This window comes from Gnatocerus cornutus, chromosome 6, assembly GCF_029298725.1.
Source record: "Gnatocerus cornutus isolate USDA-ARS CGAHR chromosome 6, icGnaCorn1.1, whole genome shotgun sequence".
NCBI classification, from domain to species: Eukaryota; Metazoa; Arthropoda; class Insecta; order Coleoptera; family Tenebrionidae; genus Gnatocerus; species Gnatocerus cornutus.
Genome location: NC_142238.1, coordinates 16485662 through 16918710, shown reverse-complemented (window position 1 = coordinate 16918710; position 433049 = coordinate 16485662). Strand labels below are relative to the sequence as shown.

The 433049-nt window shown below is 35.9% G+C and overlaps 29 protein-coding genes and 2 long non-coding RNA genes across 51 annotated transcripts; 14 read left to right on the top strand and 17 right to left on the bottom strand.

Annotated features, from left to right (window-relative positions):
- Positions 1–5780: 5780 nt before the first annotated feature.
- Positions 5781–6975, top strand: LOC148173457 (dnaJ homolog subfamily C member 8). Its single transcript, XM_088039175.1, has 4 exons — positions 5781–5869; positions 5914–6234; positions 6315–6551; positions 6600–6975. Exons 1-4 carry the CDS (start codon positions 5819–5821, stop codon positions 6723–6725), a joined length of 735 nt encoding a protein of 244 aa, XP_087895301.1. The 5' UTR covers positions 5781–5818; the 3' UTR covers positions 6726–6975.
- Positions 6976–8758: 1783 nt separating this feature from the next.
- On the bottom strand, positions 8759–15802 carry Brr2 (U5 small nuclear ribonucleoprotein l(3)72Ab). The gene is made up of 9 exons (XM_088038525.1): positions 15619–15802; positions 15388–15551; positions 15065–15339; positions 14773–15017; positions 14477–14723; positions 10601–14427; positions 9882–10548; positions 9135–9835; positions 8759–9082 (listed from the first exon to the last, which is right to left on the bottom strand). Exons 1-9 carry the CDS (start codon positions 15661–15663, stop codon positions 8843–8845), a joined length of 6411 nt encoding a protein of 2136 aa, XP_087894651.1. The 5' UTR covers positions 15664–15802; the 3' UTR covers positions 8759–8842.
- A 412-nt stretch (positions 15803–16214) lies between these two features.
- LOC148173455 (uncharacterized) lies at positions 16215–17098 on the bottom strand. The gene is made up of 4 exons (XM_088040284.1): positions 16949–17098; positions 16859–16895; positions 16540–16730; positions 16215–16493 (listed from the first exon to the last, which is right to left on the bottom strand). Exons 3-4 carry the CDS (start codon positions 16707–16709, stop codon positions 16325–16327), a joined length of 339 nt encoding a protein of 112 aa, XP_087896410.1. The 5' UTR covers positions 16710–16730; positions 16859–16895; positions 16949–17098; the 3' UTR covers positions 16215–16324.
- A 137-nt stretch (positions 17099–17235) lies between these two features.
- YL-1 (Vacuolar protein sorting-associated protein YL-1) lies at positions 17236–18677 on the top strand. The gene is made up of 6 exons (XM_088040283.1): positions 17236–17475; positions 17521–17647; positions 17695–17791; positions 17839–18021; positions 18075–18330; positions 18380–18677. Exons 1-6 carry the CDS (start codon positions 17339–17341, stop codon positions 18588–18590), a joined length of 1011 nt encoding a protein of 336 aa, XP_087896409.1. The 5' UTR covers positions 17236–17338; the 3' UTR covers positions 18591–18677.
- Positions 18674–35671, bottom strand: how (protein held out wings). 3 transcript variants are annotated; one of them, XM_088040281.1, is made up of 9 exons: positions 35365–35670; positions 25483–25616; positions 24176–24292; positions 23805–23945; positions 23652–23754; positions 23451–23588; positions 23274–23396; positions 20457–20551; positions 18674–19654 (listed from the first exon to the last, which is right to left on the bottom strand). In XM_088040281.1, the coding sequence occupies exons 1-8, from the start codon at positions 35489–35491 to the stop codon at positions 20466–20468; spliced, it is 969 nt and encodes a 322-aa protein (XP_087896407.1). In that variant the 5' UTR covers positions 35492–35670; the 3' UTR covers positions 18674–19654; positions 20457–20465. The 3 variants fall into 3 exon arrangements, with proteins under 3 accessions (XP_087896407.1, XP_087896406.1, XP_087896405.1); XM_088040280.1 differs by having other exon boundaries at positions 23274–23588; XM_088040279.1 differs by having other exon boundaries at positions 23274–23754; positions 35365–35671.
- Positions 35672–40260: 4589 nt separating this feature from the next.
- Positions 40261–42706, bottom strand: pit (probable ATP-dependent RNA helicase pitchoune). Of its 2 annotated transcripts, XM_088038922.1 has the most exons (7): positions 42396–42706; positions 42246–42341; positions 41442–42017; positions 41087–41388; positions 40715–41038; positions 40496–40673; positions 40263–40450 (listed from the first exon to the last, which is right to left on the bottom strand). In XM_088038922.1, the coding sequence occupies exons 1-7, from the start codon at positions 42571–42573 to the stop codon at positions 40287–40289; spliced, it is 1818 nt and encodes a 605-aa protein (XP_087895048.1). In that variant the 5' UTR covers positions 42574–42706; the 3' UTR covers positions 40263–40286. The 2 variants fall into 2 exon arrangements, with proteins under 2 accessions (XP_087895047.1, XP_087895048.1); XM_088038921.1 differs by having other exon boundaries at positions 40261–40673.
- Positions 42707–42837: 131 nt separating this feature from the next.
- On the top strand, positions 42838–44094 carry Atg5 (autophagy protein 5). The gene is made up of 4 exons (XM_088038923.1): positions 42838–43351; positions 43399–43523; positions 43571–43765; positions 43818–44094. The coding sequence occupies exons 1-4, from the start codon at positions 42990–42992 to the stop codon at positions 43925–43927; spliced, it is 792 nt and encodes a 263-aa protein (XP_087895049.1). The 5' UTR covers positions 42838–42989; the 3' UTR covers positions 43928–44094.
- A 1878-nt stretch (positions 44095–45972) lies between these two features.
- Positions 45973–48092, top strand: brk (transcriptional repressor brinker). Its single transcript, XM_088038688.1, has one exon. It carries the CDS (start codon positions 46491–46493, stop codon positions 47454–47456), a length of 966 nt encoding a protein of 321 aa, XP_087894814.1. The 5' UTR covers positions 45973–46490; the 3' UTR covers positions 47457–48092.
- Positions 48093–51386: 3294 nt separating this feature from the next.
- On the bottom strand, positions 51387–52958 carry LOC148173449 (torsin-1A-like). Its single transcript, XM_088039930.1, has 5 exons — positions 52473–52958; positions 52164–52429; positions 51806–52109; positions 51606–51753; positions 51387–51556 (listed from the first exon to the last, which is right to left on the bottom strand). The coding sequence occupies exons 1-5, from the start codon at positions 52639–52641 to the stop codon at positions 51424–51426; spliced, it is 1020 nt and encodes a 339-aa protein (XP_087896056.1). The 5' UTR covers positions 52642–52958; the 3' UTR covers positions 51387–51423.
- A 181-nt stretch (positions 52959–53139) lies between these two features.
- alpha-Spec (alpha spectrin) lies at positions 53140–63801 on the top strand. Of its 5 annotated transcripts, none has more exons than XM_088039926.1 (13): positions 53140–53237; positions 54995–56673; positions 56724–57716; positions 57767–57994; positions 58040–58864; positions 58909–59190; positions 59828–59869; positions 60013–60357; positions 60405–61983; positions 62031–62634; positions 62682–62705; positions 62852–63452; positions 63503–63801. In XM_088039926.1, exons 2-13 carry the CDS (start codon positions 55012–55014, stop codon positions 63629–63631), a joined length of 7314 nt encoding a protein of 2437 aa, XP_087896052.1. In that variant the 5' UTR covers positions 53140–53237; positions 54995–55011; the 3' UTR covers positions 63632–63801. The 5 variants fall into 5 exon arrangements, with proteins under 5 accessions (XP_087896052.1, XP_087896051.1, XP_087896054.1 ...); XM_088039925.1 differs by having other exon boundaries at positions 53143–53305; XM_088039928.1 differs by lacking the exon at positions 59828–59869 and having other exon boundaries at positions 53144–53305.
- Positions 63802–64433: 632 nt separating this feature from the next.
- On the top strand, positions 64434–66127 carry CysRS-m (cysteine--tRNA ligase-like protein, mitochondrial). The gene is made up of 2 exons (XM_088038838.1): positions 64434–65257; positions 65306–66127. Exons 1-2 carry the CDS (start codon positions 64543–64545, stop codon positions 66106–66108), a joined length of 1518 nt encoding a protein of 505 aa, XP_087894964.1. The 5' UTR covers positions 64434–64542; the 3' UTR covers positions 66109–66127.
- A 1180-nt stretch (positions 66128–67307) lies between these two features.
- LOC148173446 (uncharacterized) lies at positions 67308–68206 on the top strand. The gene is made up of 2 exons (XM_088038980.1): positions 67308–67418; positions 67475–68206. The coding sequence occupies exons 1-2, from the start codon at positions 67308–67310 to the stop codon at positions 68048–68050; spliced, it is 687 nt and encodes a 228-aa protein (XP_087895106.1). The 3' UTR covers positions 68051–68206.
- Positions 68207–69398: 1192 nt separating this feature from the next.
- Positions 69399–84932, bottom strand: LOC148173444 (multicopper oxidase 3-like). 3 transcript variants are annotated; one of them, XM_088038219.1, is made up of 9 exons: positions 82075–82089; positions 80728–80806; positions 80369–80628; positions 80105–80315; positions 72379–72786; positions 72103–72317; positions 70272–70464; positions 70053–70225; positions 69399–70006 (listed from the first exon to the last, which is right to left on the bottom strand). In XM_088038219.1, exons 2-9 carry the CDS (start codon positions 80798–80800, stop codon positions 69437–69439), a joined length of 2103 nt encoding a protein of 700 aa, XP_087894345.1. In that variant the 5' UTR covers positions 80801–80806; positions 82075–82089; the 3' UTR covers positions 69399–69436. The 3 variants fall into 3 exon arrangements, with proteins under 3 accessions (XP_087894345.1, XP_087894343.1, XP_087894344.1); XM_088038217.1 differs by lacking the exon at positions 82075–82089 and adding an exon at positions 84770–84932 and having other exon boundaries at positions 69400–70006; XM_088038218.1 differs by lacking the exon at positions 82075–82089 and adding an exon at positions 84714–84772 and having other exon boundaries at positions 69400–70006.
- Positions 82321–83504, top strand: LOC148173445 (uncharacterized). 2 transcript variants are annotated; one of them, XR_015770225.1, is made up of 2 exons: positions 82321–82529; positions 82723–83504. It is a non-coding gene; the product is annotated as an uncharacterized LOC148173445 (long non-coding RNA). The 2 variants fall into 2 exon arrangements; XR_015770224.1 differs by having other exon boundaries at positions 82582–83504.
- A 1514-nt stretch (positions 84933–86446) lies between the features above and the next one.
- LOC148173443 (synaptic vesicle glycoprotein 2B-like) lies at positions 86447–88894 on the top strand. The gene is made up of 10 exons (XM_088039882.1): positions 86447–86495; positions 86528–86728; positions 86773–86935; positions 86984–87162; positions 87208–87538; positions 87586–87730; positions 87782–87896; positions 87942–88101; positions 88153–88280; positions 88820–88894. Exons 1-10 carry the CDS (start codon positions 86447–86449, stop codon positions 88873–88875), a joined length of 1527 nt encoding a protein of 508 aa, XP_087896008.1. The 3' UTR covers positions 88876–88894.
- Positions 88895–88907: 13 nt separating this feature from the next.
- On the bottom strand, positions 88908–90738 carry LOC148173442 (solute carrier family 25 protein Shawn-like). Of its 2 annotated transcripts, none has more exons than XM_088038222.1 (6): positions 90478–90738; positions 90256–90431; positions 89923–90211; positions 89675–89871; positions 89383–89630; positions 88908–89037 (listed from the first exon to the last, which is right to left on the bottom strand). In XM_088038222.1, the coding sequence occupies exons 1-6, from the start codon at positions 90563–90565 to the stop codon at positions 88944–88946; spliced, it is 1092 nt and encodes a 363-aa protein (XP_087894348.1). In that variant the 5' UTR covers positions 90566–90738; the 3' UTR covers positions 88908–88943. The 2 variants fall into 2 exon arrangements, with proteins under 2 accessions (XP_087894348.1, XP_087894347.1); XM_088038221.1 differs by lacking the exon at positions 88908–89037 and adding an exon at positions 89232–89325 and having other exon boundaries at positions 90478–90734.
- Positions 90739–90875: 137 nt separating this feature from the next.
- LOC148173441 (synaptic vesicle glycoprotein 2B-like) lies at positions 90876–95850 on the bottom strand. The gene is made up of 8 exons (XM_088038220.1): positions 95660–95850; positions 95321–95521; positions 95115–95277; positions 94887–95068; positions 94649–94833; positions 91394–91826; positions 91059–91346; positions 90876–91011 (listed from the first exon to the last, which is right to left on the bottom strand). The coding sequence occupies exons 1-8, from the start codon at positions 95736–95738 to the stop codon at positions 90956–90958; spliced, it is 1587 nt and encodes a 528-aa protein (XP_087894346.1). The 5' UTR covers positions 95739–95850; the 3' UTR covers positions 90876–90955.
- A 1172-nt stretch (positions 95851–97022) lies between these two features.
- Sply (Sphingosine-1-phosphate lyase) lies at positions 97023–100450 on the bottom strand. The gene is made up of 10 exons (XM_088039380.1): positions 100171–100450; positions 99916–100071; positions 99654–99869; positions 98775–98983; positions 98482–98718; positions 98173–98432; positions 97607–97795; positions 97408–97554; positions 97237–97357; positions 97023–97184 (listed from the first exon to the last, which is right to left on the bottom strand). The coding sequence occupies exons 2-10, from the start codon at positions 100061–100063 to the stop codon at positions 97083–97085; spliced, it is 1629 nt and encodes a 542-aa protein (XP_087895506.1). The 5' UTR covers positions 100064–100071; positions 100171–100450; the 3' UTR covers positions 97023–97082.
- A 1618-nt stretch (positions 100451–102068) lies between these two features.
- On the top strand, positions 102069–104245 carry gb (solute carrier family 7 member genderblind). 2 transcript variants are annotated; one of them, XM_088040347.1, is made up of 8 exons: positions 102069–102255; positions 102308–102476; positions 102523–102745; positions 102792–102907; positions 102954–103224; positions 103274–103397; positions 103449–103649; positions 103695–104245. In XM_088040347.1, the coding sequence occupies exons 2-8, from the start codon at positions 102317–102319 to the stop codon at positions 104088–104090; spliced, it is 1491 nt and encodes a 496-aa protein (XP_087896473.1). In that variant the 5' UTR covers positions 102069–102255; positions 102308–102316; the 3' UTR covers positions 104091–104245. The 2 variants fall into 2 exon arrangements, with proteins under 2 accessions (XP_087896473.1, XP_087896472.1); XM_088040346.1 differs by having other exon boundaries at positions 102305–102476.
- On the bottom strand, positions 104099–104906 carry Vha14-1 (V-type proton ATPase subunit Vha14-1). Its single transcript, XM_088040350.1, has 4 exons — positions 104741–104906; positions 104611–104692; positions 104360–104565; positions 104099–104315 (listed from the first exon to the last, which is right to left on the bottom strand). The coding sequence occupies exons 1-4, from the start codon at positions 104792–104794 to the stop codon at positions 104286–104288; spliced, it is 372 nt and encodes a 123-aa protein (XP_087896476.1). The 5' UTR covers positions 104795–104906; the 3' UTR covers positions 104099–104285.
- Positions 104907–104966: 60 nt separating this feature from the next.
- On the top strand, positions 104967–105326 carry LOC148173437 (mitotic-spindle organizing protein 1-like). The gene has a single exon (XM_088040351.1). The coding sequence runs from the start codon at positions 105060–105062 to the stop codon at positions 105273–105275; it is 216 nt and encodes a 71-aa protein (XP_087896477.1). The 5' UTR covers positions 104967–105059; the 3' UTR covers positions 105276–105326.
- On the bottom strand, positions 105267–106045 carry boca (LDLR chaperone boca). The gene is made up of 3 exons (XM_088040349.1): positions 105808–106045; positions 105523–105758; positions 105267–105477 (listed from the first exon to the last, which is right to left on the bottom strand). The coding sequence occupies exons 1-3, from the start codon at positions 105964–105966 to the stop codon at positions 105318–105320; spliced, it is 555 nt and encodes a 184-aa protein (XP_087896475.1). The 5' UTR covers positions 105967–106045; the 3' UTR covers positions 105267–105317.
- A 16-nt stretch (positions 106046–106061) lies between these two features.
- On the bottom strand, positions 106062–109203 carry LOC148173435 (zinc finger protein 532-like). The gene is made up of 5 exons (XM_088039881.1): positions 109174–109203; positions 109120–109141; positions 108981–109078; positions 108052–108170; positions 106062–108004 (listed from the first exon to the last, which is right to left on the bottom strand). The coding sequence occupies exons 1-5, from the start codon at positions 109201–109203 to the stop codon at positions 106090–106092; spliced, it is 2184 nt and encodes a 727-aa protein (XP_087896007.1). The 3' UTR covers positions 106062–106089.
- Positions 109204–109423: 220 nt separating this feature from the next.
- LOC148173434 (transmembrane reductase CYB561D2-like) lies at positions 109424–110785 on the bottom strand. The gene is made up of 2 exons (XM_088040348.1): positions 110049–110785; positions 109424–109998 (listed from the first exon to the last, which is right to left on the bottom strand). Exons 1-2 carry the CDS (start codon positions 110511–110513, stop codon positions 109477–109479), a joined length of 987 nt encoding a protein of 328 aa, XP_087896474.1. The 5' UTR covers positions 110514–110785; the 3' UTR covers positions 109424–109476.
- Positions 110786–111933: 1148 nt separating this feature from the next.
- Positions 111934–115946, bottom strand: Bcat (Branched chain amino acid transaminase). The gene is made up of 7 exons (XM_088039064.1): positions 115667–115946; positions 115202–115339; positions 113306–113515; positions 113022–113252; positions 112669–112972; positions 112466–112620; positions 111934–112422 (listed from the first exon to the last, which is right to left on the bottom strand). The coding sequence occupies exons 1-7, from the start codon at positions 115688–115690 to the stop codon at positions 112234–112236; spliced, it is 1251 nt and encodes a 416-aa protein (XP_087895190.1). The 5' UTR covers positions 115691–115946; the 3' UTR covers positions 111934–112233.
- A 1446-nt stretch (positions 115947–117392) lies between these two features.
- LOC148173432 (succinate dehydrogenase assembly factor 2-A, mitochondrial-like) lies at positions 117393–118202 on the top strand. The gene is made up of 4 exons (XM_088039065.1): positions 117393–117555; positions 117611–117750; positions 117808–117921; positions 117969–118202. Exons 1-4 carry the CDS (start codon positions 117520–117522, stop codon positions 118126–118128), a joined length of 450 nt encoding a protein of 149 aa, XP_087895191.1. The 5' UTR covers positions 117393–117519; the 3' UTR covers positions 118129–118202.
- Positions 118203–124139: 5937 nt separating this feature from the next.
- LOC148173431 (heat shock protein beta-1) lies at positions 124140–125889 on the top strand. Of its 2 annotated transcripts, XM_088038758.1 has the most exons (4): positions 124140–124428; positions 125144–125197; positions 125263–125461; positions 125509–125889. In XM_088038758.1, exons 1-4 carry the CDS (start codon positions 124244–124246, stop codon positions 125698–125700), a joined length of 630 nt encoding a protein of 209 aa, XP_087894884.1. In that variant the 5' UTR covers positions 124140–124243; the 3' UTR covers positions 125701–125889. The 2 variants fall into 2 exon arrangements, with proteins under 2 accessions (XP_087894884.1, XP_087894883.1); XM_088038757.1 differs by lacking the exon at positions 125144–125197 and having other exon boundaries at positions 124141–124428.
- Positions 125890–127007: 1118 nt separating this feature from the next.
- LOC148173430 (uncharacterized) lies at positions 127008–128888 on the bottom strand. Its single transcript, XM_088038756.1, has 7 exons — positions 128719–128888; positions 128535–128673; positions 128327–128449; positions 128042–128277; positions 127521–127993; positions 127268–127472; positions 127008–127220 (listed from the first exon to the last, which is right to left on the bottom strand). The coding sequence occupies exons 1-7, from the start codon at positions 128803–128805 to the stop codon at positions 127098–127100; spliced, it is 1386 nt and encodes a 461-aa protein (XP_087894882.1). The 5' UTR covers positions 128806–128888; the 3' UTR covers positions 127008–127097.
- A 2908-nt stretch (positions 128889–131796) lies between these two features.
- Positions 131797–404955, bottom strand: kug (FAT atypical cadherin kugelei). 7 transcript variants are annotated; one of them, XM_088039913.1, is made up of 30 exons: positions 404825–404955; positions 370344–370407; positions 320372–323738; positions 191701–191807; positions 182820–183027; positions 167908–167969; positions 162192–162347; positions 161645–161749; positions 159556–159708; positions 159290–159503; positions 157086–157630; positions 156527–157024; positions 153462–154716; positions 153192–153416; positions 150185–150208; positions 149462–149899; positions 145123–145977; positions 144913–145074; positions 144550–144867; positions 143961–144503; positions 141054–142072; positions 138697–138978; positions 137238–138635; positions 136715–137190; positions 134242–135182; positions 134031–134159; positions 133622–133918; positions 133107–133127; positions 132672–132863; positions 131797–132625 (listed from the first exon to the last, which is right to left on the bottom strand). In XM_088039913.1, exons 3-30 carry the CDS (start codon positions 323712–323714, stop codon positions 132486–132488), a joined length of 14106 nt encoding a protein of 4701 aa, XP_087896039.1. In that variant the 5' UTR covers positions 323715–323738; positions 370344–370407; positions 404825–404955; the 3' UTR covers positions 131797–132485. The 7 variants fall into 7 exon arrangements, with proteins under 7 accessions (XP_087896039.1, XP_087896040.1, XP_087896041.1 ...); XM_088039914.1 differs by lacking the exon at positions 133107–133127; XM_088039915.1 differs by lacking the exon at positions 150185–150208.
- On the top strand, positions 211879–214156 carry LOC148173429 (uncharacterized). 2 transcript variants are annotated; one of them, XR_015770252.1, is made up of 4 exons: positions 211879–212099; positions 212152–212962; positions 213026–213697; positions 213750–214156. It is a non-coding gene; the product is annotated as an uncharacterized LOC148173429 (long non-coding RNA). The 2 variants fall into 2 exon arrangements; XR_015770251.1 differs by having other exon boundaries at positions 211882–212962.
- A 14535-nt stretch (positions 404956–419490) lies between the features above and the next one.
- Positions 419491–420227, bottom strand: LOC148173427 (ADP-ribose glycohydrolase OARD1-like). The gene is made up of 5 exons (XM_088039880.1): positions 420195–420227; positions 420101–420115; positions 419866–420044; positions 419565–419811; positions 419491–419505 (listed from the first exon to the last, which is right to left on the bottom strand). The coding sequence occupies exons 1-5, from the start codon at positions 420225–420227 to the stop codon at positions 419491–419493; spliced, it is 489 nt and encodes a 162-aa protein (XP_087896006.1).
- Between the last annotated feature and the right edge of the window lie 12822 nt (positions 420228–433049).

Genomic DNA, 433049 nt, shown 5'->3' with positions numbered 1-433049 from the left:
ATAATTGCCCGAAGACCGACCACCGGACGTTTACCCTTTTTCTCCCACTACAAATAAAAAACACCCAACATTCTCTGTCATGTTGCAACATTTCGCCATTCAACAAATTTGTATATAATGAGCGTTTCGGGAGGTTTCGGGTTTTAGGATGAGGTTGGTAACACTTGTGAAATGTCAAACAGGTCACGAGCGTTATCATCGTGGCTAATTGGTACAGATCTTCAGAGTTTGCACAATAAACTTGACACCGATTTTAATTGATATCATTCTCACATCAGATTAACTGAGCGTTATCTTGAGGTTTCTGACTCGACACTGACAGATGGAATTTTTAAACGAATTCCACAAGGATATATTGGATTCTGCATGAAATTCTGGGTAAAATGAGTTCAAATAGTTTAAGTGTGCTCTGAGAATAAGCGAAATATTGAGGTTTCTACATTTTAGGAACTCAAAATTTATTATGCAAGATTTTAAACGCTTCCAATTCGGTTATTTTTGACGTATGTAAATATATCGTACAGTTTTGGATTCTGCGAGAAATTCTGCCTAAAATAAGCACAAAGAGTTCCATAATTTTCCAAAAAATAACGAGTTTTCGAGGTTTATACATATTGGAGCTAAAAATTTATTATGGGAGACTTTAAACCTTTCTAATTCGGTTATTTGTTGACAGTGGTGAAAATGTCGCGCAGTTTTGAATTCTTCGTAAAATTCTGCGTCGAATAAGCACAAATAGTTCAAAATTGCTCTAAAAATAAGCGAGTTATAGGGGTTTATACATAAAAGTGCTCAAAATTTGCTATACAAGAATTGAAACTTTTGTAATTCGGTTATTTTTTGACGTATCTAAATATATCACTCAATTTTAAATTCTGCGAGAAATTCTGCGTAAAATGAGCACCAGTATTTCAAGATTGCTCCAAAAATAAGCGGGATATCAAGATTTATACATATAGAAACTCAAAATTTACTTTAATTTTAAACTCTTTTATTTCGGTTATTTATTGATCTACGTGAATGTATTTTTTTAATTTTGGATTTTGCATTCAATTCTACGAAAAATGAGCACAAGCAGTTCAAAATTTGTCTAAAATTAAGCGAGAAATCGATGTTTATACATATAGGAGCTCAAAATTTACTATCCGTGAATTTAAACCCTTCTGATTCGGTTATTTTTTGACGTATTTTAATATATCGCTTGGTTTTGGATTTTGCGAAAAATTCTGTGTAAATTGAACGCAAATAGTCAACATTTGTTCCTATAATAAGCGAGATATCGAGGTTTATACATATAGAAACTCAAAATTTGCTATGCGCCACTTTAAACGTTTCTAATTCGGTTATTTGTTGACATATGTGAACAATTCGACCAGTTCTAGATTCCTCGTAAAATTCTACGTAAAATGAGCGCAAACCGTTAAAATTTGTTCCAAAAACAAGCGAGTTACCGAGGTTTATACATAATAGAAACTCAAAATTTAGAATGCATGATTTAAAACATTTGTAATTCGGTTATTGACGCACTTGAACACTTTGCACAGTTTTGGATTCCTCGTCAAATTCTGCGTAAAATGAATACCAATTGGTATTTTTTTCCCCAATAATAAGAGAGTTTTTGAGTTTTATACATATAGCGACTCAAAATTCACTATGCGCGACTTTAAACGCTTTTTATTCTGTTAATTGTTGATGTATGTGAACAATTCGATCAGTTTTAGATTCCACGCTAAATTCTGCGTTAAATGAGCATCTACAGTATAAAATAATAATAATAATAAAATGTAAAATGCCATCTGAGAAATTTTGTGCACATTTATATTGAATTGAAATTAAATTCACACATTTTTAAGGCGTCGTGACGCCAAAACCATCATTGTGAAAACACCAGATTTTCAAAATGTCATCTTAAAAATTAAAAACAAATGACTATATCAAATAATAATTGAATAATTACGCATTTTACCATTAAACCCGACTTCACCCATGCGTGGCTATTAGCAAATATTTATTAAACCCATGATGGTAACGCGACTTGTTCAGTGCCACCGCCAATTTCCCAGATCTTTCGCGATGTTTAATTGCATATTCGTCGCATCCAGCAAACTGTAAAACCGAAGTTGCAACGCAAATAACCACCTTTAGTTTATAATGTCAGCTCGCAATATAACCGAGACGTTATTGCACACATGAAAAATGATAATTTCGTTGTATTTTGTTGTGATTTTACAAACGTCTGAAAAATCTAAATATTGTAAATATTTAGTGAAGTTTCATTGATAATATTTGGAGGAACTGGACGTAACCGGTTAAGGAAAGTTTGTTAATAAGGGAAGTGGTGTTCGACAAGGTTGTTACGAATTTCTTCGGATCTTCGGGAGTGATCAGCGAGGTGGCTATTTAGATAAAATACTTGAAACAATTTCAAGTCGCTCGGAAGAGAATTCCAGTAATGGGTTCATCCACAATACATCTTCATTTATGTCCAAGATTGAAATAAAGTTATAGCTGAAGTTTCAGCACTAGCCGAAACTTTGTTACTCTTCGAGCATATCGAAACGTAAAGCGAAAATATAACTGCCATAATTAAGAATCTCGCTCCGGTGGCCAAAATTCGAGCGCCGCGCCGCGACGCGTCGATTTCTCGTGTTGCATCGCGCCGATTCATTAGCGCAAAAACCTAATCCGTGAAATAAATCCACTTAAACATAACTCACACAAAAAGCGGCAGAGAGTGCGTTACGATTCTACAACTGATTTATTGTCTCCGGTATTCAATTTACGGGCCAATTTGTGTCGAGTGGATTTAGCGATCGGATCCGCCGGGGGCGGGAGTTGCTAATAGCTTTCACACCATGCTAAGGGTTAACACATCGTGTGAAGCGGCACTTGACTCCTGTTAATCTTCGCCGAAGGAGTGGATGGGTGTATCTTTAATTTGGGCGCTTGGCGATTTAGGAAAGACAGGCCGAGGGGTTTACGAGGAGCGGAATGGGGGCGAAATGCCCGATAGGAAATATACGGGGATCCGGGGCGAGTGTTTACTGGACTGTTTTTGGTGAGTGCTAAAATCAGCAATTTTGTGATTTTTTACAATTTTGGGTATTTTTTTTGGGATTCTTTTAAGTATTTTAGTAATTTTCAACATTCTTTTGGACTTTTAGAAAGATTAAGAATTCTTTGAGATCATTGAAAACGTCCAAAACTTCTCCTTTGCCAATTTGAGTCGAGAATTCTGCAGATATTCGAAAAATTCGTCGTTCGAAAACTAACAGTTTTCTTAAAATCGATTCTACTAGAAAATTTGGAAAATTTGACTAGAATTCGGAGTCTCAAAATATCGCTTTTTTTAGTTTTCATTCTTAAAATTTGCTTGTTTTTATTTCGGTGTGAATATTTCGAAATTGTCACTTTAAAGTACTTGTCTTTAATTTTTTTAGAGTAAGCTGCGGTTGTAGAAAAAATCTTGTTTGGTATTCGTGCGGAATGTTCTTTTTTCTATTTCGCGTTCATAATGAAGATATTTCGATACGCGTTTGAGCTTATTTCAGTATCGTAATGGACCAATCCCGTGCCAATATTTCCAGGAGCATATATTTTTCTTAGGTTTGCAGCAGACAAACTGTCAACCTGCCGTCAACGTTGACAATTTAGATTTTGGTTTTGATAAAACATGATAAATCGATCAATACACTATTATTTCTTGTTGTACTTGGCTTAATAATTCATCGGAGAAAAACTCTTGCTCCGGTACCCTCAAAACGTCACACCTGTCAAACTGACTGAAATTGGATTTGGCTACTTCGAATTTTTTTCCCGAACATTTTGCAAATGCCAACTACCCTAAGATTCCCTAGATTTCGAAATCAAGTTTTTTCGTTTAAAATAAGGCGAAATAGAAAAAATAGCGTATGATACTTGTTCATAATGCATTTTGCCGCACTTACTACTTTATGATAAAAACGTGCGTGCGGCAAAATGTTCATTATGAAACGCGTTTCATAATATACTATTTTAAAAGTATAAGTTTTCAAATATGTTTTGATTGTCATTTTAGCTTCAAAAAAATGGCATTTTTTTGATCCATGTGCCTGAAAGTGACACTAGAGTGCATTAAAATATGTCACTTTGACAGGAATTATTGTTGAGAAACACAAAATTTACTTTGCGCAACTTTAAACCCCTCTAATTCGGTTATTTATTGACGTATGCGAGAACCAGTTTTGAATTTTGCATAAAATTCTGCGTAAAATGTGCAAAAATAATTCAAGATTGCTTTAAAGATAGGCGAGATATCGAAGTTTTTACATATAGGAACTCAAAATTTACTCTTCGCTACTTTAAACGCGTCTTATTCGGTTATTTGTTGACGTATGTGAACAATTCGTTTGGATTTCTCGTACAATTCTACGTAAAATGAGCACAAATAATTCAAGATCCAACCGTCGAATCTGCGTACAAATTCAGTAAAACAATTGCAAAACTGTCACTTAAAGTGTTTGCATCGATTTTGCTGCGCTTGCAAAAAAGTTTTGTTAGCAACTCTACCTATAGCCTCGTTGAGCAAACCACGTCTAGTGCGTAAAACTGCGGACTTGTTACAAAAATTACTGTTATTAACGATCGGGCAAAAATGTTGACATGATTTCCCATTACCGTTTTTTTCTAAAGTCTAAGTCTAAAATCGTAGATAAAACGTTGTACGACACACGTTCACAAATCTCTCAATGCCATTTTCGATTGTTAAAACCCCCGCAAACCCACAAACCGCCTTCAACCTGCATAAAGTGGCACGTTCAGTTAACAATTATGATTATTAAGCGCCACCAACCAATCCTACCAACTTAAAATCGCATTTTTCCGCCCGCCTAATTACGATTCCTCGCGTCATTTCTGATTGCAGCGCGCGATTTAGCACAGATATTCGAAGAGCTATAATTTGAAAACGAGGAAGTTCGCGAAACCTGAAATTTAATCATGCGTGCGTTTAATTTTAGACGTGGCCTTACACATTTTCTGTTGCCAGAGGCATTATGTATAATGTAGCCTTGAAATGTGAAGGTTGTTCATTTGAGAATCTTTCCACCTACGAATAACTGTTTTAATTACACACTTTGTGTCAGATAAAGTTGCGTCTTTTGTTGGATTATAGATTTAAGTTAACCTCGTGGAAAAAAATTTGGATTAAGACCACTTTATTAAATATGGCGACACGTGTTAAAAGTGCAAGGTAAACATAAAGACGGCGTTGCTTAAACTGACCTTTGTACCGTAAATCCTATGACCCAGTTATCAAACACGGGGATTTTAGTTGCGTGAAACCCCCAAAATCTGGTTAATTAGTGGTGCCAACTAGGAAATGACAACGACAGTTGGCAGACCTTGGAAAAATTTTTTTAGTGCATGGAAATAAAAGCACCAAAACATATTTTTCGTACTCAAAACTGTTTTAATACCGTAATTAATTTTGTTTAAAAACCAGACAATAATGATGAATAAAACAGCGATAATTTACTGCATGTGTCTGGCCTCCAGTATCGTCGTTTCGTTTGACCTCTAAACTCAAATGTATTTAGCTATCTACTGTTATCGACCTTATCATAGTATCCACAGTGTAGTTATTGCATTTATTAATAATTCCGGTCGCTCATACGTCACCCGATTTAAATTTCGCGGGTCCCAGCGACACAGCCCCCATCTAGTGGCCTCTCTTTTAAACTCACGCCGGTAATGTAGTTACCTGTGACACAGTTTGACGTTTGTGAGTAAAATGCGACATTGCCTCCATTACCAAAATAACAACAAATAAGTGTTAATAATGGGAGAAAAGTCCCCCGAGCCGCAAAACTTCGACGAGTTCTACACCGAGGTGAGTCCCCTTGGCTCCCTTGACCAATCTAACCTCGCTTTTAGGTGAAAGAAATCGAGAAACGCGACTCGGTGTTGACACCAAAACAGCAAATTGATCGACTTCTGCGTCCTGGATCGACGTATTTGAATTTGAACCCGTTCGAGGTGCTGCAGGTGCAGCCCGAGACCTCCGTGGAGGATATAAAGAAGCAGTACCGGCGGTTGTCGTTCTTGGTGCATCCAGATAAGAACCAGAATGACGCTGAGAGGGCTCAGCAGGCTTTTGAAGCTGTTAGTAAGGCGTGGAAGACGTTGGAGAGCACGGAGACGAGGAAGAAATGCATGGATATAATAGAGGAGGCGAAAGGCAGGACTGACATTATGGTGAGTCTGTGGAAATGATTTTCAACGTTGACGCGGGTTTAGTATTGAGATGAGACGTTTTGTATTGAAAATGTTTGTAGCTGGCTGAGAAGCGAAAGAAAGTTAAAAAAGAAGGAAAGGAGAAAATACCAGAAGATGACCCTGATAAATACAATCATGCCGTTTATGTTCTCACAATGAAACTGTTTGCAGATATGGAAAGAAAGCGACGCGAATTAGCGGAAAGAGATCAGGAAGAACGAAAACGGAAAAGAGAGGCGGAAATTGAGGAGGAAGAGAATCAGAAGGCACAGAAGGAGTGGCAGAAGAACTTTGAGGTGGCTGTTTTTAGTGTTTGCTCAACAGATTTGACTGTTTTTTTGCAGGAGTCGAGACAAAATCGAGTTGAAAGTTGGCAGTCTTTTCAGGCGCACTCGAAATCAAAAGCTGCAAAGTCTGGGAAGAAAATTAAAATGTTCAAACCTCCTAAGAACAAACCGGAATCGAGATAATTTAGTTGGAGCTTTTCTTGTAGATATATGTAGTTGTGTTTTTGTGTTTCGCAAAAATCTACTTGAGTATGGATCTAAAACTATTGTATTTTATACTAAAATATTTTGTAGGAGTTGCTTTACTTTTCAAATACAGAAATGTGTAAATGTTCTGTTGGAAATGTGAAGTTTCACTTGTTTTCTCTATTTGTAATTGTCCTTATCGATTTTCTTGTCAATTTTCCTCAATAAAAGTGAAAATGGAAAGTCACTCCACTGCTCCCTCTCCTACACTCTTCTAAATAACTCCCAGGAGATTCAAAATACTCTCATTTGTTTTAATTTTTTTTTTCAGGAAGAAATGCAGAAGTGGTCAAGCCTGGAAGGTTTTTCTTCCCAAAAAGAACGTAAACGAGATAATGGGCCGTGATAAAAAACAAGCAGAGGCGGAGCTGGGGACATGTTAAGCACCGAAGAAGTAGACAAAGAAGAAGCGTAAACGGCGGCCCGGATTACAGCTTCCAACTCCCGGAGTCACTGTAGATGGTTCTACACGGAGTGACAGAGCCATACTCCGGGTGCCCATGATGGCTGTCTTCTTCACCACAAAAAAGCAAAAAAAGAGAAGAACAACTGGAAGATTGAGTGGTAAGTTACTCATGTGGTAAACTGAATCTTCAGTTTACTTCTTCGCAGATGATGGTTTCCAAAGGCGCTGTTCCAAACAACTAGACAACTCCCAAGAGTTGTATCGGTTAAACTAGACGTTTCTACAGAGCTACGAGCTACGACTAGACAACTCCTAAAGGCTACGACTTGACAACTGCTAACAGCTACGCCGCTTCAAGTAGACCAACTTCTAAGAACTACGCCGTTTTACCACACAACTCCTAAGAGTTACGTCGCTTCAACAGACAACTCCCAAGAGCTACGCCGCTTGATGGAACGAGACGTCTTTCTATTTGGACTTTGTAGGCTTTAGAGTGGCATTTAGGACCTTAGTTTTTAGGACAAACTGTTTTGAAGGCTTTAAACCACTTTAACAAAACCACTTTTATTCGAAATTTTGTTAATTTGTTCTAGTCAAATCAATTTATAAATTGTGTTGTTAGGCAACCAACAATACACAGCTGTATTCACATCAAAATTAAACACTAAAATTTTTTCAATGAGTCTTATCAAAAATTTCAAAAACTAAAAATTTAATAAAAGTTAATTAATAATGACGAAATATCATTTAGTCAAGTTTTTCACATTTTTTTATATAACGCTACCTGGCGGAATAATGCCAAACTAATTAGTTCGCACGTTTTGCCACCAGAGAACTAAATTGTGGTTTGAAACTCAAGTAATAAATTTAGCCAAGTTTTTTACCTAATTTTTTTTGTTTAGCGCCACCTGGCGGAATAATGTCAAATCAATAAGTTTACACATTTTGCCACCAAAGAGCTAAATTTGTGGTTTGAAACTCGGCTAATTTGTTTAGCAAAGATTTTTACCTTAAATTTTTTGGTTAAGCGCTACCTGGCGGAATAATGCCAAACTAATTAGTTCACACATTTTGCCACCAGAGGGCTAAATTTGTGGTTTGAAACTCGGCTAATTTGATTAGCAAAGATTTTTACCTTAAATTTTTTGGTTTAGCGCTACCTGGCGGAATAATGTTAAACTAATTAGTTCACACATTTTGCCACCAGAGGGCTAAATTTGTGGTTTGAAACTCGGCTAATTTGTTTAGCATAGATTTTTACCTTAAATTTTTTGGTTTAGCGCTACCTGGCGGAATAATGCCAAACTAATTAGTTCACACATTTTGCCACCAGAGGGCTAAATTTGTGGTTTGAAACTCGGCTAATTTGTTTAGCATAGATTTTTACCTAAAATTTTTTTGTTTAGCGCTACCTGTCGGAATATTGCCAAACTAATTAGTTTGCGTATTTCGCCACCAGAGGGCTAAATTGTGGTTTGAAACTCGGCTAATCCGAAACAAAGATTTTTACCACAAATTTTGCACAAAAAGTACTCAGCTTTTGATGAATGAAGGAAAAGCAGTGAGTTTTTTAACTATTTAATTATCAAGTAATCTAAACTTAAAACATACAATAAATTGTTTTTTCCACACTTAAAAAATACAAAATTTAGTCCGACTCGCTCTCGCTGCTCTCAAAATCGCCCACATCAATAGAAAACTGATACTCCTGATCGCACCCTAAATAAGCGTCACTCATGAAATACAACGTGTAGTTATGATGGCCCGGACTGGGGGCCACGAAGTCCAATTTAACCCGCGCCTTCTGTTGCAACGTCAGCCGTTTGATGGACAACAACGAGTTTGATTTGGGGTCACCTATCACCACCCACCATCCTTCTTCGCGTTTCTGAAAACAAAAAAGAATCAGTCACTGCACACTAGATAAATAGCTGCATTACCTGTGGGAAGAACGGGGCAATCACTGGTCCACTGACTTCATCCTCCCGCTCGAGTTGCACAGCCACATGCACCGACGACCCCGAATGCACCTTGTCCTTGTCCAGCACCTCGTGCTTCAACTCGATGTTGGGGTAGCGATTGCAGAACCTGGCGACATCCGCCATCTGCACGTCGCTCAACTGCAGCAGTTTACTTCTGTCTTCATCCTCCAACTCCATGATGTCGAACACCGTCTCGACTTTCTTATCCTTGCACCGCTTCACGATGTCTGCAGTGAAATGCGGCAGCTGCTTCAACAGCGGATCTTTGCTCCACATCGCCTGCGTGACCATCTGCGCCAACTCCATCGCCGCCACGGCCGGGGAAAGCCATCCGTTGGAACTAAGAACATCCACACACGCCTGGATGAGTCGTATCGCCTTCCCAAGAACCATCTCCGTGTCGCCTTGGAGTTCAGCACCTAGCTGGAGCCGACACAGATGCGCTTGAATGAGAAGATTCGTCTTCACATGGGGGTCGTTGAATTTCGGCTGACTCGAAGTGGACGTGCTCAGTTTGTTGGGCAACTTCGCCGCCAACTGTCTCAGGATGGTGTCTTCGCGGTGGCGAACCGGGAGGTCTTCATACTCGGCCGCTGAGGAAATAATCTCGAGGAGGCCACGGATCTTTGTTTTGTTGTTGAGCGACAAACTGAAGAGTTCTGAAAGCAGAAGTTAATCTGGTGGTCACCATGCAAGAAACCTCACCGATCGTCGTGTAGTTGATGTAGTAATAGGCGGCGATCATCCCCAAGTTCAGAGGGATGCAGTCGATGTCGTCTTCAATGCTTATACACTTCGACTGCTCCAGGTCCGACAGCGTGCTCTCAACCAACTCCGACAGGTGATCGGACAGATGCCGATGCGTAATCCCCTGCAGATTGTAATAGTTCGGATTCTGCGTCAACCTCCGGTACAAGAACGTCCACGTGAGGTAGTCCACCGCGTCCTGCTTATTCTCGATGGTCTTCGTGACGATTTCCGCGTTGAAATGATCGTGTAGTCGATGATCCAAGTGACTCTCCACCGGTAGAGGATCGCTCAAAAACTTCTTGAAGAAGTCCTTCTTCGCGCTCTGACACATGAGCACACACTTGGCGTCGTCGTCTTCAATGGGGCGGTTCGCCCGTCCGATCATCTGCAGCACGTCGGTGATGGGATAATCTTCGTACGAGTGAGTTTTCCCGTTGTAAAACTGCGTGTCCATTATGATCACCAGGTGGGCGAAGATGTTCACCGTCCAACACAAGTCTCTGCTGACGACGGCGATTTGCACCGCGCCGGAGTCAAAGAGTTGTTCAACCAGGCGAAGATCACTCGCGCTGAGGCCTTCATGCATGTAAGCAACGCCTTGGGACAGCGTCTCCTTCAGAGTCTGCAAAAAAGAGATTTGAGTGTTTGCACCACCTTCTTTCTGGTCAACGTACCTTGTCGCTCATCCGGTCCAAGAACGGTTTGATGTCCTCTTCTTCAGCGTGGAAGAACTTGTTGGATTGTCCCTCCGAAGCCGCATAAGTGAGGAGATCGATGGCCGTCAACCTCGACTGTTTTCTGGTGGGTACGAACACAATCACCGGCTTATGGGGGCTGTATCTTACAATGGAGTTATAAACGGGCTTCGCCATAGCAATCAACCTGGAGGCGTTGTGAGTTAGATTGATTCCTTGCACGTGGAGCTCCAGAGGAACCGGCCGGACGCTCGGATGGAAGTTAAAAGTGCAATTGGCATTGCAACCCAACCACTGTGAGACGTCTTTGTAATCCATCAGAGAGGCACTCAGCGCAATGATTCGGATCGGTTTCTCAATTTGTGACGAAATGTACCTCATCCTCGAGCACACGATCTCAATAACCGGTCCGTCTTCTCCTCCAATCAAATGGAGTTCGTCCACAATGAAGAGGTTGACGTTCTGAACGTTCTTCCGTTGTTTCCACCGGCGTGACAACACGTCCCATTTTTCTGCCGTGCTAATAACGATCTGGCCTTTAGCGAGGAGTTTCAAATCGGTTCCGGTTTCGCCCGTCAACAGGACGACTTTCTTCCCCAGGATCTGACCGAACTTGTTGTGCCAGTCGGCAAAGGTTAACTCAGCCAAAGCGTCTTTGGGGACTAAATACACGCAGCGGCCGTCCGGGTTGCGGTCAAACAGACGAAGAATCGCGAATTCGGCGATTGTTGTCTTACCGGAGCCGGTGGGCGCACCCACGAAGATGTTGTCGTCGCTGTTGTACACGGAGTTGAACACCTGCGTCTGGATGGGGTTGAATTGAGGGAATTTCTCGTTGTACAACGCCTCATACTTCTCGTTTCGGAGCGCCGTCACCGGCAGCGGCTGCAAATCCAGGAGTTCCGTCGGCGGGAAGTTCTTCTCCGGGAGGATCAAGTGTCGGAACGACACGGGGAGTTGGGTTTCTGCCCCGATCCACCGATCAGAGATAATCCTCAGGAAATACTGCGGAGGCAGAGGCTCGAAAATCGGTACGAAGAACTTCACCAGGTGCTCGTCTTGGGAGTACTTCGCCTTCAACAAGAAGTATTCGTGGTGGAGGATCACCTCAGAGTCCACGTCTTCGACGAGAATCCAGAACGCTTCGGAGGCGCCATGGAGTTTATCATCCCACTGGAAATCGGGGGTGATGGTCAATTCGACCTTTAGAATTGACCTGGTGATGGGTTGGATGTGCGTCGACAACTCCAGCTTCGGGAACTGGTGGACGTACTTATGGATGGTCTTGCCTAATTTCGGGACGCGGATCAACTCGCCGATTTCGTTGGGCCCCAGGTCGTACAGACGCTCCCAGGGGAAGTTCTTCTTCTCGATTTTCTTTACGATCTCCTCGGGCATCTTTCGGAATTGGCGCAAGGGCGACATCGACTGCCACATTCTCTTGTCGATCATTTTGCAGAGCGCCAACGACTTGTCGGCAAGTTGCGCCCATCCTCTATGCAAGACAATCTCGAAGATGGCTCTCATGAGACGTGAGGCTGATTGGGTGACGTAGACCATGTCGGACATGAGGGCGAAGCCTTCCAGCTTCAACTGAGAGATGTACGCCTGCAGAAGAACATTAACTTTCGCACTAGGTTCCTCGATACTCTCTTTGATGGGAATGGGAACGCGCTCCATCAACTTCTGCAGCTCGAGTTTCTCCTCTTCGCGGACTGTGATGTTCCGGAACTCCGATGACAAAGAAAACACGCGAAAGAGTTCAATTTCGCTGAGCATGGGCTTGAGGAGTTGGTTGTACGTCTGCATGGTGTCAAAGGTGCAGTAATAATGCGAGGAGATGCGCCCCAACTCCGTCACTTGAAACTGCCCCGTTTTGCGGTCGTACTTCACCAGTCCGCTCCTGTCTAAATGCAACGCCGCCGTGTGCACCAAGTCGGCCCGGTGGAGCTCCAACAACTGGTCCTGCTTCATGTGGTCGTGCGCAATTCCGTACAAATTCGGCTGTCTCAACATGCGGATGTACAGATACGTGTACCCCAACCAGGTCACGGCGTCGCGGACGTTCTGCACCGTCCCCAGGACAACCTCGGCGTTGAGCATGTCGGGGAGTTTCGTCACCAGCTGCGACTCAATCGGTAACTGTTGGTTTAGCAACGATAAGTAGTACTGGAGTTCGCTGTGATTCGTGATGAGGATTCCTTCGCCTCTGGTGTCGTACTGGGGTCTTCCCGCGCGCCCCAGCATCTGGAGGACGTCGAGAGCGCTCAACTCCACCCACCGCCCCTTTTCGGGGTTGTAGATCTGCGTTCCTTTGATAATGACGGTATGGGCGGGGAGGTTCACCCCCCACGCCAACGTGGCGGTGGAAATCAACACCTGGATGTGCCGATCGGCGAAGAGGTCCTCCACCAACGTCCGGTCGACGCGCGTCATCCCCGCGTGATGGATCGCAAAGCCGTACGGCAACAAGTCTTTCAATTCGTGGTTTTTCACTTGTTCTGCCTCCGTGCGTAACACCTCCATGGAGGCCGAGCCTTCCTTTAGAAACTGTCCCAGAGTGTCTTTCTCCAAGCACATATCTCGAATCGCGCGAGCGGTCTTCCCGGTTTCTTTCCGCGAGTGGACGAAAATCAGAACCTGATTGCGGCCGGCGTGCTCCATCGTCTTCTCGTAAACGATCTCGTTCATCACTTGGTACCTTTTGAGCGCCTTCTTCTCGGTGACGCCGATGTACTGTTGCTCCAGAGCCACCGGTCGGAAGCTGTTGTCGAAGTAGAACAAACCAGTGTCTGAGTTGACGCGGAGGAACGCGGCGACGTCTTGGTAATTGGGGAGAGTGGCCGACAACCCCACCAAACGGACGTCTTCTTGGGTCGACTCGATCATTCGGATGGTTCTGGCGACTAGGGCTTCCAAAACTGGGCCTCTCTCGTCGTGCAACAAGTGGATTTCGTCGATGATTATCAAACGGACTAAGGAGGTGAAGGTCTTCTCGCCCCCTTTCCGGGTGATAATGTCCCATTTTTCGGGGGTGCAGACGATTATCTGGGTGCCGGCGATCTGTTCCCGCGTTAGCTGGTGGTCTCCTGTTAACTCCGAGACGGTGATGTTGTAACTTGCGAGTCTCTTTCCGAAGTTACCGACCATTTCTTGTACGAGCGACCGCATGGGGGCCACGTAGATAATCTTAAAATCGTCGGCGTTGATGGTACCATCAACGTTGATGTGTTTCCCGATCTCCCTCATCATACACAAGAGAGCTACGTTGGTTTTCCCCGCACCAGTTGGTGCGCAAAGAAGAAGATTCTCGTCGGAATCCAACGCTGTTGAACACAACCGACTTTGGATGCGATTGAGACTTTTAAACCCTTCGAATACCGGCTGGACGTATTTTGGTAACTGATCAATCGGCTGGAGCTTCTCGTTGTCACCAAACGGCTTCGGCTTCAGCGCGGGGACGTGCACCTCCTCGTACCCTTTTCTTTGTTTCCTGAAGGACCCATCGGGCAACTGACATCGCTTGTTCGCCATAAAATGCGACCCTTGCGAGAACACCAAGTCCTCGAAATCAATAACGTGTCTTGATCCAGCGACTTGTGCACTCACAACGTCCATTTTGTCCCCTTGGTCTTTCTGTCTGTTAGAGCGCGAACTGGACTCGTCGTCATCGCCATCGTCGTCGCCTTTTCCCGTCTCCAAAAGAAGTAAAATCCGGTTCAAACTCGAATCTTTCGACATTTTGTCTTTGATGGACTGTCGCTCAGAGTCGCTCTGCGACTTCGCCAGCAACGTGCAGTACAAAACTGGAAAAAACACGATTTTAGCTTAACGCTGGGTTTGTTGATTACTCACTCATTTGTCGGTACTTCTTTATTTGTTTAATGAAGTCGAAGCAGTCGTATCCCAACAACAAAACGAGTTGATTTTCGCACTCGCGGTCATCATTGGCATCTCTTAAAATATTCAGAACTTCGGTGGCTTTCGCTTGAGAGACCATGGCGTCGTCGTAAATCTTCGACAGGCGTCGCTGGAGCCAATAGGCGTCGATGTCCAGAGGGTGGAGAGGCTTCTCCTTCTTCATTTCTTCAACTCCCCCCAGCTGTGACAACAAATTTCAATAAAGCATAGAAAAGAGAAAAGAATCTTACATTTTCGGCATGGATAGCGCTGTCTTCCTTGGCTTCTTCGCCTTCCGCGTCGTCCATTTCGTCGCGAACTTCACCGTACATGTCTTCGTCGTCTTCTTCCTCCGATTCTTCGAACTGAACGTTAATTCCGTACGTTTCGTCGATGTTCTCTTCGTTGAAGCCAGTTTTGGTGTCTTCGCTTCCAAAATCTGTAATCTTTTTCCCCAAATTCACCAGAAGAGCGAATCTTTCATCAGTGATTGTTCCTAGGATTGAAATTAGCAACTCTTTTTTAGGGACACTCTGTATATACCTAGTAATGACTCAGTTTCTTTCTTCTTTTCCTTCTCCTTCAATCTGTCGTTTTTCAAGACCGCGAGCACTTCATCGGCGGCCCCACAGAGGATATCTCTAGGCTGGTCCCCCAGAGCCTCCTGCAGAAAACTCAACAGCACCTCATATGTCTGTCTAGTCTCTTGCGTCTTTGGTCTGTATATAACTCCGACCATTTCATCCACGCCTTCAGATAGTAAAGTCGCCCCCTTCATTCTAGCAAAGTCGTATTGGGCCTCATCTCGTTTTTGTCGCCTACAAAGTCACGTTTAGCCCGAAATGAGAGACGAAAGTGCGACTTACTTCACTTTCCGTTCCTCTGCTTTTCCGGGTCGCGTTCTCTGCGCCCTGTCCCCCATTTTCGTCCCGGATAATTTCCCCACGAGGGAAACGACTTCTCCGGTGGCTTCATCTCGACTTCGGCGTTCGATTAAACGCACGTCGGCTTGGAGGACGAGATTAGAGTTCTGAAACGCAAACGTTGAGTATGCGTTGTGCGGTTATAACCTAACTATTGATCAAGGGGGTTCTTACGGCTTTGTACTCGTATTGGAGTTGTCTGGCTGCGGCATCCGCCATGACCGAGTTTTTGGGGCTTCACGGGTTAAAACAACATGGAATTTGAAGAATTTATGCGAATTACAAACACACAACACTCTGTGAAAAATCGCGTGAAGTTAGCAGCGGTGGCGCCACGCACTAAACCACAGAACATCGCGAGCGAGAAGAGATGGAGTAATACTCGGAAGCACCACCAGAGCAACTAGAATAAAAAAAATTCAACCTCATTGTTTATTATTAAACAAATTCTAAAATGAGCAATGATGAACATAAAAGTATTACTTGTTATCACACGACCACGTTGGCAACGACAGGGAAAAAGTTGTCGAAAATTCCAACCTCAATGTGGAGTCGCCTGATGGCACATCTAGTCATTGGTTCTCTGTGAACAAATCGTTTTAAGCGCCGAATTTTAAAATGCGGCTCTGTGATTGGTTATTCAGTCAAACTGTAGAAGCGGTGCTTGTGGCGCCATCTATTAATAAAAATTGACATGTACCCAACTAATCCTTTTCAAATCTTTTTTTCTTAAGGGGGACTAATCCAGAAGTGAAACCAGAAACAATATATTCTCTACATTATAACTCTTATTAATTACGATTGTAAATAGTCACAACTAATCTCAAGAATTAAACAAAACCCACAATAAAATAAAAGCTTGTAGAGCTACCTCTCAAGCTCACAGTCGAACTTCACGTCGACAGATCGGACATGTATTGCTCTCTTTGAACCAATCGGCGATGCACTTTTCATGGAACGAATGCGTGCACGGTAGTTCCCGAGCCTCGTCTTCAGTTAACTCGTCATGACATATTGTACAACTTTCGTTGATTCTCCGACGGCGTCTTCTAAAAATTTCAACTTTGTCACGTCAAAATGATTGTTTGTTCTTACCGAGGGCACTCCTGAGGCACTTCTGGAGAAGGTTGGTAAGAGTACGTGTGGCTCCTGTCGCTTCCGTACGTGTAAGGAGAATTTTGTTGAGTATAATATTGATACGCAGCGAAACCGATTCCAATGACGGCAACTAAAAGTAAAGCGACACCTTGATATGCCATTTTCATGCCTTCAGTGCTTCTTAGTACCTGAAATGAGAAATTTTGAAATAAAATTGCGTTTTTGTAAAAGTTAGAACGCAATTTTTGGTGTCAAAGGTCGGAGGTCAAACAGTTCAACTATTTCCAGAGCACTCTAAACACCATTTTAGACTCACATTGTTATGGGGGCTCCACTTCTTATTTACATAACCTCTAAAACACAAACGAACTTAAAAAGGGATAGCCCAGCATGATACGATTCTTACCTTGGCAATACTAATTTAGTTTCCTCGGAAATTCTGCGTAATAATCGATTCAAACACTGGAAACCAAACGTCAACGACCATCACAAAAATAGGTTTTTCACACGAAGAGCGGCGGGTTTCCGTTTCCACAAGACTTGTTCAAGGACTTTTGTACAAAAAATCATTTCAAGTAATTACGGTGGGAAATAACGCCACTGTTAACTTTTCCGACGATTTTCCACAAACAATTCGACGCGTAAGTCAAAATAATTTAGTTTTTCACTTCTTTAAATTCACAAGTGGGGTGGAAATGGAGCGCGGCTATCTTCACGGCACAAAACCTAACCTAAGTCGAAGTGGTTGTTTATTATTGTGTTGTGCGAATAGGCTAAACAATCAAGTGCCCCCATAATGACGGCTCGAGAAAAACGCACAAATGCCGGCAATCGCATGTCCAAACTGTTGGACGAGGAAGAAGAGTGCCAAGACGAATTCTACAAGACTAATTATGGGGGCTTCGTGGACACGGAATCCGACCGGGAATACGAGTAAGATCCATCCCAGAATCATCCCGTTTTAACCCCAATTTCCAGGGAAGAAGAGGAAGGCGAGGACATCGTAGACTCCGACTTCAGCATCGACGAGAACGACGAACCAATTTCCGACAATGAGGACGAGGGTCAGAGGAAAAAGAGGAGACTAGTGACCAAAGCGTACAAAGTAATCACAACTTCCCCTGTATTGAAACATAACAAACGTTCTTTTAGGAGCCTGTGCCTTCCCCTTCCAAACAAAAAGTTAAAACAAAACCGATTAAACTAGCCCCACGCGTTCGAACGCGCACTGAACAATCAACCGAATATGGTTAGGGTTCTTTGGGGTAAAACAAACCAGTAAAATTGTTGTTTCAGAGAGAAAATCAATCCGAAAGTCTACAGCGGCGAAATCCGCCGCCACCGCCCAAAGAATCAAAGTGCGGAACCTCGAGCAGAAGAAGAAGGTGAAACGACCGAAAGAAGAGGAGTGGCGGCCCACCCAAGAAGAACTCTTAAAAGAGGCGAAGATAACAGAACAAGAAAACTTAAAATCGTTGGGTAATGATAATTAATAATAACAGCCCCCTTTTATTTTCATTGCTTGACCACAGAGAAGTACCAGAAGTTGGAGAGCGAAAAAAAAACCAAACGAACCGTGAAGAAAGTTATCAGCGGCTCAGTCATCCAGTACCGCTCCACCCGCATGCCCATCATCGAAGACCTCGAGGATATCAAACTGGAGTCTCAGAGCTGCGAGCGTACTTTTATCACTGTCTTAAACGACCCCACAGACACGACTTTTGCCAGTATTTTCCAGAAGAAGACGGGTAAACCAGTGCCGCAGCGTCTCAGATGCACCGTTACCGGGTAGAAATGTGCCAGCTTCCGCGCTCTTTTTACAATATTCGTTTTTTAGACACTTGGCGAAATACGTGGATCCGAAGACGTGTCTTCCGTACCACAGCAGCATGTGCTTGAAGATCATCCGCTCGGCTTATTACCAACAGTTGGAGAGTTCCGGCGATCGAAACAACCCCCTTGTGGGGAATTGGTTGAAGTGGTACAATCGAAATAAGGAGAAGTTGAGGAGGGAGTTGGTTGTTAAAATGAAGACGCATCGGAGTTGAATTGTTTATTTAAGAAACGTGGAATTGTTGCTGAGTTAGTCGTAAGTTAGTGTCAAATAAAATGACGGGAAGCATCGAAAACACTTAGTTAATGTATATTTATTAAATTGATGCACAAATAATACAATACCATTGCAAGAGCCCAAAATGGGCCGTTGGCTTATGAAGTACAACAAGAATTAATAACATTAAATATTATTAATATGACACATAAATTATATCTAGTATAACATAATAATATAAAATTAATAGGTATTGATAAGCTACCTTGATTAATGCCTTTGTTAAAATAGTTTAGCACTCGAGTATGACAGTGAATTAACAGAATTTGAATGAAATTTGTTAATGCACTACTATTTCAACATACGATTAGTTAAAAATCTCAAAAAAAAAACAATTAATCCCTAATCTAAGTACAACATAATATATGAATTAAAAATCTTTTAAAGTACTCAATTTGTCTGTTAAAATATTTTCTAGAATTGCACATTGATGTAATACTATTGCACAATATTATAAACGAAAAAAGAAACTCCTGTGAGAAAAAATGAGTATGTTTCGAATTTATTGCAAATTGGACGGACATATTGCTCAGCGAAACTTAAAATTAATAATAAATTAAATCGATTTCTGATCGTTTGTCCATTTGTTGATAATATCAATCAGTTTGTTCGCTTTTTCGTGAATAACATGTTAAGTAACTAATTATACCTACCTTAGTCTAGTCCCAGGAAAATTCGGTAAGTACTAAAATTTTGGCTACGGAATTTTCCCGGATTTACATGTGCATGATTATACATTATTGGCACACAAAAACGTTTGTACTTTATAGAGAAAATAACAAATATTAGTATGGATAATCCCACTATCCACTGATAAGTATGCCTCGCAACATAGAGCTCAAGCTGAGGTGTTTAGAAAAAAAATCTCGATTCTGAATTTTGCCTGAGTTTTCTTAGCACGTGAAGTGATGTTAGTGATGTAATGTTAGACGTACCGCTACCTCAGATGGTCCGGTGTTTCCGTTAGTGGAGTGGCGCAGGTGACAGGTTAGCACTCCAAGCCTACAGGCCGGGCAACCAGGTTAACAAGAAAAGAAAAGAAAAACAGTTTGTTAGTATTGTATCATAGCTATACCACGAGCACATGTTTGACCCAAAGTCATCTCCATGCGTGATGACGATGGGACAAAGAGTCATACATATAAGAATCAAAATACGTAGCGATAGTGTTCTATAGACTATATTAAAATACGTGCGGTGATTAAAGATCGGTGCGTAAAAGACAACTGGAAGATTAGAAGGCGCTGTACAAAATGGTTAATTTGCGACATTTTAATATAGTGCTATGAACACAACCACACGTTATCATCAACCATACATTAGTTTACTTGGCCATGTGGAATTAGTGGAAGTGTTAAGGCATTATTAGAGTTAATCAAACTTTTTCTATAAAAAAAAAATAATAATAATTTCACAGGGTAATAAAAAACTTGAGGTATTTTTATATAAATATATTTTGTTCCACATTGGCGCAAGTCAACAACATACAAAAAATATAATATACTATATAAACGTATATAAACTACTTAAATATACTGATGGAGCACAAGTCCATGGACTGTGAAAAAGTGAAACCATTTTTTTAAGAAAGAAGGCTACTCAAACTTTAGACTAGTTCTTTTACGAGGTACTTGAACAAGTGGTAACCTAAATCGACCTTCTTTACGTATTTAGTGTCACAACCCGCATGTAATTCTCAATACTGAATGAAATACGATTAACAGAAAGCATTTTGATAATATTACTAAAGGGCCACACTGACTCCAAACATCTGAAAATAACGAGAAAACAAAACGCAACTAACCTTGTCGGTTTACGACAGAGCACCAGCTCTTTGGTAAGGATGCTCCCTTATTTGTCCCAAATGCCTGCGTTGTTTCGCAGCTACTGCCGCTGCACCTATACAAATCATCATTTAGAGTACATGTCTTTACTAGCAGTCTCCTAACAGGCGATGCCACTCGCTGGTTTCTACATCAAATCAGAGCACATCTATCTCTTTGAACACAATTCATCACTTATTCGGGGTAAATGCAGAGTCAAGGTGGTACGAACACTCTTCTGTGTAAATCAGGCTTTAGCCAGGTTTGGCAACTTTACGGTTTATCAGTCATTTTAGGTTGCAAGTGGCCATTTTAACACTCATTTCTTTATTCAAGGATGAATTAACTTTGAAAATTTTAAGGTTGGCATCATTGTTTCCCTAAAATTTGACATTTGCAAGCATAAATATTTTCAAATTTGTCTAAAAGTCTCGAAATTTTCACGAATTATGACCTTGAAATGACATGTAAGAACGAATTACACGATGAAAATTTGAGAATTTGCAACCTAAACTAATTGTAACCCCAAATTTTCTAAATGTCAATAAAATGACGCCCGAAATTGATTGACCGCGACTGTAAAGTCATGTTACAGTCGGTTTTGGGTTGCAAATGTCCACCGTGACAGTTATTTTTTTACTCAAAGTTGGAATCTTGATGAATTAACTTTGAAAATTTTAAGGTTGCAAGGTTGGCATCATTGTTTCCCTAGAATCTGACATTTGCAATGTATAAATACTCTCAAATTTGTCTAAATATCTCAAAATTTTGACAAATTATGACCTTGAAGTGAGATATTCAAAGTAAATGACATATGTAAGAACGAATTACACGATGAAAATTTAGGAATTTGCAACCTAAACCAACTGTAACCTCAAATTTTCAAAATGTCAATAAAATGACGCCCGAAATTATTTAGCCGCGAGTGTAAAGTCATGTTACAGTCGATTTTGTGTTGCAAATGTCACTTTGACAGTTAATTTTTTATTCAAAGTTGGAATTTTGGACAGCTTCGGAGATTTCAATATGACATTTGCAACACTTAAACGATCTTTTTTTGTCATCCAAAACACAATTCACGCAACACCACCATTGCAACATCTGCAACAGGGATAAATTACACGATGAAAATTTACAATTTGTGACCTTGGGTTGACCTGTGCAACCTCAACCAACTGTAAGCATGGATTAGTGTCATTTTTTTCTTTTGTTTTATCAATGTCATTGATAAGCCTACTATAATTATCATAATGACTACTTTAAAAGTCTGTTTTACACAGCAAGACATCATTTTGGTTGCAACTGTATAATCTAATGCGTAAATACTCCAAAATTTGTCTTAAAGTCTCAAAGTTTTGCCGAATTATGACCTTGAAGTGAAATATTCAAAGAAAATGACATATAAGAACGAATTACACGATGAAAATTTGAGAATTTGCAACCTCAACCAACCGTACACTCAAATTTTCAAAATGTCAATAAAATGACGCCCGAAATTATTCAGCCGCGACTGTATAATCATGTTACAGTCGGTTTTGGGTCGTAAATATCAACTTTGACAGTTAATGTTTTATTCAAAGTTAGCTTTGGAAATTTTAATATGTCAAGGTTGACATTATCGCCAGAATTTGACATTTGCAACACCTAAACGACCGTCTCTTGTACCCCAAAACCCACGCAACGCCACCATTGCAACATGTGCAACAGGGACGAATTACACGACGAAAATGTTAGAATCTGTGACCTTGAGCGCATTTGCAACCTAAACCAACTGTACAACGGTAAGCATGCATCAATGCAATTTTTTTTCTTTTGTTTTATCAATGTCAAGCCTGTTTTACACAGCTTAATTTTTTTAAATTAATTTAAGTCTAAAAATTTTGACGAATCATGACCTTGAAGTGTAAAGCATCCTTTATGTATGTCACTTTTGAAACGTCAAATTGACAGTAATGACTACTCAAATTTTCAAAACGTCAATAAAGTGACGTTTGCAACATCAGCAACAGGGCCGAACTACACGATGGGAATTGAAAAATTTGCAAATAAATAATTCCTACCACCTTTGTGATTTAGAAACGGTCTAGATGCAGTTATGATTTGGATGCAATTTAATCTAAGAACATATAAAAATATTAACTACTTTGTAGCTACTAGAACAAGTTTGTTACAGCGTATAAACATTGAAAGCGAAATTAAAAAATAAATAAATACGTAGGAAAAAGAAGAGATTTCATTTGAAATCCCACCAAAGTTTCCGCGCGAGTTTTTAAATGGGTGCCAACGGAATACGGTAATTTTAGAGTACGGTAACGTAATAAATGCTTTTTCGTACAAACTACTCGATATAAAATTAAAAAATACAAAAGTATATACACAGAAAACTTATACAAGAGTGTATTTTGTGTTTAAATAAAATCTGATTTGCAGTAAAATAACTTATAAAATTGACTATTGTTTCATTGACCAGATGAGTACGTTTGACGTACGTAGTCTTGATAAAATTAAGTTCTAAAAATAAAATAAGATCCGCCTATGTGCTATGACTTGCAAATACAAAAAATCAAATAATTTTCATTTTATGTACTTTGAATACATGTAACAACCGGCTGTCGCGGCGAGTATCACAGAATCAATGTAATAATTAATAAAATAATTGTGACTAAACCAGCCGTCGATTAAGTTAAGTTCGACGGCATCGTACCTATCAAATATGAGTAAATATTTCCTTAAATACATGTCAATACAACCTAAGTCTAAGCAGCGTGAAAACGCTCATCAACGTGCGAATAACCCACCAGAATGATCGGCCGTTGCGTATTCCGTAAGAAGAGGTGAAGCGGCCAATGCGGCGTAATTCGTGTAATCGGCATAGGGCGTGTATATGAGCCCATGCGGATCCCCAGGGGACAACAAGGAACCTGGAGGGGCAGAACCATTAAGAATGGAAGCTGCCGTTGTTGGTACTGACATACGGGGTGAGAGAATTAGAGGAGCACCTAATGGTGTTGCGGGAGTGCGAAGGGGGGTGGCAAGGCCGGGGATGGCCGGTGACAACAATCGTTGGGTTTCGGCCGCCGCCGCCGCCACGCGTCTCCACTCATCGTCGCATGCTAAACAAAACAAGTTGACATTTTGCAAAACGTCTGAACTAAGCAACGACGGGAAACAAATACCTGTCGCTGAGACGGCCTTAGAACTAGAATCCCGATACGTCCCGTTTATTATGGCAAGTTCCATTAACTGTCTTTTCTTTAACTCGTCTTCACCATCGGCTTGCTGCAAGAATTTACATCAATCTTTATCTAACGACAATTACGGAGACTCACTGGCACTAATAACTTTTTTACTTCTTCTACGGCTCGCTGGAGTTTGATTTGAGCGCGGTTTTCGGTGTCTTCCACGGTCAACAGGACGTGGAGGTCGTCGGAAAGGTGCTCCCAGTTGGGCTTCCCTCTGTTTTGATCCTCCTAACACAAAAACTTGCTAAAGAACCACTACGCGCCACAAGCAAACTTAACATCTACAACGTGTTTGTACTTACGAGCTCCTAGTCGAACGACAGCTATTCAGAAATCAAAAATTAGTCTAATTTCGAGCGAAAATTTGGAAAACCGCCAGAGTTATGATCGCACTATTACGCAATAATTACACCAAGAAAACACAAAAGAATTGTTTAAGTGAGATTATCCGCACACACCTTCTTTTTGTCTCTCATGGAGCCCTTCCCTCTGACCATAATTTTGCAGCCTGTTTCTTGTTCTAACTGTTTAGCTGTCATCCCTCGAGGACCGAGAATCCTTCCCACGAAATTAAACTGCAACGAGGAGAAAAAATTACAATGGATGTGACATGCATGACGTAATGAGACGCAAATTAACACATTTACCGACTGAGAAGAAAATTGTTAAAGTGATTAAATGACGCAAAAACTGTTTTCGGTCGGGGAAATTGGAAATTCGATTTGTATTTGTAAAGAGGAGCTCGAAATACGTCGTTTTGTGAAATTTGAAGAAGATCCAACGATTGTTTATAGAGAAATCGACCGAAATGTGCATGAAAACGTCAAGTCGTCAATAAATCACCGAAAAACAGTGAGAAACAATTTTCTATTTGCAGCTAAAAATCCATCGATTTGTGAGTTTTTAAGAAGATCCAACGTTGATTGTGGAGAAATCGACCGAAATGAGCAAAAATCGTCACTAAATCACTGAAAACAGCCCAAAATGTCGATTTACTCAATTAACGCACGATTTTGAAAGCGTTTATTTGCAAAGGAGAGCTCGAAATCCATCGATTTGTGATATTTGAAGAAGATCCAACGGATGTGGAGAAATCGACCGAAATGAGTATAGTCCTCACCAAATCACCAAAAAACAGTACAAAATAACGATTTTCTCTATTAACGCACGATTTTAAAGCGCGTTTTTGCAAAAAAGAGCTCGGAATCCATCGTTTTGGGAATTTTGAAGGAGATCTAACAGTGGTTTGTAGAGAAATTGACCGAAATGTTCAAAAGTCGTTAATAAAGCACCAAAAACTGTTGATTCTCTATAAAGATATATATTCTCAAAATCCATCGTTTTGCAAGTTTTGAAGGACATCCAAGGTTTGTTTGTAGAGAAATCGACCGAAATGTCCAAAAATCGTCAATAAATCATCAAAAAAGTGTGAAAAATGATGATTTTCTCTATTAACGCACCGATTTTCAAGCGCATATTTGCAAAGAAGAGCTCGAACTCCATCGTTTTGCAAATTTTAGGAACCAACGGTTGTTTGTAGAGGAATCGACCGAAATGTGAAAAGGTCATCACCAAAAAACAGTGCAAAATGTCGATTTTCTCTATTAACGCACGGTTTTGAAGCGCGTATTTGCAAAGAATATCTCGAAATCCATAGTTCTGTGCATTTTGAAGGAGATCCAATGGCTTGTGGAGAAATCGTCAAAACTCGTCAATAAACCATCAAAAAACAGCGCAAAATGAGATTAGACAGCAGCCAACTTACGTCTGGGTGTTCTTTAACAGGCACGTATACTTTTTCTGTGAGCGTCGTAACTGGACCATCTGCTTCTGGCAAAATGAGAGGCTCTTTCTTGACTCCGTTTATTTGAAACAGACTAGCACGGACTTTTGCGATTTCTGAAAAAAAAAAATCAAATTTATAACTACCCAATATAAAAGAGAACTAATCGGTTAGGTACAATAGAACTACTAAAAGTGTCATAAAATCTAACTCATTCGACAACAAAGTAACAAAGAATTAGCGTCCGCAGCTGTGGCCTCTTTCACCTTTATAGGCGAAGTAATAGATATAATGGAGTCCCCGCTGAAGAAATTCAATCACAATTTGTTTATAAAGTCAGGCGAATTAAACCTACGTCCTTTCGACTTTAGAACTACGCACCTATCGCCCTACCATTAAGTGAGCATTCCATCAGACATGAATTACAAGAAGCGTGTAATTGAGGCTAATAGGAAAATGTTGTGGTCGTCTCGCCTGGATAAACAATAGAATCACGCAAACATGTCGTCTTTGTGACATTTAACCGCTTTTCAGGTTAGAATACCTCCGAAATTTAGAAAGCCCCCATCGCCAAGAAAAGCTATTTAATCCGTCCCACACGTTATTACGGAAGTGGGTGTGATCTCGACTGCGGCTGTCACCGTCGACGCTTGAAAATTCTGGATCAAGTCACCGGTGCGGAATCCGGGTACTTCCCGGACTTCTCTGCGCAGGAAGAGACGTCCCTGGGGCGTTTCGCGAGCGAAAAAGTCCCTAGTTCTGGGTGATTTTTTCCGATTTGTTCACAGGTGGTCCAGCGGAGAAAGACAGGCCGGATTGTTCCCACTGCTGGCATTGAGGTTACTGATACGTTTCCTGTTAAGAAAGTGCTCGACCGACTTCTCGACTGGTACTCGCCTATGCTGTATGCAGTGCGTGCAGTATTTTGTCATTTCCGCCTCATCTGATTCGTATCGGGCGGCGTGTTTGAACAAGATCTTCGGAAAAATGGACTTTCTCGGCATTTCGACATGGAAATGTTCATAAATTCACACTGGGACAAGTAGGCGGGGACGATCACCTTCATCTAGTTGGCGTCAAAAGAGTAGTGACCTGTTTTTTACGTGTTGGTAGTACCGCCCACGCATTCTGGATTTCACAGCCCTCTGGCGCCGCTTTTTCCGAAATAACAAAAACGCACTTACAGTGCAAATGTCCCCAAGGACACAAACGTCACAATTTTCATCGTGTAATTTGTCCCAGTTACAAATGGCGAGTTGGGTTTTAGGGTACAAAATAATGAATTTTTGTATAAAAACTGATAAATGTCAAATTCAGGGGACAATGCCAAGCTTGTCATCTTAAAATCACCAATTCCACAAGCCCTGTGACGCCTCTTTTCTCCGTTTTCGCGACAGAAAATAACAAAAACTCCCTTAATAGAGTTACTTAGGTAGCAAATGTCCTCAAGGTCACAAACTTCACAATATTCATCGTGTAATTCGCTCCTGTTGCAAATGCGAGTTAGGTTTTGGGGTACAAAAGACGATCGCGAATTTTCATGTCAAAATTGCCAAATGCCAAAATCTGGGGGGCAATGCCAACCTTGTCATCCTAAAATTCCAAGTTAATTCAATAGTCCAACCTTAAATAAAGGAATAACTGTCATATCCAGTTGGCCGCGATCAGTGCCTACTTAATAATTTAAAAAAAAGTGAGGTTATGTAACCAACTCCGGTTTTTAATTTCTACGGAAAATCATCTAGTCGTTACCACTCTGGCCAAATGACGCGTTTAGAGAGTTTTGTTTTCGGCAACTTATTAACTTTAGTTTAAAAAAAAAGTTATTTTATGGCGTAAAAATATGTCCATTATCGGATGACAGTTAAATGTTTATACCATTTTTAACATCCTGCCATAAATATGGTAAAGCAATTCTCAACATGCAACTAATTATATTTCCAGAATGTGTAGCCGCCTTTGGACATCATTAAAACAAAACAAATGGCGTTGGCGACTCAATTTGACAGTTTGGGGTTAAGCAACAAAACAGTGCTGCCAACAGCCAAAAAAAAACCACAGCCGTCCATTACATTTATGCAATACAGCGAGAAATGGAGGAAATGCACAACTTGCTACTTTCTTATCCGTCAAGAGTAATTCCATGTGGCTCAGAAGCTATTCAAAAGCAAAGACATGACATGCGAACCAGGAAGAATTCCCAGAGCTACCAACAGAAAAAAATTACGAGAACTGCCAACACAAACATGAAATTTTTGGCCGACATACTTCAAATTTGTTTGTTTACTCCGCGCTGACATGGCGAAAAAGAATTATTATTATTAAACTACGCATTATTTGTCGTCAGAAAACAGTTCTTTTTTATTTAAAGTTGAACCTCAAAGCCCAATTTACGCACCACCCTTTGCAACATTGCAACAAGAACGAGTTACACGATGATTTAAGAATTCGTGACCTTGAGTGACAGTTGCAAGCTAAACCAAGTGTGCGTTTCTCCTGTCACAAATCCAACGCCACCTTGACGTCTTGTTCAGTTGAACGGCTTTCGGTTTTCATTAGTCGATCAATACTGATTTCCCGGCCATATAGAATCGTTTTAAAGCTAAATAACAGCAATCTTACGTCAGTTTAGGATCTAATAAGTACAACAAACATTTTCTCATAAAGAAACAAAGTAAAAATGCAGACCAAGTTGAGTGTGTCCCAATTTCCATCGTCTTAGATAGAATCGTCGGATTTGAAAGTACCATAAAATTAAAATTAGCAAAGCTGGTTTCGTGATACTACTAAAATCATCCAATAAATCGAATGAGAATAGAAATACGACTTCCACCGTTCTGTAACAATATTGGACGCACATTGCAACCAGATATTTTTAACCTTAAGTCATCGGGAGGCTGATGCCCCCTGCATTTAAAAATGGAAGAGTAACCTAACACGTTATCTCCTATTTTTATCGCGCGTTTAAGGTGCTTATGATAACGTCCACGAAAAGCTGTCATTTGCATGACATTTTGGAGCTAGAAAGTTGCTAAAACGTCGACATTCACACAAATATTCCCCTAAATCTCCGCTTTCTCAAAGCCACTGCGCTTTTTGCTTGCTTCCAAACATAAAAAGACATGAAGTGGAGCCATGTGGCCCCAGTCAAGTGCGCATATTGGTAGCTCCGAATCAGAGCTACCAACATTGAAAGGTGACGCGACTGCACCTACTCGGCGCCACTGACTTGAAGATTTCCAATTAGTTATTGGTCAAAATCACAAACACGTGACGTGTAATTGGCCAATAGAGCCGCGCCCGCAGTCTCCGACAATCTTTCTCTAGGATCGGACCCATTAAGTGCGGTAATTGCGCCCACATGGGGGAAATTAAGGACGTACGACCCACACGATTCATAACTATTTTTTATTTTTTAAGACGCTTTAGAATTCGGGGTATGTTGGTAGGACTGTTTTTTTGACAGATATTTGCAATGACAACACGAATTATATTTGTTGACGTGAATCACCACTTTTTTGTTTTATAAATACCTATAATTAGGTAGTGGAACATATGGTTATACCGGGCGTCCCACGCAAATCGCTAAATGTGTATTTATGACTTTTCTGTGCCAAAAAGTTTCCAAATTGAAAGTAAAGTCTACCTGTCCATTGTAATCCCTGCCAACATAAAATAAAAAAAACTGTCACACAGGATCACCAACATTGACACAAATTATAGGTTATGTTTAAGTTCATCTAAAAGTATCAATTATCTAATTATCAATTAACCCAATCTAAAGTGAGTTATCGGGAGGCTCTCAACAAACGTCAATTAAATCGATTATTTTTCCACAGCCACCACATGTACAATTTATTCAGTATCACGAATTTTCTTCGTAAAGGTCAGGAAACTATCATCGCAACAAATTAGTTTGCTTCTTGGCAGTGTTGACTCATCAGAGTAAACCAACAAACGAACTTATCATTATTTAGGGGCGTGACGTCACCATTCCACTTTTAGGAAGTCGACTATTGAAAACAAAAGACGGGGCGCCAATATTCAGTGACTTTTCTTCAAGATCATAGGAGGCTAGAAATGTGAATTGAACAAGAGATCTATTTTTTTCCCAGTTGGATCACAGGTGTGAGCTCGGAATTACTCACTCACTGGCAAAGTCACAAAGTTTAAATAAAGCGTCAGTGATGAAGGTAAATTTGATCTTTACAAGCGACAATATAATCTGAGGTGGGTTGGTAGCCCAGAAATCTGACATTTCGGAGAAATCAAGCAAGCGATGCAAAAAACACTATTGGTTTTGGGGCACGTCAAAACGTCAAATTCTGGATGACAACAGTGTCAACTTTGCCGTCTCAAAATTTTCAGATTCATCAAGATTCCAACCTTAAATAACGAAATAACTGTCAAAATGGACAATGCAAGCTAAACGTACTATAAACTACGTGTTAAAGCATCAAAATTGGCGGAAAATTGACATTATCAACAATTATAGCAGTTCAGTGCTCATTTTCACCATGAAGACAGCTGCAAATGTCAATCTACAGGGTGAATTAGTCAACCTGGACGATCTTCGCATGTTTTTAGCTTAGATAAAGTCAAGTAGGCGTTGATCTAGGCCACTTGGATCGCTAAAGGGATAAAACTGACTCCTTATTGGCGATTTTGACTTTTGACAAATGACATTCCGAAGGTCGCAAGTGACAGTTATTTCTTGGTGGGAATCTTGATCTAACTTTGAGAATTGGCATTGTCAATTGTCAATAAAATCTAAGGTGGGTTGGTAGCCCTGAGGTCTGACATTTCGGAGACATCGGCGATACCATCAAGTAGGCGATGCAAAAAACACTTTCAACTCAACGTGAAATTTAGGTTTTGGGTTGCGAAATGTCAAATGTCAAACTCTGGGGGGATAACAGTGCCAACTTTGTCATCTCAAAATTTCGAGATTCATCAAGATTTCAACCTCAAATAACGAAATAACTGTCAAAAGGACCACTGCAACCTAAACCGACTATAAATAACGTGTTAACGCATCATAATTGGCGAAAAATTGACATTACCACTATGAAGTCAGCTACAAATGTCAATTCACAGGGTGAATTGGCCAACCTGGGCAATCCTGGCATGTTTTTAGTCTAGAGAAAAGAAGTCGATTAATTGACAATTAATAACAATCAGAGTGGGCGCTTCAATTGGCGAATCTGTTGCCAACTCAAAAAAAACAACACATTTTTGAGTCCGACACTTTGATACCGTGACTGTACCGAGTAAAAATTCGCCAACTCTAATCACCACTGATAACCTCTGTAAAGGTTGCGATGCTCAAACTTTTTACAAACACGTTCGTTTATTTTTCTTGGAGTTACGGAGGCCTTGTGACACTTAGCCTCAAACTGTCAACGCAATGTTTTTTCAGTCACGTGGTGGTGAGATTACGGTTGTTGACCTGCTCGTACAAACATGATAAAAATCAGTTGTACCAACAGAAATCCCAGACTAGCGATTTTCCCCTGTAGAAGACCGGCAGCGGAAGTTGTATGCCAGGTAGGTTGTGATTTACTCGTCAACGCCTACTATTATGCCACTTATAGATAGACTATAAATAACTGGAGGTGGTGGGTTATGTACTTACGGTAGATAGCCGTCTTATCATTACACGTATGTACACAGCTCCCGCATTTTACAGCCGCTGCCGACTTTTACGCCAATGAAAAAGTTGTACAGATCAGCAAATTCAGATCCGCTCGGCTCGTTTTTCTAGCGAGAGAAAGAAGTGTCAAGAACAGTCTGTGCCCTTTACCGCTCATTTTTCAAAGATCAACGATTGGTGTTATCGACAAACTGTCAAAGTGACAAGGCTGCCAACGTGATCGCATTTTTTTTCAAAACAAATAATTAAATCTAATGCAAATGCGTCTGAAGAGCTCTACGACGTGAAACCCACATTCCTCGCGTTCGGAAATGCGAAAATTCGCTGCTTAACATCGGGGAAAAATCCTCAAATACTTTGCGTGTAAATATTATCCCCGTTTCCCCTGGTTCCAACCAACCGCACTCCAGGAAAAGCGCACGTGATGGTTTCAGTGAGTCTAAAACCTGAAAATAACTATTCAAGGGATTCTAAGAATAAGTCTGTTTATCCATGGAAAAACAACCGGTAGCGCTGTTGCCATAGCACCTTGCTCAACAGGATGAACATTATTTCGAAGATCAAAAGCGAAAATTCTCGTAATGAGACTGAAATTTGGGGAAAAACGCGACGTTTGTCCAAAGATGGCGCCAGGGACAATATCTCCCCTAGGTGAGAGGACTGACATTGTCATAAGTAGCACAGACCAAACGCGACAATTAGTTACGAAAATTACAAAATCTGCATATGTAAACAAAAGTGTTTAGTTCGTTTTACGGTTGCGACTTTTCTCTTACCAACAATATAAACAAAGAAGACATTGTATATGAAAATAACACGTTTCTTGAGACAATACAACACGTTCCTCGTGGACGTGGGTTTGGTGCCCACAAACCCATTAAGTAGTTGCAAAACTTCGATCGCACATCAAACAGATTTGCGAAATTTCCGCCACTGGTGTCAATTACAGTGTTGTCTTTGATTAGACCGTACACTCTGCGTAATAAGATGACGTTTTCTTTGAATCTAATATGCAGATAGCGTCGCGGCTATGTGCTTTGAAAAGAGCGTCTTCTTGAATGTAAATGAAGAGTTGGAAGCCACTTCATGCCTTTTAAATCGCTTGGAAACACGTTGGTAGCCCTGACGAGGAATGACACAAAATGTCATTGATTTTTAACGTGTGATGACAAGCACTGCTGCCAACTTGTCTCAAATTCCAATGACCGCACGACGCGACCAACTGACCGAGCAACGGGACTCATACGCAAATAATTGTCTTTGGTCACTGCCCGGTATTGGAACAAAATGGCCACTCGTGTGGGAGATTAAAAGACTTGTTATTTCGAGATACGGCGAGGAAAATTTTACATTTGCAAATCTAGCTGGAATGGTGTCACTTTCTTGATTTACATAAGTCAACCATCACAGGTTGGAATTAAACGTGCAAGCTGGAGTACCGTTATTTTGGGTTTTGTACAGTCGCGGACACGAAATTTCGGGCGGGAAATTTAGTTCTTGAAAGTTCTTTTGTTTTACAATAAATTAATTGTAGGGAGGTTGAGGAACGGTCAATTAAAAAGAAATTAAGAAACGAAGTTTTGAGGACTAAATAGGAGGCTGCGATGAAAAACAAGAACCTACCATCAATTTGAATTAAAAAATGGAAAATTTCAAATTTCCCGGCCGAAATTCGAAGTCGCTTTATGCCTAAACTAACCTTTTTACTGCAAATATGCCTGCAGGCACTAGTTAATTGAAAAAGTGAGCATAGTTTATACAATGTCATGACACCAACGTTTTTGTTATTGTCCTGTTGCTAAGTCACCAACAAAATTTTTTCATTGTTTTACCCGCAGATGCGCTGTGATTGCCAAACTTAAAAATCATGTCAGATTTTGTTGGAGAATTTCTCATTAAAAGTTGGCAGCAATCCATTTCTCATTAATAGTTGGCGGTCATAAAACAAAAAAATGAACACTTTGAACAGCCATCACTCAGTTATTTGTTATCGGATGTGAATTTCGAGAACAGATTTGGAATCTGCGCGAAATTCTGAGTAAAATGAGCTACTAAAAAACTAAGCGAGAAATCGACCTTACACTTTGACGTAGTTTTAGAAACAACATTTTTCAAAAAACCCAAACTTTCGACTTTTGGAAAATCTTAAAACGTTTTCTCAACTAAAAAATTGCGAGAAAAACGATTGCGAAAACGGTTTCTTTCGATATGTCGTAGTTTCCGAGATATTGAGCACAGATGGTTTCAAACCTTCACAAATTTGGCCCTCTGGCGGCAACCCAAAAATTCAAATGGCCATAACTCAGGTTTTTGTTGACGAAAGTTAAAAATTCTTGCGTTTTTAGATTAAATGTAAAATTCTGCGTAAAATGAGCTTAATAAATAAGCGAAGCATTGGCCAAAAACTGTTTTAAAGAGGTCATTTTGGAGTGATATTTAATCACTGTTTTCAAGGTGAAAACCACGTTTAATACCTGTGTGTTGTAGATCAATCGAAAGAGGTGCTCTGGTGCTCAAGATCTATCTCCTAGCCAAATTTGAGATCAATCGAACAAATAGTTTACGACTTATAGCCAAAATTTAAAAATTTTCATCGTTTGAGTCAGAATTTTTTTTCGCACAAAATCGACTTTCGAATTTTAGGCTTTTCAGAACTTTTTCCAACATAGAATGAGCCGAGAAAAACGATGGCGCAAACCGCATCTCAAAATCTCTAATAGTTTCCGAGATATTTAGATTTAAAAATTGGGAAAAATTAGGAATACATAATATTAATCTGCGGAAAATTCTGCGTACACTGATGTAAATAACTCAAGTTTACTACAAAAAATAAGCGAGAATTCGATCTTGAACTTTAACATAGCTTTTAGTCACGAAATTTTCCGAAAAACTCAAATTTTTGACTTTCGGAAAATCTAAAAACTTTTTCCAACCTAAAAAGTCGCGAGAAAAATGATGGTGAAAACCGTTTCTTTTAATCTGTTTCAATTTAGAAGATATCGAGCATTAAAACTTTGGCCATCGTAATCTTTAATCGGCCATAACTCAGTTAATAATTATCGGATATAAATTTCGAGCCCAGTTTCGGAATCTGCGCAAAATTCTGCGTAAAATGAGCCACAACAACCCAAATTCCCCCAAAAACAAGCGAGACATCGACCCCAAAACTTTGACAAAGGTCTAGTCAAGTTGGCAGGAAAAGCGATTGTCCTTGACGCAACTAATCGCCCAATCAATTTTCCCCTAATTTTCTCCCCAAAGCCTGATTTACACCAACGAATTTTCGAAAATCCACACAGGGGAGGGCACTGCAACGACGTTTATTTATAGTCGAGTTTAGGTAAAACCACATCGTTCCCATTTTGCATTTTTCTTTTTTTTTCGTTAGCACCATAAATAATTACAGCATGTGACTGCAACAACTGAGCAAAAGTGGGTTGGCATTCCTGCGCAATTTTCGCGATTTTTGACACTAAATTCGCACTGTCGGCTGTCAAATTAAAACTGATTTTGACTAGATTTTGGTTCAAAAAGTGGCGTGGACAAAACGTTGTAAGAAATCCGTTTGAAAAGTGTGGAATTGGTTTAGTGATGAGCGTGTTTTCGATTGGCGATTGATAAGTTATCTCTGCGTGACCAATCTAGAGATGGATGTTATCGGCGCGTCCAATGGGGGGATAAAAGGGCGCAGGTAGCGACCTGTTGCCCGAACCTGTTGCGCGTTCGGCATATTTCCTCAGCAATTAGTTAAAGTAAACCAAAGAAATGTGACAACACGTTTACCGTCCGCCCACGAAAGTTATAAAAAAATCTAATATTGACAAGTCCGTCGAAATGACATCACGCAATAATTCGTTACTACCACATCTAAAAATGGGAATGACACTCGTCCAATGGTTTCAATTTCGTGCTAAGAACAACAAAGTGTGCCATGCCGGCCGTTGTTAACAATCGCCGTTTTCCCAGCCACTCCGATTTACTTAACATACCAAAGCAGCGTAATAAAGCCACGCCTGCTCGGACCGTCGCTGAGCAAGACGCTTTTCCTGAAGACTTCGCCCCCCCAGGTGGTGCGTCTGAGTCAACAGCTCGTCATGACGGATCACATGTTCGCGATTTGGGTCGTAACTCGGCGAAAAATGCGAAATTCGGGACGGTACCACCAGTACGACCAGTGTCATCGCGGAAATTAGCTGTGGCCGAAAACTCACCTTCGTCCAAAAGACGTTCGACGTGAATAAACACATTCGGAAATGCAGCGAGTTGCTTCCTATCTTTGAGTAACTGTGCTAAATAGTCCGCTATACTTTGCGTCGAGGCGTTTGTTGTATCACACATTTTGTTTAACAAAATGTCCACAGCAACACGTTTCGTTTGGATTTTGTTTACTGGTTTGTTATCATGGATTCTTCACACGGACTTTCTCGACGCACTGTAAACTTGAACTGAGATGGTAGGAGGTTTTGGCTACAAGTTGCATGGGAGGCCATGACTGCTCTGCGGTTGCGTAGTGAGAAAGTCGCCTCTGCGCAGTTTGAATTGGCCTTATAAGGGGCGCACGAGTTTTTCGGATTTAATTTAATCTCTTCTTGGATTTATTTTGCTTAAGAAACGGGACGGACTATTACGTATTAACACTTTGAGATTCATATTTTATGTCATAAACCGACCATCCATAGTATCATGTTTTATGGAGACTCGGTATATACAAATATTTCACGCTTTACGACTTCATTAACGAAAACATTCGTGTTTATTAATCTGAAGATTTCACGCTAATAATAAAAAGTTTCAACCGATTTTCTCCATCTGTCGTGGTTTCTGAGTCAAAAATTTGGCCCTCTAGCGACTACCCAAAACTTTCATAGGCCGTAACTCAGTTGTTTGTTAACGTGCGTGGAAAATTCAGTTTTGGATTCAACGTGAAATTCTGCTTTGAATGAGCACGCATAACTTTAATTTGTTCCGCAAATAAGCGATATATCGATCGAATTGGGTCTTCTGGAGGTCGTTTTGGGGCAAAAACGACGTTTAATACTTTTGAGTCCCACCTTAATTGAAAGGGCGTCTTAAAATCTATCTACTGGCTAAATTTCAGATCGGTGAGTCAAATAACGTAAAATGAGCCGAGAAAAACAAAGGCGCAAACCGCATCTCAATATCTGGAGATATTTGACTTTAAAAATTAGGAAAAATGAGAGAAAATGAAAATCAACTACATATGCGAAACTCTGATCGGCCATAACTCAGTTATTTGTTGTCGGATCTGAAGAAATAAGCGATATCGATATCAGAAGTATCATTTTAGTCATGAATTTTCGCTGCAACTTTCGACTTTTGGAAAATCTAAGAACTATTTCTTATGTAAAAAATCGCGCGAAAAACGATGGCGAAAACAGTTTGTTAATATCTGTCAAATTTTTGGAGAAATCGAGCATTAAAAATTTCGAAATTAAAAATCTGATTCTGGGCCCGGATCTGGAATCTGCGTAAAATGTTCCAAAAACAAGCGACCGAAGAACCTGTACATACTTTTACTCCGATAACAAAAATTGCGGTCCAAGGAGGCTTTGGAATGCGAGTTGAGTTGGTAGCTCTGCCCAACATTCTGTAATGTGATAAAAAAACAAGCAAATTTCACTCCCAGAGCCAAGGAATTTAGACAAATTTGCGAATAAAATTTATCATGTCAAGGCAAATTTTAGTAATTTTATTTTTTGCGTTTTATTGATCGGTGACGTGAAATTAATTTCCTAAAATTGCCGTACTGACATTTCAAACAAAAGTAAATAATTAGTGCTATTTCCACTAAATTCCGAAGAACCGGTTACACAATTTTTACTACATATTATAAACTGAACGACAGTTTATTGCTTTCTTTGTGTTTTCTGTTATAACAAATAATTCTATTGCATAATTTCTACAATAATATGATCAAATCAAGACGGCTGGTCGTGGTGCCGAAATGTCAGAATCAACAAGCGCAGTGTTACCACCTTGAGAAAATCTCAAGGCCTCCTAAACGCTGTTGGTGTTTTATTCTGAAATTGAAAATACTTCAAAACGATTTTTGTTCCACTTTTGCGTAATTCATATAGAAATTTGGCAAAACTATAAGCAAACTAAAAATACTCGTGTTCTCGCTTCACTTTATGAAATTCAGAAGATATAATTCTTAGAATTAGCAGGTTTCCGGAAGGATAACCAAAACACAGAAAGCCAGCCTTGGAAAAATCTCACATTGTCGTGAAACCTGTCACAACTGTCAAACAGTCAAGTTAACAAACTGCGCAAATTAAAGCCACTTTCCCACCAAAGATGCAATAATAAACAGAAATATGTGCATTGTAGGCTGTGTTTTGACGTCATCCTGAAGTAGGTGCCGGTCTCTCCAAAACATCGACCCACTGGAAACTACCATATGGTCGAAAGTCCATATGCAGAAAGTAGAACCTTGCTCCTTTGATCGTAGGCTGCCATCGTCCAAAACAGGATCATGCTTGCAATACCACTGAGGAAAATCTAAGGAGATGTGTAACCATATTTATTGAGGAAAAAGAAAAAATATGAGATTATGGAATTGCTTCATGAGTTATATCGGTTGTGATGTAATGAGCAGGATGTTAATGTTTTGTGGCAACTGTTTGGAAAATGGGATGGAAGAAGGCCTTGGGGTTTTCTGCAGGTTGGTAGCACTGGTGCCTGGGGAAGTTGACGCGAAACACGGCACTAATGTCGATTTTTAGCAGTTCTGATCGGTGGAGAAAAGATTGTTAAAAAGGTACCAAAAAGCTTGAAATCCTGGGGGAATTGAGGTTTTGAATTCTCCGTAAAATTCTGCGTTAAATAAGCACAAATAACTAAAGTTTGGTCCAAAAATAAGCGAGACATTTGGGAAAATTTGACCCTCTGGCGACTACTCAAAACTTTAATTGTCTATAACTCAGTTTTTTGTTGACGTACGAATAAAATGTAGACAGTTTTGGATTCAGCGTGAAATTATGCGTAAAGTGAGCCCAAATAAGTTCAGTTTGCTTAATAAATAAATGCGGCATTGACCCAAAACTGTTTTGAAGAGGTCATTTTGGGGTGATTTTCAATCACTGTTTTCAAGGTAAAAACCACGTTTAATACCTTCGTGTTGTACGTCAATCAAAAGAGAAGCTCAAAATCTATCAATTAACCAAATTTGAGATCAATCGGACAAATAGTTTACGAGTTATGGCCAAAAATACAAAAATTAAAAAATTTTCATCGAGTAGGAATTTTTTTCGCGAAAAATCGACCATCGAATTTTGGGCTTTTGAGCACTCTTTTTGACGTAGAATGAGCCGAGGAAAACGATGGCAAAAACCGCATCTCAATATCTCTAATAATTTCCGAGAAATTTAACTTTAAAAATCAGGGAAAATTGAAAAAATGAAAATCAACTATTCGAAACTTTGATCGGCCATAACTCAGTTATTTGTTGTCGGATCTGAATTTCAGTTCCAGATTTGAAATCTGCGGAAAATTCTGCGTAAAATGAGCTATAATTACTCCAAAATAAGCGAAAAATGGAACTCAGAACTTTGGCACAACTTTAGTCACGAAAATTTCCGAAAAACTTTTTTTTTTATTTGGGAAAATTTGGCCCTCTGGCGACTACTCAAAATTTTAATTGTTCACAACTCAGTTATGGGTTGACGTACGGAAAAAAAAATTAGTTTTGGATTCAGCGTGAAATTCTGCGTCAAATGAGCACCAAGAGTTCAAGTTTGCTCCATAAATAAGCAATAAATCGACCGAATTAGATTTGGAAAAAGAATCATTTTCAAATGTCAAATTCTGGATATGTAACATGTGATTTTCATCGTAAAACTTGTCTAATTCGGAATTTTAAGACCGGATTCTTATGTAAAAAATCGCAAGAAAAACGATGGTAAAAACCGTATCTTCCCATCTGTCATAGTTTCAAAGCTATCGACGTTTATTCATAGAAATGTGGTTAAAAATATATCCACTCAAGTTCCTCTGACACGGACACTAAACCATTTCTTTTTATATCCATTATAAATCGCGACGAGCCCTTTATTTCATCACCAAGATGGGTAGGGTCGGCAAACCAAGACTGCCAACATAAACACAAAATTCGCCCAAACCAACATTAAATGTATGTGTATTAAACAATAAATTATACCGTATAATAATAAATAATTACATCGTTATAATGATTGCTAATCAACCCACAGCATTCTCCTAATTTGTGCACTTGTTTTGAGTCAACAGCCATGAAGTGGGCTGTGTTTTCCATTATCGTTTTCTTGGCAATTTGGCCGACTATGATCACGACATAGAAATTAATATTCAAAAGCTCCTGTGGGTTTCTGAAAGGACGTGAATGTGAAATACGCCCAAGACCAAACCGCGTAAGATCAAGGTGATGTTAAGTGTCCCAAGGTGCCGGAAAAACTGTCAAAAAACTGAAGATTTTTCGGGACTCGTCAAATTGATTTACTCATGTTAAAAAAATGTTTAATAACTCTATAACTTCCTCCGGCCGATAATCATGGAATTATGCAATGTAAACTAGAAAAAAAAACATCGAAGAAAGTTGAAACTTGCCGTTTTTGTTTGTTTCTACCTGAGAACAGGTAGAAAAATAGGTAAATTTAAGACATTTCACATCAACCTACGCGTGTTCACGTGTACCTACTCTCCCACGCGTGAACTCAACTATTGACTAATATGGTATTGGAGGCAAGTAAACAAGATCTGATTAGATTTTACTTCTTCCAATAGCGTGATTCACAACACGAATTATTTATAGTTGGCTGCTATCTGTCAATTATCTGACGAAATGTCAAGTTCCGACATGTTACCACTAGATAAATAATTGAATTCCAGGAATCTGAAGACTTTTTAATTAAATTAATTGTATTCCGCTCCTGGGGAAGTGAAGTAATACGTCTATTGTTCTCCTATTGACAAACAAACAAACAAACGCTATCAGCAACAATTATAAACATTTATCAGTTTAGGGCACTTACAAGAAGTCGCGGTGACTCACCATTTTAACCTTTGTCCCTGAGCTAGGTAAGAAAGGAAAGTGTTTATAAATTGTTTATACCTTTATTTAAAAAAAAAATTGTTCTTATCTAGAAAACTGTCTCCCATCTGTTCCTTTCCGTTTCGGCTGTCTATACACAACATTCTTCTTAAAATCCTTGCTGGGCAAACTATTCATGTTTTTATAGTACCCGAAACCTCCTCCCCCTTGTCTTTTGGAGGGTCTCTCCGATTTCTTCACTCCAACTTCTGCAACCCCAATTAGTACCACTCCTAACCCCCCGGAAAACTTACTTAAGTCCACAGCCGGGGGCACTTTAAACCCAAACGACAGCGCAACCTTCCCCAAATCCAAAGTCCCCACATCAAAAATCGTCTTCAAATGGTGCGAATCGTACGCCCGCACATACGCTTTGAACGCCTCCTTCGCCGACATGTTCAGGAAGTAGTTCTTCCCGATCAAACTCTCCAACTGAATTAATTAGTGACTCGTCAAACTCCATTCATACCAACCTGTAATTGAATATCCGCGATTTTGTTCCAACTGAATTCGAATTCGTTCAACGGAACTTTGGCGTGTTTTAAGTACCGGAGGAAGCCCAATTCTTCAGGTCTGAGGATGAGTAACGCGTGTCCGCTACTCCCTTCCCCGCGGGCTGTTCGCCCCACTCGGTGGATGTACTCTTTTGGGTCGTCTGGAGGGTCGTACTGGACGATCCAATCCACGGCTGGGATGTCCAAACCTCTTGCTGCGACGTCCGTGCAGAGGAGAATCCCGGAATCGGCGTTGCAGAACTGGAAGAAGGTGGTAGTTCGCTTCGCTTGCTTCTGCTTGCCCTGGAACCAAACACTAAAAAAATCGATCGTCTGAGGAACCGCACTCACATGGATGCACATGACCGGAAGATCGATATAATTGAACAGTTCGTGGTGGTACTTCACCGACATGCACGAACTGAAGAAGACCATAACTTTCTTCTTCCGGTTCTTCTTGAGGAAAGTGAAGAGGACCAACAGGCGTTTTTCAGACGGGCAAACGACGTAACCTTGCTCCAGACCTGTTACTGTGGCTTCGGTTTTGGCGTCGTCCACTCCCACATAAATGGGCTCTTTCTTCAGTGCCAAGGAAGTGAGGGCGTCGGTTTTCTTACTCTGAGTCGCACTGAACAGCATTGTCTGTCGGCGTTCTAAAAAAGATGTTTTAGTACGGAGAAAAACCGAATTTCGCGAAGAGATTTACTGGGCAAAAGATTAATAATCTGCTTCATCTCCTCCTCGAAGCCGATGTCCAAAATCCTGTCCGCTTCGTCGATAACCAAACATTGCAAATTCTTGAAAAGGAAGTCCGGCGTGTTCTGCATGTGATCCAACAGTCGACCAGGAGTCGCCACGAGAAGGTTAATCCCTTTCGACAACTTCTGTGCTTCTGTTTGTCGACTCGCACCCCCCATAACCAACCCATAGGTGTGATGATGGTACTTCATCAACTCCTTCAAAACCCCGAAAGTCTGCATGGATAACTCCCTCGTGGGTGAGATGATAATAACCCCAGTACCATTCCTCGGCATAAACTTCAATTTGTAAATTAACTCGACTGCCGGAACGAGGAACGCCAACGTCTTCCCGGAGCCTGTCTTGGCAGCCCCGACCAAATCGCGACCTTCTAGAAGTGGCGGAATCGATCTCGCCTGGATTTCCGTCATTTTAGTGAAGCCCATATCGACGATTGCCTTGAGGGTGTTTTCACAGACTTTGGTTTTGAGGGTGTCGAAATTCGAGTCGCTTATGATTTCCAGGGTTGCGGCGGCCCCAGGAACTGGAAATACAAAAAGTGAGCTCTGGTAGAAGTGTATTGGGGTTCACAGAGCGCTCAGAGTCAGAGAAAGTTTGTATTCATGGGGGCCTCAACTCGAAAATCACCAACAGAGCTGCAAGGGCCCCGGGGCCTTTAAAACAGTGTTGAAGCAAAATGAGGAGACTCGTATTCGCCTCGGTTTCATCACACTGAAAGAAGTGGAAAAGTGGTCGAAATGTTGTCACTCACGTGTAGTTGAGTCGTCACTGTGAGTTTCTTCTGGTGGGTCTTCCTCAACTTCTTCATCCTCTAGAGTCTCAACTTTTTTCTTGCTCCTCTTCCTTTCTAAAATCGAAAACAATCAAACAATTATGTCGAATCATTTAATAATCTACTTACTAGGCGGCGATGCCTCTGTTTCTTCGCTTTGTCGCTTCAACTGTTTCGTTAACTTTTCTTCATCTTCCACTTCCTGATTCAAATCTTTTAACTGTTTTTCCTTCTTCTGCACCAATTTCAACTTGTGTTTCTCCCTCTTTTTGATCTTCCGCAGTAAAACTTTGTCTTGAATCGACATTTTTTAAAAACACGTGCACACCACGACTACAAACCGATTGATTTTCGCGACGCAAAAAGTGAGGTTATGAAACGGACGCCAACCACGGAAAAATAAAGTCACTAGTACCCAAAGACGCAATTAACTGTATCGGCGTTTTTAGACATTACGAGTCGTTTTTTTCCACTTCTTGTAACAAACGAGAGATAATGTGAATAATTACGTGACTGTTAACCACAATGATTTTCTGGTATCATCGATTTTTTCGGTGCGGTGGAAAAAAAACTCCCTAAACCGCACCATGTCAACTGTCAAATGTCAAATGTGCGATTCTTACATAACCTTAAAAACATTGCGCTGTCCCCCGAATTCGCGAGTTTTCCTTGTTTTTGACTAGTGGTGATCATGGGGGGCTGCTAACGTCGAATTTGATCGACATGGCGAACGATCGGGAAATTCTTCGCGAGGTTTGGGAGGGTAAACTGCCCATTTCCTTCCAAATCGATCCTGAGGAAGTTGTGGAGTTGCAACAGCCCGATCCCTTTTATTTAATGGTGCCGCGGCTCAGCTACTTTCCTTTAGTCACAGATAAAGTTCGGAAACATTTTCTCCGGTATGTCGCTAATGATAAACAAGAAAGAGAAATGTGGCTGGAGTATGGGGGGCAACCCATAAAGTGGCACTACCCCATTGGGGTGTTATTTGACTTGTTCGGGGCGTCGGACGACCAGCTCCCGTGGAATATAATCATTCATTTTGATAAGTTTCCAGAGAATCAGATCTACAGATTTAATAATAAGTAAGTTCAGGCATTTTCTGAATGAAATTTGAAAGTTTTTTCTGCAGGGAGACAGTGGAGTCTTACTTCATGGCGTGTCTGAAAGAAGCCGACATGCTTAAACACAGAGGGCAAATCGCGAGCAACATGCAGAAGAAAGACCACAACCAGCTGTGGCTAGGGCTCCAAAATGGTACGACCCCCTTGAACCACAGCCCTGATTTAACCCAAACTTTTTAGACAAATTTGAACAGTTCTGGGCTGTAAATCGAAAGCTAATGGAAGTTTCCCCGGAGCAAGAATTCTTTAAATACATTCCATTTAGATGTTACTTGGAGGACGGTTACCAACAGAAATTGATAAAACCAGTTGCTGAAGATGGACGAAGAAAGACGTTACGGGATTTACTGATCGAGATGTTCCCTGGGAAAAATGGTATTTTGCGCCCCCATGGGTGCCCCCCTTAGCTAATCGTTTTTTGTTCCAGTCAACATTAAAACCCATGGAATGGCGCCTCCGTTAGAGACGCCTCTGCAATGGATGTCTGAGCACCTCAGCTATCCCGACAATTTTCTGCATTTATGTGTCCAAGTGTAAAGTTGCCTTTAATCGATTGATTTGAATGTAAGAGAATGTAGGCTTTATTGTCACTTATTTATAAAGATGAAATGTATTCTGCAAACACGAGGAATCTGTTGGGTAAACTGGATTTTAAGTATGCAAGATGTACAGTGAGAGGAAATAAATTTAGTTTTTTCATCTAATTTCATTTTTTGTTGAGTTTTGTTGAGTTTGATCCGGCTCGAAGAACCAGTCAACAACATTAGAGCTATGATTTATTAATATACAGGTGTTCCAAAATGATCAACAAACAGAATCTTACGACGTGTGATGATTTTTAAGTATACTAGATGTATAGTGAGACAAAATAAACCAATTTTGTTCAATTATTTTCATATTTTGAAGACCAAAAACGATCACAGAGCCATCTTTCATTTAAAAAAGAATTAATTGTTTGACAGATTTTAACAGTTTCGAAGGACCAATGTTGGGTTTTATCCGGCTCTAAAGACCAATGTTGAGTTTGATCCGGCCGAAAGGACCAACATTCGGTTTAATCCGGCTCGAAGAACTAATGTTGGGTTTGATTTATTAATATACAGGTGTTCCATTGGTGTACAAACAGAATCATATGACGTATAATGAATTTAAAAAATACTAGATGTAAAGTGAGAAGTTTTTTCATTTATTTTTATTTTTTAAGTACAAAAAACGTTCGAAGAGCCATCTTTCATTTAGAAAAGACTGATTTTGCATGATATTTGGCTCGAAGGACCAATACTGGGTTCGATCCGGCTCGAAGGATCAGTCAACAACATTCAAGCTATGAGTTATTAATATACAGGTGTTTCAAAATAGGCTACAAAAAGAATCTTATGACGTGTGATAAGTTTAAGTATACTAGATGTACAGTGAGAGAAAAAGATTAAAGTTTTTTGAAATATGTATTTTCATATTTTGAGGACAAAAAACGTTAATAGTGCCATCTTTTACATAAATAATCATTTTGAATGACATTTGTTTGACTTAAACTGTTTGGAAGGACCAGTGTTGGGTTTTACCCGGCTCGAAGGACCAATGTTAGGTTTAATTAATTAATTAATATACAGGTGTTCCCATGGTCTACGAACAGAATCTTACGACGTATATTGAATTTTAAGTGTACCCGATGTAGAGTGAGAGAAAATAAATCAAGTTTTTTCATTTGTTTCATTTTTTGAGGACAAAAAACGTTTATAGTGCCATATTTTGCTTTAAAAAAACAATTTGTGTGTCATTTGTTAGATTTGATCCGGCTCAAAGGACCAATGTTAGGTTTTATACTTTATAATATACTGGTGTTCCGATAGTTTACGAACAGAATCTTATGACGTATGATGAATTTTAAGTATACTAGATGTACAGTGAGAAAAAATAAATTCAGTTTTTTCATTTCTTTTCATATTTTGAGAACAAAAAATGTTCACAGTGCTATATTATTTTACTAAAAAACGAACGATTTTGTATGACACTTGTTACATTTCAACCGTTTCGAAGCCCCAATATTGGGTTTGATCCGGCTTGACGGACCAATATCAAACTTGATCCGGCCCGAAGGACCAACATTTAAGCCTACATACAGGTGTTTCAAATCTACAAAATCGACGCACTTTAAGACCCTGTGTAGAAAAACCCATTTCCCCGCCGCCTGCGATTAGTGACTCACTTCACATTTTGACAGTACCGGAAGCCCCAAAACAAACGAATTAGTTGTGTAACGCCACGTCACTTTGTTATTTTGGATGCCGAAAACGCCTCTGGCAAAAGTTCGGGCGATTTTGGCTCCGACGTGGCTCGAAAGTATTATTTTAAAAAGTGACCTTTTCTGAGATGTGTCACGTGCAATATATACAGGGGGTTGTAATTTTCCAGTACCCCCGTGAGATTTTTTTTTTTTGGTAAAATGTGATTTTCGTGTGGTGAGGATGTGAGGATGGATAATATAATAAAAACAAGTATTGCCATCTGCTGATGAATGAAAAGAAAAGGGAGCTGGGAGAGAGACGCGTTGTCTGGCCTCGCTGGCTTGGCGACAGCTTGTCTGGCGTGACCACTTGCGCAGTTGCCAGTTAATCGCATTCCATTATGTTATTGCTAGTTTATCACAACCGCCGCTCCGTAAATCAGTGAAAATCAGCTCCTGGTGTCTTTTTGTGTTGTTTTAATTGGGATTTTAGTGCGAATTCGCTGTGATATCGTTTGATTGAAAGTAGGTAAAAATCGGGTGGGCTTTGGCAACGGTGCTCGTAAACTTGTTTCATAAACGGATGTCGGTGCCTCCCATTCGCTCGCGCAAGTTCCGACCCACGTCCGGGCAGTTGACGTCGTACTGATAGTTGTGGTGGAAGAGAGATGGGCGGTGTGCCGTCGCGCGTAGCTGCGGTGTTAAAATCTACTTCAGGTCCCTTTTGATGGTAAACGTGAGAATACAGTTTAGTCAGCGAGAGTGGGGGTTTTCTGTGAATCGTGACGAAAATGGTTGCTACATAGGTCGCAGATAAGTAAAAGCGCGCTATTTTCGTGGTTTTTTCGCGAGTTTTCTCTCAAAAATCGTGTGGAAATGGCCCACGGCCTGAACTCGGTGCTCAAACGCGTGGGGTGCAAGGAGGGGAAGGCCTCCATCGGCTCCCGCCGCATCTTCGCCCCGCACTTCAAACTGCAGGTCTTGGACTCGTACAGGAACGACGCGGATTGCAAGGGGAACCAAAGGGCCACGGCGAGGAAGTACGGGATCCATCGGCGGCAGATCCAGAAGTGGCTCCAGGTGGAGGGCAACCTCCGGAACAGCGTGGGCAAGGGCGAGCGGAGCGCCAGACTGCCTGACGACGAAGCCCCCGCACCTCTCGATTTCACCACGCGCGCCCGCACCCCGGACCCCGCGCCCATGGACCTGTCGCTCAAGAGGCCCGCGTCGAGCGCACCTGCGACTTGTCCCCCGTCCTCTCCTCTCCGGCTGCCGTCGCCACTCGGTCTGGTCGCGCCGCACCCGGACGTATGGGACTTGTCCACCAAGTCGCGCCAGGAGCCCCCGAAGCCCGTCAAGCTCTTCAAACCCTATCTGGACGACGTCCCCAAGAAGCCCCCAGCGCCGTGTTGCACCCAGACCTTCGCCTGCGACGCCACTTATTACTACAACAACAACAACATCGACGTGAAGTCGGAGTTTGGCACCTACACCTTACACGAGCTGCAACCGAAGGGCGTCGCGACGTCCACCACGAGCTATTATTACGCGTTCCCGGCGGCTTATCAAGGGACGGAGTACGAGCTGGGCCCTTTCACGGGCTACGAAGACGGGAACTACGTCCAAAGTGCGATTCCTCTCAAACAAAGACACAGTTACAGTTTGGACTTTAAGTTGAGCGCCATCGAGTGCTATTACCAGGACTCCGTTTGTAAGGGCAACCAGCGAGCGGTGGCCACGAAGTACAACATCCATCGAAGGCAAGTGCAGAAGTGGTTAAAGCAGGCGGATGAGTTGCGACAAAGGAACGAAAGCATCAAACACACGCATTTGGTGAGATAGGAGCCCTTTTTGCCAGAGTCTAAACGTACCAAGCAATAACGAACATATCTAGAATGGCCTCCAAATTGTATTGCCTTATTCAAAATTAGGTTTTTAGGATAATATTGTGGGTGCTATTGTTCAAATTAGAGTAGGATTAGTTTACATGAAATGTTATTGCTCAGTATCTATTTTACTTGTGTGCCTTTTTAGAGAATAGGAGACAAAACGTGCCAAAAACGGAAGGCAGCTAATACACGACTAATTACAGCTAAACTTTATCTTCCATGTCTTCCTTTGCCATATTTTGTTAGGTTTATTGTTAATCTATCATTAAACTGCCTTTTTATTTATTAATTTATTCGATTTTCCAAGTTTTATGATTGTATAACGAATACATTTACATGAACGCGATTTGGAATTCAGTCTATTGCAATCGATAATGTGATTTTTAACGTAATTTTATTTGCTTACAAAACTTGTACATAATTAATAGTTATAAATAATAATGTGACCTTACATCGGTAGGTTGTGAGCAATTATCGAATGTTTATCAATTGTACATACAGCTGGCCTGACTGTAAACCTTTTTATAGATATTGTATTATTTTATATGAGATATTTTATAGATGATATTAATAAAATCTGTATATTATTCTCTCGTTTTTTATTTGTGACGTAGCAACAGTGACACCATTACCCAACCGTTCACAGACAGAAGTACCAACACAAAAAAAAGTAAGCTAACGTATGGCGTATATTATGTTTGTATATTTTTTAATTTAAGACTATGATATTTAGGGAGGTTACTATTTCTAAAGTGTTTATTAACTGCGTTCAAATTTTAGGACCGGAAACCGCTTTTTTATAATTTTTTGTTTTAGGGCGAAGTGAAAATTTTCTAATTTTATGTTAAATTTCGTATTTCTGCTTATTTTGGGAATATAAGGGTGAAACTTGAAGGCATTACTACTTTTAACAGGCGCATTTAGTCTGCCAAATTTCAAAATTTTAGAACAAAAAATAGAGATTTTAGAAAAATTTTGTTCAGAGACGAACCAAATATTTTCAACTTTTTAACCTAAAATTCGTATCTTTGCTCGTTTTTAACTTGTGACGATGAAATTTCTGGAGGTTACTATTTCTAAACTGTTCATCAACTGTGCTAAATTGCAAAATTATAAAACACAAAATTGAGATTTTAGAAAATTTTCACTCAGAAACGGACCAAATATTTTCAACTTTTTCACCTAAAATTCGTATCTCTGCTTGTTTTTAACTCATGACGATGAAATTTGGGGCGGTTACTATTTCTAAACTGTTCACCGACTGTACCAAATTGCAAAATTTTAGAACAAAAAATACAGATTTTAGAAAACTTTATTTAGGAAAAAATTTTGTAGTTTCCTCGTCGAAACCGCATAGCACAATGTCAGCCTTAAAGTACCGCAAAGTGACCCTTCAATTTTTTATGGCGAAATTATTATTCAAACGTTTAGTTTTCGAATTTGATAGAGAAATTTATAAGAAGGGTAATAAAATAAAGTAATAAGAAACTAACCAGTCAGTGGCGTATCATGCGTGACTTACCCCTTAAATCCAGATCCTGATCCACCAGTGTGTACATCCGACAGCAACTACTCCAAACTGGCACTCGTTGACACTCTAAACTTTGAAAACACAAAAATCTTCCACACTTTTGGACACACTTCACTTCACTTCATATAAGATTTTCCAATCAACCAGCAACTTTAGGTCGTGAAAAGACTAATAACTCCGTAATTTCGTTGAACTCGGACAATTCCCACGACAGTTTTTTGTCGCCTCAAATCTGCTTGTCTAGACTAGTTTAGATGCACCACTTTTTACCACTTGCAAAACGGGCAATGCCAGAACGGAAGCACTCGCTCAAATGTAAGAAACTTACGAAATGGGCCACATTTAGTTAGTTTTAGAAAAACAAACGTAAAAACCCCAGGAATACTAAATAATAACTAGAGAAGGCCGCTTCAAACAAAAAAAAAGTTGAGTTTTTTCACCTGAAATCACAACTTTTCCATCATGGCGGCCGTTGATTTCGAAAAACGTTAATCTACACGGTCCTATCATTGCACCTATTTGCCATAATGCACTGTTCTCACCCCCGCACTGAACTAATTAATGTAACTTCAATAAGTTCGATTAATCAATTGATTAATTAATAGGTAAAGCACAACCGAACGCGTTAACACCTTAGAAAAAATGCTTCTTTGCCGCGTAAAAGTGGCGGTGGGGTAGTTGGCTTCGTCTATTTTTTAGCCAATCAGGTTGCGCGAATCCGGATCACGTTTAACCAGGGTTGCCACTCTCAACTAATTGAGGTCACTAGCTTGAATACTTTATAATAATTAAACAAATTGGGGGTTTGAACGGATTGAACTAACTCTCGCCAAATGCAACAAGAACACTTTGAATGACACAACACAACTGATTTGTTTTTACAATTTAGTAATTACCGGTGAAAACTTGAGCAAAAAGGGACGGTGCCGGCAACTATGCAAGAAGAAACGATGCTGCCAATCCTTGGAAAGAAAAGCGCTAGGATTTTGTGCGGGAAATTTGAAAGATTGTTGCTGAAGTTTTATTGATCTCATAGATGTAAAGAATCTAATTAAAAAAGTAATTTCACAGCGATGCTGTTTCAGTTTTAGCTTTTACACGACCGAAACTACGCTTCAGATTTAAGGATGACCTAAAGCTAAAAGCGCCAGAACTTGTTTTGAATGACCCGTTAGGCAAAATTGGCTCACATTGCTCGTTAAAAGTTTGAACTGGGCCCTTAAAAAGACGGAATTTAGATGGGGACTGCCCCCCAGTAAATTTTGCCCAAAAAGTTTAAAAATTAAATTGTTGAATTACTAATGAGGTGGTATCAGAACTACCAATAATTGGCACTTAATAATTAACTGTTAACCTACGAGGACTACAAAGTAAACGTGTTTTGTAGATTGTGGATGCATTTAAAAGAAAAAGAAAATAAGCAACACACTGTAGATAAACCTACAACTGTAAGCATGCATGATTGTCATTTTTTTCCTTTGTTTTATTAATGTCAAGCTTACAATATGATCATTATCCTACTTTGAAAGCCTGTTTTACACAGCTCTTTTTTCTTAATATTATTATTACTTTTTTCTGGTTCTCCACGTGTCCTGGTTGAGTCTTTGGTCTTTTTCATCTGAATCCTGTTTTTAATCTTATAATTTAGTTCATTGCAGTGGTTTTTGTCATAAATGCGCTCCCCATTTTTTTCTGCAGAGAATTATTTAGGCGCCAATTTTTTTTCACGATTTCACGCAGATTTCAGTCGAATTAACCGTTGAATCTTAATAAAACGTCATTATTTCATGCATTTCGATCACTACTTTACAGATACAGCTTCAAAAACCATTTGTTTATAAAAAAAAATTGTCTATGCAGAAAAAACGACGCACACCCAAAAAGACCTTAGATTTTCTTTAGACATTGGCAGCTCTGCTAATTAAGACCAACGCTCTAATCAATAGAAAAGTTCTTTGCATCACGGAATTATCAAAAGATTAGGTCAGATGCAATATGTCTTATCACTCGACTTTTTTTGAGGATGAGTTATTACTTATTACTTATCATATTCATAGATATCTCAGCGGTTCGTTTGAAGTGCGCCAAACAAATTCGATGACCTTGTCCCAAAAATACCTTCCGATTGGTGGAGACTAAGCGCGCGTAATTCAATTTACTTCCCCGAACCTAACCGATTCCCAACGACACGTCTTACAGTGAATTCAGCGCTACCAACACAATTTAATCAGAGGGTTAAAATAACCAAGTACAAACATTTTTTCACCAATTTTAGTACAAATTTTTCAATTAATAACACCAGTATGTTAAAGCTGCTACCTAAAACGTATAAAGTGGAATGACGTAAAAATAAAACAACGAAATTACAGTATATTTGAGTGTTTAAGATTCATAACTCCTGGCGCCTCTGTAAACTGTACTTTGCTACAATCGCCCCCACTTTCTGGCTGATGCGCTTGCAGCCCGTCGTGGAAAAAATCTGTTCGTTTGATGGCCCCCAAACTATAAATTCCATCGCTTCTCTGGAAAAAACACAGTAGGATATTGTGTAACGAGCGCAAAACTTCGTACTTTACGTGCTCCTCTATTGGAGTATTAACTCGTCTCTTCGCGAACTCGTCCATTATGCACAACCGGATATGGTGGCGCTCCATCGGAAGAAACGGGACGTAGTGGTCAATCAAGTTGCTTTTGATGGTATCGGAGTGGTGAAAACCCCCTGAAATCGCAGAATTATTATCAAAAAGTATGAAGTTTGATTAGACACGCACCCTCTTCATTGAAGGCCCCCTTTGTTATCAAAGATTCGAAATCGGTCAATCTCAGATCTTCGCGTTTCTGCCCGGTTCTTTGCCACAAATATAAAAAGTGTTCGTTTATTAATTCAGATCCTGTGTTTGATAAAAATATGAAGATGCAATCTCGGTAATCGACGCCATCGACATCGTCTCGATAGTCGATCATCGGCTTGATGATATTCAGGATGTTTGAAGGCATTTTGTCCACTTCGTCGAAAATGAAGAGCTGTTTGGGGCACGAAGACACGTTTCCCTTAATCCAAAGTTGCAGATCTTGCTGAAAGAAGGCCAAGCGTTCAAAAAAGGGGGCGAAAGAAGGCGCATTTCCCACCTGATATTGTTCAACCTTCGCCTGCGAGGGAAAGTGTGTCCGCCCGATGAAATGGTGCACGAATTTGCTCTTACTCCCATATTTATACAGACTGTTCACTATAAAATTGCTAACGTAGTTCTTCCCGCTTCCTGGCCACCCATGGAAGCTCAAAGTGAGCGCCTTTTGAGGCCGGTGTCCACTCCAATGGGATCTCAGCGCGTTCAAGACAACATCCTGGACCAAATGTTGGCCATAAATGTGCTTTTTTAACACGTTTTCAAGACCTGGAAACTCGACTATTTAGACTGTTAAATTGTGGAAACTCACCATCAAAGTCTGCATTTATGTGTCGCTCGTTACAACACTCCACAAATTGGCACTTTGTTGCCCACCAAGCAGTGTTAAGTGCAGATCCTATGGGGGTTGGGTCTAGAAACCCAAAATCGAAGCAGGAACAGACCGAACATTGAAAGAGGAAATAAAGGAATAACTGCATTTTTATTCATCACTAAAACGTGCTGTTGCTAAAGACACGTAACTTTTAAAGTTGTGACGGCCATTCTAACCTCAAAGGTGCCGGTTTGACAGTTGACGTAACACTTGACGTTTGTCCACTGCTTAAATAATCTTGCTCAAAGAGGTGAGCTCAATTAAAATTTGTACCATGAATCACCACGAAAATTTCCCGATAATCTACTAAAATTACTTCGGTGAACTTCACAAAGTCCCTTCTTTGCACAGGAAGCGCGTTTCTTGACACTACCAAATTTTTTATTGCAAGCACACCTTCGTGTAACACACTTGGTTTTACTGGAGTTGTACCAACCTAACCATTTATATTGGAGTTTTTTTCACAGGTATCCAAATAAAATAATTAAACGGCAGTGCGGCTTGCTTCATCTTCTACCACCAAAGAACCGCCAGCAAAAGAGATTTTTGCTACTTCTTTAAATAAGAAGAGTTACAGTGAAGTCAGTTCGCTTGTTTGGTTGGTACCTTTGAAATCACTATCTGTAATATGACATCATCGCTATAGATAGAGTTGCTTGAGTGATTTAGTGGTGGATGTTGCGGAAAATTGTGGAAAAAACGGTAAATTCAGTGATTATTTCAACAAAAAAACAATAAATTTATTGAAAAGACGACAATTTTCAACAAGGGTAAGATTTTACTCGTTTTTAAAGGGGTTTTGTGGGTCAAACAGTCAAATAGTTGGAGTAGTACCACACCCCATGGATGTTAGCCTAGTTTACCCTAGTTTGGACGAGGGGAGATGGAATTTGGGATAGTTTTAACGGCAGTACTCCGGTCTTGACTGGTGAATTTTGCAAAATCAAGCACCCCCTAGTTTCAGGGAATTCGAGTTTTTATTAATATGTTTATTTACATATTTTCGAAACTGAATTTCTTATAAAAATAATCGAAAAATGAGTTAATAAATAAGATATTTTGCGTTTTAAGTAAATTGGTGTAATTGCTGTTGGATCTGAAAGTTTCCCTGCACTGCGGCGATGGTGCCGCAGTGGAGGAGGGAATGAGGTCAATTCAATTGATGGCAGTGTAAAAATTTCAATTACTGTTCTCATCATTAAAACATCTCTGCAAGGCCTCCACCTTGTAATTTGTTTCGTTTGTTTCAAAATCTCTAAGCTCTGATAAGCATGATTAGAATTATGAAAACTGATAACAAATCCTAAGTGGTTTTAAAAATGCACTTTGCCACATAAATATTCTTATCAAAGTTCGTCTATTTAAAGAAATTTGACTGCTCGGAAAGTTACGTTATGATCAGGGATTACGTAAGAGCCGCCCGGCGCGCCGACCGGTATATTAGTAAACAAAAAAGTGATTCATAAGTTTTGTTGTTATGTCATCTTTATTTGCGGTTTTTATTAACCTCTTTTATGTTTTGTTGATAATAGAAGAAGTTGTTTTCTAAACAGAACAAGGAATTTACTCAATAAACAATTCACATGAAGAATTCGCAAGAAATAAGCCCATACACCCGACTTCCCCTGATTTCCCGCTGATTTGCTCCATTTCGTCCAACTTCCCCTGATTTTTATATGATTTCGTCAAACTTTCCCTGATTTTTATATGATTTCGTCAAACTTTCCCTGGTTTCTTTATTATTTCGTCCATCTCCCCCCCTTAATTTGGTTGTGATTTTGTGGAACTTCCCCTGATTTCCTTGTGATTTGGTCTAATTTCCCATAATTTCGTTAAACTTCCCCTGATTTCCTTAAACTTCCTCTGATTTCGTTGTGATTTCGTACAATTTTCGTTGATTTTCTTGTGATTTCGTGCAACTTCTCCTAATTTTTTAAAGATTTCGTTTTACTGATTTTCTAGTAATTTCTCCATCTTCTCCTAATTTCCTTGTGATTTTGTTTAACCTCTTCTAATTTCTTCTAACTTTCCATGATTTCCTTGTAATTTCGTCTAACTTCTCCTGATTTTCTTGTTATTTAGTTAATCTTTCCCTGATTTTCTTGTGATTTTGTTGAACTTCTCCTGATTTCTTTGTGATTTCGTCCAATTTCTCCAGATTTCCTATTGATTGCCCCTGATCTAATGATTTCTCCTGATTTTCTAGATTTTTCCACTCAAGTTGAACCATTTCGTACATTTTTTGTTATAAAAACAGTTGAAAAAGCCACGCCCATTATCATCCCGCTTGCATCATTAATTGCTACACTGCGATGAGGTGGGGGCGTTCTAAAACTAATTACACCAATAACACCTCCATAGCAATCAACCAACCAATCATATCCTGAAATGCCACGCGCTGTTTCCCCAAACGCCTTAAAAACAAACGAAAAAGAGATTTTCAATTTTTCCGTTTCCAGAATACAACTCCCCCGCCATGGACCAGATCCCTCCTCCAAAGGAGGTAAAAATCCTAGAGACAGCGGAAGACATTCAAGAGCGCCGCCAACAAGTCTTAACCAGATATGACAACTTCAAAGCGGACGCCCGAGCAAAACGAGAGAAGTTGGAAGATTCGCGACGATTCCAGTATTTCAAACGCGACGCCGATGAACTAGAATCGTGGATTTTGGAGAAACTCCAAGCCGCATCCGATGAGAGCTACAAAGATCCGACGAATTTACAAGCGAAGATCCAGAAGCATCAAGCGTTTGAGGCGGAGGTGGCGGCTCACAGCAATGCCATCGTGGTGTTGGACAACACCGGCAGAGAAATGATCAATCAGAATCATTACGAGTCGGAGACGATCAGACGGAGGCTCGAGGAGCTGCACAGACTGTGGGAGCAGCTTCTTTCGAAGTTAGCTGAAAAGGGAATGAAGCTCCAGCAGGCGCTCGTCTTGGTGCAGTTCATCCGCCAGTGCGACGAAGTAATGTTTTGGATTACTGACAAGAGCACGTTTTTGACTACGGAGGAGTTCGGCCACGACCTGGAGCACGTCGAAGTTCTCCAGCGCAAGTTCGACGAGTTCCAGAAGGACATGGCGTCGCAAGAATACCGCGTCACGCAGGTAAACGAGCTCGCCGACAAACTCCTCCAAGACGGCCATCCGGAGCGCGACACCATCGTCAACAGAAAAGAAGAGTTGAACAACGCCTGGCAGCGCCTCAAACAGATGACTCTCATGCGCCAGGACAAACTCTACGGAGCGCACGAAATCCAGAGGTTTAACCGCGACGCCGACGAGACCGTCGCCTGGATCGCCGAGAAAGACGTGGTGCTGTCTTCCGACGACTACGGGCGCGATTTGGCGAGCGTCCAAGCGCTCCAACGGAAGCACGAGGGTGTGGAGCGAGATTTGGCGGCCCTGGAGGACAAAGTCTCCACCATAGGCAAAGAAGCGGATCGGCTGTGTGCCATCCATGGAGACCACGGCGATCAGATTCAATCCAAACGAGCGGAGATCGAAGACTACTGGCAGAGTTTAACAGCGAAGGCGAAAGAGCGCCGGGAGAAACTCGAGGAGTCGTACGCGCTCCATCGGTTCTTGTCCGACTTCCGGGATCTCGTGTCTTGGATCAACGACATGAAAGCCATCATTTCCGCCGACGAGCTGGCGAAGGATGTCGCAGGCGCGGAGGCTCTTCTGGAGCGACACCAAGAGCACAGGGGAGAGATCGATGCTCGGGAGGACAGTTTCACCACCACGACCGAGGCGGGAAGGTTGCTTCTTGAAAAGGGCCACTACGCCAGCGATGAAGTCAAGGAGAAGCTGTCGACGCTCGTCTCTGATAAGAATTCGTTGTTGGCTCTGTGGGAGGAGCGCAGGATTCTGTACGAGCAGTGCATGGACCTGCAGCTCTTCTACCGCGACACGGAACAAGCAGACACTTGGATGGCGAAACAAGAGGCGTTTTTAGCCAACGAAGACTTAGGGGACTCTCTGGACTCGGTAGAGGCGCTCATTAAGAAACACGAGGATTTCGAGAAGTCACTGGCAGCTCAGGAGGAGAAGATCAAGGCGCTTGACGAGTTCGCGACTAAATTGATCGACGGGGAGCACTACGCCGCTGATGATGTCGCCCAGAGACGCGCAATGGTAAACTCGTTCTTTCTAACATCGAATTTCTTTTAAATTATTTGTTTTAGTTGTTGGAGCGGCGCTCGGCGCTCAAGGAGAAGTCGGCTCTACGACGCGTCCTCCTGGAGGACGCGTACAAACTCCAGCAGTTCGAGCGCGATTGCGACGAAACCAAAGGATGGATCAACGAGAAATTGAAATTCGCCACTGATGAGAGTTACCTAGACCCTACTAATCTCGGTGGTAAAGTCCAGAAGCACCAGAACTTCGAGCAGGAACTCAACGCGAACAAGACAAGAATGGAGGATATCACCTCAACCGGTCAAGAACTGGTGGATGCTAACCATTACGCCGCTCCTCGCATCCGCTCTCGCATGGAAGAAATCGTCAATTTATGGGAGACTCTGGTGCAAGCCACCGACAAGAAGAGCTCGAAGCTCCAAGAAGCCAGTCAACAACAACAGTTCAATCGCACCATTGAAGACGTGGAGTTGTGGTTGTCGGAAATCGAAGGCCAACTCATGTCGGAGGACTATGGGAAGGACCTCACCTCCGTGCAGAACCTCCAGAAGAAGCACAACCTCTTGGAGGCGGACGTGGCGTCGCACCAGGACCGCATCGAGGGGATAACCGCCGCGGCTAACCAGTTCGTGGAGCGCGGCCACTTCGACGCCGATAACATCGCGCACAAGCAGAAGATAATGACTGACCGGTACACCGCGCTGCAGACGCCGATGGCGATAAGGAAGCAGCGGCTGTTGGACTCGCTGCAGGTCCAACAACTCTTCAGAGACATCGAGGATGAGGAGGCGTGGATTCGAGAGAAGGAGCCGATCGCCGCGGGTACTACCAGAGGACGGGATTTGATTGGGGTGCAGAATTTGATTAAGAAGCACCAGGCGGTTCTGGCGGAGATTAACAATCACGATGGGAGGATCAGCGCGGTGGTGGATGCCGGGAAGCAGATGATGGAGGATGAGCACTTCGCCAGCGAGCAGATCCGGAATAGAGTCAACATGCTGTTTGATCACTGGGTGCAATTAAAGGAGAAAGCCAATCAAGTAAGTTCTTCCCCACATTTGTAGCGTTTTATTGAACTGTTAAATTTTAGCGCAAACAAGATTTGGACGACTCCCTGCAAGCCCACCAGTACTACGCCGACGCCAACGAGGCCGAGTCGTGGATGAAGGAAAAAGAACCAATTGTGAGCAACACGGATTATGGAAAAGACGAAGATTCCTCCGAGGCGCTCCTGAAGAAACACGAGGCTTTAATGAGTGATTTGATCGCGTTCGGCAACACCATCGAGGGGCTCAAAGAACAGGCGCGCAACTGTCGGGTAAGACTCCCATCATTCATCCAAAGTTTCAATTTGAATTTCCAGCAACAAGAGCCTCCGGTGGTCGACGTGACCGGCAGGGAAACCGTTCAAGCTCTGTACGACTACACCGAGAAATCCGCAAGAGAGGTGTCGATGAAGAAAGGCGATCTCCTCCACCTGTTGAACTCCAGCAACAAGGACTGGTGGAAGGTGGAGATTCACGATCGGCAGGGGTTCGTCCCCGCGGCGTACGTGAAGAAGGTGGACGCGGGGCTCACCGCGTCGCAGCAGAACCTCGTTGATAACAACTCTATCTCGGCGAGGCAGAACCAGATCAACACCCAGTACGATCGCCTCCTGGCCTTGGCCAGGGAGCGCCAGAACAAACTCAACGAAACCGTCAAAGCGTACGTTTTGGTCCGAGAGGCGGCGGAATTAGCGTCGTGGATTAAAGACAAGGAGATGCACGCGCAGGTGCAGGACGTCGGCGAAGACCTCGAGCAGGTGGAAGTCATGCAGAAGAAGTTCGATGACTTCCAGACCGATTTGAAGGCTAACGAAGTGCGCTTGGCTGAAATGAACGAAATTGCCATGCAGTTGGTGTCGCTAGGTCAGACCGAAGCCGCGCTCAAGATCCAGACGCAGATGGAGGATTTGAACACCAAGTGGACCTCCCTCCAGCAGCTAACAGCAGAGCGCGCGAATCAATTAGGCTCGGCTCATGAAGTCCAGAGGTTCCACCGGGACGTGGACGAGACCAAAGATTGGATCCAGGAGAAAGACGAGGCGCTGAACAACGACGACCTGGGGAAGGACCTCCGAAGCGTGCAGGCTCTCCAGAGGAAACACGAAGGGTTGGAAAGGGATTTGGCTGCTCTTGGGGATAAGGTAAGGGGATGATCGCGTCACCCACAACTAATGCGGGTTTTCAGATCAAACAACTCGATGAAATTGCGGGGAGGTTGGTGCAGACCCATCCTGATAGCGCCGAGCAAACTCGAGTTAAACAAGAGGAGATTAACGAGCTGTGGACGCAGTTAACAGCGAAAGCGAATAACCGAAAAGAGAAGTTGCTGGATTCGTACGATTTGCAGCGATTCCTTAACGACCATCGCGATTTGATGGCGTGGATGAACTCTATGTTGGGGCTGGTGACCTCCACCGAACTAGCGAATGACGTCACCGGCTCGGAGGCCCTCATCGAACGCCACCAGGTGAGATTAACACTCCTACAACTCTGTATATAAATACAGAGCGATTTTTTTTTGTTGATCAAAGGCGGGACGTAGGTCGTAGCGACCCACATTAGTGGGAGGGTGCACACAAGAGCGTAGAATCAGTTGCGGTCGAGAGGCATAATTTAATTATTTGTGTGTGGGTGACAATAAAACAGCGAGCGAGTGCTTAAGATTAATTAATTAATTAATTAAGATGAATTGGAGCCACATATTACACAGCGAAAACAATTTTTTGTGCGGCGAATTGTGCCGATGGGACGCCCATGCCTCCAAGGTAACTGTCACGAAACTGACATCTGTCAAAGTAAATTTTATTTTTTTAATTTGTGGAATTTCGACTATTAGAAGGAGTTTCGGCCGTTTGCACACGCATGATCCGTTTTTGTGGATCAAGACAAACATCTCCATATCTTTAAATTTAACGAAAAGTCCGATTTTTGGTAATTTCCGGAAAATCGTCTGAAGTAAGAACCGACATACCCACAAATTTCAACTTCGCCTTTGATTAACATGGAAAAGAATCGCCCTGTGTAATGCGGCGGTCATTCAAACCCCAATTTTCTCCATGTTCGCATCAAATCCCGCTGATTTCTGTGTTTGCATTATTTTTTAGAGCTACAGGGCTGAAATAGACGCGCGTTGTGGATTACCTCAGGTACACAAATACGGCAGAGTGTCTCTACTTGTACTAACACGGGCGTGTTGGATTATAAAATGCAATTAATTCTAGATGCTTGACTACTTTCTCCACTCTTTATTCTGCTCGTATTGTCAGCTAATTCGTTTTTTTTAATATAGGAACACCGAACGGAAATCGACGCCCGCGCCGGGACGTTCAACGCCCTCGAGCAGTTCGGGCAGCAACTCCTCAGCTCCAACCACTACGCGAGTCCGGAGATCCAGGAGAAGTTGAAGCAGCTGCACGATTTCCGCCAGGAGCTCGAGCGCCACTGGATCGAGCGCCGAGTGCAATTGGACCAGAATCTCGACCTCAATCTCTTCTACAGAGATTGCGAGCAGGCGGAGAACTGGATGTCCGACCGAGAGGCGTTTATCGCCTCCGATGAGGTTGATTCCAACGGGGATAACGTGGAGGCGCTCATCAAGAAGCACGAGGACTTCGACAAGGCCATCAATGCTCATGTAAGGTGCCCCCATCAAACTTCTCTTTTATTGGGGTGGTTTTGCAGGAGGAGAAGATCGCAGCTTTAGAGAGTTTGGCTAATCAACTCATCGAGAACGAGCACTACGCGTCTGCAGACATCGACAATAAAAGGAAGCAAGTGTTGGATCGGTGGCGACATCTTAAGGAGGCGCTGATTGAAAAGCGCTCCAAGCTTGGCGAGAGTCAGACTCTTCAACAGTTCTCAAGAGACGCGGATGAGATCGAGAACTGGATTGCAGAGAAGCTGCAGTTGGCCACGGAGGAGAGTTACAAGGATCCGGCGAACATTCAATCCAAACACCAGAAGCATCAGGCGTTTGAAGCGGAACTTGCTGCCAACGCCGATAGAATCCAATCGGTCCTCGCAAACGGGACGAATTTGATCGAGAAGAGGCAATGCGCCGGCTCTGAGGAAGCCGTCCAGAAGCGGTTAGAATCTATCGCGGATCAATGGGAGTTCCTCACGCAGAAAACCACCGAGAAGTCGATGAAGCTGAAAGAAGCCAACAAGCAACGGACTTACATTGCTGCCGTGAAAGATTTAGACTTTTGGTTGGGAGAAGTCGAGAGTTTGCTGACGAGCGAGGACGCGGGGAAGGACTTGGCGTCCGTGCAGAACTTGATGAAGAAGCACCAGCTCGTCGAAGCCGACATCCAAGCCCATGAAGATCGAATTAAAGATATGAACGACCAAGCCGACTCTCTTATTGAAAGTGGTCAATTCGACACCGCCTCCATCCAGGAGAAGCGACAGTCGATCAACGAGCGCTACGAACGGATTAAGAACTTGGCGGCGCATCGCCAGGCGCGGCTCAATGAAGCCAACACTCTCCATCAGTTCTTCAGGGATATCGCGGACGAGGAGTCGTGGATCAAGGAGAAGAAGTTGCTGGTGGGGTCGGATGACTACGGGCGCGACCTCACCGGCGTGCAGAATCTGAAGAAGAAGCACAAGCGCCTGGAGGCGGAGTTGGGTTCGCACGAACCGGCAATCCAAGCCGTCCAAGAAGCGGGTGAGAAGCTCATGGATGTTTCAAATTTAGGAGTCCCGGAAATTGAGCAGCGCCTCAAGGCTCTTAACCAAGCCTGGGCGGAACTGAAACAATTGGCGGCGACGCGGGGACAGAAACTCGACGAGTCGTTGACTTACCAGCAGTTCCTCGCCAAAGTCGAAGAAGAGGAGGCTTGGATCAGCGAGAAACAACAACTGTTGAGTGTGGAGGATTACGGGGACACCATGGCGGCGGTGCAGGGGCTCCTGAAGAAGCACGACGCTTTCGAGACGGACTTCCAAGCGCACCGAGAGCGCTGCAAGGACATTAACGACGCCGGAAAGAAACTCGTTGGGGATGGTAACCACAACGCGGATAGTATCAACCAGCGGTGCCAGCAGCTGCAGACGAAGCTCGACCACCTGGAGGCGTTGGCCGGCCGGCGCAAGGCTAAACTCATCGACAACTCCGCCTACTTGCAGTTCATGTGGAAGGCGGACGTAGTGGAGAGTTGGATCGCCGACAAAGAAACACACGTGAAGAGCGAGGAGTTCGGGCGGGATCTCTCCTCCGTGCAGACGCTTCTCACAAAACAGGAGACATTTGATGCAGGTGAGGCCGGTTCTCCACTTCTTCGGTGATCTAACAGTTTTGCCTAGGTCTCACGGCGTTCGAACACGAGGGCATCCAAAACATCACCGCCTTGAAAGACCAACTCATCGCCTCCAACCACGATCAGAGTCCGGCGATTTTACAGCGCCACGCGGATGTTATCGCTCGTTGGCAGAAACTCCTCGCGGATTCCGATGCGCGGAAGCAGCGACTTCTTCACATGCAGGAGCAGTTTAGACAGATCGAAGATCTCTTCCTGACGTTCGCGAAGAGAGCCTCTGCTTTCAACTCTTGGTTCGAAAACGCCGAAGAAGATCTCACTGATCCAGTTCGATGCAATTCGATTGAGGAGATCAGAGCGCTGCGTGAAGCTCACGCTCAATTCCAAGCGTCGCTGTCGAGCGCGCAAGCAGACTTTGAGGCTTTGGCGGCGTTGGATCAACAAATTAAGAGTTTTAACGTGGGGCCGAATCCCTACACTTGGTTTAACATGGAGGCGTTGGAGGAGACGTGGAGGAATCTGCAGAAGATCATCGCCGAAAGAGACGTGGAGTTGAATAAGGAGGCGCAGCGGCAGGAAGAGAACGATAAGTTGCGTAAGGAGTTCGCCAAGCATGCGAACGCTTTCCATCTCTGGCTGACCGAGACACGGTGAGTTTTGTTCTTTATTCCAACGCGGAAATGACGTTTATTTGCAGTTATCGAATTTTAGGCTGGGACGGGTAAATAATGAGTGGTTTGGCTAAAACCTTGTATTCAATCTCAAATAACATACAGTAACTTCCCGGTTTTTTTTTGTGATTCTAACCCAATTTAACAAGTTTGTTGTTGTCACCGGACGGACGTTCTAAACTTGTGTCTTCTTTAGCACGTCGATGATGGAGGGCTCCGGCTCCCTGGAGCAGCAGCTGGAGGCCACCAAGCGCAAAGCCGCGGAGGTGCGCGCGCGCCGCTCCGACCTAAAGAAAATCGAGGACTTGGGCGCCATCCTGGAGGAGCACCTCATCCTGGACAACCGCTACACCGAGCACTCCACCGTGGGTTTGGCGCAGCAGTGGGACCAATTGGACCAACTGGGAATGCGCATGCAGCACAACCTCGAGCAACAGATCCAAGCGCGCAATCAATCAGGCGTCAGTGAAGACGCCCTCAAAGAGTTCTCGATGATGTTCAAGCACTTCGACAAGGAGAAATCGGGGAAATTGAACCACCAGGAGTTCAAGAGTTGTCTGCGAGCGCTGGGGTACGACCTTCCGATGGTGGAGGAGGGCCAGCCGGACCCGGAATTCGACGCGATTTTAGATGTGGTCGATCCAAACCGCGACGGACACGTTTCGTTACAAGAGTACATGGCGTTTATGATCAGCAAAGAAACTGAGAATGTGCAGAGTTCGGAAGAGATTGAAAAGGCGTTCAGGGCGATTACGGCAGGGGACCGTCCGTATGTCACGCAGGAGGAATTATATGCGGTGCGTTTTGTCATTAAATCGATTCTTTATTAATTTCGGCTTTATTGCAGAACCTGACGAAGGAAATGGCGGATTATTGCGTGGCAAGGATGAAACCTTACTTGGAACCAAAAACTGAGCGGCCGATTGCCGGGGCGTTGGACTACATAGAATTTACGCGAACTCTCTTCCAGAATTAATTGTGTTTTTCCTTCACTTTTAATGGTAGTTGGGCGCCACAATTATGTATCCTCTGCCTTTTATTTATTTTTATATAGAGCTTGTATTCGCATGAATTTTAATGTTGTAATCACAGTATATAAGTTATATACCTTGTTTAATCTTTCAAATATATCGCTTCTAGTTTCGATTTTGATTTTTCATCCATTCTGGCTGTTTTCTGCGTTGGATGCGCAGACTATAGCTACCAGAAAACTACCAGTTTTTAACGCCTAAATCGCGAAAAAACTGTAGAAATCTTCACGAAATCTGCAAAATTCGTAGAGAAATCCGCTTATTTTTATGCTAAATAACGTTTTTTGGGTTGGATTCGCAAAATAGAGCTCGAAAACTACCAATTTTTATTAAGATTCAACGGTGACATCGCGAGAAAACTGCAAAATTTGTAGAAAAATCCGCTTATTTCGATGCTAAATGACGATTTTTGGCCAATTCTGGCCGTTTTCTGGCTTGGATTTGCAAAGAAGAACTCGAAATCTACAAAACCACCAGTTTTTATCAAGATTCAACGGCTAAATCGCGAGAAAACGGCAGAAATCTTACAAAGTGCGAATTTTCGAATTTTGAATCTAGTGTCTTTCGTGACGTCTGTTGGTACCACTTTTAAATCACTGTCACTGAAAGTTGAAAGTTATTGTTAAATTTTTACAATTGTTTGAATTATTAATTAATAAAACTGTCTTAAATGACTACTAAATAATGAATGAACACACGGTATACAGAAAGGTGAATCAAACCCCTGCAAATCCTGAATTTAATGACTTTATTCGGCACTGTTGGTACCGATCTTCGATCTTAAACATGTCAAAACCACACTTACGTTTGTTTGACGGATTTCTAACCTAAAAATGTCACATTTTCTAACCTCACAATGTTGATCCCAAAAAACTCTCTCCTCTTACTCAAACGTTTCAGCCAGAAGTGGATTAAGCCTGTAGGCCACGACACTGGAATAAAAATCTTCAATTGCGTGACAAAAACCAAAGAGCCTTTAATAGTCAAAAACAAAAATTTAGTGACATGGTACACTTGTGGCCCTACAGTCTACGATTCCTCTCATATCGGCCACGCCAGTTGCTTCATCAAACTCGATATTATTCAAAGAATTCTCCGAAAATACTTCAATTTGAATTTAGTAACTGTCATGAATATCACAGACGTTGATGATAAAATAATCGCCAGGAGCAACGCGGCGAAGATTCCGTTTCTGGAGCTAACTAAACAGTTTGAGAAGGAGTTTTGGAAGGACTTGGAGGCCCTGGGAATACGGAAACCAAACTGTGTCTTGCGAGTGACGCAAAACATTGAAATAATAAAAGTGTTCATTCAGAGACTAATAGAAGAGAACAAAGCGTACCAATCTGACAACAAAACGGTGTATTTCGACGTCGCCGCGCACGACTTCTACGGGAAGCTACATTCCGTCGGCTCTGAACCCCCCGAGCCTGTTAAGTACAAGAAGTCCCCACAGGACTTCGCCCTGTGGAAGCCCGTCAAACCGGGAGAAATCTACTGGGAGAGTTCCTGGGGGCCAGGGCGCCCCGGGTGGCACATCGAATGCTCAGCCCTCGCCTCAACTGTCTTCGGTAACAACGCAATCTCTTCGAATTTTGATTGACTGTTGAGATTTCCAGGGTCCTCAGTGGACATCCACGCCGGCGGGGTCGATTTGCGCTTCCCTCATCACGAAAACGAAGAGGCGCAGTGCTGCGCCTTCCATAACAAGCCCCAATGGGTCAATTATTGGGTGCACACGGGGCACCTCCACTTGAAAGACAGCGAAAAGATGTCGAAGTCATTGAAAAACACGGTTTCCGTGGCGGCTCTGTTGGAGAACACCTCCGCGCAGACCTTCCGGATGGCGTGTATAATGTCACACTATCGGAAGAACATGGAGTTTGGCGCTGAGTTCTTGAAGACGGCGTCCAATACCTTACAGAACTACAAGAATTTCCAGGATGTTTGTACAAACCACTTAAACGGGCTGTTGGGGGGCGACATCAACGACACCGCTTTACTCGGACTGGTTGAGTCTTCGACGAAGAGCATCTACGATGCGTTGGTGGACGATTTCAACACTCCGGTGGTCGTGGAGACGCTAAATGAAGTAGTTTCGACAGTTAATGGACTTTTACATTCCTCCAGAACGGACGCTGGTGGTTCAAAGTCTGCGGGTTTAATTGCGGTTTTGAATTTGGTCTCAACCACTTTAGATCTGCTGGGAGTTAGTCTGCAGAGTCAATCTGTTGGTGATGACTCTGGTTTTGTTGATGTTATGAATATTTTGAACGATTTTAGACAACATGTGAGGCAATATGGAATTTTGAAGAAAGACCAACAGTTGTTGGCACTCTGTGATACTGTTAGGGACGATTTAAGGAAAGTTAATGTTAGCGTCAAAGACTTCAATAAAATGTCGTCTTGGTCGCGACAATAATTGAATAAAGAAGTGGATTTTTGCATTGTTGTCTTTTTTATTGTTTTTCCGTGCCAAAAACTCAAAATCTCCAAATCTAATTTGATCGATTGCTCGCTTATTTTTGAAGCAAACTGAAAGTGTTGGTGCTCATTTTACGCAGAATTTCACGCTGAATCCAAAAATCGTCTATAAATAGCCGAATTAGAAGCGTTACATTTTCCGAATTTTAAATTTGAAAATCGTCGAAACAGTTATTTTTCCAGCTCTAAATTGGTCGATATTTCACTTATTTTCAGAGCAATCTTAAATTATGGGTGCTTATACTACTTATACGCAGAATCCAAACCGGATAGTGAATTTTTAGTTCCCAAATGACACAATTTGGTGAAACTTTGACAAATCCATAACTTGCTTTGCTGGACGACCAGAAAACAAAGCCGCATAATAATATTAAATTCAGATTTTTCATTATTAATACCTAATTTTGAACGAAATTTTATTTTTTCCTGCTCTCCCGAACCTTTAAATTAAATTTGGTTAATGGCGGATTGTGCTCTAGAGAATTCTTATTCTGACAGCTGTTTTTAAAATTCTATGTTATTACCGCATTAGTAGAAAAATGCGTTTAAAAATGTAAAATTTCAAATTTCCCGCTCGAAATTCCGAAGATCTGTCACCTTTGCTCAAGTATTTTACAAAGTGAGGTTAGTTTAGACAATTTTCAGTCCCACCAACTTCGAAGTTTCGAGCGCGAAATTTGAAACTCCCCGTTATTAATCCGATTTTTCTTTGATTGATCTTAAAAATGTCTGCTGAATTAATAACCTCCGAAAGCCCAATCCGCTATCAACCGAATTTAATTAGCAGGAAAAAAATAAAACAGAAATTCCCAACAGCCGGAGCGAATTCCCCGTGTAAATTAGCGCCTCGGAAAAGCAATTGGGAATCCGCAAACCAGAAGTCGACAAAGAATGCTGGCATTTCTGCGTTTTTTAGGCGTTGGGGACTCCCGGTAAATTCCTTTTATAACTCGAGTTAATCGCCCACGTTCACCGGCGGCGTCAACAAACTGAAACGGTAGGAATTCCCCTGAGATGACGTCAAATTCTTAAGCGCATGTGTTAATTCAGTCGAAAAAACCCGGCAAAATAATCTGGAAAGTTATTACTCATTCAACGGTCAAACATTTTCCCAATTGCATTAAAATTTTGTGGATCATGGAAAATGAAAGTGAATTCTCTACATGTGGGATATGTGGAAAATACAATGATAAACTACTAAAACTGAATCTACAAGAAGAAGTATTAGTCGGAAAAGTCTTCAGATGTGTAAGTTTTTCACGCAGTTTCCCCAAAAAAACGATTATTATAAAGAAACCTTTCAGTTATCGCTCTGTTATCAATCTAGGACTATTTGCACCGCCTGCATGCAGAAACTCTACGACTTCAAAAGCTTCCTCAAAGACATCTTCTTGAACCAAACAAGACTCCAAACTCATGAGAGAAAAATGGAGGATCAAGACCAAACCGAACACATCGATCGGTTCAACTGCAGGTGCTCCAACTGCCAGAAGAAGTTTGGGGGCTTACCACTCCTGGTTGAGGTGATCGAGCGGAATGAAGACAAGACTGAAACAGCAAATCGCGACGAGCCAACCCCCTCGACTAGTCGAGACTTGTCCCCCAGCCCTAGTAGAAAAGTACTGAAATGCACCCATTGCGAAAAGAAGTTCAGTCATAAAGGAGACTACAATAAGCACCTCAGGAAGCATACAGGGGAGCAACCCTTCATGTGTTCAATTTGTGATCGAAAATTTGCTCATACTTCTAATTTAGCGAGACATTTGAGACTTCATAGTGGCGACAAACCTTTTACTTGTGAGAAATGTAATAAACAGTTCAGTCGGAAAGACAAGTTGGATTTGCATCGAAAAGGTAAAAGTTGCAATAAAACAAAATAATAGAATTAAAGATGAACTGTATTTAAGATTTTCATTAAAGTGGAATTTATTACCCGTTATAAACCGACTTTTTAACAATACCTGAAATGGGACAATGAACGTTCGACACCTTCTGGGAATCCCAATTTATGACGACAAAAAATCAAATCAAACGACGATTTCACGCGTGCCACCACAAAAAAATCGAACTTAAGTATAAAATACCATGTTTTCACTAATCTTATCTTCATTTTTAAACACACACGTTCAATTACGCGTCTTGTAAAAAATGAATATTCGTGACAGTTGTGACGTTTAATTGACAGTACTGACAGCAAAACGTGACAGCTAAATGACAGCTCAATGTAACCTCGGCGCCAAGTTTAAAATAGCGTTTTTTATCAACGCGATTCGGTCGATTTTCGGTGCGAAAATTACTTTGAGTTTACATCAATCGAAAGGGAAATTTGAGATCTATGAACTGGCAAAATCTCAGATTGGTCGGTCAATTACCTAGTTGCGAGTGGTGGTCAAAAAACAAAAAATTCCAAAATGAAAACTCGCCTTCTGAAACTTTGAGCGGCCGTACCTCTGTTATTTGTTGTCGTACGTTGAAATCTTGACCGTATTTGGATTCTGTGTGAAATTCTGCGTAAAATAAGCTCAAATGTTTAAGTTTGCTAGGAAAATAAGAGAAATATTGAGATTTATACATAATAACACAATATAACATAAAAACAATGTACATAAATTTCAAATCCATCTAATTCAGTTATTTGTTGACTGACGAGAAAGAAGGGTAGTTTTGGATTCAGCGCAAAATTCTGAGTAAAATGAGCACAAATACTTTCAATTTTCTCCGAAAACTTCAACAATTTCAAAATTTTCGACTTAAATTAAAAACGCATTCTTAACCAAAAAGTCGCGAGAAAAACAATGGCAAACCGTTTCTTTCGGTCGGTCGTAGTTTTGGAAACTTTGAACGGCCATAACTCAGTTATTTGTCTCCGTACGTTGATTTTATACCCGAATTTGGAATCTGCGCAAAATTCTGCGTAACATGAACCCCAATAACGCAAATTTACTCCAAAAATAAGCGAGATATCGACCGAATTTAATTCAGAAACCCAATTTTCGCATTTTTTGAATGAGAGCCATCTAGCGGAATAATGGCGAAGTTGTTAGTTCACGCGTTTCCTCACGAGATGGCTAATCTTTATTTAAATTTTCCCAATATTAATTTTATTTATTTATTCATTAAAACCACCAAATTCCATCTTATAAGTCACAAGTTGGTCGATGCATAATGCCCAGGATTCCGAGTCTTACGAATTTAGTCATAATTCCTACAACTATCAACTTTATTTTTAAAATACAAGAATAACTTATCAATATCACATTATAATATCACGAAATGAAGAACAACACTGCTAGACCCACCAAACTGCTCAACTTCGCCGTTTTGACCCTCGCAGCGCTGCTCGTCGGACAATAGTCCCTATACACATTCGGAAGCAGCTTCTTCAGGATGTTACCAAAGGTGCTCTGCGTCCCACACTCATTGAACTCCGTACTGTTAACATTCGGGACATAATCGCCACAGGTCGGGAACCCTGGAGGAACCAGCGGCATCTCCCCATCCTCCCCAATCTTGAAGACCAACGCCATCCCAACTTCAACGTGAAACTCAATGTGGCAGTGGAACAACCAGTACCCCGGATTCGTGGCTTTGAACCGGATGATCGTAAATCCGCCATCCGGGACAGTCACCGTGTCCTTCAAAGGCGCGTCCTGGAGGTTTCTTTGGATTTCTCCGTTGAGATCCATCCTGTGGACGTCGGAGACGTTGATGTGGGTCCCTAGACGCTCCATTGCCACGACGCGGAAAGAGTGTCCGTGTAGGTGAAAGGGGTGGTTGGCGTCGTACGCGTAACCCTTGTCGATGAGGACCATCTCCACCACCGTGTCCAGGGGGATCTGATGAAAAAAACTCGTTTTAAGCCCCTGGGAGGAACAAACTCACTTTGATGACATGTGTGCATTCGCAGAACTCCTTCTCGCAATCTCCAGCTGTGGTTTCGTTGCACAGCATCCTCTCCTCGATTTGGTGTCGTTGCGGAAGCAAAGGAAACGATTGCAGCTTCATCGAGATGTAATTCAGCTGCGGGGTTAAAACCTGCTGCAGAGGATTCTTCACTAGAACCTCAAACGTTACAAGAAGTCAAAAATTCGCGCCTTTTACCGTCGAAAAAGCCGTACGAGTCGTCGCGGTGATATACTGGGTGGTTCATTTTATAAAAATCGTACGACACGTAGTACTGGAAGTCGGCTCTGTCTTTTAACGCGTCGTCCCATTGGTCCAAAGAATGGAGTTGGGGTAAAGTGATGTAAGTGGTGTTGTCGGCTTCCGTCCCTTTGTTCAGAGGGTTCATTTGCTGAAAGAAAAAAAATTTTTTGCTGCTTGCTCAGACCGATGAGTGAAATTCGGCGGTGGATTCTTGTGTAAAAAAAGTACAAGAAAAACAGTGGTGAAAACCGCGACTTTTTATCTGTCTTAGTTTCGGAGTTATCAAGGTTTATGCATGGAGGAACTAAAAATTCTGTATTCGCAACTTTAAACGGTTCTGATTCGGTTATTTATTGGCGTACGTGAAAGTGTCGTTCAGTTTTGGAATCTGCGTGAAATTCTGCGTAAAATGAGTACAAATACTTTAAGATTATACATCATTTTACTCGCGAGATATCGACATCATAGTTTTAGCCATGAATTTTCGCGAAAAACTGCAACTTTCGACTATTGTAAAATCTAAGAACTATTTTTTATGTAAAAAATTGCGAGGAAAACGATGGCACAAACCGCATCTCAATATCTGTAATAGTTTCCGAGATATTGAGCACGAATTGTTTCGAACCTTCAAAAATTTGGCCCTCTGGCGACAACCTAAAAAATCAAACGGCTATAACTCAGTTATTCGTTGACGAAAATTAAACATTCTTACGGCTTTGGATTCAGCGCTACATTCTGCGTAAAATGAGCCGAAATTTATTGCGTTTGCTTAATTAATAAACGAGACATTGGCCAAAAACTGTTTTGAAGAGGTCATTTTGGGGTGATTTTCAATTACTATTTTCGAGGTGAAAACGACCTTTGTATTATACATCAATCAAAAGAGGTGCTCAAAATCTATCTACTGGCCGAATTTGAGATCTATCGTACAAATAGTTTACGAGTTATGGCCCAAAATCAAAAAATTGAAAAATTTTCATCGTTTGAGTCGGAATTTTTTTTCGTGAAAAATCGACTATCGAATTTTGGGCTTTTGAGCACTTTTTCTAACGTAAATTGAGGGGAGAAAAACGATGGCGCAAACCGCATCTCAATATCTCAAATAGTTTCCGAGATATTTAACTTTAAAAATTACGAAAAATGAAAATCAACTTTCCGAAACTTTGATCGGCCATACCTCAGTTATTTGTTGTCGGATCTGAATTTAAATCCCAGATTTGGAATCTGCGGAAAATTCTGCGCACACTGATGTATAATAACTCAAGTTTACTCCAAAAAACAAGCGAGAAATCGATATCAGAACATCGGCATAATCTTAGTCACGAATTTTCGCGAAAAACTCCAACTTTCGACTTTTGAATAATCCAAGAACGGTTTCTTAACCACAAAATCGCGAAAAAAACAATAGCAAAACCGTTTTTTTCGATCTGTTGTAATTTCAAAGATATTGAGCATTGAAAATTTAAAAAAAAAAATGGATGATAGCCACCTAGCGGGATAATACCGAAGTTGTTAGTTCACGCGTGTTCTCACCAGATGGCCAACTTTTTAATTTAAAATTAAACGCTTTTAATTCAGTTATTTTTTAACGTACGTGAAAAAGTCGCGCAGTTTTGGATTGTGCGCGAAATTCCGCTTAAAATGAGCACAAATACTTTCAATTTCCTCCAAAAATAAGCGAGAAATCGACCGAATTAGATTTGGAAAAAGAGAATTCTCAAGAGCACAATCCTCCTCCAACCAAATTTAGTCAAATGAAATAAAATCCCCGCTCCATCCAACTCACTTTGCCTTCTTTCTTAGAAGTGTCATAACTCGGCTCAGTTCGCGGATAAAACTCTTTGGCACTGTTGTATTCCAACACCGCAGTTTGATAGGCTTTGGTGAAGCGTTCGTCACAGTCCATCAGCCCCCTGAAGTGCATCCAATACACGTCTTTAGCTCGGTTTGCGTTTACCACAAAGTCGAATCTTTCTCCAGCGTACGACACCAAACTCTCCACTAAACAAAGAATGGAAATTCCATCGTAACACTAACAACCTCATCCGTACCAAAGACTTACCGTCTGTAGCATTGAAATCACTCCCATCGCTACTGATAACAGTCAGCGTGTGATTGTCGATAGACAGTTCAATCGGACAGTTCAAAAATCCCGCGTTTATCAACCGAAATCGGTACTTATATCCCTGTTCCACAGTAAATCTGGCAGTTGGGGTGAAGACTCCGGTGCTGTTTTCATCCCCAAAGCGCTTGAATCTCCCCATTCCGTTGACAAGAATTGTGTCGGGTTTGTTGTCCCCGTCGTTTTGCATATGCGACAGAAATTTGTCATTCCCAACTTGTTGAGTCCAGTCGAGGATCGTAATCACATGACTGGATAAATCGTAGTCGTAGAGGCCGCCATTGGGGTTGTCTTCTTCAGGGGTGCGAACAATAAAAGGCCCAAACGCCCCGTCCGACCGTTGGAACGCTTCAATTTAAAGAATGAGTTGAGTTCGATTCTAATCACGGTTAGTTCAGTTTTTAAAAATGAGAAAAAAAAATTAGCCATAATTTCTAATACGTAAGCGGAAAAGTTGGGTGACTTAATGACAGAAAGTATAAAAAAAAATCGTTTTGTTACTATGTAATACCAGATCTTGTGTTTCACTGATTTACCGACTCTTATAAAATTTATATGCCAAGAACGAAATTTAAATAAACAATTTTGTCATCTTAAAATTGGGACTGATGAAGGAGGAATTTTAATAATATATGTAAATATACAGAGTGTTCTTGAAATGCATGTACAAAAAAGTTCTGCACTATTCCAGGAGTATGAAGTATGAAAAACCAATTTTTAAATCAAAAACTGACAAGGTAAAATTAACCCCAATCCATGTATTTTCTACACCACTGGCAAAAAACGCATCTGAAATGTCTTGCTTCCAAAGCAACCAGCAACTCGATTTATTATTCACTTTTAAATCATAAGTAAATAAATTTAAATGTTAGTGTAATTTTATTTAGCTTTGAAAATTTTCCAACTCACAATTCCATATTCGAAACTTTGATCGCTCATAACTCAGTTATTTGGTGACCGATTTTAACGAATCCGGCTTTTTTGGAATCTACGTGAAAATCTGCGTAAGATGAGGTAATAACGCATGTTTACTCTAAAAAATAAGCGAGTTTTAGTCATGAATTTTCGCGAAAAACTCCAACTTTCGACTTTTGAAAAATCTAAGTACTATTTCTTATGTAAAAAATCGCGAGAAAAACGATGGCGCAAACCGCATCTCAATATCTGAAATGGTTTCCGAGATATCGAGCACGAATTGTTTTGAACCTTCAAAAATTTGGCTCTCTGGCGACCACCCAAAAATTCAAACGGCCATAACTCAGTAATTGGTCGACAAAAAGTAAAAAATCTTGCGGATTTGGATTCAGCGTGAAATTCTGCGCAAAATGAGCCAAAATTTGTTGAGTTTGTATAATAAATAAACGAGGCATTGGCCAAAAACTGTTTTGAAGAGGTCATTTTGAAGTGATTTTCAATCACTGTTTTCAAGGTGGAAACGACGTTTAATACCTTTGTATTATACATCAATCGAAAGAGGAGCTCAAAATCTATCTACTGGCCAAATTTGAGACCTATCGTAGAAATAGTTTACGAGTTATGGCCAAAATCAAAAAATTGAAAAATTTTCATCGTTTGAGTCGGAATTTTTTTTCGCGAAAAATCGACTATCGAATTTTGGACTTTTAAGCACTTTTTCTAACGTAAAATGAACCGAGAAAAACGATGGCGCAAATCGCATCTCAATATCTCTAATAGTTTCCGAGATTTTTAATTTTGAAAATTAGGAAAAATGAGAAAAAATGAAAATCAACTATCCGAAACTGTGATCGGCCATAACTCAGTTATTTGTTGTCGGATCTGAATTTAAATCCTAGATTTGGAATGTGCGTAAAATTCTGCGTTCACTGATGTATAATAACTCAAGTTTACTCTAAAAAACAAGCGAGATATCGATATGAGAAGTTTGGCCATAGTTTTAGTCATGAATTTTTGCGAAAATTTGCAACTTTCGACTATTGGAAAATCTAAAAACGATTTCTTATGTAAAAAATCGCGAGAAAAACGATGGCGCAAACCGCATCTCAATATCTGAAATGGTTTCCGAGATATCGAGCACGAATTGTTTTGAACCTTCAAAAATTTGGCCCTCTGGCGACAACCCAAAAATTCAAACGGCCATAACTCAGTAATTGGTTGACAAAAAGTAAAAAATCTTGCGGCTTTGGATTCAGCGTGAAATTCTGCGCAAAATGAGCCAAAATTTGTTGAGTTTGTATAATAAATAAACGAGGCATTGGCCAAAAACTGTTTTGAAGAGGTCATTTTGAAAGGATTTTCAATCACTGTTTTCAAGGTGGAAACGACGTTTAATACCTTTGTATTATACATCAATCAAAAGAGGAGCTCAAAATCTATCTACTGGCCAAATTTGAGACCTATCGTACAAATAGTTTACGAGTTATGGCCAAAATCAAAAAATTGAAAAATTTTCATCGTTTGAGTCGGAATTTTTTTTCGCGAAAAATCGACTATCGAATTTTGGACTTTTAAGCACTTTTTCTAACGTAAAATGAACCGAGAAAAACGATGGCGCAAATCGCATCTCAATATCTCTAATAGTTTCCGAGATTTTTAATTTTGAAAATTAGGAAAAATGAGAAAAAATGAAAATCAACTATCCGAAACTGTGATCGGCCATAACTCAGTTATTTGTTGTCGGATCTGAATTTAAATCCTAGATTTGGAATGTGCGTAAAATTCTGCGTTCACTGATGTATAATAACTCAAGTTTACTCTAAAAAACAAGCGAGATATCGATATGAGAAGTTTGGCCATAGTTTTAGTCATGAATTTTTGCGAAAATTTGCAACTTTCGACTATTGGAAAATCTAAAAACGATTTCTTATGTAAAAAATCGCGAGAAAAACGATGGCGCAAACCGCATCTCAATATCTGAAATGGTTTCCGAGATATCGAGCACGAATTGTTTTGAACCTTCAAAAATTTGGCTCTCTGGCGACCACCCAAAAATTCAAACGGCCATAACTCAGTAATTGGTTGACAAAAAGTAAAAAATCTTGCGGCTTTGGATTCAGCGTGAAATTCTGCGCAAAATGAGCCAAAATTTGTTGAGTTTGTATAATAAATAAACGAGGCATTGGCCAAAAACTGTTTTGAAGAGGTCATTTTGAAAGGATTTTCAATCACTGTTTTCAAGGTGGAAACGACGTTTAATACCTTTGTATTATACATCAATCAAAAGAGGAGCTCAAAATCTATCTACTGGCCAAATTTGAGACCTATCGTACAAATAGTTTACGAGTTATGGCCAAAATCAAAAAATTGAAAAATTTTCATCGTTTGAGTCGGAATTTTTTTTCGCGAAAAATCGACTATCGAATTTTGGACTTTTAAGCACTTTTTCTAACGTAAAATGAACCGAGAAAAACGATGGCGCAAATCGCATCTCAATATCTCTAATAGTTTCCGAGATTTTTAATTTTGAAAATTAGGAAAAATGAGAAAAAATGAAAATCAACTATCCGAAACTGTGATCGGCCATAACTCAGTTATTTGTTGTCGGATCTGAATTTAAATCCTAGATTTGGAATCTGCGTAAAATTCTGCGTTCACTGATGTATAATAACTCAAGTTTACTCTAAAAAACAAGCGAGATATCGATATGAGAAGTTTGGCCATAGTTTTAGTCATGAATTTTTGCGAAAATTTGCAACTTTCGACTATTGGAAAATCTAAAAACGATTTCTTACGTAAAAAATCGCGAGAAAAACGATGGCGCAAACCGCATCTCAATATCTGAAATGGTTTCCGAGATATCGAGCACGAATTGTTTTAAACCTTCAAAAATTTGGCTCTCTGGCGACCACCCAAAAATTCAAACGGCCATAACTCAGTAATTGGTTGACAAAAAGTAAAAAATCTTGCGGCTTTGGATTCAGCGTGAAATTCTGCGCAAAATGAGCCAAAATTTGTTGAGTTTGTATAATAAATAAACGAGGCATTGGCCAAAAACTGTTTTGAAGAGGTCATTTTGAAGTGATTTTCAACCACTGTTTTCAAAGTGGAAACGACGTTTAATACCTTTGTATTATACATCAATCGAAAGAGGAGCTCAAAATCTATCTACTGGCCAAATTTGAGACCTATCGTACAAATAGTTTACGAGTTATGGCCCAAAATCAAAAAATTGAAAAATTTTCATCGTTTGAGTCGGAATTTTTTTTCGCGAAAAATTGACTATTGAATTTTGGACTTTTAAGCACTTTTTCTAACGTAAAATGAACCGAGAAAAACGATGGCGCAAATCGCATCTCAATATCTCTAATAGTTTCCGAGATTTTTAATTTTGAAAATTAGGAAAAATGAGAAAAAATGAAAATCAACTATCCGAAACTGTGATCGGCCATAACTCAGTTATTTGTTGTCGGATCTGAATTTAAATCCTAGATTTGGAATCTGCGTAAAATTCTGCGTTCACTGATGTATAATAACTCAAGTTTACTCTAAAAAACAAGCGAGATATCGATATGAGAAGTTTGGCCATAGTTTTAGTCATGAATTTTTGCGAAAATTTGCAACTTTCGACTATTGGAAAATCTAAAAACGATTTCTTACGTAAAAAATCGCGAGAAAAACGATGGCGCAAACCGCATCTCAATATCTGAAATGGTTTCCGAGATATCGAGCACGAATTGTTTTGAACCTTCAAAAATTTGGCTCTCTGGCGACCACCCAAAAATTCAAACGGCCATAACTCAGTAATTGGTCGACAAAAAGTAAAAGATCTTCCGGATTTGGATTCAGCGTGAAATTCTGCGCAAAATGAGCCGAAATTTGTTGAGTTTGTATAATAAATAAACGAGGCATTGGCCAAAAACTGTTTTGAAGAGGTCATTTTGAAGTGATTTTCAATCACTGTTTTCAAGGTGGAAACGACGTTTAATACCTTTGTATTATACATCAATCAAAAGAGGAGCTCAAAATCTATCTACTGGCCAAATTTGAGACCTATCGTACAAATAGTTTACGAGTTATGGCCCAAAATCAAAAAATTGAAAAATTTTCATCGTTTGAGTCGTAATTTTTTTTCGCGAAAAATCGACTATCGAATTTTGGACTTTTAAGCACTTTTTCTAACGTAAAATGAACCGAGAAAAACGATGGCGCAAATCGCATCTCAATATCTCTAATAGTTTCCGAGATTTTTAATTTTGAAAATTAGTAAAAATGAGAAAAAATGAAAATCAACTATCCGAAACTGTGATCGGCCATAACTCAGTTATTTGTTGTCGGATCTGAATTTAAATCCTAGATTTGGAATCTGCGTAAAATTCTGCGTTCACTGATGTATAATAACTCAAGTTTACTCTAAAAAACAAGCGAGATATCGATATGAGAATTTTGGCCATAGTTTTAGTAATGAATTTTTGCGAAAATTTGCAACTTTCGACTTTTGGAAAATCTAAAAACGATTTCTTATGTAAAAAATCGCGAGAAAAACGATGGCGCAAACCGCATCTCAATATCTGAAATGGTTTCCGAGATATCGAGCACGAATTGTTTTGAACCTTCAAAAATTTGGCTCTCTGGCGACCACCCAAAAATTCAAACGGCCATAACTCAGTAATTGGTTGATAAAAAGTAAAAAATCTTGCGGCTTTGGATTCAGCGTGAAATTCTGCGCAAAATGAGCCAAAATTTGTTAAGTTTGTATAATAAATAAACGAGGCATTTGCCAAAAACTGTTTTGAAGAGGTCATTTTGAAGTGATTTTCAATCACTGTTTTCAAAGTGGAAACGACGTTTAATACCTTTGTATTATACATCAGTCGAAAGAGGAGCTCAAAATCTATCTACTGGCCAAATTTGAGACCTATCGTACAAATAGTTTACGAGTTATGGCCCAAAATCAAAAAATTGAAAAATTTTCATCGTTTGAGTCGGAATTTTTTTTCGCGAAAAATTGACTATTGAATTTTGGACTTTTAAGCACTTTTTCTAACGTAAAATGAACCGAGAAAAACGATGGCGCAAATCGCATCTCAATATCTCTAATAGTTTCCGAGATTTTTAATTTTGAAAATTAGGAAAAATGAGAAAAAATGAAAATCAACTATCCGAAACTGTGATCGGCCATAACTCAGTTATTTGTTGTCGGATCTGAATTTAAATCCTAGATTTGGAATCTGCGTAAAATTCTGCGTTCACTGATGTATAATAACTCAAGTTTACTCTAAAAAACAAGCGAGATATCGATATGAGAAGTTTGGCCATAGTTTTAGTCATGAATTTTTGCGAAAATTTGCAACTTTCGACTATTGGAAAATCTAAAAACGATTTCTTACGTAAAAAATCGCGAGAAAAACGATGGCGCAAACCGCATCTCAATATCTGAAATGGTTTCCGAGATATCGAGCACGAATTGTTTTGAACCTTCAAAAATTTGGCTCTCTGGCGACCACCCAAAAATTCAAACGGCCATAACTCAGTAATTGGTCGACAAAAAGTAAAAAATCTTACGGCTTTGGATTCAGCGTGAAATTCTGCGCAAAATGAGCCAAAATTTGTTAAGTTTGTATAATAAATAAACGAGGCATTTGCCAAAAACTGTTTTGAAGAGGTCATTTTGAAGTGATTTTCAATCACTGTTTTCAAAGTGGAAACGACGTTTAATACCTTTGTATTATACATCAGTCGAAAGAGGAGCTCAAAATCTATCTACTGGCCAAATTTGAGACCTATCGTACAAATAGTTTACGAGTTATGGCCCAAAATCAAAAAATTGAAAAATTTTCATCGTTTGAGTCGGAATTTTTTTTCGCGAAAAATTGACTATCGAATTTTGGACTTTTAAGCACTTTTTCTAACGTAAAATGAGGGGAGAAAAACGATGGCGCAAACCGCATCTCAATATCTCAAATAGTTTCCGAGATATTTAACTTTAGAAATTACGAAAAATGAGGAAAAATGAAAATCAACTTTCCGAAACTTTGATCGGCCATACCTCAGTTATTTGTTGTCGAATCTGAATTTCAATCCCAGATTTAGAATCTGTGGAAAATTCTGCGTACACTGATGTATAATAACTCAAGTTTACTCGAAAAAATGAGCGAGAAATCGATATTCGAACATTGCCATAGTTTTAGTCACGAATTTTCGCTAAAAACTCCAACTTTCGACTTTTGAGAAATCCAAGAACGGCTTCTCAACCAAAAAATCGCGAGAAAAACGATGGCAAAAACCGTATTTTTCGATCTGTCGTAATTTCGACGATATTGAGCATTGAAAATTTTAAATTTTTTTGCATGATAGCCATCTAGCGGGATAATACAGAAGTTGTTAGTTCACGCGTGTTCTCACCAGATAGCCAACATTTTGATTTAAAATTAAACGCTTTTAATTTAGTTATTTATTAACGTACGTGAAAACGTCGCCCAGATTTGGATTCTGCGTAAAATGAGCACAAATACTTTCAATTTCCTCCGAAAATAAGCGAGAAATCGACCGAATTAGATTTGGAAAAAGAGAATTTTATATCCATCAAATAAACTGTTATTGAGCTTATTTTAAACAAACTTTCTAAGTTAATTTTGAAACAAAACGTGTTTTAAATAAAAGCGAGTTTCATCATGCACAATTGTTAAAAATGGCCAATTTTTTTCGCAATTTTATTATTTGGATTACCCGTGCAATTTCACCATCTTACCGGAGTGCGAGTGCCAGAAGTGCGTCCCGGAATTCCGCACGTTAAAGTGGTACCGGAAAGTCGTCCCCGGATGAATGGGGCATTGGGTCACGAACGGCACCCCGTCCATATAAGGGCTGTTTCTCTGGTGGTGGCCGTGCCAGTGAATCGTCGTGCTTTCACTAGGTAAGCGATTGACCACATCTATGATGACTTCGTCGCCGAGACAGACCTGGAATCACCGGAAATAAAATCGTTTGCGTTTAAAAACAACTCCGGTGACACCTCAATTAGAGGTCCGGGCATTCTTCGGTTGACCACGACGACGGGTCTTCTGTTACCATCAGCTGGGAGGCAGTCGCTCCGGTAGCAATCCTCGATGGTAAAGGGACAGTCGTGACAGGCTTTGTTGAGGGTGTGGTACCATTCTACTGCAAAAGTGTATCTGCAGGTCATGGGGACGGCGTCCTTCATGCATTTTCGGGTGCAGGGGTGGCTGCCGTTGAGGAGGACGTACTCCACCAAGTCGGTTATGTTGTCGTTACCTGTAAGGTACAGATTTTGTAATTTTTCCTTGCGGGAACACCGCCAAACAATGAAGATTAGAATATAATCTTTGAGTGACGTCGATTATTAAAACTCACCATTGTAAATAATACTGTAGGCGAAATTTTGATCAAACCAGACTATGATGGTGATGAGAAGAAACTTCCTCATAATTCCCTAAAAATGTTAAAATTAGCGACATAAAATTGATAATTAGTACAATTTTTACGTTCATTTTGTGCATGCTATCTCATAAATGGCTTAGACTAACATTAGTACCACTTTTTAATGATGAGATAAAGTTAGGATTATCACAAATTACTTAATTTTTATTGTGTTTTTATTTTAACTTAAAGAGTGAATTGTCACGTCAAAAATAAATGACTTCGTGATGCTAATTTGGAATCTGCGGGAAATTCTGCGTAAAATGAGCCCAAATAACGACAATTTGCTTCAAAACTAAGCGAGAAATTGACCGAAGAGACTTTACCATGCTTTTAGTCGTGAATTTTCCATTTCCGGATGATAAAAAATCGCCAAAAAAAAATTCATTGTCAAAACGCTCATTCTAATTATAAGTTTAATGATCCCAGGGTATTATTACTTTTTTATTAATAAATTCTGTCTAATAGAAACACACGCAAGGCCGTCATTGCCATGCTAATAAGAAGCTAGCTGAGGACAAATACTTAATTCGATTCATGGCTTTTTTGTTTCGAGATGATAATGAGGTTTTTCCGAGGTTTTTGCTGCGAAACTGACCTAGCATAGTTATGGACCAATGCGCGTGGATATAAATGTCGATATCTCGCTTATTTGAGGGACAATCTTGAATTGTTGGTCTCGTTTTACGCAGATTTTCACGCTGAATCTAAAACTGTAAGATATTTTCTTGTACGGCAATAAATGGCCGAATTAGAAGCGTTTAAAGTTGCGGATGGTGAATTTGGTTCCGAATTGTGAAAAGAGCTCGATAACTCCGCAACTGAGGCAGAAGGAAAGATGCGGTTTTTACCATCGTTTTTCTCGTGCTCTTTAGATAAGAATTCGGTTTTAAAATCGCGGATTAAAAAATTTTGACGATAAAAATCACATGTTACATCTATGCAAAATTTGAAAAATGTCGAAAAAAAATATTTTTTACAAATCAAATTCTGTCGATATCTTTCTTGATTACGAGGGAATTTTAAACAATTAGTGCTCATTTTACGCAGAATTTCACGCAGAATCCAAAACTGAACGACATTTTCACGTACGTCAATAAATAATAGGATTAGAAGCGTTCAAAATCTCTGTAGCAAATTTTGGTTTGACAAACCCTCACCAATCGCTAAAAATGACATTTTTAAAGCGCCGCGAGGCCAAAAGTTTCGAGTTTTGATCAAAAAGATAAATTTTAGTGTAATGTCGACCCATTTTACCCCTAATAAAAATGAAAAACTCACCACTCCATGTTTAGAACATGTTTAAATTTCGGATTTCTGATAACGGAAACTGGAGGAACTCAAAGCATAACTTTCAAACTGAATTGTTTTTTGTAGACAGTTACCTTAATTATTTATGTACAAGGACAAATACAAGTAAGTTTATAGAGAGATAAGAACTTAAAAACACCGTTTCATCACTTGCGAATATAATTGCAGGTGGAATATCGCAAAAATGATAAAAACTCCACTGACGTTCCAGCATAAATAAATAGCGTTGGCTTGGTGATAACCAGTTTGATGCAATTTTCGTCATTTTCTTCTTTCTATTTCTTTTTTTCCAGCTTGACAAATGACAGATTCATAACATAATAAATAATATATTAAAAAAAATTCGCACTAGAAGCTTGAAAATATTGACTAAGACGTCGATTTCTGACGCAAATCCATCAGATCAATCAAGGACGTACCTTCAGGTGAGTAATAACAATAAAACAACGCTTTTCCGAAGAGCGAGCATCATTTCAGTGCGTGTTCTATGCAAACTTGTGGCAATGATCAATTCATTTTATAAATCGGCAATATCTATGTAAACTCCTGCAGTGATGTAACATCAATAAAATATCTTTGAATTCGCTTCTAAACTGAATGGAAGATTTTAATTTCTAGGCATGGGAAGACCGTCGACCACTTTCACCGTTTTATAATGAGCAATTGCAATGCTGCAAGATTTAATAGTGTGTGACAAAAGAAGTGTTCACGTGCTTAGAACAGGCAGCGGCGAAAGAAATGAGCTCATGGGCGAGATGGCCCGGAATATTGTAAATTTGTAAATGCGCACTAAGTTTTTTTACACGGCCGTCGGTTCATGACCTCGGTTGTTTGGTGTCGGAGGTGGATTTTGAGCCCGGATTTGGATTCTGCGCGAAATTCTGCGTTAAATGAGCCGCAATAACGAGAGTTTGGTGCAAAAATAAGCGAGAAATGAGCGAAGTTTGACATGTTTTTTTCAAAAAAATCAAATTTTCGGCTTTTGGTAAATGTAAAAATGGATTCTTATCTAAAAAATCGCGAGGAAAAAGATGTCAAAAACCGTTTCCTTCGATCTGTCGTAGTTTCCGATATATTGGGCACTGAAGGTTTCAAACGTTCAAAAATTTGGCCCTCTGGCGACTACCCAAAAATTCAAACGGCCATAACTCAGTTATTTGTTGACGAAAATTAAAAATTCTTACGGATTTGGATTCAGCGCTAAATTCTGCATAAAATGAGCCGAAATTTGTTGAGTTTGCTTAATAAATAAAGAAGGCATTGGCCAAAAACTGTTTTGAAAAAGTTATTTTGGGGTGATTTTCAATCACCGTTTCCAAGGTGAAAACGACGTTTAATGCCTTTGTGTTACATCAATAGAAAGAGGAGCTCGAAATCTATCTACTGGCCAAATTTGAGATCGATCGGACAAATAGTTCACAAGCTATGGCTAAAAATAAAAAAAATGAAAAATTTTTATCGTTTGAATCGGATTTTTTTTTCGCAAAAAATCGACTATCGAATTTTGGGCTTTTGAGAACATTTTCTAACGTAGAATGAGCCGAGAAAAAGAATGGCACAAACCGCATCTCAATATCTCAAATAGTTTCCGAGATATTTAACTTTAAAAATTAGGAAAAATGAGGAAAAATGAAAATCAACTTTCCGAAACTTTGATCGGCCATAACTTAGTTATTTGTTGTCGGATCTGAATTTAAATCTTAGATTTGGAATATGCGGAAAATTCTGCGTACAGTGATGTATAATAACTCAAGTTTACTCCAAAAAACAAGCGAGAAATCGATATCAGAACATCGGCATAATCTTAGTCACGAATTTTCGCGAAAAACTCCAACTTTCGACTTTTATAAAATCTAAAAACGGTTTCTTAGCTAAAAAATTGCGAGAAAAACGATTCCGAAAACGGTTCCTTGATATTCGTCTTAATTCCGGAGATATCGAGCAAAATCGTTTCCGGAGCGCCAAAATTTTGGCCTCCTGACGACAACCCAAAATTTTAAACGACTCTAATTCAGTTACTTGTTGGCTGACTAGAAAAACAAGGGTGGTTTTGGATTCAGCGCGAAATTCTGCATAAAATGAGTATTTTAAGGGTCATTTTCAAGACGCTGCTTCGGGGCGAAAACTGTGTTAAGTGTTATTGAATTATATATCGATCGAAAAAACAGCTCGAGATCTATCAACTGACCAAATCTCAGATCGATGGAGCAAGTAGTTTACGAGGGACGGTCGAAAAACGAAAAATTTAAAACTTTTCCATCGATTGAGTCGCAAAATTTTTTTGCCGAAAAAATTAACTATCGAATTTTCTACTTTTGAACACATATTCTGAAGTCAAATAAGCCGAAAAAACCAATGGTAAAACCGTTTCCCAAAATCTTTTGTAGTTTCTGAGCTATCCAACTCAAAATCCAATATCCAAAAATTTGATCGCTCATAACTCAGTTATTTCTCACCTATTTGGAATCTACGTGAAATTCTGCGTAAAATGAGCTATAGTTTGCTCCAAAATGACGCCAAAAGTCGGCAGTGTAAAAAAACATAGCGCGCATGAACAAATTAAGGTAGTTATGTTGAACCACATTTGTTTTCATTATTTTTCAACTCACCCCGAAACAAAACAAACGAACAAACACACCAGAAAATTCTCCTCACTTCGAGCGACTAAATTTCGGTCAAAACACGTCACAAAATCACCACAAAAGAGGTGCTATGTCACATGCTATGGGATCAAAATTTCAAACTGACTGCCATTGGGATAAGAAAATTGGTGAGATATCCATGTGAAATACTACTAAAATGATGGAAGGGGGAGCACGTACACATGCAAAAGTACCCGGATTTTGACGTCCGGAGTATCGCCTGGGAGAACCCAAGTTCATTAGAGGTGCCATTTAAGAAGAGTAAACAATTATCTCTGCGTTTGCAAAAACGATTTGATTCAAATTGAGTTGTTTCGACCACCGAAACCCGCTTTTCATTAAATCTAGGTTAAAATTGCTATCTGGATTTTATAGTGGTGAAAGCAAGGTCGTCACGTAATGTGTGTGTTTTAAGATATACCGAATCCGACAGTTTGTTTAGGAATATATTTAAGAAGAGAAATTAATTGTGTCTAAATAAACGTGCAACTATTAAAATTAAGATAATTGCCGGCTTCTCCTTTTCACACAATTAAATTGCTAATGAATTCATGTAAATTAATTTCGAAATAAGTGTTATCAACTTTAATGGCATGTGATTAAATCAGGTCTCTATCAATTACGTTCTTTCCTCTTCCCAAACGCTCAGAGATGCTCGCTTATGAGTAATCGGGTTTTCCCCCGCTGCGGACTCCCAGAAAAACCAATTTTATCGAATAAAAAGGTAAAAGGTAAAGTTTATCAAAGTCTTGCGTCACAAGAGCGGTAAATGCTGGGTGTCGTCATCTCGTGCTTAATGTTTTCGACCTTATTAAGCGAAGGAAATGAAGAACAGGAAATTGCGGTTTATTTTCGCGAAAAGGCCGACCGGTTTTGCAAGGATTTATTATTGTTTTTCATTGTGTAAATCGGAGATTCTTGGGTGTAAATTAGGCTTTCGGTTTGTAAAACAATACTTAAATCTAGTTGTCTGGGGCGACCACGTTGTAAAGTCAATTTTTCTTGCAGAGGATTTTTTTGGAGGCGCCAAATTTGAATTGCGGCTCTGTGATTGGTCGTTCAGTTAGTTTGGTTGCAAATGTCAAAATTTTCATCCTGCAATTCGCTCAGGTTGCAAATGTTGTTAATTTAAGGGTTTGGGGTACAAAAGACGATCGTGGAAGTTCTGTCAATTGAATGTGTCGGAAATAACACTGAATTCTGGAGAGACAATAATGCCAACCTTGTCATCTTGAAATTTCCAAAACTAATTCATCAAGATTCCAACTTTCAATGAAAAAATAACTGTGAAAGTGGCCCCTTTGACATTTGTGATCTTGGGTGGACGGGCATTTGCAACCAAACTAACTGAGCGACAAATCACAGAGCCGCTTTTTAAATTTGGCGCCTCCAAAAAAAACTCTCTGCAGGAAAAATTGCCTTTACAACGTGCTCACCCCAGACAACTAGATTTAAATATTGTCTTACGAATTACTATAATCTAAAAAAAATTATTTCCAACTTTAAATAAACGTCAAAATGCGTGCTCAGTCTTAAGTAAACTGCTAATAAATGGAATAACTTAAAATAAGATTTAGATACGAAACAACAATTCTTAAATAAACAAAACGTGCCAACAAAAACGTGCATTGTGTTTAAATTTACCCATTATTGACATAAAATGTTCCTCTCAGTAACAAAAAAGTGACCCTAAAGACGCCATGGCCGACAAAAAGCCCGAAAATGAAAGAGACCCCGCACCGGAAACGGGTAAGCCAACTAAAAATCCTCCAAAATCTCGAACCCACTTGTAGATTTCGAACACGCAATAACCCAAACAAAGTTCGGCTTGTTCAACTTCCTCCTATTTTTGGTGGCCATCCCCTCAGTCTTCGCCTCGCAAGCTGAAGTCTCGGCGTTGTCTTTCGTGTTCCCTGCAGCTCAGTGTGATCTAAACTTGTCACTAAACGACAGAGGGCTGTTAAACGCCATCACTTACATAGGTTTGTAGTGTCTAATCCTCCAAAGAAGTTTAACAGTTCTGTAGGGATGATCATCACGTGCTTTGTTTGGGGGTCCCTGACCGACATCTTCGGGCGTCGAAGAATCTTGATAATTTCGCACGCCATTGACTGCCTCTTTGTGATTATGGCGACTTTTGCTCCCAGCGTCTCCGTGTTGATCGCGGTGAAGTTTCTAGGGGGCGCTGTGTAAGAAATCCAAGATTTTTAAAGACAGTTTTTGAGGGGTTGTCGTAGGATAAACGGCCCTGCTATGGCTTTAGCCCCCTACATGTCGGAGTTCCACGCCACGAACTACAGGTCAAGAATCCCACTAATCATCGGTTTGACTTACAGTCTGGGCAACATTTACTTACCACTTCTGGCGTGGGCGATTTTGCGGATAGATATCGAACTAAATATCTTCAACGTTTTTGGTAGAACCCCCAGGTAACCACCAGCGAATTACCGGTAATTTTCAGACTTCCACGCGTGGAATCTCTTCTTGTTCATTTGCTCCTTACCTGCGTTTATCAGTGGGGTGGGTTTCTTCCTCTTACCCGAAAGTCCCAAGTACCTAATGTCTAAAGGTGAGAATGAAGAAGCGCTGAAGATCTTCTCCAAAGTGTTTCATTGCAACACTGGGAAACCCCTTGAGGAGTTTCCGGTGAAGAAGTTACAACACGACCAACAAATCAACGCGCAGAAAATGACGGTCAAGCAGGCGTGGATACAACTATCCCCCTTATTCTCATCGAGATACCGAACAAAATTAGTACTCGTTTGTTTGTTGCAACTCTTTTGGATGATGACGTAAGTTTTGGGGTCAAGGTTTCACCACCTGCAGGGTTGTATTTCAGCGTCAACTCTCTTCGCCTGTGGTTGCCGGAGATCTTCCAGATAATCAACGATTACGAATTTGGCCGAGACGGTCCTGTGTCGTTTTGTCAGATTCTGAACGCACTCAATCCGTCGAGTTATGATGACGATGTGCAGTGTTCCATGGTGGTGACAGGGGTACCAACAGATTTCGCTAACTAAAGTCGCTGCTTTTAGAACTTCGACAATTCCTCTGTTTATGTAAACTCCGTGATTGTGGCTGTTAGTACAGTAGTCGGCTACCTCACTGCGGCTTTCTGTGTCAACAAAGTTGGGAAAAAACGAATTCTAAGTAAGACGACACGTCAATTAATAAATGGAATTAATTCTCTTGTAGTTATATCTAATTTGGTCAGCGCGTTTTCAATAGGCTCTGTGTTCTTCGCCCCCAACTCCACCATAGCTTTGGTTTTGATCTGCATTTATATAGCATCAGCATGCGTTTGTATCGACGTGGTGATCATCTTCGTCGTGGATCTGTTTCCGACGCAACTGCGGTAAGAAGTGTTTTCTCGAAAAATTGTTAAAATTACAAAAAAGTGTTGCAGAGCCTCAGCGCTGTCTTTAGCTCTGATGTGTGGTCGAATCGGATCAGTGCTTGGGAACATGACTCTTCCGATTCTTCTTCAAATTGGCTGTGCTGCGTTGTTTTCTACTTTGGGATGCGTGGCGATTGGTAGGCATGATTTGGTTACTAAATGTTGCAATGGTGGTACGTGATTTGGGGTACAAAAGACGATCGTGGCAATGAAATGTGACGAAATTCGGTTTGTTTATTACCGATTTTGGTCACAGTGGTGCCAACCTTGGCTAATTAAGTAAAAAAATAACAGCAAGGGTGGCGTTGAAAACGTCACTTGTCAGTTGTAGTTGTTTCTTAAATCATGATATTAATAGTTCATAGCCGCCTTTGATAAAGAACCGATCATAAACACGTTGTACTATGTAATTTGGTCCAACGAGTCAGATTTTGAGATTTTTTTTTAAAAAAACAGTACTCGCTTCGCTCGCATTTGATCATTTGTATCCAAGCAGGTTTGTTTTTACTATATTTTAAAACTATACAGCTCTAATAATTTGGTCCATCAAGCCGGAACTTAAAAAATGCGGAATTTGGGGTAAAAATCAGTGCTCGCTGCGCTCGCACTTGATCATTTTTAAGTCAATTTCTGTTTAAGTCAAAAACTTTGACAGTTACAATTTTTCTTATTACAGGAGCCACCACTTTCGCTGTGTTTCTTCCTAACACGGACCAAAAAGCGTTGAAATAAAGTTTTTTTTAACAATATATATTTACATTTATTTACAACAATAAAAGTCCCTAAATTGTAAATTAAACCTAATTAGGTTCGGCAGGAGGAAAATATTCGTCAGCATAAAAATCAGTTACTTCGTTCAGAGTTTCGCCGTGGTTAACAATGTACTCATTATATCTGTCAAAAAAAGATGAGTTAAACTTAGAAATCAAGTAGGTAACGACGTTTCTCAGGTTGGCACGCCTGTTACAAACTTATTTTATACAATATCACCAACATATCACTACGTCATCGCCTGCTTGATTTACTAACTACTTTATGGGAAAATAGAAGGTAAAATGGTCACGTGGGTGATTAAAACTCCTCCAACGGAATGTGTTACTGCCTTTATTACCCACCTCTACCCTACTTCCCGGCGTGTATCAAGCAGGCGATGCCACGCCAACTTCATTAAAAAATTCTTATCTAAAATATGAATTGCGTTACGTCGAGTCGAATATCTTAGATTCTGGGTTGGCTAACCTGTAAAAAAAAATCTTCCCATATTCAAACGACGAAATCATGATAGCACACGCGGGGGCGACTTTCACAATGCGTGGAACTAATCCCGCAAACAACCCCCTGTAACCATTATGGGTGTAAATCCGCCGAAAAATTTGTAGAGTGGACGTCGTCCTCTGCGGTTGATCCGTATAAATGGTCTTTTCCCCGATTTCGATCTGTTGGTGCGTTTTCACCACGTCAAAGGGAATCGTGACGAAGGCGGCCACCTGCGGAGGTAATTTAGAGGGTTGGATGGAGGTGGAGAACTTACAGATCCTGCAAACGCGCCGGAGAAGAAACTAACTCCGAGACTCGGCACCTCAGAGCCGAAGGTGGATTTGGCGTTTTCGTAACACGTCCAGTAGATGGCGGAGAAAGGGACGTCGCGACATAGGGTGGGGAAGAGGCCCTTCCAGAGCCCCCGGTAGCCGTTTTGTTGCACCAGGATCTTGAGGGATTCTCTAATTTCTGCAGATAAACATGTAAAAAAGGAGAGATTGGAATGGGGATCCCTCGCACCTGCGTATGAAATATGTGTGGATTGCATCTTAGTCCTAATTAATTCTAAGGGGCAAACTACAGTAACAGCAAAGACTCGAGCCGTCGCCCCTGCCAGCAAAGGAATCCAAGTCGGTTGCACCTCCTTAGTCCTCGCCCCCCTGTTATGAATCTCTTTGAATTTTAACCTCAGCTGCTCGTACGTGACGAAATATAAAATCGTAGTTGGAAGCGCTAGGACTAGAGTGGGCCCCAAACCGCTCCACAACGAAGACAGCCCCTCATTCCTCGTAATCTTAATAAAAGCGTCCTAAAACCACAAATTACCAACACGGAAACGTGAAATCTCCCTACCATAGTCCCGTTGAAGTGCCCCGGCCGTTGAAACCAGTACTTCTGCCCATTAGTGGGGCCACAACCACAAAAATGGTCCATAAGTCCATTGCAGTATAAATAACATCGGTTGTTAACTTTCTCGGACAGTTTCTGTTGGGCTTGGAGGCGAATTTTAACCACATCCAAGGGGGTTACTACAAATTCACTTTTAAAACGTGAAAAACGAAAAAAGACTCTTACCGAGAAGTGAGGTTAGGATCGCCCCGGTGCATGAAGCGGCGGCTTGTTGGAGCGGGGTAATTCGGTATTGGGGGTCTTCGAAGGCCATTTTATGCGGGTTTCATCGCTTTTCGGATTGATAACACGAAGAAACTCGTTTATGAAGTAGTAAATAACATTGAACCATGTGATTTTGACAGATGACAGAATTTGAATTTGATAACTCGAGTGCGAATTCCACTGGACTTGTTTAAAACGTCATCGATTTTCATTTTTGATTTTCTCGGAAAATCTTTGAGATTCTGAAAAACTGACTACAGAAATGGATTTGAGAGGGCCAAATTATGTTGACCACGTGTATCAAGACACCAATGCTTCCCCCACACTTCAAACCGAAGCATCAAATTTGAATCAAAACATTAAAAAACCTTTTTTTTTATTTAACACCAGTACAAAACAAATTGTAACTAACTCCTAGTCTTCTTCTTGAAAAATGCCTTCACTGCAGCGCCTTCAAGTCAGTATTCGGAAGCAAACACGACAGAAACCCGCAAACTGAAACTCAAGCGTAATGACCACATTAACTCACTCCTATCTCTTACGAATGATAACAGATCCCACTGAGAAAAACGGGGGTGCACACCCCAGTTGCAATAAAGTTGGAAAAACTAAATTCCCCATCATAGCTCCAGATCGCCCTACCATCATCGTCAACGAAATGGTCATTGTTCTTAAAGTGGTAGGAAACAAATCGACAACCACCGCAAGAACCACGTTAATACTGATACTACCAAGAGATATAAACAGCGCTGATAAGACCACAGTGGTTGTGGTGTTCTGCGCGAAGTAAATCGACATGGCGCAGAGACCTGCCACCACCCCCAAAGTATCTACAAACAGAAGAATTAGAGTGTTAGTCGCCATTACTTATCATTACTTAGAAGTCGTTTCTTTCCCAGCGCGTTGATCAAAATCCCCGCTAAAATATAACCGCCAACACTAACAACAGCGACGATGATCGAATTGATGTAGACGAAGTCATTGTTGAGATTAACTTCACACTGACTACTGTTAGAAGGCCGGATTTGGTCCAACATCGTACATAAACTCGCCGTTTCGTTGCTATAGAACTGGTAGTCATTCATGGCTTGGAAAATCTGCGGCAACCACAAGCGCAGCGTGTTCAGGCTCATCATTATCAGCATCTGCATCAGACAGACCAAGAGGATCTTGTGGAGGTGTGGGGGGAAAAACAGGGGTTTGATCTGTTGCCACCCTTCTTTGATCGCCTGGGTTTTGGTTCGGTTGGCGGTGACTTTTCCTCCATGGTCTCCGGTGTTAAGGGTGGTTTCCTCCACCAGTTGTGCGATCTGGTAGGTGCGTCAAGATTGAGCAAAAAAATTTTAAACATATGCCATCATTTTGTGTTAATTTTGTGCTAACTTTTGCTGCAATTTCCAAATTCTGTGCTCTTTTCGTCTTTGAGTTATTTCAAAAAACGTACAGAAAATGAAGGCAACCCAAAATACAGATTTCAACAAATTTTCTTTGAAGAAGCGTCAAGTTTGAGCATCAAGCATCAGAAAATACATTAAGTACTAGAAATGTCCAAAAGTTTCTATTAACACTTGAAACTCTGGAAGTTTTAAAGTTACAACATTCAAATTTGACAGTTTAATTAATTGTGTTTAATGACAGAATTTTAGACCACGAATCAAAGGTTCTAGAAAAAATCGACTATCGAACTTTGAGCTTTTGATAACATTTGATTAACGTAAAATGAGGCAAAAAAAAGAATGGCGCAAACTGCATCTCAATATCTCAAACAGTTTCCGAGATATTTAACATTAAAAATTAGAAAAAATGAGGAAAAATGAAAATCAACTTTCCGAAATTTTGAGCGGCCATAACTCAGTTATTTGTTGTCGAATCTTAAATTAAATCCTAGATTTGGAATCTGCGGAAAATTCTGCGTACACTGATGTAAATAACTTAAGTTTACTATCAAAAATTAGCGAGATATCGATATCAAAAATCTGGCATAGTTTTAGTCGTGAATTTTTGCGGAAATTTGCAAATTTTGACTGTAGAAAAATCAAAGAACTATTTCTTATGTAAAAAATCTCGAGAAAAACGATGGTGCAAACCGCATCTCAATATCTGAAATAGTTTCAGAGATATCGAGCGCGAATTGCTTTGAACCTTCAAAAATTTGGCCCTATGGCGACAACCCAAAAACTCAAACGACCATAACTCAGTTATTTATTGTCGAAAATTGAAAATTCTCATGGTTTTGGATTTAGCGTGATATTCTGCGTAAAATGAGCCCAGATTTGTTGAGTTTGCTTAATAAATAAACGAGGCATTGGCCAAAAACTGTTTTGAAGATGTCAATTTAGGGTGATTTTCAATCAATGTTTTCAAAATAAAAACGATGTTTAATAGCTTTGAATTATACATCAATCGAAAGAGGAGCTCGAAATCTATCTACTGACTAAATTTGAGATCGATCGGACAAATAGTTTACAAGCTATGGCCAAAAATAAAAAAAATCAAAAATTTTTATCGATTGAGTCGGAATTTTTTTTTGCGAAAAATCGACTATCGAATTTTGAGCTTTTGATAACATTTTCTAACGTAAAATGAGCCGAGAAAAACAATGGCGCAAACCGCATCTTAATATCTCAAACAGTTTCCGAGATATTTAACTTTAAAAATTACGAAAAATGAGGAAAAATGAAAATCAACTTTCCGAAACTTTGATCGGCCATACCTCAGTTATTTGTTGTCGAATCTGAATTTCAATCCCAGATTTAGAATCTGCGAAAAATTCTGCGTACACTGATGTATAATAACTCAAGTTTCCTCCAAAAATAAGCGAGATATCGCTATCAGAAATTTGGCATTGTTTTAGCCATGAATTTTTGTAAAAAACTGCAAAATTTCGACTTTTGGAAAATCTAAAAACTATTTTTTATGTAAAAAATTGCGAGAAAAACGATGGCGCAAACCGCATCTCAATATCTGAAATAGTTTCAGAGATATCGAGCGCGAATTGTTTTGAACCTTCAAAAATTTGGCCCTCTGGGGACAACCCAAAAACTCAAACGACCATAACTCAGTTATTTATTGTCGAAAATTGAAAATTCTCATGGTTTTGGATTTAGCGTGATATTCTGCGTAAAATGAGCCCAGATTTGTTGAGTTTGCTTAATAAATAAACGAGGCATTGGTCAAAAACGGTTTTGAAGATGTCAATTTAGGGTGATTTTCAATCAATGTTTTCAAAATAAAAACGATGTTAAATAGCTTTGAATTATACATCAATCGAAAGAGGAGCTCGAAATCTATCTACTGACTAAATTTGAGATCGATCGGACAAATAGTTTACAAGCTATGGCCAAAAATAAAAAAAATCAAAAATTTTTATCGATTGAGTCGGAATTTTTTTTTGCGAAAAATCGACAATCGAATTTTGAGCTTTTGATAACATTTTCTAACGTAAAATGAGCCGAGAAAAACAATGGCGCAAACCGCATCTTAATATCTCAAACAGTTTCCGAGATATTTAACTTTAAAAATTACGAAAAATGAGGAAAAATGAAAATCAACTTTCTGAAACTTTGATCGGCCATAACTCAGTTATTTGTTGTCGAATCTTAATTTAAATCCTAGATTTGGAATCTGCGAAAAATTCTGCGTACACTGATGTATAATAACTCAAGTTTCCTCCAAAAATAAGCGAGATATCGCTATCAGAAATTTGGCATTGTTTTAGCCATGAATTTTTGTAAAAAACTGCAAATTTCGACATTTGGAAAATCTAAAAACTATTTTTTATGTAAAAAATTGCGAGAAAAACGATGGCGCAAACCGCATCTCGATATCTGTAATAGTTTCCGAGATATCGAGCACGAATTGTTTTGAACCTTCAAAAATTTGGCCCTCCGGCGACAACCCAAAAATTCAAACGGCCATAACTCAGTTATTTGTTGACAAAAATGAAAAATTCTTGCGGCTTTGGATTCAGCGTGACATTCTGCGTAAAAATTTGTTGAGTTTGCGTAATAAATAAACGAGGCATTGTCCAAAAACTGTTTTAATTACGATACGTGTTTGAAATTTTTTTGCGATGTATGATACTCAAACTCTCTTAAACTATGGAGACACGTTGGGGGTGGTGGCGACTTACCGGAAACGTCTCCGGCGGGTTTCCCGTGTTAAACCTATAGACTTGTTTGAAGACTTCCAACGCCTTGTCGTTTCTTCCTGTTGTCATCAAGAACTTCGGACTTTCCGGCATAAAAATAAACGCAATTGAGCTGATGATAGCCGGAAAGGCACAAATGCAGAGGTAGAGGTTCCAGGAGTGGAATTCTAAACAAACCAGTTAAAATGTTTGATCGCGACATTACCTCTATCTTATTTACCCACACTATCATTAAGCGCTTTGTAATTTATATTTAATGGTAAGATTCCCCATGCTAACACTGGAAGAATCACGTTTCCCAAGCTGAAGACGATCCCGAGCATCATCTGGATCCTAGCTCGATGCCGCGCGCAATGGAACTCCGACAGATAAGTGGTAAGAGCCGCAAAGGGGCCGTTGATACTAAAACTCAACAATACCAAGAAACTCTGGGAATGAAAATACCCACATGAAGCCCCCTAAGAACTTCGCCACGGCCAACAGAGCGAAGCTCTGCGAGAACGCGCTCATCAACACGAAGACCCCGTCGAGGAAGAGCCCCACAGACAGCAGCTTCTTGCGGCCGAGGGTGTCGCAGAGAAAGCCCCACACGAAAGCGCTCGACATCATCCCTGTAACTCCGTCAGTTCTTTGGTTTGGTGAAACGGGTCTTACCAATGTAGGTGATGGCGTTGAGGAAGCCTTTGTTGGCAAGGGTTAAGTTCAGGTCGCACTGCGCCGCGGGGAAGACGTAGGACATGGTGGTGGTCTCAAAAATGGAGCTCCAGCCGCTGGGGATGGAAATCAAGAGAAGAAGAATGTTGAATTTGCCGAATCCGGTGGCGCTTATGGCGCTTTCGAAGTCTGCGGGTTTGCCTGCACAAAGAAATGGTTTTAAACGTGTGGTTTCTGTCGCCCCCATGTTTCTATAGCGAGTGAATTAGTTTTAATTACTCGAGATTATATTGTGTCATGCGTTTTTAATTAAACTGGCGCGGAGAGATAACGACTTACTGCTTCCTTCTTCGGGTTTGTGGGGCTCCGACAAACTGTTTGATAACACGAAGATGTCATTGCTTTCTTGTTTTTCCATTTAAACACTTTTTTCTCTCTAAATTTGTCTTGATGACTTCTCGTGGAGCCGAGCGGTGGTTGAGTGGTGACGTCGCTTTGCGTCTCATCATTTTCACTGCCAAAATCTATTTAAAACAACCACGTGGTCTGATACTACTAATTAGTATAAAACGTAATAAATTGTTAAATTCTGTGATAAGAATTGGTCTTATCATTTATGTAAAGCATCATGTGTTTTGGTGATGTGACGTAATTTTTACAAGAATGGTGAAAAATGAGTGATGCTGGTGTAATCTGCAGTAAATAGATGAAGAGTTTTATGAGTGTTTCCTTGTCGGTTTCAGCGAATTGCTGCAAAGTTTAGTTGTGTAAAGTTTAAGGTCGTGTCAAGGGAAAATCTGAGTGTGATAAAATTCTCATTACATGATGATAATGTATCGAAACGATTCAACAAAGTCAATTAAACAACAACAGAAATTGTATTCTTGTATTTTGCGAAGAGAAACGAAGACACTTTTGATTGATTTGATTATAAAATTGATGTTGTTCTTCGTGTTATTTCAGTGGCTTCAAATCGGTGTTTGGAAGCAAAAGTGGTATTTTCTATTTCTCGTCATTATTTTTGCGATTTATTAATAAATTTGAACTTGTAGATGTAGCGCCATCTGTTAATCAAAATTGGCATGTATTTATTACAGGTGTCTAACGAAATTTTAATCGGCTATAACTCGCTTGTTTGTTGTTGGATATGAATTTTGAGCACGAGTTTGGAATCTGCGTGAAATTCTGCGTAAAATGAGCTACAATAACACAAGTTTGTTCTAAAAATAAGCGAAATATCGACCTCTGACACTTGATAAAAGCTCTTTGACAAAATCAAATTGTCGACTTACGATTGTAGGGTCAGAAATACGTTTGATTTTCTAACGTCACATATAAATATTTAAAACACAAAAATGCCAAATTCAGAGAAACTTTCTACTTTGTTCTAGTTGTAAAAAAAAACCTAACGTTTTTAGAATATAGATTGCAATTTTCGAAATAAAATCAGCGGGTAAATCAAGGTGAAGTTAGCTTTCGACGGCATCCAATGAGAGAACGCGGTAAAATTGAAGTAGCCAATGGCGTAACTGGATTTGTTAGGCCACCCAGCATGCACGCATCAATATTACTGGTTGCCTAACAATGACCAAAAACATTTTGGCGTTACGATTTTTTTTTTATTTACCCCATAGGCCCCAAGCCCTCTCATCATAATTATTGCAATAATCTTTTAATTCCACGTGGAGAAATTAATCCAACATCGATAAAATTCTGTATATTAGTTTGTTCTACATTTACCTAAACCGCGTTAAGTACTAAATCAGTTTTTGGGAGTATAATACATGGAGTCCAGGAACAACCTGGTGAAGTCTGTGACGATGGAGCGGTCCGGCAACTGCTGAGCAACCCCATAAATCGCCATCTTAAAAAAAACACAATCAACTTCAAGTAACATTCTCAAGGATTTTTATTACTTTTCCCTCCACCGGCACGTCGGGAGTCTTTAGAATCTCACTGAGGCTCTTCTGGATGTCTGCGAGAAACTTATCGGCCACTCCTTGTTGCGTGTGGACGTGCGTAACACAGATATGAATTCTAACAATAAAAGAATAAGTTACACTTATTTAAACCGACTTTAGCCGTACCCTGAAGGAAATTGCAACACGTTTAGATTCCACCCCAGGTCGTTGAGAGCAGTTCCAAGTCTATAAATGTCGAAGTCGTTGGAGCCCAACGCAATCACGCTGGTCACGGGCTGGCCGAAGATAAAAATCCCCTTCATTCGTTTCAGCCTGAAATTTAATTAGCTGAGAGTTAATTGGTTTTATTAAAGGAGTTTCGTACCCATTTTCGATGTATTTCGTGACGTAGATGATGTCTTTGGTGGCTTGGATGTAACCCTCTTTGCCGAAACTGAGCATGGCGGCCCAACACACGGCGATGTTGCCACCGGCTCTTGACCCCCCAACAGTTGGGGAGCCGTAGACGCCGCCCGGCCAGTCCGTGGTAACAGTGTACTGGTGGTGTCTAAATCTGAAATCGTTGAATTTTAAAATATTTGCGAGAATGAAGTTGAAGTTTTGAACGGGCATTACTCGGTTGTTTGTTGGGGGATGGAAATTTTAAGCACGGATTCGAAATCTGCGTGAAATTCTGCACAAAATGAGGCCCCATGACGCAAGTAGGCTCAATAAATAAGCGAGATATCGATAGAATTAGATTCAGAAATCAAACTTTTACATTTTTGAATAAGCGCCACCTAGCGGAATAACACCGAAGTTGTTAGTTCACGCGTTTTCTCAACAGATGGCTAAACTTTGTTTGGCTTTTTTTTCAAAATTCTGCGTAAAATGAACAAAATAACTCAAAAACAAGCGAGATATCGACCTTAGAAGTTTAACCCAACGTACTTGATGTCCCTGTAGAGTATCACAGACGACCCCTTCGGCGCGAACCCATACTTATGCGTATCGGCCGAAATACTCATAACTCCCGGGAGCTTAAAATCGCACATGGGCACCGGATATCCGGCATCCTCCATGAACGCAGTCAAAAAGCCCCCAAGACAAGAATCCACATGCACTGGCACGTTATACTTGACTCCCAAAGCGGAAATCTCCGTGATATCATCCATGGTACCGTAGGGGAAATTCGGCGCTGATCCCACCAACTAAAAAAACGATTTAATTGCGCGTTCCACCCATCAAAACAAAATCTACCATGATGGTATTACAATTGATGGCACGTCTCATCGCTTTTAAATTAACTTTGGTTGTGAGCGGGTCCACCGGAATCGTCCGGACTCTCAACCGCAGGTACTGCGCGGCTTTGTCAAAGGCAGAATGGGCAGTGATTGGGACGACGATTTCCGGTTTTTTGATCCCTTTGGCTTCGCGGGCGTAGTCTCGGAAGGCTTTGCAGGCCATGAGGATGGACTCAGTGCCCCCGCTGGTCATCTACCATGAAAAATAAATTAGTAATGTAAAAGGGAAGTAGTGAAGATGGCACTCACGGTGCCGCAGGTGTTCTCATCCCCATGGAAGAGATTGCACGCCATGCGCACCACCTCAGCCTCCATTTTGCAGAGGCCTGGGAAAAGATCAGGGTGGAGGGGGTTGGTGTAGGAGGTCAATCCGTAGACCTCGGTGATGAGTTTGATCAAATCTTTGTCGTGGTAGTAGACGGCGCCGGACACGCGGCCCCCTTTCCAATCGTAGTCTCCTAAAAAGGGAGATTTAAAGAGTCGTACCCAGTTCTAAGTGGAGAAGAAAGAACTGAACTGAAGGATTAGGGATTTTCCCCGAATCTAGGGAATTTTGAAGTGTTGTTTGATGTTTTGCAGAAATTGCGTTTATAAAATCAGCATTGTGTCGACCAATCAAAAAGTCGCATTTTAAATTCGGTGCCTACAGTACTTTAGGTGGTTAGTTATTTTTTCTTAATGTTGGACTAAATTAGCTTTGGAAATTTTGAGTTAACAAGATTGGCAACATTTGTTCTCCAGAATTTGACATTTGCTATTTTGACATGAAATTTGCTGTGTATTAAGGCTACCTAATTAATTAATTAGTTTTTCAAACCCAATTTATACATACATAACTTATAACTTATAACTGTATAACTTCACCATTCCAACATATGCAACAGGAACAAAATATACAAAAAAAATTCAACATTTTTTGTGACCTTGGTACCTTAACTATATGTAGAAAAATTCTCTGCAAGAAAAATGAAGTTTAGAGTCTGTCAAAGAAAATTCATGGCGTCTAGAGATTTTCTCGGGATTTTTTAGTTAGAATCTAGGGATAATTGAAATTTTGATCTGGCAACACTGCTTGAGAAATGTAAAAAATTACAGGTTTTTAGGTTAATTTTCATATTTTTTTTATACCTAGATTTAGATTCTTCCTAACTATCTCCAAGACTTCTTCAGATGTTAATCGTTTCTGTTGCAGTCTCTTGATGTAAGTCAAATGCTTCGTCTTCTCCACCGTGCTCCGCTCAAAACTCTCAGCAACGGTCTGTAATTCCGTATCGATTTTTTTCCTAATACTTGGAATAAGCTTCGCTAATTTAAAAACAGTCTTCTTAGCCCTTTGAATAACGCCTAAAATGAAGCAATGATGATAGGGACAAGGTTTAGGACAACTTACTTTCGTCCTGGTGAATAAAATCGTGCAACCATACAACCGCCAGGACTGTGGTTGTGGTCATTGTGACTATCTGCCATGGCTCTTTACCTGCCAAACTATTATTTATGGTTAGTTTAAGACCGGCAAAGGGCTGCAGGATTGTTTCCATGGCTAAAACTGCACACACTTATCAAAGTCCGTAAAAAACAACTTTATCAAGAAACTGATAAAAATAATCTGATAAAACCACTTTATTTACATAAAAAAAACACTTACTTTGATCGTCGTGGTGAAATAAAATCTATAGAATGACTCGCAAGCTTGGAATAAATTAACAAAAACATTTAAATATAAACATTTTTACTTGTCAAAAATATAGGTTAACTACGATGACATGTAAGGTTCGCGACGCAGCTAATGGGGTTCGCCAATCAAACGGTGGGAAAGTTCCACGTGGCCTGAAATACTGACGTTCTATTGGTTCAAAACTGGGTCTATTTTCAAAGTGTCCAGTACTTTGCTCTTGTTTTGTTAACCGAGGAAATTAAATAAAAACACGTGTGAAATAGTGAATAATTAAATTACGAATGGTTGATTTGACCTTGCCATCCGGGGAAAAATTAATGACTGGTGTGAAGCTAGTCAGCTTCGCAAAGGCAGAGCTAACTTCTACATTGAGCAAATGAAAATCTAAGTCGTTTTCTAAGGTAGAAAATTGCGAGAAAAACGATTTCGAAAACAGTTTCTTGATATTTGTCTTAATTACGAGCAAAATCGATTCCGGAACGCCAAAATTTTGGTTCTTTGGCGACAACTCAAAATTTCACATCGCTCTAATTTCCTTAACAAATAAACGAGATATCGACCGAAATACATTTTCAGAGGATGATTTTAGGGTTATTTTCAAGACGCTGTTTTGGAGCAAAAACTGCGTTTAGTATTACTGAATTCGAAAATTTTGGCGAATAATTCGAAGTCCAAGTGTGGCTCACTCTGGGGTGCAAAACCTAATTCTGACTCGCTTATTCGTGAAGCAATAACTACATAACTCGGTTATTTGTGGGTCGATCTCAACGAATTTAACGTTTTTGGATTCTGCGTGATATTTTGTGTAAAATGAACACAAATACGTTAAGATTGGTCGTTGTTTGGCAGTTTTCAAGTTTTTTTTTAGTTCTGATTTTGGAATTTCAACCAACCACATAGTGCGTTTAATTTGTGAGTAATAAAAAAGCTTAACTTGAGTTTTTGGTCGGGCGGAAATTCAATTTTATCCTCGACCTTGATGATTTTATAATTCAGAATTTCATCAATATTATACAAGGCGTTTATAAATGTTTCTAGCATCAAGGGTGGCTCTGGAATTCCTGTCGTGCACTACTTTGGCGCTTTGTTTACATAATGAATCTAACTATCTTGAAAATTATTTATAATGTTTCTTACGTCAACGACGTTTCAGTTCCGGTTTTGTGTCCAAATTTTTAATTTTCAGGTTTCAAACCACCAACTTCGTCTCAAAACTTACTTCGCGCTATGATTGAAGTTAACTACAAATGTCAGTTGAAAAATCTAAACCCACATTTATAATGAGCGCCAAATGTCTTTGACATTTCATAGCCACCCTTGATGCTAGAAACATTTATAAATACCTTATATACTTTTCGGTTAGAGAAAAAAAACATTTCATTTCGACGCAAATTATTTAAATAAAATTTCATCCCTTAAATAAGTACATCGTATTTTCGTTTAAACCATAGCTAATAAAAAAATCTTTTTGCCAGTTTCCTTAGAAAGTTCACTCTATTGTTTGTGCCAAATTTCAAGCTCGTATTTCAATAAATTAAAAAAGGTGTAGTTTTTCGGAAATTATCATGTCGCATATCAAACGTCGCAGATTGATTAGTACATTTCAAAAAGATATAATATGTTTATAGGTATTTTTACAATAGTTTAAGATTTTATTCAAGATTAAAAGAAAATGTCCCCATTTTTCATGCAAATTGAACTTTCTTGCGATGCATCGATAGAAATTTTTGTCACCGTTCCGGAGATAATTTGATCATGAAATCACTAGAGACAACGAAAATTAAATTTGAGAATCTCGCGCTGCATCGCTGCCCTTTCATTGGTCGGTCTTTCGGGCCTCTACGCCTATTCACGGCGCCAAATCCAAATTTACCTCGCCAGTTGTGTTCAGTGGAGCTTGAAAATGGCAACGCTATAGTTCTAACCTACAAAATGCACGTGCAGTTTATGTAGTTACCACAAATAGATCTTAATCCGTCAGAATTGCCGAAGAACTAATCTTAATCACTCGAATTAGCTGATAATAGTTTGTAAGACCACACAAGTTAATAAAAGGTGAGTAAAAATGATGTAAGAGCCCCCAAATTTCCATCATGCCTTTTAGAAGAACCAGACAATGCCTTCCAAAAATGTGGTCAAGTCCCCCACTGAAAACCATTTGTTATCACCAGCGGGAACTCCAAGAGAAGAAATGGTGGAGGAAAAAGTGAAGATGAAGAAGCAATTGGGGCTGCTGGAAGGGGTGGCAATCATTTTGGGGATCATCTTTGGCTCAGGTAACCACACGATTGGTTTTTCTTTTGAATTAACGAAATTTTCCAGGGATTTTCATCACCCCCAAGGGAATAATCCAGGAAGTGAACTCAGTGGGCTTCTCCCTAGTTGTATGGGTTCTCTGCGGCTTATTATCCATGATTGGGGCGCTATGTTACGCCGAATTGGGCACGACGATACCAAAATCTGGGGGCGACTACGCGTACATTTATGAGGCTTTTGGCGAATTGCCCTCTTTCCTGTACTTATGGGCAGCAAACCTAATTTTCGTGTAAGACTTAGAACCTGCATAAAAAGACATTGAGGGTTGGTTTCAGACCCACCACAAACGCCATCATGGGGTTGACGTTCGCAAAATATGTAATACAACCGTTTTTCTTCCACTGCAACATCCCTGAGGAGGCGGCGACGTTTGTGGCCGCCGCCACCATCTGTAAGGTTCTATTAATTTCTAAGTTAGTTACTAAGGGTAGTTTTAGGTTTCTTGACTTTCCTGAATGGGTACAATGTTAAAGCCACCACCAAAGTCCAAAATGTTTTCATGTTTTGTAAGATTGGGGCTCTGGTGGTGTTGATCATGGTCGGGGTGGTGTGGATGGGGTTGGGGCACCTGGAGAACTTCGATAATGCGTTTGAGGGGACCAGCACCAATCCGGGGAAGATCGCCAAAGCTTTTTATTCCGGGATTTTTTCCTATTCCGGGTGGAATTATCTCAACTTCATGACGGAGGAACTGAAGAATCCCTACGTGTAAGGTGGTGGGACTCCTGGGTCATTTAATCCGGTCGAATTCTTTCAGGAACCTTCCGAGGGCCATCTACATATCCATCCCTTTGGTGACGTTCATCTACGTCTTGGCCAACATGGCTTATCTGTCTGTGTTAACCCCCGACGCCATGGTGTCTTCGGATGCCATCGCTGTGGTACGTTTCTGTTTTTTACCACCCCCCCAACCCTCCACTCGCTGATTTCAGACCTTCGGCAACAACGTCCTGGGAAGCTACGCCTGGATCATCCCCGTCTTGGTCGCGATTTCCGCCTTCGGCGGTCTCAGCGTCCACATCATGGCCTCCTCACGCATGATGTACGTGGGGGCGCGCAACGGACACTTCCCCACTGCCCTCTCCCATTTGAACATCAAAAGAATGACACCAATGCCCGCCTTGGTCTTTCTAGTAAGTTCCTAGGGGGTCCAACCCGAGACTTATTTCTAATTCCAGAATCTCCTGTCACTCGTCATGCTGTGTACCAACGATATTCACACTCTCATCACTTATTGTACAGTGGTGGAGTCGTTTTTCGTGACTCTATCAGTCTCGGGGCTGTTGTACTTGAGGTGGAAGCGGCCGGAGGCCCCCAGACCGATTAGAGTTAATATACTCGTACCGATTGTGTTCGTTTTGATTTGTATCTTTCTGTTGATTTTGCCGTGTTTTGATTCGCCAGTTGAGGTGGTCATGGGGGCCTTAATCACGCTGTCTGGGGTACCTGTGTATTATTTTGGGGTGGTGTGGCAGGATAAGCCCCAATTGTACAAAAGTTTCATGGGGAAAGTGACAGAAATAAGTCAGAAGATCTTCGTAGCGGCCCATGAAGACGAGGATTTTGAGGAGTGAAACCAAAATTTGTATTATTTCTAATTTATTTATTCACTTGGTGAGTCTAGGTGATCTCTAAATTGTTGTAGAACTGTGATTTTTTACTTCTAAACTTGTTTTTTTGGATGACTAAACTAATTTATAATAAACTGTTTTTCTGATCTTATCTTTAACAGGAATGTTGATATTTACACATTGCCTCCTTCAGTTGATTTATAGCATCTCATCAGGATTGAACATTCCCTGGAAAATAACATGAAACTGAGCCTAAAAGGGGTTAAATTTACCTTTGCGCGTCGCAAAATCGAGTCCTTGCTGGCATCATAAGGGTGGTCCTTGGACGGGATTTCTAATACTGCAGGAATTGGGGAGGTGTGACCATCAATTACATGCCTAATCAACTCTGCAATGTTTTGATTGATCAAAATAATATCAATATCATCTCTCTTCATGAATCTTTTGAAGCACTCTTCAATCTCGCTGACGGCGGTTCCTGCAAGGGTAAAATAGTGATCACAGACAAGAAGGGGGTGACTACCTTTATCCACAACCAAGAAGTTGGGGTGTCGATTCTTGTTGATTTCTCCAATTCCGCCCAATAAGAAGCCAACACAGGTGTCCTGAAAGGGAAATTCTATCAAAATTACCCCCAATAAAAATGAATTTACCTCGTCCCCGATCACGGAGATCAATTTTCCTTTCATTGCAGCGTGGAGGGCCATTTCTGCTAAACTGTCTTTGGAATCAAAGTCACCTGATTATCGAAGCACCTGACAGTGACAGTTAGGGTGACAGTCAGTGTCGCTCCCCAAAACCCACACCGTCTCTCTCTAAAATCTCGCGAAAACGACAGAGATGACAAATTGTACTGTTGGTCAACCTGTGACAACAACTGTGGGAGTGAGATGGGTTACAACCTTGCGCGTGTGAGAGAGAGCGAGTACTTCTCCGTTGTCAAACTGACGTTTAAAATTGTAACCTCAAATCATGTCTAATACTAAAATGACGAAAATAAAAGACGCAAAGGAGACCTTTCAGGCTCTGATGGAGCTCTCCAGGTTGTTATGCACCGGTTTGGACGCTGAAACTTTGAGTATCTGTGTTAGACTATGTCAGGCTGGGATTAACCCAGAGACTTTGGCCACCGTCGTCAAGGAGCTCCAGAAGGAAGTTGCTACTATTAATGAATCTGTACCTGAGTGACCGTTTTATTGAAAAATGTAACAAAAATATAATAAACAACTGTTAGAGTTCTTCTTTTGGTTTGGCAAATTTGCCGGGATACACTTGGCCATCAATGCTTACACTCTCGCACCTTTCTTGTTGGATTAAGTATTCTTTGGCAGTCCACGCCTGGGAGCCGTCTTTGAACAGAAAGATCGCGCGATTGTCGTCGACCATATACCTACAATGATGGTACAAAACTTGTGGGTTAAATTCAAAGAATTACCTTTCTGCTTGGATGTGGTTGTTCCAGAGACTCGTCTGCCACAATTTTGTTAGTTCTTCGGATTCGTCCCTCGTCGGGCTCCCAGTCACACTAACGAAAGTCATTAAAGTCCTTCCTTTCTTCGTCGCTTCCAAGAGACTCTGAGGATCCTCTGGATTTAGCTTTGTTATATCTATTTGCGGCATGGGGCGTAGATGTTCGGGAAGTTCGTCTTCTTCCAGAGGTTCGTCGTCCTCCTGGAAGTTACCATTTGAAAGAAGTTCCTAGTTTTCGATTTCTACTCACTTCCCACTGTTCCAACAACCTTTCCATATCAGCATCTGTGAAATCCCGAATGTCTTTCTTCGCCCATTCTGGTTTCTCTTGGGACTTCTTCGGGGAGGATGAGTGTACCAGGAGACAACAGAAGAGAAAAAAGGCCGCTGATTTCATTTCTCCAAGCATAACCTAACATGTAACCGAGTTTGATGGCCGATGACCGGTGATCCCGTACCACGCAGGCGTGGGGAGTACAGTTCCCGACAAATTAAATGACCCTCGACAATTAATAAAAACTTTATTCAACATCTACTTTGTCTTTTTTAATAAAAACGCCATTCCGTGAATCCGGAAGTGTTTGCTCAACGTCAACGCGTCCTCAAACTGCTCCAAGCAAACCGTACACTGGTTTTCCTCCACAGGTCCTGTGACCTCCCTCGGGCCCGTCTTCTGGCTATTTTCCAGTTTCTCAATAGCAAACTTATCGAAACACTCATTTTCCGCGAAATACTCATCCGCGCCGGTAATCTTATGAAAATGCGCCAAGTGGCGGACCAATGAAGGTTTCACCACGAAGCATTCCCCACACTCCATGCACTGGTACGCCGTGGAAACGTCCCGGTGCGTCACCACGTGCCCATGAAACTCCGCCCTTTCTGTGGTCTTGAACTCGCAGAGTTTACAGTAGTACGTTCCATCAAACGGAAGAGTCTCAGTCTGAACATCAGGTTTCTTCTTCCCTGAGCGTTTTCTCTTCTTCGGAGTTTCATCGCTGGAGTCCAAAGCGCTTGAGCTCGTTTCTTCGTCCAAAGCAGGAATAGCCACCACGGGGTTGTTATACCTGCACTGTTTTTCATGCTCCTTCTTGTCTTCAGGAGTCACTTCCTCCTTGCACAACACGCAGACGGCGCTCTTCTCCTCGTCCTTCTCCACGTTGACTTGGTTGATGTGTTTACACGCCACGCAAGTCTTGAAGTTGTCTTTCTCCCGGAACTGAATCTTCTGCCCGCAGAACTGACACGCGGAGGTGACGAGAGCTGGATGGGTCTTCTGGCAGCGGTGCTTATGCACGGCAAACGTCGCCGTGGAGCGGAAATAACTCCTGCAGTTCCTACAAGTGAAGATGTACACGCAGCGCTCGCGGTCCTGCAGGTGCCAGTTGATATGCTCGGCGCTCTCTTCGTGGGTGAAACTCGCGGTGTTCTTACACACCAAACAGTTGTAGTTGATTGTGGGGGTGCAACCATCGTGGGCGTGTTCGGCGAACTCCTCCTCGCTGGAGAAGGTGGTGGTGCACGCGCTGCACTTCGTCACTGCTTGGAGATGGTTAGTGAAGTGGGAGGTGTAGGTGTTGCGTAACACGAAGAGCTTCCCGCATTTTAGAGCAGGGCAGCGGAAGCGCACGTTTTTGCTCAAATGAAAGCACTTCTCCTCCATGTGGGTCGTTAAAAGAGAACTCGATCTGAAGACTTTACCACACTCTGGACAGACGAAAGGAGCGACGTTCTCGTGGGTTCTCACGTGGGCTTTCAGCGAGCATTTCGTGGGGGCCACGTACTTACAGACGTAGCAACACAAAGACTCGTCCAGCGGCCGGTTGTTGCCGAGGAAGTGCGCCCCCATGGGCACCTCCGGGGTGGATGAACACTCTGAGCATGCCGCCTTATCACTCAAAGAAACGATTTTCGAGATCACCGGCAAACCGGCCTCTTCTGGTTCCTCAACTTCTTTCTTTATCTCAACTTCGGGGTGTCCGTTCGGCACTCGCAACTCCATGACTTTCGTCTGGTGCGTCACAAACTCGCACAAGGGGACGTTGGTGGAGATCTGCTTCAGCACCAAGAGGACGTTGGTCGTTCCTTCGGAGTAATGAAACACCAAATTGAAGGGTTTGAAGGAAACGAGCTGCTTCCCGCACTCCGTCACGTCCGGGGAGTAAAACTGGCAGTTGATGTAGGTGTTGTCGCCGAACTCCTCGTCTTCGTCGTACAAGAACGGGATGCTTTCGTGGCGCGTGAAACCCGCCAACTTCACGGGGAGTAAGTGGATGTCCACGTTGGCTAAATTCACGTGTCCTTCCGACATGGTGAAGTGTTTGCGGGCGTGAAGAAGAAACGCGCAGCGGTTGTAAAACGTGAAAGTCGTTGAACAATCCACGCATTTGTACTTGATGATGACGACGCGGCGGTTGATGTGGTCTTGGAATGTTAACTTCGAGGAGAACCTGCAAGAGTCGAGTTAGCTAAACTGGAGGAATCACTGGCGGCTTACATGTTTTTGCACGAGTAGCAAGGGTAGACTTTCAGTCCCACTTGGGGCTTGAAGGAGATCCATTCCGTGGACTTGTCGAAGAGGATGTTCCACTTAGACTTCAAAGAGTGCTTCTTGGTCTGAAAGCAACAGGTTTAGGTTGCAAATTTTCAATTTTTTATGGTGTAATTCGTTCCGTTGCAAATGTTGCAGTGTGAATCAGGTTTTGGGGTACAAAAGACGATCGGAATTACAGTCGGTTTAGGTTGCAAATATCCATCCAAGGTCACCAATTTAAAAAACTTTATCATGTAATTCAGGTTTTGGGGTACAAAAGACGATCGGAATTGCGTCGATTTAAGTTGCAAATGTCCACCAAATGTCACCAATTTTAAAATTTTCATCGTGTAATTCGTTCCTGTTACAAATGTTGCAATGGTGAAGCTGGGATTTGGGGGTACAAAAGACGATCGTGTAAGTTCTGTCAATGTAATGTGTCGAAGTTCAATTTGTTTGTTATCATTTTTAAACCACAGTTTCTTCTGAGGGAAATTTAACTTCACTTTTGAGGGCTCGCACTAATTAATAACTTAATTTGATACACAGCTGTTTTCATGTCAAAATTAACAAATGTCAAATTCTAGGGGATAACCTTGTCATATTAAAATTCCCAAATCTAATTTATCAAGATTCCAACTTTAAATAAAAAAAATACTGTCAAAGTAGACACTTGCAACCTAAACCGACTGTAAATTAGTTTGTTACCGTTTTTAAAGGCCAATCACACTGAGGAAAATTTCACTTCACCTGGAACATGTTACAACCTTGATGCACAGCACTTTTCATGTCAAATTCTGGGGGAACAATGATGCCAACCTTGTCATATTAAAACTTCAAAGCGAATCAACCTTAAATTTAAATTTAAAGACGTATTTGCAACCTGGACCTACTGCATGACGGCGTTGTTTTTGTTCGGTTCGTAAATATTTGCGAAAGCAGCTTCCCAAGGCTGCGACATTAAACTTGACTGGTACTGTACCCGCCACACCTTAGGTGATCGGGGCGCATTAAATTTTCCTGGTTTTTTACTCTTGCGGACACAAATGTGGCTCTACCACGTCTATAAGGGGGCCCCACACCTACCCAAGTCACGTTTCCATTGGCGGCCAGCATTCCAGCGACTCCTGAAAGCGGAAACTTACGTTAGCCCCCACACTTCTCGCTACTCACCAAAATCCGATCACTCGTCACAAAATGGCAGCTCTGTTAAATCTTTCTTCCAAGGCAACCGCCCCGATCGTCGTTTGTTTCGAGTAGGTTAGCCACTCAGGCCGAGACTCGGTAGGGATCGCGGCCACCAGAGGCGCCACTGTCGGAGTAAGGTCACACCACACTAGGTCAATATTTTATTTACAAAAATTAAGTACATGGCAAAGTAAAACCACCTTATTCTAGTTTCATGATTTTCTTAACATGCTTGAGGCAGGTAGTGGCGGGTTTGATAAGAGTCCAGGCGACGGGGTAGGTGGCCAAAGCCACCCCCAGGATAAAAGTGACGATGTTGCGATCCGAGTGCTTGGCAAACCAGTTGGTATAAGCACTGAGGATGAGGGCGAAGCCCCCGAACGTCACAGTGGTGACTCCGCTGGTTATATGTATAAATTTATTGATTCTGGGGTTGAGGTAGTGGCGCAGGTCGCCGTGGTACAGGGCCCCAATCCCGTCAAGACACGTGGGGGCGCTGCAAATGACCCCAATGAGCCCGAAGAAGGCGTGCCACGTCTTAAAATGCGGCTTATTCAAGTAATTTTTATTGATGTACGCCACAAGGAAGCCACTGAAGATGAGGATCACAGCTATGGTCAGGAAGACCCAATGGAGGCGCACCCGGACCTTCTTTGGTAGCGTCCCCGTGAAGATGTTGTCTTTGGATAAGGTGAGGACGGCTTCAGTCATCAGAAACATCCACTGGAAGAGTTATCTTGAGAAAACAAATGAGGTTAAGACGTTTTACTTACCCCAATTGATAGCAAAAGGGGGTGCCAAGTGAAGAACTCAAAGTTCCCTGAGAAACAGAAGTAAATTATCAAAATAACGAAGAGTAGAATGCAGGCGTGCGCCCCCGTGGTCATGTGCTGGCTGAACGTCGAAAGGGCATCAGTGGCGGGTTTGTCTTTGGGTCTTTTAGGGTGCTCCTCCGAAGCCATGACTCTTGGTACCGCTATATTTACAACTGGAGTGTTTGCGAGTGGAAGGAATGACGAGGTTTCGGTACTTTCGCTGTCCGATTGCGCAACGATTTGCAATGGATTTCCAGCCATTGTCTTACAGATAATTCGTGATAAGGGGGCGGAATTGCGGCTGGAAAACAGCACTTCTTCGGAACTGGGAGTGTGAATCGATGCATTCACGAATGTGGTTTGTTTAGGCATAAAAATTAATGGGTTACATGTGGTGATAACGACTAAAGATAAACAGGACATGGGGTCAAGAAGTTGAGGAAAACTGGGGTTTGCATGGTAGCGCCTGCAGACTGGAAGAGCAGGTTCTTGGAAAAAAAATATGGTTCATGACACTGATAAAGTCATTTGTCCTTCGGTTTCAACGGTGGAGACTGGAAGATGCGGTTTTTGCATTACCGGCGCCAAATATCCGAAGAATGAGTAATGGACACGATTGGTTGCATAACTGAAGGAAAAAATTGGGTTTCAAGCTTTCACTCTAAAATGAGACAATGCCAAGTCAAATTTGACACAGTTTGGTACCAAAAAAAATAGAATTTACATTCTTAGATTTTCCATTCCTAAAATTTGACATTGACAGACGATATAACCTTACATTTGAAACAATGTGACGTTTGGTCCCAAGCAAACTGTCACGATTTTAGTAACTTTTTTCTTAACACCCTAAAAGCGTAAACTGCGAAATTCAAATATTATAAAGTCCGTTTTTTTATTAAAAAACCACCAACACCGCACTCTCCCACCACTTTACAACCGGCAACGTCGTTGACGGTGACTTTTTGGTGATAAAATCAAATAGGTTAGCTGCCTAATTGACAATTTGATTACACAAAACGGCCTTTCAAACTGTGCCGAGTCTTTTCACTATTAAATCATTTCATTTGCAATCCAACAGGCTGCAAAAGAAACGTTTTTAACGGAAACACTGCCTAATTTTCAGAAATGTCAAAAATTTGACAACTATTTTCTCACCAAAAATCTCCCTAGGCAACGTTGCCGGTTGAAATGCAGGGGAAAATTGCGGTGTTGGTGGTTTTAAAAAAAAAAAAGGACTTTAAAGGCGGTATTATGTGAATTGTTCATAACTCTTATTTCTTATCGGATTTGCATTGTGAGCACGCATTTGGAATCTGCGTGAATTTCTGCGTAGAATAAGTACCAATAACGCACATTTACTCTAAAAACGAACGAGATAATGCAATGAAATGTGTCGAAATTTAATTTGTTGACTATTTTTAAACATCAATCGCCTATGACAGGAATTTCGCTTCACTGCACTAATTAATTATTTACGCAATCTTGATACACACCAAATTTCATGTCAAAGATGACATAAGTCAAATTCTGGGGGGACAGTAATGCCAACTTTGTCATCTTTAAATTTCCAAAGTTAATTCATAAAGATTCCAACTTTAAATAAAAAATAACTGTCAAACTGAACATCCTAAACCAACCGTACAGCTGGTTAAGCTTGCAAATGTCCACTTTGACAGTTATTTTTTTATTTAAAGTTGGACGAAACTTGACGAAACTTAGAAACTTTAATGTGACAATGTCAATGGATCAAAGGATACACACAAATTTCATGTCAAAGTTGACAAATGTCAAATTCTGGGGAGACAATGATGCCAACCTTAAGTAAAGAATTAGTCCACTAAAATCCACAAAACAGTTTTATTGCATTAAAAGAAGACTCCTATTTTCATATTCACTACGTTTGTACCAGCAGGAAAGAATAAAAAACATTACAATTAAAATAAATAACACTAGACTGTATAATTTTCCTTAAATAAAACCTAATCTATCGCGATCTAAAATTGTGAGAGTCAAGCGACATATTTACATGAACAAATCTAAATCTACGTCGTATTATATCACGTTAAAACTATACTTGGAGTGTTTTGAGAACGTAAATAAAATATAACACAGTCATTAATAATAAGAGGACGTTTGAATTTGACTATTCTATGACCGGTGCCCATGGGTGTTGAATGTGTCCATACTGTATCGCAAACAGATGCTCCCTGATTCTTTTACACAGAGGCTCAGCGTGCTCCATTGTGGGAATGTGGATGAGATCGCCCATATATTCTATGGAGTTGATGGGACTTACTATACAAGCTGTCCCGGAACCAAACATTTCTAGAAGCTAAACCAACGAGAAATGACAATGGGGCTAATTCCCTACTCACTCGTTCGCTACGTGTTAAATTCACGATGTCGCTCATTGTCAACGTTCGTTCTTCAATTCTGAACTCCTTCCATTCGTTCGAGAGCTCCAGGATGCTCTGGCGGGTGACTCCTGGGAGGATCAAACCGTTTAGAGGAGGAGTCGCGAGTACTTTATCTATAATAAAGGAATAAGTTTTTGTCGACTTGAGTTAAGCGAACGTACTCCCGTTGTTGTCCAAGTAAAAAACGAAGATGTTCATCGTACCAACTTCAGTGACCTGGTGCTCGTCTCCGTAGAGCCACAGGACTTGTTGGCGGCCCTTACTACTAGCCGTACTTTGAACTCTGATGGTTGGGCCGTAATTCGAGCCCATTTTGCGGTCTCCACAGCCACCAGGCCACGCTCTGGTGTAGGCCGGATCAGCGAGGAGGGACACGGAGTCGGTGTTGCCGGAGAAGTAGTTGCCGACGGGGCATAGGATGGTGAAGAGGAGCGCGGAGTCGGACTGGGCGACCCCTAGAGTTCCCTGCAAACCTACCTAGTAACTAAAGAAGTGGTGAGTTTGTGGCACTCACGTCTATCCCTATAAGGGTGGGTCTGATGTAGAGACTGGACCCTTCGCTGTGGGGGATCCACTCCTGGTCCACTTGGATTAGTCTACTAATACATTTCGTCAGCTCCAGCCCGTCGAAAGTGGGCAAGCCGGACCTGCGAGCCGACGAATTCATCCTGTTCATATTGAGATCCGGGCGAAAAACTCGGATTTTCCCATCTATGCCTCTGTAGGCTTTCAACCCTTCAAAAAGCTGCGAGTAATAATAATGAATTCTATAATTCGCTTTATCCTCCTCGAACTCACCTCTATAGCATAATGAAGGACTTTGGCTGCCGGATGCAGCGATATGTTTTCAAAGGGTATAATGACCGGCTTTTGCCACCCCCCTAGTTGCTTATGGTAGAAGATTTTTAACATGTGATCAGAGAAGATTTGGCCAAATTTTAGTTCAGACACGTCTGGTTTGGACCGGAGTTGATTAGGCTGGGCCAGCGTTGTTGTTAAGTCTCTGTACTGCAAAAATGAGGATGATGAAATCGCGAGCAAAATAATGTTGCTAAATGTGTTATCAGGGATCATTAAATCGGCGAGGTCAAGTTCAATACGAAGAGGTCACTTTTATTACCTAGCGAATTCTTATTTATGCAGGAAAATCTATGTCATCTGTTGAAGAATTCGGTCAAAATTTTGTTTATAGTCTAGATACTTGTTTGTTGTTGCTAATAATTCAGTTTGTTTGTCAATACGAAGATAAATTTTACTTTTGGACAGTTGTTTGTTCCAACAGAGACACTTTTCAAAAAAGATCGAATTTAATGGCGAGCGGATCGAACCAAGGGCACCTCAAAGTGTCCACCTTGACAGTTACAATTGCTTTATTTAAGGTTGGAATCTTAATAAACTAATAATAATAAACGTTAGAAAATTTAAGATACAAGGTTGGCATTGTTGTCCCCCAGACCTTGACATTTGCCAATTCTGACATGAAAATCCCTGCCAATTCTACGTGACACATTTTGGCAGAACTTCCACGATCGTCTTTTGTTCCCCAAAACCTAATTCACATTGCAGCAGGAACGAATTACACGATAATTTTATTTGAAACTTGTGACCTTAAGGAACGTTTACAAACTCAAAAACTCGAAAATTTTGGCGAAATATGTCAACTGTCGTATTTACAAATAATTCGCGTCCAAATGAAAAATATCTTTCACGCCCTCTCTTGTGTAAATTTCTTGGGTGTAAATCAGGCTTTGAATTGTTTAGGGAGAAAATTTGGGGAAATTTGAATTAGATTTTTTGAACTTGACACTTCAAGGTTTAGGGTTTCAACATGTCAAATGAATTAAAGATTTGTTCGAAAAGGGAGATTTTAGCAAGGATTTAACAGGTTTCGGCATAGTAATGAGCTCTATAAGTTAATTTTCTTGCAGAAAATTTCCCGATTTAAAAATGAGCAATTTTAGACAGAGCAAGATTTGAAAGGGATAAGTTAGATACCTGTAATGGATACGTGCTAATTTTGATTAATAGATGGCTTCACGTCCACATCAAGTTCATTGCTGGTTTAGGTTGCAAGTGCCCATTTTTGCAGTTATTTATTTAGGGTTGGAATCTTGAGGTTGGCATTAGTGTCCCGCCAGAATTTAACATTTGGTAGTTTTGACATAATTGAAGTGAAATTTTTCTTAAAACGGTAAGAAAGTAACCCCAAAACCTAATTTACATTGCAGCATTTGCAACGGGAACGAATTACATGATAAATGTTCATAAATTCGTGACCTTGAGTAGACATTTGCAACTAAACGAAATATAATGATGAAAAATATAAAGTTATAATGAAATATCTGATAATATGAACTGAAAATAACAAAAACAAGTTTATTGCTATAATTTGGTGACATTTGTACAGTTTTGTCACCTAACCAACCAATCACAGAAGCGCATTTTAAATTTGGCGCCTACAAAAACTCCCCAAAACAATCTTTTTCCATTAGTTGCCTCGTGTACTATTTTGTTTGTTTGCTAATGAAACGAAACTTAAGAATGAAGCCTGTCCACATATTTAACAATTCCATTAAAACCAAATTACCAACCGGTAAATCAAGCGATTCCTAATCGATTTTAAATCGCACGTAAATATTTATGTGTGATGCAACAATAGCGCGTCAAAGGCGGATCAATGACGTCACAACTCACCCGAAAAGTGTACTCGGAGTCGTCCTGCTCGTAATTCTTCAACTCGTCAAATCCCAGCGCTTCTTTGACTTTGAGGCTGCAGAATCTTGCGGCCTGCTTGAGTTTGTGCTGATGCTGGAACGCCCATCGGCAGGCACACTGAAAAATTTGGGTCTTTTACTCAGTAAACAACATCTGACGTCCGTTTTTGGAGCATTGTTTGTTTGCTAGTGCCTTCGGTTTTTTCTAAGGCTTGATAAGCGAGAATTGCAGATAACCCTCTAGGAGTACAATAACAAGCTTTGTTGATGCGTTGCTAGGAAAAGCGCCTACTTGGATGAGTATTGTAATTTTTGGATCTGGAAAATTATCTCCGAAACCGCACTGTTGCTTGGCGAATTTGGTGTTAAAGTTTATCAGGAGCAACCAGCTATTTCCAGTGTCTTATCACTAGCACTAGAAAAAGTGAATTAAAGGGATAGTTACCTGTTGGGAGGTGATCACTGACATCTTAAATATCACTTGTAGTCACTAGCACGAGTCACAACCACTAATTCGATATAATACGTGAGAAATACTGCTTTCCTTAGGTTAAATTGCTAGTTTGCTGTATGTCGTTCAACTGGCGTATTGTAAGCTTGGACGCATGAATATTAAATCCATAAATTAATACTTATCGCCGGCTATTTTATAAGCAAAGTATATTTAGGAGAAGAGAAGAAGCGTTATCTTTCGCAATATAATAATAATAGAGTGAAGAGTGACGCAAGAAGAATCTCGAACGAGATTTCGTTGAAAATAAAAACAACAGTTGATGAAAGCCCATTGAATGTAATTGTCATGTCGAAATATGATAATAAGATCATGACCTTTAACAAAACTTTTATGTTATCGCTGTTATTACTTGGAATTCTTCACTTTTGGGCTTGAAGAAAACGCCACGAGGAAGAAAAAGAGCGCGTTTTTTCTTTGTTTACGTTGCGAGAACACAACAACAGCTTTGAATTACAAATCGCGACCTATGCAAATTCTAATTTTTTTAATGCAACAATTGGCTTTCATCTCATACATAAAAAATATGACATACGCGCTATTCTTTTTTTTTGCAAATTAGAAATTCACGCATGCATAATTTGTCGGCCTACAAGGATTTTCAACGTAAACATGACTCATGTAATACGGGCTTCCGAAAAACAAGATGGCAGTCCAGTGATGGGGCGAGGATTGGCGGCGATTTTGTAAACGAAAGTTGCGGAAATCATAACACAACCGAAGTAGGCATAAGTAGGTAATTTTGAGCGTGGCTGTAAAAACTACGTCACTTTTTAAAGGTACGACGTTCAATTGAAATTATCATATTGTATTTGAGAGTTTGAATTCTAATCTAACACAACGATAACATTATACGGGTGAGTATTTAAATGCCACCGTTCGCAACAACAAACTGATAAAAATCCTCCCACGTCCTCCCAATCCGTTGTTACGCCACTGGAATGTCCCTACTTTTTGACAACTGACAACTGACCAGTGTTGTCAGGTTTAGGAATTTTCCCCGAATCTAGGTAATTTTTTAATTTTGGAGGGAAAGAGATCTAAAGAAGTTTTTAATAAGACAGATCTCTGGTTTATATATAAAGTTAGAATTTTGACAAATTGGCTTTGGAAATTTTGAGTTGACAAGATTGGCAACATTGTTCCCCAGAATTTGACATTTGCTATTTTGACATGAAATTTGCTGTGTATTAAGGCTATCTAAAGTCCGTTTTTTTATTAAAAAACCACCAACACCGCACTCTCGCACCACTTTACAACCGGCAACGTCGTCGATGGTGACTTTTTGGTGATAAAATCAAATAGGTTAGCTGCCTAATTGACAATTTGATTACACAAAACGGCTTTTCAGGTTGTGCCGAGTCTTTTCACTATTAAATCATTTGATTTGCAATCCAACAGGCTGTAAAAGAAACGTTTTTAACGGAAACACTGCCTAATTTTCAGAAATGTCAAAAATTTGACAATTATTTTCTCACCAAAAATCTCCCTAGGCAACGTTGCCGGTTGTAATGCAGGGGAAAATTGCGGTGTTGGTGGGTTTTAAAAAAAAACGGACTTTAGAAAAATTCTCTGCAGGAAAAATGAAGTTTAGAGTTGGCCAAATAAAATTCATGTCGTCTAGAGATTTTCTAGGGATTTTTTAAGTTAAAATCTAGGGATCATTGAAATTCTTTCATCTCTCATCTAAGATTTTGATCTGGCAACACTGCAACTGACAGTTCTTTTCAAACTCGAAATTACTTCCCCTAGGCCGTGGATTCTTCGATTTTCCGCTCTCCGTCGCAATGAATTCTTTAAAACTTCTCAGTAAAACCTTCTTGGTAAGAAATTTCGCCCTTTTACTAACTTCAGGGAACATAACCTCACATTTAACAGCGTCCGACTTGCCGGCTCACTGGGGTTATTCAGAAAGCCTCAAATTCGGGATCCGTTGTGGATCCTCCTGACAACCCCTCGATTGTGATCCCGAAGCCCAAACAGCGTGACAATGAGCCGTTTGAGCAACGCAGAGCAAGGTAAGGAACAACAGTATTAAAAAATACAACAAACAATCTTTTAATTTGTTGTTGTAGGTTGTTGTACCAGTCTCGCAAACGTGGAATGCTTGAAAATGATCTTTTGTTGAGTACTTTTGTGGATAAGTATCTCAAGACTTTTAATGAAGAACAGGTGGAGAAATATGATCAGTAAGGTGGAAAGTTGAGTTGGTGGATCATGCTGGGGTGGTTTGTAGGTTGATAAATGGGCCTTCGAATGATTGGGATATTTATTACTGGGCTACGGAGATTAAGGAGACGCCGGAGGAGTACCAGCATGAAATTATGGACTTGTTGAAGTTGCATGTGAAAAATTTGAATAAGGAGAGTAGGATTAGGCAGCCCGACTTGCCTTGAAGTGCTATAGATTATTTATTATATAGTTGTTAATAAGATAGTTTCAGTATTTATAACAAATTGGTAATTTCAGAGTTATTTTTATTCATTGGTGGATTTTGAGGTATGCAACCAAGTATGCAGAGTGTAATGTTTGGTTGCCTGCAACACGCTTCAAGTCATAAAAATCTCGTTTCCTGCATTGGAAGCAATAAGTTGACTTTTATCTTCGCTTCTAAGCACATTACAAGATCAATGACTATTGTCTGTCTGCAGGTGCGGGCAATAAACTTCCGGTCTAGTAGCGTGTCTTCAAGAAAGGCCCCCCACATCTTTACACTTTCGACAAATTTAATGAAAATCTAAAGAAATGTAGAGAGAAAACACAAAAACATCTTTAAGGTTTGAAAAAAATACAGACTAAACAAAATTATAAAAGAATTCAGAGAGTAAAGAAAATCGAAGATTCAAAAAAATTCCAGGGAAAATTCTGAAATTGACATAGTACATGTTAAGAAAATTCAAAGAGAATCGATAGAGAATCTCATCTCATCCATACACATGGAGGGACTAAACATTCAATATCCGAAACTTTGATCGCTCATAACTCAGTTATTTGTGGGCCGATTTCAACAAATCTCACGTTTTCGATTCTGCGTGAAATTCTGCGTAAAATGAGCACCAATACGTTACACCAAGGTAGCTAACTTCTACATTGAAAAAATAAAAAATTTTAATTCGAACTATCCAATATCGATTTCTAAGGTAAAAAATTGCGAGAAAAACGATTCCGAAAAGGGTTGTCTGATATTTGTTATAATTCCAGAGATATCGAGCAAAATCGTTTTCGAACCTCCAAAATTTTGGCCCTCTTGCGACAACCCAAAACTTCAAACGCCCATAACTCAGTTATTTGTTGACGCACGAGAAAAACGAGGATATTTTTGGATTCAGCGCGAAATTCTGCGTTAAATGGGCTCATATAGCTCAAATTTCTTTAACAAATAAACGAGGTATCGACTCAATTACATTTTCAGAGGGTCATTTTAGGGTCATTTTCAAGACGATGTTTCGGGGCGAAAACTGCGTTTAATATTATTAAATTATATATCAATTGAAAGAGCAGCCCGAGATCTGTTGACTGGCCAAATCTCAGTTCGATCGGGCAAGTAGTTTACGAGGAGCGATCGAAAAACGAAAATTTGAAAAATTTTCATCCATTGAGTCGCAAATTTTTTTACGCAATAAATTGACCATCGAATTTTCGACTTTTGAGGACATATTCCAAATCAAAATGACCCGAGAATACGATGGTGAAAACCGTTTCTCAAAATCTATTCTAGTTTCGGAGATATCGAGTTTTGAAAATTTTCCAACTCAAAATCCAATATCCAAAACTTTGATCGCTCATAACTCATTTATTTCTTAACCGATTTTAACGAATCTGGCATTTTTAAAATCTACGTGAAAATCTGCGCAAAATGAGTACAAATTCTTAAATAAATAAGCGAGATGTCGACCGAATTAGATTTAGAAATTTGATTTCTTCGAACTATTCAAACACTTTAAATTCCGGACATGTAACATATAATTCTTATCAGCTGAAGGGCGAGGACAACAATGGTGAAAACCGCATGTTTCGCTCGGTCTTAGTTTCGAAGATATCGTGGTCTAAACGTTGCGGAACTAAAAACTCCCCATCCCCAATTTTGAACGCTTCTAATTCGGTTATTTATCGACCATTGTTTGGAAAAACGCCCCAAATAGAACCCGATTGAATATGATTTCAATGTAATTCCATCCGGTGTCGGCTTAAGCAGCTGTCTAGCATCCAAGTTATTTCAAGCGCCCCGGCTTTAAACAAAAATAGCCAACTTCCAGACGCTACACATAACGACGACGCCTAATCGATGTAAAGACCGCTCCACAAAAATAATAAAGTCCAAATCACGCAATCGACCGAATTGCAAATATTTGGAGGAAGATCACGATCGCGAATAGACCGACAAAAGCGATTTCATTCAAGAAAAACCAGGCGGAGGCGTGGAAATGAATGGACTTTTTCCACCCCAAATTCGCATTTATTTATTTCTATCTTTAGCTTTGTCCTTTTCACCATTGCCGCCCCCCACGGAGGTGTTTGTGCGGTTTCAAAGCGTGAAATCACAAGGGGCACAGATGTCGCAATAAAACGGAAATTCAATGGGTTGGAATTAAATGCCCAAACTCATTTAACTAGGATACCTATAAAAGGTAAGGTCTGATAATGGGAAAAATGTGTGGGTTCGACCTCCGCCACGTCACGTGCAAGTTCACCCACTTCATAAACCAAATAGTAGGCCGAAGAAATGGTGCTAAGAATCCACGAGAAGGTGGCAGGAATTAATTCAAACAAGCGGAAAATTCGAGCTGATCTCAGAGCGTAAATTGACCATTTTTGGGCGATAAACTTGCCAAGTCATGACTCATTTTTATTACACGCGATTGTGGGGATTATTGGGAAAATCTAATAATAAAGTGGAGAGCCTGAGTTGACATTGCCAAAAGCAATTTACTATGTTTTCCATTTTGGAAAAAAACGTCACAGATGACCTCAGAAGCGTGAGGAAGGTCAGTGATTTTATTCCAGACTTTTCTGCTTCTTATCAAAGTTTCTTCGCATGCGTCACTCTTTATCGATTTGATGCCATTGCGGCCACGTCGAAGATAGTTTTTTGGGGCGCCCTTGGTCGACAATCAATAAATGGTAGTGTAAATAAACACTAATTAGAACCTTGGAATTTGTGTAAATATTGGGACATAACGTAAATAGCGGAAAAACTTTCATTTATCCATCATGGTACTATTTTAATTCAGAATCGGACATTATTCTAGAAATAGTTACACAATGGGATAAACTATTATCTAAATTTAACCTGTTTACCTTAGTATCAGATTTGCTGGCGTTGAAACCTTTTAACAAACAAGTGAACAGAGAGCATAAAAACGATCGGTTCCAAACATTTTTTAAATCGTTCGAATTTTTTCTTGCAGTCAATGCATGCATGATTAAATTTCATTTGCGTTTGTCGTGTCGTGTTTATTAAATCAATATCTCTTAGGGAGAATGAAGGCTTGGAAAGCGATAATAAATAAGAGATTGAGTCACTCGAATTTGGCAACTGGGTGTTGGTGAATAATAAGGTGGAACATCCGCGGAAAATCAGATTAGTTTTCATTATCCGAAATTCGCTCACGTGGGTTTTGGTGCAATTAGCGAGTTCAAAGGGGCCTCTTCGTGGGGGTTTCGGGGATGATTAATTAATGATTGCATAAAATGAGCACCAATAAATCTAAGATTGCTCATAAAGCTGCCTTTCAACATTTTCAATTTTGTATTCTTATGTAAAAAAAACGCGAGAAAGACGATGGCGAAGACCGCATCTTTCTATCTGTATTAGTTTCGGAGTTATCGAGGTTTATTCATTACTCAGTTATTTATTGACGTCCAGTTTTGGGTTCTGTGTGAAATTCTGCGTAAAATGAGCACCAATACTTTAAGATTGCTTCATAAATAATAAAAATAATAAATAATAAAAAATGAAAATTTTGAATTCGAACTATCTAAGATCGATTTCTAAGGTAAAAAATTGCGAGAAAAACGATTCTGAAAAGGGTTGTTGGATGCTTGCCATAATTCCGGAGGTATCGAGCAAAATCGTTTTCGAACCTCCAAAATTTTGGCTATCTGGCGACAATTCTGCGTTAAATGAGCCCATATAATAAACGAGATATCAACTGAATTACATTTTTAGAGGGTGATTTTAGGGTCATTTTCAAGACGATGTTTCGGGGCGAAAACTGCGTTTAGTATTATTGAATTATACAGCAACATTTGTGTCCCCCCCCAAAATCGTCTTAAATTTTAAAGTTACAATTTTGAAAATTTGCATACGCTCATAGTTGACAAAGCTCTAGAAGCTGACGCAAAAATTTGTTTTGTATTCCGGTTTGGTTGGCGTCGCGACGCCTAAGAAGTATAATTTTTAGCGATTTTTGAGTTTGAGAAATATTCGCGAATTCATTTTTTTTTCAACATAACTGTGATACAAAAATATCTCAGTCAGTTTTCAAAATTCTAACAGCGCAGCGGCAAACTACGTTTACACCAAAATTTCACAAGTCACTTCATTCACTCTTATAAAGGTTAATTTTGATAAACACGGGCATGTTGCACTTTATGGACACCAGAAATCGTTAATTTACATCGACAAAGTGACAATTTCACCAATTAAGACAATCTAAAGCGAGCCAAAGGATAGATGTCATTTGTGACACAAGATGTTGACAGATGGGTGTAAACGTAGTTCCTAATTTTGACGTAATGAAATTGGATACTAACTTGATAAAACCGCATTTTTTTCTTAAATTTTGAAGACAATTTGCATTGAATCTAAAATAACAGCTGAGATATTTTTTACACATTTATATTGAAAAAAAATTAAATTAGGGGTTGATATCGCAAACTCTCACAATTAACTAAAAACTACATTTTTAAGGCGTCGCGACGCCAAAACTATCAGTGATACAAAACAAATTTTTGCGTCAGCTTCTAGAGCTTTGTCAACTGTGAGCGTATGCAAATTTTCAAAATTTTATCTTTAAAATTAAAGACGATTTTGGGGGTGGACAGAAGTGTTGCCGGACCCTGTATATATCGATCTAAAGAGGAGCACGAAATCTATCAACTGGCCTAATCTCAGATCGATCGGGCAATTAGTTTACGAGAGGCGATCAAAAAACGAAAAATTGAAAATTTTTATCGTTTGAGTCACATTTTTTTTGCCCAAAATATCGACCATCAAATTTTCGCCTTTTGAGGACATATTCTATTGCTTCATAAATGAAAAATGAGCGAGATAGCGACCGGGTCTGAATTAGAGACTAAAAGACTTCTACATCGAAAAAATGCAAATTTTGAATTCAAACTATCTAAGATTGATTTCCAAGGTAAAAAAATGCGAGAAAAACAATTCCTTCAAAAGTTGTTCGATATTTGCCATAATTCCGGAGATATCGAGCAAAATGGTTTTCGAACCAAAATTTAAAACGCCTCTAACTCAGTTATTTGTTGACGTACGAGAAAAATAAGGATATTTTTGGATTCAGCGCGAAATTCTGCGTTAAATGAGCCCACATAGTTTAAATTTTCTTAACAAATAAACGAGATATCGACTGAATTACATTGACAGAGGATGAATTTTCGCGAAAAACTCCAACTTTCGACTTTTGAAAAACCTAAGAACGTTTTCTAAGTTAAAAAATTGCGAAAAAAAACCATTTTAAAAACGGTTTCTTGACATTTGAGCACCAATACTTCAAGTTTGCTCCGAAAATAAGCGAGAAATTGACCGAATTACCAATAATTTAATTAAAAAAAGCATAGAAGAGTGACTGGCAGAGCAATGAGCTCCACTTTCGATGATTTGGAGTACAATTTTCAATTCTTTGTTCTTAGGTTTGTTTACCGTAAACTGTTGTCATCAACATTATTTACTGTCTTTTTCTTATCCTTATCTGTTGTGAAAAGCAGTTATTTTAAGAAGATAACAAATTTATTGCAGGCTCGACAAGTGCAAACATAATTAAGAGCACCTAAAACTTTCATTTATTGAACCACACTGCACCGGTGGTTCCAGAAATCCTTTCCAAGCCACCCAAAAATGCCGCAAGCACAATTCTGCATCAATTAACTTCTCTCCAAGTCGCTCTTAAATTGTAGTCAAAATCAATCAAAATTTCTTTGATAATTGTTGAATCTTCCATGCCCATATATGGTACAGTTCTTGCGGAATTCCGCGCCGGTGTCTATTGGCCGTCACCCGCCCACTTCCTGAGTCAGCAAGCCCAAAAAAGTGCCACTACGTCACTTTATTCTTTCGGTGTTTACAACTAGATTCCATAGTGAATAATGAATAGTAAAATCGTTGCATCTCGAACATTCATTCCTTCGCCAAGGTACATCCATCGTTGCGCAAGTCCCCCACACACGATCTATTTAAAACCAAAAGCCCCGTTGAAGCCATCAGTAGAGCTTGAACTTCCGCGGCAGTAACAGTGAAGTGTCTCAAATTAACGTGTCGTGCAGTGTTACAAAATGTCTGAAGGTACAAGACGCGACATCCCCATCAAATTGGGCGACTTTAGCGTCATCGACACGGAATTCAGCAGTATAAGGGAGCGATTCGATGCAGAAATGCGAAAAATGGAAGAAGAAATGAGCAAGTTTCGCTCCGAGTTGATGAACAGAGAATCGAAGGATTTCTTTAGAAGCACGACAAGGTAGATGGGATTTTCACGGAGGTTGAGGGCTTGTAACCACTAATACGACGAAAAAGGGATCGATAACTGGCTACTGCATACTTTGATTCGTGGGTTGGACGCGCCGCCCATTCAATGGGTCTTTTGTGCGGACTCAACAGACCCTGGAAAAGAACTTTTTATTTGCGCGGTGTCAACTTCGCCTTATTAAACTAATGGGTTTTGTAATACCGCCAATATTTGTTTAGATCTGCAGGTGTAGCTGTGGGAGTTGATAATAGACCCTGTCCCTTGTTTCAGTATAATTAAAAATGACTCATTCGTTTAATCCAAGGCTGTTTAGCCATAACATTGCGCTAATTGAAAAGAGAAACATTTCATAGTTCCTCGCCGGTCCAAAAATGGGAGAGAAAGAAGCAGATGGGGCCAAGAACGGATCCCTGAGGAGCGCGCTTTCACCACGACCACCTGGTCCGACTGATTATCATAAAATTCGTTTTTTCTGCACAATCGCCGCTTGACAACTGTGTCCATTTAAAGACAGCATACGTAACATTGGTGATGTCACCGGACCAAAATAGAAACCAGTTTTACACAGTACTCACGGGAATGTATGCACAAGTATGCAGTCGCCTACACGTTTAATCAAACGCGAGTTGAATTTCCCTTGTCAGATTAGTGGATTTGATCTTGTGGCTTGAATATAACAATCTAACAATGCTTTTAATGTTTGCATGTCGTACGAATATGAGAGTGTTTCTGGAGGAAACAAATCTAAATCCTCGTCAAGGTTTGTATAAACCACGACTAGTCAGAAGCCTCAGTTCGGGCAGTGTTAAAATTCGTTTCTTTTAGCTCCACCACGCAGTCTTCACACAATTCTGGTCTAGACGTAGCGCCAAGATCCGGAGGAGACGTCCGAACATGGTACGACGATCTAAACTCGCCTCTAATCCAAGAAGACGGAAACAGCAAGTGTCTCAAGCTGCGGTTTGACGTCAGCCAATACGCGCCTGAAGAAATCGTTGTAAAGACTGTGGATAACAAATTATTGGTAACTGGAGTCTCTCTTCAACCACATTCTTCAATGACTGTTTGTAGGTACATGCAAAACACGAGGAAAAAACAGAGTCCAAGTCAGTGTATAGGGAGTACAACAGAGAGTTCCTTCTCCCTAAAGGGACCAATCCTGAACAGATCAAGAGCTCGTTGAGCAAAGATGGAGTCTTGACAGTGGAAGCTCCGTTGCCAGCGATCACCGCTGGAGAAACTTTGATTCCAATTCAACACTAAAGTGAAATTCCCACCGCTTTTAGATATTTTTTCAAATTGTTGCAATATTTTTTTGGCAATATAGATGCTAACTCAGACGGATCGTCACGTGTCGACGCTTATTAAGTTCTTTGTTTAGCTGTGCAAATGTAGAGTATAAACTTTTGTAAGTTATTTATAAACAATAAAAGTATTTTTAAACACTTTTAACGGATCACTTTCATTCAGGAGCCGCGGTATAGAATTCTTGATCGGAAATATGTAATAAGTTTACAATAACAAATGGTAATTAATATTGAAAGATAAAAGCCCAAAATGGCTCACAGCTGAATTCCCCTGATTTTGTCCTGATGTCAAATTTTCCCTGATTTCCTTGACATTTCGTAGAACTTTCCCTTAATTCCTTGTGATTTTGTGTAAATTTCCGATTTCTTTGCGATTTCGACCAACTTTCTATTCTTTTCTTGTGATTTCGTCCAACTTTCCCTGACTTCGTTCAACCTCTCCTTATTTCCTTCTTATTTCGTCTAAATTCTCCTGATTTCCTTGTGATTTCGTAAAACTTCCCTTGATTTCCTTGACATTTCGTCTAACTCCCCCTTGTTTTTCTTGTGATTTTGTTCAACTTCCCCCTATTTCCTTGTGATTTCGTCTAAATTCCCCTGATTTCCTTGTCTTTTCTCCCATTTTCCCTTGTTTTCTTGTGATTTCCTTGCGATTTTGACCAACTTCCTCTTATTTCCTTGCGATTTTGACCAACTTCCTCTTATTTACTTGCGATTTTGACCAACTTCCTCTTATTTACTTGCGATTTTGACCAACTTCCTCTTCTTTTCTTGTGATTTCGTCCAACCTCTCCACATTTACTTGTGATTTCGTTTAAATTCCCCTGAATTCATTGCAATTTCGACCAACTTCCCCTGATTTCCTTGACATTTCGTCTAACTTCTCCTTATTTCCTTGTGATTTAGTCCAACTTCCCCTGATTTCCTTGAGTTTTCCCTTTACCTTTCGTCTATCTTCTCCTTATTTCCTTGCGATCTTGACCAACATCCTCTTATTTTCTTGTGATTTCGTTCAATCTCCTTATTTTCTTGTGATTTTGTTTAATTTCCCCTGATTCTCTTGCAATTTCGACCAAATTTCCCTGATTTCTTTGTGATTTCGTCCAACTTCTCCTTGAGATTTTGTCCAACCTCCCCTTATTTCGTTGTGATCTCATCTAACTTCCCCTGTTTTCCTATTGACTTAAATTGGCAAAGTAAGCAAGTTTAAAGTTGCATCTTCTCCAAATTTGATTGCTATTGCGTTAAAACCAGTGACCTAGATCATTTTAATAGAAAACTTTATAAACTCAACTGCAAATTTTTTTATAAAAAATAAACTTCATTATCCAAGAACCTAATCAAATTCAGACTTCATCTCAGCCTATAACCAATGAGAACAGACACGATTCCTCCCACAGCCAGGCAAACATACCCCCAAGGAACGTTCCTCCTCAGTTTGGTGATCCTGTCCGCGGGTTTCAGCCCCCGGTCCCACTAAAACCACCCCTTTATTAAACTTGTAACGAAAGTTTCAACACTACCTCTTCAGATCTCTTCTGGAGGTGTCGTACAACAACTCTTAGTCTCGCCAGTTGCTGCCGGTTTTTCACCAACAAGCTCTTAACTTCCTCCATGTCAGCATCAAGGAACTCGTGGGGGTTATTCCCTAACATGAACTTAAGACCAGCTTCCATTGCAATCACCTGTTTAACACAGGTAAGAACAGACGCGGCGACATCGGCGTTCCTGAAAACAACCCTTAAATTGAATGTTAGGAAAATTCCGCAAGCGTACGTGTACAGTTGGTCCTTTTTGACGAAAGGAATCGACTGGGGCTTAAAGGGGTGCTTGTGAAACCGGTACAACCCCTCCAAGATCCGTTTTCTTTGATAAGGGAACTTCACTCCCAGCGCCTGAAGCTGGGGATCGTTCAGAGAGAGAAACTCGCTCAACGTGGTGTTCCTGCCTCTCAAAAGAGGCATGACGTGCTCGCTCTTCGTCCCGTACAAAATTTTGCAGATGTCGGTGAAGAACTGGGGGCTACCACTGTTGAAAATGTCTTCGAAACTCATGATGGAGTTGAGGTGCGAGTAGAACTCATCGAAAGGATCTTCAGGGAAGAGTTCGAGGATGTTTTCATTGCCGTTGTTGCGGGCGATGTCCACCACGGAGTTTCCTCTGATGTCGGTTCTGGTACTATTGAAACTTTCGTCTAGTAGATATTTGACTATGGGCAACTGGTCACCTTCAACAGCCCAGAAAAGAACCTGAAAGGTAAGTTAGTCGCCACCCCCTTCAACAAGTGTTTTATTTACATCCCACGCTTGATTATCCACAGTTTCTCGGTCTACTAAAGGCAGCAGCAGCTTCACGACCCCAAAGTGTCCATGATACGCCGCCCCCATGATGGCGGTTCGTCTCTTATTGTCGATGGCGTCAACATTCGCCTTCTTTTCCAGAAGCAATTTCACACATGCTTGAATGTCTTCCTCCATCGTGTCGTCATTGGAGGTGATACTGCAGAGGTACATCAAAGCGCTTGTACCCCCATCTACCAAAAAAACTAAATTAGCGAGAGTGGGGCGCAGTGGGGAAGCAACCTCGCGTTTGATTGACGTTGGCGCCCCTTTCAATCAAGCCAGAGAAGATCCTAACATTCGCTGTTGTCGCGGCTAAGAGTAAGGGGGTCCATTCTAGGTCCAAATCGACGTTGACATCCAAACCTAAAGAGATAATGAAGTGAAGTTAGCCAACCACCCCTAAAATCTCAAGTGCGTTGAAGCAACGATCTAATGCGGAGCTCCTAACCTTTATCAAACTCCTCAAAAACGATTTCGTCTTTCCCGAAGGAAATGGCCGAGAAGATTGATTTTAGCCGCCGTTTCTCTTTGTCGGCCTCTGATTCAAGTTTTTGAGCAGTTTGGCGTTGCTTCGATTTGATTTTGTGCTAAAAAAAGGGTTTTAATGGTCGGTTTGGAAATGGAGAAATTACCATGAATTCGACGTATTCGTTGTCGTCCGAGAGGCCGTCATCATCACTTGTGTCGAAATCAGGCCCGTAAATGTACTGAGATTGCATTTTGGGGGATTAAACTAAAAAAACCTTGAACACAATAAACTAACCTTAAAAAATGGGCTTTGAGGTTAGGTTTTTGACATTTCGTCGAATTGGTTGCTTAAATTCAGGCGCAGTAAATTCAGATAAATTTAAATTATTTCATTTTTCTTTTTATTAAAGTTGGTTTAGATCACTTTGAGCGTAAATTTTTAATTTAAAGTTGAAAACTTAATAAATTAGCTTTGGGAATTTTAAAATGACAAGGTTGGTATCATTGTGCCGTCTCCCAGAATTTGAGATTTGCCGTTTTGATATGAAATTTTTTGTATATCAAGTTTGTGTATTTAATTAGTGAGTGCCCTTAAAGATGAAGTGAAGTGAAAATCTCCTCAAATGCAACTGCTGTTTAATAACGGTAAGAAACAAATTGTATTTTGACGCATCGTCTTTCGTCAGAGAGTTGAGACTAATATTACGTATTAGTATAATATTAGTATTTCGTACACTAAAACGCTAAAACTCAATTCTTTTATCACCGCCATTTGCAACAGGAACGAAATTTGCAACCTAAACCAACCGTGGGATATTTATGCAGGGGTGCGTTTATAAAAATCACTCTGTGTAAAGTTTGTGTAAAATGTGACACAAAGGCGTTCATAAAGATGCGCAATGTCTTGGATTTCAAATGCACGTCAAATGTTTGTTGCCATAAATCATTGTTTCTTAACCTTAAGTAAGCTGCACCCCTTTGAACCTGAAAATAGGTCTCCACACCCAGTTGAAAATTGTGCTTCAATTTTTTAGTTTAGAAAAACACATTTTTTTTTAATTTTTGTTTATTAAAAAAATGTACATTTTATAATATCAACCAGCTTCTCCCGCACCAATGATTCTGGTCAAATTCCTAAATCGAAAAAGAAGCTCAAGATCTATCTAGTGGCCAAATTTGAGATCGATCGGACGAATTAGGAAAAATGAAAATCAATTTTCCGAGACTTTGATCGGCCATAACTCAGTTACTTTGTGTCGAATCTGAATTTAAATCCCAGATTTGGAATCTACGGAAAATTCTGCATACACTAATGTATAATAACTCCTAAATTCTCGAAAAAATAACCGAGATGTCGATATCAAAAGTTTGGCATAGTTTTAGTCATGACTTTTTGCAAAAATTTGCAAATTTCGACTTTTGAGAAATCTATTTCTTATGCAAAAAATTGCGAGAAAAACGATGGCGCAAACCGCATCTCAATATCTGAAACAGTTTCCGAGATATCGAGCACGAATTGTTTTGAACCTTCAAAAATTTGGCCTTCTGGCGACAACCCAAATTTTCAAACGACCATAACTCGGTTATTTGTTGACAAATAATAAAAAATTATCATGTTTTTGAATTTAGCGTGAAATTCTGCGTAAAATGAAACCCAAATATGTTGAGTTTGCTTAATAAATAAACGAGGTATTGACCAAAAACTGTTTTGAAAACATCATTTTAGGGTGATGTTCTATCAATGTTTTCAAAATGAAAACGACGTTTAATAGCTTTGAATTATACATCAGTCGAAAGAGGAGTTTGAAATCTATCTACTGGCTAAATTTGAGATCGATCTTACAAATAGTTTACAAGCTATGACCAAAAATAAAAAAAATGAAAAATTTTCATCGATTGAGTCGGATTTTTTTTGCGAAAAATCGACTATCGAAGTTTGGGCTTTTGATAACATTTTCTAACGTAAAATGAGCCGAGAAAAAGAATGGCGTAAACCGCATCTCAATATCTCAAATAGTTTCCGAGATATTTAACTTTAAAAATTACGAAAAATGAGGAAAAATGAAAATCAACTTTCCGAAACTTTGATCGGCCATACCAGTTATGTGTTGTCGGATGTGAATTTAAATCCCAGATTTGGAATCTGCGGAAAATTCTGCGTCCACTGATGTATAATAACTTAAGTTTACTTAAGCGAGATGTCGATATCAGAAGTTTGGTATAGTTTTTGTCATGAATTTTCGCGAAAATTGCGTTTTGAATGTAGGTGATGTACCCATTTGTCGAACATTTAAATAACCACGGAAACCGTTCATAAACGCAACAACACTCTGGCGAATCTCAGAGTGTTAATCACATCACTCTGACGTCACACCCTCCTATAGACGTCTCACTTTATGAACACACCCCAGCCCAAGCTAAAAATTCATTTTTTATAAATAATTTGCTGTTGGGAGTTTCTAAAGTTTTCATTTAAATCGTCCAATGTTGCTGCTTTTAACGCAATAGCACCAAGTTTGGAGAAGTTATAACTGTGAACTTGCTAATTTTGCCAATTTAAGGCAATAGAAATAAGTCAGGGAAAGTTACACGAAATCACAAGGAAATAACGAGAAGTTGGACGAAATTACAAGGAAATAAGGAGAAATTAAACGAAATCACAAGAAAATGAGGGGAAGTTGACAAAATCACAAGGAAATAAGGAGAGGTTGAACGAAATCACAAGGAAATAAGAGCGAAGTTGGACGAAATGAAAAGGAAATCAAGAGAAGTTTTATGAAATCATAAGAAAATAAGGAGAAGCTAAACAAAATTACAAAAAAATCAGGGGACGTTGACCGAAATCACAAGGAAATAAAAGGAGGTTGGACGAAATCATACGGAAATCAGGGGAATTTAGACGAAATCACAAGAAAATCATGGGAATTTGGACGAAATTCCAAAAAAATAAGAGAAAGTTGGTGGAAATCGTAAGGAAATCATGCAGGGGAATTTGCACGAAATCACAAGGAAATAAGGAGAAGTTGAACGAAATCACTAGGAAATAAGGAGAATTTGAACGAAACCACAAGAAAATTAGGGGAAGTTGGATGAAATAACAAGAAAATAAGAGGAAGTTTGTCAAAATCGCAAGGAAATCAGGAGCATTTAGACGAAATCACAAGAAAAGAAGGGGAAGTTCTCCTGATGGAGCTAAAAGGACTTTAAATTCGGAATACGGAGGCAACTAAGTACTCGAAGAATGCATTTAGTTATCAAATTTTATTAAAAAAATTACATAATCTATTTCATAATGGTAATAAAATTAGTTTCCATGGTACAAATTTCAATTTCCTATGTAAACCATATAGCAAATGAATTTAAAGTAAAATGGGACACATAAACTAAATTAAACATTATATCACATGCAGTACACAATGTATAAAAGACGTCCGAACGCAATAAATACAACTATTTCATATTCAAATTGTAACATTATATTAAATAAATCCTATGTCTAAATAGTGAATTTAAACAGAGCTGCCATTTACGTCTTCAGCTCCCTATATTAGGCACGTTTTATTTCCTACCACAAAATAAATTTAACCTAGTTTACAACTAAAATTCCACGATTGTAATATTAGGAGTTGCACCTCTGTCATTTCGAAACTCCCTCGGTTGAACTAATCGATAATCCAACCAATGTTATAAAAAATATTTTTCTGTATGTACAAAATTCTTAAGTCGTAAAACAACATTTGATATGCAGACGCTATGATAAATGAGTACAACCTTCCTCAATTCCTAAGAACGAAAGAAAATCGATCTGTACAGATTACACAGTTGTCAGCTATATAAGTCATCGTTAAGCTACACGGGAATTCATAGGTACATCAGTAATACTAAGTTATCCAGGAAAACGAGTCTTGACAAGACCCGGCTTGGCTCTGTGTCAAACCGAAGTTTGCTGGACTCCGCCCAAGTAATTCAACGGTTTGAGTTCAGCCTCGCACTCGGAGTCTTCGATCTCGCAGAGGTTCGTCGACAAGTCGCTGTTGCTGCCGAAGCCGCCAAGAAGAGAGTTGCGCTCTTCTACAAAACAAAGAGTCAGTCTCCTCCAGAGGAAGTTGAGTCTTACCTAGAGTCGTAATCACAGAGCCGATATCATCATCGCAGTTTTTCCTTCGATTGCGGTTACTGGGGAATCCGTAGGGTTCGACGTCGTCGGATTCCGCCCCAGGGCTTTGCAAACACTCGGCTTCCGACTCGCTAGGAATATTGTACCCATGGCTAGGAAGGTATGAGTTGGGATGACGTATATAGCTATCCGCTAGAAGAAAAGCGCCGTCAGAAATGCGAAGTGGAGAGTTCGACAAATGGTTTATTGCGACCTCTAATAAATGAAGTTCGCAAGATAAAGAAACGCAACAAAACTGTAATTTAGGCAACAATAACACTAATTTATTCACTCTAAATGAAGAGTATTGTTGTGTTGACACAGGCATCTATCTAAAAATAACAAACATGCTGAAGCGTAGCTGGAAGACATGCAAAGAGAGAGTTTCATACTCACTTGGTTTAACAATTAAAGGCACTGCGTTACAGAAATTGAAAAATTGGATTAGTCAAGGATGATCAAAATCAAGTTTAGTGTAATTAAATCGAAAATTCAAGATAAAATGCTCAAATTTTACATTTTTACACGCTGGTAAGGGTGTTAGTAAAATCAATCAAAGCTCAAGACAGGTTCAAAAATCGTTTAGTCGTCACGCTCAAACCATCAAACTTACTGTGACTTGTTCGTATCTATAAATGCGTTTCTTTCCACCCTATAAACGTACCGCTTTGTTTAGTTTTTCGAAATTGGGGGCGAGTGCTTGCCAGTTAGAAATGGACTGAGGCAAAAAAAATCATATTTTGAAAAATGTGCTCAATTGCTTATTAATTGAACCAAATTACAAAACTCTGGGTCCAATTTTAGAAATCCACTTGACGTCGCGTCTGTCTGTGCAAAGTGGCGTATCGGGCCAGTTCATTTGAAAATGGCAAGCGCTGAGCGAAAGTCTATCGTACGATATTTCTAAGTACCTGTGGTAAATCGAAATTCTTCATTTCCACTATCGAGCGCATTGAGACTGGGGCTCGCCCGATGCGGGTCGTATTCACAGTCAGCCATGAATTCCGACTCTGCATCTTCGTTGAGCGTCTCAATGTCTCGATGTGGGTCAAGTGGGCCCAGCACCGGAGGAAGATGGTGACAACGAGATTCGTTACTCTCATTACTATGAAAGCTGGAGGAATCAGGTATTTCACTGCCTGGTACCTCCGTTATGTTAGGCAGTGTTTGGCTATGGCGCGCCCAATCTGAGCAGTCCCAATGATAACCTAAAGAAGCAACGCATTAGAAATCGTCAAATTCGGAACTAACAGAGAAGAGGAAGCGGATGAAACAAGCATGATTTGTACAGATTAGTAGCGAAATTTGGACGCGACTTACTTCCGACGGAGCGTTGGTCGTCTTCGGGACACATTGAGCCGTTTAACTTGACATAGTTCATAGTATTACTTCGCCCTCCATACAGTCTGTTTGGAACATCACAATTAACGGGGCTTGATATTTTGTATTCTGCAGAAATTGAAAAACGACAAAATAAATCACAAAAACTAAAACGGAAGAAGAAGGAAGGCCACACCAACAACTTTCTTACCATTTCTCATTTTCGGCTTCTCGCTCAAAGAAGACGCCAAATGCATCTGTTCCGCCCAGGTTGTCTTCTCCGGCTCGCAATGATTCCCGACGCAGTTCTGTCCGGTGTTCCGATTCAAATTCCTCACGTAGTCTGGAGGAACGTTCTCCAGCTCATCTCCTGCAGACCCGTAACTCCTTAAAGTATCCAGATTGTTGAGCATCATCGTGTTATTGCAATTGTACAAAGAGTCGTTTTGTCCAGACGCGGTGTAAGACACCGGTCTCGGCGGACACACAGGAATTTCTCTTTGATTCACCTCCAGGTTACTCAACTTCGAGCCTCTCTTAAACTCACTCATCTCATGAGGTCTGGTGGAATTCAACACTATGTTATCTTTGATGTTCTCATTATTGATGTTCCTCCTTCGTCTCTGTCGCTTCGTGTAACACCTCCTGCACAGTACGAAGAGCAGCACCAAAAGCAGAATCAAAAAGACCCCAATTCCGATAGCCGCCAGCTCCTCCCACGTGATGTTATAAATAGAAGAAGTAATCGAACTGTTGTAGAGCAAGTTACTGCAGTACGGCCCTGAGGTGTTTTGGGGGCACACGCAGTGAAAAGCACCCACTTCATTGAAGCAAGTACCGCCGTTCTGACAAGGCGAAGACTCGCACTCGTTGATGTCGTACTCGCAGAACTCGCCGAAGAACGACCGGCATTTGCAAAGGGGGCGATCGTCACCTTCTTCGCACACCCCGCCGTGTTTGCAAGGGTTGGGGGCGCAATAATGACCGTATTCGCAACGTTTGCCGGTGAGCCGGAACATGCACTCGCAGGTGTAATCGCCGGGGGCGCTGGAAAGGCATTTGCCGCCGTAAAGACAGGGGGCGGAGGCGCAGGGGTCCATGTCCAGCTCACACAGAGTCCCGGTGAATCGCGTGTGGCAACTGCACTCGTACCTGGAAGTCACCATTCGTTAGAGACTGTTTTGGTTTCAGTATCGGGATTTGCGGACAATTCGTCCCCGACTTTATTGTCCCCGGTCAATTCGTCTCCTGGTCAATTCGTTCAAATTTGGTTGTTTGAACTTTAAAACTGTAGGAGTTACGAAATTGAATAGACAAATTTTGATTTTACTTACGAAAAATTTTAAAATTCTTACTTCTTGTTCTAAAATTCTATAATTTAATACACTAAATAAGCATCCTGAAAGTAGTAAATGTACCAAATTTGGTTGTTCGAACTTTAAATTTGTAGGAGTTACGAAATTTTATAGACAAATTTTGATTTTGAGTTAGTTTTGTATATGGAAAGATTAAAAATTTTTATTTATTGTTCTAAAATTCTATAATTTAATACACGTAATAAGCATTTTCAAAATAGTAGATCCTGCAAATTTGACAATTTTAATTTTTTAAACTGTAAGGAGTTACGAAATTTAATAGACAAATTTTGGTTTTGAGTTAGTCCTATATACAGTTATTAAAATTACAATTTTTTCCCAAATACCAAATTTTTACAAAAAATGCTGACGCGCGTTTCGATAGCAATGCTATCATCATCAGAGCATTTAGCGAGAACTAAAATTTTGATGATGATAGCATTGCTATCGAAACGCGCGTCAGCATTTTTTGTAAAAATTTGGTTTTTGGGAATAAATTGTAATTTTAATAATTTGTCAACACCAAGAATTGATCCAATAAATTTTCTTTGCAGATATACAGTATGTCCCCGGATTGAGTTCACAAGAGGAAAAAAAACGTTATTTTTCATTTTACAAAAAAATGACAAAGGAATAATATTTTTTGCTTAATTTAAAATAAATAAATCTTTAATTTAAACTTTAATATTATCAAGCTGTGTTCTTAAAATCGGCAAAAACAAAAATAGCGAAGAACTTTTTTATTTTTATTTTGCAAAAATGAAATTTGTTCCTTAACTCAAACTAATTTCCACTATTTGATTGAGCCATTACCTGTTTTAGCACATAGTTAAATTCTATCTCGTAATTCTTTAAGACTGTTTCGAATTTTCTCAATTATTGTTAAGAATGCAATTGCATTTCTTTTCCAATTTTTTAATGCTTACACATTTCTGGGTAAATTTAATTTTTTATATTGTGAATTTACAGCCTGCTATTATTTAAATACGATTACAAAATTTAATAAATAAAAATAATGAAAAAAATAATTTTATGAGTACAAACTAATAATTTTGAAATATTAATTGCAGATTTATCTGTTTTGAAATAAGCAAAAAATGTTACTCCTTTGTCATTTTTTTGTAAAATGGAAAATAAACTTTTTTTCCCTCTTGTGAACTCAATCAGGGGACATACTGTATATGAAAAAGTCTAAAATTCTTACTTCTTCAATTATTATTATCAAAAATCGCACCGGGACGAATTAAACATTGGGCAAATTGCCTTTGGGACGAATTGTCGGGGACCAATTGAGGGGGGCAAACTGGTCGTACTCCCCGGAGAACTCACCCTGTGTTGGTTTCGTGGCAGGTGCCCCCATTCATGCAAGGTTGCGACCCGCACGGCCCCGGGGGCACCAGAACGTTGTTAGTATCACAGCTGAACTCCACGTTGGCAAAGCGTTTGAGTACCGCCACGGAACTGTCTCCAGATTTGTGGAGTGGTACCGACATCCTGGCGATGCGAATGTCGTCCATGCACCCGGAGAAGCCTCTTTGGATGTCTTCAAACCCGAGAATCGAAGGATGTTGGTGGACTTCCGCCCCCAGGTACATCTCGTCGCTTTGGAGGTTTAGAATGTCGCTGATTCCGGGGGCTGAGCCTTGGGCGGTGTGAGTACCATCGATGGTGATCTTCGCACTGTTTCTGTCGCGCTCCAACTTGATTTCGTGCCATCTTCCGTCCGAGACGTAGACTGAAGACTCGCGGACGATGCCCTCGCCGCTGCCGAGTTCGAAGCGGTACTGCACGGCGCCGTTGACGATCTAGAAAAAAAATTGTAAGAACTCCATCAACTTAACAGTGTTAGTACCTCGAGGATGTTGTAGTCGACTTTCCCAGCGGCGTACATCAAATTCCCCGTTGGCTGCACGGTGCGAATCCTCAAACTAAGACTGAGTTGGTCCTCGATGGACTTCTTGTTGATGATGCGGTACTGAGAGTAGCTCTTCCCGCTGAACGAAATGGGGTTCCTGGCGATGTAACAGTTCTGGTCGTGGCACTTGGAGATGTCAACATCGCACATAGCGCCGGCGAAGCCTTCAGGACACTGACAGGAATACCCGGCTGTGGAGGCGTCAGGAATGCAGTTCTTGTACGGTGGACACGGCTCCCTCGCGCACTCGTTGACGATGGTGTCGCACTTTTCCCCCCCGTAACCTTCCTTACACTCACACTCCAAATTCTGGCGGTGTCGCGGCGAGACAAAACTCGTGACGTCGGTGGCCACCGGGTCAATATTCGCAGCTTCTAAAACGTAGCGGTCCTGGCAGCTCCCGAAGACGCAATAACTGTTGCTGCATTTGAACCGGATGATCTCCTCGACGACGAGTTTGGTGCTTTCTTCGAGTTCCTCGAGGTTGTCGTTGAGCGCTTTTCGGATGGATTCAGAGGTGTAGAACCCTTCATCCGGCCGCCGTACTGTGAAGAGCACGTCCAGGTCTTTATTGACGATGTAGCGTTTCGAGCGGACGTCGCTCGATGGTTGTACACTGATGATGACCACGTCTTTCAACCGACAGTTCATTGCGTTCCGAACAGCTCTCACGAAGCCTTTCCGGTGGCTCAAAACGAAGACTTCTGGACTGACCGCGCGGAATCTGATCGCAACTGAGTTGTCTAACATGTCTTCGCTGACCACCTCGATGTTGATTTTGACGATGGAATGAGCATGGAACTTGCCATCGGTGACGGAGACGTTGAGGCGGTAGTCACCGGCGTCGAGGCGCGGGAGCGCCGTTAAAGTACCTTCGGTTCGGTTGATCTGGAACAACTCGTGGGTGTGGTACGGGTACGACATCTCCAGAGTTGGGGAGAGTGAGAATGTAAGCGTGTCGTACTGGTCTTGGTCGTTGGCGTAGACTTTGCCGATGACGCCCCCCGGGTACTCGTCCAAGTACGAATTTATATTGATCTCAAGAGGGGTAATAATAGGTGGGTACTGGGACTCCTCAATTACTTTGACCACCACCCAGGCGTCGGAGTATAGAGGTGGGGTTCCGTTGTCAAACACGCGGATCTGGAGGAGGTAGTTGTCTTTGATCTTATGGTTAAATTTAGTGGCTGTTCGGAGGACCCCATCTTCATCGAGGCGGAAACTGTTCCCTTCATTCCCACTCCTGAAATCGAAAGTGTACGGAACCGTGTTCGGGAAAGTGTCTGCGTCCGTCACACCAAACTTAATAACTGGATGACCAATCGGTTTATCCTCCTGTACATAAAAGAGTGTTAAGATCAAAACTTCAAAGACATTATTAACTAATTTAACTTACTTGGATAACTGTGGTGTAGTTGGCTTGCGAGAACAGCGGTTTATTGTCGTTGGCATCCGAGATCTCTATATTAACCAAAGTTTGTCTGGAAAGCACAGGAACGCCGTTATCTTTAGCCAGAATCTCCAGCACATAACTGGACGTAGTTTCCCGATCCAGTTCCTCCGCCACAGAGATGTATCCAGTGTCTGGATCGATTTCAAACTGTTCGTGATTGTCCCCGCGAATGATGGAATAAGTAACTTGTCCGTTCTTGTCGCTGTCCAAGTCTGTGGCCATCACCTGCAACAAATATGTCATAAACACCGCCCACATTCAGTAATCAATCATAACCGGGCGTGGTTCGCTGATAAGGACGTGCAAAAGCAAAAATCTTGGCTTTTAGGGAAAAATCCCATTCTGCAATTGATAAAACTTCTTTCAGTGAGCTCATTGTATGGAGAAAACAAATTCGCAATTTAGTCTCTCATCGGCCCTTAGCAGATTAAAGTTTGGGCTCTTTGTGAATATTTTATACAATTAGTTGGAAATTCATTAAACTGATTTAATTAGCTTCCACGCAATGGCAAACTAAATAAGACGGGAACAAGTTTAGAAAATTATTTCTAAAATGGAATTGGGGGATTTTACGTGGGGGAAACAGATTTATAATGAGCTCTGTTTTGTTTTTGATTTTGCCGTCGTGCAGAAATCGGAAACAGTTGCCCAAAAAATTGAATACAATGAGTACAAGCTTCGAACTCTTGAAATTTTGAAACTGCGCATTAAGAACGATGAGAAATAATTAAAATCGGACACTTGAAATTTTGAGTATTTAAGAAGAGAGTCTTAGAATCTGAAAATCAAAATTGCTCTTTTTGCACCAATGAAGTTTTGTGTAATACAAAAAAAATGGCGAAAATTTGAACTCTTGAAATGTTATTATTTTGAGGATTTGGGAAAACAATAAATATGGTGTGATGAAATTGCTATTTTAGGCAGGCCATGAATTTCAAGTTTCAAAAATTGTCAAATCTCCCAAGAATTGAGTTTTCATACGTCAAAACAGCGGCGATGGTGTTAGTTACGACTTCAATTTCTTCTCAAAGCCAACTGTGAATGAAAATTGAAAGGATCACAGGAAACTGAACCCCAGAGAGTAAAAACTACTCTTTTTGGTGCCATGAAGTTTCGCGAAATAGCCGATAAAAACTCAAACTCTCAAGTTTTGAATCTTGAATTAAAAATTGCCTCTTTTTGCACTAATGTTGATTTGTGAAATAGTAAAAAGCTGATGAAACTTCGAACACACGAAATTTTGAAACTGCGCATTTAGAAAGATGGGAAATTTAGAATTCGCGAATAAAAATTACTCTGTTTGAACTTATGAAGCTTTGTGAAATAGTGAAAAAATGACGCAAATCCGAACACTTGCAATTTTGGGCTTTTAAGATGGGAAGGTTAGAATCTGAGAATCAAAATTACTCTTTTTGCACCAATAAAGATTGTGAAATTGTAAAAAAGCTCTCCGAACTTTGAAAACTAGAAATTTTGGATATTTGAGAAGATGAGAAACTAAGAAAATTCGAACCCTTGAAATTTTCAAATCATTTAAGATGAGAAGCTTAGTTCTTTTTGCACCAACGAAGTTTCGTTACAAAAAAAATGGCGAGAATTTGAACCCTTGAGCAACAATAAACATCGTGTGATAAAATGGCCATATCATTCTGAACGTATGCTGGCTTCTTGGTCGAAAACTGTCAAATCTGTCAAATTATTTAGTTTTCGTACTTCAAAACCGCCGCGATGGTGTTAGTTACGACATGTGATTTTTTCCCAAGACCAAGTAGATCGTACGATATTTGTAAACCAGTGTAGTGTATTTGTAAAATGGTGGATGCGCCAGGTCAGACAACTACACATTTTTTTTTTCGAAATTTATAAAGAGAAGTGAAAAAATTCCGTTCCATTTTGGCGGCTTGCGGCTCAAAACGAAGCGCCTGAAAACGGAATTGGAAAGTACAGCCCCGTAAATAATTGAATAAACGTCCCGCCGCGTCTTCCTTTATTCATTCGAAAATGGCGAAAACAAAACGAAATGAAAATGTAGGTCAGTTAGTTTCTCATTAAATTTCGTTCATGTTATGATTTTACTGCAGAAAGTTGACTTTAAACCATCACAGCCCGACCTGTTTTACGATCTCCGAGAAAATAAAGTTGTCTTTCAAAACACTCTTTTACTTTTTCGTATCCTCCGGCGGCATGCACGTTTCAGCAGAAAGTTATCTAAAAATAGTTGTTACCCTCGGAGGACATGCACATTTGCCGCTAACAAAACTCAATTTCTGCTCCTTCGTGTAACAAAAACGATTACTCACCTGCAGAATCTTGTCGCCTATTTGTGCATCTTCTCTGATCCTCGAGCTGTACGCCAATTGATTGAAAACCGGCGCGTTGTCGTTGCAATCCGTCACGGTGATGTTGACAGTCGCCACGTTGCTCAAAGGCGGAGTGCCGCCGTCCATCGCTTGGATGGTGAGGAAGTAGTCTTTGGCGCGCTCGTAGTCCAACATCTCGGCGATTGCTATGACGCCGGTCTTGTTGTTGATCGCGAACTTCTTGTGCTCGTTTCCGCCTATGATCGAATAGTACACATCCGCGTTGACGCCGGTGTCTTTGCTCGTCGCTAAGACCTGGACGACTTCCGTGCCCACGGCGTCGATTTCCGGGACCACAGCGAAGTAGTATTTGTTGGCGAATTCTGGAGGATTATCGTTGATGTCTTGGACGTTCACGATCAACGTGCTCACGCTGGAAAGTTGCGGGGTTCCCTGATCAACCGCTTGGATTGTGAGATTATAAACGGCTCTTATTTCCCGGTCGAGGGGCTTCGCCAGCGTTACGATCCCGCTGTCGGCCGCCATCTTGAAGTGGTTGTTGAAAGAGTCGATGAAAGCGTACTTGATCTTCCGGTTAATACCGATATCAGCATCCGTGGCGTGGATCTTCGTCACCAGAGTCCCCACTTCCACGTCTTCAGGCAACGATACGGAGTAGTAAGGCAGGGAAAAGAGAGGAGCGTTGTCGTTCAAGTCGCTGATGAGGAGCTCGATCTGGGATGAACACTTCCAATCGGTTCTTTCTTTGTCGTGGACGTGAGCTGTTAACGTGTAACGGGATTGTTTCTCCCGGTCCAGATAAGTGACGGTTTTAAGGTGTCCACTGTCTTTATCCAACAGAAAACTGTCCATGCCGTCACCGGAAAGGATGTACCGGAGTTTAGAGTGCTCCGGACCATCAATATCCGTGGCCAAAACCGAAAGAACGAACGATCCGGGAGTTATTCCCTCCGACAGAACTTGCCGGTAGCGATATTTGAGACAGTACGGAGGATTATCTGCAAAGATGAACATCGGTGACTTTGATCTCTCTACCGAAAGGTGGCGGTATCGCCATTTGGTCAAAATGTAATTTAAATGCCTTTGGATTTGGGCAGTTTTTGTATCGAGAATTCAACTCATTATAGATTTGACCAATCAGACTTAAATTTTTTCAAATCAACCAATCCCAACAATCTTTTTTTGGAAATAAATACAATTTATTCCTAAACACCAAATTTCGTCAAAAATGCTTATTATTTTCCGGCGATCGTTTGTTTTTAGGTACTATTAATGTCTGATTTATCTGCTGAAATCATGCATTAAAGTGGGCTATTAATAAATAATGTAATGTGTTCATTATGAGCAACCAATAGGCTACCGGACTGTTTATTTGAAAAAATAAATCTGTCTAGTCTGAAAACATTAAAAATCAGTGTCCATTTTTTTACGCAATTTATTTATCCCAAAAAAAAAAGTTTAAAAAACGGATAGTTTCAAACACAAAAGCTTCAAAAGCGAAAATGGACTGATGGCGTTCTGAACAGATGACTTAGGGAAACAAAACTTCTGATTGGTTGACACAAGTGTGCTATAAACCGGAAACCAGTTAGAAATCATAACGATTACTCTATCTCACTCTCACCAATGTAACATTCCGTTGACGTATGCGTTTTCTCAATTCATATGCATAGAAAGGAGTTATGACGTAGTCACTGAAGACTTATTTAAACTAACAGCGCGAAGCTGGATTTTAAACGAATATTTAGCTAATAATTCCGACCTTTGGAGAACAAAAAAGGTGTTTGGTAATTGATTCATGTGTATCCGTAACTCATAAACATAATAAAATGCATCGATTTTTCTGGTGTCCGGTAGCCTATTACACACGCAATTCAATAAAAGATCTAATAATAATAATCTGAAAGAGTACCATTAGAAATTAAATCACACAGATCTAGTTGCATTTTATAAATTTCAAAAAAATCAGCACAACACATTGGTCAAACAAATGAAATTTTTAATTATTTATTTGTTGTAAATATATACAGGTGTCCCAGAACTCAGACGCAGAGAAAAAAAGACTTATAAAGGCAACAATTCTGAACCAAAATTTCGAAACAAAAATTTTCTAGCTCAAAAAAAATAATCGCGTTAAGACAAAAAAAAACGATAGCCAATCCGGAAGCATACTATCGTCCATTGGTCAGACTCTCGTTGACCTCTAGAATAAGCTTTCGGGATTGGTTGTTAATTTTTTATCCTTTCTCGATTACTATTCAACTTAATCAATTTTTGTTTTGAAATTTACCATCTGTATTGCTGTCGGCACCCTGCCTGCATATTCGAGTCATTTAACTTGTAAAATGAAACTATAAATTAAGTCTATAACCCTGTAAAATCGTTTAACTGCATTTATAAAATAAATGTTATTTATGGTTATATGTAGTATAACCAAAGCTTTAAAAAAAAATTAAAATTTCATTAAAATTCATTAAAAAAATCGGCCCACTCTCGGATATGCCAGAATAATCGCAAAATTAATTGAAGTTTTTTTGGATAAAATAAAATAAAAAATGGCGGACTTCAAGAAAACAACGGGTTTTCTCAAAAAAAAAGAAAATTTCATTGAATTTATCATCTTTTTTTTAATTTTTAACTGAAAAGTACATTTTAAAACAAATATTTAAAAAAAAAGTCCCCATAAGTTATTTGATCAAAAAGTTATAGCTATTTGAAAATAAAAAAAGCATTTTTTGGAAAAATTCAAACATTTTTTGGGTTGAAAACAAAAATTTGATTTTTTTTTAATGTAACGTTTTTATTTTAATTATTCGTTAATTTGACGAAACGCAATGTGTATCTGTTATTAAGACCACGTTAACAAAAGAAGAGCTCATCACTTACCGTTAGCGTCCAGAATGGCCACCGAGACGTTGGTAACATCCGTAAACATCCCATCAGTAACCAAAACGTGAAGATTGTAAACCGGCACGTCCTCCCGGTCCAGCGCCTTCGCCACGTAAATCTCCCCAGTTTGCCGGATTTGGAACTGTGAACTCGCGTCCCCGGAAACAATATAAAACTCCACCGGAGTGGTCAAATCCCCATCGGCATCTGCAGTGTCCAGAGTCAACACCACCGTACCAGGAAGAGCATCTTCGTTGACTTCGCTCTGGTAAAACCTCTTCTTGAAGGTGGTGGGACTGTCGTTGTAGTCTTTCAAGCGCACGATGACGGTGGTCCGCGCGGACTGTTTAGGCGTCCCGTTATCAGTGGCGGTCACGTAGAATTTGTACTCGAGAGTCTTCTCCTTGTCCAGACGCACCAGAGAGGTGATCCAACCGGTGTGCGAGTCTATGGCGAAGACGTCCATGATGGCACCGACGTCGTGGGTGAAGCTGTAACGGACCTCGCTGTTGGCGCCTTGGTCTTCGTCGTGGGCGACCACTAAAACCAAACTTTAGAGCAATTGAAGACAGTGAAGAAATATTACCTTTGAGGATGCTTGTGCCTTCTTCGGTGTTTTCCGCCAGGTAGACAATATACGGACTGCTTTCGAACTCAGGCGCGTGGTCGTTTTCATCCAACACCTTCAGAGCGACTTCGGCGAGGGCGGTCATTGGCGGACTCGAGTCCGAGAGGGCCAGAATGCCAATCAGATGAGAGTCCTGAGTTTCGAAATCCAACGGTTTCGCCAAGGTGATTTGACCAAATTTGTCGATTTCGAACTGGGGTTTGTCGTCCACTTCGGAGATGATTTGGAAAGAGACGCTCACGTTGGACGCCATCTTCAGCTTGGTGATGACGGTCCCTGCGTGGAACGATAAAAAAGAGTCGAATTGATTGAGTGAGTTACCGGCTGGAGAATTTTCCGACAGGAAGTACTTCTCGTCTTTCCGCTCGAAAACCGGAGGAAAGTCCTTTGGTCCCATGATGAGGATATTGACTGGAACGTCGGCGTGCTTCTCCGGCACGCCCTTGTCGGTGGCGCGGACAAAAAACTGGAAAACTTCCCCAACTAAAATCACCAAATGAGAACGAGAAATCTGGGAATTATCCGTCTTACTCCATGAACTGGCGTCTTTTTTAAGCGCCAAAGCTCCGGTGTCGGCATTAATCTGAAAAATGTCCACGACTTCCGAAGATTTTCTTTCGTAGATCTGATAGTTAATCAGTGCGGCGGCGCCTTCATCCGCATCTGTCGCTTTAACCCTCATAAAAGGAACGTTAACACTGTGATTAAAATGAATGCTGGTTTGATATTCTTTGAGCAAAAAAGTCGGCGCGTTATCATTTTCATCAGCGACTTTTATCCGGACTGTAAGGAAGCCGGACCTCCCTCCCCCATCAGTGGCCATCACCGGAACTTCATACAATTTCTGCTTCTCCCTGTCTAGCCGGACTTTGGTGGTAATTCTCCCGGTGCCCTTATCAATTCTAAAACTCTCACTCAATAGATCCGAGTGAATAGAATAAGAAACCGCCCCAAACTCCCCAAAGTCATCATCTGTTGCCTTCACCACCGTCACCGGAAACTCCGGAGCCTGATTTTCGGGCACTTGCACATCGACTATGAACTTATCGAATTTGGGGGGATGGAGATTCGCCGGTAACAGTTCCACCTTCAGTCTCGCGAAATTCGTGTAAACACCGTCCGAAACGGAAACGTTCAATATCATTGTGTGTTCGTTTCCGAAATTTGCCAAGTTCGTTAGGGTGATTATTCCGGTTTCCGGATTCATTGAGAATGTTTGTTGTTCGTTGCCGGAGACGATGGTGTAACGCAGATTGTTCTGATCGACTTCGTCGGGGTCACTTGCTTTCACGATCGTGACGAATTGCTCTCTGTTGGCGTTCACCAAAAGACCGCAATTGTACGACGTCTGCTCGAACTTGGGAGGGTTGTCGTTCATGTCCAGAACTAAAGAAACTTGAATCAGCAATTTGCGCAAGTTTGACGTGCGAATTAAGAGGAGGCGAGCCAAAATATGACCTCCAATAATTTCCTCTTTCAAAAGACGTCAAATTTTAAATCATCGTGAATTACTCACATTTTGAAATAGTTATTTGTGTACAAAGGCGAAAAAGTGTTTCTTTTTTGGCCGAGTATTTTTTAATGGCCGAGGCGAGGCCAAAATAGCACTTTTTGGCCGTGATACATCATTAAAAATTTATTTTATTTCCTTGCGATTTCTCTATAATACAGGGTGATTTTTTAAAAACGGCAGGCGTTGTAGAATTTTTATTTATAAACCGATTTCAAAAATTTAAAAAACAAATTGAATGGTTTTTAATTTACCATAAACTGATGATTTCAAAATTTTTCTAAATGTCTTACTTAGTATCTTTTGGGCGATACTCAACTTTCGTATTTTAAATTGGAACCCATATTTTTTTCTCATAATTTGGAAGATATTAATTTTCTTGATTCAGAAATGAGTAATATGTTCTACTTTTACAAAAAATATTTTTAAAAAAATTATCAAAATTGAAAAAAAATAAGCAATAAAAGTTAATAAACTCTAGGTGCATAGTGTCAAATAAAAGAATGCCGTTATTGTAATGTCAAAAAGCAGCAAATAACAGAAAGGATTGGCATTTTTTTTTTAAATTATTAATAACAAAAGACAATAATAATTGCAAATCAGAAAAAACAACTACCTAATTTAATTAAAATACTGTTGAAACGCCATCCCGTTTTTTTCATTGCACAATTGACACCTACGAGAAATGCATTGTGCATTGTAAGGTGTAGCCCCATCTTGTTGAAAGAAAACTTGTTCTTTCTGTTATTTGCTGCTTTTTGACATACAATAACGATATTGTGTTATTTGACACCACGCACTTAGATTTTATTAACTTTTATTGCCTAAATTTTTTCATTTTTGATATATTTTTTTAATATTTTTTGTAAAAGTAGAACATATTACACATTTCTAAATCAAGAAAATTAATATCTTCCAAATTATGAAAAAAAAAAAAAATGGGTGCCAATTTAAAATAAGAAAGTTGAGTATCGCCCAAAAGACACTAAGACATTTAGAAAAATTTTAAAATCATCAGTTTATAGGAAATTAAAAACCATTTAATTTGTTTTTAAAATTTTTGAAATCGGTTCATAAATAAAAATTCTACAACGCCTGCCGTTTTTAAAAATCACCCTGTATATAATACAAGGTGTTTATAAATGTTTCTAGCATCAAGGGGGGCTTTGGAATTTCTGTCATGCGCTATTTTGCCGCTTTGTTTTCATAGTGAATATAACTATGTTCACAATTATTTCAAATGTCACTTTACGTCTACGACTTTTCAGTTACGGTTTTGTGTCAAAATTTTAGATTTTCAGGCTTCAAACCACAACTTGAACAGTTTGTTTTCAAAACTAACTTTGTTCAATTATTGAGGTTAACTACAAATGTCAGTTGAAAAATCTAAACCCATATTAGTAACGAGCGGCAAATTTATTTGACACTTCATAGCCACTCTTGATGCTAGAAACATTTATAAACACCTTGTATATTATACAGGGTCCGGCAACACTTGTGTCCACCCCCAAAATCGTCTTGACTTTTAAAGATAAAATTTTGAAAATTTGCATACGCTCACAGTTGACAAAGCTCTAGAAGCTGACGCAAAAATTTCTTTTTTATCACCAATAGTTTTGGCGTCGCGACGCCTTAAAAATGTAATTTTTATTTAATTGTAAGGGTTTGTGATATCAACCCCTAATTTAATTTTTTTTGAATATAAATGTGTTAAAAATATTTCAGTTGTTATTTTAGATTCAATGCAAATTGTTTTCAAAATTTGAGAAAAAAATGCTGTTTTATCAAGTTAGTTTTCAATTTCATTACGTCAAAGTTGGGAACTACGTTTACACCCATCTGTCAACATCTTGTGTCACAAATGACATCTATCCTTTGGCTCGCTTTAGATTGTAACAAGTCTTACTTGGTGAAATTATCGCTTTGTCGATGTTACTTAACGATTTCTGGGGTCCATAAAGTGCAACTTGTCCGTGTTAATCAAAATTAACCTTTATAAGAGTGAATGAAGTGACTTGTGAAATTTTGGTGTAAACGTAGTTTGCCACTGTGCTGTCATAATTTTAAAAACTAACTTGATAAAACAGCGTTTTTTTCGCAAATTTTAAACACAATTTGCATTAGATTTAAAATAAAAACTTAGATATTTGTATCACTGTTATGTTGAAAAAAAAATTGAATTTGCGAATATTTCCGCAAAAACTCAAAAGTCGCTAAAAATTATACTTCTTAGGCGTCGCGACGCCAACCAAACCGTGATAAAAAACAAATTTTTGCGTCAGCTTCTAGAGCTTTGTCAACTATGAGCGTATGCAAATTTTCAAAATTGTAACTTTAAAATTAAAGACTATTTTGGGGGTGGACACAAGTGTTGCCGGACCCTGTATAATTCAATTTATATATAATAATTTCCTTCTTGTTCTAAAATTCTGTAATTTTATATACTGACTGTATGTCTCTCAAGTAATTAGTACCCCAAACTTCATTACGTTTTTTATTTAAAACTGTTAGATTTGTAGAATTTAAAAGAAAAATTTCCTTTCGTTTTAGAAAAAAAATTCTAAAATTATTCCTTTTTGATCTAAAATTTTGTAATCAGTAAACTCACTACTCGCCTCTTAGTCAATAAGTTCAGTAAATTTCATTGTTTTTCTATTAAAATTGTTGAATTTAGAAAATATAGTAAAAGAAGTGAAATTCTGAATTGATCCTGGAAATAAAAAATTCTAAAATTCGCCTTGTTGTTCTAAAATCCTGTAATTTTCTACACAGACTAAACGCCTATTAATTAGTTCGTGTTCCAAATTTCATTACATTTGTGTTAGAATTGTAGGATTTACAGAATTTATTAGAAAATTTTGAATTAGTCGTAGAAATAAAAAATTCTAAAATTATTTCCCTCATGTTCTAAAATTCTGTCATTTTCTATACTGACTAATTGTCTCTCAAGTAATTAGTACCCTAATCTTCATTACGTTTCTTTGAAAATTGTTGGATTTAAAATTTTAAAGACTTAGCGGCCAATTTCAAGTTTGGCTTCGTTAAACCGGGTCGATTTGCCAGTTTATCGAAATAAATTGATCTGACAAGCTAAAAGAAAAGTATCTTTCTTAATTTTTACGTCAAAAGTTCATTTTTTTTTATTAAAAACATACATATAAATTTTTCGTGTTTGATAAAATTAATTTTTAATTGTTTAAACATCTTTTTTACAAGATTGCCCCGGATAATGTCTAGAAAATATTTTAGACATTCCATTCGTTTTTATCTTATAGCGATGTTTCTCATTGCATCGTTTTTTTGAAATGAGCAAAACGAGTCGCCTCCTCTTAAGCTCCAACTTAAGAAAACGCTTCGTACCTGTGAGCCAGACGTGAGCGGTGCTCGACAGACTCGGCACTCCCAAATCCTTGGCGACGACGACGAAATGATGCGAGCTCGCCTCTTCATGGTCCAACGCTTGTTTCAAATAGATAATTCCCTCGTTTTCGTCGATGTAAAAATATTCGCTCGAGTTGCTGCTGTCGTTCTGGATGGAATAACTGACTTTCTTGTTAATTCCCGTGTCGTTGTCGTTGGCGAAGACGGTGAGGACGGGCGTCCCGAACTGCGCCGCCTCTGGTATCGACACATTGTAACTCTCCTGAGTGAATTCCGGCGGGCAATCATTAACGTCCTGAAGGACTATCGATACGGGAACTTCCGCGTAGACTCCGGAAACGGAGTCTGTTGCGCGGATTAAAAGCTCGTATTGGGATTGCTGCTCGAAGTCTAGCTCGTCGACGACGGAGATAACACCTGCGAGAAGAGGTCGTTATTTCGAAGGACTGCAATCGGCAATTTTTCAAGTGTTGACGCCATAAATATCAAGCATCTAATTCTTACGAACATGGGACGAAAATGAAGTGAAAGACGAACCAGTAAAAGTGACTTGGAAAATAAATAAGAGAGTAAAGTGTGATTCATGCGAGTAGTGGTGCTACGTTAGAACGAAAGGCACTTCAAGGGACATGTTAAAAAGCAACAGGTGTGCAAACCCAAAAGCATAAATTGAAACATTAATAATTTAATGCAAATACTCACAGGGACCATTGTTACTGTCGGGGGCTGCGAAAAGGAAATTTTATTTAATTGTCTCGATATTCATATCAAGGATCTATCTATCATTCTTAAAGGATCTACGTGTTAATTGGTGGAAACCGTCACCACAGAGAAGTAAAGAACAAAAGTGAAGTAAAACCAAACACAATTACGATAAACTCGATTTCTCTCCATGTCAATACCAAAAGCTCAGTGGCTAGACTTTTTAACTTTAGATTTTATGCAAATGGAAGCAGAAATCGATTCTTGGTGCTCCGGACATATTCTCAAAGGAGAACATTTTTAAAAAGTAAAAGACACAACTTTCAACTGCCTGAATTATTTCGCGATGCGTCCTAAGTGTGCTTCTATTTCTGCGTTTGTTGCATTTATAATGAAGATTTTATGAAAAAACTCCTCTCACGACCAGGCGCAATTCTGTGATTATTTTTATCGAGCTCGGGGACGATTCTTATGCCGCTTGGCGACGTTTCTGAGCACAAAATTGTGAAATTATTTTCTTCTTGTTCTAAAATTCTGGGATTTAGTACACCAACTAAACGCCTCTATTATGATAAGCTCACGAAGTTTCATGGTTTTTGTGTTAAAACTTTTTAATTTAGAAAATTTAATAAAAAAAATGGAATTCTGAACAGATGTTGAAAATGAAAAATTCTAAATTCTAAAAATTCTGTAATTTAATACACGCACTAAATGCCTGTTAATTAGTACGTACTCCAAATTTCATCACATTTGTGTCCAAATTGTAGAATTTACAGAATTTAATAAAATAAAAAAAGGTCTAAAAATTAAAAAAATTCAAAAAAAACCCTCGTTGTAAAATTCTGTAATTTAGACTGCATGTCTCTTCAATAATAAGTACCCCAAATTTCATTACGTTTCTTTAAAAACTGCTGGATTTACAGAATTTAACAGGAAATTTTGCTTTCGTTTTAGAATAGTATATTAAAACACCGAGTTTCATAAGGCAATTTTTTAGGCACGAATCCAAGTTTATAAAACGAGCGGCAAAGCCGCGAGTTTTATAATGGATGAGTGCCTAAATGGCCTTATGAACGAGGTTTTTATATTATTTTTCCTAATTTGTTCTTGTAACAGAGCTATTTTCGCTATTTTCTAATTCGTTTTCAGTGCTAGAATATCCATTTCGATACGGAATGTTAGAGTAGCTTTGTTTCCATAGCAACTTGGAAATATTTAAAATACAAATTAAGAAAAAAAAATTCTAAAATCATTCCTCTTTGTTCTAAAATTCTATAAATTAGTACACTTACTAATTCTCCTTTTAGTCAATAAGTTCACAAAATTTCATTGCTTTTCTATTAAAACTGTTATTAAATTAATTAAAAAAAAATAATTCTGAATTGATGCTGGAAATGAAAAATTCTAAAATTCTTTTATGTTGTTTAAAAATTCTGTAATTTACTACACTCACTAAACACCTGTTAGTTAGTTCGTGTTAGAATTGTAGGATTTACCAAATTTAATCGAAAATTTTGAATTTTGAATTCGTCCTAGAAATAAAAAATTCTAAAATTATTTCCCTTTTGTTCGAAAATTCTGTAATTTTGTACACTGACTGTATGCCTCGCACGTAATGTGTACCGCAAATTTCATTACGTTTCTTTGAAAACTGCTGGATTTACAAAATTTAACAAAAAATTTGCTTTCGTTTTAGAAAAAAAACTGAATTATTCCTTCTTGTTCTAAAATTCTGTAAATATGTATAGTCCATTATATGATATTATGTATAGTTCTCCTGTCTTATACATTGGTAATTTTCGGATTTTAGGATAATTGTTTTTCCTCAGCGTATCATCAATCATTACCCCAACAAATCATAGTTATTTCTATCGCAAAGACAATAAACCAATAATAATTTTCGACGAATACATTTCACCAAGGTCAGTTCAGGTTTACCTACTTTTTTTTGCCATTCTGACAATTTGGGTCCATAGCGTACTGCGTTAAAGCTAGCGGCCAAATTTATTCAAATGGACTTTACACTTACTAAACGCCTTTTAGTCAATAAGTTCACCAAATTTCATTATTTTTGTGCTAAAACTGTTGAATTTAAAAAAATTAATAAAACAAATGCGGCGTGCAGATTTTCATCTAGTCACCGATGATTTTCCGTCCAAATAAAAAAAGCCGCTTTACGAAAATAATGATTGGAACGTTGGTTACATAACCACAAAATACAAAATACTAGGTCAACTGGATCGCTAAAGGGATAAAACTGACTCAACCTCTGCTTAGTTTTTCCAATTGTTATTTAAATTCTTTTCTTATTGGCCATTTTGATTTTTGACAAGTGACCCTATCGATAGAAATCCAAAGTGACAGAACAGAAGTAGTTTTAAACATAGTACAATGCGAGCGGCACAAAAAAAAGTCCCAATTCAGAATTGATGCAGAAATGCGCCCTAAATGTGCGATTGTTGCATTTCTAATGAAGATTTTCTGAAAACCTCGGGCGCAATTCCGAGATGATTTTTATCGAGCTCCGCAATTCTTATGCCACTTGTAGCACTGAAATGAACTGCGAAGTTATAAACGTCAGAGATATTTTTATCGTGGCGTGTTGCTTTATTTTCATGAGTGTCTTATAAACGGCGAGATTAGTGTCAATTCTGACATCTAAATTACTCGCCGTTTGTTTTGATGAAGAAAAAGAGCCAAGATGGAGCCATTGCGGTTGAAACAAGCATTAAGCTCCGGCGGTAATCATTCGGCGATATAGTCTAGCTTTAAAAATGGCGGATGCGCGGGGCGAATTTTTCACTTTTTGGCGATTTTTATCGGTCGATTGCGACTTCACTTTTATTCTTTTGGTACGTTTTCTGTTGGATTGTGTAGTAAAAGTAACGAAATTCAATTTCTTTACGCCTGGCTAGACTATAAACTAGAGCCTGAAATCGGCAGTTTGACTAGCTAATGTTGTGCTTGATTGGAAATCGTTTTTTCGCGTGTTCTAAATAAGACATACCTGTGTTAAAATCGAGGGCAAACTCCTCGAGTTCATTTCCTTTGACGATGCTATAAATCAGTTTCCTCGATAGCGGCGACTCCGCCTCGATGGAAGTCGACAGCGGCGAATGCAACTCCACGTTTTCCGGCACAACTTCCGAATAAAACTGCTTCTTAAATACCGGCATCGATCTGTCAATCACTTTAACATGGACTGTGACATCAGTTCGGCATGGGGTGATTCCTGCGAAGACACTTTTAGAACGAGTTTCGTCATCATGGAAATTACCTTTATCGTACGCTGCGATCAGCAATTCGTATTCGCGATTGTGCCCCTCCAAGTTCTGCTTGATTTCGATGTCGCCCGTTTCTCTTTGAACTTTAAAGAGCTCTCCATGGCCCTTAATCAGCTCATAGCGCACTTCGCCGTTTTCGGCGTTGTCGAGATCGATCGCATGGACTTTGGTGATGGTGCTGCCTTTCTCGTCGTCGACGGACACGACGGCGTAATAGGGAAGATTGACGAACATGGGGCAGTTGTCGTTGATGTCCAAGATCGTCACGTTGACGATGACGTGGGCGACGCGCGGCTTCTCGCTGTGGTGGCTGCGGGCTTCGATGATGAGCTCGAACTTGTCCTGGAGCTCCCGGTCGAATTTCAAACCAGTCGTGCGAATGACGCCGGAAGTCAGACCGATTGTGAACATCTTGGTCGGGTTGAGGATCGTGAATTCTATGTATTCGTTTAAGGCACTACCTAGCACGTTCACCACGCAAACGGTGGTGATCTTTGTCGAGTTTTCAACGATTGACCCTTCGTAGAGAGACTTCTGGAAAATAAGGCCGGAATTGTCGGATTCTTCCACCCTGATGAAGACTTTCGCTACGCTGGAGAACTTCCCGTCGGAGACGCGGACGTGGAGTTTATAGTAATGTTTCATATTGTCAGGTTGCAGCACTGTGATCAAACCGCTCTTTGCCTCAATCCCGAACACACCAAACTTGTTTCCTTCGATTATATCGAACCTCAACTTTGTACTTTCGGAGCTGTCAGGATCCGTGGCGTTCATCTGTACAACTGCTACGTTCTTGTAAGTCGGGAGGAGCAAAGTGACGTTGTAGACACCTTGGGTGAACCTCGGGGGACAATCATTTATATCACTGACGACGATGTCCACCCTTGCCGTCGTCTCGGATGTTAGTTTGGGGTTGCCTCTGTCCGACACCTGCACGTGGAAGCTAAACCTGTCGTAAGTCTCGTGGTCCAACAGTCTGATTGTCCGAATAGCACCGGTGGAGGAGTCAATCTGAAAGTACCTCCGGGGGAGGATGTCGATGATGTCGTAATGCAACAACGCGTTGGTTTCGGAATCTGCATCGAACGCTTTGATCACCAGAGGCTCGCTACTGTTGGTCAAAATGAGCGAGGATATGGGGGCCGCTTCGCTGATGGTGCCGGAGTAGTTCGCTTGCAGGAACTTGGGGACGTTGTCGTTTTTGTCCAGGATGTGGATGATCACGTTGCATGTCGCCGAAGCCGACGCCTGGAAACATGGAAATATCCAGAAGTTGAGCTGAATTGCTCTTTTATATCAGATGTTATAACAGTTAATTGTTGTCGGATGTGAATTTTGAACCCAGATTTGGAATGTGCGCAACATTCTGCGTCAAATGAGCTATAATACTTCAATTTTACGCTAAAACAAGCGAGAAATCGACTTTTTGAAAATCCAAGATCGATTTCTAAGGTGAAGGGTTGTTTGATATTTGTCATAATTCCGGAGATATCGAACAAAATCGTTTTCGAACGAAATGTTTTTGGATTTAGCGCGAAATTCTGCATTAAATGAGCCCAAAATGAGCCCACCCCCAAAATCGTCTTTAATTTTAAAGATACAATTTTGAAAATTTACCGACGTTTATGGTTGACAAAGCTCTAAAAGCTGACGCAAAAATTTGTTTTTTTATCACGGTTTGGTTGGCGTCACGACACCTAAGAAGTATAATTTTAGCGATTTTTGAGATTCAATTTTTTTTTCAACATAACTGTGATACAAATATCTGAGTTTTTATTTCAAATCTGATGCAAATTGAGTTTAAAATTTGCGAAAAAAACGTTGTTTTATGAAGTTAGTTTTCAAAATTATAACAGCGCAGCGGCAAACTACGTTTACACCAAAATTTCACAAGTCACTTCATTCACTCTTATGAAGGTCAATTTTGATTAACTCGGGCATTTTGCACTTTATGGACACCAGAAATCATTAATTAACATCGACAAAGCCACAATTTTATCAAGTAAGACTTTTGTTACAAACTAAAGCGAGTCAAAGGATAGATGTCATTTGTGACACAAGATGCTGACAGATGGGTGTAAACGTAGTTCACAACTTTGACGTAATGAAATTGGAAACTAACTTGATAAAACCGCATTTTATCTCAAATTTTGAAGACAATTTGCATTGAATCTAAAATAACAACTGAGATATTTTGAACATATTTATATTGGAAAAAAATAGGGGTTGATATCACAAACCCTCACAATTAACTAAAAATTACATTTTTAAGGCGTCGCGGCGCCAAAACTATCGGTAATAAAAAACAAATTTTTGCGTCAGTTTCTAGAGCTTTGTCAACTGTAAGCGTATGCAAATTTTCAAAATTTTATCTTTAAAATTAAAGACGATTTTGGGGGTGGACACAAGTGTTGTCGGACTCTGTATATCGATCGAAAGAGCAGCTCCAGATTTACCTACTGACCATTTCAATCGATCGGGCAAATAGTTTAGTGAACGATAGTGAAAACCGTTTCTCAAAATTTTTCCTAGTTTTGGAGATATCGAGCTTTGAAAATTTTCCAACTCAAAATCCAATATCCGATAACTCAGTTATTTGTTGTCGGATCTGAATTTCAATCCCAGATTTGGAATCTGCGTAAAATTCTGCGTACACTGATGTATAATAGCTTAAGTTTACTCCAAAAAATAGGCGAGATATCGATATCAGAAGTTTGGCATAGTTTTAGTCATGAATTTTCCCGAAAAACTGCAACATTCGACTTTTGGAAAGTCTAAACGATGGTGCGAACCGCATCTCATAATCTGTAATAGTTTCCGAGATTTTAAGCACACAAATTCTAAAGGAAATCGACGTTTAATACCTTTGAATTATACATAATTAGGTTCAGGTTGCAAATGTCTACTTTGCCAGTTATTTTTTTTTATTTTTATTACTATTATTTGACAGTTATTTTTTTTTAGGTTGGCATCCTAACGAAATTTGGAGATTATAAAGTGACAAAGCTGCCACCCTTGCCCCAAAATTTGACGGTAAGAAACAAATTGAATTACTCACCATATTCGTCGCGATCACCGTCAAATTATAAAACTTATTAACTTCATAATCCAAGTACTTCTGTGTCGTAATAACCCCTGTGCTCGGACTAATTAAGAACTCCCCATCCCCATTCCCATCGATAATCTCAAACTGCAACGAAGAAGTGCTCCTCGCGTTCAAATGCGCCACGTACGCCCCCAACGGCTGGTCCTCGTAAATCTCCGCGGCGACTTCCTTCAGCGTGAACCTTGGCGGCGCGTTATCGGCCATCGTAAGCATGATGTGGGCGGGCACCGACGAGGAAAGCGCCGGTTGACCGTGGTCCGTCGCTTTGATTCTCAACGTGTACTCGGGATTCGTGGTCATATCGAGCTCGCGGGCCACGGAGACGATCCCCAGGTCCTGGTCGATGGCGAAGGCGTTCCCGAAGTTTCCGGAGACGATGGAGTAGGTGATGCGGGCGTTTTCGCCTTTGTCGTGGTCTACGGCGAAGGCGCGCAGCACGGCGCTGCCAACCTAAAAAAATAAAAAAATAAAATAAAAAATGGTGGAGGCGCCGGGTTGGGTTGCTACTTACCACCGCAGACTCAAAGACTTTCCCGACGAGGATTTGCTCGGAGAAGTGGGGGACGTGGTCGTTGTGGTCGTGGACGATGATGCGCACTCTGGCGTAGTTTCTTTTGGCGGGAGTGCCGCCATCGCGTACCATCACTGTTAGAATATGCTCGTCCAAGCTTTCTCTGTCCAAAGTATCCGTTAAGTAAATGACTCCGGTGATGGAGTCAACCTTGAACGTTTGTAAAGAAATCAAGTTTCTAGCCGAATGGAAGCTGTAGATTAGTTTGGTTTCGTCGTCGTCGTCGACGGCGCGTAAACGCAAAATCTCCGTGTTCACAGGGACGGCTTCGGAAATTTCGACTTTGTACAAATTCTCCGAGAATCCCGGTCGGTGGTCGTTGATATCAATTACTGATACATTCAACTGCGTGTAGACAGTGTGTACAGAATCAGTGACGCTGATGTTGAGATTGTACTCGTTTTGCGTCTCGTAATCCAATTTGTGGGCAAGGAGGACGTTTCCGGTTTCTCTGCCAATATAGAAGTAGTTTCTTGCGTCTCCACCTGAAAAACCGACTCAACGTTAATTACTTATTGACGAGGGTTTTAGGTTCACTTCGCGGCTGTAATCTCGATGTTCGAAACTTGTTGTTTAATTATTTTTCCCGTTTTTTATTGTTTGACTTGGCAAACTTGCTCTAAGCTTACTGTATGAAATGTTTTCAAATTTGGAGGATACATTTTTACATAAACAATGAAAAAAAGTAAAAAAAAACATTAAACTACAGGGTGTTAACGTTACCTAACATGTAACCTAAGGTTACAAAAATTTGAATCAGAGTTACTGAAGGAAATTTTTTGTTTAATGTCAAACTGACAGTTCTAATTTTTTATCAGTGGCGTACTTGTTCCATTTTTGTGGACTTTACAAATCAAGTTCGTCAAAACAAAAACGTGTTGGGTACTATAAAGGAAACATTGTTGCGTCGTTTACAATTATGTGTTCAACAAGATGGTGGCCATTTTGAACATCTATTGTAGTGTTGCTTTTTTGTCTGTTTTTTGAATAAAATTGCGGTGTTTTTCCCTTTTATTGACGCCACTGATTTCAAACTTCAAATGTGACGGGAAAGTGACAAATTATTCGTTTGGTCCAAAAGCTACTTGGATTTCTGTAAAATTGAAAAATTATTTGACGCCCTTCTATTGGTCAACTTTAAAGCCTTGTAGCTTTTGAACTAAAACGAAAAAAATAAAATTAATTGCGGATTCCGAGACAGTTCGCCTTCCTTAATTACCCATTAGTCTATGGCCGTAACGTTACCTAACACCCTGTATAAGATATTTCCCGTGGGATTTATTTAAAAAAAAAAAAAACGTCAAATTTCGCAAATTACATTTTTTATACGAACGAAAAACTGGAGGTTCATCGTACAGAGCAAGATATACAAAAAAAAACAAAAAAAAAACACAGGGGTCCCGATCGCAAATCTAGCTGGACAAATATCATTACTTACTGATTGTGCCAAATTTCAAACATTTAGGGCAAAAGTGACACTTTGGGACTGCAGCAAAAATTATGAACTTTTTTTTCAAAGCCTGTTGTAATTCACGTAATTTTGGCTCTATGGCACTGAAATTTGGGAACTTACTATTCTTGATGTTATTAATGAGTGTGCCAAATTTCAAACATTTTGAGCATAAGTGACAAGACTTCAGAAATTTTCATTTTAGGGCTGCAGCAAAAATTTTGCACTTTTGCAAGTCTGTAATTCGGGTAATTTTGGCTGTATGGCAATGAAATTTGGGGAACTTACTATTCTTTTACTTAGACTCTTTTCTATTCTATATATTTTTTATTTTTTTATGAAAATTGACTCAAAGTCATATTTTAAACGTTACCTAATAAATTGTTAACAATTTTCACATACTTATAGGTATCAGGGTAACAAAAAAAATTCTGTTTACCGTTTTTAAAATTGTTTTTTTTTTTATATTTCTCTTCGTCTAAAAGATCTTTTGAATAGAAATAAGTGATTATCTTGAGTGTATATCTCAAAAACTGGGGGTCCTAGAGAATTTTCAAGGTCACGATCGGTCCAGGTCATCAAATTACATAAGAACGCCGAGGACAAAAATCGTGTTGACCAGTGTTATTCGTCCGGTTTATTATTGTTTGACTTGGCAAACTCGCTCTTAAAATCACTCAACTTCTGAACTTACCCACAATATCATACCACAAAGTGTCGTTATCTTTATCGCTCGCTTCGATCGTGGCAACCAGAAACCCGATTTCGTCACCTTCCGTCAACTTGACTGGTTGCTGAGCTTTTGTGATAGAAGGAGCGTGTTTCGATTTTGAAGGCACTGCCACGACATGAACCGACACTTTGCAGATGCTGCTCTTCGACGCGTTGCCTCCGTCCGTTGCTCTTATCTAATAATAACACAGTTAACTTATGTTTCGGGGACGGAGATTAATGTCTTACATTCAACTCGTATTCTTGCCCCGGCTCGAATCCCTTCTGCGCGTACACCATTCCTGTCGTATTGTCTATTTTGAATTTAGATTTGCCTTTGCCGGATTTTATGGTGTAGTGGACTTCTCCGTTGGCGCCTTCGTCGCGGTCGAAAGCGAGAACCTGGAGAAAGGGGGGAAGTTTTAAAGGGTTGCAAGAGGTTTTGTGTGAGGGGAGAGGGCGATAAAGACAACTTTTTGACGAGGAAATGTGAAAACTGGATTATTATAGTGTGTTTTAGAGGGGGGATTTAGACGCAAACCAAGGATGAAAATTGCCTTTATCGAAATCGCATTAGAAGGAAAAGTTAAAAAATACAGCCACCGCGAGACCAACTCATCGATTTCCCGTTCAAACTTAATTAATTACACTGCATAACGGGATCAAACTTTTTTCCTTGGATAAAATGTGGAAAAATGGTGGCAGTTTTGCCCTTTCGGCCCACAATTTTTGTTTTTGTGAAAATTTTCTTTTGCCTCTTTATTGACTGCCAAAGTAAAAAATATCACATAAATTTTAGTATTTTTTACTTTGAGACTGAGGTAAAAATTTTGTTTTTTTTTTTTAAACCTGTAAACTCTGGTAATTTTGGCTCTATGACAATGAAATTTGGGGCACTTACTATCCTTGGCTCTATTATTGAGTGTCCCAAATTTCAAAAACTTTGGGCATAAGTGACAGATTTTAGAAAGTTTCACTTGAGACTTCAGCAAAAATTTTTTTTCAAAGTCTGTAATTCTGGTATTTTTGGCTCTATGACAATGAAATTTGGAGAACTTACTATTCTTGACTTTATTATTGAGAGTAGCAAATTGCAATTTTTTCGGGCGTAAGTGACAAATTTTAGAAGTTTTCACTTTGAAACTGAAGCAAAAAGTTCGAACTTTTTTTCAAGCATGCAATTCTGGTAATTTTGGCTCTATGGCAATGAAATTTGGCGAACTTACTACTATCTTAGACTTTATTATTGAGTGTGCCAAAATTCAAAAATTTCGGGTATAAGTGACCTATTTTAGAAATGTTCACTTTTAGACTTTCTGGTAACTTTGGCTCTATGGCAATGAAATTTGGGAAACTTACTATTTTTGACTCCATGATTGAGTCTCCTAAATGACAAAAATTTTGGGCATGAGTGACAGATTTTAGAAATTTTCACTTTGGGACTGCAGCAAAAATTTTGAACTTTTTTTTTATAGCCTTTAATTCTGGCAATTTCGGCTCTATGGCAATGACATTTTGTGAAATCACTATTCTTAACCTTATTCGTGAGTGTCCCAAATTTCAAAGATTTTGGGCATAAGTGACAAATTTTAAAAATTTTCACTTTGGGACTACAGCAAAAAATTTGAACTATTTGCTTCAAGCATGTTATTCTGGTAATTTTGGCTCTATGGCAATGGAATTTGGCGAACTTACTATTCTTGGGTTTATTATTGAGTGTGCCAAATTATAAAAATTTTGGGCAAAAGTGACAGATTTTAGAAATTTTCACTTTCATACTGCAGCAAAAATTTTAAACTTTTTTTTTTGAAAGCCTGTAATTGTCTGTATGGAAATGAAATTTGGGGAGCTTACTATTCTTGGCTTTGTTATTAAATGTTTTGGGCATAAGTGACAGATTTTAGAAATTTTCACTTCGAGTCTTCAGCAAAAATTTTGGCGAGCTTATTACCATTTGTTTTTGCAGACAACTAATACCACATTCGAGCAATTAAAAGTAAAATTTTACAAGAACCAAAAGCTCAGAGTCCCGTAAAATCTCTACAATCTGAGAATAAAAAATCTTCCCTAAAAACTTTGATGAAACTATTCAGTGGACAAAATCTTTGTTCTGCAGTGTAATTAAAGCAAGTCAAGCTCGTGCCTCGCAACGAAATCGGCTGCATTGATCACTTTTTCCTCCGAGTCCAGTTCGTTCCACTCATGGGTGCACTTTACATGCTGCACTGATGACCATCGATCATGCATTAAATGATGCAATGAGTGAAGTTATTTCCGTTAAAAAGTTGTCACACTTCATGCAATTCTAGTTAGTTTTTCACTTGATGATCCCGCTTACCCGGAAAACCGTCTCGAGCCCTGCAAGATCTGCAGGACCATGAGAATCCCACGTATCATCGTCGGTAGCGGCGTCGGCGCCGTCGAAATCGTCTGGGCTGTCATTCTGGATCGTTAAGAGAATTTTAATGACGACTCAACAAGTTGGAGCTGTCGTATTTTCACCCAATGTGACCGCTTAAAACTGATCGCGGGGGATGTGGGATGTAGACAGCGGACATTTAAGATTGGTGAGCAAAAACATTGAAACAGACAACGAGGAAACTTGCATATGTCATGTGCAATGCACGGCTTACAAGTGGATAATTCGTTATCTACGTAGCAGTGACATTAACATCTAGTTGAGAGTAGAATATGCCATGTAACGTGAGATAAAATACAAATCATGTGGAAACAAATCGAAATGGAAACGCGACTCTGTATGTACATGGCGGAGAATTCCAAACAATGTTAACACTAACAACTTCTGAAAAACATTCTTCGATAGCACAACCATGAATCTCTTAAATGGATTAATTTTACTCGACTGTACAAACGGGGAAACGCACCTGAAAGACAGGTTGATTGAAATCGGCGCTTGCAGGTATTTGAACGTTGTAAGAGATCTGCTCGAATTCGGGGGCGTTGTCGTTGATATCCTTGATCTTGACGATGACGTACGTCGTGGATGACAGCTCTGGAGTGCCATTATCGCTTATCAGAACCTGAAACAACGTACTCTAAATTAGACGAGCTTAAAACCCATTCACGCCCGCTACCAGAATTTTTTTTTCATAAAGTTTACATATGAGGTTTAGTTTAGATACCTAAGTGATCCTACATAAAAATCTTGAAAAAAAATGTTTGTCTTCTATTTTTTCTAAGCTGTCCTATACAGGCTGTAATAGAAATAAGTAACATTAAATAAAACTGGTGGTGGATCTCGATAAAACAAACCATTTTTTTTAACAAAATTAAATACGGTGAAGTGACAAATGCACTGAAAACCGAGGTTTTTTTTTTGCTGAAAACCGTAGTAAACAGTAGTTTATGGTAAAAAATAAAACATGCAAAAAATGCAATTCTAAAGTACTTAAAAAAAATGTAAACTTGCTGTCCTACATACATATAGGACACTAGGCGGTAATGGGTTAAGTAGTTTTTGCAGACCGCTGCTTTAATTATTAATCGAGTAATTTTCACAAATCGGATAAGTAGCTCGAGCTTTTTCATTACCTCTCATGTCAACGAAAGCTCTCGAACCTCACGTTACATTCAGGTTTTCCCCAGAAATTGCTTCTACAAAAATTCCCAAAAAATCGTAATCTTGTAAAGTGGTCTGTTTAATCGCACTTTTTGTCTGATTGCTCTTCCCCGTGATTGGAAACGTGCATCGTCGCGATGTGGCTCAATAATTCCAATTATTTAAATTATCCATCCGAAGCTACAACTTTGTACAATGCAAACTAATCTATCTCTATAATGGGGTGTTATAAAAAGTCGATATACAGGCAATGTTAAAACCAAATATTTAACAATGTCCGTTCAGACGAATGATTTGTATTAACTATTACAGAAAATGGAACAATAAATACACCGTTTTGTTGGAACAAATCAATCTGTAATGAAATTCAATCACTGACTGCTTTTAATCAAACTAAACAGTTATTAATGTCGGCAAATGTTATGTGGGAATCATCAATTTCAAATGTATCGAAAAAGTTGAGCTTGTTGTATTTCATTAAACTCATAATTAAAATCTTCTCAAATTGAAAATAGACATTTATAAAACTAGAGGGAGAAGTAGTTGATTTTTCCTTCTTTCAGTACCGATGGTATAAAACACATTTTTCCCAGTATTTCATACAAGATTTTCTAACTAAAAGGTCGAAGCTCGAATTTATTTTTGAAACCACTGGCAACAGAGCCAACGGATTGGTTTTTGTTAGATCGGGAAAAAGGCGTTGCTCAATTATGTTGTAACTTATGAATTCATTTATAATAATTAGTTTCGTTTCCATTTTTGGAGACGTTTCATTCGGGCGTGTGTGCTAGAAGGTAGGTGCTAGATAATATTCATTTAAACATTTTATGGAGTTTTTGATTCAAAGACGAATTTTTGAAGAAAGAAGAAGAAATTTTCCCTTAAATTTTGGTAGTTCTAGTGCTACAACTATGAAATTTGAGAAAATTACTGGTTTTTAAATCGTTTAATAACTCTGCCAAATTGCAACACTGAAAATCGAAAGCCACAATTTTAGAAATTTTTACTTTCAAGACAAAATATGAGAAATCCTTCCTGAAAATTCGTAATTTTGGTAATTTCAGCCTCGCGATGGGATGTTTTCTCGTTCAGAGTGGTACTGCAAGTACTGTTGCCTTAGCAAACAAAATGATAAATTCCCCCAAAACTCTCTAGAAACTCGTGTTAAACGCGATCACAAACCATCAATTCCGTTCGAATTATTATTGTAGAATTTTCTTTGTTGTTTACTGTGTTCGCCACATTTAGCTCACTCAACACCAAAATATTATTCCTTGTATTTGTTAAATAAAGACTAACAAAGCCGCCTCCGCCCAACTTTTTCATTTCAATTAACTTTTGTATCTGTTCCGGGAGCGTCTGTAAACAGCCTGCAACTGCTGAGGGCTTCAAATAACCGGAATCTTTCTTATACCTTAAATTCGAATTTCGTCGAGATTAATGTGCTGTGTTGGCATGTGATTAACTTCAAAGCGAAAAGAGATGTTGAAAAGGTTGCGCTGTTAATATTCTTCGATTAATAATAATTGCACAATCGAGCTGTCATTTTATTGGAACGTGTGTTTGGGTTTTTCATTCAGTTTCCATTAGCTAAGGATTTGGAATAGAGCCGTTTAGCAGGGCACGATCTGTACTGTCCATTAATCAGTTTTACTTTGCGCTGTTTTATTGACAGATCTATTTTTGCGTTGTGTAATAGGCGTTCATGTGCAACAAAGGAAGCGCTTCCGGTGCATTTAAAAACCGGATTTATTCGTTGCGACGCAAAATTCCAAAATGCTATAATTAGATATGATTAGAATTCTGTCCAGGATCAAAGGACGAAATTCTCCGTCCTGTATGAAATTTCCGCTTCTGAATATCTAGAACTATGCTACGATTGGTTATATAATTTTCCGATATCTGTTCGCACAAAGGAAGAGACTCGAATAATCTGGATTAAGTAACATGTTTACTCGCTAAGCAATAATTGAAGTGACATTTACCAATGTCTATGGTAATCAGACAACCTTCGCATTGATTACAATGGCGTAAGCCGACAAGATGGCATTAAGTCATTGTTGCAGATTACATGCTCCGGCTGCCACTTTCCAAAATCACATTAACTTATTGAGCACAAAGTCCAATTGAACTGCGATAATTACCAAGCAAATGCGAGGAAATTTCCAATCAAAAAAGTATCAATTCCTTTTAGACAGAAATAACATTTTTATTAACTCTAAAATGAATATCAACAGTCGAGGGAATTGGGTAATGCTTTTACTCTTGAACAGTAAATGATTATTGATATTTGTACGAATAAAATTGAGAGGTTTTATTGGAAAATTAAAAATTCCCAACCCCCCCAGAGGTTGTTATTCAACAATTTTGTTTTCACAAGATTGATGCTTTTTCAATTTTATTGTCGGCGCCGAAATTAACGAATCAACTCGTTTTAACATTCTCTGATTTATGTACAAAGTTCTTCAAGTTTGTCTCAAAACGCGAATATTTGCTGATGGTTAAATGACATGCACAGCCGCTGGAAATTCAGTTTTTGTTTGTACGTATTTCTAGGATTTTTTTCGGTTTTATTACGTGAAATTGTGATGTTTTGTTACGATGAAACATGAAATAAATGAATTATCGCGGAGCTTCAGAGCTAGTTTACTGCGATGTAAATATTTTTGTTTTTACATAATTACTCGCAAAAGGTGGAAAACATTTTTTTAGAGTAAACAATAGGACTATGTTGTTTGGTCATTTTCATCTGTCAATTTTATGATTTAGATAAATTTAATTAATTCATAGATCCACTCCCTTTCTACATAAAAAATGGAGAATGTGAGTAAACCCAAAAATAGCTATTTGTGTACCAAGGCCAAAAAGTGTGTCTTTTTCCATTCCATTTTTAATTTAAGTCGCCTAAAAAAGAATTATTTTTAGACTTTGACTGTCTGTCTACTAAAATTTTTTGAGCAACAAGGAGGGATTTTAGAAACTTTCATTTTTAAGACGAAGCACTAAGGCTATGAAATTTGTAGACATTGTTATTTTGCACTTGTTTATTCTCTGTCCTAAATCCCAAATTTTTTGCGCAACAGGGACCGATTCTAGAAATTTTCAATTTCAAGACAGCCAACAATTTTTAATATTTTCCATTCAGAGGTGTAATTTTAGTAATTTTGACGCTAGGGCAATGAAATTTTGAGAAATTACTATTCTCGACTTGTTTATTATCGGTTCCCAACCTCAAACATTGTGCGCCACAGGGACGGATTTTAGAAAATTTTATCGTTCAAGACGAGCCAACAATTTTTATTATTTTCCATTCAGAAGTATAATTTTGATGTTAGGGTAATGAAATTTGGAGATATTACTATTTTGGACTTGTTTATTCTGTATCCCAAATCCCAATTTTTTTGGGCAACAGAGACGGATATTAGAAATGTTTAATTTCAAGACGAGCCAAGAATTTTCGATATTTTCCATTCAGAGTTATAATTTTGGCAATTTTGAGGCTCCAGCCATGAAATTTTGAGAAATTACTATCTTTGTTTTGTTTATTGTCGGTTTCAAACCCCAAACTTTTTGCGCTGCAGGGACGATTTTAGAATATTTTATGTTCGAAACAAGTCAACAATTTTCAATATTTCCCATTCAGAGATGTAATTTTGGTAATTTTGAAGCTGACGCAATGAAATTTAGAGAGATTACTATTTTAAACTTGTTGATTCTCTGTTCCAAATTCCACACTTTTTGCGCTGCAGGGACGGATATTAGAAATTTTTATTTTCAAAACGAGCCAACAGTTTTCAATATTTGCCATTCAGACGTATAATTTTAGTAATTTTGATCCTAGGGCAATGAAATTTGGAGACATTACTATTTTTGACTTGTTTATTCTCTGCTACCAATATTAAACTTTTTGCGTGACAGGGACGGCTTTTAGAAATTTTTATTTTTAAGACTTGGCCAACAATTTTCAAATTTTTCAGTCAGACGTATAATTTTAATAATGTTGAGGCTAGGGCATTGAAATTAGGAGAGATGACTATTTTAGACTGGTTGATTCTCTGTTCCGAATCCCAAACTTTTTGCGCAACAAAAACGGATTTTAGAAATTTGTATTTTCAAGACCAGCCAACAATTTTCAATATTTCCCATTCTGATGTATAATTTTGGTAATTTTGATCATAGGGCAACGAAATTTAGAGAAATTACTATTTTTGATTTGTTGACTGTCAACCCCAAATTCCAAATTTCTGGAACACCAGGAACGGATTTTAGAAATCATTCATTCATTTATTGGCTTGGATTATCTTTATCAAATTGGTTTTTGCAGCAAAAAACTCACCCGAACAACGAACTCGATCGCAACTTTGTATTTATTGGGCAGACCTCTAAACCTGCTATTTGAGTTTTTAGACTTTTCTTATATTTCTCAGGTTTTCTTTAATTGTCTAAAATTCGTTTGAATTAGTGTCTAAATCGTCTAGATTTTCTTAACTTTTTTTTGTATTTCGTCTAATTCTCTAAACACGTTTTAGATTCTTTTGGGATTTTCTTCGTTTTTTTTTAATTTCCTGAAATTCTGTTTGTTTTTGCACCTCGAAAAAATTGAAAATTTGCCAATTTGTGGCTTCTTTTAGTGCCTCATAATTTTCCGATTTCGCATTTTTGCCCCTTACGTTGGTACTAGTGAATTACGGCCATATTTTTAGTCCGTTTTCCACATGTTTTGAGCAGTTTCAAACAAAACAGGTGAAAATAAGCGTAACATGAGTCTGAATAAACAACTTCCTGATAAGATCTTGAGGTAAATTATCCCATAAAAGAGTGTGAAGGGAGTAATTAAGTAAAAAGAAAGTATATCGTTCTCTAAAATCGTTAAGATATCAATCAACGCTCTTCCCGTTAAGCACCTTTGTATAAATTGGGCAATAAAATATACAAAAGCCGGCGGTTTACGTGACTCAACTAATTAAACACATAAACAAAATAAAACAACATCCTCGGCGAGAAGACAATTTACTACTCACCTCTAAAATGTGCTCGTCTAACGTTTCTCTGTCTAGCTTCCTCGAAGTCGTAGTGATAAGTCCTGGAATAATAGGAATAATTAAAGAACGTCCCGATTCTCTTAAAAGTACATTAAAACTATTTTGACGATTATTACATTAAATCCGCGCGAAATTGAATCTTGTTAAACACGGCCCGTTGCATTTAATTCTCTCGTTAATTAAAAATAGAATGAAACTGTTTTCGTGTTGTCAAACTAATGTTTGACGAATCAAATTTGGGAGTTTAATTAATCCGCGCACAAACCGAGCATTCTTACTAAGTAGATCAGACTTTTTTCAACATCAAAGATAAATGCTCCATTAATTCCTAAATAATAACAAAGGAGATTAAATTTTCTGTCTCGGATTGTTGCGAAAGCTCTCGAAATAATTTCGCCGAGAAAAAGAAGTATTTGCGGTAAACCCGAGGATTTGACGACGTTCAACTTCGACAAGTTAAAAACTCATTTTCGACAACAATCGTAATGAAATCCCAAGAAATAGTTGAAATTTATGGTCGCCAGCAACGCCGCGACGCTGCTGCATATAAAATTCAAACGGTATTATAAATTCGGTTAGCGTCTCGACGGAATGTCACTCCAATATAAATATTGAACGCGGCCTGTTCTGTAATAAGACTTCATTAGTTATCCCGCAGGTTAGCTGATAAGTAGTTCATTGAAATTAAACGTAACTATCCCGTTTTCAGCGTCTATCCCATTTCGCACATCGCTAAATCCTCCAAGATGGAAATCGCGATAGTGAAAGCGAATCCGATGTTTGTCTTACATGTTGCGTTCCAAAATCTGATGTGTAATTTGTTATCGGATTGTGCAGTACCAACACTAATTAAAGAGCTTTGTGCTACCTACTACCGCTGAATGGGAGAGTTAAGTTTCGAGGTTTGGGAAGGTGTTGTTAATCCCGAAAATTACGTACAAGAAAATTATCATTAACAGACTGAAAGGGTGAAAAACGTAGATTAGAATCATTCTTAAATTACTGAATGTACTCGGTTCAAACAAATGGAGAACATCTATTTCCGAGACGTTTTACCCAAGAGACACGAATGTATAATTAAGACTTTATGTAATAAGCTGTGAAGTTGGCGTTTCATCTGTCAGAATGGGGACGATAAGCAGGAGCGGGTTTAAACGAAAGGCCCAAAGAATTTTAACGTGACAATCTAAGGAAAATCGAAAGAAAGTCTAGATGAAATCTAAAGAAATCAACCAGAACTTGAAAATCTAGAGAAAATTTAAAGTCTAGGAAATTTAAACAAAATTCATGGAAAATCTAAAGGAGAATTGGACTAAATCTTTAATTTATTCAGACGATCTAGAGAAATTGAGAGGATCTAAAGTAAATTCAAAACAAGTTAGAGACTTTAATGACGATCTAAAAAATCTAAAATAATCTATGGAAAATATTATAAATCTAATTAGAAAAAGGAATTTAAGGAAATTTTGGAATATCCGAAAAAAAATAAATAACAATTTAGCATTTTCAGAGTAAGCGAAAATTTTTAAAAATTCTTCGATACGACATTAGCATCCAATTTAAAGAGATCCAATTTTTTCTCGTGCGCCTATTATGACGTAATTTTCTAAGAAATTAATAATTACTAAGAAGTAATTTTCAATCTTCGATGTCTCAGTTGTCTTAGTACAAACTTAAATTATTGCTGCTCATTTTACGCAGAATTTCACGTGGAATCTAAAACATATTCGTTGTTTAACCTCGGTCCACAAATAACAAAGGTAGAACCATTTGAAATTTCGGATAGTAAATTTTTGTTTCGATACTTTAAAGCTATGACTGACAGATAGAAAGAAAAATTGGGTTTTCACTATTGTTTTTCTAGCGCTTGTTTTACATAAGAATCCGCCCTCAACTCGAATTTGAAAATTAATAAAAACTAGTTTTTAGGACCAAAGGTGGCTTGATTTTATTTTTTTTTCGATTTCTTTTCACCATCGTTTTCCTCGCCTTCGAGTTGATAAGAAGCATAATTTACATATCTCGAATTTGAAGTTTCGAAGAAATAGGAAAAAATAGGTTTTTCACTCTAATTTGGTCGATATCTTGCTTATTTATTATTATTTATTAATTATATTATTTATTATTATATTTACAATTAGTGCTCATTTGACGCAGAATTTCAAGCAGAATCCAAAACCGAACGACATTTTCACTTACGCCAAAAAATAACCGAATTAAAAGCGTTTAAAATTTGCTGATACTGAATTTTTAGTTCCGAGATGTTTAGAGCTCGATATCTCCGGAACTAAGACAGAGCGAAAGATGGGGTTTTTAGCAACTTGTGCTTTTTTCATAAGAATCTGCCCTAATTTTTTCGAAAAAATTATGTCTTTATGACATTGGATTTAATATCAAACTTTTAGAACCAAAAAAACAAATTTTAGATAAGAGATACCAAAAACAACAAATTTTCGACTTTTGAGGGTGGATTCTAAAGTAAAATGATCCAAGAAAAACGATGGTAAAAACCGTTTTTCAAAATTTTTCGTAGTTTCGGAGATATTGAGTTTTGAGAATTTTCCAACTCAAAATCCAATATCTTACGCCCGGTCGAATCTAAAAACTCCAACTTTCGACTTTTGAAAAATCTAAGAATAGTTTCTTAGCTAAAAAATCGCGAGAAAAACGAAAAACGCGATAGATTTCTAAAACGGTTTCTTTATATTTGTGTTAATTCCGGAAATATCGAGCAAAATCGTTTCCGGAGCGCCAAAATTTTGGCCCTTTGGCGACAACCCAAAATTTCAAACGGCTCTAACAGTTATTTGTCTATAGACGAGAAAAATGATGATAAAATTACAAAATTTTTATTATTTATTTTTCTTAAAAATGTTAGATAAACTCTTCACTCTACTACCGAATTATTTACCATCAAACATTTCCACCACTCAATTTGCGTTCGAAACCATATTGTGTTTCAATAAATGCAAAATCTCCATCAGAGCAGCGACGCAAAATCGATTCTTAAGTTCCAAACGAATAATTTAAACAAGAATTCCGTCTCGCTGCTTTCTTGCTTATTTTTAGTTTTCCATACTTGCACAGATTTTTGAAAAAATTCCATGAAAAATTGCAGTTTGTAGTAGAAATAAAAGATGCTTTTACTACTTTTATTGTTGTGACAGCTACAATAAGGTAGAGAAAAATGAATTTCCTACGCACGGCACAAAGAAAATAAATTATAACTTTAGCGAAAGACAAGTAGCCATTAGGAGAATGTAGTTTCAAGTAGAATATTCGATGCTATTTATGTCAAAGCAAAATGGAGAAGTCAATACCACAAAGCGCACATTATAAACACCTTCTGTTATTTATTCATGTTTGATTGAACTATTTACTAAATGAAATTTTCTTTCGGTTCCTCAACTTCAATGTTATCTTGAATCAGTTAATAATTAAGATCCACCCAGTAGTATTAGAGCACGGCGGCGTTTCTTAAAATAACCCAAACAGCCTTCGAGGAAATAATTTACTTCCAATAAATATTAAATGCGGTGCATTCGATAATAAAATCTTTCAACGATATTATTTACCTGCGTAGAAGCGACAAGACAAAGCGATAAGTGTCAGCATCAATTGTGGGCGAACTAATACGAGTTCAGTGAAAAGCACAAAAAGCGGCGTAGATCGCGAGAAAAGTTAACAAAAGAAGAAAACCCTAAAAAGTAACTTGTTTGGTGGTGTCAGAAGCAGCCAACACAACAAGCTTTAGCAAAGTTTTCTTTTATAGATCCTAACTCCTCAACATCGAACTAAGTTACACTTTGTCCTTATTTTATTACAGAACTTCCGGATAATTACCGTGAAAAATCGCCGGATTTTCATACTCCCTTTCGATAGTCCGAAAATAGTGTAATGACCCCACTTTTCAAGCATTTATGGTAATCATCAGATCGCGTGGGTGATCGTTTCTTCAAACTCTGCAGTTTTATCGCACGATCGAAAAACGATTGTAATTAAGATTCGGTAATTAACTGTGAAGATCAAGATTGAGGCGATCGATTTCTCATTTTCGCTCCAAGATGTGCCAATTTTTTCCGGCAAAAAACACGAATCCTACCAGGTGGAGAGGAAATCTACAATGTAATAATAGTTTTATTGTACCCCGGCTTGTAATGAAATCTAGGACTAGCCGGGAAAAAAGAATAAAGCAGTTTTAGTGCCGGCGAAATTAAGCTAGGAATATAATTTTCCAAATATGCGCGTTAATTTCGCACCTTCTAGGCGCATCCACCATTTTTCACTTCTTAGGAAAGTCGCTACGATCTCGAATTTGAATTAGATGAGTACAAATAGACGCAAATCGCATCTCAATGTGTCTAATAGTTTTCGAAATATTTAGATTTATAAACTAGGAAAAATTAGGAAAAATGAAAATCAACTATCCGAAATTTTGATCAGCTATAACTCAGTTATTAGTTGTCGGATCTGAATTTCAATCCTAGATTTAGAATCTGCGGAAAATTCTGCGGACACTAATGTTTAATAACTCAAGTTTACTCTAAAAATTAGCGAAATATCGACATCAGAAGTTTGGCATAGTTTTAGTCATGAATTTTCCAAATATGCGCGTGAAGGTCGCAATGAAATTACACCTTCCTAATTACCCGGCGCATCCACCATTCTTCGCGGCTTAGAAAAGTTGCCACAATCTCGAATTTGCATTAGATGCGCTACAAATAAAATGAGTGAGCACTGAGGCAAATTTCAAAATATAAAAACGCTTTCAATTTTTGATTGGGTGTTGTCGAAGTTGCGGGAGTTCTTCGAATTGTTGATATCGGTGGATTTATGCATCAGGGAATCACATGTGGGATGAAAAGAGTTACAGGAACAAGTTGGTATTTGTAATGTTGGCGACATATTGACGTATGAACTATCACGAGAATCGGAAATAATTAAATGCTAGAACGGTGGCACCTGATCAATATCGTGACTTTTTGCTCCAGAGGTCAAACTAGACGTTTAAATTAGCACGAAAAACACAATAAAATTTAATTAAATCTCCAAAATTCCGGATAATTGAAATAACACATTTCCACATTTTCAACAAAGTTGCGATGGAAACTTTCATTACTGAGCAGTGATTGAATTTAAATTTCAATAAAAAATTTATGATTAGTTTTACTGAGTGACGGATATGCAAATCGATGGCTCTATTCAGTTGTAAGGTTCGTTCTCAATAAAAATTAATGGCTCTTGAAATTTTAATAAGATAATTGTGATTTCGACACCTGGTCCTTACTGAACACTCTGATCTCCAATTTTCAGCCGTAATCCCCAAAACGGAGCTTTTAACACTTTGTACGAATATTTAAACCGTGAAATCTGTTGGGTAATTTCGCTTTGAGATGTACATTTGACTTTTGCTAACTCAAAAGTTCAACTTTGCTAAATTGGGGGTTTTAGATAGGTTCTGCGTTATCAAGGGCGGGCTTGGGGACTAGAGAAAGGACTCGCAAAGGCTGCCGTTTTTTCACCAAGTTTTAATTACAAACAATATAAACAAAATTTAAGAGAAAAAAAAATTAAAAATGCAATGAAAAAATGCAAAGAACCCAACTTGAAAACACATTTAAAGAAAACCTAGAAGCTCGAAGAAGAATCTATAATGAAAACAGAAAAATAATCTACAAGAAAAAAATATAAAGAAAATTCTTCTATTTGAAATTTTAATCCGCCATAACTCGTTTATTTATTGTCGTACGTGGATTTGCGCAAAATTCTGCATAAAATGAGTTGTAATAACTCTCAATTTTACTCCTTAAAAAAGAGAGAAATCGACCTCAGAACTTTGCCATAGTTTTAGTAATTAATTTTTCCGAAAACTCAAGCCGAGATTTGGAAACTGCGGGGAATTCTGCGTATACTCTGATGTATAATAACTCGATTTTACTCCAAAAAATAAGCGAGATATGGATATCAGAAGTTTGGCATAGGTTCAGTCATGAATGTTCGCGAAAAATTGCAACTTTCGACTTTTGGAAATTCTAAGAACGGTTTCTTAGCTAAAAAATCGCGACAAAACCATTTTTTTTTCGATTTGTCGTAGTTTCCGATATATTGAGCTCAGATTGCTTCAGTCGAAAGGATCTATGAACAATTCAAAAAGGAAGAAAATGCTCAAAATTCCTGCTCTAGAAACTATTATTTTCTTTATGTATTATGTATTTTCCGTAGATTTTTATGTCATCTTCGAACTATAAATTTTCTTCGTGTTTTCTCTGTAGATTTTTGTTAAACTACTCATAAAATTGTCTTGATTTCCTTTATTTAGTCTAAATATTCTTCCCGATTAAATTCTCAGCTTGACAGCCCCTTAATAGATTGATGCTTAACGCCCCTTTATAAAATGATAGCGCATCTCGAGCATTTTCATATCGAACGGAAATATGCGCCTATAACATGTTTATCGGCTATAATAATGATACAAAATATAATAATCCCTCTCGGAAAATTCCTATGATAAAACACCCTCGATAACGTAACAGGTCGGAAATTAAGATAAATGAGAGCTTAAAAACAAGTCTGTCAGAGTAATTGGATTCCGCTCGCGAAAAATAAAAGCGGTCCAAGAGTCTAAATGCAACTAGAACCCCTGGGAGGTATGAATTGATAATGTACGAGTTTAACTGACCCATTAATAGTGAATTAAAGCTGACTATTGCTAATGGGTTTAGTTCAGTGATACTCCCAAAACGCAGAACAAGTAATTATTCGGACAAACCGAGCGGAATTTACGGGGAAAAGTGCACTGGTGTATTATTTGACACGGTGATATTAAGTGTTTGTTTTTTCGACGAGAGAAGGAAATCCTTTGGAATTGGCTGAAGCCGGGATATACTCAAATTTCCATCTAGTTTTGTAAACAGAACACTGACACGTAAACAACAAAACAAAAAGACGTCTCATCTTGTAGTTTTATAACTTGTAACGATTCAATTTTCGAGGATAATCGATGAGAGCGCCGGCAACTCTATTAAGTCGAGAAAATAGTGAAGAAAAATCGGTCGAGTTTTTTGAAACTAAGGTGACTTTGTGGAGGAGACGGATAGGTTACAACGACTGAGTTTTTCACACTGCTGTGCACATTTCACTGCCAGAAGAATATTTCAGACTTTGTATTCCCGCTCAAAGAGACTATTTATTTTCAGACGATACTTTGAAGTATCAGTTTTCGTACGAGACAACTCATCTGAAAACACTCGTTTTAAATTAATTAAGTCTTGTTTACAAAATAACGACTTTCATGGACGAACATATCAATTTTCGAATTGTTGAGTGTTGCCAGACCGCAATTTATTCAATTAGAAATCCGTAAGTAGGCGCTAATGATAATTCAAATTTAAAAAGCACGTTGTGAGCGCGTAACGGCTCTTTAATAGCAGCTCTCTGGATTTTAATTATCTCACCATTGGTATTACTGCAACGGTACATTAAAATTGCATGCAGTAATAATAACAATCATCCCTCTTTTGTGAAACTTGTACAGCCGTCAATCAAAAAACATGCGATATCGTGAGGAATGCATCGATTTTAGATACGAAGAATTTCAATTTTCAACAGCTGCGTCTTAATTACACCGAATTTTATTCTACCTTCGACGTTTGATTTTGTGCGCTGCTATATTGCAGTTTCATTATATTTGCCCGTTTATCATAAAGTTGCGAGATTCTGACTTGCGAGTAATCGGAGCTTACAAATGTAATTCTTAAACGACTTCGCTGCGCAATTAGTTCCACGGCGCTTTTAACGCGATATTCAAAGAGAAACTTTTCAAAAACGGTGAATTTACCTTACCGAAATGCGCCTTTTTATTTTCAGAGGTTTTTCCTTTCAATTATTGCATCTAGTCGTAAATCAAGTACTAAATCAGAGATCAGATTGTCGGGTTTAGTGGACCTTAAATAAGCCTGAACATGACGTGTTTTATGGCGCTGATCGGGCTAGAGAAATCAAAGTTTTACATAACGTGCAGAGGCGGATTAAGGGCGGTTGAGGGCCTCGATGCATGAGGAAGTTTCCGATATTCTTTATTAACATACGTAGTTTTAGTGCTACAGCTATAAAATCTAGAGAAGTTACTATTTTTTAGTCGTGTATTGACTCCACCAAATTGCAACATTGTATATAAAAAGACACGCATCTTAGAAACTTTTATTTTCAAGGTGAAGTCGAAATATGAAAAATCCTCTTTTAAAATTCGTAATTTTGGTAATTTTAGTGCTACAGCTATGAAATTTGGGGAAATTACTAGTTTTTAATCGTTCGTTAACTCTGTAAAATTTCAACATTGTAGATCAAAAGACACAAATTTTAGAAATTTTTATTTTCAAGGTGAAGCCGAAATGTGAAAAATCCTCTTTTAAAATTCGTAATTTTGGTAATTTTAGTGCTACAGCTATGAAATTTCGGGAATTTACTAGTTTTTAATCCTTTATTAACTCTGTAAAATTTCAACATTGTAGATCAAAAGACACAAATTTTAGAAATTTTTATTTTCAAAGCAAAGCTGAAATATAAGATAGCTTCCCTTAAAATTCGGAATTTTGTTAATTTAAGTGTCACAGCTATAAAATTTGGGGAAATTACTAGTTTTCGATCGTTTATTAACTCTGCAAAATTGCAACATTGCAGATCAAAAGACACAAATTTTAGAAATTTTTATTTTCAAGGTGAAGCCGAAATATGAGAAATCCTCTTTTAAAATTCGTAATTTTGGTAATTTTAGTGCTACAGCTATGAAATTTGGGGAAATTACTAGTTTTTAATCGTTTATTAACTCTGCAAAATTTCAACATTGTAGATCAAAAGACACAAATGTTAGAAATTTTTATTTTCAAGGTGAAGCCGAAATATGAGAAATCCTCTTTTAAAATTCGTAATTTTGGTAATTTTAGTGCTACAGCTATGAAATTTGAGGAAATTACTAATTTTTAATCGTTTATTAACTCTGTAAAATTTCAACATTGTAGATCAAAAGACACAAATTTTAGAAATTTTTATTTTCAAAGCAAAGCTGAAATATAAGATAGCTTCCCTTAAAATTCGGAATTTTGTTAATTTTAGTGTCACAGCTACAAAATTTGGGGAAATTACTAGTTTTCGATCCTTTATTAACTCTGCAAAATTGCAACATTGCAGATTAAAAGACACAAATTTTAGAAATTTTTATTTTCAAGGTGAAGCCGAAATATGAGAAATCCTCTTTTAAAATTCGTAATATTGGTAATTTTAGTACTACAGCTATGAAATTTGGGGAAATTACTAGTTTTTAATCGTTTATTAACTCTGCAAAATTTCAACATTGTAGATCAAAAGACACAAATGTTAGAAATTTTTATTTTCAAGGTGAAGCCGAAATATGAGAAATCCTCTTTTAAAATTCGTAATTTTGGTAATTTTAGTACTACAGCTATGAAATTTGGGGAAATTACTAGTTTTTAATCGTTCATTAACTCTGCAAAATTGCAACATTGTAGAACAAAAGACACAAATTTTAGAAATTTTTATTTTCAAGGTGAAGCCGAAATATGAGAAATCCTCTTTTAAAATTCGTAATTTTGGTAATTTTAGTGCTACAGCTATGAAATTTGAGGAAATTACTAATTTTTAATCGTTTATTAACTCTGTAAAATTTCAACATTGTAGATCAAAAGACACAAATTTTAGAAATTTTTATTTTCAAAGCAAAGCTGAAATATAAGATAGCTTCCCTTAAAATTCGGAATTTTGTTAATTTTAGTGTCACAGCTACAAAATTTGGGGAAATTACTAGTTTTCGATCCTTTATTAACTCTGCAAAATTGCAACATTGCAGATTAAAAGACACAAATTTTAGAAATTTTTATTTTCAAGGTGAAGCCGAAATATGAGAAATCCTCTTTTAAAATTCGTAATATTGGTAATTTTAGTACTACAGCTATGAAATTTGGGGAAATTACTAGTTTTTAATCGTTTATTAACTCTGCAAAATTTCAACATTGTAGATCAAAAGACACAAATGTTAGAAATTTTTATTTTCAAGGTGAAGCCGAAATATGAGAAATCCTCTTTTAAAATTCGTAATTTTGGTAATTTTAGTACTACAGCTATGAAATTTGGGGAAATTACTAGTTTTTAATCGTTTATTAACTCTGCAAAATTTCAACATTGTAGATCAAAAGACACAAATGTTAGAAATTTTTATTTTCAAGGTGAAGCCGAAATATGAGAAATCCTCTTTTAAAATTCGTAATTTTGGTAATTTTAGTGCTACAGCTATGAAATTTGCGGAAATTACTAGTCTTTAATCGTTCGTTAACTCTGTAAAATTTCAACATTGTAGATCAAAAGACACAAATTTTAGAAATTTTTATTTTCAAAGCAAAGCTGAAATATAAGATAGCTTCCCTTAAAATTCGGAATTTTGTTAATTTTAGTGTCACAGCTATAAAATTTGGGGAAATTACTAGTTTTCGATCGTTTATTAACTCTGCAAAATTGCAACATTGCAGATCAAAAGACACAAATTTTAGAAATTGTTATTTTCAAGGTGAAGCCGAAATATGAGAAATCCTCTTTTAAAATTCGTAATTTTGGTAATTTTAGTGCTACAGCTATGAAATTTGGGGAAATTACTAGTTTTTAATCGTTTATTAACTCTGCAAAATTTCAACATTGTAGATCAAAAGACACAAATTTTAGAAATTTTTATTTTCAAAGCAAAGCTGAAATATAAGATAGCTCTCCTTAAAATTCGGAATTTTGTTAATTTTAGTGTCACAGCTATAAAATTTGGGAAAAGTACTAGTTTTCGATCGTTTATTAACTCTGAAAAATTGCAACATTGCAGATCGAAAGACACAAATTTTAGAAATTTTTATTTTCAAGGTGAAGCCGAAATATGAGAAATCCTCTTTTAAAATTCGTAATTTTGGTAATTTTAGTGCTACAGCGATGAAATTTGGGGAAATTACTAGTTTTTAATCGTTTATTAACTCTGCAAAATTTCAATATTGTAGATCAAAAGACACAAATGTTAGAAATTTTTATTTTCAAGGTGAAGCCGAAATATGAGAAATCCTCTTTTAAAATTCGTAATATTGGTAATTTTAGTACTACAGCTATGAAATTTGGGGAAATTACTAGTTTTTAATCGTTTATTAACTCTGCAAAATTTCAACATTGTAGATCAAAAGACACAAATGTTAGAAATTTTTATTTTCAAGGTGAAGCCGAAATTTGAGAAATCCTCTTTTAAAATTCGTAATATTGGTAATTTTAGTACTACAGCTATGAAATTTGGGGAAATTACTAATTTTTAATCGTTTATTAACTCTGTAAAATTTCAACATTGTAGATCAAAAGACACAAATTTTAGAAATTTTTATTTTCAAAGCAAAGCTGAAATATAAGATAGCTTCCCTTGAAATTCGGAATTTTGTTAATTTTAGTGTCACAGATGTAAAATTTGGGGAAATTACTAGTTTTCAATCGTTTATTAACTCTGCAAAATTGCAACAATGTAGATCAAAAAACACAAATTTTAAAAATTTTTATTTTCAAGGTGAAGCCAAAATATGAGAAATTCTCCCTTAAAATTCGTAATTTTGGTAATTTTAGTGCTACAGGTATGAAATTTAGGGAAGTTACTATTTATGAGTTGTGTTTTAACTCCACCAAATTAAAAAAGTGTACAACAAAAGACACAAATTTTAGAGATTTTGATGTTTAATCTACTAGTTGCACTGGAAAATCTGCGTATTCTTCGCCACTAAACCACCATTTGCAGTCCCAACTCCCACTTTTTGTCCGATCACTCCAATGAATTCCCTTTATCTTCCCACAACTCCAATTGTGTAATGCAGCCACGAATTACACGCTTAATATTAGGATTATCCACTTTAGAGCTTTATCAGTAAACTAATCGGGAAACACGGTATGATTTTAATTGGAGTCCTCAAATAAAATAAAAATGAGGACACGCTGACTCGTGAGCTTTTAATCCGCTCAACAAAAATAAAATCTCCAAGTCGCACTTGCAAACCAAACATTACCTCCAGTCCACAATTTCGGCAAATTTCCAACTCTATCGTTTGCTTTGTTGTCAGAAGCACTCGATCTTAAAGCTTGAGATTTTCGTTAACTAATTTCGATCGTGCCTTTAGAATTCACATGTAACAATCGCCCACAAAGCTGGAATTATTAAAGTTGGTAAAGAGTATCGTGAACGAGAGGTTTTCAAGTGCATAATTAACGGAAGTTGGGGCAAACAGAGTTTCAAGTTGGGGGAAAATGAGATGTGAGTGACCCTAAGGAAGTTTGGGAATTATCTCGACTATCCCTCAAGTTGACATTACAAAGAAAATATATCATTTCCACGGAGAGGCGATCGATACGTGGATTCGTTCCGGTTATCCATTTTTACACGCTCGGAGTTAATTAAATATTGACGGCCTGACAGGAACTATTTTATTTTAATTAACAAACATCGAGATTCTATCATTGCAGAATATCAAAATTCTCTCAGGCACTTTATTCATGTTTCAAAATCTTGCGCTATTAACCGCGTAGTCAGAACACGTGCCGCAGTAACAGACCTAACATTTATCCAATTACTTTAATTGGCATGCATGTAAATGCAGTTCATTAAACTTCGGCTGATTTTCCTCTCGAAACGGCTCTTCGTCTTTTTTTAACTCGACTGTTTATCTACCGGAAAGTCCTTGTTGATTTATCCGCAGTTATCGACAGACTAAACACTGTCCTAGTCCCTAACAAGGTTTCGAAAAAGTTGAGGTCCTTTCAGGAGGTGTGAGGATAATGTAATAAGCTCACACGGAGTAATGAACCGGATGCAACTTAGATAAAACTCCGGTCCCGGATCGTAATCTCGGGAATAAGCAGGAATTGATGTTTCATTTGCATCTGGAGGAGAGCGTGCCAAGTTTGTAACTTTTCCTGAAAAAGACTGTTTATCTCCAAGTGTTATTAAAATCAAAGTTACTGAAAAATAGAACAGAGTGTTAACAAAATTTATATTCATGTACCCGAGCTTGCATTTCAAGAATTTTGTTCAAAGTCTGTAATAAAAATTTATGAAGAACTGAGGTCGAGTGTATTACAGATTCTGAAGTTTCGTACAGAGACGGAGTTATGAGGATTCAGTTCTGGAAACTTCAGCGATTTTTATTGCAGGTTTATTGAAATTAAATTGTGGAACTGCAACGGTGTTTGTAGTTGCAATTGAAATGACGCTTGAAAATTGGAGAGCTTTAGAGCTTTGGCAATCAACATAATTTAAATAAAACGAACTGTCCATTAACTGAAATCAGTTAAAAGCTTGTTTTAAAGTGAATTAAATAATTTGAAAATAACGACAAACTTTCGCGACTTTTGGTTTAATAATATCGACTTGACATCGCCGTGAATTTTGTTAGTTCTTTTGATATTTTAATGGAGTTGTGGATAAAATAATGAATTGCATAGGAGCCTTTTGTGTGGGTAATTTTGCGTGAAAATTGCGGAAAAAAACACGTTTATTTAAAGACGATCTCGAGAAAATATAGAATGAATTTATTAAGAACAGAAGAAAAAATTGAATTGAGAGAAAAATCTGAAAGAATTTGTAAAATGAGATTGAAAAGATTGGAAATTTCCAAAAATGTGTGTTTTTTTTGCTCTACAATTTTGCAAGTTGGTGGAGTTAATACACCACTCAAAAATAGTAATTTCCCCAAATACCATAGCTATAGCACTAAAATTACCAAAATTACGAATTTTAGTGCAGGATATAGAAATTTTTACCTTGATTCTAAAAATAAAAATTTCTAAAATCTGTGTTTTTGCTCTGCAATTTTGTAATTTGATGGAGTTAATAAACGAATAAAAAATAGTAATTTTCCCAAATTTCATAGTTGTGGCACTAAAGCTGCCAAAGTTACGAATTTTCAATGTCAATGCTAACGTCAAGTTCAGTCTAGGCCATTGAACAGGAAAAAAAACACTAATAAACAAATGGCAAAAATGTCTTTGTCGGAGTTCCATTAATCGTATAACAGAAATGTGGGTTTTACAGTGCCAAAGTGTTCAAATATGCAACGTAACGTTTTTTGTTTCAATGGTTTCTGCAGTCTTAACAGTTGCTGAATTCGGTTTTTGCCTCATTCCAATTTCGTATTTGCAGAATCATTACTTGAGTACACCCTGTATAAAATAAAATAAAAAAAAAACTGGAAAAAAAAACGACTAAAACTTTATTCCATCTTTTGTAATTTTTTTTTGTAATTAGTCCGTTTAAATTTGAAAACTAATAAGCACAATAAAGACAGAACATAAATGCATTGAAACCACAAAAACAAAATCCCTCGGAACATTAAAGATGAATCGTACTGATAAAACCGAATTTAGCCAAACTAAAATATTTAATTTTTCGGCCAAACTAAAAATGAGTCGTAATTTTCAGTAACAAAACAATTTTTTGCTTTAAAGTCCAAAACACTTTTCGCATGAATAGAGAGCATAAAAGCAAATATTCCATTAATTATAATATCGCATGTGTACTTTTGAATTTATTGTGTTGGATGTATGAAATGTAAACAAAAGTTTATGCATGCATGCACTATTCGGCAAAAACCCTATTTAAAAAAATGTATTGTCGTTGTAATCTCCTTAACTTAACAGTCCGAACAAAAAACACAAGCACTTGAAACTTTCAGCTCACAATTACTTATACATCTTGGAGCGCCCTTAAGTTAATTAAAACAACAGAGTACGGTCCATTTAATTCTGATCCCCGCTTAATTACGGCCGCGTTAAAATTAAAAAGCGCGTAGGATTTGAGGGTGAGAAAAATAAGTAATCTTTACCTGTGGACGAATTGATGTTGAAGAACCTCTCGGGACTTCCGGAGGTAATCCTGTATGTTATTCTCTGATTAGGGTCTTTATCCTTGTCCGAAGCTCGTATCTGGAGCACGGGGCTTCCAGCAGGACTATCTTCGAGGATGGTTGGATAGTAGACCGCTTCGTCACTTAACGGGACGTTGTCGTTTTCATTTAAAACTTCGATGTAGACCTGGGGAAAATTCGAGGGATATACTGAGTGTTTTAACGATTTTCATTGGGGGCGGAAAAAAGAAATTTTCAAAGAAGCGTTTCCAGGTCATAGACTATGAAACTAGAAAAGCAATAAGGTTCAAAAGCTCACTTCCTGTTCCATCAGGTAACAAAGGCTGTAATTTCCTCGTCTAATTCAAGTTGGAAATGTAACGAAAGACCAAACAAAGTATACGAAGGAACGTTTGCACGATTTAACCAAGATCTATTCTCTTCCAAGGCGCGGGTAATTACAAAAATCAGTAAACTAATGGAAACTCACTTCCAAAGTCAATTAGAATTAGTTCTTAATTGACACGTCCATTATCGAGGAAAGTTTAAAACAGCGCATCTCGAGATGAAACGAAATGAAAGGAAAAAACAGTTCATATTTTACACGATTAATCAAATGAACATGCGAGGGAAATCATGGAAATTTATACGAATTTGCATTTAGGGCATCTAGAAAACGCGAATATTTTATTTGTAAGCAGGATCCGAATTTTGTGGTTCAATTTTATAGCAGCGCGGGGATTTTTATGGAAATTATGTCTGCTCATTCATGTCCACTTTTCAGAATTTATAATGAAATTAAATCAAGCTTTGACGTGATGCAAATTAGAGAAAATTTTTAGATAACGTTTCTGTTTTTAGACAATGTCTTGCATTCAGGAGCGAATTAAGGCCGGCTGAGGCCCTGCGCGCACGAGGAAATGTTGGGTTCCTTAACGGTTAAATTTAAACAACTATAAGTCGGTTATTTGGTGTGGGTTGTGAATTTCGAGATTTGGAGTCTACGTGAAAATCTGCGTAAAATGATGTAAATAATGCGAGTTAACTCCAAAAAATAAGCAAGAAATTGATATCAGAGCTTTGCCATAGTTTTAGTCATGAATTTTCGCGAAAAATTCCCACTTTTGACTTTTAAAAATCTAAGAACGTTTTCTAAAGTAAAAAAACTGAATTCAAGAACTTTTAGCTTGATTTCAAAAATAAAAATTTCTAAAATCTGGTTCTTTCGCTCTACAATTTTGCAATTTAGTGGAGTTAATGCAGGACTCAAAAATAGTAATTTCCCCAAATTTCATAGACGTAGCCCTAAAATTACCAAAATTATGAATTTTAGTGCAGGATTTGGGAATTTTAAGCTTGATTTCAAAAATATTTTTTTTACTCTACAACTTTGCTGGAGTTAATAAACGATTCAAAAAGACTAATTTCCCCAAATTTCATAGCCGTAGCCCTAAAATTGCGAAGAAAACGATTTCAAAAAGGATTTCTTTATATTTGTCTTAATTCCGGAGATATCGAACAAAATCGTTTCCGAAGCGCCAAAATTTTGGCCCTCTGACGACAACCCAAAATTTCAAACGCCTCTTATTCAGTTATTAATAAAAATGGACCATGTAAGACTTCGAACGTCCATAACTCCATAACGTTATTTGTTGCCGAATGTGGATTTTGAGCCGGGATCTGAAATTTGCCCCAATAAGGCAAATTTGCTCCAAAAATAAGCGACCGCAGTTTTTGATTCTGCGTTAAATGAGCACTAATAATTTGATAATGTTGAAAAATTGAAGCAGAGTGGAAAGATTCCTCGATAATTTTGGACGTGTTAGAAAATTTCGGAAAATCCATTTGCCTGAAGCGTTTAAGAGTTTCTTTTCGGATTCTCTCCTAGTAAAATTACGCGGCGCCGCAGTCATTACGGGCTGGCATAAGAGCAGAAATAAAATACATTTTCCCTGAGGGAACAATGCATTTACATTTATTAAATATATCAAGTGTCTTTATGACGCAGTCGGCAGCATATTCCACCGCTGGCATAAAAAAGTAGCAAACGTAATGATAAAGGCGCCATTCTTTGTACCGCAAATGACAACAATCAGAAAAATGCGTACGTGAAGTAATGAGCCAACGAAAATCTGCTTATCATTCTCGTAAACATCAAAGTATTGAATCCCCTTAATCATTAGGAAAATACAAAGCAGGCAAACGACAAAAAAGCAGTCGACAAAGCCGTTTTAATCCGTTTCGGTGATTTGGAAAAAAAATTAATTATAAAGCCCCATTTAAGTAGGCAGTTTTAGGAGCCCTACAAGAAGATAAATGCGAACGCCAGCCACAGTTAATCCTCATTTAAGGATGAAATCAGGTGATTACAAAAGTTTCAGACTGAAACATCCTGTTGGCAGACGACATTACCGAAAATGAGGCTGCGGTTTGGTAACGAAATCGAGGAAAAGGTCAAAAAAATATGACTTGGCGAGTTTGTTAACTTTGTCTCATATTTATGTACTTCGCAAGTTGGAGCAAACACGACGAAATATATCCTGGGAGTTAACCAGAACTCCTAAAATATTAATTCGGAGGCTGGAAAAATAAAACGCGGAGCTATTTAGCGACACGGCTCAAATTGAATTACCACACAAAACCAATTTTAAACGAAAAACCAACGCCGTTTTCACTCCAGGTCATCTCGTGCTGTATTCATTGTAAACACACTAAGAATACCGGAATCACTTTAAAACCCACACAAGTCTGAGTGTAAAAGCAGAAACTTCCCCCGACAAACTTTCAAATGCGACTAAAAAAACTATCTTGCTATTCTTGTAGATTGTCTTGGAAGCGACGACAAAAACTTCCCACTTTTCAATGCGATGGTCATTAGGGATGCGAAAAGGATAGTGAAATTAAGGGGCGGGTTTGTACTTTAATTACTGGACGAAATATAAAATTAGGACCGAGTGTTTTGGCGGAATTGCAAGATAAAGATGGGAACGGTTTCGTTCGGATTGTACGTGCGTGGTTTATTGTGGGCGGGATGCAAATTTAATCAAACTTTAGAGTGGTTCAAGGAGAATTAAAAAGGACGTTATTAAGCTCATAAACTTCCGGTTTAATTGGTGGAAAAAAAAGGAAAATTTAGACAGATTAAAAATGCAAACTTAACATTTTCGATTTGCTCTAAAAATAAAAATTTCTAAACTTTGAGCTAGAATTTCGTAATTTGATTCAGTTAATCAGACATTCAAGAACAACCCCTTCAAATTTTATTTCCTTAGGGCCAAAATTAGAAAGTTAAAGGAAAAAATGTTAAACTTTCAAAATTTTCTATTTGCTCTGGAAATATTTTTTTTTAAATTTTGTCTATTTTGCTCTATAATTTTGTAATTTGGTACAGTTAATCAGTCATCCAAGAAGGACAACCCCTTCAAATTTTATTCCTTAAGGGCGAAAGTTAGTAAAGTTAGAGGAAAAAATGTAAAATTTTCAAAAATTTTGGTCTGCTTTAAAAATAAAAAATTCTAAATTTTGTGTGTTTTGCTCTACGATTTCGTAATTCGGTACATTCAATAAGTCAGTTAGGAAGAATAACTCGTATAAGTTTTATTCTTCTAGGGTCCAAACTAACAGAATTATAAGAGAAAATGCAGCTTTCAAACATTCTCAATTCGCTAAAAAAATGAAAATTGCTAAATTTTGTGTCTTTTGCTCTATAACTCTGTAATATGGTACAATAAATTAGTCATCCAAGAAGAACTACATCTTCAAATTTTATTTCTCTAGGGCCAAAATAAAAAGTTACAAAAAAAAATCTAAAAATTTTCAAAATTTTCGATTTGCTCTGAAACTAAAAATTTCTAAATTATGTCTTTTTTGCTCATATTTTCGTAATTTGGTACAGTCAATAAGTCATAAAAATTTTGTATTCGTTCTAGGACGAAAATTAAAAAAGTTAGATCAAAAAATATAAAATTTGCAAAATTTTCAATTTGCTCTGGAAATAAAAATTTCTAAATTTTGTCTCTTCTGCTCTACAATTTCGAAATTTAGTATAGTTAATAAGTCATACAAGAAAAACAACGGCCATAAATTCTATTTCTCTAAAGACGAAACTAGTAGAATTAGAAAAAAAATGCAAAAGTTTCAAAATTTTCGAATTTTGTCTCTTTTGCTCTACAATTTCGTAGTTTGGTACAGTCAATAAGTCAATTAGGAAGAAAAACCCGCGTAAATATAATTCTTCTAGGATCAAAACTAATAGAATTAGAAAAGAAAACGCCCTTTACAAAAAAAAATTCAATTCGTTCTGAAAATATATTTTTTTAATTTTGACTCGTTTGTTCTATAATTTCGAAATTTGGTACAAATAATCAGCCATTCAAGAAGAACGACATGTTAAAATTTTATTCCTCTAGGCCCAAAATTAGAAAAATTAGAGGAAAAAATGTAAAATTTTCAAAATTTTTGATCTGCTCAGCAAATAAAAATTTGTAAATTTTGTCTTCTGCTCTATGATTTCGTAATTTGGTAGAATCAATAAGTTAAGTAGGAAGAATAACCCGCATAAATATTATTCTTCAAGGGTTGAAACTAATAGAATAAGAAAACAAAATGTAACTTTCAAACATTTTCAATTCGCTCTGAAAATGAAAATTTCTAAATTTTGTCTCTTTTGCTCTATAATTTTGTAGTTTGGTACAGTCAATCAGTCATACAAAAAGAACAACACTTTAACATTTTATTAATGTAGGGACAAAATTAGAAAAGAAGAAAAAAAAATGTAAAATTTTGAAAATTTTCGACTTGCTCTGAAAATGAAAATTTCTAAATTTTGTCCCTTTTGCTTTATGATTTTGTAATTTAATACAGTTTAATACAGGATCAACATCAAATTTCACTCCTCTAGCGCCAGAATTAAAAAAGTTGGAGGGAAAATATTTAAAACATCGAAAATTTTCGGTTTGTTCTGGAAATAAAAATTTCTAAATTTTTTCTAAATATTTTTAAAGATAAGCTATTAAAGAAAAATAATCTCCAGAAACTTCATTGATGATCAGACAAAATTACGAGACTTTGGATTCCTTTTTCCAAAAAAAAATTCAAGCAAAATCCAGCAACTGAAGCTCATAAACTCCGAACCTAATTACAGCAAAAACCGCCGCCACATTCAAATAAGTTTATTACCCCAAAATAGATTTTTCCTCTATCTGGCCAAAACGATGCGTCTCTTCGCCGCCCAACAATAAAACGCTGATGAAGCGTGCGACTTCTGCATACCCCTAGATAAAGGGTAATAAAGTGGAAACATGTTAAAGCATACTACAGAGATATTTTCAGGCACGAATAGTTGACAACACGGAAGAGTACGTTCCTGAAAGCATTTCGAGGTGTGGCATCTTCCCCCTGGAATGCGTTTAACTTAATTAGAGCAATTTTCACGGTAAACTAATGCTGAACGCTACATTACAATTGCAGAGAATAATTGGTCCAATCGAGCCGGTTTCCCAATTTGATTTATCTGATCGCTTTGCTTGACGAGCTAACAACTTCTTGTATCATCAATTAATTAAGGATTAATAAACACCCGAAGCGGGAACATATTGATTACGAGGCGTCACGTGACTTTGGAAGGAAACTGATTAAAAATTAATCAGAGGAAAAAAGCAGTTAAGAATTAAAAGATTTGGAATTTTAATCAAGTGCATATTTGAATACATTTTAATTTATCGCAGATGTTCGCCGGTAAAAAGTGCTGAAAGTTTAAAAAACAAATTTCATTCGAGGAAAGTCCATTAAAACTGTAAAAATTTAATTACACAGCGTCAATACGAGACTTTGAAGGAAATAATCAATTACGTCACACGTTGGAAAACTGTCCGAGAGGAAGAGATACGAGGAATTTAAGGTATTCCACTGTAAAACCTACAAAGAATTTTTACTCTTCGGGAAGATTACCAATCGAATGTTCTTATCAAAAGGCAATGAATAACCATTCAAACGCAGGCTTCTGTTGAAACTATAAATTTCTCGGGACGAAGAAGGAAAGAATGGGATAACACAGATATAAAGAATTTTTATTAAGCACAGCGAAATGTTTTCCCTCACATGGAAAATTTTAATGGCGCCACCGGTAATTATGGAAAATTTCGATATTCGTATCACGTCGCTACCGAATGTTTAAAATGGATCCGAAAAGCAAGGAACGTTGCTGAAATATGAAAATATAATATCAATTCTTCTAAAACGGCTGAAACGATTTCTTCGTGGCCAGAATTTGAATTTATTAAAACTGGTGGCTGGAGAGAACTAAAATAAAAATAGCGGATTTCGTCGAGCTTTCAACATAATAAATACAATGTCATTGTCAATAAAGATAAAATTATAGCGTCAATATGGGGAAATTTGATGGCGCATCCACCATTTTTAACATGCAAATTTATTATTGTTGATTGAGCGTTTGATTACGCCCCTCATTAATCACTCCGAAGCCATTAAAAATGTTAGTTTGTAACAATAAATTAGCCGCTATTATAGTTAATTTGGATTTAACTTGCCGTCGTTAAGAAATGCGGAAATAAAATCTCTCTGACAAAACGCTAACGATGATGTTACAGTAATTTAATAAATGTGGAAATGCAGCCTCTGGCACTCACCGTTTTCAACAATAAATTTGTTTTGTATTTATCGTTTCATTCTGTCGAGGCCACATTTTTTTGACGTCGGCGAAATAAATATTTATTGCGATGTTAATTAAAACTATGTTCTGCTGCATAATTTTTCAGATTCGAGTTTTCGGTTTCGGTTTCAATTCCTGGATTGTTGAATTAAAAATACCATGTACCACTTAATTGTAAAAGTCTTTACATATTTACCTTAAAAAATGAAAAATAATAATTTGAATGACAAAATAGAGTCGTGGAAGAGCAAAATTATTGATTTATAAAATAAAAAATTAGCACTTTTGGAATTTTTGTTTGTAGGACAAAATTTTGTATTAAATTCTGTAGCTGCTACAGGTTTAACGATAAATCAATTAAATTTAGTGGATTTCTTACTTTAAGACCGTTCAGTAAGTACGCTAAATCACAAGATTTTAGAACTGAAAGAAACAATTTTTGGAATTTTTAATTTTCAGAATGAGCTCAAAATTCGGAAAGTCTGTAGCTCCCAAAGGTTTTCACGATAAATCAATTAAATTTGGTAAATTTATTACTTCAGGTGCATCGAGTGGGTGTCCTAAATAATAAAATTTTAGAACTAAAAACAACGATTTTTGGAATTTTCCTTTGCAGAACGAGTCCAAAATTCAAAAATTTTGTGGTAAATTCTATAGCTCATACAATTTTACCGATAAATCAATGAATTCTGCAGAACTTATTATTAAGTGCGTCCAGTGCGTGTGCTAAATTACAAAATTTTAGAGCCAAAAGCAACGATTATTGCATTTTTTTATTTGTATGACGACCTTAAAAATTCAAAATTTTGTATTAAATTCTGTAGCTCCAACAGTTTTTACGATAAATCAATAACATTTGGTCGATTTATTACTTTAAGTGTATTCAATGAGAAATTACAATATAAGCCGAAAACTTGATAAAAAATCTTGATAATATTGCGATGTCAGTTAAATAAAGAACTTTCAGATTCGTTGGCATCAACACCCAAAATTTAAATTTTAGTGACTAGTATAAAAACGCGTTCATTTCCGGATCGATCCTTTGATCGCAGCTTATTTTAAAAAATAACAACATGAATAAGTTAGTCAAGCTTTTAGCACTCACGTTTCTATAAAATATTCATAAAATATAGTGCCGCTCGAACTTTTCTTCTCAATTTAGTTTAATTTTCCGTAACATAATGGATTTCTACGTAGTTAAAACAATAAATTTGTCGAGCAGCTGAACTCTTTTTGCTCTTCTAGCAGAAACCGGAATTCTCGACTTATTAGTCCCCGATGAATCTCTCTATTCAATTTTGTGCCGACCTCGGTCAAAGACAGGTTGGCTCTTATTTTCCATATAAATGAGAAAAGTAGTGTCATTGCTAAGACTGCTATTCCATGTAACGATGAGTTGATGAGGAAATTTCGAGAGAAAATTTTGGTGCCGACATACTTTCCATCAAACGCGATTCCACTAAATGAGACTTTTATGTTTAAAGTTGGCAAAAAGACGCCACGATGTTATCTAGAGCAAGACTTAAAAGTCTTGTAGTTGAGCTATAATTAGACGTTTATGGAAGCAATTTATGATGTAAGTACCAACAGGCTAAGTGTCAGGAATTTTAAATACTGCAAGGACGACGTGCGAGGAATTAAGTGCAACATGTGCGTGAAAGCGAAATATTTAGGTGAATCAGTGTTAAAAATTAATTGCGCGGATTGTTGGCTCCTGCGGCGGCGGTTTTTTATTCCAGTTACCATTATGCAGAACCCGCCAAGTTTGTGACAAATTCGTCCCATATATTTGCCTACGGGATCCAAAGAGAACGATGGCCAGAACTTTATTTCCACTTTACCGCACAGCCTTTATAGTTCGTTCTTTCGTAACGCAGAATTGATTTTTACGTGGCTTCCAACCCCCCGATCGAAGACTTTTATTAAAATTTCACACCAAACAAAAATTCGAAATTATATGAATGGCATTAAACTCAAGTAACGTCATTAGCCGCTGTTATAATAAGCATTTAGAAGCGATGAAAGCATGAAAGCCAGACCTTTCTATTCAGCGAAAACCAGCGTCATGTAAACTTTTCGTGGTAATAAAACACAATACTTTTAATGTAATTAACCCTTATCAAACACAAAAGGGCCTAAATTCAACATGTGATGTTGAGGGATTCTTTGAGAACAATGTGAAAGAATTACCTCGACGCTGGAGTACAGAGGAACGACGCCGTGGTCTTGAGCGAACACTGTTAACCAGTAGTGGGGCTTGCTTTCCAGATCCAAAACGGCCAGGGTGCGGATGTAGCCTAAAACAAGAGAAAATTCTAAGAATGCTGCCGCATAAATTACATAAAATGGGATGTTTATAGCTGTTGACAACGTTTTTATTGGTTTCGATAAAACCAGAAAAGCTGCGATGCGTTCGGAATATTATGTTTTAATCGGAAAATATTGAGGAGTTGGATGTAATTTAAGATTCCTACAGATGTGGTTCGGTTTCCCGGCGCATCCACCATTTCGCTACGTATTTTGATTAATTATTATTAAAACTATTTCTATTTGAATTTGCAATTTTGGACAACGAAAGTCTAATCATTGATCTTCCTAAAGTTGATCATTGATCTCCCTAAAGTTGATAGTTGTGGCGTTAAAATTATCCGAGTAACAGGCTTTAATGGGAAAAATTAGGAAATTTTTGGTTCATTACACAATGAAAATTCATAGAAATTGTCTTGTATGCAATAAACTTTTGGAATTTGGCACAGTTAATAAGCAGGTAAAAATTAGTAACCTCCTCAAATTTGGTTAAAATAGCGTTAAAATTGCGAGGGTTACAACCCCAACATATCTTTTCAAAAGTTTTTGGTTTAGCTTCAAACTAAAAAAATTGCAAAATTTGTCTCCTGCGATCTATAATTTTGAAATTTGACTCAATTAATAAGCAAGCCGAAATTAGTAACCTCCCCAAATTTGATTGCATTGGCGTTAAAACTCCCAGCGTTAGAAAATTTAATGAAAAAAAAATGGAAATTTTCGGTTCACTAAAGAATAAAAATTCCCAAAAATTGTCTTTTATGCTTTAAAATTTTGAAATTTGCGACAATTAATAACCCTGTCTAAATTAGTAACCACCCTAAATTTTGTCAAAAAGAGTTAAAATTGACTGAGTTACAACCCTTAACACATTTTTTTTTAAGTTTTTGGCTTATCCCTAAAATAAAGATTTTCAAAAATTGTCTCGTTCGCTCTAGAATCTTAAAATTTGACGCAAATAATAAGCAAGTTAAAATTAGTAACCTTCCCATATTTAGTTAAATTGGAGTTGAAATTGCCAGAGTTACAGCCCTTACAATATTTTTGAAAAGTTATTGTTTCGTCCTTAAAATAAAAAAAATCCAAAATTTGTCTCTTTCGGCCTATAACTTTGAATTTTGGCACAATTAATTAGCAAGTCTAAATTAGTAACCTCACCAAATAACTATTGCTGAAGCATTAAAATTTCCAGAGCTAGAAAATTTAATGAAAAAAAAAATGCAAATTTTCGATTCACTAAAGAATAAAAATTTCTAAAAATTGTCTCGTATGCTCTAGAATTTTGAAATTCGGCACGGTTAATGAACAAGTCTAAACTAGTAACCTCTCCAAATTAGTTAAAATGGCGTTAAAATTGACAGAGTTACAACCCTTAACAATTTTTTTCAAAAGTTTCTGGTTCATCTTTAAAATAAAAAATTCCAAAGAGTTTATCGTACCCCCAAAAATTTTGAAATTTGGCACAGTTAATGGGTGTAAACCTAAAACCTATGAATGTGATGAAATTAAAACTACCACCTCTACTAGTTTTCATAGAAATTTTTGAACACTTTTTCGTCCTCCATAAATTAAAAATTTCCAAAGAACTTCTTTGTTGGTCTAAAATCCTACAGTATAACACGTTTAAAATTCAAATTAAATACTTGCCCCCCATTAAATATTTTACCTTCATTTAATTAAATAAAAGAAAATTTCGCAGATTTACTAATTCAGGGAGAGTACAAAATGTTCCACCGAATTTTTCCGTTACTTTATTAAGGTGTTTTTTCGCGGAATCCATAATTCATTTCGAAATGTAAAATCAACAGAAGCCATTAAAATGTTCCGTGGTATAAAATAGCAGGCAGCAATTCGTCCTGTCATAATGTTTACTGTCTCGTTTCGCATTTCACAAATAAAGTAGTTTCGTTTTTATTAGAATCCCAGTTAAAAATTAACTGGTAATTAACGAAACAGTGCACGTTGAAGCACGTTTTTATCCGCCGTTAAACCAGATAAAACGCCGTTAATCCGGTAACCATCTCGGCGTCTACAAACGTGTTTAAACTAGGTTAAACATTGCCTGAAAATCGAGCAAAGTATTCCAAAGACTTTCCCTGACACAAACATTGCGCGTATCATTATTGCGAATTTCCCTCTGCGCAAAAGAGGAATATTTTAAGAGAATGAATACAAATTTTATCATACGAAGATGCTCGGTATAAGTATGCAAAACAAGATCAAGAAATGTAAGTTTGGGGTGGGATGCGAGCATTCGTCGCGCGTTTTCTTGATCTCGAAGTCAAACGGTTTCGCAAGAGATGAATTTACCGCAGCGGAAGTGTGTTTTTTAGTTAGTTGTAGCTGTCCGATGGAAAGTGCTTCCTGTGATTGTTGGTTCTCTTTCAGTGAGCTTAAAACATTAAAAAGGCAATTGAAATCCATTAGTCTCGTCTTAGTGCTAGTTACAACCTTAAACATATTTTTTCAAAAGTTTTTGGTTCATCCTTAAAATAAAAAATTCTAAAAATTTGCATCTTTCGGTCTATAATTTTGCAATTTAGCACAATTAATAAGCAAGTCTAAGTTAGTAACCTCCCCAAATTTGATTGCTTTGGCGTTAAAATTTCCAGAGTTAGAAAATTTAATGAACAAACTTGCAAATTTTCGGATCACTACAGAACAAAAATTTCTAAAACTTGTCTCGTACGCTCTAAAATTTTGAAATTGGGCATAATTAATAAACAGGTCTATTTTTAAAACCTCTCCAAATTTAGTTAAATGGTGTTAAAATTGCCAGAGTTACAGCCCTTAACAGATTTTATCAAAAGTTGTAGCTGTCCGGTGGAAAGTGCTTCCTGCGATTGTTGCCCCTCTTTCAGCGAGCTTAAAACATTAAAAAGGCAATTGAAATCTATTAGTCTCGTGCCTTGGCTTGTGAAGCAATTTTCGGGGCGCACAAACATGTTAGTTCCGCACACACAGATGAGTTCAAAGCAACGTTACAAATCGAATTAACCTCGTATATAGAATATAAAGGCTACACCTATAATCCAATCCCCAGAGTCCCAGAGATTCTGTTATTATTTACATAAATTACAATTTAAAACTATTTATTATCGTCCCGCTATGGAAATTTTCATGAAAATCAGCGCTGACGTATGCGATGCAGTCATGCGTTTAATGACCACTCTCATCAATCAAAATTTCCAATGTTGGCCCAAACAAAGCCTGCATCCTGCAAAGCAAGAAAGCGGGCGAAAAAACCGGGCAAAAACCGGCGACATTGCAGCGTCTTCCTGATAGCAGAGGCATTGTGGTGATTTATGGTCGCGGCATAAGTTAATTATCATCAATTCTTCGATTCGATGCCGATTGCCATCTTTGCGCTCGAGGGGTTGTAATGACCGTCCGAGCCCTAATTGCCCAATCAAGAATAATTTAACTATAACAAACATCTTCGGCTCGAGGGGTCGGCAACCGCAAATAGTTTCCGGATGATGGGAATTACGTGTGCTAATTTTTGTGGTCCGAAAATCGCCCCTTTAGATGTAACAATAATTCTAAATTTCTATCTATCGCTCCGTTGCGTCCGCAAAAATGTTATTGGTTATTGACTCCTTTTAATTAAAAAAGAGGATATCCGGGATCCAGCGGAACATTTGGTGTCTTCCGGAGCATTTAACAGACGTGGGCGGAATCGGCAAAAATTGATAACTAGCGAAATGAAACATGTGGAGCAAATCCTCCTACAAGGTGCTCGGTCTTGAATTACTGATGGCTTCAAATAGCTGGCAAGTCTATTACTTTCTTTCCTATTTTCTGATGTAATCTCACAAGTAAAGATTGAAGATATAGAGTGGAAAGTATGTGAATGGAGATTATTAAACGTGCAACATCAAAGATAAAAGTGGAAGAGATGTGACGCAAAACGTGTAATAAGAGACGATGGAAAAAAAATCGGTTCACTGGAGAATAAAAATTCGCAGAAATTGTCTCGTACGCTCTAGAATTTTGACATTTGGCACAATTAATAAGCAGATTTAGTTTAGTAATTTCTTTAAATTTAGTTAAAATGGCATTAAAATTGCCAGATTTTTTCAAAAATGTTTAGCTCAGCCTTAAAATAAAAAATTCCAAAATTTGTCTCCTTCGGTCTATAATTTTGAAATTTAGCACAATTAATAAGCAAGTCCAAATTAGTAATCTTTTTAAATTTGATTGTTTTGGCGTTAAACTTCCCAGAGCTAGAAAATTTAATAAAAAAAAATTGCATAATTTTCGGTTTACTATACAGGGTCCGGCTATTCCTGTCGTACACTATTTTGCCGCTTTGTTCACATAATGAATATAACTATCTTGAAAATTATTTATAATGTTACTTACTTCAATGACGTTTTAGTTATGGTTTTGTGCCCAAGTTTTTAATTTTCAGATTTTAAACCACAACTGGAATAGTTTATTTCTCAAAATTTACTTTGCTTCATGTTTGAGGTTAACTGCAAATGTCAGTTGACAAATCGAAACTCACATTTGTAATGAGCGGCAAATTTCTTTGACATTTCATAGCCACCCTTGATGCTAGAAACATTTATAAACACCTTGTAGTTGACAAAGCTCTAGAAGCTGACGCGAAAATTTATTTTTTATCACAGTTTGGTTGGCGTCGCGACGCCTAAGAAGTATAATTTTTAGGGAATTTTGAGTATTTGCGGAAATATTCGCGAATTCAATTTTTTTCCAACACAACTGTGATACAAATAAGTCGGACCTAGCTATATAAAAATGGTGAAAGCGCAACGACAATTTTTGTAACAAATTAATTTTTTCTCAAATAAAATTCGTTACTTTGTTAATTTTAACACTACAATAATGAAATTTTGGGAGAGTACTACCTCTCCATCGTATATCCACTGTGCTAAATTGTAAAATTCTAGAGCAAAGGAATTCATTCAAAATTTTCATTTTTTTTTTAAAAATTCGTAATTTTGGAAGTTTTAAGGCTACAATAATGAAATTTCGAGAAATTACCACTTTATGATTGTATGTTAATTGTGCTAAATTGTAACATTTAGAAATTTAGAAAATTTTATTTTAAAATCGGACTTAGCTATACAGGGTCCGGCAACACTTGTGTCCACCCCCAAAATCGTCTTTAATTTTAAAGTTGCAATTTTGAAAATTTGCATACGCTCATTGTTGACAAAGCTCTAGAAGCTGACGCAAAAATTTGTTTTTTATCACAGTTTGGTTGGCGTCGCGACGCCTAAGAAGTATAATTTTTAGCGAATTTTGAGTTTTTGCGGAAATATTCGCGAATTCAATTTTTTTCCAACATAACTGTGATACAAATATCTAAGTTTATATTTTAAATCTAATGCAAATTGTGTTTAAAATTTGCGAAAAAAACGTTGTTTTATCAAGTTAGTTTTCAAAATTATGACAGTGCAGCGGCAAACTACGTTTACACCAAAATTTCACAAGTCACTACATTCACTTTTATAAAGGTTAATTTTGATTAACACGGGCATGTTGCACTTTATGGACACCAGAAATCGTTAATTAACATCGACAAAGCGACAATTCTACCAAGTAAGACTTTTGTTACAATCTAAAGCGAGCCAAAGAATAGATGTCATTTGTGACACAAGATGTTGACAGATAGGTGTAAACGTAGTTCCCAGTTTTGACGTAATGAAATTGGAAACTAACTTGATAAAGCAGCATTTTTTTCTCAAATTTTGAAGGCAATTTGCATTGAATCTAAAATAACAACTTAGATATTTTTAACATATTTATATTGAAAAAAAATTAAATTAGGGGTTGATATCACAAACCCTTTCAATTACCTAAAAATTACATTTTTAAGGCGTCGCGACGCCAAAACTATCAGTGATAAAAAACAAATTTTTGCGTCAGCTTCTAGAGCTTTGTCAACTGTGAGCGTATGCAAATTTTCAAAATTTTGTCTTTAAAATTAAAGACGATTTTGGGGGTGGACACAAGTGTTGCTGGACCCTGTAGAATAAAAATTCCCAAAAATTCTCTTGTAGGCTCTAGAATTTTGAAATTTGACACAATTAATAAGGTATAATTTAGTATCCTCCTCAAATTTAGTCAAAATGGTGTTAAAATTGCCAAAGCTACAAACTTTAACATATTTTTTCAAAAATTTTTGGTTTCTCCTAGAAATAAAAAAATCCAAAATGTGTCTCTTTCAGTCTATAATTTTGGAATTTAGTACAATTAATAAGCAAGGCAAAATTAGTAAACTCTGCAAATTTTATCGCTTTGGCGTTAAGATTCCCAGAGTTAGAAAATTTAATGAAAAAAATTTGCAAATTTTCGATTCACTACAGAATAAAAATTTACAAAAATTGTCTTGTAGGTTCTAGAATTTTGAATTTTGGCACAGTTAATGAGCAGGTTCAGTTTAGTACCAAAATTTAGTTAAAATGGCGTTAAAATTGCCAGAGTTACAACCCTTAACATATTTTTTCAAAAGTTTTTGGTTTAGTCTTAAAATAAAAAATCCCAAAATTTGTCTCTTTCGATCTATAATTTTGCAATTTGGTGGAGTTAATACACGACTCGAAAATAGTAACTTCCCGAAATTTCATGGCTGTAGCACAAAAATTTGCAAAAATACGAATTTTGTGTAGGATGTTGAAAATTTTTGCTTGTTCTCCAAAATACAATTTCTAAAGTCTTTGTCTTTCGTTTCACGATTTTGCAATTTGGTGCAGTTAATACACGAATTAAAAAATAGTAACATCTTCAAAATTTCATAGCTGTAGCACTAAAATTACGAGAATTACAAAAATTTTTGAAATAAAAAAAATCTGCAAAATTTAACTCTTTTGGTCAATAATTTTATAATGTAGCACAATCAATAATCAAGGCTAAATTAGTAACCGCCCCAAGTATTATTGCGGTCTCGTAAAACTTCCCATAGCTAGAAGATCTATTAATAAAAATTCGCGACAATTTTCGGTTCGCTCTCAGAATACAAATTTGCAAAACTGCCTTATAGACTCTTATAATTTTAAAAGTTGGTCCAGTTAATAAGCAAGTCTAAGTTAGTAACCTCCCCAAGTTTGATTGCTGTGGCTAGGTAAAGATATTGAGTGTAAATTATGTGAATGGAGCTTATTAAACATGCAACATCAAAGACAAAAATGAAAGAGATGTGACGTCAAACGCGGAAAAGGCGACCCTAGAATTTTATTTATTTTCAGTGACTCGTGGTAATAAAGTTATAGGTTTCGCTCCATCCAAGTCTCAATGCTAATCCGACAAGTCAATGAGTCGGATGCTGATTCAGTAACGACTCTGATTGAAGCTTGCGGCTTGGTAAATGCGATTAGAGTTAATAGGAAGCACGTAACATTGCTCTAGTTGCAAAGCAGCAAATTGTCAACACGTTGCACGAAGCGTCAGTCACGCCAAAAGCGAACAATTTTAAACTTTTCCCGTTCCACCCGCGCATAGTTTAGTGCATAATAATGCAAAGTAGTTCTCAAGAACTGTAGCCTATCATTTCGCGTCAATACCAAGCACGAGATTATTTATGTGGCCGGAAATATTACTTCTTATACGTTTTAAAGTAACATGTATATGACGGTGGCTGCAACAGACAGCATCGAAAAGCCATTTCGTTCTGCAGCAGTCTCGAGGGCGCGATTCCTTCGCTGGTGCGTATGCTCGAAAACGTATTTTACGGCCGTCTCTTCTCCGATTTGGATTACACTCACTTATCTGTCGTCTCTATTAGTACATGCTTCTTTCGGGTGTATTTCCGGATTTTTCTCCAAATAAGATTACTTTCGGCAAAGCTCCAGTTCGACACTTTTCCTGCGATTTGCACGAAAACGCCTCCTAATTCCACGCGCGGAAACGAGTTCGGAAAATACACGGAAATTTGACGGCAGATATATTTCGCATCAAATATAGTGGAAACAATAACTTTCCCAAGGAAAAACTTAAAAAGAGTTAGTTCAAACAAGTCCGGAAAATGATGGATGCTTGTAACTGAAAGTGTAAAATTTTACTGGGGCCGCACCCGATAAATCTTTTATTTTAATACGAAAACCGTGTAAAGTGGGCTTGGAATTGATATGAATGTGGTCGTTATTTTTTTACTTATAAATATATCGGTGATATAAAACAGTGACGCCAAAATTATAAAAAATGAGCGAGCGCCTCCACCATTTTCGCAGATCCCGAAGTACCACTCATTTTTATTATTGCAATATGAATTCCCCAAAAAAATATTAGTACTTTTTATGTAAAAATCGCGAGAAAAATGATAGGACAGTTTCCCAATATTTCTAATCGTATTTAGATTAAAAATTAGGAAAAGTGAAAATCAACTATTCGAAACTTTGATCGGCCATAAGTCCAGTTATTTGTTGTCGGATCTGAATTTCAATCCCAGATTTAGAATCTGCGGAAAATTCTACGTTCACTGATGTAAATATTGATATCAGAAGTTTGCCATAGTTGTAGTCATGAAGTTCTAACAAAATCTAATTTATTGCGGATAGAACCAAGGGCACCCTTTTAACACGGTCTAAAAGTAGCACCGAAGGAAGATGATCAATGCGTGTAAAAGTGTAAAATTTTACTGAGGTCCACACTCAATAAATTTTTTATTTTAATACGAATACCGAGTAGAATGTGTTTAATTGGTCGTAACATAAAAAAGCTGCGTCGAAATTATAAAAAATGATCAGGCGCCTCCACCAATTTTGCATTATTGAGTCGTCCAAACTGTCTGTACGCATTTTCTATCCACTTCGGAATTTATTACATCGAATAATTATTCCCATCTCTCATCCTTCTTAATTGGTTTTTGAAAACGCTCCTTGCAGATGAGGACTGGATAGTAATTAAAAATCTGAATTTGACAATCAATACGAACTTGAGAACATTTTATGATTTAATTCAACGCTGAGAAAACTCAAACCGGTGTGTACTGACGGAAATAAAAAAATATATGCAAAAGAAAAATTTACGACAACCCTAAAACTTTATGGCACAACATTACAATATTTTGTCTGTGTAAAGTACATTCTTGATGAATGGACACATTTTTTTCTAGTAAATTACGTCTGTTGTAAATTTTAACAACCGCTAGGTATTCTCGTCACATTTTTTCCACAGCCTGTAGTTTACGGGCCATTTCACAATGAAATAGGTGTTATTCAAAACGATGGAAATTCAGCTGCGAGTGCACTTTCTTCGTTTTTAACAATCGAGTTCGTTTTAATTTGGCTAATCCCCGGAATTAATTAAAATTCATAGAATTAGAAGCGGGTTAAATTAGGGCTCGGATGACTAATTGTTATTGCTTTTATTTTAACGGATCAGCAAAAGGTTTCCGAAAAACTCAACCTAATTGCGGTCATAATCCGATATCATCTTGTAATCAACGACAAAGCCGCTTACGCGTGACAGATGAAATATTATTTCTACCCTTTTTTCACTTCCAAACTCCTTTTAAAACGCATTATCGTGAGCGCTTTTTGGGGAATGCGCTCTTAATGTATATGCAAATTGTCGACTTGTTTTTGCAATTATCTGGGATTGCGCTGAAGTGCTATGATATACACACGAGGCTAATGAGGGGCAAAGCTCTATTTTTTTTAATTGCAACGAAAATTTGGTGTAGGGGCGAGGGGGGCATAGTGGGGAACTTAACAATCAATTAGTCACGCATCCTAAAATAATAGGAATTAACAAATTTTTTTTACTAAATATCATAGACTAATGTATTGCGAATGATTTTTGTTGCACTTTTTTTGATTACAATAAAAAACTTACGACATGTGAGCATTATTTTGAAAAATGGGATTTGCCCCGCATATAGGGGTAAAGTGGGGTACCCTATGGGACAATCAAATTTTTGAATAACTGTGTACGTACTTAGAAAAAGTAACATTTTAAAATTACTTAGTTATCAACGCTTATTGCACATAAATGAGTAGTTTCATCATATTTAGCCACTACATTTGTATGAACTTAACTTCGCGAATTTTTTAACGAAAACACTGAATTTCACATTTTGTTTTATAAAACATATAGGTTTTCACACTTTGTTTTATAAAACACATATGGTCAACTGTCAACTGACAACCAATCAAAACATGCTATTCGACTTTTTTCACGGCGTTTGATTTGAGCAGCAGCAGTGTTGCCCCGCTATGCCCCGGTACCCCACTATGCCCCCTCTCCCCTACCTAATGCAGAAATCGTGACTATTAAGGGGATATCTAACAAACTGTAACGGTAAATTCTGCTTCAAAATTCTGCGTAAAGGAAAAATTATATGAAACATTTTAAACATCCAAACGTTGAATGTAGCATCTCCCTTCAACCCTCATTATTTGTAGACGGCACTCTTTTAGTGAGTTACCCGAATATAATACAAGATTTTATCCAAAGCCTCTGTTGGTTGCAATTAAGGCATTAAAAGAATTGACAGAAGTGACAGCAGTGACAATTTTTTTAGCGTTTAGAAAGCCATGCTTGCATTGTTGTCATGGAAATGTGGCATAATTTTCTTTAAAGTGTTTAGAGAGTAAAAGAGTACTTTGTTTGTCTAAAATGAGGGAATAAAGTACTACTTTATTAGTGCATTTTGGATAAATAATAATTATATTCTGTTGTTTTAGTGATTGATCTATCTTTTAAAACCTTTAAATTACGAGAAATTTTTCAGTCTTTTCACCACCCCAAAGTCATAATGTTGACATCAAGACGTTATAATACTGTCTGGTCGTTCTCAAAATACGTATGTGTGAATTTTGAAAAGTCTACCCATGTGGAATGCCAAAAATTATTTCGCTTTCAGCCAAGTTTTCGTATTTAATTAATCAAAAAGTCATTAAATATTCACTTTACAAAAATTGTATATAGCATTCAACATAGTGCATTTTGAACAGATTCATATGCAAAAAACAGAAAGCAATTTACTCAAATAGTTTTCGAGTAATCGTGTTTGGAAAAATACATTGAATTTGCCCTATACTGAAATTTGTTTGATATCCCCTTAAACTTGGAAAATTTCGATTATTTAGGTGGAAATTTGTCGAATTTACAAGACTGAATAGACAGTTTTGCGAAAAATTGCTTCATTCTCCTCGATATCGCCATTTTTTTTCTAATTTTCTCCTTGTAGAGTTACAATTTTGAAATTTTGTCTGTCTAGTAAAGAAGTTTTGACCAGTAAATCCACAAAATTTCGATACTTAAAGTAAAAAATTGTCCAATTTACAGGACCGAAATAGTACATTATTGCACGTTTTTCATAAGGCGAGTATTATGCGCAGCGAGGAGTGGTCAAATAGAATGAGTGCTACAAGTCGTCTTATGAAATGAGTGTAATATACTATTTTTTCTACTTTGCATTGTAAATAAATTTAAAAATTGCATTTGAAAGAAATTATTTTCGATTAGGGATTTTTGACAAGTTAGGTTGGTGACAAAAGAGGTAATAACATTTGTCTAACAAAATTTCAATTCAAATAATTACTGACGTTTTCTGTTTAATTTTGCAAAATTAGGTATTACAACGTCTGCTTTTCTTCTGATTCATTATTCCTAAATTCACATTTTCGTGATCATGATGATGATCATTGAGGTTTTGATTCAACCTTTAAGTGTCGGCATAATAACATAGCCAACATAACCAAAAAAAATACTGTTTTGCGTACTATAATAAAAACAATTGTTTTTATTGTGAAACGCGTTTGCGTTGCACAATGAAAGTACTGTTAACGCAATGTAGAAAAATACAGTTTTGAGAAAAATTGCCTCATTCTCCTCGATCCCAATATAATGTTTTTTTTATTTTTTCCCTAAAGAGTTATAATTATGAAATTTGGTGCATCCAGTAGAAAGGGGTTGACTAGTAAATTCTCAAATTTTTGATTTTTTAGATGGAAAATTGTCCAATTTACAAGACTGAATAAACAGTTTTGTGAAAAATCGATAATATTTTTTTATTTCAGCTCTTACTGTGCATGCAAATTGTCGCCTTCTTTCTGCAATTATCTGGGAATGCGGTGAAGTGCTGTGATATACACACGGGGCTAATGAGAGGCAAAGCCCTATTTTTTTTTATAATTGCAAGTAAAGTTCGCGACGCAATAACCCCATAAGTAGTCACAGCCCTTAAAATGGCCCTCGAAGGCGTCGTTTCCCCGTATCTTCCGAACGGTTTGTCGTAAAATTTTGATAGGTTCCCTCCAGATTTTTTCATGGACGTTATGTGTAATCGAGGAAAAAATTATAAAGACTGCGACTGTGTCGACAAAAGCCTTTTGTGTACGTTCGTTTTATCGAATCGTGCATTACCATATTAAACAACTTTGGTATCTCTGGGAGGTTTCTTATTCGGAAAGTTTTTTATAATCAGATTAACCCGAGTCCCGAGTAGTTTGTTGTAATTTATTCGCCAAAGCAAGCATTGGAATTATCTAAAGAGTAAATTTAATAATCCGACTGGAGAATTAATTTTCTGAATTTAGGAGCGGCGCTAAATCAAAACTAGCGATTTTTAAAAGAAATTATTAGTGGAAACAGATAAAGAATGCTTGGTGGAATTGTAATGAGAAAGTTTTATCTCGGTTCGAGGGACGAAGAAAATTAGTTTCAATTTTATACGAAAACTTGGTAAAGTTATAATTAAAATTCCCACAATTTGTCATTAATGAATTTTTATCCGTTTCCGAAGTTATCTTATGGCCTGCTTAACTCCCTCCGTTTTAATCAAACATTGTGGGATCCCATTTCGTGTTTCGACGAATGACCGTGGATAAAATATCGCCGGGGTTGTTTCTTAAATAAATCGCTGCGTGCTCTTAGATTTTACCTGTGAAGTTGCAAAAACGCCCCAATTTTCTCAATCTTGAACATGATCCAAAATCTAAACGAAATTATTTACGTCGTATGTGACACACGAGCGAGCAACTTTATTGGTTTTATAAATGTTGTAGCTCCGCCGTTGTCGAATGTCTTTGCCTGAGTCCATGGAAATTCAAATATTCAAGAATAGAGAACTCAGGAACACGCTTACTAGAACGGAAATTGCACCCATATAAAAGTCCTGCCGAAACGCAAGCAAAGCATAAATCAGGGCTCCCGTGATTCAGGAGGCTGCCGGTCAAACGATGTCCGAATGATAAAAAGGTGATAAGAGTGAAATATTTCACTTTCGGACTTTAAGCTGATCTAGTCCGAAACGGAGTTTTTATTTTATATCGCTATTGATACTGTATTTGTTGATGGGGTGATAAAAGCGGACGCGACAACGAATTTCAAGAAAACTTTGGTTTATGGAGGTGATAAGATAAAGGTTTACAAGGCTTTTAAATATTCCGGGGAAAGTCTATCGAGATTTCACATAAAAAGTGGCTACAGCAAAGCATGTGGGGCGTTTTAGGCAGAGGTGGCTGTACTTGGAAAGAGCGCTGGAAAAAATAGTTTTATTTGCAACAGTAGAAGAAAAAATTATAGAGAATTAAAAGAAGAGAACCTAGAGACAACATACATGAGAAACATATAACTAAAATCTACCCAAATTGCTTCTTTCTTCTCGATTCTCAAATAAAATCTTCTGAACTTCCCTATATAATTAGAATTTTGTAATTGGGTGAGTCTAAAACAGAGGTAAACTGTCCAAATTTTGATACTTTAGTTTAAAAAATTGACCAATTTACAAGACTGAATAATCAGTTTGTGAGAAATTGCTTCTTTCCCCTCGATTCTGAACTAAAATTTTCTAATATTTTTCAATATTTTGTTACAATTTTGTAATTTGGTGCAACTAATGCAGAGATCGTGACTAGTAAACTCCGCAAATTTCGATCCTTTAGATGGAAAATTGTCAAATTTACAAGACTGAATAGATAGTTTTGTGGAAAAATCCTTCATTCTCCTCTATATAGACATAATTTCTTTTAATATTTCTTTCTGTCGAGTTACAATTTTGAAATTTAGTGTGACTACCAGAGAGGTCTTGACTAGTAAATTCTCAAAATTTTAATTCCTTAGGTCGAAAATTGCCCAATTTACAGGACTGAATAGAAAGTTTTGTGAAAAATTGTTTCATTTTCCTCGATCCTAATTTTTTTTTATGTACAGATATAATTTTGAAATTTGGTGTGTTTAAATCAAAGGCCGTGATTAGTTCATTCTCAAAATTTCAACTCCTTAAGTCCGAAAGTGACGAATTTACAGGAATGAATGAAAGGTCTTGTGAAAGTAAAATTGTAAAAGTTTTTAATTTTTTTCTCTATACTCTTTTAAAATGTGTGTTCAAAAGAAAGGTCTTGACTAGTAAACTCCCAAAATTTCGATACTTTGGGTCGAAGATTGTCCAAATTGCAGAACTGAATAGACAGTTTTGTGAAAAAATCCTTTTTTCTCCTCGATTCAAAAATAAAAATTATTGATTCTTTTCCCTGTATAGTCACAATTTTGAAACTTGGTGTATCTAAAAGAAAGGTCTTGGCTAGTAAATTCACAAAATTTCGATATTTTAGGACAAAAATTGTCCAATTTACTAGATGGAATAGACAGTTTTGTGAAAAATTTCTTCTTTATCCTCGATTTAAAAATAATTTTTTTTATTTTTTTTCCTTGTATAGTTACAATTTTAAAATTTGGTGCGTCCAAAAGAGAAGTCTTAACTAGTAAATTCCCAAAATTTCGATACTGTATTTCGAAAATTGGCCAATTTGCAGGACTGAATAGACAGTTTTGTGAAAAATTTCTTCTTTCTCCTTAATTCAAAAATAAAAATTTTTAATTTTTTTCCCTGTATAGTTACAATTTTAAAATTTGATGTGTCCAAAAGAGAGGTCTTGACTAGTAAATTTCCAAAATTTCGATACTGTATTTCGAAAATTGGTCAATTTGCAGAACTGAATAGACAGTTTTGTGAAAATTTTCTTCTTTTTCCTAGATCTAGTAATATTTTTTTTAATTTATCTCCCAGTTTAGTTACAATTTTGTAATTTAGGGAGTCTAAAAAACAGAGGTCTCGATTAGCAAATTCTTAAAATTTTAATTCTTTAGGTCGAAAATGGTCCAATTTACAAGACTGATTAAAAAATTAAAACCTTTAATTTTTTCCCTGTATAGTTACAATTTTAAAATTAGGTGTGTCCAAAAGAGAAGTCTTGACTAGTAAATTCCCAAAATTTCGATACTGTATTTCAAAAATTGGTCAATTTGCAGGACTGAATAGACAGTTTTGCGAAAAATTTCTTCTTCATCCTCGATTCAAAAATAATTTTTTTTAATATTTTTCCTTGTATAGTTACAGTTTTAAAATTTGGTGTGTCCAAAAGAGAAGTCTTGACTATTAAATTCCCAAAATTTCGATACTGTATTTCGAAAATTGGTCAATTTGCAAAACTGAATAGACAGTTTTGTGAAAAATTTCTTCTTTTTCCTAGATCTAGTAATATATTTTTTAAATTTATCTCCCAGTTTAGTTACAATTTTGTAATTTAGGGAGTCTAAAAAACAGAGGTCTCGATTCGTAAATTCTTAAAATTTTAATTCTTTAGGTTGAAAATTTATTTACAAGACTGATTAAAAAATTAAAACCTTTAATTTTTTCCCTGTATAGTTACAATTTTAAAATTTGGTGTGTCTAAAAGAAAAGTCTTGACTAGTAAATTTCCAAAATTTCGATACTGTATTTCGAAAATTGGCCAATTTGCAGGACTGAATAGATAGTTTTGCGAAAAATTTCTTCTTCATCCTCGATTCGAAAAATAAAAATTTTTAATTTTTTTCCCTGCATAGTTACAATTTTAAAATTCGGTGTGTCTAAAAGAGAGGTCTTGACTAGTAAATTCCCAAAATTTCGATACTCTAGTTCGAAAATTGGCCAATTTGCAGGACTGAAAATACAGTTTTGTTAAAAATTTCTTCTTTCTCCTCAATTCAAAATTTTTTTTTTAATTTTTTTGCCTGCATAGTTACAATTTTGAAACTTGGTGTATCTAAAAGAGAGGTTTTGACTAGTAAATTCACAAAATTTCGATATTTTAGGTAAAAAATTGTCCAATTTACAGGACGGAAGACAGTTTTGAGAAAATAAAATCTTTTAATTTTTCACCCTGTATATTTACAATCTTGTAATTCGGGGAGCCTAAAACAGAGCTTGTGACTAGTAAATTCTCAAAATTTCGATTGTTTAGGTGAAAAATTGTCCAATTTACACGACGAAATTGAAAGTTTTGCGAAAATCTGCCACTTTCATACTGATCCCGAATTAATTTTTATTAATTTCTAAAAAATCAATATAAAATAAATTTATGGAACCTAAAGAAACCAAAATAGATACTTCAAACACAACAAAGACATCGTCTAGAGACTCTAAGAGACTGTTTAAATAACGTTTCGCCACGAGTACCTATCCCTCTTTTGAAGGGGCCAGTATTTCCTCACGTGCCCTTATTCCCCCTCTGGCACATGCCCGAATATCTGCGGCAATCCCAGTGAAATTTAATATTTGAACAACACTCGCTATTGTTGACCTACGTAACGTCTACCACAGCGCATTCCAAATGTAATCAGCCCTAAAACGAATCGCAGGTTAAATGCGAAAATAATGAAAGAGCCTGTGCACTCATAACTACTTTTTCACACCGTTGCCATCTGCTAAATGGAAGCATTGTACCGCCACCCTAAACCTCGCACTACCTCTGATTAAAATGCCAAGAAAATAAAAATTATAGCGGTATTTTGACAGAAACGCTCCTAGTGTGCGTACTTTAATTCTTCCAGCGCTAACAATATTATTCCCCAGGGATTTACTTTTCTTCCCGTGTCATAGCCTGCGATTAAAGTCCTAATTAGAAGAAGTAGACGTTTAATTTAGACCGACGCATTTTTCACCATTTATAAATAACTGCGCCGGTTCCGCGGTAAGACACTCTTATTATCATTTTTCTTTGGCTCTCAGGCGATTAATCATGAGAGTTAATCGGTCATTATGAAAGGGTTTGGAGAGGATTTTTCCGGAGACTCCGGATCTTGTATTGGCAACTTTAATTTGTGAATACGAAGTTTGATAAAGTCCGTGATTTATTCTTTCGTGCTGCTGACAAGATAGTCGACGAGATTTACTGAGCCGTTCCGGAGTGCTTCTCTCTATTCCAACTTCTTTTAATTAAAATCGCACGGGAACAGACGGTAATTCCTGCTTTCACTATTTTCTTACTTTGTATGTTTCCGGCGTACTCGTTTTAATTGAAATTGTTAGGAATTGACGGCGTACAAATATTTTTACGACCAGTATGTAAAAAAATACTGTATTCCTGAAGTTTTTTTTTTAAAAGTCCTCAAATTTATTCAATATCAATGTTACTCTACAAACAATGCCAATCAATGTTAAAGCAACATTGCTTGGAAGATTGCAGTGACAATTGTCGAAAACGCAAAAATTGGTCATAAGAAACATGTAAAATTTTATGATTTAAGACTAAACACCGGAAAGAAATTGATGATAATCGTAACTTTACATTTCAATTTATTAAATTGGGCAGTCAGACTTTTGATTATCGTTTTTTTGTTGCCAAAATCGCTTCTTCAAAATTTGGAAAAACTAAAGAAAATCAAAAAACTAGAGAAAAATCGAAAAGTTAAATTTTGTTGAACTGTGTAATAATTGAAGAATGTGTTTTATATAATTTTACTTAAAATTGATATCTGCAACACAAGGTTCCTATTAGTTATATAATAAAATTGTCACTAGTAAATAAAAACATTTATAGAGAAGACATAAAAAAAAAATAATAAAGATGTATCACAAATTAATAAGAGTCTGACGAAGAATTAAATAATTATTAATATTGTTTGAAAAATATTCAAAATTATTTTCAATGATCGAAAAAAAATGTTTTTTAAGAACAAACATCTGCAAATTAATTTTTAACTTTTAACTCTGTCCATGTCCGCCAAAATAAAAATTACATAAAAGTAGTAAATCCATAATATATTAAGAAGAACATTTTATGGATAAGATGCAAAGAAATTTCTAAAATTTGTGTTTTTTGATCTACAATTTTGCAATTTGACAGAGTTAATATACGATTAAAAACTAAACTAAGTAATTTCCCTAAGTTCATAAAATTACCAAAATTACGAATTTTAAAGGAAGGATTTCTCATATTTTGGTTTCGCTTTCAAAATAAAAATTTCTACAATTTGTGTCTTTTCATCTACAATTTTGCAATTCGACAGAGTTAATATACAATTAAAAACTAGTAATTTCCCTAAATTTCATAGCAGTAGCACTAAAATTACCAAAATTACGACTTTTTAGGGAAGATTATTTCTCATATATTTCTTGCTTCACCTTGAAAATAAAAAATTCTAAAATTTATGTTTTTCAATTTCCAATTTTGCAATTTAGCAGAGTCAATAAACGATTAAAAACTAGTAATTTCCCTAAATTTCATGGCTATAGCACTAAAATTACCAAAATTACGAATTTTAAAGGAAGGATTTCTCATATTTTGGTTTCGTTTTCAAAATAAAAATTTCTAAAATTTGAGTCTTTCGATCTACAATGTTTCAATTTCGCAGAGTTAATAAACGATTAGAAACTAGTAATTTTCCCAAATTTCAAAGCTGTAGCGCTAGAATTACCAAAATTACGAATTTTAAAGGAAGGATTTCTCATATTTTGGTTTCGTTTTCAAAATAAAAATTTCAAAATTTGTGTCATTTGATCTACAATTTTGCAATTTGACAGAGTTAATATACGATTAAAAACTAGTAATTTCCCTAAATTTCATAGCAGTAGCACTAAAATTACCAAAATTACGAATTTTTAGGGAGGATTATTTCTCCTCGTAATGTCTTGCTTCACCTTGAAAATAAAAAATTCTAAAATTTATGTTTTTCAATTTCCAATTTTGCAATTTAGCAGAGTCAATAAACGATTAAAAACTAGTAATTTCCCTAAATTTCATGGCTATAGCACTAAAATTACCAAAATTACGAATTTTAAAGGAAGGATTTCTCATATTTTGGTTTCGTTTTCAAAATAAAAATTTCTAAAATTTGAGTCTTTCGATCTACAATGTTTCAATTTCGCAGAGTTAATAAACGATTAGAAACTAGTAATTTTCCCAAATTTCAAAGCTGTAGCGCTAGAATTACCAAAATTACGAATTTTAAAGGAAGGATTTCTCATATTTTGGTTTCGTTTTCAAAATAAAAATTTCAAAATTTGTGTCATTTGATCTACAATTTTGCAATTTGACAGAGTTAATATACGATTAAAAACTAGTAATTTCCCTAAATTTCATAGCAGTAGCACTAAAATTACCAAAATTACGAATTTTTAGGGAGGATTATTTCTCCTCGTAATGTCTTGCTTCACCTTGAAAATAAAAAATTCTAAAATTTATGTTTTTCATTTTCCAATTTTGCAATTTAGCAGAGTCAATAAACGATTAAAAACTAGTAATTTCCCTAAATTTCTGGTTATAGCACTAAAATTATCGAAGTTATAAATTTTTAGGGAAGGATTCTCATATTTTAGCTTCGCCTTGAAAATAAAAATTTCTAAAATTTGAGTCTTTCGATATACAATGTTTTAATTTCGCAGAGTTAATAAACAATTAAAAACTAGTAATGTCCCCAAATTTCATAACCGTAGCACTAAAATTACCAAAATTACGAATTTTTGGGGAGGATTATTTCTCATATACAGGGTGGCCCATCTAAGACTTTCGGGCTCAATATCTTTGTCATTTATGAACGGATTTTTCTAAAATTTAAAATATAATTTCTTGAATAGGTAAGGGTGATGTGACATTACCAGCGTCATCCTTGTCTTAAAAATGTTAATTTTACTTGTCTTATTTTAAATTTTAATTAGTTAAGATTTATGTCATTTTATAAAACATCAATAATTATCCGAGTGTGCCAAAACTCAACCGTCTAGCTAGTCAAGTTGCCGAGAAAAAGAGAAAAAAGACCCTCAACATTTCCAAAAGACGCAAAATCATAGTCGACTATGAAAAAAATAATTTCCCACGCCCAATTTTGGACATCCCTGCGTTCGGTCTGTCAATAATCGCTGACGTCAGTGACGTTCTTGACATTTGTAATATTTCTCATTTGAGGTTATGTTTACTTTTGAGCATGATGATGAAAATCATTGATTTAAACTTGCGCAGAACGATTTATCTCGATATTTTGAAATTGGAAACTAATCACAATGCATCAGGCAACGTTTTGGTGCAAAAAATGCGTAGGCACAAGGAAATGTGAGTAAAAAAACTTGTTGAAAGTTGGTTATCACCAGAAAAATGATTGCAGATTGGTTTGCTATGAGGTGCAACTAGAATTCACGACTTCTTTAGAAATGTCACTGGTTTATTGGAAATGGAAATTCAGTGACACGTATGCAGTGAAGCGATTTGACTCATTTATGATTGCATTTACGTTAAAACAGTTATTTCAATTATGATGGAGACAGAATTAGCTGATTTCATCCTTTTTCGGCAAACTTCTTTACTGCGCCTATAAAATGTATGGTACTAGATACTTTTAACATTTTTCTTTTGTTTAATAATGTCATTAATCCAAAGTAGATTAAGCTCGAAGCTCCAATATGTGAACTGCCGTAGTCAAGAAGTCAAAATTGGTTCACAATACGTATGAAATCTAGGACACGTAGTGCTGCTATCGAAAAATGCTGGTGCAGTCGGTATAGTTGGTATGCAAAAGTAACGAAGAATGCTGTATCGTTGAGTAGCTTAGAACCTACAAGAGCAACGGCAAAGACAAGCTTACCCATGTCAAAACGGAGTTTTGTGGTATTTAGTGGCTATGCGACTAATAAATTCGTATGTTTCAATTATGATTTGTAGAAACAAAGTCGAATCGACAAATGTAGGCACAATTCTGCACACTTTCAAGACCGCCATGCTAAAAGGTGTTATCATGAAAGTTTTTTCAAGTCCAAATTGGTCGTACAGTACCATTAATATTCCGTTTCGAAAGATTAGCAAATGAAACTTTGAATAGGAAACCAACTAATGATACCAAGACGTATAAGTAATATAGAAATCAGATACATGTACTTACCGACAACTAAGCGGTTTTGGATCACCAAAAACGCATAATAGTGAGTTACATTTTCTAAGGTCATTGCAAATTGTAGGAACACTGTTTACATCTGATATTTCAGATTCGTGTTTTCGAACTGAATATGGTGCATGATGTTGCGAGTTGTATTTGTAGCTTCAACAAACCTTGCGAACTACCTAACGATCTAGGACCACTATACCCCCTCTATTATCATATGAAAAATGTGCTTGCACGGTATCAAGACAATTTCTCACTAAGAAAGAATAACGAGTCAAAGAAGTAGTGCAAGAAAAAAATGAAACAAAATGACAATGAACATCATTTATAACTGCGTTCTAATGAAAATTGCACACATGATATTTCTAACAAAGTATCGTCGGTCGACTCTTTCAATGGGATATAATTCTTTAAACAACCAATTAATAACTTGGACGAGTGAAAAAAGACGAACAAGACTGAAAGCAACACACTGAAAATGATGCAGTACTTCAACACGGACTGTTACTTTCAATATTGAACCTGTTTTTTCTCAATGAACCGCTAAAAGATGCAAACATGTAAAGGACTCTTATTGACACCCTATCGTACCCTGCTGAAAGCATTAAGAACGATTGCAGAACGTTCTGGACGGTGTTGTTGACCACCATGAACGACTATGCCACTTGGATTCTTCTAACATGGGTGGATATGTTTGACGGACAGTAACCAAGCTGCTAAAAGTGCAAAACCCTGCTTGATGAATTCGATGATGAGTCGCCGTCAACATGATATGGTAAGTGTTCAGCGAAGGCAAGTGACTAGTACCATCGAAGCAATTGTTCCAGTTGAAAGCGACAAGCGATTTGCTCGGACCAAGGGACCGCAAATTCATTCTTCACCATCACAGAACATATTCAAAAACTTATGCTGCCCCTAATTGTTTGTGTCCATTTCGTTACAAGAAAGTTCAAGAAATGAGTTGCTAGTAAAAAGAAAAGCCAAATCTCATCGCATCGCCAACAAACAAAATGGTAGTGACCAAACGCTTACAATATTCCAACATTATTTGCACTTGTTATAAATGTTCAAAGTACAGAGTACAGTGTAAATATCTGATACATTTGTAAATTTTTGTACATTCGTTCATTACTATTGTAGAAAATATGGTGTTACATTGCTATAATTGTCACTGGTATAGTTTATTCACTGTTAAAACTTTGTACCTTACAATAAAATACCTTGTAACAAATTATTTGTTAATCAAAGTAAATCAAAGTAAAGTAGTTTCCTGAAAAAGGACGAAATCTTGTGATCATCTAATTCTGTCTTCATCATAAATGAGATTACTGTTTTAACGCAAATGCAATCATAAATGAGTCAAATCGCTTCACTGCATACGTGTCACTGAATTTTTATTTCCAATAAACCTGTGACAGTGCTAAAGAAGTCGTAAATACTAGTTGCACCTCATAACGAACCATTCTGCAATCATTTTTCTGGTGACGACCAACTTTCAACAAGTTTTTCGCTCACATTTCCTTGTGCCTATGAAATTTTTGCACCAAAACGCTGTCTGATGCATTGTGATTAGTTTTCAATTTCAAAAGATCGGGATAAATCGTTCTGCGCAAGTTTAAATGAATGATATTCATCATCATGCTTAAAAGTAAACATAACCTCAAACGAGAAATATCACAAATGTCGGGAAACGATGCTCGGTTCAATGCATTGTGATTAGTTACTAAAAGATCGAGATAAAAAATCGTGAATGTGCATGTTTAAATCAATAGTCCTCATCATAATGCTCAAAAATAAACATAACCTCAAATGAATGTCACAAATGTCATGAATGTCACGGATTCATCAACAAGTCAGGGATGTCCAAAATCTAAACTCGCTGTAGAAGTCAATTGTTTCATAGCCGACTATCAGTTAGTATCTTTTGGAAATGTTGAGGTCCTTTTTTGTCTTTTTCTCGGCAACTTGACTTGCTAGACGGTTGATTTTTGGCACACGCGTATAATTATTGCTGTTTTATAAAATGACATAACTTTTAACTAATTAAAATTTAAAATAAGATAAGTAAAATTAACATTTTTAAGACAAGGATGACGCTGATAATGTCACATCATCCTTACCTATTCAAGAAATTATATTTTAAATTTTGGAAAAATCCGTTCATAAATAACAAAGATATTGAGCCCGAAAGTCTTAGATGGGCCACCCTGTATGTATTTCTTGCTTCACCTTGAAAATAAAAAATTCTAAAATTTATGTTTTTCAGTTTCCAATTTTACAATTTGACAGAGTTAATAAACGATTAAAAACTAAAATTTCATGGCTATCGCACTAAAATTACCGAAATTACGAATTTTTAGGGAAGGATTTTTATGAAATGATCGAAAAAAAATGTTTTTTAAGAACAAATATCTGCAAATAAATTTTTAACTTTTAACTCTGTCCATGTCCGCCAAAATAAAAATTACATAAAGGTAGTAAATCCGTAATATATTAAGAAGAACATTTTAATGATCTGATGCAAGAAACGTCTAAAAAATAACTTTGAATGAGCGCATTGGTTTCCTGCAATGTAATAATAAAATAAATACTAGTTGATTAAACTCCTACAATGACAAAAAAATTATTATTAACGACAATTTTAGGGGTGGCTACAATTGTTGTGAGACTCTATGCAGATAATAAATTATAAAAAACGGATTTCATTTTTATTGTATGTGACCCCAAATACGTGCAGTTGATGCTCTTATTATTATTACAGCGCTTGTAAACACAGCCTTCAGGGACAAATTTGCGGGGGACAAATTTTCAAGGGGACGAAAATGCTTGGGAACCAATTGCCAGGGACGAACTGCCGCAAATACTATTTTTTCGTTGGAAAGCCCTCTCTGTAATAAATTCAGGCCCTTTGTGTCCCATAACGCGTTTTTAAAGTCCCGCTATATAAATTGGGCCATCAGCACCGGGCTCAAGAAAGATGTATAAATATTTTATTAGTCTTCTTTATATTCCCGAATATGCTCTTGGACGAGAAACTTGTTCAAATCGCATTGGATGTGAGGGAGATTGATCACTGTACCACGCGTGTTCCAAGAAAATTTGTCTTTAGCCCTCGCCGCAGATTCTCCCTTGCAATCTGCATTGTAGCTTCGTGGGGTATTTGTCACCGGTTTCTGGATTGATGACTCGGAACGTGTCGTATAAACTTGTTTACTCTTATGATTCTATTTTGAGCTGGAGTTAATTCCGGGGTGAAAAATTTCGATGCAACGCGACATAAATCCGAATTTGCAACGCGGAGACAAGGTGTCTCCAATTTAGCACAATCAGAGGTCAGATAGTATGTGAGGACAGTCAATGTTCCCATTCATAAAACGCAGTAAAAGTCACCTAAATGTAGAATCAGTGATTGATTTACGACGCTGCGATGGTTATAAAAGTTGCACGTAAATAGCTATGGAGGAAACATGGCCGAGTATGTGTTAGATGTAGCCAGTAAATCATTATGCTCAAGCACACAATGGTCACGGTTCTGGTCCATGTATTGTGTCTTTGATAGCTAATGGAAAAGTTTCAAATTGTAATGTAACGGTGAAAATGCTTTGATTCGGTCCGAGCCAAAGATAGTGTTTTGCTTTGTGGAGCCAAAGCGGAACAATACAGAGCCGCATTCAAAAAATACATCTTCTTTGGATATTTATTTCAGGGCTGGTTTACAGCAGTTTTGTGCGAGAAAAGTTGAGTGGTGTAGTTCAAATTTTTTGATATCTTTTATGTAAAGTAAATTGTTGTTTCTAGTCCAAGAACGACGCCTAGAAGTATAAATTTGACATCCATTTTCTTAGGATTTATGTGAATCTTTGCAGAAATGCACAAATTTTAGCAAAATTCGATTTTAAAGCGAACCAAAAATTATCCACATTCCTCGCTAAAATATGTATATTTATAGAACAACAGGCACAAATTTTAGATTTTTTTTTAAAGACCAAGCAAAAATGTCCGACATTCTTCACTAAAATTCGTAATTTTGGTAATTTTTGTGCTACAACTACGAAATTTGGGGAAGTTACTATTTTTAGGTCGAGTATTAACTCCACCAAATTTCAAATTTGTAGTACAAAAAAAAACAAAATTTTAGAAATTTTTTTTTGGAAAACTAGCAATAATTTTCGACATCCTTCACGAAAATTCGTATTCTTGGTAATTTTAGTGCTATAGCTATAAAATTTGAAGAAGTTACTACTTTTAGACGTGTATTGACTCTACCAAATTTTAAATTTGTAGTACAAAAAACACAAAATTTTAGAAATTTTTCTTTTGGAGAACAAGCAAAATTTCCGGTTACTTTCACAAAAATTCGTAATTTTGGTAATTTTAGTGCAACAGCTATTAAATATTGAGAAGTTACTATTTAGGAGTCATGTATTAACTTGACCAAATTGCAAAATTCTAGAGCAAAAATACAAATTTTAGAAAATTTTCTTTTGGAGACCAAGCAAAAATTTTCAACATTCTTCACAAAAATTCGTATTTTTGGAAATTTTAATGCTACAGCTATGGAATTTGAGAAAGTTACTATTTTTAGGACGTGTATTAACTCCACCAAATTTCAAATTTGTAGTACAAAAAACACAAAATTTTAGAAATTTTTCTTTTGGAGACCAAGCAAAATTTCCGGTTTCTTTCACAAAAATTCGTAATTTTGGTAATTTTATTGCAACAGCTATGAAATATTAGGAAGTTACTATTTAGGAGTCATGTATTAACTTGACCAAATTGCAAAATTCTAGAGCAAAAATACAAATTTTAGAAAATTTTCTTTTGGAGACCAAGCAAAAATTTTCAACATTCTTCACAAAAATTCGTATTTTTGGAAATTTTAATGCTACAGCTATGGAATTTGAGAAAGTTACTATTTTTAAGACGTGTATTAACTCCACCAAATTTCAAATTTGTAGTACAAAAAACACAAAATTTTAGAAATTTTTCTTTTGGAGACCAAGCAAAATTTCCGGTTTATTTCACAAAAATTCGTAATTTTGGTAATTTTATTGCAACAGCTATGAAATATTAGGAAGTTACTATTTAGGAGTCATGTATTAACTTTACTAACTTGCAAAATTCTAGAGCAAAAGATACAAATTTTAGAAAATTTTCTTTTGAAGGCCAAGCAAAAATTTTCAACATCCTTTACAAAAATTTGTATTTTTGGAAATTTTAATGCTACAGTTATGAAATAATGCTACAGTTATGAAATTTAAGGAAGTTACTTTTTTTGAGACGTGTATTAACTCCACTAAATATTAAATTTGTAGAACAAAAAAAAACAAATTTTAGAAAATTTTCCTTTAGAGACCAAGCAAAAATTTCCAATATTCTTCAATGAAATTCGTAATTTTCGCCATTTTGGTGCTACAGCTATGAAATTTGGGGAAGTTACAATTTTCGAGTCGTGTATTAAATTGCAGATTTGTTGAACGAAAAACACAAATTTTAGAAATCTTTTGGAAATTACCTAAGCAAAAATGTTCGACATCCTTCACAAAAATTCGTAATTTTAGTAACTTTAGTGCTATAGCTATAAAATTTGGAGAAGTTACTATCTTTAAGACGTGTATTAACTCCACCAAATTCCAAATTTGTACTACAAAAAACACAAAATTTTAGAAATTTTTCTTTTGGAGAGCAAGCAAAATTTCCGGTTTCTTTCACAAAAATTCGTAATTTTGGTAATTTTATTGCAACTGCTATGAAATATTGGGAAGTTACTATTTAGGAGTCATGTATTAACTTTCCAAATTGCAAAATTCTATAGCAAAAGATACAAATTTTAGAAATTTTTCTTTTGGAAACTAACCAAAAATTTCTGACATCCTTCACTAAAATTCGTAATTTTGGTAATTCTAGTGTTACAACTATGAAATTTGGAAAAGCTACTATTTTTGAGTCGTGTATTAACTCCACCAAATTGCAAATTTGTAGAGCGACAGACACAAATTTTAGAAATTTTTAAGTATTACCGATTCACGTTCGGTAGAAGAACTAATAGATACTTTTGTGTCGCTACGTTGAATTTCTAAAATAACTAGGAATTAAACATTGGCATCATTGTTTATCAAATAAATTTGTCATTCAAATTTGACAATATAACGAGATGGAATCACCTATTACAAGCCAAGCAGTTTCAAAAGGAAGAAAACAGGATCGGAAGGAACAAAGTCAGAAATTTACGGTTAAAATCAATTTCGCAAAGCACACCAAACAACTGGAAAAATTTTAGTTTCACACTGCGAAAAATTAATTAGGCAAGACTGGACAGCACTCATGGGAGACGCAGCTGTAGACAATATTCCTTCAATCATTGTAACACTAACACAGTCAGATTCAAAAGATAAAATCGATGAACTAGTTGAATCTGATTCGGAGCTCTGATGATTTTCTTCTTTTTCGTTTGGAAAATAAATATTTACCTTTAGTGACAAACCAAAAACTGTCATTTGGATGACATCTGTTTTACAAGACATTACACTAGAAAAATTATAACCTTAGTTACACAGCTCAAAAATAAAAGTTACTAAACTTAGTTACTTCTACCGAACGTGAATCTTTAATAAGTACAAGTTACTACTCTCCACAAATTTGATCCTGATTTGGCATTAAAATCACCAGAAGTACAAGCTTTAATAATTTTTTTATCCTTTATCTTTAGAAATAAAATATTATTATAGATATAATCGTGATAAAGTCGAGCTTTTATCGTTAAAGAGCGTTTTTTTGATCGCAGATCTGAATTCATTAGCCCAAAATGTACTTTTCCCGGTCCTGTCCCCCCAAATCTCTAACTACACAACACAAACTTTGCGTCCACATTTGGGGTCCCCAATCGCAGTGATTACTGTTTTGGTCGGTCCATATCAATGCCCCCGTTTGAGATTATAGGTAAAATTAGTGGACGCCCTAAGACCTTATAATTTGCAAAGCTGGTACCTCGCATTCCCAATGCCCTGGCAACACGATAGGAGGATTAGCTTCGGAGGTGGGATTAGTTTTGGGGTAACTCAAACAGAGGAACTAATGGGGGCGTCATATACAACCCGAAAATGTAGAAGTAGATCAACGCAGCTGGCGGAAATCAATCGCGAAGAAATCGAACGTCACTTCATTTCAGTCCACTCACCTGAAACAAATAAAAGAGCGTTATACATACGGAAAATAAAAGAAAAAGAAAATCAATTCCAACACAATATCAAAAGTTCAATTAGTTTTTAATAAACGCGGCGAGATGAAAGGGAAATTCCAAATCTCGCGTTCGGATATTTCGTGTAATGACACTATAAAACTTTCCAATAACTTGATTATCTGTTAGATATGTTCCTTTCAGAACGTGGATTAGTATTCAGCACGGGATCTTGGCAGCACAACTCGATGTACAGATAAAACGTGGCTATCGTCGAACTTCCCAACCACTCATTTTCTGATCAAGCAAACTTTTTAATGGACGTAATAATCCATAATCAACCCGGCGCATCCGCCATTTCTCAAAAACCCTATTAGAGTTAATTGGCCCAAAAACGGTAACATATCCCGAATCTTGTTCTGGTAACTTTGCCAAATTAACTTGGAAAGTTATTTCGTAAATAGCTATATATCAGCAAATCAGCACGAAAGCGCCCATGCAAAAAATCAAACTCGTACAAATAAACTTTTTCAATATGGGTTGTAATAATCGGCACGAAACGACAAGTTTTAATGATGTTAAATTGTCCGTTCTTTAGAGGAGATTCTACAGTTCGCATACAAAACCTGGAAGTTGCATTCGAGCCAAGTTTTCTAGTTCTGTTGGACGAGAGTGCAGAATGTAAATAATAGGGACGTTTAAATAGGTCGAAATGAAACGAAGACTTATAGGAGAAAATAATGGAAGTGAAACTTAATGAGAGTTTGCACAAATAACAAGAAATATTTAAAAGCAATGAGAGAAATTATATGAGATCAAAGAAAAATAAAGAAACTGTGGAAATCGTAGAGGAAATATAAAAGGAATCTAATTGAAAAGACAGAATTTAGAATCGCAAGAAAAGCCTGAAGAAAATTTGAACAATCTATAATCTAGAAAGTCTAAACACGATCTAAGAATTTTTTTCCTTGGATTCCTCTCTCAGCCTTTTCTTTTAATGCTCTTTTCAAGCGGTTTCGATATTTATCTAGAATTTAAGATTTCACTATTTTTAGTTAATAAAAGAAAGAATTTTCGAAAATAAGGTCAATAAAGAATCAAAACTGTAAAAAATTAAAATTTATTGGATTTAATTTACCAAAACTGCTAAAATTCTAAATCGACAGATTAAAATCTTAAAGACCAAGTAAAAATTTCCTAAGTCGTTCATTAAAATTCGTAACTTTAGTAATTTTAGTGCTACAGCTATGAAATTTGGGAAAGTTAGTATTTTAAGTCTTGTATTAAACTCCTCTAAATTTGTGGAACAAAAAACACAAATTTTAGATTTTTTTTTTTTTGGAGGCCAAGCAAAAACGTTCGACATCCTTCACTAAAATTCGTAATTTTGGTAATTTTAGTGCTACAACAGACATTTCGGGACGTTAGTATTTTTAAGTGGTGATTAACTCCAGCAAATTTGAAATTTGTAGAACAAAAAACAAAAATTTTAGAAAACTTTCTTTTGTAAGCCAAGCAAAAATGTTCGACATCCTTCATAAAAAATCGTAATTTTTGTAATTTTCGTGCTACAGCTATAAAATTTAGGGAAGTTCCTATATTTGAGTCGTGTTTTAACTCCACCAAATTTTAAATTTGTCGAACGAAAAATACAAATTTTAGCAAATTTTCATTAGGAGGCCAAGCAAAAATATTCGACATCCTTCATAAAAATTCGTAATTTTGGTAATTTTAGTGCTACAGCTATGAAATTAGAGGCAGCTATTATTGTAGGGTCGTGTATTAACTCCACCAAATTGCAAAATTGTTGACCAAAAAACACAAATTTTAGAAATTTTTATTTTGAAAACCACGCAAAAATTTCCGACGTCCATCACTAAACCCGTATTTTCAGCAATTTTAATGCTATGACTGAAAAATTTTGAAAAGTTACTATCTTTAAGTCATGTATTAACTCCACCACATTTCAAATTTGTTGAACAAAAAATACAAATTTTAGAAAATTTTCAATTGGAGGCTAAGCAAAAATATTCGACATCCTTCATAAAAATTCGTAATTTTGATAATTTTAGTGCTACAACTATGAGATTTGGGAAATTTTTAGTCGTGTGTTGACTCGACCAAATTATAAATTTGTAGAAAAAAAAACACTAATTTTAGAAATTTTTTATTGGAAAATGAGCAAAAATGTTCGACATCCTCCACTAAAATTCGTAATTTTGGTAATTTTAGTGCTACAACTATGACATTTCAGGACGATAGTATTTTTAAGTAGTGTATTAACTACAGAAAATTTCAAATCTGTAGAACAAAAGACAAAAATTTTAGAAAACTTTCTTGTGTAAGCCAAGCAAAAATGTTCGACATCCTTCATAGAAAATCTTAATTTTTGTAATTTTCGTGCTATAGCTATAAAATTTAGGGAAGTTCCTATATTTGAGTCGAGTTTTAACTCCACCACATTTCAAATTTGTTGAACAAAAAATACAAATTTTAGAAAATTTTCAATTGGAGGCCAAGCAAAAATATTCGACATCCTTCATAAAAATTCGTAATTTTGGTAATTTTAGTGCTACAGCTATGAAATTAGAGGCAGCTATTATTGTAGGGTCGTGTATTAACTCCACCAAATTGTAAAATTGTAGACCAAAAAACACAAATTTTAGAAATTTTTATTTTGAAAACCACGCAAAAATTTCCGACGTCCATCACTAAACCCGTATTTTCAGCAATTATAATGCTATGACTGAAAAATTTTGAGAAGTTACTATTTTTAAGTCGTGTATTAACTCCACCACATTTCAAATTTGTTGAACAAAAAATACAAATTTTAGAAAATTTTCAATTAGAGGCCAAGCAAAAATATTCGACATTCTTCGTAATTTTGATAATTTTAGTGATACAACTATGAGATTTGGGAAATTTTTAGTCGTGTGTTGACTCGACCAAATTATAAATTTGTAGAAAAAAAACAAATTTTAAAAAATTTTTATTGGAAAATGAGCAAAAATGTTCGACATCCTCCACTAAAATTCGTAATTTTGGTAGTTTTAACGCTATATCTATGAGATTTGAGGGAGTTACTATTTTTGAGTCGTGTGTTAACTCCACTAAATTACAAATTTTTACAACAAAAAACACAAATTTTAGAAATTTTTCTTTTGTAGACCAAGCAAAAATGTTCCACATCATTCATTAAAATTCGTAATTTTGGTAATTTTAGAGTTATTGCTTTGAAATTTGAGAAGGTTGCTATTTTAAAGTCGTGCATGAACTCCACTGAATTCTAATATTGTAAAGCATAAAACACCTATTTTAGAAATCAAAAGACAAAATTTTGTATTTTTCCCTAAAATAAAAAAAGTGCCGGCAGATTCACAGTAAATTTAAATCTAGGGAATCAAAAAATCAAACAAAACCAAGAAACCTTAAGATCTCGGTGCCCATTTCCAGAAGCTCGCCCCTCATTCCACCTCTGAGCGAAACTAAAAAATTTATTCAGATCGATTTTGTACTAACATGTACCTGAACCTATTATCCTTTTTAATTATTCATAAACACAGTAATTACTCAATAACCCACGCGAAAATAATTATCGAACGAATTCAGGCAGTTTTGTTCCTGACACCTCGAATATAAAGTCTCATGATTAAGTTTTTCCAACAAAATTGACTCATGGTGTCTAAATCCGGCATGCAACTATTCATTACTCCAAACTTGAACTCTGAAACCCATAACTTGTCATCTGCGGTCTGAAACTAGGAGCTGAAGTAAATCATTACTGGATGTCACAACTCGGAAAATCCAAATCTGAAAGTACTTTAAGTAATGAACTCTGTAAAACAGGTTTTTTGCTTCATACGATCTAATCCTCGTTCCCTCGGCGTTTTCATCAAAAATACAATATCTTTCAATCCCAATAAAGTAATAATGCGCAACATATCACTAAAGTAAGCGAGTTGACAAAAATTGAGTCTACGAAGGGAGCGTTATTACGCTCAGGCGTTTCGTGTCACAGATTTTTGGAGATTTTATAACACGTCGCTTGAAGGGATAAATTATTATGAAGGAGCAAAAGAATGGGATTGAAAATTAAATACGGAAAAATAGTTAGAATACTGCAGAGAATCTATCAGAAATCTGACACTTAATTTATTGTTAAATGAAAATTCGCTTGCACAAAATCACTCCTCGGGCATTTCTACTTTTGTATGAAGTTCCACCTGTTGAGCAAATGCATAACTTTGCTTCGTACATTTAGCATTAATAACTACCATGAAAAAATGCCCAATATTATGTGAGAATCATCTAAGAAACGCGAAAGTTGCGAAAAATAAAAATTTCTGAAATCTCTATTTATTGTTCTAAAATGTTGTACCTTGGCACTTTAGAAATAGTAACCTCACCAAATTTCATTGATTCATTTAATTTTTTGATCGTCCCACTTCTAATTGAACAGACAATCTAGCCATAATTTCGTCGAGCGCGCCAACTACCTTGAATGAAGAAACAGACGAAACTACTTAAATAGATTGCGCGGATAAAAGACAGTGTAAGGACAGAGTAGAAAGCTTCCAATTCGGCAAACTTTCAGATCGATCGCAAACTAAATGGTTCTAGGTCTAACGTTTGCGCTTATGGCGAATGGCACGAAAACTAGGCTCTTTTCGGATCGCCGCATGTTAACGAAATTACTTCCTCGCACCTCGAAAAATCAATTTTGAAAATAAAATCAGTTTCGCTGTAACGGCCACAATTATCATTATCACAATGACAAATTTTCTGCGTGAGCTGCTACAATTATCGTACCTCATGCGTGGAACATTATTTGAATACTGGCTTTGTTTTAATAATGTATGTGTTGTTTACTTTACATTTGGAAACACGATTCCGGAAGGGCGGGGCTGTTATTTGTTGCACTCAAATTTAAATCATTACAATCAGCGGCGATAATTATTATGTAATCGGAGGTTTCTAATACCGGTCAATAAAAGCTCAATTATGAAACTTTCATGCAATATTCGTTGTGGCTGATTCTGATAATTATTTTCGATGAGTGAAAATTCGGTGTTTACATTTTACACTAAATTATTTGTTACCTTTTTTGGGAATTATTTATTTATATGGAAAGCTGCGATGATCAAAGTCGGGAAAATAATAATTGATTTCGTACAAATTGCCCAAATTAGTGTGGAATATAAAAACTGAAAGCTTTTTGAGAATTTAATTTACTAGGCGGTTTTCATGTTTGTTCATTGGACTAATTAAGGCTGTAATTTGTTCAAATTTCGATTTTGCGGATTGTGTCAAAACATGGCAAATTTTTTAAGATAAGCGAAATTTTTCTGTAATGTTATGTGAGAATCATTTAAAAAATGCGAAAGTTGGCGAAAAATAAAAATTTCTAAAACCTCCATTTTTTGTTCTAAAATTTTCTACTTTGGCACAGTTAATAAGCACTTTAGAAGTAGTAACCTTCCCAAATTTTATTGTCATAATTTAAAAACTAACAAAGATACGAATTCAAATAGTAAAAAGTTGAACGATTTTTGTTCGACCTAAATTGAAATTTTCTAAAATCCAAGTTTTTTGGTCTAAAATTTTGTACTTTGGCACAGTTAATGAACGCTTTAGAAGTAGTAACCTCACTAAATTTCATTGCCATAATTTAAAAAATCACAACGATACGAATTTTTATAACAGAAAGTTGAAAATATCTGGATCGATCTAAAATCAAATTTTCTAAAATCTGTATTTCGTATTCTAAAATTTTGCAACTTGGCACAGTTATTAAACACTTTAAGCTAGTATTCTCCCCAGATTTCATTGTCATAAATTAAAAACTAACAAAGATACGAATTGTAATAGTAAAAAGTTGAACGATTCTTGTTCGACATAAATTGCAATTTTCTAAAATCCAAGTTTTTTGGTCTAAAATTTTGTACTTTGGCACAGTTAATGAACGCTTTAGAAGTAGTAACCTCACTAAATTTCATTGCCATAATTTAAAAAATCACAACGATACGAATTTTTATAACAGAAAGTTGAAAATATCTGGATCGATCTAAAATCAAATTTTCTAAAATCTGTATTTCGTATTCTAAAATTTTGCAACTTGGCACAGTTATTAAACACTTTAAGCTAGTATCCTCCCCAGATTTCATTGTCATTAATTAAAAACTAACAAAGATACGAATTCTAATAGTAAAAAGTTGAACGATTTTTGTTCGACCTAAATTGCAATTTTCTAAAATCCAAGTTTTTTGGTCTAATTTTGTACTTTGGCACAGTTAATGAACGCTTTAGAAGTAGTAACCTCACTAAATTTCATTGCCATAATTTAAAAAATCACAACGATACGAATTTTTGTACTTTGGCACAGTTAATGAACGCTTTAGAAGTAGTAACCTCACTAAATTTCATTGCCATAATTTAAAAAATCACAACGATACGAATTTTTATAACAGAAAGTTGAAAATATCTGGATCGATCTAAAATCAAATTTTCTAAAATCTGTATTTCGTATTCTAAAATTTTGCAACTTGGCACAGTTATTAAACACTTTAAGCTAGTATTCTCCCCAGATTTCATTGTCATAAATTAAAAACTAACAAAGATACGAATTGTAATAGTAAAAAGTTGAACGATTCTTGTTCGACATAAATTGCAATTTTCTAAAATCCAAGTTTTTTGGTCTAAAATTTTGTACTTTGGCACAGTTAATGAACGCTTTAGAAGTAGTAACCTCACTAAATTTCATTGCCATAATTTAAAAAATCACAACGATACGAATTTTTATAACAGAAAGTTGAAAATATCTGGATCGATCTAAAATTACTATATATATAAAACGTGTACAGGCGGAGCGCCTCTAATAAAACGAGAATACCGGCGAACGAGTTACGTAGTTTTGCGCGAGTACCTTCTTTCACCGATTTTTTCTCGACACTTCCGCCGAGCTTTTCCAAACGTACACTTTCCCGAGATTCCGGTGGTTGTGGTTTGGTCCTTTTCCGATTTTTGCTTTTCGCGTGAGCGACTTTTGAAAGTCGTTTTCGTTCGTCCGCCTTTGCTGACGTGGTAGATGTTTCAAAATGCTTTAATGTTCGTGGGGACAAAACCATAACCATTGAGTCGAGAGAAGTCATAAAGATGCAGTAAACATTTCAGAAAAGGGTCTGATTTTTTGTACACACAACATGTACGGTAGCGGCTTTTTTTCTCGGCACTTATTTAAATCGGTTCGAGCAACGAAGGAAACATTAGCGGAGATTGATTTATTAATCGAATTCGACTTATTTTTAATACAGGATCTCTTTGACCATCAAGGTGTGTTTTGGGTATGTATGCGTAACTTACACAAGAAAATCTTTAAGCATATTTCAAAACTTCAATTTACAAGCGCGAATTCATTGTTTAATCACAGATTATTATCATTTGATGGACAAACATTTCTTGATACTCTGTATAAAAAATTTGCATAAATACCAAGTATCTAACAGGCTATTTTTAAGGATACTTATGCGAAAGTACAACAGATAAATGAAATGAACGTGACGATTATCGAATTTTATTACGACTCGGTCGATTTTTAATCGTTGATATTAGACAGACTAAAAATGCGGGAAATCTTTACACAAAAGGAGTAAAAAATAAGAAAATTTCAGAATCTGCTAATTTACTGGTTTAATGCTTTTGTATAGTGAGTACTGCAATTAAGCCATAAAATCACTATTTGGTACCTGCTGCAACTGTAACTTGACAACGGAGCTTCAAATACTGCCCGAGTGTTATGACCAGTATTTTTTACGTCTCTTCTTGGGATCTGAAGTGGTATCTAAACAAACTGCCCCTTCCGGGTGACGAAGACTTTATTACTTAAAGCATAATCAAAGAAACGAACGTGTAATCAATTTCGACTTTCTAAATTTTAATCCATTCCCGACCTACTATAACAATATACTACAACAATAGCGTTTCGAAACAATACGATTTTTCATTAATTTGTCGCATATTGGGATATTTCTCGAAACAGTTACGGATGGAAATTTTATTGCAAGCGTGTGATTTTGGTACAGGGAGAAGTTACAAAAAAAATCTACAAATGAATCCTAACTTATTCTGTTCTGATGATATAAAAAATATATTCTTCATTGTATAATAATGAATGAACGGATAAACAACTGGAAGAAAACAAAAAAATCTCAAGGAGCCTGTTCGGCGCTTATTTTAAATATGTAGTAGGGGAGAGGGGGGCATAGTGGGGTACTTAACATTCAATTAGCCACGCATGTTAAAATAATAGAAATTAACAATTTTTTTTTACTAAATATCATAGACTAATGTATTGCGGATGATTTTTGTTGAACTTTTTTTGATTTCCATAAAAAACTTACGACTTGTGAGCATTATTTTAAAAAATGGGATTTGCCCCGCTTTGCCCCGCACATAGGGGTAAAGTGGGGTACCCTATGGAGAAATCAAATTTTTGAATTACTGTGTACCTACTTAGAAAAAGTAACATTTTAAAATTACTTAGGTATCAATGCCAATTGCACATAAATGAGCAGGTTCATCATAATTAGCCACAACATTTGTATGACTAAATTTGAAAAAAACTTGCTCCCTAACTTCGCGAATTTTTTAACGAAAACACTGAATTTCACATTTTGTTTTATAAAACATATAGGTTTTCACATTTTGTTTTATAAAACACACGTGGTTAACTGTCAACTAACAACCAATCAAAACACGCTATTCGACTTTTTTCACAGCGTTTGATTTGAGCAGCAGGAGTGTTACCCCGCTATGCCCCGGTACCCCACTATGCCCCCCTCTCCCCTACACAATTTTGATACATTTTCAATGTCAAGTAGCAAGTTATTTTTTTGAAAGTGTCAATTCTTATCGAAAGTCAAAGCAGACGTAAAAAGGATACTATATACTTACAGTTAACAAAATTTCAACAGATAAATTAAATTGATGCGATGAGTTTAAATTTTGGTGAACATTTACGATTCGGTCAAATTTTTAATCGTTGTAAGACAGCAGATATTAGAGGGATTAAACAAATTAAGCGAATTTACCGATGTCTTTCGGAATGAGAAAATTTTAGAATCTGCTATTTGGTGGTTTTGTTCTATTGGGTAGTGACTACCCCAATTAAGCCATAAAATCATTATTTGGTATCGACAACTAGAAGTTCATAGCCGAGCTTCGAATGTTGTTCGATTCTTTCGCAGGGTCTGTAGTAATTTGAGAGAAACTAATGGAATTAATGATGTACGATCGAATAAAATAATGTTCATTACGAATGAACCGATAAACAAATATGAACTCAAAAAAAACAATAAATTAACAAGAGATAAAGAATGCGAAACTTATATAAAGAATGCGACCGGACATCCTGATGGTCGTTTTATTGTAGTTTAAAAAAAAACGTTGAACATAAATACCCCAAAACGTAAGTACTATTTACGACTCGGCCGATTTTTAGTCGTTCTAAAGCAGTAGATATTAGGGAGACTAAAAATGCAAGGATGTATGGCTTAATTGGGGTACTCATTACACAAAAAGAGTAAACTATCACACTACATAATTCTTAATTAGTTTTGTTATTTACGACAAGTATCGACATCACTCCACACCCTTTCTCACCAGAAAAAACTGACCATCTTGATGGTCGTTTTATTGTAGTTCAACAAAAAAAAAACAGAACCCTTGGACAAACCCCAAACCGTACATCTACAATTACACGATGTTTATACAAAATGTTTAAATACATAAAATATAGTTTACGGTAGCGGCTTCTTTTCTTCGAAAGAAACTGCACTTATTAAAATCTGTCCGAGCTCTGAAAAAAACACAATTTGACATTAATTAATTACGAAAGTTTACTCTCGATTTACAAGAAAATTGATTTTTTACGCATGTTTCGGGTACAAGTATTTGCTTTGGGTGTGCTAAATGAGTTCTTTAGGTCCTTATTTCGGTAAAAATAAAATATTTCGGAAAGTACAGGCAATTTCTGAGTTGGTGTCCTCTAAGTCATAAAATGGGGCTGCTGAAAATCAGTAATAATCACATCCTATTTACCCGACTTACGATTTTCTTTTGTGAATGTGGTACGGGTACGACTCTTGACTAAGTGTTCTCCATCTTTCTTCATAACTTATGATAACAGGGGTTAGAAAAGGAAAACAACAAACCACCAAAACGGTATCGATAATAGAACAGCAGTAACAAAACTTATTCAAAAAAAGTTGGCAAGAATAACAGAATTCGCCTTCTGCATAAATTTTCATTTAAACATAGAAATAAAATAATACAAAATAAATAGAATATTAAAGTCGCAATGATGTTATCGGGGATAATTGAAGTTACAAAATTTATTCAATTTTTTGCTGTCGGTTTTGCGTTTGAGAAGCTGTGGGACCTGTCATGAGTTCCAACTATTTTATGATTTAGCGGACACTAACTTAGAAATCGCCTTAATTACTGTGGAATTCTATGAATTGAACTGTCGTCATAAACGAAAATTATCAACAGCAGTCTTTCTTCAAAAACTGCGAATCTATTGTGTAATTGCATAAGTTCAAGAAAGAGCGATACCCGAGATGTTAACCTCCCAGAAAAATCACGAGAAAATCAGAGAAATTAATGAGAAATCACTTGAAAATTAGGGTCAATCAATAGGAGATAAGAGGAAATCACTAGATCAGGGAAAGTTAGACGTGATCATTAAAAAATCAGGGAAAAATATTAGAACATCACAGGCCAATCAAAAGGAAATCAGAGGAAATCACTAGGATATCAGGGGAAGTTAGACGAAGTCATAAGAAAATCAGGGAAATTTGGACGAAATTATAAGAAAATTCTGAGGAAATTAGACAAAAATAAATACAAAGAAATTAAGGGAAGTTTGGCGAATGCCATTTTTGAAAAATTTGACTTCTGAGATCAATGTTCCTGGGAAATCAGTGTATCAGTCTTAGTAAATCACTATGAATCAGAGGAATTCGTTACGAAATCATGGAAACTTAGACGAAATAAAAAAAATCAATAAAATTTAGACGAAATTGTTGGAAAAATCATTAGTACATCAGGAGCAATCAATAGGAAACCAGGGAAAATCAGACGAAATCACAAGAAAATCAGGGAAAGTTAGACGAAATCTAAAGGAAATCAGGGGAAATTAGCGAGGAAATAAGAGGAAGTTAAGTGTTGAGCCATTTTTGAGAAGTATTAATCTCTGACAAGTCATGTCATCAATGAGAAATCACTAGACAATGAGAAAAAATCATTAAGATATTAAGACATTAAGATATCAATTGAAAATAAGGAGTTAGACGACATCAAAAGAAAATCAGCCTCTGGTCAATACCAATTTATGAATGAATAAACTTAAACAAATAGTTCGTTTCCAAACAATGAGTTCCAAAATATAAATTATTATTGTAGCCCATTTATAATTATTGCTGAAATATCAAATTATTTTTTTGACTCGGCCATTTTTCTGTATGTCCGTTTCAAATATGGCAGCGAAAATCTCAAACACTCTGTGTGAATAATAATTCTTATTATCGGGGATTATTGAAATGCAATGTTTATTTGCGAATTAATGAATTTATTCATAGAAACTCACCAATTTATATAAATTCGCGAGATTCTGTTATCTTTTTTTCTTGATATGACGTGATGTCCAAATGAGAGACTACACCGTGTGACTTATATTTTTTCTTCTTTGATTGTAATAGAATTTGCAATGGACTCGGAAACCATTAAAGGCGCAGCCTGCCTGATTTATGAATGTTCTGCGTAGTACTGTTAAATTTTAAATTGCGAAGCCCGTTGGTTATTTTTTTTAAACCTTTAACTCTGTTTTTTTTTTCAAAAAATTTTCAGAAAATTATTTGTATCAGAGTTTCAAAAATCAAAAAACACAAAATATGAAGTTGATTTAAAACTTTCTTTACTAAATGTTAAATGACAAAATACAATTAACTAGGTGGCCCCGGAATTCTGTAAAACTCGCCTTTTTTGTTTCATAATCTAACAAATAAACAATCCCAAATTAATATCCAACGCCACGGAAAAGCGAGGTCCACGAAAAAAGCCAGTCTACAGAATTCCGAGGGCCACCTAGTCAAATTTTCTAAAATCTGTATTTCGTATTCTAAAATTTTGCAACTTGGCACAGTTATTAAACACTTTAAGCTAGTATCCTCCCCAGATTTCATTGTCATTAATTAAAAACTAACAAAGATACGAATTACTATATATATAAAACGTGTACAGGCGGAACGCTTCTAATACCGGCGAACGAGTTACGTAGTTTTGCGCGAGTACCTTCATTCACCGATTTTTTCTCGACACTTTCGCCGAGCTTTCCCAAACGTACACTTTCCCGAGATTCCGGTGGTTGTGGTTTGGTCCTTTTCCGATTTTTGCTTTTCGCGTGAGAGACTTTTGAAAGTCGTTTTCGTTCGTCCGCCTTTGCTGACGTGGTAGATGTTTCAAAATGCTATAATGTTCGTGGGGACAAAACCATAACCATTAAGTGGAGAGACTCAGTTATAAACATCTCAAAAGGGTCTGATTTTTTGTACACACAACATGTACGGTAGCGGCTTTTTTTCTCGGCACTTATTTAAATCGGTTCGAGCAACGAAGGAAACATTAGCGGAGATTGATTTATTAATCGAATTCGACTTATTTTTAATACAGGATTTCTTTGACCATCAAGGTGTGTTTTGGGTATATATGCGTAACTTACACATGAAAATCTTTAAGCATATTTCAAAACTTCAATTTACAAGCGCGAATTCATTGTTTAATCACAGATTATCATTTGATAGACAAACATTTCTTGATACTCTGTATAAAAAGTTTGCATAAATACCAAGTATCTAAGAGGCTATTTTTAAGGATACTTATGCGAAAGTACAACAGATAAATGAAATGAACGTGACGATTATCGAATTTTATTACGACTCCGCCGATTTTTAATCGTTGATATTAGAGAGACTAAAAATGCGGGAAATCTTTACACAAAAGGAGTAAAAAATTAGAAAATTTCAGAATCTGCTAATTTACTGGTTTAATGCTTTTGTATAGTGAGTACTGCAATTAAGCCATGAAATCACTATTTGGTACCTGCTGTAACTTGACAGCGAAGCTTCAAGCTACTACTGTATTTTTTACCTCTTTTCTTGGGATCTGAAGTGGTAAACAAACTGGACCGCCGCTTTCGGGTGACGAAGACTTTATTACTTCAAGCATAATCAAAGAAACGAACGTGTAATCAATTTCGTTTTTTTAAATTTTAATCCATTCCCGACCTACTACAACAAAGTCGTACTTTATTAACTCTCGAAACCGTAGCGTATCATTTTTCATTAATTTTTCACATATTGGGATATTTCTCGAAACAGTTACCGATGGAAATTTTATTCCAAGCGTGTGATTTTGGTACGGGGAGAAGTTACAAAAAAAACATATCTACAAATAAATCCTAACTTATTCTGTTCTGACGATATAAATAAAATATTCTTTATAATTTAATTCTTAATTCTAAATCGACATCACTGCATTCCTGTTCACACAACTAAAACAACGACCATCACACAGCGATAGTCGCGATAAACAAATATGAACTGGACGAAAACAATAAATTAACAAGGGATTAAGAAGTCCTGATGGTCGTTTTATTGTAGTTTAACAAAAAAAGAAAAGGGAACCGTTCATCATAAATAGGTACCCCAAAACGCAAGTACCATTTACGACTCGGCCAACTTATAATCGTTCTAAAGCAGTAAATAGATATTAGACGAGACTAAAAGTGCAAGTGTGTATGACTTAATAAGGTACTTATTACACAAAAAGAGTACATCATCTGAGTTAGTTTTGTTATTTATGAGTATTTATAAGTACCGACATCCACTCCACACCCTTTGTCACCAGAAAAAAAAACGACCTTCAGACATGGATAGTCGGGTGGCACATTTTACCGATGTTTTTCATCAATAACAAAATCTGCTATTCGGTAAATTGGTACTATTGTGTAGTGAGTTTTAAAGTAATGCCGACAACTGTTCAAGCGGAGATAAGAAGGAGGTATATGAGAATTGGATAAATAAGAGTGACTTTGCTGTTCGCAATTTTGCATACGCTACGCTTCGCCTTGCTACTACAATTTAATTGCTCGACAAAAAGTAGCACTTTTCTGCCGTCTAAAAAAATCTATTTTTTCAAACGTCAAAAATTTGACAGTTTTCACGACCGAACTATTCTATTCTATACTATTCTCGCTTCTTTTGCCCTTTTGCCGACGAGTTTCCAAACTAACAAAGTGGCGGGTTTTCGTCCTCTTCGGCCGTTTGATTTTCGCAAAATCAATTTTTAAATATCGCGGTACGTCGGTCGTCGCGGGGACAAAACCATAACCATAATGTGGAGAGAGTCATAAAGATCTATCACCGTTCCAAAAAAGGGTCTGATTTTTTGTATACATAACAAGTACGGTAGCTGCTTTTTTTCTCGGCACTTATTTCAATCGGTCCGAGCAACGAAGAAAACATCGACGGAGATTGATTTATTAATCGAGTTCGGCTTATTTCTAATACAGAATCTTTTTGACCGTCAAGGCATGTATGTGTATCTTACACTTGAACATCTGAAAGCATGTTTCGAAACTCCTCTTTACAAGCGCGAATTAGTTCATTTGATGAACAAACATTTGTCGACACTCTGTATAAAAAATTTGCATAGATAGCAAGTATCTAACGAGGTCTTTTTTGAAATTTCGACTATCAAAAAATAGATTGCCGTGATTTTATCGAAAGTCAAGGCAGATCTCCACGGTCCACACCCATCCTCACCTGAAAAAAACGACCATCAGACAAGCGACTGGTGAATTTTACCGAATTTGCTAATTTACCGGTTTAATGCTTTTGTGAAGTGAGTACTCTAATTAAGCCATAAAATCACTATTTGGTACCTGCTGTAACTGTAACTTGACAGCGGAGCTTCAAGTGTTGCCCGAGTATTATGACCAGTATTTTTTACCTCTTTTCTTGGGATTTGAAGTGGTATAAACAAACTTGACCGCCCTTTCTCGGTGACGAAGACTTTATTACTTAAAGCATAATCAAAGAACCGAACCTGTAGTGAATTTCGTTTTTCTAAATTTTAATCCATTCCCGACCCACTACAACAAAGTCGTACTTTATTATCTCTGGAAACCGTAGCGTATCGAGACAAATACGATTTTTCATTAATTTTTCGCATATTGGGATATTTCTCGAAACAGTTACCGATGGAAATTTTATTGCAAGCGTGTGATTTTGGTACGAGGAGAAGTTACAAAAAAAAAATCTTCAAATGAATCCTAACTTATTCTGTTCCGATGATATAAAAAAATATTCTTCATTGTATAATAATGAATGAACGGATAAACAACTCGAAGAAAACAAAAAATTTTCAAGGAGCCTGTTCGGCGCTTATTTTTAATATGTAGTACACAATTTGATATGTTTTCAATGTCAAGTAGCAAGCTATTTTTTTCAAAGTGTCAATTCCGACTAAATATCAACAAACAGATTTGCACAATCTTATCGAAAGTCAAAGCAGACGTAAAAAGGATACTATATACTTACAGTTAACAAAATTTCAACAGATAAATTAAATTGATGCGACGAGTTCAAATTTTGGTGAACATTTACGATTCGATCAAATTTTTAATCGTTGTAAGACAGCAGATATTAGAGGGATTAAACAAATTAAGCGAATTTTACCGATGTCTTTAAAAATGAGAAAATTTTAGAATCTGCTATTTGGTGTTTTGTTCTATTGGGTAGTGACTACCCCAATTAAGCCATAAAATCATTATTTGGTACCGACAACTAGAAGTTCATAGCCGAGCTTCGAATGTTGTTCGATTCTTTCGCGGGGTCTGTAGTAATTTGAGAGGAACTGATGGAATTAATGATGTACGATCGAATAAAATAATGTTCATTACGAATGAACTGATAAACAAATATGAACTCCAAGAAAACAATAAAATAACAAGAGATAAAGAATGCTAAACCTATATAAAAAATGATCGGACGTCCTGATAGTCGTTTTATTGTAGTTTAAAAAAAACAGAATCGTTGAACATAAATACCCCAAAACTAAGTACTATTTACGACTCGGCCGATTTTTAATCGTTCTAAAGCAGTAGATATTAGGGAGACTAAAAATGTAAACCATCACACTACATGATTCTTAATTAGTTTTGTTATTTACGACAAGTATCGAGATCACTCCACACCCTTTCTCACCAGAAAAAACTGACCATCCTGATGGTCGTTTTATTGTAGTTCAACAAAAAAAAAACAGAACCCTTGAACAAACCCCAAACCGTACATCTACAATTACACGATGTTTATACAAAATGTTTAAATACATAAAATATAGTTTACAGTAGCGGCTTCTTTTCTTCGAAAGAAACTCCACTTATTACAATCAGTCCGAGCTCTGAAAAAAACATAATTTGACATTAATTAATTACGAAACCGTACTCTCAATTTACAAGAAAATACGATTTTTCATGCATGTTTCGGATACAATTATTTGCTTTGGGTGTGCTAAATGAGTTCTTTAGGTCCTTATTTCGGTAAAAAAAAAGAATATTTTGGAAGGTACAGGCGATTTCTGAGTTGGTGTCCTCTAAACCATAAAATGGAGCTGCTGTAAATCAGTAATAATCACATCCTATTTGCCCTTTTCTTTTGTGAATGTGGTACGGGTACGACTTTCGACTAATCTTCGTTCATAACTTTCATCTTCGTTCATAACTTATGATAACAGGCGTTGGAAAAGGAAAACAATAAACTACCAAACGGTATCGATAATAGAACAAAACTTATCCAAAAAAGGTTGTCAAGAATAACAGAATTCGCCTTCTGCCTACATTTTCATTTAAACATAGAAATAAAATAATACAAAATAAATAGAATATTGAAGTAGCAATGATGTTATCGGGGATAATTGAAGTTACAAAATTTGTTCAATTTTTTGCTGTCGGTTTTGCGTTTCAGAAGCTGTGGGACCTGTCATGGGTTCCAACCATTTTATGACTTAGCGGACACTAACTTAGAAATCGCCTTAATTACTGTGGAATTCTATGAATTGAACTGTCGTCATAAACAAAAATTATCAACAGCGTAGTACTGTTAAATTTTTAATAGCGAACTCCGTTGGTTATTTTTTTTAAACCTTTCAGTCTGTTTTTTTTCTAAAATTTTCAGAAAATTCTTCATTTTGCCATGCGTAGTTATTTGTATCAGAGTTTCAAAAATCAAAAAACACAAAATATGAAGTTATTTTAAAACTTTCTTTGCTAAATGTTAAATGACAAAATACAATTAAAATTTTACAAAATGGCCCTCGGAATTCTGTAAAACTCGCCTTTTTTGTTTCTTAATCTAACAAATAAACAATTTCAAATTAATATGCAACGCCACGGAAAAGCGAGGTCCACGAAAAAAGCGAGTCTACAGAATTCCGAGGGCCACCTAGTTCTAATAGTAAAAAGTTGAACGATTTTTGTTCGACCTAAATTGCAATTTTCTAAAATCCAAGTTTTTTGGTCTAAAATTTTGTACTTTGGCACAGTTAATGAACGCATTAGAAGTAGTAACCCCACTAAATTTCATTGCCATAATTTAAAAAATCACAACGATACGAATTTTTATAACAGAAAGTTGAAAATATCTGGATCGATCTAAAATCAAATTTTCTAAAATCTGTATTTCGTATTCTAAAATTTTGCAACTTGGCACAGTTATTAAACACTTTAAGCTAGTATCCTCCCCAGATTTCATTGTCATAAATTAAAAACTAACAAAAATACGACTTTTAATAATAAAAAGTTTAAAATTTTTGGCTAGACCTAAAATGAAATTTTCTAAAATCTGTATTTTTTGTTCTAAAATTTTGCATTTTGACAGAGTTAATGAACACTGTAAAAAAGTAACTCCCTTAAATTTCAACAAAAATATAAATTTTAAACATAAAATGTTGAAATTTGGGTTTTAAAATTAAAATTTGTAAAATTTCTAATTTCTGTTCTAAAATTTTGTACTTTGGCACAGCTAATGAACATTTGAAAAGTAGTAATTTCCCCAAATTTCATTGTCATAACTTCAAAACTAACAAAGATAGATCTTTTATGCTTCTTCTTTCCTAACTGCAAGCAGCTCGCCCACGTCACATAAAATTGTCATAACTCGTCGAGTTGATTCCCCGCGCGATGTTAATTGCTAATACGGTCTTTTCATGCTCGACTTCTATTTCAATTTGTTCTATTTAACTCGCAACGACAGAATTAAAATTGGAATTGAAACACAAGTATCACCGACTTTCCCAGTAAGAGAACCTAATTCGCCAGTCATGACAAACGGTCTAATTCCACCAATTCGAAAGCGTGAATGAATAAAAAAAAACTACAATTTATAGGTTTTGGCAGCGAACTTTGCCAGTTTCATTTTTGTAGACGAATGTAATTAATACTCGACTTGTCTTTCAATAGGAGGAGAAACGGTCGACGTAAATTTAATGGAAACTTTGAAATTTGCGCTATTAGCCAGCGAGCGCCTGCAAATGTAATAAAACAGGAAAAAAACAGTTGTACCAACCGTTCAAAATCAAATATGTAAATACGTCGTTTTTTTGTCGACTTTTCTGATAGAGTTTGCGAGGTGATATGTGGGTCCGTTCTGTTTTGAGGCCCTGAAGAAATTTACGGTTTCTGCTAATGACACCTCCGTCGATACGTGTCGGTTTACTATGTATTACTAGCGTGGCTTGAAAATCATACATATGAAGGTCATAAATTGCCCATAAACTGTTCCTACATAATATAGAGGCGTGCGTGTGACACCACGCTCATTAGGTATTCAAGTCCCCGAATCCCAGGGCCTCCGAGTTTCGGCGATAACAGCGCAGCGCCTTCCAAAGCCTGTGTCATGTTAAAGTCACGCCCTATTGCTCACATCATCACTGGAAAATATACAATTTCGACTCCTTAAGAGTTCAAGCTATTGCATGCAACGCGAAGTATCGCTTTGCACCAATTCGTGCAGGAAAGTGTTCTCTTTACGGTTTACTATTATATCGAGGATATTGCCATCAACCGATGGAGAAATACTCCGACTGAAAGGGTTTAATAGTCCGTCAACATAAGCGCCAAGTGCAACGTTACACCACCAAGGGGTTGAAAGCTTATCTCCATAAAAGTATACAGGGCGGAAAAAGGGAACCACTCAGACATTAAATACGACTTAAATGCGGCCATCTTTATAAATTAGAAGTAGGTCTTCGCTGCATTTATCGCATTTTTAGTCCGGATAAGGCGATGACTGAAGCACCTTTCTAGTTCTAATGGAATTTGCAGCGAGGCAGACCGAGGCAGCGATCCAGCGAGGCTTGCCGAGCGTTGATTTCGTTTTGTTTCTACACCAGCGAGGCGTGGCGAGCGTTAATCGCTTAGTTTCAAACTAACAAGCCTTACCGAGGACTAAATAGAGAGTTTCTAAAAATTTTTTACTCCGATCCAAAATCTAAATTTTTTTGTTTTTTTTCCCGTGCAGTTACAATAGTTTCGTGTGCTAAGTACAGAGCTTTTAACTTTTTCAACCAACAATTGTCAAATCTACAGGACTAAATAGAAAGTTTTTAGAATTTTCGCTCTGATCCTGAAATCAAAATTTTTCAATTTTTTCCCGACAAGTTACAATGTTGTAATTTGAGGTGTCTAATGGAGGGATCAAAACTAGTAAATTCTGAAAATCCTGTCTTTTAAACCCGAAAACTGTCCAATTTACGGGGCTAAATAAGAAAGTCTCTAAGATTTTCGCTCCCATTCAAAATCGAAATTTTTAGATTTTTTCCCTGGGGGCGTACAATATTGTAATTTAGTGTGTTTAGTAAAGAGACTAGAAGTAGTAAATCCTAAAAATCTCAACTAATTAGATAAAGATCTGTCGGACTTACAGGACTAAACAGAAAGTTTTGGAATTTTTGCTCCGATCCTGAAACCAAAATTTTCAATTTTCTTCCCGTGCAGTTGCAATGTTGTAATTTGGGGTGTTTAATGGAGGGATCAAAACTAGTAAATCCTGAAAATCTCGTCTTTTAAACCCTAAAACTGTCCAATTTACGGGACTAAGTAAGAAAGTATCTAAGATTTTCACTCCGATGCAAAATCAAACTTTTTGGATTTTTTCCCTGGGGCCGTATAATATTGTAATTTGGTGAATTTAGTACAAAGATTGTAACCAGTAAATCCTGAAAATCTCAACTAATTAGATAAAGATCTGTCGGACTTACAGGACTAAATAGAAAGTTTTTGGAATTTTTGCTCCGATCCTGAAACCAAAATTTTTCAATTTTCTTCCCGTGCAGTTGCAATGTTGTAATTTGGGGTGTTTAATGGAGGGATCAAAACTAGTAAATCCTGAAAATCTCGTCTTTTAAACCCTAAAACTGTCCAATTTACGGGACTAAGTAAGAAAGTATCTAAGATTTTCACTCCGATGCAAAATCAAACTTTTTGGATTTTTTCCCTGGGGCCGTATAATATTGTAATTTGGTGAGTTTAGTACAAAGATTGTAACTAGTAAATTCTGAAAATCTCAACTAATTAGATAAAGATCTGTCGGATTTACAGGACCAAACAGAAAGTTTTGGAATTTTTGCTCCGATCCTGAAACCAAAATTTTTCAATTTTCTTCCCGTGCAGTTTCAATGTTGTAATTTGGGGTGTTTAATGGAGGGATCAAAACTAGTAAATCCTAATAATCTCGTCTTTTAAACCCTAAAACTGTCCAATTTACGGGACTAAGTAAGAAAGTATCTAAGATTTTCACTCCGATGCAAAATCAAACTTTTTGGATTTTTTCCCTGGGGCCGTATAATATTGTAATTTGGTGAGTTTAGTACAAAGATTGTAACTAGTAAATCCTGAAAATCTCAACTAATTAGATAAAGATCTGTCGGACTTACAAGACTAAATAGAAAGTTTTTGGAATTTTTGCTCCGATCCTGAAACCAAAATTTTTCAATTTTCTTCCCGTGCAGTTGCAATGTTGTAATTTGGGGTGTTTAATGGAGGGGTCAAAACTAGTAAATCCTAATAATCTCGTCTTTTAAATCCTAAAACTGTCCAATTTACGGGACTAAGTAAGAAAGTATCTAAGATTTTCACTCCGATGCAAAATCAAACTTTTTGGATTTTTTCCCTGGGGCCGTATAATATTGTAATTTGGTGAATTTAGTACAAAGATTGTAACCAGTAAATCCTGAAAATCTCAACTAATTAGATAAAGATCTGTCGGACTTACAGGACTAAATAGAAAGTTTTTGGAATTTTTGCTCCGATCCTGAAACCAAAATTTTTCAATTTTCTTCCCGTGCAGTTGCAATGTTGTAATTTGGGGTGTTTAATGGAGGGATCAAAACTAGTAAATCCTGAAAATCTCGTCTTTTAAACCCTAAAACTGTCCAATTTACGGGACTAAGTAAGAAAGTATCTAAGATTTTCACTCCGATGCAAAATCAAACTTTTTGGATTTTTTCCCTGGGGCCGTATAATATTGTAATTTGGTGAGTTTAGTACAAAGATTGTAACTAGTAAATTCTGAAAATCTCAACTAATTAGATAAAGATCTGTCGGATTTACAGGACCAAACAGAAAGTTTTGGAATTTTTGCTCCGATCCTGAAACCAAAATTTTTCAATTTTCTTCCCGTGCAGTTTCAATGTTGTAATTTGGGGTGTTTAATGGAGGGATCAAAACTAGTAAATCCTAATAATCTCGTCTTTTAAACCCTAAAACTGTCCAATTTACGGGACTAAGTAAGAAAGTATCTAAGATTTTCACTCCGATGCAAAATCAAACTTTTTGGATTTTTTCCCTGGGGCCGTATAATATTGTAATTTGGTGAGTTTAGTACAAAGATTGTAACTAGTAAATCCTGAAAATCTCAACTAATTAGATAAAGATCTGTCGGATTTACAGGACTAAACAGAAAGTTTTGGAATTTTTGCTCCGATCCTGAAACCAAAATTTTTCAATTTTCTTCCCGTGCAGTTGCAATGTTGTAATTTGGGGTGTTTAATGGAGGGATCAAAACTAGTAAATCCTGAAAATCTCGTCTTTTAAACCCTAAAACTGTCCAATTTACGGGACTAAGTAAGAAAGTATCTAAGATTTTCACTCCGATGCAAAATCAAACTTTTTGGATTTTTTCCCTGGGGCCGTATAATATTGTAATTTGGTGAGTTTAGTACAAAGATTGTAACTAGTAAATCCTGAAAATCTCAACTAATTAGATAAAGATCTGTCGGACTTACAAGACTAAATAGAAAGTTTTTGGAATTTTTGCTCCGATCCTGAAACCAAAATTTTTCAATTTTCTTCCCGTGCAGTTGCAATGTTGTAATTTGGGGTGTTTAATGGAGGGGTCAAAACTAGTAAATCCTAATAATCTCGTCTTTTAAATCCTAAAACTGTCCAATTTACGGGACTAAGTAAGAAAGTATCTAAGATTTTCACTCCGATGCAAAATCAAACTTTTTGGATTTTTTCTCTGGGGCCGTATAATATTGTAATTTGGTGAGTTTAGTACAAAGGTTGTAACTAGTAAATCCTGAAAATCTCAACTAATTAGATAAAGATCTGTCGGACTTACAGGACTAAATAGAAAGTTTTTGGAATTTTTGCTCCGATCCTGAAACCAAAATTTTTCAATTTTCTTCCCGTGCAGTTGCAATGTTGTAATTTGGGGTGTTTAATGGAGGGATCAAAACTAGTAAATCCTGAAAATCTCGTCTTTTAAACCCTAAAACTGTCCAATTTACGGGACTAAGTAAGAAAGTATCTAAGATTTTCACTCCGATGCAAAATCAAACTTTTTGGATTTTTTCCCTGGGGCCGTATAATATTGTAATTTGGTGAGTTTAGTACAAAGATTGTAACTAGTAAATCCTGAAAATCTCAACTAATTAGACCCAGAACTGTCGGATTTACGGGACTAAATAAAAAGTTTTTGGAATTTTCGCCCAAATCCTGAAACCAATTTTTTTCAAAATTCTCCCCGTGCAGTTACAATGTTGGAATTTGGGGTGTCCAATGGAGAGATCGAAACTAGTAAATCCTAAATATCGCGTGTTTTAAACACGAAAAATGTCGATTTTACAGGACTAAATAAAGATTTTCTAAAATTTTCACTCCGATTCCAAGTCGAAATTTTTAGATTTTTTTCCTTGGACTGTTACAATATTGTAATTTAGCGTGTCATTGGGCAAATTACATGAATATTTATTTATTTAGTGTATGTTTTGAATTTCCATTGCAAAAATAGTAGAACTAAAAAGACGGCTCTTGATCTTCATAAATTCAGAAAAATGCCTCGCTAGCGGTTATTGAAATTTCCCCCAACAAATCTCCCGACTATTCACGACCCTCGATGACCAGATTACCCAGCGCCGATTGATTTTCCATGTGTGAAGATTTCCCAGCTCCCTTGTGACGTCGATAAGATCGGATTAGTTTGACAATCTTGTCCCGATAATCAAAACTCCGGCCAAGAAAAATTAATTCTCCTGTCCCTTCCGTGCCGCGTTATTACAATTTGCACGAAATAGAGGAGATTTCCCGTAAGTCTATTATATTTCGAGATTATCCTAGGAAAACTCCCTGCAAGGTGGATGAGCCGACTTCCCCCAAACATGCTAAGTAGCACGCAATTAATAAATAATTCCTCCGCATGTTATAAACAAGCCTCTGTGCGTGTCTCACTCGCTGCGACACATAAATACTGGAGTGGTTCTTATCAATGTTTGAAATGGTTTCGGAACTAATTTGCGGGAAACGTTGTCGCACCTCAAAGGAAGAAACTGGTAAGAAATTAATCGAAACGGAATTCCGCGCTCATGTAGGATCCACCCGCAATTAATCTCCTTCCCTTATTGAATATCGCAGACGGTTCGGGATCTCTCTTCTGCATGTTTATTTCCGCACAATTAGGGCTGAAGGGCAATTCTTCCGGGTTTGAAATATTAGACATAAACTTTTTACTGGCAATTTTCAGGTGCGTCTCATTTATCAACTTTTTAAATTTTCATTTTAGAAAGAACTCAAAAGTTCAAAATTCTACAAAAAAAAAATTGTATCTATGGTTGTGTTGGTACTACTGCGATGAAAATTAGGAATGTTGCTTTTATTGACCCATTTATTAATTGTACCACATTTCAAAATTGTGGAACGTCAGACTTAGATTTTACAAATTTTGATTTTTAGACTGAACTGAAGTATTAGTAACGTACCTAATTTCAAAATTGTGAAACAACACACTCGGATTTTTTAAATTTTTAATTTTAGAACAAGCTCAAAAGTTTCAAAATTATATGAAAAAAAAAATGTATCTTTGGTTGTGTTCGTACCGCACAGCGATGCAATTTGGAGATTTTTCTATTCTGTGCTCATTTATTATCTGAACCAAAATTCAAGATTGTGAAACAACTAACTCAACTTTTAGAAATTTTTATTTTTAGGACCAACTCAAAAGTTTCAAAATACAAAAAAAATTGTATCTTTGGTTGTGTTGGTACCACTGTGATGAAAATTCAGGATGTTGCTTCCATTGACTCATTTATTAACTGTACCAAATTTCAAAATTGTGGAACGACAGACACAGATTTTAGAAATTTTGATTTCCAGATTCTATAAAAAACATTGTATTTTTTGTTGTGTTGGCACCACACCGATTTAGGCATGTTACTATTCTTTGCTCATTTATTATCTGTATCCAAATTTAACGTTGAGGAACAACTAACTCAAATTTTAGAAATTTTTATTTTTAGGACAAACTCAAAAAAGTTTCAAAATACTAAAAAAAATGTATATTTGGTTATGTTGGTACCACAACGATGAAATTTGGGAATATTACTACTTCTGACTCATTCATTAACTGCACCAAATTTCAAAATTCTCAAACAGACTCGAAATTTAGAAATTTTTCATTTTTTTCAAAAAATTGCATCTTTGGTTGTGTTGGTACCACTGCGATGAAAATTCTGGATGTTGCTTCTATTGACTCATTTATTAATTGTACCAAATTTCAAATTGTGGAAGGACAGACTTAGATTTTAGAAATTTTGATTTTTAGACCGAACTCACAAGTTTCAAAATTTTACGAAAAACATTTTTGTTGTGTTGGTGGTACCACAGCGATGAAATTTAAAAATGTTGCTATTCTTGACCCATTTATTAACGTACCTAATTTCAAAATTGTGAAACAACACACTCGGATTTTTAAAATTTTTGTTTTCAGAACAAGCTTAAAAGATTCAAAATTATATAAAAAAAATTGTATCTTTAATTGTGTTGGTACCACAATGATGAAATTTGAGGATATTACTACTCTTGACTCGTTTATCAACTGCACTAAATTTCAAAATTCTGAAACAACAGACTCAAAATTTAGAAAATTTTCATTTTAGAACGAGCTCAAAAGTATGAAAATTCTACGAAAAAAATTGTATCTTTGGTTGTGTTGGTACCACTGTGATGAAAATTCAGGATGTTGCTTCTATTGACTCATTTATTAACTGTACCAAATTTCAAAATTGTGGAACGACAGACACAGATTTTTGAAATTTTGATTTCCAGATTCTAAAAAAAATATTTTTTTGTTGTGTTGGCACCACACCGATTTAGGCATGGTACTATTCTTTGCTCATTTATTATCTGTATCCAAATTTAACGTTGAGGAACAACTAACTCAAATTTTAGAAATTTTTATTTTTAGGACAAACTCAAAAAAGTTTCAAAATACTAAAAAAAATGTATATTTGGTTATGTTGGTACCACAACGATGAAATTTGGGAATATTACTACTTCTGACTCATTCATTAACTGCACCAAATTTCAAAATTCTCAAACAGACTCGAAATTTAGAAATTTTTCATTTTTTTCAAAAAATTGCATCTTTGGTTGTGTTGGTACCACTGCGATGAAAATTCTGGATGTTGCTTCTATTGACTCATTTATTAATTGTACCAAATTTCAAATTGTGGAAGGACAGACTTAGATTTTAGAAATTTTGATTTTTAGACCGAACTCAAGTTTCAAAATTTTATGAAAAAAATTGTATTTTTTGTTGTGCTAGTCCCACAGCGATGAAATTTGAGAATGTTGCTAATCTTTACTCACTTAGTATCTGCACCAAAATTGAAGATTGTGCAACACTTAACTCAAATTTTAGAAATTTAGGACAAACTCAAAAGTTTCAAAATAATAAAACAAAATTGTATCTTTGGTTGTGTTAGTACCACTGCGATGAAATTTGAGGATATTACTACTTTAGAGTCATTTATCAACTGCACAAATTTTCAAAATTCTCAGAATCTTTAGAATTTTTAGAATCTTGCACACGTAAATGAAGTTTAATGTGAAAATAATATTTAGAGTTTGGAATCCGTTGAAATCTGTGTTTCGGGTTGCTTCTTCAAATAACTCAAAAACGAAAAGAGCACAGAATTTAGAAATGGCAGCATTAATTAGCACAAAATTATGACATGTTTAAAAAATTTTGCTCAAACTTGACGTACCTAAAATTTCCTCCAGTCGAATCGGGCCTGGAGTTGTAATCCGGTTATTTTATCGCAGCAAACTCCACTCTCAAATTTCCGTTACACGCCAGAAACAACCTCAAGACGGAATTCTCAGCTAATGGCGGGTTATGGAAAAAACAACGCGCCGCGACTTATTCAAAAGCGAAATAGTTTCATCATAATTACCCCAAAAGAACAGCAGCGAGTTTCGTGTAAATTAATGAGCAGCATTCATCAACCACGAAAAAATGTTCATTAAACTAAGCGATCAATATTGTGAAGCTTCATCGCGGATGCTGTTCCCGCGAGATTATTAAACGCATTGTTGTGGAAAACTGCATTTTATCTTGTTGCATCGGATCTAATAATCGTGACAATGAAAATACTTCCGGTTTATTACCGTTGCGTGCAACGTGATTGTTGCTAAAAAGACGAATTTCCCGGCGATGTTCTTACATAAATAAGCGTTATTAACTCAAGTGCAACGAAAATCCCGCTCTTGAATTATGAACAGCCATTCAACAAAATAAGAATCATTGAACACGAGAACAAACGATGATATATGAACTGGCGGAAAGCAGCAAATCTAGGAAGAGCTTATTCGCCTCGCTCGTTTTTGATGAGACACGGCTATAATTAATTTTATGACAGAATTAATGTTCGGCTAAATGTTGGTTTCCCTGGGATAGTCTCATTAGAGCTTTATTAAATATTTATCCGACATAACAGCACCTACGAGAAATTACCAGCAAACACTTAAATCCGCCACGAGTGGTGAGGAAATTTCACGGACGACAAAAATTCGAGTGGGGAATTGTTGTTTGGACACGAGAGCGGGAGTTAAAAATTACAGAGAAGTGTCACGCTGCTCGAGATATAACTTGGAAAATGGGAAATTAATTAAAAAACGACACTTCATTTTCACGTCTTTGAACCCGTTCTTTGCCGGCACATGTTTCATTTCGTCGGGTGTCGGGTACAATACCGCGCCGATCATCTGCAATACGGCGAGAGAGTTGCTTAAAGATTAATGTCACATTCCTGCACCAAATTAGGTTTAAGGCGGAAATTCTAAAAGTTTATGAGAAAGTCTAAAAAAAACGTAAAATCGAAGAGCTAACGAAAATCAAGAGGATCTAAGGAGAAAGTTAGAAATCTAAAAAAAATCCCATCTAAATCCAGGGAATTTTAGAAAGAAAGAATTTTTAGATTTTTTCCCTGAGCAGGTACAATATTTTCATTTGGCGGGTTTAGTACAGAGGGTACAGCGAGTAAATCCTAAAAATCTCAACTATTTAGACCAAGAACTGTCGAATTTACAGGACTAAATAGAAAGTTTTTGGAATTTCCGCCTGGATCCTGAAATAAAAAATTTTCAATTTTTTTCCCTGTGCTGTTATAATATTGTAATTTGAGGTCTCAAATAAAGACATCACAATTGGTAAAACCTAAAAATTTCGTTTTTTAAACCCGAAAACTGTGCAATTTACAGGACTAAATAAAGATTCTGAGATTTTTTACTCCGATCCAAAATCGAAATTTTTAGATTTTTTCTTTGGGTCCGTACAATATTGCAATTTAGTGTGTTTACTAGTAAATCCTGAAAATCTCGACTAATTAGACCAAGAACTGTCGGATTTACAGAACTAAATATAAAGTTTATAAAATTTTCGCCCCGAGCCTAAAACCATTTTTTTTTAATTTTCTCCCTGTGCAGTTACAATGTTCTAATTTAAAGTGTCTAATTGAGAAATCAAAACTAAAAAATCCTGAAAATTTTGTTTTTTAAACCTGAACTATGTCCAATTTACAGGACTAAACAGAGAGTTTGTAAGATTTTTACTCCGATCCAAAATCAAAATTTTTAGATTTTTTCTCTATGGAGTTACAATATTGAAATTTGGTGTGCTTAGTACACACATTACAACTAAAAAATCCTGAAAATATCAACTAATTAGGTCAAGGACTGTCGGATTTACAAGACTAAATAGAAAGTTTTTTGAATTTTCGCTCCGATCCTGAAATCAAAATTTTTCAATTTTCTCTCTGTGCAGTTACAACGTTGTAACTTGAGATGTCTAATGGAGAGATCAAAACTAGTAAATCCTGAAAATTTCGTTTTTGACACCTGAAAAATGTCCAATTTACAGGCCGAAATAGAAAGTTTCTAAGATTGTCACTCCGATCCAAAATCTAAATTTTTAGATTTTTTCTTTGGGGCCGTACAATATTGCAATTTAGTGGATTTAGAACAGAGAATAAGCCTAGTAAATACTGAAAATCTCAACTTTTGAAAACAAAAATTGTCGGATTTACAAGACTAAATAGAAAGATTTTAGAATTTTCCCCCCGATCCTAAAATCAAAATTTTCCACTTATCTCCCTGCGCAGTTACAATGATGTAATTTAAGGTGTAAAGATAAAAAGATCGAAGCTAGTATATCATAAAAATTTCGCCTTTGAAACCCGAAAACTGCTAAATTTGCAAGACTAAATATAGAGTTTCTAAGATTTTCACTTTCACTCATCGAAATTTTTAGATTTTTTCCTTGAGGGCCTGCAATATTGTAATTTAGTGTGTAAAGTACAGTGACTAAAACTAGCAAATCCTGAAAATCTCAACTAATTAGACCAAGAATTGTCGGATTTACAGTACTAAATTGAAAGTTTTTGGAATTTTCGCCCCGATCTTGAAACCAAACATTTTCAATTTTCTCCCTATGCAGTTACAATGTTGTGATTTGGGGTATCTAATGGAGAGATCCAAAGTAGTAAATCTTGAAAATTTCGTTTTTTGAACCCGAAAAATTCTAATTTGCAGAACTAGATAGAGAGTTTCTAAGATTTTCGTTCCGATCCAAACTCCAAAATTTTAGATTTTTTTCCTACGCACTTACAATATTGCAATTTGGTGTGTTTAGTACAGAGAGTGAAACTAGTAAATCCTGAAAATCTCAACATTTTAAACCAAGAATTGTCGGATTTACAGAACTAAAAGAAAGTTTTTGGAATTTTCGTCCAAATCCTGAAACCAAAATTTTTCAATTTTCTCCCCGTGCAGTTACAATGTTATTATTTGGGGTGTCTAATGGAAAGATCAAAACTAGCAAATCCTGAAAATTTCGTCTTTTGAACTCGAAAACTGTCCAATTTACGGGACTAAATAGCAAGTGTCTAAGATTTTCACTCCAATCCAAAATCTAAATTTTTAGATTTTTCTCTATGCAGTTACAATAATGTAATTTGGTGAGCTTAGTACACACATTACAACTAGTAAATCCGGAAAATCTCAACTAATTAGACCAAGAATTGTCGGATTTACAGGACAAAATAGAAAGTTTTTGGAATTTTTGCCCCGATCTCGAAATCCACATTTTTCAATTTTCTCCCTCTGCAGTTACAATATTGTAATTTGTAATGAGACTCCGTTTATTGTTAGCAGGAACATTAATTTGTAGCAAAATGATAAATTATATCGTAGCTTATTGACTGCATTTCATTTTGAATTTAATAAAATTGTCTTACAAAAATATGACTACAAACTAGTGAAATTACTTCGTGACGAGTGCAAGTTTCATTGTAAGTTCTTCGAATGGAAACGTCCGTCTGTGTTGAGGTTCTCGTTTTTGTGCTCGAATCCGCCTCAATTTTCCGCGAGCTCTCTACTAAATAACTAAAAATGAAGCACATGACAAATTCAGTTTTCCAGCATTGGAATAGTTGCCCGAAACCGCTCTCTATAAATAAGAGTAATGAAATTTCAAAGGTCCACGGACAACGTGATTCTGTGACATAGCCATCAAAGTGGAAACGGGGCCAGGTTATATCCCCGGAACAAATGAAAAATGCGGTTCCAGTCCGAGCTCTCGGTATGATCATCTCCATGCAATATAGATACAAAGGATATAAAAGTATATCGAACAATAAAAGTCTTAATGGAAGTGCATGAAAAATTTAACAAGAGATAATGAATCGTAAATTCGCGGCCACTGTTTGCAAAGTTTCATTGATTTTATCGGCAGTAAAACTCCGCCACAATCTGGTAGAAAATGTACAAATAACCCGCCGCTGAAAGGTGTAATTTACGCCGTGATCATCTCGGGAGATATTTATAGCCGCCGATATTCCGTGAGTACGGTATAGGTGCGATAAATCTATTATTATGTGTGGTCAAACTTCCTCCATCATTCGCAGTTTTTGCCCTGCGATTGCCTCATGTGTGAATGTTGATCGAATTTATCACTTCCCAAGAAAAATTCTCTCTCAATGATGAGACGTACGAAATGAAGTTATTTACGGCATACGAAGCATAGAATATAATGGTCGTGTGCTCCAATGTATGAAAGCCAATCATAAAATATAGCTACGATGATGGGATGACGGTTTAATACCCCATCTCAACGGCCGAGTTATAGACGTACGGAGAGCTTGTAAAATTTAGATCCCTATTTATGATATTGGTTCTTTAGGTTTTGCGACACTGTAATTACCGCGCGCTACGAAAACTCACAGAGAGGAACTGCATCAAACTATCAATAATTTCTATTTATAGTCTCGTGTCTTTTATATACCGTTCACACGAAATTTCTTCACATTTGATACAAAATCGATACTGATACTTGTGGAAATGGAGGTCAGGCAGGTGTTGGAGTTACTCCACCACGACGACTGCAAACTAATGGCTTCTCAGTTTTTCTTTTATTTACCACAGATCGTGGGACTTTAGCGCTGGAAACTTAGCAATGCTTGAATTTGCCCACCTGAAGCTACTCCAATGCCGAGTCTTATTTTACTGCCACAATGCATTTAAAACGTCGGATGATAGTCACGAATAGCGAAATATTGCCGCCATAAAAGTCATCTGTTATAGAGAAAACTCCCTCACAGGGGAAAATCGAACTAGCGTGTGAAACGTGTAACTTAAATTCGGTTCGCTATTAAGAATTTTTCGCGGAAATTGTTTTAAGGCCGTCTGACACGGTACAATTATGCACAGAATTTAGTCTGAAAAATTATGTCCAGAAATCTTCATCGCGTCATACACACTTTGCACACCATTTTGCACATGAAGTGTGAAGAAAAATTTTTAGAACATGTTCTAAATTCTTCCAGAATGGGGAGAATGCACATTTTTGAATTTTGAAAAATAGAAAAATTGCAAAAAAATTGTTTATAAGTTTTTAAGCGTTTTTAAAAGTCCGATTCGAGCGAGATTGGAAAACATACCTATCAGCAAGGCTAGCTTTGTGACGTCACATCTCAGCTTCGCTCTTAGCGGAGCCGTGCGTTTGTACAGGGTGTCTATAAATGTTTGTCCATCAAGTTGGTCATGACTAAACTGTCAGAATAATTTTAATTAAATTTTGCCGCTTCAAAAATTATTACACGTGCTACATTTTGAGCGGCTGTCACATTGACAATTGTTCATTTTTTCCTAAGACCCGTTGGGTTCACATTTAACATGTAAAATGAGTGAAAACTGAACTACGTAATAATTAAACATTTATTTAAAAACATCACATTCTGATTTCATAAAAACATTTGGAAATGTCTTCCATTTTGCTGCAAACATGCTCGAACCCTTTTCTTTTTATTTTCAAAAATGTTTTGAAGCATCTGTTGATCAATCGTATCACATTGGATTCGAATTTCTTGCATCAATTCATCCAGAGTTTCCATCCTGCGCTGAAGAAAAACTCTATCTTTCAAATATCCAAATATAGAGAAATCCAGTGGAGTAAGATCTGGTGAACGTGATGGCCATGGAATATCTGTTCCTCTGCTTATTATTCGGTTATCAAAATATTGTTCCAAATGATTAAGGCTTGTTCCTGCAGTATGAGCTGTAGCTCCGTCTTGTTGAAAATAACAGCATTGAGTTCATCATCATGTAACTGCGGAATAAACACATCTAAAATTTCTTCTTGATATCTCGTTGCATTGATAGTGTTATGAGAAAAAATTAAAATTAATCGTCTGCGAGAAACTGCTACCCAGTCGCCCACTTTAATTGGGTGTAACGGTGTTTCCACAAATTCATGAGGATTTTCAGCCCTCCAAATTCTAAAATTTTGTGAATTCACATATCCCGATAAATGAACCAGGCTTCATCAGGATTTGCCCTTGTGCACACTTCCGGTTCCAGAAAAACGATTCACTACATTGCCAATGTGTCTTCGCAAAACAGAATCTTCCACTTGAAGATCAGGAAACTTATTCCGAAACTCTTGTTCACAGGCGAGAATTGAATAAATCCACTCCCCGTCTTGAAAAGTTCCATTGCGATAATAAGACTTTATTATGAACTTATCGTTCTCAATAGTCCAAACCATCTAAAATTTTTTTTTTAAGGTTATGATTTTCAAGTAATTATGCCGATGAATATTTACCTTCGCTAGTTATTGAATAATACTGTAGTCTTAAAAAAGACTGTTTTAATATTATTAACAACAAGTAATCTCGTGTGAAACCCAAAAACAAGATGAAAAACAACGAATAACTTTTAAACCGCCAAAACGCAAACAATTTGACAGATCGTATTGTATCAGATTATAAAGAGGCGGCAAAATTCAATTGTTTTTCAAAGGTGATTTGATCGACAAACATTTATAGACACCCTGTATTACTCTAATTCGATTGCCGTCTTTATAATTGAAAATGGGGTCAAAACAGTGGTGTTTTGTGCAAGGATGTAAAAGTGCTAGTATTAATGCACCCGAAAAAATATTTATAACAGTTCCTTAATTCAATAAGAAGAAAAAAAAAGCTTTACGGCCGCGAGATGTTCGATGTCTGATGTTTCTATAAAGTGTAATATTTTAAATTTATTGTAATTAATTATGTTATTATCCATGATACATGCAGGTATTACATTTTTTGATTGACTTTAACTCTAGTCCACATGCTACATACACTGACTTTATTTATTAAGTGCTTTATACAAACTTAAAAACAATGAATTTTTTGCTTAAACTGAAAACTTTTGTTATATCCGAAACATCTGCCAATTGTACATTTCCTCAAAGACTTGAAGTGTTGGGGGTTTTAATAAAAAAATTATTTGGCCTAACGAAAAAACTATTCGAAGAAATTTACCAATTTAGTTGCGACTTTTATTCTACAGAGTAGTCTATCTAGTATGTCCCCGGATTGAATTTGCAAAAGGAAAAAAAACTGTATTTTTAATTTTACGCATAAAACACGGAATAATAGTTTTTGCTTAAATTAAAACTTATCAGAATGTGTTTCTAAAATCGTAAAAACCAAAAACTAACAAAGAACTTTTTTATTTTTAATTTTGCAACAAATGCCAAAAGAATAAAATTTATTCCTTAATTTAAACCAATATTTGATTAACCTACACCTCTTTCAGCACATAGTTCAATAATCTAACTCGGAATTCGACTTTCGAATTTTATCGAATGCAACTGCATTTATTATCCGAGTTTTTAATACTTACCCATTATTGAGTAAATTTTCCTTTAATCTTTAATGCACTATTTGATATTTTGAATTCACAGCCTACTATTAAGTACTTACGATTAGAAAATTCAAGAAATGAAAATATGAAAAAATTGATTTTAAGCTACCATCTAAGCTATCCAGCATTAAAGTATCTTTGATATATGAGGTTCTATGAACTTCAGCAGATATTCAAATCGATCGTTTGATAAGCGAAGAAAATTTTTGTACAATTTCGGATCTTCCACCAACAGCTCTTTGTTTAATAAAGTTAAAACATCTTTTCCTTGGTGACGTCGTTGTCTACACCAAAGTCGTCGCTTTTGTTTTCTCTTTTGTTTTAACTTTAGCAAACCACGGGAAATTAACACAATCGATATTATAATCGCCGAAGACTAAAACAACTCGTTGTCCATATCTTATTATATATGGAACAATTAAAAAAATATAGCGCTACACTTTTATGGTTTTAAATTGTCAGGAATTGATGCACTCGTTTTCTGAGCAAAAACAAAATCCCTAAGTTAAACGTCAAAATATTTTTGAATGCGCAACCGCAAAAACAGAAATATGCACAGAATTTGGAAGCCGTGTCATACATGTGCACAAAATATCTTCAAAAATACTATTCATTTTTTAAATCAGAAATAGTATATCCCAAATTCTGTTAACATTTTCGTTCATAATTGTACAGACAGCCTTTACGAAACATTATCGTGCAGGAATTTGACATGAGAGGAGATGGAGGAACATTTTCGCGACACATGTTTTTAATTTCATTATCCGTCGAATTTTCCACATTGAAAAAATGGACAATTGAGATTTTTAGAATTTACTAGTTTTTCTAGTATTTCTATTTAGTCTTGTAAATCCGACAATTCTTGATTTAAATAGTTGAGATTTTCAGTACTTACTAGTTTGAATCTCTCGATTAAGCTCACTAAATTACAGTATTGTAACTGCATAAAGAAAAAATCTAAAAATTTAGATTTTCGATCGGAGTGAAAATCTGAGAAACTCTTTATTTAGTCCAGTAAATTATACAGTTTTCGGGTTTAAAAGACGAAATTTTCAGGATTTACTAACTTGGATCTCTTCATTAGACACCCCAAATTACCACATTGTATCTGCACAAGAAGAAAATTGAAAAATTTTGATTTCAGGATCGGGGCGAAAATTCTAAAAACTTTCTATTTAGTCCTGTACATCCGACAATTCTTGGTTTAAAAAGTTGAAATTTTCAGGATTTACTCATTTCAATCTCTGTACTAAACACACGAAATTACACTATTGTAACTGCCCAGAGAAAAAATCTAAAAATTTCGATTTTGGATCGGAGTAAAAAATGTTAGAAACTCTCTATTTAGTCCTGAAAATTAGACATTTTTCAGGTTTAAAAAGCGAGATTTTCAGGATTTACTAGTTTCGATCTCTTCATTAAACACCCCAAATTACAACATTGTAAGTGCACAGGGAGAAAGTTAAAAAATAGTTATTTGTGTACCAAGGCGAAAAAGTGTTTCTTTTGGCCGTGATACACACAAGATTTTTTAGGCGACATCAATAAATTTACAAGTTAATTAATTTTTATTTATGATTTATTCATTTAATCATTTATAACAACTGAATAATTGTAAATATTTATGAATCCCTTAGAAAAGTTCATATTTTCTTTATTTACATTTGCAGTTTCGGCATGTAAAGTTTCACAATTTGTATGAATTGGGTTTAATGAGCTTTTTGATGTTGTTGCAGCCGCACTGCTAGACATGTTCATTTTCAATAATTTAACACGTCTTTGCTGCACTTTACAGCAGTTTGTCGATTTGATTTTACCCAAATAATTATAAAATTGGGGGTAATATCGGTATCTTGATGTAATATGCAAAACTATGGATAGATGGCGCCACCATAGATCGGCCAAAAATGTTTGCGGCCAGAAAAAACTTACTTTTAGGCCGCTTTTGAGGCCTAAAAATTCCATTTTCAGTTTAAGTCGCCTAAAACGATTATTTCAGGATCGGGGCGAAAATTCTAGAAACCTTCTATTTAGTCCTGTAAATCCGACAGTTCTTAGTTTAAAAAGTTGAAATTTTCAGGATTTACTCATTTAGATCTCTGTACTTAACACACAAAATTACAATAATGTAACTGCTTAAGGAAAAAGTCTAAAAATTTCGATTTTGGATCGGAGTAAAAATTTATTTAATCCTGTAAATTGGACAGTTTTCGGATTTAAAAAACGAAATTTTCAAGATTTACTAGTTTTGATCTCTCCAATAGACAACCCAAATTACAACATTGTAAATGAGCAGGGAGAAAATTGAAAAATTTTGATTTCAGGATCGGAGTGTTAATTTTAAAAACTTTCTATTAAGGCCTGCAAATCATCAATCTATAAACAGTCACTTTATGGACGCCAAGCAGTATCGCTAAACATACCTAGATTCTACATGCGGACATAAAAAAAAGAAAATTGTTAGATTATGTCGGAATGAAAATTTCTGTTTTTGCCCAAAAATCTTGGCAGTCAGTAAAAGCCCCAGAGATAGTAATGCTTTCAAATTTATTGTTTTAATTTCAAAATCGCCAAAGTTACGAAACTGAAAAAAATCGGTTTTAAATTCATGCAATTTTTTGCAAAAAATAAAATGGTTTTAGCTGCAATATTATCAAAAAAAATCAAAATGAGATCAGCAGAATTGCTGTTTTTGTTAAAAAATCTTCCCGAAGTAATTTCATTAGTAACATTTTTCGGCAGTGAGATTGTCCTGGAATTTAATGAAACTCGCGTAAATGCACCCGATGAGCTCGTTTGCGACGATAAATTCATCCAGAGCCATTAGATCCGCGTTACGTCTAAATAATTTGCATTAACAAAACCGGCGGTTCCCGCAGGAGACGTGAAATATTCCCAGTTTGCGCACGAGTATTTCCTAACGAGTTTCTTGCGGATACAGGATTCACATTCTTACATTCCATTTGTCTCTCAGTCCAGAGTGACCAACTGGGCCCGAGGCCTATTAGCAGTGTCCCGAATACGTCTTCGTCATGTTAAATTATTCGGACGTTTAAATTTATGGTGGAGAACTATTTCAAAGTTGGCAACACAACTATGCGCTGCGGAGGATTGGTAAGATTGTGACGCGAAGAAAAGCGAATTTTCCTCCTAATCAACGCTCATATTTCAACATAGAAATTTAAGCATGAAACAGTCTTCCTTGATAAACGGCGATGGTTTCCTGCCCTCGCTTTTCAATTTCCTAAGCCGGGAAACGTCTATTGCGATGGAACTTTCAAACTTTCCACTTTAAAGAATGTCATTTAAAAACAAAAGGCAATAGCGATTATGCATCGTTGACTGCGGAAATTTATGATGGATTTTACATACATTTGAGGGCAAATTCTTCCCTATCAATCTCTCAGTACGTGACTTGGTAATCGGGTCAGTTTGTTGAGCTGTGGACGCAAATTCAATTAGCACTTTTGCGCCGAAGAAGAAAAACTTTGCATGCGAATTATCATCTTTCTTTGAAGCCGGATAAATCATTTAGACTCTTCATAACTGTTGCAATAGATTGGACAAACTCCGAACCTGCAATTAAATTACCATCAATTTTGTGCAATCCCTCAGGAGCAACTTGTCGTCCCCTTTAAACATCTCCTCACGTCCTCCAGTTTCCAGTTTCCGGCACCCAGACCAAACTCCACAAACTGTTGTATAAATTAACTAAAATACTGCACATGTTGCGCCAATTCCTAATGAACAAACAGGAATAGCCGTCCATGGAAAGTCAGTTCTTGGCCATACGCGCGTTTGTTTTTACAGGATGTGGCTAATTTAACGTCGTGTCACTGATACTGTTATGCAGTTTAATGGGATGCTCGTCATGGCGGTGAAGACCCCCAATAGAACATCCTAGAGTTAATTTATGACGGAGATTTATAGACTTGGATGTTTCATTTTCGGGAAATTCAGGAGAGGCTATTAACATTAGCTTCGGCGTGAACCTGAAAAGATGAAATTCGAAACATTCTTCTGAAACAATTAACCGTCCCTTCGAGTTTCTTGAAAACACTCCTGCGGTTGCAATTTTCTCACCGCTAGAATTTAATTAAACATGGAAATTATCTCGCCTAAGGCTCGCTGTAATTTTCGGCAATTTGATGCAGCCGTTTGATAATTTTTTCATTGATCGTCGTGGCTATTTAGCTTCCGTTTACCGCTTAATCAAGGGCAAAACATAATTTTTGATTTTTTTTATTACACTGGGGTGCTAAGTTTTCAATTAGCTCGAAAGATTGATATTTTCGGTCCTAAAATCTAGAAATTTAGGGCAATCAGGGCTCACATTTTCGTGAAACTAAAAACGGTGCCCTTGGTGCAATACGCATGGTTCGGCTACTTCTACATATTATTTTATTAAAATTCGTATCTTTGTTGGTTTTTAAGTTATGACAACGAAATTTGCAGAGCTTACTGTCTTTAAAGTGTTCATTAACTCTGCAAAAGTTTAAAATTTTTAGAACAAAAAATAGAGGTTTTGGAAAATTTCATTTAGGGACGAACTAAATGTTTTCAATTTTTTACTAAATTCATATTTTTGTTATTTTGAATTTATAACAATAAAATTTGGGGAGGTTACTACTTCTAAAATGTACAATAACTGCCAGATTACAAAATTTTTTAACAAAAAATAGAGATTTTAAAAAAATTCAATTTCATTTGGAGACGAACCAAATATTTTCAACATTTTTTTTACTAAAATTCGTATATTTTGGAATTTTATTTGGAAATTTGCAATTTGGAATTTGGAAATTTACAATTTTTGAATTGTGTATTAACTCCACCAAATTGAAAAATTGTAGAACGAAAAAGAAAAATTTTAAAAATCTTTATTTTTTCGACAAGGAAAAATGTCCGAATTTTTCAATAAAATTCGTAATTTTCGTAATTTTAGTGCTACAGCTATGAAATTTAAGGAAGTTACTATTTTTAAGTCGTTTACTAACTCCAACAAATTTCAAAACTGTACAGCAAAAGACACAAATTTTAGAAATTTTGATTATGGAAATCAAGCAAAAATTTTCAATATCTTTCAATAAAATTCGTAATTTTGGTAATTTTAGTGCTACTGCTATGAAATTTAAAAATATTACTATTTTCAAGTCTTGTATTAACTCTAACAAATTTCAAAATTGTACAGCAAAAGACACAAATTTTAGAAAATTTGTATTTTGGAGGGAAATAAAAATTTCCGAGATTCTTCGCTAAAATTCGTAATTTTGGTAGCTAAAATTCGTAATTTTGGTAACTTTTATTTATTTATGACAATAAGATTTGGGGAGGCTACTACTTCAACATTCTTTAATAATTGTGCTAAATTGCAAAATTTTTGAAAAAAAATAAAGATTTTGGAAAATTTCATTTAGAGACGAACGAAATATTTTCAATTTTTTTACAAAATTCGTACTATTGTTATTTTTTATTTATAACAATGAAATTCAAAAAGGTTACTACTTCTAAAATGTTCAATAACTAAACCAAATTACAAAATTTTATAACAAAAAAATAGAGGTTTTAGAAAATTTCATTTAAGAACCAACCAAATATTTTCCACATTTTTTTTACTAAAATTCATATTATATTTTGAAAATCTACTATTTTTTAGTTGTGTAGTAGCTCCACCAAATTGCAAAATTGTAGAACGAAGGAGAAAAATTTTAAAAAAATTTATTTTTTAGACAAGGAAAAATTCGGACATCCTTCACTTAAATTCGTAATTTTGGTTATTTTAGTGCTACAGCTATGAAATTTGGGGAAGTCACTATTTTTGAGTCGCTTATTAACTCTACCAAGTTGCAAAATTGTAGAACAAAAAACACCATTTTTTAAGATTTTTATTTTGAAGACCTAGCAAAAATTTCCAATGTCATTCAATAAAATTCTTAATTTTAGTAATTTTAGTGCTACAGCTATGAAATTTGAGCAAGTTACTATATTTCAATCGCTTAATAACTCTATTAAGTTGCAAAATTGTAGAATAAAAAACAAAAATTTTAGTAATTTTTATTTTGGAAACCAAGCAAAAAATTTCATCTCTTTCAACAAAATTCGTAATTTTGGTAATTTTAGTGCTACAGCTATGAAAATTGGGGAAGTTGCTACTCTTGAGTCGTGTATTAACTCCACAAAATTGCGAAATTGTAGAGCAAATTTTAGAAAGTTTTTATTTCGGAGGCTAAGCAAAAATTTTCGACACCCTTCACTAAAATTCGTAATTTTGGTAATTAAAAATCTGGTAAAATTGGTAAAATCTACTGTTTTTGAGAAGCACATTAACTCCACCAATTTACAAAATTTGAGACCAAATAACACAAATTTTAGAAATTTTTTTGGAGACGAAGCAAAAATTTGCGATACTTTTCACTAAAATTCGTAATTTTGGCTATTTTAGCTATGAAATTTGGGGAGTTTTCTATTTTTACGTCGCTTATTAGCTCTACAAAGTTGCAAAATTGTAGAACAAAAAACACCATTTTTTAAGATTTTTATTTTGAAGACCTAGCAAAAATTTCCAATGCCATTCAATAAAATTCTTAATTTTAGTAATTTTAGTGCTACAGCTATGAAATTTGAACAAGTCACTATATTTTGAATCGCTTAATAACTCTATTAAGTTGCAAAATTATAGAATAAAAAACAAAAATTTTAGTAATTTTTATTTTGGAAACCAAGCAAAAAACTTCCTCTCTTTCAACAAAATTCGTAATTTTGGTAATTTTAGAGCTACAGCTATGAAATTTGGGGACGCTACTACCTTTTAATCGTATATTAACTCTACCAATTTGCAAAATTGTTAAGCAAAAAACACACATTTTAGAAATTTTTCTTTTGAACAGCGAGCAAAAATATTCCGACATCCTTCGCTTAAATTCGTAATTTTGGTAATTTTAGTGCTACAGCTATAATATTTGGGGTTGTTACTACTTTTAAGTCTTGTATTAACTCCACCAAATTACAAAAATGTAGAGCAAAAGACACAAATTTTAGAAAATTTGTATTTTGGAGACAAGCAAAAAAAAGATCCTTCACTAAAATCCGTAATTTTGGTAATTTTTAATTTATGACAATAAATTGTGGAGTACTTCAACAGTCTTCAATAACTGTGCCAAACTGCAAAATGTAAGAACAAAACATTGAGATTTTTAGAAAATTTTATTTAGAGGCAAACCAAATATTTTCAACTTTTTTCACAAAAATTGTTCTCACCGCTGAAATTTAATTAAACCTGGTAATTATCTCGCCTGCGGCTCTCTATAATTTTCGACAATTAGATGCAGCCGTTTGATAATTTTTTTCATTGATCCTCCCGTCTATTTAGCTTCCGTTTACCGGGTAATTTGGCGTTGTATTTTTACGCGGTGTTAAATCAGGCGCAAATTATAATTTTTGATTAGCGCGAGCTTCACATCTGTTCACCGAATAATAAACTGAGTTTAAGTGCTACCTCCCGGTTATAACCCATTCGGATTTTAGCGTTAATACCTGGCTATATTCAGTTGTATCCAAACACTTGGTTGGGATGCTAAGTTTTCAATTAACAGCTCCCTCAGCTTTAACGTTACGCTGCGGTACTTTATCGAATAAAGCGATAATTACCGTTAATTGTCGGGTACAATTACGGATTGGGTTTTAGCGTACGCTACCGGAACGAAAAACGATCGCAACGGGCGTTTATAGAGCGCGAAATAATTGCCTGCCATTGGTTTTGTTTAAAACTGTAGTATCACAATGCCCTTAATTACGACATCGGCAATTATCTGCAGATTTCATCTTCAATTCTACTTTGCTCGACTGTAAGCTTTTATCTTGGCGCGATATTATATGAGGAACCATAGGCCGGCCACGCTCCTGCAAATTATGACTTGCTCATAAGTGGCTCGTTTTTTTTCCCGTCTTCATCAAGCCAATGCTAGACAATGCCGTAATGCGGCCACCTGGGGGCAAATGGCCTATTTACAATCCAAATCAAGCTGAGGCGATACGTAGTAACAAACCATGAAAATTATGGACAATTAAATCTCCAAGTTTGAATTTCTCTCGAGATGTTGCATTGCTGCATTTTCGCTGCAGGTGTATGTCTCATAACACCACGTAGATCGTTATTATGTCATATGCGAGATCTTCATGTTACAGCAGGAATTCTGCCAGGTACGCTACATGAATGTTAAACGTTTCGGTTTTTGTTGTCACCCGCCAGCTAAAACCGAACTTGCATATATGAATTTCAATATTGGTCGTGGCGGCTTCATCAAAATAGGAGAGATTTTGAACTGAAATTTTAGAGTGAATGAAGCGAAAATAAAGTGTCATCATTTTATTATTAGAATTTAATGAAAACAATGAATATTTTGGCTACTTGTAAGTTTACCAAAGGTGAAGATTGTTGCTTTTGGATGCGAAATAAATTTTGTAATTTTTTAATACTGAAGAAAATCGAAAATTAAGAAAATATTAAAGCTTGCCATTCTAATAATTTTAATGCCACATCAATCAAGATTGAAGAGCTTAGTAACTTGTACTTGCTTGAAAATTTATAAAATTAGTGCCTTTCGTTCTACAATTTTGCAATTTGGTGGAGTTAATACACGACTCAAAAGTAGTAACTTCCCCAAATTTCATAGCTATATCACTAAAATTACCAAAATTATGAATTTTAGTTAGATATCTCGAAAATTTTTGCATGGTCTCAAAAAAAAATTCTAAAATTTGTATTTTTCGTTGTACAATTTTGCAAATTAGTGGAGCTAATAGACGACTCAAAAATAGTAACTGTAGCATTAAAATTATCAAAATTACGAATTTTAGTGACCGATGTAGAAAATTTTTGTTTCGACCCCAAAAGAAAAATTTGTGTCTTTCACTTAAAAATATTTAAATTTGACAGACTTAAGACACTACACATAGATAAAAATTTCTCTAAATTTGATGACTGTAGCACTAAAATTACCAAAATTCCGAATTTTAACAAACGATGTGGAAATTTTTTGTTCGGCCGCCAAAAGAAAAAATTATAAAATTTGAGACTTTATTTCTAAAACTTTGAAAATTGGAAGACTTAATACACGACTTGAAAGTAGTAACTTTATGAAATTTCATAGCTGTAGCACTAAAATTACAAAAATTACGATCTTTAGTGAGAGAGAAAAGAAAAATTTCGAAAATTTGCGCCTTTCACTTTAAAATTCTAAAATTTAGCAAATTTAATACACGACTCATAAATAGAAATTTCATAGCTGTGGCAGCAACATTACCAAAATTACGAATTTTAGTGAAGGATGTCGGAATTTTTGCCTAGTCTTCAAAACAAAAATAAAAATTTCGGAAAACGCAAATATTCATAAGTAATATAACGAGTGGGCTCGAAATTGTCGGAAATTTTTCCGACAGACGAGTAGTTTTTTCGACGATCAATTGCACGAGTGTGCGAAGCGAATTTCACTAGTGAAAATTTCCAAGAAAAGTTTGCTGTGATTGGTTTATTTGAAAAAATAAATGTCTCTTATTGGTCGAATTTATGGTGAGTTGAATTCTCATAAGTAATATAACGAGTGGGCTCGAAATTGTCGGAAATTTTTCCGACAGACGAGTAGTTTTTTCGGCGATCAATTGCACGAGAGAGCGAAGCGAATTTCACTAGTGAAAATTTCCAAGAAAAGTTTGCTGTGATTGGTTTATTTGAAAAAATAAATGTCTCTTATTGGTCGAATCTATGGTGAGTTGAATTCTCAAGGCAATATTCAAAATCTTGCAATTTATGGCAGTCAATAAACCTTACCAGAAGTAATAATGCCAAATTTTATTTTGTAGTTGTGACCACCTAAATAAAAATATGTAAAATCTCTGTTTTTCAACAGTTCAAATAACTTAATGCTGCAAAATTTCATTGTTTGGCTCCAAAATTCAATGACGAAATAATTTAGAAAATACAAACCCATTTCGGTTTGAATTGAATGATTGAATGAATGAATTTCAAGATTGGTCGTGGCGGCTTCATCAAAATCAGTGATTTTAAACTGAAATACGCCTTTGAATGCGTAGGCAATGTTACAAAAATAAACCGTTATCTGATTTTCACGTGACCTTATGACATGGGAAAATTGCTTTGGGGTGTTTACGGGAAATGTACGACACAGATAACTGTCACAGCAAACCGACTTATTATTTCTTTATGCCGAGACAGTGTTTCCAATTCTTGGCGATGTTCCCAAATAAGTATTCAGAGGTTTGCACGAACTCCCGGACTTTGGCGGTGTTGATTTTCCCCGTTTTCTGCCTCATCAAGTGTTGAGAAAATTCCATGGGTGTTTATATCACGTTAGAAGGTAAACAGAATGTTATAGCTTTATCGGTTCGCAACTATGCCCTCCTCGTCGACACCGATAACTTCCGTAAATATTTAAACTCCGGGCATTCGCCGGCTCGTTGGGGTCGTTCTCTGTGGTTCCCCGCACCTATTTAATCGGACGTTTGTTTTCATTATCGAAAAACGCTACGGACATAGTTTCGCAAATTGCTTCAATTCTAATTAAAACTTCGACTCGAGAATAGTTTTTTTAATAAAAGGCGCCGATTTGAATTCAGTTTTAGGATTTCTTAAGCACCAAAGCTCGAGCTTGACATGAAGGATGTAAGCTCCGTTTTGCACCGACAGGATATCATTACGACACACGAAGAAGCACAATGCGACCGACAATCCATTATCCTCTCTGTACAATGGCTCTCAAGATGCTGCCATGGAGGAGCTTGATTTATTTATAATTTACAGAGACAAGCTGAATCTTGAACGGTGCGGTAAAGATCATGTTATTTGATATCAGATAGACGTGGACGTTTTAGTGCATTAGAGATCCGATCGGGTTTCACACGAGGAATTAGAAGACGAACGGCAAATATTTGGAGAACTTCGCCATGCAATTCGATATTCTCAATAAAATTCGTAATGATCGCACACGATTGCGGCAACTTTTAAAAATGGTGGAGGCGCGGGGAGGCATTTCTCGGGAAACCAAAATTATTGCCCAAAACTCAAAAGTATGAAATTTAGGGCCTTTTTTTGAGATGTCTATTGACAGCGTTGGATTACACAATTTTAGGGGCAAACAAAATATTTTTAAATTTTGCCGTTGAATGGGTCGCAAGCTAGAACAGTGATATTTGGCGGCATTACTTCTTTTGAAGTGTTTAATGATTGCCGCAAATTGCAAGATTTTGTATATTAACTAGAATATTTGCTTCTCTAGAATTTTTTATTCTTATTTTGGAGATAAAGCAAAAATTACGATATCCTTCACTAAAATTTCTTAGTTTTGGTAGCTTTAATCCTACAGCTACAAATTTTGGAGAAGTTACTATTTTTCGGTCGCGGATTAACTCCACTAAATAGCAAAATTTTAGAGCGAGAAACACAGATTTTAGAAATTTTTCTTTTGGAGTTCAAGTAAAACTGATACACATCCTTCAATAAAATTCGTAATTTTGGTAATTTTAGTGCTACAGCTATGAAAATTGGGGAAGTTGCTACTTTTAAGTCGTGTATTAACTCCACAAAATTGCGAAATTGTAGAGCAAAAGACACAAATTTTAGAAAGTTTTTATTTCGGAGGCTAAGCAAAAATTTTCGACATCCTTCACTAAAATTCGTAATTTTGGTAATTAAAAATCTGGTAAAATTGGTAAAATCTACTGTTTTTGAGAAGCACATTAACTCCACCAATTTACAAAATTTGAGACCAAATAACACAAATTTTAGAAATTTTTTTGGAGACGAAGCAAAAATTTGCGATACATTTCACTAAAATTCGTAATTTTGGCTATTTTAGCTATGAAATTTGAGGAGATTTCTATTTTTACGTCGCTTATTAGCTCTACAAAGTTGCAAAATTGTAGAATAAAAAACACCATTTTTTTAAGATTTTTATTTTGAAAACCTAGCAAAAATTTCCAATGTCATTCAATAAAATTCTTAATTTTAGTAATTTTAGTGCTACAGCTATGATATTTGAGCAAGTTACTATATTTCAATCGCTTAATAACTCTATTAAGTTGCAAAATTATAGAATAAAAAACAAAAATTTTAGTAATTTTTATTTTGGAAACCAAGCAAAAAATGTCGTTGCTTTCAACAAAATTCGTAATTTTGGTAATTTTAGTGCTACAGCTATGAAAATTGGGCAAGTTGCTACTTTTAAGTCGTGTATTAACTCCACAAAATTGCGAAATTGTAGAGCAAAAGACACAAATTTTAGAAAGTTTTTATTTTGGAGGCTAAGCAAAAATTTTCGACATCCTTCACTAAAATTCGTAATTTTGGTAATTAAAAGTCTGGTAAAATTGGTAAAATCTACTGTTTTTGAGAAGCACATTAACTCCACCAATTTACAAAATTTGAGACCAAATAACACAAATTTTAGAAATTTTTTTGGAGACGAAGCAAAAATTTGCGATACTTTTCACTAAAATTCGTAATTTTGGCTATTTTAGCTATGAAATTTGGGAAGTTTTCTATTTTTACGTCGCTTATTAGCTCTACAAAGTTGCAAAATTGTAGCACAAAAAACACCATTTTTTAAGATTTTTATTTTGAAGACCTAGCAAAAATTTCCAATGTCATTCAATAAAATTCTTAATTTTAGTAATTTTAGTGCTACAGCTATGAAATTTGAACAAGTCACTATATTTTGAATCGCTTAATAACTCTATTAAGTTGCAAAGTTATAAAATAAAAAACAAAAATTTTAGTAATTTTTATTTTGGAAACCAAGCAAAAAATTTCATCTCTTTCAACAAAATTCGTAATTTTGGTAATTTTAGTGCTACAGCTATGAAAATTGGGGAAGTTGCTACTCTTGAGTCGTGTATTAACTCCACAAAATTGCGAAATTGTAGAGCAAAAGACACAAATTTTAGAAAGTTTTTATTTCGGAGGCTAAGCAAAAATTTTCGACATCCTTCACTAAAATTCGTAATTTTGGTAATTAAAAATCTGGTAAAATTGGTAAAATCTACTGTTTTTTAGAAGCACATTAACTCCACCAATTTACAAAATTTGAGACCAAATAACACAAATTTTAGAAATTTTTTTTGGAGACGAAGAAAAAATTTGAGATACTTTTCACTAAAATTCGTAATTTTGGCTATTTTAGCTATAAAATTTGGGGAGTTTTCTATTTTTACGTCGCTTATTAGCTCTACACAGTTGCAAAATTGTAGAACAAAAAACACCATTTTTTAAGATTTTTATTTTGAAGACTTAGCAAAAATTTCCAATGTCATTCAATAAAATTCTTAATTTTAGTAATTTTAGTGCTACAGCTATGATATTTGAGCAAGTTACTATATTTCAATCGCTTAATAACTCTATTAAGTTGCAAAATTATAGAATAAAAAACAAAAATTTTAGTAATTTTTATTTTGGAAACCAAGCAAAAAATGTCATTGCTTTCAACAAAATTCGTAATTTTGGTAATTTTAGTGCTACAGCTATGAAAATTGGGGAAGTTGCTACTTTTAAGTCGTGTATTAACTCCACAAAATTGCGAAATTGTAGAGCAAAAGACACAAATTTTAGAAAGTTTTTATTTCGGAGGCTAAGCAAAAATTTTCGACATCCTTCACTAAAATTCGTAATTTTGGTAATTAAAAATCTGGTAAAATTGGTAAAATCTACTGTTTTTGAGAAGCACATTAACTCCACCAATTTACAAAATTTGAGACCAAATAACACAAATTTTACAAATTTTTTTGGAGATGAAGCAAAAATTTGCGATACTTTTCACTAAAATTCGTAATTTTGGCTATTTTAGCTATGAAATTTGGGAGTTTTCTATTTTTACGTCGCTTATTAGCTCTACAAAGTTGCAAAATTGTAGAACAAAAAACACCATTTTTTTAAGATTTTTATTTTGAAGACCTAGCAAAAATTTCTAATGTCATTCAATAAAATTCTTAATTTTAAAATTTGAGCAAGTTACTATATTTCAATCGCTTAATAACTCTATTAAGTTGCAAAGTTATAAAATAAAAAACAAAAATTTTAGTAATTTTTATTTTGGAAACCAAGCAAAAAATTTCATCTCTTTCAACAAAATTCGTAATTTTGGTAATTTTAGTGCTACAGCTATGAAAATTGGGGAAGTTGCTACTCTTGAGTCGTGTATTAACTCCACAAAATTGCGAAATTGTAGAGCAAAAGACACAAATTTTAGAAAGTTTTTATTTCGGAGGCTAAGCAAAAATTTTCGACATCCTTCACTAAAATTCGTAATTTTGGTAATTAAAAATCTGGTAAAATTGGTAAAATCTTCTGTTTTTGAGAAGCACATTAACTCCACCAATTTACAAAATTTGAGACCAAATAACACAAATTTTAGAAATTTTTTTTGGAGACGAAGAAAAAATTTGAGATACTTTTCACTAAAATTCGTAATTTTGGCTATTTTAGCTATAAAATTTGGGGAGTTTTCTATTTTTACGTCGCTTATTAGCTCTACACAGTTGCAAAATTGTAGAACAAAAAACACCATTTTTTAAGATTTTTATTTTGAAGACCTAGCAAAAATTTCTAATGTCATTCAATAAAATTCTTAATTTTAGTAATTTTAGTGCTACAGCTATGAAATTTGAGCAAGTTACTATATTTCAATCGCTTAATAACTCTATTAAGTTGCAAAATTGTAGAATAAAAAACAAAAATTTTAGTAATTTTAATTTTGGAAACCAAGCAAAAAATGTCATCGCTTTCAACAAAATTCGTAATTTTGGTAATTTTAGTGCTATAGCTATGAAAATTAGGGAAGTTGCTACTTTTAAGTCGTGTATTAACTCCACAAAATTGCGAAATTGTAGAGCAAAAGACACAAATTTTAGAAAGTTTTTATTTCGGAGGCTAAGCAAAAATTTTCGACATCCTTCACTAAAATTCGTAATTTTGGTAATTAAAAATCTGGTAAAATTGGTAAAATCTACTGTTTTTTAGAAGCACATTAACTCCACCAATTTACAAAATTTGAGACCAAATAACACAAATTTTAGAAATTTTTTTTGGAGACGAAGAAAAAATTTGAGATACTTTTCACTAAAATTCGTAATTTTGGCTATTTTAGCTATAAAATTTGGGGAGTTTTCTATTTTTACGTCGCTTATTAGCTCTACAAAGTTGCAAAATTGTAGAACAAAAAACACCATTTTTTTAAGATTTTTATTTTGAAGACCTAGCAAAAATTTCCAATGTCATTCAATAAAATTCTTAATTTTAGTAATTTTAGTGCTACAGCTATGATATTTGAGCAAGTTACTATATTTCAATCGCTTAATAACTCTATTAAGTTGCAAAATTATAGAATAAAAAACAAAAATTTTAGTAATTGTTATTTTGGAAGCCAAGCAAAAAAATTTCATCTCTTTCAACAAAATTCGTAATTTTGGTAATTTTAGTGCTACAGCTATGAAATTTGGGGACGCTACTACCTTTTAATCGTATATTAACTCTACCAATTTGCAAAATTGTTAAGCGAAAAACACACATTTTAGAAATTTTTCTTTTGAACAGCGAGCAAAAATATTCCGACATCCTTCGCTTAAATTCGTAATTTTGGTAATTTTAGTGCTACAGCTATAATATTTGGGGTTGTTACTACTTTTAAGTCTTGTATTAACTCCACCAAATTACAAAAATGTAGAGCAAAAGACACAAATTTTAGAAAATTTTTATTTTGAAGACAAGCAAACATTTCGGAGATCCTTCACTAAAATTCGTAATTTTGGTAATTTTCCATTAAGGTTACTACTTCTAAAATGTGCAATAACTGTGTCAAATTACTAATTTTTAGAACAAAAAATAGAGATTTGACAAAATTTCATTTAAAGACGAACTAAATTATTTGAACTTCTTTACAAAAGTTCGTACCTTTTTTAGTTTTTAATTTATTACAATAAAATTTGGGAAAATTACTATTTCTAAAGTGTGCGAAATTTCAAATTTTTAGAACACAAATTAAAGATTTTAGAAAATTTAATTTAGAAACGAATCAAATATTTTTATATTTTTTACTAAAATTCGTAATTTTGGTAATTTTTAATTTAAGACAATAAAATTTCGGAAGGTTTTACTTTTAAAATGTTTTATAATTGTGCCAAATTGCAAATTTTTCTAACAAAAAATTGTAATTTTGGAAAATTTCATTTAGAGACGAACCAAATATGCAAAACTTCAGAACAACAAATAGAAATATTTCAAAGTTGTATTTTATGATTGCATTTTTTTGCCAGTGGTGGAGGCGCCGGGCAAAATCTCCCCGTCGCAACATTTTCAGATTGAAATTCCATCAGAGCCATAAATCGCCCGTTTGCAAAATAAGAACTCCGCAATTAACCCAACAAATAGGTGTAATTTTCGGATAATGCCGCCAATTTTATGAAAGTGATCCGCGTAATTTATAGCGCCATTTATGGTGAAAAACACATTTCCAGAATGAGTAAATAGCCGGAGCTGCAGCGGTATCGATTGCGCCATTCCACTGCACATTTTTATCGCGAATAAGTAAGCATCGACAGTTCGCCTTTTACCGACAACTTGAACTTTGATTACCCCGGCAATCTCGGTTTATCGCCTTTTGCATCAAGAGTGAATTTTTTCGGTTTGTATTCCGGTATTTATACCCAGAGGAGTCGATAATTCAATATTCATAAAGAGTGGAGGTGGAGGCGCCAGCGCGAATTTCCAAGTGCAACGACGCGACTTGGTAAAAGCACATCTTAAATTACGTTTTATTGGAAACGGATATAATGTCCGGCCGACAAACTACTCAGAGTATCTTAGGGCAAAAAGCTCTTGTAGTAATCGCCGGACAATTTACACCGCCATCAATCTGAGGAAATGTCAATGTAAACCAACAACTCTGACCCTAGAAACCTCGTGCATAACTCATTCCAACAGCCCCGAGGCTCCCGAGGGAGCGCCACTAAGGACATATCTCACGACGGAGAATACGCCCTACCTGTAGACCGTGAAGAGCTCCCAGCTTTAATATATCATCACTTCAAGTTTTTATTGTTCGTCTAATTTCGGGACGCGAATTGAATAAACAAGCGAAAAAATCTATCCGGCGGTTTGGCTCGTTAGGCTTGTTTGTTTGCAAATGTACTCGTCACCGACGCGCCATCTATTTATTGCAGGAAAGTTGACATGTTTTAACAACGTTTTCCGATTCCTCGAATAAATGGCCTGTCTAATGCGGGATCATATCTGCCACTCGACAGTCTATTCAATGATAGAGAACTATGAAGCTGTGACACTACAAAATAAGGACATTAACGGGGAAACGAGTCGAAAAATAATATGCGTGTGTCATTGGGATGACGAATTTTCGTCATTTGTTGTGTTTATGCGGAAAATGGAAAAGCGGCGCATTTCTCAAAGGCGCCAGAGTTCCATCTTTGCCACAGGCGCAAAAATGGATACAATTCTAGCGTTCGCACCAATCTAGGAACTTGATTTAATTAAGTAGTGTCATCGATGAGTAACCCATGTTTTCATCACGTCAATATTAATAGCGGGCGAGTTGAATGAGTCTCGGCATGACTAAATGGAGCGACGAGAGCCGTGGAAAAGTGAGGTCCACCTAGATAAAATGGCCACTATTTAGCCATTGAATAATTTACAAAAAAAAATCCTTACAGAATGGCCATTATTTTCTGATTTTGCAGAGTTAATTATCATGTCAAAAACAGTAATCTGCCCAAATTTCTTTGTCATATTTTGAAAATTAACAGAGTTACGAATTTTATATAAAAATGTTCAAAATTTTTGATTTTATTTAGTATACAAATTTCCAAAATGTTTGTTTTTTGTGTCATAGTTCTGTGATTCCGCACACTAAATAAACATCTCAAAACCTAAAATCTCCCCAAAATTCATTGTCATAACTCAAAAATTTCTAGAGTTACTAATTTTAATTCAAAATGTTCAAAACTGATAGTTTGCCTTATCAAAAAATTTCCAAAATTTGGGTTTTTTGAGATTTCGGACAGTTAATAATCATGTCAACAACAGTAATTTCTCCAAATTTCATTGTCATATTTTGAAAATTAACAAAGTTACGAATTTTAGATAAAAATGTTCAAAATTTTTTATTCCACTTCGCATAACAATTTTCAAAAATTGTGATTTTGTCCCATAATTGTGTGATTTCGTACAGTTATTAATCATCTCAAAATCTGTAATCTCTCCAAATTTCGTTGTCACAGCTCAAAAATTACTAGAGAAACGTATTTTAATTTAAAATTTTTAAAACTGATACTTTGCCTTATCAAAATATTTCCAAAATTTGAGGTTTTTGAGCAATAATTTTGTAATTTTACACAGTTAATAATCTAGTCAAAAGCAAATTTTATTGTCACATTTTGAAAATTAACAGTTATGAATTTTATATAAACATGTTCAAAATTTTTGATAAGACTTCACATAAAAATTTCCAAAATGTGAGTTTTTTGTGTCATAATTTTCTGATTTTGCAAAGTTTATAATCATCTTAAAACCTTTAATCTTCCCAAATTTTATTGTCATAGCTCACAAATCACTAGAGTTACGAATTTTAATCTAAAATGTTCAAAACTGCTGGTTTGCCTCATCAAAAAATTTCCAAAATAATCATGTCAACAACAGTTATCTCTCCAAATTTCATTGTCATATTTTAAAAATTAACGAAGTTACGAATTTTGGTTAACAAAATTGAACATTTTCGCTTCAACTTTGCATAAAAATTTCCAAAATTTGTGTTTTTTCTGCCATAATTTCGTTATTTTGTTCAGTTAATAATTAAAGCTTCAAATTCAAATTTCATTGCCACATTTTGAAAATTGACAGAGTTACGAATTTTAGATAAAAATGTTTAAAATTTTTGGTTCGACTTCGATAAAAATTTCCAAAATGTGATTTTTTGTGCCATAATTTCGTACAGTTTATAACCAGGTCAAAACCTGCAATCTCCCCAAATTTCGTTGTCATAGCTCAAAAATTACAAGAGTTACAAATTTTAATCTAAAATATTTAAAACTGGAGGTTTATCTGATCAAAAAATTTCCAAAATTTGAGATGTTTGAGACATAATTTTGTTATTTCGAACAGTTAATAATCATGTCAAAAACAGTTATCTCACAAAATTTCATTGTCATATTTTAAAAATTAACGGAGTTACAAATTTTAGATAAAAATTTTCAAAATTTCTGGTTCGATTTCGCATAAAAATTTCGAAAATGTGAGTTTTTTGTGTAAATTTTATTATCAGAGCTCAAAAATTACTAGAGTTACAAATTTTAATCTAAAATGTTCAAAAACTGGTGGTTCGCCATACCAAAAAAACTTTCCAAAATTTGAATTTTTTGAGTCATAATTTTGTAATTTGGTACAGTTAATAGTCATGTGAAACACAGTTATCTCCCCAAATTTCATTGTCATATTTTAAAAATTACCACAGTTACAAATTTTAGATACAAACTTTCGAAATTTTTGGATGGATTTCGCAGAAAAATTTCTAAAATGTGAGTTTTCGGTGTAATAATTTTGCAATTTCACACAGTTAATAAGCATCTCAAAACCTAAAATCTCCCCAAATTTCGTTGTCATAACTCAAAAATTACTGGAGTAACGAATTTTAATTTAAAATGTTCAAAACTGGTGGTTTGCCTTATCAAAAACATTCCAAAATTTGAGTTTTTTGAACCATATTTTTTTAATTTCGCACATTTAATAATCACGTCAAAAAATTTCATAGTCATATTTTGAAAATTAACAGAGTTACGATTAATTTTAGATAAAGATATTCAAAATTTTTGGTTTGACTTCGCATAAAAATTTCCAAAACGTGAGTTTTTTGTGTAATAATTTTGTGATTTCGCACTACGCATATTTCCATTGTTTACTTTATAAACGTAGCTGCGCGTCTCATTATTTATCACAGCAACCTTTTTTTTTGAGCCATAATTTTGTAATTTCGCACAGTTAATTATCGTGTCAAAACCAGTAAACTCCCCAAATTTTATTGTTGTATTTTGAAAATTAACAGAGTTAGGAATTATTTTAGAGAAAAATGTTCAAAATTTTTATTCGACTTCGCATAAAATTTCCAAAATGTGAGTCTTTAGTGCTATAATTTTGTGATTTCACACAGTTAATAATCATCTTAAAAGCTGTAATCTCTCCAAATTTCGTTGCCATTGCTCAAAAATTACCGGAGTTACGAATTTTAATTAAACATTTTTAAAACCGACACTTTACCTGATCAAAAAATTTCCAAAATTTTATTTTTTGGAGCCACAATTTTAAGATTTCGCACAGCTAATAATCATGTCAAAAACAGTAATTTCCCCAAATTTCGTTTAAAAATTTTAAAACTTACCAGAGTTACGAATTTTAGATCAAAATGTCCAAACTTTTTGGTTCCATTTCGCACAAAAATTTTCGAGTAAAAAAAATACTGACAAGCCTGAAGAACCTCCATGTTTTCACCAGCAACGTCAATATAAATAACTCATAGTTGACTCCCTCTTGACACGTATTAATGCATAATTGCCCGCACATTCTTGCTCCAAGTTAACTGATTGATATTTTAATTACCAAAACTTGACGTCATAAACAGCGTGTTCGACAAAATTGCAAGATAGTTAACGACGCAGCTATAAAAAAAAACTGCTTTATATGACAATCAATTTGATCCGAGCAAATGAAAACGGGAATTTCGTCGCTAACGAACTTTCGCGTTTGTAAATTATTCAACGAAGCAAAACGTTCTTGGATCTTTCGAAAAATGTAGCGTGGGAGTATCAGAGTAGTTGAGATAATTATTACTGACAATGACCGCTGGAAAAGGGCGGAGGTTAAATAGTTGAACCGTTACTTAAGCGTGCTGCTATTTTTGTCTTCGGAGCTCCTCAAGGGTTGACTCACCTGGAACAAACACAAAGAATGAAATCTGGGTTTGGTGGAAAAATGACTGAGAAATTTACGATTCCCGGGCCGTAAAAACGGCGTTTTTAACGGAGGGGGATAATGGATTTGTAATGAAAGAACAATAACGGAAGATTAGAATGATTTAATGTCTCCTTTATAAGCAAATCGATAACCCGAGATTAAAATAATATACCAGCGACTTTATTTAAGATCACCGCATCTAAACCGAAAATCTAAAAGCTTTATTTACATATCATTAAAGTGACACGAGCTTGAAAAAAAGTCGCTTTAATAGAAGCGAAGGCGACATGAACGTCGGATTATGTCGGGGCTTATAACATTCAGATTATTCTCGACGGAGGTTAGCGAAATATTTTTTCGAAGCGTTTTTTATTAAGCTGAGATAACGTCAGTTGTGATTATTTTCTCGTTTTCGGACTGTTATCGTTAATCAGATGCGATTATTCGAAATCGCCAAGTGCCTTCCGGGATTTTTATTTTTCAAGACTTTATTAACATAGAATGCTAATTCGCATGAATGCACCTCGTTCATTTAGAGAGCGGAGAATTTATTTCGAATAGAGGAAGGGAACTATAAATTAAATGCGCCCGGAGAATATCTTAAGAATAATTCAGCGCCTTGGGCTCGGAGGAGAAAAATAAACGATGCATTATCGTAACCTTAGGGTTACATCTCGTTCTAATAAAGGTTTTAATAATTCTTAAATTAACTTTGCTGGAGAGGAAAAATCAGACGTCCGGAACAGTGATTCTTCGGCATCAAGTCCGGGACAATGTTTGTAAACTATATTTTAATAAGAAATTAACTTAAATATTAGTTTTAGACAAGCTAACTTCAGTTCAATTTTTCTCAGTTAATTATTTCGTCAAATTTTGAAAAAAGTTTTCTCGAAATTACTGAAATTGTTTTGGTTCTTTTCAAACTTACATGTTTCAGCAGATTTTAAAGTTTTCCTACAAAACTAACTTCTTCAAGATTGTCTGTTGGAGTCGATAAAATTATACAGTGAGTTTTTAACAGTGGCCTTCGGGATTCCCATGTTGTATTTTCAACCCCATTAAACTTTTTAACAATAATAATAACTTCGTTTTCAAATACACGCAAATTTTGTCAGTGCTGCAAGAAAATTGAAGGCCATTGAAAATTTCGGTTCAGACTAATTTAGGTATCGAAAAAAATATACAAAAAAAATATGCAACCGTGAACGAAAAGATTTGAACATCTTAAATTAAAATTCGTATCTCCAGTAATTTTTGAGATTTGACAACGAAATTTGACTAGATTAGAGGTTTTGAGATGATTATTGACTGTACAAAATCACAAAATGATGGCTCCAAAAACTCAAATTTTGGAAATTTTTATGCAAAGTCAAACCAAAAATTTTAAAATTTTTTTCTTAAATTCGTAACTCTATTAATTTTCAAAATATGACAATGAAATTTGGGGAGATTACCGTTTTTCACATAAATATTAACTGTGCGAAATGACAAAATTATTGCTCAAAAAACTCAAATTTTGAAATTTTTTTGACAAGGATAAGTATCAGTTTTGAACAATTTATTGAAATTTGGGGAGATTACAAGTTTTGAGATAGTTATTAACTGTACGAAGTTACAAAATTGTGACACAAAAAACTCACATTTTGGCAATTTTTATGCGAAGTCGAACCAAATATTTTGAACTTTTTTGTCTAAAATTTGTAACTCTGTTAATTTTCAAAATATGTTTAAGAATCAGCTAATTTACCGGTTTAATGCTGTTGTATAGTGAGTACTATTAAGCCATAAAATCACTATTTGGTACCTGCTGTAACTGTAACTGTAACTTGACGGCGGAGCTTCTAATACTGCCCGAGTATTGTGACCAGTATTTTTTAGGTCTTTTCTTGGGATCTGAAGTGGTATATAAACAAACTGGACCGCCCCTTCCGGGTGACGAAGACATTATTACTTAAAGCATAATCAAAGAATTGTGGAACTCACAAAAATGATCAACAACAGTCTTTCTTCAAAAACTGAGATTCTATTATTGTGTGATTGCATGAGTTCAAAAAAGAACGCAAATAAACCTTTTTTGCAAACAGCGGATCTGCATTTTAATACCCGAGAGGTTAACCTCCCAGGAAAATCGGTGTATTAGTCTTAAAAAATTACGAGGAAATCTGGGAAATCAATAGGAAATCACTTGAAAATCAGTTGAAATCATTAAAACATAAGGGGCAACCAATAGGAAATCAGAGGAAATAATTAGAAAATCAAGGGAAGTTAGACGATATCACTAAAAAATCAGGGAAAGATATTAGAACATCAGGGGTCAATTAATAGAAAATAAGAGGACATTACTAGAAAATCAGAGAAATTCAGACAAAATCACAAGGAAATCAGGGAAATTTGGACGAAATTACAAGAAAATCCGAGGAAGTTAGACGAAAACACAAAGAACTCAAGGGCGTATGCTATTTTTAAAAAATATTAACCTTCGGTATTAACATTCTTGGAAAAACAGTGTATCAGTATTAGGAAATCACTATGAATCAGAGGAATTTGTGAGGAAATGAGGGAAAACGTTACGAAATCAGAAAAAACGAAATAAAAAAAAGTTAGACGAAATCACTGGAAAATCATTATAACATTAGGAGTAATCAATATGAAGTTAGGGAAAATTAGACGAAATTACAAGGAAATCAGGGAAAGTTAAGACGAAATCAAAAGGAAATCAGGGGAAATTAGAAATTTTTTTGAGAAGAATTAACCTCTGACAAATTATGTCAATAATAAGAAACCAATATAATATCAATAAGGGAAAATTATTAAGATATCTGGAGCAATCAATAGAAAATCAGAGAATATTACTTGGAAATCAGGAGTTAGAAGACATCAAAATAAAATAAACTAAAGTTAGACGAAATCACTAGGAAATCAGGGAAAGTTTGACAAAATCACAAGACAATCACTAGGAACTCAGATGTATGTCATTTTTGAGAAGCATTAACACCTGGTGAATACCAATTTATAAATAAATAAACTTAAACAGGCAGGTCGTTCTCAAACAATGGGCCCCAAAATTTAAATTATTGTTGCTCATTTATAAATTATTGCTCAAATCTTAAAATTTTATAAAGTTTTATGACTCGGCTATTTTTTGGTATGCCTGTTTTAAATTTGGCAGCAAAAATCCCAAACATCCTGTATGTCAATTAAAACAATATTTCTATTTTTAAAGTAATATTAAAACGTTTTTTATACAGCGCCATCTTGTGTACTTTTTGTGCACCAACTACAAAACTGACAGAATTGACAGATGATGAAATTTGCAAATGTCAGATGTGACAGTTCTCATGAATTTCGAAAAACCCAATTATTTAAATTAAAATTTTTCGGCCAAAAAGTTTAATACAACTCTTGTGCGTTAACCATTTTACAGCGCTCAATCATTAAAGCACTCCGGCTACGCCGTCGTGCATCAAACTGATTTCGCGCTGTAAAATGTAAGTTACCACACGCGACTGTAAATAACTATTTTGGCCTCATGACTTGTAAACGTCAAATTAACATTCAATTGAGATCTTCGGAAACACTAGATTTACAAGCGCCCTGGACGTTTACTCGCGGCGTGCGGTAAAAATTGCCCAAATCGTCTGCTCTTCAGATGCGTTTATAAATTAAAATCACTTTACCATAATGAAGATTGATCACCAAAGTGGAATCTACCTAAATTATTATCTCAATTAAGACAATATTTCTATTTTTAAAGTAATATTAAAATGTTTTTTATACAGCGCCATCTTGTGTACTTTTTGTGCACCAACTACAAAATTGACAGAATTGACAGATTATGAAATTTATAAATGTCAGATGTGACAGTTCTCATGAATTTCGAAAAGCCCAATTATTTCAATAATTTTTCGGCGAAAAAGTTTAATACAACTCTTGTGCGTTAAACCATTTTACAGCGCTCAATCATTAAAGCACTCCGGCTACGCCGTCGTGCTTCAAACTGATTTCGCGCTGTAAAATGTAAGTTACCACACGCGACTGTAAATAACTAAATCTTGTCTATTTTATTTTTATTTTAAAAGCATTAATCAAATTTGTAATTTTCTATTAATAATAAAGCATTATCTGTCAGCAATATTTAATTGAAAATTCCCGCGTTAAGAAGGTTGGTAGAATTAACGTTCTAATTCGATTGTCGTCTTTATATTTGAAAATGGGGTCAAAACAGTGGTGTTTTGTGCCAGAATGTAAAATTGCTATTTCTGTTCTAAATGTTGCTTTAAACTATGATAGAAGATTTAAATTTTTGGTAAATACAATAGTTTTTTCCTACTTGTTTTTATCTAAAATTCGTAACTCTGTAAATTTTCAAAATATGACAACAAAATGTGGGCACATTATTGGTTTTGACATCATTATGAACTATGCGAAATCTTAAAATTCTAACTCAAAAAATCCAAAGTTTGATTTTTTTTTGATAAGGCAAACCACCAGTTTGAACAGTTTAGATGAAAATTCGTAACTTTAGTAATTTTTGAGTTATGACAACGAAGTTTGGGAGGATTTAAGGTTTTGAATTTGGCTTCCCAATCATCGTTAATAAAAGTCAAATTTCAAACAAGCATTCCTATAGCCAGTGTTAAAAAAGACCCCAATTTATTATATATAAAAAATTGAATTCATTTTTTAATAAACCGGGAACTATGCAATTTGAAGAGTAAAGTAAACAAAACGACTCGTTGTTTTCCTCATTTTTAATAAACTTTTAACTCACTTCCAGTCTAATTAATACACTGTTGATACTCCATCAAGCCTTATTACATAATTAATCTTTTTAACATAAAAGAGCATTTATGAATTAATGTAGCACGAACGAATTTATGACTGTAGGAAAACCTCGAAACTGCGATCATATGTGTTGCCGAGTAAATTGAAAAACGTTTTCTACACCAAAAACGATTAATTCTGTGTGCACAGTCCTGCCAACAGTGTCCAAGAAATGAGTGACAACTTAATTTTCCATAACGGTGAATATAAACAAGCCTTCAGTGAGTGTAACCGCGTTCAAGTTGAAACTCGATACTCGAAATGGTCCTCTTTGTGTCCCGTTGCAATGGCGAATATTGAAACTGTGCCACCTCGTTATCATTTGGTGTCAATTGTTGTCGAGCGCTATTTCTCGAATGACAACTGGAATTGCCGTAACAGGCGATCATATATCAGAGTGATGCACGTTTATGTTTCATGTAAAATATGGGAGATAACAATGGCTAGTTGAAGCCTTTCTGCGAGTTTTTCCACTCGCCGGTTTATGCAGATTTGTCCACGCGCTAATTTGAGTACATGGAAACTCCGGTGGTCTCAGACTTCTTCTTATCGATCCGGGCGCGGTGAAATATACGTCCACTTCCCGCCTAATGTCCGGAGTCGTCTTTGAACTACGACGGGTTTCAATCTCTCGCTTTATTTATTCATTCCATCTTTGCCGAATTTAATTCGCACCCTTGCTTACTCCCAATTGCAGACATTAATCAAATAGGCTTTTCAGGCTTCTGCTTCCGAATGTATAGAAAGCCAATTACGTCAATTTAGTTTAACTTATTTCTCAATGGTAATACTCGCGGAAGTATTATTCGGAGCGGCTCCCTGATGATTAATCACCTAAATGGAACTAATTGCAGCCTTGGTACACTAACAATGTTAAGAGTAAACAAAACACCGCACAAAAATCAAAGATAAATCATTTTTAATCAAAGCGAGATAATAGGAGATGAGCGGATTGCAAACGCGAAATGTCACTAAATTGAATTAGTGGCAATAAATACATCATTCGGAGACTGGAGCGCCATTAAAATGGAATTCCACATCAATTCCAAATGTTCTGTTTTGGTTTTAAATGGGCCCGTTTTAACGACACTCTGACTTTATGCACACAAAATTTCACGCTCCATCGACTCTTACCGAAGTCGCGATTAACGTCAATTCTCTAAACTAATTAAACACGCCGCGTCGTCAAACCTTCGGAATCGAAAATTTCGGAGGAAAAATGGTGGGGAAACCAAACCCAAATTTGTACGGAAAATATCATTTTATCAAACGAATTTCAGCACCAAAAAGCGCAACAAATAGTAACCGAAACCAATAAGCGTATTCTATGACAACCAGCTCAATATTTGTATTATATTTAAAATATTTCGGAGCGTGAAAAACCGCCGCTGTGGACTGATAAAACAAATCAGAATGGCAATTTGTCAAAACTGAAAACTAAAAACTGACGGGAAAATCTGTTTTAAATCAAAGTATTTGTTCGATGTAGCGGTTTTGTTTTTACACGCAGCATATTGATGGCGATGTTGTTTCAATAACAAGGGAATCATGAATGCGCCGGAAAAATATTTATTTCTGGAATTAGTTTACAAGCAACTAATCTGAAATGGCAATTTGCGTTTGACCAAGAAAAAGCGGAAAGAACTAAAACGGAAAAGTGTAAACTGAAATTATAAAATATGCGAAGATGCTAAGACTAATTTAATGTAAAAAAAAATTCAAAAGCATGGACGGATATTTTCTGTTTTTAATATTGGAAAAATGCGCTTTTGTGTGAATTTTTATTATAGAAAAAGAAAAGAAAAATTATGTGCCAAAAACTGCACATGCGTAATATTTCAGAGAGTCCTGATTTAAGACTTTTTAGGACTTTTTCGGGTTCGATAAGATTTTGTCTCTTCGATTGTAGATTCTGTGCAATTACCTGGAATTTTTGCAAGAGTTCTATGGAACCCATTTTTGAGTTATTCCAGAATTTCTGAAATTTTTTTTTAAGTTATTTGACACCTTAGGTATCCAAAGATTCTCCAGGATTTATTAAAAAATTTTAGGATTTTTTTTCGTGTTTGGTGGGATTTTGGGGAAGTCTTTTTTTTCTTTATCGACGATTCTAGATTACCCGCAGTGTCTCGAATTTAATAAAAAATTCTGCGAGAGTCCTGTGTAACGGCTTTTTGAGTTATTCCGGAATTTCTGACTGTTTTTCGAATATTTAGGGTTCTTCAGGACAATTAATTTTTTGTATGTAAGATTGTGTAAGATTTTGTAGAACATTTCAGGATTCTTTAGACTAGGACTTTTTCGGGTTCGATGGAACAATTATAGAATCTCCGCAAATGTCTGGAATTTTTAAGGAAATACTGTGAGAGCCCTGTAAGACCTATTTTTGAGTTATTCCAGGATTTCTGAAAACTTACTCGGACATTATGTGGTCACTTGGATGTTCAAGAGCTATTTAAAATATTCTACAATTTTCAGGACATTCTAGCTTCAATGAAATTACCGGGAAAGTCTCTAAGACTCATTTTCTGTAGGACCCTCATCTGAGTTATTCCAGCATTTCTTCAGCAAGACTTTAAGAATTTTGTAGAACTTTTCAGGATTCTGTAGATTTTCTTCACATTCCATGCAATTATCCGGGAATTCTAGAGAAATCATTTCTTACAGAGTGTCGAATTTCCTCAGTGTTTTAGAATTGTTTAAAGCTTCTCTAGGATTTATTAAAAAAATTTAGGACTTTTTTAAGCGGGTGAAACGTGGTGTTCCCAGAAATCCAGAAATCGCAACCGGCTTGTGCCGCAAGTGAGCCTCCGTATAAAAATCTCCAAGAACCACAAAGGTGCTCACATAAACGACGATTTCTGCGCCCACAATCACCACTTGTCTCACTTGACAGAGTACCAAAACTAAGATGACAATAAAAAAGGGGAAGCACGTCACAAAGGACAGTACTACCAACCTTCCATAGCCAAAAGAACTAGTTGACTCAGATGACAGTAGTCAAAAGTGAGGTTATAGGGTTTGTTTAGAAGGCGAAAACACGACACAACTAAGGGATAACCGGGAATAAACAACTAGACGAAACCAAAAGAACACAACCAAAAACATGGACACTAAAACTGAGGCGGGAAAAAGAAGAATGTGGTGGTTGCTTGGCTCCAACAAACAAGTTCCCAAACTAAGCCAAAACTAAACGCATTGTTTCAGCGCTGGAGGATTCCTGGATGATGCTGGACCTCTAAAAGTAGTGTTACTTTGGGAGACTTCTACTCCCGCCAGAGTTTAGCGTCGGCGTATTCTCCAGCCCCGCTAACAGAGCTTAACCACCCTAAACTGAAATAGCACTAAAAATCCCTTACAAAAATTCGTACCGTTACAACGTCAATATAAATAATCAATAAAAATTGTTTAAAGCTTCTCTAGGATTTATTAAAAAAATTTAGGACTTTTTCGGGTTCGATTCAATTTTCTCCACTATTGTATTTTTTGAAGATTCTGTGAGAGTTTTGAAGATTCTGTGAGAGTTCTGGAGACTTTTTCGAATACTATTTAATTCTTCGGTTATCCAGAAATTCTTCAGGAATTCCTTCAATTTTTAAGATGATGTAAAACTTTTCAGGATACTCAAGATTTTCTTACACGGGAAGTCTCTAGAGCTCATTTCCTGCGGAGTGTGAGATTTCATGATTTTTTTTGTTTAAAGCTTCTCCAAGATTTATGGCGATTTTTTGGGTCTATTTCAAGTTTATTTCTGTGAGAGTTCTGTGGGACCTATTTTCGAGCTATTCCAGATTTTTTCGGATATTATTCGGTCCGTAGTGTCCAAGAGTTCCTCAGAATTCTCTCAAATTTTCGGGACTGTAAAACTTTTTCAAATTCTCCAGTTTTTCTATGAATTACAAGAAAGTCTCTTGCACTCATTTCCTGTAGAATGCAAAATTTCCTGATTTTTTAGATTTGTTTAAAGCTCCTCTCTTGGATTCATTACGATTTTTTAAAACTTTTTCGGGTTCGATGGAATTTCTGGATTTCTCTCTTTTTTTCATGTACAGTACTCTCTCGAAAAGCTTATAGCGAAAGTCCGCAAAAATCGTCCTCAAACCAACTTGAAAGCTCACATTTATTCACCAAACTAAGTTGAATTAGAAAAAATTCCAACTTAATTTGAAATTTAAGAAAGAATTTATTGTGAGCACCGTTCATTTAGGAAAGCCGGTTTAGTTTCGCCGTAACCTGAGTTTAATTAAATTCAAGTTTTGCATAGATGGAATACGTGCTGAGGTTAAAAACTCCCTCGCAAAAACACGGCGATATTCAACGTGATAATTAAAGTGACTAACACGGTACAAGCTCACGTTTACCTTAATCTGAAATCGGCAATCACGTTAGATTTAGCGTTCTCATTAACGGCGCTTTGTGAAGTTTAAACGGATGGAATCAAACTAAAATTATAGTTAAATGGTTGGGTACTTGCTCGCTCAGCCCGATTATGAACTATAACAAATTCCGAGATGCTTATAATAAATAGCCATTTAAATTTACGCCCGCGCCATGAAATATATGTATGTTGAAACCGCGTTTTGTGCAGCACACTTAATCTTATCCCACAGGTTATCTGCATTTAGCTAGCGTAGTTGCATTGAGAAAATTTAAAGCTTTGCTGGCTTTATCTTGTTTCCAAACAGATTTCGGATGGAATTATCCGTTGCACCACCTGCGCTTCTCCTTTACGACGACCGTTTCGATGTTTATAGCCGCACCGAAATAAAACACAGGCTCAAATTTGAAATGAGGGATCGCAACGACTTCGTTCCCAGTCTTCTTTTAATTGCCGCGAAAAATGGAGGCTGCTCGTAAAGGGAGGTAATATTTGCTCGGCTAATTTATGCAAAGGTGAGAGATATTAGCCGACATTGATTTGGCTGCATTCACGTCAACTCGGGTTTGATGGGTATAGAAGCCGAATCAGATTTGATGCGAGTTTGACAGGTTACAATTATCGTTATGTATGGGCATAAATCCTTGTTAGTAAATTCTTGTAATGGGGATTGATGGAAGCGCTGATTAGCGCCGTTTCTTTAAAACTGGTGGATGCGCCCAAAAAGCGTCAAGTTTGAGCATCATACATCGCAAAATAGATTAATTAATACGCCAGAATTTTCTGCTAGTTGGTGGTGCAATTTCCAAATTCAGTGTCTTTTTCGATTTCGAGTTATTAAATGAGCAAACAATAGTAACATCCCCAAATTGCAGCGCTGTGGTACCAACACAACCAAAGATGTTTTTCATAGAATTTTAAAATTTTTGAGCTTGTCCTAAAAATAAAAATTTCTAAAATCTGAGTCTGTTCTTCCACAATTTTAAAATTTAGTACAGTTAATAAATAGGTCAAAGACAGTAACGTCCAAAAATTTCATCGTTGTGGTACCAACCCAACAAAAAATACAATTTTTTTTCATAAAATTTTGAAACTGGTAATTTCGATCTAAAAATCAAAGTTTCTAAAATCTAAGTCTGACGTTCCACAATTTTAAAAATTGGTACAGTTAATAAATGAGTCAATAAAAACAACATCCTCAACACAACCACGATGCAATTTTTTTCGTAGAATTTTGACACTTTTGAGGTCGTTCTAAAATGAAAAAGTCGAGTCTGTTGTTTCAGAATTTTGAAATTTGGTGCAGTTGATAAATGAATAAAGAGTAGTAATATTCCCATATTTCATCGTTGTGGTACCAACACAACCAAAAATACATTTTTTTTAGTATTTTTAAACTTTTGAGTTTGTCCCAAAAATAAAAATTTCTAAAATTTGAGTTAGATGTTCCAAATCTTGAATTTTGGTACAGATAATAAATGAAGCAAAGAATAGTAACATCCCCAAATTGCATCGCTGTGGTACCAACACAGCCAAATACACAATTTTTTTTCATATAATTTTGAAACTTTTGAGCTTGTCGTGAAAATAAAAATTTCAAAAATACGAGTCTATTCTTCCACAATTCTTAAATCTGGTACGGTTAATAAATAAGCCAAGGAATGTAACGTCCTAAAATTTCATCACCGTGGTACCAACACAACAAAAAATACAATGTTTTCATAAAATTTTAAAATTTTTGAGCTTGTCCCAAAAATAAAAATTTCTAAAATAGAAATGTTCCTCCACAATTTTAAAATTTAGTACAGTTAATAAATAAGTTAAGAACAGTGGCGTCCTAAAATTTCATCGCTGTGGTACCAACACAACAAAAAATAGTGTTTTTCATAAAATTTTGAAACTGGTGATTTTGGTCTAAAAATCAAAATTTCTAAAATCTAAGTCTGACGTTCCACAATTTTAAAATTTGGTACTGTTAATAAATGAGTCAATAGAAGCAACATCCTCCATTTTTATCGCAGTGGTACCAACACAAACAACGATGCAATTTTTTTCGTAGAATTTTGACACTTTTGAGGTCGTTCTAAAATGAAAAAGTTCAAGTCTGTTGTTTCAGAATTTTGAAATTTGGTGCATTTGATAAATGAATCAAGAGTAGTAATATTCCTATATTTCATCGTTGTGGTACCAACACAACCAAAAATACATTTTCTTAGTATTTTTAAACTTTTGAGTTTGTCCCAAAAATAAAAATTTCTAAAATTTGAGTTAGATGTTCCAAATCTTGAATTTTGGTACAGATAATAAATGAAGCAAAGAATAGTAACATCCCCAAATTGCATCGCTCTGGTACCAACACAGCCAAATATACAATTTTTTTTCATATAATTTTGAAACTTTTGAGCTTGTCGTGAAAATAAAAATTTCAAAAATACGAGTCTATTCTTCCACAATTCTTAAATTTGGTACGGTTAATAAATAAGCCAAGGAATGTAACGTCCTAAAATTTCATCACCGTGGTACCAACACAACAAAAAATACAATGTTTTCATAAAATTTTAAAATTTTTGAGCTTGTCCCAAAAATAAAAATTTCTAAAATCGAGTAATGTTCCTCCACAATTTTAAAATATAGTACAGTTAATAAATAAGTTAAGAACAGTGGCGTCCTAAAATTTCATCGCTGTGGTACCAACACAACAAAAATAGTGTTTTTCATAAAATTTTGAAACTGGTGATTTTGGTCTAAAAATCAAAATTTCTAAAATCGAAGTCTGACGTTCCACAATTTTAAAATTTGGTACTGTTAATAAATGAGTCAATAGAAGCAACATCCTCCATTTTATCGCAGTGGTACCAACACAACCAAGGATGCAACTTTTTTCGTAGAATTTTGATAATTTTGAGGTCGTTCTAAAATGAAAAAGTTCGAGTCTGTTGTTTCAGAATTTTGAAATTTGGTGCAGTTGATAAATGAATCAAGAGTAGTAATATTCCCATATTTCATCATTGTGGTACCAACACAACCAAAAATACATTTTTTTTAGTATTTTTAAACTTTTGAGTTTGTCCCAAAAATAAAAATTTCTAAAATTTGAGTTAGATGTTCCAAATTTTGAATTTTGGTACAGATAATAAATGAAGCAAAGAATAGTAACATCCCCAAATTGCATCGCTCTGGTACCAACACAGCCAAATATACAATTTTTTTTCATATAATTTTGAAACTTTTGAGCTTGTCGTGAAAATAAAAATTTCAAAAATACGAGTCTATTCTTCCACAATTCTTAAATTTGGTACGGTTAATAAATAAGCCAAGGAATGTAACGTCCTAAAATTTCATCACCGTGGTACCAACACAACAAAAAATACAATGTTTTCATAAAATTTTAAAATTTTTGAGCTTGTCCCAAAAATAAAAATTTCTAAAATCGAGTAATGTTCCTCCACAATTTTAAAATATAGTACAGTTAATAAATAAGTTAAGAACAGTGGCGTCCTAAAATTTCATCGCTGTGGTACCAACACAACAAAAATAGTGTTTTTCATAAAATTTTGAAACTGGTGATTTTGGTCTAAAAATCAAAATTTCTAAAATCGAAGTCTGACGTTCCACAATTTTAAAATTTGGTACTGTTAATAAATGAGTCAATAGAAGCAACATCCTCCATTTTTATCGCAGTGGTACCAACACAACCAAGGATGCAACTTTTTTCGTAGAATTTTGATAATTTTGAGGTCGTTCTAAAATGAAAAAGTTCGAGTCTGTTGTTTCAGAATTTTGAAATTTGGTGCAGTTGATAAATGAATCAAGAGTAGTAATATTCCCATATTTCATCATTGTGGTACCAACACAACCAAAAATACATTTTTTTTAGTATTTTTAAACTTTTGAGTTTGTCCCAAAAATAAAAATTTCTAAAATTTGAGTTAGATGTTCCAAATTTTGAATTTTGGTACAGATAATAAATGAAGCAAAGAATAGTAACATCCCCAAATTGCATCGCTCTGGTACCAACACAGCCAAATATACAATTTTTTTTCATATAATTTTGAAACTTTTGAGCTTGTCGTGAAAATAAAAATTTCAAAAATACGAGTCTATTCTTCCACAATTCTTAAATCTGGTACGGTTAATAAATAAGCCAAGGAATGTAACGTCCTAAAATTTCATCACCGTGGTACCAACACAACAAAAAATACAATGTTTTCATAAAATTTTAAAATTTTTGAGCTTGTCCCAAAAATAAAAATTTCTAAAATAGAAATGTTCCTCCACAATTTTAAAATTTAGTACAGTTAATAAATAAGTTAAGAACAGTGGCGTCCTAAAATTTCATCGCTGTGGTACCAACACAACAAAAAATAGTGTTTTTCATAAAATTTTGAAACTGGTGATTTTGGTCTAAAAATCAAAATTTCTAAAATCTAAGTCTGACGTTCCACAATTTTAAAATTTGGTACTGTTAATAAATGAGTCAATAGAAGCAACATCCTCCATTTTTATCGCAGTGGTACCAACACAACCAAGGATGCAATTTTTTTCGTAGAATTTTGACACTTTTGAGGTCGTTCTAAAATGAAAAAGTCGAGTCTGTTGTTTCAGAATTTTGAAATTTGGTGCAGTTGATAAATGAATCAAGAGTAGTAATATTCCCATATTTCATCGTTGTGGTACCAACACAACCAAAAATACATTTTCTTAGTATTTTTAAACTTTTGAGTTTGTCCCAAAAATAAAAATTTATAAAATTTGAGTTAGATGTTCCAAATCTTGAATTTTGGTACAGATAATAAATGAAGCAAAGAATAGTAACATCTCCAAATTGCATCGCTGTGGTACCAACACAGCCAAATATACAATTTTTTTTCATATAATTTTGAAACTTTTGAGCTTGTCGTGAAAATAAAAATTTCAAAAATATGAGTCTATTCTTCGACAATTCTTAAATCTGGTACGGTTAACAAATAAGCCAAGGAATGTAACGTCCTAAAATTTCATCACCGTGGTACCAACACAACAAAAAATACAATGTTTTTCGTAAAATTTTAAAATTTTTGAGCTTGTCCCAAAAATAAAAATTTCTAAAATCGAGTATGTTCCTCCACAATTTTAAAATTTAGTACAGTTAATAAATAAGTTAAGAACAGTTGCGTCCTAAAATTTCATCGCTGTGGTACCAACACAACAAAAAATAGTGTTTTTCATAAAATTTTGAAACTAGTGATTTTGGTCTAAAAATCAAAATTTCTAAAATCTAAGTCTGACGTTCCACAATTTTAAAATTTGGTACTGTTAATAAATAAGTCAATAGAAGCAACATCCTCCATTTTTATCGCAGTGGTGCCAACCCAACTAAAGATACAATTATTTTCGTATTATTTTGATATTTTTAGAGCTCGTTCTCAAATGGAAAATTTCTAAATTTTGAGTCTGTTGCTTCAGAATTTTGAAATTTGGTGTAGTTGATAAATGAGTCAAGTGTAGTAAAATCCCCAAATGTCATCGTTATGGTACGAACACCACCAAACATACAATTGCAGCACAAATTAGAACAGAATTAGCACAAAATTGACAAAAAATTTGCGATGTATGCTCAAACTTGACGCACCTGAAAAATCCAACAAACGTTGAACTTGTAAACAGACCGCCGCGTCTGTCGTCTTAATTTATGCAAGATGTTTTGTCAACACGGCCCCTTTTAATGCAAATTTGGCTGAATTTTAAGCCACTCCGGTGTCAGGAGAATATATTGACAAACTTTTCTTAATTAGCCGCGAAATTTTCATCACTCCAAGTCAATGCAGTCGTCACTAAACGCATCCACGTAATACAGCCTCGTGAATATTAAGCTACTTATGAAATTTAATCGTCATAATGTCGAAAAGGCATGTAACGTAGGTAGCTGAGGGCCTTTAAAGCACAAGTCGTAAATAAATTATTAGGGTTTTTGATGTTTTAATTATGCCAGAATCATCTGCAGAGAAGCAGCAACCTAGTTAAGTTGAATTTTAAACTGTTTAAAAAATTTGAATATAAAAAGCAAGTGCAGGTGGAAGGAACGCGATCGATGAGCTTAAAGGTGAAGAAGAGTGATGTAATTACTGACAGATTCCACTCGTAAACAATGCCACTCATAATTCCCAAGTAATCCTAGACCTTGTAGACAATACAATTAGTAAATAGAGCGCTCTTGTTACTGAAACCGAACGCCGAAAGAATTATTTGAAATTTTAGAGGATTGCAGCGCCCGCAATCGAACTTGCATTCCTCGCACTTTCGCCCAAATTGCACATTGTTGAAAACTGGATGATTGTACAGCTAACTCGCTTATTGAGCACTTCATTTGGGGAACAAGGGTAGCCCCGAAGGCAACCTAGGAATTACTGCCGGTTTAATACTCTAAAAACGACCCTAATCTGAAGCCGGGAAAAATGAAACTCCCCTTTATAGCCCAGTTATTCTTTCATATTCTATTTTCGCATTTTTTCCCATCGATCCGGTCGTTACGCGATTTGAACAAAACGCAATTACAAAGTATTTAAAGTAAATAAGAGTCGTCTGCCGTTTGTATGTGCCTCTGAATTTAACATTTTGTTTGCATACTATGATTGCTTTCAGAAACTCGAAGATATTGAATTTCGGAGGAAATCAGTTTGTTTGAAAGTTACACAATGGCATTTGAGAATCCTCAAAATAGAGTTTAATTAAAAAGTTTTTTGGGCAAATTATCCGAACAATGCGGCGATAAATAAGGGCGTTCATGTCCCAGCGATGAAACTTTGTTGTTGCGTGTTAACAGGAAGAAGTTCCATCACCTCTTAATTAACGCTTGAAATTATCGGGATTTTTACATTCGGAACGCCCCACATAAATCCCACTTACCCCGCTGCATCCAATTTGCGAGCGCATTCGCTATGATCTCAACGGAAATTAAAATTTGTGTTTCTTCCCATCTTAAATCTTCAGCTAACAGAGCCACTTTCTTTAGTTTATTTTTATTGGGCACTTTACAGACAATATGTTTATATTCTACTAACTTGTTTCTAACTTTATTACATCCAGCTACGTGTTTTAGTTCTTAGCTTGTCTCTGCCAGACTCCACCGGTTTTTCTTGCTTTCTAAATTATTTATGATGGTAACCAGACTTTGATCAGGACTCGCAACTTTTTCAGCGCTCTTTAGCTCAGAGGGATTTTATGAAATGTTTCCTTTATGATTAGTTTGCTTGTTTCAGGATCGCTTTTAATATGAAAAGGAGAAGTATGTTTCCGCTTGCGTTTAAGCTCGCTGGAATTTATTCGGTCTGATTCAAAATATTTAATTTCATTTCTGATGGCTTCAAAGTTTTGTTGGTCAAAAAGGAAGACTGCAAGTAGTTCGAAGTTTGTTTTATTTCGCTACGGTAAACAAAGTTCGCCGGGAAATCTTGCTAAAGTCATAGTTTGAAAGGCACTCAAATCGGACCAACAATTGCTTATTTATTTCCATAATTGCTTATTTATCGATGTAATTGGCTTGTTCGAAGACACTAATTGATTTTATTGCGAAAGCTGCTCGTTAAGTGGAGGCTCAGTTCAATCTAGCACTTTTCATAGATGTAAATTGGTTGGCTGAATTAAATAGTCTAAAAATCCAAGATTAACAAAAAATGGCAAAATTAGGAAAAAACACGAATTTTCAGAAGAATCAACCAAAATTTGGCGGTGAGAGCCAAAATGGTGAATTTCCAGGCGCAAGAAAAATTTCCGTTAAAAAAAACAAATGGTGTGGATGCGCCGGGAAAAAATCTTAGATCTTTTAAACTCCTGATGGATAGCAAAAATAAAACGGGTGCAACAGTGTTGCCGATGATTTCGCTTCTAATTTTTGAGCTAATTATATTTTAAATTTTTTGAAAAATTAAGTTTCTAAATCGAATTTGGTCGATATGTAACTTATTTAAGGAGCATTTGTGTACTCAATTTTCGCAGAATTTCATGCAGAATCCAAATATATCCTATTTTTAAACGTAAGCCTACAAATAACTGAGTTAGAAACGTTTAAAGTCTTGTACAGTGAAATTTCAGTTCCTGTATGTATAAACGTCTCGAGAATACCGAAACCAAGGCAGACAGAAAAATGCGGTTTTCACCATCGTTTTTCTCGGGTTTTTACTTACGAATCCGGTCTTAAAATCCCGGATTTTTCAAAATTTAATTTTTTTCAACCCAATTTTTGAACCTCAATATCTCCGGAACTATAGCAGGCGTACAAAATTTAATTTGGTCGATATCTTGCTTATTCGTGTAGCAAACTTAAATTGTTTGTGCTCGTTTTACGTAGAATTTCATGCAGAATCCAAAACTGCGCGAATTTTCCACGTAGGTTAAAAACCAACCATATTAGGACCGTTTGAAGTTGCAGATTGAGAATTTTTAATCTAGAAAAATGGTGGATGCGCCGGGCTCAGAAAAAATTTCCGTTTCCCCTTCATTATTTGTTTGGGTATTAATTCCGCCCTTTCTCCACACATAATATGTCTTTCCACCAAATCAAAGCCGCACAAAGATCAAAGCCCTCCACACCCGACTTCAGTTAACGAATTACTCTTTGTTGTAATTTTTGAGGCGTTTCATGACCTCCGCCCATGTCCCTTCCGTTCTCGCCCTTTAAATTTTGATTTTTCATTTGACCTCTTCCCTTTATGTTGCCGCCCCTGGCACAAATTACTCGCGTTTCTGCACTTAGCCATAACAGTATGTAAAAAAATGTAAACTAGATGTAATCCCATCCGAAATTACAAGCTACATTTCGGCGGGTCAGTCTGCAATTCTGCCGATCTGAGGTAACAAAGAGACGAGCAACTCTCGCAGGTATCGGTCATTAACTATAGCCCAATTAGTTACTCTGGCTTTGTGTCGGATGAAAGGCGCGTGAGTAATTGCCGGCAATATCGCTGCTTGCATTTCGGGGAGGCTTTCATCCACGCTGGGATTTATCGAAACACGCATTACCGATTTTTTTTCGTATATTGAGACATAGAGATAAAACGGATGGCAGTCTCGACATGAAAAGTGCTTTTAAGCCGTAATGGAAAAATTTTGGTGATGGTAACGCAAGAGTGACGAAATTAAGCATCAATTACCGCGGGAAGCGGTTTGATTTATAAACGCTACATAAATATGGAAATTCGGAGGGTTTAGAAAAATGGTGGATGCGCCGGGGCTGAATGTTACGACTTTTAAACTTATTCCATAACACGAGGCATTACAGGGGTAAAGCGGGTGCAACAGTGTTGAAGATGACTTCACGTCTGGTTTTTGAACTAATTTTTTTATTTTTGAAATCTAAAATTTTCGAAAAAAATATGGTTCTACATCTAATTCGGTCCATATCTCGCGTATTTGTGGAGAAACTTGAATTATGTGTGCTCATTGTACGCAGAATTTCTCGCAGAATCCAAATCATGTGTCTTCTTTAAAGCAAGTCTACAAATGACTAAGGTGGAAGCGTTTAAATTCACGGATAGTAAATTTTTAGTTTCTATATGTATAAACCTCAATAACTCTGAAACTAAGACAGATAGAAAAATGCGGTTTTTACCATCGTTTTTCCGATTATAAAATTTTGCCAATAGAATAACATTTTTCTCATGTCCAAAATTTGCAGCAAAATTTTTTAAAACCTCGAAATTTCTTCATTCTTTATGCGATTTTTTCGAAACTTGAGGAAAATGTCATTCTTAGCAGTCTTATTAAAACTGCCAATTTAGAGAAATTTAAAATAGACGAATTTTTAAAAATTTTTGTGTTATAAACTAAAAAAATTGAAACAAAATTCTTTAAGGCCTCATAATTTCTTCGGTCTTTATGCGATTTTAACGAAATTTGAGGAAATTGTCATTCTTAGCTGTCTTATTAAAACTGCCAATGTAGAGAAATTTTGAATAAATAGACGAATTTTTAAACATTTTTGTTTTATAAACTAAAAAAAATGGAACAAAATTTTTTAAGGTCTCATAATTTCTTCATTCTTTACGCAATTGTAACGAAACTTGAGGAAATTGTCATACCTAGCTGTTTTATTGAAACTGCCAATTTAGAGAAATTTAGAATAAACAGACGAATTTTCAGAAATTTTTGTTTTATGAACTAAAAAAAGTGAAACAAAATTTTTTAAGGCTTAAGTTTCTTTATTCTTTACGCGATTTTAACGAAAATTGAAGAAATTGTCACTCTTGCCTTAATATAAGTGCGAATTTAGAGGAATTTGGACCGAATTTTTGAGACCAGTCAAAATTTTTCCAAAAATTAGTAGATTAATAAAAATCACATGTTTTTTAGATGCAAAATTTGAAACTTGAAAATTGTCAAAAAAAATATTTTTCCAAATCTAAGTAGGTCGATTTCTCGCTTATTTTCGCAGCAAATCTAAACAATTGGTGCTCATTTTACGCAGAATCCAAAACTGAGCGACACTTTCACGTACGGCTATAAATATCTGAATTAGAAGCGTTTAAAGTCGCGGATAGTAATTTTAGTTTCCACATTTATAAACTTCGATAACTCCGAAACTAAGACAGATAAAAATACGGTTTTTACCACCGTTTTATTCAATTTTTTTTCTACTTAAAAAAATTCGAAAAAACTGAAGATTTTTTTCCTCAATATTTGAACATAAATATCTCTAGAACTATGACCGATACAAAGATGTGGTATTCACCATTGCTCTTTTGTCGATCAGAATCATATCTTACATATCCCTAAATTGAAATCCGAATTTATCGAAATAATTATTTATTTGATTTTTAAATTCGGTTAATAATCTCGTTTATTCGCGGAGCAAACTTAAATTGTCTGTGCTCATTTTACGCGTAATTTCATGCAGAATCCAAATATGTGCCATTTTTTAACGTAGTTCTGCACATAACTGAGTTAGAAGGGTTTAAACTTTCGGATAGTGAATTTTTTTAGCTCCAAAAATGGTGGATGCGCCGGGCAAAAACGTTAGGACTTTTAGTCTTATCCCATAATAGAAAAGACAGCATGGATAAAGCAGGCGCAACAGTGATGCCGATGATTGCACATCTTATCTTTGAGCTAATTATATTTTAAGTATTCCGAATTTCAAATCTAAAATTTTTCGAAAAAATAAATTTGCTAAAATCTGATTCGGTCGATATCTCGCTTCTTCGCGGAGCTAACTTACAATATTTATGCTCATTTTACGCAGAATTTCACGCAGAATCTAAATCATGTGCCATCTTTATCGTAGGCCTACACATAACTGAGCTAGAAGCGTTTAAAGTCTTAGATAATAATAAACTTTTAGTTTCCATATGTATAAACCTCGATAACTCCGAAACTAAGAGAGATAAAAAATTGCAGTTTTTACCAACGTTTTTCCCACGTTTTTTTACCTAAGAATCCGGTCTTAAAATTCCGTTTTATTTCAAATTATTTTTTTTTTCTCGAAAAAATTCGGAAAAATTGAAGATTTTTTCTCAATATTTGAACATAAATATCTCCGGAACTATGACCGATACAACGATGCGGTTTTCACCATCGCTTTTCTTGCTCTTTTGTCGATCAGAGTCATGTCTTACATATCCCTAAATAAAATATGAATTTCTCAAAAAAATTATTTATTCGATTTTTAAATTCGGTTGATATCTCGTTTATTCGCATAGGAAAGTAACAGTATTAGTACTCATTTTACGCAGAATTTCATGCAGAATCCAAAACTGTGCGAATTTTCCACGTACGTCAAAAACCAACCGAATTACAACCGTTTAAAGTTGCGGACTGCGAATTTTTAGTTTAGAAAAATGGTGAATGCGCCGGGCAAATGTTACGACTTTTAAACTTATTCCATAACACGCTAGATTGCAGGGATAAACCGGGTGCAACAGTGTTGCGAAGATACAATCGCACAAGTAAATGTTTTATAGCCGATGATTTCACAAACAGGTGGTTATGACAAGATCAGAGTTTCGAGAAGTATACATCAAACCGCCACTGTAAAATCGAGGTAGAACGTTCGAATTTTAATTTCCCCTTTTCTTCGAAAACTCGTCACCGCTGAAACACCCAAGAAACGCAACAAGTTGTAATGAGTGAGCCGAGGACCAGAGATCAAAGCAATAATTAGCAGCTCCTATAAATTTAAAATAATAGCCCCAACTGACACGAAAACGTGCGATGTCTACAATCGCTCGCCCAACTTTATGATTTTTGCCCCGCATCACTAATTCCATGAATGTTGTCTGCTTTGTTTGATGGCGTTTCCAGATGGTTTCCTACTTAACTAGTCTAATTAATTATGCAAAAGTAGAGTGTGACGGATTGCTCAACTCGTGTTTGCGTTCACCTGTCGCAAAAGTGTATAATTCGGGCTGTGCAATGGTGCCAACAAGGGAGTAGAAACTGAGTCGTTTCGTAGAGCGTCTCCATGAGAAATGCTCATAACATGCTGCCGTGCCTAATGTGATGTACTTTACGTTCGAGAATATAACGTAATGGTGGAAATCTCTGCTGATGGTCCACGAGAGGCCATAAACCCATCGTGGAGGCCGCATTTTGAAGATTTTAATTACCAGAGCCAAACTAATTGGGAAGAAATCTTGTGTTGTTTCTTTCAAGTGCTGATCAATAGCGGGCTGAAATTAGACTCTTTGAGACTTTGGTATAAATAGCTGGAATAATAAACTCGCTACTCCGACGAGACGTTGATTAATAAATCATAGAAAATGTTAAACAAGACAAAAAAAGTTATTTGGACCACCAGAAGAAGCGGGAGAATGAGGTAGAGCAAACAAAACGGAAATAAATTAACAGTCGAAAATAAATTGAGGAAGAAGCATGGTAAACAGATTCCGCTTACTTATTTGCAAGAATTTCGTTCTTTAATTTCAATGTTTACATTTTTGTGGTCGATTGTTGATGCTCGATCTTCAAGTTCAGCTCTGTGTATTTTTATTTCAACAGCTGTTTTTTTTGTCTCAGAGTTTATTTTCGACATGACAGTCAGTCAGTCGATGGAAAGCTCTGTGTTGACGAACAAAAGCTTCATGAGGATTCGGATCGTGTCGCCTGAAATTGTAATTCTTGGAAGTAACCAAAAAGAGGTGGCGTTTTTATTAGCATATCAATTTCACTTAGCCTGAGGACATCGTTTCTGACGTTGCATCCTTAATCAGGCGATTCTGGGTTATCGATTAGTCATCCTGCTTTTATAATATCTGTGTTTTGTATAAGAGTCACGTGTCGGCTTTGAGGTGGCGCGTCAAATGTGCCCGAATCCGAGCTAATATCTCAGCAGTGGCGCAAACCTGGCATTATTAAAAGTTGCAGTGTTTTTTAGAAAAGTAATTTTGGATTGTAGCGGTGGGTATAAATTTCGCTGTATCAAAACGAGGCGATTATTCTGCTTTGAGGCCACATTTGTTATCGTAATGGGGGCGCAAGGCATGCATAATGTGGCAAGTACACTCAAGTTCAAAAATCTTGCACCTGTTTATGAAACTATGATAAATATTAAAATTTAAATTGGAGCGTAATTAAACCTTTTTTAATCTTAGCTCAACAATGGAAGTTTCTAAAATCTGGATTTTTTGTTCTAAAATTTTGCACTTTAGCACTGTTGATGAAGACATTCTTAGAATAATTATCTCCCCAAATTTCATTGCTATAACTTGAAAACTAACAAAATTACAAATTTCAATAATCAAAAGTTAAATGAAATTTTCTAAAATCTGTTTTTTTTTGTTCTAAAATTTTGAAATTTGGCACAGTTATTGGACACTCTAGAAGTAATAACCTCTCCACATTTCATTGTCATAAATTCAAAACTAACAAAGACACGAATTTTTAGAAAAAAAAGTTGAAAATGTTTGCTTATCCGAAAATAAAATTTTCTAAAATTTGCATTTTTTGTTTTAAAATGTTGCACTTTGGCGCGGTTAATAATACTTTAAAGAAAATAAAATCACGAAATTTCATCTTAACTCAAAAACTAGAAAAAATACGAATTTTAGTAAAAAAAAGTAGAAAATATTTGGTTCGCCCTAAAATAAAATTTTCTAAAATTTGTGTTTTTTGTTCTTAAATTTTGCTCTTTTGCCCAGTTGATGAACACTTGAGAGAAAATAAGGTCGCAAATTTTTCTTTGTCATAACCTAAACACTAACAAAAATACTAATTTTAATAAACAAAGTTGATGAACACTTAAGAGCAAATAAGAGCACTAAATTGCATTGACATAACTCAAAAACTAACAAAGATACGAATTTTAATAAAAAAAGTTGAAAATATTTGGTTAGCCCTTAAATGAAATTTTCTAAAATCTGTATTTTTTGTTCTAAAATTTTTAAATTTGGCACATTTATTGGACACTTTAGAAGTAGTAACCTTCCCAAACTTTATTGTCATAAATTCAAAACTAGCAAAGATACAAATTGTAGTATAAAAATTTGAAAATTTTTGGCTTGTCCGAAAATAAAATTTTCTAAAATTTGTATTTTTTGTTCGAAAATTTTGCTCTTTTGCCCAGTTGATGAACACTTGAGAGAAAATAAGGTCGCAAATTTTTCTTTGTCATAACCTAAACACTAACAAAAATACGAATTTTAATAAACAAAGTTGAGTTTATTTGGTTTGTCCTATTATAAAATTTTCTAAAATGTCTAATTCTGGTTCTAAAATTAAACACTTTGGCACAGTCAGTGAACACTTAAAAAGTAGCAACCTCCCCAAATTTCATTGTCGAAACTTCAAAACCAACAAAGACACGTTTTTTTTTGATAAAACTGTTTTTAAAAAAATATTTATTTTTTGATTTTGGGTGTATAGAATATATTCGCGCCAGTGAAGTAGACATTGGTTTTCCACAAAGAAATACAATTTCTGGTTTTATTTAAAGTAGAGAGAGAGCAAGACTTTTGAACGTTAGTGTACTAATGTACTGGGCTTAAATTATAGCAAGTTCCACTTTTATTGAATTTAAATTTACAAAGCAATTTTCTCGGTGTTATTAACTTGTATAAAACAGGTTAATGCGAGCCCGTTTTCGCTGTTTTCTCAAAACGAAAGCCCTCTAATGTGGTTCTCCTACAACAATCCGATTTACTTACGCAAGCGTATGTAATAACTTTAACTAAAACCCTTTAAGTAGCGTGCTTGGTCGCACCTTGCCAGTGTATATCAATTTCCTGATGCTATTTAAGCCTTCCTGATGATACCCTTTAAGTGCCGCTAACCGCGAAATTACAGTCAATGGACACTTTTTGCCCCACATCCAAAGTGGCCGGTTTAGCATCTCATCTGCTTCCTTTCACTTCGGAATAAATAAATCCCACACCTACAGTTATTTAACTTTTGCTATTTAAAATCGCACTGACGCATTTCCACCTCTCGATTTTTTGCAATGATCCAGAAAGTTGCTCGAGCGGAAGCTTTTTTAAGCGAACGTCGGACAAGAACAACTCAAACAAAAGGAAACACTTCAACTCACACGGTGTCCTCCTTTGCGCCATTCCACTTTCGGAGAGTTATTTTGCTGGATGGCGACGAGGCAGAGTTGGGTTGTTTTTGATTTTTACACGAAGTAATGCTTAGATGCCACCCCCGCATTTCGCCCCGTATTAAAATGCACCCTCGTATGTCGTTCGTGTAATCAATCCCCGGTTCTATTTCGGTATCGTGCCATCGTAAAACCGGCAATATTCCCATTACAAAAACAATAAAAAATTTCTTTACACGAACGCGTACGGAAAAGGCAAGAAAACGAAAAGAGAACATTCCGGGATTGTAACCGCAAGACAGAGGCGGAGTGAGGACAAATGTTGGGGCTCTTAAAATGTCAAATGTCGTTCTTGTATCTTAGAGCATTGCAACTAGCAGATATTAATTATTTAACTGAAATAAAGTAGATTCGTTTCAGAAATAAAAAATTGGAAAACGTTTCTCTTTTTTTCTATGATTTTCTGACTCGAAATCAAGTCAAGAACTGTAATTTCTCGAAAAGTCATTGTTGTTACAAAAAACTAAGAAAATTACATTTTTGAACGAAGAAAGTACAAGTAGCAGTAAAAATCGGACTCGGTCAATAAAAATTTTCGATTTTCTTGTTTTTTTCGTTTTTTTGGCCACCACTCGTAGACTATTTAAGGCTGTTCTACCCCTCAACTAAAATTCGTGTTTTGAAAAATATGCAACCCAACATACTAACCATTTGACACATGCCAATCATCCATAAGGGTGAAAATCGTCTGTAAAATTAGCATATTTTCTAGCACAGTTCAGCAATAAACCAGGCAGATGAATTTGCCTTGCTTTGGAGTTTGTTTCCGACGTTTTCCCGATTTCGAAATATTATGTCTCTCGAAAATAATAAATGAAAAATAAAGAGAAATAATAAATGATGGCATCATCTAATAAACTTTATATTTCAAGTAAAAAATGTTTCGTTAAAAATGTGTACCATAACAATTTTATTTTCAAAATTACACTGTGCAACAAATTCAAATTAATTTTGAATGTGTTATGTAATCCAAACATACCCAAAGGACATCCTTCCCTCAAAACCGTCACAATTTTTAACATAAGTAGTTAAAACATAGAAAAGAGATTCTTTTTTTACTTATGATTTTAATGTATGTATGGTTATCAATATTTAAAATGCACATAAAAAAAAAGTAAAACTAAAAAAAATTATATGCGAACCAGAACTTGTTTAGCCGCCAACTTTGATACAATTTTTTTTCTCTTTATTACAAAAATCGTTTTTTTTTACAATAATTTTAAATTGATTGTATTTGACACTGTACAGATTTTTATTTTGGAAACAAAAATCTTTAAAACTTACAAAGTCATAAAATTTTACATTTAAAATTAAATATAAAATTTGGTGGTGACTTGCGGTTAACGGCATATGTTTCATCAAAAGGTGGGCTACCTATAGAACAGTTTTTTGGCTACTAAAACTTTGTCACGCAGTGTTTTAGTTGACAATAAATTTATATTAGTTCATCTTGTTATTTCATATGTTTCAACGAATGCGCGGGTATTTAATAATATAAATTCTACCAAATTTAAAAACGCCTATATGGGTATTTCCGAATAACAAAATATTACAGGTAGGTAAAGAACATGTTCTAGAGCTACAATCTTTTTTATAAAATTGAAAAACACTCGATCACGATTTTTTTTTTTCGATAAATCGCTTATGCCAAAGGTATTTTTACCATGGCAACGTAGAAGGTGGTGTGCGGTTGGGTCCTAATAATCTAAAAATTAGATGTAGAAGTTGTTTTTAAACGCGGAAAATGCAAGATTGTAAAAAAAATATTGTGTGTATTTCGAGCGCAAATTCAAATTGCCGTTCTCGAGAGGTTGGCGCGCAACTTTAGACTTTTTGTCTCTTTGAATCGGCAATGTAAATTTTTACGCTCTTAATACACAAATAGCTATTAATACTGGTGTATTAAACTTTAACACTAATTTATTTTTACTTTTTATACGTGGACGTCAAAAAACGCATCACGAAAAATTAAAAAATAACATATCTTGACATAACTAAATATTTCAAAAATTGAGAACACATGTCCACCTCAATAAATGTTTTCATCATTTTGGAAAAGTTTAAAAAGTTGGTACAGCAGCACAATTTGAGATATGTATAAAGAAATCATTGAAAATGTAAAATCATGTTTAGGGTAATTATTTTAACAAAGTTAGGGAAATTGCCAAAACACAGAAGTAACAATATAGAGCTATGCTGGTAGCTAAAAATCAGATAGTTACGGGAGCGCCAAAAAGCTTTCAATCGTCTAATCTTATTATTTTAACCTGACGGTCATGTATGGGAGACAACTCGGTGCTGACCTTTTTGGTCTTATGGCTACTTGAGAAAACATTCCACCCTGCCTGCGGCAAAGGACCAAATGGCCAAAGATGCAATAAATACGTAACAATCAATGTATGAAATACAATTAATCTGTTGTCCTTTATAGAGTCGATATCTCGCTCATTTTTGGGCCAAACCAGCGGTATTACGGCTCATTTTGAGCAGAATTTTACACAGATTCCAAATCCATAAAACATAAACAGCAACGTTTTGCGCCAGCGTATTTCTTGAGCCTTTTTCCTTTAGATTTCGTCCTCAAAAACCAAAAATTCGATGGTCGAGTTTGTCACCAAAAAAAATCTGATCGATGAACATTTTTGAATTCTTTGTTTTTTGGCTGCTACTCGTATACTATTTGATCTACTGATCTGAAATTTAGGCAGTTGATAGATCTCGAGCTGCTCTTTCGATTGACATATAACTCAAAGATATTAAATAGATTTTGGTCTACCTCTCGTTTATTTGTGAAGCAAACTCAAGTTATTTGTGCCCATTTAACGCAGAATCCAAAACTAGGCAGAATTTTTAACGAACCTCAATAAATAATTGAGTTTCTCCTATATTAAAAAGTTTCAAATTTTTTCTCTTTCACCCTATAGTTTTGAACTTGGGGGAGTCAAAAATTGTAATTGTAATTTTCCTTGGACACTGTTTAAATTTTCTAGATTTTTCCGACTGGAGAACCCTTATTGCATTTTCTTCAAATCTGATCTCGATTCTCATCAAATTTTAAAGATTTTCTATATTTTTTAGAGTCTCTGGTCAGTTTTAGCGTAACTTTACATCCTAAATAAATTCTGTTTAGGTTTGGTCGAAATCTTCTTAGATGATCTAGATTTTCTTTAGTTTTTCTCCACATTATGTCAAAATTTTCCAGATTCTTCTAGATTGAGCCGTCCATTTAAATTTTTCTTAGATTCCTTCAGCTTGTTTATATTGTCTTTGATTTCAATTCGATTTGCCTTAGATAGCTTTATAGATTCTCCTTATATGTTTCACATTATTTTATTATTTTCTATAAATTGTCTTGTTTTTCGTGCAAATTCCTTTCAATACCTCTTTAGCACAGAGTTATTTAATATTTCTGCGAAATTGGACCTTCGCGGCCCTCCGTCGAAGCCGCCCCTGCACGAGACCTTGACACGCCCGTAATTGAGCCGTACGCGAGGAAATTTGAAGGAAAAACACCTCCAGCTCATAACTCACGATATTTTAGTGTTGCGTGGAAACAACGTGAACACAAGTTTAGCGAATTGCATTAAATTTTTACAATACGCGCTTCGGTACGTGCAGCAAATATTTTCCACTCTGCTGATCGTCGACGTCTGTCTACAATAAATATCGAGGTTTATTCGGTGTTATGGAAGCGATATAGAAATTTTGCCAAATTGTGGGAAAATTATTAGGGGCGGCACTATAACGCTACATTTTCCTTTTTAGACAAGTTTCTGCATGGGCGCTCGCTGCATGCTCTAGCATTCCAGATCTGTTTACAGTGATTCGCTCCAAAATTAAATCAGCTTCTGCATGGGTGCGCGACTTTTGTCATCATTAGAACTAGGAAATCGATCGGAGAAGTCGTCGCGATGTTGTTAATTTTGGCTTTTTCCGACATTTTTCAACTCGTTTATCGACAATCTCGGGATGGAAAGAACAGATCGCGGAATTTATGATGCGCGGTTTATTTTAAAATCAAATTTAGATTGGAGAAACCTGGATCTCTTCAGTCCGAGTGTATTTCCTCTAATTATTTATTCGCGATTTCAACACAGTGCGCTCAATTACAATTTCGACAGCAGTCATAAAGCATAGTGTGGATCATAACAAACTTGGAAGATTTACATATAAATTGAATCCCACACGAAACTAAAAAACCTGATTTTGTGGGAATTGATGGATGCACTACGCAATCTAGTTCGCACGTAAAAATAACTCGGCAGTTTTTAGCACCCGCAATTAATTTTCTTGTCGGATCGGTAAAATTGGCTCTATAATTTTGTAACTTGCTGCAGTTAGTAACCCTGTCAAGTTTAGTAACTTCCATAAAAGTCATAGTTGTAACATTACAACAACTAAAGTTACAACTTAAAGCAAAAAAAACACAAAATTTTTGGTTCGTTTTTAAAATAAAATTAGTAAAAGCAGTGATTTTTGTTTTATGTATTTGCAACTTGGTACAATTGGTAATCTTGTCAAAAATAGTAACTTCCCTCAAGGTGATCGTGGTAACAACTACCAACTACCAAAGTTACAGCTTTAACAAAAAAAAAAATTAAAAATTGTTGGTTCGGCCCAAAATAAAAATTCGCAAAAACTGTAATTTTTGCTCTATAATTTTTAAACTTGGTGCAGATGGTAGTCCTAGTAACTTGCCTAAAAGCCATCGTTGTAACATTACAACTCCTAAAGTTACAGCTTTAAAAAAAGGAAATTTCTGGATCATCCCTAAAATAAAATTCGTAAAATCCGTGACTTTTGCTCTACAATTTTGTAACTTGGTGCACTTAATAATCCTGTTAAGAATAGTAACTCACCTAAAAGCCATCGTTGTAACATTACAACTACTAAAGTTACAGCAAAAAACAAAAACAAAAGAAAATTTTTGAATCGACCTTAAAATAAAATTCGTAAAATCTGTAATTTTTTCTCCATAATTTTGTAACTTGGTGCAGTTGGTAGTCCTAGTAACTTGCCTAAAAGCCATCGTTGTAACATTACAACTACTAAAGTTACAGCAAAAAACAAAAACAAAAGAAAATTTTTGAATCGACCCTAAAATAAAATTCGTAAAATCTGTAATTTTTGCTCTATAATTTTGTAACTTGGTACAGTTGGTAGTTCAGTCAAGAATAGTAACTCTCCTAAAAGCCATCGTTGTAACATTACAACTACCAAAGTTACATCTTAAAACAAAAAAAAGAGAAAATTTTTGAGTAAATTTTTAGATCATCCCTAAAACAAAATTTGTAAAATCTGTAATTTTTGATCCACAGTTTTGTAAGTGGGTGCATTTACTAATCCGCTGAAGAATAGTAACTCACCTAAACACCAACATTACAACTACCAAAGTTACGGCAAATAAATACGGTGAAATAATGAGCGCCGGACTTGTTTCCTATCGGTTGATTACAATGGTCATTTGTCAAATAAATCAAACCGCGCGATCGCATCTGATTGATCTGCAACGGTATAAAAACGCGAATCTGCAAAATTAAAATCTGAAGCGACTTGGTAATAAAGTGAAATGTAGTCTGGAGATTTCGGAATTCTTTCTGTAAAAATAATCTTTCATGTCCTGCGCGCAACAAAGCCCCGAAACGCATGTTTGATAAAGGAGTGAAACGAAATCCTATCAACAGGAATCCTCTTTCTGCCTCTAAGCCACGCGGAAAATGTAATTTTCTATTGCCTCAAGTTTTGTTCCATTTTATTCCCCGTACGAAAAGCCCTAGTTTTGGAATAATTAACCTGATAAACTCGCTTTTGAGCACCGAAAGAAAAATTCTTGCGATATGACGGTCAGGCAGTCTCTAAATAAAGCTCGCTTTTATTACGGTTTGATTAGATTGACACAAGTCCTGATTTAATTCCGACATTCCTAAACTTCGGACACTCCGTATTTTTCGATTGATTGAGCGCCAATGTAGCGAAAATGCTTTGTTTTCTGGTATTGCTTCGGAGTGGTGGATGCCCTAAATAACACTTTCGATGCTGAGCGGTGCTGGCAGTAAATTAATAACGACAATACTAATAACAGAACCGTTACTTGTCACGGACCGAGTTTTTGTGTGTGTGATTTCTTTTATTTTGGGCCATAACGAGCCAATAGCGCCATTCGTTTTCCGGGAATATGGGACGCGTTCAAGAACACATTCCTGTCTAATAGTTACGCGCAAATTATTGGTTCGTCTCAAATAAAACGATTGCAAAATGTGTCTCTTTGCTATGTGATTTTGTAATTTGCTGCCACAAATTGTAACTTTCCTAAATTACAGTTTTAAATAAAAAAAAATAATTATTTTATTCCTAGATAAAATTTGTCAAATCTGTGACTTTTGCTCTAGTATATTTGGTAACATGCTGGAGTTAGTAATCCTGTCAAGTACAGTCACTTCTCTAAAAGTCCTAGTTGTAACGCTACAATTACTAAAGTTACAACTTGAAACAAAAAAAAAGGACATTTGTTTTATGTATTTATTTGTAACTTGATACAGTTGGTAACCTTGTCAAAAATAGTAACTTCTCTCAAGATGATCGTTGTAACATTGCAAGTACCAAAGTTACAGCTTGAACAAAAAAAACATAAATTTTTGATTCGAACCAAAATAAAAATTCGTAAGATCTGTAACATTTGCATTATACTTTTGAAACTTGGTGCATTTAGTAATCTTGTCAATAGTAGTAACTCCCCTTAAAATCATCGTTGTAACATTACAACTACCAAAATTACAGCAATAAACAAAAAAAGAAGTAAATTTTAGGCTCGTTCCAAAAAAACCATTCGTAAAATCTGCGTTTCCTGCTCCATAATTTTATAACTTGGTGCAGTAAGTAATCCTGTCAAGATTAGTAACTCTCCTAAAAGTCATCGTTGTAACATTACAACTACCAAAGTAGTAGCTTAACAAAAAAAATTGATTCGGCCCAAAATAAAGATTCGTAAAATCTATAACTTGTGCTCTAGAATTTTGAAACTTGGTACATTAAGTAATCTTGTCAGCAGTAGTAACGCCGCTGAAAATAATCGTTGTAACATTACAACTACCAAAATTACAGCAATAAACAAAAAAAAAGTGAATTTTAGGCTCATTCCAAAAATAAAATTCGTAAAATCTGTATTTTTTTCTCTATAATTTTGTAACTTGGTGCATTTAGTAATCCTGTCAATCATAGTAACTCGCCTAAAAGCCATCGTTGTAAAATTACAGTTAACTAAGTTACAGCTTTAAACAAAGATAAGAGTACATTTTCGAGTAAATTTTTGGAACGTACCTAAAAGAAAATTCGTAAAATCTGCGTTTTCTGCTCCATAATTTTATAACTTGGTGCAGTAAGTAATCCTGTCAAGATTAGTAACTCTCCTAAAAGTCATCGTTGTAACATTACAACTACCAAAGTTTCAGCTTAACAAAAAAAAATTGATTCGGCCCAAAATAAAGATTCGTAAAATCTATAACTTGCGCTCTAGAATTTTGAAACTTGGTACATTAAGTAATCTTGTCAGCAGTAGTAACGCCCCTGAAAATAATCGTTGTAACATTACAACTACCAAAATTACAGCAATAAATAAAAAAAGAAGTAAATTTTAGGCTTGTTCCAAAAAAAAAATTCGTAAAATCTGTACTTTTTTCTCTATAATTTTGTAACTTGGTGCATTTAGTAATCCTGTCAATCATAGTAACTCGCCTAAAAGCCATCGTTGTAAAATTACAGTTAACTAAGTTACAGCTTTAAACAAAGATAAGAGTACATTTTCGAGTAAATTTTTGGAACGTCCCTAAAAGAAAATTCGTAAAATCTGCGTTTTCTGCTCCATAATTTTATAACTTGGTGCAGTAAGTAATCCTGTCAAGATTAGTAACTCTCCTAAAAGTCATCGTTGTAACATTACAAATACCAAAGTTTCAGCTTAACAAAAAAAAATTGATTCGGCCCAAAATAAAGATTCGTAAAATCTATAACTTGTGCTCTAGAATTTTGAGACTTGGTACATTAAGTAATCTTGTCAGCAGTAGTAACGCCCCTGAAAATAATCGTTGTAACATTACAACTACCAAAATTACAGCAATAAATAAAAAAAGAAGTAAATTTTAGGCTTGTTCCAAAAAAAAAATTCGTAAAATCTGTACTTTTTTCTCTATAATTTTGTAACTTGGTGCATTTAGTAATCCTGTCAATCATAGTAACTCGCCTAAAAGCCATCGTTGTAAAATTACAGTTAACTAAGTTACAGCTTTAAACAAAGATAAGAGTACATTTTCGAGTAAATTTTTGGAACGTTCCTAAAAGAAAATTCGTAAAATCTGCGTTTTCTGCTCCATAATTTTATAACTTGGTGCAGTAAGTAATCCTGTCAAGATTAGTAACTCTCCTAAAAGTCATCGTTGTAACATTACAACTACCAAAGTTACAGCTTGACAAAAAAAATTGATTTGGCCCAAAATAAAGATTCGTAAAATCTATAACTTGTGCTCTAGAATTTTGAAACTTGGTACATTAAGTAATCTTGTCAGCAATAGTAACGCCGCTGAAAATAATCGTTGTAACATTACAACTACCAAAATTACAGCAATAAACAAAAAAAAAGTGAATTTTAGGCTCATTCCAAAAATAAAATTCGTAAAATCTGTATTTTTTTCTCTATAATTTTGTAACTTGGTGCATTTAGTAATCCTGTCAATCATAGTAACTCGCCTAAAAGCCATCGTTGTAAAATTACAGTTAACTAAGTTACAGCTTTAAACAAAGATAAGAGTACATTTTCGAGTAAATTTTTGGAACGTCCCTAAAAGAAAATTCGTAAAATCTGCGTTTTCTGCTCCATAATTTTATAACTTGGTGCAGTAAGTAATCCTGTCAAGATTAGTAACTCTCCTAAAAGTCATCGTTGTAACATTACAACTACCAAAGTTACAGCTTGACAAAAAAAATTGATTCGGCCCAAAATAAAGATTCGTAAAATCTATAACTTGTGCTCTAGAATTTTGAAACTTGGTACATTAAGTAATCTTATCAGCAGTAGTAACGCCCTTGAAAATAATCGTTGTAACATTACAACTACCAAAATTACAGCAATAAATAAAAAAAGAAGTAAATTTTAGGCCCGTTCCAAAAAAAAATTCGTAAAATCTGTACTTTTTTCTCTATAATTTTGTAACTTGGTGCATTTAGAAATCCGCTCAATCATAGTAACTCGCCTAAAATCCATCGTTGTAAAATTACAGTTAACTAAGTTACAGCTTAAATTACAGCAATAAATAAAAAAAGAAATAAATTTTAGGCTCGTTCCAAAAAAAAATTCGTAAAATCTGTACTTTTTTCTCTATAATTTTGTAACTTGGTGCATTTAGTAATCCTGTCAATCATAGTAACTCGCCTAAAAGCCATCGTTGTAAAATTACAGTTAACTAAGTTACAGCTTTAAACAAAGATAAGAGTACATTTTCGAGTAAATTTTTGGAACGTCCCTAAAAGAAAATTCGTAAAATCTGCGTTTTCTGCTCCATAATTTTGTAACTTGGTGCAGTAAGTAATCCTGTCAAGATTAGTAACTCCCCTAAAAGTCATCGTTGTAACATTACAACTACCAAAGTTACAGCTTGACAAAAAAAATTGATTCGGCCCAAAATAAAGATTCGTAAAATCTATAACTTGTGCTCTAGAATTTTGAGACTTGGTACATTAAGTAATCTTGTCAGCAGTAGTAACGCCCCTGAAAATAATCGTTGTAACATTACAACTACCAAAATTACAGCAATAAATAAAAAAAGAAGTAAATTTTAGGCTTGTTCCAAAAAAAAAATTCGTAAAATCTGTACTTTTTTCTCTATAATTTTGTAACTTGGTGCATTTAGTAATCCTGTCAATCATAGTAACCCGCCTAAAAGCCATCATTGTAAAATTATCGAGTAAATTTTTGAAACGTCCCTAAAATAAAATTCGTAAAATCTGCGAGTTTTCCTATATAATTTTGAAATTTAGCACATTTAAAAAACTACTTATTCATCAATAACTTAATGAATTCTTAAAGATCTTCGTATTTATTGGTTTGTTTTATTTGTTTTCCACCAATATGGGAAGCGTTCAAGAGCACATTCCTGTCTAATAGTTAAGCGCAGGATAAACATCACGAAGCGAACCTGGAATAGTTCCCTAAATAAATAAAATAACAATGAAATGTGTTTATGATGTTTGGAAAGTATTCCGGAGAGATAATCGCGTCAAAGAGGGTTTCCCCGACAAAATGAATATCTGGTAAACACGCTTGGAAAAGCCGATATCTCACACCGCGAAAAACTGCCCACTAGTGCAGCTCAAACTTAAATCTCATCAAAAGCAAATGAATCAAAAACAGGCCTGCACTCCCCCAGGAGCCCTAAATAGAATCCAACAAAAGAACCCGCTTCACTTGTCTGCGTAATGCGAAATTATACACTCCCCGTCTGGGATTTACCTCCTTTAATCAAATCACAAAATTCCCCCCTCATCAATCATAATCGAGTTGCTAAACAAAGTTTTACGTTGGTTGCAACTCCCACGACATCGGCAGTAAATAACATTGTTAATAAGAAGTTGGAAAAAGTCCCCCGAAAGCGAGTGCGCCCCTGAACATGTTAATATGAGCTATCTTGCAATTTATCGGGGGAAATTTACATACAAGTCTCGTGTGATGAAATATATTTCATGGCTAATTTGAAGGATAAATAAGCAACTACCCCCACATAAATTCGTGATATTTGCTCCGTTTTCTGCAGCGGTCGTGGCCTAAATTCCGGTTTGAATGGGATTTGATTGTGGAAATAATGATTCTTTGATTACTCCAGGCTTCACTTTCTTGTCGGGCGCGGCTTTTACAATTGTCGTTTTTAATTAGTTACAACAAAAAATCCATTAGAAAGGAATTAAATTCGGACCCGGCGCCTCCACCATTTTTGATAAGCGCGTATTTGCTCACATTTTCGGTTTAGTTTATTTTTCTCGTATTTACATACATAAAAGCCGACGTAAAGTGCACGGCAAATATTTTACGCCCTGAAATCAAACCGAAAATATTCACAACTAAGACGAGCTATTATAAACAGTTATTCTTCTGCAGAGAGATGAGGCCGTTTGTTTGCGCTCCGATCACAGATTATTGTTTTAATACCCATAAATTCCCAATGAGAGTGCATCGAAACCAGATTTCCAAACATTATTTATTAATAAATGATCGCGTCGGTCGTTCAACTCCCCACTGAACGTTTTCGATATAACTTATGCAAAAACAATTTCCTTTAAACTGTTAAGCTGCCAAATTTAATACAATTTCACCTTGACCGTTCCCACATTATTTTCGCCGGACATATTTTCAATTATCTCGGAAAGTTGGACCCATAAATATTTTCGTTCGCTCCCGAATCGATAACGTTTATTTTGACGTTTTCTGGGTGCCGATACAAACGTCATTCGCGATTCTGGAGAGTAGTTCTGACACTATTTGCTTCAATAAATTTCAATCAGTAAAACTGCACAAACACACAACACCCTCGAGGAGCTGAAAGTAAAAAGACAGCCGTCGGCGCTCGCAGAAGTTCCTCAGAGGTTCCCGCTGTGTTTGTAATTGCATAACTGGTTAGATTTATTCTAACTCAATAGAAACTTTGTTTACACTTGTACGTTGATAAAACTCCGCCAGCTCTTCGCAGATGCGAAAAATGGTGGATGCGGCGACCCACTTTTGAGTTTCCCGAGGCGTTTACATGGGCATTGTCCCCCGAAAAGTGCTGTAAGTCAGCGGGCAAACGTCCCAGAATCAGCGGCATACGATCCAATAAAATTCAAAACCAATCTGGGGCCAGACAGATATATGCAAACCCCAATACGCAGCCCCGCGTCTAAATCAGGCCCATGCAAAATGTAAACAAGATTCCACACCGGAGATTGTGACAGTAAAAACTTGCAAATCTGGCCTGGGCGCCAAATTGGATGCTCCCAGAGGTAAAACAAGTAGAAGTTATTGGTTTGGAAATTTGGGACATCATCAGATAGCAAATGAAACGATCAATCGTGTGCGCGGCTTAATGACTTCCCTCCAGAGATAGTGTTGCAAACAAAACGGGAATGCTAATCTGCTTAAAAATTCTGCACGAGAGGCATAAATCTCCTGCAATCCGACCAGATTAAAATCTTACCAGCAAAAATTGATTAAAAGTTCAGCTATTAAACCCACCGCAGCTGCAGCTTGATCGTTATCCATAAAATCGAGATATTAAGAATTTTTCGTACCAACCTCGCATATTTACGATACTTGGATACGAGTTCGAAACAATGCAAATTTTGATGAGCTCTCTGATGAAGACGGTAAGCGCCAGAGTCGACATAAGCTCCAATAAAACACTCGAGTATTCTTTATTAAAGCGCAAACTTTGGGGGAAACACACGTATTTCGAACAGTTCGAATTAGACGATTTTTCTCTTACATAACACCACAGCAAAAATTTTACTGATTTTCAAAATATATTTATTTTTCGATCAGAAATTTTACAATTTGGCACAGTTAGAAGCTGCTTATTTCTTGAAATTTCATCATTTTAGCTTTGATTTCAAAAATTTTGGCAATCTAGGCATTTAAAACGTGTGTTTATAACACTAAATATTCAAGTTTTAAGATGATAAAAAAATATATAAAAGTTTTTGGCTGGCTTTAAAAATAAAAATTTGTAGAAAAAAATTTATATTTGGTACAGACATTAAACAATGCAATGATAGTAATCTCTCCAAATTTCATTGCCCTAGCATCAAAACTTCAAATATTACAGATTTGAATGGAAAATATTAGAAATTTTTGACTCGTTTTAAAAATATCAATTTTTAAAATCCGTCCCTGTTGCTGAAAAATTTTGAAATTTAGTACAGACAATTAACAATGCAAATGTAGAAATCTCTCCGAATTTCATTGCCTCATGACAGAATTTTCGAAAATTTTTAGAAATTTTCAGTTTCGTATCGACGTCAACCGCAAATTAACCAAAGCAGCAGCAGTTTATGTTCTGAGACCTCATTTTCCACATTAGCATTTCCACTACGAATTTTACTACGTTATCGATACTACGGCTATTTTTACCACCGCTCTGTATTAATTCATGGTCGCGTACTCCCCCATCGATTTTTCCACGTTTAAATTTTGGATGAAACCTCCACATTCTCCCTTTTTCAAACCTCATAATTCCGCTCCCTTGCATTAGTGCATTCCCAGGTCAGCAACTCATTAAACAAAATTAATTATAACCTGCCCATATAAACTTAATTTGAAAATAATTGCACATTTAGTGCACGTCAAATTGCAGTTGCACAAAGGAGTAACCACAGTCCTTTGTAGCAATCGATGGCAAATCTCCCAACTCTTAGAGAAAATGCAAATTCTTGAAGTAACAGCTTGAGTTGTTACTTTAACAAAATGACTTGGTGATGAGCAGGTGCTGCAGTATCTTACCTCTGTTATTGTTAAGCGCCAAGTTACTGCTAATATTGACACAGATGAACGTGTTGTTATGTTTAGTGAACACAATTATTGCTACCAGACGTAGAGGGAAACTCACCCGCGTCTCAAGAGAGACGTCCAAGTTAAAATTTTATTGAACACGTTCGCAATGGTTATCGTAAAAAACAGTGTCCTTGTGCTTTGTTTACACAAAAAACGGCTGCGTTTTCTAGTTCTGTGAACGCATGAAATTACCGTAAAAGCAAGTGTTCATTAGCTGAAAAATCGCGTGTCGTTTAATACTTTTATTACCCTGCATAATTATAATATTAGCAGATACGCTTGGAAGTTGCTCGCAACAAAAGCGGAAAATGTAATGGAGTCGCCCAGCAGAATTTATGTGGCCGCAGATAAAAACCCGCAATAAATTAGAAACATGAAATTGAAAATTAAAACATTGATAACATGATTCAGACTTTCAACTATTGTGCACATTTTCCGACGGTGGCTAGGGGAGATCGGAGCGCAGGTTTTTTCTTTGAAGTCTGTTACTTAAACTACATTTGCATAGTTTATTGTTTGTAAAAAATTTCAATTTTATTGAATAACTGGAACGGAATTTTGAAATTTTCATTTTAAAAACGAGCCCAAAATTTCCAATATTTTTCTTTCAAACCTGTAATGTTCGTGGTTTTGATGCTAAGGCAAAGAAATTTGGAAGGATTTCTAGATTTGCGTTGTTTATTGTTTGTACTAAATTTCAAATTTTTTTAACAACAGGAACGGATTTTAGAAATTTTCTTTTTTTGAACAAGTCAAAAATTACCAATATTTTCCATTCAAATTAGTAGTTGTCGTAGTTTTGACGCTAAGGTAATGAAATTTGGAGGAATTTCTACACTTGCATTGTTTATTGCTTGCGCTAAATTTCAAATATTCTTAACTACAGGGACGGATTTTATAAATTTTTCATTTTTTAAACGAGCCTAAAATTGCCAATATTTACCATTTCAACATGCAATGTTTGTAGTTTTGATGCTAGAGCAATGAAATTTAGAGACATTTCTACATTTGCATTGTTTATTATCTGTTCTAAATTTCAAATTGTTTCATCTACAAGGACGGATTTTAGAAATTTTTACTTTTAAAATGAGTTAAAAATTTCCAATATTTTCCATTCGAATCAGTGGTGATCGTAGTTTTGACGCTAAGGCAATGAAATTTGTTGAGATTCCTACATTTGCATTGTTTATTGCTTGCCCTAAATTTCAAATTTTTTCAGCAACAGGGACGGATTTTAGAAATTTTTATTTTTAAAACGAGCCCAAAATTTCCAATTTTTTCCATTCGAACCTGTAATGTTCGTAGTTTTGATGCCAAGGCAATGAAATTTGGAGAAATTTCTACATTTGCATTGTTTATTATCTGTTCTAATTTTCAAATTGTTTTCTCCACAGGGACGGATTTTAGAAATTTTTACTTTTAAAATGAGTTAAAAATTTCCAATATTTTCCATTCGAATCAGTGGTGGTCGTAGTTTTGACGCTAAGGCAATGAAATTTGTTGAGATTTCTACATTTGCATTGTTTATTGCTTGCACTAAATTTCAATTTTTTTTAACAGGGATGGATTTTAGAAATTTTTCATTTTTAAAACGAGCTCAAAATTTTCAATTTTTTCCATTCGAACCTGTAATGTTCGTAGTTTTGATGCCAGAGCAATAAAATTTAGAGAGATTTCTACATTTGCATTGCTCATTATCTGTACTAAATTTCAATTTTTTTTAACAACAAGGACGGATTTTAAAATTTTTTATTTTTAAAACGTGCCTAAAATTTCCAATATTTCCCATTTGAATATGCAGTGTTCGTAGTTTTGATGGTAGGGCATTGAAATTTTGACAGATTTCTACACTTGCATTGATTATTGCTTGCCCTAATTTTCAAATTTTTTCAGCAAGAGGGACGGATTTTAGAAATTTTTATTTTTAAAACGAGCCCAAAATTTCCAATTTTTTCCATTCGAACCTGTAATGTTCGTAGTTTTGACGCCAGGGCAATGAAATTTGGAGAGATTTCTACATTTGCATTGTTTATTATCTGTTCTAATTTTCAAATTGTTTTATCCACAGGGACGGATTTTAGAAATTTTTACTTTTAAAATGAGTTAAAAATTTCCAATATTTTCCATTCGAATCAGTGGTGGTCGTAGTTTTGACGCTAAGGCAATGAAATTTGTTGAGATTTCTACATTTGCATTGTTTATTGCTTGCACTAAATTTCAATTTTTTTTAACAGGGATGGATTTTAGAAATTTTTCATTTTTAAAACGAGCTCAAAATTTTCAATTTTTTCCATTCGAACCTGTAATGTTCGTAGTTTTGATGCCAGAGCAATAAAATTTAGAGAGATTTCTACATTTGCATTGCTTATTATCTGTACTAAATTTCAATTTTTTTTAACAGGGACGGATTTTAAAAAATTTTATTTTTAAAACGTGCCTAAAATTTCCAATATTTCCCATTTGAATATGCAGTGTTCGTAGTTTTGATGGTAGGGTATTGAAATTTTGAGAGATTTCTACACTTGCATTGATTATTGCTTGCCCTAAATTTCAAATTTTTCCAGCAACAGGGACGGATTTTAGAAATTTTTATTTTTAAAACGAGCCCAAAATTTTCAATATTTTCCATTCGAACCTGTACTGGTCGTAGTTTTGAGGCTAGGGCAATGAAATTTAGAGAGAATTCTATACACCGTGGTCCACGAGTGATAATGAGCCTGACCAAACTCAAACTGCAACTCAACATACATTTTCATAGCTGTCGTAGATATTTGAAATAAACGTCAAAGTTGACAAATTTTTCAGAACAATCTACTCACGCTATTATGCCTTTAATTTATGAAGACTGCTAAGTTTTGGCATTGCTTTTTCCTGGTTAACGTTTCGTCGGAGGAGATGCCATTCCACATGCGATTAGAAACTGTCTTGAGTGAAAGGATTTGTCAAAACTCTGACAGCTGTCTTGTTGTAAATATAAATTTGGCAACGAATGCTATGAAAATGTATTTTGGGTTGCAGTTTGAATTCGGTCAGGCTCATTATCGCTCATAGGCTCATACTCGTGGACCACGGTGTATTTGCATTGATTATTGTCTGTACTGAATTTCAATTTTTTTTAACAACAGGGACGGATTTTGGAAATTTTCATTTTTAAAACGATCCCAAAATTACCCATATTTTCCATTCGAACCTGTAATGTTCGTAATTTTGATGCTAGGGCAATGAAATTTGGAGAGTTTTGTAAATTTGCATTGTTTTAAAGTTGTAATTTAAAATGATGAAGAAAAACGCAATTTTCGGAACAATATAATTCACTTCACATAGCAAACCTTTTATGCACAATGTGCCAACTTACCCAGTGCAACATTCTGGCGCATCTCCACTGAGAATCGGTGAAATTGTGTCTCCGCCCCGCGTCTAACGTATGAAATAGTGGCGATTTTTTCAACGTAAATTCCTCCACAATGCGGCATTGTTTCGATACCCCCTGGCGAATATATCAGGCTTTGTTTCGTAATTTTCACATGAATAAAAGAGTAGAATGCTCGAGCGCGATGCTGATAATATGGGGAAGTGTAAGAGCAAATTTGTACCATTTGTTCCATTGAAAATTTAAAATGTTTTGCTGTCGTTGTTGTTGATGTTTAGTATTGATGAAATGTAAATTTATTCTACACAGCCCTCGGGGCAAAGTAAATGAATGCTGTTAAATAATTTATATGAGAGGTTAACTTGGGCGGTACAACTTCATAGTTTGAAATTTTATTAGTCGGAATGTATCACCGAAATCTTGTAAAAACTGTCAAGTCACATCGTCCTGTCAAATTAAAATCGTCCCAAAAGCGTCCCTCGTAAAGTTTACTTGTCCCTTTCGAGTTATAGATCTTTTATCGGTGTCGCCTCGAGTTTACAACTTTAAACAGGACAGTAATTGCACGCCACAAAACGAACTCTCTTCTAATTTCATTTTAAATCCACTTCTATTCGAGTTTGATAATATCGAAGCGAATTCGTCAGCCTACGATTCTTAAAACTTTTCCGAAGAACACGAGGCGATTTGAACGGAAATTTCAAACCAGTTTTAATAAATTGATGTGAAAACATGAAGACGTTTTCTACGATATGAGAATTAATCGTGTTTTGAGGATTTGCCCGCTGCTACAGCAGGAAATGACATTATTTAAGGATCAGCAGTCTTTCTTTTTCTGCTGAGCGATGCTGCGGAATTTAATATTCGACGCAGCAGGTACTTCTTTTGCCAATAACGAAAGAGTTGCAAGCGGGGATTCGGGTCAAGAGCTAATTACTTGCAGGACGATGGCTTGTTTCTTAGTTTGCTTTCATCTAAAGTCCTGGTGCAAATTAGGTCCTCCCACAGTGACGACTATTCTACCACCACCTATATCTCCGGCAGGAAATGAGCACGAAAATTTATAGTCGATTTCCGATTTCTCGAATTCAATTTCATTAGTAACTGCACGTCTGAGACAGATTAAGGCAGTTTTTCGTCGTATCGCCGCATTGTAATTCTTTGAGTTTGCGGTGCGACCAGAATATTTCCATCGTTAAAACAGCATTTCCATTAAAAAGCGTTCTATGTCCTGATCGCAATCAGGCGGAATATGTTTTTCGATTAATTTTCTGCCGTGTTAATTAAAACGGCGAATGAAGAGCAAGCACGGGCGAGAATTCATTTTTGTCGATTATAGAAACCTCGACGAAGATACAACGGATCGAAAGAGGAGCCCAAAATCTATAAACTAGCCAAATTCGAGACCGATTGGACAAAAACCAAAAATTGAAAATTTTTATCGATTGAGTCGGATTTTTTTTTCGTTCTTGAAACCTTTTTTCTAAAGTAAAATGAGCCGAGGAATGGCGCAAACGGTTGCTCAATATTTTTAATAGTTATCGAGATACAGGGTGATTTTTTAAAAACGACAGGCGTTGTAGAATTTTTATTTATAAACCGATTTCAAAAATTTTAAAAACAGATTAAATGGTTTTAAATTTCCTATAAACTGATAATTTTAAAATTTTTCTAAATGTCTTGGTATTTTTTGGGCGATACTCAACTTTCTTATTTTAAATTGACACCCATATTTTTTTTTCATAATTTAGAAGATACTAATTTTCTTGATTCAGAAATGTGTAATATGTTCTACTTTTACAAAAAATATTAAAAAAAATATATCAAAAATGAAAAAATTTAGGCAATAAAAGTTAATAAAATCTAGGTGCGTGGTGTCAAATAACACAATATCGTTATTGTAATGTCAAAAAGCAGCAAATAACAGAAAGAACAAGTTTTCTTTCAACAAGATGGGGCTACACCTTACAATGCACAATGCATTTCTCGTAGGTATCAATTGTACAAAAAAAACGGGATGGCGTTTCAACAGTATTTTAATTAAATTAGGTAGTTGTTTTTTCTGATTTGTAATTATTATTGTCTTTTGTTATTAATAATTAAAAAAAAATGCTGATCCTTTCTGTTATTTGCTGCTTTTTGACATTACAATAACGGCATTCTTTTATTTGACACCATGCACCTAGATTTAATTAACTTTTATTGCTTATTTTTTTTCAATTTTGATAATTTTTTAAAAAATATTTTTGGTTAAAAGTAGAACATATTACACATTTCTAAATCAAGAAAATTAATATCTTCCAAATTATGGAAAAAAAATATGGGTTCCAATTTAAAATAAGAAAGTTGAGTATCGCCCAAAAGATAATAAGACATTTAGAAAAATTTTAAAATCATCAGTTTATAGTAAATTAAAAACCATTTAATTTGTTTTTAAAATTTTTGAAATCGGTTCATAAATAAAAATTCTACAACGCCTGCCGTTTTAAAAAAATCAGCTTTAAAAATTAGGAAAAATGAAAATCAACTATCCATAACTCAGTTATTTGTTGTCAGATCTGAATTTCAGTGGCAGATTTGGAATCTGCGGAAAATTCTGTGTACACCCATGTATTGTGTGATTCATTAAATTTCCATTCGCAGTTGGCTTTGAAAAAAAATTCATGTCGTAACTAACACCATTACAGAAGTTTCGACTTAATATTTGCGAGATTTGCTAGTTATCGAACAAGAAGTCAACGCACGTCCAAAATACACGGCCTACCTAGAATGGAAATTTAATGAATCACACGATATAATAACTAAATAGTTTACTCCAAAAAATAAGCAAGATATCGATATCAGAAATTAGCCAAAGTTTTAGTCATGTTGAATGTTCGCGAAAAACTGCAACTTTCGACTTTTGGAAAATCTAAGTACTATTTTTTTATATAAGCATTTGTGAGAAAAACGATGGCGCAAACGATTTTTCAATATTTCGAGACAACTCTGGCGACCACAAAAAAATTCAAACGGTCATAACTCAGTTATTTGTTGAAGAAATAAAAAAAATCTCTCGGTTTTAGATTCAGCGTGATATTCTGCGCCCAAATAAGTTGAGTGTCCTTAATAAATAAACAAGACATTGACCAAAAACTGTTTTGAAGAGGTCATTTTGGGGTGATTTTCATGTGAAAACGACGTTTAATACCTTTGAGTTATACAGAAGAAATAACGACGGGTTAATTTTAGAGGTGGCGGGTTGTACGAAACGCGCAATAAGCATGAGAATCACGACCGATATTGCTAGGATATACAGTTTTATTGTGAACGAAGAGCGCTCGTATTATGCAGTCTATTCATAACAGAGAAGTTGCTGCCGGTGCAATGGAGACGTAATGGAGGAAATTACAAACCAGATATAACATATTTGTTTACCTTCGTTATCAATGGAGAAGATCCCAATCCCGTCTCCCCCTCTGATGGAGTACTCAATGTTGCTATCACCTCCCGGCGGATCCGCGTCAGACGCATTAACTTGCATCACAACAGTCCCCACAGCCTGATTCTCTTTAACTGTTCCATTGAGCACAAGATCACTAAACTGCGGCGCGTGCATATTCTCGTTCACATCGACGACGTAAACAGTGACAGTGGCCTCCGAAGACAATGGAGGATTCCCTTTGTCGATTGCGAACGCGATCAAACTGTGAACTTGGCGCTCCTCAAAATCCAGAGCTTTCGTTGTGCGTATCGTCCCCGATAAGCGATCAATTTTAAATGTACCGTCACTATCGCTATCCTCAAGAGAGTATAACACTTCACCGTCGCTCCCGAAGTCGGGATCTGACGCGGTAACCACCGCCACGACGCTGCCTTTGGGGATGTCTTCCCGGATCTTAACCGAGTAGTTCGCCAGGCTGAATTTCGGCGCGTTGTCGTTGATATCGTCGATTGACACTCGGACGAGGGCCTCGGAGTAGAGAGGCGGGTTGTCGGGGCCTTTGCCCCCGCCGTCGGTGGCGCGGATTCTCAACTCGTACAAATCGCGGCGTTCGCGGTCAAGATTACTTGCCACGGTAAGAGCGCCGGTGATTTTATCAACAGCGAAGTCTCTGGTGTCCGTTACCAAAGAGTACGTCACTTTGGCGTTGTCTCCAGAGTCGGCATCCGTGGCGTTGGCTCGGAAGATCACAGTACCATTGAGGGCGTTCTCGGTGACTCTGAAGCTCGCCAAGGGTTTCTCGAACACCGGCTCGTTGTCATTGACGTCCAAGACGGTGATGGGGAGCATCTTCGAGGCGCTTTTCTGCGGTTTCCCCAGGTCGTACAACGTGATGTTGAGAAAGTATTCGCTCTCGCGCTCTCTGTCCAAATACCCGATGACTTTCAGCTCCCCGGAGTCCATATCAACACAAAACTGCGAGTGTTTGTCGCCTCCAGAAACCCCATAAACCAGCTTTCCGTTGTACCCCAAGTCCCTATCGCGCGCCTTCAGCTTCACTAGAGTGGTTCCCAGCGCCACGGACTCGTTCACTTTGATTTCAGCAGGAAAGTCGATAAACTCCGGCGGTTTTAGATTTTGTCCGTACCGAGTGGGCATCATTGGGAATTCTTCGTTGGTAAGAGCCTTGTTGTTGTTTTCCGCGGCGGCGAGCACCTCAGTTAGCCGCCTGGCGACGCCGGTGTCCTTGCAATCGAACGCGCCCGTGTCGTCGGTGAGCAATCTGCCCCCAGACAACCGCTTCGTGTTGACCAACTTGAAATGCACTCGCGCGATGTCTGCAAAGTGAGTACCGTCAGTAGCGGTGACATTGACTTCTCTTTCGTTCGCTCCCAGGTCGGTGAGGTCGCAACTGACGGTGATGGAGCCTGACGTGGCGTCGATGCTAAAACACCCGTCGTCGTTCCCGGAGACGATCCGGTAACTGATGATGTTACCGGAGTCGAAGTCGATCGCCGATAGGGTTATGATTTCCGCCCCAATAGGGAGGTAGCGAGGGATGTGGCCCACACAGTCGACTTTTTCGAATTGGGGTCTGTTGTCGTTGACGTCGCGGACTTTCACTGTTAGTTGCATTTCGGTTTGGCGGCGATACGGGAGCCCCCAGTCGGAAGCCCGGACTCTCAACACGTAAACACGTCGCATGCTTTCGTAGTCGAGGAGCGCCGCCGTCTTAATCACCCCCGAGAAGTGATCAATCTCGAAAGGAACTTTGTTGATGTTGGCTATCAGGTAGGAGATGTAGGCGTTCTCCCCTCTGTCTCTATCCTTGGCGTGGACAGTGGTGACTGAGGTCCCCGCTGGTAAGTTCTCGTCCACCCAGACAGTCATCTCCGATTTGTCAAAAATGGGGTCGTTGTCGTTGGTGTCTTCCACGTAAATCTTGACTTTGGCTGAAGACTGCTTGCGCGTCCCCGCATTGCCTTGGTCAATCGCCGAGACAGTCAGACTATACAACTGTTTGGTTTCGGCGTCTAAAGGAACAGCAGTGTACAACATTCCAGTTTCCGGGTTGATAGTGAAGTCGCCCCCTTCGTTACCCCCCACGATCTCTAAGAAAACTTGCGCGTTCCGCCCCTCGTCAGCGTCGGCTACCTTCAGTCTTATCAAAGGTGTGTTAACAGGCGCCGTTTCTGGCACCTTAACTTCGTAGATTTCCTTATTGAAAACGGGGGCGTTGTCGTTGAGGTCCGTCAAATGGACGGGGACAGACTTGTAACTCTCTCTTGGAGGCACCCCTCGATCCACCGCCCTTAACTTAAGGGTGTAGCCCTGCGGCGTGGTCTCCCTATCGAGGAGCTTCAACACCTCAATGTTAAACTCCCCTTGTTTCGTAGGACGGATGCGGAAGTGACCATCGGGATCACCATCGACTATCTCCAAACTCTTGATCTCTCCGTGGACGCCACTGTCTTTGTCCGACACGTTGACAATGGCGTAGATATCCGCGTTGGAGTTCTCAACGATTTGGGGGTGGTGTCGGATTCTAATCTCCGGAGCGTAGAAATTCACCTTTTTGACTCTAATCCGCACTTTCGCTCTGCTCATTCCGTACCCTTGCTTGAGGGAGCCTCCGCGGTCCTGCCCCAGCACGGTCAGTTCATGGTACGTCCCTTCGTGGTACCTCAAAGGGCGGCTGAGCGAAATAACCCCCGTCATGGGGTGTATGGCGAAAGTATCAGTCTCTTCGAGAAAACTATAGTAAATCTCCCCATTCCTCCCCAAATCGGCGTCTTCCGCCACCACCTTCACGATGCTCTGGTGCACCGGCGTGTCCTCCGTCACCGTCGCGTTATACTCCGTCGGGTAAAACAGAGGGTTGAGATCGTTGGTGTCCAACACCGTCACCACAACCGCCGCGTCCGTCGTGAAAGACACCTTTTGCTTCCCTTCGCGTTTGGTGGCGGTGGCGCGCACTTGAAGCACGTATTTGTCTTTGCGTTCGCGGTTCAACACGTCGTTGTTGCCGGTGCGAGTGCGGATGAAAAGGAAACAGAAGTCGCCGATGAGTCGGTCTTCGGCTTTGAAGAACTTGTCGCGGTCGCCGTCGACTATCTTATATCGTACGTCGCTGAGAGTGTTGGAGTGGACGTGGATGCCCATTCGAGAGGCACCTGGGGGTTGGGTGGCGTACGTTTTGGCGACGCTGTTCTCGGGGATGCTGACATTGTAGAGGGTACTAGTGAAGCGGAAGTCGACTTCGGTGCTTAGGGTCCCTTGCGGCGATACTCGGGGAAGCACGATCACCAGGAGGCAGGCGAAAGCGCTAGGCCACATTGTCGAAGCTCATCTCCACTGCATCTAGAAAGAAAATTGCGATGAGTTGCAGCGAGGAAACAACAAATTTCATGGCTAAAATTACGAATTAATTTCCGACATCAACTTTATACTAAAATTCGTAATTTTGGTAATTTTTTAGAGCTATAGCTATTAAATTTGAGGAATATACTAGTTTTGAGTCGTCTATTAATTCCACCAAATTGCAAATTCAAGAACGAAAATTTCGACATCCTTCATTAAAATTCGCAAACTTTAGTGCCACATTAATAAAATTTGGGGAATTTACTATTTTTAAGTCGTCTATTAAGTCCAGTAAATTGCAAAATTGTAGAACGAAAAATACAAATTTTAGAAATTTTTCGTTTGGAGACCACCCAAAAATTTTCGTTTTCCTTCACTAAAATTCATAATTTTAGTAATTTTAGTGCCACATTAATAAAATTTGTGAAATTTACTACTTTTGAAGCTTCTATTAACTCCACCAAATTGCAAACTTCTAGAGCAAGACACAAATTTTTGAAACTTTTCTTTTGAAGACCAGGCAAAAATTTTCGATATACTTTACTAAAATTCGTAATTTTGGTAAATTTAGTGTTATAGCTATCAAATTTAGAGAATTTACTATTTTTGAGTTTTTGGCAAAATTGTATAATGAAAAATACAAATTTTGGAAATTTTTCGTTTAGAGACCAAGCAAAAATTTTCGACATTCTTCATTAAAATACGTAGATTTGGTAATTTTAGTGCTACAGCTATAAAATTTTGGAAAGTTAATGCCTTTGAGTCGTGTACTAACTCCACTAAATTGCAAAATTGTAGAACAAAATATACAAATTTTAGAAATTTTTCGTTTAGAGGCCATCCAAAAATTTTTGTTTTCCTTCACTAAAATTCATAATTTTAATAATTTTAGTGCTACAGCAATTAAATTTGGGGAAAAAACTAGTTTTTAATCGTTTATTGACTCTGCTAAATTGCAACATTGGAGATCAAAAGACACAAATTTCAGAAATTTTTATTTTCAAGGCGAAGCTGAACTATGAAAAGTCCTTCCCTAAAATTCGTAACTTTGGTAATTTTGGTGCTACAGCTATGAAATTTGGGTAATTTTCTATTTTTGAGTCGTCCATTAACTCTACTAAATTGAAAAATTCCCGAGCAGAAGACACAAATTTTAGAAATTTTTCTTTTGGAGACCAAGCAAAAATTTTCGAGATACTTAACTATTAGCGATTCACGTTCGGTAGAAATAACTAATAGATACTTTTGTGTCGCTACGTTGAATTCCTAAAATAACTAGGAATTAAACATTGACATGTCTATCAAATAAATTTGTCAATCAAATTTGACAATACAACGAGATGGAATCAACTATTACAAGCCAAGCAGTTTCAAAAGGAAGAAAACAGGATCGGAAGGAACAAAGTCGGAAATTTATGGTTAAAATCAATTTTGCAAAGCACACCAAACAACTGGAAAAACTTTGTTTCACTGCGAAAAATTAATTAGGCTAAACTCGACAGCACTCATGGGAGACGCAGCTGTAGACAATATTTCACCAATCATTGTAACACTAACAAAGTCAGATTCAAAAGATGAAATCGATGAACTAGTTGAATCTGATTTGGAGCTCTGATGATCTTCTTTTTTTTATTTTAAAATAAATATTTACCTTTAATGACAAACCAAAAACTGTCATTTGGCTGACATCTGTTTTACAAGACATTACACTAGAAAAATTATAACCTTAGTTACACAGCTCAAAAATAAAAGTTACTAAATTTATAATAGTTACTTTCTACCGAACGTGAATCTTTAAAAAAATTCGTAATTTTGGTAATTTCGGTGCTATAGCTACGAAATTTGGAAAATTTACTATTATTGAGTCGTCTAATAACTCCACCAAATTGCAAAAGTGTAGATCGAAAAAAACAAATTTTAGGAATTTTTTGTTGGAGGCCAAGCTAACATGTTCGACATCCTTCACAAAAATTCGTAATTTTGGTGATTTTACAGCTATGAAATTTAGAGAATTAACTTTTTTGAATCGTATATTAACTCCACTAAATTGCAAAATTGTAGAACGAAAGGTACAAAATTTAGCAATTTTTCTTTTGGACGCCTCACAAAAATTTTCGAGATTCTTCATTAAAATTCGTAAATTTAGTAATTTTAGTGCTATACTTATGAAATTTGAGGAAATCACTACTATTGAGTCGTGTATTACATCCGCCAAATTGCAAAACTGTAAAAGATTTAGAAGAATTTAAATTCGGTTTACTTCAAACTGTTGTTTAATTTACGAAAGCCGCAGTGGTCTGAGCTCTGCACGAAATGCAACTATCAAACAAGAAAATTTAAATTTCTCCGCTTATTTTTCACGTAAACTGTTGCAGCAACTTGCGACCCTTCCTTCGATTTCGTGCATTTTAAAAGCATAAATTTCCGCTCGTTATCAGTTTCATAAGCACGATATAGAAACTAAAATTGAGTTTCGAATGCACTTCCTGTAATGCGGTTGCTGCAAACAGAAATGGACAAGTAATTGGATTGCACAAACATGTCACTTGGAACAGACCCTAAATTTTGGATCGATATAGAGATGTGCTTAGTCATCTCTTGGTGATTTTATTTCCCAAAACAGATGTCTCCCGTTTCTGGAAGCTCAACTCTAACACCACGTTTATTTAATCCGGTGATAAAATAATCTCGCTCTATGTTAGATAAATATTTAGGGTTGGCTTCATTCGTGTAGGTGATGTGGGTTAAAGTCAAGTCGGGGGTTAGATAGATACTCTCGGCATGCTGTTTTGTGTTGAAGACCTCTTATCTACCTAGCCGACGACGTGGTCTATGTACACAGTTGGTAACGAAACAAAGCCTCGGTGTGTGACAGATGATAAGGAACTGATGGCGTCGGGGTTATCACACGTAAGACCCTAATTAATAAGTTAAGCCCTTCTGGAATTTCACGACCACTCGTGACGGCAGCCCGAGAATATTTCCTCGTTAAAATGCGAAAAAACTGCCAATTAGAAGGTGTTAAAGTGATTTAATTAGTCGTTTCGTCACTTCCAAATAAAGCTTCTTAACGAGATGAAAATCGGTGGATTCTTATAAAAAGTTGGTAACGGCGAAATCGCTTCTTTAGACGAGCTGTATTTAAAATCGATGAAAAGCTGGATTTTAGTTTGCAACTGTACTACTACTGCCAAGGCTCATTAAACCTGCGAATTCTAAAAGATCCAGAAATAAAAGCAAAAGTCACTGGTTTAAACTAAAGCTATGAAAAGCAAATGCGCACTGTTTAACCAAACCATTTCAAATTACGATTTTTTGGTTTAAAATGAATTTAATATCAGAGAAAACAATGAAAATTTTATTATTCGTTTGAACGTAACAACGTAAATAAATTAAAATTTCCTGTTTATATTAAACGATCAAATACTTGCCTATTTATAACAATTTTATACATTATTGATTGTTTAGATTATGTACCTTCGATTTTTTAATTCTTAATGGTTTTCTTTTATCTGAGGTTCCTTTTTAGACGTTCTTTTCGAATCCTCCATTATTATCTATGATTTTTTCTTTTTTCTTCACCAAATTGCATAATTTTAGAGCAATTTTAGACACAATTTGTAGAAACTCTTCGTTTGGAGACATTGCAAAAATTTACATCTTTCATTAAAATTCGTAATTTTGGTAATATTAATGCCATAGCTTTGAAATTTGGGGAACTTACTAATTTTGAGTCGTGTATTAACTCCACTAAATTGCAAAATTCTAAAACAAAAGACACAAATTTTAGAAATTTTTCGTTTGGAGACTTTGCTAAAATTTACGACATCCTTCATTAAAATTCGTAATTTTGGTAATATTAGTGCCATGGCTTTGAAATTTGGGGAAGTTACTAATTTTAAGTTGTGTATTAACTAAAATAAATTGCAAAATTCTAAAACAAAAAATACAAATTTTAGAATATTTTTTTGAAAAGCAAGTAAAAATGTTCGAAATACTTAACCAAAATTTGTAATTTTCAGAAATTTCAGCAACTTACTATTTATAGGTACTTTTGCTAATTCTGAAACTTTCACTTTTAATTTCCTATAAACCGTCTTTTATATTTTTATGATTTTCCTTCAAGTCTGAGGTTTTCATTTCAGATTTAACTAATTTTTAATTAGATTTTTCGAAATTAAAAGCAACCGTTTAACTGTTTAACTAGAGTACAGCTTAATCAAAGTTTTAATATGCGAGAAAAATTTGTAAAATCCCATGTTTGTATTAAACGCTCATAACAATTTAATTAATTTATTTTAGAACATGCGCATCCCCAATGTTTGTTTTCATCTGAAACTGCCTTTTTTAAATCGTTTTTCCGTTCAATAGATGAATGAAAATTTCAAATTCTTGTTTATTTCGTTTTTTATCTACCCACGCCATTTTTTGCGTCTTTTGTCCACGTAAACATCCACCATTTCTGCTGTATTTAAATCGCTAGCCCAGCATTTTCCCCCGCACATTTTCCAGCGTATGCTATCTTTCATTTACTCGGAGCGAAAAAAGGGACCGGAAAAATCGGCTCCATAAGCTTCAATATTATTGCCGCTTGCACATTTCTGAAATCGTTTAAATACGAAGACATTAAGAAACATTCAAAGGCAATCCATTTAAGCATCAGCCATTTGGCATGGATTTTCTTTGAGAAAAATAACGAATACCTGAAGATCTCATCTTTATTCATTGAAATTTCGAACCGCGGAATAAATTATGGAATATTCCTGGGAAGAAGAGTGATTAGGAGTGACTTGGACCAACAATGTAAGACAAGTTAGAGCCATATAAGCTCCGATAGTAAAATTTCCCGTCGAACTTGTGTAATTTCGTCTAAACGGCAGTTTTATGTGTCGCGTTTTATTTATATTGGCCGATGTAATCTTTTGATTAGATTTATTCCATCGATTATGTATTTATTGTCCTGAAAGTCACCGAATTGTTTTGGGGCGTTTAATTTATTTATATCGGGTCGCCACTGCCAGTTAATTAACAGTTTTTGCGGCAAATAATCACATTAAAAAGCGGACGAAAAATTCATGTTTATTATCCATCAAGAGGGGTGATAAAACGATTTCATGGACCGGTCAGATCGAACAAATGCCCACTGGTCAAGCAATACTTCATATTTTCTGACACTTGCTTATCGGACAGTCGACATGTCAACCATATCACACATAATTGTTTCATATGCAGGAAAATGTGGTTGATTGTGGTCGTCGGAATTTAATTTAATTTATTTTAATCGGTGCGATCAAACGCTAACAATGGATTAAAACTATCGCTGCGTTTTTGCTCCACTGCATTCGAACAAAGTTTTCACAATTGCAGTAGTTTGACCATGTGGTTTTCAAATGTCAACAACAAGCTTCGAGCACGACTCGATTTATACCTTTCCTGATAAATTTCCATTGAGTCGTTTTTTTTGGGGGATTTCGTAGTTTTATCAACGAAGCTTGAATCAGCTTCATCAGTGCGTCTCGGGCTTAAAATATGCTCGACTGACGCATTCTTTTAACTTTTTGGACGAGTCCAATGACACTATTTTATCTCCATGAATAATGCAGTGCTTGAGTAACAGGTTCTCCCAAAAACAATTTTTATTATTTTATATTTCTGTATGTATGCGAAATATAAACTTAGCTCGACACATACAGAGTGTTCCGCGGATTGCTAAACAAATTTTAATGCAATAGAAATTTGAGGAAGTTCTTTAAATCGCAAAAATTACAAATTTTAGTGAAGGATGTCCGAAATTTTTGCTTAGCCTCCAAACGAAAAATTTATCAAATTTGTGTCTTTCGATCTACAATGCAGCAATTTGGCAGAACTAATAAACGATTCAAAACTAGTAATTTTCCCAAATTTCATAGCTGTAGCAATAAAATTACAAAAATTACAGATTCTAGGGAAAGGATTTCTCATATTTCGGCTTCGTATTAAAAATAATTTTTTTTTAAATTTGTATCTTTCGATCTACAATGTTGCAAATTGGCAGAGTTAATAAACGAATAAAAACTAGTAATTTCCCCAAATTTCATAGCTGCCACACTAAAATTACCAAAATTAGGAATTTTATGGGAAGAATTTCTCATATTTCGGCTTCATTTTGAAAATAAAAATTTCTAAAATTGGTGTCTTTGTATCTACAATGTTGCAATTTGGCAGAGTTGATAAACGATTAAAAGCTACTAATTTCCCCAAATTGCATAGCTGTAGCGCAAAAATTAACAAAATTACGAATTTTAAGGGAGAATTTCTCATATTTCCACTTTGCCTTGAAAATAAAAAGATCTAAAATTTGTGTCTTTCGATCTACAATGTTGCAATTTGGCAGAGTTGATAAACTAATAAAAACTAGTAGTTTCCCCAAATTTCATAGTTGTAGCGCTAAAATTACCAAAATTACGATCGAATTTTTAGGAAAGATATCTCATATTTCGGCTTCGCTTCGAATAGAAAAATTTCTAAAATTTCTGTCTTTCGATTTACAATGTTACAATTTGGCAAAGTTAATGAACCATTAAAAACTTATAATTTTCCCAAATTTCATGGCTGTAGCACAAAAATTACCAAAATTACGAAGTTTAGAGGAAGGATTTCTCGTATTTTGACTTCGCCTCGACTATAAAAATTTCTAAAATTTTTGTCTATTGATCTATAATGTTGCAATTTGCCAATCAAAAATAATATAAAAATAAACGATCAAAAACTAGTAATTTCCCTAAGTTTCATAGTTGTAATACTAAAATTACTAAAATTTCGAATTTTTAGGAAGGATTTCTCATATTTCTGCTTCGCCTCGAATATATTTTTTTTTTTAATTTGTGTCTTTTGATTTACAATGTTGCAATTTGGAAGAGTTAATAAACTATCAAAAACTAGTAATTTAATTATTTTAATTAATTAATTTAAAACTACGAATTTTATCTCAAAAATTTTTGCTTGCTCTCCAAAATAACAACTTCTAAAATGTGTGTTTCTCGTTCTATAAATTTACAATTTGGCAGAGTTAATATACTACTCAAAATTAGTAAATTCCCCAAATTTCAATGCTCTACGAATTACGAATTTTAAGGGATTTTTCATATTTCGACGTCTTGAAAATAAAAATTTCTAAAATCTGTGTCTTTTGATGTACAATGTTGCAATTTGTCCGAATTGATAAACGATCAAAAACTAGTAAGTTCCCCAAATTTTATACCTGTAGCACTAAAATTACCAAAATTACGAATTTTTAGGAAGGATTTCTGATATTTCGGCTTCGTCTTAAAAATAAAATTTTCTAAAATTTGTCTTTTGATCTACAATGTTGCAATTTAGCAGAGAGGATAAACGATCAAAAACTAGTACTTTCCCAAAAGTTCATAGCTGTAGCACTAAAATTGCTAAAATCACGAATTTTTAGGGAAGATTTCTAATATTTCGACTTCGCCTTGTGAATAAAAATTTCTAAAATTTGTGTCTTTCGATCTACAATGTTGCAATTTGACAGAGATAATAAACGAATCAAAACTAGTAATTTCTCCAAATTTCAATAGCTGTAACACTAAAATTACCAAAATTATGAATTTTAAGGGAAGATTTCTCATATTTCGATTTCGCCTTGTGGATAAAAAATTCTAAAATTTGTGTCTTTCGATCTACAATATTCCAATTTGGCAGAGTTAATAACGACTAAAAACTAGCAACTTTCCCAAATTTCATAGTTATAGCCGCTGCAACAATTTATTTGAGAACTAAACAAAGAAATACAATTTTCTTGCATGTTGGTTGCATTCCGTGCAGAACTCAGACCTCTGCGGCTTTCGTAAATTGAACAACAGTTTAAACTGAATCGAATTTAAATTCTATTACGTCCTCATAAGAAAAGTGCAGCTCTGCATGCAGTGTTTAATTAAAAAAGTCCCGGCGCATCCACCATTTTTGCGACTTGTATAAACACTAATTTAATTCTTACTTCCATTCGCTACATTTACATTAGAAAATTGAAAATAACGTCTGCGACCAGTTAAGTCCGTTAGTTTTTGGACTTTTATGCAAATGTCGTTTCGTGTCATTAGCTTGATTAAAAACAAGTCCCCGATACTTCCCCGAGTTATTATATCCGTTATTTATATAGTTCTTGTCACCTTTCAGTCGCGATAGAACTTGGCATTCTGACGACAAAGCCATTTTCTTAATGGAAGTAGTCGAATTTCTTAATATCGCCGTCTACCGTAAGCTGTTATGGCATTCAGCTTTCAAATTTACTTCGAGTAAAGTGTCTCCATTTATATCATGTCTGGCCAGCAAACTCGTTAACAATCTTTCAAAGCGGAGTGACAGTTTCTTTCTTCTGGTAGAAACATGAGATGTATGAAATATCTAATACATTTATTATATAGTTGGGCGACATGTCGGACGCAGTGAAGACAACGAAAATTTTAACGTTCGCTCGTAATGATGTGGACGCTCACCTTCGAGAGCGCTTCGAGTGGGCTTCTATTGAATAGGAAAACAGAGCTGGAGCGAATCATGAATAACAAGTTCGCGGAGGTAACGATTTCGAAAAAGGAGAAAAGGGAAAGACCACACTTGAACGGCCTATTTCTTTATTAAGCTTCCTAGAGCACTCGTGTTTAAGTGGCGCTGCAGACCTATTCTTATTTCGCGTTGGATTTTATGGCAGAGCGAAGTAGAACACTAAAAATTATCTCGCGTTCTCAGGACATAATCCAAAAATTGGAAAGAAAATTATGAATACCTAAAAATAGGACGTGAAAAGTAGAGGAAAGAATTAAAATGTAAAGAATACTTCGGTCTTGTTAGAGCAAGGTTGCCTCATTTTACGTAGAATTTTGCGCTGATTCCAAATCCGAGCTCAAAATACATATTCGACAACAAATAACAGAGTTATGAACGTTTGAAGCTTCAGATAATTGATTTTAATTTTTAAAATTTTTAATACTCGATATTTTTAAAACTACAACTTTTCTCCTTTAGAATTCACCCTCAAATACTCAAAATTCGATAGTCGATTTTTTCGATTCTAAAATTATAAAATTTTTAATTTTTGTTCTAAAATTTTCTGATTTAGTACAGTCAATAAACACCTTTAAAGTAGTAAGTTTACCAAATTTCACTGCTTTAGCAATAAAATTGTCAAATTTAGAAATAAAAAATTCTATCATTTTTGCTTCTTGTTCAAAAATTCCGTAATTTTGTATACACAATAAATGGCATTTTGGTAACAAGTCCACCAAACTTCACTACTTTGGATGTAAAATTGTCAAATTTAGAAAATTTTACAAAAAAAAGGATTTATGGCTTTTTTTTGCTTTTCGTTCTAAAATTTCGTAATTTGGTGTACTTAATAATTGCCTTTAAAGTAACAAATCCACGAATTTTCACAGCTCTAGTGTTAAAACTGTCAAATTTAGAAAATTTAATCAAAAATTTTGAATTTTGAGTCAATTCTACTAATAAAAATTTCAAAAATTTTTGATTTTTGTTCAAAAATTTTGTGATTTACCACAGTCAATGAACACCTTAGAAGTAACAAGTCTACTAAAGTTTACTACTTTCGCAATAAAATTGTTAAATTTAGAAAAAAAATGGATTTTGGGTTCGTCTTTGAAATAAAAAATTATAGAATTTTTACTTTTTGCTCTAAAATTATGTGAGTTGGAATACTTAATAAATTCTCTTTAAGTACTAAGTCCACGAAATTTCACTGCTCTAGCGTTAAAACTGGGTAATTTACACATTTTAATCAGAAATTTTGAATTTTGAGTGCATCTAGAAATAAAAAATTCTAAAATTTGTGATTTTTGTTCTAAAAATTTGTAATTTAGTACAGTCAATAAACCCTTTAGAAGTAACAAGTCCACCAAACTTCTCTACTTTAGCTGTAAAATTGTCAAATTTAGAAAATTTTACAAAAAAATGGATTCTGCGTTGGATCTTGAAATAAAAAATTCTAGAATTTTTGGTTTTTGTTCTAAAATTTCATGATTTTGTATACTTAATTAATGCCCTTTAAGTAATAAGTCCACCAAAGTTCACCGTTCTACCGATAAAACTGTTAAATTTACAGAACTTAATCGAAAATTGTAAATTTTGCGTCCGAGCTACACATAAAAAATTCTAAAATTTTTGCTTTTTGTTCTAAAATTCCGTGTTTTTAAATACTTAATAAATGGCATTTAAGTAATAAGTCCACGAAATTTCACTGCTCTAGCGTTAAAACTCTCAATTAACAGAATTTAATCAAAAATTTTGAATTTTGAGTTCATCGTACAAATAAATTCAAAATTTTGTATTTTTTGTTCTGAAAATTGTGATTTAGTCAGGCAATAAACCCCTTTGAAGTAACAAATATACCGAACTTGGCAGTAAAATTGTCAAATTTAGAGAATTTAACAAAAAAAATTGGATTTTGGGTTTACCTTGAAATAAAAATTCCGAAATTTTTGTTTTTTGTTCTAAAATTTTGTGATTTTGTATACTCAATAAATACCCTTTAAGTAATAAGTCCACCAAAGGTCGGGTCTGAACTCTCATGGCAGTTTGGGCTATACTGTACCGTATGCCATGGTGTTCTTAAAGTAACTATTATAAAGCATATGACCATACAGAAACCTGTTACTCTTTCTTTTTGACAATGTCACTTCTTGGAATTTTTCGCTCTCCAAGAAAGAAGTTCAGGTGCAACCCGAGATAGGGTATAAGCGGCCAATTTAAAAAATCAAAAATGTGATCATTACAATCCTTGCACAAATAGAGAAAGCTGTCATTCGTTCTTTTTGACAATTTCACCCCTTGGAATTTTTCGTTTTCCAAGAGAGAAGTTCAGGTGCAACCCGAGATAGGGTATAAGCGGCCAATTTAAAAAATCAAAAATGTGATCATTACAATCCTTGCACAAATAGAGAAAGCTGTCATTCGTTCTTTTTGACAATTTCACCCCTTGGAATTTTTCGTTTTCCAAGAGAGAAGTTCAGGTGCAACCCGAGATAGGGTATAAGCGGCCAATTTAAAAAATTAAAAAAGTGATCATTACGATCCTTGTACAAATACAAAAAGCTGTCATTCGTTCTTTTTGACAATTTCACCCCTTGGAATTTTTCGTTTTCCAAGAGAGAAGTTCAGGTGCAACCCGAGATAGGGTATAAGCGGCCAATTTAAAAAATTAAAAAAGTGATCATTACGATCCTTGTACAAATACAAAAAGCTGTCATTCGTTCTTTTTGACAAATTCACCCCTTGGAATTTTTCGTTTTCCAAGAGAGAAGTTCAGGTGCAACCCGAGATAGGGTATAAGCGGCCAATTTAAAAAATTAAAAAAGTGATCATTACGATCCTTGTACAAATACAAAAAGCTGTCATTCGTTCTTTTTGACAATTTCACCCCTTGGAATTTTTCGTTTTCCTAGAGAGAAGTTCAGGTGCAACCCGAGATAGGGTATAAGCGGCCAATTTAAAAAATTAAAAAAGTGATCATTACGATCCTTGTACAAATACAAAAAGCTGTCATTCGTTCTTTTTGACAATTTCACCCCTTGGAATTTTTCGTTTTCCTAGAGAGAAGTTCAGGTGCAACCCGAGATAGGGTATAAGCGGCCAATTTAAAAAATTAAAAAAGTGATCATTACGATCCTTGTACAAATACAAAAAGCTGTCATTCGTTCTTTTTGACAATTTCACCCCTTGGAATTTTTCGTTTTCCAAGAGAGAAGTTCAGGTGCAACCCGAGATAGGGTATAAGCGGCCAATTTAAAAAATTAAAAAAGTGATCATTACGATCCTTGTACAAATACAAAAAGCTGTCATTCGTTCTTTTTGACAATTTCACCCCTTGGAATTTTTCGTTTTCCAAGAGAGAAGTTCAGGTGCAACCCGAGATAGGGTATAAGCGGCCAATTTAAAAAATTAAAAAAGTGATCATTACGATCCTTGTACAAATACAAAAAGCTGTCATTCGTTCTTTTTGACAATTTCACCCCTTGGAATTTTTCGTTTTCCAAGAGAGAAGTTCAGGTGCAACCCGAGATAGGGTATAAGCGGCCAATTTAAAAAATTAAAAATGTGATCATTACGATCCTTGTACAAATACAAAAAGCTGTCATTCGTTCTTTTTGACAATTTCACCCCTTGGAATTTTTCGTTTTCCAAGAGAGAAGTTCAGGTGCAACCCGAGATAGGGTATAAGCGGCCAATTTAAAAAATTAAAAAAGTGATCATTACGATCCTTGTACAAATACAAAAAGCTGTCATTCGTTCTTTTTGACAATTTCACCCCTTGGAATTTTTCGTTTTCCAAGAGAGAAGTTCAGGTGCAACCCGAGATAGGGTATAAGCGGCCAATTTAAAAAATTAAAAAAGTGATCATTACGATCCTTGTACAAATACAAAAAGCTGTCATTCGTTCTTTTTGACAATTTCACCCCTTGGAATTTTTCGTTTTCCAAGAGAGAAGTTCAGGTGCAACCCGAGATAGGGTATAAGCGGCCAATTTAAAAAATTAAAAATGTGATCATTACGATCCTTGTACAAATACAAAAAGCTGTCATTCGTTCTTTTTGACAATTTCACCCCTTGGAATTTTTCGTTTTCCAAGAGAGAAGTTCAGGTGCAACCCGAGATAGGGTATAAGCGGCCAATTTAAAAAATTAAAAAAGTGATCATTACGATCCTTGTACAAATACAAAAAGCTGTCATTCGTTCTTTTTGACAATTTCACCCCTTGGAATTTTTCGTTTTCCTAGAGAGAAGTTCAGGTGCAACCCGAGATAGGGTATAAGCGGCCAATTTAAAAAATTAAAAAAGTGATCATTACGATCCTTGTACAAATACAAAAAGCTGTCATTCGTTCTTTTTGACAATTTCACCCCTTGGAATTTTTCGTTTTCCAAGAGAGAAGTTCAGGTGCAACCCGAGATAGGGTATAAGCGGCCAATTTAAAAAATTAAAAAAGTGATCATTACGATCCTTGTACAAATACAAAAAGCTGTCATTCGTTCTTTTTGACAATTTCACCCCTTGGAATTTTTCGTTTTCCAAGAGAGAAGTTCAGGTGCAACCCGAGATAGGGTATAAGCGGCCAATTTAAAAAATTAAAAATGTGATCATTACGATCCTTGTACAAATACAAAAAGCTGTCATTCGTTCTTTTTGATAATTTTATCCCCTAGAATTTTTGTTTTGATGTAACTCGAGATAGGGTATAAGCAGCTTATTAAAATAATTAAAAATGTGACCATTACGACGTTTATATACATACAAAAAGCTGTCATTTCTTCTTTTTGACAATTTCATTTTTTGGAAGTTTTCGCTTCCTAAGAGAGAAGTTCAGGTGTAACTCGAGATATGGTATAAGCGGCCTATTAAAAATAGTAATAATAGTAGCTTTAAAAGTACGCTGAGAGGTTTGCATAAATAGTGCAAATTGATTTTTATCCATGTATGCAAAATAATATACCATGTATTCCTTCGTACATAAAGTAATGTTAAAAAAAGCTTTGCTTATTTTATTAAGAGAATTTTTATCATTTTTTTAAACAAGTTGACTTCTTTTTATAAAGTAAGGTGTTGTTTTATTAGTTGGAAAATCAAAATTTTCATCTACGGGACGTACGTTGCGTTGCTTCCAATTTTTGCTTGGTTTCCGGGACATTATATGTCAATCTGTTAATTTTTATAAATTGTCAGTTAACAATTTTGTACTTGTGATTTATTACTAAATCATCATGTCTAATTGGATCTGTGTGGTATGTAATTTCATAAAAAAAACAGCAGTTAGAAAATATAAGGTTGGTAGTGGTAAGGTGTACCTACAAATTCAAGGTAAGAAAGCATTGTTTTGATAATTATTATTGAAAATTGCATAATTAGAATATAATTTGAAATGGGGCTTGAACCGGATTATTTCCCCGGAAGACTATGTGTGTGGCTCATGTCACATTAAAATTCGAAATTCGGTTCGAGAATTACCTTCAACAAATCTTCTTCGTTCTCGTGAGCACTCAGGTGACTGCTTTAGAAACAGCATTAACAGTTTAATTGAAGTTTGATTTCTTATTATCAAAAATAAATTGTATTTTTAGTGGAAAGTTTTCTTGATTGTCCTACGTCCGGGATGGTTTGTAATGAAATTAAGAATCCTGGAGCTCCTAATGATTCAGCTGAGATATCAATACCATTAGTTGCAAGTTCTTCTCAGATCTCAGATTCCAGGATGGATTTGGCAAAATCTGATTGTATTGAAAATCTAACCGAGTCAAGGCAATTTTCACGTAACTATAATTCCCTAAAGTGTAGAATTTCGATTTAATGGATTTGTAGCACCAAATCAAAGTTCAGACTTTTCTACTGAAGATGATTTTGAGGTTTGTGAAACAGAATCCGTCGAATGTCCTCGTCCCTTATTGGGCGAGGCCATTGCTGTACCAGGACCTTCTTCAATTAAAGTTCAAATTCCATCAACTGTTATCACTGGTACAAAAACTAAACTCTCATAACCAAGTGTTAATTTTGACAAATCTATAGAATCTCGTTGCTTTATCTGCCACGAAAAATCGCGCCATCGCGTCCCTCAGCAAGCTATTCACCAGGTTTGGCGACAAAGGGAAATTAGAATACCGCCAGGCAATCGATGTTGTGGCACACATTTAGATGGCAAACTCCTAAAGAACAGCGAGTTGGAAAAGATTAAAGTCCATAAGACCCACAGCATTATGACAGCCACTGAAGTGACCAACTGGTTAAAGGAGTCGGCAGTTGGTGAACGAAAACGCGTGGATTTTGACAAACTGACTGATGAAGATTATCAACTTTTGACCGGGTTTACGAAAAATAATTTTGAATATCTACTTAATATATGTAAGCCTTCTTTGCATAAAAGCTGGAACAGGACACCAGCCAATGCATTGGGTTTATTCCTGACCAAGCTTCGACTAAACTTAAGCCATAAAGTTTTACAATTTTTGTTCGAGTTTCATAGTTATGATGCAGTAAGATTTAGCGATATATTTATTTATTGAAGACAAATTATATAATATGTTTAGGTTTGTGATACCATGAAATCCGTCCATAAAATTCTGATGGAAAAGTTTGTCCCACTACATTTGGGATTTGGTGATCAGCACATGACACGAGATGAGTTAATAAACGAACACTCAGTCTTGTCCTTCAATAAGTTGCTGAAAAATCACCAAAATGGACCAGTTTTAATTCTAGATGGAACATACATTTTCATCGAAAAACCGACAGACTTTTCTACGCAATGGATTTTATACTCGGGCCAGAAGAAAAGGCATTTGATAAAACCAATGATGTTGGTAACAACGTCTGGTTATATTCTAGAAGCTGCTGGTCCTTTCGGAGCGGATGGACACAACAACGATGCCGAGATTTTAAAATACATGACCACAGGTAGTTTCCACGTTTTCCAGTTATACAGCATAATATCGATAGATATATTATTCACATTTTAGGTGAATCCCAATTGCTTCAATTTATGTCAAATGAGGGTGCATTCATAGTGGATCGCGGTTTTAGGGATGTAGTAGCACACCTTCAGAGTAAAGAAATACAAGTTTTCATGCCCAATTTATTGGGAAAAAAACAGAAGCAGTTTACTACTGAAGAGGCAAACGCATCTAGGTTGGTCACATTCGTCCGATATTTGGTTGAATCAGCGAATGGCCGCATTAAAAATAAATTCAAATTTTTTAAACATACAGTTTCGAATAACCATCTGGAAAATGTCATGGACTATTTTAAAATAGGTTGCGCTTTGATAAATGCATTTTGTCCTCCACTTATGGCGGAATCCCAGGGTCTTGAAAAGAAAATTGATTTGGCTCTTGTCAGGTACTTTGATATAAAATAATTGTGTTTAAAGCCCTTTTGTCGCGTTCAATTTTTAGGTATAATTGTATAAACTCACTTCAGGAAACAATAGTAACAAATCGGTTGGACACAAGAACCAAGCCGTGGGTTGTCAAAAATAAATTCACGCTACTTGACTTTCCGATTGTTTCCGACAGTGATATGGAAATATTGACTTTAGGCACTTTTCAGTCTGAAATGGCAAAACAATATGTATTTCATCAACTTCAAGTTGATCAAAATTTTTCTATAAAAGTGTCAACCGAAGAGCCGAACACAATACAAGCCTGGATTCAATCCAAATACAAAAAATCAAAAAAACATCAGTGTTTTGTACGGTTTGATCCAGCCAGAAATGGGCATGAAGCTATAACGGGTATTAAACCTTGTTATTAGTAATATCTGATAGAATTTATGTTTTGTGTATTTTTTTAGGCTATTTTTGTAAATGCAATACTGGTGCGCGCACTGTTGGTTGTTGTTCGCACGTTGCCACTTTAGTTTGGTTTTTTGGATGTGCCAGAATAGATCCAAATCTAATACCACACAAGCGGCAATTTTCTAAATCCATCATAAACGCTGGTCGTAGTAGGATCGATTTGGAAAACACTTCCAGCGATAGTGATTAAAACCGCTGTTTTAAAGTATAAAAGAGGATGCTTATGTAGGTACATTACGCTTTTCAGGTTACATTATTTTTTTTTTTAGAAAAAACTTCAACATTCACCATCATTTAAATAAAATATGTCTTCAAATCTACCAGTAGGTAAAAGTTTGTACAGTACGACGCGTCAAGGTCAAGGTTCAATATGATCCAGTTTACTCGTTTTTACTCATGGCATTTTTCAGTGGCACACCAATATTTTGACTTTGCAAAACTCTATTCTGACTGTGAAGATCCATGGTCAGCTTTCCTGCATCAACGTCACTGAGAGATTGGTAACGGTGCCACGTGCGTTTGCGACATCTTCGGATCGAAGTTGTCAATGCAATTTTGCGAAGAGTTTAATTCTAGATGACCAGACCTCTGTTATTGTAAACCGCATATTTCTTTCTCTAACTTTTAGAACTCTTTAAAATTATCTTAAATAATTTGATGAAAATTAAGTCAATCTTTCACATAACTTGATGATTGACATTTGAACAGTAATCGCACATGACTTGATCATGGCGGTAAATATTTAATCTGAATTTTAGCATAATATGTATGTTCAGCGTGAAAAGCTATTTACGAATGAAGAAGCTTGTGCACGAGCAAATGACAGTCTTACCAGATTAGAATCAAAGTTGTCATACAATTTTTTGACAACTATTATCTAAGATTTCCATTTTTTATGACCGCAATTACTTATTGTTTATAATAGATGCTAAGATTTCCCACGCACTTAACGACTCTGTACTTGCACACTTTCAATGAGAATTGAAAAAATGAAATTATTTTGTGATTTTTAAGTTATGATTCGTAGGTATAAAACGTTTGTGTATGTTGTCAGGTATTCCCATTTAAAATACTCCTAACACGCTATATGATACATATGTGCATAATAATTTTGAGTACTTACTAGGTACGTTCATCCAGTAGTAGTAGTAGTAGTAGTACATACAGTTTGTATAACTATAGATTTATTATGAGAGTAAACCGTGTGTAAATTCAAAGGTTACCATACCGAATGAGAAATAGATATTTACATAACAAGTACGGAAAGTGACCAATTTCGCACGAGTGTGAAAGTAGATGCACGAGGCGTTAGCCGAGTACAGATATTACACGAGTACAAGAAAAACACTTTCCGACGAGTTATGTACACTATTTTTCCTACGACCTTTCATCATCGGGAAGAAACCATAAGTTTCGACAATAGTTCATTTCTTATCTATTCTTTTAATTTTTTTACAACCTCATAAAAAAGTGACGTATTCCACATATTTAGATGGTTCATGTTTTTGTACATCCATTTACGAAAGTAAAAGTCACTAGTGTGATATGAATGTATCCGTACAGACCTGTCAGAAACGACCTAACCAATTTATTTTTATCATTATGCATGTTGTTTTACAGTGAATCGTCTAGATATTTGAGACAAAAATTCAAGAGTTACATTTGTAGGTATTTGAAAATAGCTGTCAATTTTGACAGGTAGGTGCGGATATATTCATATCACACTAGTGACTTTTACTTTCGGAAATGGATGTACGAAAACATCAACTTTCGGAGTCATTTAACCGTGTGGAAAATGTCACTTTCATATGGGGTCGTAGGAAAAAACATTTACTTTAACTTTTGTAAAGTTGGAAAATAAGTTTTGTTTGATTGCTGACATGGTTAATAAGTTTTCTTTAAAACTAATTCTGCAAAACGTCGCAGTACCATTCAATATTTTATAATCTCATGATGTTATATGAATTTAAATCAAGTGTTTTTTTACTAGATACTTTTCAGACAGTCAGAGTTGAGGACTTTCATAACTAGGTACAGTTGCTCCAGTTAAGGAAAGGAAATTACAATTGATTTAAACCATGTTATAAACTAACAACTAAAGTAGTAGAGTAGAAATATTTAAAACAAAATATTATTATATTATTATTTATTGTAAAAATGGTAAATCTATTTTTGCAATAAAGTTGAAAGGCAAGGCTGAAATATTATTAAATTCCATACATTTAAGATATACACGCAAAGTATTTAAAAAAAAAAACAGTAAAAGTAGGGGTTGTTTAGTTTTTCCTTATCTCTATAACTGTTTAGAGCTATATTACCAATTTGGAAAGCAAACAGATATGTAGACTTTAAGTAGGATTTATTTAATTCTATAGTGCGACTTTTGCTTTATATCGTATTGTATACAGGGTGATTTTGAAATAGAGACGGAAAAAAAATCCATTACAGTTTGTTGTAAATGAAGGAAGTTGACAGGTTTTGTTTTTTAAATTGCTGTCTCAGTTTTAAGAAAAAAAATAAAAGAAATTGACAATTTTCATGCTACGCCAATGATTACTAAGTTTACTTATAGTAAACTATAGTTTACTATATGTATTTACTATACATTATTAACGAACAAAATGCTCTGCTTTGTTGTTAAGGTTATTTTGTGCATATCAGTGGCGCCGAGTAAGGTCCGGATTTTAGAATTTTCACCTTTACCCTAAAATTAATAAAAATCACCGAAACCGGCTTCAACGTATTTTCGTAAAGCCGTGATTTGTTTCCGCTTCTATGTAAAAAACCCTGTATATATTGTATTTTTGTTTCAACTTCAACTTTCAGATTATAATGTGTAAAATATATTCCAGTAAAATAATTAAACATAATAATTAAATATGTGTTATCACTCAAGTATTTGATTTCGTATGTTGTCTGCTTATGTAAGTATGTATTATTGAGGCAATTAATTAATATTTTTCCTATTATATTATAGCACTGAAAACGAATGTGTAAATAACGAAAATACCTCTGTTACAAAAACAAATTAGGAAAAATAGTATAAAAACCTCGTTCATAAGGCCATTAAGGTACTCATCTATTATAAAACGAGCGGCGAAGGCGTTCGTTTTATAAACTTGGATTCGTGCCTTAAGATTTGGCTTATGAAACTCGGTGTTTTAATATCCTATTTTAGAAATATTTTTCCAAATATAAAAAATAGCTATAACTGTAAACACGCCTAAACAATAATATAGCACTCCTATAAAGTTCCATATTGTCGTTATACTAATTATTGTAACTGTATTTAAGGCTTGTTTTTTGACTTTACATTCTTTTTTTACGAAAATCGTTTGGAACAGATCATTGATTACACATGCCGTTTAGAGCCGCACCGGCACCCATAGCTGAGAAGGTGTTTGATTTCAGCTCGTACTTTAACTAAACGAAGAACTGTAGAATAGTGCCGTCGCGGACTTTTTTATACATTAAAGTGTGCTTAATAATAAAACATTAACATTTTTTGTTTATCCAGAATGATATTCGCTACGGAAGCCAATAAACCTGAAACAACACAGTCTAAAAACTTTGGATATTTAGCCTTAGTGTTACAAGAAATAACCACATATTATGTTCATATTAATGTAGTAAAATTCTTTAATAAACTAATATTTCTTACTACAATATTTTTATTTTATGAGAAATTCATACAACGACAACTTTTGAGTGCTTTTGTAGCCCGGTTCGCGCAATGCATTTGTAGAGTTTTTAGCCCAAAAATCGGCGAAGTTCAGAACCCTCCTTTCACTGCTCTAGCGTTAAAACTGTGAAATTTACTGAATTTAATCAAAAATTTTAAGTCCAACTAATGTAAATCTCAATTCAATAACAATTTTTGATTTTTTGTTTTTTAAATATTATTGAAAATCACTCCAAAAAGACCATTTAAAAACAGATTGTGATCAATACCTCGTTTATTTATTAACCAAACTCAAGTTATTTGCGTTCGTTCAACATTTAACGCAGCAAAATCCAAAACTGCGCGAATTTTTAACGTACGTTATCAAATAATTGAGTTATGGCCTTTTAAATTTTTGACCAAAAATAGTCGAACATTAAAAAAAATTATCAGAATTTCCGAAATTCAAAACAAAAATCCAAGAAAGAGTTAAAAATGTAATGAAGAATCAAAAATAATGAATCAAGTTTGAAAAATTGAAAGAAAAATCTGATAGCAGCCTCAATGAATTGAAAAAAATATTTATAGCTTCATAATGAAAAGCGCCGCCTTATTTCTTCATGAAACTTCGTAGAACACTCGTATTTAAGTGGCGCAGCAGAGCTATTTTTATTTCTCTTCAAATTTGATGTCAGAGCAAAGTATGATACTAAAAATTATCTCTAATTTTTACGACCCAACCAAGTGCAAGTAGATGCAGTTACGACTTTCCCAACACGAATGTAATAAGTTTGTAGAGATTGAAGAGCATCATTCCGTGGAGAAATGTAAGTTTGCTCCGCAGAAAGTCTTTGCTAATCATTTCTCGATGTGTGCCCTCGAAAGTGCACAATCCTTGTTGTTCCTCATTATGTATTCAGCTGAGTGGCAGGCGTTTTTGCTCATCTAATTGCATTATGGCGGCTCTAAACGTCTTCATAATTGTTTTGAAATAAGCGGGGAGGTGGTGTTTTTAAAGAATAGTTTTTTCAGCACGTTCCCCAACTCCTGTTTTCTGAAACAATGTAAATGACAGCGTTCATGTGCTTTATTCAATTTATGACGCCAGATCACAAACGACGACGACATTTGTCGTTCCATGAAGTTCAATTCTCATTGTTGTCTGCCCTTGCGCTATCACAATGGCCCCTGCTATTTAACTGAAATCTGACATGACAAGCCACAATCACGGGAGTTTTGATAGACAGGCAGAATTAGTTTCCTATAGATATGACGTATGATGAAGATATATCAAAGAATACGAGTAGCTATTTCTGTTAGTTATTTTTACCACTGGACAAGTGTGTGTTATGGATTTTGCAATGTCGATGATTGATGACCAGCCACCAACGATTTGTTTGAATTTGTCGCGTCAATGCATTTGCCCATCACCTTGGTCTCCATTCCGGCTATTAAGGGCGGAGGCACTTTGTCAATTAAGCCTGCATCTGGTATTTAATTCATCAACCCCTTGTTTACAAAGGGTGAGATTCGTAAACTTGGTCAAATAGGTGCGATTGAACAAAGCAATGATGTATTGCTGCCACTCTTCAGGATCAATAAAGGGAAACAAGCGATCCATTCACTTCTTTCAATCGACATGAAGCACGGAGGTGTTAATGGACGATGCGAAGGAAGAAAAATCGCGAAATAATTTCAAGCTTTAAAACGGTCGCGTGGCGTTTTTGTGGACACTGACAATCACATTTGTCCGCCAACAGCGGTCGTTGTTTGAACTGTAGTAGGTACTCAATGTTTAATTCAACACATCCTCGTATTTATGCACGTGTTGTGTATTGAAAAGCCCTCGTGTGCTCACAAAGACACTTTATTAAGTGTTGGCCAACTTTTGGCATGCGGCATAGCTTTGAAGGTTTTATCAAGTGTTAAAAGCAAGTTTATGGCTCTTAAATTCGTAAACGGTCTGGTTAAGAGTTGACCAAACATTCCATCACGTCGAACATAAAATTTATCTAAACACACTGCACTCAAAACAATATTTCAATTTGGAAACTAACTAATCCATTTAAGGCAGAGATGAAAGCGACCCCTGTCATGCTTTGTACCTTTGGATAAATAGGCATCTTTTATATTAAAATTAATAACAGGGCGATATATGCGGAGAGGTTGAATCAAACGGCAATTATTCATCATTAAGTTTGACGGGGAGTTGTTTGTATTCAGAGGTGAAAACAGAGCAAAAAGTACAATGTGGCCGGTACAGGCTAATTAATTCTTTGACAATGTTATCAACCGCGGAAAAAGACATTTTTCAACTTCTAAAATTTAGGGCTTTTACTCTAATATCCTGGAATTTGGTGGAGTTAATACACGACACAAAAATAGTAAATTCCCCAAATTTCGTTGCTGTAGCACTAAAATTAACAAAATTACAAATTTTAAGGGAGGATTTCTCATAATTTAGCTTCGCCTTCAAAATAAAAATTTCTAAAATATGTGTCTTTCGATCTACAATGTTGTAAATTAGAAGAGTTAATAAACGATAAAAAGCTAGTAGTTTCCCCAAATTTCTTAGCTGTAGCACTAAAATTACCAAAATTACGAATTTTTAAGAAGGATTTCTACATTTTGACTGCGCTTTGTGAATAAAAATTTCTAAAATTTGAGTTTTTTAGTCCACAATGTTGCAATTTAGTAGAGTTAATAAACGATTGAAAACTAGTAATTTCCCAAAATTTCATAGCTGTAGCAGTAAAATTCCCAAAATTACGAATTTTCAAGGAGGATTTCTCATATTTTGACTTCGGCTTGTGAATAAAGATTTATAAAATTTGAGTCTTTGGATCTACAATGTTGCAATTTAACAGAGTTAATAAACGATTAAAAACTAATAGTTTCCCAAAATTACATAGCTGTAGCACTAAAATTATCAAAATTACAAATTTTAAGAGAGGATTTTCGGCTTCGCCTTGAAAATCAAAATTTCTAAAATTTGTGTCTATTGATCTACAATGTTGCAATTTCGTAGAGTTAATAAACGATCGAAAACTAGTAATTTTCCAAAATTTCATAGTTATAACACTAAAATTACCAAAATTACGAATTTTTGTGTAGTATGTCGAAACTTTTCGCTTAGTCTCCAAAGGAAAAATTTCTAAAATTTCGTTCTTTCGATCTACAATGTTGCAATTTGGCAAAGTCAATAAACGATCAAAAACTACTAATTTCCTCAAATTTCATGGGTGTAGCACTTAAATTACAAAAATTACGAATTTTACTGAAGGATGTCGAACATTTTTACTTGGCCTTTAAACGAAAAATTCCTAAAATTTGTTTTTTTCGATCTACAATTTTGCAATTTGGCACAGTTAATAAACGATCAGAAGCTAGTAATTTCCCCACATTTCATAGCTGTAGCGCTAAAATTACTAAAATTACAATTTTAAGGGAGAATTTCTCATATTTCCACTTTACCTTAAAAACAAAAATTCCTAAAATTTGTTTTTTTCGATCTACAATTTTGCAATTTACCAGAATTAATAAACGATCAAACACAAGCAATTTCCCCAAATTTCATGGCTGTAGCACTAAAATTACAAAAATTACGAATTTTTAGGGAGTATTTCTCATTTTCGACTTCAAAAATTTCTAAAAGTTCGGTCTTTCGATCTACAATGTTGCAAATTGGCAGAGTTAATAAACGATCAAAAACTAGTACTTCCCCAAATTTCATAGCTGTAGCGCTAAAATTACCAAAATTACGAATTTTAATTGAGAATTTCTCATATTTCCACTTTGCCTTAAAAATAAAAATATCTACAATTTGTGCCTTTCGATCTACAATGTTGCAATTTGGCAGAGTTAATAAACCATTAAAAACTAGTAATTTCCCCAAATTTCATGGCTGTAGCACTTAAATTACAAAAATTACGAATTTTAAGAGAAGATTTCTAATATTTCGACTTCGCCTTCCAAATAAAAATTTCTAAAATTTGTATCTTTCGGTCTACAATGTTGCAATTTACCAGAATTAATAAACGATCAAAAACTAGTATTTTCCCCAAATTTCATAGCTGTAGTGCTAAAATTACCATAATTGCGAATTTTAAGGGAAAATCGCACGAGACTAAATATTAGCCAATAGAAAAACAGAATTCGGTATGGTTTCTACGGCAATACAGAAATTTTTTTGGAAATTATTTGCATCAGCCAATCAGAAAAAAAGTTGTGTATGTTGTCATGGATAATTCTGTTACACAACTTGATTTTTTGTTTGAAATTTAAAATTTTATTAAAAAGCATAGAATGTGTGTGTCTCGTTGCGATTTTATTTCCGAATACGCCCTAGTGCACTGATTAATATCCTGAAATTGTATACTCATGCGTTTCAAAAACGTATTAATTAAACAAGTATTTCACTCGGGCTAATTAATACGTTTTTGAATTGCATTCGAAAAAATTTCCGGAAATAATCAATGCACTAGAGATATTATAAGTGAGAATTTCTCATATTTCCACTTTGCCTTAAAAATAAAAATATCTAAAATTTGTGCCTTTCGATCTACAATGTTGCAATTTGGCAGAGTTGATAAACCATTAAAAATTAGTAATTTCCCCAAATTTCATAGCTGTAGCTCTAAAATCATCAAAATTACGAATTTTTAGGAAAGATTTCTCATTTTTCGGCTTCGTCTTGAATATAAAAATTTCTAAAATTTGTGCCTTTCGATCTACAATGTTCCAATTTGGCAAAGTCAATAAACCATTAAACGCTAGTAATCTTCCCAAATTTCATAGCTGTAGAGCTAAAATTACCAAATTACAAATTTTAAGGGAGGATTTCTCATATTTCCACTTTGCCTTGAAAATAAAAATTTCTAAAATTTGTGTCTTTCGATCTACAATGTTGCAATTTAGCAGAGTTAATAAACCATTAAAAATCAATAATTTTCCCAAATTTCATGGCTGCAGCACTGAAATTACCAAAATTACGAATTTTAGGGAAAGGATTTCTCGTATTATGACTTCGCCTCGAATATAAAAATTTCTAAAATTTGTGTCTTTTCGTCTACAATGTTGCAATTTGACAAAGTTAAGAAACGATCAAAAACTAGTAATTTCCCCAAATTTCATAGCTGTAGCACTCAAATTACTACAATTTCGAATTTTTAGGTAGGATTTCTCATGTTTCTGCTTCGCCTCGAATATAAAAATTTCTAAAATTTGTGTCTTTTGATCTACAATATTGCAATTTGCAGAGTTAATAAACCATCAAAAACTAGTAATTTCCCTAAATTTCATAGCTGTAGCACTAAAATTACTAAAATTACGAATTTTATCTCCAAAATTTTTGCTTGGTCTCCAAAATAACAACTTCTTAAATTTGTGTTTCTCGTTCTATAAATTTAGAATTTGGCAGAGTTAATATACGACTCAAAATTAGTAAATTCCCCAAATTCCAATGCTCTGTCACTAAAATTACTAAAATTACGAAGTTTACTGAACATTTTCGCTTAGTGTCCAAAAGAAAAATTTCTAGAATCTGTTTCTTTCGCTTTAGAATTTTGCAATTTAATGGAGTTAAAACACGATTGAATAGCAGTAACTTCCACAAATTTTATAGCTGTAGCACTAAAATTACCAAAATTACGAATTTGAGTGGCAAATCTCGCAAATTTTTGTTAAATCTCCACAAAAAAATTCTAAAATTTGTGTCTTTAGAACTACAATTTTGCAACCTGCAAATTTCCAATAAATTACAAAATATATAAACACAAGCTAAAAAAATTAAACAGAACCGCAGATTTAAGAAAATTAAAAAATATATATAAAGAAACTAGAGAAAATATTAAAATTAATAACCGGCCGATGTATGCAGAGAGGTAGAATCAAACGGCAATTATTCATCATTAAGTTTGACGGTTTTGTTTGTATTCAGAGGTGAAAACCCAGCAAAAAGTCCAATATAGCCGGTACAGCCTAATTAATTCTTTGACAATGTTATCAACCGCTGAAAAAGACATTCATTGTCGCATATAAACGCGATAATTTCCAGAAAACAAAGAGAGGTCATCAAGCATCTTATTTGCATAACACTGGCTTTGACGTGCTCCGCGGTGGGTGTTTGTTAAATCGCAACTAATCCGTACAAGCGTGCCATTACAGCCAGATGGTGCCATTCTAGTGGGTATTGTATCTGCCTATCCTTCACAGATCACCACACTTCGGAAACTTGAAGACAGCAGACCATCTCGTTTGAGGATAACGTCCCTGAGGTCGTAACAATCAACTTTCACTATGACCTCTTCTCGGTCTAACGGACAACGAAACGCCACAACTTCCTTATTGAATCGCAAACTCGGAGCTCGGAGAACCATCTTTCATTTACTAATTGGGTTTTTGAACAAATCAACAGTTGCCGGGGTCTCTGGAGGACCGATACAAGAAGCTGCACAAATATTTGAAGTCACTTCAACGAATTAATTTTAATAGAACAACAACGAGGTCGGGGAGACTCTATCATTGATGAGACTCCCAAGTTGCGAGTTCTAAGTTATTCCTTGATAAACTTCTCCAGTAGTTGCCAACTTTGAAAAATATCTAATTTTGCACTCGTGAATTTTTCAGGTTCAGTGAAAAAGCGAGTAAACCGAAATGGAAATAACATCAGCCATTTCTTTAATGCATTTCTCGGGTATTGATTCCGTGGAATTGTCAAGTCATTCTTGAGCATAATTTTTCATATTTAAACTTAAACTCCCCATTTTTTACCACAGCCTGACCCATATAACTTTCCCAAACACTCTCTGAAATTTCGGCCACAAAGTCACAGTTGAGTTCCCTCTCCTAAAAGTGTCCTCCAGAGACAATACGCCATCATATTGTAATCACTTTATCTATTCTCGCCAAGCGTGCCATCTGGCTAAATTGTCTCGGATAAAAGTGTATTCAATGAAAAACCCTCCCCGAAATCGATACCCGACATTTTCTTAGTTTGGGCTTAATTAATATTACAACTTTCGCGACTGCGGGGGCACCCGAATTCATAAAATTCGGCGCAGAGGCGTAATTAAGTAAGTTTACAAGACCTAAATCTTATCTAAATAATATTTCAGTTCGTATGCGTTGAACTAACGAGCTTTCTGAGTTTGATATTAAGAAATTCAATGTCGGGGAAAAATACGGGGAAATAAAGCGGCTCAATCGGATGAGATAACATTTTAATTACGGACTCTGCACCGGGAATTGTACTCTTTTTGTGCCTCGAAAAATTCCGGCTCTTTTTAATAACACAAAGAACGAAAAGGACAATGTAGAGATAACACACAAAAAGTTAAAAATAGAAGCCAAAAAAAATCCAAGAATGTATGCCAATCTAGAGAAAATTCAATGTAAAACCCAATAAACAAACAATAGATTTAAATAGAAAGAAAAATTTTTAAAATTTGTGTTTTTCGTTCTACAATTTTGCAGTTCAGTGAAATTAACACACGACTATAAAGAGTAATTTCCCCAATTTTCATAGTTGTAGCACTAAAATGACCAAAATTACGAATTTTATTGAAAGATGTGGAACATTTTTGCTCGATCTGCAAAAGAAAAATTTTTAAAATCTGAATTTTTTGCTCTAAAATTTGGCAATTTAGTGTAGTTAATACACGACTCAAAAATAGTAACTTCCTTAAATTTCATAGCTATGGCACGAAAATTACTAAAACTACAAATTTTCGAAAAAGTCCGAAAACTTTGCTTAGTCTCCAAAAGAAAATTTTCGAAAATTTGTGTATTTCGCTCTACAAATTTGCAAACTGGTGGAGCTAATAACCGACTCAAAATCAATAACTTCCCCAAATTTTATAGCTGTAGCGGTAAAGTTACTGAAATTACAAATATTCGAAAAGTATTACGAAAATTTTTACTTGGTCTCCAAAAAAAATTTAGTAAATTCTATCTTTTTCGCTCTACAATTTTGCAATTTGGTAGAGTTAATAGACGGCTCAAAAATAGTAAGTTCTCCAAATTTCATAGCTGTAGCACTAAAATTACTGAAATTACGAATTTCAGCATCTCGAAATTTTTGCTTGATCTCCAAAAGAAAAAATTCTAAAATCTGTGTCTTTCGCTCAAAAATTTTGCAATTTGGTGGAGTTAATAGACGGCTTAAAAATAGTAAGTTCTCCAAAGTTCATCGTCATAGGGCTAAAATTACTAAATTTACGAGTTTTCGGAAAGTATCTCGAAAATTTTTGCTTGCTCTCCAAAAGAAAAAATTCTAAAATTTGTGTGTTTCGTTCTAAAATTTGGAATTTGGTGGAGTTAATAGATGGCCCAAAAATAGTAAGTTCCCCAAATTTCATAGGTAGCACTAAAATTGCTAAAATTTCGAATTTTCGAAAAGAATATGGGAAATTTTTGCTTGATCTCCAAAAGAAAAATTTCTAAAATTTGCATTTTTTGCTCTAAAAATTTGCAATTTGGTGGAGTTAATAGACGACTCAAAAATAGTAACTTCCCCAAATTTCACAACTGTAGCACTAAAATTACCAAAATTACGAATTTTAGTCAAGGGTGTGGAATATTTTTGCTTGGTCTCCAAAAGAAAAAATTCTAAAATCTGTGTGTTTCGCTCTAAAATTTTGCAATTTGGTGAAATTAATAAACGGCTTAAAAATAGTAAGTTCCCCAAATTTCATAGCTGTAACACTAAAATTGCCAAAATTTCGAATTTTCGAAAAAGATGTAAGAAATTTTTGCTTGGCCTCCAAAAGAAAAAATTCTAAAATTTGTGTGTTTCGTTCTAAAATTTGGAATTTGGTGGAGTTAATAGATGGCCCAAAAATAGTAAGTTCCCCAAATTTCATAGCTGTAGCACTAAAATTGCTAAAATTTCGAATTTTCGAAAAGAATATGGGAAATTTTTGCTTGATCTCCAAAAGAAAAATTTCTAAAATTTGCATTTTTTGCTCTAAAAATTTGCAATTTGGTGGAGTTAATAGACGACTCAAAAATAGTAACTTCCCCAAATTTCACAACTGTAGCACTAAAATTACCAAAATTACGAATTTTAGTCAAAGGTGTGGAATATTTTTGCTTGGTCTCCAAAAAAAAATTCTAAAATCTGTGTTTCGCTCTTAAATTTTGCAATTTGGTGAAATTAATAAACGGCTTAAAAATAGTAAGTTCCCCAAATTTCATAGCTGTAGCACTAAAATTGCCAAAATTTCGAATTTTCGAAAAAGATGTGAGAAATTTTTGCTTGGCCTCCAAAAGAAAAAATTCTAAAATTTGTGTGTTTTGTTCTAAAATTTGGAATTTGGTGGAGTTAATAGATGGCCCAAAAATAGTAAGTTCCCCAAATTTCATAGCTGTAGCACTAAAATTGCTAAAATTTCGAATTTTCGAAAAGAATATGGGAAATTTTTGCTTGATCTCCAAAAGAAAAATTTCTAAAATTTGCATTTTTTGCTCTAAAAATTTGCAATTTGGTGGAGTTAATAGACGACTCAAAAATAGTAACTTCCCCAAATTTCACAACTGTAGCACTAAAATTACCAAAATTACGAATTTTAGTCAAGGGTGTGGAATATTTTTGCTTGGTCTCCAAAAAAAAATTCTAAAATCTGTGTTTCGCTCTTAAATTTTGCAATTTGGTGAAATTAATAAACGGCTTAAAAATAGTAAGTTCCCCAAATTTCATAGCTGTAGCACTAAAATTGCCAAAATTTCGAATTTTCGAAAAAGATGTGAGAAATTTTTGCTTGGTCTCCAAAAGAAAAATTTCTAAAATTTGCATTTTTTGCTCTAAAAATTTGCAATTTGGTAAAGTTAATAGACGACTCAAAAATAGTAACTTCCCCAAATTTCACAACTGTAGCACTAAAATTACCAAAATTACGAATTTTAGTCAAGGGTGTGGAATATTTTTGCTTGGTCTCCAAAAAAAAAAATTCTAAAATCTGTGTTTCGCTCTAAAATTTTGCAATTTGGTGAAATTAATAAACGGCTCAAAAATATTAAGTTCCCCAAATTTCATAGCTGTAGCACTAAAATTGCCAAAATTTCGAATTTTCGAAAAAGATGTGAGAAATTTTTGCTTGGTCTCCAAAAGAAAAACTTCTAAAATTTGCATTTTTTGCTCTAAAAATTTACAATTTAGTGAAGTTAATAGACAACTCAAAAATAGTAACTTCCCCAAATTTCACAGCTCTAGCACTAAAATTGCCAAAATGACAAATTTTAGTGAAAGGTGTCGGATATTTTTGCTTAGTTTCCAAAAAAAAACTAAAAATTGCGTTTTGTGCTCTAAAACTGAGCGATTTTCCGATTTAAGAAAATTTGAAAAGAAACCAGAGAGAAATTATAACAGCGACTCAAAAAAATTCTAAGACCTAGAAACTCTTTCGCAACATTTTCTCATGCGCCCCGGGCCCCAACCGCCCCAATCCTTCTCTCAACTGCAGATGTGTCGTCAATTTTACGACGAATATTGTAATTGGGACAATCCATAAAAAATTTCATAAGATCGCCCACGTGTTGCGCCGCCTGACTTTTTCAGACCACGTATCGTTTGCTCCTATTTTCAGCAATGCATATTTAAAGACACCTTGGACTTGAACGTTCCACTGGGCTAAATTTAAAATAAAAGTTCACTAGCACCGATGCTTGGACAAATTCCAGAGAAAATCATCTTTGTCTACCTATTTACGTATCACAATATTACGGTAAGTTGAAGGGACAGTTCTGGATGAATTATTCATGAGCTCCATTGATTTATGAACAACGACATGCATAAAGGCTGAAGAATTAAAGTTAATGGAGTGAAAAACATCCCAGTCCGGCGAAAACAAATCTTGGCAAATAAAAATTATTCCATCATTAGCCTGGAAACTAGGATTTCTGGAATAATTAATCAAACATTGAATTTGCGCGCGTGGGTAAATAATACACTGTTTGATCAAGGGGGAGATATTTATGTTTATTCTGAACGATATTTGCTCCTTTGATAACTTCCTCATTTTTTGGTGGAGAAACTCACCTTTGCAATTTAGCGTTGTCCCGAAAATCTCTTGTGCGCGCCGCTTAGAGACGAATAACGTTAAAACAATTCACTTAAATGCAAAAGCTCTAAATGACGCTCTAAAATGTAGATTGCAGAGTTGTGCACAATTACCCAGATGCAAATATGAGTGAACACACGAAGTTGGCCAACCTTTAGACCTCACGTAACAGATTTCCCTAACGACCAACAAATACAACGCCAGTTGGAGAACTAGGAATTAACCTGTGTATAAAGAAACGTGCTTCGTTTATGCAAATGACCCAATAATTCCACCATAAAGAACACCTCGATAGATGAAACGTCCGCCGCTTCCAAGTGGTCACTATTAAGCCTCATTTCCACGGTCCGTTCTAGAGAGAACAGAATTTGATTTACGATGGAATTTGAGTTATTGCACCATATTTTGCGGTCAGAAAATTTGCAAATCCTATTGCACCCTTGGTTTACAATCCTCTGTTCCGATTCGGGCGGACAAGCTGGTTGAAACGCCGAACCAACACACGGACTGCTACATTTGGTGATAACCAAACAGTTTTAATTACTCCAATTCTTTTAATTTGAACACTAATTTTTTTTCATAATGTTAATAAGGTTAACTTATATAAATGTGGATTCATTTTAATAAAGATGGCGATAATGCAGATGAATATATTTATTTCCTGCATTGTAATTTACAGAATCATTGTATGAAAAAAGGTGGATAAATACAGGTAGGTTTCTTATCTATGTAAGTGGATTAATCCTTTTGAAGTAATTGACAGGCCTCTGTAATCTTATGGATTTAGTTGGGTTTATTACCTGGAGAGTTAAATTTTTTATATGATCCTGTAAATTAAATCTGCTAAATAGATTTTAGTAGAATTTACTTACACAACATATCTACGAAATAAGAAACTTGAAGGATCAATGAAATTAAATAAATTCTGTACTGGTTCAACTCAACGAATCATCTTGTCTATTCGACATCGGTTCGACGGACATTTCAATACAAAACCAAGACAGAACGGACAGAACCAACTTGTTCGTCGGACGTGTTATAATTTTTAGGAGAATTAAATAACCACTGATCAAATACGCTACGTTTGATATTTGAGAATGACCTTAAATCTTATCATTTGAACTTTTTTTTGGCCATTTCATAAGTAATAATCTGAAAACTGCAGCTACTATTTGATGTTAAATAACTTTCATTTTTACAAATCAATTGTCAGCAATCATGAAGTGCAATTAAAAAAAATTAATTAGGTTCTCTGAGTTTCGTCTCGGTTCTCTGTCGAACTGTCCGGTGCGTTCTGTCTTGGTTCTGTGTTGAAATGTCCGCCGAACCGATGTCGAACAGACAAGATGGTTCGTTCGTTCAGTTGAACTAGTACAGAATGTTCTTAAATTTGGTTCATTTTATTTATACTTCAAGTTACTTATTACGTGGATATGTCAGCTATGGTAATTTTGACTAATATTCAGAAAATTTAATTCATAGAACAAAATTAAAAATTTAAATCTTCAGGTAATATCTCTGACCAAAATCCAAAAGATTCAATTCATAGAACGCAGACCAAGCATACAAAAATCCCTGTTTTTCGAACGTACAAAATAATTTCATAAGTTAGGTTCATTCTATGCGGCCAGTTTTATTACTGTGCGTTCTGTGTTTTGTTCTGTGTTGAAATGTCCGCCGAACCGATGTCGAACAGACAAGATAGTTCGTTCAATTTAAGCAGTAATAAAAATTAAATTCTCATATAAACCGTCTAAGTCAGAAAGATTCAATTTATAGAACGAAATTAAAAATTCAAATCTTCAGGTAATAAGTCGGACCGAATCCACAAAAATACTACCTGTCGGTTTCTTCAAAAGGGTAAATCCACTCACAGAGATAAGAAACCTACATACCTGTATCCATTCACGCGTGTTTTCATACAATAATTTTGTATATTTCATTGCAATATTTAGCTTGATGTTAAAATAACTTCTCCACCAGTAAAATAATGTCAGGAATAATCAATTGAAATACAGTAACATTTTTTTATTCCTATTTAACGAGATTAATTATACAAAAATTCTGAAATGCATTGTTTATTGAAAGTTTTCTCCAAAGGAGCGGCTAATTTCAATTATTCTGTGCGTTCTGTGTTGAACTGTCCGGTGCGTTCTGTCTTGGTTCTGCGTTGAAATGTCCGTCGAACAGACAAGATGGTTGCGTGCATTTGATCCAGTACAGAATGTTCATAAATTTATTTTATTTTATTTATATTTCAAGTTACTTAGTTCGTGGATATGTCTGGTATGTTAACTTTCACTAATATTCAGAAAATTTAATTCATAGAACAAAATTAAAAATTGAAATCCTCAGGTAATAACTGACCAAATCCACAAAATACAGACCTGTCGGTTATTTCAAAAGGGTAAATCCACTCACAGAGATAAGAAACGTACCTACCTGCATTCATTCGCGCCTGTTTTCATACAATGATCAATGCAGGAAATAAGTAGGTTCATCTACATTTATCAGCATATTTATTAAAATTAATCCACATTTATTTGTGTTATTTACCTTATTAACATTATGATAAAAAATTAGTGTTCAAATTAAAAGAATTGGAGTAATTAAAACTGTTTGGTTACGATCAAATGTAGCAGTCCGTGTGGTGGTTCGGCGTTTCAACCAGCTTGTCCGCCCGAATCGGAACAGAGGATTGTAAACCAAGGGTGCAATAGGATTTGCAAATTTTCGGACCGCAAAATATGGTGCAATAACTCAAATTCCATCGTAAATCAAATTCTGTTCTCTCTAGAACGGACCGTGGAAATGAGGCTTTATTGTTATCTGCCAAGGCACACATCGTACCCAGACCATAATAACATTAGGTCAGAGAACGGATCTCTGAGATAACAGATATTAGATTGTGGGTCGCAGCACAAACTCAAGTACGCAAAAATTCAACTCTCAAAATAATTGCCCAGGGTGCAAATTGGGGCATGTTCAATTCGCTTTTTGCGATCGGCTCATATTTATTCGGGGAACGTTGTTCCTGTTTATGTATAAAGGGTGAGTCAACACCCGACCTCCATAAATCAGGAAGAGCTATAAAAAATAAAATTATTTTTGGAGATTTCAAAATATGGCTGGGGGTCTTTAAAATGACGGAGATCGATGACGCCAACATTCAAATCGTCTTTTTTTCGCTCTGCAATGATTGCCGGTGGTAATGAAGCTCTCTTGTCACGTCTGCAACATCAGTGGACCTATTAAGGTTTGTGTGCACTCCTGAAAGTAATTAATGTATGTAGACACATCACATGAATTCGGGTTTGGCTGAGTTAATAATTCACGATGTCGTATGAATTTAGATACCTGATATATATGTATGTTCATGCAGTTGTAATCCAAGTAATTAATTCTAACGGAGAATTTTAGAGCTGGACAATAGGTTTATTGCACACTATGGACCCTCCACATATTAATTCAGCGTAAGGGTGTCACGAAACAGTGGTGACTCACTTCTAATAACAATCTCGTCGGCTCTCAATCGAATTTATTGACTTTTTAACGTCAAGTGTTTATATTATATTTTCTCGTACATAATCCAGTTAACACGAGCGCCGTAAATTTCTCAAATAAATATGAGTTATGAATATAGCAATCGCTTGGGGTCAATGGAAAGTCTGTATTTTCTTTCGTAATCCGAAGCTTATTCAATTTTGTCCACTTATGCTCCTGTTTTAGAGAGTGGCTTTTATTATTTTTATTCGAGGAGGTAGTTTTACCCAAATAAAATTTCAAAGCTCATTTTCATATAAATTTCTTGTTTTTAGCAGGTCGCAGAGGGTTCAACTTGCACAATGCCGGAGTTTCTTTGTTTCTATTTCGGACACAAAGTATAAAGGAATTTAAGTGACAAGTGGCATATCGGGGATGTAATGTATAATTTCGTATTTAGTAACGGGCCAGTGACGGCGTTTCCTTACAAATTTTGCGGTTTTAAACAGGTTTCTGTTGAAACGAAAAATGGTGGATGCGCTGGACATTTCAATTTAGTACACTTATTTATAGTTTATTGTTATTCTGGGAACGTATGTCTTGATATCTGTCACTCACTAACGTGTGTTATGATTTGACGTTTTTATGTCAAGTTCAGACACACGTACGTTCGCAAAGTGCCAGTTGACTAGACAAATAACGTAATTTTGACTCTAAATTATGCTTCTAAAAATGAAATCTGCACAAAAATGTAGATTTAAAGACAGCCTAGAAACAATACAACGAGAAATTATAAAAACTCTAATCTAAATAGAATTTAATAAGCAAAATCTAAAGTCAGTCCAACGAGAAACCAAAAACATTTTTCAAAAAATTTAAACAATCAAAACAAATTTGAAAAAAATCAAAAAGATCTAAAAAGAATTCAAGAAAATATAGAAAATCTAAGCAAAATGTAGATTTAAACCGACGGTAAAGGAATGTAAAATGATTATGTACCTACAGAAGCTCAGATCCTTTGCTTTGTTTTCAAATTAAAAATTTCTAAAATTTATGTTTTTCGTTCTACAATTTTGGAATTTGCTGGAGTTAATACGCGATTCAATAATACTAACTTCTCTAAATTTCATTGCTGTAGTACTAAAATTACCAAAATTACGAATTTAAGGGAGGATTTCTCATAAAAAATAAAAATTTCTAAAATTTGTGTCTTTCGATCTACAATGTTGCAATTTAGTAGAGTGTAGTGCAATTTAGTAAACGATTAAAAACTTAGTATTTTCCCAAAATTTCATAGCTGTAGCACTAAAATTACCAAACACTAGCAATTTCCCCAAATTTCAGGCTGTAACAATAAAATTACAAAAATTACGAATTTTTAGAAAAGATTTCTCATTTTTCGGCTTCGCCTTGAATATAAAAATTTCTAAAATTTGTGCCTTTCGATCTACAATGTTCCAATTTGGCAGAGTCAATAAACCATTAAACGCTAGTAATATTTCCAAATTTAGTAGCTGTAGAACTTAAATTATCAAAATTACAAATTTTAAGGGAAGATTTCTCATATTTCCACTTTGCCTTGAAAATAAAGATATCTAAAATTTTTGTCTTTCAATCTACAATGTTGCAATTTAGTAGAGTTAATAAACGATTAAAAACTAGCAGTTTCCCAAAATTTCATGGCTGTAACAATAAAATTACAAAAATTACGAATTTTTAGGAAGGATTTCTCATATTTCGGCTTCGCCTTAAAAATAAAAATTTCTAAAATTTCTGTCTTTCGATCTACAATGTTGCAATTTAACAGAGTTAATAAACGATCAAAAACTAATAATTTTCTTAAATTTCATAGCTGTAGCGCTAAAATTACCAAAATTACGAATTTTTAGAAAAGATTTCTCATTTTTTGGCTTCGCCTTGAATATAAAAATTTCTAAAATTTGTGCCTTTCGATCTACAATGTTCCAATTTGGCAGAGTCAATAAACCATTAAACGCTAGTAATTTTTCCAAATTTAGTAGCTGTAGAACTTAAATTATCAAAATTACAAATTTTAAGGGAGGATTTCTCATATTTCCACTTTGCCTTGAAAATAAAGATATCTAAAATTTGTGTCTTCCAATCTACAATGTTGCAATTTAGTAGAGTTAATAAACGATTAAAAACTAGCAGTTTCCCAAAATTTCATAGCTGTAGCACTAAAATTATTAAAATTACGAATTTTTAGGAAGGATTTCTCATATTTTGACTTCGGTTTGTAAATAAAAATTTCTAAAATTTGAGTCTTTTGATCTACAATGTTGAAATTTCGAAGAGTTAATAAACGATTAAAAACTAGTAGTTTCCCAAAATTTCATAGCTGTAGCACTAAAATTACCAAAATTACGAATGTTTAAGAAGGATTTCTCATATTTTGACTTCGCCTTGTAAATAAAAATTTCTAAAATTTGAGTCTTTTGATCTACAATGTTGAAATTTCGAAGAGTTAATAAACGATTAAAAACTAGTAGTTTCCCAAAATTTCATAGCTGTAGCACGAAAATTACCAAAATTACGAATTTTAAGGGAAGATTTCTCATACTTTGACCTCGCCTTGTAAATAAAAATTTCTAAAATTTGAGTCTTTTGATCTACAATGTTGCAATTTCGTAGAGTTAACATACAAATCAAAAGCAATTTCCTCAAATGTCATAGCTATAACACTAAAATTACCAAAATTACGAATTTTAGTGTAAAATGTCGAAAATTTTCACTTAGGGGTCAATTTCAAGTCGTTTGCGATGTCGCTATTTAGCGACGTTGCAAACGACTTGAAATTGATCCCTTAGTCTCCAAAAGAAAAATTTCTAAAATTGGTGTCTTTCGCTTTACAATTCAGTCAATAGACGACTCAAAAATAGGAATTTCGTAGCTGTAGCACGAAAATGATCAAAAAACGAATTTTAGTGAAGAATTTCGGAAATATTTATTTGAATCAAAAACAAAAATTTCTAAAATTTGCTTGAAAACTCCAATTTTCTTTGTTGTAGTTTCGGTTATTCAATTTAGGAAATTCATACCTAAAAATGCCCAAATATTGAAGAAAGACGCCCAACTTTCAGAATAAATTTGTGAAAAAATATCTGAAAAATTTAACGATTCTAAAACATGCGGAAAAAACCGAGCACTGAAAAGATGCAGGAGTTCTAAAAAAACCAAAAATGAGAAAAACATGGAAGCCCTTGATTCGCCTCTTCCCCATTATCTTGAAACTTTTCTAGCCACTCCACTCAAAAAGCGAGTGCAAAACCCTCGATTGAAAGTTGGCAAAGCCAAAGTCCCAATCACCTATAATTCAATTTTTCCTTCCTATAAATTCATTTCTTATTGCGCTCAATAGAATGCAGCTGTTACAAAGTGATGACGTTTATGAAAGGCCTCACAAGTGCAATTTTGCGACCGACATGTAATTGTAAACTTCCCAACTTTTATTTCGAGATTCTTGCTTGTTCTAACGTACTTTCAATAACCTGAAGTATTAACTTTGAACCGGAAAATCCCTATTGTAATTAGAGCCCAAGTGGGGCGCCAACTTTTTGCTCCACAACATGTAAACAGGATTTCCAGATTTTAAAGGCGAAAGTTTTAATTACGGAATTGTGGAATTCCTCCACCATTTGAAACGGAGATATGTTGCAGTTTCCAGGTGGACTACATTGTTCCAACAGGTACTTAGCCACAAGACAAAGTATGAGATTTTTGAGTTATGGCACTAGTTTGGCTGAAGTTGGAAAGTCTAAAGTTTTAATTAAGAAAGTAAAATACGAGCTCAAGACAACTGCAGTCTTTAGTTATGACAGTTTGCAGCCTCCAAGTGTGGGGCGATTAGAACTTTCTCTTTCATTTATGGGTATCAAAGGTAACGTGCATACATTAAAACCACATCAATGAAACAACCCACGCGTTTAGCGCCTACTTTCTGTGGACCGATGAATGGCAAATATTACGTCCAATCCAAACACTTCCCAACTCAAAAAAATTTCTTTGGAAAATCGTTGTAACGACCTGAATAATAGAGAAGTTTGGTGGAAAAGTTGCCAAGTTTGTGATCACGGGGGTGGAAACGCGTCATATCCCCGAGTAATTAATTACACGTTTGATTGCCGAAATTTCGCAATCTCATTAACGAAGAAAAAATCACTCCTACAACGCACGAGAACCACAATTTCCGCCATTGTTCCAGCTCGGTCTTATCGTCCTTTTTCTATCTTTCATATCCTAAGCGATTAAACATCTATTCATTTGCAGATGCCATCATTCACACATTCAAGTCCGCAGTGTGAAAGAAACGAGGTCGTCTTGAGAAATCATTAAGTTTTCACGAAATTGCGGAAAGTCATTGTGGATGATGCGTGCAAAAATAAACATTAAACACGTAGTCCCCTGACCTTTCCGCGCTGAAACACAGTTTCATTGCACATTCATATTTATACCCAGCGAATGAAATCAAAAAGAAAATTCATCATTTTTTATGAGAGTGCGGTTCGTCGATCCGTCCCTGTGGGGCTCGAGTATTCGATATTGGAATATTGTCCCCAGTTTAACCAACCGAAAAAAGAAAAACAATAAAACTTGTACAAAAGTTTGTCGGAAACAATGCAATGTAACAATCGATCAAAATGCTTGCCAAATTGAATAAGCGCTCAATATAACCAATTACCTTTGATTCTAGTTCGGGCGACAGCAACAACGTCAATCAGAGCCGTTACCATCGATTTGATTACTCACTACATTTATTGTACATGAATAATTTACTCTCATTGGTCATTTTATATTAAGGTATTATTTAGCAATTACAACCATAGGCCAACATATCTCGTTAAAACAAACTTTGGAGAGAACACAACACAAAATTGGACGGATTTCATTAAACTTCCAACTAACGAAGGTAGTTAAATATGCAATATAATCCATTAGATCGATGCACGAGTGTCTTAGTTCCGCGTTAGACGACGAGGTGGCGCCGTCACCTACACGCCACCACCGCGCTACTTCCATAAACGTATAAATAACGCGAGTCAAACCGGCGCGCGAGTTCAAGGTCTCTTTTCATAAATCACTTTTTCATTGCGACTGTCGAAAGACAAAACCGCAACCCAAAATTGATCGCCGCTCAGTAGATATCATAATTGATGATGCCATTAATTCATACACTTTACCGTTACTGCACTACCACTTTCCTTGCCTCGTAAAATTACCTCCAATATTGCAGATTTTCACATTTCATCGTTAAGAAATTATTTATGAGTGGCGCAGCCCCCGGAATGTGACGTCACGGCAAACTTATCTTCGTAGTTGTTAAGATAACAGAAAAGATTATTTATGGCGTTCTTCGGGGTTCGCCCTGATTTAATTGTAAAATTATCGGAGTTGTATTGTTTGTCAGTCCGAAATTTTACGGTGCTAAATCTCAAATTGATTAACATTGATCGAAATCTGTTTTCAACGGGTCTTTTTGGAATGATTTTCTATAATTTTTTTCGAGACAAAAACGAGGCTCAGTATCTTTGCGTTCTACATCAATCAAAAGAGCAACTCGAAATCCATCAACTGGCCAAATCTCAAAACGGTAGGTCGAATAGTTGAAGAATGGCGACCAAAAAACAAGAAATTTAAAATTTTTCGATTTTTTATCGATATAATTTAATCAAAATTTTCGATTAAATTCTGTAAATTTGACAGTTTTAACGCTAGAGAAGTGAAATTTCGTGGACTTATTACTTAAAAGAGCATTTATTGAGTATACCCAATGACGGAATATTAAAACAAAAAGCAAAAATTCTAGAGTTTTTTATTTCAAGAACGAACCCAAAATCCAAAGTTTTTGGAAAATTTTCTAAATTTGATAATTTTACTGTTAAAGTAGTGAAGTATGGTGGACTTTTTACTCCAAATGTGTTTATTGACTGTACTAAATCACAAATTTTTAGAACCAAAATTAAATCTTTAAAATTTTTATTTGTAGGATGGACTCAAAATATTACATTTGGTAAATTAGGCAATTTTAATGCTAGAGCAGTGAAATTTCGTGGACTTATTACTTAAACGGCATTCATTAAGTGTACTAAATCACAGAATTTTAACAAAAAGCACAAATTCTATAATTTTTTTATGTCAAGGACGAACCCGAAATCCTAATTTTTGAAAAATTCTCTAAATTTGACAATTTTACTGCGAAAGTAGTGAAATTTAATGGACTTTTTACTTCTAGGGTGTTTATTGACTATACTAAATCACAAAATTTTAGAAATTTTTATTTGTAGGATGGACTCAAAATTCAAAATTTTTGATTAAATTCTGTTAATTGAGAGTTTTAACGCTAGAGCAGTGAAATTTCGTGGACTTATTACTTAAATACCATTTATTAAGTATTTAAAAACACGGAATTTTAGAACAAAAAGCAAAAATTTTTGAATTTTTTATGTGTAGCTTGGACGCAAAATTTACAATTTTCGATTAAATTCTGTAAATTTAACAGTTTTATCGGTAGAACTGTGAACTTTGGTGGACTTTTTACTTAAGGGCATTTATTAAGTATGCAAAATCATGAAATTTTAGAACAAAAACAAAAAATTCAAGAATTTTTTATTTCAAGGACCAACGCAGAATCCATTTTTTTGTAAAATTTTCTAAATTTGACAATTTTACAGTTAAAGTAGTGAAGTTTGGTGGACTTGTTACTTCTAAGAGGTTTATTGACTGTACTAAATTACAAATTTTTAGAACAAAAATCACAAATTTTAGAATTTTTTATTTCTAGATACACTCAAAATCCAAAACTTCTGATTAAAATGTGTAAATTACACAGTTTTAACGCTAGAGCAGTGAAATTTCGTGGACTTATTACTTAAAGAGAATTTATTAAGTATTCCAACTCACATAATTTTAGAACAAAAAGCAAAAATTCTATAATTTTTTATTTCAAAGACGAACCCAAAATCCATTTTTTTCTAAATTTAACAATTTTACTGCGAAAGTGGTAAAGTTTAGTAGACTTGTTACTTCAGTGTTCATTGACTGTGGTAAATCACAAAATTTTAGAACAAACATCAAAAATTTTTGAAATTTTTATTAGTAGGATTGACTCAAAATTCAAAATTTTTGACTGAATTTTCTAAATTCGACAGTTTTAACACTAGAGCTGTGAAAATTCGTGGATTTGTTACTTTACAGGCAATTATTAAGTACACCAAATTACGAAATTTTAGAACAAAAAGCAAAAATTCTACATTTTTTTATTTGATGGACGAACCTAAAATCCATTTTTTTTGTAAAATTCTCTAAATTGGACAATTTTACTGCTGAAGTGGTGAAATTTGGTGGACTTGTTTTTTCTAAGATGTTAATTTATTGTACTAAATTACGAAATTTTAAGTTTTTATTTGTAGGATGGGCTCAAAATTTTAAATTTTCGATTAAATTCTGTAAATTTGACAGTTTTAACGCTAGAGCAGTGAAAATTACGTGAACTTATTTCTTAAAGGGCATTCATTAAGTATACCAAATCACATAATTTTAGAACAAAAAACAAAAATTCTACAATTTTTTATTTCAGGGACGAATCCAAAATCCAAATTTTTTTTAATTTTGTAAATTTAACAATTTTACTGCGAAAGTAGTGAAGTTTGGTAAACTTACTACTTTACAGGTGTTGATTGACTGTACTAAATCACAATTTTGTAGAACAAAAATGAAAATTTTTAGGATTTTCCATAGGTAGGATAGACAAAAATTCACAATCGACAAAATCGACCATCGAATTTTGAGTATTTGAATGGTATTAATTTTCAGTCCAAAGTTTTACGGTGCTAAATCTTAAGATTAGAAGTTTCTAGTTTTGGGTTGGTAGCATCACTCAGATGCGATTGTCTAGTTATGAGTTTTGTAAGTTTGTAACTATAATATGCCCCACTTATAAAGGACAAGTCCCGGAAACACGTCGAGCTCAAATTAAACAATCAGAGTCGTAAAGCTTTTATTTACAACCGGAGTTTTAGAATCCGGAAGATAATGTAGGTAATTAAATCGAACTATTCCAGCCTGTTTTTATCGTGGATATTTTACAGCAGACGAAACCAATTAAACGATATTTAAAATGGTGTTTTCTAGGCGATGGTGCAAAATCGGAGCTTCCCACACGTGATATATAAAGCCCCATTTTATTGTGTCCAGGTTAATTAAGTTCCACTTTAAATCCTCGACAATAAAGTTTGCGAGCAATTACTGGTTTTCTAAATTTAATTAAAGGGCGAATAAAAATCGACCTCTGAGAAGGCGGTCGGCAGAGCTCCAATTTCACTTTTGCAACAATAATTGGCGCTTCTCTGTGATGAATTTCCAGCGGATTTTTTTAATTAACGCCTGTGAAACAACACGTAAACACGATTGATAAGTGAGTTTCGCAATGAAATTGAATTAAGTGAGTTTAGGTACCGCTGTGTACTTCCACTCCCTTGATAATTTCGCAAATTGATTTCTTCTTCGAGTGGGAAGTGCACCGAAAGCATGACGAATTTTTAATGCCACAACCGAGCGAAAATAATTATTCTTAAAAGCCAAATCAAAGTCAGCCCTAATTGACAATTTTTAAGCTTTTACTTATCCGAATATAACTTTCGTAATTGCGCCGTTTTATCATGCGCTAATTAACCGGAGGGTTGACCCATTAACCGGAAAAATTCCGCGGGTTTGTCACCCCGACACACCGACAGGAATGTTGCGAACCTGACGAGCATAAATCAGGCTAAAAGGGAATCAGATCTGGTTCTCTTAATCAAACGCAAAGCATCTCTTAACCCCTAATTAAATCGCGAGGGTTGCGGCAATTCTGCAATATTCATGCCGAAGTTGGTTGTGGATGGCAGAAGAAAAACTTGCAGGAATAGTTCCATCATAAGTATTCTTTGAGACAAGGCGAATTTCCTCGGAGCGTGACTATCGCGGGATCCAACACGAATCGAGCTTAAAGAAGTAGAAGAAAACAGGTCTCTAAAGCTGGCCGCTCTTTGAATTACCAAGGGGTCATGAAAGGGTTAGCAGCAATAACAATAAATTCCCAGGCATCGCGAGCAACTAGGGCACTACACCAAGGAATTTACATGGGACAAGGGTGTAACAAAAATTACTACTTTACTCGAAAAGGCTGCGATTACGGAAGAGCCCCTTTAATAACATTGTCTGGAACGATAACTGGAGCCGAATTTATAATATTAACTCGGAATGAGTGAGGAGAGAAAATTACCCACTTTTGCAGGCCTACGACCAAACTCCTAGAAAATCACCATAGATTTGTTAGTGGTCATCTTCCAATTAGCCCCGGATCGATTCATCTCAACTTCTAATTGAGTTGCCCTCCCATGACGCAAAATTTAAATTTTCTAGTAAACAAACTGGGGCTGATAGACGGCGCTCAATTTCGAAAAGTGTTAGTCATGTTGAAGTCATCTACTTTTCCCCGTGGTAATTACAAATCAGTAAACATAACCTACTAACGAAACTCACTTAAACCGCTTTATTTCCTTCCTAATTAATAATAATGGCTATTAAGCAAACATTCCGCCCGACCTTGGGGTACTTAGCATTTCAACTGCCATTAATTTTCATGAGGACCTTTTTGAATTTACCACGAGGCTTCACCAGCTGTCACTTTTCTGAGCGGACACAATGATGAAGCACACAAGAAGTGGAGGGATACAAATTTAAGCGAGTCATTCACTAAAACTTCGAAACTCATCTTTAAACTACAATTTTAATATAATAATAATTAAAATAAATAATTATTATTTATAAAAATTATTTTACAATCACCACCAAAACTCCATTAGATGTCGACGTACGTTAAAAATTCGCCTGGTTTTGGATTCTGCGTGAAGTTTTGCGTAAAACAAGCCTAAATAACTTGAGTTTGCTTAAAACATAAACAAAAAATTCACCAAAAACTGTCATCAAAAGGTGTTTTACAGGTGATCAAAATTTTTTTCGGGGCGAAACCGGCGTTTAATACCTCTGAAATTATACATCAATTGAAATAGCACCTCGAAATTTATCAACTGGCCAAATCTCCGATCGGTAAGTCAAGTAGTTTACGAGTGGTGGCTAAAAAACAAAAATTTTCTTACTTTTTTCGCAAAAAATGGACTTAAAATTCAAAATTTTCGATTAAATTCAGTAATATCCTTGGTAATATTGACAGTTTTAACGCTAGAGTAGTGAAATTTGGTGGATTTGTTAAGTCAAAGGTGTTCGTTGACTGTACTAAATTACAAAATTTTTAAACAACATTAAAAAAAATAATCTTTTATTTCTAGGATGCACTCAAAATTTTCGATTAAATTCAGCTTTAACGCTAGAGCAGTGACATTTCGTGGACTCATTACTTAAAGGGCATTTATTGAGTATACAAAACCACAGAATTTTTAAACGAAAAGCGAAAATTCTAGAATTTTTTATTTCAAGAACGAGCCCAAAATCCAAATATTTTTGTACAATTCTCTAAATTAGACAGTTTTACTGCGAAAATAGTGAAAGTTGGTAAACTTGTTACTTCAAAAGTGTTTACTGGCTGTACTAAATTAAAAAATTTTAGAACAAAAATTAAAAATTTTAATTTTTAAAAGTTTTCATTTGTGGCAACTCAAAATTCAACCTTTTCGAAAACATTTTGTAAATTTGACAGTTTTATCGCTAGAGCAGTGAAATTTTATGGACTCATTATCTAAAAGGCATTATCTAAAAGGCAATTCATTAACTACAACCAATCATGGAATTTTAGAAAACGCAACAATTTTAAAATTTTGCATTTGTAGGATAGACTCAAAATTCAAAATTTTTTATTAAATTCTGTAAATTTGACAGATGTAACGCTAGAGCAGGAAATTTCATAGACTTCTTATCTAAAGGACATTTATTGTGTATACAAAATCACGGAATTTTATAATGAAAAGCAAAAATTCTAGAATTTTTTATTTCAAAAACGAACCCAAAATCCAAATTTTTTTGTAAAATTTTGTAAATTTGACAATTTTAATGTGAAACTAATAATTTGGTAAACTTCTTACTTCAAAGGTGTACTGATTGTACTAAATCACAAAATTTTAGAACAAATTTTTGGAATTTTTCATTTGTAGGACTCAAAAATCAAAATAGAAAAAATCTTTCATCGAATTTTAGATATCTGAAAGTGAATTCTAAAAAGGAAAAGCGCAAGAAAAGCAAGAAAAGCGCAACCGTTTCTTTTTACCTGTTGTAGACTCAAAGATATCGACTACCCAAATAACGTATATATAGTTTTTTCAATAAATTCAAAATTTCTAAAATCACTGTCTTGGAATATCTAAAAAATTCAAAATTTCAACCCAATTTTCGCGATACAAAAAGAGGCAAAAAAGTGCACGAAACAATCGAAGGATTACTGTAACTCCAAGGCTACGTTGCCGGATATTAAAAGTCTTCCTTGGCCTTTTTCCAAATCCGAACCTCATCGAGGCAGTGTAGACAAGGTACTTAATGGAGTGCACCAGAGTGCAACGAACACCACCATAATCACTACTAATTCCAATGTTGCTCATGTCACCAGAGCCTAAACACATCCCAAATGTAATCTAGTCGTGTAATGTGGGTGTAATAGTTGTAATCACAGACTGTGGTCCATACAGGTTACGCAACCGCTCGTAAAATAGCCAATCGACGCATGCGCCCCCCTTCGTAACAACTTGTAATTAGCAGTGCTACCACTTGAATTCTTCCAGAGTCAGCATCCAATATTTGGACTGTTTATGAAGACCGAGGTTGTGACAATAACCCTGCAGTTTATAATCCCTTTCGCCCTAATATTCGCACTTACCGCAGCAGAGTTGATCGCAACCCTGCCCAAAGTACACAACGCTTCCACCACTTTCAACCCTTGTGTACTTTCCAAAACGAAAAAGGGGACACTTGCTACCGTCAGCTGACTTTTAGATGTCGCCGTGATCATTAAATTACGGAAAACTAATTAAAAAAATTGATGCTTTGGTTACCTTTAGCTTACTGCGGTGCGTCAAGGCTACCATATCGTCGGTGGAGGTCAACTTCAGCTGCTGTCTGGAAAAGACGAAATTTAATTAAAATGTGTGGCCGATAAAAGGTCAATAAATACGCCGTGTTTTGTTAATTTTTTGAATTTTTTACCACAAATCAAACAGAAATTAATTGAAAATTCGGTAGAAAATGAGTTCACAAAATTCAATAAATGCCCTTTAGGTAATAAGTCCACGAAATTTCACTGCTCGAGCGTTAAAACCGTCAAATTTACAGAATTTGAAATTACATCCTATAAATAAAAAAAAAATTTTTATTCTAAAATTTTGTAATTTCGTATAGTTAATAAACGCCTTTGAAGTAACAAGTCGACCATACTTCACTATTTTAGCAGTAAAATTGTCAAATTTTGAAAATTTAACAAAAAAAATTGGATTTTGGATTCGCCCTTGAAATAAAAAATTCTATTTTGCTTTTTGATCTAAAATTTTGTGATTTGGTATATTGAATAAAGTAATAAATCTACAAAATTTCACTGCTCTATCGTTAAAACTGTCAAATTTACCGAATTGAATCGAAAATTTTGAGCCCATCCTACAAAAAAAAATTCTAAAAATTTCAATTTTTGTTGTAAAATTTTGTGATTTAGTACAGTCAATAAACACCTTTAAATTAACAAATCCACCAAACTTCACTGATTTAACAGTAAAATTGGCAAATTTAAAGTATTTTACAAAAAAATGGATTTTAGGTTCGCCCTTCAAATAAAAAATTCTAGAATTTTTGCTTTTTGTTGTAAAATTTCGTAATTTGGTGTACTTAATAATTGCCTGTAAAGTAACAAATCCACGAATTTTTACAGCTCTAGTGTTAAAACTGTCAAATTTAGAAAATTTAGTCAAAAATTTTGAATTTTGAGTCAATCCTACTAATAAAAATTTCAAAAATTTTTGATGTTTGTTCTAAAATTTTGTGATTTACCACAGTCAATGAACACTGAAGTAACAAGTCTACTAAACTTTACCACTTTCGCAGTAAAATTGTTAAATTTAGAAAAAAATGGATTTTGGGTTCGTCTGAAATAAAAAATTATAGAATTTTTGCTTTTTGTTCTAAAATTATGTGAGTTGGTATACTTAATAAATTCTCTTTAAGTAATTAGTCCACGAAATTTCACTGCTCTAGCGTTAAAACTGTGTAATTTACACATTTTAATCAGAAGTTTTGGATTTCAAGTGCATCTAGAAATAAAAAATTCTAAAATATGTGATTTTTGTTTTAAAAATTTGTAATTTAGTACAGTCAATAAACCTCTTAGAAGTAACCAAACTTCACTACTTTAACTGTAAAATTGTCAAATTTAGAAAATTTTACAAAAAAATGGATTCTGCGTTGGTCCTTGAAATAAAAAAATCTTGAATTTTTTTGTAAAATTTGAGTTTTGTAAAATTCCGTGATTTTGTATACTGAATAAATCCCCTTTAAATAATAAGTCCAAGAAATTTTACTGCTCTAGCGGTAAAAAACAAATTTGCAGCTTCAAAAACCGTTTGTTTATAAAGAAAATCGCCATTCGCCTAAAATTTAGTTAATTTTTCCACGAATTTTGCGGATTTAATGCACATTTTAGCCAATTTCAGCTTCAAAAGCTGCAGTTGGATTGTTAGTTTTCCAGACAAATAAGCTTTTCTAGCTTTGACTCTCGTAGGAAAATGATTGCGTTCTGCACGACCTGGTGCTTTGAATTTTTCCTGACTTTCCCAATTTGCGTGAACTGCTACCTGTAACCTAATTATAACTTTTTCACGCGGTGCATGGGTGTGCTTTACAAATCCGAAAACAATACAGACAAGGTAAAAGCACCTTAAAAGAATCCCGAAAACAAAGGAACTTGTTAAAAGCTATTGTGTGTCAAAAGCAAAAGAACGCTTTCTTTCGTGAGCTTTGTTTCCCCGTTATGTGATTATGTGATGTCACATCATCCAGTTCATAAACTATTATTTTTGGGAATAATGAAACTGACACAAACTTGTCCGCTGTTACGTAATGCGGTTAATTTCACACTTTTCGGCTAATAAATTATTTAAATGAATTTAGCGTTATTTTGTTTTTCCGGCGTGTTTGCGGCTTTGAAGCTAAAATACATTATTGATCCGACTTCTCACACGCTCGCTGAACTTCAACGATAATTGAAGCAGGCATGTTACTAATGAAGTGGAATTTTATCAGTTAAAGCCGTGTTGGTTGTAGGAGGAAAGTCACCAACGATATTCGTTTGAAGTGATGGCTGTAATTATTGTTCTTAAGATAGCGAGCTGGAAAACAAGCACAAATTGGAAAAATATTAGACACGATTTATGTGCTAGTAGACATGGCTAATTAATAGCTGCAGGCTGCTCTATGTCGAGTTAATCCAGTTAATTTCATCATTGAAACAAGAACTTTTGTTCTAAAATTTCAATCAATAAACACCTTTAAAGTGACAATCTTCAATACTTCAGCAGTAAAATAGTCAAATTTAGAGAACAAAAAATGGATTTTGGATTCGCCCTTGAAATACAAAATTCTAAAATTGTATTCGGCGCGAAATTCTGTGTTAAATGAGCACAACACTTTAATATTGCTCTATAAATAAGCGAGATGTCGACCATGTCTAAATTAGAGACCGAAAAGCAACCACCTAGCAGTAAAATTGTCAAATTTAAAGAATTTAAAAAAAATGGATTTTGGGTTCGCCATTGAAATAAAAAATTCTGGAATTTTTGCTTTTTGTTCAAAAATTTCGTGATTTGGACACACCAACGATATTTGTTTGAGGGCTGTAATTATTGTCCTTAAGCTAGCTGGAAAACCAGCACAAATTGTAAAAATATTAGCCACGATTTATATGCTAGTTGACATGGCTAATTAATATCTGCAGACTGGTCTTTGTCCAGTTAATCCAGTTAATCTCATCATAGAAAGATGAAGTTTCGCGAACTTTTTTGGCACAAGTGTAAACTAATTCTATTCAAACAATCTAAACAACACGTCGGATTAAGCTGATTGTACGCGATGCTCATATACATGCAAATTATAACTTTCAGCACATCAAAAGTTTCATAAACATTTTAACAAACAATATTTCTGCGAAATGTTTTGCATAGATTATAATTGGTAATTAGTAATTACTACTGTTTGCTCCAACTCAAGCAAATTGCACAAAATTATGATATAGACAATCTTATATTTATGCTCATGGAGGCGAATTAACGAGTTAGAAACTCATTTACGTACTTTTACCAGGAAATGCGCTCCGAATGTAAATATGGATGTGGGAGTTGCATATTGGATTTGGTTTTATAATGCACGAATTTAAAATTGTTGTACATTTGCAGAAAGTAACACATAAATGCTTGCGGTAAAATGTTCAAATTGTAATTTGCTAAAAGTTCAACACGGTGTCATTCTTTATAAAATTCGCAAGATTTTTAACCACGGCGCAACACGATATTTCAACGAAAAAACTTTTAATTACATCTCGGGTTCATTACCTAATTATTTTCTGAAAAAAACTAGGAAAAGAATAACAAAATTTGCACAGCGCAGTAAAATGTAACGAGAAATTCTAATCCTTACTCTCCTAATTAGAGACATAAATATTAGCATACTCCCGGATTTTTGTGTCTCAACTGTTCTATTTGTGTTTATGTTTGTTATCATCTTGTTAGGTATTTTCGTTGCGACTTTAGCACAGCAGCAAAGATAAAATTCCGTTGCTTCCTCGATTATTGCCGCCACCAACACGTGTCCTCAAGCACCAGTATTTGTTTATTCCTGTCTGTTTCCCGTTCCACTATTTTGTCTAGGACCAACCCTGTTTATTAGGGGTGTGAAATACTTGTTTGTTCATTCTCGATTATTACAAACATCATTCCCCAATTAGGAACAGGCAGGATTAGCTGCAGCGGGTATTATGAATTTTTTTCAATCTGCTGCACTAGCCAAATTAGCAAATATTTGCGATATTGATTATTATAATGTGATCCAGGTCGGATGGTGCTGTTATTTCCCCAAATTCTATTACTATTACTATTACGTCCCTCAAATTACAAATTTTTTGGACAAAAAAAAACTCATTTTGGAACTTTTTATTTCTAGAACGAACCGAAAATTTTTAATATTTTCAAACAAACTCCTTAACTTCGTTAGTTTCGACGTTAAATGAATAAAAATTGAAGACAAACTAGCCTGCAAAGTGTCTATTAAGTGTCCCAAATTACAATTTTTTTGAACAAAAAAAAAGCCATTAAAAAAAAGTATTTTTAGAACAAACGGAAAATTTTTAATATTTCCGAACAAACTCCTTAATTTGGTTAGTTTTGACACTAAATGAATAAAATTTGGAGACAACGCAGCCTGCAAAGTGTTTATTAAATTTTCCAAATTACGAATTTTTTGAATAAGAAACACTCATTTTAGAACTTTTTATTTTTAGAACAAACCAAAAATTTTCAATATTTTCGTTTCGACGTTAAATGAATAAAAATTCAAGACAACCTAGCCTGCAAAGTGTCTATTAAGTGTCCCAAATTACAATTTTTTTGAACAAAAAAAAAGCCATTTAAAAAAAAGTATTTTTAGAACAAACGGAAAATTTTTAATATTTTCGAACAAACTCCTTAATTTGGTTAGTTTTGACACTAAATGAATAAAATTTGGAGACAACGCAGCCTGCGAAGTGTTTATTAAATTTTCCAAATTACGAATTTTTTGAATAAGAAACACTCATTTTAGAACTTTTTATTTTTAGAACAAACCAAAAATTTTCAATATTTTCGTTTCGACGTTAAATGAATAAAAATTCAAGACAACCTAGCCTGCAAAGTGTCTATTAAGTGTCCCAAATTACAATTTTTTTGAACAAAAAAAAAGCCATTAAAAAAAAGTATTTTTAGAACAAACGGAAAATTTTTAATATTTCTCCTTAATTTGGTTAGTTTTGACACTAAATGAATAAAATTTGGAGACAACGCAGCCTGCAAAGTGTTTATTAAATTTTCCAAATTACGAATTTTTTGGATAAGAAACACTCATTTTAGAACTTTTTATTTTTAGAACAAACCAAAAATTTTCAATATTTTCGAATAAACACATTAATTAATTAAACTAAAAAAAAAACAAATTTTAGATTTTTTTTTTTTATTTTCAAAGTGTATAAAATACGCTTCCACTTGAAACTCGGCAAAAATCTCAAAAATTATTCCCTATTATGCCTCCATCCATAATTCTTCCAATTAGAAGCTCGTTTTTGCAGCGCCGCGAATTAATTTTTTCGACCTGGTGCACTATCCAAATTACCGAATGTTTGCTCTATTGATTAATATATCCGGTTCGGCTGGTGGTGTTATTTTCAGTAGAGAATTGTTCTCAAAATAACACTTCCGAAAACAGACGCAGAATGTTTCCGGTGTCGAACATAATAATTAATTACTTACGCTGTTAACTCCCGCATGTTCAACTAGACGAGTGGAATACACTAATAGATCTGTATTTAGATGTTCCTGGGGCGCAACCGACAGGGAATATGAAAGAGTTTTGAATATTCCAGAGGAATTTACATGCGTCGGCCAAATCAGTACTTTCACGATCGGGTGAAGAACTGTTAAATTCTGGTCGTGGAAGCTGTAAAAACTTGCGAAATGATCCATTTGTATGCGAACGAAATGCTCAACCCACACTCTAATTTAATTATGCTTTGATGTGTACAGTTTGCAAAGACTTTTACTTGGGCATGAAAAATCCGATTATGAGGACACAAACATGGTTTTCCGGGGCACGTTTAATTGTCAACTAGAAGGGCAATCGAGTGATTTCCAAACAGAAAAAAAGTTATGGAATTCGATGAATCCGAGCACATTGAATTGGTAATTTTTAGCGCACAGGAAATCACGTTCAAATAAGCACTTTGTATCCCGAACTTCTCCATAGTTTCTCTCTCCAAAGATTTTGCTCCTGGAAGCTGCACGACGACTGTTCCAAGATTAGTTTGGGAAAAGGGACTCGAACTACAAAGATGTAGGTTTATGATTAAAGTTCCCATCGTTTGTAGTAGAAAGGGACGTATTCAACAAAAAATCGGCCCGGTTTCCTCGACGCTAATCCTCCTAGAAAGCCGCTGAAATTTACAACACAACCTGCCTTGATTTAACTGTAATAGCCGCAATAAACTCGTGTAATCAGGTGGTGTAACAGCAGGACCTCTTGGTAAAAAGTTGCGAGTCCCGCTGGTTAAGAACAAAGTTCATTTAACTGTAGATTTCATTGTTCGCAATTTGCTTCATTATCGTTATCTTAATGTTTAATAAAATCGAGTATTGGTGATAGTTGTGTCAACGACATGGTCTTGTCAAGGCTGCACTCGATTCGCTTCTTCAATGGTCTTGTGGTGGCGTTTAAGAATTGTTTAAGGCCGCAGCTTTCGTCTGCGAGTCCGCCCACGTTTTAACGGAAATCTCAACAATTTCCAGCCCACCAGCATGTGTTCAGCTGTACGTCTAACGTTACAAGAAACATTAAGATTTCTAACAGATTACTAGGAGAAAACACCGTTTTTTACTGGTTTTTATTTCAAGGGCGGTCCCAAAATACGATTTTTTTGCAAAAGTTGTTAAATTCGGTGGACGAATTTTTAGAACAAAAATTAATTATTTTAGAATTTTTTATTTCTAAAATGAACTCCAAATTCTAAAATTTCAATTAAATTCTGTAAATTTGACAGTTTTAACGCTAGAACAGTTAAATTTCGAGGACCCATTACTGAAAGAGCATTTCGCGACCTGAGAACTATAAGGTTCTAACTAACATTTGCATTAGATTGATCAGTGTTCACGTTATCAGTGATATCTCTTCAAATTATTAAGCATTTATTTAAAAAAAATAGTAAGATCTATTAAAATCATTTTGGCTTGTTAAAATATTAATTCACTTCTTTTTTATACATGATAGAAAATATTTAAAAAAATGCAAAACAGACAATTTAAATTTTCACAAAAAATCACTTAGTAGAACCTTATAATTCTCACGTCGCGATTTATTGAGTATTCCAAATCACGGAATTTTAGAACAAAAAGCAAAAATCTAGAATTTTTTTTGTTTGAAGGGTGAACCCAAAATCCAAAGTTTTATAGAAAATTTTCTAAATTCGACAATTTTACTGTTAAAGTAGTGAAGTTTGGTGGATTTGTAACTTCAAATGTGTTTATTGTCTGTACCAAATTTTTGGAACCAAAATTAAAACTTTCCGAGTTTTTTATTTGTAGAATGGACTCAAAATTCCAAATTTTCGAGTAAATTTGACAGTTTTAACGCTAGAGCAGTGAAATAATTTTGTGTACTTATTACCTAAAGGGCATTTATTGAGTACACCAAGTCGCGAAATTTGAGTACAAAAAGCAAAAATTCTAGATTTTTTATTTCATTGACGAACCCAAATTCTAAATTTTTTGCAAAATTCTTTAAATTTGACAATTTTACTGCTACTGTAGTGGAGTTTGTTGGACTTGTAATTTCAAAGGTGTTTAGTGACTGTACTAAATTACAACGTTTTACAACAAAAATTGAAAATGTTTGAACTTTTTATTTGTAGAATAGACTGAAAATTCAAAATTTTCGATTAGATTTTGTAAATTTGACAGTTTTAATGCTAGAGCAGTGAAATTTCGTGGACTTATGAATTCCTTAAAGGGCATTTATTAAGTACACCCAAATGACGGAAATTTAAAACAAAAAGCAAAATTTCTAGAATTTTTTATTTGTAGAATGGACTCAAAATTCCAGATTTTCGATTAAATTTTGTAAATTTGACAGTTTTAACGCTAGAGCAGTGAAATAATTTTGTGTACTTATTACCTAAAGGGCATTTATTGAGTACACCAAGTCGCGAAATTTGAGTACAAAAAGCAAAAATTCTAGATTTTTTATTTCAATGACGAACCCAAATTCTAAATTTTTTGTAAAATTCTTTAAATTTGACAGTTTTAATGCTAGAACAGTAAAATTTCGTAGACTTATTAATTTCTTAAAGGGCATTTATTAAGTGCACCAATGACGGAAATTTAAAACAAAAAGCAAAATTTCTAGAATTTTTTATTTGTAGAATGGACTCAAAATTCCAAATTTTCGATTAAATTTTGTAAATTTGACAGTTTTAACGCTAGAGCAGTGAAATAATTTTGTGTGCTTATTACCTAAAGGGCATTTATTGAGTACACCAAGTCGCGGAATTTTAGTACAAAAAGCCAAAATTCTAGACTTTTTATTTCATTGACGAACCCAAATTCTAATTTTTTGTAAAATTCTTTAAATTTGACAGTTTTAATGCTAGAACAGTGAAATTTCGTGGACTTATTAATTCCTTAAAGGGCATTTATTAAGTACACCAAATGACGGAAATTTACAACAAAAAGCAAAATTTCTAGAATTTTTTTATTTCAAAGACGAAGCCAAAATCCAAATTTTACTGCTAAAGTAATCGAGTTTAGTGAACTTGTTAATTCAAACTTGTTTATTGACCGACTAAATCGCAAAATTTTAGAACAAAAATTAAAAATTTTAGAATTTTTTATTTGTAGAATGGACTCAAAAATCAAAATTTTCGATGAAATTCTGTAAATTTGACAGTTTTAACACTGAGCAGTGGAATTTCGTCGACTGACTACCTAAAAGGCATTGAGTATAGAAAATCACGAAATTTTAGAACAAATGGCAAAAATTCTCGAATTTTTTAGTTCAAAGGCGGTCCAAAATCCAATTATTTTGTAAATTTTTTTCATTGAAACTTAATTTCGACCAGGTCTTTATTAATTTTCTGTTTGATTTGGAGTCGTTTTTGGCCGCCCCATAGACCCGTTGCAAGTAATTAACAATACCACCCCAACTAGCGGAGGGACAAAAAGTGGAAGGCTATAAATACCCCGTAATTTGTGGGATAAAACGTAATCGCTCCGGTAACAACCACCACCCGGTGTAACATCATCTTTAATTACAAGAACCCCTTCTATTAAGTGAAGCTTTAATTGGAACTCGCGCTGAAAAAGTCGCCCGTAAATCTCAGATGGAAAAAATAAACATTTCATGGCTCATGTTTCACTATCCACCTCGACGACAAGCAAAGATCTGCGTAACAACCCTCGAAGACCTCTTTGCAATAAATTTGCATCTCCTCTCGTAAAACACGTGGAATCCAAAAACCTCCATCGATAACTCCCGGATCACCGGAAAAAGGAATCGAAAAGGTGTTTTTTCCAAATGAAAAGTGAAGATTCGTGATGATAACTGCCTTTAGTTTTTAGTAAGTTATTGCACGTTGGAAAGCTGCACGCAATAAATGCGGAGGTGTATTTATGAGGTCTAAACAGCAGGTGCGATGTAATTTCCTCTAAAGAAGACTGTTATCGAAATGAAAATTAGTTCTAATTCGGAGCAGTCGCGTTATGGGTATTAAAGGGAAATGTTACACCCAGAAGAAAATTTCTCCCATTTATCCCCCTAAAAGCCCGCAGGATTTATTATCAAGCGTGGTCACAAACCGTTGAGTTTTACGCATAAGACTGCGGAAAAACTCGAAACAGCGGAAATTAACGATTTAAGGAAATGAAACCTAGTTCTCTGAGAAAAGAACTAATTTAGTTACTTGTGGTGTAATATTTGCCGGCTGGTGGGAGATTTTCATTACATCGCTAAATGTTAATAAATTCATGGGTGTATCTACCACACATGCAGCATACAGATCTACAACTTTGGAATGAGAACACCGCCGTCAAAGTGCAATAAATTCCGGCTTTATTAACTAACAAGAGGATTAAGAAGAGAAGTTTTCTAGCGCGCGCTAACACAGCCGGTTGAATTATCTGGCAGGACTAAACCTTCAGAGTTGAAGGGTCCAGAACGCTCCACCCTTCTGTTTTAATTAAAGGTGAATCAAACATAAAAATAACGACTTTTTCTGTTGTAATGTACCTGAGCGGCAACATCCTCATTATCCGCGACTTAACCCTGAAATATTTATACAAAGAGCGAAATTTTCAATGTGGCGGACCTCCATGCCGAGCAATTTATGTTCGCTGAAAGAGGAATTGGGGTAAAATTGAATACCAGTAATTTGGCGATGAACAAATTCAATTCCACATGTTCTTCCGTACGGACTTATTTTTCGTTTCGCTTTTCCGAGCCTGATATTTTTATTTATTATCCAGCGCGGAAAAAATCGTTCCATTCATGTTGGTATCACTGTGAACGAACATTTATTTTTACGTTTTGCAATTCAACAGTTTATCTAGTGTCATTCCCTCGGAAGTTAATTTTGTAAATGGCATCTCTGTTCGTGTTACGGTGAAATCCAGTTGTTCTACATGGTTTATTATTGCACGTTGAATTATCGCGAAGAAAGGGGTTTTTGCGAGAACGCCATGTTGGATAACATGTCATTTATCTCCGGAAAATGGGAAAATAAAATCATACCCTAATAATAGAATGTTTATTTTTATGTAGGATCATCTTTCTCACGCTCCCAACATGTCATGTTGCATTGTTGCGATTTTTGCAATGGGAAAACGTCAATGTTATTTATTTAGAAGACTAGTTCTTTTGGTGGCTTGACATCGGACGTCCGACTTTTAAACAATTCAACATTTTCCAATATTGAAACAGTGAAGTGGCAGAATTCTTAGATTCAGGTTGATAAATAAATGAGTAATAATTTGAAAGATATGAAAATGAACGACGGCGGATAAAAATGGTTGTTAATTTCCCACAGAGTGATGAAAAGAAGGAATTTTCCTTGTTTCACATTGAGCGTCGCGACGTAAAAACTACGTGAACTAATTAAGGGCACCAATTTCAAAAATAGATGTACTATTTGTCAAATCACCGAATTGGGGGAGTCTAAGCAAGCAGAATAGCAAATATTTTATGATTTATTTTCGACAACAGTTTCCTCCTTTGTAAACTCTCTGAAGGATAAATTAAGTTTAGAATCTCAGAAAAAATACTTTAAGACCAATTTTGATTTAATTTGAGTTTTTATACTGTCAACAAATTCTGGGAAAACATTGTAATGGAAAAGTGGAAAGTCATTTCTAAAATAGAATGATCTCCAGATTCCAAATTTCAAGTAAAAATTCGCCCAATTTTGAATACTGCGTGAAATTCTGCGTTAAATGAGCACAAATAGTTAAAGTTTCCTTCACAAATAAACGAAATATAGACCAAAACCTGTTCCCAAGAGGTCATTTCGGATAATTTTCAATAATTTTTTCACAGGCGAAAACGACGTTTAATACCTTTGAGCTACACATCAATCAATTTTTTGTGATTTTTTTAGTTAATTCGTTTTTCGATTTTTCGGAAGTTGAAAATTCTCCGCCCATTAGCTCATTTCTTTTGCTGCGGACTGTAAATAAAGAGGAAATTAATTTTAACACTCACTAAGAAAATGACGTGTATTTGACAGTAGCAGTAAAACGTGTAACCTCACTTTTTGACGTTTTAATGACGTTGAAGTTGACTTTTTTTTTATTAAAGTGAGTATAGGAACAGATGCGGATTAAGGTTGATTGAGACCCGCGCAAATTGGGCTTAAAAATCATACAAAATTGTTCGATTTTTCATTTTTATTGATTGAATTTTCGGTATTTAATTTTTTTTATTATGTAGTTGCGTCAGAGAATAAATTGGGCCGTTCATTGCAATTTGAAAATTAAGGCCTTGGTGCTACTTTGATCTAAGATAAAAATATTTTAAGAACAATTTTCATTTAATTTCAGTTTTTATACTGTCAACAAATTTTGGGAAAACACTGTAATGGAAAAGTGAGAAGTCATTTCTAAAATGAAATGATCTCCTGATTCCGAATCTCAAGTAAAAATTCGCCTAATTTTTAATTCTGCGTTAAATGAGCACAAATAACTTGAGTTTGCGTTACAAATAGACGATATTGACCAAAACCTGTTTTCAAGAGGTCATTTTTTCAGAGACGAAACGACGTTTAATACCTTTGAGCTACACATCAATCAAAAAAGCAGCTCAAAATCTACCGAGTGTCTAAATCTCAGATCGGTTGGTCCAACGGTGTACGCGTGGCGGCAAAAAACAGAAACTTGAAAAATTTTCAGATTGTGTCAGAAATTTTTTTCGCGATTTTTTAGTTAATTCATTTTTCCATTTTTCGGAAGTTGAATATTCTCCGTCCATTAGCTCATTTCTTTTGCTACTGACTATACATAACTAAAAGATAAATTTATTTCAACACTCGTTTTCACTAAGAAAATGACGTGTATTTGACAGAAGCAGTAAAACGTGTAACCTCACTTTTTGACGTTTTAATGACGTTCAAGTTGACTTTTTTTGATTAAAATGAGTACAGGGACAGATGCGGATTAAGGTTGATTGGGGCCTGGGCATATTGGGCTTAAAAATCATACATCGGTATTTAATTTTTTATTATTATGTAGTAGCATCAGAGAATAAATTACGCCGTTTATTGTAATTTGAAAATCGCAGCCTCACCGCTACTTTGACCTCCCTCTTTCATGTAAATTCAAGAAAAAGTAAACAGTTCCTGCGCTGCTTACAAACATGTAAAGTCCCTCTCTTGGACGTTAATCTGAAATTATAAGAAGCTGGTTTCTATTTCGCAGTTTTTTTGGTTTTGACGCCCACTTTTCGCTCCGGAGCTCTCTGTTTGCTCTGTGCATTGGAAAGCGGATAAGGCTGAAATGTATTTTGTAGATGCAACGTGAGTGTCGCATTAAGTATGTGTTGTCTAGCTACACTTAAGTGTATTGTAATGTTTCATGCGTTCACAATAAAACGCGATACGAAATTCAAATCTACCGGTGTGAAAATAACCGCTGCTATCTAAGTTGAATAATGAATAGAATGACAGGGCAAAGAGAGCACAAAAGTCTATCGATATTAATTCCTCTATTCATAACCAGAATTTCGCCCGGGATCGATTGATTAGGTGAAATCGAAGAAGAGCACGCGAATGTTTCAGGTTTTTCCATTCGATTGGAATACATTGTGCCGACTTATTTCCTGCAGCGTGCTTTATCTTCCGAACAATTGTTTGGATCAACTCGGACTCTTTCATTATTTATGTCATTCTGACTGAATTCATTATTTTAAAAGCCGCTGGTAATTTCCACCACCCTCAAGGTCGAGATTTTAAATTGAAAATGGGACTGTTAAGTTACCCGGAAATTTCAACGTAGCTATCGGATATCCAAAATTCATCAATTATTCTGTCACAACAATGAAACAGCACAAAGTACCGGAATGCAGTTCTGCTCCCAGCGATCTTTAACGATTTATTGTTCGTGGGGGCGGTTGTCTCTCCGGCGAGCCCAAGAGAATATTAACAAAATAAGAAGTTTTTACGTGCGGTGGCTGTCACCGATTCTGTCAATCCCGCAAAAAAAGAAATAAATGGTTTGGCGGCGCAAAGACACCGCTGCGTTAAATGGATCATAAAAGAAAAATTGGGACAAATCAACAAGTCAAATGTTTATATAAATGGCAATGCGTGATGGACATTTTTTCCCCGAAGACACCTCAATGGAATATTGAACTTTATACACCATCATGGATGGTATTGAACATATGAAGCCATGTTCAGTTGGCGTGAGTTTATGCATATTTAAATCTGCCTTTATGCTCAGACATTCTGCAAAGTTGCCATAGAAAGCAGAAATGGGAGGACGGGAATATGTAAGAATCTATTTCTACCCTGAAAGTGCATTGTGTCATGTATTTTGCTAAGAAATGAAGTCAGGTTTGGGGTTTTACTCCACGACCAATGCCACTTTGAAATGCAAAATCAAGAAAAAGGTGGCAGACCTCGCCGTTTATTGGAAGGGGACTTTGAAATAATTACGAAAAACTTTAAAAACAGAAGTTTCACGTCTATTGGAGCAAAACTTTTGTTATAAAATTAACCGACAGGTTTTTTTCGATAGGAACTAATTTGTTCGCGGAAAATCGATTTCCGGATTGAGTTCTTTGACGTTTTGATTAATGGAGATGAAAACTGGATGGACGTGTATAAATTCTAAGTTGTAGAACAAGTTGTCGGATTTTGACGGTTTTAATAAATTCAACAAAAAGAAGTGGCTCAAAATTTGGGACAGGCAAAAAAACTGCTTAAATATACAGAAATTTTGCACCGAAAATATCCATTGAGGGGTCGATTAAAAACAAAAATTTCATATTAGGCTATGGACAAGACAAAAATTTCACTTTGAAGATGATAATTTCCATTCGAACTAGGCTGTAAAAAATAAAGATTTCACATCTTCATTAGCTGTAGAAAAAAAATTGATGTTTGCGATTAAAATTGAATGTCAAAGTTGGCTAACGAAAATTTTACTTCATGGTTGCTGTGGAAATGATGAAATTTCGTCATCGTTGCGTATGGAAAAAAAAACATTTTATGACATTGTTGGCTATAAAAAAAATAAAAAATTCTCTTCGAAGTTGCCCGCAGAAAAGAAAATGTTTGCGTCAGAGTTGGCTGTTCAGAAGACATGAATTTCATAATTTGCTATGGAAAAGATAAAAATTTTACTTTGAAGTAGGCTGTGGACAAAATAAAAATTTCATATCTTCATTAGTTGTCGCAAAAAATCACTTTGGAATTGTTGCGAAATAGTTTGCGATTAAAATTAAATGTCAAAGTTTGCAATGGAAAATTTTACGTCATGGTTGGCGAGGAAAAGATAAAAATTTCGTCAGTGTTGGCTATGGAAAAAATAAAACAATCACTTCGAATGTGCCCGTAGAAAAAAAAATCGAGTCAAAGTTGGCTGTTCAGAAAAAAAATTTTACGTCATGGTTGCTGTGAAAAAGATGAAAATTTCGTCATCGTTGCCTATGGAAAAAACAAACATTTTATGACATTGTTTGCTATGGAAACATAAAAAGTTGTCCGTAGAAAAGAAAAATTTCGCGTCAGAGTTGACTGTTCAGAAGATAAGAATTTCATAATTTGCTATGGAAAAGACAAAAATTTCACTTTGAAGTAAGCTGCGGAAAAAATAAAGATTTCATATCTTCGTTAGTTGTAGAAAAAATTCACTTTGGAATTGTTGCGAAACAGTTTGCGATTAAAATTGAATGTCAAAGTTGGCAATGGAAAACTTCGTCAGTGTTGGCTATGGAAACAATGAAAAAATCACTTCCAAGTTGCCCGCAGAAAAAAAAAATTGCGTCAAAATTGGCTGTTCAGAAAAAAAAAATTTCATAATTGGCTATGAAAGAAATAAAGATTCAACTTTGAAGGCTATAGGAAAGATGATAATTTCCTTTCGAAGTAAGCTGTAAAGAATTTACTGTCGAAAAAAATTTAAATTGTTGCGAAAAAGTAAAGATAAACATTTTATGACAATATTGGCCATGGAAAAGAAAAAATTCACTTCTAAGTTGCCCGTAGAAAAGAAAAATTGGGCGTCAAAGTCGGCTATAGAAGATAATAATTTCAATTGAAAGTTGCCTCTAAAAAATCAAAAAATTTATGACATCGTTGGTTGGGAAAATTGTCAAAAAAAGATCTTGGAACATGCAGAGCAAGTAAATTTTATTTTTATTTTTTCATTTTTTTACCCAGGAAAATGTGAAAATTTTCCGAAAATTCGAGATTTTTTATATTATTGTCCTGAAACCATAGTTATATGCGAGTTTTGAATAAAAGAAATTTTCATTGAGGGACATTAACTGTTAGACCTTGGGAATTAGCGAAACGTCATTCAAGTGTCAGTTGTCAACAAATGACGCTTATTAGTCAGTCTCATAGTTTTGACAAGTAATTGACAGGAGTACCAACTTTTAGTCTGTTTTCTACCCCCGAATTTGAGGTAGAAAAAGTATAGTATGTAACAAGTTTACAAACTCTTCTAGGCACTCGTATTAAAGTGACGTTTCTAAAACTTGTGACAAAATATACTAATAAAGCATCGGAAACAACTCCAAACGAATGCTTTAATGAGCCTTTTACAGCACCGAAAGTAGAAATCCCAGCAATGTGGTTACTTTTTTACGCAATTTACTTCTCTAAACCCCACCAAATTTCCCGATATCGACAGAATCCAGCAAAATCCGATTTTTTCCATTTCTAGGAAACGGCCGGAAATCTCAGTTACAAACTGTCAGTCAGCTTACATGGACGTGCGTGAAATCTGAACCCACGTTTGAATATCGGTCGAGCTTAACGAAAAAAATTACTCGTTTAGCAGTGCGATAAGCACTTATCGACTTTATCATTAATTTAGCGCGTGGTTAATTAAATTTTTGGTAATTAACATTGCAAAACTGCATAAATTTCATTGCGTCAGTTTCTAGCTTTTGGAATTTACATCCATAAACCTGAAGAAATTCCATTATTATTCATAGCGTTTAATTACCAATTACGTAATGTCTGGCAGCTACCGTTCAGGATAATACTAATTTATTTACTATTATCCACACAGTTTTTCCTTTTGGCTTTTACGCGCTCTGAAATACACCATGATAGGATTAATTATAATTACTGAACACTGTTATTCATATACGGGGCATTAAAATCTAATTTTATATTCACGTCCGTAAATGTTGAAAAATTCAGCCGTGAACTTCATTATCCCAGTAATGTTGATATTATTATTTGATGGACGAACGTGAAAGTTGCATTAGCCATTGTGACAGTTCTGATTTGACCCACTGCCTTTTTATTGTTTTTTGGATGTGGGCGCAGCCCACGTCTTTAATTTATCATTGGGAGATTAAAATTCAAGATGAGCTCCTGTGGGGAAAAAAGGAACCCGATCAATAATTCCCGACGCACCTATAATTATTTGAAATGCTGTCATTTGCATTTATGGTTTTACGAGGGTTTTAATTAATTCGTTATAAAAGAGAATCTAGATCTGCGGCTATTGTTGATAACCGCTCCATGAATGAGTTTCCAAATGTCACGGCTCCACTTAAATATGGTCTATAAATTTTTAAGTTATCATGATCTATAATAAAGGCCACAGGGGTCAGGACTTTACGGCCGGAATGATTTAGAGCTATCGGAATTTGTAGACGAAAAAACGTGAATATTTCCAGTTATCAAAGATAAATAAGAAGGAAAACAGTACAATCATGGACGTGGAAATATCCGTCCGGTGTGATGGTGCGTGAGGCGAATTTTCCACTCCACTTGTAACTAATACTTTGTGTCACAACTGACAAATTTATTATTTCGCCCAAGATTGAATTACGTGGAAAAATAGTTTGATGGACACCTCAGACTATTTAGACGTGGTCAGATTTCCTCCAGATCGATTTCTTCTTTCTACTATAATTTCCCCGGCTCGCAAGCAAAGCATCCAAATATTAGATTAAAAGCGTAAATTATGGAACACGAACGAACTTTAAAAGACCTACAGTTGCATGTTCGCTTGTATCGGAAATATAAATAACCAAACAGAGCCATACAACTTTCATCATCCATAAGTCGAGGGGTCATTGACTGCGACATCACCTGCACTTTGTCGATTTTTTTTTAAATTAGATGAGCTTTTGACGGTCGATAAAGCTGAGAACTCGAGCATATGCAGAATCCATTTCGCCAATTACGATCAGTGCTGGGGTTAAAGCCGCTTTCTTATCCGAATTTTGATGGGTGAATTAATTAGCACCAAAGTGGAGAGAATATGGTCGAATCGATTAAAGCTGCATGTTAATAGAATTGGATTGTGATTTCTGCAAAGCTGCAAAATTTTGAACGTAATTTGGGCCGTGGACGGTTTTTATTCGGGAATTGTTGGGTAAATAAACAAGCCTTTATCTGATAACGAACCGTTTTTGCTATTGCGTTAATTCATAATATTTATCGATCGTCAACATTGGTGAAGCTTATCTTTCTCAGTAACAGTTTCATTCATTTTTGTACAAGGCGATTTTATAAAAAGAAAAAGAGAAAGTAAACAAGTAATCGTGTTTTAAAGAATTTAACTTATTATTTTCTTTACAAGCCGACAATAAAATGGTCCATTGCATTACATTACTCAGGCTGATAAAGTACTCAATTATTTTCTAGAGGCAGTCTTGTTACATTTCTGTTAATTCTTTCAATGCAACGAATTGCGTTTTGGATAAAATGTTGTACTATATTTGAATTTAACAAATATTTAAGAAATTTGATACCTATACTTGTTTTTTCCTGCAGAGAATTCTACACTAAAAATAACAAATTTTCTTTTAGGACAAACCAGAAACTTTTAACTTCTTATTATAAAATTCGTATCTTTGTTAGTTTTTAAGCTATAACAATGAAATTTGGGGAGGTTACTATCTCTAAAGTGTTTATTATCTGTGCCAAAAAGCGAAATTTTAGAACAAAAAATACAGATTTTAGAAAATTACATTTTAGAACGAACCAAAAACTTTCAACTTTCTATTATAAAACTTCGCATCTTTGTTAGTTTTTAAGTTAAGACAATAAAATTTGGAGAGGTTACTATCTCTAAAGTGTTCATTAACTGTGCCAAAGGACAAAATTTAAGAACAAGAAAAACAGATTTTAAAAAAATTCATTTCAAGACGAACCAAAAACTTTCATCTTTCTATTATAAAAATTCGTATCTTGGTTAGTTTTTAAGTTATGGCAATGAAATTTGGGAAAGTTTCTATATGTAAAGTGTTGATTAACTGCGATAAAGTGCAAAATTTTAGAACAAAAAATTTAAATTTTAGAAAATTTCATTTCAGGATAAACCAAAAACTTTCAACTTTTTATTAAAAAAAAATTCGTATCTTTGTTAGTTTTCAAGTTATGACCATGAAATTTTAGGCGGTTACTAAGTCTAAAGTGTTCATTATCTGTGTCAAAGTACGAAATTTTAGAACAAAAAATACAGATTTTAGAAAATTTCATTTTAGGACAAACCAAAAATTTTCAACTTTCTATTATAAAAATTCGTATCTTTGTTAGTTTTTAAGTTATCATAATAAAATTTGGAGAGAATACTATCTATAAAGTGTTCATTAACTGTGCCAAAGAACAAAATTTTAGAACAAGAAATACAGATTTTAAGAAAATTCATTTTAAGACGAACCAAAAACTTTAAACTTTCTATTATAAAAATTCGTATCTTTGTTAGTTTTTAAGTTAAGACAATAAAATTTGGAGTGGTTACTATTTCTAAAGTGTTCATTAACTATGCCAAAGGACAAAATTTTAGAACAAGAAATACAGATTTTAAGAAAATTCATTTTAAGACGAACCAAAAACTTTCATCTTTCTATTATAAAAATTCGTTTCTTGGTTAGTTTTTAAGTTATTGCATTGAAATTTGGGAAAGTTTCTATATGTAAAGTGTTGATTAACTGTGATAAAGTGCGAAATTGTAGAACAAAAAATTTAAATTTTAAAAAAATTTATTTCAGGACAATCCAAAAACTTTCAACTTTTTATTAAAAAAAAATTCGTATCTTTGTTAGTTTTTAAGTTATGACCATGAAATTTTAGGCGGTTACTAAGTCTAAAGTGTTCATTATCTGTGTCAAAGTAGGAAATTTTAGAACAAAAAATACAGATTTTAGAAAATTTCATTTTAGGACGAACCAAAAATTTTCAACTTTCTATTATAAAAATTCGTATCTTTGTTAGTTTTTAAGTTATGACAATAAAATTTGGAGAGGTTACTATCTCTAAAGTGTTCATTAATTGTGCCAAAGAACAAAATTTTAGAACAAGAAATACAGATTTTAAGAAAATTCATTTTAAGACGAACCAAAAACTTTCAACATTCTATTATAAAAATTCGTATCTTTGTTAGTTTTTAAGTTAAGACAATAAAATTTGGAGAGGTTACTATCTCTAAAGTGTTCATTAACTGTGCCAAAGTGCGAAATTTTAGAACAAAAAATTCAAATTTTAGAAAATTTCATCTCAGGACAAACCAAAAACTTTCAACTTTCTATTATAAAAATTCATATCTTGGTTAGTTGTTAAGTTATGGCAATGAAATTTGGAAAAGTTTCAATATGTAAAGTGTTCATTAAGTGTGCCAAAGTGCGAAACTTTAGAACAAAAAATTCAAATTTTAGAAATTTTATTTCAGGACAAAACAAAAACTTTCAACTTTTTATTAAAAAAAATCGTATCTTTGTTAATTTTTTAAGTTATGGCAATAAAATTTACTGAAGTTACTACTTCTAGAGTTTCCATTAACTGTGCCAAAGTGCAAAATTTTAGAACAATAAATACAGATTTTAGAAAACTACATTTTAGGACGAACCAAAAACTTTCAACTTTCTATTATAAAATTTCGTATCTTGGTTCGTTTTTAAGTTATGGCAATGAAATTTAGGGAAGTTTCTATATGTAAAGTGTTCATTAACTGTGCCAAACTGCGAAACTTTAGAACAAAAAATTCAAATTTTAGAAATTTTATTTCAGGACAAAACAAAAACTTTCAACATTTTATTAAAAAAAAATCGTATCTTTGATAGTTTTTAAGTTATGACAATAAAATTTAGTGAAGTTACTACTTCTAGAGTTGCCATTAACTGTGCCAAAGTGCAAAATTTTAGAACAATAAATACAGATTTTAGTAAATTTCATTTTAGAACGAACCAACAACTTTCAATCGAAGCTCTTCTCCTGTTTGCAAACTCATCGAAACAGGCAAAATAAAAAAAATCGCCCGAGCTCTAAACCCCCAGTTTTTGTTTTTCCGTCGTGATTGATTTAGTTCATTCCCTGGCCCAAACGTAAACCCGTTTTATTTTCCAATATTGCGGAAATAATATCCCGAAAATTATCCCGCGACATAAATTTCATTGTTGGAAGCGATGTTCCGCGATAAAATCGCCTCTGAATGGCAAACATGGTTATCCTTGGCGTTTTGCAGTCCGTAAACAAATAACAATTAAAATATTCCGGTTGTGGACACATCGATGGTGATAAACCTAGCATAGGTCACTTGTTTACTCAATGAAAGTTTATTTAAACCGATGCGTCATGGACTAAATTAGAGTAATTTGTATAGAAAAAGTGTGCCGCTTTGTCCAGCATACGCCTCTTATTGTCAATAGAAGACAATATTAACACATTGAATTTATCAGTGCTGCTGAGACAAGACCAATATTGGAATTTTCACAATGAAAATGCGAGCGAGTTAACACAATAGCTGAATATGCAATTGCAATAAATAGAAACGGACAATAGCACACGGACCGTTCGTCTTTCGCGCTGAAATAATACAACGCAGAATTTAGCTTCCGGCGTGTCTCCATTATAGAATATGAAATTCAGTACATTTCCAGTTTAAATGTAAGATTTGCTCGGGTTTGTGGACTGCCTACGTTGCCATTCACCACCGGAACCGGTGGGAGACGGATTAAGAATTTATCGAAACGGATAAACCCAAAATGCATAAGTTACTACACATTAGCCGGATTAATTCCGACATGTACAGCACTCTCGCCGAAACCTCACAGAACAAACCCGCGCCGAGTCAAGGCCGAGTCTCAAATTTCATGAATGGACTTGGCGCTCGCCACATTTTTGCCTCTCCTAACCACGTCTGTGCTCCAAGACAAAAATACCTGTCCTCTAAATCACGGCGTTGCGTGGGCGAGGCACTTCTTGAATGAAGATTTTTAACTCGGCGAACCAGAAAGAGATACGGCGACTTGAATGCACCCCAATAATCATAAAAAGCGTCTGATTTCAATTCGCAGGCTAATCTGATAATCACATGCAACAGTTCCGAAACAAAGAAACGAGATAACACGTGTTAACTTCTGCAACATTGAATTTAGAATAAAGTCGTGAGAGTGCTGCGAGGTGGAATTTTTCCGTCACTTTGTTAAGCTAACAAAACGTTGCTTCATTCATTAGTATGAAGATATCTCCAACTATTGGTTCAACACAAATACCCGCATCTTCCTATTTCAACAGAAGGTACGAGATTATCGTTTAATTAAACGGCTGGATTGAAGATTTCTAAACACTGGGAAAGACTGGGAAAACTTAAAAAGCAACACACTTTATTTACAATGAATTATGAATTGGGGGATTCTTGAGCGTAATACTTATTTGGCTTTGGTTTAATCCTCTAAACGTGCATAATTGAAGAAGGGTCCCAACCTTACAATTTTACTTCAATGTTGCATGAAGGGTTACAATTGTAAATGCTAGATTTGCGATGTTTGCTCTGCTGCGGATTAAAGTAGAAAAACGCTGTTTGTTCCAAACGGAAAATGAAATGTTGTTTTCACGTTGGAAAAGTTGCTTGCGCTGAAAATCTGTTTGGGTCGATTTCTAGTTTAGCAGTGAACCAAATTTATAGTGTTCGTGCTCATTTTACGCAGAATTTCACGCTGAATCCAAATTCGTGCTCGAAATTCTCGTACGTCAATAAATAAGTTAATTATGGCTGATTAAACTAAAAAAAGTTCCTTGAAAATCATCCCCGAAAAATACTCCTAAAAGTCGATTTCGGTCGATTTCTATTTTATTTGTTACTCAAACTAAAGATATTTAAGCTCATTTTACGCAGAATTTCACGATGAATCCAAATCTGTGCTCGAAATTCTCGTACGTCAACAAATAAGTTAATTATGGCTGATTAAACTTTCGGTGGTAAATTTTCGATTCCGAAATTTTATATGCTCGATTTTTCGAAGCTACGACAAATAGAAAAAAATCGTCGGCGCCATTGTTTTCCTCAAAGTTTTTTTGTTTAGAACTCGCTCCAATGTAATCAAAATTCCATGGTAGAATTTTTCGAAAAAAAAAAATTCACCCTGAAATAGTTGCTTGAAAATCATCCCCGAAAAATTCTCCTTAAAATCAATTTCGGTCGATTTCTAATTCATTTGTTACTCAAACTAAAGATGTTTCAGCTCATTTTACGCAGAATTTCACGATAAATCCAAATCTGTGCTCGAAATTCTCGTACGTCAACAAATAAGTTAATTATGGCTGCTTAAACTTTCGGTGGTAAATTTTCGATTCCGAAATTTTATATGCTCGATTTTTCGAAGCTACGACAAATAGAAAAAAATCGTCGGCGCCATTGTTTTCCTCAAAGTTTTTTTGTTTAGAACTCGCTCCAATGTAATCAAAATTCCATGGTAGAATTTTTCGAAAAAAAAAAATTCACCCTGAAATAGTTGCTTGAAAATCATCCCCGAAAAATTCTCCTTAAAATCAATTTCGGTCGATTTCTAATTCATTTGTTACTCAAACTAAAGATATTTAAGCTCATTTTACGCAGAATTTCACGATAAATCCAAATCTGTGCTCGAAATTCTCGTACGTCAACAAATAAGTTAATTATGGCTGATTAAACTTTCGGTGGTAAATTTTCGATTCCGAAATTTTAAATGCTCGATTTTTCGAAGCTACGACAAATAGAAAAAAATCGTCGGCGCCATTGTTTTCCTCAAAGTTTTTTTGTTTAGAACTCGCTCCAATGTAATCAAAATTCCATGGTAGAATTTTTCGAAAAAAAAAAATTCACCCTGAAATAGTTGCTTGAAAATCATCCCCGAAAAATTCTCCTTAAAATCAATTTCGGTCGATTTCTAATTCATTTGTTACTCAAACTAAAGATGTTTCAGCTCATTTTACGCAGAATTTCACGATAAATCCAAATCTGTGCTCGAAATTCTCGTACGTCAACAAATAAGTTAATTATGGCTGATTAAACTTTCGGTGGTAAATTTTCGATTCCGAAATTTTATATGCTCGATTTTTCGAAGCTACGACAAATAGAAAAAAATCGTCGGCGCCATTGTTTTCCTCAAAGTTTTTTTGTTTAGAACTCGCTCCAATGTAATCAAAATTCCATGGTAGAATTTTTCGAAAAAAAAAAATTCACCCTGAAATAGTTGCTTGAAAATCATCCCCGAAAAATTCTCCTTAAAATCAATTTCGGTCGATTTCTAATTCATTTGTTACTCAAACTAAAGATATTTAAGCTCATTTTACGCAGAATTTCACGATAAATCCAAATCTGTGCTCGAAATTCTCGTACGTCAACAAATAAGTTAATTATGGCTGATTAAACTTTCGGTGGTAAATTTTCGATTCCGAAATTTTAAATGCTCGATTTTTCGAAGCTACGACAAATAGAAAAAAATCGTCGGCGCCATTGTTTTCCTCAAAGTTTTTTTGTTTAGAACTCGCTCCAATGTAATCAAAATTCCATGGTAGAATTTTTCGAAAAAAAAAAATTCACCCTGAAATAGTTGCTTGAAAATCATCCCCGAAAAATTCTCCTTAAAATCAATTTCGGTCGATTTCTAATTCATTTGTTACTCAAACTAAAGATGTTTCAGCTCATTTTACGCAGAATTTCACGATAAATCCAAATCTGTGCTCGAAATTCTCGTACGTCAACAAATAAGTTAATTATGGCTGCTTAAACTTTCGGTGGTAAATTTTCGATTCCGAAATTTTATATGCTCGATTTTTCGAAGCTACGACAAATAGAAAAAAATCGTCGGCGCCATTGTTTTCCTCAAAGTTTTTTTGTTTAGAACTCGCTCCAATGTAATCAAAATTCCATGGTAGAATTTTTCGAAAAAAAAAAATTCACCCTGAAATAGTTGCTTGAAAATCATCCCCGAAAAATTCTCCTTAAAATCAATTTCGGTCGATTTCTAATTCATTTGTTACTCAAACTAAAGATATTTAAGCTCATTTTACGCAGAATTTCACGATAAATCCAAATCTGTGCTCGAAATTCTCGTACGTCAACAAATAAGTTAATTATGGCTGATTAAACTTTCGGTGGTAAATTTTCGATTCCGAAATTTTAAATGCTCGATTTTTCGAAGCTACGACAAATAGAAAAAAATCGTCGGCGCCATTGTTTTCCTCAAAGTTTTTTTGTTTAGAACTCGCTCCAATGTAATCAAAATTCCATGGTAGAATTTTTCGAAAAAAAAAAATTCACCCTGAAATAGTTGCTTGAAAATCATCCCCGAAAAATTCTCCTTAAAATCAATTTCGGTCGATTTCTAATTCATTTGTTACTCAAACTAAAGATGTTTCAGCTCATTTTACGCAGAATTTCACGATAAATCCAAATCTGTGCTCGAAATTCTCGTACGTCAACAAATAAGTTAATTATGGCTGATTAAACTTTCGGTGGTAAATTTTCGATTCCGAAATTTTATATGCTCGATTTTTCGAAGCTACGACAAATAGAAAAAAATCGTCGGCGCCATTGTTTTCCTCAAAGTTTTTTTGTTTAGAACTCGCTCCAATGTAATCAAAATTCCATGGTAGAATTTTTCGAAAAAAAAAAATTCACCCTGAAATAGTTGCTTGAAAATCATCCCCGAAAAATTCTCCTTAAAATCAATTTCGGTCGATTTCTAATTCATTTGTTACTCAAACTAAAGATGTTTCAGCTCATTTTACGCAGAATTTCACGATAAATCCAAATCTGTGCTCGAAATTCTCGTACGTCAACAAATAAGTTAATTATGGCTGATTAAACTTTCGGTGGTAAATTTTCGATTCCGAAATTTTAAATGCTCGATTTTTCGAAGCTACGACAAATAGAAAAAAATCGTCGGCGCCATTGTTTTCCTCAAAGTTTTTTTTTTTTAGAACTCGCTCCAATGTAATCAAAATTCCATGGTAGAATTTTTCGAAAAAGAAAAATTCACCCTAAAATAGTTGCTTGAAAATCATCCCCAAAAAATTCTCCTTAAAATCAATTTCGGTCGATTTCTAATTCATTTGTTACTCAAACTAAAGATGTTTCAGCTCATTTTACGCAGAATTTCACGATAAATCCAAATCTGTGCTTGAAATTCTCGTACGTCAACAAATAAGTTAATTATGGCTGATTAAACTTTCGGTGGTAAATTTTCGATTCCGAAATTTTAAATGCTCGATTTTTCGAAGCTACGACAAATAGAAAAAAATCGTCGGCGCCATTGTTTTCCTCAAAGTTTTTTTTGTTTAGAACTCGCTCCAATGTAATCAAAATTCCATGGTAGAATTTTTCGAAAAAGAAAAATTCACCCTAAAATAGTTGCTTGAAAATCATCCCCGAAAAATTCTCCTTAAAATCAATTTCGGTCGATTTCTAATTCATTTGTTACTCAAACTAAAGATATTTAAGCTCATTTTACGCAGAATTTCACGATAAATCCAAATCTGTGCTCGAAATTCTCGTACGTCAACAAATAAGTTAATTATGGCTGATTAAACTTTCGGTGGTAAATTTTCGATTCCGAAATTTTAAATGCTCGATTTTTCGAAGCTACGACAAATAGAAAAAAATCGTCGGCGCCATTGTTTTCCTCAAAGTTTTTTTTTTTTAGAACTCGCTCCAATGTAATCAAAATTCCATGGTAGAATTTTTCGAAAAAGAAAAATTCACCCTAAAATAGTTGCTTGAAAATCATCCCCAAAAAATTCTCCTTAAAATCAATTTCGGTCGATTTCTAATTCATTTGTTACTCAAACTAAAGATGTTTCAGCTCATTTTACGCAGAATTTCACGATAAATCCAAATCTGTGCTTGAAATTCTCGTACGTCAACAAATAAGTTAATTATGGCTGATTAAACTTTCGGTGGTAAATTTTCGATTCCGAAATTTTAAATGCTCGATTTTTCGAAGCTACGACAAATAGAAAAAAATCGTCGGCGCCATTGTTTTCCTCGAAGTTTTTTTTGTTTAGAACTCGCTCCAATGTAATCAAAATTCCATGGTAGAATTTTTCGAAAAAGAAAAATTCACCCTAAAATAGTTGCTTGAAAATCATCCCCAAAAAATTCTCCTTAAAATCAATTTCGGTCGATTTCTAATTCATTTGTTACTCAAACTAAAGATGTTTCAGCTCATTTTACGCAGAATTTCACGATGAATCCAAATCTGTGCTCGAAATTCTCGTACGTCAACAAATAAGTTAATTATGACTGATTAAACTTTCGGTGGTAAATTTTCGATTCCGAAATTTTAAATGCTCGATTTTTCGAAGCTACGACAAATAGAAAAAAATCGTCGGCGCCATTGTTTTCCTCGAAGTTTTTTTTGTTTAGAACTCGCTCCAATGTAATCAAAATTCCATGGTAGAATTTTTCGAAAAAGAAAAATTCACCCTAAAATAGTTGCTTGAAAATCATCCCCAAAAAATTCTCCTTAAAATCAATTTCGGTCGATTTCTAATTCATTTGTTACTCAAACTAAAGATGTTTCAGCTCATTTTACGCAGAATTTCACGATGAATCCAAATCTGTGCTCGAAATTCTCGTACGTCAACAAATAAGTTAATTATGACTGATTAAACTTTCGGTGGTAAATTTTCGATTCCGAAATTTTAAATGCTCGATTTTTCGAAGCTACGACAAATAGAAAAAAATCGTCGGCGCCATTGTTTTCCTCGAAGTTTTTTTTATTAGATTAATTTATTACTATTAATTAGAACTCGCTCCAATATAATCAAAATTCCATGGTAGAATTTTTCGAAAAAAAAAATTTCACCCTAAAAAAGTTCCTTGAAAATCATCCCCGAAAAATTCTCCTTAAAATCAATTTCGGTCGATTTCTAATTCATTTGTTACTCAAACTAAAGATATTTAAGCTCATTTTACGCAGAATTTCAGGATGAATCCAAATTCGTGCTCGAAATTCTCGTACGTCAACAAATAACTGAGTTATGGGCGATTAAAATCTCGAGCGGTCGCCAGAGAACCAAAATTTCGAAAATCTGGAAAAATCGACGCTCCATTTTTTGGAAACTACGACAAATAACAAAATGTCATTTTGTTATCTAACAATTGGCTCTAAGGTATCCAAAATTCAATAATCAATTTTTTTAAACGAAACATTCTTACTCAAAAAAAAATTAATTCTCGGTTTTTGAACGCCCCTCGTAAACTACTGGTCCCACCAATCCGTAATTTGGTCACATGATAGACTTTAAATGACTCTTTTTCGATTGATATAAACTGAGAGGTATCAAACGTCGTTTTCGCCCTTAAAAAGTTCCTTGAAAATGACTCCCAAAAGTCCTCCTAAATATCGATTTCTAACTTGTTTGTGAATCAAATTTAAGTTGTTTTTGGCTAATTTTACGCAGAATTTCACGCTGAATCTAAATCCGCGCTCCAAATGCACGTCCGTCAACAGATAACTGAGTATTTGAAGCAAACAATTCTCTCTACGAATTTTGCAAATTTTATGAAGGTTTCTGCTGTTTTCTCGTGATTTAGACGCTGAATCTTCATAAAAACTGGTAGTTTCCTAGATTTGTCTCAGCTAGATTCTCCAACAAACAGATTTAATGAAGGAATCGTAGAATATTTAGAGAAAATTCCACTCAGTTTACAACACATTTTGATGAGGTGTCGGAAAACGCAGCAAATATATGTGGAGCTGAAAGAATCTTTCAGATTTCGGGTTATAAATATAACGAGCTGTTTGTTTTCGAAAGTAATTTGTCAGCTTTAATATGTTTGATATTTTTGGGTGTTAACTTCAAACATGTGTTACCAATTTTAATATTTTCGGCGTCATGTTGAAACTTTCCTTTAAATTAAATTCACACCCGATATCGAGGACTATCGTTGTTTCAATTAGCTAAATATTGACTAAACAATGCGGTGCTATATAATTTAATATTTCATAAACTGAAATTATGTGGATCCAATTTACGAGAAAACTTCAACGTTTAATTAGTGCAATAGTGCATCATTTCTGGTTAAAAAATCCAATTGTCGTTATCAAAATAACGAGGCTGTCAGCTCGACAATCCCCAGATTAATTTTTCTGACATCTCATTATAATTTAATATTTATCTGTATATTATAAATAATCACAGAGCTTATTTTCCTCCTTTATGTAAATTTCCTCCGTAATCCTCTTACCGTCATAAACGTTTATGTTTATGTATGCAAAATATTGAACTTATCCTAATAAAATTCCTATCATGAATGAAGTTACGTTTACAATGTGTACATTCTTATATACGGCGTTAGCTTAGGACGAGCTCGAAATTAAACTTTCTTAGATAACACATGTGTAATCGCTTCCAGGTGGGTGCCTAGACGCCAAATATTTGATAAAATCAACTGAAACGTATGGATCATGGAGATTATGTCGTTCTGAGTCATTGTAGATTATTTTTCTGGGTATTATTTTACGTGCGCTACGTTTTATGTTGCTGACTAGCAAATTACAAGAACAAACATTGTAATGTTACACTGGTGCAAAGTTCAGCGCGGTTTAATTGTAACCCTTTACGAAAGAATGAAGCCTTTGAGTTATATTTCAATCGAAAGAGCAGCTCGAAGTCTATCGTCTGACCAAATTTCTGGTCGGTAGGAGCGGTAGTTTACGACAAACGGTCAAAAAACGGGAAATTTAATTTTTTTTATCGTTTGAGTCAGATTACCGCCCAAAATTTAATCGGTAATAACTCAGATATTTATTGACGTACCAGAATTTTGAGCACAGATTTGAATTCATCATGAAATTCTGCATAAAATGAGCCTAAATAACTTAAATTTGAGTAACAAATAAACTGGAAATCGACCGAAATATATTTTTAGGTGAATTTTTTGGGTGTGGTTTGCAAGGAATTTTTTCAAACGACGTTTGATAATAGCATCTGGCCGAATTTCAAAATCGGTAGGACCAGTAGGTTACGAGGAGCAGTCAAAACGAAAAATTCAATTTTTTCATCGTTTGAGTCGAAATTTTTGATTTAACAAAAATCGACTATCGAATTTTGGATATCTAAGAGTGAATTTTAGAAAACAACCGCGAGAAAACGTTGGCGAGAACCACATCTTTATCTTCAGAAAATCTGCAAAATTCGTAGAGAAATACGCTTATTTTCGCCGATTTTTTTGCGATTTCGCCCAAATTCCCCTTATTATCTTGTGATTTCGTAAAACTTCCCCTGATTTTCTTATGATTTCGTCTCATTTCTCCTTATTTCCTTGCGATTTCGTCCAAATTCCCCTTATTTTCTTGTGATTTCGTAAAACTTCCCCTGATTTCGTAGGAAAATCCTTATTTTTTATTTTTTGATGCTAAATGGCGATTTTTCATCGATTCTGGCCGTTTTCTGAGTTGGATTCGCAGAGAAGAGCTTGAAATCTAGAAAGCTACCAGTTTTTACAGGGAACAATACTTATAAAATGGCCTACACCTGACTTCCCCCAATTTCCTTGCAATTTCGTCTAAATTCCCCTTATTTCCTCGTGATTTCGTCCAACTTCTCGATATTTCCTTGTGATTTTGAAAAACTTCCGCTGATTTCCTTATGATTTCGTCTCATTTCTCCTTATTTCCTTGTGATTTCGTCAAAATTCCCTTATTCCCTTGTGATTTCGTCCAACTTCTCCTTATTTCCTTGTGACTTTGTAAAACTTCCCCTAATCTCACTGTAATTTCGTGCAACCCTCCCCTTATGTTCTTGTATTTTCGTCTAAATTTTTCTGATTTTCTTATGATTTCGTCCAGCTTCTCCTGATTTCCTGTGATTTCGTCCGAATTCCCCTAATTTTCTTGTGATTTTGTGTAACTTCCCCTCATTTCCTATTAATTTCCCCTGATTTTCTAATGATTTCCTAACGATTTCCTCTGATTCCCTTAGACTGATACACGGATTTCCTAAAGAGATTAACCCGTCGAGTTTTTGTCAAGATTCAATGACTAAATCCCGAGAAAACAAGAAGAATCTGCAAAATTCGTCGAAAAATTCGCTTATTTTGTCGCTAAATGACGACTTTTCGTCCATTCTAGCCGTTTGTTCATGAAAAATAGACCTTTGCACGGATGTACTCGACATCATCTATAATCCAAAAGAACTAAAATTGCATAATACCGTTCCCAACGGTTCAGCTCCCAAGAGCACATTACACATTTCTTGGTTCGGAAAAAGACCAAAACCTCATATATTCACTAAAGCTTACACAATAGTTATAGAAAATCAATGTTTTACAAAGGCAGGAAGTCTGAGAAAGCTGCAACAAATATGTGAAGCTTTCCCCTTTATTCACGAGCAAAATGTTTTATTACAGCTTTCATAATAGCTAGTTATTCGAAGAAAACGCAGCGAGAATTGCTTTCTTAATCGCAAATATTTTTTCAATAGAAACTTTTTGCTACTCAACTTGATATGATTTGAGAGACGCTCAAGTCACTTCCGAAGCCAGAAATGGCTTTTTTACGATATTTTTATAGCTCTAGATATAATATGCAACGCCTTTCACATTTACCCAAAATAGATAAGAACCTGAGAGACGAAATATTTGTAACCGCAGAATTTAATCAAAATTCGTGTTATCGAAGTCATTGCATAACGAGCTGGGTCAAAACTGCATTCCACAATCTCGGAATAAGGTGAACGAGTACGGTCAGCAATTTCGCAACGAGACGTTCATCTGCCAAATTTAAAATCGAAATTTTCATTGCTTGCTACCTTCTAATTGTTTAAATCAAAAAGCTCTTTCGCCGCGAAACTCCAGAGAATATCTCCGACTTCAATATTTTATGAATGCGTAAAACAGTTTTCCACATTTCCATCAAAACCGACCCGAGTTTAATACAACAAACGTGAGATTTAATCATAGCAAAATAACTTTGCATCGTTAAATGAAATAATAAGAAGAAGCGAGGTGAAGGTAAGGAAATTTCATGTTATTCTAAGAACAAGAGGGCCTAAAACAAAGACGAGGAAGTTGTATTATTTAGTGGGTTCCGCATAAATTTTACAAAATTTGACGTTTAACCAGATTAGGCTTGATGGACAAATAATTTTTTATCAGTTTATCGATTCCCAGAGCCTTTGATATCGTATCTGGTCCCTTGAAGTCTGTATTTACTTGCGTACAAAATAAATTATAGGAGGAAAAAAACCCAATGAAATTGTTTGGACAATCAAAATTAAGGTCACGTTGAATTTTCACCTCCCTGGGAAATCAATGTGTCAGTCTCAGGAAATCAGAGGGAGTTAAACAAAATTATAAGGAAATAGGGAGAAGTGGACAAAATCACAAGGAAATCAGGGGAAGTTCGACCAAATCACAAGGAAATCAGGAGAAGTCAGGGTTTTGAGAAGTATTAACACCTAAAATTTCACTTATATCTAATTTATGACACCATGGATCAATATCTTGAGCTACAATAATGTCCCCAGTAGTTATCTCGTTGTAAATTACAGCAGAAATTGCTCGATTATAAAATATTCACCTCCAGTTTCAATTACAAAATGGGTTGCATATATCATTCACGGTGCAATTTCGTGTAAACTTAGTGAAGTAGAATAGGTTAAGTAACAGTTAATTCATGAATGTTTATTGCTGCTGGACAGAAATTGATTGTCTGGCATCAGAATTTCTAATTTGAGAATAGAAATTTATAGACGTTGAACTTATTCGAGCGATTATTTTTATTTTAGAGGCAATTTTGAATTAATAAGTAGTACGATTCTTTTAAATGTTGATCAAAGGCGGCGTTGAAATTTTCGTACACTGCAGAAACTCCATCTTCACAACGGTGTTACCAGTATTATAAAAAAAAATCGCAAAGTAGTTGATTTTTGAACCACTCTCAAATCCGTACTCCGATCTTTAATTTAATTGAGATTAATGACCAAAAAAACAGTATTTAGAGAACACTATTTGAAAAATTTAATTCAAATTCAATTTTACATCTTCCTATCTGTCTTAGTTTCAGAAAAATCGAGGTTTATACATGTAGGAAATAAACATTCGCTATCCGCAACTTCAAACGTTTCTACTTTGGTTACTTATGGGCGCACGTGAAAAATTAGCACAGTTTTGGATTCTGCGCGAAATTCTGCGTAAAATGAGCTCAAACATTCTTTCATAGATAAGTGAGATAGCGATATAGATAGTCTGAATTAGACTGAAAGTCAGCTAACTTCTACATTGAAAAAATGAACATTTTGAATTTGAACTATCTAGGATCGATTTCTAAAGAAAAAAATTGCAAGAAGTTTCTCAAAATCTTTTGTAGTTTCGGAGATATTGAGCTTTGAAAATTTTCCAACTGAAAATTCAATATCCGAATCTTTAATCGCCCCTAACTCAGTTATTTGTGGACCGATCTTAACGAGTCTTACCTTTTTGGATTCTGCGTGAAATTCTGCGTAAAATGAGCGCCAATACGTTAAGATTACTATATAAATAAGCGAGATAGCGACCGAGTTAGATGTAGATACATACTTTTTTCGAAAAATTTTAATTCAAAATCTGAGATATGTGACAACTGATTTTGATTGGCGTCTGATAGAGAAAAACATTCTCTAGGCCACATTTTGCTCTAATTTTTCGGTATAGAGGTCGTGACAATCGATTCAAAAGTAACAATGTTACGAGCAGAATAAGATGAAGTTTTCTTTAGTAGTATATTATGCAACAAGTTCTATAAATGTCACTTTCATACGAGTGTTTAGAGTAATTTATAAACGTGTTACATTCTATAATTTTGCTACGAGCTCAAATTCAAAACCACCGAAAGCACAAATCTATTTCCAACCAACTGTCAATTTTCATCAGTGGCTAAAATGACGGCGCCATCTTCAGCCAGTGACTAAAGCGCCACTTAGAAAAGTAGAAAAACATAATTTTAACAAATATTCGATGAGCCACCCCGTATAAAATCGCCAGTTTTGTTCCTAAAACCGAAATTTAGCTCTGCGAATTCATCACATTTCGCACGTCTACTCAGGCAGTATTTACATACCAGGCACGCTTAGTTTTTACAACACACCGTGTATAAATAACCTTGGTCACAGAAACAAACACACAATAGCAAACTGTCAGATCGATGTTTGCTTTGACATGCAAATCCAGCTTTTGATTGGCTGCTTTATTGTTATTATCGAACCTAACCTCTACGTGAAATGTGTCACCAGTAATACCCGACATACGTTATCAGTGTCATCGCCACCTTTAGCCCGATTTTGCAACAACACGGAAATGACATCACAATTAGCACCACGTGCAGCAAAATTGGTGGAAGAAATCAAGTTTTCTATCTATGGTCGTAATGTTCCAATGGCTGCCAGCTATTATGAGACCAGCTGTACATAAAACGATGCCTTTAAGCGTGTTCGCTCGTTTGACCCAACTTTCTGTTTTCGGGTGCATTTAAGCCGAACTCGTGTTATTTTTACTGGGAGAAATAAACGAGTAAAGGTAAAAGTAAGCGAATTTCCTGTTCTGAGCAAGAGGGCCGAGACAAAGCGAGAAGAAACTTGCCGGACAACCCAGTCCGAGGTCAAAAATCTTTCGCATTTGTTTACAAAATGACGGGGAACGGAAAATCAAGTGATCGCAGACAAAACACGATGGCGTTATTTAACCAAGCACAAACTTGTTTGGTGGGACTTCCACTGGGACGCGTAGGCTCCACACCCATGGAGGAGCGCACACCTGTTTTGAATTAACGAGAAAGGACTTACATTCATGCGACATTATCCCACTAATTATTATTTATCCTAAAAACTACACAAACACAAACCGAAGTTTTGTTCACGCACCACTCGAGTTCGCGGACACAGTCGTGCAACATTCAACCGAACGTCGCTCACGAAACTGCAGAATCGGCCAATAATAATACAGAGACCGGCAGACTGACGGCCACGGAAACGGCCGAGAGAACGCGATGTTAATGTACGTCTAGGAATGCACACCTTTTACCTGTTAGCTGACAAATAATAAGAGAACGAATGCAATCGGGAGAGATCGGCGATCTTTGTTGCTTTGATCTTGGAGATTTCGCTGTTGCATACAGGGTGGTGCAATGAAGGATGCAGTTTTGGGTGCAGGCAGAGGCGGAGGTTGGAGTGGAGCGGTGGATTTTTAGGCTTGACGAGTCGTGGCATTTATAGGGATTGAGGGTGTAGCAATCGATTTATCGGCGCTAAAGTGTTTGTTTCTTTTAAGGAATTCGAAGACTTACAATTGGATGATACAAACTTAAAAATTGAGTTTTTTTTGAAGGAATGTTGGAGCACCTGCATAAGCAAATTTTTAAAATTGATGTTAGGTCATTGGATGACTGATGTTTACACAACAAACACATTATTGTACATATAAATGTTTATTTACCTTAAGAAAAGTTTAGTTCACTTGCCCTACGGACTCGTATGGTAATTTCTTCGTGTAAATAAACATTAAACAACGTTACTATGTAAAATGACTAATTAGTTTTATTTTTTAAAAATGTTAAGAGTAACGTGAATTTGAGTTGTTTTTTTATCTAAAAAAAACGCGAGAATTACTATTATCACTATCCGCAACTTTACACGCTTCAGTTTTGGATTTTGCATAAAATTCTGCGTAAAATGAACACCAAAACGTTACGATTGCTTCATCAAATAAGCGAGATAGCGACCGAGTTTGAATTCGAGACTGAAAGGCAGCTAACTTTTACATTAAAAAAAATTTAATTCTGAGGTAAAACATTGCGACACAAACGATTCCAAAAAGATTTGATTGATAATTTGATCTTTGCCATAATTCCGAAGATATCGAGCAAAATCGTTTTCGAACCTCCAAAATTTTGGCCCTCTGACGACAACTTAAAGTTTCAAACGCCTCTAACACAGTTATTTGTTGACGTACAAAAAAAATAAAGATATTTTTGGATTCAGCGCAAAATTCTGCATTAAACGACCCCATACATCTCAAGTTTCAGTAACAAATAAATGAGATATTGACCAAATTACGTTTTCAAAGGGTGATTTTAGGGTAATTTTCAAGACGCTGCTTCGGGGCAAAATTTGCGTTTAATATTATTGAATTATATATCGATCGAAAGACCAGCTCGAGATCTATCAACTGGCTAAATCTCAGATCGATCGGACAAATAGTTTACGAGGGACGATCAAAAAATGAAAAAGTGAAAATTTTTCATCGATTGTGTCGCAAAAGTTTTTTGCCCAAAAATTCTGAAGAAGTATGACCCGAGAAAATCGATGGTGAAAATCGTTTCTCAAAATCTTTCGTACTTTAGGAGATATTAAATTTTTTAAATTTTGCAATTCAAAATTCAATATCCGAAATTTTGATCGCTCATAACTCAGTTATTTGCAGGCCAATCTTAACAAATCTTACGGTTTAGGATTCTGCATGAAATTCTGCGTAAAATGAGCACAAATACGTTAAGATTGCTTAATCAATAAGCAAGCAAAATAGCGACGAGTCTGAATTAGAGACTGAAAGGCAGCTTACTTCAACATTAAAAAAATGAAAATTTTAAATTCGAACTATCTAAGATCGATTTCTAGAGTAAAAAATTGCGACAAAAACGATTCTAAAAAGGTTGTTTGATATTTGCCATAATTTCGGAGATATCGAACAAAATCGTTTTCAAACCTCCAAAATTTTGGCCTTCTGGCGACAACCCAAAGTTTCAAACGCCTCTAACACAGTGATTTGTTGACGTACGAAAAAAATAAGGATATTTTTGGACTCAGCGCAAAATTCTGCGTTAAATGAGCCCTATATAGCTCAAATATCTTTAACAAATAAACGAGATATCGACCGAATTACATTTTTAGAGGGTGATTTTAGGGTCATTTTCAAGACGCTGTTTCGGGGCGAATTATACATCAATCGAAAGAACAGCTCGAGATCTATCAACTGTCTAAATCTCAAATCGATCGGGCAAATAGTTTACGAGGGGCGATCAAAAAACGAAAAATTGAAAATTTTTCATCGATTGAGTCGCAAATTTTTTTTGACCAAAAAATTGACCATCAAATTTTCGACTTTTGAAAACATATTCCGAAGTAGAATGAACCTAGAAAAACGATGGTTAAGACCGTGTCTCAAAATCTGTCGTAGTTTCGGAGATATCGAACTTTGAAAATTTTACGACTCAAAATCCAATATTCGAATCTTTGAGCGCTCATAACTCAGTTATTTTTTAGCGGTTTTTAACGAATTTGCCCTTTATGAAATCTACGTAAAACACTGCGTAAAATGATGTATGACAACGCAAGTTTACTCCAAAAATAGCAAGAAATAGATATCAGAACTTTGCCATAGTTTTAGTCATAAACTTTCGACTTTTGAAAAATCTAGAAACGTTTTCCAAAGTAAGAAGTTGCGAAAAAAACGATTTCGAAAACGGTTTCTGGATATTTGTCTTAATTCCGGAGAGATCGAACAAAATCGTTTCTGGAGCGACAAAATTTTGGCCCTCTGGCGACAACTGGACATTTCAAATGCGTCTAATTCAATTATTTGTGGTTCAGTCTTAACTACTCTCACCTTTTTGGAGTCTGCGTGAAATTCTGAGTAAAATGAGCACCAATATTTTAAGATTGCTCTATAAAAAAGGTTACCTTTGGAGTTAAATTTTTTTTGACAATTTTTGAATTAGGAATTTTATGTAAAAAAACCTTAAAAAGGTGAACAATTAATGAACAATTAATTGGATTTAAGGAAGTTAATTTTAGTACCGACCCAATTAAACTTCTACATTTTGCTTGGTAGTCAAAAAAATAATAGCTGAAGAGTTAGCTCGCTCACTAAACGTTTGCTTACTCCTCGTTAGAATACAATTATCTCCAATTTCTTCGCTAATTAAGTGTGAAAAACGTAATTATATTGTTTTTAGAAGTCTCTTATAAGCCACTACTGAGCACTTTTAAACCACGCTCGCTGTTAAATAATACCATTGTTAGTACACGATTAGAACATTGCAGTTAATTGTCGACTTATGTCGAGAGTTCCTTGACTTTGCCTTCAACCGCATTAACGCCACCTTTTGATGTTAAACAAGCAACAAATTCCAACTGAATTTAGTTGCCACACAATTTTTAATCAACTTTTTCTGAACATGTTTCAATTTAATTAATTTATTAGTGAAAACTCTGCACTTGTCGTGCTCATCAGTTAAACTCCAGTTTTTAATATTATTATTGAAAGTTGCAGAGTTGAAATAAAAGAACAATAGTGTCGCAAACAGTACCCGTGTATTTTGGGTTGCCTATTCGGGAATTAAAAATTCTCGGGTTTCCTGTTTAATCCAGAAAGAAATGCATGTGACAGCTGGAATAGACATGGGACTTGTGTAAGACATTAGCTTGTCCCCTGTCTCTGCCAGCAGCCCCATTTCAAGCCTTACGACCCCCACAATTTTATGAATTGTTACTGTAATCGTGCCTTATTTCATTCCAATAGATATAAATAGTTATGTCGTTGAAGTTAGCTTGGGATTGGCTTTTTGGTTGCGCCGTAACATAGGCAACACAACGAGCACTCGGCTTTTTTTACAGTAGACCAGACAAATTCTGGAATTTCGTGGGTATTTTCATGTTTTCGCTACTTTTCTTTCAAATTTATGGCAATTTGACTTTGGAATAATAACCTCCCATTGTGACAATCAATACTTTGGTGTAAAATATACAGAAAAGGGATAATCAAAGGGGGTTGTGCTGCCGCCTTTTTCATCACCGTTATCGTAAAAATCCAGCATCTACCCCGGTCGCAGTGATCCCAAAAAATAGAGAAAAATTCACTGATAAATCCCCCATATCAAGTTTGTCTCCACCAGCCGTCAGAGGGTTGTAATCTCGCCCCATTTATATTCACCCTCTAAAAATGTGAAAAGTCGAAAATGTACCCCAACGGCATTAGACCCAAAAAATAGAGAAAAATTCACTGATAAATCCCCCATATCAAGTTTGTCTCCACCAGCCGTCAGAGGGTTGTAATCTCGCCCCATTTATATTCACCCTCTAAAAATGTAAAAAGTCGAAAATGTACCCCAACGGCATTAGACCCAAAAAATAGAGAAAAATTCACTGATAAATCTCCCATATCAAGATTGTCTCCACCAGCCGTCAGAGGGTTGTAATCTCGCCCCATTTATATTCACCCTCTAAAAATGTGAAAAGTCGAAAATGTACCCCAACGGCATTAGACCCAAAAAATAGAGAAAAATTCACTGATAAATCCCCCATATCAAGTTTGTCTCCACCAGCCGTCAGAGGGTTGTAATCTCGCCCCATTTATATTCACCCTCTAAAAATGTAAAAAGTCGAAAATGTACCCCAACGGCATTAGACCCAAAAAATAGAGAAAAATTCACTGATAAATCTCCCATATCAAGATTGTCTCCACCAGCCGTCAGAGGGTTGTAATCTCGCCCCATTTATATTCACCCTCTAAAAATGTGAAAAGTCGAAAATGTACCCCAACGGCATTAGACCCAAAAAATAGAGAAAAATTCACTGATAAATCTCCCATATCAAGATTGTCACCACCAGCCGTCAGAGGGTTGTAATCTCGCCCCATTTTAATTCACCCTCTAAAAATGTAAAAAGTCGAAAATGTACCCCAATGGCATTAGACCCAAAAAATAGAGAAAAATTCACTGATAAATCTCCCATATTAAGTTTGTCTCCACCAGCCGTCAGAGGGTTGTAATCTCGCCCCGTTTAAATTTACCCTGTAAAAATGTAAAAAATCGAAAATGTACCCCAACGGCATTAGACCCAAAAAATAGAGAAAAATTCACTGATAAATCTCCCATATCAAGTTTGTCTCCACCAGCCGTCAGAGGGTTGTAATCTCGCCCCATTTTAATTCACCCTCTAAAAATGTGAAAAGTCGAAAATGTACCCCAATGGCATTAGACCCAAAAAGTAGAGAAAAATTCACTGATAAATCTCCCATATCAAGTTTGTCTCCACCAGCCGTCAGAGGGTTGTAATCTCGCCCCATTTATATTCACCCTCTAAAAATGTGAAAAGTCGAAAATGTACCCCAACGGCATTAGACCCAAAAAATAGAGAAAAATTCACTGATAAATCTCTCATATCAAGATTGTCTCCACCAGCCGTCAGAGGGTTGTAATCTCGCCCCATTTTAATTCACCCTCTAAAAATGTGAAAAGTCGAAAATGTACCCCAACGGCATTAGACCCAAAAAATAGAGAAAAATTCACTGATAAATCCCCCATATCAAGTTTGTCTCCACCAGCCGTCAGAGGGTTGTAATCTCGCCCCATTTATATTCACCCTCTAAAAATGTAAAAAGTCGAAAATGTACCCCAACGGCATTAGACCCAAAAAATAGAGAAAAATTCACTGATAAATCTCCCATATCAAGTTTGTCCCCACCAGCCGTCAGAGGGTTGTAATCTCGCCCCATTTATATTCACCCTCTAAAAATGTAAAAAGTCGAAAATGTACCCCAACGGCATTAGACCCAAAAAATAGAGAAAAATTCACTGATAAATCTCTCATATCAAGATTGTCTCCACCAGCCGTCAGAGGGTTGTAATCTCGCCCCATTTATATTCACCCTCTAAAAATGTGAAAAGTCGAAAATGTACCCCAACGGCATTAGACCCAAAAAATAGAGAAAAATTCACTGATAAATCCCCCATATCAAGTTTGTCTCCACCAGCCGTCAGAGGGTTGTAATCTCGCCCCATTTATATTCACCTTCTAAAAATGTGAAAAGTCGAAAATGTACCCCAACGGCATTAGACCCAAAAAATAGAGAAAAATTCACTGATAAATCTCCCATATCAAGATTGTCTCCACCAGCCGTCAGAGGGTTGTAATCTCGCCCCATTTATATTCACCCTCTAAAAATGTGAAAAGTCGAAAATGTACCCCAATGGCATTAGACCCAAAAAATAGAGAAAAATTCACTGATAAATCCCCCATATCAAGTTTGTCTCCACCAGCCGTCAGAGGGTTGTAATCTCGCCCCATTTATATTCACCCTCTAAAAATGTGAAAAGTCGAAAATGTACCCCAATGGCATTAGACCCAAAAAATAGAGAAAAATTCACTGATAAATCTCCCATATCAAGTTTGTCCCCACCAGCCGTCAGAGGGTTGTAATCTCGCCCCATTTATATTCACCCTCTAAAAATGTGAAAAGTCGAAAATGTACCCCAACGGCATTAGACCCAAAAAATAGAGAAAAATTCACTGATAAATCTCTCATATCAAGATTGTCTCCACCAGCCGTCAGAGGGTTGTAATCTCGCCCCATTTTAATTCACCCTCTAAAAATGTGAAAAGTCGAAAATGTACCCCAACGGCATTAGACCCAAAAAATAGAGAAAAATTCACTGATAAATCTCCCATATCAAGTTTGTCCTCACCAGCCGTCAGAGGGTTGTAATCTCGCCCCATTTATATTCACCCTCTAAAAATGTAAAAAGTCGAAAATGTACCCCAACGGCATTAGACCCAAAAAATAGAGAAAAATTCACTGATAAATCTCCCATATCAAGATTGTCTCCACCAGCCGTCAGAGGGTTGTAATCTCGCCCCATTTATATTCACCCTCTAAAAATGTGAAAAGTCGAAAATGTACCCCAATGGCATTAGACCCAAAAAATAGAGAAAAATTCACTGATAAATCTCCCATATCAAGATTGTCTCCACCAGCCGTCAGAGGGTTGTAATCTCGCCCCATTTTAATTCACCCTCTAAAAATGTGAAAAGTCGAAAATGTACCCCAACGGCATTAGACCCAAAAAATAGAGAAAAATTCACTGATAAATCCCCCATATCAAGTTTGTCTCCACCAGCCGTCAGAGGGTTGTAATCTCGCCCCATTTATATTCACCCTCTAAAAATGTGAAAAGTCGAAAATGTACCCCAACGGCATTAGACCCAAAAAATAGAGAAAAATTCACTGATAAATCTCCCATATCAAGATTGTCTCCACCAGCCGTCAGAGGGTTGTTATCTCGCCCCATTTATATTCACCCTCTAAAAATGTGAAAAGTCGAAAATGTACCCCAATGGCATTAGACCCAAAAAATAGAGAAAAATTCACTGATAAATCCCCCATATCAAGTTTGTCTCCACCAGCCGTCAGAGGGTTGTAATCTCGCCCCATTTATATTCACCCTCTAAAAATGTGAAAAGTCGAAAATGTACCCCAATGGCATTAGACCCAAAAAATAGAGAAAAATTCACTGATAAATCTCCCATATCAAGATTGTCCTCACCAGCCGTCAGAGGGTTGTAATCTCGCCCCATTTATATTCACCCTCTAAAAATGTGAAAAGTCGAAAATGTACCCCAACGGCATTAGACCCAAAAAATAGAGAAAAATTCACTGATAAATCTCCCATATCAAGATTGTCTCCACCAGCCGTCAGAGGGTTGTAATCTCGCCCCATTTATATTCACCCTCTAAAAATGTGAAAAGTCGAAAATGTACCCCAACGGCATTAGACCCAAAAAATAGAGAAAAATTCACTGATAAATCTCCCATATCAAGATTGTCTCCACCAGCCGTCAGAGGGTTGTAATCTCGCCCCATTTATATTCACCCTCTAAAAATGTGAAAAGTCGAAAATGTACCCCAATGGCATTAGACCCAAAAAATAGAGAAAAATTCACTGATAAATCCCCCATATCAAGTTTGTCTCCACCAGCCGTCAGAGGGTTGTAATCTCGCCCCATTTATATTCACCCTCTAAAAATGTGAAAAGTCGAAAATGTACCCCAATGGCATTAGACCCAAAAAATAGAGAAAAATTCACTGATAAATCTCCCATATCAAGATTGTCCTCACCAGCCGTCAGAGGGTTGTAATCTCGCCCCATTTATATTCACCCTCTAAAAATGTGAAAAGTCGAAAATGTACCCCAACGGCATTAGACCCAAAAAATAGAGAAAAATTCACTGATAAATCCCCCATATCAAGTTTGTCTCCACCAGCCGTCAGAGGGTTGTAATCTCGCCCCATTTATATTCACCCTCTAAAAATGTGAAAAGTCGAAAATGTACCCCAATGGCATTAGACCCAAAAAATAGAGAAAAATTCACTGATAAATCTCCCATATCAAGATTGTCTCCACCAGCCGTCAGAGGGTTGTAATCTCGCCCCATTTATATTCACCCTCTAAAAATGTGAAAAGTCGAAAATGTACCCCAACGGCATTAGACCCAAAAAATAGAGAAAAATTCACTGATAAATCTCCCATATCAAGATTGTCTCCACCAGCCGTCAGAGGGTTGTAATCTCGCCCCATTTATATTCACCCTCTAAAAATGTGAAAAGTCGAAAATGTACCCCAATGGCATTAGACCCAAAAAATAGAGAAAAATTCACTGATAAATCCCCCATATCAAGTTTGTCTCCACCAGCCGTCAGAGGGTTGTAATCTCGCCCCATTTATAATCACCCTCTAAAAATGTAAAAAGTCGAAAATGTACCCCAACGGCATTAGACCCAAAAAATAGAGAAAAATTCACTGATAAATCCCCCATATCAAGTTTGTCTCCACCAGCCGTCAGAGGGTTGTAATCTCGCCCCGTTTAAATTCACCCTGTAAAAATGTAAAAAATCGAAAATGTACCCCAACGGCATTAGACCCAAAAAATAGAGAAAAATTCACTGATAAATCTCCCATATCAAGTTTGTCTCCACCAGCCGTCAGAGGGTTGTAATCTCGCCCCGTTTAAATTCACCCTGTAAAAATGTAAAAAATCGAAAATGTACCCCAACGGCATTAGACCCAAAAAATAGACAAAAATTCACTGATAAATCTCCCATATCAAGTTTGTCTCCACCAGCCGTCAGAGGGTTGTAATCTCGCCCCGTTTAAATTCACCCTGTAAAAATGTAAAAAATCGAAAATGTACCCCAACGGCATTAGACCCAAAAAATAGAGAAAAATTCACTGATAAATCTCCCATATCAAGTTTGTCCCCACCAGCCGTCAGAGGGTTGTAATCTCGCCCCATTTATATTCACCCTCTAAAAATGTGAAAAGTCGAAAATGTACCCCAATGGCATTAGACCCAAAAAATAGAGAAAAATTCACTGATAAATCTCCCATATTAAGTTTGTCTCCACCAGCCGTCAGAGGGTTGTAATCTCGCCCCGTTTAAATTCACCCTGTAAAAATGTAAAAAATCGAAAATGTACCCCAACGGCATTAGACCCAAAAAATAGAGAAAAATTCACTGATAAATCTCCCATATCAAGTTTGTCTCCACCAGCCGTCAGAGGGTTGTAATCTCGCCCCATTTATATTCACCCTCTAAAAATGTGAAAAGTCGAAAATGTACCCCAACGGCATTAGACCCAAAAAATAGAGAAAAATTCACTGATAAATCTCCCATATCAAGATTGTCTCCACCAGCCGTCAGAGGGTTGTAATCTCGCCCCATTTATATTCACCCTCTAAAAATGTGAAAAGTCGAAAATGTACCCCAATGGCATTAGACCCAAAAAATAGAGAAAAATTCACTGATAAATCCCCCATATCAAGTTTGTCTCCACCAGCCGTCAGAGGGTTGTAATCTCGCCCCATTTATATTCACCCTCTAAAAATGTGAAAAGTCGAAAATGTACCCCAATGGCATTAGACCCAAAAAATAGAGAAAAATTCACTGATAAATCTCCCATATCAAGTTTGTCCCCACCAGCCGTCAGAGGGTTGTAATCTCGCCCCATTTTAATTCACCCTCTAAAAATGTGAAAAGTCGAAAATGTACCCCAATGGCATTAGACCCAAAAAATAGAGAAAAATTCACTGATAAATCTCCCATATCAAGTTTGTCTCCACCAGCCGTCAGAGGGTTGTAATCTCGCCCCATTTTAATTCACCCTCTAAAAATGTGAAAAGTCGAAAATGTACCCCAACGGCATTAGACCCAAAAAATAGAGAAAAATTCACTGATAAATCTCCCATATCAAGATTGTCTCCACCAGCCGTCAGAGGGTTGTAATCTCGCCCCATTTATATTCACCCTCTAAAAATGTGAAAAGTCGAAAATGTACCCCAACGGCATTAGACCCAAAAAATAGAGAAAAATTCACTGATAAATCTCCCATATCAAGATTGTCCTCACCAGCCGTCAGAGGGTTGTAATCTCGCCCCATTTATATTCACCCTCTAAAAATGTGAAAAGTCGAAAATGTACCCCAACGGCATTAGACCCAAAAAATAGAGAAAAATTCACTGATAAATCTCCCATATCAAGATTGTCTCCACCAGCCGTCAGAGGGTTGTAATCTCGCCCCATTTATATTCACCCTCTAAAAATGTGAAAAGTCGAAAATGTACCCCAACGGCATTAGACCCAAAAAATAGAGAAAAATTCACTGATAAATCTCCCATATCAAGATTGTCTCCACCAGCCGTCAGAGGGTTGTAATCTCGCCCCATTTATATTCACCCTCTAAAAATGTGAAAAGTCGAAAATGTACCCCAATGGCATTAGACCCAAAAAATAGAGAAAAATTCACTGATAAATCCCCCATATCAAGTTTGTCTCCACCAGCCGTCAGAGGGTTGTAATCTCGCCCCATTTATAATCACCCTCTAAAAATGTAAAAAGTCGAAAATGTACCCCAACGGCATTAGACCCAAAAAATAGAGAAAAATTCACTGATAAATCCCCCATATCAAGTTTGTCTCCACCAGCCGTCAGAGGGTTGTAATCTCGCCCCGTTTAAATTCACCCTGTAAAAATGTAAAAAATCGAAAATGTACCCCAACGGCATTAGACCCAAAAAATAGAGAAAAATTCACTGATAAATCTCCCATATCAAGTTTGTCTCCACCAGCCGTCAGAGGGTTGTAATCTCGCCCCGTTTAAATTCACCCTGTAAAAATGTAAAAAATCGAAAATGTACTCCAACGGCATTAGACCCAAAAAATAGAGAAAAATTCACTGATAAATCTCCCATATCAAGTTTGTCTCCACCAGCCGTCAGAGGGTTGTAATCTCGCCCCATTTTAATTCACCCTCTAAAAATGTGAAAAGTCGAAAATGTACCCCAACGGCATTAGACCCAAAAAATAGAGAAAAATTCACTGATAAATCTCCCATATCAAGTTTGTCCCCACCAGCCGTCAGAGGGTTGTAATCTCGCCCCATTTATATTCACCCTCTAAAAATGTGAAAAGTCGAAAATGTACCCCAATGGCATTAGACCCAAAAAATAGAGAAAAATTCACTGATAAATCTCCCATATTAAGTTTGTCTCCACCAGCCGTCAGAGGGTTGTAATCTCGCCCCGTTTAAATTCACCCTGTAAAAATGTAAAAAATCGAAAATGTACCCCAACGGCATTAGACCCAAAAAATAGAGAAAAATTCACTGATAAATCTCCCATATCAAGTTTGTCTCCACCAGCCGTCAGAGGGTTGTAATCTCGCCCCATTTATATTCACCCTCTAAAAATGTGAAAAGTCGAAAATGTACCCCAACGGCATTAGACCCAAAAAATAGAGAAAAATTCACTGATAAATCTCCCATATCAAGATTGTCTCCACCAGCCGTCAGAGGGTTGTAATCTCGCCCCATTTATATTCACCCTCTAAAAATGTGAAAAGTCGAAAATGTACCCCAATGGCATTAGACCCAAAAAATAGAGAAAAATTCACTGATAAATCCCCCATATCAAGTTTGTCTCCACCAGCCGTCAGAGGGTTGTAATCTCGCCCCATTTATATTCACCCTCTAAAAATGTGAAAAGTCGAAAATGTACCCCAATGGCATTAGACCCAAAAAATAGAGAAAAATTCACTGATAAATCTCCCATATCAAGTTTGTCCCCACCAGCCGTCAGAGGGTTGTAATCTCGCCCCATTTATATTCACCCTCTAAAAATGTGAAAAGTCGAAAATGTACCCCAACGGCATTAGACCCAAAAAATAGAGAAAAATTCACTGATAAATCTCTCATATCAAGATTGTCTCCACCAGCCGTCAGAGGGTTGTAATCTCGCCCCATTTTAATTCACCCTCTAAAAATGTGAAAAGTCGAAAATGTACCCCAACGGCATTAGACCCAAAAAATAGAGAAAAATTCACTGATAAATCTCCCATATCAAGTTTGTCCTCACCAGCCGTCAGAGGGTTGTAATCTCGCCCCATTTATATTCACCCTCTAAAAATGTAAAAAGTCGAAAATGTACCCCAACGGCATTAGACCCAAAAAATAGAGAAAAATTCACTGATAAATCTCCCATATCAAGATTGTCTCCACCAGCCGTCAGAGGGTTGTAATCTCGCCCCGTTTAAATTCACCCTGTAAAAATGTAAAAAATCGAAAATGTACCCCAACGGCATTAGACCCAAAAAATAGAGAAAAATTCACTGATAAATCTCCCATATCAAGATTGTCTCCACCAGCCGTCAGAGGGTTGTAATCTCGCCCCATTTTAATTCACCCTCTAAAAATGTGAAAAGTCGAAAATGTACCCCAATGGCATTAGACCCAAAAAATAGAGAAAAATTCACTGATAAATCTCCCATATCAAGTTTGTCCTCACCAGCCGTCAGAGGGTTGTAATCTCGCCCCATTTATATTCACCCTCTAAAAATGTAAAAAGTCGAAAATGTACCCCAACGGCATTAGACCCAAAAAATAGAGAAAAATTCACTGATAAATCTCCCATATCAAGATTGTCTCCACCAACCGTCAGAGGGTTGTAATCTCGCCCCATTTTAATTCACCCTCTAAAAATGTAAAAAGTCGAAAATGTACCCCAATGGCATTAGACCCAAAAAATAGAGAAAAATTCACTGATTAATCTCCCATATTAAGTTTGTCTCCACCAGCCGTCAGAGGGTTGTAATCTCGCCCCGTTTAAATTTACCCTGTAAAAATGTAAAAAATCGAAAATGTACCCCAACGGCATTAGACCCAAAAAATAGAGAAAAATTCACTGATAAATCTCCCATATCAAGTTTGTCTCCACCAGCCGTCAGAGGGTTGTAATCTCGCCCCATTTTAATTCACCCTCTAAAAATGTGAAAAGTCGAAAATGTACCCCAATGGCATTAGACCCAAAAAATAGAGAAAAATTCACTGATAAATCTCCCATATTAAGTTTGTCTCCACCAGCCGTCAGAGGGTTGTAATCTCGCCCCGTTTAAATTTACCCTGTAAAAATGTAAAAAATCGAAAATGTACCCCAACGGCATTAGACCCAAAAAATAGAGAAAAATTCACTGATAAATCTCCCATATCAAGTTTGTCTCCACCAGCCGTCAGAGGGTTGTAATCTCGCCCCATTTTAATTCACCCTCTAAAAATGTGAAAAGTCGAAAATGTACCCCAATAGCATTAGACCCAAAAAATAGAGAAAAATTCACTGATAAATCTCCCATATCAAGTTTGTCTCCATCAATTGTCAGAGGGTTGTAATCTCGCCCTGTGGGTTTAAACAATTTTTTCGCTTTTGTTAGGCGGTGAGACCAGCAGTAGTTGTTGCTAAGGTCTTTTGTGCATACACTAGGTTACATTGGGAAATTTTAAAACATAATAAAGAAAAATAACTTTAAACATAATAAAGAAGTTTACATTATGTACTAACAACATGACGGACTAGACAACCAGCAATACGTGAAATGCATTTTCGTATCTGCCCTCATTCTATTGGCTACTTCTATTTCTTAGTGTTCGTCGATTGGTTATCCTGCAGCGAATGCAGCTTGCTCAAGTTAACCTTGAATAACACGAAAGACAATAAAGTCAAATCTACAATTACATAAAATTATGACAATTGCTTCTATCTGCACCTGTGTACAAAATCCTGGATAAAAGTACGAATTTTATGCTGCCAATATTTTAGAGGATGAAAATCAAATGTGAAATGATCTTTTTTAAGAACTTTAATAATAGGGAATTATAAAATTTCAGCCGCTGCACATACATCTCTACCGAACATATACAAAATGGCGGACCGGCTTCTTTTAACATTTAACATTCTTTGCTTTGTCAACGACCTGCAACTGAAGTTTATAACATGTCACATTAATTAGTGTAGAAACTCACCCAAATTTCCAAAATTACACATCGATATCTCGGTTGAGACGTACTTATTTCCTAATAGATGGTTAAAGATTAATAAACAGGTTCAGCTGATTTCCACACCACCATAGAGGTACAGCTTTTTAGGCGCGTTTTTTTTTACGTGCTTTCCCCAGTAGGCCTAATGCACAAATAAATAAGCAGACATTATAAAAATGTTTTGTCGCCGTGACCACGCATTAATTACGTAGCTAGCCTCGAAGCTTGGATACAACATTATAATGTCTGCTCATTTATGAGATGGCCGAATCTGAAATAAGAATTTAAATTAAAATTGAAAACATTTAAAAATCAACTTACGGTGTTACAGGCTGCACACCACAATGTGTAGATTGGTAGAACGAAATATAAAGTTTATCATAAACTTTACTTTCGGCCACTCAAGGCCGTCTAGGCCGCATCCGATAAGCGGGATGGCCAAGTGGGAGATGCGCTCGGATATGACCATATCTCTCAATCGGAGCAACGAACAGAAAAGTGTGTAGTATGTAGGTTTACCATGCGAATATTTTTTAGTGATGAGGTAAAAAATATTGCGCATAGAAAACCGCAACACAGCAACACCTCCCGTTCGTTGCCGTTGCCCTTTGAGAGTTTCAACTCTGCCGAATTTTAGCCTAAAACGTTGATGTTATAATGATGAAGATAAAGAATTATAATTATCGTTTTACCGGAAGTCTACAGCTATACCGCGCCCCATCCTGAGGTCCTCCGCAACGCAATGCGCCAGGGAGAAGTACTCAGGCATCTGGAATATATCTTGGCGGACTTCTTCGATGTTAGGATAGAGGTGCTGCACTCCAAAGTGGAAAAATTCGGCCTCTAACTCTTGGAAGTTAGCCCAAACATTCTAAAATTCGAAACAATTGTGTAATAATAAAAATAATTTAAATAATATTTAAATACCATGAGACAAGTAAACTAAGAAAACAAAATAAAAGGCAATCAGTTAAGATTAATAACTACAATAGTTCAAAATAATTTAAGTAATTATACGTACCTTGCTTTGGTAATCGTAAAAATTACAAGTCATGATTGCACTGTTGTCACTGCCAAAGTTCACAACACAAATGAATATCCAGCTTACAACTTTGGTACTATTTCAAGTGGGGGTTGAACTTGGTGGGAATAAAAAGCAAATTTTGTTTTAGTGGGGGAAATAGCGGGTGACCTGACAAGGGACCCAAGAACGAAAAAGAACGTTGCGAAAATCATTGAAAACATTCGGCGAAATACGCTTAATATATCTAAAAAAGTAGAAAACGGTTGCAAAGTTGAAATTCCCAGAAGAGCTACAATCTTTATAATATAACGGTTTCTTTAGGTTAGCTTTGGTTTTCTCCGACAATGAAAAGAAACGTATTTTCGAGCAATAAATTTAATGCAAACTTACAAACTTGAAAGTTGAAATTTTTGTCTGTACATAATATACTGTAATGAGACGGGCTTATACATAATGTATGCGATAACTATTCTTATCCTCATCCCCAGAATTGCTCTAAATTTTAGTTTTAAGCTGCAAAATTTAAATACATATAGATATGTATACTTAAACTTCATCAGTGGGTGGTCCACCAAATGGTTTTCTTGTCAGTGCGAATTGCAAATATTAAAATTTGCATTGCGCGTTTGTAAATGACTTTGCAAATAACCAATTTACATTTTTTATAGGTATCCCTGCTAACCCTATTTTTTGCCAACTTAGAACAAACCAAAATAGAGCTGGAATAAGCCTCAGCAGCCACATACCTACTACAGGTTGTGAAAACAATTGCATTTAATTCTATTTTGAAATCATTTTAAAATTATCGCTTGATTAGCATAATGACTGACGCTCTTGTAACATAAATTATAAAATATTCGCATAGTTTGTGCTTTTTTTCGATTATCTTTTATTATTCTGACCGTTATACGATTACTGGCTTATCTAACGTAGGTAGGGGAGAGGGGGGCATAGTGGGGTACCGGGGCATAGCGGGGTAACACTCCTGCTGCTCAAATTAAACGCTGTGAAAAAAGTCGAATAGCGTGTTTTGATTGGTTGTTAGTTGACAGTTAACCACGTGTGTTTTATAAATCAAAATGTGAAAACCTATATGTTTTATAAAACAAAATGTGAAATTCAGTGTTTTCGTTAAAAAATTCGCGAAGTTAGGGAGCAAGTTTTTTTCAAATTTAGTCATACAAATGTTGTGGCTAATTATTATGAACCTGCTCATTTATGTGCATTTGGCATTGATGCCTAAGTAATTTTAAAATGTTACTTTTTCTAAGTAGGTACACAGTAATTCAAAAATTTGATTTCCCCATAGGGTACCCCACTTTACCCCTATGTGCGGGGCAAAGCGGGGCAAATCCCATTATTTAAAATAATGCTCACAAGTCGTAAGTTTTTTATGGTAAACAAAAAAAGTTCAACAAAAATCATCCGCAATACATTAGTCTATGATATTTAGTAAAAAAAAATTGTTAATTTCTATTATTTTAACATGCGTGGCTAATTGAATGTTAAGTACCCCACTATGCCCCCCTCTCCCCTACGTGATATTTGTGAGACTCGGATTAATTACGCCGACGACACGTAATCGAAAACTTCAACAAGTACGTAACGGATTTTAACGGATTTTAATAGAACATTGAGGAAAATTAGGATTTGATTGATTTAATTGATTTTGCATTCTATAGCATTTTGCAATGAACTCGGGTGTTAACTGTTCATTAATTAAATTATCTCTTTACATAGTTTTTTTGTTTACAACTGAAAATTGTTGCCTTTGTCGGTTTCTACTCATTTGTAACGGCTATTTTCAGACGACCGACGTCGTAAAATGAACTTTCCAGAAATTGTCGGCTCAGCCTGTTGTAAAAAGGATTTCGTTAGGACTTTCTGAACAGTTTCTGTTTGAAGCAGATGTACCTACACCGCCAAATATTCATAAGTAATATAACAAGTGAGCTCGAAATTGGGTCTGTGACATTAGCATCCCGAAAATAGAAAAACAAAGTTTGAACGTTACGAAATGAATGCACCCATGATGCAAAAAGTTTTTATGCACCATTTTAATAACCAAGTTATAGAGGTTTTTCACTTGGAGTACAGGTGTCACGTGACACCAACACCTCACTATACTCATTTAAAAAAAATAATACGTTCATTGTCTTCAGCATGTAATGCACCATTATGCACCATCAAAATTTTGGATTTTACTTCAACCCTTAATGTCTTTATCCCTTACAAAAATCTATATTTTAAATTTGATTAAATATTAATACATTAAGAGAATGCACCCATGATCCACCCTCATGCACCGCAAAAAGTTTTTTTTGCACCCTTTTAATAACAAAGTTATAGATGTTTACAACTTACTATCACTTGACACCAGCATCCCAACTTAAAAACATCAATAACTTTGTAATTAAGGGGGTGCAATTAAAACTGCTTGCCGTCCGAAACAGTGTATCACGAGTGCATTCCATTGCGCTATTGATTTTTGGTTATGTACAAAAAAAGAATTTTTGTAAGGGATGAAGACGTTAAGGGTTGAAGGTAAGTCCAAAATGTTGCTGGTGCATAATGGTGCATTACATGCTAAACACAGTGAACATATTATTTTTTTCAATTGGGCTTAGTGACGTGACACCAGCACCCCAACTTAAAAACCTGGAAAACTTGGTTATTAAATAGGTACAAAAAAAAACTTTTTACGGTGCGCAACAGTGCATCACGAGTGCATTCCCTTGTCATATTGATTTCTGATCAAGTCTAAAAAATAATTTCCGTAAAGGATGAAGGCTTTAAGGGTTGAAGTAAAATTTAAAATTTTGGTGGTGCATGATGGTGCATTACATGCTGAAGACACTGAACGTATTATTTTTTCTAAATGTGTATAGTGGGGTGCTGGTGTCACGTGACAGCAGCACCCCAAGATAAAAACCTCGAAAACTTGGTTATTAAAGGGGTGAAAAAAAAAATTTACGGTGCATGAGAGTGCATCACGGGTGCATTGATTTCGCAACGTTCAAACCTATTTTTTCTTTCGTCGGGGTGCTAATGTCACGGACCCGGTATACGTGATATTTGCAGGACTCGGATTAATTACGGCGGCGGCGATAGGTAGGTAATGGAAAATTTCGAAACGCATTATAAATACAATACTAAGTAAAATCAGGAATGATAAATCTTGCAATCTGTAGCACTTTGGATTGGAATCGGGTGTCTATTTTTCATGATGCGCCATATTATTAACTGTTCATACCTTTAAATAGATATTACATATTTTGTTTACATTGTTTACAACTAAAAATTGTTTCCTTTTGGACAAACCGACGTCGTAAAATAAGTTTTATAGAAATTGTCGGTTAAGCGTGTGATGAAAAGGATTTTGATCAAAATGATTCCTGAGAATTGTCTGTTTGAAGCAGGTGCAGGCCGCCAAATATTCACAGAAATTACACTATTAGGTGTCGTATAAAAACTTACCTTGATTTACAAAACATATAGACGTATCTACTAATAGATGGTTAAGACTGATAAGTAGTTTCACCTGATTTTCACATCATCATTAAGGTACAACTTATTACGCGCGTTTTTTTAACGTGTTTTCCCCCAGTAACACTTTTATTAATGCACTTTTCATAGAATCGATAATAGATAGGTACATTAGATATTTAAAATTAATTTATAGAAAGCAATTTATTAAATAATGAATAAAATAAAACATATCCATAAAAAAAGCACAGAATTGAAAATGCGGCGATTAACTAAAGCTTTAGTAGATACATACCTAACTACCTACATTTTTTCAACATGTCTGAATATTTTGTAAAAACAATGGAAATAGTAATAACCGTGTAAATCCTACCAAAATGCACAAATTTATTCCATTTTCTGTTATTAATATTAATCATTTTTTTAAACTTAACTTCAGTGATTTTAACTTTTGGTGAAGCCGAAATAAATTTTGAATAATGTTGTTCCTTTTAAAGAAATTATACACAATGGAAATAGACAGTTATCTTTATCAAAATAGTCACCACATTTATTGGTTAATGACAAGTTTGAATTTCTATACATAATACATAATTTATTGCTTTTATTTAAATAGGATCTTTTCCGCTGATAGGTAAGGAAGGCATTTTTATTGTTCTAGCCGTTATGCGATTTCACGCTTATCTCTAGATGTACGTGATATTTACGGGACTCGGATTAATTACGGCAACGATACGTAATCGAAAATTTCGACAAGTCAGGGATTTTAACGGATTTTAATACAACATTGAGAAAAATGAGGATTGATTGATTTTGCAATCTATAGCATTTTGCATTAAAATCGGGTGTTTATTTTTATGGAGCGCCATAATAAGTATTCATTAATTAAATTATCTCTCTACATACCTACTTTGTTTACAACTGAAAATTGTTGGCTTTGTCGGTTTATACCCATTTGTAACGGCTATTGTCTGACAACCGACGTAGTAAAATGAACTTTTCAGAAATTGTCGGTCTACCGTGTTATAAAAAGGATTTCGTTAGGACTGTTTCCTGAGAATTTTCTGTTTGAAATAGATGTAAACTGTCAAATATTTATAGAAATATGGATATAGAGACATGACCTACCAATACATTATTTTCCTATGGTAAAAAATTGAAAATAACGAAACAATGAACTTTTATGAAGGCAAGTACCCACATACCTATGTAGCCAGTGGAGCTTAAATTAACACAATATTATGACTTATGAGATGACATATTACTTAATCTGTGTTGTGATGCATGATTCTTAAATTAGACAACCCCGTTATTAATATTGGAAATTCAAAACAATTCGATAAGCCGTGATGACTCGTTTTTTGTAGCAATTTTTTAGCAACTTTCCGAAATTTAACGGTAGTTTACCCCACCCCTACTCCAACAATAAGCGCATTGGTGTATCATCGGAACCCCCTCTCCATCAGAACCGACTTTCAGACGGAATTTTCACAATTTGTTCAATCTGTTTTGAGCTTTTGAAGTTATTAACAGTGCGAATTTTTTAAACGAGTTTTTATCAAAACTTACAAGTGTTTTTTTTTTAATTCACAACATAACTTATCTACTTATCAAGTTTTCATATCTGCATATATATTTAACGATAGATCCGTAGATAATTTTTAGTGTGTTTTATGACCAGAGATAATATCTTCATATTTGGTAAGGTCTTTTTGCACGTTACTTTGATTCACTATATTTTGTAGTGACATTGCCGACGTGTGCAATTGACTGCACATTTTTTTTTAAACAGCTCCTTATAATTTATATTATTAATTTTGTTTTTTAATATATTTTTTTGTATTCTTAAAAAATGCCTCGTCAGTCACAAAGGAGTCGTGAAAACATCATTAATGCTATTACTGAAAATAACATAAGTACAGAATGTTTACTGAGTTGGGATCAAGAGAGTTATGGAATATTGTGTTCTGCATTAAAATTAAAATTTTCAAGAAAAAATATGAAATATATATATTTAATTGTTAAACGGAGTATCATTAAAACAGAAATAAAAATTGAAGAATTAGATGTCTTTTCAAATAGTTCATTTTTAGGAGAGGTAGGAGAGGCTGAATTAAATGAATTTCATATTAAACAAATTAAAAATGAGGAGGACAGTGACGACAGTAAATTGCATTCATTACAAGAAAGTAAAGAAATAATTTTTAACCCATTTTCATCTGATGCAAAGAGTGTTTCTATTGAAAAGGATCGTTTTCCTTTTATTAATGTCGAATTATACACAAAAAGAGATATAGTTGAAAATGCTGAAGTCATGAGAAAATATTTGCTAGATACTTTTCCACAAAATGAAATATCGTGTGTTATTTCATTCAAAGGGTTACATTTACGAAAACGTAGAAATGGGCCGCTTTCTATACAGTACGCGAAATGTAAACATTCAAATTGTAAGAAATTTAGAATAGAAACTTTTGATATGCCGGGTTCAGAGTTAGTCAGAATTATTGTTAAGAGTAATTTAAACATTGAACGCCATGAAGGAGAAGAATTTTCCTATCAATTGAGAGGTACTAAAAGAATTGAAGTAAAGAAGGAACTTTTGAAGACATTTCCATCCGTAGTCAGAAGTCGCGACGTTGCCGCATGTAACCCATCATTAATTGCGGAAGGAAATTGGCAAGACCTCAGATCTTTACCGGTTTACCAAAAAGCACGTTCGGAAGCGATGGCGGCAGGCGATTTTCATAAAAATCCGTATTTAGACATATTGCTACAATCTCAGAATGAGAAGAATGAAAAGTATATTCAATTTCCCGATGGTAACATTGAAGTTTATTTATATAGCAGGCGTCAATTAGAAACTATATTAGAATTTTCGAGTAATCGCATTTGTTACTTTGATGCTACCGGTTCAGTAGTGAGAAAATTAGAATTTTGTACAAAAAGACTATATTACTATGCAGGCACGTTAAATTTACAGGGTATTATTATACCATTATTAGAGTTGATTAGTTCGAAACATGACTCGGCAACGTTAACTAGCTTTTTTATTAATTTCAAAAGATTTGTAACCGTTCAATGTCACAAAAGTTGGCCAATTTTAGACGTAATAGTTGTTGATTTTAGTTTTGCTCTTATGTCATCTCTGTGCTTAGGTTTTAACGAGATGACTCTATTTTCTTATCTGCAAGCTACGTATAGATTCGTTACTAATCAAATCTCTAGCGCGGATTTAAATCAAATAATTTGCATCAGAAATTGTTGTTCCCATTACATTAAAATGATTTCGAGGCAACTTTTTAAAATGAAAGTAGGAAAATACGAACAAAGATTAATTTTAGATATTGTTGCAATAATGATTCAAGCCTCAAATATAAATGATTTAAAGGAATATTTTAGAATAGCTTGCATAATTTTACTGTCAACCGTAAAAGATGAATACTTTAAAATGGCCTATAATAAGCTCAGATCAATTGTTTGCCACTATTCTTCGGCTTCAGATTTAGAAAAGGACAGTACGTTTATAAACGATGAAATTTTCGACGATTGTAATATTGAAGATGTACGCGGAAAATATGTAGACACACCTTTTTTCATTTTATTTTTTCAAGTTTTTTTAAAGGAGCAATCTAAAATTAACAGTCATGAAGAAAATCGCCCCCCCCAATCAGAATTTGTAAATAACTCTTTCCATAGTCTACCGTTTATTCAATATTTACTAAATAAATGCATGCCTTTTGCTCCATTGTGGACAGCAATTTTAACACCTTTGATACAAAGGAGAAATGAAAATGCACCTCTAAGATTAAGTAATGCGAATGTTGAATGTTGGTTCAAAATAGTTAAAAAACAACTGCTTCATGGTCAAAGTAATTTAAAAATAGGAAGATTTGTTAAAACTTTAAAAGAGAAAATTTTCTCAGATTTAAAAGCCGTGGAATTAAATATTGAAAAAGTACCAAGAAAGAAAAGAAAAACTGTGAAAAATGTTCGAATGCAACAAGAAATTGACAATCCATTAAAAGAAGAAAAGTGGGCAAAAAGAAAAGCAAAGAAAATAAAAACACACTTTGAAACTCCTCATTTAATGCGGCAATTTAATATTAAAGAGTCATCACATTTAGAACAAAATAGGAGTAATTCAGAGAACAAGAAAGCGGCCGAACAAAGAATTATTGATAATAGCAACAATACGCCTCCTTTATTAAGTTCCATAGGCGAAACCTCTTCAAATGCAGAGCAAAAAACGATTTCAGAAAACAGTCACTTTACTTTGCGTAATGGTTTATTTTTAAACAATGAATATTATTTACTAAATTCTATTAGATTTTCATACGTTGTGGGCTCATTTTCTTTAAAAGGTAACAGCAATATTCCGCTACGAAGTAATGATTATAGAACTCTCTTGTCAATAAATAATACTTGTTTTCCTAATATGTCAGAGATTACAGATAGGGATAGATGGATATCTGATTATGTAATAGATTCATTAGCAAGTACCTTTTTAGCATCTAGATCTGACATTTTGTATTTAGATACGGTTACGGTCGCGCTCACTTTCAGCATGGAAGGACGGTCGGAAAGAAAATTAATGCAACCATGGCAACATTTTAATTTTGTCATAATTCCATTCAATTGGCTTAACGTCCATTGGGTCCTTTTCGTGCTAGATATTCGTTCAAAAGTAGTATATTACATAGATCCCCAAGGTAAACGAGAAAACGAACATGAAAACGAAATTTTTCTAAAATTGAAAGCATTTATATCTTCAAAAGATAGATATGAAAAGTATAAAAAATTAAATGCAAGAATGTGGTCCATTAAACAGTTTAGCAACTATCCCATGCAAAGAGACGCTCATAATTGCGGTATATTCGTAATTTACTATATTCAAGTAATTTCGGGTTTACATAAAATGTGTGATTTTGAAAGTTCCTGTTTACCATCTTTTGATCCCGAGCAGTTCAGAATCACTTTGCAAAACGTAATTCTCATCGCTTCCGAACAAATGATAAAAAAATGTCAAATTTGCGGCAATTCAATACGAACGGAAGAAATTTTTGAATGCAAACAATGTAATAGATCTATTCACAAAAATAAATGTGTTGACAATGTTGATAAAGACAACAGTATTTGTTCATTGTGTAGTTTATTTAAAGGGAACAACAATATTCAAAATATTCAGGCTTCACCATCAGTAGAATTAACTGAAATAGAGTTTGAAGAAATGATTAATATTAATCACAGAGATTTAAACACCATATGCCAAAGAAAAGATTTTAATTGTTTGTGCCAGATATTGGGACTTACCACCCGACCAACATCAACCTTTAAAATGAAATAATTTTGTGCATTTTAGTAGAATTTACACGGTTATTAGGTACTATTTTCAAAAATTTTTTTACAAACTATTCGAACATATTCAAAGAATTTATAACTTTAGTTTTTTGTCGCGTTTTACATTCTGTGTAGTTTTTATTTTTATGGATATCTTTATTGTTGAACAAAAGTAATACGAAAATATGACCATGTATCATAAGCAGAAAATTATCATTTAATAGACTTTCATAAACTACTCGTATTTTCTATGACTATTTTTAAATTTTCTATGTAATTATCTCATTCTTTGAAAAGTGCATTAGGCCTACTGGGGAAAGCACGTAAAAAAAAACGCGCCTAAAAAGCTGTACCTCTATGGTGGTGTGGAAATCAGCTGAACCTGTTTATTAATCTTTAACCATCTATTAGGAAATAAGTACGTCTCAACCGAGATATCGATGTGTAATTTTGGAAATTTGGGTGAGTTTCTACACTAATTAATGTGACATGTTATAAACTTCAGTTGCAGGTCGTTGACAAAGCAAAGAATGTTAAATGTTAAAAGAAGCCGGTCCGCCATTTTGTATATGTTCGGTAGAGATGTATGTGCAGCGGCTGAAATTTTATAATTCCCTATTATTAAAGTTCTTAAAAAAGATCATTTCACATTTGATTTTCATCCTCTAAAATATTGGCAGCATAAAATTCGTACTTTTATCCAGGATTTTGTACACAGGTGCAGATAGAGGCAATTGTCATAATTTTATGTAATTGTAGATTTGACTTTATTGTCTTTCGTGTTATTCAAGGTTAACTTGAGCAAGCTGCATTCGCTGCAGGATAACCAATCGACGAACACTAAGAAATAGAAGTAGCCAATAGAATGAGGGCAGATACGAAAATGCATTTCACGTATTGCTGGTTGTCTAGTCCGTCATGTTGTTAGTACATAATGTAAACTTCTTTATTATGTTTAAAGTTATTTTTCTTTATTATGTTTTAAAATTTCCCAATGTAACCTAGTGTATGCACAAAAGACCTTAGCAACAACTACTGCTGGTCTCACCGCCTAACAAAAGCGAAAAAATTGTTTAAACCCACAGGGCGAGATTACAACCCTCTGACAATTGATGGAGACAAATTTGATATGGGAGATTTATCAGTGAATTTTTCTCTATTTTTTGGGTCTAATGCCGTTGGGGTACATTTTCGATTTTTTACATTTTTACAGGGTGAATTTAAACGGGGCGAGATTACTACCCTCTGACGGCTGGTGGAGACAAACTTGATATGGGAGATTTATCAGTGAATTTTTCTCTATTTTTTGGGTCTAATGCCATTGGGGTACATTTTCGACTTTTCACATTTTTAGAGGGTGAATATAAATGGGGCGAGATTACAACCCTCTGACGGCTGGTGGAGACAATCTTGATATGGGAGATTTATCAGTGAATTTTTCTCTATTTTTTGGGTCTAATGCCGTTGGGGTACATTTTCGACTTTTCACATTTTTAGAGGGTGAATATAAATGGGGCGAGATTACAACCCTCTGACGGCTGGTGGGGACAAACTTGATATGGGAGATTTATCAGTGAATTTTTCTCTATTTTTTGGGTCTAATGCCATTGGGGTACATTTTCGACTTTTCACATTTTTAGAGGGTGAATATAAATGGGGCGAGATTACAACCCTCTGACGGCTGGTGGAGACAATCTTGATATGGGAGATTTATCAGTGAATTTTTCTCTATTTTTTGGGTCTAATGCCGTTGGGGTACATTTTCGACTTTTCACATTTTTAGAGGGTGAATATAAATGGGGCGAGATTACAACCCTCTGACGGCTGGTGGAGACAATCTTGATATGGGAGATTTATCAGTGAATTTTTCTCTATTTTTTGGGTCTAATGCCGTTGGGGTACATTTTCGACTTTTTACATTTTTAGAGGGTGAATATAAATGGGGCGAGATTACAACCCTCTGACGGCTGGTGGGGACAAACTTGATATGGGAGATTTATCAGTGAATTTTTTTCTATTTTTTGGGTCTAATGCCATTGGGGTACATTTTCGACTTTTCACATTTTTAGAGGGTGAATATAAATGGGGCGAGATTACAACCCTCTGACGGCTGGTGGAGACAAACTTGATATGGGGGATTTATCAGTGAATTTTTCTCTATTTTTTGGGTCTAATGCCATTGGGGTACATTTTCGACTTTTCACATTTTTAGAGGGTGAATATAAATGGGGCGAGATTACAACCCTCTGACGGCTGGTGGAGACAATCTTGATATGGGAGATTTATCAGTGAATTTTTCTCTATTTTTTGGGTCTAATGCCGTTGGGGTACATTTTCGACTTTTCACATTTTTAGAGGGTGAATATAAATGGGGCGAGATTACAACCCTCTGACGGCTGGTGGAGACAAACTTGATATGGGGGATTTATCAGTGAATTTTTCTCTATTTTTTGGGTCTAATGCCGTTGGGGTACATTTTCGACTTTTCACATTTTTAGAGGGTGAATTAAAATGGGGCGAGATTACAACCCTCTGACGGCTGGTGGAGACAATCTTGATATGAGAGATTTATCAGTGAATTTTTCTCTATTTTTTGGGTCTAATGCCGTTGGGGTACATTTTCGACTTTTCACATTTTTAGAGGGTGAATATAAATGGGGCGAGATTACAACCCTCTGACGGCTGGTGGAGACAAACTTGATATGGGAGATTTATCAGTGAATTTTTCTCTATTTTTTGGGTCTAATGCCATTGGGGTACATTTTCGACTTTTCACATTTTTAGAGGGTGAATTAAAATGGGGCGAGATTACAACCCTCTGACGGCTGGTGGAGACAAACTTGATATGGGAGATTTATCAGTGAATTTTTCTCTATTTTTTGGGTCTAATGCCGTTGGGGTACATTTTCGATTTTTTACATTTTTACAGGGTGAATTTAAACGGGGCGAGATTACAACCCTCTGACGGCTGGTGGAGACAAACTTAATATGGGAGATTTATCAGTGAATTTTTCTCTATTTTTTGGGTTTAATGCCATTGGGGTACATTTTCGACTTTTCACATTTTTAGAGGGTGAATATAAATGGGGCGAGATTACAACCCTCTGACGGCTGGTGGAGACAATCTTGATATGGGAGATTTATCAGTGAATTTTTCTCTATTTTTTGGGTCTAATGCCATTGGGGTACATTTTCGACTTTTCACATTTTTAGAGGGTGAATATAAATGGGGCGAGATTACAACCCTCTGACGGCTGGTGGAGACAATCTTGATATGGGAGATTTATCAGTGAATTTTTCTCTATTTTTTGGGTCTAATGCCGTTGGGGTACATTTTCGACTTTTCACATTTTTAGAGGGTGAATATAAATGGGGCGAGATTACAACCCTCTGACGGCTGGTGGAGACAAACTTGATATGGGAGATTTATGAGTGAATTTTTCTCTATTTTTTGGGTCTAATGCCGTTGGGGTACATTTTCGATTTTTTACATTTTTACAGGGTGAATTTAAACGGGGCGAGATTACAACCCTCTGACGGCTGGTGGAGACAAACTTAATATGGGAGATTTATCAGTGAATTTTTCTCTATTTTTTGGGTTTAATGCCATTGGGGTACATTTTCGACTTTTCACATTTTTAGAGGGTGAATATAAATGGGGCGAGATTACAACCCTCTGACGGCTGGTGGAGACAAACTTGATATGGGAGATTTATCAGTGAATTTTTCTCTATTTTTTGGGTCTAATGCCATTGGGGTACATTTTCGACTTTTCACATTTTTAGAGGGTGAATTAAAATGGGGCGAGATTACAACCCTCTGACGGCTGGTGGAGACAAACTTGATATGGGAGATTTATCAGTGAATTTTTCTCTATTTTTTGCGTCTAATGCCGTTGGGGTACATTTTCGACTTTTCACATTTTTAGAGGGTGAATATAAATGGGGCGAGATTACAACCCTCTGACGGCTGGTGGAGACAAACTTAATATGGGAGATTTATCAGTGAATTTTTCTCTATTTTTTGGGT

Bases quoted from the DNA above. Each gene is read 5' to 3' on its own strand.
- YL-1 (XM_088040283.1), top strand. From the start codon at position 17,339: ATGACGGCTCGAGAAAAACGCACAAATGCCGGCAATCGCATGTCCAAA. The intron at 17,792-17,838 runs GTTAGGGTTCTT...TTGTTGTTTCAG, and splicing joins TGAACAATCAACCGAATATG to AGAGAAAATCAATCCGAAAG. The intron at 18,331-18,379 runs GTAGAAATGTGC...TTCGTTTTTTAG, and splicing joins CTCAGATGCACCGTTACCGG to ACACTTGGCGAAATACGTGG.
- alpha-Spec (XM_088039926.1), top strand. From the start codon at position 55,012: ATGGACCAGATCCCTCCTCCAAAGGAGGTAAAAATCCTAGAGACAGCG. The intron at 57,995-58,039 runs GTAAGACTCCCA...TTGAATTTCCAG, and splicing joins AACAGGCGCGCAACTGTCGG to CAACAAGAGCCTCCGGTGGT. The intron at 63,453-63,502 runs GTGCGTTTTGTC...GCTTTATTGCAG, and splicing joins CGCAGGAGGAATTATATGCG to AACCTGACGAAGGAAATGGC.
- LOC148173435 (XM_088039881.1), bottom strand. From the start codon at position 109,203: ATGCTGGCCGCCAATGGAAACGTGACTTGG. The intron at 109,142-109,173 runs GTAGGTGTGGGG...TAGACGTGGTAG, and splicing joins CCAATGGAAACGTGACTTGG to AGCCACATTTGTGTCCGCAA. The intron at 108,005-108,051 runs GTAAGCCGCCAG...CGACTCTTGCAG, and splicing joins TGCTACTCGTGCAAAAACAT to GTTCTCCTCGAAGTTAACAT.
- LOC148173431 (XM_088038758.1), top strand. From the start codon at position 124,244: ATGTCTGAAGGTACAAGACGCGACATCCCCATCAAATTGGGCGACTTT. The intron at 125,198-125,262 runs GTTTGTATAAAC...CGTTTCTTTTAG, and splicing joins AAATCTAAATCCTCGTCAAG to CTCCACCACGCAGTCTTCAC. The intron at 125,462-125,508 runs GTAACTGGAGTC...GACTGTTTGTAG, and splicing joins CTGTGGATAACAAATTATTG to GTACATGCAAAACACGAGGA.
- kug (XM_088039913.1), bottom strand. From the start codon at position 323,714: ATGTGGCCTAGCGCTTTCGCCTGCCTCCTGGTGATCGTGCTTCCCCGA. The intron at 159,504-159,555 runs GTAAGACATTAA...TGTTATTATTAG, and splicing joins GGCAAGAATACGAGTTGAAT to ATAAGAGCAACGGACGGAGG. The intron at 132,864-133,106 runs GTGAGTATGAAA...CTTTTCTTCTAG, and splicing joins GCCTTTAATTGTTAAACCAA to CGGATAGCTATATACGTCAT.
- LOC148173443 (XM_088039882.1), top strand. From the start codon at position 86,447: ATGGCCGACAAAAAGCCCGAAAATGAAAGAGACCCCGCACCGGAAACG. The intron at 87,163-87,207 runs GTAGAACCCCCA...GGTAATTTTCAG, and splicing joins AAATATCTTCAACGTTTTTG to ACTTCCACGCGTGGAATCTC. The intron at 87,897-87,941 runs GTAAGACGACAC...ATTCTCTTGTAG, and splicing joins TGGGAAAAAACGAATTCTAA to TTATATCTAATTTGGTCAGC.
- LOC148173432 (XM_088039065.1), top strand. From the start codon at position 117,520: ATGAATTCTTTAAAACTTCTCAGTAAAACCTTCTTG. The intron at 117,556-117,610 runs GTAAGAAATTTC...CACATTTAACAG, and splicing joins TTCTCAGTAAAACCTTCTTG to CGTCCGACTTGCCGGCTCAC. The intron at 117,751-117,807 runs GTAAGGAACAAC...TTGTTGTTGTAG, and splicing joins TTTGAGCAACGCAGAGCAAG to GTTGTTGTACCAGTCTCGCA.
- Sply (XM_088039380.1), bottom strand. From the start codon at position 100,063: ATGGAAACAATCCTGCAGCCCTTTGCCGGTCTTAAACTAACCATAAAT. The intron at 98,719-98,774 runs GTGAGTGCCATC...TTTTCATGGTAG, and splicing joins ATGAGAACACCTGCGGCACC to ATGACCAGCGGGGGCACTGA. The intron at 98,433-98,481 runs GTAGATTTTGTT...TCGTTTTTTTAG, and splicing joins TCAATTGTAATACCATCATG to TTGGTGGGATCAGCGCCGAA.
- boca (XM_088040349.1), bottom strand. From the start codon at position 105,966: ATGCTTGGAGAAATGAAATCAGCGGCCTTTTTTCTCTTCTGTTGTCTC. The intron at 105,759-105,807 runs GTGAGTAGAAAT...GGTAACTTCCAG, and splicing joins GGTTGTTGGAACAGTGGGAA to GAGGACGACGAACCTCTGGA. The intron at 105,478-105,522 runs GTAATTCTTTGA...CCATCATTGTAG, and splicing joins AACCACATCCAAGCAGAAAG to GTATATGGTCGACGACAATC.
- Bcat (XM_088039064.1), bottom strand. From the start codon at position 115,690: ATGTCAGTGATCACCTCCCAACAG. The intron at 115,340-115,666 runs GTAACTATCCCT...CAAATTTTTCAG, and splicing joins CAGTGATCACCTCCCAACAG to TGTGCCTGCCGATGGGCGTT. The intron at 113,253-113,305 runs GTGAGTTCGAGG...TATTACTCGCAG, and splicing joins TCCTTCATTATGCTATAGAG to CTTTTTGAAGGGTTGAAAGC.
- gb (XM_088040347.1), top strand. From the start codon at position 102,317: ATGCCTTCCAAAAATGTGGTCAAGTCCCCCACTGAAAACCATTTGTTA. The intron at 102,477-102,522 runs GTAACCACACGA...GAAATTTTCCAG, and splicing joins GGGGATCATCTTTGGCTCAG to GGATTTTCATCACCCCCAAG. The intron at 103,225-103,273 runs GTAAGGTGGTGG...GAATTCTTTCAG, and splicing joins GAACTGAAGAATCCCTACGT to GAACCTTCCGAGGGCCATCT.
- LOC148173437 (XM_088040351.1), top strand. From the start codon at position 105,060: ATGTCTAATACTAAAATGACGAAAATAAAAGACGCAAAGGAGACCTTT.
- LOC148173446 (XM_088038980.1), top strand. From the start codon at position 67,308: ATGGAAAATGAAAGTGAATTCTCTACATGTGGGATATGTGGAAAATAC. The intron at 67,419-67,474 runs GTAAGTTTTTCA...GAAACCTTTCAG, and splicing joins TCGGAAAAGTCTTCAGATGT to TTATCGCTCTGTTATCAATC.
- LOC148173449 (XM_088039930.1), bottom strand. From the start codon at position 52,641: ATGCAGTTATTCCTTTATTTCCTCTTTCAATGTTCGGTCTGTTCCTGC. The intron at 52,430-52,472 runs GTGAGTTTCCAC...TCGAGTTTCCAG, and splicing joins CATAAATGCAGACTTTGATG to GTCTTGAAAACGTGTTAAAA. The intron at 52,110-52,163 runs GTGGGAAATGCG...GCCTTCTTTCAG, and splicing joins CGAAGGTTGAACAATATCAG to CAAGATCTGCAACTTTGGAT.
- LOC148173441 (XM_088038220.1), bottom strand. From the start codon at position 95,738: ATGGAAAAACAAGAAAGCAATGACATCTTCGTGTTATCAAACAGTTTG. The intron at 95,522-95,659 runs GTAAGTCGTTAT...TTCTTTGTGCAG, and splicing joins CAAACCCGAAGAAGGAAGCA to GCAAACCCGCAGACTTCGAA. The intron at 91,347-91,393 runs GTAATGATAAGT...TTCTGTTTGTAG, and splicing joins GGGAAAGAAACGACTTCTAA to ATACTTTGGGGGTGGTGGCA.
- pit (XM_088038921.1), bottom strand. From the start codon at position 42,573: ATGTCGATTCAAGACAAAGTTTTACTGCGGAAGATCAAAAAGAGGGAG. The intron at 41,389-41,441 runs GTAAATCTCTTC...CATCTTTTTTAG, and splicing joins GATTATTAATCTTTTGCCCA to AACGCCGACAGACAATGCTG. The intron at 40,674-40,714 runs GTTGGTATGAAT...TAATTAATTCAG, and splicing joins TCGCGGATATTCAATTACAG to TTGGAGAGTTTGATCGGGAA.
- LOC148173444 (XM_088038217.1), bottom strand. From the start codon at position 80,800: ATGAGGAAGTTTCTTCTCATCACCATCATAGTCTGGTTTGATCAAAAT. The intron at 80,316-80,368 runs GTGTCACCGGAG...CGGTGATTCCAG, and splicing joins TGCCCGGACCTCTAATTGAG to GTCTGTCTCGGCGACGAAGT. The intron at 70,465-72,102 runs GTGAGTTGGATG...TTTTTCTTTCAG, and splicing joins CTTCTAAGAAAGAAGGCAAA to CAAATGAACCCTCTGAACAA.
- LOC148173457 (XM_088039175.1), top strand. From the start codon at position 5,819: ATGGGAGAAAAGTCCCCCGAGCCGCAAAACTTCGACGAGTTCTACACC. The intron at 5,870-5,913 runs GTGAGTCCCCTT...CCTCGCTTTTAG, and splicing joins TCGACGAGTTCTACACCGAG to GTGAAAGAAATCGAGAAACG. The intron at 6,235-6,314 runs GTGAGTCTGTGG...AAATGTTTGTAG, and splicing joins AAGGCAGGACTGACATTATG to CTGGCTGAGAAGCGAAAGAA.
- LOC148173442 (XM_088038222.1), bottom strand. From the start codon at position 90,565: ATGGCCTTCGAAGACCCCCAATACCGAATTACCCCGCTCCAACAAGCC. The intron at 90,212-90,255 runs GTAGGGAGATTT...TTGTGGTTTTAG, and splicing joins GGCACTTCAACGGGACTATG to GACGCTTTTATTAAGATTAC. The intron at 89,038-89,382 runs GTTAGCCAACCC...TTTTTTTGACAG, and splicing joins GGGAAGATTTTTTTTTACAG to ATATAATGAGTACATTGTTA.
- LOC148173430 (XM_088038756.1), bottom strand. From the start codon at position 128,805: ATGCAATCTCAGTACATTTACGGGCCTGATTTCGACACAAGTGATGAT. The intron at 127,994-128,041 runs GTAAATAAAACA...CTTACCTTTCAG, and splicing joins TGGATAATCAAGCGTGGGAT to GTTCTTTTCTGGGCTGTTGA. The intron at 127,221-127,267 runs GTAGTGTTGAAA...GGGTGGTTTTAG, and splicing joins TCCAGAAGAGATCTGAAGAG to TGGGACCGGGGGCTGAAACC.
- LOC148173455 (XM_088040284.1), bottom strand. From the start codon at position 16,709: ATGAAAATGGCATATCAAGGTGTCGCTTTACTTTTAGTTGCCGTCATT. The intron at 16,494-16,539 runs GTAAGAACAAAC...TGAAATTTTTAG, and splicing joins GTGCCTCAGGAGTGCCCTCG to AAGACGCCGTCGGAGAATCA.
- Brr2 (XM_088038525.1), bottom strand. From the start codon at position 15,663: ATGGCGGATGCCGCAGCCAGACAACTCCAATACGAGTACAAAGCC. The intron at 15,340-15,387 runs GTAAGTCGCACT...GTGACTTTGTAG, and splicing joins GCAGAGGAACGGAAAGTGAA to GCGACAAAAACGAGATGAGG. The intron at 9,083-9,134 runs GTAATGCAGCTA...TTTTGTTTTCAG, and splicing joins TTGCCCCGTTCTTCCCACAG to AAACGCGAAGAAGGATGGTG.
- brk (XM_088038688.1), top strand. From the start codon at position 46,491: ATGGCCCACGGCCTGAACTCGGTGCTCAAACGCGTGGGGTGCAAGGAG.
- CysRS-m (XM_088038838.1), top strand. From the start codon at position 64,543: ATGTTGATCCCAAAAAACTCTCTCCTCTTACTCAAACGTTTCAGCCAG. The intron at 65,258-65,305 runs GTAACAACGCAA...TGAGATTTCCAG, and splicing joins CCTCGCCTCAACTGTCTTCG to GGTCCTCAGTGGACATCCAC.
- Vha14-1 (XM_088040350.1), bottom strand. From the start codon at position 104,794: ATGGCCCTCCACGCTGCAATGAAAGGAAAATTGATCTCCGTGATCGGG. The intron at 104,693-104,740 runs GTAAATTCATTT...TTTCCCTTTCAG, and splicing joins TCTCCGTGATCGGGGACGAG to GACACCTGTGTTGGCTTCTT. The intron at 104,316-104,359 runs GTAAATTTAACC...GTTATTTTCCAG, and splicing joins CGATTTTGCGACGCGCAAAG to GGAATGTTCAATCCTGATGA.
- LOC148173434 (XM_088040348.1), bottom strand. From the start codon at position 110,513: ATGTCCTGTTTATCTTTAGTCGTTATCACCACATGTAACCCATTAATT. The intron at 109,999-110,048 runs GTAAGTAAAACG...TAACTCTTCCAG, and splicing joins CCCTTTTGCTATCAATTGGG to TGGATGTTTCTGATGACTGA.
- LOC148173427 (XM_088039880.1), bottom strand. From the start codon at position 420,227: ATGACTTGTAATTTTTACGATTACCAAAGCAAG. The intron at 419,812-419,865 runs GTAAAACGATAA...TCAACGTTTTAG, and splicing joins GGTATAGCTGTAGACTTCCG to GCTAAAATTCGGCAGAGTTG.
- how (XM_088040279.1), bottom strand. From the start codon at position 35,491: ATGTGTGATACAACAAACGCCTCGACGCAAAGTATAGCGGACTATTTA. The intron at 25,617-35,364 runs GTGAGTTTTCGG...TTTTTTTTTCAG, and splicing joins CGAACGTCTTTTGGACGAAG to AAATCGCAAAAGTCCGTGCT. The intron at 23,755-23,804 runs GTGAGTCTCCGT...AAATTCTTGCAG, and splicing joins TAAAAAAGTTATTAGTGCCA to CAAGCCGATGGTGAAGACGA.
- Atg5 (XM_088038923.1), top strand. From the start codon at position 42,990: ATGGCGAACGATCGGGAAATTCTTCGCGAGGTTTGGGAGGGTAAACTG. The intron at 43,352-43,398 runs GTAAGTTCAGGC...TTTTTTCTGCAG, and splicing joins ATCTACAGATTTAATAATAA to GGAGACAGTGGAGTCTTACT. The intron at 43,524-43,570 runs GTACGACCCCCT...CAAACTTTTTAG, and splicing joins GTGGCTAGGGCTCCAAAATG to ACAAATTTGAACAGTTCTGG.